We start from the raw sequence: 576,716 nt of genomic DNA, 5'->3' as shown, positions 1-576,716 counted from the left end.
TTGAGCCTGAACCCTGGGTGCCTTTCAGCCCCCAACTTCTGATTTAGGTGTTCCGCTTCCCACTTGGGGTATGAAACTTGGTCTTCTTGGGGTTTCTTATATGCTTAAAAGGAGGCATGCTCTTTGTCGCCTTGTTGTGCAGTCAGCCAAGAGGACCAAGGTCCCTCAGAGAGGGTGATACCTAGAGCTGAGCATCACAGGTTTACAGACCAGGAAGACAGCTCCTGTTAGGTGAGGATGCAGGTGCACTCTTCCTTGTACTGCTAAGATATGCTGGCTGTTTTAGCTCACGCAGGATCATAGCGAGCCCTCAGCGCCTCAAAAATTTTTGGTTCGTCATTGGGTGATGAACCTGGATGGTTCAGCAGGAGAGATCTGCACAGGGTCAGCTTTGCTCCTGGCTCTGGCTCCCACCGGGGCTGAGAAGTGCAACTTTGGATCCACATCTTCCCATTGCAACTGGAAAAAAATGGTTATTCTTGCATATGTCATATGGAGTGGGGGGAGAGGAGGGAGAATAGGGGGATGCTGATGGTTTTGGAAGGACAATCTTGCCAAAACATCTCTGCTGCCTGGCAAAGCAGCATGCCTGGGCTGGCCCTGCAGCAGCTCTACACAGCAGGACTGCTCACAGCCCCAGCAGAGCCATCTTTGCAAGAGGCTTTAATAACATTCTCCTCTCCCAAACATACATATACATTTGGGCTTATCTCACTGCTTTATTAGGAATAGGACCAGGGGCAACCTTGGGGGTCACCAAATCCCATCTCCCGCCACTGCAGGTAGATATGTCATCTAATCCCGTTATTATTGTATAAGGGCAGAGGCAAACATCAGCAGGAACCTGAGTTCATGCAATCTGTCAGTCCTGGAAATGTCACTGGGAAAGGCCCATGGTCCTTTAACTTGACATCTGTCAGGGTTACATCCATTTTAGGGCATGTCTGCCAGGATGGTGCAGCCCAGGAGGAGGCAGCCTGGCTTATTAATTTTAAGTGCGCTTGAGATGCTGTAGTATGAAAAGCTATCATCATGAAAGCGCTCAGCAGCACGTAATCAGTGCTTGGCCTTACAAAGAGACCTCTGTTGTGCTCAGGCTTCTCCAAAGGCCAGTTACAATCTATATTATTTATGTGGAAAAGTGTTATTAGCTGAGTTTCCTTTATTTTCATGGAAAGATTTTAAGGGAGTTCTTTGTAAGGAGCACTCAGAAGCTCTGGGACTTTCTCTGTTTCCTGGTGGGACCAGAGGTTTTATTTATTTATTATTATTTTTTAACTGAATATTTCAAATACCAGGAAGCGATATAATGTGGAAGCCAGGCCCGTCAATGCGTAATTGTGGCACCAGTCTAGCCAGTGTGGAGAATGGTATTTTCTGTGTTATTACGAGAGCCTGGGAACTTTAAGAGTTTACCTTTTAATAGCCTCCATAAGAACATGGGCACGCATTAATGCTCGGAATAGGCAATTAAAAGCAAAAATGGCTGACTCCCTGCATGGCATAGGACAGGGTTTGTAATGAATTAGACCTAGAAACAGATATTGGCAAAAAGGACCTTCATAATGATTTAAAAAAACCAGGAAGAGCTTGTGGCTAGATTGTGCATTGCAGAAACCAGCATGGGTTTTGTCAGCCATAGCTGTGCCTGTGCCTTGGGTTTGTGTAGCGGAGGGGTTTCAGTGAGTGCCCCTTGCTCATGCCAGGCTGGGCATGAGTCCTCCTGCCTGGTGGATGATTGTTCTGGCAGCAAGTCGTTGCAGGCAAAAGATGGAGAATGGACCAACCGACCAGTTTTGGGGTAATCTGGAGCAGGTCGAGGGCTGATCTGCTTGGATTCAGCAAGCCTTTAAAGTGTGTTTTTGCACTGACACAGAATTATCTCCAAATGGTGTTTTATGCAAGTGGGGCCTCAAGGAACCATGGCTGCTGCCATAGAATCAGTGACAGAAAGAAGGTACCTGCTTAGGGTCTGCTCTGGACAGTACTGGACTTAATCCACAAATGCATTAACTCATTAGCTCCTTGACTCATCAGGCATTTGGAATAAATGATGGTAAAAACTGGGCATTGGCTTTATCAGGGGACTAATGCAGCCCTGTCAACCCAGGACGATGGTGCTTTGCATCTCGAGGTGCAGCCCAGCAATCTGCTGAACTGGACGCTTCACCAGGTCCAGGCTGGCTTTGGCCCAGTATCTCTCCTGGCCTTTCTCTCCAACCCTGGCATACAGCAGGATTTTTTCTGCTGTGATTTTTACCCCTCATTTTCTGCAAATATTTACAGCATTAATTCCAAATTAGCCTTTCTGTCTTTTATAATGCTTAGAACGAAGTGCTCATTGAATATTCATAATTTTAAGCAAAAAGCTGTGTCCAGTATTTGCAGTAAATAAGTATAAATGATTACTGGATCTTTCCCAGTAGCACCTGTTTCTTCTGATGAGGCCTGTGATATGGAAGAAAAATGCAAACAGGAGCCTTCTAAATGAAATGGCAAATTTAGCCTGTGTAATGTACAGAATACTAATGAGCAATCTGACAGAGCCGCTGCGCATTCATGCATTACTGGCACCGAACAATGACCTTGCTCAAATGTGCGAGAGAAGGGAGTCCTTGCACTCAAGAACAAATAGATGACTCTGATTAAACTACAGCCACCTCACCTCTCTGGGGACCTTCACAGCCAAGCATGGCAAGATTAAAGAGCTTACACTTCCAGCAAGCACCTGCATTCAGCCCATGCTTTGCAGTAATTCTGTACCAAGCCTCTGTTTCCCTGCAACTCCCTGAGCCCCACCATTGCCTTCACTGTCCCAGTATAGTAGGTGAGCCCTCATATTAATAAAAATACCAGATTGGCATTCTGTTCCCTCCTGCAGCCTCAAGCTGGTCAATTATTCCACTTTTTATAGGCATGGCCCTTTGCTGTGTTTATAGCTAATGAAGTAATGAAGTGATGCAGTGACAAATTACTCTCCTGTTTAAGGTGGAGATGGGAGATGACAAGTGAAGGACTGTGCAGGTGGGGATTCAAAGAAGTTCAGTGCACTGCTGCACTTCAGAGAAGCGGTCCCCACCCCCAACCCCCAGAATGTCTTCCTGTCTCTTGGTTTTGCAGCAATTTTAATGCTTAAGCACAAGTTTGTCTTTTATTATGCGACTGAATATGAAAATGTTGAAAGTGTCTTTGTTCAGCAGGTTAATTTTCTCACTGATGATTAAAAGGAGACAATCATTTAAGACAGCAGAATAAAAATCACACTTGGGAACTTCACTAGACCAAGAAATAGAGTGGAGGGTTTTTAATAAGGGGCTGTCTAATTTGGATTTCTTTCTTTTTAACCAGAACATGGAAACTGCTTTCCATCATGTAAGATCAGTAATAGATTTTTTTAAATCCCATTTTCATATTTAATCATTTGCTCAATATTAGTGCTGGATCTTTCTGCAGTTCCAGCATGATGCCAAATTCCAATGCAGGGGTATTTTCTGCAGTGGACTCCTTTGGAAAAACATTATGTCTTCCAGAAACAATTGTCATTGCTCTGTACTGGGGAGAACAAAAAGATGAAGAGCAGAGGAGATGCTGGCATGTTGGAGGGTGGGGTTTGCAATGGGGTCTGAGTCTTATGTGGACTTTGAGCATCTGCAAAATGACAGGTACCTCTTGGCCAGGGAGGGGATTTCTCACCACATGTCATCAGCAAACCCCTCTGTGCAACACCTGCAGCCTGGGGGTCACCACTGGAGTTGGCACAGCTAGAGAGACTCCTGCTCTTACCTTAAGGTCCTTCCACCTTGTTGCCAGTTGCCTTTAAATTCCAGCCGATATTCAGCAATCTTGCTGCATATGAGAAATTACTCCCAAAAGTTGGTTTGCTGGGGCCAAATAGTGTAGCTTAGTGTAATATATTACAAAAGTTGGAGGTTTTTTTAATTTGTTTATTTCTGGCCGCTACATTCTTCAGTGCAGCTGTACCCTGGTTTTGTGGGTTTTGCTTTTAGTGGGTTTATGGACTATTTTTTTATATATTTTTTTCTTTTTCTCAAGAATGCAGCAGGCCAGAAAGATTCCTCCCCTGGAGAAAAGCTTCACTATGCTGCAGTGGCTAAGACTCCTGCCCATGCTTGTGAGCATCTGTAAGACCTGAGATAAAACAGTTTGGGAACCTCTCGGATGCTTTTATGGGGCAGACCTTTTTCCTCTGGGTCTCCAGGTGCTGTCATGGTCCTGCAGCTGTTATTTTGCTGAGTGATGTCCTTAGCTCCTGGTGGGAACCTGGAGCCCTGCAGCCCCTATCAGTCTCCAGAGTGTTGTGGCTGGGGCTTATCCTGCTTTTCTGGGTTTGGTATGAGATGGGTGGATGGATGGATGGGTGGATGGATGGATGGATGGACATTTTCAGTGCTGATGGTATGTGCCAGCCATGGAAGGCATTAACCACTCATAGCCACGTGCTGCATCTCCCTCCATGCACAGCTGGAAAGCCTCTTAGAAAACTTGTTAAAAGTAAGTGAAAGCCAGGCTACCCTGGAGCAAAGAGAGCTCCCTCAAAAACAACATTTGATTTGCAACCCCTCCCTCCCATGAGCACTGCTCAAAGCGGCCCTGTGTTATAGGTAAGGATGTGGCTGAGCAGCTATTGAAAATATGTAAAGCTGTAGAAAATAAATGGGCTATATCTGCAATAACTCTCAGTGTTGCTGCTGGCCTCTTGAAACAGCCATTTCATCACCACACACTGCCGCGTGTCTCCTTACATTTACATATGCAGTACACAGCTTTTCATGGCATGTAGGGAGTGGGGTGAAAAAGAAGCCCTGGGCAACCAGGATGTGATACACAGACAGCTTGCAGCAAGGGTGAAGTATGTGAAATGGGGGGAAAATAATTTCACAAACAAACCTCACTTTGCAACTGTGGGCAGGGCATTTAAGCAGGTTATGGCAGCAGGGCAGCTAGTCCCAGGCCCACTGTGGCCCCATACCCTCTCATGTGGGGCTCTCTGGCACCCTCCTGCACACGGCTGCGTGCCACGGGTAAGTGCATCCCTATACTTGTGCGATGTGTACATGCATCTCTATATTTCAATGAGTTTATGCTTGCTTGGTTTCCTGGTCTTGCCAGACAGATGGAAAAAGAACAAAGAACTGGGCAACAAGAAGGAAAGAGGAAAGATGTGCCTTCACTGTAGTGGGACAAGTACCTGTGCACAGCCCTGCACCACATCTCTGCAATCCTACCCTAATTGGCTGAAATTAATCTCTCTCAGCATTGTCACCCTGGTGCTGACAACTACTGCTCCAGGAGAGCAGCTTTGAGGCTGAGCAGCTTCTGTGTGTGCCCAGGACCTCATAGCTGCCTCTTCATGAGACGCCCATTAGAATGAACTTCAGGAAAGGGAAAATGTCTTTACGTAACACACTTCAGCCTGCTCTCTTCCAGGCTTTTTCTACTATGTGGTTAGTTTGGGGTGGGTTTTTTCTGCTCTTACTGGTAGCCCACTTCATAGAATCATAGAATATCTCAAGTTGGAAGGGACTGATAAGGATCATTGAGCCCAACTCCCTGCTCCTCACAGGATTACCTAAAACTAAACCATATGCCTAAGAGCATCATCCAGACGCTCCTTGAGCTCTGACAGGCTTGGTGCCATGAGCATTTCCTGGGAAGCCTGTTCCAGTGACCGACCATCCTCTCAGTGAAGAACCTTTTCCTAACATCCAGTCTGTCCACTTTTCCCCTTCTCTCTGCACAGACTTATGAAGGTGGTGTCTTCTCTCCTTCCAGCTCTATGCAGTTTAAGCCCTGGCAACTTTTCTCTACCTGGCCCCACAATAGCACCTCATATCTCTTGCTTTCCCCATTAGGAGTTGTTAGGAAATAGAGGTTTTTCCTGCCTGCTTCTCTTCTCACCTCCCTTTTGCACTCTGCAGGGTTTCCATATGTTCATCTCCAGGGTTACAGCTCAGCTTGGCCCATAGGCGCGACAGCTTCCCATCATGTGAGATGCAGATATGCATGGTGACCTTCAAAGAAAGATGTGATGAATCCTCCAGCCTGTGTCCTCCCTGTGTGGGAGGCTGTCAAGGGGGCAGACATGAACAGGCACCGGGCTATGGCCAGACTGCATTTGACCATGTTAAGCATTGCAAGGCAAACACTGTAATGGATTATAATTCTGGCTGTGGGAAGGCACCGCTTACCCCAGAATAATGATGTCTCCTGCTGGATAGAGCAAAATAATCTTGTCTGACACTATGTGTTGTCCTGGGTCCATTCCATGAGATTGGCCTGTGCTGGTTATTGATCCTACAGAGCAAGGGCAATTGGGAGGGAGGCAACAGAGCTGAAGAGTCATTGCCTGGCAAACTAGAGAAGGCCATGTGGCAGGGTATGATTAGGGAACTGGGGAACTCTTTGCCTCCAATCTTCCCCAGACTCCCAAGCAATGTCTTAAAGTGCTGGAGAATAGGCAGAGGCAGGAGGCAGGCAGATTGGCCTTTCTGGCCCTGTCTAGTTCAGGACACAAGGTCTGGGTTTGGAAGCACCTTGATGCTCTTTCCTTGGAGGAGGAACTCTCTTACCCAAGGGCTCCGTAACTCATCATGACTTCATAAGGATTGACAATGCAAAGCCTGTCACCTGTCCCTGCTGCTGTACCCCATCATTCACATCACTGTCTCTGTTCAGTTCCCTGGCATGCCCCAAGGAGTCCCTCTTGTCTGCATGCGTCTGCATCAGTTCAAATGCTCACATGGTGTCAGTCATGCATAAATCCTCTGAGATCTCTCCCTGCCTTTCTCAAATGTGATAAATGTGTAAGTGGCAAAATCACCTCCAACTTCCCATGCTATTTCCCTGCAGAAAATCCCCACTCAGGCAAGAAGGCCAACCCATGTGATAAAGCTTTTTCCAGCTTGTTGGTGATCTTCTGCAGGACAGGAAAATCTTCTCTATCAGCTGAACAACTAAAAACTCTCAAGCACAGTGGGTGCAGAAACAATCTCTTATCTGGGTAAGTATGGACCCTGGTTGCAGCTGTATTGGTTTGGGTAAAAAGCACAAAAATGTATATGTTGATTTACCTCCAAACATAGCCAGCAGCAGACGTCTGGGGAAAAGTAGCAGGACAAAACTTGCAAGTAGTTATAACTCTCCAAAAGACTCTTCCACTTCTCTGAAGTGCAGAGGGTTCACAGGTCAACATTGGTATCTTTGTCTTTAACAGAACTTGAGGGGCTTTTCTCCTATGAATAGTGCTTAAACTTTGCTTAAGCAAAGGAAACTTCCAGCCATTGCTGTGACCTAAGGTGAGAGAAGCACTGTGGTTAAACCCACAATGCGTGATGAAGCAACTATTTTTCTTGGTGACTATTTGGTGCTGCTGGTTTTATATGCCACTGATAATTCCCCAGGCTGACCCTCAGCTTTTGCAATACATGGGATAGTGAGTAAAATCTACCTATTCACCACCCTTCATGAGCTTTGGTTTCACTCCTTTTCTAGAGGGCCATGTCTCTGCCTCGTGGTACTGAGCAGCTTCTGTACTCCTGAACCTATTGGTCATCCTTCTCTGTGCCATATCTGGTTCACTGTCATCTTGCTGAGATGGTGAAAAGCAAACAAATACAATATTCAAGGTGGAGGTCTGTCACAGCCTTATGTAGTTGTCTAGCACGGATTTCTGGCTTATTCTCTATTCCTGATCAATCATTTCTCAGTTCTCCTTGCCAGGGGTTTTCTGACAGCTGCCAGCCTCAGCACTGAAGTTTCCATCACACTGTCTGCTCTAGTTGCCTGTTTCTCTTGGTGGTGTCTCTTACACATCAATTTAGTGCTTTATCTTTGCAACTGAGCTTTCCCCCACAGTCAGTTCCCTGAAATCAGCTGCTGAGTAGTAGCTCTTAGCAGGAAAAGGCAACTGGATCAGTTTAGGTGATGTGCACATCTCCAAGCATCATTTGCAAAGAGTCTAGGAAATGTCTGGCCAGAGTCTTGGTAGTGTCAATTTGAAGTCCCTAGAGCACTGGGTTAAATGCCTAAAAAGTCAACCATGCATTGCCCAAAGGCTTTGCAGAAAATTAGTAGAAGATGTAGACAAATGGACAATACCGTAACTAATAGGAGGTTATGTTGGCTCCTGTAGAACTAACTGAAAATGTTGCCAGCTGGATACAAGAAAGGAAAAGTAATACCGAATAATTTATTTTTAAATAAAACACACATATGTTGCAGAGTGACTGGATTAAAGCTTTTGGGACTTGGGGAATTTTGTGGAATGCGTGTGAAATTCAAAATGTGTAGTGCGCTGAGTTGAAGATTAGGCTGTTTCCATCTTTGATATTTCCTAGCTCTCCCTCACCTGCCTTCCAGTGGCCCTGGGCAGTTTAAGCTGTGTTATCAGATGTGCTCTGGACATGTCTGATGAATGCCAAGATCTCACAGTTTGAGCAGACAGCTACTGCTCTGATCTGAATCACTGCAGACTGTGTTTAAGCTGAAAGTGGGTGGTCTGAGTTGTCTGCAGACAGTCTAACTTGAGAGCGATCTTATTCCTGGAGCATATCTAACACCATATATCAAAAGTTACTTTGATTCTTATCAATATTCTGGAGGCAAAACTTCAAAATATGTCATTAAAACAAAGAGGCATGACTGATCTTTTTAAGAACTCTTGGGAATTTATTGTTCTCTTAAAGTCAAACAACCTAGGAACAGAAAATATATTTTCTAAGTAGATATCTAGGTTAAAGCAACTTCCTCTGTAAAAAAAAAACCAAAACCTTTCAGAAAGTCTGTTTCTTCATACCTTCCTAATGTTGCTCTGATTGCACGAAGCAGTCTCCTTAAAGCAGAATCTCACAGTGCAGTTGAAAATGACCTCCAGCAAGAGACAATTTCTTCAGTAAACAGCCAGCAAACACCCTATTAATGGAAGTGTTCTCATTCCTTAAATGACACAAAAGCTAAAATAATGGGTTTGTGCTGTCTTTGTTTCTAGATGATGTACATTCTGAGCCCAAGGGGATTTTCCAGAAAGAAGGGAGGGCATGAATGGTCAGATGGTAGATATGCAGCTATGTAAATCCACAGAGATTGCTGTTATTTTATGCTCATTTGTATCAGCTGAAGATAATATAACTTCCTGCCCCACCTACATCACAGATTCATGTTATGTTTGTATTATTCTGTTGTTTGAAAATCTCTGTGAAAAGGATAGTTTCATTATGCAAGAAAGGGAAAGGGAAAGGAAAGGGAAAACTTTGCAGGGAGTTCTGTGGTCTCTTTAACCCTTATTTCTTTTGCTCAGGTCAAATTAATAAATTATTTAAATATGGAAATGTCTTAATGAAAATTCAAGAGCCAGCACGTTAAAGACGCTATTACCTAAACTTGTTGTTTGTTTCACTGGAAGGGGAGGTGCTGTTGATGGTGGTGGAGAGGATCCCTACAACCTCTTCCACAACTCACTGCTTGTGTTTCAAAATCCCAAGGAACAGACTGAACATCTACCTTCCTTTCTGGGTTAATCTTAAAATATTGGTGGGCCAAAATCTCTACAGCTGCTTTTGAAAGCAACCAACAACTCCCTGATTTCAGCTGTATTATTTGGTATTTATATGTGCACGGCAGAGGGTAAAATGTGATTTAGTTCACTTTTCAACCCACTGCATGCTTTTAAGATATAACGCTGAAGTGATCTCTTGTGTTGCAGACAGGGTCCTTAGAAAAAAATACTCTCATTGCATAGTTACTCATAACAAAGCATAATGTAATTTTGTAAACAGCAAGCACTTTGGTTTTTTCCAATTTCACATTAATTTTATTGGCCCAAAATTCAGGGCTGTGTTTTTGTATCTGGGCTTTTACTAGGCGTAGAATATCTCCTGTAAAAATGTTGTTAACTTGCTGGCATTGTAAGCATTTCCTTCTCCATAGTTTTGCTGTGAAAGAGTTGGTAGGTTTATATACAGCAAACACACTTTCCCTGTGACACATTTTTATTGGTGATAGTATTTCCTAGAGGGTGCAGGCTTGTTTCTTTGGTTTACACTGGTTTTTGCCAGTGGGAAAAGTATACACATCTGTATCAGTCAACTAATACAAAGAACTGCTGTTTTTAGCCCCTGTAGAGGTATTTTCCCCTTGAAGAGGATTGTTTGGTCTTGTCTTTACTGCTAAATTTTTTATATCTTTTTTTGAACCCCAGGGGAACCAGTGCTCATCCAATATCCTGAGGTAAAAACGAGGCAGTAAAACTAAAGCACCCTGTGAGATAAATTTGCAGAGGTCAGCTTCAACCAGGAACATAGCATTGACCTTGGCGAGTTTACCCACTGTAAAACTCAGCTCCCCCATCTTGGCTGTGTTGTTTACCTGAAGAGAGCTGCTGGCCATTAGTTACTTTCCAGTAACAAAACGTCTGTTTTTCAGTAGCTTAGATAAATCTTTGAAGATCTGACAAAACCTCAGTGTTTGGTTGTGTTGTCAGAATTTATAATAAAGTGGAGATTCTGCTGCCTTTAACTCTGGAAAGCAGCCTTAGCAGAAATGTATTTGGGAGAGCATGTGCTGGCTGAGCAAGTCCTCCCTGGTCAAATCCCTACCCCACTTGCTCTTTGCTGTGCCACCTTGCACAAGCTCACAGATGGACCCAGACCTGGAGCTGGAGGGCTTTAAGTCCATTGCCAAACTGTTGAATCTTCATGCATCCAGAAAAAGGTATTTGGTGTCATACCAAAATGAGTCAGTCTGGAGGGTGTTACTTTGGTGGTAGGGTAACGGCTATAGAGGAGCTAGAATATGACATTAAGAGACCCAAAGGTGATCGTTCTTTGGGCTTGGGAAAAGAGCTGCAAGACTTAGCCAGGCTTCACCTGGGTCAAACTTAAACCAGTTCTTCTGCAAAGTGGAGAGTAGCTTCATTTTAAAGCGTGTGTGTATGGTGTTTTGCTGCTTTTCTTTGAATTCAGTGGGATGGGACAGGGTTGGTGGGACCAGCACTGGGCTGCTGATGGGGCTGTTAGCATGTCTGTGGCTGCTGGCTGTGGTGCTTGGAGGGAGGATGGAAAGCAAGTGCCGATGGAGATTACTTTAAACAAAAAAGCAGAGTGGAGACAGGCCAGAAACCACACTGCAAAGGTCCTTGGGGAGTGGTAATAATTCCTCTTACTGCCCAAAGGCTACTTCCTGCTGGTCTGTGCAAACAACCCTGCTGCATTAATGGGGTCCTCAGGCATCTGAGGAGAAGTGGGATTTGGCACTGGTCATGCTGTGCTCGTGAGTGGGTCTACAAAGGAGACCTGTCCTCTGCAGACGGGGGTTTACATAAGCCCTGGCTGCTCTTTTCACACATCCCCACTGGGGCTGCAGCTCTCAGCACCACACCCAGGAATTAGAAACCAGGCTGAAGCCCAAGGTATTTTTGTTTCTGACATTAAGCCTGATAGGAAAACAGGCTCTTAACCATGGAATAGCTCTCCTTCCCCGCCAGCCACCCTGCCAGTGTCAAAACAAGAAGTGCTCAGCTTTTGTTGTTTGCAGTGCCAATGTTACAAGCCTGAGGAAGAGCTTGTTCCGGGGGGGGGGGGGGGGGGGGGTGAATTTATAAAAAAAATGAGCTTTTTCAAATTATATCAGTTGCTTCTTACAAACTTGGTCTGGAAAAAGTAACTGATCCCCAAGGGAGCTGAGCATTTGAGATGGTCCTGACCTCTCCCCATGTGTAATGTGTGTGTAAGAAGGGCTTTCACCAGGTGTTGTTTGTTTAAATAGATTTCTGGTGACAGAATGGTTACATATGACCTTTGGGAATGGGATTGATAAAGAAGGGGCAATTATAAGAAAACCCTGAAAGCAGATATGGAGATCCATCAGGAAGCTAGAGATGCAGATGAAAGCACATTGGCCCTATAGCTGAAAAAACACAGGGGAGAGAGTTCTGTGGGCTGCAAGATGCCTGGAAGAGGCTAGTACTTCTTGGCAAAGGGATGCGTGAAGTGAGTCCTGGGATTACAACTGCATGTTTTTGGTAAGTTTGGTTGTATCAATGTACCTACCTGCATTGCCAGTTTTGTTGCCTTAACAGAATCAACCCAAAGACCTCAGATATGATCTGAAAGGTTGTAGTGGTTTATTGATGATTTTGAAGTGGGGAGATTCAACAGATGGGAAGTTGGCAGAGAGCAGGCAGTGTACACAAGCCCACCTAGGAAATCCATGGCAGAGAGGCTAATCATGGTTGTCTTAAACTCCAAGTGAATGTCCTGATTGCTAGGACATCCTTTTGCTCTGACAAGAGGTCTCAAGTCCCTGTTCTTTTTGTACTAGGGCTACTGCAGGAGCCAAACAGTTCAGCTTTATTCATTTCTTATTAATGGATGGAAGTGTGGGAGATAAGGGCAAGCTGATCTGCTAGCCAGCCATGGGCTAATGGGAACAGGTAGAGACATTTCTCCTCTCTTTCCATCTTCAGAGGTGCTTGGTTGGGTTTCCCTCCTCTTTGTGCAGGTAATGAATTTTTCTTTGTCTGTTCAGTGAGAAACAAATCAGCAGGAGCATTATCTTGGAGGCATCTACCCCTCTTTTGAATGTGGTTAAAGTTGGAAAGCTGGTTCAAAGGTTTGAAGGTGGAAACAAACCAACAGGCTGTATCCTCATATAAACCTTGCTTCCTGAAGCAAAAATGCATCCTACACCTTCTGCACAAACTTAACCTTCTCTTGCTGTGTATGAGGCAGCTAATTGCTTGCAGCAAGTAATGAACTCATCTGTTCATGTCCTGCCCTGACTATGTCAGAAGGAATCCTTCTTTGCTCTTGATCTCTTTTTGCTACCACCCACCACCCTCGCCACTGCCCACCCAAACCTGCTCTGCCTCCCAGGGTCTTGGAGGTTTGAGATCTCCTTTGATCCAAGGCTTAGCTCTGTGAAGAATAACTCAATCCACCTGGGATGTGTCCAGCCATTGTTATCTTCATACCTTTGAAGCTGCCTATCTGCAGTGCACTTCTCTGTACCATTGTTCTTGCTTCTCTAAGCCCTTTCAACAGCCGCTTCACAGCTGCCTTTGCCTCCACCCCAGGCATTTGGCAGTGAAAATCAAACAGGGAAGTGGAGTTGCCCATAACGTTAACAAGATATTCCCCCTCCATCCCATGGGCTGGAGATGCTGGTTTTGGGAGGAGGACTTGCTGGCTGTGATGAAGGCTACTTTCATTTACCAGCATCTCACCAGCTCTTTCCCATGAAGCAAATTGCAGCTGTCTGCCATGACCCCAGGGCTAAGAGCAGCACAGTGGTACAAAACCAGTACAGCTATCATGCTGATTGGAAATGAGCCCAGGTGAAAATCCCTGTGTCAGATAGCTCTGAGCTTTGGAGAGAAGTTTTAACTCCAGACCAAGAACTGATTAGTAGCAGGTTTTTTTTCCTGAATGCATTTATCCTCTGCTCATCGCCAGGGTACTAGAGCCTCTAGCAGTGATAAAAAAAGCAGTACCTTTTGCAATAGCAGATGTTGAGGTATTCAAAAGCTGATCAGATGATGTAAATGTTGAACCTGCGTATTTAATTATCCACCTAACAACAGTACTGGTTGTTGCGGTCTTTGCAGGATGATGACTATAGAGTATTAGAGTTCATTTCGAGGGCTAGGTGAAATCTCAGAATACGTGGTGTTTAGCTCGGAATAAGTAAATGAATTCTTCATTCAATTTGGCCTTTGCTCAGAACAAGTGGTTGAGTCTCCCCTCCCTGACCTCACTTATTGAAAATGTATCTTTGTTTAAGGCTGTAGGGAGTTCTTTGGAGTCATCTGTCTCTTAATCACTAAAGATTAAGGTGTGCATACATTAGCCAAAGCAAAATAGATCAGGCCAAGAAGAGAAAACAAAATGGGCTGTATTCACTAGAGTGGAGTACAATTGTGTGCTGCTACACCAGTGAATATGGCCTTGGATTTCTCGCATCTGATTCTGCACAGAAATAATTCAGGAATGAATATGGAATCTATTTGTATGTCAGCCTGTAGGACTCTAAGCATGACTCCCGGTGGAGGTTACTTGGAACGAAGCCCACAAAGCCCCACTGAGATTCCCATTGAGATACATATAGACCATTGTGTATTGCACATTAATGCAGAGTAATTATGTCAGACTGGAAACCTTTCAAGTCAGCATTCATCATTCAGAAATCGTCTTAAACCAGTTTGTACTGCTCTTGTGCTTGAAAGTGAATTGTGTGAAATTGGCAGCCATAACCACCACTGCAACAGAGCGTATAAAAGCCCTTTCATTGTGGAGTTAGTGGTTTTACTGTAGCTTCCCTGTCTCATCAATGAGCACCATAATTCACTGTAAAAATCTATAAATCCTGGAACATCCTGAGCCTTTGGCTTGCTGAGCATGAGTGACTCCAGTCTGAGCTGGAGTCAGCTCAGTGGTGGGATCGTTTCTCCACATCCTAAGCACACCATCAGCAGGCAGACAGCAAGCCTGGACGGAGAATCCCATGAAAGTTGGTCCAGATCGCACTTCCCAGGTGGTACACCTGTGCTTGCTGGATGGAAGTAGGGCAGTAGGAGGAACACCATCCTCAGCAGCAGTTCTCTAGTTGAGCTAATACAGAGACAAGCAGGCATTTGCAAATATCATGCTGGGCAAATTCTCCGGAGACTCTGTCACAGCTGCAACATGAAAGAGATGATAATGAATATTTTGCCTGTTCTGTGGCCTTTTGTGCTGTTCCTGAGTTTGTGGCAGGATTACAGCATGCAAAAAGCAAGCCTCCAGCCTTGTGCACCAAATTAGGTGGTAAAAATAATTGTGAAGCAATTTGTGGCTCAGTCTCATTATGTTGTTTTTTTCCTTTAGGAGCTGCAGTGAGCTAGAGACACATGAGAATAGCCTCAAGAATCCTTTGGAAAAATTATATAAATAAAGAACTTCAAAGATTTTGGTTGGTGAAGATCTTCCAGCTCAATTGGGTTTGAAATCCAGTTCTGTATCATTTCAACGTCCAGCACAGCAGTGAAGAAATAGCCATCCAGATTGCTAGTGGTTGGAAAGAGTGAAATGAAAGTAAAAGCCTTTGAAATATACACTGGCCCCACTAAATTCAGTGCTAAAACCTTCACAGAACTCATTACAGCCAGATTTTCACCAGCCTCTAATTTTAGTGAAGCTGCTCACATGTTTACCACAAGTGTCTTAATAAGCTTTTGCAAACTTGGAGCCTTAACTCATGGTCCCAGCTGCTGGAGGTACGAAAGACATACTAGTCCAGGTTTTGCTATGTGGAAGACTGCTCTCTACATGACATTAATTGCTTTCTGCCTTGCTTAATAAGAGTCTGCTTTCAGCAGCCAAATATAACCATGTAATCAGAAGAATTTCTGTTTATTGTTAAAATGTTTTCATGCCTAGAAAATGAGGACTTCTGGAATGTGTCTGATGGCAACATGTCATGGGCATTAGGAGCGAGCGCAAAAGTCTGGAGTGCTGAGCTGTGATTTGCTCTGCAGCCACCCCATGCCTTGCTCTGCAATCAGCTGCAACTGATGTAGAATTTAATTTCAGATTAAGGACCCTAAGGCAGCAAGGACTTTTCATTATAAGTGAGGAAATAGAGTGCCAGTTATGCTGCCTGCTTGCATGTGCTTTGTGTGTGAGCAGACAAGCATAATCAGTGATCCACCACAATCAGAAATGATGAGCAGCTGGGATGTGTCCTGAGCACATGCACGGCTCCTGGAGTGGGGGTGAGCTGTCAGACATGTTACTGCTTTCCCACAGCAGGGATGGCATGGAAACTGCATCGGTAACACCCTTCTTCCCAGGATAATCCCATGCCAGCTGTCCATACCACCCCCCAGCTGCTGCTGCAGTATGCGTGCAAGGAAGGAGAGGACAGTCCAACCTTTGGGGACCCAGCTTGCACTGGCATGCAAGTGACATGGCTGTCACTTTTGGCCATGTCTCTGGCAATCAGCATCCCCTCTGGTTCTCTCTACCCCAGGAGGTTGTCCCATGTGTTCTGCACAGGGAGAGGGCTTCAGGGTAGGGGGTTGTCCTTCTAGAGAGGGACTTTCTCCAGGATCCATCTCGCAGGTACCTCCACCTCTTGCAGGAGCTGTGCTGGAGAAAGCTGGGCTCAGCAAAATACACGCTCCTTCCTTCCCTCCCTCCAAGAAAAGGAAAAGAAAGAAGAAAATAAATCTCAAACTACTGCTGATGTTTTTTAATTGGGCAGCACCTTCTCAGCTAAATTAACTGGTGCTTGGCTGGTTCATCCTGCCTGAACATTCCCCCACCCCAAACCCCAGACTAGGGTCCAGTGGGTCTCACCTGGATCTAATTAGGGCTGAAAGTAAATGAAGGAAATACATTTGAGAAGCTGTGTCAGCAACAGGCATTTTTCAAAGGCTCTTTTGCCTATGGGTGTTCAATGAAGAAAACTGCTGTGTTGGAAGAGGAGGCTGTGTGCCCAGGGACATATCTGCAGCTTGTCCTCTGCCTCTAAGCATTGTGGCGAGTGGTTCCTATAGCACTCAGTGGTTAAGCTACAGCGGCAGCAGGGACACGCATGCCACAGGCATCCTGTGCACCAACCAGCCTTGGCTTTACCTATTGATTTTTCAGTAAGTGCATCTGGGCCAGGAAAGTTACTGCTTTGACTGCTTCTCCCTTCACCCGTGAGTGTTTTTTTCATCTCCAGACAGCCACCTGTGTGTGGGGCACAAGGGACTCAGTAAGGAGCAAAAAGCTCTGATTTTTTTTTTCCATTGCATCCTGCACATTTCCAAGGGGAGACCTCTCCCTTCTGCCAAGGTTCAATGCAGCTCTTATGCACTGGATCCACAAAAAAAAAGCAGTAAATACAGCATAGAAGCATGCTTTGTGTGCTCTCCGGCCCAAGAAAAGTGTTGTAGAGCAACTAGGGTTTCAAAGCTTCCTCCGATAGGACGTTTTATTCCCCGTGGGATTTTGGGCACCGTGAAGCCTAGCTAACTCAGCAAATGTGTTTACTTTTGTGAACTGGAGAGCCACAAGGCAGGAATTCACAGCAAGCCCAACTTCTTAGCACAGAACCAATAACATTATGAGCACCTCAGGGCAGCTGTGAACAACGGCTTCTTTTATAGGCAAGAAAGTGTAATACAAAGTGATTCTCGGTCACAGGAAAAGGGAAAATCGCCCAGGTGAATGTGCAGTGGGAACTGCAAAGTGGATTCTTTCTGAAAAGTTTAATAATTCTGTGTTATTTCGTGAAAGCTTTCCGGTATTATAAGTAATAGCCCCTTCCCCCGTCCCTACATGTTAAAGTAATTAGATTGAAAAATGCAATGGCTGTAGAATGTGTCTTTGGCTTTTGTTATTTAGCTAAGTTTTTTTGGTTTGTTTCTCTACCCCCATGATGAGTCTAATTGAAATCCAAATGAAATCAGAAGATAAAATAAATGGTGACAAGCTGGGTACTCCTGCTGGGTCTGCAGCCCCACTGACACACACTTTTGTTCAAAGCTTCTAGGAAATGTTAAGCCAAATTAGAAAAGTCGTAATATGCCAAGATGCTTCAGGAGATGTTTGGCTGTTCCCCAGGAACTGGTTCTCCAGATCGGTTCAAGTGTGAGGATTTTCCCTTCCAGCCAGCCTAGCACAGTGGCATTGCTAAATGAAATTATGCAGGGATCACCAGCGCAAGGAAAAGAAAATGAAAATCTACCAATCCCTAAATAAAGGGCTGTAGTGTATTGCCTTGTCAGGCTGGAAGAAAATTCCAGCTTATCAGGGAAACAGAAATGTTTGGCTCTTTTCTGAAGATTAAGCGACACCACCACTACGTGGAATTTAATTCATGTAATTGCTTTATACTTTTTCTAGCTGTTAGACCAGAGAGGAGTTTGGACGTAGGATCAGCAGCTTCCTAGAGAGCTTCCTGGAGACACGGGCGAAAGTCCGCGTGATGCTTCCATACCCACAGAGGGTAAAAGCGGAGGTCACGTCCTGAGCGATCAGGAGGGGGAGCTCTGACCATGCAACCCAGCTGCAAGCGTTCTCTGCTTGCGGAGAGATACTCAGATACTCAGTTCGCCCTGGTTTACTTTGACTTGTGCGTTAGCATCCACCCCCATCTCACTTTGCTCTATATACCTGCAGTAAAGAGTTCTGCATTGCTTCGGCCCAGTCAGGGAAATGAGATTCCACCATCACCACCCCCCTCCTGTCATTTTCTGCGTTCCCCCGGAGAGCGTGAGCTTAGTGCCTGGTGTCCTGTCACAACACAAACCATCAGTCCCTGTGGCCCTCTCTGTGTTTATGGTGTACCGGGGAAGCTTTTCATAATCAATTGTTCTTCATGGAAGTTTTTCACACCTTCGCCTGTAACACTGAACAATATATGTCTTGCAGAATGCTTTTGACTAAATAAATGCAATCCAGTTATTTAAATTAATGTAAAAAAACCTGCAATGCGTATAAGGGTATTTTTAAAATACGTGTCATAAAGGGATGCTACAGAAAAAGCAGATACTGAGGACTAGCTATCAGCTGCTGGTATCCAGCTGATCAATAGATATCAATCCTCATGACAGAAAGGAACAGGGCAGAAAATGAAGAATGGGGATTTTCACGATCATACTAATTCCTGTAGCACCTGACAGCTTCCCAGCGTCCTAACTAATTTAGCCTCATGACTTCCTGAGGTGCCAGTTGCTCTGAAGGGGACCAAAGGCATAGCCAAACATGCCACTTGGGTCTCAGGCTTGAAGCCTCTTCCTTGGCTTAGATCCCTTTAAATCTAACCCCCAGTATTTGAGGAGGACACTGTAGCCGCAAGACATTGCTTGTCTCTGTATGCATCTGTGTTAGAGGAAAATGAGGCACTTTGGGGGATTTTGTTGACATTCATTTGCAGCAGCAGGTTTCAGAAACCTCAACAGCCCCACATGTGCAGGCAACTGTGTTTCATTTCTTCTGCCAGGGCATCTTGTGTTCAGGACTGTGCTGGTGGCACTTTCCTGCTGGAAAAAACATATCAAAATTCGCACTAAGTTGAAATGGTGATACCTTCCTAAAGCAGGCTTCTCTAGGACCTTTCTGTTCAAATGCCTGCCTGACAAAGTGAATATAAAAGGGAAATGTGCCAGGATTAGTTTAAGCCTATCCTCCCTAAGAATATAGTTATATCTCAGATTGTATATTGTAAAGAGAAAATGTCACAAGGTTCAGCCCTTCCAGGGCTGGGTTGCAGGGAGGATGCCGGGGAGGATGGATCTAGCCCTGTTCTCTTCTGAGACCACCATGCCCAAATGTGCTTTGTTCCTTCTGTAAGCTGATGTGTGAATTAGATGGAAAGAGAGGAAACGGATTCATCTTCTAAAACCGCTGAGCTCTGAAATAAAGCCCTACACGTGAGGCAAATGCAAAAGGGATTTTAAAATATGTTGCCTGTCCCTGCTCAAAAATATATTTTCAGTTGCAAAGTGTTTAGTTTCCTCAACTAAACTTTCCACTTTCTAGGCCACAACCTGGCTTGCACTTCCCTGCACTGTTTTTTTTATTTCCAAGTGATTTGGTCATTACTTCCATGCCAGAAGTTTCTCTGATGGGGGGAACTTTCACCTTCTGAAGCATTTTTGCTCTCTGCAGATTAAGCGCAATCCCAGCCCTTTGTAAATTAGAGGTCTGCGCGTTGAACAGTGAACACTCCTAACCAAGACTGAATAAAATCGAAAAGAGGTGACAGTGGAAGCAAAAGCAGCTGGAGCCAGAAGGCTTCCTCACACCTCTAAAATGCTCTCTTAAGGCTGAGGAGTGTGGCAAAAGATGACACTTTTATTTGGAAATCAACACCAGCATTTCTCTGCTTCTGGCTGCTGTCAAGAATATAGCCGTAAGTACAAGAGTGCAGCCAGTCCCAGTCCTTAGTTGCTTCTGGGCTCAGTGTAAGAGCCTGTGAGCAGTGCTGGGGCTTACCTGGCCATCTGGTAGCAGTGGTGGCTGTTCACAGGGTTGCAGCTTCCCCCTGGAAGCTTTTAAAAATCCAGTGTAAAATATTATCAAAATACAAAGCAAAGAGGCTTATTTGTCATGGATCATTGACTTCTCTCCTCACAGCTGGCTTTGAGTGGTAGTCTGAAATATGACTTGTAATGTTACAAGATCCAAAGTGATCTTCAAATTGATTATGTCCCTTTAAAATGACTTGCAAAAATCCTTTTAAAGTAGATAGATGGCAGGATTTTAATACCGTCAGCAGAGTTCAGCATGTATCAGTGTCACTGTTCCCATACAGCTGTAAAAACCCCTCTCCATCTGGACTTTAAAAGATTTTACTTTAAAAAGGCAAAGCAGCAAACCACTGATCATTAACCAGGAACTGTTTGCAGTAGAGATCTATGAAATTAAAGAGTGCTCATGTTAAATTACTTCCATCTAGTATGTATGACACATTAGATTTGTTACACTTTGGGAAATTGTGATATGACTTCTGCTATTACTAGGCAGAAACATAAAATTTCCTATAAAAGAACACACACACATGAAAAATCAGCTTCTTGCGGCATTTCTCTTTGAAGTTGCTCTGGCTCCATACCAGTGAGTGGTCACAGACTGACTTGCAGCTGCCGTACACACTTACCATGTTGCTGGACTCTGTCTGCTGGACTCAATGCCAGAATTTGCATCAGTATCTTCCTCTCTCTCGTGCTGCCATAATCACTCTGGCATTTTGCAGGCCTAAAAGGATTTTCTTTTTATTTCTTGCTTTTCAGAAGATGCAAATTGTTGCCATCTTAAATGCAACAGGTGACTGCACTGAGAGAGCTCCAGTTCAGCACCAAGGGAAATTGCATGCCATTGAGGGCAAAGTCACCTTCTGGCATCTTCTCCAGCAGCAGTCCTACATCTTGTGCTCAGAGCCTGCTCTCTCTAGATGATAGTTTGTCCTGGTTTTGATAGCCATCTGCCTCTTGTTTTGTGCAGGTTATGCAAGGATATGAAGCAGGACACTTATCCTAAGTACTGGTAACATCAAAGATGCGTGGGTTATCTGAGGCATGAGTCGTGAGCATGAGAAACAGTCTATTTAAATTAGATGTGAAACTGTTGAGGAACATAGTAAGCCCGTGTGAAGCCTTGCCTCTTCCTCGTCTTCCCACATCCCTGTCTCCATTGGAAAATTGTACAAATAGCCAGGAACCCAGTTGGTGTGAGGGACAGAAGAGGGTGAGTCTGCAAGAACATGAAGAAGGAAATGAGGAGATGCTTTTTCTTGATGTCTTCCACAGGCTGATCTTCATCTTCTATGGAGAGATGATCTTATTTATCAGCTTCTTGCAAATTTCTTGTGAGATGTATGCAGAGAGGATGCCCATGAATCCAATGGATGGATGGATGGATGGATGGACCAAGACAAGTAGACACACAACTTATCCTCTCCTATCTATTCTCCTGCTTCTCTGATTTTTCTATACAAATATGCACACCCCATCATTAACACTTCCTTCAATCCTGACAGCTGATGAGAAATTGTTGTTTAGAACTCAAAGTTTTTATTTAGTTTTCTAATAAAATAATTTAAATTTACGAGTTAACACAATAGACAAAGAGCCATAAGTCCCCCTGCTTTCCATTATGTGTGATTCTCCTTTGAACAAATATATAATCACAGCCCTAAGTTATAATAATTATGCAATATTTCTTGATAGGAGCAATTGGAATCTATTGTGTAGGGAAGTAATTACAGCCTACTTTAGTTCTTTTGTTTCTGAGTGGGTGGCATTTATGGGAAAAAAATTATGCATGCTCAAAAATCTTTATAAAATGTTGGGTTCTCAGAAAGTCTTGGACTTCCTCAGATGTATGGGATTTTTAAGAGGTAATAACTTATCTTTATTTTCTGCAATGCAAAAATGTTTATTGAGTTAACCAAGAAACATTTAGTTCTAAGGATGATAGAACATCAAGGCACATGTTTCCCTTACAGAAAAAGGAGAGTTTATAAATTTACACATTCAAATAGGTTTGATGGGTGTGTGCACATGTTCCCTTCACACACACAGAAGATATGAACTGCTTTCAAGCTGACACCTTAAATATTGATTTTTACCCTGTAGCAATTTTATGTTGGAGGGTTCTTTTTTTTTGTAATTAAATTGCTGAGAAAGCTTTCACAGCAGTGACAGTGCAAAAATTGGCTTAAAGGAATAAATTAACAGGACTAGCACAAAAGAGGGAATGTTAAATAGACTTCTACAACACTGTGTAATTTGCTTTTCTGATTGCATCTGTGAAGGTCTGGAAATAACCAGACACAGTAATGTTTATCTGGAAATGATAAAAGTTACTATTCTGTCAGATATTCAGTTGGTTTATTAATTACCAGCAGAAACTTGAGATGGGGTATGTGTTGGTTCAACTACTTAACTACTCACTGAAGAATGTTTTTAAAAGGATTTCCTGTAAAGGAATAAGAGATGGTTGGGCAATATTTTTGAAGCTTGAAAACAAAAATGTTAAGTTTCAGTTCCTGCCGTGGTCTTTCTAAAAGTCTTTCATCAAGTGTTTAGGGACTAGTAAAGGTTGCAGGAAGTGGGCTGAAGAGGAGAAAAGATCATAAAAACACAAATATTTATCCTGGAGGCATGGGGTGGCTTTTTATACATAGCAAACAAAAGGATTCCCAATATAGCACGGTGTACTCAATCAATCCTGCACCCATTATGGTCATGCTGGGTGCCAAAATTAGTGTTGAGGAAGGTGGAACTGGTGTTTCCCATGTCAGAGGTGGCATTTGTGTCATCTTCAGCCTTGGCAATGTCTTTTCTCACTAAAACTTGTTGTGTTGACTCTGGAGATTAGATGAGACACCTTCCAGCCTGGGGCATGTCTGGTTACAGAGATTTCTTCAGGACTGTGCTTTCTACTTGGATTTCACTTGCTCAAAAGAAAAGGCCACATTTGTTGTTTTGCTAAATGTTCCCTTTCTTCTTTTTCTCTGATATTACCCTTCTAAAGGATGCTTTTCCCAGATCTGCCCCAGTAGATTGCCTTTCTGAAGCAAATTGCATTTCTTGAGGTTCAGGGCATGCAAGACGTATTTGAAGTACCACCATGGCAGCTCCTCCATCTCTGTGCCCATTGTTTGGGTCAGAGCAAGAAGGAACACCAGGGGCCAGTGTCTTGTGTCACTCTCTCTGCCATCTCATGGTCTGAATCAAGAGCAGTCTTGCTGAAAGCATTTTCCAGGGGATTGTGGGGGCATCACCTCGGAAAAGGGACTATTTGGTGCTAATTTTAAATTCCTACCTTCAGTTTCAGTGACAGTAAAGCACAAGGAACTGGCTGGGAGTCTCTGTTATCACTAATATTTAGTCACCAGCACTAGGTGAGAAACTGGCCTATGGCTTCATTTTCTCTTGATTGACACAGAGGCACTCTTCCCATTGAACGTAGACCCAGATATTCTTATTCCATTTGACCTGATTCCCTGCCTCTTGATCAGTAGGTCAACATTTAGCTAGTGACCCTTTCTAAAATCTTCTCCCAGCCATTAGAGATTCTCTAATTTCCTCTAACAATTGCCCTGGTAAGAGCAGGAATTGGCAGCATTGTTCCAGCCCTATGCAATGCTTACATCTAAGTAAAACTTTGCTGGGTGCAAAAACCTACATACAGACCCGCAAAGTGAGAGCCTATTCTCTGTGGCTGAGTTGCAGTTAAGACTTTTTCATGTGTAAATTTTATTCTGGATTCCCGTTGCTTAAAAAAATGGAGGCATGATAGCAAAGCCCACCCTCTTCAATGTATTTTAACTAATTGCCTCAAAATATCCTGTGCTAGATTCGGGCTGTTTTACACCCACGTCATCACCATTTTCCTGTACATTTTGTTTCACTAGCTTTCTGATCCTTGGAGATAAATTAAAAGTCAGACTCCGTGCATTGCTGCTCCTAGTGACATGGTTAAGAAGAAAGCCCCAGCTGTTCCCCATCCTATGGGACAGCTCCTGCATAGTTGTGAAAAACTTCATTTGCCAAGAAGATAAAGAAACTTCATACTGAATTTCATGGTAAACATAATTGATCAGCGTGGAGTTGGTTGAAAATCTGCCCCCCCCCAATCTCTTTGTACAGGGTTTTGAGAGGTGAATCACTGCTGGGTGCTGTCCTGCACATCCCTGGCCATGAAGTCTGTTTTTTCTCAAGACCTGAGTCTCACCTAAAGGGAGACTTTCAGGAACAGACACTTCAGGGATGTGCCAACTACATAGCTGCTGCTTACCTTATTGATGCTTTGTATTGAGATTCAAATTCTTTTTGAAAGATTGCAATTTAAGCATCAGTTTTACTGTAGCTGAGGAGATTTCTTAATAACTTCCTGTCAAGTACAAAATGCAAGTTAATTTCTGAACCTATAGAAGTACTGTGACAAAGGCGGTTTTAATGACAATGTTTGGTATAGCCAAGCCTCAAACCAGTCTGCTCCTGCAGGTCAGGGTGTACAACTCGTGTGCCCATAACTGCTGCACTGATGTTGATGTCCTTCACCTCCTAAAAGTAGGACTGTAATTCCCACTCAACGGGAAAAAGGCAAAGAAAGTTAAGAAAGGATTTGTTTTTACCTGAATCTTAGAGTGATAGATTTGGCCTTTTGGTTTCAGAAAGTGAAAATGTGATTCTACCCCACATGACAGCTTTAAGGAATATGCCTTATAGCTCCATAGTGTCACTTGCTTCAGCAACCTGGATTTCTCCACATGCACACTTGTTTCTGCCTGCTGTGGTATTAATAAACACCACCTTCATTTTCATGGAGCATACGCCAAGATGGCAAGATGTCACAGAAGCCAAACCTATGATTCATGAAAGAGTTAACAGGCAACCCTGTGCCTCGCAGGGAGACCTTTGCTACACATTTTTAATGGCATGGGATCTTGGTAGGTGAAAGGAAAGTTCCAAGCAATAATTCAGGTTTAAAATACTGTCTTGGTGCCAAGTAATCAAACTAGTTTTAAGTGAAGCAATTAGCAAGCATTATAGAAAGGCAGCTATTTCCTGCTTGAAGGTGGTAAACTCTCTGTCTCTTATTGTGATTTCTCTGGGGATGTGAGTAATGGGCTATGGGAGAGGGGGGTTGGGGTGTAGTTTTTTTTTTTTTTTTGCCTGTTTGGAAATACTGGCAATGTCCTAACTCCTTCCTAATTTACTAGATATGAATGATGATGAAGGTGAAACAAAGTCCTTACTCTTTTCTGGTGGCTTGAACAATATGTGTGCCAAAGTGAAAGAGGTGGTTTTCTCATTAGGTGCTTAAATACAGTTTTTTCCTGTTGTTGGTTCAGCCTCACTGCCTCACCAGATCACCATCTTTGGGACCAGGCTAGCACTGGTGGCTGGAATGAGCAGATTGGGCAAAACCTAGTCATTCTGCTGCATTTGGTTTGACGAAACACAGACAGGGACCACATCTCCCTAGAGGTTTCTCTTTGAAATTAGCTTGATTTTCTGCCCAGGAGAGCTCTTAGAGCCTGCATTTCCAATCTCTGCATCAGAGGGGTGGCTCCTGGTGGGTGCAGCTGCATCAGCAGTCTGTTTTAACCTAAGTGGGTGCTTTTGGAGCCAATCTGCCACTTGTCCTTGTTTCCTACATTTTGTACCAGAAAGCTGCCCCAGCGAGCTGGACCAGGTCTCTCTCCCATTTCCCTTAATGTCTCTCTCCTCCACCACAGCTTTATAAACTCGCATCTACGTCTAAGGCTCCTTGGATTAATAAGAAATTCCTCTGTTGGCTCTGCTGGGCTTTGAAAGAGGCCTCAGGGGCCACAACTGAACGGTCATGCAGCTCAATAAAGGTGAGAAGCAAGGCGGACACCTTGCAAGAATGCCTGAGGTGCAGGAACATGTCCCTGAAGGCTCAGCACAACACAGGGGCAAACAGCTCCCCCAAAGGGAAACCTCTGCAGGAAACATGAGGTCCAGAAACAGACACTCCATGACAATTTCTTTGCAATTTATTCTTCTTGGTTTGACTTTGGAGAAAAAAAATCCACCGTTTCTAAGTGAAAAGTGTGAGTCTTGGGAAATATTAAAACTAGTTTGCTTTCTGTGGTCTACGGTCCTTCCCTACCAAATTCAGGCACGATGGCAATAGGGGGGGAAGCCTGAAAACCAAATTCTTCGGCAACATTTCAGATTTGTGCAAGCATGTGCCCTTATCTAGTACTGAGCCTGATGAGACTAGTTTTATTTTAACAAACCTGGATCATAAGTTTGATCAGATGGCAGTTTGTGCTAGCACCAGCTGAAACCTGTACTGGTAGAGTTACTGCTGAGCATGAGCAGAAAACAGAAGGCACTCAAAAGCAGCTGGATCATTACCTCAGATTAAAGAAACAATGGGAAGTTTGGCAGAAAAAGGTCCCCATCCTATTCCCAGGATTTTCAATTAATTTTTTCTGAATTCTTTCTCTGAACATGTAGGACAACTCAGACTTTTCTGACAGGTGTCTAGATACTGAAGATAACCACAACTATTCTTAAAATAACAAGAGTTTTTGACTGAGTGCTGGGATTAAGAGCAGAAAAGAGGAAGAAACAGAGTCCCCAACAGGTAGGACCTCAATCCAGATAGGTGTTGGTAAAAGAAACTCCTGTTTTGGAAAAGAGGGGAGCTATCTCATTCCAGCTGACAACTCAGCTGATGAGTCTATCAGCTCATCAAAATGCCTCTTGGCTGCTCTTTATTTATTTTTATCATGACATCTGTACAAAATTTGGTGTTTTTCACAGCTTTGATTTTCACGCTCGAGTTTTTCTGATGGAGGCATGAATGCCTTTATAGCAGTCTAAGCACCTTCTTAATACGCTTGAATTCATAGAGAAACAGGCCACAGGTTGAAAACTATTAAGAGTGCAGCTGATAGTTAGATGTGATACTGTCCATCAGAAGAGCCAGCATTTATTTCTTTAGAGCTTTTCCATCCAAGTCTGCTTCAGATAGGAATTCTGCTGTGTGTCTCTGGTCAGGTCAGCCTCCTCAGAGATGGGCACTAATCACATACTGCTGGTCGCTGTGGTCCCCAGCTTGCAACCCCCTTCTGCCAGACACAAAGGTGAATTTCTCATGATTGCAGATGCAGTCAAAGGGGATTTGTACTGTGACCAAGTAAAGTGCTACGGAAATGAGTAGTCTGAAAAATCGAGCCTTGTGACCTTCCTATCTCTGCAATTCCATTCTCTTCTCTGAAAATGGAGATAATAGTATCATTTTGTGGCACAGGGCTCTGCTGAAGATACATCCATTAACACTGGTGAGGTTTTCAGTCTCAAAGAGAGAGCACTTCATAGGAAGGCTCAGCTGAGGATTTGAAAGATATGCAAGTGAATAAGGACAAGAGGCTGTGTGATGAACAGGGAGAGAAATACGCAATGACCGCCTTGTTTGGGGATGTGGATCATTATATATGCAGCAAAGCAGGGTCTGATGGAGGGCAAAGGAATAGGTCTATGATCATGTCTTTCTAGACCATATCATAACATATGCAGAAGAGATTAAATCAAAGTGAATGGCACTCTGTGTGTGTGTATGCATGCACACATGCATATATATACGTAACAGCTAGGGTGAGGCAATAATTTTTAATGGTGAGATTCACAGGAATAAGTGTGAAGTTGACCATGGGCATGAAATGTATATTTATCAATTAATCCATCAATCAATAAAAAAATAAATAAAAGAAATTCTAATCCTGCTATGGAAAGATACTCTGCTGCAATGAAAGCCATCAGAACAGCAAAAAAAATTAACCCATGATAGCAACAAAATCTTAGGGCATCACTGCCCCATAACACATGGGGTCCTCACCACTTCCTGCTCACAGCTGCTCACAGCTGCCTGATCAGTGGCAGTCTGGCTGTCCTTTAGCAGAGACCTGTGCAGTGTTAAGGTGATATTTATTGTTTCTGCAGCCAGATCATTCCAGGGCTGGGATTTGAAAGGCAGAGAACTGGCTCTGCAGCTGGCTGGGTGGTAACCTCTGGCTGGTTGCATTGGGCAGCTGGGGCTGAGAGGGGGTTATAAACCTTTAATCGAGGGGAATGGCCACTGCAGAAATTGGGATGTGTAGTACGGCAGCTCCTGCAATACACTGCTAAAGTGCACTGCTCCTCGCTTGAAGACTGAATCCTCTATATCCTCTGTTTCCTCCATTTTCTTTCGGGCAGGCCCGATTGCTCTTGAAATATTCCCATTACATCCAACTGATCATGATTTTTCACAGTGGAACACAGTGTGTTTGCCCGGTGTGTATCCACCTGACTTCCACAATGCTGCATTATTAGCTTGCTAAGCTATGACCTTGAAGGCTTTATGTTTAATTTATTTCAATATTCCAGCCATAGAGATGTTTGCTCTGATTAGACCCAGTAAATTACCCTCCGCAGATGAATTATCAGGGGGTTTTCTTCTATTTTTTTCTGCCCATTCTCAAGCTACTCAGAATGAGTCCAGGTACATAGCTCTGTGTGTCTGGATAGCTTAAATGATTCCTGTTCCACAGCACAGGTCTCTAAACAGTTTACACTGAGTTTTCCTGAATGATTTCTCGTCGCGTATGTGCCATTTATAGTGTCACCCAGTGGGAAATTTCATTATCAAAACTTGTCAATAATTAAATAAATCACAAATTATTTGTCGTTTCGGCCAGTGAGTAGCAAATAGGTAGCAGATCCATGGGGATATCCATACCTGCACCCCAATAAGGCATAAGCAGCCATTCCTTTGGCATTCTGGGAAGGAGAGGATCTATGTTTTCACTTTAGGGAAGGAGACATGCAAATAATGAAAGAACAACAGAAGATCTGAATGAAAGTCCACTAACACTGGCTTTCTAGAATTAAGTATCTTGATTTATACAGTCTGCTATAGCAGTGACTGTGGCTTTACTTGCAGAAATGTTCAGTAATAGAAAAATGGGAATTTGATCTTGATGTGTGAGCTTCAGACACACTGACCATCTGGGAGGAAAGCTAAACCAAATCTTTAACATTTTCTAGTTCTGTATGAGCAAGAGGTTTGCTTTTTCTGCAACATTTTCCACCAGAGACATGGCAAGTACTTGCAAGGAATTGAGTTACAAGAGCTTAAATTCTTTATCGCTTTTGCCCCAGCAAGAAGCCTTGTGCAACTGTAAGCCAAATGCAAATGTAAAGGAAAGTGTATTAACACCAGTCACCCTGCAGGGACGTTTTGTTTTGCATTTGCAGGAGGCTAAAAGTCTGCACATGGGTGGTCACCATAGCTCACTTTGTTAGTAGTAACTTTTGCTGAGCTTCCCTAATTTGCTCACCCGCAGTTATGTGAATATATCCCTATGGAAGAAATGGGTACATCAGCATTTGGAGAAGCTTTTTCCAAAATGACTCATCATAAAGGTGAAAAATAAGAATAGATGCACTCTTCTGAAGGTGTTTTTTCTCCTTGGTGGACGTATTTCCTTTGAGCGGGAGCTGTAGCATGTGCAGAGGCCAGATTTACACCAGTGTGCTCATGATTCCCATAGAGCAGTCAAAAAGACTGTTAGGTGTCCTGGGTTCAGCTGTAACAGTTATTTTTCTCCTTCCTAGTAGCTGGCACAGTGCTGTGTTTTGGCTTTAGTCTGAGAACAGTGCTGATAACACGCCGACGTTTTAGTTGTTGCTGAGTATTGCTTACCCTGATCAAGGACTTCTCAGTGTCATGCTCCGCCAGGGAGGAGGGGCACAAGAAGCCAGGAGGAAGCAGAGACAGGACATCTGACCCAAACTAGCCAAAGGGGTATTCCATACCACAGCACATCATGCCCAGCATATAAACTGGGGGGAGTTACCTGGAAGGCCCAGGTCACTGCTTGGGTTAGGCTGGCTATCTGCCAGTAGGTGGTGAGAAATTGCATTGTGCATCACTTGTGTTTACTGGGGTTTTTTCCTTTCCCCTTTTAGTTTTATATTCTCTCCCATTGTTACCTCCGTCATTATTATTATTATTATTATTATTATTACATTTTACTTTAGTTATTAAACTGTTCTTATCTCAATCTGTGGGATTTACATTCTTTCAATCGTCCCCCCATCCCTCCAGGAGCAGGAGGGAAGGGAGCGTGTGAGCGAGTGGCTGCGTGGTTCTGAGTTACTGGCTGGACTTACACCCTGAGACAGGGCAAGCATTCTCCCTGCACGATCCAGGGCCATGCTACCTTACCTGTCATCCACTGAGCTTCCTGCAGGCTCCTCGGCTTCACCTCACCTCTGGAACAGCAATGAATATTGCCTGCTCCCCTGCACCTTTGTCCTTGGGTGCTTCAAGCACTGGGCTTGGCCACTCCATCAGGAGCTTATTGCATTTGCAGAACAAGCTATCATACAAAAATCATGATTTGCTAATATCTCTGCAGCTCCATGAGAAAATTTTCTCCCACAAACACATATTCTAGTTTGGATGAGGCTGGAAATGATGCGAGCTGATGGCTCCGGATACCCTGACATTGTTGCAATGACTTGGATAATGCTTCCCAGATCTGGGGGAAGGAGGGCTTTTTGTTTTTATACTGAGGACTGGAAATTGTGATTTAATTCTTGAACTGTGTAAATAAAATCCTAAATGCAGAATTACTGGAAAAGGCACAGGGGCTACTTCAGCCAGGAAATAGCTTCATTAAATGCTTTTTGGATCAAAACTACCCAAAGTGTATTTTACACTCTTCATATCCAAAGAAAAAGTGTTGCAATAAATGAGGATACATGCTTATTTGAACTCTAGCATAAAATAGTAACTTAACATTCTCTTGCACCATTATCTCTGTTTCTTTGGAGTATGTATAGCTACAGGCAATTCAGAGCCTTGGCAGGTCAGGTTAACATTTGCTTAAAACATGTTAGAGTCTGGGCTCCAGTGACCTCACTAACCAAATAGATGAAGCTAAAAATAATGTGAGATGTTGTAGACACACAGGAGCCCCTGTTCCCCCAACTGTTTGCAAAAGGAAGAGACTGATTCTCCTGGTTTCAGCTTGTCACTGGAGATAAGAGCTTACATCAGACAGTTTGGGTGGGGGGTCCTTAGGTCTCATTTTCTCAGACAGCAAATACTGCATAGAGATCCTACAGAAATCCCTCCTGCTCTCTGCATTCCCATTCCCCAAATACTTCCCTTGCATTTTTATGGCTAGATAATGAGGCCAGACCAAATCTGTCATCTGATCTCTCTGCTAATGTAGCAGACACAGTTTTCCAAGCCCAGCTTAAGCCGATTTTACTGTGACCTCTGCAGCTGATGAGAGGTGAAAAAAAACTTCTTCAGTTCAGATTCTGAGTTTTGGACAATGTGTGACTGCTACTCTCTGCAAATCCATTTGAAAATCCATATAACTATTGAGTCAAGATGCTGAGTTCAGAGTAACAATTCATTATCTTAAGCAATTAATTAGCCTTGATCACAGAAGTGGAATCTCCTGTTCACAGTCTGAGAACCAAATGGAGCTGATACAGGAATATTGCAATAGACAACAGACAGTTCTCAGTTTTCCCAGGCAACATAGGTACAAAATGGTTTCAACAAAGGTTTGGATGTGCTGTGCTATGGGACATGAAGATCATCCTCCATGGGTCTGGATGAATCTGATTCTTTTGAAGCTATAGGACGCAGAAGCAGGTGATGGCAGCTGGTTGTGAAGGTGAAACCTTCGTGCTGACACAGCTCTGATTGCCAGTGTTGATTCCTTTTGTCTTAACCCCAAGGTGAGACTGTGAGGCATGTTTCTGCTGGCTAGTGGAGTGTTGAGGAACTTTACACTGTCTGGTGCAGGCAGACCCACAACACCCACAGCACTGAAGGTGTTACTGGGACAACTGAACAGACTGAATTTCCCCTAAGGAAGTCTCATATGCAACTGACCAAACCATGACAGTCAACACTGGCATGGATCTCCACAGACGTGGTGATGTCTGCAACATGCCATGTTGTGGGAATACAATGTACCCATTGTTCCTTCCCTGCTTAATTAGGTGTAGCTTTTTAACAACGAGGCTGTCAGATGCAAAGGATCTGGGTCCTGTGGGCTGGGCAGGGAGATTGTCCATCCCAACCATAGTGCTGTTCCCCAGACTGAGGCAATTTCCTTCTTTTGATATTTGGAAGGGGGTCATGGCGGGTGGCAGGGATCTTTAGGGGATATTTTAAATGATTTTTCATGCTGGCAGAAGGGGAGGAGAGGCTTCCAGAACGAGACCTGACCTTTTGCGTGCTGTGGCACTGGTTCCCAGGGAAGCCTGCTGAATTCTTCCCTAATGAGGAAGAACTTTGTTTTTGCGTCTCAGCCGAGTTCACCGAAAATAGCCCCGTTTTCCTGCCAATCAGCTGGAAAACTTCCTCTCTCAGGGCTTGCATGGGCTCCTCTGACTAACAACTCATCCCATCCTCCTGTGCACAGGGAGCCTGCCGCTAGCCAGCCTATGGGACTTTCTGCCCAGGAGCAGCTTGGTCTCTTCAAACACTTCTTCCCCGGGTGACCCTAAGGTCTCCTGCAGCTGGCAGTCAATTCAGGGAGGTCCAGCAGGTCTGACTAAACCCCAAAGTCCCTGAGTAAATCTGATCTGCCCCTAATATTTCTTAAAAGACCCTCACAGTCCCCACTAGTCCCAGTGGAGGGAGAGTTTGGGATGTGCAGACAGCTCTTTTCCTCAAAGAAAGGCAGAGATAGGTCTCCTCCACTGCTTGTTCCCATTCCTGTACCCCAATCCCGCCTTTATACAGTCAATTCCCTTTGCTCTCCACTGTATCCAACCTCTCCTCAACCCTCCATCTCTTCTTCCTTGCCCTGGAGCTGGTAGCTGTTGAGAAGGATGAAGTAAAACTGCACATTGCAGCAGAAGGGATAAACTTCGTTTCCCTTCCTTGCTCCATGCTGAAATGCAACTTTGCTCATTTTCACCCTCTGCTCTCCTATGATCATCTTCAATGAACTTTATAGGCTGATCTCAGTGTCAGTTCTGCTCTCTGCAGGTGAAAAGGGAGAAAAATGGGCAGAGGGCACTTGACAAAAGGGAGATGGGAGTGAGGATTCATTCTCCCATTTGCTCCCTGCTGGTGGGGTTCAGCAAAATGGGCTGGAGGTTGAGATTTGCAGTTAAAACTTGGCTTCCTTGGCCTCGACTCCCATTTCTGCTTTTGGCCAAATCACTGAGCCTGGCTGCATCTTGTCTGCAAGAGAGTATTCACTGCATGGACTGTACACAAATAACTGCATTCACAGCACTGAAAGGCTTGAGCAAAGCAGTTCCAGGGACTGTGTGCACAGCTGAGATCCACCATACACCCTTTTCTTTGCCCTGCTTGCGAATAACAGGAGTTAATCATGTTTGCTCTATCGCAGCACCTCTGAGGTGGCTGACTCATTTCACCAAACAGGTACAAATAATTGCCTTATGGTGCACAAAGGCAGCCAAGGGCCAGAGACTGACTGTTAAAATGTTTGCAGTGACACTGTGCCAGGCTCTGTGAAGGGAATTCACGTTCATGTAATTAATTCTGAAGCTCTGTCACTAAATCTAGTTCTCCTCAGATAAAGTCGGTGTTAAATAGGCTCAAAAACTTGCCCTGTCAGTCTGCTTTGTACTTGAGAGGAGACATGCATCTCAGGGTAGGGAGAAGGGAAGGAAGGCAAATATGCTGATGACTGAGAGACACTGAGATATGCTGGTAACGCGGCCAGCCAAGAGCCAGAGAGAGAATAAATAAACATAATTTGGTAGTCACAGTCTGTCTGGCATTGTACTGCGGTCTACTAAGGCTTCTTTTTTTAAAGGATGCAGTAATTTAGTGAAAGCAATATGGTGAAAGTGCTTGGGTATTATTGATTACCTTTGATCCACAAATTGCTGCTGAGCTCTTTGAAAATGCATGAGATAAGGACAGCCATGCTGGATAGACTGAGGCCAGGTCCCGACTGATGCACAGGTCTTGATGGTGGTAGCACCACGAAACATGACATAAAAGCCAGCTTGTGTGGGAATCAAGGGGCTTTCACTAATCTGGGGCTGGCCTTGGTTATGAAATGAAGCTAATGAAACTGGCTCTACTCAAGCCCTTCAGGTCCTCCTAGTTTAGGGAGACTGTGTTGGGCTGCAGTGACCAGGAAGCCTGTTTGAAGGTGTCTTAGGATGTATATGAAGTAAGCCCTTTAGAGATGGCTCGCCAACCTGGGAGATGGAGGGGAAGCAGAGATAACCCAGACTGGTGGCTAGCAGAGCATGATGAAACATGTCCCATCATGAACCACCATGAGGAAATTTGACTAGATTGCTTTCTGAGCAGTGAAACAGCTACATTTCATAGGGCCATAGCTCCTAAGTAATGTAAAATAGAATCATAGGATTATAGAATAGTTAGGGTTGGAAAGGACCTTAAGATCATGCAGTTCCAACCCCCCTGCCATGGGCAGGGACACCTCTCACTAAACCATGCGGCCCAAGGCTCTGTCCAACCTGGCCTTGAACACCGCCAGGGATGGAGCATTCACAACTTCCTTGGGCAACCCATTCCAGTGCTTCACCACCCTCACAGTAAAGAACTTCTTCCTTATATCTAACCTAAACTTCCCCTGTTTAAGTTTGAACCCGTTACCCCTTGTCCTATCACTACAGTCCCTAATGAAGAGTCCCTCCCCAGCATCCTTATAGGCCCCCTTCAGATACTGGAAGGCTGCTATGAGGTCTCCACGCAGCCTTCTCTTCTCTAGGCTGAACAGCCCCAACTTTCTCAGCCTGTCTTCATACGGGAGGTGCTCCAGCCCTCTTATCATCCTCGTGGCCCTCCTCTGGACTCACTCCAACAGCTCCATGTCCTTTTTATGTTAAGGACACCAGAACTGTACACAATACTCCAAGTGAGGTCTCACGAGAGCAGAGTAGAGGGGCAGGATCACCTCCTTTGACCTGCTGGTCATGCTTCTTTTGATGCAGCCCAGGATACGGTTGGCTTTCTGGACTGCAAGCACACACTGCCGGCTCATGTTAAGCTTCCCATCAGCCAATGCCCCCAAGTCCTTCTCCGCAGGGCTGCTCTGAATCTCTTCTCCACCCAACCCGTAGCTGTGCCTGGGATTGCCCCGACCCAGGCAAGAGGAGATTAAAAGAGACAGACAGAGGAGATTAATATTTTAATACTTTCTGCAATGCTTTCTGGCCTGACTCGTCAAAACATTGCTATGTCTCAGCATTGCAAGGATTGTTGCATGTTTCTGAATGCACAGCTTAAATCTCTCATACACAGATTTCCTATAGCTGTTATGTCACTGGCATCATGAGCAGGGCTGGTAGCAAAGAGTGGACTCATGCAAAGATCTTTTTGTGTAGGGTCAGACTTCCACAGAGCCTGGAACTGGCAAATTCATTGCAAGTTGCCAGCAAGTCTTTGTTATTTTTGGCTGATGATCCTCTAGATAAGCACATTCTCAGCCTCTAGTGATTCATGTCCGACACTTTATTGCATCAGGGATCAGCTGTGGTCAAATTTGGCAAAGCCAGTGACATCTCACCATCTGACAAATGCATACTCCAAGGCTGGAGCTTCTTAAAAGAAGCTGTATAGGGAGCAGAGTATCCCCTTCTCATGGTTTGACTGTAGAAGGGAAGCAGCTTATTTTAAGCATCTGGCCTTGCAATGATCTTCAGAGTGCTCCAAAGCTGACCAGGGAAGTCATGGCCTTTTCTTTGGACCATCACTGCTTTCTCCTGGGTCTTTATGGATGGCACAGTTGCTGGCACACTTGCCAGGTCCTTTAGCAGATGGTGCAGAAGCTTTCTTGACTCATCCTCCCACTGAAGTCTGTACCCACCTGGCTCCAAGTCAGTGATATGTTGCCCATCCAAACTGCCACTGTTTCTTCAGGATCAGGCCATGCATGCTGGTCTTCATGGGGTTGGATCCAAACCGTTGAAGTGTCCATGGAGAAATTCCTGTTTGTTTCTGCTTTGGACCTGGTGCCAAGTTCTCAGCACTAGTGGAGTATGAGCCAGAATCCTGCTGGAGGCAGTATCTGATGCAGCACTATGTCACTACTTTGGATTCCCTGACTTCAGCTTTTAAAACCCAGAGTAAGTATTTCACTCATCTTCCTATGGTTATTCAAGAACACTTCTTTGAATCATCAAAGCTAATCTTCTGCTCCCTCTGGCAATGATGCCACTCAAATCCTTGCATAAATCTCAGTTTTGACAGTAATTAAACTGTTTGGTCCTTTAAACCATGGCTAGTCTCTCGAGCATATTGCATGGTTTCTCCGCCCAATATGCAAGCGTGTTGTAGAGTCTTTTCTAGCAGAGCTTGGCTGCTGTCATTATCAGCTCACACCTTCTACTCCCACCCCATCTGTGCAAGGCACTATTTTCATGCATAATACATCGATCATCTGCAGCCTGGTGGGGGGGAAATCATCACTTCAAGTCACTTGTCTGAATTCAAGCCACATCTGAGCTGTATCCTTTGCTGAATCGTGTATCTATAGTCTGATACAGGGGTAAGGGAAACCAGACAGAAGATCGTAGGCTTCTCCTCTCTGCAAGGACTCCAAAGCAAATATTTCTTGGATTTCTAAGACTTTAAATGCAATGGACTTTAGAGGGCACAGGACAAAGCTGGTGGAAATCCATGCAAGTCTTGCATCCTTGCAGCAATGCCAGCTGATACTAGGCAAAGGATAAGGGCTGCATGTGTTTGCGTATCCCGGCTTTCTGCAACACAGTCTCTCCTCTTCTGCAGATTGCCTGTTACCACATGCATGTTTACCGATTTTCAAGTATGCTACTCTGGATTTACACCAGCATTGTTGGGAAGAGCACTGGTGTTTCACTCTGGAAGACAGATCTTCAAAGAGTAATGTACACTTAACAAACTTGATTTTGAAGTTGCTCAGGAAGGCTTTGAAAACAAAGGCTCAAATTCCAGAATAAGTAGAAAGTCCTTGGTTCCTAGTGGTGAAAGCTTCCTACCAGAATTATTCCCAGAGGCAGTACAGACTTTGCATTTTGCCTCATCTAAATGCATTAGGAGGAGTATTAAATTTCACACGTGCTGCATGTTGATGTAATTCTCCTGACATGTCTGTTTGCACCATTATGAAATAAGGGATTTCCTTTCCCTTTCTTTCGACATTTGCCTTGCTCTCTAGGGATCTCAGGGATATGATCCATTGGCACACAAGGATTATGCCTTTTACACAGAGGACTTCAAAAAAGCTTAATCATTGTGCTAACAGAGGTTTCAGGACAACATCCTGCATTAGCAGTGCTTGACTTAACTAAGAACCTGGGGCTGGAAGAGATCCATTAATCTTCTGTGTCACCATCCTTCCTGGCACCCTCAGCCCATTACCATGTGCAGCTCCGCTCTTAGGATGAACACTTTGATGCAGAGGGACCTTAAGGTTCTTTTTATACAAAACCAACACTCTCTGCCCTACAAGAGCTGAGGAATCCGGCACCTTCTTAATTTGTTTCAATTTTGGTGTATGTGTTTAAATACCCCCCCCCCCAAATCTCCCTCCAGTTATCTACAGGTGCATGGTTATGCTGGAGGATGCTCTCTGCCACCCTGCACACCCCTCTGAAGCCTGTGGAAGGGTGATTGGCAGTCCCCTTTGGGTCTCACACCTCTGCTGCCTCAATGCTTGGTGTCGGGGACCTTGCTGCTGTACTTGTGAGTTTATCCTAAGTCAGCCCCACACTGTGACATGGACAGTGTAAATGCCTACTTTGAGCAGAATTTGGAGCCTTTCCCTTGCTAATAGATTTTGAATGCATTTAAATCTTGTGGGCTGTAAGAAGAGGGCAGAGATGGGAGTTTTTTAAAGCCTTTTTGTTTTCTTAATAGGCAAATTTACATTGCTAAAAGAGTGGCACAAAATGTACTTAACAGGGTGGGGAATAAAGGACATAAGCAATTTCTTGATGAGTTAACATTGACTTTAATCCATAGACTTGAAGGTACACTGCCTTACACCACTGAGGGATCTATCCCGTGCTTATGTTCTCAAATCCTTTATCCAGGGCTGATGGCTGTGTTTCCCAGCTCACCAGCTACATGGCACAGGGATGTGTACTATGTGTACTGGAAGATGTTAATATGCATATGGTTAGAAAAGGTACTGGTGGACATGGTTTTAACTTCACGCAAAGTTGTTGTCAAAGAGCCTGTTATTCTTAAGACCCTAAGTTATATATATGTATTATATAGGTATATGTAGTTGATGATACATCTATATAGGCGATGAGCACCTACAGGCACAGAAGCACTCATGATCTGCATCAATATAATATGCATGTAGAGCAGCTACAAACCACATGCCTTGGTTTTGTCTGTGAACTGAGCACTTTTTCCAGGTGACTTGGAAGCTCTCCTATCTGTCTGTCTGTCTGTCCCAGGCAGGAGAGCAGGTACTGCAGAAGACTCTTTCTGGAAGTCAAAGCCTGCAAGTAGGATTTTTCTGCACAGTTTGCAGTGTGATCCTCTCTTTCTTGGGTTGATGCTGACATCTGGAGGCTATGCCATGGCAGTGTGTGCACAGTTATTTCTACATGTCTTTTTGCTCGTATTCATGGCGGCATTTTGTAAGAAGCACCTTTTGTATCCTGCTGTGCCTGGGTGATTTGACCCTGGGGCATGCCTATTTGTTTGGATATATTTGCTGAAATCCTGTTGCTGATTTGGATAACATTTCGTGTGTTTGCTGTGGTTCCCTCTGTTAGTGACATCTGCTTGTGGTGTGATCAGTAGGCATGAGGACAAACTTGAATAAAGCAGGTCTGGATACAACACAAGCTGTGATCTGACCAAGTTTAAAAGCCAGGGAAAACTGAATTAGGTTTTCAGATGATGGAAAATAGACTTATTGTCTCAGCTGATGGACATCTGGAGCATCACCGATTTTCGTAAGGGGGTTCACCTGCAGTGCAGACTGTCTTACACTGCTGATCCCCAAAATGAGCACTATCCATAATCCTATAAGAAAGAGCACTCTGCCTGTCCTTCTTCTCCATGCCAATTCTCCTCGCCGCACTGTTACCATGTCTGACCTATGCCCTGCTGGTAGAATGACAATGTTTCTGTAACTCGCTTCTCTCCTATTTGGCATCTGTGAGGTAAGGAAGGGGTTTGGGTTTTTTAGGATGAGGTTGCCATTCCCCACTTTTGCCCATGAACCATATTAACTGAGAAAACTGTTTGCCAAAGCAAGGCTCTATATGGAAATTTCCAGTCATGCTTTTAACTTCCTAGAAGTGTAGCTGAAAGGCACCCTGGCTGCTACACCAAAGCCCTGCACACTTTAGTATGGTTTATTAGTGTTTATTACCTCACACACCAGTATGCAAATTGTCATGCCCCAGAAATTGTGCCTCTCCCTTAACATTTGCATCCTAAGAGGATGTTTTCCACCTTCACAGGTCATTTTGCCAAGGCAGGGTGAGCCCCCAGCGAGGGCTGAGGGATGATGACTGGGAATTAGTGTTACCAAACCCCAGCCCTACAAATGTGCCACATTTGAGCAAAGAGCCTGGGCAGCTTGTATTCAGGCTTTTGCTCAGAGACCTACTGCAAGCAAGGAATAGACTTTTGTAACCACTGCTGGGAATTCCTCTTTTTCATTTGCTCCTGGCAACTTTTGACTATTTGGCGTCACCAAATTGTGCTACTATTGCTGCTATCACACTCCACTTCTAAGCTCTTTGTAGACTTTGCTGATGGGCCATGTTTCTCCAGGAGCTGCCCAAACATTTTTGGGACTGTAGTGAGCTCTGCTGCATCCATTCTTCATTCCATCACCAACCTGAAGGCTGTAAGGAAGAAAGAAATAAGGAAGAAAAGGAAAAAAGATCTATTAAAAAACATTTATGTGTTGGAGTTATATACTGGCAATTGGGAAACTGACCAAAGGGTTGGGCATTTAATTTCTAATTGACTTATATTGACTTTTGAGCAATATACCTGCCCTGAACCCAGCATTTCTGTTGCAACAGACTTGCACACTAGAGAGGCTGAATAGCTCCTGCATGTTTTGTGAAGAGGCACACTGTTAAAGTAGGAAGAATTGGTGTCTAGCAATTGGAAGGTGCCTATACTGTGCTTCTTGCATCTTTCTTGTTCTGAACCAGCATGTATTATATTTTGAGATTAAATGCCTGTACTTTTGAAGTTACAAATAGACAGATCTCTGCTCACGTTTCTTCCCTGGTTTCTAGTAAATGTATAAAACAATTTTAAATTTAAGACCTTAACCTTGTTTTTAAAGCTTTCAATGAGTCATTTAAATGAATGGAACTGTGAATTCTGGGGAACTTGCAGCAATAATTCTGACTTATGTTTTTTTTCTGTTCTTGATGCATGAGTTTCTCTACGCCTTGCTATGGTGAAAAATCACCTTTTACTTTAAGAAGCTGGGTTCGCCTCAAGCCACATTTGTTCTTTGAGAATATGGACATCTTTCTGGCTAATCCCTCTCAAGGAAGCTATTAACTTAAGTTGTAAGTTGTACCTCCCTTCATTTTTCAATGACGTAAGCTTGTTGTTATTGTTCTGCTTATCAGTATATCTCTCTTTCTGGGGTTGTATTATTTCATGCTTTGGCACCTCACTGTACTCACAGAAGTACCGCTTTGGTCTCCAACTGCATATGTGATAATAATTGAAAGGGAAGTTTGAAAGGTTTTTGTTCAGGAGAATAAAAATTATGTTGAACCAGTAATTAAATGGATTCAATAATTGCCTTACCTTTTAACCCAGCGAAATGAGCCTTTCCAAACCTCTGGTAGAGAATTACCCTGATCAAGTCCAGAACTCCTCATGATAGAAAATGCTGAATTTTCTAAGCAGATCTCCTGATGTTTGAGTTCATATTCTCAGGTGGAGGTGAGGCCAGCTGTAGGGATCAAAGAGCATGGAAAAGGTTGTCTGGAAGGCAGCATTTTTGCTGTCCCCTAACTTTTTAGCCCCAGAATAGCTAAATGTTGACTTTGCTAGCATAGAACCAGCAACGTTGGCCCAGGCTGGCCCCTGGCCGCATGGGCTAGGAATCCCAGGGATGCCCTCTCCTTACAGTGTGAGAGCTGGTATAAAACTTCACAGGAAATCTCCAAGACCACTTTGAATCCTGCTAGAATGGTACAAGGGTTCTTGGCTGACACCAAAATCTGATTTTTTGTTTCTTTGGGTGTGATCATGAGGGATGGAGAACAGGCCTCTGGAGAATGATCAGTTATGTTTTTTAAAACAGTTCTGAGCTGGATACAGTGCCTTTTGGTCATGACTCAGGCAAGAAAGCACATGTCCAAGTGTGACAGAGTGGAAAAGAGCATGTGTGTGGCCCACATCTAGTAATTTCTGTAAAAAAATTATCCCACTGGCTATATGATGTTACATTAGCCAAACTTTTCCACTTCTTTGAGTAGTGTCTTTGCTTCCAGAAAAAACCCACAACCTGAATCTCTCCGAACGAACCGGCTATTAGATGAAGGAGACCTCAAATGATCCCTAAACAATCCCATATACTAATTAAAGACAGATCAAAGTGCAGTGTCTCCTATTCTCTCTGGAGGCAATATGATTTCTGAGGGGCTTCTTTCTGAGGGAAAGATAATTCCTCATGGCACTTCCTTGGTTTCATGTGCAGAAATGCATACTGTTTGCTAGCTGGCAAACAGCAAAGACGTGGGTGATCTATGAGGAGCAGCCTAGACTGCTGCTGCCATTTAACCTAAGATAATATATTTCATGATCATATTCCTGGAGACTTTTAGCAACCGGTTTAATGTATGTGAAAGTATTTGGCTTGTCTTGGAGACGTTTTCCATTTGAAAACAAGCTGCAGTGGGAGAGCTGGCAGTTGCACAGGAGGCTGCTCCATGAAAACTGGATTTCCCTGAGCGGCACGGTGGGGCTGGGTCACAGTGAGGGCTTTTGAACAGCTCCCAGGAAAGGCTGCACACTGTACAGATCTGCAGGATGGAGAACCCCTCCGCCTGGTCTCTGGGGGATTGCTGCCGCCTTGCTGCTTGGCAGAACAGGGATTTCATTTTGGAATGGATTTTATCCCTGTTTTCTGTCCTTTGGGCAAGGTGAGCACGCAGAAGAGCTGAAGCCTGGCTTAGACTCGTGAGTTAAAAGTCTTGGGACCATTTTAAATCTCCAGCTGTGGAGGAGAAGTTCTGTTCTAACTTTGGTGTCAATTCCAGATTATTTCTCCTAACCTTGGCAACTACAGAACCACTAGCTGTGTCTACTTTTTATGTTTCATACTCTAGGACACCTGATTCTCATTGAGAGAGCACTAGACCAGGTGTTTGCCAAAGGTCTCATGCATGAGCTCACTGATACGCTTAATTTTCTCTGGGGCCCCAACTACCTGCGTAGGAAGCAACAGCTCCCCCTTTCAGAGGTGATGCGAGGACAGGATCTGCTGCTGTTGTGTGGTGCTCAGAGAATGATAATGCTGGAAGAGGCTGCTTACTCCAGCTCTGGAAAGGTTTCTTTCTGTGCCTAAGCCCTTCTGGAGACAGCTTTATTATTATTCCTCAGCATAAGCATGAGGAAAAATACTACATCCAAAAAAGTTCCTCTCCCAGCCTGGCTTGCAGCTTTCCCAGGCTTTTCCCTTGTCTTTCCCAGCAGAGAGGACCACACACCCTTTGGTGCTGGTTCCTTCTTCTGCATATCTGCAGCTTCTATCTCCACCTCTTCTGCTGCATGAGGCACTGCTGGCACTGGAGGCTGCCACAGAGCAGGCCAGCTCATCCTGGCCCAAAGCCTGCACCCAAGCCTGTTAATGTGCAGATCTTTTCTGGACCAATCCCTTTCTCTGTGGGACAGAGGGTGTGTGCTCCTCAGTCCTTTAGCAGATGTTACACAGGGGAAGCTGGTGCATGGGGCACATGATAGGAGAGTACCTTGTTGTCAGCACCGTGTGTGCTGCCAGTGAGGATAATGGTTTGCTGACAGAAAGCTGTCACATCCCCAGCTGACATCCACAAAGCTCTTCCAGTGAGAGTATAAGGCAGGATCCCTGGCTGGACCAGTTCGGGGTGCCCATCCCCATCTCTTTCTTGAGAATAAGGCATGTTAGCTCTTAGCAAGCTCATATGAACTGCATAAAAATACAGGATGGCTTCTTCTGGCTCACACTGGCAAAGCTGCTGTACTGGGACTTGCACCGGCCAGGGCTGTACCAGCTGCATCAGCTGAACTGCGCAGTAGGAGGTAGAGTAAAACTGCACGAACCTGGCAGAAATGCAAAGGGATGGGGTCTGCCGCACACAGCCACGAGAGGGCACAAGAAGCAAAGCTGAGACCCTTCTTCCATAGGCCTCCTTGCGGGTATGAGTATTTATGGCTAGTCTTCTTTCTTAGAGCAGTTACCTGAATTTCCCTTGAGAGCTTTTATGTTTTGCATGCTTGTGGGTGTGTTTTATCTGTTCCCAGGCTGGCATCTACAGCTGAAGGGACATGTCAGTTGTTGGTGTCTGAAAGAGGACAGCCCCATGACAGCCATTCCTGGCTCATGTTTCCCACCTCCCCTGGCCCTGGGTGAGCTTCTCAGTCCCTTTCTGCCTTGTCTGGAGGGACGCATCCTTAGCCAGGGAGCGTAACTAAAGAGAAAGGGTTAAAATGTGAATTGCTTGCACCCTATGACAATAGCTGCATAGAGCAGACTGACTTTTGGAAACAGTAAGTCCTTGGTTTCATGGCTTCTTGTTACATACCCACCAGCATGAAGGACAGAGAATTTGTCCTCTTGTGCTCAAAGAGCCACTGCCTGGCTCTGTGCTTGCTATTTACAGTCAGACTCCCTGTGCAATCTCTCTTGCCATTCCCGAAATGTCTAAACAAACATCCTTGAATGCACTCTGTTGCAATGTGACATTACCAGCTTGTTTTACGTCTGGGTTGTGTTATTTGTCATGACAAGGAGCAAGTGGGACAGTGGTAAGAAGTAGAAGAAAACTCTTCAGAGGTGTGTTTAATTCAAGATGTTCCTTGTAGGCTCTTCTTTCTCCCCTGTGACAGGGACAGCAAATAGACATGCATTGTGCTGGCCCAAAGGGTGTCTGCCACCTAGGGTGGCATCAAATACCAGGAACTGACCTGGAAGGAACTACGAGAAGCTGTGGAAAATGGCCATCTCATTAATAGAGATGGTCTGACAGCATGTCTCTTAATGGACCTTCTAGGAACTCGTGGGAATAGACAGAAGAGAAAAAATGATGCCTGGAAAATAATGATGTGACTCAATGCTTGGTGGGGGAGCAAAACTGAGAGGTGAAGAGATCCCTGCCCAGGAGCACCCAGCTGCTTTCTCTGCCTGGCTATGGTGTTGCCTTGTGACAGTAGCAAGGTCATGGCCTGCAGAAGGACCACTGTCTCCTACAGTACCCCTGCCACCTTACCCCAGTTTCACACAGTTCTTGTTCCGGCTGCCTCAGAAAGGTTTACTGACAGTGAGATATAGTAAGTGAGAAGTCAGCCTTAAGAATAACACTGGAAAATAGTTTGGGGACAGAAAGAAAGTACATATTTGGTCAGTTCTACATGCCAGGTCTTGAGCCAGCAGAGTTGTTTTGAAAAGAAGTGTGGTTTTGATTGACTGAAATAGTTATGAATTCAACTTCAAGGCTGATTGCATCTTTATAGCCTAAAATTGTTTTATAGCTGTAATTCATTCTCCCTTTCACGCAAGAATAGCTCTAGCAAGGACTGGTCTTGCTGTAACTAACACCCGGAGGGTGAGCCGAGGCCAATTACTCACTGACAAAATTGGAACTTGAGGATATCATATAAACCTGTCAAGCAACATGTTGAGCACCATCAAAGGAAGGTCGATTGTGCACTAAACCTGTGGACTGCTATGAGTGGGTCCTGAGAATGCTGATGTGAGTTCAACATTTGGGCAGGTTCATGGACTTTGAAATACAAAGACCCCACCTCTTGTTTGGGCAGCCTTTGAACCACCAACTACTGGAAGAGGGAGCATGGCAGAGCTGCCTTGTTCTTATGCTGTTTGGAGGCATATGCTAGTAGGCATGGTCAGAGACAGGATATTTGACTAGAATGACTTTTAGAACAACCATATACACCTATGGGACTTTTCATCTCAATGACTGTGTCTTCCACAGCTGCTTTGCCAGCACTTCAGGGTAGGTTTTCGTGCACTTTTGACACACACAAGGCATCTGACACATATTTCAAGCCTTTAAAGGGAAGAGTCTTCACCCAGGGATGGTTTGCATGCCAGGCAGTACATCTGAAACAGCATGCCGAGATTCAACATCCTTTTTCTACCTGGTGGAAAGTAAGGCTGCTTAGACAACACTAGCACTTGGAAAGCAATCTTAGCGCAGGACAGTAGAGCAATTTTAAACAACTTTCGAGCTCCTATGGAATACAAACACTGCAGCAAGGTGCTGATGCAGTGAGGACTCCCTTATTCAAACCTGTCTCTATTCTTATAAAATGATTATAGAATAAAATGACTATAAAATCTGAATTAAAGACGGATTTATTTGTTCTTTATAAATACAATCAGAAAGATTTTTCAAAGCCACAGGGATAAAAGGTGAAATTGCCTTTATTCATCTTACTATAAAAGAGGAAGAGGTAGAATTAATCATTTCTAACATGCTAACCTTTTTCTAACCGTGTCCATTAGATGCTTTTAGTGTCTCTGAACTGAGCTCAGATCTTGTCCTTTAAAATCTTTTAGATCATAATAACTTAGCCAATATGATGGCTCAAATCAGGTATCTATTACATTATATACCCTTATTTCTTCTTCCAAAGGTACTATGCAATGCCTCAGCAAAGCTTGTGCATGCCAATTCCTGGAAGAGACATGATTGCAAGCAGCAAAATTGAAATAGAACCAGCAAGCTCTACCGTGCCCCTCCTCTGCATTTTCATGAAAGCATCTTAAAAACTCCTTGTAAAACAAGTGCACTTCTCAGGCTGTTAGCACAACATAGCTGCAAACTGAAGAGCAAATTTCTTACCATTAATATTCAGGCTTTGTGTAACTAAGTCTTGAGTTCTGAACGGTCATATCTCAGCAAAAGGTAGGAGAAATTTTATTTCCATGGGAATTTCTTTAGAATAATTAACTACTAACTCTCCACTGAAGAATTCAATTCTCACATGTTACGGCAATAGTTTTGCTCTAAGAAAAAGCATTTTTTTCAGTTTTTGGGTGCTCAGAATCTGGTGCTAATGACTCCATTTTCTGTGCATCCCCTCCAGCATGTGGTGGTAGTAGTTCTTCTTCTGGAATAAATTCAGCAGGCCAGCATCTTCTTTGTTGGCTTGCTACATTGTCCTTACTCACCTTTCCAATTTGATGGATATCCTTGACAATTATTTTTTCAGTATCTTCTAGTACCGTTGTCAGTAAATTAAATAGGAGAGCAATCCAGGCAAGACCAAAAAGGATCCAAATGGCCACCAGTGTTCGATAGTAGGAAAAGTAATTCCTGTCAGGCTGTTTACCTGCAGATAAGGAGGGAGAAAGAAGAAGAAAATTATCAAGTTAAAATTTCTTTGCGGGTGTAAAATGGGCCAGCCTAGTGGATTCATTGATGTATTTTATGTTGAGTACTTTAAGGTGACTTTTTCATTATAGTGGAGTCTCTCACCTCCCCAGCATTAGGTTAAGGCTGGACAATCTCTTGCTGTTACAATAAACTGGTACATGCTAGCACAAACATGCTGGCCTGTCAAAAGATATATTGGAATTCATATATTGATATACTGAATTAGCAGCAGAGCAGGATATTTTTAACCCTTGCAGCATACCAATTCCTGTTCAACCTCTACACTTAAATGCAATGATGTGGGAAATAGTGTAAAACTGTATTGTATTATCTTGAAAATATTCCCAAACTCACAAAGCACAAAAAGCAGTGCACAGTGGACCGCTATAACCACACAACTACTACTACCTAGGTTATTGTAATTCTGTGTATTTCTATAAAGTGTGACTATAACTTCATAAATATTTGCTTTAAATTATAGTTACCCTTGATCATACAAAGAGAGTAGTTGCAATTCCTAATTTACTTTTGAACAGTTTCAAGCACTTCTTCCATTTAAAAAAACAGGTGACTGCTGAGAACTCACTGACACATACCAAGAATACTATTTTCTGTGTTGGAAACCAGACCGAACCTTACTTCATGCAGTCCAAACCTCTCACCATCAGCCAGTACCACACCCCATACTTTTCTGCATGGGTTATTTTATTTCTCCAGTCAACAATACACCACCATACAGAGAGCATTTGCTCCTACTGCACTCAGTCCCACACAACATTATCATCATGATACAGCTTACATGGCTCTGGCATCTGCAGCAAAACTTGGTGATACTGCTCATCAAGTGCTATAAGTCACTGTCAAGGGTGACTCCACATAGTAGGTAACACAGCAGTGTGCATGGACAAGGAGGTGATAAACCTGGTGGATCATTTCCCTTTGTGAAGCTTCCCAGAAGCAGCTTCACAACTGGCAACTCTTTTCAAGTCCTGCAGTACTCTGTATTGCACAGATCAATGTGCAGGATTTTTGTATTTCATCATGCAAGAGCTGTGAAAATGGGGCAGAAGTGGGCTGGTTTGACCTCATGGATAGATATCCAACAGCTGTTTCTACTGCTGCGGTTGAGTTGGCAGAGGGGATACTAGGCTTTCTACAAAGCACCTCCTTTTGTATTCTTATCTGAAGTTCATGATGTGTGGTTAGCAAAGCAACTAGTAATATCTTCGTAATGTTAACTCACAAATGGACTTAGGGCATAAATTCAGTTTACAGCCCAAAGAGAGTTTCACCCTGAAGGTATCACCTATAGGTATTACAGTTAAATCCAGACTGCCATCTTCCTACCCAAAACAGGCTTTATCTCATGCTTGAAGTACAACAGCTACAAATCAGTTTTGAATTGCTAAAATGTGAATAAACTCAAACCTGTTCTGTTCCACTTGGCCAGCGCAAATCCATTTGTCACCTGTAATTAATTCTAAACAAATAATACTCAGAGCAGTCATTGATTCTGCTTGTTTCATTGAGAGATGTGAGGCATTTTACTTATCATAATTTTATCACCTTTGTTTAAGGCAAATTGAGATAAATACTGCAGGGAAAAATATTTCAGCTCCAGTTAAGTCATCCTAATGAAGATGAAATCACAGTGCCAGGAGGCCTATCTAATTGGTACTTTTTAACTGTATTTGTAAAATAATATGTCTGCAGAGCAGGAAAGTCCTATGGAGGTAGTGGTTTTCAGGCTGTGGCTTGCTGTCATTATTGTAAAACACACTTGTAATTCAGACAAGGGAAGAGAACGCACCAGTTTAATGTTCACTTTTTCTCCCACATGGCACCAATCATTCTCCATCTTCCTGTGTTCCACAGCACTGAGTTTGAGATGCTCAGCATCACACAGGCCAAGGTTATCAGTCCTACAGATGGAAATGCCTGTGCCCTATTGTCCTCCACTGTGGTGACAAAGATTATCCCTAGCTGGAGAAAACAGTGAGCAAAGAGGTCACTGTTGAGTGATACAGATTTTTTGCTGATGCCTGAGTTCTGTTTCATGTTTGTGGCAATACTGCTTAACCATTGTTGGAGACAAAGAATCTTTCTCTGGATTACGTGAAAAGAGGAATTTCAAGGGACACAGGTTTCCTGTGCTTTGTAGCAAGAGGGAGCAATTAGCTATCTGGGATGACTTGGGGAAATGTTGCCTAATTAACTCGTTGCTATTGCATGAATTAACCATCAGGTAGTCTATAAGATCATTACGATCACTAAACTCATGTGAACAAGCAAGATGTCAACTGGATTGTCAACGCACTACCCAGCCTCTTTAGCAGACTGAGACAAACTAAAGTCAGCAGGAAACATCAAACTGTGTCTGGAAAAGCTTGCGGGCTCCCTCTGTCCAAGTCCTCAACCTGATGTACGAAATCTTTTAAACACACAGCAAGGTTGTCAGCCAGACTCCAAGGCCCCTCCTGCATTTCTGCAAGGCTTGAGTGCCTGGGATTTGTTGTGTGGTGGATGTCTGCCCATCAGAAAGGGGTGTGAGGCTTCCAGATTCTCTGTAGGGACAGCACCAGTATTCCCAGTATTAGCTTCCTTCTCATATTCCCACTGAAGAGAAGTTCAGGCCGGCAAGATCCTGGCAGGACAGGTTATTCTAGAGAAGTCTTTGATTCTCTATGAAGTCTGGGTGTTTGATTGTTTCTTCTGTGGACACTGATTTGGCTCCTGGTGATCATTTGAGAGTTCCTCTGGAAGCTTATTCCATGGAGTATGTATTTTGGTCAGCAGATTCATGGAAGTGTTTTGAGAAGCACTCCAGCTTGATGGAGAGTAGTATAAAGAGTTCGTCTTCAGGGGAAATCTTAAGCTTTGGCTTGTGAAGACAGAGAGCCTCCAGTGATGCATAAGAGAGTAAAGAGGGCCACTTTCATGGTATCTATGTTTAAGACCCACTTCTCATAGAGTGAATAGATTTCCCCACTTTCCTGTAACTGGGATTTCTACCTCTCAATCTGTTGTGTAAAATCATGTCTTCTGAAAGATGATCACTTATTTCTTTAGTATACATTTTGAAACATAAGTCTTAGGTTTGTATGACTGTCTCAAACTGTTCCCTTTTGGTATATGCAAATTCCTAGGCTCCTTGAATTATCCCCCTACACTTCCTTCCCCAAAATGCTTGGTTTATTTGCACCCCAAAGCACCACATTTCATTATATTTAGACAATTTTGTGGTTTTGTTAGCACATGCAATCCCAGAGAAATGAGTAATACCCCCAGAACTGTACAAGACAAAGACTCACTTAGATTTGTCTCTACAGTACACTGGTGGACTATGCAGTCAACACATGGTAATTACAGTCATGACCCTGGTGCTTTGCTGTGTCTCCTCTCTGAAATCAACCTTACCTACTACATAATCTCCAAAGCCAATGGTGCTGAGGGTGATAAATGCAAAGTAAATTCCTTCGCTGTAGGACCAGCCCTCTGTTTTCTGGAAGAAGAGTGATGGCAAGCACAGAAAAACTAGGATCCCCGTTGCCAGGAAGAACAGAAGGGTCAGAAATTTTATCTTCTTCTGAAAAAGAAACCAGTTCAATTACAGTCATGATTTGACATACTAGTAGGCCACATATAATGATGGCTGTTCAAAATGGGTGGCTATGGAGGAATACCTACTAGGACCACAGGAACTGAAGGATTTGTATTGAATACTCTTCCTCTGAAAGTACCCTCGGCTCGCTCAGAAGCATGGGCAACCTATGTATTATGGGTGTTACATGTCCACAGTAGCCCTGGGAGGTGTAGTCTTTTTTTCTGATTGTATCAACCTCCAATGACTGTGAGTATAGGAGGAATTCCTTTGGATGAATTTTACTGGAGTCAGAATATTTCCACTTTTCACCGGATAACTTTGCTTTTAGTTTTTAGGTATTCAGGTATATTTACACTGTTTCTGACAATACTATCTCGAAGAGTCTTGATTGTTGACCTAACTTCTCATTGCATCAGTGTCACAACTCTGTTCCTACCCAGTGGATACCTTACTACAAGAAGACCTTTAATAAATGAGCTCTTGATGAAGTGCCTAGAAAGTGACTTTTGAATCATCCTACTTCCCAGCAGTCATGAAGAAGCCTTGACTGGAGAAAAAGACTTGTTATATACTATGATTTATCAGCTAGACACACATATATGGAACTTTCTAAGTCTAGATTGTCTGGAAATTAGTGGCAGCTGTTGGATAATTTTTCATGCCTTTGTGCATTGTGCATTGTGCTTGTGCTTGAGTCTGTATCTCATCAAGCCTTGTGTTCTATTTAAGTTTGCCAGACATAGGGAGAAATTCAGCAATTTGAACAGGGTTGTCTGTTGCATTCATACCTTGTCCTGAAAGAGAATTACAGCAGGAGACACAGAAAACCTATTCTCACTTCCTTGGTAGTGATGAGAGAAGGGGAGGAGCTGCAAACAGCTTGGGGCATAATGAGGCAAGACATGTCCTATCTCTGGCTATTTACAGATGCCTCCTCACCTTTCAGCTACTAGGCTCAAATGGACAACTTCAGCCTGATGTTTCCTTTCTGTCAAAGCTAAGGGTGGAGAGGGGTTAAAGGACCCTGTAATGAATAAGAAGAGGTGACACACTAGGAATTCAGTCAATATCTATTGAAACCCCTATAGCTCACTGCTTTTTACAGCTTTTTACTGCTCACCTGCTTTTTGCTGCCTCAAGATGAAATGATTAATCATCTCTCTCTTTACTGGTTGTAAAGGGAGACATGTACTTCCCAAGAGTGTTAGCTCCTGAGGTAAGTGTCTAGAGAACTGGGATAAGGTGTCCACTCTCTCCATTGACTACTGAAGGGGGCTGGATGTCTGCCATTTAGATGGATAGATAGAATGCATCCCTTTCTAAGAATATTTCCTCTGTGGTTGCCTTGTCTGTTTAGCTCTGCAAGCGAGGAATATCTCTTTCCCTATCCTAAAGCAATGCCTAACACAGACTGAGAACAAATATAATAGAGGATAATGCCAGCATACATCTTGAAAATAAAACTAGAAATGAGCATATGACTGCCTGAGTAAGTAAAACCAATTACCTTTCTCATTCCTTTCTCGTACAGGAATTTCCCCAGCTTTTTACACAGCAGTGACAGCATCTTACCAACACGGTGTAGAAAAACAATATTCAGAGGGATTCCAAACAGAGCAAAAAAGACACAGAAGATCTGTCCCCCAGCAGTTTTAGGACGTAGTGTGCCATAGCCTATGAAAAAAACAGGGTCAGAGGAGATATTCCAGAGAACAGGAGCAGCCATGGTCACATTCACACCTACCCCAACCTGGCTTGCCTTTGACCCTAAAAGATGTGATTCGCCATGCATGTTTTGGGTGATGCAGAGAGCACTGTGTGCTCCCAACCCAGTCTTAGAGGGAATGAAAACACAGTCTAAAAGCAGTTATGGAAAACATGCACTGTTCTGTGACAAATACATGGAAAGACAAAAACCAGATGTCTGGGGACCTGGAAGACATCAAGGCTGAAGTCACAAGCTGTTTGCCATGTCAGAATCACACACAGCCATCTCTAGCTTCTTGTCAATCTGCCTGTGTGCTGGTGACCCTTTTGGCTACATCCCAGCAAGTTGGAATGTCCAGATACTGGCTCCAGTCCTGGAGCAGCGCAGCATGAGTTAGAATAGATGGTTCTAATTAGTCCAGACCTTACTGGTGGCTGATTTATTCATGCCAGAGAGATATTTATCATAAAGTCCTACTAAAAGAGGATTTATCCACTTAGATAAATAGTGGAACAACAGTTGCAGAACTCCAGATATCTCATTTAATGGAACGGGGACTGTTCTTAGACCCCATGCGGTATAACCCTGAGTGCAAAAGTCCTGTACTTTCTGTATGTCTTTACTCTATCAGCAACCCTGAGAAAAGGCACTTTCTCAAGCACAGTTCATCTTAAGGCATCCACTACTTGGAAAATGTGATGTTTTATTTGGGGAAAAGACAAATAAAACAACTAATTGGTTTACTGGATAGTAGGCCCCCAAATACTTCAGCTGTCTTGTCCTCTCTGTTGCAGAAATATTCTGTTTTCAGGACAAAACCTGGTGAAGATGAGTGGAAGTACCTGACGTACCTTCACAACAGACTTATGTGGCAAAGATGCAGAGAAACAGGTAAAGTTGCACTTTTCCTGGGACAGTCTGTTCACCTGTGCTATTGTTGGCAGGTATAGAGTTAATTTTCTTCATAGTAGCTAGTATGGGGCTATGGTTTGGGTTTGTGCTGAAAACAGTGTTGGTAACTGGTTTTGTTATTGCTGAGCAGTGCTGAGCAGACTCAAGTCCTTTTCTGCTCCTCACCCCACCCCACCAATGAGGAGGGTGTGGGTGCACAAGAAGTTGGGAGGATACACAGCCGGGACAGCTGATCCCAACTGACCAAAGGGATATACCACATGGCATCATGCTTAGCATATAAAATTGGGTGAAGAAGAAGAAAGGGGGGGATGTTCAGAGTTATGGCATTTTGTTTTCCCAAGTAACTGTTCTATGTGATGGAGCCCTGCTTTCCTGGAGATGGCTGAACACCTGCCTTCTGATGGGAAGTAGTGAATCAATTCTTCGGTTTGCTTAGCTGGTGCATATTACTTCTGCTTCACCTATTAAACTGTCTTCATCTCAACCCATGAGTTTTCTCACTTTTACTCCTCTGATTTTCTCCCCCATTCCACCGGGGGAGAGTGAGGGGTGCTTAGCTGTTGGCTGCAGTTAAACCATGACACTGCCTCACTAGGGAAACAAATTTTATGGGAAGCGATTGATTTGTTTGGCAGAGATATGCTGTTAAGAAAAAATACAACAATACAGGTGATGGCAACGAATGGATTGGCGAGTAGCAGAACGCTGACAAACTAGGGAATCTTTATTGATACATGAATGTCGTAACCACGGAACATTTGTCATTGATCTGATGGGTCAGAAGCCTTTCTCTCTTCTACAGCAGGTCTCCTGCATGGGTTTGTGCAACACCTGCACACCCACCATGATGCTGGGACACCACTGGGGCCCTAGTGACACGTCACACTCACATCTCAGTGAAGCAGCTGTGCCATGGTGTAGTGTGAAGGAGGCCTCAGCTTTACTCTGAAGAAACATAGCTTTGACTTTCACTGAATCTGAGTGTGAAGCGGGAGCTAACAGTATGGATTTTATGCTTAAATTTGGCAGGCCTGCACTTTGGGATTCGTATTTGAGAGAAAGGGAGAGGTAGGCAGCCCCTAAAAAGGTCAGAAGAGCTTGAAGAAGCAGGGTAAAAGTCTCAGCATTTGCTTTACCTCCTTCCCATTTTTTCCCTCCTGGCATATTACTAATTCAATATGCGCACTAGCAGCTCAGGACAGATTATTGAGACAGTGTCCATGCTCCAGCAAAGTTCACTTCTTTCTTGTAATTCTCTTATGCCTTACAGCACTCTTGGATTTAAAGCCTATTTGACCCTAAAAAAAAGACCAGGAAAGTGAAGTTTGTCTCCCAACCACAAATGGTAGCAGACTGAGCATTTTAACAGATGGCTCAAACAGAAGAAACAAGTGGGAAATAATATGAAAAGCCAAAATAGCGTAGAAAGAGCTGTGAGTGAGGTCTCAGGACCAAGTCTGTTGCTGTGTACCATCCATGACAATGAAGGGCTCGAGTTTTCATTCTTGAAAGTATCAATTCAGGTCCTGATAACCAGACATCACACACATACACGGAAAGCATCAGACTTACCTATTGTGGAGACAACTGTGCCTGCAAAGAAGAAGGAGTTACTGAAATCCCAGTTGCTCTCTTCAATCTGTGATTCATTTCCAACAGGGTATACTCCATTCTGAATGGCTTCAGTCAGGTTCTGGGAGAAAGCAAACATTTGGTATCAACACAGCTGCTTTTCTAAAGTGCTTGCTGCAAGAACATTACAGATTTAGCTAGCTACTGCTCCTTTCCTGTAAATACCACTCACCAGACCTCAGTGATACTCTTGATACTATTCACACCTTCAACTCCAGTGTTTTTGAGTGTTATTCTTTTGCCCTGTTTATTCTGACTGCTCTAGTGGTTGTTAGGAGAACTTATTTCCTTTAGCATGATCAAGGACCTCAGTTCTTTTAGACTAAGTACTTTGGAAAAAATGATCCTACATATGACTAGGATGTGGCAGAGCAAGACAGCCTACTTAAATGATGGGGTGGCTGGTTGATGGTTTTGAGTTTGCTCTTAAGATGACAGTGGTGGGTCCAAGATCTAATTACCCACCTGTATGCAGGCGGACTGAGCAGTGACTTTGATCCCTCCCAGAGGGCATCAGTGGGTTATAGCAGGGTACATGTGACACAGAAGAGAATTTCATTTTAAGGTTGTATTCTGATTAGTATCACAGATTTAAATTCAGGGAAAGTCCACTGATCTGCAACGCATTATTCTTGGTGTGACCACAACCACAATTCAGCCTGACGTATGCACTCTTCTCACAACTGCATGCATGAACACACATACATATATTTACAATGGGGCCTTTGAGATGAGGTTAGATGAACAGCTGTCAGAGATGGTTTGGGTTGAGTTGAGGCTGTCCTGCCACAGGGCAGTTTGCCTAGATGTTTCTCCCAAGCCCTTCCAGCTCTACCATATGTCATTTTATGCATTTTCAGACTTCTCTTCCTCCTTGGTAGTGTTAATTTATTTGTCCCTGCCTTTAGCAAGCAGAGAACATTGGACTGGACATCTGGAAGGCAGGCTGGTTTGTACAGAAGCAGACAAGAGAAAATCCAGGGCTCAACCCTGCCAGAGGCACGACACGAGCTGGAATAAATTGCACCAGAAAAAATCTACCTCCCCTCTTCCAGCCTCACTATCTTTAGTGCTGGTGTCCCAGAAAATCAAAGCTAACAGGAATTATTCCACAGCCCTTGCACAAAGACTTCACTGTCTTCAAATGTTCCTCCTTTTTTTAACTCCACTACCAGCAAAGAAAAAAAAAATCCAAAGTGAAGAGGGTGCAGGCATATGTAAACTTGGTGCTGGATCACTGTGTTATTAGACATACCAGTTCTTCCCCTCCTTTCTTTATCCTGTGAACTAGCTATTAGTTTTGTACGCAGAGATGCTTACCGCAAGGCTATTTGCACTCCCCATTTCCTTCTTCATTGCAACAGCTGGAACTAGGAGATATCAGCGATCGGGAGACAAGCATACTCATCCTCAGCTTCCTGTGCCAAGACCAGAAAAACCTTTCCCTTGGCCAGGCTATCTGTTTCACTTCTGCAGCATCTTCGAAAGGTAAACCCTCTCTATGTCACCCTCCTCATATTGATTTGGGCTTCTTTTTTTTTTTTTTCCAATAGATTACTTCTGACCTTACCATGTGGTTCCTTTGTGCTATCTATCTGTGACACTGTTGTATGTGGAAACCATGCCCATTCATTTCAGACAGCTTCATTTTTTCTGCCACGCCACCCATTGTAGATGAGACAGCCACACCGAAAGCTGAATCAAGAGGAGCCAAGACCCCAAAGAATTGGGACACTGTGAGATGGGGACTGTTAATGGCTAACACACAAGGTTTTGTCAAACTGCACAAGTGGTATTTACCATCGGAGTGACCTGCCTGCTCAGACTGGATAGTGAGCTTGGGTTTGGTAAAAGCATCCACATGACCACACCAGTAGGAAAGCATAGGAAGTTATCTGGATAGCAAGGCTGAATAGGAGACATCTGATGGGGAGACAGGAGGGAGAAAGGGCTTCCACAGGGCTGGCACGCACCTTCATAAACTGTTCCATCTCCGCCACTGTGAGGTGAGTGAAGTTCTGCAGAAAAGCCTCCTTCATCTGGGCAGCTGCCATTTTCTCCTGCTTCTCAGCAGTTCTCTCCAGTGCCTGGAACACAGCAGCACCCACAAGCAGATAGATAAAGTAGCCAGCCACCAACAAACCTGTCTGCAGCTTGCCACTGCACATGGCCTTCGGTGAGACACAGCAAGGGACAGAGAGTGAAAGATGGTGATCAGTAAATGCCTTGCACTCCTGAGAAACCTCCCCCAGGCAGGAAGAGCCCTCCCAGCTCCGGCTTCCACTGGGATTCTGCGCTGACAGGGACAGTGAGCTGTCAAACACATTCATGGGGAAGTTGAGAAAAAAAAAACAAACAAAAAACAAAACTAAACCCAAACCACAGAAAAAACCCAACCCCCTCAAAAAAACTTTTCCACTCTCTGGGCTGCATGCTGTTTAGGGATTTCCTCTTGTCTGTGAAAGTCTGCCTTGCGGAGTTCTCAGGAAAAGTGGGTCAGGATGTGAGGAGCTGGCAGGTGGCCATCTCCTGCTCAAGAGGCTCTGGGGACAGGTGAGGATAGCCTGTAAAGGGTCCCACATGGAGCTTGCTAGGAAAAACATGATTTCCCCTCCTCTGCAGCCTGCTGACTCCAAGAACTGGTCTCCAGGGCAAGCCCTGATGACCCCAGAAGCCTATTGTAGTGAGGTGGGTGTTTGTCTCTACTCCCAAGTCACAAGCCCTAGGGCAAGAGGAAATAGTCTCAAGTTGTGCCGGGGAAGATTTAGATTGGCTATTAGGAAAAACGTCTTCACTGAAAAGGTTGTCAAGCATTGGAACAGGCTGCATGGGGAAGCGATTGAGTCACTATCTCTGGAGGCATTTAAAAGACATCTAAATGTGGCACTTTGGAACATGGTTTTATGGTGGGCTTGTCAGTGTTAGGTTTGCGGTTGGACTCAGTGATGTTAAAGGTCTTTTCCAACCTAAATGAGTCTATGTTTCTTTGTTATCTACAGTATTGTAGACCCTACTGATTTCAGAAGGATGGTTTCCATGCATTGGGAAGTCATTTATGTAAGTGTCAGAGTTTGTTCCTATCAGCTTCAATGAGAGTTTGGCTGCCAGTGGGAAAAAGATTGTAGGGTGGGAGAGCAAATTCCTTAAATGAAGATATTGAGTTTAGAAAGCATAGCAGACAGATCTGAGTTTGGCTGCACCATGAACATTCCTAACACTCAGATTAACTTGCTTGACCTTAGACTTTCAAGCATTTTAATATGTTTTGTACACAATTTCTTTGTTATTTCAGCAGATCCCCTGCTTTAATAATGAGAAAACACTGAAGCAAATCAGCCTCTGAAGAAGCAATATGCCGTCTCTTCTGCTCTTCAAGCCTTTTCACTTCTATTGAGTTTGAAAATACAAGAAAAGACAGAAACTCTGGGATTAGCTTTGCAGAACTGGTGCAAACAAGAAGTGGCAGATGGCTTCACTCTGTCAAGTAAAAGTTGTCCTTTTACACATAAATCTGTTTGGCCTCAGAGGAAAACAGGAAAACTATTAAGGAAGGTTAAGTAGCTTTGCAAACCCTTACAAGTCTGAAGATTTTCTTTAGAGTTACTGGAAAAGGGTTTGTAGAAACAGGATGTTTCATGTTTCCTTTCACTTCTTTTGAAGCTGCAGGGTGTCGGTGTGTTTCTTCCTCAGATTTAAACTGTTTCTATGCAAATAATGGCTTCACCCTTGCATGTGTCTAGACTCCTAGCCCTGTGAGACAAGTGAAATCCCTTTACATGTACAAATGGAGCATTTCCTCATCTGCACAACAGATATGAAGATAATACAGGTGGATTCTTTCCTCAGTATATATGAGGGGAAAATGGATGGAAAAAAATAAAAGAAACTTGTGAGAATTTTGATATTGTCTTCAGTTGAAATGGTTTGATCAGGGTGGGTAAAGGGCCAGGAAACTTCATCTTTCTCATGCTATCTATCTCCTCTAAAGTTTAGCTATACTAAGCTGGGTTTCCCTCTAGCCCCATCTCCAAGATAGCAGGTTTGCTATTTGTGCATGCTTCTCCAGAAGCCCTTGACTGCAAGAAGGTTGGTGACCTTTGTTTTCCTCTAGCTCTGGAACAGGGAATACACATCACCTTTTTTCAGTTTGTTTCTTCATAACTGCCTGCAAATCTTTAATAACCACTACAGATTTTTCTGACATGAGAGGAGCATCCCATCACACAGCACTTGGGTTGACGTTTGCAGAGGGAAAGAGGGAGAGCAAGCGCAGTATCTGTTCGCTACTGGATTGTTAACAAATAAGGTGCTCTGGGGAAGAAAGGAAGGGGTAACCCATATTCCCTCAGTGGAGTGCTCCACTTGAAGCCATCTCTCATAAAGTTAAGAATAATTTCTGTTAGCCATGACTGTGCTTCTCTTCTTATTTTGCCTAGAATAAAAGCTGCAAAACACGCTTTTGGTAGAGGCTGCTGGAGCTGTCACTTGTTCTAGCTACTGAGTGAGAGTTACTGAGAGAAAGGGAATCTGGGCTGAGCCAAAGCACCATCATTGCCTATTTCCCACCCCAGGTGTCTATACACTGGGCTAGACTGACACCACCCACCCCAGTCATGAAAACTAAGTGCTTCCTAAGTGCTGGGAGGTACAACATGGTCATCTGATGCTGATGCTGGCACCTCACACCTGCTTTATAATCACAGTGATAACCTGTCTAGATAGCTGGAAAGGTAAATGGGGACAGTCTATCTGATGAACCTGCCACCATAATTGCTGTGCCATGGGAGATCATGAATACAGCCTGCCTGGATGCAAGTTAATAAAAGCCTCCTAGATGCTAGTTAATCAAAACATTGCCAGTGAGGGCAGCTCTTCTCTCATGTTCCCCAAGACCTTGGGCCAGCTGGACTGACAGATCTATTCAGTGCTGCTTGTTCCTCAAGAAGGAGCTGAAGAAGTGGATGTAAAGGCTCATAACTGTAGTTTTCAGTTGTGGAAACCAACAGAGCCAGCTATCAAGCAGTAACACTCCTCCACAATTCATAAATTGACAGGAGGACTTCTGTTGGCCCAGTTCAACCTTCTCTTGGGACTGCCATCTAAACTGTAGCTTGCAGGTACAGAAACAACAGTACCTTTTAGGGTTCAGAAAGCTGTGGGTGAGTTGGGGTGCAGTTTCCTGACAAGGACTTTCAGCAGAACTTATGTATCATTGCACTTCAGACACTTGGTGCTGGGGTGCAGTGAGAGCAGCAGCTCCCTCCAGGGAGAGGGACAGGCACTAACAGCTGCGGTTTGGGCTGGAGGGAGATCCTGAGTCATGGACAGGGTGGAGGGCAGCGCTGGGGGTGCTGATCAGGGCCCTGGCAATCATGGAGGCAGTGTGTCTAGTAAGGCAGCTAATAAATATGTTTTGTTCCTAAACTAGGAGAGACCTGTGATGGAGTTACAGGACCAGGGAAAGAGAAGCAGTGCAGACCTCTCACACCTGCATTATTTACCTGGTCCATTGCAGGGAAACCCACATAGTGATATCTGGTGGTAATGGAGGTCAGGGAGCATTTCCTGCCTGTGACACGATGCGCTGGGACAAGGTTTTCTTACGCCATGTCCTGCTCTTGCTCCCTCCCATTCCCATCATACCCACAGTTCAGCCATTTCCTTTTTCTCTATATGGCATTAGCCATCTTGCTGCATCCTTATGTGTTCTGTGTCTTTAGGCAGATTACAGCCTGAAATTAATTCCAGCTGAATGGAAAACATTATCAGCTGCCATGGAAATTCCTTACCATGTGATTGTGGTTGTACTTCCTGTTGTGCTTAAGGCTAAAACCATTAGATGACTGTCATTTTTACACTTTCTTACATTTCTCCTATAAATATCTGTTACTGATAATTGGTCAGAACATTCAGTCTTCTAACATGGGTCATTTTGTTTTTTATGCTGTGATCTTATGCCAAGCTATTAAACACTTACACTAAAGCTTTCTTCAACACTTCCTGGTGCGTTATTTAAGATCTGCAAAGCCAAATTCCTGAGGATAACTATCAACTGTCAAGGAAATAGGCCAATTTCCATGAGTAGAGAAAATCCTGAAACTGGTCACTTGCCTTTGCTAGCTGGCTGATACTGAGATAAGAGCTCTGGTAATTGTGAGAGGTACGGGCTGCTGTGCTACGCAGCCCAGCATAGAAAACTGCCCAATCTTTGTGACCCACATCCACAGTGTTGGCAACTGTTAACAGCACTTCCCTTGCTCAGTGATATATCTGCCATCACTAACAGTCCATATGGGGATCTGTGCTGGTTCTTTCTTTGTTCATCATATACATTAGGGATTCAAGCAATGCAGTTTTGTACAAGCTCATCTATGCTGTTATCATCAAAGACAAGACTCCCCCAACAATCAGCAGTGCCCTCTCCAACAATCACAGGACAATGTTTTCATTACTGATAGCTCCACCTGAAGGCCTCCAGAGCAATGGAAACACCTCCACTATAAGGTCTTTCACCCACACAACATGGTCACCAAGGCCGTTTGGTCTTCATTGTCACAATTAGAGTAACATAGATAATTTCGGTTGGGAAAGACCTTTGGAGGTCTTTAGTCTAATCCCTACTCAAAGTAAGGCTAACAGCAAAGTTAGGACATGTAATGAACTTTTAATGTTGACAAAGATGAAGATTCCCCACCCTCTCTGGCTGCCTCTTGCAGAGCTTATCTGCTTTCATGGCATGCTTCCCTTGGTGCAATGTGTGATCATTGCCTTGCATTCTTTCACTGTGCACCTCTGAGAGAAGACATGCTCTGGGTAGTGGAAGACAGCAATTAGATCTCCTTTAGCCTTCCTTCTTGGAGAGATGCGGTGCTGGGCAGCTGTGGTGTGTTGCAGTGTATGGCTGTCATCCTGACACAGGATGTTGATAGAGCTGCAGCATCAGCCTGTCACCAAATCAGGGAACCCATTTCTTGAAACCAACTTCCCCCAGAGCAGCTTCTGCATACAGACAGGTACGGTATAACCTATGGGATCCTCTCTAGACATCACACTGTCTTTAACCACTCCTGCACCTAGGCACACCTCTTGGCATGCTTACTCAGAGGCACTGGCATGGCCTGCAGGCTCACATGTAACTGTGACCTTACTATTACTCAGGGAATAGTGCCAAGCATGAATGAATCCATGTACTATCTGCAGCACTTCTTTCATTGCAAGATTTTTTTACAATTGGAAGCTTGCAACATGAGCATCCCTCGTACTTCCAGACTCTTGGCATTTAAAGGTCCTCACAGTTGCACAGAAAACCTGACAACAACCTTCCTTCTTATTCAGCCTGGTCCTGACAGCCATTCTTTCTTGGCATCTTGGGACTTCCAGACACTATCTCAGACTGTAATAATTCCCTCTGTAATAGGAATTGTGTTTCTGTAGCATGACAGCCAGGGGACTCAGGGAAAAGTGAAAATAGGCAGCAAGCTGCCAGTGCTATCAGGTAGGTACTCAGTTCTCTTGGGCAAGAGACAGCTGCTGGCTATGGCACTGCTGGGATCCAGGGGCTGTACAGTGGGTGTTCCGTTGTGTCTGAACACAACTGGGACAGAGATGCTGCAGCATCTGGCTACCTGAGCCTGTTATCCTCTGGAACTGAGAAAACAAACCGGTCAAAAAAAGCTTTGAACAATGCTGTGGCCAGAGTTGTCAATGGCTCAGGATTTTTACAGAACAAAAAATAGAAAATTCAATCCAAAACACCCTTCTCCTAGAAGAGATGCAGAAGGGTAAATGTCTTGGTTTCAGTCTGAGAGCAATGCTGATAACACACCAACGTTTTAGTTGTTGCTCAGTAGTATTTACCCTGATCAAGGACTTTTCAGTCTCTCATGCTCTGCCAGTGAGGAGGGCACAAGAAGCCAGGAGGGAGCAGAGACAGGACACCTGATTCAAAGTAGCCAAAGGGGTATTCCATACCACAGCACGTCATGCCCAGTATATAAACTGCAGGGAGTTACCCAGAAAAGACCGATGACTGCTCAGGTCGGGCTGGGTATTGGTCAGTGGGTGGTGAGCAATTGTATTGTGCATCACTTGTGTTTTATTGTTTTGGGGGTTTTTTTAACTTTCCCCCTTTAGTTTTAACTTTCCCCCTTTAGTTTTATCTTTCTCCTTGTTATGGCCTTTATGGGAATATGCCACCTGCGTAAGGGCAATCCCAGGCACAGCTACAGGTTGGGCAGAGAAGTAATTCAGAGCAGCCCTCGGAAAAGGACTTGGTGGTGTTGGTCGACGAGAAACTTAACATGAGCCGGCAGTGTGTGCTTACAGCCCAGAAAGCCAACCGTATCCTGGGCTGCATCAAAAGAAGCGTGACCAGCAAGTCAAAGGAGGTGATCCTGCCCCTCTGCTCTCATGAGACCCCACTTGGAGTATTGCGTACAGTTCTGGTGTCCTCAACATAAGGACATGGAGCTGCCTCCCAGCTGCCTCGTCCCCTCTCCTGTCTGTCCCCAGCTCCCTGCGGCTCCCATCCCCTCTCTTGATGGTTTTCATATAGCAGCCTCCAACAGATATCAGGATGGTTGAAGTCCCCCATGAGGACAAGGGCCTGCAAGCATGAGGCTGCTCCTGTCTATAGAGTGCTTCGTCCACAAAGTCCTCTTGATCAGGCGGTCTGTAACAGATCCCCACAGTGATGTCCCCCATCAGTGTTCTCCCTTTGACCCTGACCCACAAGCTCTCTGTTGACTGATCACCTGTCCGCAGGCAGAGTTCCATACTCACCAGCCTATCAATCACTGACATAAATAGCAACTCCCCGTTCCCATCTGCCTGGCCTGTCTTTTCTAAAGAGCCTATAATCTCCCATTCCAACACTCCAAACATGGGAGCCATCGCACCGTGTTTCTGTGATGCCAATGATATCATACCCCTGTAGCTGTGCACACATCTCTAATTCCTCTTGTTTATTCCCCATACAATGGGCATTTGTATAGAGGCATCTGAGCCAAGCTCCAAATGAAGCCAACTCATTGGCTGGAGCAGCTGGAATATCTCTGCATCGCTCCAAGCACTTATTACAGGTGCTGGCAACTGACTGGGAATGTTGGGATGGATCGATGCCCCCCTCTCCCAACACATCTAGTTTAAGGCTGCCTTGACCAGCCTGGCAAGTCTCCTACCAAAACAGCTCTTCCCCTTGTCAGACCAGCTCCACCAGCCTCCAGTAGACCTGGCCTCCCAAATCGAGTCCCATGTTCTAAATAACCAAACCCCTGACTACGGCACCACTGTTGTACCCATTTATTAACCTGCCAAATCCGCCCGGCCTTTTCAAGGTCCTCCCCTTTGAGCTGGAGGGTTGATGAAAAACCTATATCTGAGCTCCAGAGCCCCTAACCACCTCTCCCAGGGCTCTGTAGTCCTTCTTACTGTTCTCCAGGATACTGCTGTCTGTATCACTAGCACCCACATGGCCCAGTCGAAGCAGGTAATAGTCAGCAGTACTTACCAGACCAGGCAGCCTCTCAGCAACATCCCTGATCTGAGCCCCTGGTAGGCAACACACCTCCATCAAGATCGGGTCAGGCCGACAGACGGGTGCCTCTGTGCCCTTCAAAGTAGAGTCCCCTACTACTATGACCCGTTGCTTTTTCCTGGAGGCACCAGTAGTGATCCTCTTTACTGGTGCATCAGCTGGTTGTTCATTTGGTGCGGTGGGCATTTCCTTGTTAGCCCCCTGCAGAACTGTGAAGCGGTTCTGGGTGGGTATGTCAGATTCGGGGGGAAGCCCCTATCTTTTAATTGTCCTCTTCCTCCTTTTTTTCTTGTTTTCTTTTGTTACTAGCTCCCAGCTTCCTGGGTTAACGCCCTCCTCCTTTCCTGTATGCGCTATGGTGGACACTTGTGGCCCCTGCACAGTCTGGGCCTGGAGCAAACAGTCCAGCTCCCTCTCAGCTTCCCTGACATCTTTTAGCTACTGACAGTGTCCCGCAGCTCAGCCCCTGCTGCAGGAGGACCTCCACCAGGGCGCACTGAGCGCAGCCCTGCCCATCGTGCACCCTTGCCTCAAGAGACCAACCGAGGCACTTTCTACACCCCGAGCTCGGTGCTGCAGCCTCCCCTCTCACCGGTTCTGGCTGGAGCCGCCGCTGCCACCGCCGGGGCAGCGGGAGCAGAGCTCCCAGGCCGGGCCCGGGCCCTGATGCAACCGCCTGCCGCCCGCTCGCACTGCCGGCGCCAACTGCCAACTGCTGTTGGGCACTGAGGTGTCTTAAATTGGAGTGATTTTTTGGAGCATGTATCTTCCATGGCTTTTGATAATATTGGATCCAAAGGTACCCTTCTTGGGTACTGATGATTTTATAGTGCAGTGTGCTGATAAAGAGGAAACAGGCAATTGCTTGATTTCACAATGTTTTATAGCAGTAACAATTTCCCATACCCACACACAGATCAGCAGCCTCTAATCAGGGACTCCTCCCATCAAGGAGAAGGAGGGAGGGTTGTTGACCAGCCCATGTTGCTCCACCGCAACAGATGCACAAGCTACAATAGCCTTGAGCCTACTGATAATGTGCATACTTGTCAGAGCCCTCATTAAACCTTCTGATGTCACACTTTATCACTGAGGATCTGGCACTGGAGAGGAAAACATGTTCAGACAAATGACATTGTGATCTTTTCTGTAGTTCTTACATCTGGAGGATCTCCTTGCGATATATTCACCAGAAAAACAGAGGAGCCTTTCACCATTTTCACAGTTGCCCCTTGTTTTCTGTTTCCCTGCACTAAACATGCCATGGCTCCAGTGGACTGCCACAGGTGTCTGGTTCTTACGGCAGCAAGAGCCAATCATGCAACTGCCTTTTGAATGTGGGTAAGAGTCATGGCACCCCTTGGCTCCAGCAATGGCAGCCATCACCCCTATGTACTCTGTGCAATCAATCTCTCAGCGTACCTGAATGTCCTCACCAGTTACCTTCAGCTGCAGTCCAGATAAGAAGTTGTGCTGGCATTTGCCTTGGGTGGTGTTCAGTTCAGCTTTAGTTGACTAAGTCTTGAACATAGCCTTTGAAGTGTGAGAAATGGTCTCTAGATAAAAACTTTTCTTCTAAAAGCTCAGGGTAGACACAACAGTGAAGCAGCAGTTATTTATTAATGTTTTTGCAAAAACAGGTGTCCTAGAAAGTAGGCACATACAGCAAAGGCAGAACTTTGATTTGTATTTCCTATCCCATCCGCAAGTTCCCTCCCTTATTTACCCATTGGCTGGGTACTCCAAGGTTTGCAGCCTATCCAATGCGTATAATTTACATGCTAACTGTCCTGCCCCTGTTCACATCTCCCCTTACTCGATTTCGTATGCCCCTTCCTCTTATTTATTTACCTCCTTTTATGGTTTGATTTCATAACTCTGCCATACATGTGGTACCCCAACTTACTGTTTAACTACAGAACCGATTTGCACCAGCTTAGTTTCATAGGTTGTACAAAGATAGCATTCTTTTTAACCACAGAGTGTGTCTGTTGCCCAAAGATGACATTGTCTTTAACCACAGAGTGTGTCTGTTTAAGTCATGGTATTTCAAATCCTTTGTTTTGTTCCCTTAGTAACTTAGTCCCAGCCCCCATATTGCAGGATCTTAATATTGCAAAGCCTTAATATTACAAAGCCTTAATATTGCAAAGCCCCATCCCCAATATTCGAAAACAACACTGTTTCTCTCACATGAAGTATAGTGGAGACCTCTTTTCTTGACAGGCACTTCATCGCTGGCAGGCAGATCACTTCTGCAAAGGCAAGTGTTTTGTTAATCAAACCAGAAAAACACTTGCAATCTCAAAGAAAGTCAATGCTAGACATACTCTCCTCTCCTTTCCACCCTCCACCAGGAGCAAGAAGTCCATTTTGAACCAGCTGGCCATCTAAGATGGGGAACAAGGCAGCATAAGGCTCATTCAGAAGACCAGGATGATGCTTGGCAGGAGAGCTAGGCTTTACCCCACCAGCAAGCACACCCAAGTCTGAAGGACCTCAGTTGACAGTTGCTTTTTTGTTTATTCAATTAATATTGATCACACTTGCACCAGTATAACCCCAATAACATGGCTTGATATACCTACAGCTGTAAGTAAAATTTGGTTCCCATTTTCTGTAATTTCCCTGGTCTTTTTTGATCAGGCATTGGGAAAATGGATAGCATTTGAATTGATCTTAATGTGCAGCATGCTCATTTATCTCACTGGTGGCCTGTGAACTTTAAATAAATTTCTGTACTCTTCATATAACTGTGGTCTCCCCATGCAAATGCCATCTTCAGCCTGTACTTTAAAGCAACCCCCACCATACGCACCTTTTGGCACAGAGATTTCACCACATTTACAATGAATGTCTTATAACAGATGAAAACATCTTTGCTGATGTGCAATATGGGGTGCAATATAGGGTGTTAGAAAAAGTAGTGGTGCTGGTGTCTCTGGTTAAGAGCTCCAGGCTGCTGTGAGACATATTTTCTCTCTGGAAGAGCTCTGTCTTTTATGCTTTTGGTTCACCTGTCCTCTGTGAAGGATGTGGTCTGCCTGGCAACTTCCACTTCTGGCCCCAATATGGTTTGGTCATCTGAGAAGCTGTTCTGAAGTTTTCTCTCAAAGGATATACACCTGCTGCTTTGTGTTTGGATTGCAAAATTTCTCTAAGAGATCAGAACTGATAAGAGAATTAGTACCAAATGAAACTCCCAGGCCCTTCCCTACCTGGGATATTTTGTAATCCATGCTCCCAACCAGCCAAGCCAAAGTCCACGGGCCTGCCCTAGCGTGGGTAAGGCACTCTGTCTTGGCGTGGGCAAGAACAGCACATGGCAGAGCAGGAGGGAGGGAGAGATGCAAATCTTGGAGCAGCTATGCCAACTGCTGTCATCTGCCAAAAAGCACAAGACTGAAAGTCCCAGGAGATGCCAGGAGAGTGGTGCTGGGCTTGTGAGGCTGTCTATCCCCTGAAATACTCCCAGGCCGTGGCCCCATGCGCACACCCCAGCACAGGGTGGCAGCAGTTTCTCTTGGGATGCCCCCACTGCATTACATGGGCTCCCATCCCACATGACCTTCTACAGAACACCTTCCTCCACAGGGAAGATGGGACCCAGGCCCCAAACGTGCTGCTTCACTGGACTTCTGTGGCAGGGGGTGCTGAAGGAGCTGAGGCAGAGGGAAGTGGTAAGAGGCTCTGTGCCAGACCTTGCCATGCTGCCCCACCATTGTCCTCATGCCTGCAGCTGGCCCCATGTGGAGCAGGATGCAGATCCATAGGCTGGGAACAAGTGGGAGCTTCCCTGTCCTCCAGCACAGTATTGGCTCCATGATGGTGATGCTATGCTGCATGTGGGATCATGTTCCCTGGGTAAGCTGTCTGGGCTGCCCAGGGGAATCACTCCATCCCAAATTGCTCCTGGTCTGATTGAGCACTTTCAGGCTTCCAGGAACAAGCTCTTCTTGCTGGATGACGGGCTTGTCTTCTGTACCTTGGGTTCATCTCCCCTTCAGAAGTATGTGCTTTGACCAGGGGCTGCTTTTTTTTAACAAAGATGCCTTGGTCACCCTAGAAGCTTTTTTGCTTGATTTATTGCCAGTACAATCTGAGGGAGAAACAGGGATCAGAATTCCTTGAAGTAATTAGCTGAGTTTTTATTTGGAGCAGGGCATTTTTCTTTGGACCACATGAAATGAAACTGCTGTCTGCGGATGGATGCTGGAGTGCCCACATAAATCCCAAATAAGAAAGTATATGACACTTTCAGAGGGAGATAAAAAGCAATCTTCATGGGCAAGAAAAATCTACTGAGAACCTGCCTGATGCCTCTGACTACCTAGTATTACAAAACAGAACCATGCTAAAGGTTCCCTCACATGCTTGCAAGCAGTTCAGAAACACAAGCATCACTAAAGGGAGCACATCCACCAATTTTTCCAAGAGGAATTGTGCAGGTCAGGAGAGCTGCGAGACATCAGGGCTTTATTTGCCCCCCAGTCAGACCCTTTGGGCACTGATATAGCATCTTTTTGAAGGACTATTGGTTTCACAACAGCCACATGGGTCAGGTAAAGAGGGGCTGGCAGTCCCACCTCTGCCCAGGCAGAAGGAGGAGACACCTCTCCATGACTAGCTGCCTAGGAACAGGAGCCAGGACACCCAGCTTAAACACAGTGGTGATGCAGCTGAGTGGATCACAGGAGCAGCTGCCGCTCAGTGTCTTGCCAATTAATTTGCAGTCATTTAGCAGCTTGCAGGTAAATGTTTGGTCATGTCTTTTCCCCAAAGATGCTCCTTTGCAGTTCCTGTTGTGTACCTGGTCCTAAACATTGGAAGGACTCATTTCAGGCAATACTGCTCTTCATCTTGTCTGCTCCAAGACATCTTTCCATTGACATACATGGATACACAGGAGGTCTTTTTGAGCCACCTCTCAGCCCTATTTTCTACACCTGAGCGTCCTCACTGCGGCACGGCAGCTTTTCCCTCCTGCCAGGTTTCGTAATGGATGTTATCAGTGCTGGCTGACACCTGTATGCCTGCCCTAGCATGGGTAAGGCATTCTGTCTTGGCTTGGGTAAGAAAAGCACGTGGCTGAGCAGGAGGAAGGGAGGGAGAGATGTGAGTCTTAGAGCAGCCGTGCCAACTGCTGTTATCTGCCAAGAACAAGACTGCAAGTCCCAGGAGATGCCAGGAGAATGGCACTGAGCTCCTGGGGCTGTCTCTCCTCTGAGATACTCCCAGGCCATGGCCCCATGTGCCCACACTAGCACAGGGCCCCTCCAGCCCCTCCTGGGATGCCCCCACTGGGCAACACGGGCTCCTGTCCCATATGAACTTCTGCATCTTCCCCCAGGGGGTAGGTGGTGCCTGAGCCCTGAAAGCACTCCCTGCCTGCCTCATTGCTCTAGCTGCAGCCCCACACCACATGGGGAGCACAGGGTCCCCATGGAACTCCACCTCACAGTTCCTGCTGCTGCAGGAGACCTGTCTCCACATGCCCTGGCATAAACAGGAGCTGGAGCAGAGGGGACTGGAGAGGAGCTCTGTGTCAGACCCTGACGTGCTGCCCCACCACTGTCCCCATGCCCCCTTTCTGGGGGCAGCAGTCCATGGAGGTGGCAGGAGCAAGCTGCTAAAATGCTCCCAGACTGTGGTGCCGATTGCCTGCGGGTCCGCGTGAAGCAAAGTGGTAACTTTTTCTGAAGGGATCCTGCAGTTTGGCCAAGTTTGGGAGAGGAAAGACAGAGCCTGTGAGAGAAGCTCAAGGAGAAGAGCTGCACCTGGGTCCAGTCCTGCAAGGATAGCCACCAGGATGCCTGTTTAGAGAACTGCTACCACAGCAGATAAGTGCAGTATTTGCCGGCATGTGTCTGGGCAGAGCTGGCACCCTTTGGAGGCGCTCCCACAATGACAGGGGACCGGTGTGCCAATCCCACCCTGTCGTGGGCGCTGACAGGGCTGCAGCGGTGGCGCCAGGCAGCCTTGACATCTCTCATCACTGCATGGCCCACACAGCTCCTGCCTCGATTCCCCTCCCTTCGCCTGTGTGTGGGAAGCTGCACTGGTAGAAGAAGCCTCATCTTGAACGCAGACACAGTGAAGGCAGCAACCCAGGAGCCATGTGGTGGGTGACGGGCTCCCTGTGCCGGGCCAGCTCCCGCGGCTGGCAGATGCGACTGCCCCGGCCCAGCCCCGGCCGCAGCCCTGCATGGACCCCTGCGACAGCCTCCGCCTGCAGCCTCTCCTCGGCGGCCCCCTCTATCCGCCTCTCGCCCGCCGCCCGCAGCCTCTTCGACGAGCCGCTGGCCATCGCCGTGCAGGGCCTGGGCCCGCGGCAGCCGGTCACGCTGCGGGCGTCCTTGCGGGACGAGACAGGCGAGCTCTTCCAGGCCTGCGCCCGCTACCAAGCGGGGCACGACGGGGAGCTGGACCTGGCCCACTGCCCTGCGCTGCCGGGAGGCAGCTTCTGCGGCCTGGAGCCCATGGGGCTGCTCTGGGCTTTGCAGCCCCAGAAGCCCTTCTGGTATATGGTAAAGAAGGACATGCAGCGCCCCATCCTCCTGCAGCTGGAGGTGTTTGATGGCCACGGGGACCCCCCAGGGCGGCTCCTGGCCCAGGCGCAGCACGAGCGGGCGTTCCTGCGGGATGGGGTGCGGAGAGTCCCGGTGCGAGACGGGAGGATCCGGGGGACGCTCTTCCTGCCTCCCGGTGAGTACTGGCTGCGGCCATCCTGTTTTCCCTAAACAGGGACTCTTCATCAGGGATTGTAGCGGTGGGACAAGGGCGTACGGCTTCAAACTTAAACAGGGGCGATTTAGGTGGGATATAAGGAAGAAATTCTTTACTGTGAGGGTGGTGAGGCACTGGAACAGGCTGCCCAAGGAAATTGTGAATGCTTCATCCCTGGCGGTGTTCAAGGCCAGGTTAGACGGGCCCTTGAGCAACCTGGTCTAGTGGAAGGTGTTCGAGGGTTAGAACTAGATGATCTTCAGGTCTTTCCTGGGAGCCCTCTCTGTGCCATACATCTCCACATTAAGTTTCAGGAATTGGATACTCATCAGCAAACCACCTAAGGCCACGTAAAGATAGACAGCTCAAAGGGCTTCTGCTATAGTACTGTCCCACCTCCCTCAAGCACCCCCACAGCCTTATTCAGCACCTTTTCTGTGCATGTTCAGTGCAAGCCCACAGTGCCCTGCTGCACTCAGCTGAGCCATGGGCCACAAACAACTGCACTCCTGGCCTCTGTGTACACAGCCACTGCTCTGAATGCTCACAGTCTGAGGAGAACCAGTAGATGTGCTGTTGCCTGCATGCAACAGCAGCTGAAGGAAGTGCACAGCACTGCTTGGGATGGTAAGGCTCTCCCTGTCCCAAAGCAGAGAGCAAGCGGGTGCTGTGCATTCACCTATTCTCCATGATCCACACCTGCAGCCCTGTCTGAGGATGCACAGGCCACAGTGGTAGAGCGCAGGACATCCCTGAACAGCTGGGAGGCATGGCCATGCTCAGGCCTGTGGCTCTCCTGAAGCCAAGAGTAGGGCTGAGCTGGGTCTTACACACTCCCCAACATGGCCAGGGACACCTTTTCTGACCTGGGGAACTTCCCTGGGCCCTACAGCCCCAAAACTCATTGGACGGTAGGAATGCAACATGCAGAGCACTCTCTTCCCTTGCACTGGGTGGACCGGAGCAGGATTTTCATAGGATGAGGAAAAAAGGATCCTGGGCCAAGAATGAAAGATCCAAACAACAATCTTTCCATCACCCAGTGAGATATCCATGGCATCCTGTGCAGAATTTGATACTGATCACAGTCAGAGACATGATCCCCAAAGAGCTGGTTGGGTGGATCCCACTTAACACTTTTCAAGGGATCACAGATGTTCAAAAACCACAATACAAACACAAATGCTTACAGCTTCTATTTAGAAGTATTACATCTATCAAATCATGACACCTTGAAGATTTTTACATTGCCATGTGAAGTGATCATTGTTACAAGGCTGCTTACAGGGAGAAGAGAAGTTGGCCTTCACCATTCTGTCTGTTGGCCCTAAGCACAATGCAGAAATACTGCTCATTCCTAAAACAAATAAGGGTTTGCACCTTACCCAAGAGGTTCTTCTGCTCCTGAGCTTTTTTTCCCCTGCAACATACTCTAAGGTTTTTTTCAGCTGCTGGCATCACACACCTGAGTCACTAGTCATGTCCTTTCCCCCAAAAGATGCTTTTCTGCAGTTGCTGTTGCGTACCTGATTTGATGCATTCTAAACCAGAAAAACCGAAAGGAATTATTTCGGGCAATACTGCTCTTTGTCTTGTCTGCTCCAGGAGAAGACCCCTTTCCAGGGATCATCGACATACATGGATACACAGGAGGAGGTTTATTTGAGCACAGAGCCAGCCTGCTGGCCAACCATGGCTTTGCCACACTGGCCCTGGCTTATTACCGATACGAGGATCTGCCCCAGGAGCCAACTGAAATCCACCTGGAATATTTTGAAGAGGCACTGAACTACATGCTGCAGCACCCACAGGTAGGAGCCCCCTCCATGTCCCCTGGGCTCCAGGGAGCACTTCTCCAAAGTGCCTGTCACTTTGTCTGAGTTATCTCTGGAGGAAGCTGCTGAAATACTCACCTGGCATGGCTCGCATCTGCCAGGAGTTTGGATGTCTGAGTTCTGGGAAAGAGGAAGGGTCAAACAGATATACAAGGGAAGGGTGGTGGAGAGAGATCACAAAGAAGTCTCACAAGAGGCAGCTGAGACATAACAAGGTGGGAAGGCTGTGCAGGAGAGAGCCTTCATGAGTTGCCACCAAATCTCCTCCTACAGTCTCAAAAGTGAAAAGTAAAGAGCATCTGTCAGTGTCTAAGACTGATAACTCTGAGCTGTGTCTTACAACCTATATTCAAATCAGTAAAATCATGTTCTTCTCTTGGCTGATGTCGGTGTACCAGAGAACATTACCAAAGACAGCAGTTTGAAGGGGGGTGAGGTGCTTGGCACTTGTCCAGAAGAAAAACTGATCATTGCCATTACCTCCTTCACGGCGTTTTGTGCAAACTCTCAGCATTATACCATGTCCCTCTCCAGGAACTAGCTGTTGTGTTTTTCAGCTCAGTACTGATGAGGATTTCCTCCTGTCTACCAGGTAAAGGGACCAGGGGTTGGCCTTCTCGGTTACTCCAAAGGAGCTGATCTGTGTCTTGCCATGGCTGCCTTCCTCAAGAACATCACCGCCGTTGTTTCCCTCAATGGCTCTATGGCCATTACAATTGTTCCCCTATGTTACAAGGACAAAACCATCCCCGTTTTGGCCATCGATGAACAACGGGTCAAGGTCATTGATTCCAATATTCTTGATTTATCTGACATCCTCATGAGCCCCTTTCAAGCCCCTGGCAACCAAAGCCTGATCCCAATAGAGAAAGCTGAGGCACAGTTACTATTCATTGTGGGACAAGATGACCATTTTTTAAAAAGTGACTATTATGCTACTGAAGTCTGCAAGCTTCTGCAGGCACAAGGGAAGGAAAACTTTCAGATTCTCTCTTACCCTGGAACAGGGCATTGCATTGATCCTCCCTTTTTCCCTTTGTACCCCATAGGAAACCATCCCATTCTTCGCAAGCGGGCAGTCATGGGTGGAGAGCTTGGGGCTCATTCTAAAGCTCAGCTTCATGCCTGGCCACAGATCCAGGCTTTTTTCCACAAATACTTAAATGACAACTGATGTGCAAAAAAATAATGTGCAAGAAACACAGAACTTTGAACAACCAGATCTGCTTTATCAGGTCAAACTTTGTTCACATCTGTACCAGTACAACTAGTATCTTCCATGCCTTTGCACATCCATAACTCAGAAAAGAACTGGGTTTTCTTTTTTAGTTTTCCCTGAACTTTTTTGGTCAAGTGGCAAGGAGGCTGACAGATTTGCATTAGCCCTTGATAAAACAGATCATGTGCAAAATGCACAGCTACATTTCTCAGGTGATTTCTACTTTTCTAATACTGGACAGTACTTTGCATATCACTGGGGTCTCTACATAAATACGCTATCCTCAGCTCTTACTTTGAAGCAGCACCTCTCAAATGCTGATCTTTGGAGCAGGGATTTCACTGCTCTTATGGTGATTATCTCATTGCAAGTGGAAATGTATCTGATCTTTATGTTGCTGGAAGTGTGTAAGAATGGGTGCTATAGCCAGGATGCCAGGATATCTCTGGTTAACCCTCAGGAAGTGTTGTTTGCCCTCTATGTCTTCTTTCCATCTTCCCTTCAGAAGGAAGTACTCTCGCCCCAAAATGTCGTGTAAAAAGCCATTCTGATAAATTTACAGCCATTGTGATTTTCCTCCACCCAGTGTGGAACTTTTTCAGCTTTGTTATTAGGGTGAGAATTATAATAAAGAGGCTGAGATTTGAAAGCCATGTTGTTATTTGCTGTGCTTTGATTAGAAGCAGGGATCTTTGCATCTTGATCACTCTCATCCCAGGGTGGAACTTGCAAGGGCTTGGGAGCTGACACATAGCCCCCTTACCTGCACTCTTCCACTGCTCTTAGGGCACCAAGTGTGGAGGACGGGTGTTGCTTAAGCCTTCAGGGCCCTTTCCCTTAGCATCTGCTCCAGCATATGGTGATCAAATCAATCTGGTGACCAAATCCAGTGCTGCAAACCAAGAAGTGTTGTTCTCAACAACAGAAGTTGTCATACATGAGGGCTGGGCACCAACGTACCCAAGTGATAGATGCCAAAGTACCTCACCTGTTTAGGAGAGGCAGGGCAATCTCCACAGGGAACAAAAGACTGTTGAAACTGCCCAATACCTCTGACCACTTAGTATTTCGAGGTAGGACAATGCTAAGAATTCCCTCAGATGCTACACTTGTTTCACATCACTAAGTCAGACATGGGGGGCTCTGAGCAAGAGACACCTCTACCTGCATCTCCCAGGAATAGTCAGGGAGCCTGAGGAAGCAGTTCTCCCTTTGCAGGTCTCTTTGGAGCAAATATCCAGCTGTGGGTATGACAGACTGAATGGCTGCCTTTTAAAACCCTTGTACAATCCATCACTGGAAGAGTCAGATGCTTCCTGATCTAAAGAGTATGTGAAAGCATCCCTCCCTCATCTCTATAGCACTCCTGCCCCCCCGACCATCCTCCCAGTTCTTACAGTTTTGCTGGTGCCAGGGCTGGGCAGAGCCTGGTGCAGACAAAATACTCTCCCAGGCCTTGAGGCGACCAACAAGGAAGAAGAAGCAGTGAGAAGACAAGAAGGGCTGGTGCTGGTTTGGCTTTTCCCCACCTTGGCTGAGCTGCACGGCCCAGCACGGCGCTGCTCACGGATGGCCGGGGCTGCGGGCAGGAGCCCTGACATGCTGCCCGCGCTGCCCCGTCTCCCTGCGGTCGGTCGCACGCAGGCCGTTCCCTGTCCTGTGAATAGCGGCGGCGATTCTGGTCGTCACCACCTCTGCCCGTCCTGCCCCGCTCGTTCCCCGCACACAGACACCGCCCGGCCCGGGGCAGCTCAGGAACACCGAGGAGGAGCTCCCTGGGGCCAGGACGGGTCTCAGGCCACAGTTCTGGGCAGAGCCTTCTCCCGCAGCCGGGGATGGAAGGCAGTTAGGGGCGCGAAGGAGGCAGGCAGGGCAGGGGACAGCCCTTCCGTTCCGCTGCTCCCCGCTGGGCCGGGCCAGCAGCGCTCCCGTCCCGCCCGACCGAGGCCGGCCTGGTCTCGCGGGGACCTGCCCCGGAACCGCCCCCCGAGACGGTAGCGGCTCGGGGCTATGTGGCGAGTGACGGGCTCCCTGTGCCGGGCCAGCTCCCGCGGCTGGCAGATGCGGCTGCCCTGGCCCAGCCCCAGCCCCGCACCGACCCCTGCGATGGCCTCTGCCTGCAGCCTCTCCTCGGCGGCCCCCTCCATCCGCCTCTCGCCCGCCGCCCGCAGCCTCTTCGACGAGCCGCTGGCCATCGCCGTGCAGGGCCTGGGCCCGCGGCAGCCGGTCACGCTGCGGGCGTCCTTGCGGGACGAGACAGGCGAGCTCTTCCAGGCCTGCGCCCGCTACCAAGCGGGGCACGACGGGGAGCTGGACCTGGCCCGCTGCCCTGCGCTGCCGGGAGGCAGCTTCTGCGGCCTGGAGCCCATGGGGCTGCTCTGGGCTTTGCAGCCCGAGAAGCCCTTCTGGCGGATGGTGAAGCGGGACGTGCATAGCCCCTTCGTCCTGCAGCTGGAGGTGTTTGATGGCCACGGGGACCCCCCCGGTCGGCTCCTGGCCCAGGCGCAGCACGAGCGGGCGTTCCTGCGGGATGGGGTGCGGAGAGTCCCGGTGCGAGACGGGAGGATCCGGGGGACGCTCTTCCTGCCTCCCGGTGAGTACCGACCACGCCGAGTTCCTTCCCCCGCGGGTCCTGCCTCTGCTTTCTGCCCTGGGCTCCCAGCGCCGGAGCCAGCCCCTCTTCAGAGTCCCCTTGAGCCCGGAACCAGGCAGAAGACAAGGTGGAGCTGGACCTCACCAGCTGGCACTGGGCGCTCTTCAAGGAGCTGCCTGATGAGCCTGACCAGCTTTGATCTGCTGGCCACGCTCCTCACCTAGTGCGGCTACATGGGCTAAAACACATTCTTATCTCAACCTACTATTTTTTTATCTTTTGTTTCCCTGATGCTCTTCCCCATCCCTTGGGGTTGGGGGGAGTGAGCAGCTGTGTCGTGGTTTAAGCCCAGCCGGTAACTCAGAACCATGCAGCTGCTCGCTCACTCCCGCCCTTCTTCCTCCCCCCACTCCCAGAGGGATGGGGAGGAGAATCGAAAGAATGTAACTCCCACGGGTTGAGATAAGAGCAGTCCAGTAACTAAGGTATAATACAAAACCACTACTGCTATCACCAATGATAATAATGATAAGGGAAATAACAAGGGGAGAGGATACAATTGCTCACCACCCGCCAACCAATACCCAGCCTGACCTGAGCAGCGATCTGAGCCTTCCGGGTAACTCCCTCCGGTTTATATACTGGGCATGACGTGCCGTGGTATGGAATACCTCTTTGGCTAGTTTGGGTCTGGTGTCCTGTCTCTGCGTCCTCCCAGTTTCCCTTCCTCCCTGGCGGAGCATGAGACTGAGAAAGTCCTTGGTCAGAGTAAACATTACTTAGCAACAACTAAAAACATCGGTGTTATCAGCGTTGTTCCCAGGCTGAAAGTCAAAAACACAGCACTGCACCAGCTACTAAGAAGAAGAAAATGACTGCTGTAGCTAAACCCAGGACAAGCTGTGTGGTACTTAGTTGCCATCTGGGGTTAAACCACAACAGCCCTTTTGATGGGAATCAGGGAGGTCTTGGGTAGTGCAGCACTGCTCCCGGTGCGCTGTTGTGGTTGCGATTGGCACTTGTTCTTCAACTTTCAGCAACGCCACAACAGAAAGGTCCTCTGAGAGACCAGACAAGGTAGGCAGCTGCTTAATTTCCTCTGTCTCCAAGGCAGCTATCCCAAAAGCCCATTGGTACCCTTTTGGGTCTTTGAAGTACCCTCTCCTAAGACAGTCTATGCCAAGGATGTGTGGAGCCTCTGGGCCAGTCACAGTGGGGTGCTTTTGCCACTCCTTCCCAGTTAGGCTGATTTCAGCCTCCAGTACAGTCAGGTGTCGGGATCCCCCTGTCCTACTGAAATACAAAGGGGTTGTGCCCCTTGATGGCATTAGGGTATACTATGCAGTGGTGTATGCTAGGGCTGTAGGTCTGGCTGTAGCTGATGGCTGTAGGTCATCCGATCCATACAGTCCAGTAAACCTGTTGTCCCTTTCCCCCACCTGGCTGGAGGCAAGGCCCCTCTAATCCTGGTCATAGGATTCTCCACTTACTTCTTGCAGATACAGGTTAGAATTTCTTTCCATAGGATCAGGAGTACGATCTGCCCTTCCACTCTGTCTGGAAAACTGCCCACTGGAGAGTGGAGAAGCAACTTTCCTGGAAGAACCCCCATTTGTGATTGTTTTTTCTTGCAATTCATGTACCTGTGCCTCTAGGGTTGAGGTGGGGTTTTCATCCCACTTCTTCATGTCCTTTCCATATTCCCACAGGTAAAACCACAGGGTAACCCGTGGTGCATACCTCCTATATCCTCCCTCTTTAGCGAAAGGGCGCTTACTCTTAATAGCTGAGATGCTGGTCCGTACAGGGAGGGAGGTGGACCTATCCTCTTTGAGTTGCTAGATCAGTTTATCCGCAGCTGAGATGAGGGAGGAAAAGATATTGTCTTCGTATTGCTAGAGTTGGCAAACCACTTCATCCACCATCGGTGGCACTTTACAGCTTATTACTGCCAATGAGTTGGCGCATGGTGATGGCACACTCCATACAAATTCCTGCGGCATGCCTCGTGTGCACTGGCCTTCATCTGGATCTGTGGGTAACTGTGCATTGTTCATGTCATGACGAATCATCTCTAGCATGGCTTATTCCGTCAGGTACTGAATACCTCTCTCTGTTGCAGTCCACTTGCCTGGGCACTATTTAAGATCTTCCTTGAAGGGATACCTTTCCTTCACAGCTAACAGGAGCAACCTCCAGAGGCTGAGGACTTGTGTTCCTCTCCCGATCGCCTTTTCAATGCCCCCTTCCCTTTCCCAGCTGCTAGGCTTCCCTACCCTCTAATTCCAAATTGTTAGCTCCATTATCGCAGCATCGGAACAGCCAGGTGATAATGTGCTCACCTGGATGACTGCTGAAATCTTTTACATATCCCTCAGCTCACTCAGGAATACAGATCAAGACCTTGCCTATTGTTCTGTCGCTTCCTTTCATTCCTGGGATGGCCCTGCTTCATCCTCCTTCAGTGAATGACCTGTCTTTCATGTTCATTTATTCTTGTGTATAGGGGCAACTGGCACTGGCAGAGGTTGGTTGTCTGGTTCAGCTGCAGAGTCTGTCACCGGGATCAGAGTAACTGCAGTGCCTGTAATTTTGCTGTCAGATCCAGAGTCCTTCTTTTAACTTTGAGGGTACTGCAGTGTTGAGCGGGGCTCTGTAGGCATGGGCCAGTCCCCAGGACTTTGCAGTTATACGTATCTCTCTGGAATTGCCAGGGCAACAGTATACTTTTTCCAAATACTTTACTCCTTTTTCCAGATTCTGCACTTGCTCAGGGGTGAAATTGTAAAATACTGGAGGTGTCCACTGGCCTAGGTACTTGCCCATACTGTCCTCCACACACACACCCCCCCTGCTACTCATAACTATCGAACCTCAGGGCTGACGTCTGGGTGGTATTTTTAAATAGTTAATTAATCTTAAACAGACCTGAAGCATATTCAGGAACGTGCTGCTTCCTAGCGGTAGGGCCATGCTGGTTTCAAGGGTATTCCAAGGATACTCAAAATGTTTAAAATTCTCAACTGCTCATGTCAGATCTGTTGTTATCTCAACCTTTCAAGCCCCACGTTGGGTGCCAAAACGGGCTGTTGTGGTTAAACACCGGTCAGCAACTAAGTACCATGCAACTGCTCGCTTACTGCCCCTCTGCCCTGTGGGATGGGGAGGAGAAACATCAAAAAAAAGTAGAAACCTTGTGGGTTGAGATAAGAACAGTTTAATAAACAAAGTAAATAATAACAAACACAATAACAATAATATTTTTAAAAGGAAATTAAGAGAAAGGAATAAAACATCCAAGTCAAAAAACCCCAAGTGTTGCACAACACAATTGTTCACCACCCGCTGATTGATACCCATCCTGTCCCCAAGCAGTGATCTGGCCTTCCAGGTAACTCCCTTCAGTTTATATACTGGGCATGACGTGCTGTGATATGGAATATCTCTTTGGCTAGTTCAGGTCAGGTGTCCTGTCTCTGCTCCTTCCTGGTTTCTTGTGCCCCTCCTCACTGGCAGAGCATGAGAGACTGAAAAGTCCTTGATCAGGGTAAATACTACTGAGCAACAACTAAAATGTCGGTGTGTTATCAGCACTGTTCTCAGGCTAAATCCAAAACACGGCGCTGCACCAGCTACTAGGAAGAAAATTAACTCTATCCCAGTCAAAACCAGAGCACAAAGGATCCCTTGCATTCATTTCAGCCACAGGTTTCCTGATGTTATCCAGAACATTATCAAGCTTGCTATTTTGTGTTGTCTTGTTTAATTTTGAAGCAATGTAGCCATTTACTGAAAACTGGCACAGTAATTTAGGACTCTTACTACCATTCTACTGCTCTAGGTTTTTTTCTTTTATAAAAAGATGCATTCCCAGGCCTATGAATTTGGAATATAAATTAAAAATTGTGGGGTTTAATGTGTGCTCTGGTCTCTTGCAGGAAATGGCCCCTTTCCAGGCATTATTGACCTGTACGGAGTTGGAGGAGGACTCATCGAATACAGGGCATGCCTGCTGGCCAACTATGGCTTTGCTGTGCTGGCTCTGGCTTACTATGGCTATGAAGATCTCCCCAAAAAGATGAAGGAACTCCACCTGGAATATTTTGAAGAAGCCGTAAACTATATGTTACAACACACCCAGGTTGGTTTGTTCATTGACACTCTGTCACTAGAGGGAACTTGTTAGTCAGGTCCTGTCAGACTGCAGGTGCAGCAGAGCTGCTGTACTTAAAATAGCACCGCCATTCAAGTTGTCTGTAATTAATTTGGTTTATATCTTTAACTCCCATTACAATGGTTCTCTAGTAGATTATTCCAATTCTTCCTCTTGAACTGGCCAAGTGACACAGTGACACATAGGTCACATACTAGTAATTTCTGCTTCATTCCACCCAGTGTCGTAGCTAGGGTGGTAGTTGTCTGGAGGCTTACGGGACTTCCAGTGGGGCTTTTAGGTTCATGCTCTGTAGAATGTCCTTCAGAACTAAACACCCTTTTCAGTTGTGGAGCACATGATAACCTTCTATGATCCAGGTCTCAAGGAAGTCCATCCGTACGCATTTGTTGCTGTCTATTATATAAGCTGCTAGAATCTTGCTTTTGGTGAGTGTGGGTTTTAATAGCTAGTTGTGAACTTGGGGATCCTTCTAAGCCGACACCTCTTGGAAGAGAACCCTGCTCAGTTCTGCATCTCCTTCCAAATAGCTGTGCATGACAGTAACTAGAATTGCACAAGGCAACACCTGATTTCTCTGTAGAAGTTGAAATAAATACCTTCTTTGACCTCAGAAAGATAAGCAGTTGTTAAAGGTCTTGGTTGCTTTTCAGTTACCCTAACCCTAACTGCTCGTGCCACCTCTCTGTCCAAAACACTCTGAAAAATGCTTCCCACACCCCCTTTTTTCTCCTCTGTGGGCAGTACCATAGCCTTCCATTAACACCTCCACTGACATCCTCATCATATTTTTAACACGTTGCAAAGTTTCAGCTATGTTTTCTAATTTCTCCCTTCCCATGCTTCAGTCAGTGGGTTTGGAGGCTATTACACTGGTGATAAGGTACAGGAGGTATTAAATTTTGGTGCTGTCTCTGAGCCCCTTTTACCTCCAAGTGTCCTTGTATATTGGAGCAGTTGTGATATTAGCTAACCTTCTGCCAATATCCTTGGAGGATTTTCGCAGCCAGTAAGATCATATAGTCTTCCCATTCTAGTTATTTTTTCTGTGTAGAAGAAAACGAAGGTAACCTATTCTAGATTGACCCCAGAGGACCATACAATTCACTTAGAAAAATGGGTTTAGTAGGTTGTATTTTTTTAAGATACATTTTAATGAGTGAGTTACCTCACATACTTCCCTTTTTCTGTGAGTTAAACACCAAGCATACTAGACAAACAGGAGATGGCTGATGTGGAGTCTGCTACCCCACATTAGCTTCTTAACAGGGGACTCGAAGACAGTGGTTGAATAGAAGAAATACATTATCATAACTGGTGACAGTATCATAGTCATTGCTGATGCTGAGTGTTTTGCACTGATAGAAAGTATTTGTAGAAGAGGCCTTCCCTGCACCTTCCCCTTCTTCCCTGAACTGCTGTATAAGCAAAGTGAATCCGGGGTTGCACATTGTATGCTTTTTGCAAGCACAGCTGTACCCTCTGCATATGCTTCAGCACTGAGCCTTGTAGATTTGTTAGAGTGATGCTGCAGGTTCAGCAGGGATTATGATCATAAATCAAGCACAGAACAGTGTCCCAGGGTCCCTCTGATATGGGTGCTGCACACAGGACCTTAGATGCCTATACCTGGGGTCCAGGTTCAGGACAGACATGGCTGTGGACGTGGCAACATTTTAAAGAAGTGGCATGCCATGGCTCGTTGCTTGTGGTTTCTCTTCTCTCTCTTCCAGGTTAAAGGTCCGGGAATTGGGTTGCTTGGAATCTCCAAGGGGGGTGACCTGTGTGTCTCCATGGCCTCCTTCCTAAAGGGTATCACGGCCACTGCTCTTATCAACGGCTCAGTGGCAAATGTGGGCACAGCGCTCCGCTACAAGGACATCACCATTCCACCCCTTGGTTTCAGTGTAGAACGCGTCAAGATCAGCGAGTCTGGGATTGCTGATATTGTCGATTCACTGGACAACCCACTAGAAGGGCCTGGCCGCCAAAGCTTTATCCCTTTGGAGAAGGCTGAGTGTCGCTTCTTGTTCATTGTTGGCCAGGATGATCACAACTGGAAAAGTGAATTCTTTGCAGTTGAGGGGAGCAAACATTTGCAAGCTCATGGGAAGGAAAAGCCTGAGATAGTCTGCTATCCTGGAGCAGGGCACTACATTGAACCCCCTTTTTTCCCAATGTGTGCAGCCTCAATGCATGTGCTGGTTGGCAAGCCTGTGGTTTGGGGAGGGGAGCCCAAGGCACACTGCGAGGCACAGATAGATGCTTGGCAGCAGATCCAAGCTTTCTTCTGCAAACACCTCATGGGCAAGCCATCTGGAACATCCAGTAAGCTGTGATGTGAGTTAGGTTACTTTACAGATGAAAAGTCTGGTGTTTCAAATTTGTTTTGTTAAATGCCTCTGAATGAGAACAAAGAACATCAGAGAATAAGCTGTTGGGTTTCTTGGGGGATGATAGTAAGCAAAGGTGTGAGGGCTGCTTCCTTTTAACACCCTTCTCTAATGTCGTTTAGAGGTCTTGGTGCCCTGTTATGTGTAGTATGGGATTACAGGCTGTAGGAAAATGATGGTGGTACGGTTGGATCTGCTTTGAATGTTAATTTAAGCGACTCATTAATGAATGTTAATTTAAGTAACTCATTTAAGCTGAGAAGTTGGATGAAAATTTGCCTTGGTTTTCTCAGAAGAAACATTATTTTTGCCATTGCCCTTACCAGAGCCAGGTATTTTGTGCTCTATTTTTTCTTAAAGCAGCTTCTCTCTTCCTGCCTCTACTAATCTTTCTGGTCTCCCTGTGCACATCGTTGCTCCTTCTTCTTCTCCGACATCGCTGAGATGCATCTTAGTATCTAATATTTCATTTACCAAAAGAAGCAATACTGTGCCTGCATCCTCAGAGAATACATCTCTCATTTATAGCCAACAACAGTCCATAGCCTAATGTGACGTTCTGGGCATGTGCACTAGAAGTTTTGGAACAGTTTGTACAAACAGTTTGTACTGTACAAAACTGTACAGTTTTGGAAAGTTCATAAGCAGGAAGAAACAACAGAATTGGACCCATTGGTAGTCATACGCAGAGCTGCTGGTGGGCATCTCCTCAGCAAGGCTGGATATCACCGCACAGGTCCACAGCACTGCTGGAGGGCAGTTTCTCCCTGCTTGTACATTCCCTTCATGCGTCCACAGCTGCCTGCTTGTAAGCGCTGATAAAAATAGCAAGTCTATGAAGCTGGCATGGCAGCTCCGTGAGGCAGCTTCGCCTTGACATGGACTAGCGCCATGCAGGCAGGTTGGTGGGGCTGCGTTGAGTGTGGGGAGCGGGCTGAGGCACAGGTAGCTGTGGCAGGCACTGGCCTCCGTCCCGCCAGGCCCCACAGGCCACATTCCCTGAGGAATGGGGGCCAGCGGAGCGCTTCCCACCCGCTGCCTGCGGATATCCCGTAACGCCTGGCACCCGAGTGCGAGTCTGGGACGAGCAGCACTGAATGGCACCCGTGGGGTGCTGGTGGTCTACGCTGCTGCGTACAAGTCAGTTTTTAACGCGTCGGTCCTGCAGCCCCGAGCTGGGTGGCTGTGGTCTGGGTTGCTGTTCGTGTTGAGGTGAATTCTTTATGCGTTTTGCCTTCACAATCTTTTTAACGGATTAAAAAGAAACGTTAACCAGGGGCTCGCTGCTCCAGATGTTTTGGGGGAGGCTCCGGGAGGCGGGAACGGCCGCGGGTGGGGATCGGTCTCTCCCGCCCCGGCAGCAGCGCGCCGCCCGGTCCCGGGGGCTCTGCTATCGATTGAGGCCGCCTGGACGGGGCGGCGGCCGCGCTACCGTTACTGCCGTTGGCGCAGGGCTGCCGCCTACCAGCCGCCATCATGTGGAGAGCGGTCGCCGTCGCGTCGGCCCCGGCGCGGGCCCTGTTCCGCGCTCCGCGGCGACCGGCCGTAAGCGTGGCCGTGTCCCCCGCCGCCGCGCTGGCGGACGAGCGGGTGGAGACGCGGGTGGTGGGGCTGGGCCCGGGGCAGCCGGTAACCCTGCGGGCTGTGGCAGCGGATGAGCGCGGATGCCTCTTCCAGTCGTGCGCGCATTACCGGGCGGACGGCCGCGGCGAGCTGCACCTGGGCATGGACGCCTCGCACGGCGGGGACTACACCGGCGTGGAGCCCATGGGGCTCTTCTGGAGCCTCGCCCCCGCCGGCATGGAGAGGCCGTACCAGCGGCTCGTTCCCCGCAGCACCGGCACCCCGATGAAGGTGGAGATGCTGGTGCACCAGGGCCACAGCCAGCCCGGCGCCTTCCCCGGGCCCGTGGTGGCCAAGGCCCAGGTGGAGAGGTGGTTCACGGCCCCCGGCGTGCGGAGGATCCGGCTGAAGGAGGGAGGCGTAAGAGGCTCCCTCTTCCTGCCGTCGGGTGAGTGCCCGGCCGGAGACCTTCGTCCTGCGGGCCCGCGCCGTGTCTGCGCAGAGCAAGGAAAGTCTTTAAAAGAAACACATGCAAAGAGTATCACCCGGGAAATCCATATTCCATAAGAGAGCTGAACGCCACCTTGCACACAGGGGTTTTTTTGCCTTGAAATCTTACGGAGACGCTCCCAAAGGCTTCTCGGGACGTGGCCTGGCTTGTGCATGGCCACACTGCCTGGTCTTAGCCGGCAGCACTGGGCAGGGCAGGCACGGACAGGACAGAAGCTAAATGAAAATGGAGTTGTGAGGTTAACATGTCGCTGCTCTTGGTCTATGATTTTTCAGTAGTTTTGGTGTTTGCTCTGGACTTGCCAGAATCTGTAACACTGAGAGCTAATACGCTTCATTGTGTGAGCCTGTGCTAAATCTCCCAAGGATTTTACCCTGAGCATGATCAAATTGAAAATGCATTTTTCTTCCATGTGAAACACATGCCAGTAAGCAGAGCAGTGGAATTGATTATAGAAAATACAGGTATTCCTCCTCTGTTACACCAGAGCCAAAGCTAAGTTAATAGTTGAGCTACTTCAGTTGTACTGTGGTATAAAGGCAAAATAGATTTATGAGAAAGCTCTACCCGTTCTGCTTGTGGGATGGTTGTGCTTTATGAGGTGTGATATTCTGATGGATATCACACCTCATATCCAGGTAGTGCTGCTGGAAAATGAAACTTTACACTGATGATGGTATGTGTACATGTGAGCCATGATTTAAACTTCTTGTCTTTCCCTGAGTGTCATGCTACTAGAACTGCCTCCCTATTGCCTCTAATTTGTAGCAGCTTGCTTAAGCAAATCCTGTAAATATCGCTACAGTTATTAGGGATTTAGGTATTAGGGAATGATCTCCAAACCAATAATCTTTTTATCCATTTAGATAAGGATCCAAAGTCCACTGAAGAAAAAAGAAAAGGGAACAACAGAGATTGAACTTTGAATTTTGGATCAAATGTTTAATCAGCATGCTGGGCTTTCCATCACTGAGACGTGGTGGTTTTGATATATCCTTCCTTAGAAGATGAGCTGGATTTCTGCTGACCTCAGTGGGAATGCAGACATCTGCAAGACGGAACTGCATTTTTCCCTTCAGAAAGTGTAGTGTTGCAGTAGTGTGGCAAAATCTGGAATCATTGCTTAAATGATACTGGCGTACTTGGTGGAGGATCCAGTTACAGCATTGCTACCACACCTTTCTTTCCTCCTGGAATGGGAAAATGTTAATATTACTCAGATAGCAATGTTAAATGTGAACTGATTTTAGTAAAAGTGAGATTACATGAGTGGGCTTATGCTGTATTTTTGATATGAAATAGGTTTCTCAAATCAGGAATAAGAGTTACAGAAGGGTTTTCTTTGTTTTTAAGCAATAGTAAAGTTGACTAGCCCATTTTATCCTGCTTTTTAGTGAGCTATGCAGAAACTATACTTGGGCATGCACTCAGGAAGGCAGTCCAAGATCCTTGTGTAAGTTAAAGGTTGTCTTCATGAGAGAGAAACACATTCATGCTTGACTGTGTTCCGATCACATGCTTGCTAGAAAGCTTTCCAGGTAGGGATGATAAATGAATGCACACTTTTTTTTCCTAGCCATCTAGGCTGACTGTTGTTAACTAAAGGTTACTGCTGATCATGGCATTATGATAAATTTATCCAGGCATATTTTCTCAAGTAGAATATTGAACTTCTATGGCAAATTACGGAACTGAAAGAAAAAGAGCCCAAAAGCATGTTTCAGTCCTTCTCTGACTTCCTCATGCTTTAAGTTAGGAGGTTTCCACCATCTAGTGTGTTTTGTCCAAAACTTCCTTTTCTTAAGCACCTTGGAAAGCCAGAGGTCTTGCCTTTGTTGCATATAGTCAATGCCAGAGTTAATGCATTCTCACACAAGCAGGTACTTTTTCAGCCAATGTAATTGTAGCGAGCTGGATCCGTGCACATCAGTGGTGACATCTGGTGGCCAGAGGTTTTTCATAGTTCGAAGAGATTGTAGTATCTTTAGCCTTTTAACTCAAGATCTGCTGGCATGGCATACAGTATATCACAACACGATGTTGGCTGCAAAACCATGCTCGTTTCAAGTTGTGGCTCTGATTGTTTCTGTAGGTTTGTGGGACTGATTGTACACATGTCTACACATGTTCATCTGTATATCAGTCATGCGCACATAACCATACCCATACAGCTCTCAGTTTTACTCTCTCTTCACATCTGCAGTAGCAGTTCAAATGTTACAGTGCTGATGCTGAGATAGAGCTGTTAAGCCCAGTTGTTTTCATCAGGCAACAGGTGTCTCTTTCCTGTGCTTTGCTCAATGCACTTTATTCCAGAGTTTGTGTAAGTTTTGTAGGATATGCTTCCAGGGCTCAGTGCTCTTGCCTTATTAGTAGTGAGCTTGCACTTTTCTAATTAAGGTATGACTTCTTTGTGGGGAAAATAGATGATTCAGGGCCTGATTGTTCTGAGGGAGGGAGGTTAAGACCACTGAGAACCGCATTTAAAAAAACCCCAAGTTTAACTGTTCATGTATTTTTTACAGGAAAGTAAGGACCTATTCTTAGTTTGAAATAGCTGAAGTGGGATACAGCACTGGTTCTCTAATCTCTGCTGTGCAAATGGAAAAGTAATGAGTATTAACAGAAAATTTCTTAAGCCATACATATTTTGTTGTTCAGTCTTCACTAGATAGTTTTTAGTGTCTTGTTTGATAACTTGTCCTCTATACCCCTTGTTTTTAATATAGGGGATGGCCCCTTTCCAGGAGTGATCGACATGTATGGGGATGAAGGAGGTTTGATTGAATTTAGATCCAGTCTCCTGGCTACCCGTGGCTTTGCTGCTCTTTCTCTGCCATATTTTGACTTTGAAGATCTGCCTAAGGTCATGAAAGAATTCCAACTTGAGTACTTTGAGGAAGCAGCTAGATTCCTACAGCGTCACCCCAAGGTGAGTGTAATGAGACATCTCTCAGGACAAGGGAGGATTCGTGCCCAAGTGGTGGCAGCGATTTTTTTTGGAATATCAGTTTCTTCTGGGAAGGTTTAGGCCAAATAATGGAAAAAGTGTAGGTCCTGCATAGGTGGATACGCATATGACTGGAGAGTGACTTCTTCCAGCATGAGCTGGAAATAAATTCATGCTGGAAACTAGAAGATTTCTGATCATTAGAACAGTGAAGTGCTGGAATAGTGTCTAAACAGGAGCAGTGGTGATAAAGATTATTTAATTTTTATTTTTTTTAAATGAAAGCAATTGTTTTAAGAGAGGATGATACAAAGCTGTTCAATAGCAAAGGAATGGATTTGATGGCTTGGGGTGTTGCTTTCAGGTTTACTTTCTGGGCTAGAAAAGGACAAGACTAAAAATCACTTATCTAATCCTTCAAATGTCATTTGTGAGGTTACTTTTGCCTGCGACATGTATAGCAATAGACTGTGCTTGATTTTCCTGCTACCTGTTTTGGGAAAAAGAGAAAATAGCATCAAAAAAAGCAGGCAGGACTGGATGAGGTCCAAATGATGGTACTTCTTGTGCCCGCCTGTGTTGTTTTATGGGGTTTGCCAGCTCTTGTTGTCTCTGAAAAATAAGACACTAAACAGAGAGAGGAGCCAGGGTTCAGGCTGTAGCTTTCCAACAGGTCCCATCAATAATTAACCTAAAATTTTTTTATTTTTTTAATAACAACTCCAAAGGCATTTAATGGCTAATCCCATCATAATGCATACTTCCTTTATTCCTTTGTTCCCCTCTTCCCCACCCCCTGTCTTATCTGAAGGTGAAGGGACCGGGAGTTGGAGTGATTGGGACTGGGAAAGGGGCAGAATTAGCACTCTCCATGATCACCTTCCTGCCTGAAGTAGTGGCTGCGGTCTGTATCTCCGGCTGTAGTTCAAACACAGTTGCAGACCTTCATTATGGTGAGATGACTCTGCCTGGCCTGCGTTTTGATATGAATAAGGTCAGTGTTTCTGACACTGGTGTATTTGACATTTTTGAAGCTCTGGATGACCCAACAAATCCTGCCAATTCTCCTTGCACGATCCCCATTGAAAAAGCAGAAGGTCACTTTCTCTTAGTGGTAGGGGAAGATGATCGTATGTGGAAGAGCTCCTTATATGCTGAGCTGGCAATCGGGCGTCTGCGCCAGCATGGGAAAGAAAACTTTGAACTCTTGAGTTACCCAGGAGCTGGTCACCGAATTGATCCTCCTTCTACTCCATTTTGTCAGGTAGCTATGGATCGTGTTCTGGGCGTGCCTGTTCTGGGGGGTGGAGAGAGCAAAGCACATGCCCATGCACAGGAAGACTCCTGGGGAAAGATTCAGGAGTTTCTGCACTTGCATTTGGGATGAACACTTAACTACCTGCAAGCTGTTGCAGAACTGCTGAGGACTGAGCTTGAGCCGACAAAATGACTGGTGAATTGGAGGGACTGACTGAGAAAAGCTTTGAAATGTGAAATAACCAAATGACTACTTAGCTACAAGTATAAATCCAAAAAGAAAGGGATTTCTTTGGACTAGCCTAACTTATTTTAACTGGGTACACAGAGGTGAAGTTAAACAATGATAAATTGACTGCACTGTAGTACAAATTGGACAGCCTGAATTGGTCATGATGTCAAGAAACAAGTATCTGAAGAGAGTAGTAGGTACTTTTTTGCTTGCAGTATTTATGACTCAGAATTTAACAGCTAGCCTGCACTCTCAGCAGTGACAGACTGGATCAGACCTTGGAAATGATGGCAACGAATGATAAACTTTGCCATCAAAATGATGAATGATTCTGGCTTTTGATCTTAAGTTACCTCAGCCCAGAACTCTCAGATTACAGCCATATACACTTTGGAAATGTTGCCTGTATACATGAAGCTGGGGATATCTATTTGTAAGGAGGCTTATATGCCTTGACCTCAGGTAGTGGTCTTCTGGTGACACTGTCTGTTTCCAACAAAAACTGTAATGTGGGAGAATGAAGAGAACTTCTCTTGTCATCCAGGGAGAATGGCAGCATTAGCACTGTCTTGAATTAGGGATGTAACCATCTCTTCCTCTTATGGCTTGGATTGGCATTTGACGCTCAGTATTCAAATGCTGTTGGATAGGTTAAAGCATGGTTAAATGCAGTTACGCTGCGTGCGGGTCTTAAATCTCTCTTCATTGCTTGTTTCAAACTAATAACACTTGTCATTAAGTTAGGGATTAATTACTTGTGAAACTCATTAGTAACGATGTCAATGGATGCTGACAACTGTTCTTAGGAAGGAACTGGAGTTGAGAGACAGAAAACCTAGTTAATAGATTTAAGACTGACTGTAAAAAGCTGTCACTTTATGGCAATGATTAACTTATAATACTTAAAACCACAAACCAACACACTCCTCTGCCCCCACCATCCCAACCCCCTACCCCCCCCAAAAAAACCCCAAACAAACCCAGGATATCTTTTCCATGGCTGCCTGAGATTGTTGTGGGTGGGGTTTTTTAATCAATTTTTGGCTAGTGCCTGATTTTTCCCCCCGTTTAGGCAGAAAGAAACAACTTACTCCCAAATGAGTTGATCTCTCACAAGGGGCTCGCTGGAGTGGTGCCAGCGCTGAAGGCCTGTTTAAGGAGGGCCTCTGTCAGTACAGTTTCTCCTTCCAAGGTCATTTTATCAGACCAGTTTGAGAGGAAGATACAAAACCTTCATCTGAGAAAGCTTTGAAATGTGAAATAACCAAATGACTACTTAGTCAAGTGTAAATCCAAAAAGAAAGGGATTTATAGGAATCCAGGAAGATACAAAACCTTCGTCTGTGGTACTCAGTTCTGCTTTGCTCTCAGGGATCTTTTCTCTCCAGTTAACTGTCATTATGCTGCTGCTCAGGTCTCATTAACTTTCTGCAACTCTTATTACTCCTTATCGTTTGATTGAAGTCACATGTTCTCCAGACACCATCACTGCCAATTGAACAATTTATCCATCCGCTACTTACAAGAGAAGCTCCATCCTGCTCACTCCACACAAAATGTCTTCATGCCTAGTCTCTCCAAACTCCCTCACTGGCTGAAGAGGCGTTAGCAGAGTCCTGTCTGGTGCTTGAACCTCCAGTAAAACTGGCAGCCCTGGACGTCCAGAACGACAGTCTGCTGTGACATGCGTGTTGGTGTCACCCGTGGTTAGTACCCTGCCTTTTATTCAAGCTGCAGCCATAGAGGAAAGGGTTGCCCAATGGTTTCTGTTTGTTGGGTCTGCTTCATCAGGTGCATCTTCAGTAGTTAGAACGGTGTTGCTGTGGTAGAGCAGCACGTCCCCCAACCCTGTTTTGTTACCCACCCGTGACCCCACACTGCAGTCCTACCTCAGCATATCCATTGCCATGAACAATTGTGAGCTGGAGGTTCGGGAAGAAAATGTTAAGTTGTAAATAAGCCAAAAAACAGGTAGCTTGAAAGTCTTTGGACTTTGTTTCTAAAGCACAAGCCTTTAAAGTAATTCAGTGTTAGATGTTGTCAGATATACGCAAGTTGAAAGAGAAGTAAAACCCTTTATTAAAAAGCAAGAATTTGATGTTATATTTTTGTTTCTGAACAGTTCATTTGTTTTGAAAGCTGAATGCTATTTTTTTTAAACAAAGGAGGAAAAATAAAAGAGATCTAATTTTACTGTGAAGATCCCTTTGTGAACGGGTCAGGGCACTCCTGGACAAAGTAAGCCACAACAGGGTCTGTAGAAAAACTTTTCCACTAGTATTTTGTATATTTGCAGTGCTGCTTGGAGACCAAAGCTACAACACAGACACTCCATAGGTAATGTATATGCTGAACCAAGTGCCCGGTGCCCGCCACAGCCACGTTACTTATGTTGTGTTGCATTCCTCACCCGGCGGAGCTCCTGCCGCCTTTCTCGGAGGCCGTCGCTGGGATGCCAGGACGAGCTGGGGTCCTGGGGTGCCCGTGGGCCCAGGACGGGGTCTAGCAGGCCGCTGGCCACGGGCGCCCGTGTTACCGGAGGCGCCTACCGGGTACGCCGAGGGCGGGAGGTGCGTCCGTCAGGGGGCGCCCGCGGGAGCACCACCGCCCCCGCTATGGCCCTCCGACACGTCCCGCAATGCACCGCGAGCCGCCCCTCTACGCGACTTCCGGGATGGGACGCTCTGTGTGGCCGCGCAGCTCTATGGTCGCCAGGTGCGGTTGCCTCCGCGCTCGCCCCTCCCGCCTCGCCGTGTCGGCGGCGCTGCGCATGCGCGGGAGGCGGCCGCGCCATAGCAACCGGCGCGGTAACGGTAGCAACGGCGATGGTGGGTCCCGTCGGTGCCGCGCGGGCGGGGGCGGCCGGGCCGGGGCCTGCTCCGGCGGGCGGGGTGGCAGCGGTGCCGCTCCCCCGGCGCGGGACGCGGAAGGGGCCGGGGCGGGAGCGGCGTCCCCTCAGCGCTGCCCCTGCGCAGCCCTCGCGGTGGGCTGTGGCGGTGCCGCCGTCCCGGTGCTGCCCGAGCGGCAGCGCGGGGCAGAGCCCTCCCCGGCTCCGCAGAGGGGATGTCGGGTGCTGCTGCTCGGGTACGGCAGAAGCTGGCCGGGAGGCACCCCGCGCTCGGGGCGGTGGCTGGGGCGGGAGTAGCGCGCTGGTACCGGGCATGGAAATGGGGGATTTCAGGGAGAGATCGAAGTAGCGGGGAGTCTGGGATGCTGTGGTACGAAAACCGCGTAACGTCACTTTAGTGTAAATACCTGTAGGAGATCGTTCGATATGCAGGTAGAGGAACCCTGAAAATAGGCTTCTCGGAGGGAGGTTTCCCGTAAATAACCTCCCTTGACAGAAGGTGCTATGATTTATCTACAGACATTTTAAGTGCGCTTCAAAGCAAATAAACCCCCTGATACATGTTCTCCACATAACCCACGGTGCTGATTTTCATATTTCCACCAACGGGAGAGACAAGGCAGCAGAGGTCAGGGAAGAAGCTGCTCCTTGTACTCACATTAGCTACAAAGTCCAGTCTGGTTTTAGGCATCAGTTTGAAACAGAAGCGGGCACTGGTCTGTCTTCAGTGTGAGTGACCAGGATCACATACCCAAAGGGAGTAACGGTTGGAAAATGCTGTGATGTTCTTGTCCAAAAAAACCCCGATTCACTGGAAGCAGGCTGGTTTTGCTGGCACACAGGTACCTGTCAATCAGGTTTCATGGGGCTGTTGGAGCGGGAACAAGGGACGTGATCGGAGGTCACACAGGTGTGTATCTGCAGTGGGCACCGTGGAGATACTGCCATGGCACAACTTTGCCAAGTCATCTACAGCGGGACCTAGAGCTGTTGCACAGTGCAGGCAGGATTAAAACAGATACACATCAGTGGGTGGGAGCAACTACAACATCTGGGGATGCTCAGTGATGTCTGCCTAAATGAAGGTTATGTTGGTATTTGAGATGTGTGCTCAGACTCCCTGGTACTGCTGGGTCTTGGGCTGTTGCTGGGTGTTGAGTGGCTGTAGCCATTCTTTGTGCACAGCTGCCTCAGCTGTTGTCTCTTATCATTGGGTCCAGAGCTCCCAGTGGTCTAGAGCTGAGTGACCAGCACTAAAGCTCTGTGGCCGAGGTGATTGCCTGTAAGATTTTGGGTGGAAGTTAGTTTGTTGGTTTTAACTCTTACAGTTGTTTCTTTGATCTCTGATGACCTGAAAGGCTGCTCCTAACCACATATGGTAGTGCCATACTTAAGAGCAATAGAGATGCCCAAACTAGAGGAGTCCTGGTTTTGTAGAAAAGAGTTTTTGTGAGCGGTTGGTCTCTGAAACCTTTTGAATCCAAAAGACATCTTGGAATGTGTTTAATGTTTAGGATCTATCAGAGTTTCTTGATATACTACTGTTTTGGGTATCACTATGTGGTTTTGATGCGACTGGTGTGAGGTAGAAGAGTTGGAGATAGTGACAACAGAAAGTTGGTCAGTGGGTCAATCCTTAAAAAGCCTTATACAGCAGCTGTGTACTGAGTAATACATGTTTTCACATCACATGAATGTGACTCAACATAAAATGATTGAAGAAGAACAAATATAAACAATCCAGATCGCTCTTGATTTTTGGCAAGAGGTACCTTGTTTTCCTCAGTGAATCTTAAGAGGCTGTATCATTCTGTTTACTCACAGCTTTGCTTTCAGACAGGAAGTTGCTAATGCACAGTAATAGAAAGTGTGGGGGTTTAAGAGCATTAAACCACATTTTTCAGTGCAATAACTTCTTATGTCATTGAATTGAATTGAATTTCACCATCAAAGCTAACAAGCAGCATCCCAAACCCGTGCTCCAGGTGGGGCAAAGAGTGAGATCAGGAAGATAATGTCCTTGCGTGAAACCAATTGGTTGCTTCTGAAAATGCTACCAAGTACTCTGGAAAATAAAATTGTGGGGCACTGAGGAGTTCCAGCTGGAGGAAGATAATAAAGGAAAATGGTGGGAGGGGGCAGACAAGCAGGATGGGGAGAGAGAAGGGAGAGGAGGTAGTGAACAAGGCAACTGAAAAATTGCAGTGAATATTCATTTACTTTTTCTTTCTTTCATTTTCAGGCAAAAGCAACAACCATCAGAGAAGCTCTAGCCAAATGGGTAAGTAGTAGGCACAGTATCGAGCTGCTTTGCAGTACTCTGTGGCATGGGCTTTGACTATTCAGCTCATTGTTTAGTACCCTCAGTATTTCAGGGGTTTTCCAGTTATGTCAGTATATCCCACAAACTTCACACCTGCTCTCCTCATAAGAACTAGAATGCAACGACTTGCAGACATTAACATTACTAGACGTGTGAACTCAGTATTAAAAATTTGCTTTTCCCCCCTCACTTTTTCTGCCCTCTCAACTCCATGTTTCCTAGTAAAGATTTATTTTCCATTTGCTCCTATGTCACATGTCTCTTAGAGATAACAGGCGTGTGTCAGTGAGCTTCCGTTAATGTTAGGCATGAGGTGCTGAATTTGCTTTTCTGATCATGTTACTGGGGGTGGGTCTAAAACTTCCTCTCTGAGTCCATGTGAAAAATTGGATCTGGTGATGTGTTGCATTCCGGATGTTTTTCTTCCCTTTGGCATAAGGGTTTACCTATGCCCTACAGTCAGGGTGACATTAGTCAAAGCAACTTTAACTTTAAATCAAAGCAACTTTAACTTAGCAAATATGTTCTTAAAGAAATGTCTGTTCTATCTGTGGTTTCTCTGGGGCTTTTTGTGGTTGTTCAGCTGACCTTTCTTCCAGAAGCACGTGGCAGTCGGGATGAAGTTTCCTCCTGCAAGTGCTCACTGCTGGCCACAGTGTGTTGGGAGCTCTCTCCCTTTCATGTTTGTAAGGGAAAAAAAGAATTATTTGTTGGTATAAACTGAGTATAAATGCAAATAGATACAGTGTTGTTCTTAGAAAAGAAAATGGAAGTTTCACATTTATAAAGTGACTTAGTTTGAACACATCCACCATATTGTAGCAAAATAGCTCACATGCTTATTCGCTAAATGGTTAATTTTCAGTAAAAATATTATCACACTAGATTTGGATAGAAACTGGAATACATGTTAATGCCCAAGCCAACATGCTAATTTCCTTTTTTTTATTACATTAAGTTGCCTGAAGTATTTTGGGTGCATAAGAGAGAACATAATGTTATTAAAACCTGCTCTTGTGCTTTAGGATTCTTAAAGACTTCTGGGATGCAATGCATTTCATTGCAAAGTAGCCATATAAACCAGGCTGGAGCTCAGCTTTGGCTTTTCAGTAGCTGCATAGAAGTGGGGGAGAAAACAAGAGCCCTTGTTTTGAAAGCGCGGGTAGATTTCTCCTTTGTTAATGGACCTCCAGTCCTCCCACTGAACACTGAGTGAATGGACAAAACACTCCCTTTGTGCTGTCAGGGCAGCTGTCAAAACTGGTGGCACTACCTCGGGAGATACTTGTTCCAAGTGTTGAGTCAATAATTACCATTGCTTCAGAATTTTAAAAGATTTCATAGACTATATTTTTTAATAAACCCAAATGCTGAAGTGATGGCTGTTTCTTTCCGAAGCTCTGAACTTTCTAAAGTATTCAATCTGGAAAGTTATTAACCTAGGTTGTAAATAGGAAATTTGTCTTTTGCTGTATTCTCTAAAGTGTGAAATCCACTCCTTTTTAATGGCTAAGTAGAAATATATTATTTATTTCTGATTCTTAACTCCTCTGTGAATCTGTTGAGGTTCTCCCCCAAAACGCACTCCCCTGTGTTCAGTTTGTGCTGTGACCTAGGTCTGAGGTCTGAGTTTTCTGGGTGATTTTTCTGTCAAAGCTTATAAGAATCTGTTTGTGCTACAGATTGCCCCTCACCGAGGTTCGTGTGTGTCAGTCTCCATGGAAGTGCCATCATTCCAAATTTTAGACTTCATCTATTCTCCATTTCTTTCCAGCTTAGGACCCCTTAATTAAATTGCTCCAGTGTAACACAGCTTTCAAAAAAGGCATGTGTAGTGTGTAAGTTCTTTTAATATCTTGAAAAGAAGCTGCCTTCTCCTTTTCATGCTACACCAGCAGGAATCTTGATAAACAGTATTCAAAATGCTTTCTCTTTCCAATAATGTCTTTTAGTACCATATTAGAATTACTTCTATAGTAATTACTTTCACAGTAAGTTTTTAGTATGGTAATTTTTAGTAATTGTATGTAGCACTGAGCCTCTTCTTTACCTTCTCTCTTCTTTAGGAAGAAAAACATGGCCAGAAGGCTTCAGAGGCAAAGGAGGTGAAGCTGTATGGTCAGATTCCTCCTGTAGAGAAGATGGATGAATCTCTCTCCACGCTTGTTAACTGCGAGTAAGATCATTTAAATGCAAATTGGAAACCAAATATTCTCTTCTTTATATTAATTTTCCATTTTTTCTGATGTCCACTGTGCAAATACGTATTTACTATATTTAAGTGAGGCCTTCAAAGCAGCAGCTGCCTCCTTTTTTTCTCAGCTGAGCTGCTCTTTCCACATACAGTTCCTGTTTTTAATTCAGAGATCCCTGTCACTTAACTGAGAAGAAGTTAAGGTAGATTCTGTATTGATATTTGTCTCCAGAAGAATTACATACTGTTGATCAACATATAATTATAGGTCCATGTTCAGAGTCTGTCAGCTAACTGGCACATTGATGATCCATTCCAAAATTTATGCAGAAAGAAAGGAGACTTCAGCAGGACTTCCAAAAAGAGATTAGACCCAGTTCAGAAATACACAGCCATGCATTTGATAAGGTTAGGCACACAGATAATCCAGTATGTCCTGTAAGTAAGTACTTTCTCAGAAGCTTGGAAATAAAGTTGCAGAAGTCTTGATGGTTTGAGAATATTTTGAATCTGTTTAGACATCTAGTTAGTTCACCATCTAATGAGAGAAGAATAGACAATTATTTCTAATGCAGTGGTGTTTGGACATGGAACTCTTCTGATACAGTGATCCCTTGTATATTGTGAATTGATTATTCTTGCTTTTAAAGGAAACTATCGCTGTCTACAAACTGCATTGAAAGAATCGCCAACCTGAGCAACCTAAGTAAGTGACAAGCCAGTGATCAGTTATGTTTGTTTTCTAATTGCTTGGATAGGACATATACCATGATTTGTTATATGTGTCCAGTTTTATACCTATTCTTCTCCTATTTTGTTCCTTCCTCTTAGAAAATGACAAGTGACCTTTAAAATTACCAATCTCACTGGAGAATGCAGTAAAGGTGTGTAAAAGTGTATATCCCTGCACTAGCCTTGGCAGTTGTCTCACTGTGCACGTGAAATTACTGGGGGAGAACCCAACAGATTCACAGAGTTAAGAATCAGAAAAAAAGATAACATTTCTAATTAGCCATTAAAAAAGGATGGATTTCACACCTCAGAGAATACAGCAAAGAACAAATTTCCTATTTACAACCTAGGTTGGTAACTTTCTAGATTAAATACTTTATAAAGTTCAGACAACAAAATCCATTCAGAAAGCACTTTTGTACCCTATAGTGGGGCTAGTTGTGATACTCAACACCATATCAATTCTAGAGTGATGTGATGCCCAATTTCCGTGCTCATTATGGAGGTGGTCTGCAGTTCAACAGCTCTGTAATTGTGGTGTTGGTTGGATTGAGGTTGCAGTGTGGTCAGCTTGGATGGAAAAACGTTATTGCACTTTGTAGAGGATCAGATATACTTAGTTTGATTTTATTCATACTTGAAAGGGGTGTGCCATCTGTCTAGAAGTGGAACTGAACTTTTATTTCTTGGGCAGCTGTCTATGAAACCTTGAAACTTGTTGGCTTACTGAGTCAAACAAACTAGAACCACATGGTCTGTCTCTTAAAGGTATAGAATATGAGGAACTCGCTGTCTCTGTTGGCTTCTGTGAAAGAGAGAGAAAACAGCAGTCATAGCCATGAAAAACAAGCCACTAGTTACTGCATAATTGCTTTTGCTTATTGCAGAGAGGAAGCTGAGAAATCTTTAAGCATCTACACTCTTTTCAGGCAGAAAAGATTACTATTGCTGTTATATACCTGATATTGTACTTATGTTGAGTAGATAATCAAAGAATCATAGAATGGGCTGGGTTGGAAAGGACCTTAAGATCATTTAGTTCCAACCCTATGCCATGGGCAGGGACGCTTCACGCTAGACCATGTTGCCCAAGGCTCTGTCCAGCCTGGCCTTGAACACTGCCAGCGATGGAGCATTTACCACCACTTTGGGCAACCTGTTCCCGTGCCTCACCATCCCCGCAGTAAAGAACTTCTTCCTTATATCTAACCTGAACTTCCCCTGTTTAAGTTTAAACCCATTGCCCCTTGTCCTATTGCTACAGTCCCTGATGAAGAGTCCCTCTCCGGCATCTGCACAAATGATCACACCCCTGTATCCATACATGTGAATAATAATGTTTCAGATGACAGCAATAAGTGTTAGTTCTGTGTTTTAGAGAGTGTAAATGTTCCATGAGGGAGATCTTTCTTCCTTTAAAATATAAAATATCTCAGAACAAGAGTAATAAAAACCAGTGATAGTAGTTAGAAACAATTTTAAGGCATGGCTTTTTAAGCAAGCTTTCAGTTTTGTATTTGTAAGGGTCCTTTCATTTCTTACAAATTTCAGAAGCTAGTGCAAACTTATAGTTTATAAATGTGAACTACAGAGAGAATAGCTAGCTAGAACAAAAGGTCATCTCCCAGCACCTGTGGATGGAGATCCTTAGGGATATTCTGGAGAATATTAGCTAAAGTAGGCTAACTGATTAAAGTAGACTTACTGATTATGATTCTTCATTTTTTGAGCATGGTCATGTATTAAGCTGTTGTATTTCAAACCAAAAAGAATTCTTATTGTATATCAACTTTTTAATGACAACTAATCTTCCTGTTTTCGAATATTTGCCAGGTGTGGTTTTATCAGGTGGGGTTTTATCCCTGCATTTCTCAAGACAGAACATACAACTGTCTATTCTAGATCAGCCTGGAATCTCTATCCGTAGCAGTCTGTAGCCACTACATGTGCTGTATGGACTAAATGGTGCTACTTAGCTGAGACTTCCATCAGCCTTGTCATGAGTCATTGTACCATGCATTTTCAATCATTATGCATACAAGAGCAAAACAAGATTATTAAGTATTTCATCCTTAATGCAGTTACAAAGAAGTGTTAAAACATTAATGAAAGGTATAGATCCAGAGTTAACCCAGCTGCATGCTGCAACTCAGTTTGCTTATTTACAGCTGCAAGAAAGCTTGTGAGAAAAATGAGCATGAGTTACACAAAAAGACTGCTATTTTGTGATAGCTTTGAGTTACACTAGTATTACACTAAACCCCAGCAGGAGCAGCTCACTTGGAAAGGAGTTTTGTCTGGGTGCTAGAACAAGTTGAAAAGCCTCTAATCAGACTTCTTGAAAGTAGCTTTATATGCTGCCTCCATTATAGAAATCGAATCTGCTGCCTTAAAATAAGATCAGAACAACTTTTGCCTGGAGAAAAAGGAGTATGAACTGCGTAGCATCAAAACTAACGAGTTAGCAGTTACAGTTCGGGTGCAAGGTGAAATAATAATTTTATTTAGTATTTATCTGGACTGAATTTCAACAAAGTAACCTACACATGAACAGCTTTGTATTCATGAGCATGTTTCTGAGCTGTTCACTGCATCTGCTCCTGATGATCTGTGTAGGTCAGGAGGTTTTGTTTCTGTTATGTCATTCTTTCTTAAGACAAGCTGGTCAGAGTGCAGTTTGTTTGTAAGTAAAATATGGCATTTTACCTGACTTCCAGCATCTTCTTATATTTAAAAATACCCCCACATTTATTAACAAAACCCTTTCTTTTATCTATTACAGAAAATTTGAGGATTCTGTCTTTGGGAAGAAATAACATAAAGAACTTGAATGGATTGGTATGCGTTTCTTAGTATCAATTCTTCACTAACAACAGAGTGCTGTCTAGAATGTGGGATAACTCCCCTATGTTCAAAGATGTCTTTGCTGAATTTACATTGTTGCTTAACCATTTATTTTCTCCTTTTCTATGATCTGTTCACCCTTTTATACCATTGCTTCTGAATTTTCAGATGGTCTTTCTCCTTTTTTTGTTCAAACATTCCCAATGTTTGGAGATTCTTCAGGGCTAATTTGCTACATGAAAGGATTTTGGAAAGAGAGATTTCATTGTCTCTGATAAAGATGAGCCCAACTTTTATTGGAAAACTGCTTTTTATCTGTAAAGCCCTCTGAATCCACTGGCTTTACATGAGAGTAATTCCTGCAGACTTTTTGCAGGAGGAATTCTCTGCCTGAAGATACTCAGGCTATGCTGCTTTACTACAAGTGTTGGCAGTCCTATGCACACACACTGGACGAGAGTCCTTTTTATGTTAACTGGCACCCGGAGCAATATGGCTTTTGGGAAAAAGACGGTGGGAGGACTAAGTCTACCAGGTAGGGAAAAAATTGTTGAGGAAAATATTGGATCATTTTTGTTACAACTGAATTAAGGGCAGAAGAACTTTTTTTTTTTAAATCAACTTTTTTTTAATGAATATAGAAATTATTTACTTACTCAAGAGATACTGTATGTTTCTCCCGCAGAATGTTTCTCTCCAAAGCTATTCCCACCTTCAGAGATGCCATATCTCTTAAGTGTGAAATGCAGAGTCAATGTGTAATGGCTGCTTTAAAAAAAACCTCTCTTTTGAGAGAATTATGAAAGCAACTTGTGGCCAACAGGTACAAACATGCATGCACCTGAAATGAATCACTCATGTTGTATAAAACCCCTTCTAAAGCAGTTGTTGAATGGCATTCACTTCATGTATACTTGCAGTGCCCAAGCAGCCAAATTTGCCTCCTCTGCCCCTATGCCTTAAGAACAGCTACTCCAGGCAGCTGTTCCTTGTCTTATTCTAATATTGTGATTTCTGTCCTCCTAAATATATTTCAGATCCTTTGCTCTTAATTCCCATGAGTATTTGTTGTGCATAATTAGGGACCTCCTTAAAAGGAAACAAGGACCAGTATACCTTAGTATTTTCTCACATGTGGTGACCTGTAGGAGGGCACTGAAGAGAGAATCTGAAGAATAAGGAAAATATTCTTCCACTTACCTGAACAGTCCTGTCATTTTCCAGGAGGCAGTTGGAGAGACCTTAGAGGAGCTGTGGATCTCATACAACTTCATTGAAAAACTGAGGGGTATCCGTGTAATGAAGAAGCTGAAGGTTCTTTATATGTCAAATAATTTGGTGAAAGACTGGGGTAAGCCACACATCTGTTCTGTAACTTCTCATGTAGGATGGTGAATGCAGGAGTTAAGTCACCAAGTAAAGAGTAGTTCTGTGTGTTACAGGGCTTTGTCTCTCTGATAAGCCTGCAGACATTCACAGAATCCCTAAATATCCACTCATGCAAGAGAGTAAAAATAGTTAGCATATTGAATTTCACTTCTATGCCCAATGAAGTCTGTTCTTTGAATCATCTTTCTTGGACTTCTTTTAAAAGGCAAACCTGTTCTTTAACCTCATACCAGTTCAAGCCCAAGCAGTCTCTCTCCTGTTGTATCACATTATTTATGTTTGCACTGAGCTTGAAAGGACTGTGTGGTGCAGAGGTACTTTCCATGTTCCACAATCTGGTTGGTATTTTCACCTTTGTGGTTGCAGCAGAGTTTGCGAGACTGGCAGAGCTGCCATTACTAGAGGATCTGGTGTTTGTAGGCAATCCACTACAAGAGAAATACTCCTCTGATCAAAGCAGTTGGATTGAAGAAGCAACCAAACGGGTACCCAAGCTGAAAAAGCTGGATGGTGAGTTTGGGGCATGAGGCAATTGGTGTGAGTTAATAGCTTCATCTAAAGACAACCACAGGGCAATGAATCGTAACCTCGGAAATTCATCTGTGTGCCCATGTAATTAATATTCCTCCTTCCTCTCTTTGGAATTAATTGGAAGTTGTTATTCACATCCTTGCTGCAGGATCTTCTGAGAGTGTTGAATGGATTTTGGAGTGTTAAGTCCAAGTGGTCTTGCAGCCTGCAGTTGGGCTTTTCTCTTGAAGTCATCCAGTCAAATAGTTTTAGCATATAACTAACAGGGAACTGAAAGATTTAGCATTAAGTAAGTTCACAAGACCTTTATCTGCCAAATTGAGTTAGAGTTTTCCTATCAAATTTGATTTAGTTTTCCCAACAAAAAAGTGTGACGGGGGGAATGGGGATGGACAGGGGTGCGCTCTGTTCTGCTCCTGGTGCAGGGGCAGGTTTTCAAAACTTCATGCAGGTTTCCTCAGTGCCCGAGTATCCCCCTTGTCACTGCAGAAAAACCTCAATTTGTGAGCCCTCCTTTTTAAGTCACTGATACAAAAATATATTAAAGCACATCCTGATTAGTGACTAAAAGTGAGATGATTTTAAAATCAGTTTTTAAGTATGTTAATTTCTGTTAATGGAGATGTTTGTTAATGCTTCACTGTTATCCCCTGTTTACTAGAGCAGCAAAGGGGACAGCAGGACTGGTAACACTAACACAAAGTTAGAGCAGCAGGGAATGTACAAGTGTAGGGATGGTGACAAGAGGACAGCTTCATTACAGGGAGCAATAGCTGGGAAATGGAAGTCAGATCAACTGAAGTAATAAGAAGTGTTAGGAAGTGGAAGGTTGGTGAGAAAAGTGTTTTGCTGTGAAGGATGGCCTGCAGTAGTCTGCTGTTGTAGTAGGAAACATTCTGAAACAATAGAATAGGGCAAATATCTGTATGTGCAAAGAGTAACCTTCTTAGTGGAAGGTTAGACCCTTAGTTCCTTAAGCATTCCTGCAGCCTGGAGCGATGGACAGCTCTAAATTAGGCAGGTACATTTCCTGTGCAACGTAGAAAGAGAGGATGACATTTAAGAATGGAAACCTCAAAAACTAGAATGTTGAGCGAAAGAGATGTCAGAAATGCTGCAGCTGGCCATAAGGTTCTTGCTATTACACTGTTCCAGGATCCTGCTATGCCTATGTACTATATGTGAGATGACTAATACAAGGACCTCAACGTACTGAAATGGTTGAAGATGTTCTGGACAAAAATAAGCATTGAAGGTCTCTTTCAACAGGAAGGCATCTCTTCTGTTAGTTCCTGTTAGATTTTTTAAGTACCCAAGGGGTGGATATAGACTATAACACTACTGTGCAACACAGCTTTATTCCACGATGTCCAAGCTATCCCTAGAGATGTGACCATATTGCTTCTTGGATCCACATGAATATAATTGTATTCTGTGGTCTGGACATCCTAGTCCAGTGTCAGTGAGGAGGTATCCCATACTAAAACTTGGTCACGTATGTTGTGGAAATAGCAGCACAAAGTAGGAGCCCAGCAACAGAAGGGGGATGTGCTAGTTGGTTGATAGCAGTTGAACCAACATGGTGCATCTCCCAGACACCAAGTTAGGCTGATCTGTGCAGGTGCTGCTTTAGCACCTTTCTTATTCCCTGTTACCTGAGAAGAGTTGGAAAAACATCCAACAGGAGACCTCATCAGGTGAAGGCTTTTCTCACTAAGAGCAGTTCAGGTATGCAGAAGTTCACGTCCTCTTTCTGCCACTCATTCTTTCCAACAGTCCGGATAAGCTTTCAGGCATATCAGTATTAACTGTATCTTGTTTTGCATAATCTATCTGTAAATGTTCACAAATTTTCTTTTCCCTCTTAGGTGTCCTACTTATTAAAGGAGAAGAAGAAGAAGAAGGAGCAAACTGATGACACTTTCTTGTTGGGTATTTAATTAAAGTAACTCCAGATAGCTCAGCACATAGAACTTTTTATATGAAATGTTTGTTTTGAAGAAAATCTTTGGGCAATTTTTAAAAGACCAGTTTATCTCCACGGTTTCTCACCCAAAGAGTTAGTTACCAAAATTTGGGCACACCAGTTTTGTCAAGTTTTTGACACCTTCTGTAGAGACCAGTGGAGCTGAGTTCATCTGCTGTTTGGCTAGCAGGAGATCTTTACCTAAACTAACACATAGCTATTTTTAATCCCTGATAAGTGATGCTTGTTGTTACAATAGAACCATTTTAGCTTGTTAGGTGCAGCTGGCCAACATTATCATTGGAAGTACCAAGGCCAAAAGAACAGTGTTGTGGTTTAGAGGCACGTTACAGGCTTTGTTGTGTTTACTTTTGCCATGGGAATCCCTCAGTATTTTAAATATGTGAGTTTACCCTTTCATCCCCTTCACTGTTACGCCAAACAGGCCCTGCAGTTGTGGACCTATGCACAAGAACAGTGCATAGGCTTGTTACTGGCCTTAAGATCTGCACTAGGCTTCTGGCATTGGAACTCAACTGCATTGCTTAGGAGGCCATGTATAACTGAAATATTTATTTATTTTAAAGAGGCAATGGGAATTCTTTGCATAGTTTCAGTGAGACTAAAATATTTGCTAGCTTTTTTTGTTTTGTCGCTTACTAAGAACTTTAGATTGGAATATGTGGCCTATTAGCCTGCAGCTGGTTCCTAGGTTTCGCTTGGGTCACTGGTGGACATAATCCTTCTCAGCTCCCGAATCTTCCTATTACTAAGTAGGCTGATACAGAAACAGTGAACAAAAGACCTGGGCTTGAGAACAGAAAATTTTGGGTTTGGGATACTCATTTGTTATGAAAGCACAGATGTAAGCAGTGAGAGAAAGTGTATGTAGGTCGTGGGGAGGTGAGGTGAGATGGAAAGTGGGCATTGGAGAAAAAAAGTATTGAAGATGTACTAAAGGTGCTATATTGCAGGGTAACCATAGTAAAGCCCCTTATATGGCAGGTAACTAGTTTTAGTGAGAAGCATTAAACAAATGATAAAGACATACCTGATTGCACTGTTGGATGCCACTAGTAGGTTTTTATTTCTTTACAGAATAGATCAGGTCACCTGAATAGATTTTTCTGCAGCTTGTTTTGGGGTTTTTTACAAGCTTTTATTGTAACTCATGGTACCATGGTTTTTCATTTCACTTAAAAGTGGTGACAAGCATACCTGTTGGTTCCAGCCCAGGCACAGAGGGGATGGAGACAGAACACCACTCTGAATTATTTTGTTGGTGAAGGTGTGGTAGGGGTTGAAATCTTGGAAGTCATGGTCAGCGATAGGAAGGTAGAACTGGCCCAGGCACAGTGGTACTGATCTCAAGCTCCAGGTATAATTGTAGTAGGAGACATCTTCTCTCTAAAAAGTTTCTAAGTGAACAGTGTGAAGTAGAAGGTTACAAGACAGTTTATCAATATGTAGTTATTCTATGACTTTAGAGGAATTCTGAAGCATTCCAACTTTAATTAGCAATTGCTGATAAGGCTCGAGTTTGATTAATGCCCATTACTTAAAATAAGGTCAGGAGTGCAATGGCATTCTTCACCTACCACAAACTCTTTCTAGGCAGCTCTTTGCTTGGCCAGAAAGCAGTTTCTTGGTTAACTTGCTCACTTGATTTATCTTGCAGACCACTTCATATTCCTATGTAGTTTCTTCTAGAATTATTCTCCTAGATCATTAGTAAAGGCCCCACTGAAGCACGATGGGAGGGACGGTGCACAGTCAACAGCCATTTCATATTGGCATCTCCTAAAAACTAAGTTGTTCAGTTCACTTGCACCCAACTGCTTCTGGCAAAGCAGATGCTTTGGCAGTGCAGAGCCTGGGGCACGCTCAGCCCCTGCTGACCCCATCTGCTGTGGTGGAGCAACAGGGATTGACCTGTGCCCTTGACAGCTGTAATTAAAGCGTGGTTAATGTGAGCCGGAGCTTGAGTGGAGTAAAACTTGACTTCTGAGTACTACCAACAAATGGAAATGCCGTATTTGTCTGTGTGTTTGGAGACATTTTCGGGATAGACCATGCAATGCTCTTGTCCTAGGGCTTGGCTACAAAGAAAAGTATTTGAATCTCTGTAGCTGGTGGCTCCTAGAACAGCATCTGCAGGTGTGGTACTCATGGCTAGGTTAGAGAAAGGAAGGGATGAGCACACAGTCTAATGCCTAGTAATCCTGCTGGTTGATTTTGTAATACCTAAACACAGCCTAAGTCTGTACATTTCTGAAGGTAGTGTTAGATACAGCAGATGCTCTACATTTTGGCTATTTTGGGGCATTCTGAGAGCAGAATAGAAACCGAGTGTTCTGACAGTGTGGTGGCAATTGGAACAAAAAACAGCTCCATTGGCAGGACACGAGGGTAAGAGCCATTCCTGGCTCTTGGAAGTGACCAATACAGGTGCTACCTATGGGAATAAGGCAACAAACCGCTGCAGTTAGCAGTGGAGTGGGGTGTGTTGGCACCAGCTCTTTTCACAGATTGAACAGCACAAATTCTCTAGATCATTCTTGGGGTCTGCATTATAAATACCACCAAAAAAAAATCACTATTGAAGGAATAGAGCATCCAGTCTCAGCACAACTGTAATAGCAGTAAAGGAACACTTGCAATTCAAGATTTCCCTCCCGTTTCACCCTTCGTGTTGTGAGAAATTAGCATAAATTTAACCCCCTTCTGATAGGAACTTTATGTCAATCTCAATGAAACATACAGTAACAAAGAATAAACTGTAGCTCTTAGTTCCCAGGAGGTGCTTCAGTTCAAAGCTGGGTGGAAGGTTCAGCTTAATGTTGCTTTACCTGATGAATCACAATTACTCTCAAGAAAAAAAAAATCACCTACCCCCCACCCCCAAACTTTTTCTCCTCCAAAATAAGTAAAGTTTTCCTAAATTTTAAAATTTGCACTTTAAAATTATGCACTGGATGTGGTGGAAGACATACAGAGGTGGCAGAATTAAAGCAGCTGATTCGGATATTGATGGTGCTACACCACGTCATGTATAAGCTAACACGAAGCTCAGCCCGCACACCAGTGGGGAGCGGCGGAGTAAAATGGTGAAAGGCTTCTCTTTCTGTATCACTCTCTGCTCTTCCCCATCACACCACATCCAGTGAGATAGTAAGCACATTAGTCTTCATGGATGAGAAGAGCACCCATGTAAAATTTGCAAGCCATGTGGAATTCTGCTTTTCCCAGTGACATTATGGAGGATGAGCATCCACTTTATTCCTTACAGAAATATCCTAAAATTAAATTAGTGATAGGAATTAGCTAGGGTTTTTTACCTGTTTGTTAGCACACTGACCTCTTCGAAGAGTTGACATATGCAGTGATTATATTGAGAGCTGCTGGGGAAGTATGAGAAGAGACCTGAGAACCAGCAGATGACTCAGGTTATACTAGAAGTAGAGTAAAAAACCCTTCAAGCAAGAGAGCACTTCTAACATCCCCCTTGGGCTGTCTTTTGTATATAGTAATTTTGTAGCATGACCAAGCTGTTAAACTTGCTGTTTTTAAATTATATAGGCCTATGTTTATAAATGTTATTCTGTGAAACTTGTTTAAAAATAATATAACGTTATTTTATACAAACCTGTTTGGCTGTTGTGTAATGAAATAGTTCAGCTTGCGGAGAGCATTCCGAAATTGAAGTTTGTTCTCATTAAACTTTCCTAGCTGCTCAGGGAGCAATGTATTTATAGTATGAGAGTATGTAAATGCTGTTCCTATTGCCTCTATATTTTAGAATAGAAAATAACTTAAGACTTTTAAAATGCTGATATATTGTGATTGTTGTCATCTGAGACATAAGTATTTTTCCATCTTCTGAGACACCGTTTGTCAGGCTTTGTTCTTAGGTCCTAAGAGAAAAGTGTACTACTGCTATATAGGGAAAAATCCAAATAAGTTAAATAAATGGCTAGACTTTCTTCAGTACAAGATTACTAATTGACTTTGAATTTAAGTTTTGTTAACAGCAACATACTATCAGTTCCATTAAACCTGGACAAGAGGAGGTTAACTGATTAATAAACTTCTGTAATAGAAACTTTGGCCTTCAAGAGGCGGTGTCACTGAAACCTAATTTCAAATCTCCAATATAAGGAAAAAGCCTTTCTACCCCTGCTCCCTAGCAGTTGGTCTCAGTAATGCGATGAACGGCCTCCTGCAGTGATGGTGGTAATGCCATTTAAAAACCATGCAGGGAATCACTGCAGAATTCCTCACAATGCCACTAACTCAAAGCTTACTAATCACTAAAATGGTTTATAATGTCTAGAAGCTTGGGCTTGTATCCACCAGTTAAAAAAGATAAAAACCAAAATGTCCAAAACTTGTGACTTTTTTGATCATCCAGAGTTTGTTTGCGTGACTTCCCGGTTTTAGTACAAAGCAGTCACTTCAGCACCTTTGCCAGTTGGCTTTGACAGGGAGGCAAATACATTATTTAAAGCCTTAAACAAAGTCCTGGTCTGCTACCTGAAGTGAAGGCTTTGATGTTCCCTCTCCCTTTGCCCACCAAGCAAAATACCACTTAACTTCTCCAAGTGTTACTGCCAATCAACAGCCAAATCCACAGGAGTCAATCAAAGCAAAGGCTTCTACACTGAGTTGAAACAAAGAGCTCCTGCCAGCTTTGCCAAGAATACTGAAGTGAAAACATGCCAGCATACATTAACAACTCAAAAGAAAACAGGTGTGCTGCCTGGGATTCTGACTGAAATCCAGCAGGAGCCCATGCACATTCCTACCATCTGCTTTATGTAGTGAAACATTCACAGCTTTTAAAGACTTCATGCCCATAGGTGGAAGAAACACCTGTGTAGCCTACTTAACCAAAACCAGGTATCTACCAAAACAGAAGCAACCTTTGTTTTGAGGATGGGTGGAAGCATATTAATATTTAAAATCCACAGCAAGAGATCCAGCTACTGCCAGAGGAAACAAGATTAGTGCTGTATAAAACCCCCCTTAGATTCAGGTAACAGACAAATGTCTTTACGACAGTATTTACTAACGCATTTTTTTAAACTCTACCATTAAAAAACATGCAATGCAACTTAGAGCTGAAGGCACTGTTTTACAGCCAGCACATTCAACTGCTCAACAGCACGAAAATGTTAACTCTTTTTTCAGCACTCTGGATTTACTTCAGTCTCTATTTTCTGTCCCCGCCACAGCCATCCAGGAACTCAGGTTTGATGCAGGCCCCTTGGGTGCTAAGTTAACTCCATGCTGCCTGTGTAGTTGTCTCAGGCAGTGTCAGAATCCAGCTGGCCTTATCTACAGCACAGTGGGCCTAGAACTATACCCCAGGAATTCCTATTGCATTATCAAGGTCGTTTCTGGCATTCTGGGAAGGTGCTTGGCTTGCACTGGGACACACTTATACCATCAATACTTCTGTAAAGCAACTGGAGCTGCATGTGCCAGTTTTTTCTTGGATATAAGACATAAACCATGCTACAGGCTGGTGTCTTTGGGAGAACTTTACATTGAGAAACAGCTTCAAGGATCACTACGGAAAACACAGGGGTGGGTATGATGAGAGAGCAGACTAGCGCAGGACACTCTTAATTCCTTCACAGGTCACCATCAGCCCTAACCCCCAGCCATCAAAACAAAACTAAGAAACTATTTTTTAAACCTCATTTAATAAAAGGTTTTTTTAGATATATAGAGGATATTCAGTAAATAAGTTACATAGTACATTACAATCACATCAGCAAGATTTCCTTTAGTGTATTAATATCTTATAAAAAAAGCACACAAAAAATAAATTCAGTCCAGTCTATCACAACTGTACAGCAACAGGTAAATATATTTATATATGTACATTTTAAACATGTAACAGTCTTTTTAAAAGGTGCCCTAGGCAGCAGACACACAAAAGGAAGTGTCTGCTTACTTGTTAAAATAAAAGTAATATACTTTATTATAAAGCATTTATACAGTAATTACAAAGGCTGACTGCTCCTGTACAGTACACCAAAGCTTTGACTACAAATTTAAAAACAGAACATAAAAAGAATGAACACAAAAAAGTTTATATCAAATCTGAACTACAAGGTGGGGGGGGAATACATGTGGAGAAGCTGCAGGAAACTGGTTTTTAAAATATACAATTACATTTCTATAAAAATATATGTAGTCTTCTAATCTGGAGAAGTTAAGGGTTTATTCAGGCTCAGCTGTCAATGGAATCCTAGTCTGGGAAAGAAAAATCCTTAAGACAGCTGTGGATTTAAAGTTTGTGTCATCCTAACGTTTGACACAGGAGAAAATGAGGGCGAGTAAAGCAGCTGAACCCAAGTGACGAATTTACATAGAAACTCACCCGCACAAAACTCAAACACAACCTGCAGACACTGCTTCTCCGTCTCTTTAAAGTTCTATAACTGTTCAGACATACATCAGAGGATGAAACAGGGAGAAAGTTTGCATGGGAAAATGTGGTTTAAAATAAGGGTTTCTGGCAGAGGTAACCATGGGACTGAAAGTGCCGATGGATGAAAGCAGACAAGACACCCATGGCTGCAATCCTCCCTACTCCCATTTCTTTTAAACTAGGATGTGTGTGTATCAGAACTTTCTCGTCCACTGCCTGAAGAGAATTAAGAAGTGTGTAATTGCTGAGAGTGAGAAAACTCACTCTTTGTGGCTTAGGAAACACTTTTTTTGCATGTTGATTTTAATCTAAGCTTGTTGCAATGATAAAAATGGCCAAAAGCCTCAGTTTGATAAACTGGAGAGTATTTTTAGCTAGTTTGACTTCACGTTACATGTCTAGTATGCGATTAACAGATGAGTTACCTTTAAGCTTTAGAACTTCCATCTTTGCCTTGCCTTTAAGCAGCTGTATTCCTACCTGGTCCTACCTAGCAAATGCCACGGTCCTGCACAGCCACCTGAAATGCTGTAGGCCTTCAACTTAGAGAACAGAGTTCTCTCAGATACCGTTACCTGTAACAGTAAATGGGAAAACATCAAATAAATTAAAACGCAGAGTTGTTCTTGCAGCCAGACTGCAAAACACCTGTAGCTATATCAGATACGTATCACGAGTGCATGCATATACCTACTCACAATATACACACACAGGCTTACAAACCTGAGATGCTATCCCATGCAGATCACAAACCTGAAAGACTGAATCTTATCTGTAAAGTACAGACAACACAGGCAGAAGTACGAGATCAGGGCAGAGCGTGATCTGCCGCTGCACAGTGGCCAGTGCTGGCACCAGGCCTCAAACAGGTCATGTTTCTGAAATAGAGCCACCTGACTACGGGGTGTGTGACCACTGAAGCCTGATCTCGCACTGTAAAAGGCAAATCTATTAGTACACATGTACAGAACTGCAGCCTGTAAATCTTGTATGTGTTCCCATAGGAAAGACAGCTAAAGCAAAGAGAGGCCTTGTTCAAACTCAACTCAAACTCAACTGAGCATACACTGCCTTTTTTCTATATTAACAGCAAACCCTTATACTAAATGGGGAGCAGTAAATAAGCCTTTAAATGATGGAAAATAACAAGCGTGGGGTTTTAAACCGGACAAATCAACAGAACATACAAAATTATATTTTTCAATTATAATTGGAAGCACACAGCCTTCAATTAACACTGTGCTGCAGTAAAGAGCCACTCCAGCTTTTTCCCCTGCTAAGAAGAGTAACAGAGTTAATTCCGGATTTGACAAATTCTAATTAGCTCCAACGCTCTGTCCGTAGCAAGTGGGGTAGGGTGGGTTGGTTTTTTTAAACCAATTCTCTACCAACTTTTGCTAGCAGGCAGGATCCAATTCAGATGTAGGATCAATTCCAAACTCCTACCCTAAGCAAGTGGGCATCAGGTTTGACTTTGCTTATTTGTTTTTACACAAGACACTCAGAGAATCATTTTTACGCATTACCATGACAGAAAAGAGACCTTCTGGTGGCTAGTAGCAATCTGTAAACAAGCTCAGAAACGTTTCCATTTGATGCCACTGACTTGGAACATTTACCTGATTTTTGGTCAGCGGTGCTAACCCACAGCCATTAGAGGCCTGATTTTCTTCCAGTGACAAGACCTTCCCTTGTTGTTTCAAATCTTCCTGTTCTCTTCTATTTCTACTGCAGCAGGGTGGGAGAGAAACCACCGGTACTGGATTCAGTGTGTCATACACGCACCATTGTTGTGCAATTAAAGAAAATCGGATTCGTTCTTATCAGCACCTCAATGATTTATCCTTGATGAGAAAAAAACTTCCTCATATCGATTTCCTAAAATAAGGAGAATCACTGAAAGATCTGGTCTTTGGAAGACTATAATAATGCTTGCATTCAAGCATCATCGTATCTGAAAGGAGATTAAACTGGTACTTAAAGCAATCCCCCAATTTGCTCCCTAAGCCTTAGTACTTTGTTTCATCTGATCAGTTGTTTGTCACCATAATTTACTATGCCAAATCTAAAACTACTTCAAGCTTGAAAACTCCTGAGGGCCATGATTAAATGTGTGCTCATTATCACCCAGGCATGCTTCCAGATGCTAAAAATACTGGAGTAAACACAGATGATAGAGCAGATGAGTAAAAGGCAGAGAAATGTCCCAGTTTTCTGCCTGAAAGATGAGCACATTTCAGCACAAACCTCTCTGCAGGTTTGTCTTTCCAAAGGCGGCACATACGTTCTTCTAGTTCAGCAACCTATTCTCCAGCTGGAACTATACCCACTAGTCCATACTGCCCTTTGCTTTTTCCTAAGCATCTGCTCCTTATCACTGTCAGAAACAAGACCTGGAGCTAGACAGAGCTTTGGTTTGTCCTAGTATGAAGAGTCTCTGGTTGTCTCTAAGGGATTACATACTGATTCATTTTGCACTGTTTTAGCAAGGATTGTAAAAGCATTTTTATAAGGTTTTGTTTAACCTTATTGTAATTCTCAAGTTTAACCAAATCTCCAATCTAAGACATCTTCATTTTTTGCCATGTTCCTCAATATGTGCCAGTTCCACCTCCTTTTCTTTGTTATGTGTTTTAGGCCTTCCCAGTCTCAGTTCAGTAACCGTACACCCTTCCACTTCTGTGACAGTGGTATTCCAGGCAAATACATTCATTGCAACTGTATAATCATAGCTACATCACTTTGTTAGATACCCTCACAAGCTCTGCTTGTTTCTGAACTGTTGCCTTGTAGTTCTCAAGATCTGGAAACTATTGGCAACTTCCCAGAAACATACTTTGGAACTTTGTTTAATTGTATCATTGCTTTTTACTGGAATTAATCCCAGTACAGCAAGTGGACCATGAGGTCCGGCTGCTTCACCTACTGTCCTTCCTAGAACAGTGTGCTAAAAACGCTGTTCTCTCTGAGGGCCTTACGATAATGGTAGACAAGTGTTTTCTCCAATTTATGAAAGGAAGAAGATAACAATGAACACTGAAATTCTTATCAGGAAGACTGATTTGCTGAAGCTTCTTTTTAAAGACCAGTAGCTTTTAGTTTTTAGCCATTTTTGCATGATCTTAACAGTTCATGACATGCCATCTGCTCCCACAGCCTAGTTAGTCAACAAGACCCCTGCATGCAGGGACATGGAACAGTTGTCCCAATGCTGAAAGGAAACCTAATTTTGTTAGGAATAAAACCCCCACAATCTTGGCAGAAAATTGAACACTTAAAGACAAAAGTGTCAACACTGGAAAAAGTGCAGTCCTTAATGGTACTCCTACTTATTTTCTAAGAGTAGTAACTGTTTCTGCTAGTAAGGAAAAGGATTCTATGCAAAGGCATATATATGTCAAAGCAAACATACAATACGCAGCCTCCCAGACTTCAAGAGTGAAGCAACCATGGTTGTATAAAACCAGGAGGCAGGAAAAGATTGCCAGATGGCACCTTCCATAGTTAGTTAACCTGGAATTTATCTAGCAGCTTGAAGGATTATCCAGTCTGGAACACACCGTAGTTCATGTACAACAACTCCCTTAGGATCCCTGCTTGGGAATGCAGCAGTGACCGGCTCGTGTGGTATTGCACCACTGGAGCAGCACACACACGACCTGACACAGTGCCAGCACCCAGGAGCCAGGGATCAGCGCTGCTTCTAAGCACTGGCTGGAGGGAGGGAGCTGAGCAGCCAGGGTAGGGACTGGGACTGACTGACTGAAGCACAAGGAAGTGATCTGATCCTTTGCATCTTTACGAAACAATGATAAACGTGGGCTATAAAGATGTACAGAACAATCTAACAGCTATGTCATCTGGACCACTTTACTAGTTCTTAACTCTCTTTTACCAGCAGGCTTTTGGTGGCTGGACTTTATGGGCTATGAGCATGTGTCAGTTCTGAAGGAGGAGTCAGCCTTCCAGCAAGGCTTACAGCAGGACAATCCAGCAGGCACTGCCCTCCAGCCACCGGTGTGGAAGTAAGTGACAAGCTTCTCCTGCATGCACATACTGTCCGACAGAAGTATTTGGGAAACTAGGGCCCCACGACACTAGCTCTTAATGATGGCAATTTCAGGGAATACATAAGGGCTGCCGCAAGAAAGAAACGGACGTGTTGAGAGGTAAAAGCCATTCACTGAGGGATCACTGCTAGAGATTAGAGTCCATTCCTCCCATCTCTGAGGCGCACACAATCCAGCACACAAGAAAGTCTTGGTTCATTTTCACTAAACAAACTTGCTCCCATTTATGCAAAGTCAAACCCAGCAGTTTACATTTCAAATTGCACTTGTAAAGCCCAGACTACTTTCCATTAAGTTAATCAAAGGCAGACTATTTTGTTCTCCAAGACGAGACAACCCGCAAGGCCTGTGGCTACTCTAATCCCACACGGTATTTTTATATCCATTGCTGCATTCTTAATGGCATAAAACAAACCACCTCGGGCTTCCTTTTGGAAAAATAAAACTTGCTCTCAAAAGGAAGATGACTGTCTTGCTCATCCCACTTGTCATTTTTGTGAATCAGAGGCCAAAAGTGCACACCATCTTTCCACGAAACTTATTGGCTGCCTGAATAAATGCTCAGAAAGAAAGGCAGGAAAGTGTAACAGGAAGGAGAACTTGCTGAGAAAGGAAACATCTAGAAATCACCAGTGTCACAGTAACTGGATACACTTGGCCCAGAGCAGAGCATCATTTTCTTGCTCCGGTCTGGAAACCTTTATATCCAAGAGTTCTGTTAGCATGATTCCTGACAAGCACAAAAGAAAGGTCTGACTGACCTGAGAGAACGTACTTCCACCGCAGGTGACATTGTTCTATTATGTACCTCAGGTATCATTATAAATAGAATAGAAATCTTATTTGTTTAAAAAAAAAAAAAAAAAAAAAGTTGAAACAAATCTTTTCATCCACCATTCCGGCTTGGTCAGTACTGGCAAGGTGAAGTGGAACATGTGGCGTCAGGAAACGGCAGCACTAAAACTGAGACCTGATAGGTCAGGTAAAGAAAGTGCAAGCAAAAAAAGTAAAACCACCAAGAGGGAGGTTGGGTCCAGCCTTGCTACTCCCTCCGTTTCTGGTCTGCTGCTATATTTCTCCTTCTTCATCCGAGCTCGCGCTGCTGCTTCCACTGCTGCTGCTCCCACTCTCGCTGCTCTCTTCCCGCTGGGCCTGGCTGTGGGCTGCTGCCGCCGCTGCTGCCACTGCTGCTGCTGCCTCCTTCTCTTGCTGCTTCAGAGCAGCCGCCTTCTTTTCCTGCTCTGCGTGGCTTTTCATGTGAGCACTGCGGCTCTTCACCTTGTAGAAGACCCTGAGGAAGCACACACATACATTAGCATTGGTCTCTCCTACAGCCTCCTCCATTAATTCTCCAAAAGAGCTCCTGCTGCTCTAGCCCCAAAAGCTTGTGGAGCATCAGCACAGGAACTCGGGTTGGCATTGGCATTGCAACAGAACACCTACAGCAAATAGCACTTCTGATTCTGCGTGTGCCAGCACGGGGTGGAATGCCAGCAGGAGATCCTGAGCACCCTCAGATTGCTCACTTCATTTCTTCATATGTCCATTTCCTCTTATCTTTCTCTTAAATGTTCTAAGTTCAAAGAGGCAGTGCTGGTATCTGACATATGCACATGCTGCTAAACACAAGAGTGCCCTGGTTTTTAGGCATTCCCTCTACGCTGCAAAAGTCAATAAACATAGAGGTGAACAACAGCCAAATGCTGCTTCTGAGCCTTGTCCACGCAGCCAGAAACACTTGAGCTTTTTCCTCCTGACTTCACACTTCTACGATCTAGCTCTCCATCTTTCCCAATAACTATTTGGATTTTGCACCAAATGCCACAAGAAAAGTTTAGACACCATTAAGAAATCCTTGCTTGCTTCTCCTGTATCAGTGGCCAGGACCAAATCCCAGCTGCCTGACTCCTCACAGCACTGCCCTTTCCAATGCCACATGCTCCCTGAGGACACAGACACAGGGCACCTTGTCAGGGCAGGTGAAGTCCCAGCCACAGCAGCAATCTGTCAACAGCCCTGGTGGCATAACTAGACAGAATTTGCATTTTCTTGCCATCCCATAGCTTGGTGCCTTTTTTAAATAAAGGGATCACCACTGGTATTACAAGACTATTGTTTTAAAAGTAAGCAATTTATGGAGGGACCTGAATTTTCTTGAAGTTTATGAATCTGTTGGCAACAAACCTACAAAACTTACCAGAACTCTGTAAGGGAAGACAAATGTACGTTTTACTGACACAAAAGATGGGTGCCAGTTTAACCAGATGAACTGTGTGCCCATTGCTGCTATAACAATGGTAGTGTCTTGTATTTCTATGCCACTGTTATAAGTGAGTCTATACTATGTTCCTAATATGTGATCTAGCAAATATATAGAAATTACTCATTACAAAAACGTGGCATTACAGAGGGGCACTACAGCAGCTGTTTGAAAGTACAGCTTAACACCAAATAGTGCCCACAGTTGGGCTGCAGGTGGTGTCTCACTCCATCTGAGGAAAAACAGCAGAAGGTAGTTATCCAAGTATTGGTATCTTAATATCAATATATGTAAAAATCACTAATCTGTGAGTATTAGTGGGGTAATATGTCATTGAAAGTATTGGCAGTGTCTCTGGCCTAAATAGACAGAAGTAAAGCTCATCTGAGAATAAGCTTCCACAGGAGATGCACCACTGCAGTTGTGTTACTATCACTGGACATGGAGTTGCTCTTACCTGCCACATTTTTTACATGGAAATGCGTTTTCTGTGTTCTGAGTTTTACTGGTAGCATCTGATTTTATCTTCTGTTTCCGCCTCCTCCTCTGCACTGGAGCAGCAATAGGCTTTCGAGGCTTCACTGCTGCCTCCCTCGGCTTCCTTCCAACTCTGCCTGTGACAGTTCCCTCTTGACTCCTCAGATTGGTGTCATTGGCCTTTGGAGAGAAGGAGACAGTTAAGGCAAACTGAAAAGTAAACCCACCATCAAAAGCAAAACAATGTCTGAGCTCCTGTGCTTCATTTATTCCAGACCAGGGTTTTATTTAATGAGAAAGCCTTCAGCATATTTTCAGGACATTTCTCATCATAGTCCCATGTGCACCAACCACAAAGAATTATATTAGGGTTTTTTCCCCCTTTACTCATCCCCGTTCTCCCACCACAGCACACAGTCTGGTTGCTAGGAATACTCTAAGGTACCCCAGCCCAGTCCCTTGCTCTGGGAGAAGTCAGAGGTGGAAACTTTTTCCATGTGGAACTGTCCACCTGCTGTTTTCTAAGCCAGCCGCAGAGTGAAGGTGGCACAGAAAGCACAACATGCACAATGCAGCACTTACTGTTACACCATCTTGTAGTGTCTGTTCATCTTTGAGTGGAACTGTGCTGCTCTTTCTGTTATCCAACCCTTCCTCTGCCTCCTCTTCTTCCTCCTCCTCGTCTTCCTCCACGTGCCCCTGTTCTTCACTGTAAATGTCCCTTCTGGGAGGAAGAACACGTGCAAACCTATGGGAACTCTTCACCAGAAGATAAAGGAACTGTTAATTTTGGTGTTTGTAAGTCAATGTCATTATGTGACACAGGACACAAGTTTGTGAGTCTGGACTTCTCCACACTCGCCACACTTCTCCACAGACTGTTCCTGCTTCTGATTTTACCAACAAATGAGACAACACACAAATTCAGACTTCACACCACCGCCCAAAAGTGAGAAAAATTTAGGAAATTACCTTGATGTCTACTTCAGCTTCATCTTTCATCGATTTCTCATTAGCAACATCAATGTCCCCAAAGATTAAGGTCCCATTCCGACCAATTTTCACCTGTTTCTTGTATGTGTAGTAGAATTCCACACACTGGGCCACTGTTTTGGTTTTTATCTGTTTAAAACACATGAAAGTCCAATGGATTACATGATTTTAAGAAGGGTTATAAATAATTACTAAAGATGCAATAAATACACTTTGTGTTTTTCTTTCCTCAGTAGTCTCCATTCCACGACAGCCATTCAAGCCTTCTTTTCTGTGTCACATTCGTCTGTATGCCCCATCCATCCCAGAACCCATCCCCCATTGCCACTGTTAATCACCGAGAACTACAGGACCAACTTTCCAAAGAAAAGCTGGTCAATGTAAAGGTGACAGAACCTGACATTTTGTAAGCTTAATGCACCTCTTCACCTCTGAAATGTTCCAATTGAGCTGTCAAGCTTGAGAGCAGTTTTATGGGGGAGCTTTATTTTCCAGCAGCACTTCAGAGAAAACCAGGCCAGAATACCAAACCAAAAATGGAAAGGAAGCTTTGCAGCCCTTTCCCATTTTGGCCACATGCATTTCATACACATGTGGTGGGAGACAATGATCAGTACAGACCTGTGATGGTCTACAAATTCTCTATCAGTGATCTTTCTGGAAGTTTTGGCATATGTACTTAGCTTCTGGGCTTTTGCAAGTTAAATGCCTTTTGTATGCAGCTCCTGCAGTGATTTGGCCCCTACTCAAGTGTCATGCCTTGTGAAAGCAGATGGGGGCAAGCATTTTTACTATCATTGTCACAGTAAACTAGAAAGAGAGATCCTAAAGGATGCATCATTTGTATATCCTTTTTGGTACTTTTCATCTGTAGCAAGGATGTGCTTCTATTTAGTTTTATAAGCAAGCTATTTAAGCTGTACTGGAACATTACCAGCTCTGCTCTGTAAATATACCCTGTAGAAGTGGCATCTGCAGTGTGGACTAATGGAACTAACGCAGTAAGCACAAGGGTTAAGTAAACAACAACAGCAAACCAAACACTATTGTTCTAGCCTTCTAGTGAGATTTTGTGCTGTGCTGGATGGTAACATTTCTCTGAAATCTTGAGTGCAGAACTGAATACTGAGGTTTCAGAAAAATTGAGAACTCCCTCTGTTAAATGCTCAATAAACATGTAAGAATGTATCAAGAATATATCATTGCTGTCATCAAAAAAAAAGGGGGAGGGGGAAGTAACTTACAAGCTTTTGGACCAAGAAAAAGTCTTTCTTGTAGATTGCAATTCCTTTGTTGAAAAGTTTTTTTTCAGCAACTTTCCACTTGTCTGATCCTGTAGAAAAAATAAAAAGTTGTAACAGAAGCAATTCCAAATGTTTGCTCTTATACATCCTTTGCCTTCGAGACCAATACACACATGCAAGGGTGCAGTCTCTCATGTCACCTAACCCAGGCTTAACTGCAGACTACTGTTACCCGATCTACTGCTTCAGCCCTCCCCTTATCACTTCCCATGTTAGATCTAGTACTCATCACCACAGGTTAACTCAGTTCAGCTTGCAAGAGTCAAGTAGATGAACTAAGATAGTTTGCAACAAAAAAGCAAGGTGAAAAAAGCACCACTTTGTGGTGGCCCAGTCATTAGATCTTATACAAGGGAGATGGTGGGGCAGGAGACCAGATCTCCTCTTTCAGCAGCAATCCACTGTACTTGAAAATGCATTACATCTCAAATATTTCTACTATCCTAGCACCCTTGCCTCTAATAATAAACACATTTTAGGATTTCCTCCTGCCATACAGATATTACTCAAGTAATATTTCCAAACCATCATAATAGGAGAGTGTGATAATTAAGAAATGTAATTGCTGTGCTTCGTGGTGCCGGCTATTAGATGTCTCTTTACCACCTTACGTCAGGTCTTTCAGGTGGCTGGGTCACTCTAGATCACTGAAGTTAGTATCACACACCTGACTATTTTCTAATTGGATACAAGACTACAAAGGCAGATTATGGCATTTAAATTTTGCAGAAACATTGACATGCATCAATAGTTGGCTGAGCTTTCTTCAGCAAGCTTGAAAACCCCTCCCATAAAACCCCCTCTGAACTCCACTCTGAAAACTCATGCCAGAGAGGCTGTGGTTCTGAGGTTACCACAGCCTTTCTGCATGTACTATCTATCTTCCTGCATTCTCTGCAGCTTAGTGTAAGGGATCACATTCCCTTTTCCTCATAAAGGAAATCAGAACACACACATGCACATGTTCTGAGAGATGCAGTGTTTCTTACATTGTAAGTGTCATAATTTGCACAGGCAAAACTGCTAGCAAGCATTCAGTTTATCAGAGAGAAGAGTGATCTTTTCATCTTATTGTAACGTTCAAGAGTTCCCCAGAAGAGCATAAAAGGAGAGAAAAATTCCTTTATGATAGACAGACAGCACAGAGTTTTTCTGGTTAACATACCTGTGTAGTGATAATCTGCCAAAGGGTGGGTAGGCGATCGTACTGGCCTCTGCAACAGCAGTTTGGTCAAAGCTCCCTAAGATAAACAAAACAGTTCACTTAAGGTCTGGAGTATTTAAATCCAAGATCAGGCAACTGTTAATCCTCTCCTTTCTGGCAAGCTAAGTGAAAAGAACCATAGCACAGTTTAACATTTGGGCCAGTTCAACATTTGGAACAACTTTAAAAATCACATTCTTGACTATCAAGACTGAGTTTTGAGTGCCACAGGCAAGCGTAAGCTCTCAGCACCTCTTCATATCTCTGTGAATTGACACTTTCCAATGCAACCACTACAGTACTGGGCAAGAGTTAATTTCATAGACAGAGACCATGCAGCAGTTTCCTCTCATTTACTGAAGGCCTCAGTTACATCCAAAACCACTGGCCTAAATGATGTCTGTCTGAAACATTCAAGTCATTGTGATCTTACCTCACTTAAGAAAACAAAACACAGCAGTCATGTGACAAAGATTACACATACACAAAAAAACCCCAAACCTCTCACGCTGCTTTTTACTTTGCATTTAAACTGGAAGTGCTTTCAAAGTTAGCAGGAGGGAAAGAGTGGAGTCATGCTTCCATTAGCAGTTTAAACCAGCTAACAGTGAGCTCCTGCTGCCAGGGTCTGCCCTGCTCCTGCCTAATGCCAGCAACAGCATTTGCAATGGTAGACTGGTTCTGGGACCCTAACTAGCACAAACCTAACACAAACACACAGAAATTACTCTTTATTTGTACTCTTACCCAATACAGGTCAATATAGTCTCACAAGTGTCAGTGCTGGCACACTACAGGGGACAGAAAAAAAGCAGCCAGGCTTACTCCAGACTACAGGGCTGATTTATGCCAGGTCAAATCAATCATAGAACTATAAAAGGATGACAACCCTGTGCTATATGCTTTGCTCTTTGATATTACCTCCCAGGGGTGTCAAAAGGCATTATGAAGGTGAATCATGCCTTACAATACTGATATAAAACCAGCAGTACAGCCGTTCTATAGACATGTGCAGGGAAATCAAATGGACCTGCCAAAAGTAAGAGGAGCAAGACACTGCACTTTACGGTCTCAACTTAAGCCCAGTCTCTTATTTTTCCTTCCGACATGGTCATCTTCTAGGAAGACAACATTTAAGATTCATTTAGCAGTCTTGGTTCACTCACCCTGTCAGTCTGTTTGTTAAAAAGCCAAACATGTTGAAGTTGGAAATATGCAAGATAGCAAGTGAACATGGCATGGTACATCAGGCAGAACCCACTTTAGAGACATCCAAGGGACACTAAACAGTGAGAACCAGATGCATAGGAAGGAGTTTCTGGAAGGCTCTCCTCTCAGGAATGACAGGTTACCTGGCCTTCATTAACACCTTTGACCACATCAGGGTGAAAAGCTGGGAAGACTCACCAGAATGCTTCCCTTTGCTTCATGTAAGAAATGCAACGCCAGCTCCTGGTTGGTTCCAGCCCCAGGAAAAATGCTTGAACAGGCAGCAGCTAGCAGGTTTTCCACTATTTCCACAGAGGTACCAAACAAATTCAGATAAGAAGATTAAAATGGAGTTTCCTACAGGATTTGCATAGTTAACTAGTTCTTTTGAAGCAGGGCTAGACATAACAGAAAGTAAAACTCTCAGAGAAGTTGAATGTCCTTGCAAATTTATCTGGTCAAATTTGGATGCCAGAACTGCAAGGTCATGTGGCATTACTCTGCATTCAGCACTATTTACACATGGAATTTCTTGCAAATCTCCTCTCTCCTATGTCTTCCCATCTCCCTTCACCTCAGAGATTTCCTGAATCCCTCCTTATATCGTAATTTCCATTTCCCCATACCCTTTTTTCTCTCTCATCAGAAAAATCTCTTCTAAGTCTGCCCACTTCCTCTTCCCTTCAGGATTTATACTTGCCACAACCTATGTGCACCAACAGCAGACAGCTGCCCAAGTCTGCTACTAGCTGCCACAACTCCTGCTTCCTCATCCTGACTTCCACCTACAACTTGATTCTTCCAAAATACTCTTATATCTAGAACACCCCTTGAAAATACAGAAGTTGAGAGCGTGTGGTTTTCAAATGTTAACAAAGACAACGAAGCTTCACTGAACAAAAGGCTGCTCTTCGCCTGACTTGTAACAAATAGTCCAATTTTATCTTCATTAAAAACCAAACCTGATCAACCTTCCCACCAACACATGCAACCTGATAAGAAGTTTTACTCCTAAGATTGTGTTCAAGACTACTCAAACATGTCACTTGACTGGGAGCTCTGAGAGTTTAAATTATGCCTATGGTAGATATGTGGTTACCCCTACAGCAACTGTGACAATTCAGTCCTATTTACCAGCCTTCCACATTCTTACCATTCTCTTGGGTGACTTTGTTGGTTTCCAGGTCGCCCCACGGCTGCCACACCAGCTCTGCTTTATGTTCATCAGCTGCTGCCAGAGATCTGTCTTGGAGTGATGGGATTTCTGCTTGAAAGCGAGTTCCTACATTTATTCGCCTGCAGGAAAGGGAAGAAGTAACAGTCAGCCCCCCTTTACGCTATCCAGAAAGTCTCCATCTCTGCCATAAGCACTAATTATGAAATTGAAATGCAGCAGGCTCTTGCATATAACATGAACAGCTTTCAGGTTACATTAATAAGCATGACTCAAAAGGTGAGAGGTTTTACATTCATTACCAGTTTCCATTGTGTTATCAACAATGGTTGAAATTGTATTTAAATTAGGATCCCTTAATAACTGCTCAAAGAACAGTTATTAGCTTTCAATAATCATCACTTTTTGAGAGGCTGTCACACAGACTTCTCTCATGGCAAGCTTGCTCCTCATGCATAAAAGGAGCCTGTTTAGTATTAATGTTTTGCCAGCTGTAACTATAGAACTGTAGCACTGTTTATGTTGAAAAGGACTTCTGGAGACTGTCTGGTCCAACTGCCCATTCAAAACAGGATCAGTCTCAAAGTTTGGTCCTTTACAATTCTCTAGAAACTATTTCTATTAACTGAAACAAAAAATATAAACCAATGGAAGCTGTATTGCTCATTCTGTATCAAACCCAAATCCTATTCTTTTAGCAACAATCTCATACTTCTAGAGTCTGAATCAGTAGACACATTTTTCACAACATGCAATCCACATGCTTTAAGTGAGCATCCACAGAGCTTCTATTCTTTACTGGCAAACATGATTTTGTGCACAGAGATAGGTAAGAAACACCATTAAAAGACTGCTCTACTAGGCTTGGAGGTCTGGAGGTCTGCAGCAATAGCACAGCAAGCAGTGAGAGCATGGACATCCTTTGTCATTACTCTACATCTCTTACTCAGTGGCAAAATACACTGAGACAGCAGTAGCTACACAAACTCAGAGTGAAATAAGTCCAAGGACAACTTTCTAAGTAATATAGCAACTATGCATGCAATTCAGAGGTCCAGAAGACAAAGCAAAAGAGTCCAAGCTAAGATAGCAAAAAGACTCTTCAGAAAACAAAGATGCCAGAAAACCAAGATATTTGAGAACAGCTGCTGCTCAGACCACTTAGAATATAATGAAAATCTCCTATTCTGAAATAAGATATCTATGTTTAATGTGAAAAAGTGTTCCTCTTTCAGAAGTCAGTCAACTAGCACCATACTGGTAGCTCCTGAAATAGTAAAGGATAGATAAATAAGCTCTTTTTTGAGAGAGTAGTCAGGCAGTGCCCACGAGATGATTAAACCCTGGAGTTGCTTCATTGGAAAGTCTTGGCGTGGTTCCCCCTCAGCATGAAGGGAAACACAATTACCAGAGAAAAAGCATGATCTAGTAACAAAACCAGCTGAGAAATTACAGCCTCTTCCAGTCCTCTGCTGTTCTGAAATACCACTAAAGACTGTGGTATCAAAAGGAAGGAAGAGGGTATCATTTTCTGTTATGGAAGGGGAATAAGGAAACACCTTCCTTCCTTTTTTTCTGCTTAACACATCACTTTGGTAACTGTCAGTAAGCATCTGCATCATGAGATGCCGTAAGTTGGAAAAGCCTGCATTCAAAACATATGGCTGACTTCTAACACACATACAAAGATATTTTACAAACTATTTCTTTTGCATCCGCAGCAGATCCAGATCTACTTCCTCACACTTGATGGGAATGGCTTACAATGCATGTGAATATAAACAAAGCGATGCATAAGATGACTACTCTACACACTTGTTCTGACTTCATCCACACATTCAGCAGCAGCTTGACATGGATGGGTTGGGATACCCACTTGGACAAGCAGAATCTGCTAGATGCACAGGCTGATGCTAACTACCTTCCAGTAGGTGACACATGAGGTTAATGTGGAGCCTTCTGCTTACTGTGATCAGCCTCCCTTATTGTTATGGCCTGCAGTTTCACAGGGCAGGGGAAGGGTTATAGATTATGATCCGCCCTATAGAAGGGATGACTGCTGGAAACTGACACACTGCTGTCAGCTGGGAACAGATAAAAAGGCTGTTACTGCATTGGGAAATTTGGGAGATTCTGTGTCCCAAAACACTGACTCCTCTGGCATCACTTGAGAGAGGGAGAGAGACAACTGGAAAAGTTGGACTGAAAGAAGTGGGCCACCTTGAAAGGCTATCAGAAGTTACTTTTTATCTTAAAACACGGCATCCCCAAGCTAGAAAAGCCTAACAATTAGCCCTTGTACCTGCAACACTCAAAACCAGATTTCTACTGAAGAGTTCACCTGAGTAACCTGATCTAATTTGGCCTGCTCCAAGCAGGGGCTTAGACCAGATGACCTCCAGAAGTCCATTCAAGCTATGTTATTCCATGATTCCTTCATTGATGAAGCTTAGATTTCAGTACAGCAAAAACTCTTGCCTGTAAGCACAACAGTGCTCCTGGGATGCCCCAGTTTACGGCTGAGAATGGTTACATCCAGAATCGAGGCTGTGAATTGGGAAGGCAATTCACAGCTGAAGCACCACAGCTATACTTAAGGCTGGCTGAGGGGTGACTGGGTGACTTCAAGACTTTGAAGCAACTGAACTACAAAACCAGCAGGACACAAGGATCTGCAACATGAGCTGCCTATTGTACTACTTCACAAAGAGAAAAATTAAGCTTCATTATCCCATTTCCTATTCCAAAACTCTGCAATGCAATGACCTTTTGAAAAGCATTAGCAGAAGGTCTTGCAAAGCATAAGCAATTAACACAATATCAGGTAATCACAAGCTACAGTCAATGTCTAATAGAGTCAACACTACAAATCAAATTAAACGTTTAAAGAAAAGCTTCTGGCCATACTTCCTTTGTAGAAGATATGTGTACATAACTGACCACAACAGTGCTGCACAAGCTTTAGAGCAGCAAACTGATTACTATGACAACACAGAATGACAGCAGTTTGTTAACGTATCTTGGTTAAAATTTAAAGCAATGTAGCTGCATGAGCATCTGCTCAGTAAAACTTTGAATGACAGCAAGACAAGTCTTTGTACATAACACCCTTTTGGCAACAGGAAATCAGTTTGTATTACTAAATTACTATGGTTTGAAATTTCCAGCAACAAATATGAAAAATTTCACACATGACTAAAATTGCAGCTGATTTTATGTCATTAACTTCAGCAAATTTAAACCAGACACAACATCTAAAGACAACTGCACCAGAGAGAGGTCAATCATCAAGATGGGGGGCAGGAGGGGAATGCATCAAAAACAATCTGTTCAAGAGGAGGTTCCCCTGGATTAGTGTGAAATGAACGACCAATAAAAAGATAAATTAAGCCATTTTCAAAACAGATTTGAACAACACCAAATGTGTTTATTTCCATGAATGGGCTCAGTCTGGAAGGGACTTGCAAAGGTGACAAGAATAACCTGGGTTCATTCCCAATTGTAACATGTGCTCAGGACAGCCTGCTGCCAAAAGTGCAGAAAACTCAGCTTCAAACAGGAAGGCAGAATGCAAAAAGGATAAGGAAAAAAACACAGCAAATGCTCCAGTTAAAATATAAGCCATTTTGGAAGAAAAGTAAAAGAAGCCTCCCCAGATATGGGGAGAGTTTGAGTTAAATATCTCAAATGTTACAGGATATGGTGCAGTTAGAACAGAGATTCCTGACTGCAGAGTCAGCAATGCAGAGCCACATGCGTGTTTTTATGCTATATGGGTGCTTCCATGCCATGCATCTCCGTGTTTAGGCTTCACAAGGGTTCATTAAAACCTAGGTATAATAATGAATTGGAACTACCTTGCTGTAGCTTTGCAGTGCTCAACTTGAGCTGGTAACACTCCCAGAGGGCTTACAAGGGCTGTGCAGAGACATTTGCTATTCTGCTTTTTTTGCTACTCTGCTCAGGTTTGGCCAGACTGGCACCAAGCCTAAGCTCATAACTCCAGCTTTAATATCCCTAATCTGTGTTCCCTAGTGCTGCTGGGTCCACACATCTGAGCTTTCCCAGCACACAGCCAGCTAAAAAGGCTAATGAAGCTTATTAGCTCAGGCCACAGACACTGTATGCAACTGGCTGTAGTGCTTTCAAGACTGAGCTACCCCAGGATGGGACAGAATCATGTCCACAGTTGCACTGCAGCTGATATCCACCACATGGATAACCTGCAATCTGAACAATCCACATGAGAGCTAACTACATTTTCCCATACTACCTTTTGGCCTCTAAAGAAGCATTATTTCCTCACTCTAAAGCAAACATACAGCATACAAAGCAGCCATTTTAAACAACAAAACAGGACAGATTCACGTTTAGCTAATCAATAGTATTTCACCTCAGAGCAGTAACAGAAAGCAGTTAACATCACCAGAATTACAAGGTGCATTTGCCCAAACAAACCTTATTTATCATGTTGAGTAATTTTTAAATAAAAGCAATTCTGAGTCACCAATATGAATAGCTTTAATGTTTCTAATAGACCCATCAGCTGTACAGGCAGCAGCTTGAAGGTTTAGGAAGAAGAAAGGAAGCACATTTACTACCAGACTAAGAATCTCCTGGGAACTTACGGTTCAATGCTGACCGGCGTGGCTTCCCCCACTACTGTAAGAACAGGAGGGGTAACTTCTGAACTGTCTGCAAGGAAAAGAAAGAACTGCTCAGACAGCTCATCTTCACATCTTCTTGAGTTATGTTTTTCATACAGCTTGTAAATCTAATCAGTGCTATCCATCTCTCAAAAAAGGTACCCACACACTAAAGGAGTTAAAGATGACCAAGAACTTACCTTCCAGTAACCATCTACATCTTAGTATTAACTATTTGCTGTCCCCTCAGTTCAAGATGCCGAGAATCTATTACAGAGGAACTGCCTTTTCCATTCCTAAGAACGTCAGTAGGGGGTGTTGCAGATCACTTGTGAATCTGTGTGGCATTTTAGTATGTGTGCCCCGATGAAATCAACACTGCATTTCCTCCATCCTAGCTCCCCACACTATCATGAAGAAGCAACAGTTCCACATATCCACACTTCTTAAAGTCATGATCTTCCTCCTATTACTCCACAGTTCCTAATCATAAATTAGCCAAGAAAGGAAGGATAAAGTAGAACTTACTTGATCTAAGCAGAGTTCTGTGAGCACTTTTAGGAGTCATTGGAGGTGGAACAGAATGACCACTTGAAGAGAGGATAGCATTAAAATAGAGCCCAGATCCTTCTCTCACTGGACTAAGAATTGGTGGAGGAGTGTAAGGAGGTAGCTCGAAGTTCCTGTCCGAAGGATGATCTGCCAGACGGACAGGTGACCGTAAGTGGCTCTGATATGGAGTAATGTTAGAATAAACGGGTGGTGCAATGAAGGTGCCAGCTTTTGGTGGAATGAAGAGTGGCTCAGGTCGTGGCCGCTGCTTTGGTTTCCGGGCAAAGCCCTCTGCTTCATCCTTTGGAACAGCATCTTCATGCTATTAGAAAAAAATTACATTCTTAATTTCATTTTAAAACCCCCAGGTCTTTTGAGAAACTTCAGTGAGATGACAACAGTCTTTCATAGCAGCTCAAAATCCGGATAGGACAGCTGGAGTGTGTCTCAACAGTTAACACAAAAGGAAAGAGGGAGGAAGATGATGGGGAATGGAATGGACACAGGAAATATTAGGTAGCAATACTAGCTCCAAGCACTTATGAAGTTATATTTTACAAGAACTATGTATTTGTCTGGTCCAACCTAATAACCTCATGGTAGCTTTAAAAGAGGGCATAAAAGTATAGTAGATCCCCAGTACAGACACAGGGTGACACCAAATGGTGATAAGAAAACAGAAGACAATACAACAATATTGTCTTAGATGGTCAAGCATTTAAATGCAGAGAAACCTTTTTTTAGATGCCTGCAATTTCTCTGGTATCTGAACGTTCTATTGCAATTCTGAATAGAAGAGATAAAAACAAAAAAACCCAAAATAACCAAAACCCCATATCACCACCACACTGAAGGGGAACATTAAAGTACTGGCCTTCAGAAGCTCAGTAAAAGATTTCCATTCCCTAAGAATAAATCTTCATTTTGGATTTTATTCAGATACAGAGATAAGTGCGCTACTCACAATTTATTGTTATCTACATATGTAAGGAGAAAGCACTCTTTATTCAGACAATTTGTTCTAGTGTTATTGACCATCTGGCTTTATTCACTGTTTAATAGTGCTGCATGGCTTGGCTGTACTAGCATTAGCTGTAGGTAGGTCATGAAAAGCCGCTGATGTCCAAATATATGGCAACATTACGATGGCAAAAATCCAGTCCCCAGACTACACCCATTCCAAGTTCAAGCCTTGAGATCAAACTACTTTAACAGAAAAGTTTAGGGATAAAAACTACATCATTAAATCTACAGATCTGGGTCATCCTCGGTTTCTTAGTCTATCCATACCTGATTTGAGGTTTCCATGTTAGTATTACGATTAGATCGCCTCCGAGTGACTATCACAGAGGGCTTGCGTTCACAAGGAGCTCGATCATTTGTTTGGCCTCTCTGGAGCTTTCCGTCCTCAGACTTTTCTTTTCCAAGGCTCTGCAAGTCAATTTTTCTCACTGGCACAGACACAGGAATGATAAGAGGCACGAGGCTGTTATCCTCTCGGGCTCTTTTGGGAGCTGGTGAAGAACTGGCGAATTCCACCACACTTTTTGCAGCTGTAGGTCCTGGAGCTGCTATCAGCACACTCTTCTCTTCTGAAGTATCTGCTTCCTGAGAAGAAAAAGAGAGTCCTTAAAAGTTCTGTAGTACTTATATAATGGATCAGATGGTATCTCACCTTCAGTGTATATCAAGTTTCTCAATGCAACTTGCAAGCTGAAATGGATTTAGAAAAGCATTATTAAAGGAGAAAGAATACTTGAGGACTGCCTGAAGTCTCAACTGCTAGAATATTTGTATACATCATTCTTCAGTATCACTTCACTACCTATGGTTTGACATTTTATTTTCCAGATGAATTTCTTTGTTGAAGAACTTCCAACAAAGGTTCTTCAGTTTTAGTAATGATCAAAAGCTGCAGATTATTAATTTCAAATATTGGACCTCTGTTCCAGGAAAGACTGAACCATGATAATCTTAATTAAATCTCTCATACAAAAAATGGAGCTAGCTTTTTGCTGCATTATTTTCTGATTTACATCACAGAAGCAACTTTCCTTATTATAACTGGAGCCTTTGAGGTTTGTTTGCTCGAGCCTGAAGGACTTTTACTCAGCAGAATCAACCAGGCATACCTGCAAGCCAGCACTTTTTGCATTGGTATTACAGTTTCCATGCTTCTGCTTTCTTTTACACTCACAGAAACCCCAGAAAATTGAGCTCCAAGGAGATGGGAATGGAGGATGAGTTACTGAATAAACACACAGATACTGTAACACCAAATGGCTTCATGCACTGTTAGATTAACAATTTCTAGTCCTTCAAATGACTATCTACATGTGCATTCCACTCTTGATTCAAAAGCAGTTGCCAGCTCACTTAAAAGCTAGATGTTAAAGCACAACTTTCAAAGCCACCTCTCTTCAGCCTTCTTAAGCTCTGAAGAAGTGCAATCTAGAAGCTGTAGAAGATGCTCCTTTTGGTGTTTCAGAGCTTCTCTCCAACTTAGAGCTCTGTTTGGAAAGCCTTTGGATAGGATTTGGTATGCGAACTTATCCTCCATCAAAGCCACCATCTACTAAGGCATCTCTCTCTACCCGAACAGCTATGTTTTGCAGGTGGAAACCAAGGCACATTATTTTTCAGGTATGACAAGAGGTCTCTAACCTGGACTTTCAAAGTTTTGCAGAGATTTACTGAAGTCCTCAGAAAGAATCTATTGTGTGCCACTAAGAACATCTAACCTTGATTTAAAAACTAGCATAAGGAGGTTCTGTCAAGTATTCAGGCACCACCACCCCACTCCCTTCAGTCATTTCACTGTGGTCACAGATCATGAAAACCAGCTTCATTGTTGAGAGAACATACTCCAGCTGGCCCATGAAGAGTCAATCTGTGTTAGCTAGAAGGACACTAGACTGAAGTCTGACTTTGATGGTATATTTATATTGAGGGAAGCACAACTGTGTTGTCACAAGATGTGTCAGTCAGAGCCTGGAGTTAGTGCTCTGGCTTCTCTCCAAGTAAGAGTCCTGGTATTCTTTGTTGCTTTTAAGATCAAAGAGGTCCACTCTGAAGCACTAAGCCTTCAGAAAAACTAGATGCCAAGCTTGAGCAAATAAAATCAATCATATCAAGAAGATTTAAGGCTGCCTCTTTCCATGATCTTCATTAAAGTAAGGCTAAGCGTGCACAGAAAGGTTTATCCTGTACGTGACACTGCAGTTCAGAAGTCTGATTGCTTCTTCACTGGAGATATCTGCCCCCCACCACACAATGATGAAACATACAACTGAAAAGTCACAACTGGCATCATCTGCCCCAGATTGCATTGCAGAAAGAATTAATGAGCTCTGAGGACCTCCCTTTGCTCCAGGCTGGTAATATGTACTTTCCCATGAGACTACCAATTCTGAATTTGGAAGGCATTCATCATGCTGACAGGTATGTCACTCGGGACACTGTTACCTCTAGACAGTAAGGGGCTCTTGTAAATTGTTGTAGCCTCCCTCCACTACTTTTGGAAAGACAGACTAAGGATGTCTTTTTTAAACATACAAATAGATTGGAATCAGATGCATACTTCCACAAGTCCTGCCTATACCTGACGAAGCAGCTCACATATGGCTTCATGCTGCTATACGTGGGCCTCCATTCATCAGGGAAATTTATGCTGTTATTACCTTATTACTGAAGCCTCAATACCTGGGATAGCTCTGGGGTCTCCTAGCAGTGAGATCTACAGCAGATAGTTTTGCACCACTGTTTACACCAGTGCATTCACAGTACATTCTTGAAACCACTGCCTGGTGTAGCTGTTCCTAGTGCAAGCACCCCAACATACTTTCTGGGTACCTGAGAGAATAACAGCAATCAAACAAGTAACGGTAATGTGAATGTGTGAACGAGCACCGATTCTGACCAATCTACAAACTTCAAATACTTCCTGTGTGCAGGTCAAGAGACATGAACTAATTTCCTGACTACAAGGAAGAAATTCTGGCAGCTAGTCACACAAAAGATGTCCCATTTCTCTGGCTGTATGATCAGTTAATCATGCTCCCTTTATTTTTCAAGACTGGAAAGTAACCAGCAAAGGACTTTCTTCCTTGATGACGGGAAAGATGATCCCTTTGAGAGAAGAAGGAGGAGACCTGAACAGTAGTAGAGATAGAGAGAAGGCACCACTGGGAACTTAATATAAATAGTAGAGACATCCTTAAAGATGCTCTGGTCCACACTAGAGCTTTTCTGGTCATGAAAGATGGCACATACCTAATTTTACTAAGAGGGGACACGACTGATATTGGAATTAAGCTATTTGTTTCAGATCCCTAAATAGTTTCTCAACTGTTTAATTACACTCGGAGGTAAGCAGAAAGAAGTCACCGAACAAAGGACAGGACAATCCTTTGTAGAACTGCTGGGGATTTTCAGCTAGCTCAGCATGTCTCTTGCAGAATCTGAGGCTTGAGGGCTGCTGGATAACTTCCAGGAAGTGCAGCTTGTTGCGCTTCTATTTAGACTCTTGCACAGGTACGAGGGATGAACTAGTGATCTGGAGTCCTCCAGGGAACCCACAGAAACCCATCAGTCACTCTGGCATTGATCCTGTCTATCCCTCAAGTGGTTTCTAAACAAATTTAGAACTCACAGACAAAACCCAATTGTGACAGCTGGAAGAACTGTTCCAAGGCCGCTGCTGTGATCAGACAAGAAACCACACCAGCCTTTTCAAAACACTTGCCCATACAGCACTTTCTGACATTTCTGACTTTGTGTGTGTGGCAGCAGGTGCCCTGCCCTGTGCCAGGGGAACTAAACCCTCTTTCTCCCTTCCATAAAGGAATATTCAAATCCAGACACCCTTAAGACAACCATTTCAGATCTGAGAAAAGTTTTCTGCACTATCAAAGAAAACAAACTATACCATGTTTTTACATATAACGTTTTGTGTGAAATGAAGCCATAAAACCAAGAGTTGGGAATTTGCTGCAGCCTGTAAGCAGCAAAAAGTTGGCAACACCTGCAAAAAGGCAGGCACAGTACAATGGGCAGCTCTGGTGCAAAGCATCAGTTGTGACACTACATGTAGACAGATACTGCTGTCCAAAAGATTGTTTTTGCATAAAAGTACACATAGCTACATTGGAACATTCAAACAACTGGTTCAAATTATGAATTCTTTCACTAATAATTTAACCCTATGGCTACCTTACATGTTCTCCACATAAGCTACGCTAGAGAAGGCTTCTAGGTTGTTTTTAACAGAAAGACATTGATAAAGAGAAGCAGACCACTCTCCTCCAGTAAACATGTTTTCTTTTTCTCCCTCACATGGCAGCCAGCCCCTTAGAGATGTAAAATCCATCAGACCTCAGGTAAGAATTTTATCATCTCTCAAAACATTTTCCTGAAAGCCTGAAGAGATTTAAACATAAAGAGTTCTTCTGCTAGTACCATCATGGAAGCAAATAAGCTGCTTGCATAACTGTGAAGAACAAAAGAGCATCTGTCAAAACACTTTTCTGTTTGGTCTTTACATTATGAATCGAGCTGCAAGCAGACATGCCTTCCAAAGGCCAATTTCTTGCTTCACTTCTCAGGGCCTTTTCCTAGATGCTCTGTTAGCTTTTTGCCACTCTCTTGGCGATCAGACTGCAATGTGAATTATAGGCTCTCCTGAAATATAACCATATAGTGTCTGGGAGAGTATGAGCAAATTGCTCACGCTGCTAACCACTACTAGTTATCTACCATATCTGCTTGTTCAACTGGAGTTAGAGCAAAAAGGATTGAAGACAGCATCAACAGTCACTGGTTGCTGTCTGCTGCGCAAGAGATGAACTAGGCTACGGATATTTGCCTCATTGTTTATTAATTCAGTTCTTTCACTCAAAAAGCACATCCCACTAAGGAAGGGATTGGAAAAAATGGCCATAAACAGACTAGGAAAAAAAATGAGGACAAGAACAAGAGAGGGAATAAAATTCCCTTCCCTTTGCTGTCTGACTGGGCAGCAACTCAAGTGGCAAAACTGTAGGTAAAAGTATGCTCATGCTCCAACACCCATACTTCATCAGCCTCTGGCAACAAAGCCTCCAAGGAAAAGTATATCTTTACTTCTCGTAAAGAGGCACTCAACAAAAGATAAAAGAAAAAACCACAGCATAAAAAACCCATCAAAAACCCTCCACCCAATTCAAAAAATCTCACCACTTCCCTCCCCCTAATTATCAGTCTAATTAATTTTGAACCTTGTCATTTGCCACATGTGATACATACTGTGCAGTTCAGACTGACGGGACACCAAAAGGATAAGAGTAGTGAATTAACTTATCAGCCAACACTAAATTTCTTCCCCATCTAGCCCTACAGAAGGTCTACAGGCAGCCTTTGTCCTCAGGTTACCTATTTCTGTATAATTCACTGTAGCTCATTCTCAAATAGGGTACCACAGACAGACCTTTATCACTCCTGGTCCAACTTTTTCATGGGCTTCCTCAGGCTTTTAATATTTGCAAAATATTGAACATGTAAATTGCGTTGTGTAATTTTTAAATAGTTTAGAAACACTTCAACTGCTAAAACTGGAAAACTGGCAGGTAAACAGCAGTCTTTTAACATAAAAGGAAGAGAATGTTCAATTGATAAAAAGACACCAAGTGAACTGCTGATACTTGGCTCTCAAATCCTGATCAGCTTGAGGCCTAAAGCTGAAAACATTCATATTCTGAAGCCCCGGGCTAGAATCACATTCAGTATTGGTGAAATAAAACTGCCCTTAGGTGGTTTCACTGCACTAGATCATCTCTATTCTCCCGCATCTATGAATTATGGTAGTTGAATTTACATGCCAGCACTCCAGAGCTGCCCTTCCTCCATCAAGATACAACACTTCCTGCATCAAGATACCATCCTATCCTGCATACACACCTAAATTCCTTTCATTTCAGCCCTATTTTGTAGTCTAAAACAAGCTATGTTAGTTAGGATGCACACCTTACCTTTACATTCTGAAGAGAAGCCAGCTCAACAGCTTTTTGAGCCAAAGTTAGCAAATTGGCTTCTTGAGAAACACGCCGTCTCCGTCGTGTACTCTGGATGACACCACCTCTGACACCCTGAAAATCATTAGTTCTCTGAGTGTTTTCTTCAGCTGCTGCTGCCTGTTTCTCTCCATCTCTACCGTTCTGGGCTGTGGTCTGTCTGTCTGTTTCCATCTGGCACAGCTCACTATTGACCAGGACATCCTTCTGCCCCAGATCCAGTCTCTTGGGGTGCAAATAGTTGCTTTTGTGGTGGGCCAGTGATTCAGGTGGCTGCTGTAATGGGACCTCTTGCTGATGTGTTTGCCAGTGATGCAGAAATAAATTGCTAGGTTGTTCTTCTGACTGCTTGGAAGCCAACACTTCTCCTGCAGATGTCAGCAGGACACCTTCTTTGGAGAGTCTCCGTGACCTTCTTGGAAAGGGAATCTGGGTCTGAGGTAGCACAGTCTGTTGGTTCTGCTCTGTTAGAGCCTTGAATAGTTCCTGGTTTCTCTCTGTTTGCTGAAACTGGTGTGCCATCATGTGATGCTGAGGTGCTGCAGCTGCCACATGAGGCTGTGCTATGGAAGTAGTTTGCTGCAGGCTGAAGGCTTGTGTGGCAGCCTGTTGCTGCTGCTGTTGAGGATAAAAATTTTCAAACAACTGTAGTTGGGGAAGAGCTTGCTGTTTTTGTTGAGCAGTAAATGCTGGACTGGAAGAAGCTGGGGCTTCTTGAAAGACATGTAACAATTCAGGAAGACCCTGCTTTTGGCCTTGGTGACCAAATGCAAGTTGGAAAGGTTGTAACGGCAGACTCTGATTCTGCTGCTGCTGTTTCTGCATCTGATGAAAAGAATTGATTTGAGCTTGCTGCCTAACCAGGGCTTGCTGTTCCAGCTGAGCCTTCTGGGACATCATCTGCTGGACAGCATCTCCATACAAGTCCAGCTGTGACACAAACACTCCTTTCTCTTGATTTCTTTTAAGGGCTTCTGCATGGCTATAGAAGCCTGGGGCACCAGCATTGGAGTGGGGTCCTTTTGGGTTGCCTCCAAAAACCATACCATGGTTCCACATCGAAGGTGGAGACTGCCAGTGGCCGTCACCCCTCTGTGGCAACCGATTTCCCGTTAGGGAATTCTGCCATTTGACAGCTGTTACTGCCTGGGACATCATCATTGATTCTCCCCTATCTTGATTGTAAACAGAGTTCATCAAAGCAACATTGTTGGGGGCACTTGTTAATCCTCCTGCATGGGAAATCTCCATAGTTTGGGAGACCGGTATATTCCCTCCATGGCCATAGTACTGTCCTTCCTTCAGCGGCTGCTGAGGTTCTTTTGATGACACAGCTATTTCCTGCTCATTAAAATAGGCAATTCGTTTCCCAGTCCTTTTGTTTGAAGACTTTTGCTGAGCCTGAAGATTCATGGTTCAGTCTATTCTCCCAGCTGCGCACACTGTATTTACAATCCACCCATCCCTGAGGTTGGGGGAGGAAAGGCACGGAAGTCTCTCTTTTCCATTCAGGTTTAGTAATAAAGGGCAGGAAAGCAGTCCAGAGGAAAGTGCCTCACTTCCTTTTTCTTCACGTGTTTCTCCCACTTCTTTTCACTCTTACGCTTTGTGGTTCAGAGGTCAGTAGGGTCCACTTAGTTACAGGTCCTGAAATAGAGAAGCAATTGCAATGAATCATCAGACATAACCTGCATATAAACCCTCACACCATATAAACCCGATAAGCTACAATGTGTCTGTCCCATCTCCCATGAAAATGAAGATCAGGATAATATGTGTAAGAAATAAGAGATCTGACCTACTAGAATGTAAAACAAAACAACTTAGTTTTACCAAACAGATATCACACTGTATTTGCATGATGCAACTCCTAATTGCACACAGACTTCTGAATCATCACTCAGGCTCATCCTGAAGGTTTTTCTCTCAAACTCCCTCTCATTTGGCCAATTACTTCTGTATCTTTCCATAGCCAGAATAATCTGGTTTTAATCTGAACTCAAAAACACAAACCAAAAAAACCCTCATGACCTGCCAAAAGAAAAATAACGTGTCAGGCCGCATTTCCCAAAGACATTTAAAACACACACATGTACATGAATAAAGCTAAACATGCAGCAAGATGCTGGATTTGGTGTTTTGAAGGAAAGGATCAGGCAGCAGCCCATCATTCACACCCCCTCCCCAATCATAACAGTTGCTTTGCAATTAAGAACTGCCCACCAAGCACCCGAGTGCTGAAGACAGGGCCTGCTCAACCTGTTGCCCTCTCAGATGCTTTCTGCAACAGCTGAAAGCAACTGCTCCTGCTCAGGTCACACTCATGGGAAAAGGAGTTCAGGCAGATTGTTACAGCTGCTCTCAGACACCAGCAAGTATCTGCTAGTGTAGAGCTACAAACATAATAGGAGAAAACCTTTCTGGAACATGCAGTCTAGGACAATGCTGCCCTCCTTTTCCACCAAGAACCGCTATCCACAAACTCAGGCTTTAAAAGCCTAGTTTGCAGGATTAAGGTCTAATGTGTTAAAACATACACCAGTATTTCTATAAGGACATGTAAAACCTTTTAAGAATCTTAGTTTTAAATTAAATTACATTCTTAAACTACTAACACTCAAGTTAAAGTGTCTCTATTACTATCTCTTTTCAATATGCACCCTGTCCCACTTCAAATCACACTGCTAATGTATTTCAGAAAGGTTTTAATAAATTGTTAAAAACCTATTCTTACTGCATCCCTTCTGCTATAAAATTAGGTTTCTCTTGAGTGAAGCAGGTAAGACTAACACCCATATCTCCCCCAATAAAACCCACAATCCATTTATCTCTCTCTATAAAATGAAAAGTAATAAACCAAAAGCATACAGCACACTGCAGTTCTGTAACTGAAGCTTCCTCTAAACGGATATGGCTACAGTGCAGATTTTAATACTGAGGTGGGGTTGGGAGCATGAGGAGGAGGAAAAGACAAAGCGTTTAAATGAACTTACGCAACTTCCACCTCAGAGGCCAAGCTTGGCTTCAGCGCTACTGGAACCATGGGCCTGTGTTTCAGAGCGTGACTCACTTCCTCAGGCTGTTACATAGCTGTTCCCCCTGCATTCCCGCCCCCTTTGCCCTGGCTACAAACCATGGATCTCTGCCACCCTGTGTCACGGAGCCAGGGCGTTCCTCCCTCCTCTAAGCACAACGTCTCAGCTCATTTTCCAGTCCCCTCTGAACAGGGCAAAAATAACTGTAGGAGAAATTATGGACACGTGAGATGGAAAATAGTCTCTAAACTGCAACTAGTACACAAATAAGGATTTCATAAAGTAAGTTTTTCCTATTATCAAAACTTCACTAGGAGAGGAAAAAACATCCTACAGTAGGAAACTAGATCCCTGGTAGCAAAAATGTAGAGGTGGAAAGGTTGCTACATGTCTCTCAGGAGCATTGTTACACTCTCTCCTTGCTTCTTGCAGCACTGCCATAAATGTAACAGAGCTAACAGCTAAACCACAATACCTGAGGTAATACATCTTAACAGTGCTTTCTGACAGTATCTTACTTTTTCTGAAATCATCACAAGCTATTTTTCTCTCCAAACCAGACAACCTTGTAATAGTTTTCCTTCCACTGATGCTTCTGCGTGCTTTTTTTATTGATCAGTCCATGATTCTGATGAAAAGAATGTAAGTTTTTCTGTATAGCAGAAGACACTGCTGCTAGATCAAATTTAAAACTGCCCAAAAGCTGACATACCACTTCAAGAGTCTTTTGGTTTAACCCTTCTAAAACACCAAGAAGAAACAGCTGATGCTGTTCTTAATAGTGGTGACTGAGGTTTGCAACTACCACACATATAAGTATCCAGAAGACTCTTAGAGAGAGGGCTCTGACGTTAGCAAGGAAGCACTGCATTAGCACAGCTCTCCAAGCCTCCGCTTGTGTCGACTGTGGCTTTCTTTCTTCCATTACTAGATAAGAAGCCACCAGCATTGCAAAGCCTAACTCAGAGCAGTTTGGAACTGCACCTACGTAGGAAAGAGATGTAACAAAAGTACTAAAATGCAAAGCTTACAAAAAATCAGTAAATTCAGAGATGACCTAAAGGAGGGAAAGGAATATGTACTTGTGTGTTCCATAAAGGGAGTCCTAAAAAATATTACATGCCTCTTAGGAAAGTTATTTTGTCACTTGAGAAGACTGTAGGGATTGAAGAACAACTGAAGTTACAACAGCACAAAAATCAAGATAGTGAAAATGACTGAGGAAGAAAGAGATTTAAGCTACTTTGAACAAAGCACACTTACTGAATGTCCCAATTCTCCCAACTGCATGCAAAAAATAAATCCTAACTAAAAGACCACCAAGAAAAAAAGAAAAAAGGATATATATATATAAAATTTGGTGCATCCAGTTTTAGATAGTAAAATAAAACATCCAAAAAATAGCTTTTTAGAATTTCTATCTATACAGAAAAACTGCAGAAAAGTATCTTTTAGGTCATCCTAATAATAAAAGTCCATAGTTTAAGCTGAAGCAATGGATGTTCAAGCTGCAGCATGACTATGCTCCAGGAAAGCTCACACTTGGCAGCTTTACTGGCTGAGCATTGCTGGCCCTGTGACTAAGCAGGCTTCCCTCCCTGAGGCTGAGGGATGAGCTCACATTATCATCATCCCAGCCACTTACCAGCTTTGGGGTTTTTTTGTTTTACTTTAATTTCAGCACAAGAGTCAGCCTGCAGTAGCACAGTAAAATGGCAACACACTTTGGAGCAGTATGCCCCGACCATTTCTTACCTTTGAATAAAGCACAGAGCCAGTTCTAATATAATTCCAAGAAGATACTGTGTCTTGCCTCCAGATATACTGAAGTGTTATGATACCTTGCATTTTACACTGCACAGAGAAAAAGCAGAACCTAGCATCAGTATATTTTGGTTTAATAACGCTAAGACTTGGCATGCAACATCATCAGTTATTTTCACTTCCAGGAACTTCTGGCATGCCAGAACTTCTCTCAAACTTTCTTCACATGAATATGAATTGTATGTCACTTCCTTTAATATTGTCAATATTGTCAGATTTATAAGGAATTTTTCATGTTGCAAGGCTTTCTCTTCTACACCTAAAAAGAATGTCACATTAGATACAGATATACCCAACAGGCACTTACACAGTATTTTCTGGAACGTAAAAATACATAAAGCAAAGTAACCTATGGCACCTTACTGACAGAAGTTAGGGTTAGCATTTTTAGCTAACACTTCTCCAGCATATCTGCATGACAGCATCAAAATCATAAACACATACAAAACCCCACATGGGCTACATTTAGGCAAAACCTCTCAAAGGACTTACTTAAGTATACAGCAGGACTAAGGAGGAGTCTCTGCCTGCAACCAGGATGCTGTTCTCAAATTTAAGTCCTTTCAAAGCAGAGATCTCTGAGGAGTGCAGGGCACAGGCACTCAGAGTCACTCGCTAGGCTGGTACCAGCCCAGGACACCCATTAGCAGATTTTACTCTACCCAAATTAGGTTCACCACTTGGATCTTAGCTTTTAAATACTTTTATTTTAGGTTTGGGGTTTTGTGGTGGTTTTTTTCAAGTGAAAAATAAAGTCTTCCTGGGTTCTAGCTAATGTACATTCTCAGACCTAACTGCAGTGATGCTGTCACAGTTCCTTAGAGAAAATCTGTCAAATGACAATGATGGGAAAAATTTCTTACTAAACCCTCTTGCTGCCAGCAACTCAAATTACTGATCTCCCCTGTAAGAAGCTCAATTACTTTTAACGATGATGAACAGATTCCAAGAACAATTTTTACATACAAGTCAAACACAGCAAGCTGCTCAGCGTACTTCTGAGATGGAGCAATCGAGCCTTCCTTCTCTAATTTGCTCACTATTACGGTCAAATCCCACATTTATGAAACAGGTGAAGAATCATGACACACATTTCACTAATGAGGAACAAAACCAGAGGAACTAACTCACTTCTAAGATCACACAACAAACAAGGTCAAAAATCAAGAACAGAATACAGGATACTAGCTACCAGGTCCCCTCCAATCCTGAAAGAAAAAATGGGTTTAAATCTACATGCAAAAGACAAAAATTGGGTGGGCTATTTACACGTGTGCAAAAAGAGCAAAGTAAATTTAATTCCTTCAGTGCAATAGCAGGACAGAGGTAGCTCAATTCAATAGGGTAGGTTTTGTTTCTGGGTTCTGGGGGTTGGGGTTTTTTTTGGTTGGTTGGTTGGGTTTTTTTAAATGACTGAATACTTACAGGGCATCACTTGTCCCAGCTAACAGAAATTTGCCCCTATGAAACAACGACCGCCTATTGCCAATCTTGAGTGAGAACCAAGAAAGCAACAAAAACATGGGTCAATTTTTGTGTTTGCTAGAAGACCTGCAAAGCTTACTGCACAGCTTATCCATCTGCTACGCTTACCCTGCTGTATATGAAAACAGCTTCACTATCTCCCCCCAAAGCCTCTGCTGAACACTCACTTGGGTCACATTTTCTTGCAGACAACTACATCAAATTCCTGCAGATTGTATGCAACCTCCCCACTAACCAGCTTCAGACACCTTGAACAGCAAGGAAAACAGCACAGCTTTCCTACATATTGTCCTTGGGATGGAACAAGAAAAAACAGAAAACAGACCATGTTTGTAAATTCTAGCAAAGCACAGCAATCTATCTTCTGAAGACAGGGAAAAGCTCAAAGCAACTGAAAAACACAACATTGTCCAAGAAAAACAAGAGCATAAATGGAAGATGATGCTTTTATGTCCCTGTCACCTTAAGCCAAATGGTACAGCATTTTCCACAGATACCTAGAAAGCTTGTCTCTATAGCAAAAGGCATATTTTCCAGGAGACAAGCACCATAGAAGGAACAGCAGCTGAAGCCCAAAGTGAGCAAGCAAAAAGAACTGAAGAACCAACTGAACAGTCTCCAGTTACAAAGCAGCCCACTACAAAAGAATATAAATATGTAACTACCATTTGGCCCCCCTCAGCACCTCCAAATAAGAAACCAATCTAGGGAACTGTATCAGATGAAAGTCCTAGAATCAATAAAGCCTATGAAATGGGGGGGAGACTTGTCTGCATAACTTTGCATAGCAAAATAGGGAACTCTACAGTTCTACCCATAACAGAGGCAGAGATCAAAGGAAAGCTGCTTCACAGACACAGAGACGACAACAAAAGGGAAAACACAGCATCCAGGAAGCTTGGCAACTTCTACTGTTGCCTGAAGGTGCCTGCCTGGGGCTAGCAAATGCATACCTAAGGAAGTAGTACACATCTAAGATGTTTACAGCCTACCCAAACATTCACTTGATTGGCCCATTTCTGTCGGGGAGAAAGACCGAAGCTAATGACCAACTTCAAGGGCACCTCTGCCCTGAGGACAGCATGGTTAAAATTACTTTGCTACCACTTTTACTTTCCTATTTTCAGAGAATGGGAACTGATAAAGCTGTATTAAACCAGTATACTAACCTGAGATTCAAAAGTAAAATCCATTAGCTCTGCGATATGAAGCAGGAGAGACAATGATCATGCTGAAGGACTATGTGCCAGCAAAATCAGGTAGCTCATACTGCACCACCAGATGTGACAAACTACTGCTCCAATCTAGACGATTCCTGACATTCAGCATCATAAAAACATTTTGGTCTATTACAGTAATAAAGGAGAGGCATTGAAAAATGTGTTCTCATTTAATTGGACAGCTTCCTGTTTGAATGGTCTTAAAATTCACCTAAGCATGCATTTTATTTTGACGTAATATTTACATCTGAGGATAGGGTCTTATTTATCTCCTATCTCCACAATTTGCCACATTCCATCTAAACACACAGATGCATTCTAGTATGCAGGATGTAACAGAGAAGGATTTGCACCTCAAAAGGGAGTTTTCAGATAACAGTTCTAAGAGAGGAGTTGTGTACTTTCCATGAACACTCAAAAAGTAACCTGTATTTTGGGTTGTCTTCCTCAATTCAAGCTGTGAACTCAGAACAAGTATGGAAGACTCACTTTTCAAAATGCACCTGGGATTTTCTACATAATTTTGTTTTAAAGGGATAAAAAGGACACAAAAAGTTGTTAAAAAGAAAATGCCCATTAAGTGTTGATTAATCTTGTCTTTACAGCCAAGGAGCTAGGCAAAACCTGGCTTACACAAATAGCTCCACCAGAACAAAATCAGCATGAATGAGTGAGCAAAACCTATTAAAAAGGCAGATTGGAATTTTAAAACTTCGCAGATTTAAAGAACAAACCAAAACACAACCCTGATTTATTTTTAAAGGAATCAACAATATTGTTTCTACCAGGTATTGAAAAGATACTACAGCCAATACAAGTTGGATCCTCAATTTAATTTATCCTCATGCAAAACTTTGAGTGGTATTTTCAAATAACTGAAATTTTGCCCAAACCTCATCTCATGAAAACAAAAGATTCATGATTTGCACGAGACTAATCTTTGGTCTTGCAGAGCAACCACATGGAGTTCTTGGAACTGCAAGAAAGAGGCAGCTACATAAACTGGACTTTTGTAAACAAATTTGCAGGAAAGCCCATCTTCACAAATGGCTTTGCAACAGAGTGCTGGCTTATCCTTTAACAAAATAGGTATATGGTACATCTCTTAAATTAGTCACTGTTTATAAACTGTACTGAGGTTAGGAATATTAGTTATTACAATCTGTCATGATAAATACCATGATCTTAAGAGGCTTGGGCAGCCTTAGAGTGGAGAGAGATCACAGCAATTAAGGAGTATGAAATGCTGCTCTCAGGCTTGTAAAGTTACACGAACATACTATTCTTTCCCACTGGAAATGAGTTAACAGTCCTTCCAAATGTAAGCACTTAGATAGCTATTTTAAGCTTTTTTGTTTGGAGCCATCAGGGAAGGCAGTTGCTAGCAACAGAGAGACCAATGCTCCAACATGCAGGAATCACAGCAGGCTCTGAAGCCAGAACAGCAACGAGCAGGCCAAAAGCTACTCCCTGCCCTCGCATTCACATAGCTGACATAACCACAATGACTCCTTTGCTCCGAATGCCCTTCCCGCCACAAACACACCAGCTGCAGATTTGCAAGGATCCACCCCACAGACAGACCAAATCTCCCTGCACTTTAGCCCTGAACACCTGAATGCACTGAGCTGCAACAGAAAAGACTGCTGCAGATTCAGTCATGTCCATCTTGACCTCTCCAGAACTCCATCACCAAACCAGACATATGCAGATGTCCAGTGTTTGCAACACCACACCACATCTGAGTACTTCACAGGTTCCTTCAAGGCTTTGCAAGAGGTAATGGCCTACAAATAAGGGAAGAGAAACGGGAAAGTTCATAGAGATGATACTTTCCATTCCCAGAAGTTTCTTCATGAGAGACATAAATGCACTCAATACCCAGACCATAGCTCTCAGCAGATGCCATCAAGCAGGCATCATCGCCCACAGAAGTCTGAGAGAATAGCTGGGACCAAAAGTGCAGGCAGAACCTGGGTCTGAGATCAATTTCCAGCTCTGCTACAGGCATGCATCTTAAGCAAGCCATTTCAGTTCATCAAAGAATACCTGAAACCCAATACACCGATATTCCTAAAGTATTATCCTTAACAGTACACTCTAACAGGATAAATGGGGATTCTTCCACAGAGAGCTTAAAAGTCTAATTGAATGATGCAATGGGGTATTGATAACCAAAGAGGAAGGAGGGGGCCAAAAATGAAGGAAAAAGGGCACACAATAACATAGTTATTCTTTTGTCATATGCCTCTCTGCCTCACTAGACCCACAAACACCCTTTTGTTTTTCAGCAGTCAGCTAAGCTGAAGCAGTGCTGATCTTGGTTTGCCCACATCGTCACGCAGCCAGATGCCTGTACGGGCTGAGCTGATCTATTCTAAAACTACCCAAGCAGTCAGTCTTTATCAGCATGGACAGGACTTCAGTTCCAATTTCTAAATTATGTCTTTTAGGAAGTTTTGTGGTTACTTGAATATAACAGGATCTTTTTATTGTGCTGGTCTGTGATAAGGTACAGTAAGCTCTCCACCATGACTGGAGCAGTTGGGCATTCCAACACTGCAGCTGTGCAAATCCACACTAGTTAGCCCGGGGGGTAGGAACACTGAAAGACTTGGGCAAGCATGATCAGCACATGGTGGAAATCAGCAAGGTTTAAAGAAACTAGGGGCCCAGAAAGCACTTGATCTTTTCTTAATCTTTAATTAATCAGAGGACTCTCCGGGGCTGCCAGATTCAGAGCTCCCTGCCAGACACCTATCCAGTCTCCTTATTTTAGCCACAGGGATTTTCAGTGGAGGAAAGAAAGAGCAGATGGTTGGCAGTAATACTGGATCAAATACAAAGCAAGCCTTTTCCATTTTTGTAGTGGCTAATTTGTATCCTTACTAACATTATAAAGCACTTCCACAATTGGGCATAAGTAACACCAGCTTCGTACATACTCAGAGTAAAGTCAAAATCTTCCTAAAGATTCATCTCAACAAGCCTACCTGAAACCAAACCACCTGTCCTGCACTTCATAACTAGAAAGAAAAAATGTCATTCAATAACAAAAGAACCCTTACAAAGCCATTTTAAATTGTGCAAAATACTCAGTTCTTAGTAAAACACAAAATTAAGATCACAATGATCAAGTTCAGTATTACAGGAAAAACTAAAGTTTACGCATTCATCCACCCGCACATAGAATTCTGTGAGTGTTAAGCAGATCAGAAGTATAACACGCTTTTACATTGTTCCCTCTGCAAGTCCTGGAACAATATAAATACATTCTAATTGAAGTCATAACATTTTGGGTCAGTAATCCCACATTACATTTTGCATAGCTGTATTTGCTAAAGATACAAACTATGTAATTGCTATTAACAGGAACAGTAAGTCCTTCCCAATTGTGAAAAAGCAGTCCATAAGTAATTGGAAAGTCACACAGCAACTGGCCAGAAAAGCTGCTAAGAGGATCAATGCTAACACTTGACCATCTCCAGAAGAAATTGCTAATCATTAAAAATAAAACAGAATCCCTTATATAATAGAGTTTTCACTCTCAGAATGAAAGGCTAATGAACTAACCACCTCTTCAGGTGTATGGACTCTTCTCTCACATCGAAGAAAAAGAAATTCTGAAATTGATGCTCCTTTACAATCCATAATGCATTTTGTGAACATTAAAGGATTTTTCCACACCAGCTCTATAGCACCCTCTTATTTCAAATAGTTTACTAGTTCAGCTTATGTTCCACAGCTTTTGATGATTACTCTTTTCAACTGATCTCCAAACAATAATAAAGAACGTCCAGTCTCCCATTAGCAGGCTGAGACTCATTACACAGCTGTCCCCCATTTGGGAGAGATCTAGGAATCAACCAATGCAGAAAAAACTTTCTACTATAGTTGCTACATTGAAGAAAAAATCTGTTTGGGGAAGTAGTTGAAGGAACTTGTCGACAAACAAACTTGATGTTATTGGAATACTTAACATTCATGTAACACTTTTGTAAGAGTTGAAGCAATGTATTGACACCAATTCGTCCAACCTCACAGCATGTGTCATGTGCAACATTCTGTATTTTTAATTTAAAGAGATAAAAAAGAGCTTGTTTTGCACAACAGAGCAAACAGGTAGACACAAGAGATTATTCTTCTGGAATTCCTTGATCTGTTTTGTCCGCTGTTCGCCCCTTCATACTGTGCAGATACAAACTGCATTTGCAAGACGTCAGGTAAAGCATCTTCATTTTGAACAGATACATTAAAATTCAGAAACTGGCATAGAACACTGCTTCTTAAAATACCCAGTATAACTCCTCCCATAAACATTTACTCCTGTAAATGTTAAGGCTATTTTGATATAAAAAAACCACAATATCTTCTAAAGCACATGAAAGTTCACCCACCCGTATCTGTTATGTCATACATAACATTAATATGTATCTATGGCAGTGTCATACTAGAAATCTCTAACTAATACTCCATAGATGCAGCATTGTACAATGCCTTTGTATGGTCCATGAGCTCTGCCTGGAACTGCAGGCTAAGGGAAAGAGCTCTTCCACTTGGATGAAGTGTACTGGTTGGGGCTTTTGTATTTTGTTATTTGTTTTGGGTTTAAGAAAATGACAACACCAGCCAGGTGTCCTCCTCTTATTGCCCATGGCTTCATTTCTTGCACTGTAGTACAGAAACTGTACTACTGCAATGTCTATTTTACCCAGATGCCTCATAATCATAGCATAACAGCACTACATACTCTAATGCACGTACTCTGGCAACACCTCTTTAAGGCAGGGAACTACTATTATTACCTTTTTATTGAAGAGGAGTAAGTCAGAGAGAGTGACTATGAAGTGACTTGGCCTGAAGAGGTGTATGACAGAGCAGGGAACCCAACTCAGTGTCAAGCTAGTGCCCTGCCCTTTCAATCAACTTTAGTCTTCTTACTCAGTTTGAAATCCCATCCTAAGGATGGCTAAAGTGCAAATGAAACCTCCCTGAAACATTTCTCCCTGCTTCAGCCTGCCCATGAGACTGTATGCCATGCATAAGAATAAACTCAAGAGAAGTATATTGCAGTCAATGCAGGTTTATTGTAGAACTAAAAAATACTTTTCTAGCTTTTATTAGAGTTGTCACCTATAAGGCATATATGCATAGTGATGTATTAGCCTTGACTGCAGTAGTGCCCAGGGAACACACAGCACAATTCAGGAATATGAGGCCAACCTATTCAGGTGCAAACATGACATTGCTACTCATTCCATCTAGGGATGAGGTAGCAATGCTGAAGAACCTCATCAAATCCCTTCCCTGCATGCAATTACAAATTCAAATGAAGAAAGAAGGGAAGGAATATACTAATTTATAGCTATAAGTAGATCAGCTTTGATACATATTTTCATCTGTTTACATCACTTATGATCACCATAAGCATAAAAGCACACTTTGGAATCAATAAAAAAAAGAAAAGGAGTCCTTAAATCCTGTAAGATAGTGCTTTTAGCAAATTCCGTGACATATATCCCATCTATGCAACCTCCTTCCCAACAACCACTTCAAGGGAAAAGAATTTTTGCTCTTTTCCCACAACTCCAACATCTGAGGCGCCACAAACAAGAAACATCTTTCAGGCCCACAAGAAACGGATGCATCAGAATCTCACATGTTCAAAGCCCACCCGTGCAGGGACGAGCTTCTACCCCTTGATCCCTCTAACTGAATCTTTTGTTTAACCCTGCCTCTGGCCAAGTTAAGAGCAAAACTTGTACTGATTTTTTTTAGCAGGAACATGGCAGAGATCACAGCAGTTGGTCTGCAGGAACAACAGGACTCTTTCAGCAGACCATAGAAGGGGCTCTGCTGCTGCCATCTCTGGCTCTTCTGATGTCCCAGAGGTGGGGTGCACCATGGTCCTCTTGCCCCAGGTTTGCTCTGCAGTCATAAACTGCAGTTGCAAACATCATATTTCTGTCTTTTAAGGAGGCAAGAGGGGGAAGGGAGGGGCAGAACCATCACACGTTTGGTTGTGAAATATAATGAAGTGTCATGGAAAAAAATAAAACAGGGGCCAGAGTTTTTTAAATGCAAGCACTAGAGATGAAATTGCAAGTCTTGTTTTTCCCCTTTCCCTAAAAAGCTATGTATTTACACCAGCTGCTTACAAAAATAAACAAAAAAAACCCCACCAAAAAAACCCCAAAACAACAAGCCTTGAAAGTTATGCATGAAGAATGCCAAGTCACAGTATTACTTAGAAAGAACAAGTACTAATTTGCACATAACTGTGATGAAATTCACCTATTACAGTAAATAAAGTTAAGACAATTCTGTTCCTAAATCTCCCACCACTTATACTTGTGGCTTTGTTCTCTTTCTTCCTTACCAAAAATCTTGTAGACTCAGCACAAAAGGTTCCCTTGCAGACAAAATCTGCCAAATCAGTCACGGAAGTATTGTCAGAGCCACAAAACCAAACAAAAAACACAATAGAAAAATCACTCTCATGGCTACCTGCACATAAGACCATGAGGAAGAAAGTTCACAGAAAGGAATGGCTTCTACTTTTACACAGTTCCTGCATGCAGCAGGCTAAGCTTTTATTATTGCAGCAATTTCTAAACTTAGGGCTTTGCTTAAGCAAGGTTTCCACATTCTTAAGTTATCTTCAGCTCACCTTCTGCAAGATGTGTGACCCCAGATTTGGCATAAAGCTTCACAGTAGCACCTGCACAGACAGAGGGATTCCCCCAGGCAGCAGTCTCAGAGGCCCAGGGCTGAAGAATTTACCACTTTTGATTCTAGATTGAGGTCACGTACAAAAATTGGTTTCCATTCATGTTGCCACGTGTAGGAAGCTAACCCATGAGAAAAAGGTGAGACCATGAAAAAACTAGCAGAAAGAAGAAAATATCTCTCTTCTGAAACCAGAAGCGTATCAGGCTCTGCAGATGCATTTCCTCTTACATCTTCATACCCAGTACATTTTGTCCATTTTCTAGAACACAATGCCTTCCAGTTAAATATATTTAATTCCACAAAGATACTATGGCAGGACAAACTCTTTTAAAAGACATGAACGACCCATCCAATTCAGCAACTGTAATAACTTCATAGTGTGCCCTCCCCCCACCTTTTTTTAAAGTAGCTTCTCACAATTGGTAATTTCACTTGTTAATATCAATCTTTTATTTTTATGCACAGATATTTGCATGGTGAAGAGGAATTAACACTTCTTTTTTTGGACATGGAAAGAATATTGTATGACAAATTTCTCAGTATCATTGGAGGAACTGCTTATAGTTTCAAAGATCATGAATTCTCCAAAATCAATTGAAAAATTTCCTACACATACCTCCCCCTAACATTCAGTAGACATTGGATTTAAAGGTTCATGTTTTTAATGTCAGCAATGGGAAAGAAAAACACCTGTCGGTTGCTCAAGTGCCAGTATCACTTCACTAGCTCTCTAGTCAAACTCTAAAGTAAGCAGATCTGCAACTCTGATGTTAAAAAAGGAAATTGCTTACCACACTCCAACTTTTCAGGCTTTTTATACCTTAAGCAAGTAAAATGACACTTCCGGTGGTCTTTGAATAAACAGTTTAAAATAAAGTCCAGAGCAATAAAGATACTTTGCTTGCCTTGCTGCAGCAGTAAAAATTTCCCCAGACAAATATGGACATGTTCTTTTCCTGTTCATGCTGGAGAAGTAACTCTTCAGTAACAAAATCCTCCCACTGGGTGTTTCTTGATAATCTACGTACTTACAACAGTCTCTACTATTGAGAGCAACTTCACTAAACCAGTCTAGGAATAATTTCCACAATCATTCTGGGGAGGAATGAGGGAAGATGTAAATGGTTAACACTCTCCTCCCTCTCCCTCTAAGCAAATTGCACACACAAGCAAAAAGGCAAGGGAAATAATTAACCTCCCAGCTCCTGAATTTTGCCTTCAATTCCCTAAAGTGACTTCATGCACAAAATCGACATGTGGAAAGAATAATCAGTGGTGACCAACTTGCTGAGGGTGGTGGAAAACTGGCCTGCAGAGCACAGCAAGCTCTTGCCAAAGATCTGCTGCACAGACCCCAGTGAACGTGCACTGCAAAAACACCATGTCCTTCCCAGGCATTCTGGAAAACCTCAGAGTTTAAAAGCAACCAGTGACCACCTCTTCCCTCCCACACTAAAGCTTAACCTCTTTTTTTCTTTCCTGTTTCAAGAGAAAAAGGCAGACATACAATTGCAGATGTACGCACTAACTTAAAGTCACTTTTTAGTCTTTAAGGCATGCAGCTCCATCACATGGCCCTACAGCCTCTTCTGGATACTGGCACCATTTCTGGCAGGGGATACAATCCATTTATTTTAAGATACAGAGGGTGTTATTTAAATCTGCAAGTTTGCTTTTCAGCTCGAAGCTGCCTTTTTAAAATCAAAATCCCATCAGTAACAACTTCTTATTCATTAAAGCATCTTAGTATTTAAAGATGAAGTGATGAACAATACTTCATTAAAGTATTCATTAAAGAACTCCCTCATTCATTAAAGAAAAAAGAAAAAAAAGTCCTGGAATAATCTTATACCAGATTCACTATTCTATCATCATCATTTCTTCCTGAAGAAGCAGCAGCTCTTGCAAGTGTCTGCATGTAATTTTAGCTCTGTACTTTATTTATTATCAAATATTTTAGGAAGTGTATCTGTAATTACTACCTATCTTCCAAATTTGCATAAATAAATCTTATTTTCCTATCCAAAATGAAATCTGTATTTTGGAGGTGGCAAGAACACTGGGCTTCCCCTTGGCAGGGGAAAGCTTATCCTCCCCTGCTCTCTCTGAGCATACTGGCACCCAGTATGTTAGCATCTCTGTTACCCAGGTCCACCTGCACTGCTGTAGAACTGCTCCCAGACACTTTTGTTGGCATCTGGGGACCAATAAATTTTAATGTACATTGCTGTTGCAGCTCATGGCCTGCACCTCCCTAGCTCCTTTAGTTTTCTGAACTCCCTAGGATGCCTATCTCATTCCTCCTAGGCAGGAATCGTGTTCTCCAACTTCTGCTGCAAGAAGCAAGTGTAAGCACAGATTTCCATTTATAGCAACTCTTCTAAAAAGTTTCTCTCTCTTGTTGAGGCAAACACTACCTTCAGTGTGATTACAATCCATCTGTGCATGTATCTGGTAGAAAAGTTATTTCCTCTTACAGAGGGTTATACTTACTTAGCTGCTCCAATACAGCTGCTCCAAAGCCACTCAGAGTCTAAAAGCATACTTTTGTGATGTTGCATTCCCCAAGGAAATGCATCAGCTGCTGAGCAAGAACCCAAGTGACAGCCTGAGGAAACAGGATCTCTCAAAGGGTTTGTGTCCACGCTGCAGCTGAGCTCTACTGGTGTCAAGAGTCATGAAGCACAGGCTGCCCTCCACACCAGGCACCTGGCAGCTCCCCTGCCCTCACAGGCAGCCTGGCATGCCATGACATGTGGCTGCGGCTGCTGTGACATCCGACTCCCCCCTTCATTAATTTAGGCCCCCCCCAGGCACTAAACACCCCTGCAAAGACAGGCAAGGCAACAGACATCTGTAGCACACACATGGAGTCCTTCACCCTCTCCAGCAGTGCATATAAAGGCATCTTGGAAGACATTAATTTCATTTAGGTCTTGGATAAGGATCTTTCAATTTATTTATTTATTTATTTAAATATACAACCCCTTCTGTTGGTTATACTACTTGTTCTGCATTTCCACGAGCAATTAATATAGTTTCTTTTTCAACTTCTGCATTAGAAGGAAACCAAGCTCCCCAAAATGGTAAATTAGACTAAAAAGAGCCTAGCTACATCACAGCGTTCAGACTTCATTGACAGGGAAGGTTTTCTTGCTACTGGTTTGTTTGGGGTTTTTTTTAATATTAAAAAGCCATACACTGCTACCCACAACCCTCAAGAAAAAACCCAAATCAAAGTCTCCTTCGACTGCTTTAGTCCTCAACTTACAAGAGATGTGATGCTTTCAATGACATTAAGGCTCTAATGTATTTGCAACCTGGTCAGAGGTGGTGTTCTTCCTTATGCTTGCATCTGAATAAACTATGAAGGCTCCAGCATATTAATAATGTCTTTTCAGTCATCAAGGAATTGTAAAAACACTCTCTTGTTTCAAAATTCAAACAAAAAAAATGTTATTTTGCTTTCAAGAAATTCTTGTAAGAGATGCATCAAGGACTTCAGTTTTTTCACCCCCAAAATTGCAATTTGTTTGAGAACCTTCTCAGTTATCAACAAACTATTAAGCAACATGAAAATACAACTATGTATTTTTTTGTGTTTAACCAACAAGGAGCTGGTAATGGTTAAACCGGTATTTAGGGTGATCTACAAAAGGGAGAAAAGAATTTTTCAGCTGGAAATATTTTAATTTTTAAGTTACTGTAATGGAGGCTTTGATTCTTAAAATTAGGAACAGCTCATCTAAAACTTTAGACAAATGAGTTATAGATTTATTAAAATTATGTTGAAAGCACTGAGAGTACCGGAAAAAGAACTTGTACTGTTTGGAGCTAATATCTAATATACACTGTGGGAAAAAAACCAAAAATAATTAACATCCCTGCCTTCAATTAAGATGTGAGACCCAAGACAACCTTTTTTTCCAGCAATTGTATTTAATAATAGTAAGGGACTGCTGCTGAACAGATAAGCCGACAATTGACGTTGTTCCAGACACAAGTTTTCCAGATCTTCCTCATTTAAAAAAGGGGATGGAAAGAAGTTCACTTTTAAAGCAAAATGGTCTCCATGAGTCCAGTCACCATGCCAAGTACTAGCCTTTTCTTTATTTCTTCATCTGTTGGCATTTTTCAAATTTTGTTTGTATAAAAACAAAAATCGAATCAGTGGTTCTTTCCCTTCAAAGTGGCTGAAAAGTGATCTGTTCTCAACATTCAGCATCAGTAAGAAATCCTGCAATGCTGGTATGAGACTACAAGTGAACTGTGTGAATGAATGAATATAGGGTTATGGAATGATGAAGTCATGAACACAGTTTAACTTTTCAGTAAGACAACTGCAAGTAACACTTCCAGCAATGAAGTAGTTTTCAACTAAACTGACAACGCAGTTGAGAATTTCTGATGGTTTAAGGGGACAGAACTTTGAAAGCCAAAAGAAAACCACATTTCTTCCAGAATAAACTTCCTTATTACTCCATGCAACCTTGTATCAGCTCTCCTAAACCAGGACTGCAGTACTAGCTACAAGGTACAGACTACAAGAAAGCTTTCTTGTTCTTATCTTCTTATGCACGATGCTAACGGGTAATAATTCCATACAAACCAGCCACATGTAGAAAACTTCTAATAGAAAGGGCCAAGTTTCTGTAAGACTTTGCAGTTGTCACTGTCAGTTTTTGATTCTGTTTGCTGGGTCTCTCTAGCCACATAGTGCAAAAGCAGTATCAGTGTCATGCAAAACACAGCTCTGGTTTTGTACCTAAATACCACTTCTCTCAGCTCCTTACTTGTAGGCAATCTAGTCTTACCTGTGTGCTAGACAGCTCTGTCTTTTCTATGTTGTAGCATTTTGTGCCCAGGACCAATTCTGAATCCAAGCTACAGCTATTCCCAAGGAAGGGTATAACGTTACAAAGGGTTAGAAACAAGCTATCTACCACCAAATCATTTCCCGCCATCCCCCTTTTCAAACAAGAAAACTTCATACTCTTCAAAGCTACCTTTTGACGCATTAAGCAATTTTGCACCGAGAGGATAGTATTAGATTTGCATCAAGATACATCAACACTATGCAAAAATGTTCAGTGGGAAAGCAAAGGGTTAAAATCTCCATTATGGTTACTGCAAAGAAATAGTACCAAGTAACTTAATAACTTCACTAAGTTTCCTGCATTCAAAGTCATTACACTTCTCCCCTTCAGACGGGGTCACTATGTGCTGCCAATTCATGAGCTCCCAAAAATAAACTAGTTGAGTAACTAAAGATGTTAATAGATTGTCACATTCTCTCCATGAATCCAAACTGTATGGCTCAGATGGTTACTTGTAAACAGCCAGGCATCCTACACTTAATCTAGAGCACTTTCCCAAGCAAATTCTGCCACTTGCAGTAGCTCAGTTACAGCTGTCACTAAACACAGACTATCCTTCCACCTCCACACTGTACTCTTCTCTCATAAATCAAGTCACTCAGAAAGCACTGTCTTCTTAAAATACTTTTAAGCACACAGCAAAATAGAGTTGTTCTGTTCATCATCACAAAAAAAAAAAGCATTAGAGAGCAGCTGACAGACCTGCTCCAGGGCAGGTCTCCTGGGAAAATCCCTGGAAAAATGCTCCACCTGGGAAAAATGCCCTGGAACCATGCTCCAAGGGAGAAAGTTGATCCACCACTTTGGTTTCTTCCATCTTTGTTCTTTTCGATGACACTGCCAAAGTTACCCAACTGAGAAACAGAAAAGTATGAAATCACTCTGCATAAGAGCCAGTATGAAATCACCTAAGTGCACATAACCACAGAGATGGTAATTTTGTTCACTGACAACCTGATTTAAAGGCAAATAAGTAACCTAGCTAGAGAAACTCTATTCAGTCTGCTCCATACAGAAATTGGTGATTCGTTTCTGGAGTGCAAACCAGAAGCCTGTTCCATGTCTCAGATTTCTAGAAAAAAAAAAACAACCCAAAAATGAATTAAGCATCTTACAGACAACCAGAAATCAGCCTTTTAATCAGCATGCCCAGCAAAAAGACAGTCAAAAGCCCACAAAGGATGCATCATAGGCTAACATATATCTTCATTTGAACGAAAAAAGTTGCTTTTCTACCTAAGGCTTAAGTGCCTCTATCTGCTGGAAGTCCACAGAGGGTGCCAGTAACTATTTCTGAACAACAAAGCCAGCTCCTTCTCAAACACAGTATTTGTGAGAGGGTGTGACCTCCTGCACAAAGCCTGCTGACAAAACAGCCAGCCATGGAGATGCAAACTCAGACTCACACATCACACCTTCCCTGACCCGAGCCCCATGAGCCATCCCCACTCCTGACATTGTGCCACCACTTGTCAGATCAGAGAACCGCTCTGCAGCCTCTTCGTTGAAGGCAATTACCTCACCTAAAAACCGAGGATGATAACAAGGCACAATCCATGTAAATTACTTGTCAGGAGTGAGACTGCAAGAAAGAGAGAAGGCTGGAAACAGTTTTGTTGTATGTCCTATGGCACCAGAAAACACCTCCTCCCTATATAACGTTTTGTTGCCTTCTCTTTCAAGTCTGTCTTTGATCTTAGTTGTCCCACAGTTATGTAACAGTTTGTAAATGTAAGTGCAGACTTCTATATCAGATGCAGGAAATTCCATGACTGGAAGACCTAATGGCCTTCTGGGTCAGGGCAAAGAGCTAGACTTCCTCTAAGTTCTAGCCAACATGCACCTTGTTGCTGACCACTTCAGTTTCAGCATAGGCAGCTTGTTGTGTCTATGTATGAATAAAAAGCTCGGTGAAATCCTAAATACAAACACTTCCCCACATACAAAATATTAACACCAGTTAACTTGGAGATAAGACACTAAAAGCACTTCAGGTTAATACAAGAGATTGAGAGCAAGATTTTACTTAAGATTTTTAAAGACTAAACAAAGCCATTGACTTCTCAGTAAGAGTATAGATATAACTTCTTAAACATTTTAACCCAAATAATACATTAGAAAGCTCCCCCCAGGCTGTATTCCTCACGCAGGCCTCCACAAGAACAGCTAGTACAGACCCAGTCACAGCATTGCAGCCTCCACTAGCAAACCAAATTCTCAAATTTGCCTTTAACGGTCTACATGTGCCCTGCACCTTTGTTACATATTATTCAATCTAAAATGGTAAAAGCCTGCAGTAAAACCATACTGGACCAGAATATGAAAGAAACATAGTAAAACTGTACTTCTGTATACCACATAGCCTGAGAATTACAGAGTGGGTGCATTAGTCTTTTATTAATGCTCATGATATGAAGAGCAGAAGCAAATCGCCTTATGCAGATTTGAATTATTCTCACAAACCCTCTTTAGCAGACTTCTGCTCAATTTTTTTGACAAGAGACTATAGAAAACTGGATTACTTTTTTTCTTAAGAAACTGTCTGTCTTAGAAACCAAATAAATGCTTCAAAGATCAATGTCATCTTTGCTCTTCAGCTGAGTAACATGTGAACCAGTTAAAACACTGAGTTTTCTTGTTTCCTTTTTGTCATGCAGTCCTTGATACACGCTTTTATGGTAGTAGATGGACTGAAGTGAGTATTTACAATTCGAGATTCAAATCTAAGTGCCAATCCCTTTCATGAAGGAAGCAGTAAAACTTTCTAAATCTAAGCATCTTCCTACCTCAGCACTTTGCGTGTGCATGAGAACATTTGTTCGAGGGTTATCTTAAGAAGTTTTGCCCTTTCATTTACTAGTCATTTTTCCACAAACATGAACAGTAACTTCACAGTACTGTGACAACAAAATACTGCTGGTCATGATTGGAACATGTTTAGATTTCTCACCACTGGGGGGAAAAAACAAACCAAAACACTTCTGCTTAAAGAAAAAAGTAAAAGCCAACCAAATGACACCCAAGCATTTAGTCAGCACAAAAGCAGCAGCATCTTGCCAACATGGCTGTTTTAACATCCAGTCCAAATATCAAGTACACTGTCCCTTTAACTGAATATCCGAGTACACGTGGCCAAGCAATTGATGATGTTGACAAGTATTTGGGCCACTGCCTTTGGTGTCATACTTGACTAATGATACCTCTGACAGAGGTGCCTTGTGGAGAAATCCATAAACTTGATAAAAAGCAGCAGTGCAACCTGAAGTCCAGTGAAAGGTCTCTAACCTTGCTCTGTCTCCTCTTTGTTGATAAGATGCTTTGCTTCTCTATGACCAGCCTGCCCAAATTTCTTTTGTTTCCTGCACTTTAAAATTGAGCAAATATATGCTTATGTCACTCTTAGACAAACAAAAACCTGCATCTTAGCATACGTGTGTGCACAGGCAGGCTAGCTCATTTAAAATTCCAGGAGAGAGTACCCGAATGAGGAAACTGAATCTTCCAATGTACAATTTATATCAATAGCAATTATTATTAAGAGCTCTTCCAGCTGTAGAGAAGAACTTTACAAATCAAGGATTCAAATTTGCATTTTATTTCTTTTGCTAACAAAGCTCTCTGTATTTTAATTTCCTCTGTAAAGGGAAGGTTACTGGGTTTATTTATATGGCAAACGAAAAACCTCAGATAGGCTTTGTTCACTTTTTTAAAGAAAAAATATTGGCATTTGACTTCAATGAAGCTTCTTGCAAGGGAGCCCATTATTCACTGTCAGCAACTGTAAAACCTAAGCACAGTATTATGTATCCCAATCTCCCTAGGGTTTTAATACCTCAACACTTGAATGTTTATTCTTTGCATCTCAAATTCAAAATTAATTGTTTATAAGTGTTTCACATTCTTCTTTTCATATTCCTAGGCAATAAGAGCACTTTTATTACAGATCAAATTTTTCCACAGAAAAAGTTATAGTATGCTTTCTATAGAAAGAAAGTGCTATTAGCAAAGTAAGACAGCTAGCACCATACCTGAAATATTTCACTTTTGCCAAAGAAGAGCACTAAAAGCAAAACAAAAAAAACCTAAGTCAAAGTAGTTCTCATAGTTCAGTAGGAAAGAAGTGTCTTAAATACTTTTTGCATTCTTGTATGTATTTAGAAAATCACAGTAACAAAGACCAATACTGAAATTGAATCAGAAAAAATGAAGTCCATAATCAAATGCGACATTTTGTGCAATTCTTTACTTGCAGTAACACTGTTTTTGTTTAAAAGACTTTCCAAATATTCAAGGAGGACAGCTTAAACTGTTATTATTAAGAACGCCCAATGGTACAGTAATACTTCTTAATTCCCAGCTTTCATTTACAGTACATTCATTTATTTCTCCCCAGGCATATCAACATCCTTTAAAAAAAAAAATCTCCATTTAAATGAATACTGTTCTAAGAGACTATGATTTACTCATTATACTTTAAAAAATATTCATATTTTCTTAAAATGTGATAATATAACAGCTTTCCAATCAAAATCCAAATATATTTATAATTTTAATTCAATATAATAAGGATCATATTATAAATTATCCAAATATTTAGCATGTCTCCTACAGGATAACATTTAGAGGTTGTCAAAAAAGGTTCTAAGTGAATAATTCAACTCAGAATATTCTAAGTCACAAAATCAAACTAAACCATAGGCACAGTCAGATTTCCCTGCCAGTTCTGCATACATGAGTATTTGATATCCTAAATTATCATCATTGGAATCTCCTAAAGCAATCAAAATGCCTTACAGCTGTGGCTCTCTCTCCTCTCACCAGGAATTTGGCAGCACTGGGATTTTGTCTCAAATGGTATAAAACCAAATTCAAAATAGGAAAATACTTTGCTAAATTCTTCTCCACCCAAGTGCAGTAACTTCCCACAAACACAGCAAACTCTCCTTTCAGGAAGTGCTTGAAAGAATGAGCAATACATTATGTAAGAAGCAATAAAGCCCGAAAATAAGACAACTTAATGGCGAAGGATGCAGTAAAATCCCAAGAGTATTTTTAATGTATGGCACATTTTACTTTTCAATGTGTCTAAAGGTGACTATTCAGGGTTGAGAATCTGAACAGTTAAGGATATTATGAAACTGCAGGAATAGTTGACTTGCCTTACTATAAAACTCTAAATAATAACATCATTTATGACAGATTACTAAGAGAGACAGATGCAGGAGTTCAAAAGGAGATGCTCAAGGAATGTGTGTACACAGACGTAGCAGATAAGGCCACACCTAAGCATACATGATTAAGTCCAGTTTGAAATCACGCAATGGGATCCAAACAGAAACGTATGTTTACCCTACGAACTATACCATAAAGGAATTTGGAGATTATTCAGACTTCTAGGACTAGTTTCAACTTTAGACTTCATCACAATGCACACTGCAGACAAGGTGACAAGCATTTCAGCAGACCTATTGCCCCACACCATGCCGCTTCAGAGAACTGATTTTAGTTTACCCCTGCCAAAGGGATACAGCCAATCTGGTAGCTGGAAATCAACCATACAACTCTGTACTACAACCAGACTGCAAAGTCAAACCAGTATTTCAAAAAGTCATCTCAGTTAAAAGCTCTTGATAAAAAAAAGTGACAAGATAGTAACAATCCAAAGCGACAGTATTAAAAACAACAAATTAAGATAAACCCCAAAATTTAGCATGATATTCAAGCTTGAAATAGTAACAAACAGTCAAACAAATAGGGAAAAAAAAATAAAAAAATCAAGAAGTTCTTTTAAAAAACCAAAACTTCACAAACAGAACTCTAGCAAGAAACATTCATTCTCAGGAGAACCCAGTTATAACATGAGAATCTTAAGGGTATGTTAACAGAACAGTGTGTGTACACATAAATACACATACACATTTAATTTGCCTTCCCAAAATAAGTATGAGGAGGGTATATCAATGTGTATTATTGCACTATAACCTCTCCTATCAGTAAGTTACAATGGGGGAAGCTAAGCAACAGAGAACCAATTTTCGCGTGAGAAAATAATATACAGCAAAGAAGAAATGAAACTTGAATACTGACTTGATTCCACTTCCTACCTCCTTACATCCCAACACTGAACATGGAATGAATTAGTAACAAATTTAGCAAAAAAAGATCGCAGAACTGTTTCTCAGTTTACTGCAGCCATTAACAGCATTGTTTCAATCTTTACCAATACTTAAGTCAAACTATTTAGAACTTTTAAATTAAGTTTCAAAACCTAAAGACAAGAAAGCATTAGTCCATGTTTTACTGTAGGCCTCTCAAGATGCCTTAAAAAAACAAAACACCAAAAAAAAGCACCCACTTTGCCACCGCCTCCAAATCTAAAAGCTTTTCCCAGTTTTTAAACTTCTTGATCAACACCAGCTGTCAATGCAACAAGGCATTCATGTAATTTACTTGTACATAAAAAGAACATCCATTTTTGAGATGCCAATTTCAAAGAATATCTGTGCACCTTCTATAGTATGTAGAGATGAATTAATTCTATTAATTCAAGCCTGCTGCTCAGGTGGCTGTCAGTTGCACCAAACATGAGAAGAAGAATCAACACAGCCCAAAAAGCAAAGAATTAATTACCAAGATTTATCTCTGCATTCCCCATTCGACCGTTTGCTCCTGAATACCTGAACGTTGGCTGCATTCCAAATGCAGACATTCACATTTTCCCTGCAGTGAAGGGCATAGCTTTTCCTCATAATATTTTTCAGTCGTTCGAGTTGATCAGCAGAGCACTGGAGAAGGGCTACAGTTGGAGACCATTCAGAAACAGAAGATTTTCTTCTTCTTCTTCTTCTTCACGCAAAACACCGTGAAGTGCTCCTGGAGCAGCCTCACGCTGGAAGCACATGCCATTTGTGCACTGGGAGCTGCTGTAGCTGCCAAGGAGCTTCCACGCGGAATGCAAGTTGCTGGTATGCAGCTACAAAAATTTAAATGATTGCTTGAGCAACCACCTCCTTCAGGGACCCAGATATTGCATGACAGGGACTTCTGGGTTTGAACGCTCGAATCACGCTGAAGGGAACATGTGATTCAAAGCACGAACAACTCCTGTCTGACAGACAGCTCTGTGCCACACTTCCAATTATTAGGGGAGGTCCTAATGATGATATTTCTGTGAATTAGCAGCACATCCCTCCTATTTACAAATTGCTCAGTGGCAACTCTTCCATTTGGAGCTGACTCACAAGCCTTGGCTTGCCTGTGCCAGAATTTGCTAGCTTTTTGGACATGTGTTGCGAAACCTCACCACCAGGGCTCCTGCCTCCCTCACCCCCCTGTTTCACATGATGAACACTCAGAGAAAAGTGGTTTATTTCTCGCTTTATGTCACTTAGAATATCACTAACTGCACTGGAGACAATATGCATATTTACTACATTTCATTTTAGCATAAACTGTAATTTACTGCAACCAATACTAAGATTTTATGAAATGCCTGAGGAAAAAAAAAAAAAAGAAAAAAAGTTGGGTTTTTGGGAGGGTTGTTCTTTTGTTTTTAAGAAACAACATAACCAGATCAGCTCTTATCCCTAATACAAGTCCCATCAACACCCTCATTCCATAATTTGATCAATAGGTTAAAAAAGAGGCTGCTAAAGGTTTACCTGAGCTTGAGGGAAAACTATGTAAGTTTCTTGAGTAGATACCCCTTGATAATGGCTAAACATATCCAAAACAGGACTATGGGCTAGACAGACCCCCATCCTGATTCGTAGAAGTTGCTCTCCGTTCCTTACATGCCTGACCATGCCCCCCCACACACACATGCTGCTGCTAACACCATCACCAAGGCAGCCATTCCCAAAGCAAGGCTGCAGGTCCCCTCTTAGGGGCAACTGCATGCATTGCCTGGCAGCCTGATGGAACAGCATCATGGGAGGGATGCCAGGCTTGGAAACATCTCATGCAGCTCTGCAGCTGCCACTTACAGGTGACAGACAATAGGAGTGAAAATACAAACACATAATTAACATCTGGAATGATCATGTAGGCTCCCAAAAGGCTTGTAGTGTGCTACAGCCCTCAGTTTCATATCACCATTACTCTCATGCACCTGGATGGGTTCAAGGCTAGCACAGCTACACCTCCCTTTTGCTACTATGCACAAAAATGTGTATCTATGACTAACTCCACTGAGTACCACAGGACGACTTATGGACATGAAAGTTACCTACTCCTTTGTATACAAGTCTGAAGAATCCTGGCCTACAGCTTTTTCTCCCACAATATAGGCTGTGAAAATCAAAAGATTTAGCATAAGGAATGACTACATTGTATCACCACGACAAATTATTCAAGGAATCTTTAAGCACTGTTTCTGGTTTTCCCCAGAAGTAACTTGTACATTGAAACATGGATTGAAAAGTCAGTCAAAACATGAGAAACAATTCAAAGAAAAATGTACAAATGGAACGTCATAGTTATGCACAGATTAATGTATCTTTGCTTATTTTGTATTAAGATAAAATGCCCCAATACATTTACAGAAGGATCACTATGAAACTAAGTTTGTCAGATTGGTTAATTAGCTACTTCTCAAAAGAAAAAAAACCCAAAACACCCAAACTTCTTCAGGACATCATTATGTTCTTCATTAACAAAGCTACATATATTTTACATGAAGCATTTAGTTGACAACCTGAGGAAACTACCATTAATAAGAGGATCTGTGTGTATTACTAAAATACATTCTAGTTGAACACCAAGAAATTTTAAAGCAGCTTTCCATTTTTATAGTACTTTAGATCACAGTGCTCAAAATATTTTACAGGCCTTCACAGCATTTATTAAGAAATTAGCATGATGGTTAAAGATAACATTTCTAGAAAACTGTCTCCAGCCTTAGAAAGGCCAATTTCTGAGTAGCAGTTCTGAAATCGTTTGGATCTGTATTTTATGAATTCCAACTACTTCCACAACTAAACTGATAAAAATTACGAGTAACCAGAATCTCTTAAAAACAAATCTTAGGTACCTTAATTGGTATCCACAAGGACTTTGGTGTAATTTTGACGGTCTTCCACAGTCGTTGTTAAAAGACTTGCTAACATGTCCTCAATGGCACACTCTCAATGCCCTGTCCTATCCCTCAGACAACACTGCCTGCAAGATCACCAAGCAATATGCAACTCTTCCACTGAAGTTGAAACAGCATATTCAAAACTTATGCCTGGTCTAGCACTCCTTTCAACCTCTAACCGTTCGTGGCCTGACACGTAAACTCTCCCGAGCACTCTTTTCTCCATTTCCAAGCACACTGCCTGAACCGCAGTTGCTCATTTTAACCTAGCACACAAGCACAGCTGAGCAAGAGTTGCACTAAACCTGCCGGACTCTTAGCAAACCTGCCTGATTTTCACCTGCTGCATCATCACTTTAGAAAGAGGAACCACAGATTCAACGAGCTTTCAATTTCTTCAGTGATTTCAGAGACTACTGGGGGCGTTTCTGATGAGTATTTCAGTTGTGCAACTTCTACGATTGGCCTCGCTCCACTTCTCCTTCTCTCCCCATCCCCCTCCTAATTCTTCGGTGAAGTCAAAAGAGGAAAGTGGCAGTTCAATGCAGAATGCATTCTCTTTTTAGCATTTGCAATGCAGAACTACGTTTTCTTCGGTACAGAAATCTTGCACAATAGCCTGTGTATACGTATTCGTTCCAACAATGCTGTCCTATGCAATCACTCTGTAATTACACACAGTCATAAAGCTGCTGCTGTTGCTGCTTGGAACTGCAGTCTCGCCCTCTAAACAACCTAATATCAGTCTCTGCATTAGGACATTTCTTTTCCCTCTTCCCCTCCCTTAACTGCTTACTGCTTGCTCCAGTGTAGACGGCCTTTACCCCGCTCTCAAAACACGGAGTCAGGACGAAATGAAATATTATTATTAAAAAAGAAGCTGTTTTAAAGAGGATGCAAGTAAACCTCTGTGGAGCAAAGAGAGCATTGGTCTAATTCTGCAGGCTGCAACCACACAAGACTTCACGAACCAAAAATAAATCCTGCTCACGCCTGTTAAACGAAAAACAAATCCCTTAAGTATTATATAAGGCTCGCACATACGTGCGTGGGTGCCTCGTCAGCTTTTGCTGCTGCACTGCACAGAAACTGCACAGAATCGGCCCTTTGCAGTTGCTGCCAGAGAAAGAAGCTGCACATTGGAGACCACGGGATTTTCGGACATTACCTAAGAAATTCCTCCCCAACCCCCCTGCACTGCGTAAACCCCAGCAGAGAAATCCAACCCCGCCGGCCGAGCCTGCACACGCGGCACACGCGGCGCTGCCCCGGCTCCGGCACGCAGCAAGCAAAGAGAAACACCACCACCAACCCCCCCCCCCCCCAAACAACCCCAAAAGCACCCAACCCCAAACCACCACCCGCAAATGCCGTCCGCAGGCAGCTCACCCGCACACAGACGCGTCCTCCAGGCGCTGCTGCAGCCAGACAGCACCGAAGTGACCCCTCCGGAGCCCTCGCAAGGACTTGCGGTCAGCGGGCGGCCGTGGCTCAGCAGCCGAGGCTGCCCCCCCGCAGCAGCCAGGCCGGGAGCGCCGCTGCCCCGGCGGGCTGGAGTCAGGCGGCCCCGACGCCTCCACGGGCGCTTTTCCTCCCCATCTTGCACCCGTGAACAAAGCACAGCACCCCTAACCACCACCACCCCCCCACAAAAAAAAAAAAAGCCCCAGCAGAGACACCCCCTGTCCAAAATGGCAGGAAAACGGAAGCAAGACGTGAGGGGAAAAAATAATAAACCCGCGAAAAACAGGAGCGGGCCGAAAACGCGGTGGCTCACCTGCGAAGCGAGAGACTGCTGCAGCGGGCGCCTGCGGGGCGGCAATTGGCAAAGGTGGGGGAGAAGGAGGAGCGGAGGGGTGTGTGGGGGGGAAAGGCACCCAAACTTTGTTTCTTTCTCTCCGGGACTCAGGGAAAGCGTCACTTCCTAGTGCGGTAAGTGGGGAGGCTCCCAGGCCCGGGCTCCTCAACTCCTCCTCCTCCCGCCTTCCCACCCCCCAGCCGCAAGCCCCGCCGACCCTCGGCGTCTCTTCCTGGCACTGGCCTGGCCCCCCACCCCTTTTCGCAGCTCTTGGCTTGACCTTCCGTGCTCGGCTTTGGCCGCTGCGTGCAGGGAAGGAGGGGAAATCCCCGCCGAGGCATGGGCGGGCAGAGTTTGCAGCACTGATTTGGAAGCCAAAGCCGTGCAAAACGCTGCCGCGACCAGCACCTGGCTAAACTCACCGGTACGATGTTCGGTGCCAGCCAGCGCGATCGGGCTTCGTGGCCTTTCTCTCTAAAGAAAAACAAGCAAACGGAAAGCTTTTTGTTTTTAAGGAGCCACTGGAACCAGAGGAAAACACGATTTTTTCCTGTTTCCCTCCTTTAGTCCCTCTTCTCACAGTTTTTCCTGAAGAAAAAAAGTGGAAAAACAAGGAAGAGAGCAGGTCAGGTCATCTCTACACTGCTGGCTGTTTTACCAAACGCCTGAAATTTACTTGCACAAGAACACTGAAATTTCCTTGCACAAGAACACCTAACTGCTGAGGTTTCTAAAAATGTTCAGCTCCTCTGCTGGAATATGGCTTCCTCTGGCGCCTTGGTCTGAGAATAAAAAACACAGTGTGCTGGCAAATGCAGGCACGCTACTCCTCTTCAGGCAGGAAATAAAGGAGCTGCTTCGTCATTGCTCCCCCTGTAGACTGCTCCGATACCTGAGTTCGTCCACGATCAACAAAACTTTCAGAATATAAAACAACATTGAGACAGCATTGACAGATTAGGCTCTCCTTCAGTGAAACACGCCAAGCTACATGAAAATGTCCAACATTTTTCCCCAACATGCACGTTGCCACGTGTTTATGTTCATCCAGGCTGAGATCACTCTGTGCACGCAGCAGCACTGCTGGTTTTTTTTCCCCAGACCAGCAGGGCAGTTCCCCTCCTAGCATGTATTGCTTTATAGAGTGAAATCTAGAAGTAATTTTTGCCCTCTTACCCTAGTTCGCATTTCTTTCACAATAGGTCCTGGCTTCCATGCAGAACTTTTTACCAGGGAAGCTCAAGATGTGTGGGAACAGGAGCCCAGAGAAGTGACTGACTCGTGACTACAGAAGGCATCTGATGCATAACCAACCAGGTTTCTCTGATGAGTCCCAGGTCAGTCGTCTAATTACCACACCCAATCTTTTCCTGTCACGGTGCAGAGAGTAAGTGAGACACATGGAGTCGAAGAGCAAAATAGTAGCCACAGGTACTACTGGTAAAGTTGTTTTTTTCTTTCATAACCAAAGGTATCCCTTGATGCAACACTGTCTCAATGCAACAGTCAAGAAAAACTCTTCTATTTTACCATTAACGCGTTTGCTCTTCTAAACTCCTGAATAGACAGGAGCAATAGGTCAATAGCTATTTAAATCAATGCAGAAAGAATATTCACAGCTGTTCACAAATTAGCTACTATGTAAAGTAACCTTAAATAATTGAATATATAATGACTAAAACTGAAGTCAAAGGCATGCAATTGATAATAAAGACTGAAAAGACAGATTCCATAAGCTGGAGTTACTTCCTTCTCTAAGATGTTAGGCAACCAGTGCCTCCCATGAAGGATATTATCAGATATTAGTAAGATTGAAATTGCTTATCTGAACTTTCATTGGCGGGGAAGAAAACCAACCCAAACAAACACACACACACACACACACACACACACACACACACACACACACACACAAACAAATCCCACTCTTCCGTGACTGTAAATCATGTTGTAACAGCAAAATTTAGCTTTTCCATCCAGCCAGAACAAATGCATGTTGTACTTCATCTGTTTGGAGTTTGGGAAGCAAAACCATGAGTAGTGACTCCTGTTTCACAACTCATAATCACGTCAAAGCAGCAGACAATGGCAGAAACGTCATCATCTGGCTACAGAAGCTAACATTGCGCAGCCAGGGGAGTATGCTGTCTACCCTTGTCTAAGAGACATTTTAATGTTGTTGGGTTTTCATAGTTGCCTCCTAAATAATGTAAAAGGTAGACAGGAGTCCTTCACTGAGCCAAAGTCAACATTATAACCAGAAGGCCAAAGCTGAAGCACACTGTAAAGATGCAAAATCTATAGGAAAGGGTGGTACTTCTTCCTAAACATACCAAATGTGATAAGAACAAACCAGGCAAGCCTGTAGGTACAACCAGCCAGTTCATAGCTCCAAAACAGATGAAGCATACTTCAAAGACACCATGCCATGAGGAGTGTTTCGAAAGCTGTATGGTACTGGGCAATAAACAGTTTTATGAAATGTTTTGTCAAGATTTTGCCATTATGAACTCTTTAATTGTTTCTCTGTTCCTCACATTATGCAGTCCTTGCATCTCCTCCAGAACCAAACATCATAATTTTGTTTCTCGTAGTAGCAGCTTTTGCTATGCTTGCTTTTATAAAATTTATTATTATTATTCCTTTCTCCTTTTCTCAGCATTTGCTGACACTGCATCCAGGCTGCACTCCATCGCTTTTACAGTAACAAAGCTTAATATACATATATCCCCTGGTAGGTCATTATTTTATTATTACATGGAAGGAAGAGATTGGAAGATTTCCTAGCTATCACCATATAAAATCTTAGGTTTCTTTGGCTTGTACAGACACATCTTGTGGTGTAACAGCATCGACTCATATCATTAATAAACTGGATTGCTCTGAGTCAGAATTTGGATTAAAGACTATGCTTTGCATACTTACGTTTGCAAACTGGGACATACGCTCAGCAGGTGGCACTCTTTTCACCAAGTCGTAGGAAAGCCAATGCTCCAGCCCCTTTCCAGTCGTCCGGACTTGAACCAGTGCTCCAGCGTTATGGGAGACAATATGGAGCTATTAGTTCTCCCTGAAATTAAGTATAAAAGGAGGGTTTTAATCGCTATGGCTAGGAAGAAAATAATTACACCCTTTGTAATAAAAATTTCAGATTCCAATAAGCCTAAAACTTCCATCTCAAAATCACACTGAAATTTCCTCTAAAAATTCCATTGGATGTGATATTTTTCTCAAAAAATAGATGCCAGCATAAACCAGTGATGAACAGCCGCAGTGTTTATCCCACAGATGTATTCAGTGCTTGAGGGGAGGGCTGCCTCTAGGCAAGCTAGAGAATGGACTGGCAGGAACCACATCAAGTTCAACACAGACTAATGCAAAGCCCTGCGCTTTGTCTAGACTAACCTTTTGCCATTGCACAGGCTGGGACCAACAGGCCATGCAGCACGACTGAAAAAGGTCTGGAGGTCCTGGTGGACAGTGGGGTAAACACCAGCCAGCACTGAAGGCTAAAAGCATCCTGGACTGTATAAAGAAAAGCACAGCTAGGTCAAGGGAAATGACTATTCCTCTTTGCTCATCATTTGTTAGTGTGCACCTGGAATACCATGTCCACTTTCAGGCACCCCAGTGCAAGAAAGATATTGATAAACTTGAGCCAGTAGAAAGCCAAGATGGTCAGGGGCTGGAATAGACAACCTCTGCAAGGACAGGTAAAGGGAAACTGGGCTTGTCTAGTGTGGAAAGGAAAACAGTTAGGAAAGACTTAATACCAGCCTTCCTGTAGCTACAAGGCTAGATCTTTACCTACAAGAGACGGCAAGGCCAGGCTCTTTATCGAGATGCACAGCGGGAGAGAGTTCTAACCAGCCAGTGAGAATAGTGAAGCAATGCAGCAGGGTGCCACAAGAGGCTGTGGAATTTCCTTCCTTCCTTCCAAGTTTCCAACACCTAAGAAAGCCTGAACTACCTGACAAAGAAAGCCCTGAGCAATGTAGTCTGAATTCAGTGTTGACTCTGCTTTGAGCAGAAGATTGAACAGGTGACCTCTCCAAATCCCCTCCAACCTGAGTGATTCTATAATTCAAGAAGCAAATCCCCTTCTCACATAAGAGGCCTAATTAAATTATAGGAATGTAGTTTGAAAAAATCTATAGGGAATACAAGTGATTGCATGTGTTTCAGGTTGTATGGGCTTTAGTTTTGAGGTGGTGAATTTAGAAGACCATCAGTATGAATCCAAAGAAACCCATTCCTTGATAGTCAGCATTTTCCACCTGCATTATTACAGGAGAAAATTTTATTAAAATACTTTTTTCCCTTTTCATACAAGATCAGTATAAAATCTACCACAGAATAATGTGAGTTTCTCCAGTATCAGCGTGTCTCCCATCTTTGTCGTAATTAAAATAGAACTCTCAAGATGTTGCATCTGAAGTATTATTCTAGGATACAACTTCTCTTGGGAAACTTGATGCAGTGAGAATGTTTGGAAAGAAGGGGTTTGACTTTTTAAAAAGAATTTGCAAAAAGGAAAAAAGTATTTATTTTTCTCTTCATATACAAGTTTAAAATTAAAACACTGAGTTTGCTTTACTAACTTGAGCAAGATTCAGCTTCTTTGACCAACTTAGGGAAAAATATGTTTATTTATAGACTCTGTGTGTAAATACATACGTGTATACACACACACTCAAAGTGTCATGAACTGGCTCCCTGAGAAGCAGGATGAGACCTCATTACATGAGGGAAAGGGAGGGACCTGTGGTTTAGAGAAGAAACCACATGTAAAAAAATATTCACATTGCTTAAACACTACTGAAAGAAGCTCAGACACCACGGTGAGAAAGACAGTGAAGAATCTATGATGTACTGAGTTACATGACATGCTGAAAACCAGGACTGCTGAAACTCTCTTCCTACGTTTGCTAGGTTGTGTAGCATTAAACACACTTTGCAGTCCTGTCTGCATTTACTATTACTTTCTCCAGAATCCCACATTCTTTGTTTGTTTGACAAACAATAGTCTGTGGTAACATTATTCCTGGTTTGCAACTGAGGAAAAAGACATTTGGGGAAGCTAAGTGGCAAGTTCAAGGTCACACAGAGGTTCAAGAGCTGAGCTATTGAATGCTCAAGTCTACATTTAAATTTGTCTGTCACACTATATTTTTTCTGTATTTTAGGAACTCAGTCTGCAGATTGTACTACAACATGACCCCTCATCTAGGTGTCACTAGTCTACACATACAATTAGAGGACGCCAAATGTTTCATGCTGCTCAAGTGACTGAACGGTGGCATAAGTCCTTCTGAAAATGGGGTTCAAATTACCTTCAGCAGGATGATTTTAAAAAGAAATTAACCACCACCTAAAATAAGACCATTTTCAAAAAGCTGGCTGTAAACTGCCTCTGCTTATTCCTTAAATATTTAGAGATGAAATTTTCCTATCTACTGTGCGAGAGGAACTGTTAGAAAAGGAACAAATGAATATATGCAGTATTTTATTTTAGAACTCTGAAAATGTACTGTAAATTCATTAGCTCTATGAATTACTATTATTATTAATAAACATACCTTGAAAATGTGCATAGACTAATAGCTCTCAACAAGATCAAGAATACTTCAGATCAGTAGAAACACTCCTGAAAAATATGGTGGGCAAGAATTATCAAGAACTGGTGGGCACATGCATATTTTTAACACTAATACGTATTCTTAATGCTATAATTACTAAACGGTTTGATGGCCATTATTATAATCAATTTCAACAAATCTTTCTGGAATTTTCCTCTTATTACACATTACAAGAGTGCAACATCTTTAAAAGGAACACACTCTACTACTATGGATGTCTGTATACATCATTTCCAAACTCTTGAAGTTTTGGAAGTTTGTAGACCTGCTTTCAGGAGCACTTACATCAATTCCTGCACCACATTGGTTTCACGGTGAATGCTTTATAAAATATGAGAGTACTTCTACAGTTTTTGTGAAATTCACATGTAAAACTGTCTAGAAATAAAATGGATGGATTTTCTTTCTCGTAATAGATACTCTGGTTTAAGATTTAAGTGAATGACTCTCGGGAAGAACCAAGGGTTGGTGTCAGGAGCCAAGGAGATTCCCGAGGCTGGCAGGGCCAGGCCTTCACCAGCTGAGGCTGGTCCCACTGCCCCCAGGAAGGAAGTAGGGCAGGCCAGGGGGTCAGCCCCAAACTCAGGACATCAGCATCCTCATGGGGATGAGGCAGGGCTGAGGTTAAGCTGGGAAAGCAAGTTCACAGACCACAGGCATGGCTACAATGCAGCTGCAACATAGCTCAGGCGGGGCCACACACAACAGCCTCAGCTTAACACAGCTCCCAGGCCAACATGGCAGAAGCTCCTGCTGAGGCTTGTTTTTGCAGGTAACTTCCACTAAGGCTTCTTCTGTCTCCTTTTCCCCAAGACAACCAGCTGTGCTTTCTTTAAGTTGGCTTTGAGCCCAGGCAGAGAAACCCACTAGAGGCACTCAGAGTCCCAACAACAACAAACCAACACGAAAAAGAATCATTGAGAGCATTTACTGCAGTGATAAAGCATGATTGAATTTAGTGTAATGACAGAAAGCAAGCCTGGAATCAGAAGCAATGAGCTGGAATATTTTTCTGTCTTTATACAATATTAATGCTACTTGCTAGGAATTACTTTTATGGACAATGACAATCCAGGCTGTTCCTTTACTAGTTTGAGTGGACCATTTTTTTATTGAAGCATGAAGTATTTAGTGAATTCAATCATTAGTCTACTTAATACCCTGAAGTGCTTTGATTCAACTTCTATTTAATTTTCATATACCTGATATTCCTCACAGGTACACCAATACAAAGGCAACATTCTTTCTTCTTTGTATTTGTATAATACAGTCCACATTCAGCTCCAGTTTATCTGGACTAAGAGATTCTCACTTACGCAGGAAGCCTGAACCACCTGAATAGTTTCCACGCTATCCAGCCACTAACATCAACTGTCAGATCAGAAGGTTTAATATTTCCTTACATCCCATTGTTTGTCACAGCTACTGACCAGGACAACTGGAATAAACCAGCAGTCTTGATGTTTCATGCTCAGAATCTCTTTGCACACATGCCTTCCCAGCAGCGCTGAATAGAGAAAACAGAAATGCAGCTGAGTTTCAGAAGTCTTCAGTATTTCTGTTCTTTCAAATGTCATCTAAAATGTAATGCTTTTTCAAATTACACAACCACCAATGCATTGGGAAATTATATTTTCAATGGGTTATTGTGGAAAAACAAAAGCTTTCAGTTCCTTACTGCGTTAAAAAGGCATTTCTGCTGTCAAACATCATTAAAAATAGTATATCCCTTGCTGAAAAAAATCTATTCAATCCATTGCACACAAAAAGAATTCCCCAAATAATGAAGAAAGTCAGGCAGAGATGATAACTTTCTAATAGGTTTACATAAATACAAATGTTCATGCCCACAAAAATAAGATTATTTCCCTATTGACATCAAGAAATTACTCAGAACTCATGGTGCATGGTGTATAAATACCTGCAGGATTTGGAGCCTTCAAATATTTATATCATGTGTATTTTTAATGTACAATTCGTATATATCTGTGTATAGATGTACCCATATAGAAGAGCATCCTTAAAGTCATTTTTTATGGAGAACATCAACAAGGAACTCCTGAGCTCCAGTAGCTGATATTTTACAAGTAGCCATCTCAAAGCCCATTTCAAATTATTTGACACTGACAATCATTCAAAGAGCTTTCAGCCCAAACAGGCTTTAGAGACAATGACTCAGTTCCATTGCAACTAAATTGAACCATATGCACTATGAATCTAGGGGCAGCAGGAGAACCAAAAAGCAAACATTTGCTAACATCAGGCTCCATACGTAGCATATGGTACTCTATGTCTCATGGGGACTCATTCCTATTCCATCTCATAAATAAATTATAGACAGGGAGGGGGATATAAATCAATCACAGTGGGATACACCAAAATGTATAAGACACATGACAGGCGTGTACCAAACACAGAAGATAATCTGGAACCAGATAATTATGCACCTTGTTGACCTTATCTGCCCTCTACTCCTTAATCCTTCTTACCTGACACTCCATGCTTGCCTGTGCTTGCCAGTTTGCATTGGTGCAAACCAGGCTACAGAGCTTTTTCTGTCATCACCATCACACTGCAGTGTCACTGGTGAATTGCTGTGCAGTTTTTATTCTCAGATTCATAAGCAAGTTACATCTCATGCCTGGACTCCAGAAGTATTTTAGCAGTCCCCCTAGCTGCCTCCAATGCCAATTTGTGTCCTGCCCCAACCACCTGGTCTGTTTCTCTCTGTGATCTCTGAACATTCCTTAATTCTGTTATAAACTACATATGTCATTTAATAATGCATAAAATTAATTCAGTTCCTCTCCGTATGTTTATTGGTACAAATCTCACTCTAGAATTTCCCCTTTTTTCCTCCCCTCCTTTTTTTTTAGTAGAAACTTGGCAATTACTTTTTTATTATTATTATCTCTTGTCAATGAGAATCTTAAAAAAGCTCGTGCTCAAAGTACAGTGCACAACTAGAGCTATTTTACAATATCTACATAGGGCACAAAATGCAATTTCAAAGCACTAGCCCTAGTTAGGATGTGGCATTCCACAGTGGGAATGCTTCCCAAATATAGATTTGGTTATATTATTCTATTATCCACTGAGCACTTGAATTACCAGAAATACACTAAGAATGCTCCACAGAAGCACATACCTTCCTAGCTGCCACAAGATTGCCTGAAGAAAATGGGGAGCAGCAATTCCAACAGGCAACAATGATGTCTTTTACCAATGCAGCTCAGGCATTTTGCATGTACTCTTAAAGCCTTTCACTTCCTACAAGCTAAATAGGATCACTCTCCCCTTGCAAATGCATGCTCCTCCCTTACTCCCCTCGCTACTCCTGCAGAATCTTCTCTAGCTCCTTGAAGATGCAATGGACTGAGAAAGCAAAGGAAAAAGCTGGAGGAGGCTAATGTGACCGAGAGCTACCACGGAACAAAGAAATACACATGATCTAAAGGCAACAACTGAAAAGGCATTCAAATACTTACCAAGACCACTTGCTCTAGCATTATATATGTGCTGGATTTACCATGGCCTCTGTTTATAGGTACTTGTAAGTTTCTTTGCTCTTTCCTCACATGCATGAGAGGCATCCTCCAATATCTCTACTGCCTCAAGCAATACAAAAGCAATCACAATCTTGGCCTCAGCAAGATCTCCCCACAAGAAATGCTCTGAATATGCTTACGTTGTCTTCATGGTGCCACTCTAACAAGAAACAGCAGAAATCCACTGTGCTGAAGGCAAGGAGTAGCAAATTCAATGTCCACTATTAATCATTGTGGAATCATGCCACTGGGCTTTACATATCAAAGTGTATCAGAGAAAAGATGGAGAAAACTCACCACTTCTAGAGTCTCTCAATAATAGGAAGTGGTTCAGTAAGTATGAAAGAAAAATGTTATGAAGGAAAATGTTATAAGGAAAATGTTATGAAGTTGTAAGATCATCATTCTTCGCATCTGCATTACTAAGAACACAAATGTTCCTGCTGTTCAATATCAGGTGACTACAACAGTTGGTTTTGTTTTCCTTTTTGTGAAAGATTCATTGAAGCTCTTGAAAGAAGCAGATTGGCTGAGGAGCAGAAGACATTATCAGAGATTCAAAGAAACACAGAGGACAAGAAAAAGGACTTGCTAACAACAAAACACTGTCGCAATTCACTATGAAAGATGTCTTTGTAATTGCAGGGGTGGAGCTTTGCTGAAAAGAAGGCACACAGAGAAAGCAAAAGGGACATCCAAAATTAGATAATGGAGTTCAACAGGAGCATATTTTCAAAAACATTGTCTGTAAAAATTGCCAGTCTCTCCTACTGCATCCACTTCATGCACTTCAGTCTTACAGTCATCAGCTGTGATTCAACCATCACAGCAGATATTCAGCCACAATTCTTCCAGCCTGTTCCAGAGAACAGCATCCTGTGTTCATTTCTCTGACATCCAAACAGAATTCTGTCATGCCACTTCAGCTTCCAAAAAGTAGTGGTGGGAACTGTGAGAACAGACTAGTGGTAGAAATTACGTAACAAGTTCACTTGGACCACTCTCAAACTAGTCATGTACTATTAATAAAGTTTATAATTAAAATATACAACATGTTTGTCAGAAGTATGATATAGCCTATTTATTCCTGTCGTTTAGTGTTCACCATTCTGTTTTAAAATAACACAATTTGCAGTGTTTGCAAAGCCACTATCCACTAAGTGACCTAGAGGACTACCCTGTTAGTTTTATCTTGCATGGCACACCACATAGCTGCACAAAGAACAAGGAAAGAAAAGCACCCAAACAAAATCTCATTTCCTCAGCAGATGTACAAATGATCTCCCCCAAATCCCTTTAGAGACTGTCATTTAGATAGTCTCATGTACTGCTCAGAAATAGCAGAAGGCCTCTAATCTGCCTACCAGCTATGCTGGGTAGAACACAGTATGCAATTACAATCTGAAGCAAGCTTTGCTTAGTGGCCTCAGACCTTCCAGTTACCAACTGTTGATCAGCCTCTAAAAGACAACACTGTTATCCTGCAGTTGCTTAGCAGAGTCAAAACAGTTGTCATCCGAGTTCCACATGCCCAATAAAACACTTTATCACCCGTAATAATAAGGGCAAGCACAGCCTCCCAGAATACAGCCACTGACACCATTAATTCCTTCCAAGGCCACTTGTACTTACCAATCCCTCCTCTTTTCCTTAGAGAAAACAGGTGAAGGTCTTTGCAAATTCTCATTTCCAGGTCAGGGGAATACAACAGCTGATTTGCTGATATCAAAGTTGTTAACAATAGACTGATAACAACCAAGAGCTCTAAATCTCCAGAAAAGAACATCCACATGCTGAATGGATGAGAGCATTCTACTAATATCCAGCAGCTCTGAAACAAGCCCTACATAGAGCTACAAAAATCTGCTGTTGGGTATCCTGAGACTTTGCAAGTCTCCATAGTCCTCTTTCACAAATGAGTACTTGCTTTTCAGAAACAGCATTGCATAAACATGACACTAGCGCAAGAAAAGTTCCTTCTGAAGCAGCTTCTTCCTCATTCATTTTCCTCCTTGTTCGCACCTGCTTTTAATCACCTTTTATCAGGTTCCACCTTTCACCTACACCCCAAATGTGTTTTACCTCAAACACGCAGGTTGAAACCTACCAGACAAAATTTCTCAATTCTATTTGACCAACAATTAGCATACCAGGGAGTCTTACAAGGATGTTATACTATGTGTAACTCTACACAGCTCCAAATACATCCTCTATGAACAATTTGTTGTGATTTTAGAAGGCCCATTTCTCTTTGTGCTTCTGTTTGCTATTTGCATTAGGATTCCAGCATTAGGATGCATTAAAAAGAAAACAGGGCAGTTTTAAAATGACTCTGAATTTCAAGTATAAAAAAGAACAGAAACATGATGCACTATTCCATTAATATCGGGATTTCCCCAGGCACAGTATCCCCCATTGCTGCTTCCTGCTCTGGTGCAGCTATTGGTAATATTTCAGCAAATGGTGCTCATATGTTTTCTGGCCTTAGTTCCAACAGGAACACTTGTTCTGACCATTTGCTGTCAGCAATTTTAAAACAAAAATACATAACTTACATACTGTGTGACAGGGCAAAGATCATTTTGTGTTATAAGTCATTTGAACCTTTACAACCACATTTCTTCCTCTCCCAAATTTTCAAGATGGTGGAATACCCTGGAGGCTCACATAACACAGCTTAATACATAACCTCAGTTCTTTCTAAATTACAAATTCAGTTTCCTTTCCATCTTCCCAATTTCCATTTGCATTAACTGAAAAACAAGAAAAAAATAAGGGATCACTGACATTTAACAATTTCCTTTCCAATCTTGCAGCATTTTTTAGGCAAAGTGGAGAAAACAGCAGCAAGAAGAAATACTCTCAAGGTAATCCCTTCATTTCAAAACCCTTCAATGTTTCCTGTTTTGAATTAGAATTATGCATTACAAAGCATGTACAACAACTACAGGTTATGACAACAAAACTAAAATTGAAGCTTTTCAATGGTGTCTACAACAGATGAGTGGGGATGCTCTATATTAAAATCAGGAAAATTCAATGCATTTTTGTTCTGCTACAGATATGCATGACAATCTTAGAGTATGAATCATAAATCATACTTACATTAGTACTTCACCGGTTGCAGATTTCTGAAGAGTATTAGAAGAACTACTTTTTATCCAGCTGGGAGATATCATTAAATGGAAATGGCCCATAGAGAATAAAGAAACAAATTTCCTACACAGCTATGTATGCTGATCTAGCAGTGAAGTTCTAAAACAGAACTTCCTAATTTCCTCAACTGTTTTGCAGGAAAAAATGAAAGATGTGACCCTGATAATGATGCTGCATAGTGACAGAATAGTTTTCACCTATGATATGCTCACCTCATTTATAAACATTAAATAAATATCTATGCCAAGATGTAACTTCACCATATTTAATAACATAAAAGATGCTAGAACATCACCTTATCTTTTTTGACTGGATTTCAAAAATTGTCACAAACTAAAGAGAACAGGAAAATCAGTCTCTGCAGCAAAGCACTTCAGTACTTGATTTCTTCTCTTAAGGATGAAAAAAAGGTAGAGACAGAAAAGAAAGCAAAATTATGAGTAAAACTGTGATGATCAAACAGTAACAATCACTATCAGATTACAATGGTAACATATTGTGCTCACTTTTCACGAATTTAAAAGGTTTTACAAAATATGAAACTGTTAAAGATCAGGCCCAACAATATTTACGCAAGAGCCTTTTAACCCTGTGTTTTCCTTACGAAGTCAGATATCAAGGTGTGTTATTGACATACTATATCTTACTTTACTAATGAAAGTTCTTTACCTTCAAATGAATGTGATTCTTCCAGATGTGCCCTACAGTCTCCTGTGTGAACATACGTTAAACCCAGTATTTTTGACTAGCAAAGTCTGTGAGCAAATCCAGACCCTACCTATGCCCTTTGTCCAGCCAGAAACCAGATGAAAGTCTTGAAACAGTGACAATGAAAGATGGGTTGGGGCAATCCCAAGCATTAAACCACAGAAAACCAAGTAGCCATTGTTTCTTATCTGATCTGCATACTTATTTGTACAGATGAAGCCCATTTTCTGATTAGCCAGCAGTTAGCATCAGAAGGTGCTAGCTTCACATGACAGCTAAGTAGCCACCAGCAAAACTTGCCCAGAAACATCTCTGCCTTGAGCTAATGCTCAGTCCATCAGGGATATACCATGGGGTTGTTTCTTTTTACAAAACAGGATCCTGCAAAAGCAGAGACAGTTCAGAAGTAAATGGCATAACTTGAGTTGGATGCTAATTTGCTGTTGCCTTTCCAACATTTTCAGCCAACAGGCAGCTGAACTGCTCACAATTCAGCTTTAAACTGCACTCGATGGCATGGTATGTCACTGAGAAAGTCAGCTGAATAGCTCAAGTTCAACCTTAGCAGCTGTCTCAAGCTAAATTTTTTCAGTTCATATATTGCATTACTCACACTGATTCAAATAGCCACTGCAAATGCTGTAATGACCTAATGTGTTACTATCCTCTGCTGCAGTTATTGCACCCAGAGCTTAGCTGCAGAATGAATCATCTGCAAGCTCTTAAAACATTTCACACAGATATGCGGATTAGCTCATTACCCTCAGCAGCACTTCAGGCTCTTAGCTGCCATTGCACCAAGCAACAAGGGAGCTTTCTCGTCGTCTGTTCTCCTGGCTCAGTGATAAAGGCAAAAAACTTAACTGAAGACTAGTAAACTAATAGTTTATAATACCAGAAACATCAAGTCTACCACAGATGATTTTGCAATATTTTCTCCTACTGCAGCCTGGAACGCTACTTTAGAATTTGTGGGACTACTGAACTGGTTTTGTTACCCAAGAACATGGAGAGGTATCACTCACCAAGTTCTTCCATAAGGGCATTTTATCAATGGAAAAGGCACATCTTTTCTCAAGATACGTTCAAGATACCTTCAGCAACATTTCACCATTTCTCTGCAGAATAGTTTCAAAAATGTTTCTCTAACTTTCTGTACAGTTAATTTAATTTTGGATGAAAACAGCCAATGAACTCGGTGAACTTTACAGGGATGGTCCATGGGCTAAGGAATGATAGCCATCTCTTTGTGTTGTACGTGTATATATATATCTCATGAGACAAAAAGCAATGGTACATTGAAAAATGTGGGACCTGAGCATGACATGAATATTATGGAATAAGGGCTGGATACTGTCCTGGGTTCAGCTGCAACAGTTCTTTTTCTCCTTCTTAGTAGCTGGTACAATGCTGTTTTGGCTTTAGTCTGAGAACAATGCTGATAATACACCAATGTTTTAGTTGTTGCTAAGTAACGCTTACCCTGAGCAAGGACTTTTCAGTCTCTCATGCTGTGCCAGTGAGGAGGGACACAAGAAGCCAGAAGGAAGCAGAGACAGGACACCTGATCCAAACTAGCCAAAGGGGTATTCCATACCACAGCACATCATGCCCAGTATATAAACTGATTCCCCACAGCAGAAGATGGTCTTATTTTCCTATCGTGCAAGAGACTTACTGTATCAAAAAGAAAAATTTAAATTCAGAGCTCGTGCATACCTGAGGATTTTGATGGCCAAAACACAGCTGCACCTCAATTACATACACAATCTGTATTCTTAATCTATAGAGATTTCAAAAGACTACATATTATAGTGATATTAATTAAAACTAACAAAGGGCATACATCTGCCAAGATTGTGAGCTACCTATGAACATGGAAATATGTGAAAGGTGAATTATTATTACATACTCTCAACAATATGACCCAAGAGCCCAGCAAATCTTGCAAACTGAACAGGATTACTTTGTACTTCAAAAACATTTAAGCCTCACTGTATAGGCAGAATATGTAAGATTTACTGTTTCTATCTGGTGAGGCTGTCCCAGGAAGCTGTGGCTGCCCCATCCCTGGCAGTGTTCAAGACCAGGTTGGATGGGGCTTGGAGCAACCTGGTCTAGTGGAAGGTGTCCCTGCCTGTGGCAGCGGGTTGGAAGTAGGTGGTCTTAACGTCTTTTCTAACCCTAATCATTCTATGATTCTATATTAAGGGCAGGTAAACAGGAACAAAAAGATGATATGGAGTCAGCTAAACAGTCAATAAATCTTAAAGGTGGGGGGAAAAAAAAAACCCTCCAGACTTTGATTTTTCAGTTGTTTTAACTATTGTTATTGGCTTCACCAAAACTGATGGCAATATGACTTTAACCACTAAACCAGAGAGCTGTTTCACTTTTACACTCTGTCCAAGCTGACACATGATTCTGGGAGCCAATGACTTTGTACCCATGTACCTCCTTATTTCTGCCCCCCCCCCCCTTTTTCCTCTTTTTGGTCTTAAAGGACCAAATGGGACAAAGTCTTTTTAATCCCACTATGTGGCCAAGAAATGTTTCTGCTTTCTCAAATTTGCCTGAAGTTGATCAGATAAAACTTTGAACTGGGGTAGGTATCTGTTCAGTGAAGCAGGACTGGATGGAGTGGCATCCTCTGTTTGGGTAGGCAGCAATGGTTTGTTGACAATGAGCACAACCACCTTCCAGCAAAAACAAGTCCCCTATTCCCTCTCTGTCTCATCTCTGATTGACTTTAACGACACCCGGGTTGATTTCACCTTGTTTGTATGTGGTAACAACCCCTAATATCTGCTATGTAACAGCTATTCCACAATGGGCTGCTTGCATGGACAGCTTTATTTCACATGAAGGGTGACTTTGTCTGGTTTAGTTCAGTCTGAGGTGGATTATACTAAACCACAAAAAGGCATTCCTAGACTAGAACATGTATCCACAAGGCAAGTCGGCACAGAATAGCTACTGCTTTAAATTCACACCTGAGCTTATTTCTCAATAGCTTCACTTAACAAGTACCTTAAAAAGAGACGATGGGGGTACCTGAATATAAGGGTTAGAACAGTAAACTGCAGATTGTCATAACCACCTTTCAGGGTAACCTTGTTTGTGGAGGAGACAAACATGCTGCACTAGGCAAGAGAAAGTAGGGTTGTACAGAGATTTTGAGAGCCCATTTAACATGTTGGGGTTTAGGTGAAGGTTTCTTTTTGCACTGTTACAAAGTATCTGAAGCTGTATTGCCATTATGTAATATACGGAAAGCATACGCACATGTGCCTATGTATAGAATCCCTTTTCCCCACTTTTCTTTCAATTATTACTAGTCATTGAGATACACTACTTCTAACCTAACAGGGAGCTCGCTACTAATACACTTCATATTTTCTTGTTTGCTCACTTAATGACATGTAACATTGGTTCCTGGATTATTTCTCTAATAATTGAGAAATAAAACTGCTCTTTTAATTGAGAAATAAAAACTGCTCTTTTCTTGCATGAAGTATGAGGCAAGTCATTCATTTTAATGCAGGCCTTCTCCATACAGGATATGCCCATTTGAAACTATGGGGACAACTTCACTCCTGAAGACTTAGTTTCTTTGTGTTACACTAGTATGGAGGTATAAGTCTTTTTAGGATACCTTTTTTCCTGTAGACCATCCCAGTTCCAAAGACTATTTCAACTAATGTGAAATGCAAAGTTTTGTGTATTATTGTGGCACAAATATAACATGTTCACTTAGACATGTATTAAAGTGCTGTGGGTAAAGCTGCAATAGAAAAGCTTTGCCTGCCTTTATGCAAGAGGCAGAGTACAAAGTCATCGGGATCATTAGTCTGGAAGAGTGTTTCCAGTCTCAAGCGGTCACTTTAAGTACCGCAGGAATTTCCACCGACTCAGTGGCCACTTCACAGACCTGTTTGCCCTTGAGGACGGTGAGTCACTACCACGTAGGGCGAGTACACACACAGTAATCCAGCCAGGCGGCACCAGGACCTGAGCCCCATCCCAGCAAAGCCCTGGCTCTTCAGCTCTTCATCCTCCTACAGCCTGCTCTTCAAGTAAAGGTGACTCTTTGCTATATACATACACAAGAGCCACTTTGCTGGAGCTTTAAGCATTACTATAATACAGCCTTATACCACGTCAATGAACAAAATCTCATCCGCTACAACACACAAGGAGCAACCATCTCTCAGCGTCACCCTCCCTCGCCGAGAAAATCCCCTCACAGGCGCCTTTTCCTGGCGCTCAGATGAGCCGCCATCACCCGGCCCACAGAGGCAGGAGACCCCGGTCCCCAGCCCACCGGCCGCTGACCGCGAAACGGGGCCGGGAAACCAGGCACCTGCTACCGGAGGAAAAAAAGGGAAGGGAAACGAAGCCTAAGTCGAGCAGCTGTCAGCCATCCGCACCCCGCTAAAGTCCTTCGCGCCTCCAGGGGGCCAGTACACGGCTATCGCCGCTTTAAGCGGCGGGACCGCCGCGTTTCCCTTTTAAGGCCCTCGCGCACGTGCACGGGCCCTGAGGCGGGGCCTCGGGGAGGGGGCGCGGCCGCAGCGGAGCGCTCGGGGAGCGCGTCAAGGTGAGCGGGCGCGGGTGGGCCGTGACGTCAGCGGGGCGCGGGGTCCGGCCTCCCGCCGGTCCCACACGGGGAGCGGGGACGGGCGGGAGAGGAGCGGTGGCCGCGGCCCGGCAGAGCGGGGCTCGGGGCGGACCGGGGGGCGCCGCTGCCCCATCGAGGTGAGCGTGCCCCGGTGGCAGGTGTAAAACCGGCCTCGTTGCGCCTTGGGGGGGTCGGGGAGGTGTTCTTGTTAGCTCCCTCCGGTGCCCGCCTGACGGGGCAGAGCCATGACCGCCTTCCCAGCTGCCGTTCCCTCAGGGTTAGCGCCTCCTGGCTGCCGGGGCACGGGGTTGAGGGCGGGCAGAGGGAAGCGCTGGGATTGCTGACCTCTGGAACGGGAACGGGAACCTGACTTTGCTGGGCCCCGTGTCAGGCCATGGCCGGGGCGGTGGAGAGCCCCCTCAGCACCCAGATCAGGCCGCTCTGCTGCTTGTAGAACTCAGCATCCTTCCTTGCTGCTGATCTCTCTCGGTTTCTTTCTCCTACGTTGTTCTATCTGCAGCTTCTGAAACTGATATTGAACCATCTGCAAGACAAAATCCAGTGGCTTCCAACTTGACAGCAGCGGTTTCTAACTGGGTCTTTGGTCATCCCTAGGAAAGTGGATAATCAGTACGCTCTGGGATTGCTCTCATGTGGGAGCCTGCATACTGCAACACAGGCTTCTCAGAAAAACACCATTGCCTTTCTGGGAGCAATCTGCCTTCTTGTGTTCATTCCTGACTTGAAACTCTGCTAAGAAAAAATAGGTCTTGTGTGTTGGTATTTTAAAACATTTTTCATACAATGCAACTATTTATTAAAAAAAGAATAATGCCCAAGAGGTGGTACTTGAGAGCTTTCAGGTTTTTTGACACCTGGATCTGAAAGAAGTAAAGTTTATATGATCGGGTGTAGATATGAGTGTGTATACTTTCTTTTGCTCTGTATGTCAGTCAGATTTGATAAAAAGCTCAAAGGCTTCTTGTTAAAAAAAACAAAAAGAGATGGACGGATCAAGATTCTACTGCTATTGTCATTCTTCCTTTTTCACCTGTTTCTTTCCTGAGGGAAGGACTGCAGCCTGCCCTCAACTCTTACAGTGTGTCAAGAGAATCCCCATGGAGAAAGCACTGTGGAGGAACTTCACACCAGAGAATTCAGTGATGAGATGTGAAACATTAGGAAATCCGGACTTATTAGTTCAGTTCATGAAAGTACTTCTCTTTTTATGGCATGCGTTTTTCTCCATTCAGGACAGTCAGTTTTGATATCTTTTGAAAACTTGAGTTTGCAGTTAATTAACATTCTTCAAATGTAGAGCTCTTTAGGGATGTGCTGGAGACTTTGGTGCCTAATCTGTTACACTCAGTCTTCTGTTTCCATTCATCTCACCTTGTCAGTTACAGTTACTGGTTTTTTGCTTTTTGCCCAGCCATTCCCATCTCAGTTGGCTTGGTTCTGTCACATTCGTTGTTCCCAGTTTCTCCAGTTCTCTCTCCCCATTCTGTTTTTCTCTTCCATGCTTTACTGGCCTTTCAGTTGCTATTCTTGCCCCAGTTTTCTGTTCTGATTCTTAGTGCCAGTCCTTCCCATTTTTCCTTCCTGCATGTTCCTCATTCAGAGTCATTTGTCCTTGAAATTTCTTTCTTTGAGTTTCCTCTGAGAATCCTTGTTCCAACCATTTTGAGACCACAGTTTCAAAAGACTTCCAGTCTTACTTGCCCTCTGTTTAGATTGACTGCCTTCTTCCTCCATGCTGTCTAGGCCTGATACAGAAGGGATAAACTACCTGTTCTTCCTTTTTTTGCTAGCCTGTGCCTGACATGAGCTCTAACAACTTGGAAGCAGGTGAATTGTTTTGGCAAAAATATATGTAACTGAAAACTGGCTTACGGGCAGTCTCAGAAACAAAGAGTTTTAGGAACCAAGCCCAGGACAAACAAATTGGCCTTTTTAGCACTGAGGATTTTATTGAACATTTTTAAAAGGAGTTGTCTTGTGTCTCTGCAAAAGCAGGAAAAGGCAAGGGGAGAAACAGGGAAGAATAAAACTGGGCTAAAACATGCCTGAGACTCCCCTGAAGGTACTGCTCTTGCACTGCTTAGTGCTCCTGCTGTACTCAGAGGGTGGGTGAGGTGATCTTGGCATAGAATGATGATGTTGAAACTTGCAATTAATTTTTACTCCATTTGATTTAAAGAGTAAACCCAATTCGGATGATTTTTGTTTGGGAAAGCTAAAAAATAGCAATGTGTGTTGCTTCCTCTTGGTCTTTTAAAAAAATAGTCAAAATCATCCTTCACCCAGGCATTACAGATATGTTGAAAAGGATGATGTATGTGATGCAGATCCCCTTGAGTTCACTTTTAAAACATCTCTTTCTGCAAAAGCTTTCCTCAGTTTATGGTGCTAGAGGATGGTGTCTCTGCTTACTTTCTTTAGTCACTTCCATGTTGTTTATAATCTGAGGAAAGTTTGGTTGTTTCTTACTACCTTACAATATTAGTGTGACCATTTTCTTGTGTAATGTTGCTACTGATTTCCACTGTAGAGTAAATGCTGTCATATTTAGAAATACATGTCCACCTCCAGTGCTGTATTTTACTGTGAAAGCTGTCATAGAATGAGTGACAATTCACTTGCCAGCCTTGCTTTCTGTCCACCCACTCACAGTATCTGGAAGATCCTCAAGTTGAATTGGTACACAAGCTTCTCAGCCAAAAGCTGTGCAAATGACCTGGGAAATCAACAGAGTTTTTGTTCCCTCAGAGTGGCAGGCATTTGAAGGAGTAGTCTGAACTTACATTGTACACTTTTTCCACTCTTAACTTTCTATGCTGCTATGTATTGCCTTTTCTTTCTTTTAGTATGTTAATATCTTTGGCTTTTTTTCTTTAAATGATTCTACTTTTTTTCCTCTGTACTATGATAGAAAGCAGATATTTCAAGTATGTCTTAGGCACAATAAAGTTGCTTTTCATCATGTCTTGTTCAGATTGGGGTTTTGTGTTTGCATAATACAGGTATTAAGTTTCAGGATAAGAAAACTGAGTCAGCAGTTTTGACAGTGGCCCTTTCTGTACGGCAGGAGCTGCACAGCAGTTCTGCCTTCTCTGTATGGTTTATAAACAGTGGATCAAACCCTTAATGCCATGGGTAGATTTGAACTGAAGGTGAGTAGTATATCGAGGAGTCCAGACTTCATGTGAGCTGTCAGTTCACAGTTGGTTTATATTCACTGCATTCTTAACTCATTATTTCTGCCCAGAGCAGTTTCATTAGTGGTTATAAACTTCAGCCAAGTTCTATATGTGCACAAATTGTTTACTAGAGTATGGTGGTCCTTTTAAATTGCACTGGGCACATCTGACAGTTTAGAAAATGCTAAGGCAATTGCTCTGGGGGTACGAGCTGTACCACTTGAATGTAATTTTCTTAGGTAGATGATATCTGGAGGAATTTGGAGTTTTGTTCTGAAAAGTGACTTCCCACAGGAAGTCTATAGCTGAGTACAATGCTGAACCCAGCATCTGCCAAAGTTTATTTTAGGTCATGTTTCCTGTTAGGGTTTTACATGAGTATACTTATTCTAGAGATTGTATCAGCTGTGTGGGTATAAAAGTTGAGTTTATTTCTCTATCAACTCCTGTATTTTCAATGCCCAGTTTTGTTTTAAACAGTAACGAGTAACTTGATCAAAGTGTGGGGTTTTTTCCTTTTGTTGTAGATTGAGGTCCTACATTGATGTTGTTCTGTCCAAAAAATTGTGCAGGTCACTTAATTTTTATTGATGTGGTGCTGTAAAAACACATTTGAGATCCATTTCTTGTGGTTTGTTTGGGTTTTTTTTCCTTGTAGCACCCTTGGGTGTTGAAATACTGAAAAGAAACTAACTGTGGAATAATTTTTGCTTTACTAAGTAGCTTTTCAAGTGCAAACACAATCAAATGTCAAACCTTTATCTGGTTTATGACCAAGATACTTTTGCTTTGAGTCAGTTGGAGGTTTTAGAGGAGAGGGAAAGGCCCATCTTATCCTGATAACTTTTTAATTATAGTTTTCAGCACTCCAGGCTGTATTCCTGAGCACTGGTTATGAGTGCTGTAATGTAACCACTATAACAGTAGAGGTGGAAGGTTCTGTATTTTGCAGCGTTGAGAGTAAAGATGTTGGGTAAGTGTGGTGGTGTACTCTTTCTAGGCTCATCTGTTTAGCTTCACTCCAATTTGCTCTTCTTGTCAGCAAACTAAACATTATGACAAAGGCATCAGCTATCATGTTTCATTCCTTAATGCCCTTGGTTCTTGTGAAGCTTGGTTATTTATAGCTCTCAGCTGAGAATAGTAAGAATATTTTTATTTGGTATTAGCTCTGGAACCATGTAAGAGCATGATTTTTCTGCTGCTAAATCAGGTTCATTCCCTGTTAATCACACTGGCATCTCATGGTTACAAGAACACAAATTTATAGTCCTCTTCTAAACTGTTGAAATTCAAGGAGAAATTTTTCAGTAAAACAGTTGAAATGATGATCTAATTCTTTCTCACCTTGGGCCAGACCATTTCTTAGGAGAAATGCACTGCTAATAGAAAGCCTTGCTTTGTACAGCATCTTACACACAACAATCTCTTTTTATCATATCCCTGCATACTGCTGTTACTGGCATGTGTGCATGTCTCTTATTTGCACCTGACCTCGGCACACAAAGCTGCCTCCATGTCTTTTAGATGGGAACAGTCAGCACAGGAAAGCAAGCCAAACCCATCTCTTACAGTGTGCTCTGGGGTGGTGATGATCTTACAAGGAGCACAGTGCATTAGAATTTTCAGTCTCTCCAGAAGGCGCTACTGTGACACTGGATAAAATCATGGCTTTAACAAGATAAACAGGGAAACTCTTTATTCACAAGTTTGTTTATTTTACATTCGAGGTTGGTTTATATGATTCTTGGGCATAGATGCTGAGGTTGGCAAGGCCCGTATTTCATCCCCAGTTTCCAAACTACAAAGTACTTTGCCTCATATTCTTTTTCAAGAAAACTTGTGTTTCAGTCCTTCAAACAGTGTTTTCCTTTGTAGAAATCCAGTGTGGAATTGCTGCAAAAGCAAAGATGATTATACAGAGAGTAGTGCTGAATTCACGCCCCGGTATGTATTTCTCTCCAGCAGTGGAGCAATGTGTTTGTTATGGTTGCCTAACGCAGAATGGGGAGGGTAGAAACAGACACTAACTTAAGGTATTGACATTTATACGTCTTACTATTGCAGGCAGCAATAAATCAAGTTTATTGTGAGCTGTATTTACTTGGTCTGTATATACAGATTTTCTCACAGGTGAGAAAAAAAGGGTTTAATGCATAATATAGGAGAAAAGCATAAGTGTAGGGACTCAAAGTGAAGAAAGATTAGCAAGCATTGCTTTTTAATTCTGATATTTGTTCATTCTGCATTTTAAGAGATGACTAAAAGAAAGTATTTTGTTACTGTTAATTTTTGTTTCCTTTTAGTAAGCATTGAATATTTCATTCCTTCCATGTGTCAAAGTGTTTGTTTTTTGAATTTACACTCTTGAGGATTTATTTACTTCTTTACTTACATATTTGCCTTGTTACATGTCAGCACAATGTTTCGAATAGTGAGTTTATAAATTGTTTGTTGTAGAAGACCCAAATGTGTACATTAAGTTTTGGGGGGGAGTATTATATGATGCTCAATGCCAAAATAGTCCTAAGAGGTAAGAATGATTGTGTAACCTGCAAATAAGTCTTTCCTCATGCAAATCAAATGTTACAGCAGTAGAGTGCTGAAGTCACCCAGTCACTCTGATTTAAAACACACGCAGCTATCTGGCTCTTTCCTTTTAGTGCTGGTGGTTCCAGCTGTCAGTCTGACTGATCTGCTGTGTGTGGTACCCACCTGAGGATGAAGCCTCCAGTTCTGAGCCTTTTGGCATGTGTATCATAGGTATTTCTGGGAAGCTTCAATTGAAGGAGGCCTGTCTGTAGCTGCAAAGGGATGCTCTTGCAGCATATGGCTGTGCAGTGGCAATGGTCTGTATTTCCCCAATCTTACGGAGTCAAAAGACTGAACGAGTGAGAGTTTAAAACTTACCTGATTAAAATTAATAGTCATTTGTTCCTGGCAGAATAGCACATGATGGTTTTGTTATGTGAGAGAAGTCCCAGTGCCTGTCTTTGTTCTGAAAGTTAGGGGCTTTTCAGCCCATAGGGTATATAGAACCATTTTTTGAGAAGGGAACCAGCCCCCTTTTTATTTCTTTTTTTTTTTTTTTTTTTTTTAAATTTGCCCTAATTGTTCATAAAAATTCTGTGTAGCAAACAATATGTAAACTGTCAGTGCAAGTGCCTGGTACTGGCCCAGGCAAGCGTTAGCTGACAGATCAGCATGTCTTCAGTCTGGGTGGTGGCAATGCACCCATTTAAATTGTAGTCTGTAACACACAATCTGAAAGTTGGTCTGTTTTATACCTAGTAGTAGCCTAACTTACTCTAAAAAGGACCATCTTAAAGGAAGGCTTTCCCATATTGATTAAGGGAAGCTCTATATTGATTTATATGCTTGATTTTAAAATACTAGGTAAGAATGGTGTGCCGGTGGCTGAGAACTTCCGACTCGAGGAAAGTACCATAGCAGATGCGATCCAAGCAGGACAAGTGCGTGTTAGAACCCTTTATCTCTCTGTGGACCCTTACATGGTAGGTGATGGACTTAGAGCTAAGCCAGAGTTTGTTTTTTAAAATATCTTCAACTCTGTATCTGTCATAGAATCATGGAATAATTTGGGTTGGAAAGGACCTTAAGATCATCTAGTTCCAACCCCCTGCCAAGGGCAGGGACACCTCACACTACACCATGTTGCCCAAGGCTCTGTCCAACCTGGCCTTGAACACAACCAGGTTACCAGTTATAGGCATTAATGTTCCTGTGATATATATAGGAATATGATTTTATAGTGTTACCATAAAAGTCAGTTGGAGAAACTCTCTAAGACTCAATTTGGACTTTCAGAAAGCAGGTTGCTTTATTGCAGCGCTGGGCGCACATGCGAATAGCTTTGCAAAGGTGAGCGCACCCGTTACTTGCCAGCAGCAGCTGTATTTTTAGCATACTCATGCATATTCATAGCTTTCCCAGGAACTAATTCCAATATTTGCATCCTAATTAAGCATGCGCTTTCTTGCTGAGTGGGGGTCTCTGGTGGTCGCTGACAGTCTTCCTCACTGTGTTTACTGAATGACCTCAGTGCTTGCACACGCTCGCAAGGTCCTAGTGCTGAGTTAGCAGTTGGTGTGTCCTTGCTTCTGTTCTGTTCCAGTCTCGCTCTGCCTTGGGCGCCACTCTGCTGTCTTGAAGGCTGGTGCCCTCGGTCTTATTTACTGTCTCCTTAGTTGTTATCAGTCCCATGATGTTCCTTCACCTGTCAGCTGAACATTCCTTTCTCTCTGCGTGTTAGTAAGTTAGAAAAGTTTGGTCTATTCTACTATGTTAAAGGTACACAGAGTATTGTTAGTTTTAAAATTTAATCCTACAATAGGACCAGGAAGAGACTGTGAGCCCTGATAAATAATTACAGATTTGTTTTTCTGAACTTTGCCTCTTTTATATACATTTTTTAACTTTTTTTTTTCACCCCATACAAGGAAGTACTTTTCACTTGAGGGGAGTGTGGGTAGAGGAGGAAGAATATTTCATGATGAAGCAGGAGAGGGACATGATCAGGCAAAAAAATTCTGGACACGTAAATATTTCAAGTTAAATATTATTTAGTTGTTACCACTTTTGTTTACAAATAAAAGTCAAATTTTCTCCTTAAGTGGGTGATGGCAGGACAAAAATATTGTAGTACTTCATAAATAATGGAAGCAGAGAGGATTAGCTAATGAAGCCATAACCAGCACTTGCATCTAATTCTGCAAAACTGTAGAAATCATGTGGTTGGGAGAGTTGTGGGTTGAAGTGGAAGTGGAGGTAGGAGGAGAAGCAGACAGACCCAGTCTGGTAGTGTGTAAAAGTTTGCTATAAAGAAAATTCTGATAATCTGTTCCTTGTATAGATGGAGATAGAAAAGAAACAGTCTTAATTTCAGGAAAGTAGGTGTAGCTTGGGAATTAAGGAGAAGTTTAAGAATCCTGAAGTATGAACTCAGGCTACAGGGGGAGATAGAAAATGTTTCAGAGTTCAAGAGGTTTGGCTGTTCTTCAGTTCATAGGCATGGACTGAATGACTTGTGGGGTTTTTTTCAGTTCTACATTTCTATGATTCATCCAGTTAAGGAATGGCATTTACAGGATTCTCCTCAGACCCAAGCCAGTTGTCTTCGTTTGCATGGCTGACTTTGAGACAGCATCCACAGAATGTGTTGGCTTTGATAATGCTGCTGGAGGAGATCAGAATGATCTGTCCTCCTTTTGTACTGGGCAAACAAGAGAGGAAAGAGAGATCTAAGAAAAGATGAGAACTATTTGGGGCTTATTGGGAGACTTTTGAGTAGCCCTTTGTGTTTGAAGTTTTTACGTATCTCATCCCCAACTTTATCCGAACTCATAAACAAACCATGTGTTCCCCCAGAGCCTCTCATTAAAGTCTTGTCTTTCAGCGCTGCCGAATGAATGAGGACACTGGCTCAGATTACCTCCTGCCCTGGCAGTTGTCTGAAGTTGCTGATGGTGGGGGCATTGGGGTTGTGGAGGAGAGCAAGCATGACAGCTTTGCTAAAGGAGACTTTGTAATCTCCTTCAATTGGCCCTGGCAGACAGTGGCAATTCTAGATGGAAGCTTGCTACAAAAGGTAATGTAAAATGGAAACGCAACTGTTTTCTTTTCCTAATCCTTTTTAATTTTTTTTATAAATAGTAGCTAATGATGCTAGTTTTTCGTCAAAACCAAGCTAGCGTTATTGGAGCAAACAGTTCTTAAAGGCAGATCAACTCACAGGCGGCAAAATCTGGATCAGTTTCTTCTTTTCTTATCCTCGTGTAAAAGAGAAAATTATTGTAGTTTAAGAATGTACACTTGACAATAAACTCCTTCCTTTAGGACCCTTTGCCACCAATCTGCAATTGCAATAGTTGCTAAAACGGTGCTATTTTATCCTTTATGCTAACACAGGGATAGTTCACCATTGCTGGAAACTTCTTAATTCCCAAGTGCTTTTTGACACATCAGTAATTTAAGTTTTTGTGAGTGACTTTGTTTAAAAACTTCTTCTAAAACTCTGGAAATACAATCTTTGTTTCATTTTATAGAATTTTGTTATTAGGGTAGAACTAGTTTATAGATAGCTTGTCCCTACCTTGCCTGATAAATATCCTGAGTTAATCTTCTATCCTGAGACAATCAAATAGCAAACAGCAAAACCTCACCTTAAAAGGCAATGAACACCACCACGTGTTTCTGTTTTGTAGCTTATTCCACAACTTGTAAATGGACGCCTTTCCTACTTCCTCGGTGCAGCTGGCATCACAGGACTGACAGCCCTGTTGGGTATAAAGGAGAAAGGACACGTGGCTGTGGGTGCAAATCAGACAATGGTGGTGAGCGGAGCAGCCGGTGCCTGCGGGTCTTTGGCTGGCCAGGTATGTGAGCTGAAGACATACAAGTATACTCCGTTACCAAGTTTATCTTCTGAAACATGCTGGTTAGTAAAAGTATGGATAAAATCATTGTAAACGTGAGCAGGTACAACTCCATGAGAAAGGCCACTTCCACAGGTTTGACTCACACTCTCACTGAGACACATTTTAGGTGTGAAACTTAAGTTTCATCAAACTGGGAGAGGAGAAAACAGCCCAAAGGGATTACTTGTCAATAGATAAATAAAGTCAATGATATAAATACATGTATTTACTATGTATTTATATTATTTTATTATTTATTTTATTATTCTGCTGTTTGAACACAGCCTTTGAGTTGACTGGCAACTTCAATTTTTTTCTACGTAAGTAAAAAAATGTGGTAAACCCTCTTTGTGCTGTGTTCTGTCACATCCTTTGTGTTTCGAGATTCACAGCCCTTTTATCCTCTTCGGCTTTGCAGAACCTGTTGCAGTGTGTCTGTGTGTGTGTATGTGCATATCTACAAATATCCACAGAACGTATTTAAATCAATTATTGTCCAATCTTTTTGGCCTTTTATTAGCTATGTAACAGTACTTGACAGATGGTGATTTTTTACTATATTTGGCTTTCCAGTACTGCCAGTCACTGGTGACTCCACAGACTAAGCCTCCTGCAGCCACTGAGTTTGGAAAGATGGCAGATTTCAATTGTACCTGCCCCTTCTCTACGTGTGAGGAGGGACTGACAAGAGGCAGTTGTGTCACATGAGATGGGAGCTGGGGTTTAGTGGGATGGGGGAGGACTCTAACACCCCCTGGTACTTTTATGCAGATGAATGATCTCACTTGTCTTTCTTGTTTGTGTTTTTTGTTTTAACTGTGTACCTGCAGATTGGCCGTCTGGAGGGCTGCTCCAGAGTGGTGGGGATCGCTGGCACAGATGAAAAGTGCTCCATTTTGGTCCAAGAAATGGGATTTGATGCTGCTATCAATTACAAGAAGGGGAATGTGGCAGAGCAGCTACGTGAATTCTGCCCAGGCGGTGTGGATGTTTACTTTGACAATGTTGGTGGAGACATCAGCGATACAGTTATAAGTCAGGTGATTATACCAGCTGTCGGGTTTATTCTAGTCACTCTCCAGTGTCTGCATGCCCAGCTTGGAATTAATTCATATTGGAGATCAGCCTGCAATACAGCAGAGCAGGTTTTCCACTTCATTGATCTAATCCAGGTGCTGATTCTGGTCTTGAGAAATCGGATACTTGAAATCAGTGTCTATCATCTGGATTAGGCTGGCAATATAGTAACAGAAACACAATTTCTGCTTGTCATTTCTCACTTCTTTGGTCAGGAGACTTGGAAATACTCTAAAAACCTGGTCTGTTAGTGTAGTAATTTTGTGTTTTGTCAGCTTTGTTTTCTGGTTGCACAAAAAAAACAGCTCTGCTGGGCCTCCATAAAGACTCTTGACCAGCCCTCTTCATTGTTAACATGCAACTACTCTGTCTCATGGCAGGGAGGCTCTGGTGGCACTGCCACCTTTGGGAGCTCTGAATCACAGCTGTATCCAGCTTCTTTGTCCTATTACCCCTCTCCTCCTTACATAAAGGACAAAAAGTAAGATAACAATTTCTTGAATTCCTTGTATTTAATGCCTCTTTAAATTACATATGGGCTGTATAGCTTTTATTTTTCCATTCTTGCCCTGCAGTTATCTATTTGAATGTTGTCATAGATTGAATGGGGCTGCCTGCAATTCTCCCAGTCTTTTCTAGGAAATGTGGCTCTAACTAAGGATACCCATGTGAACATTTTATAATATAATCTGTTGCATCTCTGGAAAATTTAGTTTCTGAGACCAAGGAATGTAATTTTTCTCACTTTGTGCTGTCCCAAACAGATGAACCAGAACAGCCATATCATCCTGTGTGGACAGATTTCTCAGTATAACAAAGATGTGCCTTATCCTCCTCCGCTGTCTCCTGACATAGAAAAAATACAGAAAGAAAGGAATATCACAAGGTACATTTCTCTTTCAGAACTTGTGACCAGGTTCCGGGTAGATTGTGCACATGGTGGTGTGAGTCTGATGCTCGGAAGCCTGTAGATCCACACTAGGCACGTCTAATTGGAACAGAATGTTGCCATACTAAACAAGGGAACTATAGTCACAATGTCAGTAAATCCTTTCTCCTACCTTTGTCTGTATCAGCATAAAAAATGGGAAAGGATGTTGTTGCATGTTAACATGTTTGTCTGCTGTTATGCTTTGTGGTTGCTTGATTTAGTCCTGAAGTCTCTGACAGATTCTTCAGTGCGAGGGAAGGTGTTGCCATGGTTCTAGTCTCAGATGTTTTGCAGGGTGCCTTCTCTCCAAGTGCAGTTGTGCAGGCAGAGGGAATAGAAAATATTCTGAAAGTAAAGATGCAACCGATGCAGTGATTGTATTGAAATTATATTTTTAGTATTTGGGGTTTTATTAGATAAGGGGACTGTAGGTGTGGCAGATATATATAGGTAAAACATTGGGGTTTGTTATGACTCTGGGAATTTTGGAATCTCCTGTCAGGATTCAGGTGGGGCTAAGGCAGAGATTAAGAGTGAAGTCTTAGGAGACTTCATTCATTGCATTGCAGGAAGTTAGGGAGATGCTTAATCTCTGTGCAAACAGATTGACCTCTTCTAATAAAAATTCTTTTCTTGTCCCTGTTATTTTTGTCTGCACTTTTGAAAAATGGATAAAAATACTAAAATACACCATGCATGGTAGAAGGCAGTGGAGAATTTAGTCAGTAGGTTGCTACAAGAAATTATCATTTTTGATGATCATTTCAGTTTCTCTTGATTGCTACAGGCAGATGTAACAGCAGATTATGCAGAATTTTAGGGAGTCTGAAGGTTAATTTGCATTCACCATCTAGTTGCAGGACTCTTCTCTCTGGCACTTGGGCAGAATTACTTGTCTAAGACCAATGTTACTGTGAAGCTCTCACTGCAGGGAGCTGCCTCAACAAGCTGGCAAAGCTCTGAGCTGTGTCTCATTGTAATTAGTACTCACAACCCTTCAGTTTCAACAATGCTGTTTCCTGAAAAGATTTGCAAAGATTTCAAAACGTGCTTACCAACATTGCTTAAAAATCAAGGCTCATTCTTTTCTTTCACAGGGAAAGATTCTTAGTCTTGAACTATATGGACAAACAAGAAGCTTGTGTGTTACAGCTCTGTCAGTGGATCCAGGAGGGTAAACTGAAGGTAAGAACTTGTAATCCGTGGCCTTTAATACGATCTCCTCAGACCATGGTCTGACTACAAGAAGTCCAATTTCTTTGTCCCTGGCTCTCTTACCGTGCCTCAGAATTGATCAGATTTTCTGAAGAACGTGTAAGTAACAATTGAAAGCTTATTTAGTAGCACTGGTTTAGCTACCTGCTGAGGACAGTGTGACTGTCGTATGACAGACTTTTCTAATTACATGCTGCAGATGTCTGTATTCTTTCTTTCAGCATAGGGTGCGAGTGCTTTTCTATGTAAAGAATCAGACCTTCAAAACTATGTAATTTCAAATACCAGATGAGATAATGTCCTGAATACTTTTGGGGATCTTGTCTGAAATTTTGTTTCAAGCTTTATAATCACCATTTATTATTTTGTGATGGGTAGATGCTTTATCCATCCCTTTCCGATGAAGTCTGTCTGAACTAGGTTTTGATTTTTCAGTAATAGGTAAATGAGTAAATTGCATTCTTCAGTAATCAGTAAATCGGTAAGTTTTCCTGGGGAAATCCTGAGACATTACATTTTTGCAGGGGCAGGGATGTTGTGATTGAAGAATTAAATCAGCAAGTGTTCCCTCCTCTCTTGATAAAAGAACCTGACCCAAACAGAGCACTGCCCATTGTAGCAAGAGAATCCTTTAGATTTTGGTAGCTTCTGTGGTGGTTTCATGGCATGTTTCTAAGAAATGTTGATCTTGTTTGAAGAAAGCTAAAAGGACTTATTTGCATTGACAGGTCAGAGAGACCGTGGTAGAAGGCTTAGCAAACATTGGTGGTAAGACTTTTACACCATTTTCTAAGAGTAATAATCTGGTTAAGTACAGTGACAGTAGAGGTTAACTACCTCCTTTGCTTCATTTGCCAGTTCAGGTTTTTGTATTTTATCTAAACCATGATTTTAATCTTATAATAAAATATATTTTTTTTTCACAAGGTATAAATATGTTCTGTGAGAGGATTATTTTATGTTAAAAATAAACTGAATATAAATTTTGAGATTTGTTTGTTTGTTTTACAGTCGGGGGGAATTAACTCTTAAACTGGTATCTTAGCAGCTGATGATAGTCATCCTGATCTTACAGATTTAAAGTGCTGCCCATTTCTTAGGACTAAGAAAATGGTGTTTTGCAAACTTTGAACTCATACTTCTAAAAAACCCAATATCTAACAGTGCTTGTTAATGCATTTGCTAACAAAAAGCACACAAAAGAAAGGGGAAAACATATGACAGATTGCTAAACAAAGTAAAAAATAATCTGGTTTAAAGGAACAAAATGGCCTGTAGCCTGTTCCAAAAATCTGTAACAAAGAAAATATAAAAATGAAGAGGGTCTTGTGGCTGCAGTGAGACAGCGAGAGAGCCACTTGGTTCCAGGTGTGCTGTAAGAATGCTTCCCTTGCAAGTAACAGGAGAGAGTACGATTTAATCGAGTTAAGTCTTTAGTCCCACAAGATTGGAAGCCAGTAGAATTGAGCAATAGCCAAATCTTACAGATTTAAATTTATTCTAGTCGTTGCTACTTACTGGTATACATGTGTATTTTGATGGAATTTCATCAAATACAGCAGTCATATTTCATATCTTGTTTGCTCCAAAATTTATTCTTTTGCACCAGCTTCTCCCATTTATTGTACCACACCGAGGGTTTATAAACCCTTTTCTTTCACAAAGGTTTGTCAAACCCACAGCATTTGTGGGGTCTCCAGTCGTGCCTTGTCTTTCTGTTTGGTGTTACATGGCATAGCATAAAAGCAGCAGATTTAATGGTTAATATGTATAGGGCCAAACAGTTGCTTGCAAATCAGGCTTTTTAGTTGTTACACAAGACTGCCCTTAGCAGTTTGTTACAGGTTAGCTTTTTTTCTTCTTCTTACTTTAGCATGCCATTAGGGATAAATATGTTTAGGTCCAAAACGTGATCTCTCCTTTCTGGGCAGCTATTTCATACATTAGCTTCTACCTTTTTTTAGAAGTCACTTGGCATATTTTGCTTGGCACTAACTGATTTCATTATTTCTCTTGAAGCTGCTTTCCAGTCCATGATGAGTGGAGGCAATATTGGAAAACAGATCGTCTCAGTTTCTAAGTAAAAGTCATTCCTTTGGGAAAAATGATGGGATTCTATCTCCAACAGTGAGCAAATTTTTACTTATACTGTTTTCTTAAATAAGCCATTAAGTTGTTCTGTATGTACTAAAAGCAGAGATTCTGGGATGCTAATAAACTAAATAGAGCTGGAAACAGAAATGTGATCATTTATACTAGAAACAAGTAATACAGTCTTTGACATTTTGACAGCTGCCAGCTAGCACACTTGCACATGTTTCATGGGTATGGTTTGAAAGTTGGAGCACACCAGGAACCATTTCCAATAAGCAGGTTCTATGCAGCCACCTAATTTTGGGTCTTAGAAGAATTTACCAGCAGAGGTGAGCACCGTTCCTGTGCAGTTTGTCTCAGTGCCCAAGAACTCCTCTAGGAAGTTTTAGTGCACTAGTGTAAGTTGACCCTGACAGTCCAGTCAATCTGGGTAATCATTTTAGAATTTAAACTGTTCCCATTTTTACAGATAATTACAAAGAAAAATTCCATTTCTGGAATTCAAGGTCTCTAATAACAAAGGTATTTCCATTTTGCCAACTGGAACAAATTTCCACTGATGTGTCTTGTCTATTTATCTGTATTGTATCATTATACCCCTTTTTTCAGAGCACTTGAAACCTAGTTCATTTACAATTCCATCTGCATGCTGACTTCCATCAGAGAGAGATTCAGGTGTAGCACGAGCCTTATTTACTCTTCTCAATCTTTTCATTCCAGACTTAAAGTGAAGTTTTCTTTTTAGAATTCTTTTTCTAAAATCTACTGTATCTTATTTTTATGGTAATCTCCCCAGTTTTTGGGTTTTGTGGGTTTTACGCCTCTCCAGGGTGACAGAAAGAGAATCTCAAAACATGCTGCCTGATGAGGGAGGGAAACTTTGCAAACAATTGATTTTCTGTTCCATCAGTATGTTGGCTCTGAATTTTTGGGCTAACAATGCTCTTTTACCATCTCAACGGAGAAACTCTGGAAAAAATGAGTCACTATTTCCAAGTTTGACTAGCAAATGGAACTGATGAGATTGTATCCTCAAAAGCAAGGGATAGAAAAGGGAAGAGATAATTATCTTAAAGGTATTAGAATTCCACTACTATGTACATTCAGAGACGCTAACACATATTTATTTAGAGAATAGGATTGTTCGTGACACATTCGGATTTACAGGCAATTGGTTTTGGTTTTAATTTGTTTGCCTTTAAGGGAAGTGCTGCCAAACAGCAGGGTCAGCCCTACCGTCCAGAGAATGGATTATCTAGATCTGCAGGAGTCATACCTAGGACAAACTAAATGGAATCCAAGAAACACTATGCAAAAAATTGAGCATTATAAATCATTTTGTGTGCTCTGGGAAGTAAGACAAGTGTCAGAATTGCCTAATACGGTTGTAAGCAGCATGAAAACCAGTCCATTCATTTCCTAGTGTTGAAGCTGTTCTGTAAGAAGGAAGCATGCAGTGATGGATGCCATAAACTTTGTGGAAGAGAAAGACACTTGTAGTATAGAATTAGATGACACAAATCCTCCAGTATGCTTTTTTCAACTACAAAACTAGTGACTGGTTCACTTTCAGCTAGCTTGGGAATCCAGCATCTAACTCCAGCAGCATTAATAAGTCTCACACTGGGATTAGAAGACAAAATTTTATGCAGTGAAATCAGTATGATCATAGTTGGCAAATGAAGATGGAAAGCAGTGGGTGAGTGAAATTGCATGAATTCCTGCATAGTGACTGTTTATAGATGGTAATTCTGTTATGAAAGTTAAGTGGGCTTGTAAGGCTTGAGAATTCGGATGTATATTAAAATAGGAGGCAAGAGGACATGCAGTGATCCTGAGCATTGTCTCCAAACTTGGATTCCTGTCATGTTAGCTGGAGTTGATGGGGAGGGAGCTGATGGGAATACAGCTAAGGAGTGTGCTGGCTGTGCTGGCATGTCCATCATCCCCTTTCCTTCTTCCCTCCCACATGCCTGATAAGAATATTCAGATTGAAACAGCATCACCTGTGCACCCCTGGGCACCCTGTATTCTGCATTCAACTTCTGCCAGGCAGCAGAAGAGCCTTAATGCACTTCAAGACACTTAACCTTCCTGAATAAATATCCTCATCCTGATAGTTCATTCCTAAAGCAAATACTTAAGCACAAAGGAAAACAGCCCACTCCAGGTACCTGACCAAGCATTAGCACTTTACACCCCCACAGTAAACCTGGTCTTAACCTGATGCTCTGCTGCTACTGCTCCTGGAAATTGTTACCCATACAGGAGTATTTTAGCAAGTGAGATTATTATTAGTGTTGCTGCTGAGTTGCAATAGTACCAGTTTTAATTAGAAACAGAAAATCCTCTGCTGAATTTGTTTTTGTGTGTGTGTGTCTAATTGTACATAAATAAATCTGGTGCTTTCCGGGGCATGGTGTCAGCAGGGTGTTTTTGTGTTTTCTTCCAGCCTCGAAGGCTAACCTCTTCCCACACACAAATTTCAATGTCCTGTAAGATGCATTTTGCCATATTTGGCTTCCTTCAATCTATCAATTTTATTTCAGTTTCAACATCCTGTTTTGAGAAAAATGCCTTCTAAAAACTGAGGACTGTTCTGTTTTACTCCAGCCTGCTTGGAAGGAAGTATATCATAGGGTAGTATCCACTGCAAGCTAATTAAGTATCTGTGTATTTCAAAAGAGACTTCAGCTATGGACTGTGGTGAGTTTGTGTTGTATGAATGCAAGAAAGCAATCATAACAATAACCATACTAGAAAGGTGTTAAAATGTTCTTTTTCTTTCATATCTGATGTGTGAGGGCCTCAGTCTGATACCTTCCCCGAGTTGCATTTGTTTGTCCAAAGTACAGATTTTGTACTTCCAAACAGTATTTGCTGAAGAGCTGCTCCAGAGTGAGCTCATCTCTGCTCTGTGAGGTGAGCCACCTTCCAGGAATGACAGTCCTCAAGGAGGTGGTTCTTTGCGACCAAAACAGAATATGGTACAATTACAAAATTCCCAGCACTATTATTTTTACAGCAATTGCTTAGTAAGCCACACAAGTTGTAAGCCTGTGAAGAGCTGATGATGTGAGGGGTGATCCAGAGTGAGATCATGCTGAGATACTGATTCTTTCCCGTTATAAAGGCAGCCTGATTGCAGCAGCATTCCTGTAGTCAGGTGGGCTGGGGACGGCAATAGAGGTTCTATCAGCATTGGTTAAATGGCTTGAGGGGAAAAAAGAAAATGAAGATGGGGACAATCAGAGTAAGGCTCCTCCTGGCACCCCCAATGTTTAGGGTTCTCACCAAAGCATTTCTTTACTTGTGAATCCTGGCTCATGTTGCCTCCTAAGAATAAATAAAAATCAAAAGGAGAAAATGTGCTAAACCAAGTGCCACAGTTCTAAAAATACTAATACATCATTTTTTTTCACCTTGTCTTCATTATTGTAACAGTGTGACTCTTCAGCAATCATCTGTTTTGCACTATAGGAGAGGTCTCATTTAACAAAGGATGACAAATAACTGGTAACAAAAATCTGAGAGGCTTTGGAGGTAGTAGATAAATAGGCAGTGGCTGCAGAAGCACCAGCTTTTGTCCCATAAAGCTTTACCTTAGGAGCACGGTGAGTGATCGTTTATAAGATCTTAAGCAAGGGCAAGCATGAATTCAGAGTACCGGTTGTGTGAGCATGGTAAGATACAAAGAGTCCAGCTACACGATCTTTATAAATAAGCATTTCTTGTTGCAGAGGGTAGTAAAACTTCATAGTATTGGGCAGAGACCTTTTTTTATTTTCCTTTGAGCCAGTCTCATGCTTGTTTGAATTTGCTAAAGTTTTGTGCACTCTCATTTCCATCCCTTCTCCCTTTGCACCTTGAAGAGTTGCTGTTGACTGTCCTACATTTCATTTTCTTCCTTTCTGCTTTCTTGCCCTCCATTTTTCCCCTCTTTTCCTTAACAATTTTTTTTAGATCATCATTCTTCTTGTCCTCCTTGTTGGCTTCTCGATAATCAGAAGAAATTCTCTTTTCCATAGGAGCACCTATTAGTGTTTTAGTGCTAGGCCATGTAGTTTAGTGTCAGGATTTCATGGAAAATGTCAGCAATAGCATGAAAAGAGCTTGCCAGCCCAGACATAAATGTATCTACTGTAGTTTAGAGCAGCTCTTGTTACAAAAGTGAAGAGAGTGAAGGCAGATGCCTTTCAAATAGCTTCATCTCTATATTTTAATGCACTGATCATGGAAGAAGCAGATGCAGGATTACTTGGTCCTGTTGTTTGTAACATTGCTCTCCTCTATTGCTATGCTTCTTTCTCTTCACTAGGTTGTCTTCACATTAGGAAACATTCATGCAATCCATAAAGAGACTGCCAGGGGATGAAAGAAGATCCCACGCAGATGGCATTATCTTGCAATAAGAAAGAGTAACAGCAGCTGGAATAAGTTCCTAACCAAGAAAATGCTTTGTGAGACACAACTGGAAACTCTTTAGGAAAAGCACAGAAAGAAGCAGAAATTAGTTGACTTTTTAGCCACAGGAACACAGAATTTTGCAGCCAGAAAGATGCCTTAGATGGCAAAAATCAATTTTGCTGCAGCACTCTGGGCAGAGAGGTGGTAAGAGGGTGGCTAAGCAGGTCAATGGTGTTGAAAGAAAACTGATAGTATGAAGTAGCAAAGCAGTGTTTATGCAAGAACAGGGAGGTGCAATTTATGTTTAGAGGAGACTGTTGGAGGGCAAAGGGTGAGAAAAGGCCGTGAGTTTATGGGGCTATGGGTCCACCCTCCTCTTGCACAAGCTTATTTGTATCTCTTGAGACCTTTGCTTGCTCTCTGCTCTTCTGCAGGAAGGAGCCTTCCTCTCCCCATCAGCCCCTGCATGCTTTCCTCTGCCTCCCAGGCAGGGAACGTGGGAAGGGAAAGTAAAAGGCCAAGGACCAGGCTCCGATGGGAGCAGGCTGGGCAGAAGCCAGCACTGTTGGACTTCCTCCTGGTTCTGGGGGCAACTGGCAGAGGGCAGGATGCTGTCTGCTGGTGCTTTAAGGCTGGGATGGAGCTGCCTTCGTGTCCCCCTCCCCAGAGTAATGTGCTTTTGGCAGCAGTGAGCATTTCAGACTGGAACAGCCTGTTCCATGTCCTCAGGCCAGGCAGCCTGAGTGAGCCTTCAGTGCCCTGCAGGCAGCAGCCTCAGCCTCTGCTGCTCCAGAAAGGGGTTCATGCTCTTTGAACTGTTGGAACTGCTTTAGCTTTGGTTGGAGGTTTTTTTAGGGGATTGGGGGTTTTTGCAGTATTTTTATTCTTTTTTAGCATGCTACAGAAACAGTGGGGAAAGCACATGGAAAAAGCCTCTCTCTGCTATGCTTGCATTTTCCACTACGCTGAATGCCAAGATCTCTTTATAGGGATTGGACAGGCCTTCCCTGATGACAGTTATAGGAAATTATGCATGCCAATGGCATTCCCTTGGGAACTTCCCTCTGCAAGTTTTGCTCAGCCCTCACAGCACTGAGGATATATGCACATAAAAGAATCTTCTCTCTTTTTCCTAGTTTGTTGTGCATTTCACAGTATCTTGGACCTAATTCACTGATGAACACAAGAATTCCTTCATAAGCAAAGAGTAGCAGGAAGTGCTTTTTCTACGAGACTATTTTTTTCAAAGAAAGAACAAAATGTATTTGAAAGATATTTTCAGATTTTTCTCTTTCCAAATAATAATTTCAAGCATCCTTTTAGAGTCGTTTCAAATGGGAATTAAGTATTTTAAAGGAACTCCTCAATGCAGATAAAAACAACCTCAACAAACCAAACCAACAGACCCTGCAGAGTGTTATAATCGAAGCATTTCTCATGAAGGATTGATTTGTCACAGATCACACTGGTGGCCATCAGCAGTGTGTGAAGTACTTCAGCAGCCTGGTTCCACCATCTGCCACTTGCTTTGCTCACTTCATGTAGCTCTGATTTCTCCTGCTAATGAACAGCTTGGAAAGGACACTCTTGACTTGAGAAGAGCTCTGTATTGTCATGCTTGCTCCGAAACAGCCGTGCAGGACCATGTTAGAAGAGAGAACTACATGCCAGAAGTAATGAATGCCAAAGCCGGTTGCTTCTGTTCGTGTACAAAAGTTAATAAATAAAATCTTTTCATCCATAACCTGGAAAAACATGTCATAAACTATGGAACAACAGTATAAGAGATCTTAACACTGCTACTGGCTAATGTAAATGCTAAAAGACTTTCCAGCACAATACTGTGTTGTCTTCTCAGCTGAAAATCCTTGGGTCCCTTCCAACCCAAACCATTCTGTGGTTCTATGAAAACTGTTCAAGGAGAAAATTATCCCAATTATCATGAGAAAAGGTGAGGCAACAAAAAGCTGCAATAGCTGTCTCTCTAGAACATGAGCTAAGAGGTGCTTCCTATGCAGGGCAGGGTTCTAAATTTCTATGGTGTGTTCTCCTCTGTGATACCAGGGCAGTAGGATATTCCCTTTCTCTCCGAATTCATTACACATACATGTATAATTCACACATCAATCACATTTCAGAGCATGTGATTCTTATTTGGGTCCTTGGAACCAGAGATAACACATCTACAAATAAACCATCTTTGCTCACCATACTAAGAATAGTGCAGAGAGATTCTTAACAGAATTCCATGCATCTACCCAACACATCCTATGGAGCCAAACAGCAAGTGCTTGACAGACTGCAGGATTTTTAAGTGCACAAACATTTGATTCCATTGAGATTTGATGACCTTGCAATTGACAGCAACCACCACAACAAAGGAAGTCTCAGTCCTGTCACAGGGTATAGATAATGAAATATTTTATTGCCACTTATGCTCCCTGATCACATAAAAGTGATTTAATCACAAAATGTCAGTTTATTATTACTTTTTCAGTAGCGTTTCTCTCAGCTTTGCAGATTTCTGATGAGTAAATTTTGTGCCCTGCCTCCGATGTTCTAATAGTCTTGCAAAAGAAACACATGTAGCAACAAATGACACTGTATTCTCTTAATGTATTTAACTGATGCAAATGAGAGCCGTTACTCTCTTTTTCTTATTACATTGTCAATCACTGAGGAATTAAGGAATAGGAAAGCTGTCACCTTTTAAAAACAACAGAAAGTCTTAGTTGTAGTTAAGATTTTCTTCCAATTCAATTTCGTTTCCTGTAGGTTCTTCTGCAGTCATTGCTAAGGTGCTATAAATAAATTGTCCCTCCTTTCTCCTGGGGAGCCATAAATAAGTTACTGTAAAGTTACTGAGGGTATTTTAAATGTTCCACTTAGAGCAGCTTTGTGAAGCAGGCCAGCCTCCTCCTGACGTTACAGATAAAGGCACCTCAGCTCTCCTGACTCTGCATCATCACATTCTTCATAAATGTAACTGTTCATCATTTTTAGACTTAGAAAAAGTGAAAACCAAGAAATGGGTTTTGTCAGGTCACTCTTTGGCGCATTTGACTGCCACCCAGAAATAGAGCCCTGACTTTGCTTACAGACACGATCGGCATCAGTCCACACGATTCCTTGATTCCTTCAGGCTCTCCCATCATGAGGACATTGTCTCCATTCTTCGCTTTAAAGCTGCACTCTGCCTGCAGCTGGGAATCCCAGCAACACCGATCACTTGCTGTCCTTTCACTGGTCAGTGTGGGAAAATTGGCAACTTCAGCAGTGGAAGACATAACTCCTTCCTCCCAGAGAGAGGGCATGTTAATTCAGCAGCCCTTCCAGGACAAGAGCAATAGGCCATGGCTCAGATAAACATAAATACACATAAACACACCTACCAGCCTGTAAACTGCTTGCATACAGCATTATGAACTGTGTAAGCAAAGGACTCCTACAGTGAAGGCCACCGCAGCACCTTTGCAATAACCATTACTTCATAAAGACATCTGGTCTAGTCTTGTAAAAAGAAACATAAATCCTCAAATAAAAAGCAAAAAGTTAAGCAGAAACCCTAGGGCTCATAATCAAGATCTATTCTCATGTTCCCCAGCATTATAAAAATCAAGAATTTAATGAATTCAAAAATGTTTTTCCATTCACAGTAGTAAATTTCCATTTGTGATCCACATGGACATATCTAGCTTCTGTATCACAAAAACCCCTGTTAAAGAGATTATTCTACAGTTTACTGTATACTGTATTAATGTATAGTGTATAACTGTATTATATAACATGTATTATACAGTATATTGTATAATACAATAAAAGTATATATTACATATTGTTATACATTTACTGTTTCATACAGCTCTGTAGCAATGCAGGTGCAGCTTCACATCTTAGCACCTAACGGTTGGGCTGTATGGAATTCCAGCATCACAAAACTATAGGCTGTGCCTTGGCAGTTTTTAAGTCAAAGAACTTTCAGTACTTAGATTGTACTTCAGGAGCTCTGACAGTTTTTCATTTCTACAATATAAGTTCTGAGCTGAGATGATTTCAGTGTCCAGGTCTTATAAATCAGAGCTGAGGTCAGCACCACCAGCCACGTTCTCATTGGGGAGAGGAAGAATGCCAATGTCCCATAGGTTCGCTGCAGGATATAGCAGGAATAGACCTGCCAGGCCAGGAGGAGTGTCATTGCCAGGTGAACAAGCACAGCCATGATGTGTCGGACCTGACGGATGTGAGAACAGAAGCTGTGGCCCTGGCATCGCAGCAACAGGCACCAGCACAGATAGGCCATCAGTGGCAGGTTGAAAAACAACATCTGAAAAGAAGAGCAGAATAAAATAAGATGATGAGCAAGCCAAGTGTTCTGCGTAACATCCATGAGGGCATAGAAAGGTAAGAGTATAACTGTCCCATTCTAAGGGCTGAGTACAATTCTCAGAGCAGGATGCACTTCCAAGACTCTGCAGCTGATAGAGCAGTAGCTGCCTGTGTCTCAGTCCAGGCCAAGCATTCCTGCCCTCTCCCTTGCTGTGGGAGGTGCTGACATGAATCTGACCTTTCCTGGAGCCAGTTCAGGGAGCTACACATGGCAAAATACTAGCACAGTAAAAAAGGAAGGTCCTTATGACAGTTTAGCTCTGTGACCCAGCCCACTGTGGTCAGGCAAGCATTAGCACTGGCATAAGGGAGGGACCATGAAGGAGGCAACACGAGCTTAGTCTGGCTTAAATGCCAAGGAACTACACCCTCTCTCAGACTAATGGCAGCTGGGAAAACCAGAGGGCAGACAGGTCAGAATGCTGGGAAAACTGGACGCTTGTGTACTTGGAGAGTGACACCTACTGATCTTCATCGGGCAAGGGCTGCCCTGGCCATTCAGTTCCTTTGGCTTAATCACTGCAACCTGTGTGAGCCAAGGACAAAAAATGTAGAGAGGTAGATCTGTAGAGATGGTCTCTAATGCAGACATGCAGGGAGCCCAAGGCAACATCAAATAGAGGAAAAGGGAAGTTTGAGAAAATAATGCACAACCTCCTTCCTTTCTGCCCTTTAAATTTGCAGCAAGTTGAGAAAGAGCTGTTGTAGTCAGGCGTGGCCACTGATCTGCTCCATCCTGCCAAGGCTCCTTTCTTTGTGAAACCATTTAAAAAAATAACAGGAAAAAAAGATTCTCAGAAAAAAGCAGTTTGTCAGCCTTAATTTGTATAAATATGTACCTGTAAAATCCCAACCACAAATGTCAGACTGCCCTGTACGAAGGAACCACCAACGAAGACCCCAAAGGAAAAGCAGACCCCCACATGGCCATCTATCAGTTCACCTACAAACCATGGTCCTGAAAGAGAGGAAACCAAACACAGAGCACCATCAGAATACACAGTATAGACACAGCCTTTCCCACGTGGCGCTTTGTATTCCTGAGCACCAAGTGGTCAGCTGGGGAAAACGACTTCCCTATTGCCTGTCTGCAGTAATAAGCCTGATGTTTTCACCTGCAGCAAAGAGCAATCTGATAAACATTCCCAATGAGTACACCAATGAGTTGTGGCATGCAATGAAATACTTTTAAGTTGGTTTCATCTCTGTGGCCATTTTCAACACCACAGACAACGTTTGCCTTATGAGAGAAGTGCAAAGATGGGTCCTGTCAAACACCAGCCTTTTCCCAGAATTACAGTAAGTCATAAACCATTCCAGCTTGGCTTAGCTCAGAAGTCAAAATGGACAGGTTGCACTGGTATGCACACTATGCTGACAGCCAAAAAAGTAGCTATTTTAGTAACATATTATCAGAGGAGAAATGAGCTAACATTGCTAGCATGGGAGCCCAGATGTCTTTAGTGACATGGCACATGAAATGTACATTCCACATTGTTATTTTACACCCAGGAACAACCAGATCTTACTCAGAGAAGATGTGAAAACTCAATTAAATTTAAAAATAGTCAAATTATTAAATTACTCTGAAAGCAAAGTGAGTTTTTAATTCTAGGGCTCTAAGTTAGGCTCGTCAAATAAACCTTTAGTCTCTTTGGACATTAACTTTTCAAGTTCCACATAGATTTCATAACTTATGTTATGTTTTCCCTATTCTCCATGATGTTGAAAGTCTCATTTTTCATCGGTATCTGATGTGTAATTTAAAAATACTAATTTAAATCCTCCTATACTCTAGGTTACTTACCCAGAATGGTGTATAAATTTAGAAGCAGAATTGAGTAATAGAAGGTGTCTATTTTACTGAAGACATGAAGGGAATACGAGGTCAGAGTAAGTAATCCTGGCTTTTCTACAGAGAGACAACATTTAAGAACATACACTTGATTCAGGTTGCAACACACACACACACATATAAAAATATATATATTTTTGTCTTTCTGAAACAAATCTGCACAATATTTACTCATTCTATTAAATAAATCTAAAAGTAATATTTGGTATGTCTAGAGAACAGATGCAAAGGAATGCATTTCTACTAATACTGTGATAACTGAAAGCAAGGAACTGATAAATATAACAGTCTATGTTTAAAACAGCAGAAGCAGCTGCCATTCTAAATGAGTACACTTACTGTATGTAAATAAAACTGAACGACCATTCTATACCCAGAAAATGAAGTTAGCTAGAACGAAAAACATGGAGAAAGTTAAATGGAAAGTGAGAGAATCAAAACAGTAGCTGTGCAAACCCAAAAAGGCAGGTCAGCATGGACTAGATTAACTGGATTTTCTTTGATTAAATCTACTTAGTGAGATCTGATAGCAACTCAGATAAAATGAAGGCTAGGTGTTAAAATGGCAGCATTCTGACAAGCGTGTGGTATAAGCAAAAAGAACCCAAACCAAAAGCAATATTAATTTTCCAATGAAGCAGACCATAGACTGAGATCAAGAGAGGCTTCATATAAAGGTTAGCTTTTAGAGTTTCACCTACTACGTGGCTGCCCTTCTCACAAAGCATGAACTCCCAGAGGGCAAGCTTGACCTTTGGAAATCAACAGCTCTAACCAAGTTGTTCGCTAATGTGTAAAACATTTGTCACGGTCTACAGGGACCAGGCTGATCACAGAGTGCCAGCTCTTTTCATTTTTAGCTGCTGAATTCCATAAAGGCAACTGCAGTTCTATTCTTCTTTTATGTAAGCAGCTGCTGTAGTTACCTCAGGATGCTGTGTGATTATGAGTATAAAGGAAGAGACATACACTGACATGAATAGGAAGGGAGGTGGCTTCCAGGAAAATCTCATTAGTAAGGTGTGGTTCAAACAACTGTTTAAAGGATAAACACCACAAGCTTAACAGTATTAATTTTCATTTACCAGCTTTATCACAAACTGAATATCAAGTTATGACAGAACTGGTCTTAATACTATTCTGGGAAAGACCCAAGCCTGTTCATGTCCCTTGCAAAGATTAACAAGAATGATTTTGTAGAAGGAAATCTGCTTCTCCACTCAGGTGACACAGAATTCTGTGTCAGCTGAGGTGAAACAAGCACACATGCAGAACTAATACAAAATAAAACATTCCTATCCCTTTGCATTGGGTTCTTCAGTGAGAAAGTTAAAATGAAACCTTTTGACTTCAATTAATTTTACTTCTGTTTATACAAAGATATCTGATCAAGTTTTTAGTTTTTAAGTTACTTTATTTGATATATTGGAGGTTTTCTGGGTCCCCCTAAAAGCAGAACAGCAGCTTCTGAGAACCCAATCAAAGTACTAGATGCAAAATGCACATGGAGATTCACAGTGCCACTACTTAGGTTTTGGGAATAGTAGATCCTCTAAAAACCACAGACAAACACTGGTTCATACCTTTGAGTGCTGGCTTTTGGAGATATCTGAAAATAACAAGCAAGGTGATCTGAATCAGCACAATCAGTCCAAAGAGCACACGAGCCTGAAATGACAGTTTGGACTCTAAGCAAGCCCTGGAGCTGCCTTTGAGCACCGACAGAACGATACAAAGATTTCTAACTGAAACACATATTCAAAGCTTGACGGTGTCATTGAACTAAAAAGTAGAAAGAAGTTTCTAAGTTATTGGACTTGCATCCTAGTGACTTGAGTTCAGTTGGATGGCTGAAAGTGATAGACCCGAATCTTTAAAAAATGGGGTTTGTGAAACACATCCATTGAAACAGTGGAAATACACATCCTATGCAAAACATGTTCTAAGTAAGTGCTGAACTGCACAGAACTGCAGTTCAAGACATTGTAGAGATCAGTTACTAATTAATGAAACTAACATCATAATTTTGAGCCAAGTATGATACTATCTACAGTCATGTGGACTTTCCTACCTTGTTCTGTAAGTACACCTGAACTATTATGACATAACTTCTTTGCATGTACTAACCTGTAACACTTCTGGATATGACCTGGAATTTACAGCAGTCAATGGGAATTTTGCCTTCCTCTTTGATAGAGCTACTTATAATGTCAGCAGCTGATGGGAGACTTTTCAGCATTCTTGCCAGTACACATATTGCAACAGACCACAGTGAAGGTTTCTTTAATGTTTCCCTTTTCTACTATCTCCAGGAGATTCTTTTCCTCCTCTTGCTTGCACAAAATGTGCATATACCTATGCCCCAAAATGGATAATTGTGATTAAATCCATGGAGTCAACTATTTGCATGAACCACTGCTGCACATTCATGTTTGAAGCATACAACTTGAGAAAGGAAACTTGAAATATTTGTGAAATTCCAATGGAGTCGTATTTGGAAAAAGCAAAGTGAATTCAAGTCTATCAGGAATTAGGAAAACACTGCTGCAGTCTCTGAGGAAACCAACCCAGAATGAAAGTTGTTTTGCTGAGAGCACTTACTAGAACATAGTGGTCGGTGAGAAGGATAACAGATGGCCAAAAGTCAAATCTAAGAGAGAGGGTTTCTTCCAGAGCAAATACATGACTCCGCGTGCTAATTCTACCTGAAGCATCCTAGAGTGAAAGAAGAGAGCAATTAGAGACTAGTAGGGCACAAATTATCTGGTTGAAGTTGCTAATTATCATTGCAGCTTTTCTGGGAAGATGCAATTGACGCATGCATGTCTGGCACACTGCTATATGAAATACTTCTACCTACAAAGGATTACTTACTGTCAATTTTGTAGTTCCAAGTAAATCATTGACTATAAGATCATAATCTCGAAGTGCTACATATGAAGGAGCATCTCTCAGTGATTCAGCAATTTGTGGAAGACAGTGACTATTTATTGGCACCACCACCACTGGTTTTCTGAAAGCTCAATTCTAGATACTAGCCCTTCTTAAAATATTTTGAAGCTTTGTTGTGCTGCTTTTCTGGCATATTTGCTAGAAACTGATATTGATACACAACAACAGTGCTACCTTTAGTCAACAGTTTGATATTTCTGCATGTGTAACAGACACCTGTGATGGGTTGACCCTGGTTGGATGCCACGTGCCCACCAAAGCCACTCATGTCCTCAGCTGGACAGGGGAGAGAAAATATCATAAAAGGCTCATGGGTTGAGATAAGGAGAGGGAGAGATCACTCACCAATTACCATCAGAGGCAAAGCAGACTCAACTTGGGGAAATTAGTTTATTACCCATCCAATCAGAGTAGGATAATGAGAAATAAAAACAAATCTTAAAGACACCTTCCCCCTACTGCTCCTTTCTTCCCAGGCTTAACTTTACTCCCAAATTCTCTACCTCCTCCCCACCCAGCAGCACTGCTGTTGTGCAGTAACTTTCCCCCCTTCTTAAATACATTGTCACAGAGGCACTACCAGCACTGCTGATGGCCTTGGCCAGCAGTGAGTCTGTCTTGGAGCCGGCTGGCATTGGCTCTATCAGACATAGAGGAATCTTCTAGCAGCTTCCCACAGAAGCCACTCCTGTAGCCCCCCTGCTACCAAAACCTTGCTATGCAAACCAATACAACACCTTATCTTCCAGTACAAAATAAAAGGTTTATTTATAGTAGAGGATTCAGTGTGTTTAGTGTGATTACAGCTGAGACAATATTTGGACAATCCAAGAAACGATGCACAAATAAGTAGTCATTTTCTCTCTAGGTACCTAACTGAAGTTAATGCCTCATCCTTCCCGCTTTCCAAAAACTACTTGGTTACTAAATGTAATAGTGATTTATGACTGCAGGGGAAATGAAATTCATTGGTTTTAAATCCCATTCAGTTACCTGACAACAAGCATGTATTTGCAAGCCAACTGTTGCTCGGCAGGCCTGTATAACCCTCTTCAAATGTTACTCAGATTTGTGCATGTGTTTTCATCATCATTGAAAACCCCAAAAAGACCCCAGAAAATAAACCATTTTTAAAATGTAGCTTTTGCAGGTAGAGCATCACAGAAATCAATAACAAGCTGGGAGATGGAACACTGCCAGTACAGAAAGGCCATTAGGAAAAAAATGCTTGCTTTTGGTCCTGTGGGAAGTAATGCCCAGCTGGGGTCCACCAAGCAGGACAAAGCTGACTTTGCCATTGCTATTGTACAGATGGACAGAATGTTAGAACAGTCTGACCAAGTTCTTCAAGACCACTTGAAGGTACAAAAATAAAATACAGTACCAAGAACAGAAGCATTCACTGAAAAAACCTATTTTGCACCCAGTAATGTAACATCAGCTAAGCCTGATATTTGAGGAAACAGAAACCGTATTGACTGTCAGCCTGTAAGAAGTAACAAAAAGAACTTCAAACAGATGATCACAGACAGCATTCCAATCTTACAGATCCAGCTCCTTTGCCTTCTGAACTAACATGAGGCTACTTCTTATTTTCCTTGATCAAGCTCAATTGTTTCTTTTTCTAAGGCAACCTTAAAAGTTAATTTTGCCTCTTACTTAAAATAATCTATTTTTGACCAATTACTTGCTCTTCTATCATGCCTTATTATATTTCTGATGAAAAATAAGAATCCTTTCTTTCATTCAGATGCTTTGAATGTTTTTGTGCTCAGCAGTGTTTTATTATTTAATAAATCCTTTTGTTTTTGTAATCAGACAAATATGAAAGGAAGCCTGTATCATCTATTTTGTCCCTAGTTATGTGATGCAGAAGGGTGATGAAGCAGACAGGACAACATAAAAATTCAATACAAAGAATGCCACCAGCTTACCTGGACAGTCACATCTATGTGATGGAACCCTTCACTGTAGTTCTGCGGGCTCCACTTCAGTACATAGAGAGGCCCAGATACCTGATGCGCGTTCCCCAAGTAAACTCCATCTATAGAGACTTTGACGGAGGTAATGACAGAAGGAGAGAAGGCCAGAATTCTAAGGGGTGAATAAACACCAAAATAAACAGATTTTTACAGGTCTTACAGATTTGTCCTTACTTCCTGAAGAGAAGTCCCTAAAGTTTTGAACTCTCCTACTTCGGAGTTCAAAAGAGTTAGAAATTAAACTGATAAAATATCTGGAAGGCTAATGGTGACATGGTAGCTCTTTCCTGCAGTCAAAAAGAGAAGTTTTGTATGGTCTTGTGCAAAAGAATAGGATAGAAAAGTGGGCTGTGGAACAGACAAAAAGTGGCACACATCTTCAGGTCCTGGCAGAAATGATCTTAGAACTATTGCCACCATTAAAACATTTGCTATCACAAATCCTCCTGCATACATACAGACACATAATCAAATAATGTAGATGTCTTCATTAAAAATTGCCAGTCTCTCTCTCTAAAGGCCTTCGGGTTGGGTGTATTTGTTCCCCTCCCTTTTTTATTTCTCTTCCTTTTTGCTAGTCAGAATATAACCTCTCAGTCTTTGTAACTGAATTTATGAGAAATGGAGTGGAACACAAGACAGGTGATACAGATTTGAGATACCAACAAATGGATATCACTTGGAAGTGCTTATATTCAGAGAAACAGTGATATTAATATAGACTCAATATATTGCACGTCCAATTTCTTTCATTTCTGGCAATACAAAAGGCATTCCAGACCATGTTTCAGTCAAATGACAGCACCTCATGTAGTAATGGTGAATGATTCTACTAATTCATCTATTTAGTATAATTATAAGAATGTTCAGATAAGGTTCTAAATAGGAAACTGGGAAGTAGGTAGACTTAGTAGGACACTGCTTCCTAACTGAAAAGTATGACAAACTTCCTTTGCTTGTAATTCTTTGTACGTAATACATGGATATATTTCATGCATATTGGTCTAACAGCAAATGTAAGGTGTTGTAAAGGGCATAGAAATTTGAAAAACAAATAAAAAGATAGAAAAGGTACAAACGGGAAGATGGAAACATTTAAACCTAATATGAAAATTGGCAGACCCTTAAGCTGTTTTAATATATAAGGGATGTAAAACTGAAATCATGGGAGACTAAGAAGTCGAATGCAAATAGAGCAAACACTTGGAAAACTACAGACAAAATCCCCAAATCAGTAGAGGCAACATGACCACGTGAGATAAATAACACAAATCATGTGTTAATCTAACACTACCAGCTTTGGTTACATAAATAAGTTCAATTGACTGCAGGGGAAATAACTGCATAAATAAAATGAACATGAATTTGTACTATATAATCTCCTTTTATCACAGATATGATACAAACTGAGCTCTCAGGAACAATATTCCAGAGAAAAGTGATATCTGAGAACAATGGACACACACACTTAAAAAAAAGGGTTTGTGTATATGCATATATAGATGTACATTATAACCAGGAAAGACCCTGACTGTCATAACATAGTTAAACATTGTAAAATCAGGAGATTACAGGGTACCTGATATGAGTGGAATAAAGAATTTTGGCTAGTGGTTCATGAGCAGAACTGCTGTAAAGGAAGGATTTGGGATTGGTGATGAGGACTACAGGCCATTCTTCAAAAGTAAGATCTGCAAAGCTCAGGAGGTCATGATCAAATGCAAGGATCCGGTACCTATAATGAAAGGAAAACGTTTTGTTAATACAAACTCCTGTGTGCCCAGCTGATTCCCATGCTTCCCAAGTTCCAGAACTTGTTTCATTTACATTCCATTTGTTCTCTTCTGTAGCTGATCCTATCTTAACCTACTCTGCTATATTAACATCTGGTTACCTCTGATCAGCTTCATTTTATTATAAATCACTCAAGCATTACTCAAAATTCCAAATGTGAAGATCTATTGAATTTTGCACATGAATCAGACAGATGAGCAGTATGTTATAGAATTCAAATAAAATGTACATTACTACAGAGTCTGGGTAGGTACTCTAGTTGTGGACAAACACCACTGTGTGCTCTCTTCCTGTAGGCATACAAGTATCTTTATTGGGATTACTGCAGAATAAAAGCTAATATACTACTATACATTCCATGTAGCATTGGACACTTTTTGATACACTGTTAAGGTAATATTTCTCAGGTAGGCTATTTTTGTCTTTTAAATTCTAACAGCTGGTGCAGAGCATGGATATTTTGAAGTAGTGATGTTGAGTTTTATTACAATTTATGTCTCTATGAGAATACTAAGTGCATCCTAAATGGACATTGAGATGTCCTCTTTTTAATTTCTAAATATCAAGAATTAATCTAAAAATTACTCCACTTAATTTATTAGCACACTGTTGGTACAGGGAAAAAAAATCCCAAACTTCTACACAGACAAATTTTTCAAACACATCAATAGTAATAACCAGTCAGGCAGATCTAATGCTTCTTGCAAGTTCTCCAAACAGCATAAAAGGGAATCACAGTATAACCAGTAGGGTCCATATAATAATTTGCCCACTTAGGGTTTACTTACCTCCTATTATCCATCCAGTCTCCCAGTTCAAGTTCCAGAGTGCCGCCACGGTGCTGACTGTGCAAGACTGGCATCAGCCCACCCAGCGTATGGAGATGTCCACATAAATAGGCCGTGGCAGAACTAATAAAAGAACATAAGAATTGTGATTATTTGGATAGGAAGGAAATACCACTGCAGAAAACCTGAAAAGTGACAGACAAGTATGTGAAGAAAGGTAAGAAATGTACTTCAGACTGAAAACATACAGGAAAAACCAGAAAGATCTTACCTCATCAGTGCTCGTATTCCTGGGGCTGGGGAGATGATTGTTGAGGTGGGAAAATGGCCAAACCAGACAGTATGATTGCTGTGCAGACTTTGTGTTGCCATTAAAGATAGTTCTTTCATTTGATTCTGAAACAGGCAGGTGTTTGAAAGACAACCAAACAAAGCTGTTTAACATCCGGGCTACTTGGAAAGAACAGCAAAAGGAAAGCAGAAAGACATTAATGAAGAGAATACTCTCAGTTGCTTCAAGGACCTGGGCATGAACAAAATGTACTACTAGACCTATCCCTAAAACCCAGTGCTGGAAAAAGAAAGTGAAAACAAGACACTCAACATCTTCCTTGCAAGTGAACACAGGAAAAGTGCAATATAAAGAAGGATTTTGGTAAATGATGTTTCTATCTGTTCTGCTGCTTATTTATATAGCCAAGACAACACACTTGAGTTGACTTTACAGACATCTTTACCTTACAATTGTCATCCATATTATCTCTTAAGTTGTTAGATGGCCTTTTATAGGCATGACAGACCGCAAACTGTGCACCATATGCTTCAGTCATTTAATTGGATGAATTAATGATGCTGAATCTTGAAAATATCACTCAGCCTTTGCTGAGCAAAACACTTTATGCAGCAGGTAAAATTCCTCTCCTTTACTTGTCTGGCTTCCACTATTAAATAAGCCACTCACTGTCCAGAGAGAATGCCAATACTAATAGGATCTCGAAGTCTAACAGACTAGGCAGGAGAACTAAAACCGGAAAAGAACTCAAATCCACTTTTTCACCATTTTGCAGATCATCTTTTAGGGTAACCCAGAGAACCACCAACATATTCTTTTCCCTCCTACCTGAAAAGAAACACTGAAGGGCACAAATAAAGGAAACAGAAATAAAGGTATATTCAAAAAGAATGAATCCAGAATACTATTCTGGGTTAATGTAATGGGCTTATCAAGTGAAATGATACTTCACTTGCCTTTATGAATTTGGGCTTTAAGAATATTTTTACCTAAGCTATGCAATCAAATCACTAATACAAATCTAATTTAGTTTTCAAATTCCTGGCAGAGGTTTAATTCTTAAAAGTTACAGGTATCTACCTTCAGTTTTGTGCAAAAATCTGCACAAGATGCTCTCTGGACTCCTGCTGCTGGTAAATAGCAAGCAAACCCATGACTTACTGCAGCCAAGGAGCTCCGACTCAACTGCATTTCTTAGCTTCTCGAGACTTTGTCTGCAAATCTACTGCACCCACTATGGATTACAGTGAACAGTGCGAACAGTACTTGACACTCCTACATCACCTTTTATCTAAGCATCACCAAGCACTTTACAAACACTTCATTAAATGTCCAGCCTTCTTTAGACAAGATTAGAGGGAGAGCTTTTTACTTTTCCCTGAGGTCTTTATCACAGGCAAAACACAACACCTCTTTACCAGCACACAGTAACTTTCTGCCAACACTTCAGAAGAGTATCTCAAGAACAAAATCATATCAATAAACTACAGAGAAAAAAATAAAAGGGAAACAAAACATTATCTATGATGATATGTGGTTTAAACATTGGGATTAATGTTCTTCTCTTCAAACGACACCATGTAATTTTTGTGTTTTCAGAAGATTAGACATCACTTTCATAAATGACACATTTCTTTATAGCATTATCTTTCAAATGATTCCATTGAGAAGTGCAACTCTCTAATCTGTAATAATAACACCACCACCACAAAAAGCATCTAGCAAAGCAAAAAGGAGATGAGAAATGAGAAAGTTTGATTTTGTTTTAAACTTTACGAGTGAGGAAATTAACACGCAAGTCTGGCTAAATGCTAAGGAACTACTGACAGTGTCCTTAAAAGGTCTAATTTGACATTTTCGTACTGAATTATTCAAGAGAGAAAACACAGATACTTTATATGTTAAGTGACAGATTCATTTTTCTAAATAAATGTCCCAAATGCCTAATAACTTAAAAACATAGACTCTTTTAGATGAGCACAAATCTTCCAGACAATTCTTCTTTATAAAAACAACCAACCAACCAACCCCCCCCAAACAAACCATTATAGAAGTAAAGCAGCCAGCAAAATGGAATGCCAAGACTTATAAAATACCGTGTTTAAAATCCCGAAGAAATTATAGGGTCTCTTAGGGCCTGGGCTGAGTGTGGCATCCACACAGATGAATGAATAGTTCCCAAAAGGGGTGGTGTGGATGTAATGGAAAGAGCCATCTTTATGCCAGGCAGAGTATTTCCTGGAATAAAATAAAATGGAAATATTGCTGTTAGAAAAGCTTCACCTGTATAGTATAAATGTAAGATTTCTTGCATTAGATCTAGTTCCACCTTGTTACTGCAGTAAAGGCTCTTCTTAAACATCAATGGCATTGAGACTCCGTACTTCAAACAAGATGCTGTTGGCTAATGAAATATGATCTTGAACCAAGGAAATATTGAACCTTTTCAGTTATTTTCCAGAAGATTCAAACCAGAAACACTACACTACACCAAATCTTATACATAGCAAAGGAGGCAGCATTTCCTTTTGCTTATTGCTCTTTTTCATTTCTTGCTCTTATAGCAAATCTTACCAGTTCTTCTGACACTTGTGGAATGTTATCAGAATTATCCAGTCAAAGAGTAAAAGAGAGCAAAAAGTGTTGCTGCTTTTTTGCATGTCACCTGATGGTAACTAAGCTCTTGAATCTTAATCTTACAACACTCTTAGAGAGACCTGTAGACAGGGAAGGACCCATAAGACATGCCAACTAATTACACCTTTCCCTCCCCCCATGGTTTTATGCTAATATTGGCTATGATAAATACATGCAATAATGAATATATACATTATTTTCTCTTTTTCCACTGACAACAGGTATTTTCAGGTTTTTTTAACTTCTAAAACTGAAGTGATTTTGATACTTTATGCTAGATGTGAATTGCACATATCCTCCATTGGCAAAGACAGATAACATTACAACTAATGGTACCTACTAAATTGCTCAATTAAGAATTAAATTATGTAACTAAATTGTGAGTAAATCTGAGATTAACTAAAACTTGTTATGTTGGGAGGGTGTGTGTGTTTTCCTTTGGGTTTGGGGCTTTTGGGGTGGTGTGATTGGTTTGGTTTTTTTTAACACCCTGCATGATATGTGGAAGCTAAAACATCCCTGAGTTCAGATGGTGATTATAGTCTGAACACAGCCATCCAGAAAGCAGTTCATATCACTGCTCCTCCACCAGTCAGAATAAACAGCGAAATTGCCAGAAAGGTTGACCCGAAGCCAATATATTAAAAACAAGTTTCATATATAAATCAATACTTCCAATGCCATAAAGACCCTTTCACAATATTTATTTTTTTGAAGGTAATGTTACTATTGTGAACATCATGAACTTCAATAAGGAAACTGGAAGCTCAGGGTCATAACCTAACATTTCTGTCTTTAGTGCCACTTAGAGTATGTGTAACCCTCTGCTCACGCTGTGGGCATAAAACAGGAACCTATGTCTTTGTGTAAAAATCTTATTCTATTTCAATGCAACTGCTGCCTTCTTTAATTTTAATACATAATGAACACCAGAATATGGTGTTGAATAACTGTTTTCCTTATGCTGTGTTTTTATATCTGCAAGCTACAGCACTCTAAGGTGTACAGCAAAGAATGAATTATTTGTTCAGGAGTCACATGAAGGCAAGCAGGTAGTGCCTTACTGTTGCTCACACAAAAAAGTCCCAACCAAACAAAAGAACCCCAAAACTTGCCCTTTTGACTGTTTAACTTCACAGGAGTGGAGGAGAAGAAAAGGCCTCCACAAGACTCCCTTTTGCTTTACCATCTCCTTTCTCTCTTCCTAGAGTGTGGTATATTTATCAAAACATTTCTCACTCTTTATATTTTATTAATGCATTACATTAGTAAATTCTCCCTGTAAAGATAGTTCTGCCTTTAGTGCCTTTCTTCAGTCTTAGAAAGCATGATAAATCTCATTAAGGTTTCTTTATTTTGCTATGATGACAGTCTATAATGAAGCAAAACCAACATAAGAACACATTTGTTTAGCAAGAGACTGTTAATTATTAAGCAAAGACTTTCACCTGACTCAGAATTTCACTCAGAAATTCTTTGGTTGGCTAAACTGCTTTGAAATTTCACCCTAATCGTTTGAATCCATACTGCTATTGTTACCATAAAAGTTGGTCGGAGAAACTCTCTAAGACTCAATCTGGACTTTCAGAAAGCAGGTTGCTTTATTGCAGCACTGGGCGCACATGCGAATAGCTTCGCAGAGGTGAGCGCACCCGTTACTTGCCAGCAGCAGCTGTATATTTAGCATGCTCATGCATATTTACAGTGTTCCCAGGAATTAATTCTAATATTTGCATCCTAATTAAGCATGCACTTTCTTGCTGAGTGGGGGTCTCTGGTGGTCACTGACAGTCTTCCTCACTGTGTTTACTGAATGACCTCAGTGCTTGCGCATGCTCGCAAGGTCCTAGTGCTGAGTTAGCAGTTGGTGTGTCCTTGCTTCTGTTCTGTTCCAGTCTCACTCCATGTTGGGTACCACTCTATCTTGGAGGCTGGCTCCCTTGGTCTTATTTACTGTCTCCTCAGTTGTTATCAGTAAGTCCTGTGATGTTCCTTCCCCTGTCAGCCAAACATTCCTTTCTCTCTACATGTTAGTAAGTTTGAAAAGTTTGGTCTATTCTACTATGTTAAAGGTACACACACTATTGTTAGTTTAAAATTTAAGCCTACACTAACAGTGCATCTTCAGTGTGGACTAGAGGCAGGTGATCCATGCATCTTTCCAAACAGCAAGCTTGTCCAGGCCAAGCAACAATTCAGGGATGATGAGGCAAATTCACCGGTGCTGCATCTTCCCATGTGTGTCACTAGGATTTCTGATAGCAGCCATAAACTAGAGTGGAAGACTGATAATAGATTGTCATGTAGCCACAACTGTGGCAAAAGATACAGATGTGCACTGCACTAGCGCATCCAAAAGCCTTGTTAGCACCCTACATTCATGCCTTCATGGTAAATCCACATGCGAATTCCATGTTCTCCTGAAAATGCAGCTGCTGTAGGATCCTATCCCACAGAATTTATAGGAGAACATATCTGCTCGAATATCAGATGTTTAATCTGTCTTCTTATTGCAAAGTGGATGGCTTAAGAGCCTGTATTAAAGTCAAGTTTAGATTTCCAAGTCCTCTTCCAGTTCCAAAGAGTCAAAGCCAAAAGCACCACCAAAATTACCAAACAAGATTTTGTGTTCAGACGTGAAGGGCACAAAGTTAAACACAAGTTACAACTGCGGTTACCTTTAGAATGTGCAAGCAAAATAGCCAGCTGAAGAAAGGGAAGTTTCCTCACCTATCTTCACATTAAAATCTCAAGTGTGCTCCTCAAGAACATTTGGGCACCCATCATCATCATCTGCCTTCTTCCTGCTCTACTTTCAGTTTTCTAAAATGGCTTGGAAAAAATTCAGACCCATATGACATGAAAAGCCCTCTTGGGCATGCAGAAAGAACATTTGAAAAGCGAAGTATTCTCTTGCTTTCTTTTTCTTTTATTCATATATTTTGAGGAGGAAAAGCGTTCTCTGGGAACACTGGTTTTTCAGAAATATATCATATAAGTGCCCTGAGGAAACCAAACACAACACAGAACATTTCCTAGGCACAGGCAGATTTATAGTATATTCAACTACAAAACAGAGAGGGATAAGAGCTAAGAAGAAGTCTGTGCAAAGAATGCTCTATTTTTTCAGTCTAGTCTAGTCTACTAACTAACTGGCAATGGAAACAATGGAGGGAATAGCAAATATGATCCTGGACTATAGGAAAGTCAGTGAAAAAAGCATATATGTGAAACTGAAAAGAATATTGTTTAGTGAGTTTGATCTTCAATATAATGGTAAATAAAAGTACCTGTAGTAATTCTGAACGCTATTCAGGTGTGGAATATTGAATGAATCTGTAAGGGAGAGAAAAAAGGAAATGAAGATCAAATTGATCAGTGACCTCTGTATTTTATTTCTTAATGTTGAAATAAAGCTGTCTCAGCAGGCGCAGGATATACTTGCTGCAGTAGACCTAAAAGCAAGAACAGTTTTCTCATTTAAGTTTCAATTCAAAGATAAAGTTGTTTTGGGAATTTAAATGGTCATTTAGCGGCTAAAAGCTAACCACATGTTTCTACATTGGCCATAAAGCTTTTTGGACTAAGTAAGACCTAACTCATGCAAGGAAAATAAAGTAGCAATAGCGTCAGAGAAAAGTGTGTGTAAAACAGACAGAAACTTAGGGAGGTTTCTCCTGCAGCTGGAGTCCATCATTAAAGCTGGTAATAGTAAAGCTGGTAACAGAGGCCTGATAGGGAAATGGGAGTAAAATGTCATATCTGGACCGTATATAACAACACATGCACTTTTTTTTCCCCAGTGCTAGGCTTTCTAGTTTTGCCTTCTTGTAACAGCTGGCTTATATAGCCTAAAAGGTTGTTAGCTTATGTTTGACTACTTAGAATGTAGCAACAACTAGGATGTGTACAAACTTCTATGAGTTCTTTCTGTTCAGAAGAAACCAATTTTCCTTTAAATGCCGAATGTGTGATACTTTTAAACTTACACCTGTGGGAGGAGGTCTATGAAAAGTAAATTTAAACCATTTCTTCAGTAGGGTAAGGTTACAGTTTGCCCTTCAATTAAAAAAGGGAGTATATAAGCTAATGACCTGGAAAAGAACATCTGAAGCTCTGTTCTACCATTTGAAAGGCAAAAGCAATAAATGAGACTCCTTCTTCCCTGGTACTAAAATTCCAGAAAGTACCTCTAAACAAAGTGTGCCCTCAGTGAAGCAAACATGTAGATAGCACGTCCTTCTACTGATTCATAGCCACCACTAATGTGCTAAGTACTATATTCTTTAGATTCTTTCCATTTTACCTCTATATTCTAACTTATCTAAATCAGCTCTGTAATCTCAGGAAAGAAAGAGATGTTTCTTTTCCTTCTTACCGTGATTCCCTTTAATGTCTATCCACTTGGTTTTTTCCATGACCCTCGATCTTTTCAGGATTGACTGGTAGGTTTTCCATTCTACTTCAACCTGCTCAGATCCCAGTTTATCTCTTGTCTTCGCATCTGTCAGGTCACCTGAAAGCGTACAAAAGCAAGGCTTATACAAATACTGTAACTAGGCAAGCATGCCATCTGTGTGTCCTAGAGGAAGCGCATCAAACACTCCTGTCATCTGGTATGAGAGGTTACCACAAGGGTAAATACCTTCTAATGTAGATGTGGCAGCCTGTTGAAACACCTAATAGACACATCACTGCAGCACTTTCACTAATGCCATGCCAAAGTAAAGAAAATTACGACATATTCATTATACCTGAAGATTGTAGTCATAGAAGCTTTAACTTTGCACCTTCTATATCCCCTCAAGCTCCAACTAGAGTTCGAACCATTCCCAGCTCTGTTCAGACAGCAATGCCTTCCTGCATTGCTAGTTAAAAGATGAATGTTAACTGTTTCTGAACTCTTAACTTAAAAAGCAAGCAGCAGATAGGTAACTGCCTGTAGAAACAATAGTCCAGGTCAAGGATTAAGATTCTAAAGTCTCGCATATAGTAACGGCTCAAAGTCGTCTTTTTTACTTTGCTTGCCAAAACTTAATCCATTTCAATAGCAAGCTATCAAATGGAATGGCAAGGCTTGTTTCACCTGTCTTGATCCGATAAGTTCAAACAGAAACCAGCAATGAAATCTTACATTAATTCATAGGTGAATTTCATACAGATGAGCAGGGATTGTTCTGAGAGAGGAACTGGCTCTTAACAACTCATCAGACATTGATCTCTTCTGTAATTTCAAATACAAAGACTGATGTAGAGTCACTACCAGGACAAGAAGGAAGGGAGCTACTAGGAAGGACTAAGGTGTAGCAACAAGTATTGGAAAAACAATAGCTATTTTGCATAATTATGTAGGTTACATGTAATACACACTAAACTCACTGTCAGACTCATTGAACAAAAACTAATTTTCTTGAGTTGCAAAGTTATTGTCTTCTGCTTCTAGCAGTCTATCTGCAGCTGAAACTTCATTGCCATTGCTTAAGATACCTTAAGGCTTTAAAGTTCTCTCTTGAGATCCTAGAGTTTTGCTTGTTTGCTCTTCCTTTGACAGCACATTCAGCAGGAAATCCACGTGTTGAATTGCTTACCTGTCGCTAGAACAAGTGCTGGCTGAATTATATCAATTGTTTCAGAACAGAATTTTTCAAAGTCAGGAGCTCGTTTGGGATCCCGAAATCTACTGATATGAATATCTGACACCTGCAAAAGAGAAAAATTAAACACTATCCCAAGCAGAGGGTTATTGCTGCCCAGTTTGTTCTGCAAACAAATGCAACATAAGAGCAGTCATAGTGATTCATATCAGTATATGAGATACAGGAAAAACCAGAAATGGATGATTAGGGAAGAAAAAAAGCTGAGCAAACATATAATATTGCATCTCTAACCCCTAAAATCATATTTACATTGAGAAAATCTCTTTCAATCTAAGGTCATACAGTAAGACGAGGAAATACTTAGCTATCTACAGCAAGTTTTGGTGGCTCTAAGTGGCCTGTTGACTTTCAAATTCTGTGAGCTTCTGGTACAACACAGTGATCTTGCTGCAACGGAGAATACTAAGTAGTTCTGCAAAGCAAGACTATGTTAAAGTTACCTAGGACTTGAAGCATATTGATAACTAATTTTGTACCTGGTGTGACATATCCAGTAGCTGGGTGGAAGGACTTAAAACATTCTACCGCTGTGTTTTAATGAAGCTAATGGGTGTGTTTAGAGCCTATTCCATGTGCCTCCATGAACACACAGATTGTCCAAGAGACGATGATACCACTTGCACATAACTGCAAAAGGTGCTGTTCATTTCTGAACAGTCAAAGCCCTCACAACAGAAGATACCTACAGGGAGGGATGGGGAGAATAAAAAAGGTAAGATTTTTTCTGTTGTTGTTGTGAATATTGTGGGTTTTCAGGTATGTTCGAAGTAAATCTTGGGTGAATGCTTTCAATTCTACCTGCCATTCCATTTCAATGAATTAATAACTTATCCTCCTCAGTTTAGACAAATTTGACACTCAGAAAACAGTGAGCACATGCTCATGGCCATCTGATGAGATCACTGACTGAGAAAGAAAAACATTAACTTTTACATTCAATTTAATAAACCTGGATCTTTTCCCACTCTGAGAAAACTAGATAAAATACCTTGGAGACAAAATGCCTTGGCTTCTACTTATTCAGTCATTTGAATATGTAGGAAGCATTGCCTGAAAACAGTTTTTTAACTCTGCTTAGGAAAATTCCCCATTTGCTTATACGTAACTTTTGCCTATATCAGAATTGGATGCTAAAAAAGGTAAACCCTTTCAGACATAACTTCATTTTTATTGATATATTCAAGCTAGCATGAATCAAAAAGCACAGTAAAACTACCTCAATACATTAAACCTAATTTAACCATTTGCAAGGATAAAACGTCTTATTTTGCTTCTCCTCAGCCTGTGGATTTGCAATTCATCTATCTATCTCAGCAATCAAACAGAGAAATTAAAAACTTCTATTTTTGCTGTTTCCAGATTCTTGAGCAAAAGTCTTACAAGTCTTTCTACCAGTAACTATGGAGAATGTAAATTCCCAACTTTTTAGCAGTCAGTGTTTGGGAAGCCTGATTTCCTACAAAGATCTTCCCTCTTTTTTCTCCTACTATGATACAAGCTTAAGATCTACAAAAGGCCCTATCCAGTCACCTAGGTTAAGACCTATGAAGCCACCAGGGAGCCCCAAGCCCGTTTCCCACCACATCATCAGGCACAACGCTGGATTTAGTGCTTGATTAATTTCCAAGTTGGGTCTATGATAAAGCATCTGTTAAAGGGCAGATCTGAAAGAGAACGTAACCACTTGAAAGTAAAGCCAAGTCTCAAATTAGCTGCACTGTGACCTATCCCTGGGAGAACTCCACTTGAAGTAACACAACCAGAGAGAACTTGGGAGAAGCAGCATGGAGCTGTGCACGCTGCTTGTCAGCATAGCTTTGCAGCTGCTGTATGCTGCTGTAGACAACTCTCTTCAAGATAGCAACTCAAGATAGGGGCTTTATCTACATTAATTCAAGCATATCTCTCATCTTGAAATCTATCCTGCACTAAAGATAAGCCCTAAGACACTTAAGGAAAAATTACTGAAAAAACCTGACATTGAAAATACATAGCAATTGGAGAGAACAAAAGGACTAATAATACACTTGGTTTATGCACCAAGAGCACAGCCTGCAGCGAGTACATTTAAGCAAAGTGTCCTTGGGTTTGAGAATAAAGGCAAAATAGTAAAAGCAGCCTATTTGTTAGAAGGAACTGTATGCAACCCCTGTGACATCTCAGGCGTCGATTACCTGCAAATATACGCACAGCTTGCGGTCAGTTATACACTAAGTGCTGCAGGAATGCTCTGCGGGGAAGAGTCAGAAGAGAGGCCACAGGCGCACCCAAACATGACAGTTTACTTCCAAGACTATGCCAAGTTAATTTGTATTTACGTTCAACCTGGAAAGAAAGCTGTGCGCATTTAACCTAACGCACATCACTCTTACACTGGCCCAATACCTTCTATTGCTGAACATCTGTATGACTATTTTCTCAGGCACACAACTTTCCTGAGTTTTGGAAGAGGACAGGGACAGACATTATCTACTATCCCAGTAGATAATACCGGACCGGGTACCGAGGCAGTGTATAGGATAGTGTAATAACTAGGTGAGCTTTAATTACTCGCTTCTACCACGCACGTCTTGTCTTTTGGGTATTCTGACTGAACACCTGTAACTTCGACTTGACACTGAGCCTCCGCGACAGCAAAGGGGGACATTTACCGGCAGAAGGTGCCAGAGCCTCTCGCCCCCCCCTCGCCGCAGCCCGATGGGCCCCGAAAGGCGGGGAGCGGCCCCGGCCCGGCCCCACTCACCTGCACCACCCACAGCAGGTTGGCGGCCTCCGCCCCGGGGGCGGGCCGGGGGTCCCGCCAGCGCTGCCCCGCCGCGGGCGTTGGCGCCCCCGAAGGCACGTACCAATCCAGCAGCAGCGCCACGGCGGCCGCCGCCAGCAGCCCCGCGGCCAGCTTCAGCATCCTGCGCCGCCCCGCCACCATGCGCCCGCCCCGGCGGACCCTCCTGCCCGCCGCCGGGCAGCGCCGCCGGCTTCAGCACTTCCGCGTCGCGGCCCACCCCCCGGCTCGGCTTATCGGGCCGCCCCTGCCTCTCCTCTGTGGTTGGCCCGGAGGACCGATGGCAGCGCTGGCGGCGGGCGGGAGCTCCCCTCCTTCGGCGGGATCTGCCTGGAGCGGCCTGCCCCCGGGGTGCCTGTTAAACGCCTCGGCTAAAACGCTACAGGCCGAAACGTTTCCTGGAACGCGCGGCCTGCCGTAGTCCCTAAACCGTCTTGGCGATGTGGGGGAAGCATGTGCCCTAAGGAGGTCTCGGGCCGTTTCTTTGGTCGGCTGGAACAAAACCCAGGCATACGAAGAGACCAGTGCCTCATCCTGCTCTCTTCCAAGTACAGCACACTGACACTCACTCTTTTTTTCCTGTCAGTACTTGTAATTTTACCTGCTCATAAATCTAGGCAATTGACCTTTCTTGTTTTGTTTTGGTTTTTTGCTCCAGACATAATTTAGAAGTCTTTTCTTGGTCTTCCAAACATATTTTTTTTGCCCCATATGCACCATTCTAAACCTTACTATAGCAACTGTAGAGTTTCATAATCGGTAAGTTATTCTTTGCTACCAACTCTGCTTTCCTAACTGCTGCCACATCTACTGTTGAGATGTTTTGCTTACCATCTTAAAGCTGAAAAAGCTTCTGTCACGTTACACCACTGTTTTCTTTGATATTAAATGTAGTATTTATTCTCAAATTTACAGATAGAAGTTTTGAAATCAATATTACTTAATTTTCATTGTCTTTTCTTATATAATTTGTCATAGGACAAAGATTTAATTTTTAGCATTGCTCAGGAGAAACTTCCCAGTTAGACTGGATTACATCCTTTCTCAGATGTTCTTGTTAATTTAGCTGCTCTTTGTGGGACTTGATTTATGTTAGCTTTGGTTTTTTATCTGCCTTACGTCTTGCTTGTCTGCTTCTTACTTTCCCCAAAGAACACCCCAAACAACCATTTTTAAACCAACAGCGATCAGCAGTCCGGTAATCCTGGGGAGCAATCCTGAAAACTGGGGTTTGCTCAGTTTCTTCCTGCAGCTGTACCAGTTTATTTTAGCTCTAGCAGGACTGCTAAGCTTTGCTAAGCTTCAGCATTTTGTCTCTATTAAAAATTATCTGAATTCCTGTTTTGTTCTTCTTATTTCCCCTATATTACTTTAGTAGCCATGGAGATCTTGGTGTTTTGTGCCATTTCTGCCTGCGTAGTGCTGCCAACTTGTTTTGTCAGAGGTTTGCTGCCACTTATTTTGCCATCTCCCAGCTTATGTGGGTTCCGAATCTTTCTCTTTTTTGGTAGTATTTTGTTTTATAAGTCTATGCAATTGTTCAGCTAAAGCAGCTGGTTTACAGTAGCATAACTTCTTCTAAAAGTCCCACAGTAAAGCAAAACCATCCTGGTTGCTCAGCTAAAAGATATGGCCACACAAGAAAGACACTTGTGTCACAGTGAGGGGACTGCAGGCAGCCCTCCCCCTTCTTGGGTGTGTTTGTTGCTCTCTTTGAACCACAGCCTTGCTTCTCTTGCTCAACTGCATCAGAAGCTGGATTATATTATATTACTGTTTATGTCAAGATATGAGGAGGACTCCAGTAATCACAGTCTAAACTCGGCTGTTGTGCAAACAATGCTTCTGGTTAGTGGTCAGCCATGATACCAGAAAGAATGGAGCACAAAGGTGCAACGTGCACCGACAAAACTAGATAAAGCTTTGAAGCAATTATTAAGTGGCTTAATAGCAAAATAGACTTGTGCCTAAACCTGTCTCAGTGATTTTAAGTGGCAGATTTCAATGAGGTAAGTCTGCAGCGACTTTTTAAGATGAAGATGAGTGATAGCTACTACGGAAGAGTTACAGTGGGATGTTCTGAAGACATAAGAACTTGAAGGGTACCTGCGACCACGTACAATGAGAAAAATCTCTTGAATATACCTGAAAAGGTCACCTGCAAACTTTATCCCATCCATACTGATAACTGAGGAACAAGGAAAAGTATCTCAGAGGCCTGAAGCAGTCAGGCTTCCATGGAAGAAGGCAATGGAAGGAGGCAGTCTTCTAAAACCAAAGGAACTAGACATGTGGCAGGTGGTTAGTATGTATGCCTGCAAGGCTACTGGCTACGTACAAGCTATGGCTACTTCCCTATTTCCCCATCCCTAGAAAGACACAAACACAGGGAATTGCACAACTAAACTGTTTTGCAACAATCCCCAAGACTTCCAGCAGCTCTTAGGCCAGGTCTGTCACACACCAACCAAGTTCCTAAACACCCTCATCTTCTCTCGGAGCACCCAGAACAGTTACGACATGCTGCAGCAAGGAGGTGCAGAGGAAACGCTTTGACCTTGGAGACAGGCATGTGCCTAAAGCTACTGCTGCATCCTATGCTTGTACAGAGTTCATAACATTTTGCCTTCGCTTAGCCCAAATGGCAGATGTGCCATGCCTGCTGAGGTAGGATGACTGTGCATCAGTGTGTATGAAAATTACTTCATCTATTATCTTGCTATCAACGCAGGACCCTAAACAAACACCCACACTGTATTGCCCGGAGAGGAACTCTATCGGCGTAACTCTGCAGGCAGGACCAACACAAGTTTCGCCTGTCAGCCGTCCTGACAGACGCGGGGGACGCGCTTTGCTTCGGCCTCCTGAGGGTACCAGGAGGCGCTGCCGTACGGGTCCGGGCCTGCCGGGCTCCTCACAGCGCTTCCGAAGCGGGCCGCGCCGAGCCGAGCCGGGCCGGGCCGACCCGGGCCAAGGCGACCGCGCTCGGCTCAACCCGCCGCCCCTCCCGCGCTCAGCCGGGCCCGCGGGCGGCGGCACCTCAGCCCGGCACTCCTGGGCGCCACGGAGCATGCGCGCGGTGCGGCGCGGGCGGCCGCGGGGGGCGGGCTGCGGACGCAGCACAGCGGCCGGGTGACGGCGGCGGCTCCTTCCGGGCGGTGACGGCGACGCCGGCCGCGTCCCTCGCTCTCAAAATGGCGGACGGAGGCGACGGAGGCCCCGGCGCGGCGGGAGCAGCGGGCGGCCGCGTCCCCGTGCAGCCCCAGGAGCGAGCCATGGTGAGGCCGCAGCCCGGCGCGGTTCCCCCTACCCCCGCTCGGGGGCAGCCTGCGCCCTGCCCGTGCCGCGACCCCGCCGCTCGGCCGAGCCTTTCCGGCCGCGGAGGGAGCCGGTATGCCCCGCTCGAGGGGGCCGCGTCCTCCGTGGCGGGGCCGCAGTGCGGTGCCGTGGAGGGGCGGAACGAGCTGCTGTGGGCCCGTCGTTGCCGGCGGGTGGCAGCGGCGGCGGCACCTGCCGAGGCATAACCGTGCAACGGCCGCGGGCGGTGGGCCTGGGGCGGGCGGGCGGTCCGCAGCCCCTCTGTGCTGCGGGCAGAGTCTGGCCCCGGCCCGGGTCCGGGCCCCTCGGGAGCGCGGCACGGCACAGGCCTGGTCCCCGCGGCATGGGCTGGCCGCAGCCCCGGCGGCGGCTGCCTCTGCTCCTTGGAGCCAGCCCTGTCCCGGGCCCGGCGAGCCCCTGTCAGGCGGCCCAGAGGGAAGCGGTTTGTTGCCAGCTCCCCGCAGCATCTCCTACGGGGGCCCTGTCCCATGTCTTCATTTGACCTTTCCGTAATTAAACGAGTTAAAACTTTAGAAAGCTTCAGAGACTGTCCTGCGTCCTTAAGATGTTGTAGCATATGCATGCATCTTTATCCTTTTTGTGACTTTGCCTTTCTTAAAGGTGACTACTGTGGAACAAAAAAGGATCAGTGACAGATTATTGTTCCGCAGAGTGTGAATGAAGCCACAAACAGTGGAGTTTTGAAGGGATGTAGATGGAGACAGTTGTTTATTTGCTGAATAGAATTATTCTCTCTCTTCTCCTGTGAATTGCTTTAAGCACTTATGTGTTTAATATTCCCTTACAGAACACAGCAGTGTTCAATCTCTCTGGCTAGCAGTAGTAGGTAAGGGCCTTCTGTGCTTTCCTTTGCAACTTGTGAAGTGATTACTATGTTGCCAATACTTTTGCTAGAGGAGTTCAAAACCCAAAGGTTATTGATTTAAGAAAGGGAGTCTAAAGATGTATCACAAACCTGATCGTGTAACGTTTTATGTTACATTTTCCTGTAACATCCTGAATATATAGTATAGGTGTGCAACCCTTTCAAGTTGGGCACTGGCAAGCCTGTAGAATATTTAAGTTTTGCAGGATGCTGCACACTACTAACAAAATTAGGAAAATATAAATAAGGAAGTGTTTACTTGTGGAACTTCTCTTGCAGGTGACAGTGCTAAGCCAACAACAGTTATTTGTTGTACCTTTTCTCTCAGAGTTGTAAGGGTATCTGCAAGTTGTAAGGATGCAGTCTGTAACTACAGAGTTATTTCTAAAGTGAAGCATGTTTCTGTGACTGTCACAGGCCTGTGAGTGGAATTTTTTTCCCTATATTAGAAAGTTTGATTTTTAAACTAGTAAAAGTGTAATCTGATTGCATTATGGTGTCAAAACTTATAACCTGACTTGGGCACTCTCTTAAGCTTGAAAGTCATGTAGAGAGTCAGAGAGGTACTGAGGGTGATAGTTGCAATCAGCAGCAAAGCAATGCAATCAGTATATTGATGCCAGAGATACCTGTAATCTGGAAGCAGTACACCCAATTTACTGCTGTACGAGTTAGATGGAACTGATGTATCCTGACTGACTTGTGCTTTGACTGTATGCAGCTGGCCTGAGTGTCCATTCACTGTGGTGCTAGAATCAAGAAGTTGAGGGACTGTGGAGCAGAAACAAGTGGCTGAATGGAGTGAGCTCCTGCCTTACTGAGCTTGTCAAATCAGTCTCAGTGTCAGCCCAGTCAGACTGACTTTTGCTTTCCTGTTTCATCTCTAGCTTTGGGTGCTGTTGGTTGCAGTGCAGCACCAAGTCTGGCCGCATAACTAGTAAACCTTCCCAGAACACTGGGTGCATGATGCAGGATTACCTGAATTATTCTGCAGGAGCCAGCCTGATTCTGGGATGGATGGTTATGACTCGGGTAATAAACTCTTCTGAACCCAGCCCAGCTCGGTGGTTTCTTTTGTGCATTTAACTCCAACTCTTCAGTTTGGGTGACTGTACTTAGAAGTCCCTGAGTTGGCGTTTCACTGCGTTAGTTGAAGTCAGGTCCCGTCTCTGCCCTCTGCTTCTCTATAGTGGCTGTATTGCTTTCTCAGCTCAGCTGCCCTGAAAGAGAGAGGGCTGAATTTGGGCTGCACTGCCACTGACCTAGTAGTAAACTGACTACCAAACTGAAGTTTACTTTCTTTTCTTTCCAAACAGCATCCATGGTTTGCTTGGCTGACTGATGGGCTGGGCTTGGCTTGTCTAGTAGTTGGCTAGCAGGCAATGCTGGTGGCTTAACAAAGCCTGCTTTGCAGGCTGGATCCAGCCCTTTGGTTGATTGTCCATCTGTATTCTAAACAAATCCCGGCTTGCCTCCTCCCTGCTTTGGTGGCTGCTATCTGGAATATAGATATTAATTAATAGTAGATATATAGTAGATATATATATAATTAATTAATTATAGATATTAATATAGATATTAAAATATTTCAAAGATTTTAATTTATGCTAAGTCTTCAAATTTTTGTTTACCTTCTCAGCAATGTTTTTGGAAAAAAAAATCTTTTGTCATCAGTCAGTACTCCTATAGAAAAGTATTGATGTAAGCGGGGTAGTGGTATACAAGAAAAGAAAAGCTTTATTATTAGGATATATCCTTTAAAGTCAGGAAAATAACTTGATTTTGAATTTTAATCTTAGAAAGCAAAATGTGACAGAGGTGCTTGTGCATTCTGAAGTGTTTCAGATCTTGTTTTGTCTCATTCAGAGCTATTATATAGTCGAGAAAATGCATATGAGGAGCCTTGCTCTGTAGCTGTGTTGTAATCAAGTAGTAGTGCGGAGGGGGTATTAATGTTCATATGCAGGTTATTTCTTGAGATTAATGAAATCTGAGTCAGATGTTTTATTTTGGAGTTGCAGTGGCTACTTCCAGTTTTAAATCTATCGTCTCCTAAACTGAATTAACCTGCTTAGACCAGATGGTGTGTCCTTATAATTTTACATCAGTTTATGTTAAGTTAAATTAGCTTAAAATTTTATCTTTAGGTAGACCAGCATATCCTTTTGTGCGAATAAGCCTGAATTGCGTATAGCCAAACCCACTGTTTTTAGAACAGTGAAGTGTCTTAGCAGAACAGCATATAATGGACACTTGTATCGGTGTCCAAGAAGTGGAGTCCATAAAGTTGCAACAGGTAACTGAAGCATCGCCAGGGTCCTGCTTGCATCCCTATATATTTAGCACTCTAGTGAAGTGCTTTTATTTTATCATGGTGTTGAGCAATGTTGTGGTTTTTCCTCTCTTGTCTGCTTTCATGTTTATTCATATTTCTTGGTAATTTTTGTGGCTTTTTTTAGTGCAGGAGTGAACTGTGATTCTCAAGTCCACATGAAGTACACAACTTCTAGTTGCTGTAATTCAGCTATAATCACAGGATTGTTAGGGTTGGAAGGGGGCCTCTGGGGATCAGCTTGTCCAACCTCTCTGCCAAGGCAGGGCTACCTAAAGCAGGTTACACAGGAACATGTCCAGGTGGGTTTTGGGTGTCTCCAGAGAGGGGGACTCCAACCTCCTTGGGCAGCCTGTTCCGGTGCTCTGCCACTCTCAACATAAAGAAGTTCTTCCTCATGTTGAGGTGAAACTTCTTGCATTTATTTTATAACCTATTTTATATTTTTTATATATAGCCTATTTATATTTTACTATTTTATATAGTAAATATCAATATTTTATATTTACAGTATATGGTAGTACTATGAGAGGTATGTGGCTCCAGGAGAACATAGCTACAAATATACGTTCCTGATAGCATGCAGCTGTTTCAAGTGGCTTCCAGGTCCCAGAACAGTAGAGAAGCTGGGGATAAATAGGTTGGTTTTAGTGTATAAGGGAAAGCATTTGGGAGATGCTGAATGAGTGCTAAATACAGATAGAATCACCTCAGTTTTAGTACATACATTCTCTGCAGAACTAGACTATGTATACAGTGGAACTTAAAATGCATGACAATTGGAAAATTGCGTGGTTGTAAGACAAGTTCGAGTACACAGGACTTAATACAAACCCCTAGTGTTTTGTTTGTTTGTTTGGGGGTTTTTGTTTGTTTTGGGGTTTTTCCCCCCAAACATAGCTATGCCAAAGTAATGAATGACTTCTTTATAAATATCCACGGTAGCTGCAATTTTTGAAGTGCAGTCTGATGCTAAGAAATTTGATATATACTCTGTTCCTTTGAGGGTTCGAGAACACAGCATAGATGTTAAGGATTAAACAAGGAAAGAATCAAAGTCTTTCCTTTGTTTCTCTAGAAATAAAATTAAAAGGATCTATCAAATAGTCAGAACTTTTTCTTTAAGTTAAATTTGAAAGTTTCACAGAATACTACAAATAACTCTGCAAATAGAACGATTTTGCTATTTTTCCAGGGCTAATACTCCATCTCCCAAATACATATTTTGCACATGTTTTCATTTTAATAAGTGACAGTGAATTCCTGTTTCCCCTCGTGTTGACATGTTAATTGTACATTGCTGTCTACCTAATGCATGTTTGGCCAAAAAATTTGGAACACGGCATGTTTGGATTGCATGCCTCAGAGACTTGGGAATTACTGCTAGAATTCCTGGCTACGTTGTTTCGCCTGTTGGACCTTCTTAGTAGTATCCTGCTAATTTTGTAGCATATTTAGGCTAGATGACTATGATTTAAAACTGACACCTGACCTGCAGTTTTAAAAGGGTTGAACAGAATGAGTCTGTGCACTGTTTACCAGAAGATAACATTAGTTTTAGCTGTCCAGCAGCTGAAACAGTAACTGAGGGTGCTGGTGGTTACTTTTGCTTCTCTGGTTGTCACTGGTTTGCTCTGGTTCAGCTAAGCTAGTAGTCATTGGAGACTACTGGAATCAAGGAAGAGACTGCTGCAGACAAAGCAGAATCTGTGCTGTGCTGTAGTCTGTGCTGTTATGAGTCTCATTCCCAGTGGGCAAACACCCGCATTATTAAAGCATCTTTAACATTAATTGGCACCCTGCTTTGGCTTAGGGGCCAAAGTTTAAATGAATGTAGAGATCAAACAGTTCTTTTATGTCTTCGGGTCAGAGTTGTGTTCTAGGGAAATGTTAATGTTAGACTATCTTGAATGCTTACCCATGTTCTGCCAATAGAAAATAACTTTGGAAACCAAGCTTGCGTCGTTCAGTGTAATTACTGATATCCAGAGCAGACCAAAGTTTGGTACATGGCTGGTTCCCAGTAATGTTATATAAAGGAGCCATGTGACTGATGTGTCAGAAAACAGATATTTCATAACATAATGGTCATAAACAGTCATATTTTTAAGCTTAGATTCTCTAATAAAACATTGCCTATACTTTGTTGGAGAATGTGAAACACATAATGAACAACTGTATAATGCTTATGTGGCAATAAGTTAGAGTAAGTTTCCATTTGAACTCCCTGAACTGTGCTCTTCTAGAAATAGTAGAATTTATGCTCCTAAAAAAATCCAGTGTGATTTAAGGTAGGGAAGAACAAACATGATAATTAATTTCTACTACTGCTTTTTGAAGCCTTCTCTCTGGGGAATGTATATCGTTGAGGCTGAAATAGATTGCCTTGTCTCCTGGTTATTTTTACTAGGAATGATGCCTAGGTGTTCTGTACTGCAGTTCGATCTTATTGTCAATGCATGAGAAAACTGAGGATTTTAGGCCAAAACAAACAGAAGGAAAAGTTAAAAAATTAAAAGCAAAATCTCATTCAAAAATGTTAGTTCAAGAGTGTTTTGAAGTTTGCTTTCTAAAGAAATGCTAAGTATTCTGCAATCAAGGAACTTCTGCATGTTTATTCTTTTAAATGTCTTTTATGGTTGCTCACGTGGAGAGACAATATCAGACTGAAAGTTTCCTGGAATCTCTTCTCCTGCTTATCTCTTTAACTGGAAACGACTGTTCTGCACATTAAAGCAAAGAAGCCTTTTGCATTTAGTACAGATGCTGAATGGCACTTACTTGAAATCAGTATGTCTGCAGCATTCCATGTATTTACCTTTAAAATCCTGCTTCTTCCAGCTGTTTTGACAGGCAGCTGGTGTTGCCATCTCATGCTTGACAGATTTATGTCATGCACAAACTAAGCTTTTTTACTACTCCTTTTAACTGGAATATTGGACTAGATACAGGTTTTAGTTTGCTCTGCTGGCAGTGTCTATTCTTTCATAGTTTGTTATTTAATGTTTATAAATATTAATATTGCTTCTCACTGATTACATTAATATTTCTATCTAAAACTATAGTCTGGAAATTCATGCAGTCATTTTGCACTAAAAGATCAGTGTGTCAATCAATGTGGTTAAAGAAGAGCTGCTTTTTATAGTATTGCTGAATGCAAACCGTTAGTGTGAAAAGACTTTAGAAGTCAAACAGAACTGAGCTTAGAATGTAAATCAAAAAGGAAGTAGTGGTTACTGAATTAATGTACATAATAAACCTGTTGCAATGATAAATTCTGTCATAGTGGTGAGAAATATCATTTGATGCTTGATCTGTAGGTGAAAAGTGAATTGAGAGTAACTTTTCTTCTCTTATATACTTCCTTAGCTCTCATTCCTTTTGTTATTGGCAGTATTCACAAATGAATGTGTTTGTGAATGACAAAATTTGCTATATCAGTGACAGATATTTTGCTCTTTTTATAGCACTGTTTATTTGTAGGCAAATACAACTCTTCATCCTCTGACCTTTTCTGACATGATGCTTATTTAAAGGGTTTGGAAAAAGCCTACAAACTGTCCTTTTTAGATGTAGGAGAAACCTCCATGTTTGGCTGGAGTTGACTGTTGGGAAAAGATCTGTGTGCTTACACATGGGAAGAAATATTAGTAGTCTGATCTCACAGAGGAGGAGAAGAGGACATGTTTCCATGCAAGAGAAGAGATTATGTCCTAATGATTCTCAGGTGATATTGTGAGGTACTTCTGTAGTCATATTCTTCTGAAGAGCCATTAAAGATTACATGAGTGCTTTTGTTATACAGAACAAATCAAACGTCTTGGACAAAATGGTTGTTTTCTCTGCTCTTTTTGACAAAACTGCTTATGCTTGAGAAACACAGCTTTGCAACTCTTTCTGGTTCCCTTCATCTGCCTTTTTCATGCAGTTTGAGAATTACTGTCATCTTAAAAAAGGAGAATGTGACAGGAACGAGTGATTAAAGGAGGAAAAGAGATGGGGCTGGGGAAGATTAGAGATACAAAGTATAAAAGAAGAGATAGGAAGGAATGTGTGTCTGACCCACACTCTTCAGCAGCATCAGGTAGTAACGTCACCTTTGCCTGCTGTTTTCAATACTTGGGAATGTCCACTGATGTGGTGTGACTTGCTCCCTCCACAGGAAAGGTGGTGGTGTGTTGCTGCTGTAATTACTGCCATAGCTCATTCTGGTCATCGTAGTGGTTTCGTTTCTGGGCCATGCATGTGTTCATATGGTCCATGCCATGGCATGGCTGTTTCTTCAGCTAACTTTAATTAAAAAGTGAGAATATAACCAAAAAACCCATCTAAAGAACTTTACTAAGGTTGCTAAGAGAGATATTTTAAAGTTGAGAAATTTCAAAGTTCAAATTTGAGGTGAAGCCTTAATTTACTCCAAATGTATGTGGAGGTGATTTTTTTTTTCTAGTCAGTAATTTTCAGTTTGCTGCCCCAAAATATTTTCTAGTGGAATAGTGTCAATCAGAGTGTGTCCAGGCCTGCATCCTTTGGGCTTTCCTCTCTTAGTTACAGCCTGTGGGCCTCAGAGAGTAGGGTGTGAGCACTGGGGGGGCTGTGGAGAGCCGACCAATAGTAGTATTTTAGTTGCACGATAATGTCTTCATCTTAATTGCATGATCTCCTGACCTCTGCCTCTTTCAGTACACTGTTTCCAATTTGTTCTTGAGTGAAATCAAATTTGGAAAACTAGTTTTCTGTAGGGCTTACTTGTAGCAGAAACTGGAAGAGTAATAGGATGGTTAGAACTTCCTTGATGATGATACAGCATTTTATTTCCTCAATAGACTTGGCTATTTTATTTCCTCTTCACCAGTCAGTACATGATCAGTTAAAAAACACCTAATGATTTATTAATTCATATGTTTTTTATATCTGTAGCAACTGAGCACTTGACAGGTATGTGCCTCAGGTAAAGGAGTGAGTGAGCGAGCAGAGGGAAGGTGGGACTACTCAAAAGTGTTAATCCAAGTAGTCAAACCTGAATTTCAGTATGTGTGCACAAAGGGAGCAAGCTAGCATTGGACAGTCAATCTTAACTTAGAGGTGTGCTTTATTTGGCAGCTTCTCTATTTTTGATAGTTTTGTGTGTAATTTTATACAGTTGGATATAGTATATGTTAAACAGATTTTGACGCAAGGAATAAATTACTTCTCCTAGGAGACACAGAGGGTATGGCATAGGTCTGAAGTTTAGCCTGGTGCAGCTTTTAGAAATAAGAAAAATAATATTCTTGTTTCTCTTGTGAGTGTAATGGATATTTCCTGGCTAATGTAAGGGTTGAGGATATAATCTAGTGTGTTCACCAGAAAGCAGCCAGACTGCTTCAGAGGGTTTTCTCTCTTCCCTTTTTATCTCTGGTTCCCTACTTCCTGTCTTCCCTTGTCTGGGCAACATTTAAATAGAATTAAAAGCTTTGCACAGGAATGCTTGAAACGCTTATGAGTTAGACTGTGTGAGAACCCCTTCTGCACTTCTGGCAGATTTTCAGAAAAGCTTAGCCCTGTATTTCTTGAAGCTATGATGTGATGTGTTCCAACAGTGCAGAAGCTAAACTTGCACCATCTCTTGGGAACACGGCTTAAAAAGTTAGAAGAGCTACAGACTGGGATTCTCTTGTGCTTTGGAAAGAGAGCGGGGTCACATCCCACGTCCCCTCTGAACAAATACAGCGACCAAACTGGGAGAGGAAATTGTTAAAGACATGGTGCGGTATAGGAAAGTTAAAACAAAAACTGAAAACAAGTTACAGAAGGAAACATGTTTAAGAAAGATTCTTGAATTATGGGTTTAATTATGGTAGGAATAATTTACTTCTACTCATCTTAAAGCAGATTTATTAGAAAATAGATGCATGTAATCAAGGAATTCACTTTTTGGTTACGAGTTACCATTTGGTATCTTTCTCAGAACTCACAGCTAAGTGTGATATTTTTCTTTTTTAAGTGTTATTCAAGTATTGGATAAATTTGGATTCAATTTTCACTTGCTTTTTATAATGTGGTGTCTTTCTGCCCTGGGTGAGTGTAATTGTTATTAAAAAAAATTGTTGCTAGGTAGTTGAAAAATTTGAAAGCCTCAATTAAAATAAAAAAGCAGTCAGCTCATTTGTTTTCCTTTTGTTCCTCAGCACTCTGCACATGTGAAATAAATATGTGCCTATGAATTTGAGTGCATGTATGTGTACAGAATACATATGTGTTCAATGCATGTGTATTGTAAAGTTTTTGTGACCAATATGGTGATGAGAGTGCTGCTTACTGCTCAAGTAATAAATTGCTGTTCTTGATCTAGAATTTTTGTTAGAATTGGACTTTAAGTGGTTCCCTTCACTGCAGGGATGAATCTTCATTTTCAGTTACTTAAGGATGGGTTGAATGCTTTGTGATTCAAGAAATCTGATTAGACTGGTCAACCTGTACTTATAAAATGGGGATATTCTAGGATGATTTGAGGACTAATTTGTTCTCCTGCTTGGCCACATTATCCAGGGCTTCTCTTTTCCATCAGTGTCTACCATGAATTTTCTTCCATAATTTTGAGTTCCTGGATCACCATGATAAATGAAGTAAAGGACTACCTAAGGGTAATGCAAAGGAAGATTGATGGCAAAATATCAGTAGATGGTTTTTTTCTGCAAAAATAATTTTTTTGGCATAAATCAATGTTGTGTCTGAAAGGACATTGTCTTTAGGAGCCTCAATGATAAATCAATGTTGTGCCTGAAAGGACATTGTCTTTAGGAGCCTCAATGTCTGATTTGCAATGAGGAAAAACAAAAGGTATTTCAAAATAATGGGAATAATGTGAAAGAAGGAATATTCAGACTTGAAGGACAGAAATAGAACAATTGGAGAGAACTGTTCAGAGAACCAGAGTAGTTGCAAGTAAGATCAGGAACTTAAGAAAAGTAAGAACCTCAAGTCAAAACACAACTACTATCATTAATTGTTTTACAAACATGAAATTGCGTTTTAGTCTGGTTTCCTAAGGATACTAAGCTTATATATTCAGTTGAGCTTCTTTTCCATCAGTCACTATGGAACCCTGATGACCAGTTTCAACAAAATTTTACTGAAAGATACCAGTTTCAGAGATCATTAAGTTGCTGCACATTCTGTGACTATCGGCAGGCTAAGGAGTGAATCCCAGACTTATTTCCCAGCTAAGACGGGGAAACCCGCTGCTACTGCTTTTCCCATTTGTCGGCAGCTTAACAGACATGAAGATTTGTATATTGGCCTGTTGGCAAGCATGTAGTTGAAAATTAATTAGTGCATGGGTTGCTCTACAGTAGCAGAGCACTTGCCAACTCTTGCCTCAGAGTGTTTTAGTAGAAGACTTCAAGGGAACAGAGGTTACTGTGGTGGGTATTGAAAGGAAAACAGCAGAGAAATTTTTGGGAAACCATGGTTTCTTGGGTTTTATTACTTGCAGAACTGACTTCTGATGTGATAAAGAAATTTGGGTTCACAGAAGAAGTGCTTAATCCTATTTTCTTTATGTTTATTTATTCATTTGTATTTCTCCATGGGTGTACTTTTCTTGCAGTGGTGCGATGAAAGATTCAACTTCCAAGCAACGTTTTTACAGTGCTTGGCAAAACATGTGCCAAATATTTACTCAGCTGAAATGGACCCCTTGCTGGAGAAACAAGAAGAAATGGTCCAGGCAGCAATATTATACCCCTTGGAATGTTATTTGTTTGGGGAAGACCCAGATATATTCCTGGAGAAACTACAACAGAGTGGAACTTCCCAGCTCTGTGGGAAGGTGTTCAAAGGAGGGGAGACAACGTACTCTTGCAGGTAAGAATGAAGGTATGTTATCATGAATGTTCCCATGTGAGATCATGCAGCAAAGTGGTTTAATAAAATCAGTTGTGGTGCACACTAGTCATTGCTTGTGCTATGGTATGTCTTTGCTTAACTGACAGTGGCATTTGCTTCACATTTCAGACCATGTTAGAGTGAGGAAAATTGTGTATGAAAAGCAGGCTCATGTAGAGAAATAGGGAACGAAATAGAAAGAATACTAAAGGTACTGAAATTGGTTAAAAATATTGGATAAGGTATCAATATGGAGTCTGTACCTGAATTGAGGAAAAGCAGGCATAAAGATCTGTACACTGTATAGTACTCACCCTTTCAAAGTCTGAAACAGAATCCAGCACTTCTGAGCATCATCAGTCCTCTGCTCAAGCAGTAGTTGTGTGACCAATGGTCATTTTTTTCACCTTCTTTCTCATCCTGGACTATATTAAAGATGGCAGCACATTGATTTGATAGAATTAATTTTATTAAATTAATACAACTATATTAATATGAATAGTATGAATAAAAATATTAAAAAGCCAGAAGTCTTTCTGGTAGGTGTAAAGTTTGCAACTGTGCTGGCATATTTTATTGTAGTTTTCAGTTTATTTTAAAAGCCTAGAAAATTTCATCAGAAATACCCAAAGAATATTATTAAGGAAAAAAGAATATTATTATGGCTAAAAAAGCTCTTGTAGACTTTTTTTATGAATTACACTGTTACATTTTAATCAATTTCTTCCTTTTCAGCTTTTTCTAGGAGTAAGTTAGTGTTGCTTGTGAAAGGAGAATGGTCTTTGAAGAAGTTCTTATGTGTTTGCTAGAAATTGTGTAGTGAATGTGGCATTGGGTTGTGCGAAGGAAAAGGGTGGTCATGGCAGTTTAGTGCTGCTGTAACAGGAATAATTCTGTTCCTACCTCTGCTGAGTTCTTGTATGATAGCAGGCAAAAAGACAAAGCTGTGTATCTCGGAGGTGGTCTCACTGTCTTCTGTTTTTTTGAGTTGCTGTCATGCAAAAATGTGGTGGTATTTATACAAAATATGATACTACTGCAACTGAAGCTAAATATACATTTGCTTTAGGCTTCTAAAATGTTAAAAATAATAGATGCTCTGAAAATACGCAGAATGTTTCAGAATCTAAATGTCTTGAATTCTGCATTCAAATCTAGCAGACACTTCTGGTTTTATTTCTTTTAACTCACCTTGTGGTAGATTTATGATAATGTTAGAGAAGTACTAAATTATATTGTAACTGTTATTATCTAAAGGTTTGAAAGGAAAGTAATTCTGTAATCAGAAATACCATACTATTTTAGGTGTATTGTGAATGAGGTTTGAATTAGATGTTGAACAATGCTGTAAAACAAAAAACTTGCTATGTTGTCATTAAACATGTCATCCACATTTTGCATAGAATGAAACAGCATTTAAAGAAAAAAGAGTGACCATATCTTAGGGAATAAGGGCAATATAAAAAAACATATGTGTGTGTAACAGAGATAAAAATGGAACTAGGTTGCCCATGAATGTAATTCTGGATTTTCAGGTATTATTTGAATACCTGAAACTGAAACTGTTTCATGACTGACACTGTTGATATCAAATTTCAAAATATATATTCTTTGGCTCATTTTGAAAAGAAATTCTTAGATTTTAACTTCTAACTTTTAAAAGTTAGAAATGTATCTTAGCAGAAGTGTAGTAAAAGTTTCATTAGCAGACTGGCTACAATTGTGGGAAACAATGATAAAGATTATTTCAAAGTCATCCTGGCTTTTAATAACTGCTTCTTCTTAGCAAAAGCAGAAATATGGTAGTAACAAGTTTTGAAAGTGGAAATCAAACATGTTTCTGATAGAATCTGATATAACGTGCTGGAGTACATGGTTCAAGGGTAACAAGATTGGCTTTCATCTGCTTTCTGTGATGTGGAGTAGCCAAATGTTTTTATAATTTGAATCTGTTGTTAATCTCAGAGCAGCATTTTCTTTTGTGCATGGAAATTCCATGTGCTTGCTTTAGAACATTTTCCAGTTACCGTTTTTGTTGCAGAGACTGTGCAGTTGATCCAACTTGTGTACTCTGTATGGACTGCTTCCAGAACAGCATTCACAAGAACCACCGGTACAAGGTAGAAAAATATTGTGTTAAGAAATTGTACTTGTAGCTTTAGCAAAGATTATTTTTTTTAATATATAATAAACTGCATACAAACCATTAGTAATTTTTATATTAAAAAAAATTTGGGATTTACTACTTATTTTTTTCTCTCGCATGTTTCTAACTGCGTAAAACTTCTTTGAAGAAACTTTCTAATTCAAGAACCAAAGGGTAAGGGAGTGTTTGTGAATACATACATTGTTATTCTCTTTGGCAATATCACAGAAGCGTATGTCAGAGCAAAAAGCTGTGACTGAAAATGACAGCCCAGTCCTGTCCTGAGTCCCAGTCAGTACTGTTTGGAAATTTAGAATGGGTGTGTGTGTATACAAGGGCCTTCACTTCAGCACTTATGTCTCTGATGCAGTCTCTACATTTCCACTCTGTTCCTCCATTTAGATTCGCATAAACTACTTTGTACTTAGTGTGGACTATGATAAAGTTAAAACAAATGTTAAGCAGTATTTGTTTTGTTTTATTGATGGGATTGTTCTAGGAAAGATCATATCTTTCTGGTATCTTTTTGATCCTGTTTAAGCTAAATCTGTTATCTTTGAGAGCTTCCCATGCTTTAATTAAAAAAGAATAATTTAAATAGTTCTTAGCTGTCTTGCTGCCTAAAGTGTAATCTACTGTTTCCTTCCCAGGCCCCATTTTTTGCTTGCCCTCTTCTTTGAGGACTCTAATCTCAGCAGGCTTGGAAGCAGAAATAGAAAACAATATATGAAGTGTGTGTACAGAAACATTATGTATTCAACTTAATTATCTTTCATGACCAAAAAGCAGGCCAGCTTTTTTTGCAGTTATTCCTTCTATTCATTGAGATGACATCCATTGAAGAGATTTATCTTGTATTATGAATTGGTCATGAATCCCCTTTAAGTAGGTATGTTTCAATGAGAGTTTGGAAGAAAGTCCTAGCAATATCGAAATTAACTTGGACTAAAATACTATTTTCAGTATTCTGCCCCTCTGTACAAGCCTTTGCATACTGATCTGAAAATGTGTTGTAGATATTTATTCAAAGACTTACAAACCTACTCGGATAATGCAAATATAACTTCTATATACAGATGAATACACACACACAATTTACAGAGAGGCAAGATGAAAGCCAAGGAAAATAGACAGTAATGATTAGAGAGCAGTTTGGAATCACAGCTGGGCTGAAAAGCTGTTGTACTTTCCCTGTTTTTCAGTAACTTCAGGCAAAATATCAGCCATGGAAATATATAGTCGTATGGGAGCAGATTTGCTGCATTTACATTTTAAAGATGCAATGTAAAGAATGCAGATTATGCTCTTTAATGATTCATAGAATAATTTAGGTTGGAAAGGACCTAAGGAGGTCACCTAGTCCAATCACTTGCTCAAACCATGTCTAATTAGATCAGGTTATTTTAAAACGTTTCAAGTAAATAACAATGTTGAATGTCTTTTTGTTGGGTCATACGGTGTTTTTGTAATTGTTTTAGGACTGGGGATTTAGAGTAAGATAAGGAATTATTTTTGCCACAATGAAGGGTCAGAATTTGTACTTTTCTGAAAGTGTAATGCAAAGTTTAAGTTGCAATGATTTATTTAGATGCTAATTATATCTTATTTTCTTTGGTTAGCAGTGGAGGTGCTACAAAAAGTTGAATATACACATCCTTGTTTAGGTTATTTTCAAACTCTACCAAGGAATTTGTAAAGGAAGCATTAAGCACTTTTGCTATAATTTTGCTAATAAAAGCAGAAATTATTATTTTGCTGTTCATGAAGCACTTATTCATCAGTCATAGGCTTTTTCACCTCCTTTCTAGTTAAATTTGGTTTAGATTTGCATATTCAATACATGTTTTTTACAGATGCATAGCTCCACTGGAGGTGGATTTTGTGACTGTGGGGATACAGAGGCATGGAAGGCTGGACCACTGTGTACTAAACATGAGCCTGGAGCATCAGGTTCTGCAAAAGAAGTAAGAATATTGTTTAAAGTGAAAGAATAAATATTATAAATATTGCCTTCTTTTAAAAAAGTGCTTATTCCTGTACAGGAGAGTACGTGTATTGTATAATTCTTGTGGCAGGTCCAATTGAGTTGAATCAAGATTTCCTTAGTTGAGGTGTGTGTTCAATATAAATTGAACACCCTTTGTCTCCAAACAAAAGGCAAAACCAATAGAACATTTCCAGCTACCTGTCTGGTGCATTTCTGTCTTTGATTCGGAATTAAAATTGCAGTCTCTTGCTCTTTTCTTTGCTATCTGTATTACTCCATTCTTATTTACAAGTAATTGTTTTCCCAGTGTTTTAGATATAGTAATTGAGTTTGATAATATTTTCTCTTTTTCACATTACTGTATTGAACAATGTTTTTTTGTTAGTTGCTTCTGGTATGTGATCTGTCCCTATGACTAAAACAAGTCCCTATGCTTTAAAAATAAACACTAACCTCTTATGCTAGGGTGTCTCATGCTTATTATACCTCATAAAGCAGCATATTAATGAGAAATATGCCATTTATAAGTAGTTCTCAAACAGAATGTGGGCAGATTGGTTGCTTCAGGTACATTTATTTTTTTTAGGAGTCCTACTTCCTGAAATAATCAGGACAAAAAGCCTCTTAGCATTTGTCATTGCAAATAGGCCCCTAATTCCACCTGGTTTTATTGCAAAAGTAGTGTTCTATTTGATCTGGTGAAAAATCAAATGGAAAAGGAATAAAGAGCACTGGTCTTAGAGAAAAATGAGACAAAGCTTTCCTTCACTTGTTCATCCTTCAAAAAAACATGAATCTTAATGGATTTCAAAGAGAAAAGTAGCTGAAGCTCCAAGAATGGTCATCTGATTACCAGTTGGAGCTTGTCACTGTAATGTTCACCTACTTCAGTAAAGTCTATTGTGCTGAGCTGTACTTACCCCTGAGTACTGAGCTATCTGATATATGTGGCTGATACCTACATATTATTCATGAAAACCTGTAATCAAAAAAGACAGATTGCCAGAATTTCGATGTTAGAATACCCCAAGATAGCTACCCCAAGACAGTTGATTTTACTTCTGTCACCATTACTACATATGTGTTCAATACTTTTTTCAGCATGTTCTAGAGGTGTTCCAAGAATAAGAACCTAGCACAGTTCCTTTCTGGGAAGTATTCATTTTTGTCCTTCCATTCTGAAGGTAAATAGGATTTTTTTGCCGTGCTAGATTCCTGGTACTGTTGATAAAGGATGTACAGAAAGGTAGAGAACTCTTGTGTCTACCAGCTTCAAAGCCACACTTAGATACTATGGAAAATCTATGCTATAAGGTACTCGATATTGGATTTCTAGCTGATCAATGAGACGTCCTTATATCATGAAGAGAATTTAGCAATGGTCTTAAGACAAAATGTTGATGTCTCAGTTGAGAATTAAGTGTTCTTCCACAGATACCTGGATGAACATGGACCTATGAGGCACATAAAGAACTTTACCAAAGAGATTCTAAACAAAATAGACGGGTCTCCCTGGTTTAAAGTTTAGGTCTCTGTACAAGATCTGTGAGCAGTTGCTTCGGCACATAACTTTTGAGAATAATAGTAGGTTTTGGTTCCAACAACTCTGACCAGAGTCCTTAAAATGGTTTACAAAATGTTTACTTCCCACTGGGGAACCTGTTTCACTGCAAGGTATAGATTTTGATCTCATAGATCTGGTATTTGCACCTGTGATAGCATATTCGGCTTTTTATCTCTCTTTCCTTTAGAGCAGCTTTTTCACAAAAAATAATCAAAAAACAAATATTAGAAAAAACACCAAAACCTTTATCAATCTTACCAGAAGACTGTTTCACTCTTGTTAAATTCACTGTCCAAGTCTTGTGGGCTTTTTTCAAAACCATATTTAAACAAAGCTTGAGAGCTTTCAGAGTCCACAGCATTCTGTTTCTGCTTGGAATGAGATAACGCTCAGAATATTCTTCAGGCCATTTGTATCCAACAGAGATAAGGTTAAAGCATAGATCAGTAATGACAGCAGCTAACGCAGTGTCTGTTGGCTTTAGGTTGTGAACTATAATCATACCTATGATGATAAGGAAACAGGGAACCTCTCATGCTGCTTTGAGTATTATTTCTCTTCCAATCTCTGATAAGGTCTTTGGTTGGGATGCAGTGAATTAGTTTGACCATCACTTCTGTCATGGAGTTGTGCAAGTCTAAAGCTGTTATAACTGCTGTCACATAAACTGGAATGTACTCCTACAGTGAGTGTTACCTGAGAGTTGTGAATGCTAGAAAACATATAATTAGACATTTACTTGGATTTCAAGGAGAAGAGTTATTTTTATAATAGTTTTTTGTTGCCAGTATATGTAGTTATTATGCAGACAGCTCACATAGACTCTCTAGTAAAGGGCAGAAGTACAACCTCTAGAATAATGAAATGCATCAGTATATTAATAATACTATATGTAACTATTTAACAGATTGCATTGCATGACTACCTTCCTTTTTAATAAAAGACTTGTCTGTCAGGGATTTTTCATGATGAAGAGGCTCATGGATGTTTGGGTTACCTCATAATTTGTTCTCTGTTTTGGGAATCAAGGACATCCATAATGTAGGAATTTTCTGAGCATATAGTGCTTATTCAAGGAAATAAATTGCAAAATGCTTTAGGAACATCTTGCCTATTTCTTTTCCACCACATTTTCTGATAGTATAGGAGTTTATCTCATGCTTGTCAAACAGAAGTGTTCTTTTCTGGATGATCCTGACCAGTATTCCTTTAATTACTCTGAATGCAGAGGATATATCGTGCTAGGGTGTTTATAAGCTTTCTCTGAACAGGTAGGAGCAAATAAGAAGAGGCATATGTTTACGCTATGTTTGTCTGCAATGCATATATCTATTCTGCATACATATACATATATGTATTTTGCAATGCAAAATGTGGTAAAAATGTGCTTAGGAACTGGCTGCTATTTTTAAAAGGTAGATTAAGTTTAAAGTGATCTACAGAATGACCTCTTTTTCAAAATGAGCCCTTAGTAAAGGACAGGTTTGAATCTACAACATTTAAGGTAAGCACCAGATTTTTCAGCATTTCTGAGATAATACAAGGTAAGCATTACTATGAGGAGATTTACAATCTACAAAACTTGTTGGTATATATGTATAATGGGGCTCAAAAAAGCAATCCTTCATTTTTAGAATCCTCGCTCCAGGCTTTTAGGAGTCATCCATTCCCTAATTGATTCCAAATTAATGTCTTCACTATACCAGAAATATAAAAACCTTTTTGCCCAAATGTATCCTTAAAAACGTAACTTTATGAGTTTGTGTCTAAGATGAGGTAAAAATACTGCCACATTTGTTTAAAGAAAATAAAAATAAGAAATTGGTTGTTAGTTATTTTTAAACTTTGATATCTGCACATACTTTGTTCATTCTTCCATAATTTTGTTTTTTGAAGCTTTACCTGAAGCTTAAGTAATTACACATTTTTGGGCATGGTTTTGAGGCAATTTTATTTTTACCCTTGCAATTTACATTAGACGTATTTTAATTTCATTTTACTGTGAGTTCTGTTAATGTGGATAGCATTGGAGGTCGCATTGCATCATTGAACTTTTCACTACTTGTATGAGTAATTCCCATTTTTAATAGTTTATAAATCCTTTGATGTGGTTTCCTTTGATTTCTTCTACACACTGAAGGAGAGCAGCATGTCTTACTACAAGGATCTCGTTTGGAGTATCTCTGTGCACAGCTCTGTTTTCCTCCAGCTCTATAATATTTGCTTAATATATGTTAATGCTTAAAAAACCAAACTATAAAGAAATATTGGAAAAATAAATTAGTACATTTTCAACTTGGTTCAATTAGATTATTCTTAGCAGTATAGTTTTTTTTTCATTTTGCTCCAAACTTTAAGGTGATCATAGCTTTGCCAGTCTGGGAAAATAATAATTACCCCAGACATTTACATTCTTTAATACCAAGATCTACCATGAGCTTATCCAAAATTATGTATGTACACGCAGTGATGTTTGTGAACCATGATTTCATTGGCAGACATTTTAGATTGTATGTTTGAATCCAGATTATTCTTCTAATGCTTATGAGGTCATTAAACAGTTGTTCAGAGCTTTGGAAGCAATTGGTCATGTTACGCATTTTTGCTTCTATTTCACTATGTTTTTAGCAGTTCTGTCGTGTGCACACAACATGATTTTATTTGGTGCTGGGCTTTTTTTAAGCAGTTTTCTTCATAAATGGATAAATGTGACTATAGTTGATTTCCCCCTCCCCCCCAAAAAAAACCCCAACCCATGATTCTTGGCTGTATTAAACACATTGCTCTTTCTGTTCTTTTATATTTAATGTATGCCAGATTGTGCATTGCAGAGGTGAGTGCTCTTAGTACTTTGGGACTAAAGGTCACATGTGAAAACTTTATTCTTAGAAAGCATCTTTGTTTCTCATCTTCTCACACTCTGGCAAACACACACATATTGAGATTTTGTAGGCAGTTTGGGTGATCCTAAAATCATAGGAAACTTTGTGTAAATACTCTAGAAAAATACAAACCTCTGTTTCTGTGTCCTATTTGTATATGGAATTATTGGGTTTGGTTGCATTAACATTCGTAACATTATGTACCATTTATATACGCACATGCTGAAGGGAAGGTGGTACGTGGAAAAGGTCATCAGGGTCTTTGGATTAAAACCCTCTTTTAACAAAATGTTGTTGCAGTGTATCTATGTCTTGTACCTCAATATTGATTGCTTCATTCTGAAGTGAAGATTTCTAATCATTTTCTTTGCTTATAACCTTATTTTCTCTCCTGCTTAAATGCTTATGGAAAGAATTAATAATGTTATATGATGTAGACAATTCACTTAATGAGCTTTATCTGTGTGGATGGGAAATATGTCAGTTCACAGGGATATTTTGAATGGTTTCTAGATCTGCAATGGGATCTCTGAAAAGAACAGAGTTAGGTTTTCTTGGATGATTCTGTTCAAGGAGTGTCAAAATGTTTGATGTCTGATGTAATACACAGAAGAGCAAGAGATACAGGGGAAGAATTTTGGTCTGGACTGCAAACTTTCAATATCTTCAGGTGTATAGAAAGCTGTTAACCAGCTTGCTTTAACTTCAGTTTAAAAAAAAAAGTTGACGTTTCCTAACACATTTAATGAGACCTTTCATAGTCTATTCCTAGATAAAAACTGGATGCGTAAAAAAAGGTAGGTGGAACTGTTGGAATACTAGTGAGAGCCCTCAGGACGAAATAATTTTCAAGAGAAGAAATTAGGTGAAATAAATTTGCTTGAAATCATGCGAAGACTGATTTCCTGAAACAAATACAGTAATAAGGTGTTCTGCCAACCCTCTTTCCATTTCTAAAATTTCTTTTCCATATGAATATCTTCTGTTTTACAGAATTCTGAATGTCAGTTGAATGAAGAAATTATGGAGCACTCTAGGAGAGTGTTTCCCTCTGTGATAAAATACATTGTAGATATGCTTATATGGGAAGAAGAGAAGGAACTGCCTCCGGAGCTCACAACTAGGTGGGAGTATTTCCAACTTTCTCTTTAAGGCATTAGAAACTTTGGTAATAATTTTCCCTGTGTTATTGTTACATATATGTAAGCATATTATTGCCCAAATCCCTGTAAACAGCACTGTAGCGTTTTTGACCTATGGTTATATAGAGAAAAGCTTTTGATACTTCATGGAAAAAGTAGTGTGTGACTGTACTGCATGAGTTGCTGAGGGGAGCTGCTCTGAAGCTGGCCTGATCCACATCAGACTCACAAATCTTGGTGCACAGTGTTGGTTCCCTGTTTCCTGAGACAGGGAAATACCAGGACAGTGGAGAGACCTGCCAGTAGCTGGCAGCTCTCGTCAGAGATGCTGACAAGGCCTGGGCATTGCCAGAGCAACTGCAACCACCCTTATGCCTATAAAAAGCAGCTTAGCAGTGACCAGAGTGTGGTGGATTAGCCAGGGCATGGTGTGGAGTTTGTGTGGCAAGGCATGCAGGAAGGGTGTAGTCACCCTACCAGCTCAAGAGGTGAGTTCAGAAGGTGGTCATCACCTACTCAGAAAGGGGTTAGCTATGGTATCCACCTGGCAGAAAGCTATATCCCCTGCACTCACCAGAATGGATGTGGCAACCCAGACAGAGCTCCCACAAAAAGCCAAAGCCATCCAGTTCTCAGGCAGCGTAGAGTGCCAGAGCCTGTCACTGGTAACGGATGGCAGTAGTGAGAGCAGCTGTGTGAGGTGTTACCAGGTGGATGATCTGCTCAGCCTGGTGGCAGAGTCACAAGAGGAAGTTGAAAGGTTAAGGAGCATCAGGAACTCTGAGAAAAAGGTAGACTGGTGGAACCATGCTCTGCCTTCCCTGAGACAGCTACCAGAAAAAAACCTCAAGATCCTGTATCTTCCCCCTGTCAGGCTGAAGGCAGTAGATTAAAGGAAAGGAGTGAATAGAGGCAAGTCCACATTCATGGTGGCAGGTGAACACTCTCCTTGCCTACCTTGCCTTCCCAGGTGCCTCTGTACAATAGATATTAGGCTCTGGATGTGGAAGGACAGTCAATTGATGATGTGAATAACAGTCTGTTTACACCAGAGGTGTTGCCAAGGTCAGAAAGGCCTACCCCTCATCTCATGACTACCTCCATGAGGAAGAAAAGATGGGCTATAGTTATAGGTGGCTCCTTTCTGAAGGAAACAGGTTAAAATCTCCTTTGTACTTGATGCATGGTTTCTGTGTCTTTTTCTGACATAGGTGGTGAGGGGGAGTGTCTTTAACATGAAAAATATGCTTAGTTTTCTTTAATTTTTTTGTATTTGACATTTCTCTCAAGCTATCAAGTGAGCTGTGGCTTGTATTGGGTAGGACACTACTTACAGTTTTATTTTTATTTGCATGATGATCTGTTGGCTTTTTCCCAGTAGGGAGAAGGTAGACAGCTACTACTGTGTCCTTTTCAATGATGAACATCATTCTTATGATCACGTCATCTATAGCCTGCAAAGGGCACTTGGCTGCGAACTCGGTGAAGCCCAGTTGCATACTACTGCCATAGATAAAGAGGTTAGTGCTTTTTTGTTATGGGAGACAGTCACTCTTTAATCATTAAGAAGTGCTACTATAGTCTCTTGGACATGGATAGAATCTTTATTGCTGGGATGCTGGAGCTTGAAGAGAGAGAAATGTTGCAGAGTAACTTAATCAGCGCTTGCTTCAAGAAAGTTTTTAAACTATTGATTTTTTTCTTCAGGACAGAACTCCAGTTTCTTGAGAAAGGGAAAAGCTGATTTACCTGAAGTTGCTCTGTTCATGTTTGGCATATTTTTTCTGCCCTTTTTTTCATGGCTGAGATAAATGTTTTATTTGTCTGAAAAATACGCAAGTCAGCAATATGCATATTCAGTTAAATTTCATTAGAAATGTACCTAATGTTTTGCAAGAGTTAGTACTTATTCTGGCTCAGACTTAATTTCAAAATCTTAAAATTTCAAATTAAGCAAATGAAACCAGGAAGAATCCATGAAGGAATATGGGTGAACCTGGACTCGCTCCAACAGCTCCATGTCCTTTTTATGTTAAGGACACCAGAACTGTACACAATACTCCAAGTGAGGTCTCACGAGAGCAGAGTAGAGGGGCAGGATCACCTCCTTTGACCTGCTGGTCACGCTTCTTTTGATGCAGCCCAGGATACGGTTGGCTTTCTGGGCTGCAAGCACACACTGCCGGCTCATGTTAAGCTTCTCGTCAACCAACACCCCCAAGTCCTTCTCTGCAGGGCTGCTCTGAATCTCTTCTCTGCCCAACCTGTAGCAGTGCCTGGGATTGCCCCGACCCAGGTGTAGGACCTTACACTTGGCTTGGTTAAACTTCATAAGGTTGGCATTGGCCCACCTCACAAGCGTGTCAAGGTCCCTCTGGATGGCATCCCTTCCCTCCAGCGTATCAACCGAACCACACAGCTTGGTGTCGTCGGCAAACTTGCTGAGGGCGCACTCAATCCCACTGGCCATGTCACCGACAAAGATGTTGAACAGGACCGGTCCCAACACCGATCCCTGAGGGACACCACTCGTTACAGGTTTCCAACTGGACATTGAGCCATTTATCACAACTCTTTGCGTGCGGCCATCGAGCCAGTTTTTTATCCACCGAGTGGTCCATCTATCAAATTGATGTCTCTCCAATTTAGAGACAAGGATGTCGTGCGGGACAGTGTCGAACGCTTTGCCCAAGTCCAGGTAGATGACATCAACTGCTCTGCCCCTGTCCATCAGTTCCGTGGCTCCATCATAGAAGGCCACCAAATTGGTCAGGCAGGATTTCCCCTTAGTGAAGCCATGTTGGTGGTAGGACAAGGGGTGATGGGTTCAAACTTAAACAGGGGATAGATTAGATATAAGGAAGAAGTTCTTTACAGTGAGGGTGGTGAAGCACTGGAATGGGTTGCCCAGGGAGGTTGTGGATGCTCCATCCCTGGCGGTGTTCAAGGCCAGGCTGGACAGAGCCTTGAACCACGTGGTTTAGGGCAAGGTGTCCCTGCTCATGGCAGGGGGGTTGGAACTAGATGGTCTTAAGGTCCTTTCCAACCCTTACGATTCTATGATTCTATGATTCTATGATTCTAACCTGACAATTTTACTACTTAATTTTTCACACTGATGTCCCATGTAAAGATCTTACACCAGTAATGTAATTTTCTACTGGGGTGGGGGAAGGGAGCATGATCAGTGTTTGAATCATCTTGATTGCAACCATGTGTTTTTTTACTTTATGAAAGTACAAAACTTACATGTTTTTATACAGAAAAACTTTGCCTATAGTTGTATATGTATTTGTTGAATATGTATATTAAAAACATTAATATTAGAATCCCTTTTTAATCTGTACAAACTATGTTTTCTTGTTTGTTTCTCTTCATTCAGTAATGATATTTTGGTTGTTGTATTTAATTAGCAGTGTCAGTCTTACGTAATTATAAGTCTTGTCCTGCAGTTGCAGGTTTTGCAAAATAGGTATATACATGCATTCTTACAGAGTAACTTTCCAAAGTTTCCATTATGAAGGTTCATTTTGATTGAAACCTAGATTTTAGATCCGGAGTTGACCAGACTTTGTTTTACAAACCATCTTCTACAGCACGTAACTAGGTTATGTTGTTGTAATTATAACAGTTCCACAACATGCAGCTACTTCCTCTCTTCTTGTGTGAAGTTCTGCTCTGTGGAGAGCTTGTTTTGGAAGCCCATGCCTCTGATTTCCTTTAAGGAGAATTCGAAGTCTTAAGTTGGACCTGTTCTTGGCTTTACTGGAAGAGCCATCAAACCCACACTTATTATATACCTTAGTATTTCATACAAAGAAGAAATAGTAAGAAAGACAGCAGAAAAGCAATTCAGGAGGAGTGTATTTTGTGTTGGGAAGTTGATGTGGTTTGTATTGAAAGTATTCTGCAGAAACCCCTCTCATCTGTTTTAATGTGTACATGAATTTTCTTTATCTAATAGTATTAAGATACCCAGACTTTACTTTGTTGTTCTGTGGTTAATTTAAAATACCTTTTTCCTAAAGATAAGTATGTTAATTGTAATTTGCTTCTAAATGTCTAAAAGCACCATGAGTGATGTTGGTCCCTGTTTCTCTTTTACATATAAAAGACATAGAAAGGATCAGGCTTGTGATATTTTGCTTTTGTTTTATATTGGTCTCATGCTCAATGTTTTCTCTAAACAGGGTCGCAGGGCTGTTAAGGCAGGGCATTATGCCTCTTGTCAGGAAGCAAAAGAAGAAATCAAGGTAACTTCCCAAAATATTTATCTCATTTAAAAAACAAATGCATTTACCCCACCATCTTTGGTATAGTTCGGTATCTTCAGAAATAGCGTCAAACTGATTTTTTTATTTGCTTGGGAGAGGTAATGGGTGGTGAAGGCAAATATGAAAATACATGTTATCTTTATTTTATATCTACTAATATTTACCTGACTCCTAGAGGCATTCTGAAAATGTTTCTCAACGACCACTTCATGTGGAGGTTCTGCATGCTGATGTTATGGCTCACCAGAAGTTTGCCTTACGCCTGGGTTCTTGGCTGAACAAACTCATGAGCTACTCAAGTAAGCAGAGCTGATTTTTGTTACAATAATGCTATGTTGTTATTTGAATGACTAATTGTCACAAAAATATCTTTAGCTGTGTTATATATGATATTCTCTTATTAAAATACTTTCATGTTCCTCCTAATTAGTAAATAAATAATACAGCAATATGGGTGGTTATACCCATCAGTGTGGTTATGAATAGCAGTAGTTTTCTGTTCCTTCATGCTAAAATAGAGGTCTTTCTCTGCTTGAGCTCTCTCTTCTAGAAGTTTTATTATCCTTAGTTTCAGCATCACGTGCCCTATTTCAGTGACTTCTTTGCTCTCCTTAGTGCTGGTGGAAAGCTGCAGAACATCTCCATCAGCAAAAGCATATATCCTCTGCCTGAATTAATTTCTGCTTCAGGTTTGATAGCAGTGATTAATTAGACAGTGTCAGTAAAACAAGCAAACGAAAGCCTTAATTTGAAAATTTGTACAATAGTGTTACCATAAAAGTCGGTTGGAGAAACTCTCTAAGACTCAATCTGGACTTTCAGAAAGCAGCTTGCTTTATTGCAGCTCTGGGTGCACACGCGAATAGCTTCTCAGAGGTGAACGCACCCGTTACTTGCCAGCAGCAGCTGTATATTTAGCATGCTCATGCATATTTACAGTGTTCCCAGGAACTAATTCTAATATTTGCATCCTAATTAAGTATTCACTTTCTTGCTGAGTGGGGGTCTCTGGTGGTCGCTGACAGTCTTCCTCACTGTGTTTACTGAATGACCTCAGTGCTTGCACATGCTTGCAAGGTCCTAGTGCTGAGTTAGCAGTTGGTGTGTCCTTGCTTCTGTTCTGTTCCAGTCTCACTACATGTTGGGTGCTGCTCTGCTATCTTGAAGGCTGGCTCCCTTGGTCTTACTTACTATCTCCTTAGTTGTTATCAGCCCCATGACATTCCTTCCCCTGTCAGCTGAACATTCCTTTCTCTCTGCGCATTAGTAAGTTAGAAAAGTTTGGTCTATTCAACTATGCTAAAGGTACACAGACTATTGTTAGTTTAAAATTTAAGCCCACAGTAGTGTAAAGTCTATTTTAAGCTTTCAAACATTGTTGTGGTGTTTGGTGCTCAGGATTTTAAAGAAGACTTCTGAGTCAAATTTGGATTTCTGTTTGTCATACCTGTGTTTTACCAAACTAAAGCCATGGTAAAATTTCTTTTCACTGTACAAATATGCAGAGATTAAACTCACTGCTTATCCTCCTTTTTGATGGGGTAAATCTGATAGTCTGCTTTAGCCTCTTTGTAGCTTGGATAATAGAGTGAATTTCTTTTTTTTTTCTGAACATTTACTTTCCAATCTTTCCCTCAAAATACATCAGAATTATACCTTTTCGTATATTATTATTTGTATATTATAAAGGTAAATTATACCTTTTTGTAATTCTTTACAAGATTTTACAAAATTTAGCTTTCTGTTCTTTTCAACTTTGTATTTATTTCATTAACGGTCTTTTCTTGCTCTTCCTCAATCAGTTCTTGTAATTGGTACACTTTTTTTTTGACTGTGTGGATTATTTCATGGTTTCTACTGAAAGTTCGATTTTTATCCACAGATTTTTCATAGATAATTTTTCTTATTATTTTCAATTTTATGAGATTACTCTATTTAAAACACCCGCTGACAGCTGATTATTCAGTTATTGTCTCTGTGTGAATATAGACAAGCCAGTGTCAGTGCCCCCAGCAAATCCCCAAATTTTAGTTTTTTAAACATTACCTTTTTATCTGATTAGATAAGCTAAAACTAAAAGAGGAGTCTCCCTTGTTGGGTGCAGCATTTTGGGTTAGGAAATTCTTACAGGTTAACTGATACTTTAATATGTTTTATGAGAGCCTTAAAGAACAAAGATTGAAATCCAACTCCTGTCCTTGTTCTTCTGGATTATATATATGTGGATGCCTTAAGGAGCCTGATGTTCTGTACTCAGCCAAAACTTTTTTTTGTGGTCTGGTGATTCCTGTTTTTTTTCTGGTTTTGCTTCGAGTGGTAAAACATGGATCAAGAAGAATTCAGTACTATTTATTTCCAGGTTGTCAGGGACTTGATTCGTGACACTGCATTTTTCCAGCGGAAATTAGTAATGTAAGAGCTTATTTCTGAATGTTAGTAACCAGTGGGTGACTCTGATATGTTGATCCCCAAAACTGCTTCAGCAAGTACAGTATTTACTGATAGGTGCAAGAAAATACAAAAATATGTTCTGAAGTTCTGCAAAAGACTGACTTCCAGGGCCCAAAGCAGGACAAAGCATACACTTGCCTAGCCTGTGCATTTCTGTGCTGACACAGTGAACTCTTCTTATCGATCTGCTTTGCAAAGCTGTCTAAATGCTCTTCATTTTAAAATACTTTTCTGCATCACTGGATTATACAATAAAGTAGGTAAGAATAATAGGAAGAAATTAGTAAGGAGAGAGTATGTGGGTGTATGTTCACTGAAGAAAAAATACTGTTAAATAATTCATACTGATGTGCCTGCTTTCATTTCTTGTTTCTAAAGAACAGATTTCTGTAGTTCTCATTTTGGTGGCTCTTATAACTTAATTATTGAAGCATTCTTGTACAAATGAATAGTTTCATCCCTATAGGTGACTTTCGCCAGATCTTTTGTCAAATATGTCTCAAAGAAGAAGCTGGATCTGAAAAGCCATGCTTCATAAGCAAGTTGATGCTATGGGATGCAAAACTTCACAAAGGTTTGTGTATACATGTTGCTATTAACTGTGAAGAGGTAAATTAATTTTTCGAGCAAGACATGTAAAAGCAGATAAATGCTATGCAAGCGGAGTTACATTTCTTCATAGTTCTTATATTGTGGTTCTAATACAGCCTTTATTTTTATGGCTGAGATGATTGGTATTTTGGTATGTATTTGCCTCTTCAATTTTTCTTACTTTATATATTTTGAAAAATCTTTTCACAAGATATAACCTGACTACGAGTGGCTCAATGCTTACCCTGTGTTTTAAATACATACCAGTAAAGGTTAAAAATAGGAAAAAAAATATTAATAACTTGGTTAATATACTTTGTAAAAATTTCAAGGCTTTTAATGATTTTAGTTTAATAATCTGATTCCTCTTTTCCACAAAAATCTGCATCTTAGTACAATAAAGTGATGTGCATTGTATTGGTTCTTCACAGGGGCAAGGAAGGTTCTTCATGAACTTATCTTCAGTAGTTTTTTCATGGAAATGGAATACAAAAAACTTTTTGCTGTAGAATTTGTGAAGGTATGTGGTTACTTGTTTCTTATGTTATGAATTTTTATTAGCTTTGTAAAATTTCCCCCAAACCTGAAAACTGTTTCAGTGTAAATAATGGATTTTCAACAAGCAGAGCTTCAACTTGTTCAGCTTTTAATAGTGTATTAATTTCAATGTCATTGGTTCATGCTTTATAATCATGTAGGTATTTGTGCTCATTTTGAATGCAGTATTGTTACTATTCTGTGTATCTTCTGAAATGGCAGATAAACTGAAAACAGTCTTTCTTTTTAATACATAGATACAATAGTTAAGAAATAGTCAAAACATGAGACCAAATGTTTTCTTTTTAGGGTGAGACTCTTTAATCCTGGTAAAGGTCACTGACACTTCATGGTTTTCTCTGGGCTGAAACAAAGCAATCAAAGGCTTAACATTAATCATTGTACACACCTTTTCCAGACAGCTGTGGATAACTTCCCATGCAGTTCACTGCAGGAGGAAGACTTGTTTTAAGTTAATGTCTCCATCAGTCCTTTTTTCAGATATTTAATTGTTTTATTGGGGAAAATGATTGTAGGAGGAAAAATATTTTGGTTCCAATCTGGCAGAACAGTTAAACTTGTGCTTATCTTCAGTATTAAGGCAGTGGGACATGTATTTAATTGCTTTGGTGCATTGAGGACATTGTGCCATTTTTGTCTGAACTGCTTCTATTAGAAAGGAAGAAGGACATTGATATATAATTCTTACAAATAAAAATAAACGTTTTTAACTACCACTTGTTTTATTCACTCGATTTTCCCAATGTTCTCTCTTTCTAGTATTACAAAGCATTGCAAAAAGAATACATCAGTGATGATCATGACAGAGTTCTCTCTGTGACTGCACTCTCGGTTCAGATGTTCACTGTACCTACTCTGGTATGTACAACCTGTGTCAGCTGGAAATGGAAAATAAATGTGAGAATTGCTAGCTGCATCACCTTTGCAGACTGCTGTACTTGGCAGAGAGGCTTTATGCATTGCTGAGTTGAAAGTGAAAGATTTTAGGATTTGTTAAAGCTCATATGTAAGCAGGAGCTGGAGTTTATGTGAAAATCCATTATAGAGGATAGTGAGAATGCAAGTAAGTTTTAGGCAGCATCGTTCTCTGCATTAACTATCCATTTACTGTTCACATTTAGCTTCTTAGATAAATCTAAAAACGTGGGGGGAGAGGACAAAGAAATGGTTAAGTGTCTTTTTGTAGGGATAAAATATATTAAATCTTGTAGGGGAGGGAATTATACCTGTAGGTTTTAAAGGTTACATGGTTCTTGCCTGAAATACCGATGTAAGAGTCCTTTTCTACATGATCTTTCTAGAAAAAAATAGCATGTCTGTTACATTGAAGCTGTCAGAGTGAACAAACATGCTAAGTTGATAGAAATTGTGTTCATAAATAATAAATACCATGGGAGTTTTTGTAGCTTGGAGTCCTTACAAATGCTTAAAATACTTTCTGATAAAAAATACTGGATTCAAAGACAAAAATAGGAAGAAAAATGTATAATGTTCTTCTTGCAGGCCCGACATCTTATTGAAGAGCAAAATGTAATCACAATCATTACTGAGACACTCCTAGAAGTGCTTCCAGAGTACCTAGACAAAAATGACAAGTTCAACTTCCAAGGTTACAGTCAGGACAAACTGAACCGGGTATATGCAGTAATATATGACCTCAGGTAAGTTAAATCTGAGAAGCTAGAGCAGTTCTTAAAAACGTAAACGATAGGCTGAAGTGTTTCAATTCAGGAATTTGTTGATAAAACTGCTTTAAAAACAAACCTCAAACCAAACCCCTCAAAAAACACACATGAAACTTTAATGTTATATTCTTGTGGAAACTTAAAAAAGAATAAACATTATATTCTATAAAGACAATTTTTGATGTTTTTCACTGATACTCTTCCGTGTAACAATTGCTTTAATCAACAAAATATATCTACTGTAAGACTGCATGGGAAATTTGACTTCTATTTAGTATCATTCTGGGAAAGCTGTATAATCCTCATCTGCATAGCATTGTCCACTCTTACAGGTCTCAAATGACACTAATAAACTGAATAATGTAAAAGCAAACAACCCCAAATGGCTTAGAATTAAAAAATCTGTTAGTTTCAAATGATGGAGCGGCACCAAGAAACGCTGGTGTTTGGTGAAAATTCTAAAGGGACTTTGAGATGGGGAGGGTGATGTAATGTGATGATGCAGTTGATTGTTTTAATGGAAAGGCCACTTTAAATACAAGCATAAGCAGAAGTGAAGTCTGAGTAAAAGATGATAATGTTTTCTTTGGGGACAGGTATGTCTTAGTCAGCAAGCCCACTTTATGGACAGACCGTCTGAGGGAGCGGTTTTTAGATGGATTTGTTTCTTTCCTAAGGATTCTAACTTGCATGCAGGTACAACACATTTAAATTATTTCTTTCTAATATGCTGTTATAAAGAAATTACAGCATTTCTTTTGCTCATCTTTTTGTCCATAGCAATAATAAGGAGTATAATAATGCAATTATGATAAATTCTTTAGTCCCTGTCTTGGGTGGGTGAAAAGGTAATGTTTACTTTGTAGAATTAATATTCATCACTTTTAGCTACATGTACCTGAAAAACCTATATTTTACCATTTATTAATGGGGTTTTGTGTTGGTTTAAGCCTATGATCACAGATTTAGCTTGAGTATTTTTGTGGCATCTCCCCTTCAGGGAATGGAAGAGATAAAAAGACAGATTGGTCAGCACATTGAGGTGGACCCTGACTGGGAAGCAGCTATTGCTATACAGATGCAGCTCAAGAACATTCTTTTGATGTTCCAGGAGTGGTGTGCCTGTGACGTAAGTATATCAATTGTCTGGGATTCTTACGTGCATGCCTTTTGTGAATATTCCTGAGTGCTTTTTTTAAATAGCAGCTTTTTAAAGAAGCTCAGTGTGTTCAATACAGATCTCCACAAAAAATGAGTCTGAAAGAATTAATCTGCAGTGTGACAAAGAGAGAAGGGATCTCAGAAGAATATATTCCTCTAGCTGACAAAGCTGCACAGGGTGTCAGGCAAATCATGAAGAGAAAATACTTCACATAATTCAAGATTCTGAGAATTAGGTTCATGGTGTCACTGTCAAGTTTTAGAGTTTTGAAGCATATGATGTTAATTTTTAATTGCAAAAGTGGACTGCAGAAACTGCACAGATCGGGTAATTGCACTGTAAGTTGTCTGAATCACTGCTGGAGCTCATCTCTGTTCTGGGGGAAGGGAAGAAATTGTCCAATTTGTTAACTTAAAGATATTTGTAAGTGGGTTGTTTTGTTTTGGTTTTTCCCACTAGGAGAGAAAGAAGAACTACAGCAGTACAGGAGCTTCTTCATACAATTTGGGGTGCAAACTATGCAAAGTATTAAAATATTGCAGCTTAAATAAGCACATAGATTTTTAGAGCATTTGACAAAGCAGCTTTTTTGAACAGAAGCGTATGCTCAGTTAGTTTTAGTGGATGCTCCACTGCTCCAGTCCAATACTTCTCAGTATTAAGAAACAGAGTAGTATTTATATTGTGCATTTTTAGTAACTTTTTATGCCATCAGAAAAAAACAAGTGAGGAATTTTAGTGCATATACATGATTTTTAAATATAACACCTTGCATTTATTTTAAATTCCAGGAAGAGCTGTTGCTCAAGGCCTACAGAGAATGTCATAAAGCTGTGATGAGGTGCAGCACAAATGGCCGTTCACGGGAAAAGACAGTGTTTCACTTGTGTGGCCACACTCTAGAGAGCAGACCCTACAGAGTGTCTGCAGATCCTGTCAGCATACATTTACCACTGTCTAGGACTCTTGCTGGTAGGTGGTGTGTTTTGCTTTAATTGCTGTCTGAATTATATTTATCATCCATATCTATTTCTTTACTCTAGAAAACATTTAGATAAAGTGTTTCATAGATCATTTGCTCTCTGACTTCGACATTCTCATGATCAGGCAACCCTGTTCCCTGGATGTCCCATTAAGGGAAAAGTTTTCTCAAAAAACTTTTTGTTGGAGGTTGGAGGGCATTTATTTGAACAGGAGAGAGTAAGGCAAGAAGGAAAAGTTTCGTGTTCTAATGAGATCTTCAGTTTTCTCTGGTCTGTTTGAATTTGTGTAGTTCTGTTTCTATTTCTACCTTTTTTGTCTGAATGAATGTTATTTGTTATTGTATCTTAAATTTATTTTCCAGCCACATATATCTTAGGAGTGTTAAAATACTCCTCCAAAAAGGACATGTTTGCAGCATGCCAGGACAGGTTTCCATTCAGAATACAAAGGACCACAGCAGTGGTGATCGCTACTGTAGAATACAAATGAAATCTTGTGCTATTATTAAGCTGTAGATTCTTTATCACATTATTTGATACCAAGATACCATCCATTAAGCCTTATAGTCTTGAAATTTAGTTATTACTGACATATGATTTAAATGTAAAATTTTACTAATACTATATAGTATCTCAATTCAAATGGTTTTAATGAATTCATTAAATTAATATATTCATAATATGATGGGTTGTAAGACTGGTAAGAACTGTTTTGATAACGTAATAGATCTATGTTAAAAAAAAAACCCAACAAGTCTTTCCGAAATAAACTTTGATTTTTTTTTTTTTTCCTCTAATTTTCTGAGGGGTAGATGATTTAGCTAACACTTAGAATGGGCTGGAGGAGAAACTGTACTGATTTTGATTTATTTTCTAATTCTTTTCCTGTTGGTTTTGTAGGCCTTCATGTACGATTAAGCAAGACTGGAACCATCTCAAGATTGCATGAGTTTGTTTCTCCTGTAAGATTTTTCTTTCCTTTTCTTCTTCCTCCTCCCCCCCACTCCCACATGCTTCTGGTGATTGATACTGTGGTAAAGAAAAAAAACCCTCAGATTATGTCCTGTAACTCTTATGGCATGCACACAAGTTATTTTGCAGCTGACAGTATGTCTTTGTTCATTAGTACCTAGACTTTTAAAAACCACTGACTGACTCTTGGTTGATTATTTTATTTTATTTTTTAATTCTAGGAAGAATTCCAAGTGGAGCTGCTAATAGAATATCCTTTGCGATGTCTTGTCTTGGTTGCTCAGGTTGCTGCAGAGATGTGGAGAAGGAATGGGCTCTCCCTGATAAGCCAGGTACTACCTACACAATATTCCGTAGTGAGTAGGTCCTAATGGTGAATGCAAGCGTTCCTCAGTAATGCTCCCAGTGGTGGTTTCATCCAGTTCAGAAAGAGGTCATGGGGTCACTCCTACACTAATATAAAAGTTTCTGAGTGGGAATTTAGATGACTTGGGTTTGTTTCCAGCTTCATCAATGGCTTTCCTCCCCATATTAGATAAACAGTCATAAGAGATGAAAATACTTCTCTTTTGGTTGCAAGAGTAAAAGAAGAGACTACCTTTAAGTACTTGTATTTTACCTGCTTTGGCTTCACTTTTTTTTTTCTTTGGCAGCAGACATTCTTTGTGTTTATCTTTCACAGCACCCTTTGGTGAAATCAAAGTAAATATTGGTAGCTCCCTGTAGAATAGTCTTTCTGAGAACTGGGGAGGGAGAAGGAGGATGCTTTGATTTTAATCAGTAGGAGCCATTAGAATTATGTTGTCTTAGAAGGGGGTATGAAAAAGTACAGCATAAGCTTTCCCTGGATGGGTGAAAAAATGTTTTTCACTTCCATCAAAGCACACATCTGTTTTGAAAGAAACACAGGACTTTCCAGTGTTTTACAATTTAAAAAGGCCTCAAACATTAACGGGTGCATATTTGGTAGTGCATTCCTTCTCTACTTAAAATTTGTTTTCCTATTTCTCAGGTATTCTATTATCAAGATGTTAAATGCAGAGAAGAGATGTATGATAAAGACATCATCATGCTCCAGGTATAGTTACTGCTTGCTTGACTCAAACTTTTCATAGAATTTTTTTTTAAATTTTAATTAAATGTGTGTAATTTATTTTTCTTTCTTGGTAAAAGAGTATTTTTCATAATAAATGAAGAACTGTGATGGTAACTGGTGCTCATCTGAGTTTGGGCTTTTTGATAGATAGGTGCATCTCTTATGGATCCAAACCAGTTCCTCCTGCTGATACTGCAGAGATATGAGCTTGCTGATGCTTTCAAAAAGATCAAGCCCACCAAAGACCAAGTAAGTGGCAAGTATTTCTGAGGACTAATTTCTTTGCTTTGAGTTTATGGAGTACTAATACAAAATGCTAGCTACTGCTGATTTTTATGACCATACTGAAAGTTGGTCAACACAGGACCTAGTGGTTAGATAAATGATTTCGTATTTGGCATTTGTAGAGGCTTACTCAAAATTAGCAAACAGGTTTTGCCCTCTTTGACCTTTATTTCATAGGGCATCTTTCAAAATCCACATAAATGACTTCTCCATAGAATTTCTGTGTCTTAAGTAATTTTTATGTGTTTTTATTTTGTCTGGAAGTTTCTTGGATTCTTGTGCTACTTATTGAGTAGTTATTAAACTTCCATATAACACCTCATTTGGCATACATTTTTAGCCATTTTTTCTTTTCCTGTTTGTGAATCTTGCACTTCAACTGCAGAATAGTATCTCTTCTACAAGTACAGGCATTTTTTCCAGCTTGTTAGATTGGATATTTCTTCTTACTATACAGTGCTTCAGTGAAGTGGTGCATCTGAAGGCTGAGCTCAGTGTCATTTGACGTATTTTTTCCTTCCTTTTTTTCTATTTTTTTTAAGTAATTTCTCTAATTCTTGTAGGATTTGATCAAACAATGTAATGTGTTAATAGAAGAGATGCTACAGATTCTCATCTATGTTGTGGGTAAGTTTCATTTCTCTCTGTTGTTGTAGTAATGGATTATTACAGGCTTAATAACTTTAACATAGATGGTATGGGAAGACTACTGGAGAATTCCTATTTTAAATAGATGGTTTAGTAACTCACATATTTGTCAGCTGGGAGCAATAAGGATTGCATAGTGTTAGATAACTTCATAATTGGCTGTTAAAGTAGAATATGAAGAGAAACTCAGTCTCAGTCCATTTTGTTAGGAAGCCAGACTAAAAGGCATTTTTCCTCTCAGACACTTAGGTTTCTGGCAAATGCAAACTTATACTATGAAACATCTCAGCCATAGCTTTACTTCTGTGCAAAATTCAGAATTGCTTTATAACTGTCATATTTGCCATTCTTCTCCTTTTGATTCACTCTGGTAGGGGAAAGATATGTGCCTGGAGTGAGTAATGTGACCAAAGAAGATGTTATCATGAGGGAAATCATTCATCTGTTATGTATTGAACCAATGGCTCACAGTGCAATTACCAAGTCCTTGCCTGAAAATGTGAGTCCTGGTTTATTTACTTTTTTCCTTAATTTACTTTTTCTTATGTCTTTCTCTTCTTTAGCTTCCATATCCTTACATGGAAGTGTTTTATTTCTGATATAAAGCTCAAATGTTAGTTTCAGAATTACAAAATAGCATGGCCAAGGGGCTTACACACCTTACTGGTGTAAAAGTAAATGTCATGGATTCAAGTATGGTCTAATCTGAAAAGCCTTGTGTGGGGGTTGTGTTTTTTGATGAAGAGGTGAAAGTTTTTGGAATATTCAGCTGTAGTTCTCCTAGATTCAAAAAGAGAAGTTTTAAAATTATTTTATCTTTTGGCCCTTTAAGACCATGCAGCTGGATTCCATTCTGCCCTGTGTACCGTTAATAAATCTGACTGTGTAAATTTTGGTCACTCAATCCTAAGCAGGTCCATTGGAAGTCAAGTATTGTACAGGCCTATTTGAAAGCACGGATTTCCTTGCCATTCTATTCCAACTGTTAAAATTCAAGCAAAGGACAGTCATGTGGATTAGAAGCTATTGCACGGGCAAGTTTTCAGGGCTGGGAATCAGTGTAAAAACCTCTTCAGTTTTATTATCAATTAAATAGCTTGGAATGTTATCAGAAACCAATGATGAGTGATCCACATTCAGTGGTTCAAGAGGCTAAAACTCTGATTTTTCCCTGCACTGGGGTTGGGTATGGCACTGCTTTGTTTCTGGAGGTGAGCTGTATTATAAATAAAATTTTACACGATTAAATGAAAGTATTATCTGTCTTTGGTGCTTCCTTGTAACTTGTCAATTATGAATATCTGCTTTCTGAATAACAGTGGGCAAAATATGCTAATTCATTAATAAACCAAAAATCTGTGTGTCTATTTTTGTTACACCTAGCATAATACTGAAGATATTTGAGTCATTGTGTATTTATCCCAAACTAAATTTTTTATCAGGAGAACAATGAAACTGGCTTGGAGAATGTAATTGATAAAGTGGCTACATTTAAGTAAGTTCTTGATATTTGTTTTATAAGTAGCTTGAATGTGAAATGAGATCTCTTGGATTATATGGATTAAACACGCTGCACTGCGCAGTCTCAGCTAATATTTTGCTGTCTTGGAATATACTTTTAAATACACATAGGAAAGAAAAGTGCATGGAATATCCAAAGCTGCAGCTTTTCTCTTTTTGCCCCCTCTTTCTTGAAATTGAGTTTGAGGAGTCTCAGGAGTTTAGTAATCTCAAATCCTGATGAGAAATTCTTCAAAAGTTCATTATATTTCAAAGATGGTTGGGAACATTAACAATTGATTTTACCTTTGACAATCACCAAGTAATTATTGGTTTAGATGTTATTTAGTGGCTGACTCGCTGTAACTTTCAGATGGGAATTAATTTTATTCAACATATAAGTAAATGCAAATATAGAACAATCGATGGTAGGAGCAAAGGAAAAGCTAGCTCAAATGTATGCTATTTTAGTCACAAAAATGTCTTGTAATTTTACTTGTGTTAGCATACCTTATTCTAAACTTCATGTGGGTCACCTGTTTATGCTTAATCAAGGGCAACTATAGGTGTACCTAGGAATTTTGCTTTGGGAATTATATGGAAGGTTCAAAAAATCTCACTGGCTGGAAAATAGTTGTTTATATTACTTATTTTGTACCTTGGTGAAAGAAAGTAATGAATTTTATACAATAACATCCAATGTCTGAGATTCTAAGCCATAAAGTTAAAAAGAATTTACCTGTCAGAGGTTTGATAAGTAAATTGTGTTACTACTTTGTTTACATTCAAAGAGGTGCTGAACATATGTATTAATATGAATATTATGAAATACTTCTCTGTAAGGAAACCAGGTGTATCTGGCCATGGAGTTTATGAACTGAAAGATGAATGCTTGAAGGAGTTCAATATGTTCTTTTATCATTATACTAAGACCCAGCACAGCAAGGTAAGCACTGTAAGATTCACTCTCAAAGGATGAAAAATCGTACATACTTGTCAATATTTAAAGATTTTTGCTGAATCAAAGGAATTAATGGAATCTAAAGAAATTGATTCAGTGAAGAGTATATGCAGCTAACTTCAAAACTAGCTTCTAATGAAGATTGTTAATAAAAATTGACATGGTATGGTTTGTGTTAGTGTTTTCCCTATGATGATTTCTGTATTAACTATGCTAATGCTAAGAACAAAATATGATAAGAATTATCTTTGAACTGGAAATCCCCAACTTTTGCTTTATAACACTTATTGAAGAAGCAAGTATATCCATTTATTTATCTCTACTACAAATTGAAATGCAAAATGCATATTGTCGAGAAAATGTCAGGCAAGATTCTAGTTACATGATCAAGTATTGACTATATATCTTGCCACATTTCTAGTTTAGAGTTTTCTCATTGTTTGATTGTGTACTTCTGTAGAGATGCTGATATAACACCACTACTTTTTCTGTAGGCTGAACATACACAAAAGAAAAGAAGAAAACAAGAAAACAGAGATGAAGGTAAAAATTTGAATCTGATGGCTCAACAAATGTGATAATTCAGTAGTGTGTGTAGTGCATATAAAATGAGTTTTGGGGGCTGTGTCTTGTGCTCTCTACTTCTAGCCTGCAATCTTTGAGATGCCAGTTTGTTAATATATTTGTTCATCTCTGCTTTCCAGCATTGCCACCACCTCCTCCTCCAGACTTCAGTCCTGCGTTCAGCAACGTGGTGAGGATTCTGAACTGTGATGTTATGATGCACATACTGCGGACCATTCTTCAGAGAGCAGTAGAACTAGAAACCCACTTGTGGACTGAAGCTATGATCCAAATGGTATGGTCAGCTTTAACCTTCTTCCTAAGATCATTCCTGTGTGGAGCATGTTAACTGTATATGATAAGATCAAAATGTGTAAAGGTAAACTTTAGTTGTGAATGATCAAATTTTACTTTTTGTTCCCAAACCTGTTTTTATAAGTCTTACTGACAAAGGAAATATTTCTAATTATTTATCTCCACTGTAAAATAAAAATGTGAAACATAATAGTATTAAATTTGGAATACTCTTCAGTTTTCTGGTTTGCTTCCCCCCTGTGTTGCCTCATCACTGAAGCTGTTTCAATATGTAATTCTCCTTGCCACATCTTTTTCTTAAACTTCATGTGCAAATAAGTGAGCCTTTGATCATCTTAAAGAAATTGGAGTTACTTCATCTTGTAAGCTGCAAAGTCTCCAAATATGTAAATGTCTTTGGGGCCTCAGTCATGAAATAATATGATTTTGTAAGTATTTAAACATTTAATTTTAACACAGTGACTTTATGCCTTTTTTTTTTTTTTTTTTTTTAAAGTAAATAATTACTGACATTATTGGAGTTGGGGTTTTGTTTTTAAATATTTATAGGATTAGGACCTGAATTTACAGACTGGTTGAATTGATCAGTTTTGTTAATTGGAGTGCATAAATTATTTAATGCCTCACCAGCTAATCTTTGGATTATGGGATTAACCAAACATTCATAGATTTATATCAGCAAAATGACAAGATTCATATGCTACTAATGCAAAGTGTATGTAACTTTGTTGATTTTAATGCAAATAATATAGAATCATAGAATGGTTTGGGTTGGAAAGGACCTTGAGATCATCTAGTTCCAACCCCCCTGCCATGGGCAGGGACACCTCGCACTAAACCATGTTGCCCAAGGCTCTGTCCAACCTGGCCTTGAACACTGCCAGGGATGGAGCATTTACCACCTTTCTGGGCAACCCATTCCAGTGCCTCACCACCCTCACTGTAAAGAACTTCTTCCTTATATCTAACCTGAACTTCCCCTGTTTAAGTTTAAAACCCTTCCCCCTTTTCCTATCGCTATAGTCCCTCATGAAGAGTTCCTCTCCCTGTAGGCCCCCTTCAGACACTGGAAGGCTGCTCTGAGGTCTCCACGCAGCCCTTCTCTTCTCCAGGCTAAACAGCCCCAACTTTCTCAGCCTGTCTTCATATGGGAGGTGCTCCAGCCCCCTGATTATCCTTGTGGCCCTCCTCTGGAGTTGCTCCAACAGTTCTGTGTCTTTCTTATGTTAAGGATGCCAGAACTGTACACAATATTCCAAGTGGGGTCTCATGAGAGAGAGCAGAGGGGCAGGAAAATGCAGGAAAACTCTGTTGTGCATTGTTATTTCACTTTCCAGGTACAATCTCTGCACTTTTTCTCATTTCTGTGTTTTATCATGGATACAATCAGCATATAGTATATAAACATCCTTAGTTTATATGCCAATTTTGCAGACTTCTAACAGTGAATGAGATTTACTATTTTTCTCCTTTTTCAGGTGCTTCATCTGCTTTCTTTAGGGTTACTAGAAGAGAAACAGCAGTTACAGACGTCTCCAGAAGAAGAAGTAACCTTTGATTTTTATCACAAAGCAACACGTATGTTTCCTTTTCTTCAAAAGGGCAAAGTAAATTAGGCTAATTTGATTTTATAAGGACGAAAATAAACTAGAAGAAAGTATTCAGTGATTTTAGTCAGAAAGGGTTTACTTTTTGCTGTAGAATTAAAAACTGCTAAAAGATTTATTGATTTATTTATTTTAATAATCAAGAAACCATGTTTGGACTAGCTTCCTTTGAAAAATGACAGTGGATTTAAGTGAACTTCCTCCATATTTTGTACTCCTGAACTGTGCAATTATTGATTTGTCTGCAAGTTCAAGTCTTCTAGTATGGTAGTGGCAACAGAAGTGAAACTTAGTGTCTATGAAGTGTGCTTTTTTCTTTTTCTTTACTTTTCCAAATCCTTACAGAACACTTCCGAATCTTACATTCAAGACTAGTGAGTGGGAGTCGGAATCTACATTTTCTAAATAATCTTCAATCTTATCTAGAGTTTCTCCTTCATTGTGTAAGGATAAAAAAATCCAATTTATCAAGCTAAACATAATTGATATTGGAGAGATGAAAGAGAGAGAAGAGTTGTGAAGTAAAATCACAGAATTGTAGAATTGTTTAGGTTGGAAAAGACACTTTTAAGATGGAGTACAACCATTAACCTAGCACTGCCAAGTCTACCACTAAGCCGTGTCCCTAGGTACCACATCTACATGTCCCTTAAATACCTCCTACATAAAGAAATACATGCTGAACTGCCTTTATTCGGCTTTTTAAAAGTGTTGTGTAAAGAGGTATCACTGAGTTTGAAAAACACTCCACTTTCACTTTTTTTTATTATTGAACAAGGGAGAAGTATTGTCATCACACTGAACATATTTCTGTTTAAGAAGCTTTGTGTCAACTATAGGAGTACACTAAAAGAGAAACGTTAGAGAATTCTTTGCCAGCTTTAGTTCTGCATAACTAGAAAAAACAAAGCCTCATTTATACATAAGGGATGCAAAGATAATCAGTATTTTTGTAGGAAAACTTACTGATACGTGATTAAAAATAAATATTTGTTTTTTTGTAATTTGTCTCACTTCTAAAAATGTGCAAATTAATTTCAAATGGAAAGCAATGCAAAAGAATTATAACTGAAGAGAATGTCTCAATTTTAAAGCATGCTTTGTGCTAGTGGCCTAGAATGTTATGAACTTTTACCAATGTGTGAGGAAGCAAATAATCACTGTAATTATATATATATTTTAAAAATAGAAATAAGCTTGTATACACTAAGCTGTTAGCAAACTTAAGTAAGCTATAAGAGCTTTACTGCTTCTCATTGAAGGAAAAGGCAATTCTGGTTTTGTCTGTATTTCTGTTCTTGGCAGTTGCAAAAATTGTTGATCTACAAGGGGAAAAGGTCATAATACATTTAACTGGAATAAACAGATGAAATTAAAACAGAAATGTAACTATGCAGGCTTTGTTCATGTATGTGTGTTATAGTTAGCAATATTTTAAGACATGCACATTATTGTAAATACATTAAAATGTTGATGGGGCTTTTTTCTTCTGAAGACCCATGCTTTTCTATTGTTCTCTCCTTTGTAAAGGAATGGGAAGCTCGGCCTTGAATGCTGTGAGCGTGTTAACGCTTCTGGAAAGATTAAAAAGGGTTCCTCAGTTAGAGGCTCAAAAGGACACAGTCAATTGGATACTGCAGGTACGCAAGGGGGAGATAAGTGTGATCTGAATTTAGTAATTTAAGAAGCTTTTATGAAGGATGTTATGATTCCTACATATAACCCAGTGTTTACAGCTGCAATGATTTCTTGAGAAGCTTAATCTGTTGGAACATACCCCCTTCCCTGCCACCCAGACAGGATTGTTTCTTGAATACTGCATTAACACTTTCAAGTCATTGTACTTGCTATTCTTACTTACAAGTATTAGGTCATTTTTTGCTTAGATAACTCATTCCAGTAATTATATTTTTATACATAAACTTTATTCCTCATATTTGTGTTGCAAAATAACAGCAAATGATAAGTAAAAATTTATTAATTGGGAAAGCATATTTCAGGCTGCCCGTATTAAGACTTGTGATACATGGCTCTGACTAATGGCCACACTGTACGTCTGACCTGTGGAATTTTTCCATCCAACTCCCTGCCCATTACCCAGCAAGAGACAGGAAAAACTGCTAGAGCTGTGACACCTTCTCTAACGTAGGAGACTTCTGCTTAGCAGGAGTACTGCTATCCTGTTCCATTTTGGGCTGCTTGGTTTAGGTGGCTTCTTGTTTTAAGTGGCAAATAGAATTCAGTGCTCTTGAAAAAGAGGGTAAGAATCCATAGCAGGGTTCCAAAACTATCCTCAGCTACTAAAATTGCACTATCCTGCCTACTAGGGAGGCAGGTTTGACAGATTTTTATTTTTTTTTTTTTTCTTTTGAGAAGTTACTCTTCTAAAATTCTAAGGGCAAAAGTAAAAATTTACTTTAAAAAGTATATTTAACTTTTTTAATTATATAGATAGTAAATGTGAAATATTTAATATTATCAAAACTTCAAGATGCTTATTAATGTAAGGATAGCTAGAGAAAGTACTAAATGAAAATTGAAAGCTTAGGTTTAACTAACTGGGTGTACGCTGGAAAGTTTTCTGTTCCAGATGTATATGGTTTTGCATGATTTTAGTGACTTATTTCTGTGGGATCATCCATGTCTCACCTGAAATAAGCTAGCAGTCTGTCCATTCTTCTTATGTGTAGATGCTTTAGCTGCTTAGCCGCATTAGTGCTGGAAGACTGGAAAACTTAGAAGAATGTTACTTTCCTTCATACTGAGCTGTGCTCGTCAGGTTTAGGATAGACACAGCAGTGTTACAGGAGTGCACATATTGTCTCAGATGTTTTTGTTATTTAGGTGTATGACAGTTGCTTTCATCCATTTAAGAATCTGAAAATCACGTGAAAGTAAATATCTTTAATCCTGTCTATGTTGTAATAAAAGCTAAGTTCTATTTTAGTTTTGACATCTACATCTCTATTCCTAGATGTTTGACACAGTGAAAAGATTGAGAGAAAAATCTAGTTTGACAACAGTAGCAGCTACATCAGGATCAGAAGCTACAAAAGGTGATGAGGTAATAATAAAAAAAAGTGTTCAATGGAAGCTTTGTATTTAGTGTTTTGAATAACTGTTTTCAAAAAGGTGCTTAAATTTTTACCTAAACTGACATTTAAAAAAAAAAAATTAATTTCTGATATTGCCTATGCATAGGATTTAGGTTCCAAGATCAATATTTTAAATAAATTCATGGTGAGCATGTTTCATGGAATTATCAGCAGCTAATGTGGTTTTGTTTGTACTTCCAAGTAAAGTGATACAACTGAGGGGAGTGATTAAGTAATTAGTGTTCATTTCTTATCTTTATGATTTGACCACTTTTCTATTATGTTATCACTGTGTGATATTTAGAAATACAAATCCACTTAAAATGATGTCTTGTAATTTATGTGACCTACCAAGAGATTAATCTGCTTTACCTTGATCGTATAAAGACATAAGGCTTAGGTGATTATTCTGTCTGCGTACCAGTCTGTATGCCCTGCCCTCAAAATAACTTTTGAATCCAGTGGTCAACTGATGCAGGGAAATGGAGATTTCAAAGATTATTGCAGTCCTGTGAGCAGTGGCTTTGGGGTTGGTTTTTTTTGTGGGTTTATTTTTATTTTTTTAAACTGGCAGCTGAATAGAAAAGAAGAATCTAATCCAACTTAGGCCAATTTGCTCTTACGCATTATCTTTGGCAACAGCTTGCTGGCAAACAATCTCTTGGCTAGTCATTGTATGTGTAGCTCTAAACTTACCACAGCATATGCTGTGCTTCTCTTTTGAGAAAGGTGTCATATGATATCTGGTAAGGTAAGGGAACAAAATGCAAAAATCAGTTAAGAAATGAGACTCTCACAGTTTCATTATTTGTGGAGCAATTTGTTGGTTTATTTCCTCAAAAAGCAATGGTATTGCGAATGGAAGCAATGTATATAATGTTGAATTTGTGCCTTACATAATTGAATATGAGGAGTTAGGCTCTATATCTTAATTCTTACCTGTGTTTTTTTAATTCTACATTTCCAAAGTGTAGAAATATTTTTTAGGTTTTGAAAACATTAGAGATGAGCAGATATACTGGGAGAAGAATAGTTTTCCAATCTATAATAAAGAAGAATCGGGACAAGTACAATCCTCAGATGCATAAAATGCTGCCACAAAAATGTAGGAACAATGTGTTTGCTGTGTCATTCATAGACAATTGAAGATAAAATGTTCTTCAATTCCTGTAAGGGAAATACTGATTACTCAGTAGGGGTTTCACTTATGGAGAGAATAACAGAACTCTGGAGGAGTCTTGTGATGTTCACCTCACTAAAGTTTCTTAAGACCAGACAATTAAAATGGATCAGGTATTATTGATCCCGTCTTTGGGCAAGGGACTGTACTAGTGGCCTTTTGTGGACCCCTCAAAATCTCTTTTTTCTGACTAGGTTAGTGAAACTAGTGAACATCTAAGAGTTTAGTTTTACATTTTTCAGATAGCAGTTAACTTTTTATTTTTTATCATTAAAGTATTATCAGTTAAGGAATTTGATGTCAGTGGTTAGAACGCATGAAGTTGGGCAAAGATGCTTTTAATTTTCTGATGTTCTCTGTTGCCTGTGATTTCTTTATTCTCTTTTATTGTAAGACACAGAGCACTCAGGATAAAGAGAAAGCTGAGCGGAAGAGAAAGGCAGAAGCAGCTAGGTTGCACCGTCAGAAGATAATGGCTCAGATGTCTGCACTACAGAGGAATTTCATTGAAACCCATAAGCTGCTGTACGAGAACACACTGGAGGCACAGGGGAAAGAAGATGCTATTATGGAGGAAGAAAGGTAATTAAAACCAGATATCCAGAGTTCTGACAGGAATTGTTCATTACCTGCTACATAAGTTCATTATGCTGCATAAAAATGTTGGAAGTACATTCAAGGGACAGACTTGCAAACTATCATGTGTATGCTCACTTTGTAGAGCAGCATAACAGAAACAATAAGAAAATTAATTATTTCTTCAAAAGGTGGATACTTATTGCTTAACATTTGGAAAAAAGAAATGTCATTAGAAAGCTGCTGAGTTGACAACACTGTAATTTTGGAGGTATTGTCCTAATGTCTAACTTATATGAACATACATGAACATATGAAAATGTCTAACTTATATGAAAATTTAAGTATTTAAGTTGGAAAAAATCTGAAAGCCAATATGCCTTAAGGTTAAGTTGCAATGAAGAAAATTCTTTGTGTAGCTCAAGTTGCTGATATTTCTGTTAGTTAGTTTCCAAAATTTAATTGCATACTGGAGATGCTTGGTTTGTATTGGTTATAATATTGTTGGTATTGATTGCTCCTGTTCTAGAGCTGCTTCAACAATATTGTATACCTATTTTGATCTAATTTGGGCTGCACAAAAATAATCAGGAAAATAGTGATATCGTCTGGGAAAAAAAGTACAGATCACTTCTGTGTTCTTTGATCTTTAATAAATTGTGTTCTATAAATCATTGTTAAGCTCTGGAATAAGGAATAGTTAAAAAATACATGGAAGCTTATTGGATCACAAAGCATTGAATTAAGGTAGTGGCATTCATCTTCAGTATGTTTTCTTCAAGAACGGGAAACAATTTTAATGTGTCTGTAAGATTAAAGATGTTTAATCCAATCTACGTTAAATACAGCTTCCTGAGTTTCCTGCTGTTTGAATCCATTCCATTGTGGTTTTCCGGGTTAGCTGGCTTTCACTTCTTTTTTTACAGAGGATTGCATTTTAGTGAGGATTGAGATGTTTCTTCATTTTTTGGTCATCATTTGGTTTTCTAAAGCACTTTGGTATAAAACCAGAAATGTTAGATGCCTGGAAGAGTAAGTTTATTTAGAAAAAGCCATCTGATTATTTTATATCTGTGTCACTTATGATCTTACAGCATGTCTTCGACAATTGATTGCTCCAAAATTGCTCTGGGTCCCAAACGAGGTCCTTCTGTTGCTGAGAAAGAAGTTCTGACCTGTATTCTTTGTCAGGAGGAGCAGGAAGTGAAGTTGGAAAGTGCTGCCATGGTATTATCTGCCTGTGTCCAGAAATCTACTGCCTTAACTCAGAATAGGAGCAGAATTCTTGAACTCTCAGGAGGTATGTGAGCTTTCTTCTTTTAGATTACAGGCAGTTCTGTACCTAGAGCATGTACACCCCTCGAACCTAATTAAACTCTGTATTCAGTGACATTGTGTAAATGGTTTACCCTACCTAGTAAAAAGAAAGTGAAAATTTTTAAATTGTTCTAAAATCCATACTGTAAACCTTAAAAATGGGAAGTATATGAAAATATTGATTTGTTCCTGGGAAATAATACAAACACAAGAATTAGAGTTCCATAATGGCATATTGGTAGCAGAAACACAAAGACCAATGAGAACTTTTTGTAAGTAACAGTTGCTTAAACATGAGAGAAATTTTGGTCAGTTACTTGAGGGAAAGAAAGAAAAGAGGAAAACTTAAGTACTCACTGACCTTTTTTTGCTCTCTTTTTGAAAAAGAAAATTAATAATCATTGAAGATCACATGCTTGATGGCTGTTAATTTTAACCATAGAGAAATCCAGTCCAGAATAGGATAAGAGAAGTTGAAACAATATTTAGGCTAAGAAGGACAAACAAGTATTTGTCTTTAAAACAAACAATCAAAAAAACCAACCAAACAAAACCCCCAAACCCAAAACCCAACAAAAAGTGAAAAGAGAATGTAATTTGGATGATAGTAATTATTACTAGTTTATAAGACAATATGAAAAATAAAGACAGACTGTAAAGCATAAGAAATGTCAAGAATGGGTTTGTCAAGAAAGGAACTTAGCAAGCCACCTGCGTAACTCGTTTTGTAGGTGAGGAGAAGGTTAGTTAATTTATTCTCATGTTTATTAGAACTTTTGGCTGTGTCCTACTTAATACATAGCCTAGGCAAATGTTTAGGCAAAATTACCCCAAAATGGATATACCTATCATAAAACCACTAGTCTGATTCAAGCACACTATAATAACGAAAAGTTAAAAGTGATAATTTTTCTTTGTAAACTTAATTTTATTTATTTTAACACAGATAAAATTTTAAATAACTGTTGTCTATTAAATATTTGTTAATCAATATACCTTTACCAAGTTGGTTCACTTGTTAAGATGTTTTATGTTTCCTCCTCTGGGTCATTAACAAATACTGAATCATCCTAGACCCAGGACAGACTCCTACAGAATCCATTTTTCTTTTTAACAGTGAACTGCTGATGATGGCAATTTTGAGCCAGCTGTATAGAATTTTTATCTGGGCCATGTACTTATTGCATCCTTTTTCTTTTTTCTTCCCCCCCCTTCTGTGCTACTCTGAAGTACAAATTAAGTCCTATGCTCTTGTAGTCAGATACTTGTAAGCTTTCTGCAGTGACATTGGGCTATTGAAAAAAGGTGGGAATGAAATTCCTTTTCCTAAAGCCACTTCTGGGTATCATTTATGACACTTCACTGCATGGCCCTCTGCACCTCATGAGTTAGAAGCAGGCTTGTAAGAGGTTTTCTTTGAAGATCCAAATAAGCGGAAAAGGTTTGTTCCCAAAGCAAAAGTGCAGATAGTGGCAAATTAGTGTTATACCAAGGTTCACTTTCTTCTTCTTTCAGTCTCCATTTGACTTAAAGTTGCTTCAGCTACTGTGAAATAGAATTCTATGTTCAGTGCAATTTGGGTGCTACGTTTCTAGGCACACCATTACATTCTCATAACATTTTTGCTGTTAAAAATTATACAAGAATAGTAAAAGATAGACTTGAGTTTTTTATTTGGCAGTGCTGTTCATGTAAGTGGCTTGAAAATATATGGAACTAGTTGGAAGAAAGACTAATTTTCCTTTTCCTTAGTAGTTTCATTTCCTTAGTAGTTTCATTTTCTTTCAGTTAAATATACAATAACAAATACATTAAAAACTTCAGTGATAGCAAATCCAACCACAGAGCTACTGCAGTACTGAAGAATCATTTTCTTTACTTTTCTCTTTTAACCAATTTACTATTACTTTTGGATTTTGTCATCTTTTTCTTCCTCATTAGTGGAAAGCCTTCAGTAGTTTAAGTGGGCTCTGTCTTGTGGTTACTTTGCTGAAGTATTGGTGTGGAAAAGCCAGCCAAATGTAATGTGACTGTGCAAACTGAGAAAATAAAATCTGAAGGTTTGTTTTCTATGCATACTGTTGTTTGTTTCGGTTCATACTGATGGGAAGTTACGTTATTGTGCTTTCAGTAATTTCTTTCTGCTGTGTTTCCAGATACGTTAGATCCTCTCTTCATGCACCCTGACTTACCTTGTGGGACCCACACAGGAAGCTGTGGTCATGTGATGCATGCAGCCTGCTGGCAAAAGTAAGGATGGGTTTTAGCAGCTTTTTAATGTGGTGGTGTTTTGGGGTTTTCTGTTTAATCTGTCTTCCAAAACATGTAAGTGCACACTGAAAACACAGGGGGAATGGCTTTAAACTGAAAAAGGGTAAATTCAGGTTAGATATTAGGAAGAAATTCTTTACTGTGAGGGTGGTGAGGCACTGGAACAGGTTGCCCAGAGAAGCTGTGGCTGGCCCATCCCTGGCAGTGTTCAAGGCCAGGTTGGACAGGGCTCTGAGCAACCTGGTCTAGTTGAAGGTGTCCCTGCCCATGGCAGGGGTGTTGGAACTGGATGAGCTTTAAGGTCCCTTCCAACCCAAACCATTCTATGATTAACAACAGATGAAGAAAGTTGGGTCATGTGATTGTGAGCTACTTAATATTGTTGTATGACATACCCAGTCTCTTGAGGTTGTTTGTACATGTGCTGTTTTACTTTAAAAAAGTCTGACTAAACTTGTAGTGCTTAGCATTTACTTTTCTATGTGTGTGTGTATGTATGTTCTTTAAAATGAAACATCAGTACACAACAAATAGGTGCACACACTTACAATGATACAGAAGTATGTTCCTCGAGTATAATACATCTGCTCTTGGCAGATCCATCTACATCTGCGTAGATCTAAGTAGTGCAACATTGGAGCTCAGTTCCCTTGCTCTTTTTAAGAAAAGATGACTTGCTGTATGGGTAAATGGGATTAAAATGGACAACAGGCTCTTCTCATACGGGATGGCACAGAAGGTTTGAGTATAGTCTTTTATTTATTACATAACAGACATTCTAACTTACTAATATTCCTCCAAACGATGCCTGCCACACCTTTCTGGAGTATCTGCGCAGCCTAAAAATACTGCAAAATACTCTCTAAAACAGTATGAGTTCAAATGGATGGAATATCTTTGTAGTTGCCATGTATGAGGAAGTTGCAAATACAGTTGTTTGAATGTGGGAAAAATAAATTTATGGTTTTGTTGATAGTAACAAAATACTTTCCTAAATATTCTGTAATCGTTAGAACTTCTGCAGATGCCCCCACATGCACACTTTCTGTTCTTACATAAATGGGATTGTAATTTTTCCCTTGAGATGTATGATTTAAAGAAAAAAAAAAATAATAAACAAACCAAAAAGCAAAAAAAAACCCCCAAAAACCCGAAAACCAACCAAACAAAAAGCCAACCAAAAAAACCCCAAACCAAACAAATTATTATCTCAGAGCAGAAGTTAGATAATTTCATATCTGTCTTTAAGGTCCTACACACCCAGTCTGAACGTTAGTACAGAATTTAGTTGCTTGCATCCAGGCAAGAAGATTTGAATGTTGGATCTTTTTGTTCCCAATAATACCACTGAGACATTAATGAAATCTGAGGGCTTACTGCATCCACTGAGGGGCCAAAATGATAATGAAACCTGTAACAACTTCATAGTTATTTCTTAGTTTCCTTTTTGAGTTTAAAATAGCTCGTGTTACTGTAATTTAAATTACCCTCTCTTCCTGTTAAAAAAAGGCTACAGTTTCATTGTCTAGTTATGAGGCTCAGTAATTAGCTGGTTATTCGTTTGTGAAATGTTACTAGTAGTTTTTCCTAAAATGAAAGTATGTACAATCCCCATTTCAAACTTATTGTAATGAGTTGCTTTTGAGAGCTACTAGATACAATGCTCCATTGTGTTGAAGATGATGTGAGGGTAAAGTAGAAAATATAAGGACTACTTATCTGTAAAAAGTAATGAAATTTAAAGGGATCCTAAAAGCAAGAAATTGCTGTCATTTTGCATGAGTGTTATACCATGCATTTCTGCATGAGTTTATGTGCTCAAAGGTTTTATTTTATTTTCACATCCAAGCATGTGAAAGAGTTGCAAATCAAAGGAAAAGACTTCCTTGTTGGGTTGGATAGGTATTTGCTAGACAATAACACTTAATTACTTGAACATTTGGTCTCATGTCACATTTGAGCCATTCCACTTTCTAGTAATTTCCTTTTCAACATTGTAGGTACTTTGAAGCCATGCAGCTGAACTTCCGACAACGTCTGCATGTTGAACAGATATTTGACTTGGAGAATGGAGAGTATCTCTGTCCACTTTGCAAATCTCTGTGCAATACTGTGATTCCTATCGTTCCATTGCAGGCTCAAAAAATAAACAGGTGAATTAGCAGATTGTGTAGCCTTTAATTAAAAAGAAAGGTAAAAATTACTTTGGGGCTGGCTGGTTTTTCATATTTTTGGAAGGAAAACTTCAGCTGACCTTCCTAATCTATATAGAAGGCTGACTGTTTTCTTGACCGACTGTTTTCTTGACCGACTGTTTTCTTGACCGACTGTTTTCTTGACTGTTCAGCCAAATATACTGGTTTTGGCAGATTTTTGAAAGTATTTTTGGATTGGCTGTTCCTTGGAGCTGATATCAAATGAGAAGGTGCTTAGAGCTAGTATTTAGCCTAACACTTCATTTTGTACTACTAGCTCAAAATTTACAAAGCCAACAAAACTGTGCAAATACTGAGTTAATATGTATTGATCTAAATATGTCCTCTGTCTTTAAAGATAAGGTGATTCTTTGAGTGTTAAAGTAAAAACCTGCTTTCTATTTCTGTTTTCAGTGAGGATGCAGAGGCAGTAGCTCAAATTCTGTCACTGGCTAGGTGGCTGGAGATTATCATAGTCAGGATATCAGGCTACAGTGTGAAAAATGCTGAAGGTTTGTTATCTTAATTTTGAAGCTATTCTGTGGGCTATCCAATATGCCAGTATGTGTTTTAACTAATACCGAAAGAAAACTTAAATAAAAATACATTTTATTATCAATCAAGATAGTATCAAATAAAGCTGGGGATAAGTCACTGTCCTTTTTGAGATGATGTCTTGATGTCTTGAGTGAAATCAAGGAAAACTGTGCCCTCACCAGTTTTCTGGTTTCTGGTTTCTGTTAAATTCTTTCCATCTTCCCTGTAGAAGAAAGTAATGTGTACTTGGAGAGGGTAGCCACCTACTAACACTCAGAGTTAATTGAACTTTTGTATTGACTGTCATGAAGTAAAAAAAACCAAATTAAATTAAAAAGGCCCCCAAAAAAGCATGTATGAGTATTTAGAAAACAGAAGATACAGAGAATCAACATATTCCCTGCACACTTAAAATGCAGGATAGTTCTTTTTCCTCACTAGCAAAGCACTACTTTTAATCCTCATGTTTCTGGACTATGTATGAATATATAAGAAAATATTAATTAAGAAGGAGGGTTAGAGGACAGTGTGGCTGGTGAGGTCTGTTTAAAGTTCTTTTCAAACAATTTTAAAATAAAAAGAAGCCTCTTCTCTTAGACTGCTGTAAAAACAACTGTAAAACTGTAAACCCAGCTTCTTTATATTTTAATGTTGATCTAATTTTTTGTTTTTCTGAAAGGAGAGAAAGAAAATCTTCCAGCTTTCACCAACAAGGGAATGGGAAACTCTGCTTTGGAATTCCATTCCATCCTTAGTTTTGGAGTTCAGTCCTCGTAAGTGTTACTGGAAGTACTCTCTGCATTATGTTAATCTCCTTAAAATAACCTAGGTATACTTCAGGATTTGTATTGAAGGAAAAGCATATAATTTGTTCCATTTGAATATGGGCTTAATTGTACTTTTCCTTCAGCATTCCCTGAATATCAGATCTATACAAGCTAGGTGGACCTCTTGGTCAAATCCAGTCTGGTAGTTCTTATGTTCTTGGTACAAAGCTAATCCATGAATACAGTGATTTTGGGTTACTTCCTGCACCTCTAGGCAAATTACTTAATGTCTGTCTGCCTTAATTTTCCTCCTATATGTCTGTTCAAGGGATAGATTTCACTTGGTTTTGGATACATTAATGAAATATAGATAACTCAAAGGAATAGGGCTATGTAGCAATTGACCAGTAAGTAATAAATACTGTTAACAATGCAGACTGAAATTGTCTTGGCTTGCTTTTGCAGAGTGAAATACTCAAGCAGTATCAAGGAGATGCTTATTCTCTTTGCCACCACCATTTATAGAGTTGGTCTAAAAGTTGCTCCAAATGAAGCTGATTACCGGATTCCTATGATGACATGGAGCACATGTGCTTTTACCATCCAGTGTATAGGTAAAGCATAATTTGGGTCTATTCCTTCTCATGACTTGAAAATCTTACAACTGTTTGGTTGTATAATTTTATGCAATCTAATTGTATAAATAATAGTTCTACATAAATAAGAGCAATATGTAATAGTATAGCAATGTATATTATATGTAATTACATATATAATAATAGAATGACAATCTATAATTCAATATAAATAATAAAATGTTTTTGTTAGATGGTAGTTTGTAAGATAAGGTATAGAATGCAAGCATTGAGTTTGATCTGAGAGAGCAGAGAGTGGCCGTGCTCCATGTTACTAATTGTAACATTAAGCATGTTCAGTGAATATCTTCATGCTGCCGAAGTCCATTGAGCTGCAGGCATCTCCTACGCAGCTAAATATCTAAAAACTATGAAATAATACTCCCTCTATCATTATTTCTTTTTGTCTTTATTCTCAAAGAATTCTCATGGTATTTGTAGGAGAAATATGATCTTTTGCATCCTGAAATTGCTGAGCAGTTACCTGGTAGAAAAAACCCCAACCAAACCAACCATCCCAAACATTCTCTGCCATGAATCTCTTTTTGAAGGCAAAATAATTGCTATAAAAATGATTGCATTTTTGGGGATAATGTACCTGTTTAGCAGCCAGTTTTATTTACTTTCTGTACTATATACACAAAAAAGTTTGTGTAATAAACGTGAAGCTGTTGATAAATCTGTGGTGGCTTCCAGGCAGGGAGAGACATAAGGGATAGATAGTCTGAAATGTGTGCTGAAGGAATTGAGAATGTAATTGTACAGCTCCATAAATATGATTTGCCAAGTATACTGTTTTTCTTGATGAAGTTCTTGAGGTGTAAGCATGGTCTGCCTTAAATCGATAGTGGACTTGACCCAACAAGAATCTCAAAAGTTCAAAAGGTCTTTAGGAGGATTGGGAGTATTCTGATAAGGCAGGAATAGTCATGAAAGCTGATTGCATTTATTTAGTGTTGGATTTTATCAGTTTTCAAATGGGTTGGGAGAGGACTGGAAGCCATGCAGCTCTATTAGCATTAATGCACTTTTTGCTGTGCAGATTGTTTTCTCTTGCTATCTAAAGAAAGACCTTGGTGGCTGTCAGGGAAGTGTTTGCCAGCAAATGTATAAATGCAGACTGTTATCACAGATGTGATCTCAAAGGCATATGTCAGAAATAGAAAATTCAGATGCCTCACCAGGCCAAGATTATAAAACCAGATGGACCACTATGACAGTCTGACCTATCCAAGGCCACACCACTTCCTTGGATTCATTTTTGTTTACAAATAGAGCAGGCTTCCATAAAATTATAAAGCAAAACTGCCTAAATAACTTCAAGTATGCTGGTTGTGAATCTAGTCATAGCATGCATTAGTATGGGCCTGCAGCAATGCTTCTTAGACAAGGAGCTGCCTGTATTAGTGGAGTCTCTAGAGGAGGTTCAAGCTATCATTACCATTTAAGATAAATTTTTTTTTTAAAGATAATCTCTTCTGAGAATAAAGTTCATCTTTTCCAAGAAGCACATATAGTAAGAAGGAATTAATCTTGGACTAAGTGGATTCTAACAAAAAAGCTATGTTAGTTCCTGTAGAACAAAGCAACTTAATTTTTTCTGTGTTTAATTTTAAGAAAACCTCTTGGAAACAGAGGGCAAGCCTTTATTTGGATCTCTACAAAATAGACAGGTATGGGCAAGTAAGATATGCAATACATTATGAACAAAAAAGCTTATATATATAAAATACATACATACATTAAAAAAACATCTTAACAGTTAACATCAAGACCATTCTCTGTTGGGGGATAGCCCTCAAAATGTTTAGATTGATAACATAGAGCGTTTTGGAAGAATAATATGTCTCCTTATACATGGAAGTTCATATTAAGTTCAGTTATCAATATTAAATTCACTTATCGATATGTTTTCTGGTTGTAGAAGTAGATATGTTTTTACAGCTTTATTTCACTATTATATCTTTCCTTTTTTCCTGTCCAACCATTGTCTCTTGCGCTCTAGCACAGTGGCCTTAAAGCATTAGTGCAGTTTGCAGCTGCTCAGAGAACAACATCGCCACAGGTCCTGATTCAGAAACATCTGGTTCGTCTTCTAGGAGGTATTGTATTGCTTTTCTTTGTTACATTTTGTATTGCAGAAGTTTTTATTGCAAAATGACACACACATTATTACAGCATAGAAGCAAAGGTTAGACTACTGACAACAGTGCTAACTTCAATTTCTGTCATGTTGCCTGAAATCATGGAGTATTGCTTGAACTTAAGTCATCACTAGTTCTGTTGACCCAGTTCTGTATCACTGAAGTCCCCCCAAAATCCTCTATCCCAGAGGATTACCCAGGCCTGGTGATACTCGGATCTAGAATATTTACAGGTGGCTAACAATCTATTTCTGGCAATGTTCAAAATTACTCATTCTGTGCTAAACAGGTAGATGAAGCCACAAAATAGGTATTCCTCTCTCCTAATTTTAAGACTTCATCTTTTTACTACTTTCAAAAGGTTGCTTGCAGCCTAGTTTAAGATATTTTTGCCTTGGGACGAGCTAGTTAGAAATAATTTTCTTACTGATTAGGTTAGCGTGGTGGCCTTTGTGAATCCCACTCTTTGACTTCCCTTCTATTTGATAGGATTCTTAGTTGTGGTACAGGCTTTTGTATCGGGCTAGGCTGTGAGGCATGTAGTGTTGCAGTGCCTAGGTACCTTTGTGGACTTCACCCTTAATGCTGTGTGTGCTTTATCAGAGCTGGAGAAATAAAGATTTTTATCTCAGAATTTTAAAAATATAGTCATTAAAATTGTCAGCTGATCGGGCATGTGGAAATAGCCAAACAGATGAACAATCAATTAAAGAAGCGGGAAGCAGTTAGATACTTCCTTAGTTCAGGGACTTAGACATTTTTAGATGAAAACACGGAAATTATAGAGGCTCTAAAATCAGATTTTGATACTGCAGTTTAATCCAAAAGAGGAAAATACATGTCAAATGCATAATTGCTATCTTTATTTTGTAGTTCTTCTACCAAACTTTAAAGCAGAGGACACTCCATCCCTCTTAGAAGTAGATATGTTCCACGTTTTGGTAAGCAGCTTCATTTTATTCTTCATATTAATACTTTTTTTAAGCATGGATTTTCATGTCCTTTATCCTCTAGTAGCCTGACATTGACTATTCACTTGCATGAGTCAAAACTTCACACAAATGATTACATATGGCTGCTATATACGAGTGTTTATTTTTAGTTCTGCTGTTCTAGTTTTCAAGTCTTTGCTGACTCACTCTTAATGAAGTGTTAATTAAATTAAATTTCATGCTTGCAATCTCAGTCATCTTTTTATTGCTATCAAAGTTCAAAAAACCCTTGAGAAATGCACACACTCAGGAAATGCTTGTTTCCTGCACTTTCCCTTTGTCTCAATAGGCCTCTCATACCTTCTGATTCCTTCACATTCACTCTCATTACCTTCTGTACTTTTCTTAGCCTCTTCTTTCTGTTCCTAATACAAATCTGTATTACAGTTTCTTCTACTGTTAAAAAAAAGCCAACAAACCCCAAACCTTCATAACAAAAAAGCCAACAAACAAAATAACCCCAAACCCAAGCCCTCCAAAATAAAGCCTGTTTTGCCTGAGTTGCCTTTATAACTAACGCTTGGTCTTGCTGCTCATTTTTTCCCATGTGCTTTGTCTTCTGTCAAAAAAACCCCACAAATTAAGCTTTCTACAAATTGGACAAGCTTCCTTGGTGTATCTCTCAACTGGCAGTTACAATGGAACTATATCTGAGTCTCCTACATGCTAGAAGAGCACAGATAATATTTTTCAATGTGTTTTTGCTATACTTTATGAATTAAAACAAGCAAGATAAATTAACATATTTAAATTGACTACAGAAATGAAATATATATGTATAGTGATACTATAATTTCTATTACCTATGTAGCTATTAACAAATTTCAGTTACTTTAATATTTGCACCTTCCCTTTCACTGTAGGTGGGAGTTGTGTTATCCTTTCCATCTTTATACTGGGAGGATGCTGTAGACTTGCAACCTTCATCAATTAGTTCAGCCTATAACCACCTCTACCTCTTCCATCTGACAACACTGGCACATATAACACAAATCGTCGTCTCTTCAGCAACAGGTAGAGGTGTGTTTGGGTCAGATTATTCTGGCATTTTAATAGAATTTCTTAAAAATAATGGATGGACTCAGTTAGTGTCTTCCAGGTATAAACTTCCTCATAATAAAGGACAGTTCTAGGAAAAAATAAATAGCACTATTTTCATTTTCAGAGCATTTTATTGTATCACCTCTTGTGTGCTTAACCTAAGAAAACGGAGTAGTTATTGGTGTATCAGTACTTGCTCAAGTCAGTCATTCCAGAGTTGTAACTTCCCCTTTTCACTTCCTGTAGGAGAAGCAAAGCTCTGCCCAGCAGAGCGTTCTGGGCTGTGCAGTGACAGTTAGTATGGATTTGAGAAATTAACTTTTGTTTACCCTTCAACTAATAAATACCCAGAGCTGAAATACAGAATCCTATAAACTGACAGAATTTCACTTTTCTCTGTATTTCATACTACTGTTAAAAGCTGTCAGTAACATACAGGCTTCCTAGATATTACTTTTGTTTTTCTTCACCGTGATGGGAATTAAAAAAAGAAGTTATGTAGGACGGTAATTCCAAAAGTTTAAGGGCACTTTTATGTGGGGATGAGCAATGAGGTGGTATTCATGATGATTCTTTATAGCATGCAGTTTTAGGAGACCATTTGTCAGGTTAACACGAGAAAATAGGAAAGAATTAAGCAAAATAAAGTGGAAATACTTCTGTAATACAATTAAAAACAAAAAGATGAATGTATCACAAATGAAGTGTATTTACAGTGAAATAAATGTTTCTGTGTGCAGAATCCCCTACTGTTCAATCATCGGACAACAGTGAGGAGGCACGATCTGCAGAGTCTTTCTGTAGAGAGGCTTGCCAGTACACCAGTGGGTAAGTGGCAGTTGCATTATAGCATTGTGTTTTCTTAGAAAGGTGGCAATCCATAGGGATAGACCTGAACAACACACAAAACAGGAAACAAAGTGTTAATTTCATACAGGGAGTTAGCACAATGCCTTGTGCTTTCTTCTCATAACCCTGAACACTGAGAAAAAGGAAACTGGTGAAAGGAAAGCTTTTAGTTAAAATAGCTATATTATGTGGACAACAGAGTAAATTCTTAGTCTAAGGATGAAAAAATACCTGCATCCATTCTGGAGAGAAACACAACTAACATTAGTAGTTATTTTTCTTTGCCTTCATTGTTTGGGGTTTTTTAAAGATCTCTCAATCAGGGATAGAAGCCAGAAAAAAGGAAATAATTCTACGATAAAAGGGGCAGAAACAGTGGCTTATTTGTTTGAGCATTAATGCCCATCTTTTCAGACTTTTGTTTTTTAATAGGTGTAGCCACACACTCTATAGTACTTCACTATCTATATGTGTAATAAACTAGAAAATATAGATTCACCCTCTAGAAATTCTGCTTTGATTTATCATCACCAAGGCTAGTTGCAAAGATGTTTCTCAAGGGTTGACCATGCTACCCACTTGTCTAAAAGTTTTAAGTCTAAATTTCTAAATATTTAAAATTTGGTATTTAGAAAATAGGACTGACTTTTCTGGGACATAAGCTTAGAATCATAGGTGCTGTGCGTCTTGAAAAATCAGGTCACTGTATTGAGGTGTCTACAGAATTGAATACCAAAGTTTAGGCAACCCAGCTCTGAACTTTTTAGTGTTTTAATTTCTGTGCATGCATTGTCATCTTCTAACTCTGACCTATCTGTGCTTAAACAGCACAATTTGCATAGTAAGTTTGAAGTGGTCTGTGATGTTATAATCTAGCTTTACAGGTTGTTGCTGAGCAGGTCCTGGTCAACATGTGTGTGAATATCCTGTTCACATAAATGTGAATTTCATTAAGTGTAAAATTTTTAGAAAACAGGGATACACTAAGTTAAATTTACTATGAAATTTAGACTAAATGCTCATATCGCACAAACTACAAGAATAATTACTGAGATGAGTATCACTGCAGTATTTTTTGTCAAAAAGGGGATTAGTATAGCTTTATTTTAAATGATCTGAGTGTTACTACTGTGACTTCCATAATGAAGTATAAAGTATTAATCTTTTAATTCCTGAAGAACATTTATGTATGTTTGCATGTTTGTTTGTCTCATTTTTGAGTGGCATTCAAAACACTGAATGAAAAACTTGCACTCTTTCAAAAAAACTACTGACTTTCTGTAATAAAAATGACCATTGTACGAATCAATTGCTCTGTGTGGTACTGTGTTGCCCAGTTTAAATTAGGCCATCTTGAGTTACCTGGGGATAACGGCTGTGTATCGGCTATTTATTTTTTTATAATTCTGAAAAATGTAAGTTAAGATAATTTGAAGGCTTAATGTAAGTGTTCTACATATCTCACTCCTTAGGCAAAGGGGAAGTTGGAAGTTAGGTGCTGGAGGCTGCGTTTCACAGAATTTGGGGTACATGAGTGTTGCTTCTACACAGCTGCCGTTCTAGCAATGCTAACCCAAATGTGAAAGTGCTAGAAGGATTTGCACTATGAACTACTGCAGCTCTTTCTCGTTTGTGTATTGCAGTTGCTTCGGTCAGGATATTCCAGGCTGGTTTGTGTGGGATTGTGTTAAAAAAGGCATCATGCCTTACCTTCGTTCTGCTGCTTTATTTTTTCATTATTTGCTGGGAGTTTCTCCACCAGAGGAACTACTACAAGGTAAATACGAGAAAGCAACTATATCTGTATATCGGCTTTGTTTGCTGTTTTCTTGGAAGAATGGTTTTTTAAAATGTTCACATTAACTGTTGATGCATTAAAGTTAAGAGTTGGAAAGAAAAGGAAATACTAATTTATATGAAGGGGCAGGCGTGAGAGGCTGAGTTGTCTTGGTTTTCTTTGCATGGAAAAGTTATGTGCAAATATGTGAATTATCAATGATCTATTGATAGTAAGTATTTGTGGATACAAAGATTCTGTGATTTGAGGATAATTCTAGGGGCTTAGATTACATCACCTGAGAAACAGCCTGGAGTATATTTTGAAAAGCAACAACAGCAAACCTTTCTGTGCAATTGCTAATGTTAGTAAATCTTAAAGACATAGGGATTCAGCAAAACACAGCCAAGTAGACATAAAACACATTATAAAACTTAATCCTCTACCTTGAAGGGTCATAACACATTACAGATACTAAACCCAAACCCGAATATTTTGTCTTTTGTCAAAATATTTATGAAACAGAATCATTGACTATTTGGAAAGGAGAACCAAAATTGCCATGAACAACTGAGACAAAATATAGCATATTAAATTGATTTATATAAACTGTGAACTAAGTTTAAATTTTATTAGGACCTAAGAATCAAAATCTCTGCTTGTTGAGATATGCTATTGTCCTTACCATTAGTCTGCAACTTTGATTCTATAGGGAGGAGTCTTCCTGGTGAGTCTGCAATGCCATTTTCTGTAGCCGAGCCAACAAATGACCACCCAGCAAGCTATTAAATTACCCCAACTTTATGTAGAGTGTTTGCACTGATAGATCATAGCAAAATTTAATATCATTGCGGGCAAAAAAGATAGTGAAAAGCTACACTGTGGTTAGTACAGAAATCTATTGCACTAACATGCATTACATATTATGAAATAATTTTAGCAAGGAATTCTGTTATTACAGTGACTTGTGCATGACTTGACATACATTACCATGTAATTTTGAAGTTTAAGTTAAGCCTAAAGCATATTGTCAGCTAATACAAATTATTATACCTCTCAGTAAGTCAGGGGAATTACATCCAAGCTAGGAGCTATGCTGAAGCTGTAAGATACGTCTTATTTAGTGGAAAAGGGACTTGGAGATTTCTAGTTTTGAGTGAATTATTCAGCAGTGGTGAAACACTTTAACAGTTGCTCATGTTTTCTTTTTCTTTTGCAGTTTCTGAAGAAGGGCAATTCAAGGCACTTTGTAGTTATCTCTCTCTACCTACCAACTTGTTCCTGCTCTTCCAGGAATACTGGGACACAGTAAATCCACTGCTTCAAAGGTACTAACTGCGACTGGGCAGGCCACGTTTGTGATGGCCCTATGGGAATTCTGAATCAAATTTTGTTTATAAATGATTGAGCTCAAATTCGTAGTAGATTTCTAAACATCTATTTGATGTTCTCAGGTATAGTGAATATCTTAAAGCACTTCAAAACCAAAGTTACCATAAACCTTTGCCTGCATGGTATAACACTTACTTCATTGGCCTATTTTTAGTCAGTCTACAGAAAAAAATGCTGATTGCATGAGGTATAAAATAAGAACATGGAAAACTATATAGCTGGCAGGGTGAGGCTTTGTACTATTTCTTCTCCAGATTTCCAAAATAGGCTGATGAATGTCAAAGCTCAATGGTTAAAAGGTACAATTTGAGTATTATGGACATTGCAATCTAGCAGTAAAGAAATAATTGATCAAATTAATTATTTAAAATCACAAGCAAGAATAAAGAGACACCACCCCACACGCACTAACTGAGAATAATTCAGCTATATTATGTTGGAGCATGTCTCTATGTATTTAATGTGACTGAGCTCTTGGTTGCATTAATTATTATTGCTGGTTCTTGGCAGAATTCTCTGGCTCACACTAGCTTTTTCTGGGTTTTTATTAACCTCTGTTTGTTGTCTAGATTCTTTCAATTCAGGGACATTTTGACCTGTTGTTTGACATGTTGACCTGTTGTCTAACTTACCTGACTCTCAGTTTGAGTCATTTTTTAAGTCTGGATGACTTACTTAAAAAATTCCCTACATGCAGTTTTTCTGTAATTAATTGCATTTGTAGTATACTTAATTACTTGTAAATTAGTAGCATTTTCACAAATTATTATAGTTTTTCTTTTATGTTCCTACATGTTTGCTCAAAGACATAACAGTGGTTATGAGAGAACACAGAGGATAGGTGCTTGTGAGCATTAGAAAACAGTCACTAGAGGTAGGGCTAACAAATTGTAGTGCTCCCAGTCAAAGATAGGGGTTTCAAGTGGGAGGCTACATATTTAATAGTAACAGTTGTCAAATCATCATGCAAGTTCCCATATGTTTTTTTGAAAGAGTCTTATTTCAGAAGACTAAATTTGATGGTGGTTGAGAAATGTGTTAAATGAAGCATGCTAGATTGACCATCTGCTGCAGTTCTCTCCCTTCTCTTCATCTTTGTGGAAATAACGTAGAAGATATCTTAAGACATACCAATTCCTCTGTTTAGCAACTTGCCAATAACTACCATTGCTTTCGTAGACACATTTGGCCATTCTAAGCAAGCATAGAACATGCAATAAAGCATTGTAAAGTAACTATTGGGTGATGGTAATTAAATAAACACAATAAGTATTTTCCTAGTATAGTGTATAATATTTTCTTACACTGTGGCTTTCAGCTGATCCGTTCCAAAAGGAGTTGTGTATTGTATCCCACTTTGAGAATGTGAATGAGTTGAAGACTGACTGCATTTTTTAACTCTGGGTTTTCATGTCCATATAGATAATTTTAGGCATTGTTTCCACATATGTTTTTCTCCTGTATACAAACTTAAATTCTTTTCCTGAAGCAAAACTGTAAAGAATAGCTGTTTCTCCTTGTGAAGTTTTAGCTAGAACTATCAGTGTTTTATCTGTGCTCTGTGTTTGCTTATTGCTTACTAGTTTAGTGATCCTAAATGTACCTTATTGTCAAACATTGTAATCTGCAAATGCTTGTTTGAAATAGGTGGTGTACTGACCCAGTGGTGTTAAGTTCTTTGAAGGGGAAAAGTATTGCAATAAGGTAAGATTGGTTTTGTTGTTGTTTTTTCTGCTGTTGTTAACTTAAAACTGTTGAAAGAATGAAGTGCTTATTGTTTCTCGTTAAAGGAACTCTTTAAATGGTTGTGTGTTATTCCTCATTCAGTGGCTCTTCATAGAGAATGTATAACACGGTTAGACAATTTATCTAGCTTACTCTAGGATAAAACAAAAGCTAACTGAAATATGAAATGTCTTTATACATGGAGGTTACTTATTGATGAAATTTAATTTCATCGTGTTTGCTGGAATATAGAACTGCTGAAGCTCCCATGTGGAACCTCTCACTTGAGCTTCTAGGACTGAAGAACTGCTCTAGAATTGCACAAGTGTGTAGGAAGGACTGAAAGCTAAGCAGAAATGTATAGCTCTCTGTTCTGTTTTTTGCTTCAATCTTTATTATTCTCATAATAGTTCTTTCTCACCCAGGTATCCTAGGAAAAGAAATAGCTTAATAGAGCTTCCTGAAGACTATAGCTGCCTTCTGAACCAAGCCTCTCAGTTTAGGTAAGATGTGAGATATATAGTTGTTTTCATAGGTATTTTGCCACTTTTAGTCACTTATGTTCTTGCAGTTAATGTAACTGGTGTTAAAACTATGTACAGGAATCATTTTACAGAAGTGAAGGCACTGTTACAGTTACACTGGTCAATACTAGCACATTCCAATTCTAAATCTGAAACACAACAGCTTACTGAATGAAGTCACTTGTGTTGGATAGGATAACATATGAAACCATTATAGCTTAATCTGCTGGTCATTTTTCAGCAGTGCAATGGGCATTTGGTTTGGCCATCAGCCTGAAAATTATTTTTTGCACTGGACACAACAGGCCCAGAAGGTTGGCACAGTTTTATGCCAGGAAGAGTGAATCATAGGATAATTCAGGTTAGAAGGGACTTGAGCAAATCATCTAATCCAACCAACTGCTCAAAGCAGGTATCCTGCAGATAACGTATTTCAAGCAATGTAAAAACATAGCCAAATGAGGCAGATACATGAAACATGATTATGACATAGTATGTCTTAGGGGTTTTTTTGGAGGTTTTTGTTGTTTCTTAAGGAACATTACCTGTAGTTAACATTTATTTTAAAGTTTTAATTCCTGCAGTAACGTTCTGGTTATGCTTCTTCTAGATGCCCGCGGTCTTCTGATGATGAACAAAAACATCCAGTATTGTGTTTATTCTGTGGGGCTATGTTATGTTCCCAGAATACTTGCTGTCAGGAACTGGTGAATGGGGAGGAGCTGGGAGCCTGTACTTCTCATGCTCTGCAGTGTGGAGCTGGAGTCTGTATGTTTCTCAAGTAAGTAGCTAGCCAGGATTTAATGTGTTAGATGGAAATACTTGAAAGTAAAAATACACAACATTGTCAAAGCACTTGATTCTCTTTGTCCAAGATGAAGAAACATTGCTTTGACCTAAAATAAGCTCACCAAAAAGTTAAAAACCTGCTGGGAGTTGTCTTGTATTTTTAATGTAGCTATTTTTTCCTTAAGAATCAGGGAATGCAAAGTTGTCCTCATTGAAGGTAAAACAAGGGGCTGCTTATATCCTGCTCCCTACTTGGATGAATATGGAGAAACAGATCCAGGACTGAAGTAAGTAAATATTTGACTTTCTTTCTACATTTCCATTTTGGTATCCCTTTCTTTCTTACACCCATTAGACAACATATTGTTCCTCCTACCATTTACAGCACTGTAATATGTATCTTTAACCTGGTGAACTTGTTTAACTTAAAATTCCTAATGGCAGCTTCCAGTCACAAATAACTCATTCATGATGGAAAAATACGCTTTTTTGGTACTATTAAACTTCTTTACTTTTCTCAAGAATACTCTGTATGCTTTTCATCACAAATGTGCAACTGCCATTGCTGAAATGTCATCTTGGAAATGGCAGGTCACTGCTGGTCACATGTCAAATTTTTTTCATTCCCAGTAGACTTGTTGGAATTGGGTGTTCATACAAGTATTTCATATATTCTAGCTATGGTTAAGAGCCTTAATGCTATACTGTGAATGGAACAGTTTGTCAGTTGCTGTTCTGGTACGCTTATTGGATATTCTCCTTTTTTCTTCCATGAAGAAGAGGCAATCCTCTGCATTTATGTCGGGAGCGTTACCGGAAGCTCCATCTGCTATGGCAGCAACACTGCATCATAGAGGAGATTGCTAGGAGCCAAGAAACAAATCAGATCTTCTTTGGATTCAACTGGCAACTGCTCTGAGTCTCTTGATTTTTAGTCAAAACTCTTACTTTGGGCAGTGCTTTGGAAAAGGGAAGGAGGGTGGCAGCAAATAATCCACTCTCAAGTGGATTCTGTAGTTCAGACTCGATGGATTCTCTAGGTTGGATGTATTACTGACACACCGAAACAAAAATCTCACATCGTATGTTTTGCTTTATTTTTTTCTTTTCCCCAAAAGAAACACCAAATTATACAATTACTACTGAACATCCAGGTTCAGAAATATTTCCACTTTTTTGAGGACTTGTAATTGTTTCACGTGTTTCAACAAGGACAAGCTTCCCAAATGCTGTGCTTCAGGGCACATACCACATTTTTGTCTCTTCCATGCCTTGAGAATATACCCGAATGGTGTTGCTATGGAAAAGCCTCCTTTACTTTCTCCCTAGGTTCTTTTCCAAAGCTTAGTGAAGCTTTTAAATAGGTCAGGGTCTGTGGCATAACATTGGAGTGGAAATGGTGCCAGGCCTTTAGTAATCTGCAGCAACAGGTACAACAAACATTCAGTTGTACAGAAAAAGCCTTCATTCAGTTATGTCCTGGGATTTAATAAGAGTTTTCTTTAATAAACTCTTTAAAGGAGAAGTATGGGATAGAAAGTGCATGGGGGAATTACCATCTTGCTTGTTGCATCAAAAAATAAAGTCTGTGCTTTTTGCATTGCCAGAACTGCACTTTATCTAATGAATTTGTTCTCTCTTAACATTGCATATCTTAAGAGGTCTAGGGCTACACCATTTGGCTAGGTTGTGTTTAGTTTTACTTCTTTTACAGTTTGTTTTCTGAGATTTTCCCCAAGACCCCAACATAAAAATACTGTTAGGTAGTTGTAGTGTAGCTCTGCAAGTTATACAAGAGCCAGAGACTTCAGCGAAGTAGATGACCTCCAAAACTATCACTGGGCTAAAATTAAGGCCCAAAAAGCAGCAAGTTTAGAATCAGAAATTAGTTCGTTTGCCCATATTTGAGGAATTTTCCACTCTTCATCCTCTGTCACTATTGTTTGGAGCCCTTCCTACATAAATGAACCTGTATGTTTTGGGGGGCATGTTCAGTGCCAGTTAGAGCAGAAGAGGGGCGGGGGGAAGGTGGCTAAGTCTGTCTCTTTGCCCTTCAGTAGTGAATAGCACATTGTGATTGAACTCTCTCAAGGATATGTGACTGTGCTTCAGTTCTAAATGTTTGTTGTTCTGTTTTCTGGATTTCAACCATAATATACGTGAGAGAACTTGTAATGTGATGGGTAAAAATGCTTTCCCAGAAAACCCCGTTTCTGCACGGAAGTTTGAAGTTGTCAGTACTCTAAATTTCCCCACCCTTTGCCATTTGGGTTCTTTTGTGTCATTTTAATAAGACTTCCAAGGGGAGGTTTTCAAATTAATGTCATTACTGTCTTGAGAGCGTGGTGGTGTATGATTTCTTTTTGTTTGTTTTTCTACTGATTGTATGAGAGATAGTAGAATCACAAATAGTGATTTAGATTTAAATGTCATTGTTCTAGCTTTTTAAAGTTCTTAGAATACATAGGAGTGCACTGAACAGCACCATTAACATCTAAACATGGAATACCAATGAACTCAAATATTGCTCTGATTTCAAAGACTTTTTTGTAACTTTTGCTATAATCCTCCCCTGGTGATATAAATAGTTGGCTTTGGTATATTTTTCAGGTATTCTGTTTCTTGCAGTTAAGACCATTCTCCTTATTTTGATTCTTTCAGTTTTTAAACCTGAATATGAAACTCTTTAAAGACAAACATTAATTCTGTCAGTCTTCTCTAAAACATATTTGAAATGCATTCTGAATTTAGAACAACAGTTATCATGAAAACTTGTGTTCAGTGGTGATTTCCAAGGACATCAGAACACTTCTTACCAACAAAAATATCGGATTAAGGCTAGCAAATGTATGCCTCATTGATACCGAAACTGTTCTCACTTACTGTTTCCCTCTGATATTTACCTATTCATTTATCAACAACTTTCAGTTGCCTTGCACTTCACTGGTACAACAATTCCGTTATCGAATATGCAGTGAAATCACTTTATTTTGTTTTCTGTCTGAACTGTAGCATAGAAGGACAGGAGCTGGGCTGAGCAGGTGAGCTCATCTTTGAAGCTCTAGAAATCTCTCTGTAGCTGAAGAAGAGGGAGAGGAAAGTTGCATCTTTCTGTATGTTTGCACATACTAATTTAGCAAATGGGCTCCCGTATCATTCACTGACTAGTGTGGTCATCTTTCATTTCATAAATTACTATGCAGTTTTGTTCACTGTGAGTATAATCTGTATTTAGTGATCGCAAGATGCTTATGCCACTGATTTCCGTTCCATCCAAGCTGACAGGAGAAGTTATTTGATAATGCACATATTGGTATCTTTAATTGCAAAAATGTAAATTTGAAACTTGTATAATGTTCTCGTGCTTTTGAAATAAAATATCTTGTATATGTATATTTAAAAACAGGAAATAAAGTAACTTCTCATAGACCATTCAATTTTTATTTGGAGGCGCTTTGACACTTCAAGGTTCATTTTACAAGAGCATTATAGCAGCATCTGTCAGTATGGAAAAGGAGCAGAGGTAGTAAATGGTTGGTAAACAATATCAGTTATCCTGTAGTCTGTGTCATCAGTGAACCAGTTAGTAATGCTGGCATGCTTTTTCTTATTTAAAGAAATATTCCCCTTGGAATGTGTCCTAGCATTTTACAGCTGCGAATTCCTGCAGTGTCTACCTCAATTTGTAAAAGAAGTCTTAAGTACAGAATTTAATATTCAGATGTCCTTACACTGATTAGTTGAGTGATTCTGGGTTTGTAGCTTCTCAAAGGAGAACTGGCTATCCTGTCTGTCAGATACTTAACCTCTAGGAAGGGAAATTTTATGGTGCTGGTCTAATGTGTTATGTGATACTTTACTTTAAGTTTTATTACAGAGATGAGCAAAGAGCCAAGAAATCTTTGACATAGAAATGTCAAATGTCAATGTTCCAAGCTGCTGGCGGTCGTCACTTCCTTGCTGCTTTGTCCTAGCTTTGGGCACCTTGGAGCTTACAGTTTGGTTGTTGATGGTGTTACTCTCTATGCTTATTCCTAGTAAATGTTTTTTAAGAACCAGCTCCTGAAAAGGCAAAAGGTAAAGGTAGATAGATTAAACTCTGCTAGCAAAAATGTCATTAAGAACATTGGAACAAGAAGACCATTCACTGGGGAGAAAATAAAAGGGGAGTAAGTGGGCAGGAATCCACAGCACCATTTTTTGCATAGTAAAAATCTCAAGGTGCAGTGTATAAATGTACAAAATTATATAGAAGAGAACTCTAAATGCTTTGCTTTATGGTTGAAATCCACTTTATTTTCTAGAACAACATCCTTGAATTGTCTCCATTGTAAACTAGTCATATTTGTAACACAATATCTCAGTTTGTTACTTGGATTCTTTTAATGTATTACTTGACAACATCTTCAAAGAGACTTTCTTCAAAACTGAAAGTTGTTTCATTTCTGTGGCACAATGTCTTTTATTTGTTTTTGTCTGTGTATTGCAGGTGGGCTAAATTTGGGGATTGGTACAGAAAACAAATGGATAATCATGAAAATCCAGTCCTATACAAGTCTCTCAAACCCAGCTATTTCTAATCCCAGCTACACTTCTCTAAACTTACATTCTGTATCATTGAAAGCCTACATGGAAAATAAGTTATGTAAAGGAAATGTGTGTGAAGGAGAGGGAGCTGAAATTCAAAGGGATTATATATATTATTTTGTGTAATGGTGAGTAAGAGGAGACCAGGTGTAAAGTTAAACATGAAACATTAAAACTGCACCTAAGTTTCGTATTTATTCATTTTTATTCTTCATTTTTATTTCTGTGACTATTGTTCATGAGATCAGTGTCAAAAAAAGGAGTGTGGTTTGGGCTGTTGAATTACAGTACAGGGTGTCAAACAACTCAGAAGCTGTCAGAGTTAATTTAGGAGGCTTCTAGGCTCTGTGCTTGAGTGGACGAGCCTCAACAAAACGTGGCAGAGCAGGTAGTGGGGACTGTAGATTTCATGATCATTTCAAATCCTTGCTATCTTTGTGAAGATCTGTGGTTAGTCTTTTACAGCAGACTGCAGAACCTTATGTCTCCTTCCTCTTAGTAGTGCCTGAAATGTAATATTAGCCTCTATTAGCATGAGAATTAGTACAATTAGTACAAGAATTGACATACCATCTAGTAGCTGGAGAGAGGTCATCCCAATGTACCAGGGTTTCCATTTGAAGGTTACCGTGAACATACCGTAGCAGCCTGAGGAGTAATCACTCCAGATGATAAAAAAGCCTCCAATCTTCTTTCATCCCATTTTTCTTTGTGAATCATGCTGACCTTTACTACAAGTGGCAAACCTGGTGTATCTCAATCTCGTGATACTGCTCATGATCCAGGAATATTGATTTTGCCAATTTGGACTTATACAGAACTTCATTGAGCAATTTGACTTATGTATTCCAGGCAGTCTGCCTCGGTTAACTGACATCCAGGAGCAGAACAAGATTGTCCATTTGAGTGATGGTCTCTTCGTGAAGAAGGACTTCACCTGTGTTCCCTGAGCTGCACACCTTTCTGGTTCTTCACTAAAGTACTGCGTGCCACAGGCAGAGCCTGAACTGGTACAAAGCACGTGAACCAAATGATTTGTTAGATTTTAAATATCACGATTCGTGTGTTGCAGAGAACTGCGTGATTGTATTATTGCAGTTAAAAAAATCCCCCAAACGAACAGTTTGCAGAAGGGAGGTTTATAGCTTCTAAGGAAAGTTTTATTGCATTAATTTTTAAATATGAAATGCTAAATGTGCTCTATTTGTATATTATTATTTTTATGATCAGAGTAGAGCAAGGGTTGTCAGTGGTAAGTGGAAAGCTTTAAAGGAAGAGCATCGTAATTGCAGTTTCTACGGGGACTGTCCTAGTGCCTTCACCAGAAACTGAACATTCAAAGGTTTCAGGGTTTTTTTTAATGAAGAACTTCACAAAGAAGATAATTTTATCCTTAGGTGAGTTCCTTACTCTGGAAGTTGCTGTTGCACAAATGTATTGTTATTAATTCTGGCTGGATTAAGCATTAATATAACCAGGATAAGATGTGTCCCCCAAATCGTATTTATTTCTGTATCTGAGCAGATGCTCCGGCTTAAAGGCTTAGCTTGCTAATGCCATCTTTGTCTTTATAAATTACCAAGAGTTAAAGATGGAGTCTGTGCTGCTACCTGAGTTTGTTTCCTTGAGCCAGTGCCTGTGGTCTTAAATACTCCAGAAAACCCAAACTCTTGTGACAAGTGCTGTAAAGCAGGCTGGGGGTGTAGAGAGCCCTTCCACTGTCTGAGGAAACTAACACACACAAGGCAAAGAGGAAAGTATTTATTTAAAAAAGTAAATTCTATCCTGATTGCTGTGAAGTGACTGTCAACTTTTTTGTAGTACATCCATATCAATGGGGACTCTGGATGCCTGTACAGGATAGGAAGGAGCAGTCTAATGACTAAGTAATGCCTGGCAGTAGTCGAGACGATGACGGTTCCCTGGGAGATGTGTGCTAAAACTCAGTTAAGTTCCCAAGGGATCACACTGGTACCCACCACTGCAGTCCTTGGCAGCTGGCTGAGACACAAAAGTTAACTTGCCAAATATTAACTAGTCTTTTACGGTGAAACATGTTCTCTTCACATGAAAGTAAATGAGCTGGGGGGGGCTGGGGAAAATGTGTAGTCACACAGTTCTACTCTGAAGCTTATTGTGTTTTGTACATCGAAACCATGCATGGGCTTAAAAAAACGCCATGCTAATTTGTAGGAAAGTGTCCAGTGAGATTTATTGAAACAGTGACACAAATACTGTCTTTGTCACACCAAGCCCCAAACTTCTCTGTTTCCTGGAAGTTAGGAGGCTTTGTCATGGAAAGAGCTATTTTCTAATGGTCTTGCCTCTTACATGCCTTTTGCAAAACATCCTCTACAGACTAATATCGCAGACAGAACCATCTGCCCATTTTTAACATACTTCAGTATAGGCCTAAACTTCTAAGCAGTGAAGCAACTGCACTTGACATCCTGATCATACAGCCTGCTTGAATTACAGTACAGGTTTTTACATCACACGTTTTTATTTACATTATTTATATTTATTCTAACGTTATAATTCTTGCTTATTCTAGTGTTATAGAAAACATTGTTCAGACAAGTAAAGGAATTTTTACTGTCATTTTTGCACCATTTCAAAAGCAAGAGTAGTTCTGCTTTGAATATCCCAGTGATACAACTTCTTTTTACTTGATTATACACAGGCTGTCCAAAATGATATTCAGACAACGTATTATTCACAACAGTAACAAGTAAAATATCGGTGTCTCATCCTCTATTCTGTATCAGTATGTTTTTCCTGTGTACCATGCATGATGAATTACAGTCACAGGGCATCCTGATCAGTGAAAAATCTGGTAACTGTCATATGTCAAAGCTACTTGTGATGTTGGTTTTTTGAAGACTTGCCTAGCTAGCTGCTGGGATAGATTTTGTGGTAACATTGGTTTTGCCACAGTTTGTGTTTTGAACATCAATGTTGGGGTCGTTCATGCCTGAGACAGTAGAGATCTGGTTGGCTTTGCCGAGGTTCTTGATGATACTGATGTTGTATTTGGCAGTTTCCACAAAGCTGTTTTCTAGTAACCAACCATCTGACTCTCCCTCCAGATCTCCCAGCAGGAGGACGTTCTTCATTGCTGTTTGTAGGTACCGGACACCAATGAGTACAGAGAGCTGTAAGAAACAGTTAATGGTTAAACAAGAGTTTAAATTACAGCCACAGTCCTACCACTAAGTCAGCTGACTTGTGTATTTACAGGCTTAATAAATAATATTGAATAAAGCAGACTTCTCATCCCAGCAATGTCTCAAACCACTCTCCCAATTAATTGCATTTTTGTAGAAAGAAAAATACCAGGGAGAGAGTGATTGATTTTCTTTCCATTCTTCAGGTAGCATTCCTACTTGGATGTTATTAGCACGTCAATACCCAGAATTACTCGGGAACACTGCAGCCTCAGAGACTATAACTAATTGCTGTAGAATGGATGATCAATTAATGAAACCATCAGTCACCACAGGAGGAAAAAAAGTAGATTATAGTGTGTTAATTTCTGCACATTTTTTTTTTCCACTGATTTCCACTTGATTAAATCAGTATTTATTTCCTGCAAGGAGTCTAATCATTCATATGGAAGCCAGCTGTGTTCTACAGGCCAATGCATTGAAATTAAGAAGGATGGCCTATAGCAGAGGCTCAAGTACAAGTACTATATATATATAGTACTATATAAGTACTATATGTATATATATATAAGGAAAAAGCCCAACTTCCATAGTTCTCTGGAAATGGAGATCATGGTGCCCCTGTGTCAATGTTTAAGGGAGCACAGAGAGAGGTGGCTCGCAGCTTTCTCAGGTGCTGCCAAAGGCCTGTTGTTTCTGGCACCACCACCCCATCTAGCACTGCTGGAGAACTTGTGAACTATTTTACTTACAGTGCTAATATTCATGCAATACAGCAATAATCAGAAAATTAAAACTTACTAAAAAGGAAAGAAACCCATATTTTAGCCTATGCTATCATGGGGTCCATTACCTGTGGATGACAACATCCAGTTTACAGACAGCAGTAGAAAGAGTGCATCTTCACAGGTGTGTGTGCTTGCCTGTGAAATGCTTATTTTGATTGTATAACAAGCAGACTAATTACATCTAAAAAGGTATGTCGTGTTTGCAAGTACTGTCCATGTGCTGAAGCTATGGAATGTAAAAAGGAGGCTTTGAGATAGTAATACCTATGCTGAATTTTTACTATCATCAAGTTACTGTACTCAGCCAAAGGCCTGCTCACATTTTTGATATTCTTTGTTAAAACTGATTTAAAACAGACCTCAGACCTCATTTCCTTGCAGTTGTCACTGCATGTATCGTCCTGTAATTGATCCCATAAATACTTCAGAGAAGGGAATATGCCATAGTCTACTGAAAAAGCTCTGGAAACATACAGGATTAGATACATCATTTCTAATAGTTCTTCAGTGAGACTTGCTTCTGCTCTGGGAAGTTGTCTGTACTAAAGGAAATCCTGCAACATTCCTGAAGTGCATTTGGACTTTCTATTAGATACTGAGGCACTCTTCACATGTTACACCGCAGTTGTTTCCCATCCTAGAGCACAGGAAGACTGATTAATCTGACCAGACTGTTTTTATGAGGCTTACCTCAAACAACCAAATAAGCAATGCTGTAACACCAATGGATCTCATAATGACCGTGTAGTACTCCAGCAGGGCCTCTCTGCACCCCCCCACCCAGATATTGAGCTCCTCAGTCAGAAAATCATAGTTGTAGTGAGCGCTGTTGTTTGTCAGCTGGTACTGGATACAGGGCCGTGGGGAGCTTGGGTTGCAGCAGCTGAAGGGTACTCCATCCACCAAGAACTTCCCATCGACGTTGCTCTTCAGGCGGCTGCAGCAGGACAGAAAGTTTGGGCATTACAAATCTGGCCTCGGCAGCAAACAGTGTCTGTGATCTTTGTTAAAGGCTATAATGCAAATCTGCTGCAGTGTAGGCCTCCCCAATGTAACAACAGGAAAATAGGAGTAACTTTCCAACTGGAAAAGTTGCTTACTGCAGGAAAACTGTATTTTTCCTTTGCTGTATTTCTGAAGCGTGGTATCAGCACAGTATCTCATGGTTCTCAGTATCGTGTGTGCAAGGTGTGGGTTCAGTGTTCACAGGGATGTTGCCCTTTTTGAGTATCTGCACTGAAAATACTCCATTTCTGAACATGTTTATCTTGGTGGAACTCTAATGGAAGTTACAGCCCATCCTGTTCATCAGGATCATCAATCACTTCTGGATTGATTTTCCGCACGAGCATTCCTTAAGAGAGAAACTAATACAAGAACAACTTTGCATGCCCCAGGAACCGCTGGAAATTGTCTGCTGGCATTTCATCATTGTACCCACGTGCAATGGCTGGTTCAGTACATGTTTTGAGACTTAGAAGGGAGTTTCTACTTCTTATAACTATGCTTTCTGTAACTTTTGAAACTGTATTTATCGCTAAAAATTATTCTTTCTCCTTCCCTATGAGGAGAAAAACAAGTGGGAAAGAAGAAGGATAAAGAAATTGGAGGGAGAACAAAAGAATCATAGGCTGGAAAGAGAACAGAGTCTCAGATTAATCAAGAGTTTCTGGAACAGTTAAATGAATCCATTTTCCTTGTGTTACCTGCTTTTTCACTAGTGGGCCCTTGTGAAGTCTTCTGTTCCCAAGCAGGCCCTTCAGAGAAATAGGTTTTCCATAAAGTGGAGAGTATCTTAAGATGCTCAGAGATGTTTTCACACTTTGAGTAAGTAGCCTCTAAGCGTGTGTCTATTTTCATGCTCATCGCAGATGTGTGATTTCCTGAGGCAGCCCCACAAGTGAGACCCATGGCGTGTTTTAATGAAGACCATGCCCTTTAGCCTTTGTTAGGGAGCCAGAATACATGGGCTTTCAGCACTTGCTAATAGTAGAATTTTTAATATTTTCCAAAACTTTTCCTCATTTATGAACATTTACAGATCATATTTTCCTGCTCCACTGCAGATGATCTAAATTAAATGGAAGGAGGTTATCACAAGAAGCTCATCAGGTGATCAGAAGCAGAAACTCTGTGGTCCAGTGTTCTGCATTTTGGGACTAAATATATCCTTCAAGAGAAACATAAGCTGCCGGGAAGCTCAGTATCTGTGGCGGTGCTGGGGTGGCAGAATAACTGCCTTCATTTTATTGCTGTGGGCCTGCTAAATAACAACCTTCAACCTTTGTTTCTCCCTTTTTTTGGGGGTGGTGTGTTTTGTTTAACACTGTGTCAACAATATCTCCCTGAAAGATCTTTCTAAGTAAGTCAGAAGTTCATCTTCCATTTCCCACCTAGGAGTGGCTTAGGTGTAAACTCTTCTCCATTTTAAAGTGTAGGTCTTCACTTCATGGCCATCATATTCCTGGTAACGGCAACAGAATGAAACCAATGCAATAGAACCCAAATAATCCACTGAAACCAGACTTAAGTGTGCAAGCTGTGTAACAGGCACAGGCAAAACCACTCACTGGGAGGGAAGCAAGGAAGGGAGCCAGAGAGGTACAAACCAGAACGCTCAAAGGCGGGAGGAGAAAAGAAACCTCACAGAGGCAGGAGACAAAGGTCAGTACATTCTGAAACAGAAGCATTTCCCTGGGCCAGCAGAACACCCTGTGTATTTCAGTGACATGACCCAAATATCGTACAGCATCTAAAAGGGTTAAAATACAATCTCTTAAACCAGCTCTTAAGCTTTTCTTTGATCCCAAGCACCAAATTAATTATCTTTTTTCTTCCTTCCACATGTTACAATGAGGAATCTTCTTTCTACTGCCAACATTAGCAGTTGCCAGACTTGGGTGATGTCCCCCTGCCATCATGTTTCCTCTTACTAGGGGAAGGGAAAGGGAAGAGGTCTTCTTAGAAGGGAAGACCTCGGTAGCAGAGCTGAGGGAGTGAGACCCTCACTGCTATTTGTTGTTGCAATTCAAAGTTGTTACAGTACAGTAAAGCAAAACTTGCATTTGAGACTATGAAAAGGTGATTTTTACCCAAGCAATGATAAGCAATGATAGGATTGTACCACTGTAGCTGCCTCATCCTCCTGCTGTTCCCATTGACTCTCCATTTCTTGTCACATCGTGGTGTTGGCAATGGAGAGGCAGAAGAGAGGGGAGGGAAGAGGATTAAGAAGGAAGGTGAAAAGTTCAGTTCTGCAGAGGTCACATGCCTTTGTATGTCAGCTCTCACATGCTTTGCCTCTTAATCTACCAAGTACTGATTGACGTACAGTGCAAGATAAAACCAAGAAAAATGTCTGGTTCCTTCTCCATCCTTTCTGAACCAGCTGGACTTCGCTTCCAATGATTTCTATCAAATGTTTCACTACCAGGTTTTTGGAAAACACTGTATAATCTGGTTATACAGCACCAGCTTGGATTCTTGCATTAAGACATTCCATCTTAACCAAGATGGAATTATCCAATTCACATGCAGGAGAAGAAATTCTGCAGTGTAATTACTTCTCTCTCACATGTTCATGGCATCTTCTGCCTACATGGGGCAAAAATTAACTGACAGTGTATTTGCAAAGTAAGGGCATAGAACAGGTGACCTTGCAGAGGAACAGAGTTTAGCTAAGACCCTGGGTAAAACATTACTGTTTCTGCATGTCTCTCAGAAATATAAGGCTGTATATTTTCCTTCTCACAATAAGATACTACTATTAAGCTCCTGTGGACCATCTTTGTTGTCACGTTGCTTTTCAGTGTAGAACCAGGATTTAAATCACCTTTTAGGTCAGTCTGCTTTGTGTCACTGTTGCTTTCCAACTCCTCTCTTGAGAACACTTGTTTTAAAGCTTGCTTTATTTCCATGGCCAACTGCCATATGCATGTTGATGCCCTCTTGCTTGTATTCTCCTAGGCCCTGTCCTCTGGGAGGTTTGCAGCTCTGTGTATATGCTTTGCTTTGATGGCAGCTTGGAGTTGCAAATGCTGTCAAAATAAGATCTTTGACCTCTCTTCCTTTGGCTTTACTGTCACCAATTTTTGAGTTCAACAAAACAGAACACTTGACAAACACCAGTCAAGCTTTTTGTGTTTGTCTTTCCCAGGAACATATAGAGCTACTACACTCTCATCAGTGAAGACTTGTTTTCAGCTTTAGAAGAATTACTACATACTGGATAGTCTACTTAAAAAACCCCAATATTGTTAATTTTTCTATTTAGTGTAAGAATAACCAGACTCTTCTTTTTGGGCGTAAAATTTCACAACTGCTATATCATGTGAAGCACCACTCCTCCACCCCCCTCCTGCCCCAAAATATTTCAAGGGGTTTTCCCCTCCTTTTTTATGCAGCGTACATGGTGTTGGCAGTTTCTCACATGTGAACATATAGAACTGAACCTAGATTTGCAGCCTAATATCTTGAAGGAGGAAGATCTTTCAGTGTTTAGGATTGCCTGTGCAATGTATTGATGGTACAACCCTTTTTTCTTTCCAGTATCAGCTCATCATAATGGAAATTTTGAGGTAGCTAATTCACCACGTTATAAAAGCAAAGATAAATCCTTGCTTTGCTTAGCATCCCTTTTGCTAAAAAGCCAGCAAAAGGCAAGTTCTGATTGTGCATGTAGGTAGCATATACTGTAACATGGTCATTCTACAGTTTTTTGATTATGAGACAAATGTCCAGTCAAAACTATTATCTACTTTGCCTTCTTGAATGAGTTTTTCTCCTAGATCTCTTTTGTTACGACTGGTAAATACTTACTCCAGAACTTCCTTGGAAGCCATATTCAGGTAACGATGAGATACCCACTGAATTTCAAACCAGTCTCTAAAGCCATTGTTTCCACAGCATTGGAATCCGATTTGTAACATGTCCACTGTTTTCTTTAAGAAACATCGTCCAGGTATGTCTGTGTCCTTATAGAACTTAATAGCATCCCTCAGTCCCAGATAGAGAGACTCTTCCAGCTCATTCCTCATGGTATAGCACATGAGAGCACCCACCAGGATGCAGAAGGTAAAACAGAAGGTGCACACGATGTATGGGAGCATAACTAGTTTCCATCTAGAGAACTTGTTGGTATCTGAGCAGTCATAGCAGATTTTGCCACCCAGAAAGTTGATGATACATGCTATGACCCCTACAGAGATCAGCATGTTGGGGACAGAGTTAATGTCTCCTTTTGCCATCACTTCATTGCGCTTCTTGATCTCTATTTTCAGAAAGAGGCCAAGACTGAAGAGAATGATCCCACTCACTACAGAAACCCAGTTGAGGATCCATAAGATCTGAGCCAATTTGTCCCTCTTAGTTTTGGTGAATTTTACTTTGAGGACAGCCATAGTCGGAAAGGAAGGAAAGGAAGCGTAGGTCCGTTAGGAAAGGAAGCGTAGGTCAAGGAAAGCTTGTAAGCTGATTAGAAGCATCTATCCAAGGCATGCAGTAGAAATCTGAAGGGGAGAGAGGGAGAGAGACAGATTGCTGTCTGTTTGACCAGGTATTTATAGAGGCTACAGAAAACTTCCTGTACAGCCTCACGCACTCCAAGCCCTGCCAAGGGACTTCCCCAGTGACATCTATAGCTTAAATTTCAGCTGTAACAGTTATTTTTCTTCTAGTAGCTGGTGCAGTGCTGTCCCCTTTAATAACCTTCCTGTGTGATCTATGGATTCTTATTTTTCTTTTCAAAGGTCACAATGATGGACATAAAATATATTCAGAGAGGACTCCCCTGAGTTTCAAATCAATATTTCAGTTTCACAGCTGAAGGAGGACTTCTGTGTTTCAAGGTCTATCTTCTCTTCCCCAGCTATTAGTGGATCTAAGAAAAGAGACCATCTTTCCCAGCACTTTTAACCTTGCTTCTCTGCAACTGTTGTATAACTTCACCTTTGTATCTCTCCAGTTATACTACAATCACAGGCAGAATGCAGCTAATAACATCCAAGATCTAAAACCTGTTAGAGCTGGAGACAATGTGTTTCAGTGTACGTGATGTGGATGTAGAACTATGCTGCAGTACCTCAGGATCAAGCAATGATCTTTTACCTGTCTTCAATGCTTCTGATGCTTTGTGATTGCCTTTCCTCATTTTATATGTTTATACAGTCAATTCAATTCCACTAATACAATGGCATTTATCAACAGTAAAACATAATCCTGTAAATTTGGGGAAATAGAGAAGTATAAGTAGCATTATTCTTGTATAATATTTTTTAAGCTAGTGGATGCTACTACTTCACTGGTATTGGCTAAACCAGCATGAAAACCACCTGCAGACAAGCTGTACAGAAACAGGGCTACACCTGCCCACTAAAGGATCCACAGCTGCAACAAAGCTTAATATGGGTAAGCAGATTGTTGTAGAGTACAGTTTAAAAAGGTAATGGCATCCCAGCATCTTCCTCTGTGCATGTCGGCAGGAACCAATTCTGTTTTAGAGGCAAGGAATAGGTTGTTCCATTCATATTAGGGTTAGACATCTTCATGCATTTCAATACCAAAACATTTTAAAGCCTGAGATCTACTTCATTTTTGTTGATTTATTTTCTCCTGCATTTACAGAGGAAACTACTTCCCCTCAGAACTATTCATTTTTGTGTATCTATCTTTTGTACAATACAGAGAATAGTGTGCAAAATGCACAGTATTTTTCTTATTTCCAAAAGTGTTGAGGCCAGTAGCTCTCTTTAGAAACAGGGTGCTGCTTTTAATGATTGTTAAGGCTGATTATCATTTATGGTTGAATATTGATTGTGATAATACTGTGATAACCATATCAGTTATAATGATGAAATACTGATTATTGATAGACACCTCTGTACAAACAAGCCCAGACCACAGTCATTCACAAAATGGCAACACTCCGTTCACGCTCTTCTTCTACGGTATCCTTCAGACCTCATTTAAAAAGATCATGCTCTGCTGGCTCAGAATTAAGCCTCCATATGAATTCAGCTGACAGCCTGTCTGCTAAGCCTGGAGACAGTATCTTTGATTGCTTCACCAGTTAAGCAGTTCATGACTTGAACTTAAATAGCTGTAGATGGCTGCTGCAAATAGATTTATTTGCCCCTGATACTCAGGTCTCAGAGCTCACAATAGAGAGAATCTGTTGTGAAATCCCCTAGCTGCTGACACGCAGCTCATGTTCAATGGCCAGTGTATGTGAATGCATCACTCCCTGTTCATACTGTGAAATACTCATGTGTATTTACAAAATGCCTCTGAATTGTTAGGCACGAGTAGAGCTACAGTGCCACTGAAAACACCCTGATTGTCAAACATCTTTTGCTTTAATATTTGAACAAAAGTTGTAAACAGTTCTACCTTTATTTAAAAATCCACCTACTCAAGAGGCATTGTTGATTTTGGAAGATATAAATGTGAGACTTTGTCATATTTTATCCATAAAGAAATTTGAAGCTGAATTCCATAAGCAGGGATACATTCCATCTCATACAGCTACTCTGATAGAGCTCTCTCACCCATTTTCAGATGCCTGAAGTTAAAATAATGAAAAATTTCTGAGCAAAAGCAACAGTCCTCGTAAGTCCTTGCCTCCAGTAATTCTCATCTGGTATTTCCAGCTTCCTTAGTGCAATTTCAATATTTGTTATAAGACCAAATTTCATGGAGTAGTCACATGCATCTAACAGAGGTACTACAGTCCTCTAGCGGTATAAGATCTGCTGTTTCATATGAGCTGTACTGCCAGAGGAAAGGGGTGGAAATGACAGGTTGTTGTCAGTCAACAAGTGCAGTGACCACTTGTTGACTGACCCTGGCTATCACTCATATACCTGGGATTCCACAAAGGATCTTAGGGACACACTGTGTTTCTCATGAAACTTTGAATGCATTGAGGCTGGGACAGAAGAACAACTTACCTACTCTGTTCCTGTGTTCCCAGCTTCCATGTGGATATTTCTCTTTAGATGATTTTTTCCTATCATCTGTTTATTGAATTTATTTTAGATAACGAGAAGACTCTCTTCCCATCATAGTGAGTTTTGTAAACACACCATGACTTTATTCTTTCCCTAACTGTTCAATGAAGTATTGAACATATTTATTAGCATAAGAGGTATTGCAATGCGCATACTGCTGCGTGGTAGCATTTTTTGAGCATCATGAAGTTCTTCCAGCTGAAAGAACTGAAGTGCAGTTATGTGCTAGAAGTGTCATTGCTCTGCAATATGCATCTGTTCTTCTCCAAGTTACATTTGGCAGTGGGCTACTGTAAAACTACAAATGCTCCCAGCAGTTCAATGGAACTAACACCTTTATCAAAGTTCTTTGAAACACACCTTGCCATTGCACACGAGGCACTCCAGAGGTATGAAGCACATACACACAGACATTTTTATCCCAGCCACAGGAGAACAAGCTAATTTATTCTATAAAGGGAGAAATATTTCTTTCAACAGAAGAAGCCAAATAAATGTGAACATCCCTCCCATATTATTGATACTGTTCTCAAGTTTTCCTTGTCTAACTCACTTCAAAGACAGCTTCCCTCAGCATATGGTAGGTAGCTTTTTGCTTCCAAGATGCCACCTACCTGTTCCTTTGGTATCAATTTCCCCCAACTACGTAGAATAAGACATAGCACAGCTATTCATTTTTACATAACACTTACTTATTAGATGCAAATTTTCCACAGAAATTTGGCTTGCAATTTTGTCATAAAGAAACCACATCTGATCTTACCAATTTCACTAAAATCCACCATTTTTGTTAAACATACATCTGTAAAAGAAACCACTAACCTGCTTCAGAGGACTGAACAGGATCTCGAAACTGGCAACTTGCTGAGTACAGTGGAGAAAATACCTGGATCGGGCATCCTGAGGAAGACTGAAGTATTGATTTCCTGATGTCTGTGTAGTTCTTCTGTCCTGGTGGAGATGAAGAAAGAGACTTCAACTCTCCTGCCCGTGCTAATCTCTCATCTCTAATCGTAGCTAAGAGATTTATTTCAAGGTTCTTATGCCACGAGGTTAAGTCCTGCAAAACAGGCCAATTAGCTGAGTGAGAATGAACTGAGATCTCACCGACAAAATGCATTTATACTAACTTCTTCCACCTTTTTGCACCCCAGAGATTTTGGCTAGCAAGCAACAGCGACTGTTCTTCAGTACCTGCTAATGCCTTCATTAGTTCTTAATTTGTTCTTAACAATAAGTATGGGTCCAAGAGAGAGAAGAATGAAACTTTCTGCTTCTGTCTGAAGTGAAAATCTTAGGCAATCATCATTTACACTCGTTATTATGTGCCTTGCCCATCATTCCATATTTTTTGGATGGAATCATCTGTTGTCTGAACTGACTGTGACTCTGTCCAAGAAAGGAATTCAAGTAACCAAGAGCAATTGGATCATTCTGTATGACTCACAGTAGATTCTGGTTTGGGAAGCTTTCCAGGTTCAAGAATAATCTAGTAGAAACCTCTGTCCTCGGCTCTTGAAAGCTTTATCCCAAGCCAGAACCAAAAGCATCTTGTCCTCTGGCATTTCTGAGCCCAGCCTGTAGCAATTTGTGGGACGCACATTGCTGGGTTGAACTGGTAACAGTAATGGCAACAAGCTGAATGTGCAGCAATGCTTGATTGAGTTCGTGGTGGTGTTGGTACCACTGAACTGAATCACTCAGCAGGAGCAGGGTTGGTCTGTAGGGTTCATAATACATCAGAGTTCAGTGAACACACATGACTGACTGTGAGGGACTCTGCACCAGGGATAGCAGTGCATGTGAATACTCTCAGCTAATTAGTCCTCTCCCAGATAATGATGAGCAATAAACCAGTACCATGATATTACTGTGATTCTAACTCTGTGTTCTGGAAATATGCCTCCCCACCTTGTTTAAAGTCTCATGCTTCTGTAAAGGTGGACACCCCTCTGCACACATCTGTATTATCACACTTAGGAAAGGTGAAAGATTAGTTATCACTGCAACTCAGCCTATCAAAGTCTTGAGTAAAGCAGAGACTGGAATATTTAACTACAATATCCTAAGAAGAAAAAACAAACAGGACTCGTTCACTTGCCAGAAGTAATTTCATACATTACTGCATGGAAAAGGAAGGATCATAACTGCCAGTGTCACTCTGTACCTCCACAGGGTGAAAAACCCCACAGACATGTCCCAGCAGCATACTCATACAGTGAAATTCTCTCTCTTTTCTGTTTTTCTGATACAATCAAACTCATACCTAATGGTTATGCTGAAAGCTCCATCCAACAATGCATCACCTAGTACTGTATGGCAAACTTTCCCAGAGCTGCTTCCTTCATGTGTGGCACGTCCCTGAAGCCATACAGGCTCAATGTGCCCTTTGCGGGCAACTTCAGTTCAGAAAAATATCATTTACCATATCTTCACCTTTTTAAAGGAAATACCAGAGGTGGGGCTTCCAGCTTTCTGTCTGTCTGGCAGGAAACTTCAGATCAAAAGCCTATGTGATACATCTAGGACCTGCTGGACCTACTGCACATGGACCACATAAACGCTTGCATGGGATCAAATATGCCTCAGCTGCATTGAATTAGTCCTGTGCACATGAATCATTCATGCTTTGGACTTGCTGTACTCGTGCAGACCACAAGGAATAATAGCTCTGTTCAAATGTGTACATTTGTGTACAGATCAATTCTACAGAGCATATTCAACAGGTGAAATATATTCCTTGTGGACAGCACAAGCACACAAATGCGCACATTTGCCTGAGATTTTTGAGCTATTGCTTTGGCTGGAATGGGATATATTAGAGATCCTGGATAAATGTCTGAAACCCTTTTCTATGCCCAGAAAAAGTTCATGTGTGAAACCCCACACATCTGTGGAACTCCAGACATATGTTATCCCTGAGCATTAGAAAACGTTATTGCCTCAGATACCTACCAGTAGAAAAATGCACCTTCCCTGTTGTTGCTTTGCAATATAAACCTAGTACTTGCATGTATGACAGAAAGCAAGCAGAAGATGGCAGTGCTGCTGTATGTAGTTCTTTTCCTACAGTGCAAAGTAAGCAGCTTTATTTTATTTATGTTAGAGAAATCAGAGGTCACTCACACAGCTAGGGCAAGCTCAGGAATGCATCATGGTAGGAAATAACTTAAATCCAGTCTTATTGCAGTTAGAGGTCAATGCTACCTGTATTTTTTGTTCCATCTCGTACTGGGAAATGGTTTCAGCTGCAAATTTAATATTAAAAGTTGAAATACTCAGAAATTAGTTTTGGTTTATGGCCATCTATAATTAACCATGATGCACTTTCCTACAAACCTGCTGGGAAGCCTGGACACCAAGACCATAATGATAGAGTAACGTTTTGTACCTCAGCAGGAGTGATTATACCTGCCATCTATCTGCCATCTATCACCCGCTTTCCTGCTAACAGTGGAGATTGCTGTGTTGTGGCTTAGGATCTGAAAGAGGTAAATTTAATAAATGTTTGGCCAATTACTCATCTGTTTAGTACCATTCATATATAAGTCCACAAGCAAGGACAGATGTATTCTGAATTAGCCCAATTAAATAGCTAGCTGGGATGATGCATGCTGCAAAATTTAATTTTACACCTAGTTTCCAAAAGTTAATGTTTTATTTTTATATTTCAATGGCTTTCCATTTCATCTTCTGTTTAATGCAAATGATAACTAATGAGAAGAGATTTTAGAGTGGTGGACTAAAACTGGAGGCACTTACTAAGTCTGACACTAGCAGGTAGTATATGACCCCTCTTTAACAGGTCAGTGCTTCAGAGGGAGAGTCCATATTCAGGAAGAGATTCTCGCTGATATGTGTTAATGTGGAGAGGGTATGAAAAAGGGAATCCAGACCATCTGCTTTTTTTGGCCTTGGTAAAGTTATGAATCACATAGTAGATACTGAGAAGTGTAAGTTATTAGGCAAATAGAAGCAATTGGGTCTTTGCAGAATATTCATCTTTCAATTGCATTTTGGAACTTTTAGGAAGGAAGTATAGCATTATCTAGATGATTACAGTTGTTCTAGTTTGATGAAGACACCTAAGTTAAATCCATCATTTGAGATTCTTATGGAATAGCAGAGTTGGCAGAGGGAGTATCAAAACTCAAAGACAAGAGGTAATGGGGGTGGACAGTAATTTAAAAGAACCCAGTTTGTACATTAGGATGCCACAAAACTTATTGCAAACTAAGTAAATAATATGTTTTGCAACTACAGCTTTACACTGTACTGCCATTGTACCAAGAGACCCCGGTACCCTGCAAAATACAGATACTCTCATGCCAGCTCATTTAATTGCCTGAAGAACATCACAGAATAAACAAATCAGGAAAAGTATTATTAATTTTCATTTTTAGATGTTTAAAGGTTATAACAAGATGGATGCTGGAGTGTCTCAGGCAAAAAGAAGATTGTAGCAAGCTTGCATGAAGTGCAGTGCACATGTCCCACTAGTCTTTCGAGCTCCTATATATTACGGGAAACACCATGTGGGTACCTGTCAAGCCAGCTCTGATTTCAATCCATAGGAGCTGTACTGTCCATAACCTCTGAGTCATCCACTCCTGACTCACGGTGAATCATTGCAAATGGAAAACTAAGGCACAGAAATAGGATATTTACCTTAAAATCAGAGCAGCAGTTTATAGTAAAGCTGGAAAATGAATCTGTATTTTAAATTGGTTGGTAACCTAAAACTTCCATCTTGGCTGTAATTTTTTTCTGAAGACTAATCCATTTTTATGACTTATTCGTAATCAGACCGTGCAGCAATCTTGCTTTTCACATTTGTACCTTATTCACTATGGATCATATCATCACAAGTCAGTCATCAGGAAGCTTTTTGCAAAATGGAATTACACACACATTATGAAGGTTTCCAACAAAATTCCCCTTACACCATGAGGTAAAATTTCCTTTTTCCATTCCATATCTCATAGCATCAATACTTGGGTGCACTATACTGCCAATCGACCCTTCCTCCCCTAGCAAAGCGGTCAGACATACACTCTCACATTTCTCCTTGAAGAGACCTCCTATACTAATCAGGAAGTCTCCCTCTTCACACCTTATTATAAACCTGGTGTTGATGCTGATTTTCACTCTGTAGACACTATTGAACTGAACAATATTACTCAGGACATCCTGTAGGGAATCTGAGATTCTTTTAGGAATCAAAAATGACAGTTACCAAAAAAAGAAAAAGAGACTTACAAAGTTTCTGAAGCTGTCAAATAGACAAAACCCACCACCTGGACACAGTGCTCTTATTGCTCCTCTGAAAAAGATCCAAGATCCCTCTGTCCCTTCAGCGGTGACATCGTGCTTATTGACACTGTGTCTAGAAATGATCTATGAAAAAAAGGCAGAAGAAACTCAGTTTTCTTACTCTAGAGAAGACTGATGGTGACAGGTGAAAACAGTGTTCAAGTAATTTTAAGGTGGTTGGACAGAGGAAGGGAATAAATTCCTTTAATGATACGAGAAGAAATAATAGGTGAAGTCTTTCTTTTCATGAGAACAATGAAACAGCCCATGAAAAAGCTTGATTTCCATCCACAGTGTACTTTTAGGAGAGGTTGACAAATATCAGCCAGCGATATTGTAGGGACAATTGATCCTTCCTTAGGAAAAGAGCTGAACTTGCTGTCTCAAGGTCTTGTGATTTTTCATTTGCCATGAACTGGATACCTGGTTAAACATCTACAAAACTCTGTAAGTCCTATCCCATCCTTGGTCAATACTTCTTTTGCTCATTGACATTTGCCTGAAATGTGAGCTTATAAAACATGTTTACCCTTTTACTCTTCATTGAGAGCATTGTTTCCGTCTCCATTTATATACTCAGTTTTAATTACAATTTTCAACACATTCTAGGATTTGGTGGATGTTCATTTACTGACTAACCAAACCTATGAATTCTCCATCTCTTGGAAATGAATACTTAGGAAGTCTGTGCATCTTGCTATCTATCCTCCCCCGTTTTATTTTGTCTTTCTTTTTGTCACTTCTCTTTTCTGACAATCATTTGACTTCTGACTCTCCACAAAAAAAAAAAATCTGGAGCTTTGTCTCCTACTTCTGTGGTCAACTAAGCAGAAACATTACTCAGAACTTCTGACTCATACATAAATAAATAAATAAGCCAAACAACCTGATGGCTGGGCAAAGAAGATCCAATGAATGCGTTTGAAACCAAGGAGTCTGTACTTCACAGGATGAATCATCCACTCCCATACACATTCATAACAGCAGAGTTCAGAAGGTGTCACACATTGTTACTCATGTCACCCTTCTCCATCAGCAGATATATGCACAGGTACAGGTTTTTAATTTTTGAAGATTCCTTGATGAAACATTAGATCATTCCTTTCAGACAAAAAACACTCAGAAAATTCTTACTTATTCCACTAGGAAGATTTCCAGGAAAGCAAACTTATTTTTCCATCATTACCTATTATGAAGCCTAAGAAAGCAGAAGTTGAAATGCTCGAAAGTTGTGTTCCATCTACAAACAATTCTGGAAGTTCTGATCTAGTTCTTCAAACAAGAAAGCAAGCTATTGGGAGTTTATATGTGGGAATACTCTCATTCTCTGCTCTTTTTTAAATAACAAAAAAATAATTTAGAACTGTGTCCAGTTTTGTCCAGAAATATTTGCTGTCACTTTGGTGTTCACAGGCTTGATTCTGTATTTTAAAAATTTAGACCAGTTCTATTTATTGCCTCATTAGGTGACTTATTACTAAATACTGAAGCTAAATTAGACATGTTAGAACATATTTGCAAGGCTGGGAATTTTTTCACACTGTCATTTTTCTCTCTTCCCTGCCCCCCCACTTTCCATAGGAACTACTTGGTTACAATAAGGTTTGGGCAGGTAAGCGTTTGGAATTTGGAGTAATTTCTAACAGTAATCCTCCTGCTCTTTGACATCAGAGTTCTGGTCTGCAGTACTTTTCTTTAGCCTCCTTGCAGCCTCCAGCCAAGTTAGACATTTCGGGTTGAACTGAGAGAAGACAAGTCTGCTTTATTGATTTACTTTGCACCACCTGAGGTATGTTAAAATCTTCAGAACAAACACAGAGGTGTCCATTTGCAGTGGTTTACAGCTGTTGACTGACTTTGCTAAGTAACCTCATTATCCCTCTCTTTGGAAGTAACAGACTAAAGTTCCTGTTGATGTAATCATTCTGACTTCAGAAAAGTTAAACCAGCAAACAATTGTTTCCAGTACTTGTTCTTCTCCATTCCAAGGTGAAATTCACCTCTTGGCAAAATCTGAACCTTTGTTGTGCAAATAATGATTTTTCCCTTCCTGTGATTTTAATAATTTATTTATAAAAGTAACATTTTTTGTATAACTTATGATACAAATGTTGAATTAATTTCTGTGTAAGTGTTTCTCAGCAATAATAAAAGCAATGTAATAGTTTTAAGAAGAAATATTTAGGTATACTGTTTACATGCACAGACAAGTATAATGTATATATAAGAATGCAACTTCCAGAGAATACTCATAGTAGGAATAGACTCAGAGATCCGCAATGCATTGGAGTTAAAAGCTGCTCTTCTTCTCCCTTTTCTTCCTACAGAAGTAGTAGTAAACTAAAATGACTTGATTAATTCACAGCCACATAAGAGTTAAATGTTTATCTGTGCTGGGCTACTGTACTTGAATATACTTGCAAGAGCTTTCTGACTTTATAGGAGGACCTAGGAATCCCATTATCATTCCATGCAGATTCAGAGGTGGCTCTTTTACTCACATATGTTTTATGTATTGATTCAAAGGCTGCATAATAAACTCCCATACAAAATAAACATAGTTACACCAGAACATACAAAATACCCTAAAGGGTCAGACCAGTTATCCACCTGGCCCTTTAGTCCATCTCTAACAGTAGCAAGAGTAAATAGTATTTAGAGGCGCTTTCTACAGTTAATCCCCCTTTTTACTCCCTCTGCATCCAAACTGTTGTTAATGGGACCGTTTTTTGGCTCAACTTTTTCCAAGCCCAATCAACACTATGCATCAAAGCTTAACTACCTGTACTACTGCAAAAAAAGCTAGAGTACCATGGTTCCATATTTACATAGAGACTTTAATATGTCGGGGGGTTTGTGTGCATGATTTTTTTTTTATTATTCTAAAAGTTTGCATTGACAGAGCAAACGCTGGTATCTGTTATACTTACCATCATCTTTGAACCCAAAATAGTAGAACAGAAAGCCTTGAAGAACCTCTTGGTGTATTTCTGGAGCAGTGAATTAGAAAAGATTAGATCTTTTCTTTAAAAACCTCCTCCACTGAAGTGGAAACAGATTTTCCTTTTGAGAAAATTGAAAGAAGTTTTAGTTTATTTCTTCCCTGCTTGACTTTTATTTGGTTCATTCAGGTTTCGTCTACATCTGACAATTCCATGGTAATTCGAAAACTAACAGATCACTATAACTTTAACTTAGGATGAACGGAAAGGCTATTAGGTCTTTGAAAACCTGCAGTGTGCCTGCTCACTTACAGGATGCTAAGAAGATGTACTCACGATGTGATTTCCATGACATTGTGCACGACATCCTGGTTATATTACATAATGAATTGCTAACTTGTGAATTACAAAGTAATGAGAAAAGCTATACCCCTTGGATTCGCACTGCTAAACAGGTAAACAGACAAACCAGACAAACAAGTTTAAGGCCTTTCCATTCTCATTAATAGAATCAGATGATTTTCCTGAAGAATTGTACACCTCAGGCAATACGTCAGTTATTGGGGGAACAATAAAAGACTCTTCACAGGTACATTCATATTCATGAGCTGGCCACTGCGCCTTGAACACAGCAAGTGGTGTTGGGATTACTTAAGAGGCGGTTAGGGCATTCACATACCCTCGATTACACTTTAGGAGGAAACATACTGTCTACTTCAGAGTGAATATAAAAAATATTTGTTTAGTAAGAATGAGTATGAGGGGCTGGCCTAGAATAACTGTAGACATGTTTGGAACAATAGGTAGCTCCAGAGGAATAATTTCCATCTGAGAAATTGTAAATGTCTATCAAAGGTAAGCATAACTCATAAATCCATTTTACAATTGGCTAAGAGTTGTACTAGTAGAACAAAAGAAAAAAAGGAAAAAGCAACCCTTCCCACCTACTGCAATCAAGGTTGGTTCATTTCCATTCACAAAATGAACATTCCTTCATAATATCAGCTTTCTTATTAACTGCTTTAACTGTTAGTTAGGACACATTACACACACACACCCATTCTCTCTATATAGAGGAATATATGCTTCTCACCCGTGCTTATCTACACCACTACAACTGGTGGCCTGCTGCTGGAGGGAGTTCACTTTGTGAATGAAGAAGCACCTGGCTGAAGCTGACACTGAGCAAGTCACAACTGTTTGAGCTCGCTGTTAGGTTAGGTTCACAGCTCCCACTGCTGGGTAACTCATTTGTAAACCACAAGTACTAAGATCTTCCTACTCATAAAGCAGCAGTAGGAGATACTGTTTTCCATCCTTACTCTTTGACTAGGATCTCTTTGTGGCGAATGAAGAAAGGGTTTAAATTATTCACACTATCATCATCTTATCTGCCTGACTGCAAGGAAATAAACAACTTTTAAGGAAACTTCACACGTGGGGAAGACTGCGGTGTGTTTACTCACTTCGTACAAGCTGCTGCGAGCACAGCAAATCTGTTCTTTCCCCTTCCCACAGAACAGCTCTCTCCTAGCTGCCGCTCTGCCAGATGGATCCAGCCTCTGGGTTGACACCGTGGCCTACACGCCCGTCCTGTCGGCTGTTGTGCGATGGCACATGTGCGATGGAGTACCCGCTCCATTGTCTCACACGGCTGGAGAGTCCTGCCTGCAGTGAAGAGTCACCTGTGAGAGCTGAAGCCTTTCCTCCGAAGGGCGTACTGGCGCGGGACACACCAGCCCCTCCCTAGTGCACAGCCTGGAGCCCGCGGGTGGCAGCCCTGCTGTGTCCTTAGGGCAGCGCTTGCCCCCGGGGGACCGGCGGTCTGAGATCGATGTCAGGGCACACCCCGCACGGGCATCTCCGCCACAGCCCCTCTTCCCTCAACCCTCTCGCCAGCGCGGCGGCAGGGCAGTGGCCTGGGCCCAGGCAGGCCCCGGGCAGCCCCCTCCATGTGTGGGCAGCTTCGCCGATGAGGCCAGGGGATAACCGAGCCCGGGCTACTGAGGTACCGGAGGAGGCTGAGGAGGCCGGTACCGCAGCGAGGACGCAGCTCCCACCAGTACCAGAGCAGGCGCTGCAGCGGGGAGCGGCCCAACCTCAGTCCCCGTCATGGGCCACTGCCCGCCACCCCTCAGAACCTCGGCGGGAAACGGCTCGTCACAGCCCCGGCGGGTCGGGCCGCTGCCAGCGCGGCGGCGAACTACAGCGCCCAGCGCGCTCCTGCGCCGGGGCTGCGCGGGGCGGCCTGGCAGGGACCACAGCTCAACGGCCCTCACCCAGCCCCGCACAGAGCGCCGCTCCCGGGTGCGCCCGCCCCCGGCACCCTAATTGATCGCGCTGACAACCAATTGCTCAGGAGGAATCTCCGCGGCTGCCCAATCAGCGCTCCGGAAACAACGATGCGGGTGGTGCCCCGGAGGACAGCGGGCTCGCTGGCACCGCGGCTGAGGAAGGGCGAGAGCGGAGAGGCAGCGCGGGCGAGCGCGGCCGGGCTCCGGTGTGGACTGTCGCAGCGATGGCGGCCGTGAGGGGGTTAACCCTTCTGAGGAGGGCCGCGGGCCCCTCCGTAACCCCCTGAGCGTTCCTCCGCGCTGCGCGCAGCCGCTTCCCCTCCCCGCGGGCGGGCCGGCGCTGTCCCGGCACTGCAGTCGCCATAGAGACCGTGCCGCACGCCATGGGGCGGAGGCCGGGCCGGGGGGCGCCGTGCTAACCCCGCCACGCGCCGCGGGGCCCGCAGGGACTCGCCGTGCCGCCCCAGACCGCCCCGAGGAGCCGCCGCCGCCTCGGCCCCGTTCCAGGTGAGGAGACGCGGCGCTGCGCGGCGGCCGTCGTCGTTACGGCTCCCCCTGCGCGCCCGCCGCCGCGGGCCCCGGCAGCCGGGCGGAGGTGTCCCCGGGGGCGCTGCGGCCGCCTCGGCGGGTGCGGCCCTCGGGCTCCGGCGGCGGAGCCTTCGCCGGCGGCCCCGTCTCAGCCGTTGTTGTTGCGTGGGAGCCGCGTCGCGGTTTGTCTCCCTACGGGAGCGGGAGTTTGCCGGGCGCAGGAGCTGCGAGGAGCCGGCCCGAGAGGGGCTTATTGCAGCGGGGGTACGGGACGGGGCAGTCCTGTCTGTGGAGTTGGGGTGGGCAGGTTGGCGGGCTCCAGCAGCGGGCATCACCGCCCCGGCCTCTACGGAGAACTCAGATTTATAGGCACGAGATTTCTTTTTGTCCCTCCCCCTTGCTGCAAGGAGGCAAACGGTACGGTATTTACGTGTTCTGGTGGCGAACCGACCCTGTTCTAAAATAGCTGCATCTCTATTTCCAGTTCCTAATTGTGGCATTCGTGTACCAGATGCGTTTGTGGGCACGGCTGGATGGGGAATCGGTCTGTCTCTCTGTCGTCTAGCGCTTGAAGTGCTGGAGCCATTAGCAGCAGTTGCATCAATATATGAATACAGATATGCCTGGCTAGGCCGCAGATGCACTCACTACGGTGATAATAGTAAACATATAAACTGCATACAGGGGACATTTAAAAACCATTATTATGCATACTTTTAGCTTTTTAAAAAAGGAAGTGTGGAAATACCATGTTCCTAAGTCTACAGATGATCTGTGGAGCTGCAACTCCACACAGATGCAAGCAACTGCATCCTTGTACTTCTGTTGTCACTCTAGAGCAAAAGCAATGAGAGGACAAAGATGAGTATGAGGTTTCTAACCTCTGCTGTGAGCCAGAGCAGTTGGGAACAACTGCTAGTGTGAACGGGGATGGATTTGCAAATTATAACAATATTAATGTGTTATTCTGGAGGTGGGAGTGGACACAAAGGAAAGACCCCTGCCTATAGCACAGCCTTCTGAGAACCTTCTGCTGTATTTATAATTAGCTGGAAAGGACTAAAGAAAATGAGTTATAAAATAGGTTGTAATAGCTTTCTTCATTAAACCGTAGGTGCAGAAACAGTTGAATTTCAGCCTAAATGTTGAAAATGAGTAAGCTGTCTTGACAGGAAGGTTGAGACTCCTAAAATAAAACATACTCTATTTATTTTAAAATCGTGTTAGCCTGAGAGTGAGTGATTAGTTTTTGTGTTGTGTTACTGGAAAAAATGAGTGGGCTTTTCATATATTCCGCGTAGTTAATGCCATGTCTCTGCTGAACACATGCTGTGCTTGTAGGTGTGTTAGTTCACTTTAGCTGTTGTATCTGAGAAAACCAAAGAGTTTATTTTGCTGCTCTTGTTTGATTTTTGGATTTTTTTTTTGGGAGGGTCTTAATGGTGTGAACTCATAGTACAAAAATATCCAACGTTTTTATTCCTTGTTCATTTGCACAGAACACATTATTGATGATGATTCCTTTGATTTACACTGGGAATTACATGTGATAAAGTGTTAAAACTTCCTTAACTTGTTAAACCAGAAGTGTGCTGGTTAGCATTTGTTTGGCTTGTCAAAAGATTATATATAGGCAAGTTTGACTGCAGTAGTATGTATATTCATTGGTGAAAAGTTGTTTTGAAAATGGTGCATCAAGATATAGTTAAAAAATGTGAAGATGGAATCAGTTATCTCTGACAAATGCTTTGTTCTTCTCCGATATGTTTGTGATGTACCATTGCTCTTGAAGGTCTTTTTAAACTTCCTATGTTGGAAATGCAGGGGTTAGAATGAGAAGAGCAAATTATTGAGTGACTAGAATATTGTGATGTTGGTTAGGTTTAGTGTAGTCACTGCGCTGCTGCTGTGTGCTGCAGGCTCTGGTGCCTCTAACATCACAAATTCCAGAGAGGCTTTTCCAATGCAACTTTGATTGAATCAAAGAAGATTTTTGAGTATGACAGGAACATTAGTGAAGGTTTCCCTGCTCAAGACCAATTTCTACATGATCGGCTTCGCCAGTTCTAGATACATGTGTACAGAAGGTTAAACACTTGCTTAGCATGTGAAGTTGCACTGTATGGTACATTAATGTACTACTGTGTTTTCTGTGTTACAGAAGACTTGTTTGCCTAGTGGGAATGAATTGATGCTCTGCAACAGGAGATTGACAGTTTCTGTGTATTCCTGTGTGTTGTGTTGTCTCTTTCTCCTGCTCTGGGAAAGCACTACACAAAGCCTTTGTGTTTGGCTAGAGGGGAGGAGAAACAGCTGCTTTTTCAGTATGAGACACCAGGATTCCTAGTGGCCTCGCAGGGATGCGTTGCTGTACGCGGACCAGCCGCTGTCCTTCCTCCCTCGTTCTGTTAAAGCACTCTCTCCTCACAGCAGAGGAACCTGAGCTTCGTTAGCTCACAGAGCAGTGTGTTGCACCATAGATCTAGCAGATCAGTCTGCGGAGCCAGTTGTTAAAATATAGACAGGCAAGAATTAACGTGTGCAAAATTGACTAAAGGCAAGGTGTACATTAAGGAATCGGAGACCTACAGATCGTGCTGTGTTTAAAAAATACTTACTATCGACTGGATTTCTTGTCCCTGATTGGGATGAAACTTCTTCGAATGGTTAATCTTTTATTTGCTTTGATTTTGTTTAGTCTCTAGGCTACTTAAATGGGAACTAAACATGTTAGCTTTAAGAGGAGGAAATAAAATTTAATTCAGTTGGAGGAGAGAGTACAACTGATCAGAGCAGTTTCATTTTTCTGCTTTCTGTGCACAAATAGAGTGCTTTAATGGTTGTGCCGTATTCTGTGTCACACTGTGGTAGAGGAAAAGTTAACTTCCCTCCCATTGTTGGAAACATTGAATACTATATAAAGTGGCTTTTAGTAACCGGATCTTGTATGTTCTGTCAAAATTACATCTTTGAATAGATCATCCTATCTTTTACTTATCCTTAACAACTTTATTATATTTAATAAAATTTTAGAGTTGGATATATTTTTTTCTTTCCTTCAGAGCTAGATGTTAAGTAATGTGCTTTTGAGGGAATCTGGTAACTTGTTTTGTTTTAAGCTGCTTATGGAATTGAGGTGCCATTCTTAGCAGTTTAAATTTATAGTCTATTTTCTGTGTATTAGCTTATAGGTCACTAATCTTGAAACCTAAGGAGTAGAAAATTCAAACAATAAAACCTGACCTTTTGACGCTTGACCTCTTGATCTGGTTGAATATCTTTTTCCCATTTGGAGACGTTGTGCAAGTCGTAACTTTCAGTAACTTATTCTTCAAGTTGTTTTTTAATTAGTGGAGAGAAATCTTTGAAAGCCTTGATCTTTTGGGGGAAAAAGGTAAAGATTGAATTTGTGAAGAGGAAGGAAAAAGAGGATAAACTGGGAAACTGAAGAAGTCTTTAGCCTTTTTAACAAAACTGTGTCTTGTTAAGAATTTAAGAACGTGTTCATTGTTATGTCCAGGCATGTATTTCCATGGTTCTTGTACTGCACAGTTGAGAGCAATTCTGTGCTGAAACACATTGCTCAAATGCTATTTCATGCTGTTGCTTTTGTCTCTGAAGAGATTAATCAATTACTGAGAATAAGGTTATTTGCACTGATGAGGAACTCCATCTGGTAATTCTCCTTTTGGAGAAATGTATGTATGTTGGTTAGCCGTGCATCTGAGTGTGGGAGAAGCTTCTGAGTAGTTGGGAGAGTTGAAGGCTGGCTGGGTTTTCATGGATGAGGTTAACCAGCTCACTGATGGTATTGATGAGGAAAGTAATTTTTTTCCATTACAAAGCTGCCTGATGTTCAAAAAAAGGGTAAAATACTCTGAACTTACTTAAAGAGCTTGTAAAAGATGTGAAGTCTTTTTAATATGAGGCAATTTTTTCCATCTGGACATTGCAAAGGGATTTGCTATTTGTTGAAGGGACAACTTACTATCTGGAGCTAGCGTGGGCAAAAACTGAAATGATGAAGGTGGGTGTCCTCCTGGTTTCTTTAAATGGAAATAATTTCATTGTGTTTTTGATGCACTTCTCCCAGCTGAAGTTACATGTAAGTTGTATCCTCTTAATGGACTTATTCCACTGAACTCATCCACAATTAGGGAGGATTTTTCCTTTCGGAATTTGTGTCTATTTCAGTACTTGGGAATTGTCTTCAGTCAGCAACTGCTTATTGGTTCTGAAGGGGGTTCGTTCTGCTCCCCATCACTTCCCAAATAATTCTCAGATAATGTTTGTTGCTTCTGTCACACAGTCTCTCAGAGTATTAAGGTTTTGTGAGGGCTTTAGCAATACTTATTTGATACAATGTTGTTCAGTAAGAATGAAATTGCTTTGTTGTGTGGCGTATCACCAGGATGTGTCTTGTTGCAGCTGTTAAGTTTACAGTTACCGTAATGCTTCATGTGCCACTCTGGGTGAGCAGTGCAGCTTCTGAGCAAATTTTGTCTGTTTAGTTCCACAGTGTTGGAGTATTAAAAAAATAAAGGGTGGATGATGTATAAATAGAGCATCTTCTTTTCTGCATCAAACTGGTGACTTTTTAGAACATATTTGTGTCATTATTTTATTTTAAATAGTGTTATTTACTGTCTTGAAATAATTATTTTCCTGTCTTTGTCAGCATCCTGAGTTAACTAGATCCAGAATAGGTATTATCAACTGATTGAAATTGTGTTAGACGATGAATGGCTGTGCTGCTCCTTGAGTTTCATTGAATGCCCTGCAGTCATGTGTGACATTTTGATTTTCTGTTTCCAGTAGCCTACAAAATCAAAGTGTAACTCCCTAAGTTGAGTCAGCCTAGAACGAATTGGTGTGTTGTACTCTGAGAGCTGAAGGAGAGGAATTGATACTGTATCACGATCCTTTTTCTTCATGAAGTTTATCTGCTGTTTTGGCAAGCTTTAGGGATTACTTTAGTAATCGTGACCATTTGGGTGAAATAATAGTTTCACGGTTTTGAGCAAGATGGTGTTTCCAGTGGGGAAACCTGTTAAACAATTTGTCTGGATGGAGCAAAATCACGAAAGAATCACAAGATAGATGAGTGTGGAGAAAGTATTTATTGGTCTTGTGGGAGAAATGTGCTAGCTAACCCGGTCAGTACTTGTCCTGACTAGGCAAGAACCAAGAAATTGATGCTGAAGCTGAAGAGCAAGCCATAAGCCTCCCACAGTAAAGCAGATGCATGCAGGAAAGCAGCTCCCTTATTGACTGTCTGGTGCTGATTGTCATTTATTTATAGCTATACATACATATTATCATATTTGTCATGTGTTAGCTCCTGCAGATGAAATTGCACATTATTGTTGAAGCAGTCTAACAGCCAGCTGCTGTTTATAAGTGGAAGATGATGTCCTCTGTGCCTTTTCTAGTACCCATTCATCTCTGAGCTGCACTGATTCAACTCTCAAATTGATAGAGAATGAGTGTGAGAAGGGAGTTATTTGTACTGCTTTTTTTGCTGAGATTGGTTTCTATGTCTTGCTAGGTCATGCTGCTAGGTGCAGCTTCACCCTGAATGTCTAGCTGACATAGTAGTCATAACCACATCCTCTCTATTACTGTTGCCTGGGTGCTCAGCCTATTGTCAGCTTGGGGAGGAAGCAAGAGAAAGAGGAATGTTTTATTGAAACATTGAGGTGATGTTGCATTCTCTTCTCTGTTGATTAGAAGGAAATTTGACCAAATGCTAAATTCAGGCTGAACATTTCTCCCTGTCGCCCATATTATTCTTATGTATATATTTAGTTTTGAGCCACCCTCAGTCACGTGGCCGTGCTTCTGTACATGTCTCCAATGACTGGACTAACCTTTCCTTGATGAGTCAATTTTCCCTTGACCTCCCTCTGCACTCAGGGAGCAACTCTACTTTGGCTGGCTTGTTGGAATTGGTAGGTAATACTTCAGTTCTATTGTGAGGGCCTGTATCAACGTTTAACAGCTCCCTGAAATATGTTTTTTCCCTGGAGTAAAGGTTTGGACTGAATTGATTTATGGTCTGAACCAGGACCTGCCATATGAGTAGCCCTGCAGTGGATATTGCTCCTATTCGTTGACATATTATAATGCGCTCTTAGATTCCTTGCTCTGAAAGAGGTAAAAGCTGGAATCCTGGTCCTAAGAGAAGTAATAACTCTATTCGTATTTATTATCGCTATTATTACTATTCTAGTTTCTAGGATTAATAGAAAAGAACAGATGTACACAGATATCACCCATAGCATTGTATGTTTCCTGATTCTCAGTAGAAATCTCGTAACCCTGCTTGCCATAGCATTGCGTATCCACCATGTTCTATTACAGAGTAGAAATTAATTTTTATTTAACTGATTACTTCAAAATGAAGAAGTATCTCACCACGATTGAAAATTGAATATCCTTAAAGCAAATTTCGTGACTGCTGGTGTATTTAAAAAAAAAAAAAAAAGAGAGAGAGAAAAAAACCCCACAAACAGCTTAGAACTTGTGTTGATAGAAATGTATTTCTTAAGTAAATTCAAGAATCTATAGAGTACTGTTATTATTTTAGGGTTATTACACTTTTGCCATTATGGTGTCATGTGTTACTGTTGCCATATCTACAAAATTAAATCTGCAGTCAGTTAATCTGAAGTAAAACTTCTCTAGTTTTAGGCATTTTATTTGTATTGATCAAGTGTTCAAACATTGAAAATATACAAATATGGCAGTTACAGGTCAAAAATAGAACCAGGATTATTTTTAAAGCCCAAGCTTTAATTCTGAGAGATTTGGTATTGAATGTTTCTATCGACGCACAGCCAATATTTCTTAGGACATGCGATGGCAACATGGAATACTTGTTATTGTTTAAGTAAGGGTGAAATGAAAGGCTGTCATGTTTTTTTTAGAAACTGCTGTTGTGTTCTTAGGAATAGTTTTGTGTTTGTTTGGCAGATATTTAAAAACTGAGCTTGCACTCTGTTGTGCTCTTCTGATGTGTAAGAAATGTATATAACTTTGGGGAGTCTCTTGATCCCCATGTTTATAATACGTAAACTTCCTGATTCTTCTGCCTTGTCATTCTGCCATGTTTTATTTCTTTCAGCTGAACACTGGACTGTTGAAAAGTACTTTTGTGGGCTTAGAGCAGTCTTTAAATTTGCCTGGAGTAATTATCTTTTTCATAATGAAACATACTTGTATAGCTAATTTTCATAACTTATCTTGGCCTGACTGCTGTAAGACCAAGGGAACTGTTGTGGTTATTGAAGCTACCTTTATGCATAACACCAGCTTTTCTTGGACTCTTCTGAATTACATGTGCTAACAGTAGCTGAATAAAAGCATGTAACTTGAAAAATCACTCTGTGTCTTTTAAGAATAGTCAGTACTGAGGAATCCACTGAAATGATTAATGAAGTGTTCTAATAGTAGAATATTGACTAAAATTAAGGACCTTGGAGATCTTTTTGTGTTTGTAAGTAATCTAAAGGTTCATCCTTTTACTCGCGATTTTGAATGTCAGAATTAAGATATTTTGTAATTTCTTAGATTAAAGGGATTTTAATTATATGATCTGAAGAAACTGAGCTTCAGAATTTTAAAACTTGATAATATTCCAGCAGCAATCCCACAATGAGCAGATAGAGAGATGTTATGATCTCCCTTAGTATTTATTTGCCTAACTCATCCATAGTAGCTGTAGCCTTAACACTGCAGCAGATACATTTATCAAAAGTGACTGATTATCTGTGTCGTGTAGGGTGATGTATAATGTTGTCTTTTATCCGAGTTGGAACATGTGTCATTTGATTGCAGGCAATTAAACAGTTGGTGCAGTTTGTTCTATACCACTTCCTGATCTGTGTTAACTATAAGCTTAATTTTTTTTTTTAGTAAAAAATGTTTCAGTATAAAGTCAGGAATTGATTCATGGGACTAATTAGAGAAACATTAGTTCAGTTAACTTACAGTTATATTTTTGGACCTATTATTTAATGTGTATTCTATCAATTTTCACAATTTTAGTTTCTTAAAAACAGACTATGCTGTGTGGTACAAACTTAGATGTCTTGGGAAGTGTAAGCACCATAATAACTATTATGTTTATAGGCCAAACTTGTCATGTCATCATAAAAAGTTAGTTTGATGGAAAGGGAATTTAGTTAAATGGCAGTAAATATACTGTCTTTTCTTTTAATTCTTTAATGCTCAAGTCCTCTATTTTGTCTGGAATTGATCTCAAGCTGATGGCCCATAGTTACCAAAGCAGGTCTTTTTTATCCTTCCCAATCATTAACATTAAATGTCTTCTGGAGTTTTCTGTGTTTCAGGAATCTGAAATTCAGTGAATCTGGTGAACTAGACTTACCAGAGGCAAATCATGCTTGACACACTTGATCACCTTCTATGATCTAAAGTAACCTGCTTGCTTGATATGGGGTGAGCGGCGGACATTGTCTACCTGCATTTCTCCCAGACTTTCAATAAGTTTCCCACAGCCTCCACATAGAGAAACTGATACATTATAGTCTAGAGAAGTGGCCTGTGTGGTGGGTGGGGAACTGGCTGACCAGCCACACTTTGAGTGTAGTGGTAAATAGCTCCCTTTCCAGCTGGTGACCTGTCACTAGTGGCGTCCCCCATGGATTGATATTGGGCCCAGTGCTGTTTAATAACTTCATAAATGATCTGGATTATGGGATCAAGTGTCCCTGATGAACTTTGCTGGTGATACCAAACTGAGTGGGCAAGTGCTCAGTTTGGAGGGGAAAGCCACCCTACAGGATGAGAGGCTGGAAGAGTGGGCTAACAAGAACCTTAGAAAGTTCAATAAGGACAAGTGTAAGGATTTGTACCTGGGGAAACATAATCCAGGAGTGCAGCACAGGCCGGGATCTGCCTGGCTGGGGAGCAGCTTTTTGGAAAGAGATTTGGGGATCCTGGTGGACACAACTCAGTATGGATGAACAGTGTGCAGCTGCAGCACAGAAAGCCAGCAGGATGCTGGGTTACATCAACAAGGGGATCGCCAGCAGAGATAAAGAAGTCATCATCCCACTCTATTTGGCACTTGTGAAGTCACACCTGTGTTCAGTTTTGGTCCCCGCTATAAAAAACAGATGTGAACAGGCTGGAAAGGGCCAAAAAGATGATCAAAGGACTGGGAAGCCGTATGAGGAAAGGCTGAGAGAACGAGGTCTGTTCAGCCTGGAGAAAAGAAGGGGAGGGGGGGAGTCTCAGGGGAGACTGTATTACCATGTTCCAGTATTTTTAAAGGGTGACTACAAAGAAGATGGAGACTCCCTTTTTACTAGGAGTCACATGGAAAAGATGAGGGCTAATGGGTACAAGTTACTCCTGGGGCGATTCCTAATGGACACAAGAGGAAAGTTTTTCACCATGAGAACAATCAGGCATTGGAATAATCTCCCCAGGGAAATGGTAGATTCCCCAACACTGGACACGTTTCAGATTCGGCTGGACAGGGTGCTGGGACATCCAGTCTAGATCATGCTTTGCCAAGAAAGGTTGGACCAGATGATCCTTGAGGTCCCTTCCAACCTGATATTCTCTGATTCTATGAATCTGTTGAAACCTGCAATGACAAACCAGAAATCCGCTTGAAAATTCCTGTTAAGACACAAGTTCTTCTCAAGCTGTCTAACTTAGTAGCATCCAACTAGTATTTATCGTCGGTATACAAGATGCATCATCACCGTGAGACGTCTTCCTGACCCACCGTTGCCATCCTCGGGGTGCCCGCCCGGCGTCCCCCCGTCCTGGCTCTGTACCGGGGAGTGCGGCCGAGCCGAGCCGGGCGCTGGCCAGGGTGCTGACCCGGCCCGGGCCCGCCCCGCCCGCGCTCTGAAGCCGCTGCGCTCTAACCTGGAGCGTGCCACCCGGACACCGGGCGAGGGGTTAATGACTTCCTTCCTTCCTAATAGTAACCAAAATAGTAGTAACCTTCTTGAGGTTACCACTGACTGTAGCATCTTGTTTACATATAGCATTATATCCTGGGCCTTGCACAGAAAATCTTTATGCAAGTGCTACCTATACTGGAAGAAAACTACTGTGAAAGAAGTTTTCCCAGACCACAGCTCTCGGCTTTTTAACAGCCTCAGTCATGCTAAACGCATCATCAGAATCAGATTCCTTGTCATTCAAATGACACCAAATGTATCTATACCATCTTCAAGCAAGAGATACAAACTTTTCAAATGCACTTCTATAAAGTTTCACTATAAAGCGGAACATGAGCAATCACTGTGCATCACAGTCGACTTTCAGACACTGTACAGAGGGCAAAAACATTAATCTGCCTGTAGCTTAACAATTTTCACAAAACACCTGTTCTGTCATCTCAGCTGCAGCCTCCAGAGAACCCTATAAAACAGCCTCCAAAGATGAACCTGGAAAATAACACACCTATAAACAACCTCAACCTTATTACAGATGTTAGTTTCCTTTTTTTCCTCCATGGCCCACTAGTTCCTATGTTCCATCTTCTTCCCCACACCACTCTTTTCGTTCTTGTGTGCTTTAAAGATGATTTATGATAGCACATTTAAAGTTAGTATTAAACATAACCCCCCTTAATTTAGTGGTTTACAAATGCCTTACCCCATTGAATAAGCATGAGGGTGTATTCATTTGCATCTCTATGTAGGTATATTGCCAAATTTGCTGCCATTTTATGTAAGTAGTTATGGTTAAAAACATGAATCCTTATAGATACAATTACAAGGTTCTGTATTCCATAAAATATGTAATAGTGTATCTGTCATGTACACATATATATTTAAATAATGTAAACATATATATGTATATATAATGTAAAATCATATATATGCGATCTGTGTGTATATATATGTTGTATACAAAAGTATGTTGTGTATTATTATTTATTACAAAATATGTTGGTGTAGCAGTATTATAAAGAATACTACCTTTCTGATTTCCCTGCATTACTTTAGCTTTGGTGCAGATATACCTCAGACTCTTGATTCACAGCAGAAGCTCTTAAGCTTTGGTGGCCTCATTAGCGATTACAAGGAAATAGTAACAAGAACTGTGAGAGAAGCAAGACAAAGGAGTGCCACTGTGCTAGAAGGGATTTTGAACATCTGTCATTTTCCTTCTTCTCCCCTATTCCCATCTAATTCCATTTCTTTCCTCAGGCCTTTCCTGGTGAGAGGCTTGGATGCCTTTCTGCTGTGAGGACTCCACGGCTCTCAGGCAAGAGCCTGAATTTCTTGAGATGACTGCTGTTCTGTGCAGAGTATCTATGAATTGTTTTCTTTTAAAATCCATGGTATATTTTGGTAAGTTTGCTTCATTTCTTATGTGTCTTATGGCATATGCATGGCAATTTAATTTCACATGTACAGAAAAGTAATCCAGTTAGTTGATTAAACTGTTTTCCTTTCTTGAGAGTAGGGCTATTGTTCTATCCATGGGTGCTTTTTTTTTCCTTAAAACTAAGATATAAACTTCTTGCATCCTTTTTTGATTTCTCAGCTTTAAAATTGTTCCTGCACAATTGTAATAGTTACTGAACTCATTACTAGCTCCTGGACTGAAGCAGATTGAAAACACTCTGTATGCTTCGGTACTTCTGCCCTCAACACTTAGATGTGTTTTCAGAAGTTTTACTTGAGACTTGAATCTCTTTTGTTGCTCCCATCACCAGCTACCTCAGCTCAACAAGCTTTGCAGGGACAGCTTGTCTTTTTGTCAGACTTGACAACTGATAATAACCAACAAATGGATTAAAAAACATACTTCAAATGTTTTTTTTTCCCTGCACTGTAGGGCCTTGTAGAGTTTTAAATATTTAATGACGTGGTAAAAGCCTAGTCCCCTTGGGGAAGGAAGTCCTGTGTCAGCAAAAATGTGTGATCACGTCTCTAGCAAATGATATAGAAATCTTTGTATCGTCCTTTCTAGTATGCGGGTAGTGCCAGACCAAAAATAAGTGTATATGTGGTGAGTGTAATTAGGAGAACAAAAAGCCATAATCTAGTGGTAACAACTGAACAAAAAAGTCTGCATGGTATTGCATGTGATCAGGATTTGCCTGTCTAATGTGTTTCCTGTGGGAAAGGTAGCAAAGATTAGAGTTGAGCTAAAATTCAGAGATTCCTTATGAATTATGTTAAGCAATATCCAACCATTTAGAAGAGTGAAAAGAATGTTAAGAGGTTTGAATACTGTATCAAGTGGCAACAGATTTATAGGAATTCTTGTCCCCCCTTTTCATCAGTTTTACATTCTAACTTATCTGTGGAAGGACAGTCCTATGTGTTCCCTGTTGTTTTACAGGAATTGTTTGTGGCTGTTCATGAAATCTTTTTTTTCTAACATTAACACAGCATTGAAAGTTCCATGAAGTAACCTAAAGTAGTTATGAAAATCACAGTTGTGGCTGTTTATACCCTTGTTTCTCTTGATACTCAGACCTTAGGCAGTCTAAAATTTTTGTCCCATCAGCTGTATAAAAATCACAGTCATGTGTTTTGCTGCTGCCAGAGGTAACAGCCAGTTTTTAAATGAAAGTTTTCTTTGTATTCAAACTGTGGGGTTGGCTACCTGACCGTCAGTGAGTTCACATGCATGAATTTTCATTGTTAAAGATCTGACCCTGAGGCCTACACCAGCTTTATTAACAGAAAGATAGCCTTGAGGTTAGGAGATGTGTATTCATGTGTTGGTTTTCTGCATCCAAGCTGTAGAATTGTTTGAGTAATGATGAGAGGCATTTCTGAGTCTTTTCTGGAGCCAGATATAGGGAAGAAAACCCACTGTTTGTCGAATCAATATCACTGATCAATCAGCTATAGTATGTTTTTTGTCGTATTGAAGTTGTATAACAAAGTGACATGGTAGCATGGTAACAGCAGAGATAATGGAGTTGTGTTTTTACGGTTGGCATGGATGCGCTTAGCGTCACTACTTTGGCACCTTAATGGAAAGATTATAAGTAATGTGTGAGCTCATACATGAGACAGATGTGCTGTTTCCACCTGACCAACATGTGGAAGTCCTCCATGATCCTTACAGCTCTGAAGGTTCATCTACCCGTGATCGCCACCGTTGAATTACACCATGCTGTTGTCCTGAGTTCGGCTGCAACAGTTATTTTTCTCCTTCTCAGTAGCTGGTGCAGTGCTGTGTTTTCGACTTTAGTCTGAGAACAGTGCTGATAACACACCGATGTTTTTGGTTGTTGCTAAGTAATGCTTACCCTGATCAAGGACTTCTCAGTCTTATGCTCTGCCAGGGAGGAGGGGCACGGGAAGCCAGGAGGAAGCAGAGACAGGACACCTGACCCAAACTAGCCAAAGGGGTATTCCATACCACGGCACGTCATGCCCAGTATATAAACTGGGGGCGGTTATCCAGAAGGCCCAGATCGCTGCTTGGGTCAGGCTGGGTATCGGTCAGCGGGTGGTGAGAAATTGCATTGTGCATCACTTGTGTTTATTGTTTTTTTTCCTTTCCCCTTTTAGTTTTATATTGTCTCCCCTTGGTATTTCCCTTATCATTATTATTATTGGTGGTAGCAGTAGTGGTTTTTAGTTGCTGGACTGTTCTTATCTCAACCGGTGGGGTTTACATTCTTTCGATTCTCCTCCCCATCCCTCCGGGAGCGGGGGGAGGAAGAAGAGGGGGAGTGAGCGAGCGGCTGTGTGGTTCTGAGTTACCAGCTGGGCTCAAACCACGACACCATCCCCCTGGGAGCAGGGGGGAAAAAGGGGAGGAGGGAGCGAGTGGCTGCATGATTCTGAGTTACCGCTTGGGCTTATACCACGACAGCTGTGAAGTCCTATTAGCTCAGTTGTGTCATGTATAAAACTCCCTATGGACTGAGGAGTGTTTAAACCTATTGAGAAAAATCGTTGGGTGTGTGAGAAATAGGTGAGGCACTTAAAAAACCCAACAAACCCAAACAGAAAACCCCAACCAAATGAACAAAAAAACCCCTAAGACTTGATTGTGTTGTGATTATGACAAAAAATTTCTTAGTGTGCATTGCATAAAGCGAGGCTTTTAGGTAGGCTGGAGAAGAGGAAAGTAAATTATTGGCAGTAGTAACGTCCAGTTAGGCTAATGCGAGCTATGTTTTGTTTTACATGTAGTAGTTTAAACTAGCACTACCATCTTGAAAGCAGTTCTATCCATTCACCCTCTCCTGGTAGAACGATTTGTGTTGCCAGCAAGGGGACCAAGCTAGCATAAACCAAAACTTTTCTGAAAGGGTTTGTATTATAAGTTCCTTAGTCCAGTTCATTGTCTAGTCTGGAGCGTTAAAGACAAGTTGTTGATGGACGAATTTACTCGGGGAAGTGTGCTACTGGACCTGTTACTTGGGAATAGAGGAGAATTGGCCACACATGTGAAGGCTGATGGCAGCATTGGCTGCAGTCATCATGGGTTAAGACCAAAGGGCCGTGAAGAAACTGACAAGCAGAACAGGGCCATAAGACTTGAGAAGAGCAGACTGGCTTATTCAGAGAATGAATGGGTGAGATCCTGTGGCAGGCTGCTCTGAAGTTTACAAGAGCTGAGGATATTTTTCCATGATTCTGTTGGTAGAATAGATGTGCTTCTATAGACTCTCAGTCTGTCTTCTGAAATGAATCTCGTTTTAGAAAAGTTTAAAAAAAAACACCTTCATGTCTGCTGCCAAAATGTGAATCAGATTCTCGCTGTCATGTGGTGTGAGTTGCAAGTGCAACGTGAGTAGGAAAAATTTTAAAAGTAATTTAAAAATGGATTTTTTTGCAAGAGCTGTTGTAATTCAAGTAGCAGTACTTAGCTGTGATATCAGTATGATTCCATGATGTTAAGTGGTTTTGATAACATTGTACATTTTAATGTTTGAAAGTCTTATACTACAATAGCATATTCTATGAATAGTCCAACTTTTTATCTATAGCAGTAGGTATAATTCAAAACTTTACATTATTACCACACAGGATTTTAGCAAAAGCAGTGCTATAAGAAACTATTTGATATTTACAGAAGAATATAAGTGTGGTCATAACCATTAAAACATAATGAACGTTCATGAATTGTCGCCAAAACTGAGATGTATTTAACAGTCTGTGAATAGCTTGATCTTTGCTATAGTTAAAATTGCTTCAAATCCCACACTGCACTGTGACTGCTTCAAGCCATGTTTCCTTTCATCTTTTCTATGTAAGTTATCATTTTGTAAAAGGTACACGGGAAGTCATCTTTAAAAGGGCTATTATTCTGTTTTTTTAAAAATACCCTATTGCAATAGATTTTGATGCTTCAGCTGAGGAGCATGTTTCTAATTTTACTGGTTGACAGGATCACAAACTTGTTTTGTGTAATGATACCAAATCTAAAAAGAACTATTCTGCTTCAGTCATAAGTGAAATAGGATGAGCAAATATGGAAGATCTTTGAAAGTAGCAGCCCTGCACTAGAGCTGCAAGTTATTAAAGCAACGTAATTTCATTGCTGTTTGCAGAGTGGCTTGAGGCACCTTTATTAGAGGTAGAATTCAAACTTACAGTATTATTGATTAGTATTAGTTTTTAATGTGCCTGTGAAAGTTTGCATTTGAATGAGAAGCCTGGTGCTGGAGTGAATGGAAATATGGCAATGGATGGGAAGAGTATTACAAATAGAGACAGTGAGACTAGAGACTAAACCTTGCATAAAATGGAAAGGACAGCACATGGAAAATAGAAGTTGAAATAATGGAACAAATTGTTCTTGGAGATCCTGAGTGCTGTTTCCATTCAAGGGTTTACATTCTTTTTCCCCCAAAATAACAACCTCACAGAAGTGTCAGAAAAAGAGTTTACTTGAGTTGAAATGGTTTGCTTTCTGTCATCATTCTCACAACAGTTAGTTAGTCAACAGTTTTAGGGTTGGAGCTTCTTTTATGTGTCTGACAAATGATTATGCATAAGAATTTAATTCCAATTGCACCGCATCAGTTCAGATCATTGGAACTTATGGCGCTACAGGGAGCAGAATTTCTGTCCTCTCTGCATCTTCCCAAACCCAGATGGTGATCAAACTCAGTGAAAGACTGAATAGATGAAGAGGTAAATGAGGGACTGTATGGTAGAGTGTATTCCCTGTGTAGAACTAAGAGGTGAACAGAGAGCAACTCTACACTCTGCCTTCCAGTGCAAGGTTTAGTGAATCTCAAATGTAACTAGCAGAAGACAAATTAGAAACAAAGATGTGCTTCTTCCAACAGCATGAATTAAGTTACTGCTTATTGCAGTAAAGTGTTTTGGATGCTAAAACCTTTCATGGGTTCAGAAAAGATCTGATGAACTTGGAAATGAAAACTCTGAAACACCATCTTTGGCTCAGAAAGTGTTTTGTGTCCCATGCTTGCTGTACCCTCAGAAAATACTCTGGGAAAGTGTGATTATGTGCCTTCTGTGTCCTTGTATTCTTCCCTAGACATCTGCTGCTGGCAGTAGTCAGAGGCAGGAGACTGGGCTAAGTGGACCTTTGGTCTACTGCAGCCTGTGTGCTCTTGAGATTTGCTGTCCATGCTATCTACTTTTCTACTGTCTAACCTATTTTTTTTCTGCTGCAAATTAAGTTGATATTTTTGGATTTGTCCCAACTTCAGATGCCTTTGCCAAAGTTCCATTTCAGTTTTTTAATACCTGTCTCCCATTTCAAACCTTGAAGGACCTCTGGTTAGGAGCTCAAGTTTCAGTCACCGTTGCTTGAAGCTGTCTTCGACTACGGCTATAATGTTCTACATGCTCTGGGCAAGTCCTGTTGTTGATTCGAACCTCTGTACCTTGGAAGTTCACAGTACGGATGTGTTTTAGGGGCAGACTGGTCAGTCCTAGGTGAGCTACACATCTCCTTTGCTTTTGTGGGTTGTGCTTCTAGATTTGATATTGCCTGAGCCGATGCGATCCTTGTGGAATAACCTGGGAACAAGAGAGTCTCCATGGCACTGTAGAGAGCCCCTCTGAAGCCAGCTCAAACTGAAGATAAAGTAATAGCTTGTGCTGTTCCGGTGGCCATATCTTGTTGTATGTTTATTTGGCTGCTGTAGTGCCACCTTCCTTCATCATAGCCAAGCACCAAGCCATTTCCCACATCTCATGTCATTTGGCAGTTCATAAGGGCCCACTTAACATGACTGTCTCCTACCCACTGCTGCTAGGAATGTTGACATCAGTGCTGAGCTGGTCTTGGCGTGAGGGTCAGTATGGGCTCTTTGTGGTTTTTTGTCTTCTCTTTGTGCCTGACTTCTCCAGTGCTGTTGATCTACTGCTGGAAATTACAATCCTCCTTGGATATACTGAGGTATCTCTGGCATGAACTATAATGTGATGGTCTTTCCTCCTTGCCACTTTCAGGGATTGTTGCATTGTGTGGCAGGATAGCTGTACATTCCCCTCATAGAGGAGGCCAAAGCCTGTCAGGGTTTGGTAGACCTCCTGCACCATGTGGACTCACTCAGATTCCATCTTCCTGTCAACTGGGCTCTTTTGGAGTCATCTTGTTTGGTGTAGCAGTTACTGGCCTCATTTCACACATTGGCAAAAGGAGAGCTACTGTCATCAGGTATTTAAGGAGATGGAACACCTGTGCATGCATGGCCAGTGCCCTCTCTTTATCACTATACTGCAGATTTAGAGTTACATGCCGTTAAAATAAGGATGCTAAGAGATGAGATATTACAGATTAAAAAAAAAGAAGAAGATTATTCCTTTGTTCTGCTTAGCAAACTGTCAGGACTACTTCATCATGGTTTTGTGCTGTGCTTTATCAGTTGGCAAATCAAGCGAGTGGTCAGCTTTTGTTAGGGAGGTCCAGATCGCTCCATGCTTGGTGCTGCAGCCTGGGCACACTACAGTGAGTGCAGTGGTGTAGTCTGCCAGCTGGGCTGCTTGTCTGCCGCTGGCAGCCTTGTTGATCATTTGAACAATATGAGTGCAAACAGCATTTTGCTATTCGCATGTTATCGATCTGATCATCTCACCAAAGTTCTTCTGCCCTTTTTTTTTTAATTTAAAAAAAAGTTAAGTGTTATTCCCATTTATATTTAGGTTTATGCTGAACTTTACTTGATTACTTAAGCATTCAATGAGTTGTATATGTGCCCTTGCATCATTCTTGCACAGTCCTTAGCAGCAGCTCTCCCCCTCTATAAATCATTGTATATATACTGCCAGAAGCTGTGTTGGCTTAGGAAGAAACTCTTCAAAACAGTGTATTGTTTGCTTTCTTGCCTTCTGTAGTTGTGTGCCTTGGTTGGGCATTTATGTTTTTCCTTGCTGAGAAAATTGATTTATGAAATCATAGAAATAGGTAGTACTAGAGGAAAAGGCAATAGTTTGGACTGTCTTAACGGATTAATTTATGTTATTCCTTGGAATATGGTGGTGGTGATGGTAGGCTGTTAGTATTCTAAGTTTATCCTAAGAAGGTAACTGACTATTCCAACATTTAGAGTGGGAACAAAGATTTTTATTTTGCTGCTAATCCAGACTGTGAATAGTTTGATATTATATTACTGTGTCACTGTTTTAAATATCTTAATTGTTTGACTTCAAGCTGTCTTTGTATCAGTGTTCAAAACCACACTTCGCTATCACTTAACTTTTCTGCAATGAAAATTTTACAAGGATCTTGAAAAAGAATTGTTGTAACACTGTATAATTTAGGTAACTGCAGAAATGACTTCCCATTTGTGTGTTTCTTTTGAAGAAGACTTATGACAGGTAAAACAAATTCTTATAATAGCAAAAGCCCCTGCTTTTAGTTCCATTTATGTTTGTTGTAAATACCACAACAGTTAAATCTAAGACACGGAACTACAGCTTTTTCTTTTCTTTTTCTTTTTATTTCCTTTTTTTAAATAAATGACACTTTTAGTGTTTTAAAATTAATTTTGGAGTAATTAATAAGGTTTCACAAACCTCTTTTTGATTTGTAACTCACTCTGAGTTGTGGAAAAAAGTAGAGTGTTGTTTGGAATGAAGTTAACCTCTCCATAGGGTTAGGTTTCCACATTAGTGTTAAAGGCTCTGCACTTGGGGTTGTAGTTCAACAGGCAGCTTGAGTTGAAAGCACCATGGTAGCCCAGCCTTTCCCTGTCCCCCACAGCTAACTTCCTTTCTTTCTCTTATTCTGACATAAGTCTTTGTGCAATTGTGTGACAGATCAAATTAGGAAATAGTCACGCGGCTCAAAAATACCATGGCAAAACTATCATGGCTTAGCCAAAGGTTTTGTTTTATGATTCATTTCTAATTCTCCCTGTCCAAAATCTTCTGATTTTCTGTAGGTAATAAATTACATTCTGTGTTTCTCATTGGAGCCACAACCCCACAGGCCTTCCCTGTCACGCACATACCCAAGTGCCTTTCTTTATGGCAAGATATTGAGTACCTTTTATCCCAGTTGGTCTGATCAAGAAACATAATGAAGTTGATTTCAGTGCAATTTAATTTTAAAGTTGCTTGTTCTATTTTGGACTTGAAGAAATGTTTGTGTGTTTAAAACTTGTAGGGCTTTACCACCTGTATCAGTTGGTATAGTAAAAGATAATATAATCCTTTGATAAACTCTACCTTATTTGGGTTTTTTTAGTATTTTGGTGCTGAAATCTCTTCCAAACTGTGTGGTAGCTTGAAATACGTGTTTTAAAATAAAACTGTTATCTTGAAACTAAATGTTATATTTTTAACTCTGTCTTCAAACTGAGAAAATATTGCCACTTTTGGAATAACAACATAGCTGTAAGTGCAGAAGTTACCAGAAGGAAATCCAGATTCTTTGGCAATAGCACACGAGACAGTTGGGAGCTTTTCACACCTGGAATCTCCAAGTGGTGATGAGTATTTTGGCACCCAAGAGCTTGAGACAGGAAAACGTAAAATGGCATTGGTGTTGAATTTTTGAAAAGATTTTCTTCACAACCAGTATTTGGGAATTTCAGTCAAGGTCTTAAATTTAGTTTTCTCACTGACATGAGGAATTTTCAGGATTCCAGCTTCTACTGAATGTATGTAGAAAATATTCAGGTTCCAAGTGTAGGATGGCTTTCCAGTTTGGATGTTCAAACAGACACACTTAAAACATTTTTTGCCATAGAATTTACAATGTGAACATGCTGCTTAGCCTGAGAAAGTGGACTTTACCATACACGTGGTAGAATTAGGACCTTTGAACGTTTCTTGCCCTGATTTTCTCTTTATGCTGACTTGTTAAACTTTTCTTTGAATGTTTAAGTTCTCCTGCTCAGAGGTTGAAAGCACAGAAATAGAAAGCAACTTTGGTAGATTCCAGTTAATTTACAGTTTCTTAAATGAACTGAAGGCGAGCAGATAGAGCTCCTAGTAAGCATAGAGAATTTCTAAGAGGAAGAGTTTGCTGTTATTCCACCAGGGAGGCAACAGATCACGTATTTTTCCTTTCAGTAGAACAGAAGTAATCTTTTGTCCTTACTTGCTTTGTCCTGACACTTAGAGTACCTCCATTCAGCAAAAATTCTCTGTGCTACTTTCTCAGCCTTAGATCTGGATTTAAACATCTACAAAGAGTGGTAAGCAGAGATTGGCTTCAGTTAGGGCCATCTCTAAATAAATGATATACACACAATTACGCAAACCAGTGTAATTGGTTTGTGTAATTGGTACACAAACCACCACACAAATTACATAAACCAGTTTTCTTTGCTTGCTAGGCTAGAATCAGCTTTTACAAATGGGACTTCTTTTCCTGGAAGTTTTGTACTATTGTTTTCTAATAGCATATAATCTTTTAGCATACTTGCTTGGGGTAAATCAAAGAAATCCTTTGTGGGGATGATATGTAGCTAAAAGTTAAGTGGATAGAAGAGTTTAAATAATGGATGCTGTTTGTACAATATTAAATTCTGGGTATAAGCAGTAACCTTCTTTTACCTGTTCTTATGCTGTGATCAATTTACAGGCAAAGGCTTATGTTGTGGAACAGCCTGTACTCTTCATGTTGTCCTAGTTATTCCATGACCTGTCACCTGGAAAAAAATTGGCAGAGGACTAATTACCTTTAATGGTGATAATTCTGTTATCTTACATACTTCCTTTGATCCGATGAGGAAACTGATGAGTTAATGAATATAGAATCTTATGAGACATATTGCAATTAAAATGGCTGTTATTTTTTTAGGAGAATTATAAAGAAGTGTTTGTTGTGCAGAATGTAACCATACTGCCACCTATGAAACTGCATGGCTAAAGGATTCATCTGTTGAATGAGTAAGGGAAAGTTTGCACCTTAACTGTATGTCATTAACTGTTCATCTGCTTCAGTGGGATACAGAACATACTGGAGCTTTCTGAAATTGTTTAGCAGCATTGTAGGCTGTTAAACTGCTATGCTGAAAGCAACATATGGCTATATTTCAGTAATACAAATGGAACTGTGTGTACTTTATTGAGTATTTTATTCATCTGTGGAATTTAGATGGGCCAAACAACCTGAATTCAAGTCCTTCAAAATTCAGGGAGGTTTCAGTTTCAATTTTGACCTGAGCACCACCTCCAGTGAAAGCATATTTATGTCTGTCCAAAAGTCCTTTAAGTGCAGCCCTCTCCAACAGTGTCCTTTTTTTCCCCACATGCATTTGGAGAAGATATTCATAACCTAAATTGCACCTACCGAAATACGTGCTTTCTGTTATTAGGTAAGGAATATAAAGATATTTATTGACTGCAGTATATTAATAACTAACAGATTTTCAGTTATACAGTCTTAAGGTCATTAGAGAACACATCAGAGCAATGAAACCTAGTCTAGATCAGATTGTGAATGAAGGCTTTAAAGAAACCATATTTAGCAGCAGTGCCTGAGTGTAAGCATGGAGATGTACAAACATTTGATAGAGTTGTGATTAAGCAAAATTATAAAACAGCTTCAGACTTAAGTTAGGGAAATAAGACTGCTATCACAAAGAAATAAAAAGCTAATCTTTTCTCCCTATTAGGTATTGTTGTGATGGAGTGTAATTCAGTCTTGGTGTCTAACTCAGTGTTGCTGCCCATACCACGAGAATAATGTGGAGCAAGGAGAGGATTTTCAAAGCAAGGCCAAATAAAAGACTGGTGGAGTAGGAAGGAAGGCTTAAAGCTTGATTTATGAATTTACAAGAAGTTAGAAAAAATGGTGTTTATATGCTTAAATGAGGTGAAATTACTGGGAATGGAATTTGGTTTTCAAAACTGAAAGTCCTGTGGTAAGAACCTGAAATTAGATAGATTAAACCTTGAAACAAAGCAAGTCATGCTTACTGTGAGGGAAGGGACATACTGGAACATGTTATCAGTGAAGACAGGAGACTCTTCATCATTTGGACTCTTAAATATTAGCGTGTGCTGATTCACTGAAGGGGGTGAAGTTATGTGCCCTGGTCAGATAGAAGTTTGGGCTAATTTCAAGCTTTTTGGCCTTGAAATTTGGTGACTGAATCCTCCTGATACTTTACTTTGAAGAAAACAGAATTCTCCAAATTAACCTCAACATGTTCATAGAAGTTGCATTTTTCACGTAAGATAGTGCTTGTGTTCTGAATGCAGCTTGCATTCATTGTTCAGAATAGTGTTTGCAGCAATATTGCTTGCAGTGCAAGCAATAGAAGCTTGCAGATTATTAAGCTTCAGGAGGTGTTAAGTACCTTGCCTTCAGGGGCTCAGGAGAGAGCTTCTGCATCCCATGGACAACAGTTGGATGGGTCCTGGAGTTTTGGTGCTTTGAATACCAGTGACTGATGATATAGAATAGGTTTTGTTGCTTTGTAATGACATAGGATGATGAGAGATTTAACAAGGCATTATAAGATGATGAGAGATGTAACAAGGAATAGGATTGAGGAATTGTGTATAAATGAAGATTTTGTTACCTTGGCCGTGCAGCTGTTATAGTGATATGGTACTTCTATGCTAATTTTTAAAGTATGGGGTTGTTCTGTGAGTATGTGTATTGTACCATTGCATTCTGGACCAGTTACTGATGCTCTCTTATTACTTGATTCTCTCAAGAATCCATGAATGAATAGCTCTCAGGCATGTTTGACAGAGCTCTGACTATAAACTGTAATTTGAAATGTATTAAAAAAATAAAAATCAAAGCAGGTGTCAGATCAAGGCTGATAGCAGCATTAACAAAAACCTCTAAACCCACTGCTGTCATATCTTTGCTATAATAAAACGCCTGCTTTTCCCACAGGTGATGAATTTTGCTCATGTTTGAAAGCTTTAGCAAAAATGATACTTGCCAATTTTAGGTTTTGCTCCAGTGAGGTGAATACTTTCTCCATTACTTTTTTTTAAGCAGATGTCAGAAAAAACCCTAAACATGGAAGTCCTCATATAGGTGCAAACAGATTACGTAGTGAAGACCAGCACCTACTTTGATGTAACTGGGGGTAGTGGAAGGGGAAGCAAAGCTTTGAGCAAGTGGAAAAATCACTATACGTGCCGTAAGCATGTAAATTTGGAAATAGACCTTTTTCCTTTCATTAGTGCCATTTCATTTTCTCTTTGACTTAGTCCCTGACTGTGTTATGATAATTCTGTGGAAAGGACCAGTAATTATGGTCAGTGGTGAGCACTGGTAGAATTTAAATTGGTTTAGTTCAACTTGATTAAGTTGCAGGGTGGATGCTGTTACTTGGAATACACAATATTAATTTGGTTTTCCTTCATTTGTTTGAATTAAACCCATTCAGGCTACCTATTCTGAATGAACAGTCTTTTACAGGGATGTAATTCACTCTAATTTGGTATAAATTTAGACCTTCATCTAGTCCAGATTAGTTTTCTCCAAGGGGTTCTGTTTTGTTTGGAGTTGGTTTAAATGTCAGGATGTACAACTGAACCAAGAAAGGCATAAATGAAATACAAAAAATAAATATGAAAAAAAAACCCAGTTACTGTCATGTCAAACAAATGTCTATCTTAAAAACCAGGTTGTTTAAACAGCAGGTTGTTTTTTAAAAAGCATAATTTAGTCCCAATAGTAAATCTGGCATTTGTCCAAATAGAAGGACAAAGTGTTAATTTAAATCAGAATGGTTGTACCAATTTTCACATACCATTTGTGTGTTGGTTCAGGGAGAAAAGAAGTTTTCACTTTTATCTGATGCTGTTTTGGAAATGATAGAAATAAACCTAAAGCAGATACACTTTTGAAGAGATGTGTTATTGCATATAAAAGTTTGTACAAAGTGTTACACTTGTATAATTATATCAGTGCAACAAATAAGCACAATTCTAAAAATACTTCAGACAGTTGAAATAAGCTTTTAATTGATTGTAGCAGTTGCTGATGAGAGCGATTACGGGTGGATTAATCTCCAAAAGGCAAATTTTTATATTACTGTATAAAATTCGATTTAGAGATGGTTGCCTAAAGTCAGAAAATTAAAAAAATCAGGCAGATAGAATTATCCAAGTTTTTTTTCCCCTTTTGCTGCCTGTACCCAGGCATAAACCAACAAAATTGTACTTTAGACATCTTTAATCATAAGTAATCCTAGTTATGTGAAATGCATTGTAAAATGTGTCTTTATGCAGTGCAATAAATAACATAATTCCAATTTAAGTATCTATTTTTAGTTTTGTTATATTGCTATTAATTATGTAACCAATTATTTAGTGTTTTATTAATTAGATTTTAAAAATTGTGATGAAATTTAAATGTAATTACGATTTACAGCAATTTGACACTGCCTGCAGAATATAACTCTGAAAATGTTTACGTTCATTAGTGCTGTTTTGAGAGAATGGGTTAAAATAATAAAGAATATCCTTGAATTTCCTTCTGTACTGGAAGTTGTTTGGCTACAATTCCAACGTAGTCATAGAATGATTTGGGTTGGAAGAGACCTTTAAAGATCATCTGGTTCCAACCCTGCTGCCATAAGCAGGGACACCTTCTACTACACCAGGTTGCTCAAAGCCCCATCCAGCTTGGCCTTGAACACTTCCAGGGATGGGGCATCCATAACGTCTTTGGACAACCTGTTCCAGTGTCTCACCACCCTCACAGGAAAGAATTTCTTCCTAATATCTAATCTAAATCTACCCTCTAACATAAGTCACTATAGAATACAAAAACTAGTTAAGGTGCAAGGTGAGAAACACAGCTGTTTCTGTGTTTTATGTTATTCTGTTAATCACTGAGATCCCATGTTCTGCTTTGTTTCTGCAGTCACTGGTTAAATGGAAGCCATTCCTGGGATCTGGATGGTTTCTACTGACACAGACTTTGCATAGCAGCTCCATCACGTCAGGAGGTTGCAATGAGTGGAGGAGGGGAGCAGCCTGACATCCTCAGTGTGGGAATCTTGGTCAAAGAAAGATGGAAGGTGGTGAGTATGCCTTCCTGCAATTCTTTTCCTTCTTTAAAACATGTTTTTAAAAATAAGTAATTTGTGCTTTGAAATGTCTTACAAAAATCTTGTGAGATGTGTTTTACTTAATGCGTATGGTAAAAGGACTTTAAAACCACTTGTTTCTCTTATCCTACTTTAAACAGAAGTTATAAGGTGGGTTTTTGTCTGGTAAGGACTGAGAAAAGCATTTAAATCCTGACTTAGTGCCTGTTAAGATCACAACTGAAAGAATCCTGTTGAATCCAATCAGCCAGTGATTGTCAGTCTGTTTTGGAAATCAAGTCAGGCATCCTCTTGAAACTAGTCAGATTGTGAGATTTGTTACTGCTTATAAGAAGATCTTGCAGGACCTTAGTGCTCTTCCAACTAGAAATTATTTTTGTTTGTTATATTTTATAGCATAGATTTATTCCTGGCTGATTTATATCCATTTGGCTGTGTGCCAGTATTGGTTTTACCATGAATAGCTCTGTCCCCTTTTGGTGTTCATATCCTTGATTTACATCTAGAGGGAAATAGTATACATTTGAAACTATTTTTGCTGGGAAAACCAGGCTGAGTTGTCAAAGTTCCTTTTCCATTCCCCTGATCATTTTTTGCTTGTGGATTTGTTTGAGATTTCCCCCCCCCCAAAAAAAGGGGGGGGGGGAGGGGGAGAAAAGGGGAAAAAAGCCACTTTATAATAGAACATTTTGGGTATCTCTGTGTGTTTAGTAGGCTGTGAATGAATACAGAATCACTATTTTTTGCACTGTCTTTGCTTTATAGTACTCCCATATTTCAGTATTTTATTTAAAATGGTAAGATAGAACATAGAAAATACAGATTCATCATTCATTTCAAATTCATATAGAAAAAGTAATTTCAAGTATCTTGTAACCTGTCCTTCATTTAAAAATGCAGGAAGCTGATACTAGCTTTGTGTAGGAAACCTTTACACTTGAGTAAATAGAACCTAAGTCACTATCTTTGGAGTGTAAATATTGTGTAAAATACCTGCCTATGTTGCATCTCAATGTTGCAATGAGGTAACAATTGAAAGCACAGTCTTGAATCAGATCAAATAGAATAAAGTAGCATTATAAAGAGATAACAGTATACTAATATATTGCTATCCACAAAACTACTCAGTTGTCTGCTATGTGCAAAAACAGTCCTATTTTCTTCAAGTTTATTTTCTTTCCTGTGTAATGAAGCCTGATGATCAGTTGTCTTTTGGAAAACTTCAAGAGCAGGCTGTTGTTCATCTCATATGATTATATGTTTTAAATTGTATGGTTTTCAAATCAAGTATTACAGGTAGATGAGTGCTAAATACTGTGTTTGGGTAACTCTTCAATTTCTGAATTTCTGTAGCAAACCTTAAGGATTTCTTGATGGCATCTAAGGGGATATACTTCTTTTTGAATTCAGGATTTCATAGGGCAGTCTGCCAGTGGAAGAAAGTAGCATGCAAATTATAGAAATTCTTTAGTGCTTGTCACATATGTGTTAACAGAATTAATACTGTTCTGTTAGGTTATGAAGTACTGAAGGTTTTTGCTAGCGTTCTTGAAGCAGTAGAGTACTTAAAATTTCCTTATATAGAAAGATGAGGTGATATAAAAGGAGTGGACTTTCAAGTTTTGGTGACAATGAGTACTGTCCCTACTTAGTAGTACTTTTGGTTGTTCCTTGTGGAACTGTGTCAGTGCCCTGCTTTCTTTTTCCTCCCATTGAAGAATGGCAGCTCTGTAGTATGATTGCATGAGATTATTTTCTTGTAGCCAGTTAAAAACAAAACAAAACCCAAAAAACGAACAAACAAGAAAACCAAAACACAATTTCTGGAAGTTATTTAAAGATTTACAGGTGAAATGCAGTTTTCAGAATTTTTGGTGCTTAGGACCTTGGTCTTTGTAATTGTGAAAACATATCTAGAATTTGTGGATACGAGCACTTTTAAAAACTATGCTCAATTAATTTTAACCTATATGCTCTGTAGGATGATTCTGTTTTGGGATGGAAGCATAGAAAACATTTTTTCCTCAGTGATACCCTCCCTGTCTACTAGTCTTTGTGTCTGTTAACATTTGCTTTAATCCTCTGTGGTGTCTTTTCTCATCCCTCTTTTTGGCTTTTGAAATATTTATTATATTCCTGACTTGGAGGGACTTGATTGTAATGATAATTGTTTTTAGATAGGTTTAAGAATGTCATTCAGTACGCAGTGTAAGCAAAAGTACCAAGATAAAGCATGTTGAAAATTATATGCTCTGGATTTGAGGCATGCAAAGTGTCAGAGTTGAAGAGAGAATGAGTTTGGGGTGTGAGATGATGAATGCAGAGAAAAGAAGCTTGAAACTAATGTACAATGTGTAAATGAGGGCAGTGCGGTCCTTTTCAAGGTAAAAGATGTTGAGCAGCTGCGGCAGGAGGCCAGCATGGTTTAACGGGCAGCTCCTGTCTGAACTCAAGAGCAAAATGCAAGTGAACAGAAGGTGGAAGTAGGGATGGGCTGCCCAAGATTAATATGGAGATGTTGCCTCTCTGTGTTGGGATGAAAAATGGGAAAGCCAGAGCTCAGCTGGAGTTTGAAACTGGTGAGGGATGTGAAAAGTAACAAGAAAGCTTTCAACAGGGGCATTGGCAGCAAATAGAAGACCAAGGAAAATGCGGGCTTATTCCTGAATGTGGTGCATGACCCAGTGACAAAGATGTGTCAAATATTTTTATCTACAGTCAAAGAGAGGTTCTTCATGTCTTTGTGCCTGGAATTATTGACCGATGTCATTATTGGATGTATGTTAATGATTCTGGTGTACTTTATCCGAGAATAGAAATTGATCTGGTTATTTTATTAGTGCAGTCATGTGTTGTGGTCATGTGTTTGTTTTTGTTTGGGGTTCTTTGTGTTTGTGGGTTTTGTGGGGGTTTTTTGGGGGGGTGTGGGGTTTTTTGGGGGGTTTTTGTTGTGGTTTTTTTTTTATTTTTGTCACAAAAGCAGGAAAAAAACCGCTTTCAGAGGCAGTTTTTCTCAGTCTGGCTGTTTTTCAAAGCTGGTAGATGAAGTTATATGATAAACCATTATAAGTTTGTATAGGGGTGAGGATGGCTGTGTCACCTCTTTTCTTTTCCCCTCTCGTCTTTTTCACCATGCATTCTCATTGTCTCTGTTGTGTTTGTACTATGCTGAAAATATATGTGCTTATGCTGAAAACTTCAGATCGATGTCTGTATTTAACTGTTGGAGCCTTGTTAACAGCTCAGAGCTCAGGCAAGATATTGACATTACCAGACCAAGAGGTGGAATGTAAAAGTGCAGGCTTAAAATGGCCAAATTATTCCTGAATCTACATCTTTGAGAGATACACATACAAACACACATACTTTTCTAAATTAAAAATAAAAAATAAAAAAAAAATCCTGTTAAAACTTGCTATTTTCCAATGTTTAGGTGACAGATCCCATTCCTTTCTGTAAGGGCTAACACTCTATACATTAAATACATCTGAATGTAACCAAGTTATACTGAGTATTCCGTCGAACTTGTAAGATTTGTTTCTCGTGGTTTGTCATTATTTTGGAGTTAACCCTAGATTCTTGCCTTAGTGGTACCTTAAGCAAGTCATGTCCAAAGACACAAACTACTTATTCAGAATTTGTGAGTCTCTGTTCTCAAAGTTGTTAGGTTCTTGCAATGTGTAGGTCAAAGAGTAAAAGGCTTAAGCCTGTGTTGGTAGTATGCATGTTACGCAGCTTCAAAGAAGACAGCCTGTGGAGAAGAGGTTGCATTTGCTAACAACTGGTGTGGGTGTTAGAAAGAAATGAACATGTGAATTTGCAGTCAGCAGGTGTACCAGTAGAAGCAGGTATTTAGGTGGGTTAGTTCTGTAGGTCTGAACACATGATGTGCTGTCTATCCTATGCACCTTTTTAAAATTGGCAATGAATTGGCCGGAAGTGAGTAATGTAGATAATACTGTGTGTCTTGGATCATATTTTCCTCATCTTAAGAATATTGAAATAGCAGTTGCAATAGTGATGGTGAAAGATCTTCAGGACAGAGGGTGCATGATGGAATACTGAGTATTGTTGTAATCATGTATAATAAAGATTTCATGTGATATGACTTGAAAAAAGCAAGTAAACAAGGTGAGTATTTTATCTGTTACCTTCTTTTCTTAGGAGTGTAGGCTGTTTTAAAAATTGTTTTTTCCTTCTCAGTCAGATGGCTGATTGTCTGGATTAGGAGACATTAAGTTTATTTTCAGAATCTGAAGATAGGTCAGTGTATTGTGGATCTCTAGGTCCTTGAAATGTTTAGATGACATTTAATACAGTGTAGTCATATAACGTTAGCAACTGTATGTTTTCAAATGACAGTTACAAAACCATGTCAGTTCTTTCAATGTAAAATATAGTAAAAATACAATATTGTGTGTTTCTTTAGGTTAAGTTTTTTTTTTCTCTTCTATCAGCTTCAGAATGGTAGCTACAAGGGAGATCACCATATGAAAGCAGTACATGAAATAACATTGACATTTTTGATACTGAAAACCAACAAGTCTCTGTTCCCTCGGAACATTTAAAGCAGAGTGAATAATATTAATATTTGCTCTAAATGTAGAGCAAACTGATTAATACTCCAGGACCATTCGTTTTACCTCTTCCTGACACAGATGAAACATTGAGTAGTGCAAGTTCCTTTCATATATCTGTTAATAAGAATAGTATTGGTGAACCGTAAGTAAATGTGAGTAATATTTGAAATATATATTCAAAGATAATCTTAACCATTTCTTGTAAGTTATGATTTAGCTGTTGTGTAAGTTACTGCATAGAATAGAAAATGCTGTTTCTTTTCAGTAAGTCCAAGAACTTTTGTACCTGTAATATTCAGTCTGTGTATTTCTGAAAAAAGAAGAAGATGGCATATTTTGAGAACATCACTGTGCATTTATATTTAAAGGTCTCTGGGTAGTATGTGACTATTTGAGGAAAGACTTTATTCAGCATGCTGACTTTGGCCAGAGTCGTGATGGGAATGCTATTGTATTAAATAGAAGTAGTATAGTGTAGGTGGAGATCAGGTGTATTAACGTGTTTTCCTAGGATTCTCTTCCAAACTGTGGTTAACCACTCCATTCTAGATAATTCAGTAGCTCTTTTATGTACTGAAGGTATCATTATGTTATTGTGTATTTGCAGTAGGACAGGCAGTACAAAGCAGTGTTGCTGTTTTTTGTTTCCTTTCTTTTCTTCTCCCCTCTTTAAATTCTGGTTTTTGTTCTTTCTTTTTTCCCCAATGTAGCTGAGGAAAATAGGAGGTGGAGGATTTGGAGAAATTTACGATGCACTGGACTTGCTTACTCGGGAAAATGTTGCACTGAAGGTCGAATCAGCCCAGCAGCCAAAGCAAGTGCTGAAAATGGAAGTAGCCGTGTTGAAGAAATTGCAAGGTAGGGCTGTACCCTGGATATGCCAGAAGTAATGTCAGTGTTGGAAAATCATTATAATCTCTATTTAGTCACAGTTTGAGTAAATATTCCCATATTCTGCAGGTTATTGCTAGATGGTTAGTTAAAGTGGAATGAAAGCTCTTTTAGCTTCTAAAAGTTTTGCTACTATAAACCTTTTATCTGAAACTGGATGACACGAAAATAAAAAGAACAACAAAAACATTAAATAGCTGCAAAACCTATGCTGAACTGTAGTTTATTCTGGATCCATATCTTCTCCTTATGTTGTTTGCTCTAGACTTCATTGATGTTGTTAGCTTTTTATTTCCCCTTCTAAGATGGTATCTTTTTTTTCTGTACTATCTAGCATTGAATATTTGTGGGCCCTTTGCGTAGCATCCAGGATAAAAATTTTTAAATACTTTAACTTGTAGAAAAAAGTATTATTGGTATGTAGAGTCCTGAAATACTTTTAGAGTTCAGGTCATTCAGAATCACAGCTTTGAATAGTGACTTTTGATGTATCTTTAAATACTTTACTGTCTGAAGCTACCAATATAGAGAAATATGTAATGGCTTCTCTTCATTGCTTTTCACAACATAGGATTATAAAAAGAATGTTTAAAGGGTAACTTTCTTTCTTTAAAAAATTTATTTTGAATCTGGAAGATTTTGACTAGTACATCCGTCCCTGTCAGCAGCCCCATTTTCCTAAACTCTAAGTTTGAATAAAACAAAATCTGCATGACATATGGTGCTGCCTAATCTGCTGCAAAGGTCACATTGCAGCAGCAATTGACAGCCCCTATAGATTTAAGAGGGCAAGCATGTCACATGTTATGTTATTAACAAACTGTTCCTATGTTTATATCTTTTTAAAGAATTTCACTTATTATGTAGTAGAGCAAGGAGATTCAGGGACTGAATATTTGCTTTCTTTGAATTTTAGAGTTTCCAGTCTAGAGATGAATAGTGAATTTCAATTTTATCAATTGTAAATTTAGAAACCATTTGTCGAGGCTTTTGAACGAAATTATCTTAGATAGTGAGTTTTGAAGAAACAAATATTCTGATATTGTGTTTTTAAATGTTCAGAATTAATTTTTCAAGGTGTTGGGTTGGTTGGTTTTTTTGTGCACACATGACATTGGTTCTATTTTTAGCAAAACCCAGTCTTTAAAATGGTATAAATGAAGCAGCCAAAGTAATAATAAAAATAGTAATATTTGAAATGAAATATTGGAATTTGGTAGCACTACAATGCCAGTATGTTTGTAAAAACAGCCTTATATGTGACTAGATAGCTGCAGTAGAACTTTGTACTGTGAATTCATGTGTAGTGAAATTTAAGATATTACAAAAAATGCTTTTTTCTTAGTAAAAACTTTTTTACCTTTTGAAATATTTTTGGAAAACAATATTTGCTGAAATTATAAAAAATTGATTTGTGAATAATTGCCATAAGGCCTTACAGAAATTATCATTTTCTTATCAGTCTTCCTTTGGGAGGATAATTCCATAAACAACCTAAGTCTTCCTGCAGTGGTCCTATTGAATCATGGGAAATGCTGTCTAGATGAAAAGGACAGAATCATGAAACACCTGAACAACAGATCCACTGAGGCAAATAATCCAATTAATATATAATCCAAATAAAGACCTTTCAGTTATTTGTTTTCTCAATAGTATTTCTCTGAGAAAACAGTAAATGGAAGGGTTTTTTATATGACTGAAACTCTGATTTTCTATGAGATCTTTAGAAGGAGCTCTTTTGACAACCTTCCTTATCAGAAATCAATCTAAATATTATTCCTTAATTTTTATCTTTTTTTCTTTATTGTTTTGCATGGTTTAAAGAGGACACCCCCTCCCCCCCCATTAAAATAAAAAGTCAGTGATTCCATGACGATGACACTAGAGGTGACCTTTAATCATTGCTGCACAAGTTCCACATTACAGTGCAACTGCTCTGGTTTTAGATAGGGAATATTCTAGATAATCATGAAAATGACTGTAGTAAGAGGTGAGTCAAGGGTGAATCTTTTCATATATTGAGATTTATAGTTTGCACAGATACGTAACTTTGTTTTTACATGCATACATTTTTATCCATACTTAAAGGATTTTTATTAAATAATATTGTGGTAGAGACCATTTTATGTTTTACCTAAAATCTTGGCTTCTAGGAGCCATTTCCATTAATTTTTCTACCTTCCCAAGTTTTCAGTATGCAAGAGCTACAAATTTTAAGCAGAGAGATTAATCAAGAAAAATAGACAAAAACGGGGAGTAGAAAACATCTTTATTATTGCTTCTTGAAAAATATTTTTTATTGAATGCTTCATTTACCATGTAGACGTTTTTCTTATTTTTGACAAGTTTTTTTTTCCTTGCAGATTCAGAGCAGGTGAAATTGTAAACAGCTCTTTTAGGCTATTTTTGTAACAACCTTCTAATAGCATACATCCTCTGAGACCAACTTTTATCTTGTTCTTCTATCCCTCTTTGGCGTATGTGTGTATATATATATGTATGTATATAATTATTACCCTTTTCTCAAAGGACTTCTATTCTCTTACTTTCAAGGTGTTCTAGTTACCTTGGACATAAATCAGAGGAAGGAAAGTAACTGTCATGAAAATCTTTTTTCTTGCAAATATTTGGAAAGTCTGATCTACAGATAGTGTGCAATGAGAGTTGGGGAGCTGTCAGTGTAATTCAGAGCTCTCTTGATGTGTGGATCTGATTTTTTTGGTGTATTTATTATCACATACAATTTCTGGGAAAATTATGAGGAAACAGGATTTTAGGGAAGAATTAAATAAACAGGTCTAATATGTCTCAAACCAGCAAAACAGTTTTTCCAGTCTTTACTAGAGCTAGGCACATTCTCAAGGTTGTAAACATGCTTTTGAGTGTTTCTGTATTAGATTTCTATTTCACAAACTGTGAAACTGAAATGCGAATAGCTGTTGGCAGAAGCACAGGGATGTACTGTTAGTATTATTTTTGCTTTCAGAAATGTTGAAAATGAAAACAGTGTGGTCATTCATTGTGGGGTTGAAATGAGTCATAACTTTGTAGAAATGCAGTACAGTGAATAATAAAAAACTTCAAAGAAGCTCTTTTAAGACCCAGACCTAACAAAACATGCTTAAATATGTGAGTAGTTGTAAGACTTCTCTCTTAATTAGGAAGGAGGAGTATGTTCACTGATATGGCCATTTTTATCACAGTTTAGTCATCAATTGTATCTTTGAATTCTTCATTTATTATTTTCCCCTGCCAATCATACTGACTCCTGATTATTGTTATTAGAATCCTGTTTAACTCTTTAAGGTCTGGTTTTGTCTTTTTTGGGTTTTTTTTTCTTTTTGTAAGAAATCTGCTGCAACAGATGGTTGTTTTGTTTAATCATGTTGTTAGGCCATCTGTTCCCACAGTCAGATGGGAGAAGACAGATTTATCGCATCTCACTCCGTGAGAGTGAGACTCACTCAGTTGGTTTCCGTCTCACACAACCTTACAGACTTCTCCCTCATTCATTTACAGCTCTCTAGCATAATTTAGTGATGGGTTGCATCTGCTGTAGGCTGAAAAGCTAGCTGTAGTGCTACACTGCAGCCTGGGGTGGAATGGCATGTAGGCTTCAAACCCTCCCTGGGAAGCTTTTCAAGGGCATAGTTGTTCTCTGCAGCCTATTGCCAACTTCTTCTCTCCCTGCTCGCCAGCCATGTGGCAGGTGTGAGAAAATACTGTTTTTTCACCCAGGGAAAAGGAACTGAAGGCATCTGCAAGGGTGTAGTAGGTATGTACACTGGAGTGTCAGAGGATCATAGAGTCATAGAATGGTTTGGGTTGGAAAGAACCTTAAGATCACCTAGTTCCAACCCCCCTGCCATGGGCAGGGACACTTTCCGCTAGACCAGGTTGCTCAAGGCCCTGTCCAGCCTGGCCTTGAACACTGCCAGGGATGGAGCATTGCAACTTCCTTGGGCAACCTGTTCCAGTGCCTCACCACCCTCACAGTAAAGAGCTTATTCCTTATATCCAACCTAAATCTCCTATGTTTAAGTTTGAAGCCATTGCCCCTTGTCCTGTCACTACAATCCCTGATGAAGAGTCCCCCTCCAGCATCCTTGTAGACCCCCTTCAGATATTGGAAGCCTGCTATGAGGTCTCCATGCAGCCTTCTCCAGGCAATTGGAATTAAGTGTGCAGGCCCTAATTCTGTTCCCTCCTGTGTCCTCTGATTTTTAGAAAAGTTATTTTCCAGAGAAGTTACCACACAACTGGAGTTGCTGCTCAGCTAAAATAGGGCTTCTCTGACCAAACCAAGTTTTTGACATTTACTGAATTTTTCAGATGAAATCCGGCTGATACATGTTTCTCTGAAGATGTTCCTTCAGCATAGCCACAGTGGCTGTAAAATGAATCATAAATATTTGAGATGAGACTTCATTAACGGGAAACTGCAGCAATGAATATACAAGATTTCATCTTGACAAATTTGCTGCAAATCTTTTTTCTTCATAAAATGATACTGTCTGTAATATTGCCTGTCTTATTAAAACAAATGGGTAGAAGGAAAAAGTGGAGGAAAATCAGTGATACTTACAGCTTAGCACTTACATATTTGCAAAAGTTGTACTGATTCCTTTTAAAATAATTCTTTTAACATAAATTTTGATGAATCCTGTACCATTTTCTTTGTTTTAATTATATGTTGCAGGGAGCTTTCTGAGGAAGCAATAAACAGGCAACTGTTCTTCTTGAAGTGAAGTGAGAATATTCAGAAGCTGTAGGGCCAAGTTTTTAGGGTTTTAATGGAGCTACGATTGCAGCAGTAACAAAAAGTCCCCCCAGATCTGTAGGTAGCAGTAATAGTGTTTTGAAAACAGTAATGGTTTTGGGGTTTTTTTTGTAATTTTAATTTGTTTTCTCCTATCTATGACATTCTGGTAATCCTAAGGGTAAAAGAAATTAATGAAAGAAACCTTAGGTGGCAGAAATTTACTCAGGTTTAGCGGCCACTTTCTGTTGGCTGTAGCTTCCATGGTGACAGAAATGCAGGTAAATGGCCTGAGGGACTTAAACCCTGCAGTCCCTGTTCTGGTGTAGAGTGGGGTCATAAGGGATCCCAGCTTCTCTCCAAGTCAATAAACACCGATACCAAAATGACAATGAGGTTGCATTCCCCTTCTGTTTCCCTACTGCAGTTCTTGGCTTTCCTTTCTCTCTATTTGCCTGGGGAATCTTAGCATTTGACTAACTACAGGACAGTAAGGAGTTTATTTTTGAGTAGCCCTCTTCTCCTCCACAGTTTGCTCCTAGGACAGGAGGAGGCTTTAAAGAAAATTGGCTTAAACCACACTCTGATTTTTTTTATTTTTTAACTACTACATTCTTTTATCTTTGCTTCAATGTACTTGAGCTGAATTTGTCTTCTGTAGCTAAAGAGCAAAGATCATATTCTAGAAAAAGCTATTCACAAATTAGATTAGTTGAATTACACTTTCTACAATTTTTTTTAATACAAAACATGACCCGCAGGTAACTACTGCTGTTCTCTTTCATTGCAGCAGCTGCAGCTTGTACAAAAAGAGGTATGGTGGCTAGGAATATTGTCTAGGACAAGTCATCAGCTTTGCAAGAAAATAACCTTTTTCCAATCTGAAATGCCTCAAATTTGTGGACATTTAGACATGTTGTTGTGCATACTTTCTGTGGAAGAATGATAGGTGTGGTAGGGCTGCATATTTTATGGGAGAAAACTTTTGATTAGTTGGGGGTAGAACTGACGTTGGTTTTACAGCTGTTGAACTGTGGGGGTTGGGGATTTAGTTTATTAAAGGTCTCTAAAGAAATATAACTATCTTGTACAGTAATTTGATAGGTATTTAAAGGAATAAACTACAGAATTTCGTTATTATTAGCTAATTTGCTTCTTTTTCTCTCAGGAAAAGATCATGTCTGTAGATTCATAGGATGTGGAAGGAACGACAGATTTAACTATGTGGTCATGCAGTTGCAGGTCAGTGTGTCAAACAGCTCAAAGTTTGATGGTGTGTTTTGGTTTATTAGCCAAGCATATATGAAAATAGCAGTAAAATTTTAGAGAATGAGAAATCAAAAAATAAAACAAAGATCATGAATGTATATCTTTATCCTTTGATATCCTTTCCATAATTCTCTCAGAAAGAAGAAAGTTTGTGTCCTCAAAAAGACTTGACTTTTGAAAGAGTCAACTGTGATGTCTTCTGAAATAATTCACATTTCCTTGAAGTCTTCACTTGAAGATACTCTATAATATATATTAGTCTGTGCATTTTGTTGGCCTTCTTTTGATGAAAGGGAAAAAATACGCTTTACAAGTTAGAAGAAAACTCTTAATTCACTTTACTGAAAGACTTTGTGGAAAGTGCTTAATTGGGTGATTAGCGCTTAAAGTTATGGGATTATTGTCGTTTATCATCTTGGCGAACATGGATACTGGAAAAAGGAGTGCTGTAGTTTATACTGTTTCTCATCTGTTATTTTGACAGACCAACACTTTTGTGTGTCATGCGGGTGCGTTTCCTGCATAGTATATTTTTCATCTGTTTGGTTAAATCATCTGAGTTATACTGCATAATTAAATAAATTAACGTACTTTCCTTTAAAGAAGTGAATATAAAGAAGCCTTTGTGAGCAATTTCTCAGCAGCCTTTTTTCAGGTGTGACACAGATACAACATTAACTAGTAGTATATTTACTAGTCTTCTAATAGAGAATAATTTTGTGGAGTAGAAAGATACTAAGATTCATATTTTCAAAAACAGATTCTAAATTTAATTTTGGAGATAGTCGGGGACATATACTCATTGTATTTAGGTGAGACGTGTTATCCTTGAATATGGCAATTGAGAGTATTCTGTAGTTAACCACGAACAGCTGAAGAAGTAGTATGAAGCCTTTACTATCTGTGAATCTTGGTATTAGTATTTTTTTATGTAAATGCCTTTTTAATTTGATCAGGGCCGGAACTTGGCAGACCTGCGTCGGAGCCAGTCTCGAGGAACATTCACCATTAGTACCACTCTGCGGCTTGGGAAGCAGATTTTGGAATCTATTGAAAGTATTCATTCTGTGGGATTCCTGCACAGGGACATAAAACCAGTAAGTATGCCTATTAAATCAAAACAGGCAGGTAGTATGTGGTCATTAGATGGCTGCATGAATAAGAATAGGTTCTATACTAGATGCTAAAATGAAAATGGGAAGGGACAGAAAACGTTCATATTTTTATATAAATCTCTGTATTTATCACAAACAAAGTAAAGAAAGATTAAGACAAAATTATTCAATTATTTTATTGGAATTGCACAATAAAATGAGTGTTTTCAAAGTGTCATGAGGATAGTGCCTTCCTGATAGCATCATGCTTTTGTTCTTACCGTTTCGTCTGTTTATCTTTGAATTTATTTCTGAAATTGCATCATCTATTTTTAATACTGCTCCATGTTAAAAATATCATTAGAGCTGTGAACTTTCAAAATTTGTAAATGAGGGAAAGAAAAAAAAAAAGGCAAATCTCGTGTTTTCTAAGAGATGCAAATATGTGCAAATATGACCGGTTATATCTGGCATATATAACTAAATTTCCTGTCAGCTAAATGATGTTTACGTAAAACCTCTGATAAGTTCCTGTGCATGAGGGAATTTTCATTTTCATCACTTCTTCCTTGCAACTTTTTATAAAAAACCCCTTGTATTCTCTCTGACCCATCCCTAAGACTTCATTTAATATGGAAAGGACACGGGGGCAGTGGATGTCAAGTGAAATAGGTGAGGAGGAGTTAGCTGGAGCGCAAGACTTTAATGATGAGAACTATTCAAGGTTTGAATGGGAAATATGTTCCTTTATGGCTGGCAGGATGGTTTGGGGACATCTTATTATCTGGCACTGTCTTGGAGACAAATAGAATGAAAATGGGGAATGCTGTTAGGGGATGGAAAAAACCCAGAAAATGAGATCTTGAGCCAGGATAAACAGCAGTGTAAGGCAATATATTAGATTCGTAAAAGAAAGAATTTTTCTTCCCCTTTAGAGATTATGCTGTGACCTACACATGCAAAAGGAAGCCTGATTGCTTTCTAGCATGCAGTTTTCTTGGCTTAAAAGTACAAGTCCATTTTATCTTTTGTTATGTATCTTCTAGATGGATTATACTAAAAGCAAGCTTTGTGCTGAGCTGAAATCTTGAAATCCTTGATTGGTTATTTGCTTCGTGATGAATTAGGCAATGCTGAAATTCCGTACCATTTAAAGCAATGTTGATCACACTCATTTCAGTTCATGGTTTTGATTGGGTTTTACCCTCAACCTTACACATTGAAGCAGCTGTGAATTTCAGGCTTATATAGAAGAGTACTGCTGTTTCACATAATGGAATAAGAAAACTAGTTTTTCAGAGTTAATTGTGTTAAGCTTCCAGCTTGCTCAGATGTGTAGCTTCAATTCCATTTCACAGGACTTGTTTTTAGCTTGATCTTTTTTTGTATCATGTAATCCATTTTAAGGGGATTTGATGGGGAGAAACTTGAACCAGTTCAGCCAACATGTTCGAACATCATAAATTAGCAGTGTTGAAGAATTTTATTAAAGGTCTAACATGGAATGTTAATCCATAAAGGCAAATGAGAAAATTTACTGGAGATTTTCAGAATTAATTACCTAAGTCCTCACTGACTTTCCAGCTCTTACTGTTTAGTTGTTTTGGTGTGTGTTGGGTTTGTTTGTTTGTTTATTTTTATTCCGCTGAAACCTGGTTCTTCCCCCTTCCATCAAAAGGAAAAGGCAGTTTGCACCCCTTAGTCTGTATTCTGCATATGTGTTAGTGCATTTGTTTAGATGAGCTTGTTAGCCACTAGGTTTGTATGTTTTTTTGACATGTCCAGATCAAAATATATGAGTGGAAGCTGTGACTGGAAAATTCTTGCTAAAAATAAATATATTCTAAGTGCTGAAGTAAGTTGACAATCTCCTTTTACCGTAGAGGCTGCTGTTCAGATATGCTAAGTTGGATGTGTGATTTTCTTAATGTTTTTTTTCAAACTTAATGGGAGTTTAGTAGAACTGAAAATATGGAAGAAAGAATAAAGAAGTAGAATGTGGATTTTCTATGATTGTGTTACTGTATTAGTATGTGCACATATTGAAATGTGTGTGTATGTATCTATGTATCCATCTGTATTTGTTTTTCTTCCCAGTCTAACTTCGCAATGGGACGTTTTCCTAGCACCTGTAGGAAGTGTTATATGCTGGATTTTGGCTTGGCACGGCAATTTACCAACTCGTGTGGGGATGTCAGACCAGTAAGACTTTTTCACAGTTGTCAATTTAATTAATTGTGGTAATATGCTGTCTTTTTTTCTGAAGAAGTATGGGAATTGCATCGAACTGGTAACTGGTCTATACTTGACAAACATCATTCCAGATCAGAAATGCCACATGATTTATTGATTATATTCAAAGATTGGCAGTCAGGAATGAATCATGCTTCTGATTTTTGTCTTGAGGCAGAGGTGTAGTCTGTGATATTTTTGGGTAATTTACCTTTTGTTTTGGAAAATCAAGTGACAAATAGGATTTCATTAAATATCAGGGTATTACACAGAGGCTGAATTTCGCTTGGTATTATATATTGCATTGAAGAAAAAATCTATGTAGGAGAAAAATGTCAAACACTAAACTGAATATATAACCTTCTGAAAGTCTGAATAATTAAAACAGTGGTAGGACACTAATTATAATAGATAGCAGGACATAGTTAAATGTATTTGCTGTATTCCCATGCGATGCAGTCTGAAGAAAATTGTAGATAAAAGTGTATCAATGAGGACATTATGATTTTAAGTACAGTAGAGCCTCCCTAATTCACTGGCAGGCAGTCCTTTTGTTGATGTCAAAGTTTGAAAATTAGCAAGCCAATGCCATGATACATGATGATGTTTTAAAGAAACATATTTTCTTTATTAAACTAATTTAGTTTACATTTTGATGGTACTAATAATATACTAGTCAATATTGTGTAGCATATTTATTAATGTGATGAGATTTTGAATGCTAGAAGCCATCTCTACAGGATTTTTGATATTGTTTTACCTAGGAAATTGGGAAGGTGGCAAATTTTTGTGTGCAAATGATGAGGTATGTGAATTAGTAAGGTAAATTAGCGGGGTTCTGCTGTACTCTATTCCTTCAGCCATAATGCTGGACACTGCAATGAAAGCAAAGAGCAGGGGAGACCAACAGAGTGGCTGCTGCTGTTGGAAAGGTGAGCTAAACATTTTAAGTAGTTTTTAAATTCTTTTTTTATTTCTCAGTGTTCTTGTCGTGTTCTGTATGTTTGGCTGCTTCTAATGTTTTTCTAACTGACCTGTAATTTCAAAGAGAAAACAATTCCCAAGATTCTGTAATTTCTATAAACACCAATGGTACTATTTTCAGAGAAAATAGGTGATAACAACATAAAATTTAATATTTCTGCTATTCTTTCTTTTGTAACAACTCAGCTCTTGCCTTTTGTTTTTCATTGCAGTGCCCTACAATGTAACTGAAGTAATTCTTCAATTTAATCTGTTTAGAATGTTCTGACAGGGTAATCCATATTAGTAGAGTGGCAGTGAGGAGGGAAAAAAAAAAGACTCCTGTATAGACAGCAACCACAATGTTGGCCTTGCTTATACCCAAAATTTATTAATATTTTTATTAAATGTGCTATGTGCTTTGCCTTAAGGCTATCCTTCTTCTAAACTTCATTAGATTTCTTCAACAGATACTGCAAATAACCTGGAACAATGTAAAAGCATATTCTCCAAAAAACATAGTACTCTATTGGTAAGAACCTGTTCCTTAGTTAAGGTTAATTAATAGATTTTTATGATGGGTCTAATTTTCTATATACCTGCCTTCTGCTGAAAGAATCCAGTCCCACTCAGATTTAACATATAACTCCTGAGTTCTCGAATTTCCAAGATGTGATTTAAAAGAATTGGAAGAGAAACTTTGGAAATTCTAGTATCAGGTTTTGGTCCTTTGGCAGCTTTGTATTTCCCCCAACGTTAAGGAATTCCTGGTGGCCAGAAATCTGTTCAACTCAAAAAGACAGAAGAGACTTATATGGATACTATTGAAAGCAGAAAAGTTTATGACAGAACTGTATTTCCATCCAGAAATCATTGGCCAGCACCACTGGCTATCATATGCATTCCAACAGGTGGAGATAAAAAAATCGAATTAGCTTCAAGACTGGTAGAGAAGAAAGGTGGTGTGTAGTTCTTTGACAAAATGCAACTTAAGACTGGCAAGAGGGTTGAAACTAAAAGGCAATTTCAAGAAGAAATTATCATCAATTTTATAGTTTAAATCTTCTTGTTATAAATTGTTATATGTATTCACTTGACTGAAGTTCAAACAAGAAGTTGAAGAGAGGTCCTTATGGTGAGGAAGACTGTTTTATTGTGTGAAATCAGGTCAGGAAGCAATGAGGAAATGAGAAATTCAGCAAAGCATTAAGCTGCCCAACATTAGGCTCTTAGTTAATGCCAGTGCATTGTACAAAGACAGAGAAATGCAGCAGAGTTTCATATGACTTCAGTGTGGTATTGTGTTCTTGTTTCAGATCTGTTATAAAAAGAGGAATTATAAAACTTGGGGAATCCATGGTTTTATTCCCATACTTGACTGAAGTACGTGCTGGTGGCTAGTGATATGTTCAACCATCCATTTGGACCCTTCTGTGTTTCTGTTAAGCCAATGCTTATTCTAGTCTGAATCTTTTATTTTGTCACTTCTCTCTGGTTTCCTTTCTACACCCACCTCCTCATACTGCTTTGCTTCCAGTTAAACTAATTTCTCCTTGCAGTTTTGGTGCCCACTGAAATAGTTCAGTGCAACTAAGTGACATTTTCTTTGCCCTCAGTTTCGTTTCTTTGCACCACAATGAGACCTGAAAGCGTTCTGAAGGAATGAAAGAAAAGAAATTCAGGCTGTTGCAGCTCTGGATTGAGTTATGCCTCATGACAGACAGAACATTTGAAGACTTTAGATGCCTCATTCAAACAAGGCTGTATTGAGCTTGTGTGAAATTTACTTTTTCTGAAAGCTCAGGCATAATGAGTGTTGGATGGCTAGTAGAATGTTCCTTGAGATCATCAAATCCCTCCTTGTCTGTCTTCATTCCAAGGCATTCTGGGGATACATATAGGCTTCCTACAAATTACTGTGGGGGTTAAGAAGCAAACATTTGTTTCAGCTGCATTCAAGAGCAGTTTGAAATTATTTGCTGAATTAAAAGCAAGCAGCTACAAAACCAGTTATCTAACATGAAGAATTTCAGCTTAAATTGGTAATACGCAGGAAGTTTCAAGTGGCTGAATACACGATCTTATATGGAAAGTAGTGGCCAATGTTTAAGTACAGATTTTACTACAGGTGCCCGAAATGGTATGTTGGGAGTGAAGTTCACAAACAGGCAGTAGTGCTAATGGGTCTGCAGAAATTTTGCTGAAGTTCCAACAATATTGCAATAGAAAAAGTTTACCCTTTAAAGTGGAAATGAAGATTCATCCAGGTTAGAGTATTTAAATATTTTTGGTACTCTCTGTAGTAATTAGTTTTTTGTTTCACGTTGTTATTACTATAGTTACCAAACATACCTGTTCTCATTACAGAAAATGCACTGATGACACAGATGCTTCCCTAGCATGGGCTTGGTTGTCCCTCCTCTTTTCTGTGGTGTATAAACCCATTCTGAACATTAGTTTCTTCATGTGCACCGGCATGAAGAAACTGTCTATAATATTCAAAAATCTTAGCCTATGGAACTAAGTCTCCCACACATCATATTAATTTAAATGCAGGGTTTTAATGAGTTATCAGAGACTCTTTCTGGACAAGTTTTACAGTAGCATTGGATCTATTTGTGTTCGCTGGAGTCTGTTTTCTCATCTTGCTGCCATGCTTTCCTACGTTCCCTAAATGGCAGCAGAATTAAGTTAAAAGCAGCTCTATCTTCCATGATACATTAAATTAGTCCCCAGAGTAAATAGATGTTATTACAGCAAAAATCGCTCCCAGGATTTTTGTGCGCTGTAGGCAAAGAAAGCCTTTGTTTAAGTACTGCTTATTTTAGTTCAACTTGAGTGTAATCTTTCTTTTCCTCCTTTGTGGGAGCACTGATTTCTTGAATTCTCATTTGATTGTTCTTTATTGCTAAAGAGAAGTTTTAAAATGAGACATTTGACACATTAATGAGAATAATAATGTATTTAAATTTATGAGTTACTGTGAAATATAATAAAATTTATCTCAGTGTTTTGTTTCTTCTGCTGTTGCCTACCATAAGTAGTGTTTATGACAAAGTTCACAACAAATAAAGCTACTCTGATTCAGTCTGCCTTGAAATCAACAGTGGCTCATATATTAGTAAGTTGAAATTCATTTAATTAATACATATTTTTAAACAAATAAAACATCTGGGGATTATAATATGAACAAGCTTGCAAAGAAAATTGTGTAGGTAGATCAGTCTACAATTGAAAGAAAATATTTAGCTTGTCTTTATCGAGAAATGTTAGGATCCAGAATTTTAACATTTCTGTAATTATGCCATCAGAACTAACTTATAGCTTCTCCTATGCCATGAGATTACATCCTATCTATTGACATCATCTCTTCATGTGTTGGTTTTTCTCTTCTGCATTACTAGCATTTGTCTTCTGTGATTCCGGCCAGCTTTCTCTCGTTTTCTCATTCTTCTCCATTTTCCATTAATACAGGCCTTCAACCTACATCCACATAGTTTGTGCTGTTTTATCTTTAGTGACAGTCTTCCTTTATCTGACTTTGCTCTGGCTTCAGCTTCTTTCACGATTTAATTTCAAGTCCTCTTGCTTCAGCATGTATATCTCTAGTTTTATGTTCCCTCCTTTTATCCTTTATCTTCAGATAACCTCATTCATAAACACTTTTTTTTCTTTTTGTCTCTATGCACGATTCATGTTTCATGATGTCCCTGTTCCAATACTGTTTCTTTCTGTTCCACCTAAAACAGTGTCATGTATCTCTAGTATCCTTGTGAAAATCTTCTGATGAACTGAAACTCAATGTGCTCTTAGTCTCCTTTCTCATGTACCAACCATTCAGCTATACTTCTGTTTTGAATCACTGCATGTGATACCATCTTCCTGTCCCTGAGGCTTACTGGCAGTTTTGACTGGGTATGTCTTTACATCCAGTCTCCATATGTATCCTGACAGTGTTCTCTCTATAATATGCTCATACATTCATATGTGTATGCATGCAAATATTTATTTTTTATTCACAAACCTGAAGTTCTTCTGTAGGCTCACCATCCCCTGACCTGACTGTTACACTATCCTCTTTCTGGTTTGGTGAATACGAGACTTTTGTCTTGACAAACACCAAAATTCAGGGTGCTACTGCAGACACAATTTATGTGATTTGTTTTGATTGTTACCCTTCCAAAGTGCTACTTATTTTAATTTTTAAGGCTCTTGAGGATCTTTCCCCTCACAGACTATCTTTCATGCACAGTAAAGATAAGCAACAGTAAAGATGGCAACTTGTCTCCGTTACCTATTTCTGGATTTTTAAAGAAAGGAACTTAAGTCTTTATTTGAGGCTGTTTCTTATGTTAGAAGGGAGATATTTCTAGTCACCCAAAACCTCACTGTTTTCTTTTAAATCTGTTTGGAAATAAAACTGGAAAAGTCTCATTATTTTCTGTAGGAGTTGAAAAATAATCTTTGTTTGGCCTTTCAACCTTCAAATACAGCCTGTCAGGACTGTAATAATTTAAGGTTTAAATGGAAGGTGGGCTTAACAACAAAAAGCAGAATTTAGTGCCAGTCTGTGCAGAATTACACAAAGATGGAAATAATACTGCATATGGAAAAGATTATCTTCTAGTACAAGAAACTATACATGAATGATGGGGAGTCTTATTTATGCATATGCTGTGTATGTATTGCTGGTTTCTTATTTTGAACTACTAAAAAAAGTAGTTTCAACGTTGCATTTTCATTTTGGCTGTTATCAGTTGTTTCTTATAGACAAGTTTGGATGGAGGACTCTTTTGTTGTCAATATTTTCTCCCTGAGAAATAATGGTGTCTTCTTAGACTTCATACCTGAAAGAATGGTCAAGGCAGAGAGCTTAGAATGAGAAAGCCTTTCTTGAAGTTCATCCCTACTCATTCCACGAAGGGTTCAAGTCATATTTCTATATTAAAGTGTTTCCCAGAGTTTGGTGTCACGCTTGTCGGATTATAAGACATTTCAGTATGATTATCAGAGATGTCATTCATCTTTGTACTACCCATCTTAATGTCAGACTCCATGGTGATTTAGCACCATTAAAACCATGTTACGAGGGTGTCCATTCAGCTGCAGCTGCTTCAATCTAAATACTTTTTTGGAAAATGCAGGTGTAATGTAAGGATCTCAGAAAGTAGTATTTAAAGATCAGGAAGAGGAGTCTCAACTGAGTGATTTGGTTGTTCAACACTTGTAGTGCTTGATGTATTTTTTATTGCATTTTGGAGTGTCACATGTGGACTGTGTGTTTACAGAATTGAGGAGCAAGCAGTTTTCAGCCCATTTCACTGTTGGTTTTTTTTTCCCCAGTGGGATTTGCAATAGCATGATTTTTCACCCTCGGATTTGATTATCTGAAATGACTTCCATTTGGTTTGCAGCAGTCAGGTGACAGTAAAACTGTTTTTGAAAGTAAAAAAATAAGACTTGAAGGAGATGATCAAAAATATGATGGAATCTAAGAAATTGCCTCTGTAGGTATTAATGTCTTCTTTATTCCCACATTTTTGTATCCATCAAACCTCCTTTTTCAAGGAAAGTGCAGAACAGTCGCAAAGCTTAAGCTTTTGAATTCAGTAAGCAGCAGTTTTCATATGAACTACTGCTACAGGATGCACTAATTTTTACATATCTGAAGGACACTAGTATCAAATTTCTTCATTCTTCTTCCTGGTTTCCATTGTACTTCTGTCATCACCTTTTTTGCTTTTCTATATAAGCTGCTTTTCCCATATTGTAGCTGAAATAGCCTTTTAGAGCCTCTCTGCAGAACTATATAATTTCTTCCTCCGACGACAGCAGAACTCTTTTTCAGAAAACAATGAAGTAACACATCTGCAGTGTATTTCCCAAGTATTTTTAGTTGTAGCTGTCTTTATTCCTTTCCCTACGAAGTGAATGCAGTTTCTAAGTCTTATTTTTACACATTGACTGTGTAGGTAGGTAGTGATCAGTTGTAAAGTTGGTAAAAAGGGATAGAATTGATTGTAAATGTAGTACAGCAACTGTTAGAGAAGCCCTAGTCTTTTCTGGTATACCATAATAATTATCTGGACTGTAACTTTAAATTCAGCATTTTCCTTATGGGAAAATACCAGCCTGTTTTTTACAAAGACGAGTAAGAATTCGTTTCAGGAGATTATGGGAAGGAGTATTTTGGGACAGGTTTTTATATAATGAAAATATTTCTGTTCAAGCTTTATTAGTCTGCCACAGCATCTGAATATACTGGCAAAAGGAAAAACCTTTATTGATCACCTGAAGGACACAGGAGTTTTAGATTTTTCTTGGGTTATTCAGTCAGCAGAGACGTTTTCCTACTTTTTCAAGGTATTAGCCTTAAATGAAATAGTTGTAGTTGCAGAAGATCTGGTACTGTTTTATTAGAATGAAATTGTTCTGAACACCCAAATGCGGTATCTAAAAAGTAAAACATCTGTTCTAAACTGTGGAAAAAAAAAAAGAGTAAACAAATGGCACACAAACAAATTTTTGTGCAACTGTGCTGCTGTTCTCAGTGGTTTGAACCCTGGCTTTTTGTGTGTTTTGTTTTATTTGCTTGGAGCACATTTTGACCTCATATACTTTTGGGAAATGTTGAACAATGGTATGTGTGTAGCTGGGAATAGGATGAAGAATATGGAAATGGGCAGTAGTGTGGTTCTGTATAGGCTTCTGAAACTAAATTTTACATGCTGGGAACAGTACTAGGATGCAGGTAATTTTTGGGTAGAATAGAAAATTAAATTCTAGGATGGAGGTTGATAAGGAAGCACTCATTGGTGGAAGGAGCCTTGTCTGGTGATGAAAAAGACCAGAAGAGAGAAAAATGTGTGTGGGAAGGAGAACAAAAACTGCTGGGGATGATGTAGGCTCTTAAAAGAAAGGAGGAGGAAAAGGGCAGGGGAATAAATTGTTGGAGAGAGGAAGCCAATAATTGAATTAATGGTGTAGATAAGAATTGATTACTGCAAAGCAGGGTAATGTGAATTTAATTGTGAGGAGCCTCTCTTTAATCATCAGGCAAATATATTAAGCAGGATGCAAATTTAGTATGTTTCTGAGATTAATACTGTTTATTGCTTTTTTGAGAGTGTTGTCAGAGGGTTAGTTTACTCACCATTTTGTTTCCCATTGTCCTAAGTGGTAGCTGAAGTAAATAGTACTAGAATCTGGTTTTTATTGAAACGAAGAATAAATTATTCTTTTTGAATATAAACCTAACTTCATGCAGCCTTTAGATTACATGTCTCTGTTTACATGGTGATAGTGAAAAGTGAAGGTGTCAGCTGTGGTACAGAAATAGAAAACCTTGAGGGACAAAATCTGAAGGACGTTGGCATTCTTAACGGCATCGGTGCTACAGCTAGCTCTTGGGCAGTTGTCATCAATCCTGTTTTAAAAGGAATGTTAACCATAACTGTTCTTTGAGATACTATTAAATTTAATACTAAGAAAGCAAAATGAAAGGCAAAAGAAGCCATTAGTCTTTTCTCTTAAAGAGACTAACCTTTAAAAATGAATTTGAATTCATGTAAATATTTATAATTATTTAAAAATCCATAAATTCAACCATCACGTGTTATCACAGGCCTGATCTTTGTGGTCTTTTATTTATGTGGACTTCAAATTGCAAATAACTGAATTGTATTTGTTTTACAGAGAAGATAGGATAACACGTATTGCAAGCTGAGCTGACAAAGCTCGGGAAAAACACAATTGAAAAACTATCCATAATAAGGTGGTGTTCAGATAACATCTTTTTATCTAAAACATCTGTGTTTTTCTGCTCAGTGTGCAGGCCTCACTGACTGGCAGTGATTATTCAAATTAACAGCCAGTCCCCTGAATCTGGTGGTTTGGGCTCAGCAAAGATGAACGAAGAAGAAAATTTCTTTTTTCCTCATTTGGTAATTAGTTTGGAATGTGGCATTCCTCTTTGAAAGTATCCTGACTAGTGGCTTAAAAGGCATTCTGAGGAGGCTCTGTTTTGTCTGTGGAACTGTTGTATTTTTTATAAATACAACTTTTTAGGTCAAAGGGAGAGTTACCCTATGACTGCTTTCCCTCCTCTCCCCACCTTTCTCTTGCTCTTCCCAGTGGCTAGATTTTAGGTCAATGTTCAGTTGTTATTTAAACAAAATTAACAGCTCAGACAGAATTCTCACCCTCATAGATTTGTTTAGCATGACCTTAATTTCAAGTGTCTAGACTTTCCTCTGGTTATTTGAAATAAGTAAAAAATAAAAATTATATTCTTTAACATACATTAAGGAGGCTTATAGTATTCTAGATCTAACTTGCCAGGCTTTTTTTTTTACCTGGAAATTTGAAATCTTAAACCTTACCGAGCTGGGATGTCCTCATTTTAGAACAACTAGGAAATGTAGCATTGGTTTTTCTTTTACGATTTGCATTAAAGGAGCCACAAAACTCTTGCTCTAAACATTAACAAAGGTATTCAAATCCAAAGGAGACAGAGTATCCACCAAATATTTCTAATGCTCTTTACTTATGCTCTTTAATGGTGACCTGTCAGTAACAAAAGTGTCTCTAGCTCCTGCTAAAGCAGAAGATACACCAGCTGCTGTACAGTCTGACCCTTAGAAAAATGCAGTGAAAGCAATTGTGGATGCAAATGTTCAGATCTTTTTATTGTCTAGGGAAGCGGTTTCAAGCCTGTTCATATCAAGCAGTGAACATGTTATTCCATTCAGGTGTTTATGTACAAAATCAAATAAATGCCGCTTGCCTTTCTTCAGTGCCGTCAGGTTCTGAAAATTTTCCAGCCAATGATTTTTTTAATCTTCAAGTTTCACTTTAGGATGACAGATGGTGTTCTAGAAATAAAATTTAAGAAGCTGAATTCTTTTAAAAAAAGAAAACCCAAACAAACCAAAACAAACTCCTAAAAAACCCTGAAAAAAAGTATTTGTTTCTAAAATAAAGATTTTCATTAATAAGTAACGATTCAAAAGTAGTGTTGCAAGAGATGACTGGCGTAGTTTTTTGGAAACCTGACTGTCTCTTCCTGTTATAGCCCACTTGTGTCTTTTCATGTCTATAAAATTAAATTCTGTACATTTTGCTACCGTAGAACAGAGAAAATGACTAATGAACAAATATTTTAAATCTATGCTTTCAGCTTCTCTTCACCAAATCTGCATCAGCCAGACTATATTACATATATTTTTGGAAATAGATGAGGCTTGCAAGATTTCCTTCTAAATTCTGAGCTAAGCATTTGATAGTTGATAGCTTTTTAAAAAACTAACTACTTCAAAGAGAAGAACTTTGTTTCAATAAATGGAGTGCTGTGGAACAGGCTAAGAGGAGTTATTAAAGCGTTATATTTTTCTTCATAACTTTCAGTTCTGTAGCAAAAGAATTACACAATATCAGAGCCGTTCAGTGCAAGTTGTAAACATGTAGCCTGATTCTTAAATAACCTGTACATACTCCCTGATTCTTTCCCCATGTTATTTAAGTCAACAAAGACTGGAGCCTAATTAATGTTACAGAATCATAGGATGGTTGGAAATGGAATGGACCTTAAAGCCCATCCAGTTCCAACCCCCTGCCATGGGCAGGGACACCTTCCACTAGACAAGGTCCTCCAAGCCCTGTCCAACTTGACCTTGGACACTGCCAGGGATGGGGTAGCCACAGCCTCTCTGGGCAACCTGTGCCACCGCCTCAGCACCCTCACAGGGAAGAATTTCTTCATAATGTCTAATCTAAATCTACCCGCTTTCAGTTTAAAGCCATTCCCCCCTTCCCCTCTCCTTCCTCCCCCCTCTTCTTTAAAGTCGAAAGCAGGAATCTGCATGAGTTGAATGAATCATGACATTAGTCATTTGAGGCTCCATTTCTGAATTAGCAATAACTTTATAGGGAAGACAAGTTATTTTGGGGAGGTTTGTACAGACATTATTTTTGAATAAAGAGGTTAAGATAACTACGAAATTGTTAGGTTTTAAAAGTTTTTGAAGTAACGTAAGGTGTGATATTCCTACCAGTGAAAAACCTATTTAGCTATCATGGTATAGCTATGTTATACCTACCACAGTAGGTATATATCACCTCCTTCAGGGACATAGAGGGAGCTTATTTAAGGCACAATCTTATAACATATATAGGTAGTATTTTCAGCTTCCAGGGAACATGATCCTTGCAAGTTTGATTGTATTACTGACAAAGAAGAAATGAAAGAAATCGGTGTTATAGAGACAGACAGCTGGTGTCATGTGTGATAGTACAAGGTGAAAAAGGAAGGTAGGAAGTTAATGTAAAAGATAAAGAAAAAGCAGTATGAATTGACTTAGAAGGTGACACAAGTAAAATGGATATATGAATTTCATGTGGTATGATTGTTTTGTAACATCTGTATGGAATATTCTTGCCATAATTAAATGAAATTAAAAACTTCAGTCAATAATATATGGTTATTTCTCTGAGAGGAAGATCCTTTGTGACCTGGTGTTTGGGGCTTTTGGGTAAAAAATAAAAAGAATACACAATCTATTAATATCCTGTCTGGAGGAACAGGTTGATAAATAATTAAGATATGAAAAAGATTTATTTCTCATAATACAATACTTTGTAATTGTTGGTGTATATTGGTTTTTTTTCCTCCTTTCCTGTGGTGTGCAGAACACTGATATATCCAAACAATCATTGAAAAATGTAACTTGGAAATTCTGCTGTGCTTTATGGCTGTTCCATATTCTGATACAGCAGTTCCTTTACTTTCTACAAAACTGATAGATGCTCAGGAGAGTGGGCTGTAACCATCCTTTAAAAATAAAAGAAGAAATAGTTTTTGCATTGAGATCTGATGTTATCTTAAAAAAAAAAATCAAATTATTCTAGGAATGCTGGAACTTACTGCCTTCCTATGGTTTTGTGTACTGCTTCCCTTATGCCCTCCAAAGTTCTCACTATTCTCAGCTTCATACTACACCCTGCCTTTCTGACCAGTATATAGTTGCCTTTCAGGACTAGGCATACGCTCACTTGCCATCTAAAATGCATGCTGATTGACCAGCTGGTTGGTGTCTCTTAAGATGAATGTGAGCCACTTTAATTGAATTTTAACTGTCTGCCTCTGTGTCAAGGTAGTAATTTGGGTTCTGTCTTTAATCGCTGACTTTCATTAAACTTGCAGGAACTGAAAGTCTTTGAGAGCTGTCCCATTTGTTTGAAATTAAAAGCTATCATAATGGAAATGACAGATGGTTTGGTCCAGTGAAATTTGGTTCCTGGTGAAAGTAGAAGCAAACCAGAATCAAAATAGAAATCTTAATTTCTAACTAATTTCTAATTGAAAAGAAGTGTGTTATTTTATGTATGTTACCTTGCTTGAGACCTTTTGTTTCTCATCGTTACTTGAAAATAAGTTACTACTGAAATAAGTCTATTGCTGCATTCATGCAAATCTTTAATAGTAGTATTATCATTATAAATACTTAATATGGTAGGGACAAAACAATTAAAAATGAAGGTCTCGGTTCTCAACTCTGCAAAGAGCATGGGACTTTCCATGATGTAAAACAACTGTAAATTTTTTACTTACAGAGATAAGTAAAACAATATTCTGCTGTCTGGGGAAATTGTCTGTCAGAGCATTAGCTGGTTTACGTGGATAGTCTTCCTCTTAGAGTAATCTCTGCTTCAGCTCCTGGTATAAGAGGAAGAAGAAAGACTGCAAAGGGCAAAGCAAACAGACACATGGCAGATTTATCCTGTGTGATTTTTCACTGCAGTAAGTTCAGGCTTATGACAGACTCTTAGTAGGTTGTTACCACCTCCAGCCCACCAGACTTTTTATCTGCTCATGAATCATCTTTGGAGCATTGCCTTTTTCACCTAGTGCATCACATTGGCTAAGTAAATACTCCAGATTGAAAACTGAGTAGTTCAGGGGCTGGTTTGTGTATCAAATATTGCTGTCTTGGAGATGATGATGCTCTTTATAGCACAGGCAGTTGGAGTTAAATGATCATTTGTCACCACATGTCTGTTAGAACTCACAATAGCAAAATTTAATTGTACTACTAGACGTTAACTTGGCTTGTTACCCAGCTTCTGCTAGAACTAGGTAGCATAGGATCAGACAGCTGCAATCAATTTTTGGAAATAACAACTTCTGTTTAGGTAGATCTGAGTCCAAATAATCTGTCATACTGACAACTGGTAGGAAATGGGTCGATGAGAAGTTCTAGGTGCAAGTACCTTGGTTATTAGTGTCAGATATGGTTTTTATACAGAGCTGAAAGTATGGTTTTGAAGAGCTGTATATACAGTAAAAACTAACTGAGCTGTATAATATACTGTGATGGCGCATCTCAGCTACTTGATCTTTCCTTACCCAGATGATCCCTGAATTTTTCATTTACTTCAAACTTGTGCTAACACATGCTAGGCATTAAATTAGATCGTGAAGGCCATACCTACAAAAAAAGGGTGTATGGGAATATGAATTGTTGAAGCTATTTGGTATTAAAAAGGGTTCTGAAGAATTGAAACTGTGTATAGTTCCAATCCTGGAAATATATTCCTGTTGGGTAAAAGAACTAGGAAATTGACATTTTTGAAGGGAAAAGATAAGAAAGGAGGACTCTGCCTTCAACAAAAGGAAAGAGAGGTAATGTAGGTGGCTGCTTTTCTACCCATCCCCCTGTGTGCTTTAGAACTTTGCTTTAGAGGCAGCACCGAGAAGGTGAGGTTCACTGTCTGAGCTGGCTTCTCAATCCAAAATCTAAAGATGCTGAAGAATTCTCAGTCATTGCCTGACTGATAGGAAGAACCATGGTATGCGTCAGGTATAGTGTAAAGAACCAATACTGTAGTATTTTTTCATGCTCATTATATAGTTTCCATGACTGCAGTAAAAAAGTTAACTTTTTGCTCTGCATAACACTTCCATTGTTGCCTGGAGCAATAAACCCAGAGCATTTATCTAGAGGTACTGAAGTGAGCTAAGGAGTGTGATTTGCCTCCTCCACGGCCCCTCCAAAGAAGCAACAGCTGCAGATAGGTTTGTAAGCATAATGTCTCTTAGGAATCTGCAAACCTCTGTGCTTAGAGGAAATAGTTCACTTTTTTACAGAACTCCTAATTTCCTTCATGTAGTTTATCTAAGACACTTTCATGCGTTTCCAGGGCAGGGTGACCTCCAAAGAAAATTGATATTATGTTAACTTTAACTTACATTTGAAGAATTTAGTGATAGTAATCAAATCTGAGACAGCTCTCACTTCCGGATCACTGCTTGAGCTAATAATATTAGAAAAAACTTTTTTATGTAAACTGATCCAAACAAGTTACAGTTTTGTAGAAGATTTTCAAAGTGTGTTTTGTGTCAAATCTAAGCTTTGAGCCTATGACTGATAAGATGCCGCTAAATTTCAAGTGAAAAAACAGGAGAATGCTGATTATGATGTTTGCCATGGAAAGGAACATAGATGGGATCCATTTTAATCCCGGGTGTCAGTGGAATTCACAGATATTTTTAAATGCAGAAATCACCATTTCTTTAGTACAAATGCCCTTTGCAGCTGTATGCTCCAAAAATGCCATAGATCCTGTTGGGTTGTCTTAATAAGCCACCTGTAATGATTGAAAAAATGGACCTATTAAGCTTTGTTCTCAACAAGGAAATCTACTTTGCTTTAAGGAAGCTCAGTTGCTGTGGTAGCAGCTTTCTTAGATAAGGCATCTGGAAGACAATACTACAAACAATGTTTCAGCAAGGTGGTGGCAGGTGAGCTCAGATAGGAAAAATTTGGAGGCATCTAAAAGCAAATTAACATGATCAGTAATAGCAGAGGGGAGGTTATTTGAAAAAACAGGGTGACTCATTCAGGAAGTTGCTATTATTGCCTGTAATATTTCTCTTTCACTACATATGAGCTGTTGTGAGATGCATAAAGAACTTTGAAACAGTTTCCAAAGTTTTGCAAATGCTCAGAAGTCCATACGTTCTGTTCTGAACTGGGCAAACTTGATTTGATTTACTACAGCCGTCATTCATGTTGTTAGTGCCATGATAGAATTAATTCATTGTTGTGTGGCATTGCAATAGCATTATGAAATAGTGACCAGGTGCATTAGTAAGAGGTGTTTCATTGTGTCTTAAAGGGTAACAGAGACTGCAGTTTAAGGCAAGACATTGTAAAAGCATTTAGATATCCTTGCTGGGGTAAAGAATTTAGAATTCATTTCATGATAAGCTAATGTATAAAACAATATTCATGCTTTTCAACCAGGATAATTGAAATCATCTTAGGGCAAATAATATTACAGGAATGTTTAAGGATGGCAGTGACTTTAACATTCAAAAGCAATTGAGTTGGTACGCAGTGAAATTTCCCCATAAAGACTTTTCTCCCCCAGGACAGAACTGGAATAGGTCAGATATCAGATTGTTAGGTTTTATTAGGGGATGGGATAATTTAGATTCCATGTGCCTCTTTTATTTCCTTATCAAGCAACTGAAATATTTTTGTGCTAGTTATCAAGTAGAAATTGAAGTTGTGACTCTAGGAATAAAAGCCTCATTTCATCTTAGTTTTCATATTTTTCATTATTTTCACCAGAACGGAAATGTTTAACTTAGTAAAACTAAATATAGTCCTTCCTTTTTAACATTCAGAGTAGAGGCTGAAGACAGTAACCATTTGGTTTCGTCTTCTGAAACTTTATGCTCTTGGGGTTTACTGCATTTATATTTTCAGGTGTTTTAAAGTTAAGCTCTCAGTGCCCTTCTGAAGAAGTGCTATTCAGCAAACTGCGTGGTTTTGGACATTTACCTGTATTTTCTTTGTCTTGGCACTGATGCTGTATTATTCTTATTTGGATGGTTTGCCAATCTTCAGAACTACAAATAAGGAGACTTAAGTCCCTTTTTAAAAAAAATCTAGTTTCTCCTGAAATTTAGCAGTTCCAAAGCGTTTTGAGATATTCTTCTAATTGCATGGTGCTGTGAAATTTCTGCAACTACAGTGTTATGCTTCATTTCAGGGTAATGTTCAGTATGGAATATGATATACTTAGAAGATTTAAGATAGTAACACAATCATCTGTCCTGCCTGAACACAAAATGTGTTACAAGCACCATTTAAACTTTATGATAACGTGCAAACCCTAAAATTTATGGAATACCATCTAAGAACCTGTGCATGCTAAGGACATCCTAGAAAATATTCTTCACCTTGACTAACACTGGTTCAGCTTTCATTGTACCACTCTAACAGACATTGATTATATGGGTTGCTGAATCCTTTTAAAAGATATTGCTGTATAATCCTGCTGGGTTTAATTGATAGGGTTACTGACAGTAATGGCAGCTCCTGAATGTACTTCAATGATAGCTCTGTGTAGCATCTCTTGGTAGGTAAGAAGAAATTATACCTTTGTATACATACATGGGGAGAGACTGAAGTGTTTTATCTTAATAGGGTAATAAATTTATATTGTGGTTATCTGTGTGTGTGTATCAAACCAGACTTTTCAATGTATTGTGCAGATTTTTTTAAAAATCTTAAGAATTGTCATGAGTGTGAGGCAGGCAGGCAGGCAGATCACCGATACCCAATAAGTAAAAGTCAGAGGTGAGGAAGATAATTAAAGTTTCTCACATTCACTGTTAGAGGAAACAAAGAATTATTAATTTGGAAGATAAGTCTGTGTAAAAGAAAGCAAATTTAGCAGTTCTGGTAGTTCTCTTATACAGAATGAATAATTAAGGGGATAGCATGGATTGGGTATCAGTCTTAGGCAATATAATAACACCATTATTCGGTGTTTTAAAATTGTAAATATGTACTAACTATCACTATTATAAACTATGTAATTGGTTTTTTAACATTTTATTTGAAGGAAAGAAGGATGGGAAAATATATTCTGTGATTATAAAACATCAACTGACTTATATTCATACAATATCTAGAGTGTCCAGGAGGAAATGCTGATATTCAGAAACTAGAAAAAAAAGAAGTGTTTTTAACTGGTGCCTGTAGTGCAGCCTTTGCTGTTTATTGCTCAGCCACAGCTTTGAGACTTACCTGTGGCTTTCCCTGCTGTTGGAATTTCTCAAGAAGTTGATTGGTTTGCTAGTTCAGAAAATAATTTGTGAAAATGTTGCTAACACATTTCAATAAATGCTTGGTTGTCTGCTCACACCATGTAATATTGGTGTATTATAGCCAAGTGGAAGAAATCATGGTTTAGATCCTGTCAGAATTTAGAAACTCAAACTTCTAACAGTTAAAACCAAGAAATAACTTCATTATTGGTGGAAAAAAAGAGGAATAGTTCTGCCATACACCTTTTTTGAGGGATGAATTAAACAGGATTTGATGCCTGTGGAGAACAAAAACTGACATAAAGAGGCGATTTAAAAAACTATGACGTGTGTCACTTTGTGGTGCCTACTTGGATTTCCACTGAGAACTTGTAGAAACACAGTAAATTGAAATAAGAGCCTCACATGATACTGCTCGTGGCTCTGTACTAACTTTGTAGATGCTAAGTTAAGTAGTCAGAGGGTTGATTTCTGACAATGAGAATCTTTTTCTATTCTTTGACAGCCACGAGCTGTCGCTGGTTTTCGAGGAACAGTACGATATGCATCAATCAATGCTCATAGAAACAGAGTGAGTATCTCCATCTATATCATACCCATCTCACGTGGCTGAAGGCAGTCCGTAATGCAGTTGCTATTGCTTTCCTTCTTTGTATTCTTATGAATGTATTTATTATGTGTTCTTGTGTGTATTTACTATGTATAAATTAATACTTTTAAGTAATAGTTAAATTATAATTTCCAAAAATGTATATGTAGAAATTAATACTACAAATTTGGGGAAAGGATAATATGCAGTAGTCATGGGTAAAAAAGTTCCTGTAGAAATAATGGTGATTTTAATAGTTACCTTTGGTGTTCAATTGTATTGTAAGTTAATAAATTAAAAGGTGAAGTTACTGAGTTTTATAAAATACATAATGTCCAGTATGTTCTTAATGTCATACACTGAAGAAATCTGAATAAACAGCTCTTCCAGTATAGAGATTTGCAATGTTATTTTAACACACTTCGGCTTCTGTTTTGTTTCTCTGTATCTTCTATGGAAATTTACTACTTACAATAGTTGCTGGATTTAATTATACAAACTTTTTTTGCAGCATTGATTATATTATTTTTAATCTGTAATAACTTAAGTCCCCAGAGTAGTAAAGAATCTATCTTCCCTTTTGTCATCTAGGTATTTGTAAGATTCATTAGAATAATATTTCTTTTTCACAGGAAATGGGTCGGCATGATGACCTCTGGTCCCTGTTCTACATGTTGGTGGAATTTGTGGTTGGGCAGCTGCCTTGGAGAAAAATAAAAGATAAGGTAAACCTAGAAGTGAAACCAAAGAGCACGAGGGAGATTTACTTCTGAATTGCAGGCGAATGCTGAGATAAAGATTACACTAAGAATGTCTGGTTCATGAACTTCAACATTACATTTTCCAGTGTTTTCTAAGTGTTAGTTCTCATTGCTAGTGTCATGGTATAAAAAGCAATCAAGTTTTATGAACTGTTCTAGGCAGGAAGTGGATTGTCTAGTTTGCAAATGTTTAAAAGACAAAAGTGAGTGTATATATGCCATTTATTTAATTTTCCTGTTTTCACTTGAGTACTTTTTTATTTCACCAATTACAGATTTAGAATTTCTTATCTATTTTGATTATTTGTGAAATGGGCATTTCTTACTTGCTGGTGAACAAAAGTGAATCAGTCAATACGCGGTAATGCCTTTAGTCATATATAGCATACGTGAGGTATGTGAAGAAACAACATCTATTTAGCCTATTATTGCTTCTTTCAAGTTCTTTTGAAATTAGATTGAAACCAGATTACTCTCCGATGTAGTTTATGCATTGGTAGATGACAAGTGGTATACAGGTAGTATGTCTTTTTTGTTTGTTTGGTTTTATTTATTCCTATTACACCAAACAGGATTTACTAATCTTATGCAATATACTGTGATGACCAAATATACACCAAAAAGTGACTGAACTTCAGATGATGTAACAGGACATTTAACTCTTTAAAAAAATGCTTTTTAAAAGACTTGGAGTGTCTAATGGCGGTCCTTGATATCAGGCAGTATTCAAACACAGCAGAAAATTAAATGGCTTTTCATATTGAATTTGATGTTTGTACATTATTTTGCATGTGTACTGAAGGCAATGACAGAATCTTTTACCTTGCTATCTGATGTAGAATTGCTTTCCTCAGTCATATTTAGTGTAATGTACTTACCTGTCTTTCTGGCCAGTAGTGTATTGAATGGCTGTAAGATACAAGGTGAATATGTCATAGCAGAGAATGAAGGAGTATTAATGTTTGCTGTGTTTATTCCTAGGAGCAAGTGGGCTCCATTAAAGAAAGGTACGAGCACAGACTTATGTTGAAACATCTTCCTCAAGAATTCAGTGTCTTTCTGGATCACATTGCTAATTTAGATTACTTTACAAAGCCTGATTACCAGGTAAACTTTTTTACTATTTTGTCTTTCTGGTTTTTAAATAGCAGATTTTTATGCTCTTCCATCTTCAATTTCCTTTGATTTCGCTGGGTAGTCTTGGTACTATGGGTTGTGCCACCACAAAGTTATTTTAATAACCGTCTAGAGCCATGGAAACTTTGTGATTCAAAGATGTCATTTTTTTCCATTTGGAAAGAGTAAGGCCATCAAGTTTCTAAAAACAATTGGCGGTTGCTTTGCAGTCTTTGCAGTATTCTGTTAGGATCAGGTGCTGTCCTCGTATTGTAGCTTCTAGTGGGTACTCCTTAAGTTAAATTGATCAGATTGTTTCCTTAGTGATAGTCATTCTGGCAGTTTTCCAAAATCTGGAGCTGAGCACCCTATACAGCTACATACAGCTAGAGCACAACATGCAGCCATTGTGGGTTTTCAAGCCTGAAGTACTGTCTACAGAGATCACCAAAACCCTAGTCATTTTGGTTGCTGCTTGGGTCAGGCTGGGTACAAGTCAGCGGGTAGTGAGCAACTGTATTGTGCATCACTTGTGTTTTCCGAGCTTTCATTTCTTCTGTTGTTGTTTCCTATTGTTATTGTTATTATTAGTATTCTTTCTATTATCACTATATTTTACTTTATTTTAGTTATTAAACTGTTCTTATCCCAACCTGTGGGGTTACATTCTTCCAATTCCCCTCCCCAACCCACTCTGGGGAGGAAAGGAGTAAGGGAGAGAAAGTGTGAACAAATGGCTGTGTGGTGCTAAGTTACTGGCTGGGTCTAAACCACAACAAGAGTTTACAGTCTAAAAAGTTTGTGACACAGGCCCAGAATCCACATTTGATTTGGCAATGTCAGATATGTTTAGTTTATTCAGGTATTTATGCACACATTGCCACAGCCTACTGACAACATTAAGCATTTGTGTTTATATTTGCATTATAGCTGAAATTGTAGGAAAGATTTAAAGGAGAATGACCTTAAAAAATTACTTCAGAGAGACTGCTTAAGGTTTACAGGAAGATGAGGATAAAGGAGAGTATGTATGGGACAGAAAGTGAAATATGGCTTTGCGCAGTTCAGTAGCACTCCAGAACTGATGGATAGATGGCACACCAAAGGCTCTTGAGAGTAAGGATACAACCACTTTATACAAGAAAAACAATCCAAACTTCCCATCTCTTAAGCTGTGAAAGGGTATGTGTTTTCAAAGGAGGCCAGAGAAAAATTTTCAGCCTCCAAGACTGGAAGAAAGAGTGAAAACTAGAGTTTCAGCTTTGGAGGGGGAGGATGGATTAACTTTAGAAATGTTACAGAGTAACAGATGATGTGATATGGACACAGCCTCCCACCAGTAACTAGAATGAGACAAAGTTTATTCACAGGGAGAGGAAAGTAGATGGAATTTCTTTCTCTGTCACAACTTGTTATAGTTGCTTTTTCATAGCATAAAATGAGGGTGGAAAGCTTCCAAGTGTGACATTTCTGTGGGATGAATGTCAGAGTAAATAGTACATACTTCTAAATGACAGAAATATATGAATTAACAAATCAGTATCCTTCCCTATATACTTACTAATTTCCTTGGGTTTTAATGGTGTTACTGAATGTACTTTATCTTCCTCTGCTGGAGAACTCTTGGGTGCTATTCTGCAGCAATGTAGTCATGTGTGTATGTCTTTCTGTCTTTTTATGGAAACTTATGGTGTATCTTTGCCTCTCTTTACTGATAAAAACACAGATATGGTTTGCTTCTTTATTTTTAAGTTTTACACACCTTGACTTTGGAACCTTGGAAAATGGGAAATGGTTGATGTAAAGAACTGTGTCATTTTTCTTTGAAAATTGTTGTTAGTCAAAATCTTAAAGAGGAGGCATGTTAAAGTGTTACAGGAGGATATTTCATAATTGCTTGATCTCTTAGACAAAATGAAGCTTATTAACTTTCTTCTTCATTTTTAGCTTCTCATGTCTGTGTTTGACAACAGCATGAAAACATTTGGGGTTATTGAAAGTGACCCTTTTGACTGGGAGAAGAGTGGAACTGACGGCTCTCTGACAACAACAACAACTTCAACCACACCTCAGCTACACACTCGTCTTACTCCAGCTGCAATTGGGTATGTATGCACATTGTGGTCACTTAAAAAGCAGCCACAGAGTGCCAAAGGGAAATTATCTCAGAAATTTAGTCCTTTTCTGCAGGATATTCAGTAGAGGAATGGAGGTTTGGAGCATTTAAAATATTTCCCTTTTTAGGGTTCCTGTTTATACTGTCCTGAAAGATCAGCACTGCAGCCCTAAATTTATAGCAATAAAAAATAGTACATGAGGAAATTGCATGTAAATTTGCTAGTCCATCCTTTGCTAAATCATATTTTGCGAACTAAAATGTTTAACTGCCTGGAAATAAACCCATTGTTTTCTGTAAGCTTGGAATGAACTACTAGCTGCAATTTCCTTGTAACTTTGGAAAATTAATGGATCTTTATAGGAAATTTGGAAATAGATTTTGGTCATGTTTAAAAATAATATTCAATATGGTCTTTGAGATCTTCCGTAATTAAGTAAGTTGGACTCATCTCCGGAGACTGGAGAATACAAGAGGTGGTTTTGGGTGAGGAGGAAGACTTTGAGCCTGTTCTAGGCCTTGAGTAGATAAAATTTTTCTCTACAAGTCACTAATGTTCTGATTTGGAAGTTTTGACGGTATAGTGAGGCTGAAAACCAGCAGAATTTCGTGAAGAATGTATTAAATCCCAGTATTTCAAAGTAATTAAAAAGTAATTAAAAAGTGTTAAAATAAGTATCAGTCAAGACATTAACTGGTGTTGATATGATATGGGTGTACAGTGTGCACTATTGAACACACTGAAGTTGATAGGGATTTTGCATGTGATTCAGTTCCATTATCACACGAAGCATCACACTGGAGTTACTGATAATCTTGGCTGCAATTTTGGTGACTGTAAAGGAATGACTTTTAATTGACCTTCTGACCGTTCACCTTCTAGGAGTAGCATTGCTTCAGTTTCAAGATACTGAGTTAAGCCTTAGTCCTAAATTAATGGGATTACAGAACTTTAATTAAAATGTAGTACCTTGTTAGTGTTATGCTTATGTTTTATCATCAGTAATTGGACAAAAATAGTACTTTGATAAGAGCAGTGATTAAAACAGCATTTAGTTGCTAAGTGATCTCTCTTCTTTACACAGTATGTTTTGTTATTCTACCAAATTTTGGGGTAAAGGAAACTACATTATGATAATTTCCATTAATATTTTTTTTAATAGAAAAATACATGTAGAAGGGTCAGGGGCCTAGACATGATCTCTAGCAAATTTTCTCAGAAGCTGCTTCAAAAACGTTAAAAAAAAACGGCTTTTGAGTGATTGTTTTTTGATTTATACCTTTTGTTATGTGCCTAAATTAAAGAAACATAAATTGTGAAAGCCAACAAGTAGGGCTTTTATAGTAAATAATTTGGAAGATTTATTGTCTACAGAAGCATGCTTTTGCTTGTATTTTTTCTTTTCTTTCTTTTCACGGTAGAAAATAGTCTCAAGAAATACATTAGAGTCTCAAAATTTTTGTTTCTGATTTTTTTTTTTGTTGTTGTTTTTAACTGCTTTTGTAGAATTGCCAATGCCACTCCTATCCCAGGAGACTTGCTGCGAGAAAACACAGATGAAGTGTTTCCTGATGAACAGCTCAGTGATGGAGAGAATGGTATTCCTGTTGGTGTCTCACCAGAGAAACTACCTGGATCCCCTGGGCATCAACGTCCTCAGGAAAAAGATGTTTGGGAAGAAATGGATGCAAATAGAAACAAAATAAAACTGGGGATCTGTAAGGTACTTACAAATCTGCATTGTGAAGATCATCTTTGAACAGTTTCCTGTCCTCATAGTGCACATAAAATATACTTAATATTGCAGTCTTTCTAATATAGGTTAGCCAGAATGGTCTAAGGAAACAAGATTTATGGTAGAGCTAATACATTTATTAGAGTGATTTCTATACTGGAACAAGCAGACAAGCTTTTGGGCCTTGTGTCACTTTATTGGGTCCTTACAATGAATAGTAGATTACTGATAATTTGAGATTCTCTGTAGTTTATTCATGTTCTTCAGACATGATTTTGATTCTTGCTCACTAAATGAAAGCACAAAAAATTTCATGCATCCTGCAAGTATAGAAGTTAGATACTGAATATATGAAACCCACTTAAATGTTATTCTTCAATTGACAGATTGACAGTGTGATTGGCAGTATCCATTTAGTTCACTTGGTGTTTTTGTCTCCATAAGGTACGATACCATTGTATTGATCCAAAGAGGCTCATAGGTTTGTCTTTAGAAGAGAATGCTGCTCAGCTTTGAAAAGTGGTCTCTGAAAAGTGGTTCTTGTCTCCCTTGCTCATAATCACATTTCATAGTTGGTCAAATGTAGCCCTGTTTCTTGATATAAAAATGTTTTGAACATAAAGAGGGATCTGGGTGCTAAAATCTCCTAGCTAAAATGTTTAGCGAGGAGAGCTGTCTAGTTTTGAGACTATTACTTCTAGTGTACTAGAAAAAATGTATTGTGCGAAAGAATAAGGCATATAGTGTGTATTTTCAAATGTATTTGGTTTTTTTACCAAAAAGGGAGAAAGAAATCGTTCTGGTTTAAACAAAGGCAATTTCTATTAGTTATACTTGTGGAAACTAAGGACGATCATGATTTCCTAGGTCTAAATCGTGTCTAGTTATTTTAAAAGGTCGAATGTGGTTGAACTAAAACATAGTTCTGAGTCACAGAAATGTCTAGTAGATGTAGTATTACATGCTCCAGAGAATCATACAGACAGTTTGGAAGCTAACTTCTTTTTAATAAGAGCACTTGACTATAAAGCAGACTGAAGATGCTACCAAGTGCCAGGTTTCAGACTATTAAAGAAAATTTCAGATGTGGGTGTGAAATACCAGAGTAAATTTAAGTGTATTACTGGGTTTTGGGAGCCCTGATCTCAGACCTCCCCAGAACTAGTATATTACTAATATTTTGTCTGTTGTGTGTGCTGAAGAGCATATTTAAGCTACCTTAACTATAGCATGAACTTAAGGACCATTCCAAATACAAATTATCACAGGCTAAAACCCTGGATGGTATTCACCATGCAGTACCTTGTCTTCCTCTTGTTGCTGCTCTTAGAAAGTTATGTTTTTACTTTACTTTTTGCACAGGCTGCCACAGAGGAAGAAAACAGCCATGGGCCAGCGAATGGTATACTTAATGCCCCGAGCCTCGGTTCTCCGATTCGTGTGCGCTCGGAGACCACTCAGCTAGACAGAGACGTCCCACTGGTGCGAAAGTTACGTTCAATTCACAGCTTTGAACTGGAGAAGCGTCTGACGTTGGAGCCAAAGCCAGACACTGATAAATTCCTTGAGACCTGGTAAAGAAATTTTCGTCGTCTTATGCTTAGATCTTTTCAGGTTATGTAGTTAAGATACTATCATTCCTCTGCCGTGTGAAACCAGAAATGGAGCTGCTGTGTTACGTTTATGTAAGCTACAGCAAAGTATTTACTGCATTCATAATATTGCTCCATAAATGGATTTCACCACTCTGTAGCTTCTTAAAAAAAAAATTAGTGCTAATATACAGTTAAATTCAGACTTCCACATTTGAGAATTTATTATTTCAAGACGTAGTGGTGTAACCCTGATGCTTATTTCAGTTTTCTTCAGTGGGATATTCTTGACAGTACAACTCACCTTAAATAAGAATGATGACACCAGGTGCTCAATAGAGGTAACATGGGGTTAGATTATATGACAGGAGAAGGACAGTTTACAAGAAGTGGAGTTATGAAGTAAAGTTGGGAATCTGTCTACATGCAGCAGGTCTAGTTATGCGCAAAGGTGTTGTGCCAACATAAAAAAAAAAAGATAGAAGACAGAGGTCTTAAAATGGAATTTGAAGGTAGAGAAGAGACAAATGTATGACAAAAGATTCAATCTATTTGCCTATGTATAGAAAGAGTAAGGGGAGGAAGGACACAGTGAAATCTGACTGAAAGGTGGAGGCTGAGATGAGAAGAGAGCTGAGATGCTGACATGTCAAAATCCTTCTAAATACATCATAGTTGGGTTAGGAATTTGAATTTGTTCGATGAAGCAAGTTATGCAAAGCATAAATAAGGAATCAATCAAAACAACCAATACATTCTTCTTGAAAACGTCTACTAACTGCTGCTGGAGTCATCTGCTGCTTCTGTTCTGATTTGAGTCTGCTTTGTAGCATAAATTAAGTACAGTAGACATCTGGTGGTAGCCTCACCACTGAGTTTGAATCCACTCACTATTCTCTCTTCTGGTAATTACGTTTACAATACAGTATGATACATTACAATTACAATATGTACCTAATACCTTCCACCCTTTTTTACTTGACATCAGAGTTACTTGTCTCAAATTGAGGATCTTTCAACCATTGGAGATTGTTCTAAAATATGACAACAAATTTTATATAAATCTAGTTTTCCTATGCTGAAGACCCTCAAATACAGCTTACATTATTTAAGTATTAATTATTAACTAATTTGGATTTTATCCTCTTTTCTTAAGTTTGGGGAAGATGCAGAAAGACTTGAATGCTACGGCAGAGACTCCTGTTGCTGCTGTTCCTCCTCTTTCTCAGAAAACGCCTGCTCCTGTGGCTACCCGCATGGACCATGTTTGGCACTATGATGAAGAATATCTTCCAGATGCTTCAAAGCCTGTGTCAGCTAGTTCTCCAGAACACGCTGATGGTGTTATTAGCAATGGATTTGTAGCTGTTAACTTAAGCTCCTGCAGGCAGGAGGTTGATTCTAAGGAGTGGGTGATAATAGATAAGGAACGGGACTTGCAGGACTTCAGAACAAATGAGGCTTTAGGGCACAAAGCGACTGGAAGTCCCTCAGATGAAGAGCCAGAGGTACTACAAGTTCTAGAGGAGTCCCCTGCAGAAGAGCAGCCCAGACAGGGTGGTTGGGCAGGAAACAATGTCCATGCCAAGAACCAGACCTCAGGCGTGGAGTTAGTTCTAGCCATGGAGTGTCATCCTCCTGCTTCTGAACAGCTTACAGATAAATTGGAACTTTTGTCAGGAGCTGCTGGACAGCTTGCAGCCACCCCTACAAGTCCTATGGAAGCTCAAGCAGAAGGAGCACTCACTCCGGTAAGAAAAACAGTCGCTGTTTTATTGAACCTCTTTTTATTCAGAATTATTTGAGGAGATAGTAAGGGAAAAGGCAGTGACTAAAATACAATAGTGTAGCAGGAATTCCTAGTTTCATCAGATATGGGACTTGATTCTTGAGGAATGATCTTCCATGTTCTCTTATATGAGTGTTTACATTCTACCATGAAAGTGGCTTTTAATTCTGCAGATATGATCCACAGAATTGGCCTTAATTTAAAAAATAACAAAACAAAAAAACATTTTATATATATATAAAAAAGATCCTTATGCAGTGATTCCTAATCAGTGATATACGTGCAAATATATTCATTATATTTGCAGTACATAAACATAAAATTTAACTGAATATGTAAAATACTGTGTTACAATGTTTCGTGTGTTCCAGGAAAAGCCTAAATGCCTGAAATTAAAGAAACAGTGTTACTTGCTCTCACCATCATTGATGTAGTGTTTTCTTTTGGAATTCCTCTTGTTTCTTCCTGTTTCTTCTGAAATTCCTAGTTGTACTTATACAAACAACTTGTTGGCTTTAATAAATTGTTGCTACTTCTCACTTCTAAGATAATTTTGCAACTACAGCTTTGCTCCCAGAGTTTTCTCTTCACTAAGACAGATTGCTTTGCTTCCATTGCATCGTCTTGGTTTTGTGTTTCTATCTCTCCTAAAGAATTCTCATTTGCACTGTTTTTGAATGTTTATTTTTTTTCTCCTTTGTCACTAAGTCTAAACAGACTTTTTTGGCTTTAATTAAAGAGGAAGTGAGATTAATGTTTAAGTGATTGGGAATCAGCTCCTGGTTTTGTTTCTCCTCTTTTCTCAGTAGATTTTGTCATCTATGATATAAAGGGCAATACTCTCTCAGAAAAAAACAACTTGTCACCAACTACTCATTTACTATAAAGTGTGGAATATGCTTTATAGTAAAAATGAACTACTCATTTTAATTAACTATAGCTGTACAGTAAAATTTCAAATACCCCTATGTTCTCTTGGAAAATGCAAGATCATATCTTTCATGCAAGATTGTATTAAGATACCATACTTTGTGGATTATGTAGCTTACAGAAAATGCATTTTGCATGATTCAAAATGTAGAACTGTGTTAAACAACAAAAGATTTTTAAGAGTTACATTGAAATGTTAGTTGCAAGAAAGAGCTTTTGAGGGGTTAGAAACTTTAAAGGTGAAAAATTGAATTGCTCAGTTATTTTTAGTTAAGTTTTTGTATTTTAATGTCAATTTTAGTAAAACAGGAAAGAGCATCACTTATTCCTGTACAAAATACCAATTAGGAGGTGTTCTTATTTGAAAAGGCACTAAAAAACAGCTTGCAATTTTGTATGCAGATCCCACTTTATACAAACTTAGTTTTTTGGGGGGAAATCGCTATTTTACTTATAACTGAAAGTAGAGATGATATAAATAGCATGTACTACAGTGCAAACAGACGCTATCTGGAAAGAAAGAAGCTTCTGAGCATGGGAGCAGAAATAGTTATAAACAAGATCATTTAATTATAAGATGTATTGGAAGAAATACTGGTTGAAGTAGGCACTGGTATGAGATTATATTTTGGTTTGGCTTTGCAAGCAGGTAGGGGATATTTGTCATGGCCTCAAAAATGGGGGAAATGAATATGGCTTATATTATCCTGCAAGGGCAAGTAGTGTTCTTAGGGCAAGATAAATGTCAGGAAAGAACTTGCTGTTTTCAATGTGAATCATGTGGAATTTAAATTATAAACTGAACTGGGAATAAAGAAAATAGAAATTATTTGGCTGATTTAGAAACTGGGAACAGAGTGTGTCTATTCCAATTGTAATAGCAATTTGTGGTAGTCTTCCATCTACTTCATTAGCCTTTGAAAGTCAAACAAAGCCCAGGAGGATATTTGGGAGTGAATTGTTCTTTCTGTCCTTCGTTGATGGTATTTCAGTACATAAAAGATATTTAAATATTACTCGAGTGGGTACTGCAAGCAAGCTGTTCTTACAGGTGAGTATCCTAGTCACTTCACAGAGAGACAGTATATATATGCCTCTTCTCTGTATTCCAGAGTTATGGTGACCTTAGGGAGCTGTTTGGTAGAGCCCTTTTCCTTCTTCCTCAAAGCATTTACCCACCTGAAACTGTTCTTTGAATCTGATCCTTGCTTGTGGATCAGATGTTCTTGTTCTTTAATAATTTTATGCTTCCTGACAATACAAATAATGGGCAAAAGGTCATATTTTACTTTACTAATTATATTGCGCAAGTTAGTAAGAGAAGCTTGGATCCAAGAATGCAAGTTTATGATCATAAATCAAATGACTTAAGTGTAACTAAAAGGGGTTTAAAATAGATGTTGAAATTATAGTAGTATAATAGCTTAATATAATTTCTGAAACAGTTTACTCATTTCACACAACTTGAAACTCTAGGACATGGTAGCATTCACGGTCATCATGCTTTTGAATATATCTTCCATATGGATTTCTAGTGACCTGTTTCACAATCACTTAGCAGAATGTATGATGAATTATGTTCTTTGAGCTTATTCTGATAGGTTTGTTAAATATGCAAGCAAGTACTTCAGTGGTGATAGAATAAAATAGTTTTCCTGGTTTATGTATGTTTTCATTTTTTACTTTGATTCTTCTTTATTAATTCTTTCAGGGCTTTATTGCTCACTATATAACTAGTAAGTAGTAGCAAAGACTTTTCTGTATGAGAAACTAAAAGTTCATATACTCGCCCATAATTTTATCTTCTCCTGAAGGAAAGAAATCACTCGTCTGCAATTCTTCCATTTGTAGATAAATGTTCTTCCTAAAACCATGTCTACATGAACTTCCTGTAGTTGGTTATAAGATCACTTACCTGTTTCACGCAGCATCAGCATTCTAAGAAGAATGTGAAGTTGTAGCAGTTCAGGAAGAAACCTGAACTCAAAACTAAAAGAGAAAGATATCTAAGTTACTGGCTTGGGAAGAGAAAGTTTCAGGCATAGAAAGTTACAAGAAATTATGCTATCTATTGTGATAAAACCTGCAGATAAGAGAACAAATTTTCATGTTATCAGTCATGGGTTTCCAGTTGCAGTACACATTCTGTATGCTACCAGCAAATACCAGTTTGATCTGTCTCAGTCATGGGCATATGGTCACAAATTTTGTTGAACTATTCGGAGCATCCTAAGGTATATATGCTGACTTCATGCTTTCATAGTGGCTTTATGTTGACTTTGACTGCAGGAGGACAGACAGTACCTGATTTGCTGTAATGTCTGCTGGTATGAAGTTAATCTGTCACTAGTCTAATGGTGAATTTATACTGGAACAGCACTTTGCAGCTCTAATTTTCTTTTCCTGGATCTGGTGCTAAGAGCCTGAAGCTAGACTTGCTGCATTGTTGAACCATGGCCTCATTCATTTACTGTGTTTGTATTGAATTGCAGTGAACTTCATACACAAAACTTTGCAGGATGCATTTGTCAAGCAGATATTTCAGCAAAGATATAATAATGGAGTTGAAGTAAATGAATATGCAGCAGCAAGTTCTATTTTCATCTGCAGTTTAAATTAAACAACAGTTTGCTTTGGTCACACTTGGTTAATAACCTAATACCATATATATGTGTATGGTTATAGAAGTTTGACTGTGTGAATCTATTTTATTGTTTAGAAATACTGCTGAAATTAGCATTTTGTACATTGAAGTACTATTATGTTTTATCAAAAACCTGCTCTTACATTTCCGTTTATTTCTGACACAATGCAAATACCTTTTCCTTGGAAACAGAAGTGCTTGACAGGTGCTGTCTGTTTCCAAGGAATGCAGGTTATAACTACAATTACTATAGTAGGAAACAGAAAATGACCTTCATGGAAAAAAAAATTCCATAGCTCTGCTCATCCTGGTTTTGTCTAAATATACTTGGAACAAAGAATTGCAAACTGTATATAGCAATCTCATTTACAGGTATTTAGATGTGTCACCATCAGATACTTACTCAGCACTGGAAAAGGCCTTGCAAAGAATCAGTTGATTTCAGAGTTGTATGTCAAAGCCGGAGGTTTATTAGAATCATCAATAACCAGAACAGACTGTGTTAATGTATTAAATTTGCCCTAGATTGTTACTGACTGAATAAATGAAAAGATAGGAGCCAGCTAGTGAAAGGACACTCACTTTGGGTTTGTTTGCGTTTTGGTTTTTTTTTTTTCAATCGATGGAAAAAGTAAAGATTGGACTTCAGGCACCTCTGAAGTTACCAGCTTTCAGTCTGTGAGTTGTGAATATGGTCTTCTAAGAAACTGCATATAGGCAAGACATAAACAAGAATCATTAAAATGCTGATTTTTAAACCTTATTTTCTTCCCCGCCATGTTGTTCTCACAGCTCAACTCATCTCATACGCTGCATTTCTCCACTCCAAGAATATCAAGTCCCATTCTCCGCACCATGAGCCCTATAGCCTATCTATCCATCCACTTGGACCCTCTGAAAGAGGCTGCTTTACCAAGGAGTCAATCGGCTGAGAGCCACTCCTCTTCCTCCCGCTCAACTGGTCGTAGGCAGCTTCCTGTCATTCCCTGTGGCAACAAGTTCCCCCCTGTCATTCGCATCTCAAAAGCACAACTTCAGCAGGTGAATAAGCCTTGTCTTCATAAAAATGACTGCATGGTAGCAGTCATCTGCAAAGTTAAACATTTTCATTTGCTCTGCACAGTCTGCTGGTCATACTGCTATACACAACATCCTAAAAAATATTTTGAAAGGTCGATTTGGGGAATAAGAATGGAACTTGTTCAGGAATAGAGTCAGGAATACTTTATGAGGAAGATATATCATCCCACTTAGAAGAGGTAAAATATTTAAGGAGCTGTTATTCAGGCTATGATCTGGAGCACCGAGCATCTCTGGATGTTTTGGAAGATATATTCACTTCTTCAGAGGGATTTTCTCTTGAAAAAGGTAGGATTGTAAAATCCAGAAAAAGATTTTTGCTTCTTTCTAAACTAAGATTAAAATCTCTCTTTTTTGAATGTGTTCATATAACGAGTACCAGGTGGATATTAAATTGGGAACACAATTAAAATTTGGAGTATCTAAATTATTTTTAATGTGAGAAAAAAGGATCTAGAGATAGTCAAATTGCTACTTTGGGAATGAACAAATAATGAATTGTTCCTCTGCTTGCAGTACACAAAACAATGATGGCAATTATCAGGGGTCATAGCTAATGGAAAATGTCACTACAGAAAGGGTACTTTTCATGCTTTTGTATTCCCAGTTTCATTTCAATATGAGAAAGATGAAGGCTTAGAATCATAACTGAAGGTAACCATAATTTGCGCATTAGTCACAAAAATATTGAGATTTGCTAAGCAGCATGAGTTTGCATTGACTGGTAAAGCAGTATGACATAGCATTAATGCATAAAATTGCAACATATCATCATCATTTCACCATTAATATTTCATTTGGATTATATTTTGTGTTGCCTTTTATTTCTAATGTATTTTTGAGTATAAATATTTCTCTGTGAAAGACTTACCTTTTTTTTTCAGTGAAATATGCACAGGAGTACTGATATTAAAATTATCCATCAACGTTAGCTTCTTTCAAACTTCCACAGGATCAGGGGTGAGTGATAACAAGGCAAGGTAGCTTAGTGTACTTATGTCAGCATTTTGTCTGTTAACTCAAAAAGCAGGGGTTTTATTGTGCAGCCTCTGGCTGCTTTTTATCTAAATATAAAAAAAATAGTTCTGTCTTCAATTTTATGGAAACAAACAGTAGTTCCAAGATGTTCTTTATTGTCATTCTGGGATGGAATACCAAAATACCACATTCCCATTGTCTAGGGAAAAGGACTTAGGAGAAATTAACTCATTAAAAATTAAACTTCAGTATTTTTCAGGATTAGTTTGCATCCCAGGATGCAAAATGACTTCATTTAATTTGCCTGTATATCTACAATTTAAATTTTCCAATCAGAATGTATTGCAGGTTTAATTTGCAAACTGCTCACAGAGGGTCTTCTCCAGCTTCCTTAGTACTCAACAAATGAATATAGCGTCAATATTAATAGGAGCTGCAAAGTGATACGCTTTCTTGTGATGTGAAAAAGAACTGGTATTGTGCCAGGCGCTGCTACTGAGTGATGTGAGGATTTTATGTAGCATTCTCAGCTGCTTCTTTCTTTTTACCTGGTAAGTCCATATTCCTTTTCAAGCTGTGATTTTGAAAGTCCTGGCTGTTGAGAATTTAATTTCCAGTTTTTCATTTGCTATGGAAACTACAAGCACATGACTCTTCAGTTCATTCCAACAATGAAGGCCTTGTGTACTTTATGGCTCACTGAAGAACTGAAATACTTCTACAAGTCCTTCTCTTTTCTACAATGCAGTAATGTCAGGTACTTAGCAAGCTAGAAGTTCCAGCAGCATGAAGGATGAATATGCGTGTTAGTAATCTATAGTTTTTCTGCAGTTAAACGTTAAAAAGAATTTTAATGTTATTCTATATTATTCTGTATAAATATTTGGTGCTGAATATATTTTCATGTATGTCCTGCTGTTTGCAATTTGGTTCTGCATTCATAACTAATGAATTGCAGAGGTCAGGGATCTGTGCTGTTGAATATAGTTTCATGTATTAAAAATAAAAAAATGATACATTTTTGTTCCTGAAATCAAGCAAAGGGATTTTCTTTCCTGGTTGTTGAAACGTGAGGGTTCAGGAACTGTACCCCACCTTCTTCTGGTTTGACATCAGATAGAAGTCATAAAATTTCTGCAATATTCTCTGCTCAATAGTGCAGAGAGGGTATAGGATGTAGGTCTACCTTTATTTGTTTGGTAATGAGAACTCCTCTCTTGCCATACATATATTATGGAAGGGAATTGGAGTATTTTTGTTTCAACTCTCCTTAGTTATTCAGCCCGCAGCATAAAGAGTCTGGCAACTTAGAGCTGACAAAAACCAATTCTTCAACTGTATTGAATCTGAAGAGTGGGGCTAGAGTGCTATTAGCATCCTTTTCTCTATAGGATGGTCAAATTGTACAGCAAATCCTCTTGAAACGTACCCCTTTTCTTTCCTTCTGTGAATTTTTCAACCAGATAAGTTCTCTGAACTCTGCTTATTAGAGGACCGTATAGTGTTGTTTGAGGTCAATGGAGAAGGTGATGCGAGTGCAGCAACTGCTGGCCAGGGCTGTGTATGAAGAAAGTGCTTACATTGTGTCATGAGGAACAATCAAAATCAGAGACCTCAGATTTTAATCTGTGGTTTCTCAGCTCTAGTTCTTCGATAAAATCATAAATGCCTCTTCTGGCCATGGCAGCCTTCTAGAATACTTCTAAACTGGCTGCTCTGCAATAACAAAGGTGCCCTTAACAAAGGTGGATTCCAGTTTTGTGTGTCATTCTGCTTAATGCATTTGTGTGTCTGCTTAATGAGACATGTACAAGGGGGCTAATTTTAATTTAATGACTTAGTGTTAGGGAAGGATAATCTGTCTCTCAGGTTAAGCAATTGGAATTAATTGTCACTTATATAAATATTTTCTTTTATGTCTTAATTTCCTCAAATTTCTGCCTTCCTGGAACATTTTAAAACTTATAGTTATATAGTTGCATTACTAATTACAAAATGCTCTGAAATCTTCCTACACAAGATGCTTTGGAAATGCAAGCCATCATACACATATGCAAGATGAGAAATAATACACTGATCTGAGTTGAAAAATTTACCTTAATATTTAAGCGTCTCACTGGAATTGAGGGACCTATGGAAGAATAAGGTAAGAGTTCTTGACATGTTCTAGGAGTATTTAGAGAAAGAATGCATATCCCTTGTAACTGACATTTTATTTTGGATGTTTTAGGTTTATAAGCCAAGAGTGCACTTAAATGTTGTAAATTTTAGCATTTTTAATGAACTAATTTTGACAGGTTTCACTAGTCTGCAATAGCAAGAGATGAACTTTTACATTAGTTTTCACATTTAACAATCCCTTTTAGAACCACAAATAAACAAAAAACCCCAAAGATGCTCCTCTCTTGTTACAATGTTATTTTGAGAATACTTTTACTTTGTCAAAGGCATTAACTTGAAGTTGTCATGTGCATTAGGATTGCTTTAGAACTAGTTTAAACTCTGGTTTAGCATTATACTTATCCATTAAAATGTTAGGAATGGATATATTTGTCCAAAATCCTCTTCAAAATTTCAGTTTTAAGACATGGTACATTATCAAATAGATATTTCTTGGAAGGAAAAGAGAGAAAAGCTTTTCTCTGTTCAGCGAGTCTGGTTTTTTTACTGCTGCTGTGGTTAAAGTTGGCTGTAGGGTTCTGATGTCAAGGTTTACAGAATTGTTATGCCCTGCTGTTCCCTATCCTGATGGAAACTATATTGAGTCAGCATGAGGTTTAAATTAGGTTTTTCTCAATAAGCTTCTAATACCATTTACAATATTGGGTTTAATCAAGGTAGGAATTTCAAGTTCCAGTCTAGCCCATAGCTGCTGGAACTGCTTCATACACAGTAGATTTGATTTTATTAAGTAGGGAAAATGTGCAGAAGTTACATAATCTCATTCATGATAAGGTAACTGTTAATAACTTTTTTCCCCAATAAATTTTAGCCTGAAAATTAAGTTGCTGTGATGTTACAGCCTTCACTCAGCACCAGTGAAAGTAAGTGTTTGATAATGTTTATAACCAGATTCAAAGGCAAGCTCAGATTCAGAATTCTTACTGTTTTCAGATGTTATTGTTAGATTCCTGAAATGCAATGACATATGATTACTGCTACAGTGACATTATTTTCTTCATTAGTAAGTTTCTCTGGAGTATATTGATTTTTCATACAAAACCACATAGGATGAGGAATATCAGGAAGCATTATTTTAGAATGAAAAAGGGGATGTCTGGAAGATGCACATAAGCTCACAGGTCACTCGCATTCTCTTAAGCAACTGGATTTTGTATTGATAATGATGTTTCTTGAACAATTTTCATCTACACTCTAATGCAAACGAGTAAAAAGTTTTATTTGTTGCATTTATCCGAGTGGCAGAGACAATTGCTTGATACATAGAAATATAAATGCTGCCTACAAGGCTTTGTAAGATCTATTGTCTGAAGGAGAGTTCTTCAGGCATGCTTTTTTTACATCTGCCTTTGGTGTAAAGAAGAATTTAAAATGACAGCATTAGGTTAGCTGTTCTTTCAATGGAAACTTTCCAGGTTGTAAATTTTACAAAATTAACAGTTGAAGACAGGCAGTTATTATGAATGTCTTAATTTTTTTCAAACAGTATGCTGCCTGTAGAGAAAACATCAATTTGAAGTGACAGAGCCTGACATTCTCCTTCTGTGGGTTTCTCTATCAGAAGCAGCAGAAAAGTCATAGTGAAGGTCAGGACAATAAATTAGCCTTGGAAATAGCATCCACATACACTGATCATGTAGGGAAAAAGACCTTATAAGAAGTTACTGGTTTAAATGTTCGTGTTTTCTGGAATCCATTGTACTTTCAAGATTCCCAAAATTTATAAGCACATGGCTCACCTGTTCTTGTCTGTCCTTGAAATAGTCAAGTCTATTTATATATTTATATGCCAATCTTGTCCCTAACACATGTGATTTAATACATTTTTCTAGCATCATAATTTCATTAGCAGAAAATAAGTAAAGATGTTTCAGGAAAGCTAAATGGTCTGCAGGGTCTCCTGTGGAGAGCTGATGAACTGTGGTTTCAACAGTTGTTTCCATGATGACAATTCATACAATAATCTTGAAATAATTAGGTAGTTACAATTCAAAGCCCAAGGACTGATGATTGTCTCATGTAATTAAGGTATAATTGATCTAATTAATATCATACATATTGTATATGTATAATTGCAGATATTATCTACAATATCATCCATAAAATAATATTCTCTCTTAAAATCTGTTGTCTGCCTTCATTAGAATTGCATGATACTAGATAACTAGAATTACAGGGGAAAAAAGTCTTTATTTGGAGTCTGTGAATTTATCAGCATCTTAGCGTTTTCTCCTGAACTTTTAAAAATAGGGAAAATAGGGAAACCACTAAAATTAGGATGAGCGCTAAGTGGAGGTCTCTAATATACCAATCTTTAATTTTTGAAAACTGTTTCAGTTTTGAATTATTATTAATGTTTCTTGTATTTGGCAATTCTACATTGTTGCTACTACATGAACCATGAGTAGATGTGTTTGCTTATTATGTAGCTACAAATGTAGAGCTGCTCTGACGGCTTTCAGGCAGTTTCTAAACACAGAACACGATACATGCAGAGAACTTACAAGTTGGCTAAAGTGATGCTACTTTATTGGTATAACTAATCTTAATAATACCAGGCCAGCAACCAAAGCAGAATCAGAATAAACTAATAGTGCCCTTGTAAGTATTTTTATCGAGCTTGAATACCTAAGTGACAACGTATTACTGGCAACTGTAGATTGCTTGAGTGCTTGGATGGAATCAGCTGTGTTGTGATCTTAATCTTGCAGGAGTTGTTAATGCTGTAACTACATCATAGAGCTGTGCTTTGCATTTATCATCACTCCCGTTCACAGAGGAAAAACTATGGAACATAATAGGCTGCCAGAAGCATTAGGTAGTTTTGTTTTTAAAAGATAAGCTGGATTCTAATCACAGGAGAGAACATATGAAAAACATTGTAAGAAAAGAGAAAGACCCTTAGTATAGATCAAACTCTTATCTCTAGGTCTGTCTTCTCTAAAGGATTTCTATTAAGCATGCTTAGAAGCAAACTGAAAGCATCTAGTTCTTTATGTGTATTACAACTACTGCTGGCGGTAGCATACTGCAGACATGAGAAAATCCATAATGCTTTCAAATCGATCCCAGTAATTCTGAGGAGAGATTTAAGGAAATTTTAATCTGGATTTGAAGTTTGAAAAATGAAATTTTATGTTTGCAATTTTTACAGTTATTTTAATCCTGCTGAAATTAGAATTTTTATTAAAATTATACTTGCATGGTTTCATCAGTTGCTCTGGTATGTTTGATTCATCCATGGAAATTGTAGTGTTCACAGGTTCTCTCCATGGAGAGCAACGCACAACTTTGGGCAACATGTGCTGATATAGTGCCAATCTTATAACTCGATAGAAATGGATTTAGTTTATTACAGCATATAAATGAGTGGATTCACTGTCTGACTTGAGGATCAGAAGTCAGGAAGGCTCTTAATTTTATTAATTTTTTTAGAGTGTTGCTGTTTGAATATGAAAGATACTTTTACCTTTACAAAAAAACTGACAGTGTAAATAGCAATACTGAGCATAAGTAGAATTAGACAGTGGCTCATAGGAATCAGATGCTAACAGAAAAGATCAACATACTGGAAGTCTGCAAATGGGTATTAAGGCAGATCTTATGTATGAACTACCCTTTGTTGGAATGGTTATGTTGGAGAGGAATATTCAGAATTAATCTAAACAGTAGTAGCCAGACTCCACTGCTATTATACATAAAAAACAGATTTATGTGATTGAGAGTCTTGAGAGTCTCTGTTTATGGCTTGCTTTTTTTTTTCCCCATAACAAAGAAAGTTTAATTACTTGGACTGAACTTGGGTTTAGAATTTCAAATGAATTATTCAAAGAAGATGCTGTGTTTCAAAAAACAAACAAAGTACTGGTCCTTAATAACAAGGTATAATGTGGCTTTGAAAATGAGAGTTCAGGGTTTTCCTGAGGAAGTATTAGCCTATGTTTTTATTGTTTCCGAAAATTACACGTAGTCTCTCTGTAGGGACAGATATTAATATAGAGCTTAGGTTCAAAAAGATCACACAAAAGTAGAAAAAATTGTTTCTAAAGTAAGAAAAATACATTGTAAGATAATTTCTCACAGGTAGCTGCTGAACCAGAACGAGGTTTGCTTAAAGATGCTTACACAACTGTTAGCTGTGATAGTAACAGCTGTGAAAGTATTTGAACTGCATTTTATATACCAAAAGTAGTTGCACCATTAATTAAAAAATGTCACTTCATACTTAATGTGTCCTCTGTTAGAGGAGGAACCTTCTCATTTGTACTGTTATATTTTGCTTAACTGAGTCCTTAAGTATACTCGTGCAGCAGATTCCCTAAGTATATTTGAACATGACCTCTCGTGGAGAACTAATTCGCATCCTACAGTATATTGCTAGATGTTTAATAAAAAATGCTGACTATATTGTGCTACTTAACGTGTGATACAAACTCACTGGCTTTGTTACTAAACCACAATCCTCATGAATCAGTAGTTTCCAGCATGGAGAGGAATAAGTCTCCGAGTGCCAAGCTTCTGAAAATAGTTCTTAATCTCTAGATCTTTTGTGACTTTAGAAAATAAGCATGGTAAGGTAGCAATTCAGTTTCTCTAAAGAAGGGAATAATAGCATGAGATGGGAAGGTGAAATAGGCTTCTGCTGCCACCTTTTCAGATCGCTGAACTGTGCATTAAGGCAAATTTATGGTTTCTTTGTAAGAAAAAGACTGTCTCTGTGGAACTCCAGAAAAAATCTTACCATACCAGCCCATTTTTAACAGGAGATTATGATAGGAGTATGTGTGAGAGTTATGAAGTAATAATCTGTAAGCACCACTGCCTCCCAGTTCTCCAACAATATAAGTAAATTTCAAGAATATTCTTCAATTGGTTTATTTATTATATAAAGGAAGTTTCAAATTAAATGACTACTTGTTTTAGTCACGTTACCAAACTGATTAGCCACTTATTACAATGACAGTCATTCGCTAAAAGCAATTAAAGATTCTGCTTTTAGAGCAATCAATATTGCCCTATTGGATGTTTGGATATGGGTTTATGTTAGAACAAAAAACAATCTTCCTTTACCTGGTAAATGGCATAGGAATAACTGAAAAGGGGAAGGTGTTTAAAGAATAGTGAAATTAAGTCATGATTAATAACCCTTAAAAAAGACTGTATACACAGATTTACAAGTTCTTTTACATCAAAAGATACCTATCACATTGAAGAATATGAAAACACAGTTGTCTTGTACATTCTCAGCTCTGTATGTGTATTCCACTCCTCCTATTTCTTGCAACCTCCAAATAAATTGATGCAAAAATTAGCAGTATAGAATAGCAGAAAGAATTTATCTGAATATTTCTGAAGAGCTGTGCCAACATGTTCCTCTTTTCAGATAGCTATAAGTAAGCTTTCGTGTTACTTCCCTTTAGTTTAGGATTAGAGCCTGTTGTGTGTGAATTCTGAACAACAGAAGGTGGTAGTACCCTGGGGACCACCAGGTCCTACAAATGCCTGCAATGCTTGCAATAGCATATATATGGGGCTATTGGAAGGAATTCAGTGTCAAAACTTACAACAATTTCTGGTCTTTTGTTCCTTAACACTGTGAATTACAGCCATGTATTTCTCTTGTTTATCCCCATGTTAGTCTATCTGTAGAAATAGCCAGTGTAGTTTAGTAAATCTATAATTAATTATATTTAATTTTTTCCCTGCTGTGAATTTAATCTGGGAAGGGAATATAAAAGACACAAAGGATTAGACTCTAGTCAGTAGGAATGATAGTAGTAGATAGGGAGGATTTTGGAAAGTAGGAGGGCTGTTCTGAACAATAAGCTGTGTGAGTTATCTGCAAAGATGTAAGCATAACAGTGGTGTATTCATGTGAGAATGACACTAGCAGTAAATTACAAGCACTAACATAGTTTTTACACTTTCATACAAACTGCAATTCAAATTTCTTTGCAGAGGCATACAGTTGTGCAAGGAAATAGAAATTAAGTGACACAAGTAAAGGAAAAACTCATTAAGTAAGAGGAAGCTGATGAACTGGAAAGATTCAGGGAGGTTGTTTGGTATTGCAGAAGTCGCAGACTCGTACTAGCATTGATCATATTCCTGGTAGGTACTAGAGCTAATGATAGATGGAAAAGAGAAGCAAGGAAAAGAGAAAAGATACATGAGGTTTGTGCTGATACATACACAAACTTTACTAAGGTAGGAAAGAAGTTCTGAAGAGTAAACTGATGAGGTAGAGTGTCTTAAGAATGCCAAGTAGTATGACAATGGCTTATTGATATGAGAAGTTACAAATAATGACAGGATTAGCTGAACAACAGATCTGTAAACCATGTTTCTAAGAGGCCCAAAGTCCTAACAGCAGTTGACATGCTTGCAGAGGTAGCAGACAGCACGAGTGGAGGGAAGAAGCTATTGCTGAGAGTTCAGATGTTTACCTGCTGGTATTTTATTGTACAATAACCTATATTCACACCTTTAGATCTTTCAGATTTAACAGCTTTGCAGACCAAACCTCAGTATTTCACTCCTCTGCAATTTGCTGTATACATTCACAGAGGATTTCATCCAAGCATATCACTTGCTATTGCAGCCTGTCAAAAGTTTAAATGGAGGAATGTTTGTAAGATGTCATAAAGGATGTCCAAGAGATATTTACGTTGTTGTCGTTCTTCTGATCTTTTTCCTTCTTAACATCCCACTCACCATCTTGTAAAGTTTCTTGAAGAAAATGCAGCCTAATTTCTTGTCTCAGTCAAGTGCTAATTTGAGAAATCAGAAAAGAATTAAGAAATTATTTAGGGAAGAAAAAATTCAAGATCATGATCGTAATAATTTCAATTAAATATTTCAGAGTGAAAGGAGAACCTCAAATTCATTATTCCATTTATTGTCTCGGCCATTTTCACTAACCTGTTTTATCACATAACTTCTGTTGAAGTTAAGGAATTGCAGTAATTGAGTGGATGGTGCTATAAACTGATTATCATAGCGAGCTGAAAGGCAGCATTTTAAATTCTATTCCCCACATTTTTCTTCTTAGATGAATTGTAATCTTGCAATTCACTGTAGTCTTTGTTCCTCAGGTTCAGTGTTTTACAAAATTGACATGATTAGCCATAGAAATCTCATAGGATAAGATTTTAATTAGTGGCAGAAGAAAAGAAGTATGAGGATTATTTATTATTATGATGGGTTTTTTAAATTTTGTGTATTAGGCCGTGTATTATTTGTTATGTAACCAGGTGCCTATTGAATAACCTTGAGCTATCTGTCTCCCTAAATTAGACTAAATGGTAATTTCGGTTGGTGTATTTTGCATGTCTCGGGATCAGCCCTCCTTAGACTCCTTGATTATAACCTCTGTCTTGCAAGATTTCACAATCAAGAGAGTGAGGAGACTATTTATGGGATAATTAAGGCTACAGGACCTTTTTTTTTTTTTTTTTTTTTTAATTGTTTTAAGGGATTTAAAACTTCCTCCAGTCTTTTTACTTAAAGTCCTGCATAGCATGAATCAAGAATTTATCTGCAGTGTCCAGCCTTATAAAGAAGGTAATGCTTTAGCCAAAGAAATCTTATATGGAGCCTTTAGGAGGATTGTCTACAAGCTTCTTCCATTTCTTCAATAACTATTAGATCCAAGTTCTTCCAAAGGAAACCATGTGTATGGCAGGAGGTTGGAACTAGTTGTTCTTTTAGGTCCCTTCCAACCCAAACCATCCTATGATTTAACAGGGTTCAGTTCTATGTTTTTTCGTACACATTCCCAGGTTTTGTCGAAATTGGCCTTTTTCTTTTCTTTCTTTCTTAAAGCTGCACCTGAAGTTGCAGCAACCCTTGTGTGAAAGGCACTTCTACAGGATTATCCATTTAAATTTCTTGCACAAATAGGTGAAATGTCCAGTCCAATGGGGATACAATTTAATTCTTGTCCTTTGAGAAGACTAATAAGAGGTTTATTGACCATCTGAGAAAACAAACTTCTGTTTATTAGTGAACACAAATCAACAAAGTGATATATATGTTCAAAAAAGCCATTTCTGAAACTATGAACTAGTCAGTAGTACTGAGTCTTTGGTGATACCAAGTCATAGAGTATCCTTCTCTATCCTTCACTTGTTCAGTGGTTTTTTGGGTTTTTTTCTGCAGATAGCTCCTTCCTGTTCTATTGTAAGTTGTTCAACAAGCTTAGTCTTCTATTTTTTTGAGTGTAAGGGTTAAATCTGGGTTGGCCAAGGTAGGCCTGAAAGACTAGGAAGTTCTCTCTCTAGATGTGGCAAAGGATATGAAGTCTGTTGAAAAATGTAAATAAAGTTCAGATCAGAACTGGTTTCACCTAACCAAGAATTGACATATGAGAGAGAGGGCACAAGGAAAAGAGAGTTTCCATGAAAATATATTTGAGCAAAGAAGGATTTAAATGCAAATTCAGCCCTTCTGGAAATACACCAAGGAGATAAATATCCTCCTAAAAGCAAATAACTAAAGTTGTCCTACCTCTGAAATTTGAGAGGACACCAGACCATTTTATTTTAAGGGAAGCCATCCTCCTTCAGATATGTGGAAAACAACTCTGGTTTTTGATTTCCGGGTTATTTGAATTGGCATCCAGACTACCTCATGAACTGAGAAGCTTGGAAAAGGAAAATAATTTATTCAACTTAAATAATTGTCGTCTCTGTAGTTCAGCTTTATGCCTGTGATTTATGTTTCATGTTTTGTTCCAGTGAAATATTTATAATACCAGTTGGATGTTTGTGTTTCATGGAGGTAAATGTGCACCCATAATGATGGAAATTGTGATCTAGGATTATGAAAAAAAAGCGAAAAAAAATCACCAAGAATTTCAATGAAGCTGTTATGCTCTCATGGGATATCTGAGTGTGTATGTCTCCTTCACTGTCAGTTCCTATTTCTTATTTTGGAGAGTCATTCTGTATTCGTAAAGTGTGAGTACATGGTATAAATTCTTATGGGTCCTGACAGATGAGCTTGGTTTCTGCCACCCAGTAGTACCAATGTACTAGCTCTTGTAAAAGCCCACGAAGCAGCATGTATAATTTCTGCAGCAAGGTCAAGTGAAATCTGTCTTGTAACATATCAGAGTTGTGGCAGCACTGGAGATGGGCAACCACTAGTTGTCTCTTCTTCCATCAGTGCATCAAGGAAGTCTTTTTTGTCTAAGCCCAGGCTTCAGTCTTCCACTTTCTGTTATTACGGACTCTAACTGTGTGAGATTCATGAGGCTAAAGAATACAAGGAAAAAAGGAGCTGGACTCTCCGTCCATGCAGAGAAACATCCTTGATTGTTTTACTGTTTATACCAAATGAGTCTATCCAATATATATAAACCTGAATCTAGGACGACTCCTCATGTGAGAGTGTGTTCCTCCCTAGGCAATAGAGATAAAACCCCTCTCACTTTTGTGAGTACTGTCTTTCCCTTGGACCTCATGACTTGCATTTCTGTCTGCAGTGGCCTGACTTCAATGGGGAAGGTGAGAAACAACTCCATTCTGGTTTTGTCCATACTTGATGGGAACTGGGGGAAGTGGGCTTGTGTTCTTCAGTAGGTGAGAGACATGAATGCAGGTTTTCCATTTCCTGGATATGTGCTCTAGCAATTGACTATGTACTAGAAGCAGTACTCATCATAACCAACTGTTTTACAAAGGGATTCTGATTCAATATGGTATATAGGTTTTAGGAGTGCTTTAAGCATAAGTACTGGATTAGGCCTGTTAGGGTATGTAAATGTGTGAATATTTAGTTTGTGAATCTCTTAATGACCTTAGGTAAGGAGATGTCCTAACAAGGTAGCTCAGTTAAAACAATGCATAAGCTTCTATAGGGAAGGTAATAGCTGAAATTTGGGTACTCAGGAATGTTTTTCTGGATGTAAATGTAGGTGTTATGGACGTATTTAATCCAGGCAAATAAAGTCTTTATCTAAATTCTGCATAAATTGAAATTTAAGTCCATTCCTGAATCTGGACTTCACTGTGTTCTTCATCTACTGTACTTGTCTAAAAATACTGTTGTCTACTTGTTAGACATTTTATATCTATATACAACTTATTCTAAGAGTATACAAACTAATGTAAAATAAATAGCAAGCCTACCTTTAGTCTGGATCTCATTTTCAGGATGGTTACTTGGTTACTGCAACATTTTCTACTGAGATTTATGTTTGTTTTCACGTGTTACACGTTTCTGTCCTGGGATGATAGAGGTTTGGGGATTTTTTCCGAATTATCTAGATGCAAATTGTGAGGTTAGATATTACTTGAATATTGTGATTCATAGGAATCATTATGTAATGTATCGTGAAGACATGGAATCAAAAATGATATTTAAAGAATCTTATCTGTATAACATTCCCGAGTTTCTCACCTTTTCCTTCTCTATTTTTCCACTGCAGATAACAATACCCAGACCTTCAGTGGCATCCACACAGTCTGCTTCGGAGAGCTTTCATTATGGCCACCAGCTGGAGAAAAGAGAGCAGGATGTTCCATCTATGGAACACACCGTGGAACTTTCCTCTCCAAAGGAAAGTTTGCCAGGTTTGGTTGTGACAGAAGATGCACTTCCAGCTAGTGCCAGCAGACCAGATTTGGTACTTAATATCAACCAAGAGGTGCTTGACACAGAAGGACTTGTCAAAGAATGTGTCAATGTCCTGGACTGTGGCCAACAGGACCTACCTGAACAACATGGTGGGATACAGGAAGAGAAAGAACTTGAAAATATTCCTGTAGAGGAGGTTGAGGAAGAAAGGCTTCCAGTGGTTTCTGAGGATGCCATTGAAATGCAAAGCAAAGAACAGAATTCTTCTTTGCCAGGAAACTCAAAATCCGCAGAGGAAGAACCTCTAACGAATACCGAAGCTGCTGAAGAATCAAAGCCAGGGCCTGTTGGTTTGATGCCAAATCAAGATGAAGTTCTGAAATCGATAGCACCTAAAACATCAGAATTTTCCCCCTCTAGACTTACTAATTCACATGTTAATAGACAGGCAAGCAAAATAGCACCAGTTCAGGAAAATGGTTTTCATTCTAATACGGAAGAAGTCCATATCCAAGACTTGAAATGCCACCAAGTGGCCCTTACTACTTTTTTGCACCAGGAGGACAAAAAAGAGAAAAATGCTCCCAGAAATGGAGAATTATTCCACTGCATTTCAGAAAATGAGAATTCTCATCGATCTAAGAAGGACTTAGTTAAATCTCCTTTTGTATTCAGGCAGAGCCGAATCCCAGTTTTAGCACAAGAGATAGACTCAACTTCAGAGTCCTCTTCTGTTTCAGCAAAGGAAAAGCTTCTTCTAAAAAAAGCCCATCAGACAGACTTGGTCAGACTACTTATGGAAAAGAGACAACTTAAATCTTTCCTTGGTGACCTTTCAAGTGCCTCTGATAAGTCACTGGAGGAAAAAAAGGCAGCTGCTCCAGTACCTTTTTCTGAGGATGATGTCTTATCCTCATTTTCTAGATTGACACTGGACTCTCATTTCAGCAAGCAGACAGAAGATAGCTCTTTATCTCCAAGCAGCCCTCAGTCCAGAAAAAGCAAGATTCCAAGGCCAGTGTCCTGGGCAGCCACTGATCAAGTCACCAATTCAAATTCAGCTCAATTCTTTCCTCGGCCACCACCAGGAAAACCACCTGCTAGACCTGGGGTAGAAGCTAGGTAATGCAGAGAAAACAGAAATACATTTCCAGGTTGAAAATGGATTTGAGCTAGGCTGCAGTTACTGTGCAGTGTGTAATCCTGTAGAAGTTACAACCTTTAAATATTTATAAAAAAATGCTGGGCTTCAGTCCTCTGAGAAATCTTTTATGTTGTTGGAGAATGAATGAGGAAAGGCTGATACACAAGAATGAGCCTGCTTCACTGTTAAAACTTACATATCAATAGATGTATATTCAGTATTTTGAAACCTGTCAATCTGTAACTAAGTCTTTACAGTTCTGGGTATTTTTAAAGTGGGGTCACTTTTCCAGAACTGTTGATTATTCATTCACAAATCCAGGGAAATCAGTGTGATCTGTCCTATCCAGCCCCTTCGAAAATTCAACTGTTCTTATTGTAGACATTTTAAGTGTTAAGGTTTGGAGATTCCAGCCATCAGTCTTGAGTTAGCTAGCTATGCTCAGATCATGGCTAAGCAAAAACACTAATTAAAGAAGGGCAGAGTGAATTTTAGAAGCCTCCATTTGCCAATTCTATATACAGACAACCACGATCTAGTTTCTTCAATGCCTGCATTACCAGGATAAGGAGAATTTTGATATGGTAGTGTGAAATCCTCTGAAGGAAGTTGTGGTGTGCCTTATCATCCCTTAAAATCGTGTACAGGAATGTACTGATGATGTGCAGGAATGGATGTATCCCTCCAAAACAGAGGTAATAGGCACTGCTCTTTAGTGTACTTCCAGCACCACCAGGAAATTTGAGTTATCCTGTAAACACTTAGGCTGTTTATGTGAGTGAATTTATGCAAATATAAATATTGTGTTGATTTGAACAACACAGAAGCCAAAGCCTAGATCCAAACACCTCTATCTTGTAGGAGAGTTCAGCTCCAGATGTCTGTTCTGCAATGAAAGATCATCTCTACTTTCTAGTGATACTGTGTTTCTATATGAACTTCAGTGAATAGATGGGAACAGAAATAATCTCTCTTCGTTTCTTCTTAAGGTTGCGCAGATACAGAGTCCTAGGGAGTAGCAGCTCGGACTCAGATCTTATCTCACGTCTGGCTCAAATCCTACAGAATGGATCTCAAAGACCCAGGAGTTCTACCCAGTGTAAGAGTCCAGGATCTCCACATAGTCCAAAAACACCACCCAAAAGCCCTGTCATCCCCCGACGCAGTCCCAGTGCCTCCCCTAGGAGCTCTTCCTTACCCCGTACTGCCAGTTCTTCTCCGTCCCGGCCTGGGAGACCCCATCATGATCAGAGGAGTTCATCCCCACATCTTGGGAGGAGTAAATCACCTCCTAGCCATTCAGGCTCCTCATCTTCTAGGAGATCCTGCCAACAAGAGCACTGCTGCAACAAACCAAGCAAGAATGGTCTGAAAGGATCTGGCAGTTCCTTCCACCATTCCCCAAACACTAAGACTCCCATAGGAAGGAGCAAATCAACCACTAAGCTTAGCAGATAGGAACTGGGCCTTGACAGGTATAGAACCTCCTCCTAAATCTGATGCATGTTGTGTCTGTGTACTGTGTATTTAAAAAAATAATCAAAAAATATATTTAAAAAAAAAAAGGTGTTGAATCTGCGCTTTTAAAAGACAGTAAGCATCATAAACTATTCATAAGAGCATTCTGTGTAAATAAGTGGCCAGGCATTGCCTAAGAGCAGGCAGCAAGCAGATCCGCAAGAGGGGGAGTAGAGGCCAGGATCAGAATGACTAGGTAGTCGAAGAGGTGCAATGTATTTAGAATAAAAAATATCTCTAAGGTGAGTGTTTTAAAAGGCTATTTATTTCTATGGTTTTAGTTTACCTAGCTAGAAGATTTGGCCTAATTATTTAAGGCCTTACATAATCAAGGAGTTTGTAAGAAAAACCTGTAAACGGTTATTCCCAAAATGACGACGTTATCACGCTGGGAGATAAGTACTGCTCAAGCATGTCTTTGCAGTTTAAAAAAGCACACAGTTTAGAAGACGATGGTATTTCTACCTTTTAAGTCTCTTCCATTTTGAGCTGCACACATCTCCGAGTCACTCAGTGCTTATCTTGTCCCCTGTCTACAGCAGCACAGATTTTTTTACCTAAGGAAGTATCATATACCTTGCCCCTTCTTGACACTGATAACATTAAAAAATTAGTATTAACATTTCCCAAGATGGTTTTATAGATGTATTCTTTAGAGATGTGTTTAGTACTAATTAGGATCTGAGAAGCTAGTTCTCAGTTCTGTATCATACACTTCTTTGGGAGCCACAGTGGGGCTCTTCAACCCGTGTTCAGTAGAATCTGGAAAAGCATTCCTGTCTAGAAAATGAGACAAAGGAGGAGATGTCTGCACTTCGCTGAATGTTGCAGATTTACAATAAATTGCAATGTAAGTTAGAAAATAAATTATAAACCTATACTGTAGCTTCTTTATTTTACCCTTAACTATAAAAAGAACCCTTGTCAATGCTGGCTTATGTTTTTCCATTAGTTATGGATCACTGAAACCACTGAGCTTACCATGCAGAGTTGATTACCAACCAAGACTTGCTTTTTTGGTTATTTGTTTTATAAAAATTTGAAAGATGAAACAGAGATGGGGAGATTGTCTACTTTGTGACCTTGGTAGGCTTTAGGTGACGGAAATATACCTAACACCCTTACAAAATCCAGGTAAAACTATTAGTCATCAAAGCAAAATACACAGAAAGCAGTCTGAGGTATCTTTTATGTTGGATTCTTGTCATTCATTTGCCCAAATGGTTCCTTGATAGCCAAGCTTCATTGCCTGTCACTAAAGTCCATGGTGTCTTAATTCCTCCAATTTTGTTTCATAGGTACTTAATAATCCCTTGTGCTCTACAGGATCTCTGTAGGGAACATAATGGTACACCACCTTTTGCTATACTAGGAAGAGAGTAGCAGGTTTGAATAGTTAAAGAACACAAGCCTGAGAAGGGCGCAGCCAGCTCTCCCTAATTATCCCTGTTGTAGGGATGCTGGATGCATAGGGTACTTGTCAGTTACTGATCTGCTTGCTGTAGTCATCTGCCTCTCCAGCCAGCATCTGTGCTTTTTTATTTAACTTCTGCCAAATGAATACCTTTGGATTATAAAGGGAATATTTTGTCTCTGAGCTAACACATTCTAATGCTGCATTAAAGCTGCCCTGGAGCTGCACTGAATTTCACTTGCATTGTCAGACTATGTTGATTTATTTTTTTTTTCCTTTTCTTACTACGAATATGTATATTGTTTCCCATATGTAATGTAGCACAGTGTGGAACCTTAATTTCATTCAGGTTTCAAGCACTACAGATGAATGCAATAGGTAGGATATACCTGCTTTTTTCTGAAGAAACTGTACCATTAGAAAGTCTATTCCTTTGTATTATATTGTATAATAGGTGCTATTCCAATAATTGCATGTCCTCATGGTAAATTATATAATATAAATATTTATATATATACATATATGTATATGCTTATATAAACTCATTCTTTCTCATTTTTCATTTGTAATTTATGGACCACAGATAATGCAGTTCCCTTTCCGTTAGTTCCTGAATACTTTTGGCATTACATTCTGTATTTCCCCCCTAAAATTTCTGGAATGCACAAATTCTAATAGCCTTTATACCTTGGTACAAGATTGAAGGACTGCTCATTTCTCAACCAGCCAATGTTTTGTCTTGCAGCTTGTTTTTTTCCTTTATAATTTTGTGTGTGCATTTGCATATGGAACAAGAACAGAGACTCAAAGGTATTTTATTTTTGGTTACAAACAGGACTTGTGGTTACTCATTTTTATTTCATAATGTGAGTTCTTAATTGTTATGAATACTCATCATATAGGAGCAGTGACAGTCAATGAATACCTAACAGATGAATGTGACAACAACAAATTCCATAGTTCTCTTCCTGTTTTCCTCATGTTTCTTTACAGTATTCCATAAAAAGAATTTGATACCATTGTGATGTTTTTGCCCTGGGCACTGCTGGAATTATTTGTTAAAGTGGTGTGGAAGCATATGATCATTTTTCTTCTCGCTTATTTCTGAAAAGTGTTTATTATGGTCTCGTAAGCTTATTCCTACATTAACATGGTCAGTTTTAATAGGTACCAACTTTATGTATCCTTGCCTGAAATGCTGAAGTCGAGGTGTTTATATTTTTCTCTCGAGTGTAGCAGGATCCAGAAACAGGTAATTGCTTTACAGATGAGAAAGAATGTAACACCTAAGGCTTTTTTTTATGTTGTCTTCAAAGTACAGATGTGTCCATTATTACACATTGCTATGTAAAATAAATCAATGCTGTAGAAATTCACTTGTACTTGAACTACTTGCCAATGTAAAAACAGTAAACTATGCCAAACCAGAGAGAGATTGATTGATGACCCAGGCTTCTTTCAGTGCATAAAAAGGTAAAAGGACTGTACATCCCCAGTTGCTTTTTGCTGTGGATCCAACAGGATCTGGTGAGAAAATAATGAAGATATGAATGGAGGATTGATTGTGAATAACTTATCTTGAACTACCTGCTCTTCTGCAGTTTTTTATTGCTTGATACCCTCCCCCAAATGTTTACAGAACTGCTTACTATAGTCTAATGTAGCAATCAGTTAATGTAGTTAGGTAATGGTCAGCTGATCAACTCATACATAAATATTAGCTTAATATTTCTAGAGGGCCTGTGTAATCATCAAGAACTCTGTAAGCTTCAATATTTGAATATGCAACTGACTGTGTAAAAATACCAATGTACATGTGTGTGGCCCTTGTGCAGAGTGTGAATGAATGGTTTACAGAGGATTAACTGCAACAAATTTTCAGGGACGGGGAAGATTTTTCTCCATCGTACACAACAGTTACAGTTATTCTGCATAGCACGCAGCAGCTTACACAGGGATTTCAGCTGGGAAACAACATAATTCAAGGAGCTGTTGCTTTGTCCTCTTCAAGCCTCCATTTCTTCTTGGAGGGCAGTGCAATGGAGCCATGACATGTAGCGGATGCAGATGCTGCACACGCATTTCCTCTTTATGGTGTTTCCTGTGTTGTAGCCAGCACTTTGGAGCTTTTTTTTTTGTTTTTTTTAGAGAAATGGAGGCATGAAGCCTTTAAATTAAAATAGAACTGACATTTCACACAGACTTTTATGCTGCAGTATTGCATGGTGTAATCAAAGTTGCAGCCTCAAAAATCTATGTTACTAAACCTCATTAATAATTACAAATGTTAAGTAAAACCCTGTTAAAAGTAATAGATGGGGTACAGTAGAGCAACGCCATCAAGTTGTATGATGCTAGGCACCTATCTGCTACTTGAGCAGGGTTGGTAAACATAGAAAATTTCACTGCTCAAAGGGAGGAGCAACATGAGCTCTTAACTGCTAGTTCTATACAATTATTCAGGATGCAGACTCCTGGGGAGTGACATGGGGCAGTCATCACAGCCACCAGCCACATCCTATCTTGGCAAATTGGACATATTCTAGCCTTGAAGTCTGCATGTTTGAGATCAAGCTTTCTCGCGTACCTCACTAAACAGTCTCGATGTAAAGGGGAGGATCTGGTCCTTATATTTAAAAATAGCTTGAAATATTTTTCATCTGGAAAAGATTTGCAAGAGCTCTATCATTTACAATTTGTAGTATTATGGTATTAACTATAGCTGGGAAAACACAAATTTGATTTTATATATATAAATACACATTTGTACATAAGTGTATCTATATATACACTTATAGAGATACTGTATATTATATAGAAACATATGTACATACATACAAATGTGTGTATATACATATAGAAAGGAACAGTCTCAGCTATTGCATCCTGTTTACTGGAATTCATTTGCCAGAGTGAGAGGAGCCTTGTTATGTCTTGATTTTCTCTGATCTCCTCTTCATCTACCATAATTTTGCTATGATCTAATTCTGATCCTGTGTCTTTTCCATATTACAAGGCCTGATCCTATAGCCCTACTTGGGCAAAACTCCCATAAGTCCTTCTTATTGCAGTAACATTTATGCAATGGTTGACTATAATGCTTCTAAGTATTTTCTTTTTTATCTTCAATGAGAATGTAGACAAGGCCACTTACAGTACAGAGTCTTTCCTGTAGACAGAATTTTTCCATAATGAATTGGATGATTTTGCAGAACACTAAAAGGCAACAATTCTGGTAAGAAGAAAGTGATTATTCCAATTTCTTGTAAGGATCTCATGGCAAACTATGGCTAGGGATATGCACCTCCAATTTTTATATAGAAGTTAAATGAGAGGAATCCTCTGAAAAGGAATGGGAGAATAAAAGAGAGCTCAAAGTCAAACTGCTTTCTCATTATAGGCCTATAATATATTGATCTTAGTTTTTTCATGCAGGACTGATCCTGTGAGGTGATGAGAGCTATGCCCATCTTGTCAATTCCATGAGCAAGGGGCTACTTAGATGTCTTAGGTTAACACCACGATTCCCTGTGGCACAGTCTCTCTATGCTTTTCCACTGTAAGGAGTGGTCATAGAACTGTCAGCTGTATAAATAAAATCCTTGATGATTATCCATGATTCCTTTCTGCAGCTGATAAAAGCTTTGGATGCTCATTCCTGTTTCTGAAACTTGTCGAACAGTCTATTCTACTTCCTTTAGCTAATCAAGTAGGCAGTGAACTGAAGGATTTTGTTTGCTGTTTTGCTTTTGGCTCATATGTCATTGGTTGCAATTACTGCAATTTTCAGTAACCAGTAACGCTGGTAAAAGGAAGCGAGGTTCAGTGTTTTGACTACATGCAATACATAGGCACGGGTCATGCATTTCTTAGCTAATACATGCAAATTGCATAAACACACATTTCACACAGGAATACCTCAGCTGGCTGCTTGATGCCAGTCTTTCTTTCCCCTACATAGAACATTTGTAAAAGAGAATGATATAAAAGGCAGCCTGGATTGTGTGTAATAATGGTCTGGAATTACCTTAAGATACTGTCAAATGCCAAAAAAAATTAATACTCATTTTCCTATGGCTTAAATAATCAGGCTTTTAAATACTAACCTTTGAGGGGTTTGTTTTGTTTTAAAGGAAGAATGCACAGGAGTGCTGTTTTGAAGTCTCATGTATTAACTTGGCAATCACTCTAGCCATCCAGGTTTGAACGTGCAGGCTGATTTTACTCTCCATTGTTTAGTAACACATTCTTTCTTAACAGTAATAGTGACAAACCCGAATGTTAGCGTAGGTCATTGATGTATTTTGCTTCTGTTTCTCCTCAACATGAAGAGGTTGGATCCTTGGGAATTCTTGCTGTTCTTGTGCAGGTGAAAATCAGTGTAGGATCTTATTAAGGTTTTTTCCCCTGTTTAGGGACTGAAGGAATAAACTCACTCTACAAATAGCATATATGAAATTGCTGTATTTTAAATTGGAAAATGCATATTTTTTTATTACTATTATGACATGACATGCCTTTTGATCTCTACTTTTCTGTAAGAATTACTGCTGAGAGCTGGCTTTGGCCAAGAGTACAAAGTGGTTTCTTTTAAAACAATACTCATGAGGTCCTGATCATCCACAGCTGTCTGTGGGAATTCAGCTGGAATTAATTTGAGTTACAGATGTTCGTTTCCTTTTGAGATCATTTGATCTTTGGCCTAACTTTTATATAAAGGACCTATAATGACAGCAGACCAGCATGCTTCAAATGATAGAGTGTAATTAGTTTGGTCTGCCTGGCTTCAAATCCTTTTAAACCTGTATCTGCTGCGTGGAAGGCAAGGTCATAAAGGTTCGACACAAGGTGAGGTGGGATTTTTATGGCTATTTCACATCTTTTTCCTATGACTAGAGATCTGGGTTGGCTGCCTAGCAGCCTCTTCTGCATCCTCTTTTCTTTCTGTGGCTAGAAAGCAAGATACGAAATTCTTCCCCAGCTTTTATTTCTGTAGAGGCAGCGTGGAGATAAGCTGCAGTGCTTGTGCTAACTGATGTCGATTTTCAAATGCTCACCTATGATTACCCAAACCAGTAAATTAAGGAAATCACCAGCAATGCCTTCAGACAAGTACTGACTTTTCGAAGCTGCCAAACAATGGCTGCTAACTAAAATCTCTGGGCAATACCACAAAGAATGAAGTCTGTGTACTAATTAAAAATACAATGTTGTCACCCCCAAAGAAATTAAGTAGTCAGTAGTAAAATCTGCAGCATGATTAAATTAAGTGGAAAGTAGTTCCAAGATTGTTTGTTACCATTGAGGAAGACAAATGTTGAGTCCTTCAAATTCTCTTGCTTCAGTAATCGCAGTTCTCTTCCCCTCCTTGGAAATCTTCTAAGCCATTCATTACCTTTTAATTTTGCTCAGGCACTCAAGAACATAAAGAGTTAATGCCCTTGTAATGGTCATTTGTACATAAAGTTGTAATTATTTATTTTCTCATTTGTACCATATCAAGGCTTTGTACAATGTTTTAAGTTTTGTTTTCAAATTATTTTGTATTTTATTTTTATAAACTGGTTCTAAATAAAATATTCATTCAGCATGCAAAACTTCAATTCCTGGTGGTGTTTGTGTAAGTTATTTATAAAGCTTCCGTTGATTTTATTTTTTCCCCCCAATATTTTTTAGTATTATAACCCTGTACTTTAAATGGAGCAAGTGCTTTGATAGTGATTTTTTTCTGTTACAAAAAAGCAGAAAGTGAGTGTCTGTTGGTGCTGCTGGAACATGAGTCAGATGTTTGTATTGTGAGTCAGGCTGATGGGATCAATGGAAGTTTTACTGATTTAGTAGGTTCATGTTTTGTATATTAGTAAGAATAGAAAAACTCAACCTAAGAAACCTCCCTATTTGCTCTTGCTCTTATCCATACTGTCTGTATTCAGCCAAACAATAAATGATCATCACAGCCAGATCAGGTCAATTTTAGTAACAATGTGATGGATTCCAGCCTTGTCATTCTGAAAAGCCAGCTCCTGCTACTTTTTTCTCCCCTCTTCCTCCCCAGTTGAAATTCCTTATCTAGTCAGAGGCCAACATAAATTATTTTGCTGGAGATGATGAGCTGTCTGGGTGTAGTCACTCAGCTTTTAGAGCCTCTTGAGGAGACCTGTCATCCCCTGTGCAATACACTGAAGTGGCAGATAGAGAAATTAACAAACGAAGTTACTGAATCTGAGCAGTTTGTGCTATGTGGAAATGCAGAGTTAACCTACCAGTTGCTCTGGTTCCCTCCAAGATACTTTCATTTCTGTCTACTAAAAGTAGAGTAAAATACCATGAGAATTTATATTTGTGGCTTATGTGCCTGCATGTCTTAGTCCTTGTGTGCTGTGGAAAATACTGCCTGCTCTTTGTGCAGCAGAATGAGGTTTTTAGGGAAGTCCAGAAGAGTTGGAGAAAATTCCCTGGATCTCTTGCTCAGCATTATCACCATCACACCTTGTATGTAAGGCAAATTGAAAGCCAGCTCTGCCTCTGCTCAAATCATTGGCAGTATTTTCAGTAAGCTTCATGACCAGGTCATTAGCTCTTGTCATTATATAAATAGCTCCAATTGCTTTACATGACAGGAAACAAACTGGGAATTCATTTACTCAGTAGCATTCAAAGAAAATGATGCTTCATCTTCTGTTAAGAGCAGCCAGAAATGTAATGGTGTGCTTCTGAATGGTGTGTGCTTTTGGTGCTCCCAAACAGAACCATCATTTGATCACAGAAAGGGCACATGTAGAAATTGCAATTTATATATATTTATATATGAAGCATATATATATTTTATATATATATACTCTCTTTATATATAATGCCAATAGAATAGCATTAATTTGAAGATGAAGATAGCAAATTTGCACACTCTCTACTGGTGACAGCTGGGTATCTTTTCTTGTTTAAAATAGTTAAATGTGGATCATACCAGAAATGGGGGAATGATTTTGATCTGGCTCCAGTATACATTAGCGGTACAACTGATTGATAGACTATAGGGAAGAAGCAAGATTGGAATAAAGATGCTGTGGCAGATTGATGTTGGGGTCTGGTAGTTGTCTGACCACCAACGTGTCTTTTAGCATTGTCTGGCTTGTCATCTTCATTCATACAGGAGATCCACCCTGCCCACTCTGTTCTCAGCATCTTGCTGCGCTTCTCTGCACTTGCACTGTAGCTGCCTCTCATTTAGACTTGTACTCGAACATGCGAAAGCCATGTAGTACACACAAGTCAGCTCTCCTTAGAAATGCTGTAGTAAGTGAAATTCAAGAATTAGCAACTGGAGAAAGAATTAAAACATTGAAAGCCAGACAGGTAAGAACTGGCTGTTGCAACCTGGACAAGCTTGAACTGCTGCCCAGAAGGACAGATAAACTTTAGATCACATTTTGCTCATCTACCTGGAATGTCACAGTAGCATTAATTGGCTTCTTTGTCCACGAGAACAAACACAAATGAAGGGTGTCTTCTTCAGTTACAGCAAACACTGCTCTAGAGAGCCCATCTGTACTAATGGGGGAGAAATAATGCTTCCAACAGATTAATTTAGAAAGCTTTTAACAACATTGACTCAAGAATCAGATTTAGAAGGATTAGTTCTTTCCCATTTTTAAAACCAGCAATTAAAGTAGTGATACCTGTGACCCACGCCACCTCCTTTTGTTAAGGTAGACCTGAAAATGAGAACTGCCTTTACTTCAAGGCATTAATCCCAATTAACAATGTGCTGTACATGTACATGTTTTAATTTTGTGAAATACTTGCATATTTTACACCATCTATGATAATGAAGGGAAACACTTATTAACAACATGACCACCCTGTGTTCATATGTTATTAGGCAGCAGCTGTCAGGTTTTAAGGCATCTGTATGTGTGGTGGGCACACCATAATGGTTTAAGAGCAGAAGTAAAAGACAGTACTTAACAATACATTTTCATACAGTACAGTGCTCTGCCAAAGCTGACTGCTAAAATGACTTATCTTACCCTATGATTACATGTTCTTATGCTGCTAGGAGAGGGACAATTGGGTTACCATTCTCTACATTCTCTGGCAGCAGGAATGCTTGTGCAAAATGACTGGAAAACTAGAGGCAGCTAGTCATTGCTATAAGCCAAATTTATCCATAGAGCTTTAATAAATATTTGTGAAAATGCTTAAAGAAGAGCATCTGCATTTTTCAGGTCATCAGGTAAAATTGTAGAAGCAGAGGGTTTTTCTTTCCCCTCCAGTATGGGCACAGGACACAGGAATACAGCACCTCTGCTCATTTTGAATTGTGCAAAGTAGTACTCTAATATGTAAGCATTAAACATACCAGCCTTAAGCACACCTCAGTAGTGCCAGTGGCAATAGCTTCCTCCTATCTAAATGTGAAAAGGAGATTTTTCTTTTTCACATCAGGATAAAATGATTCCTTCATGCTTGTTTCAGAATTAACACTTAACAGGTTACTCTTTACTCCAACTCAACTCTTGTCTGTCTTCTTCCTTGATCTATAGTTAAGAGAATGGAAGATTCTACTCATCTCTCCAACAGGTAAAGATGAAAGCTTCATAAACTATGTAGCAGCATTTGTTCTATCTGGAATAAAGTCAGTTGCTGCCTCCTGTAATTTGTTTAACAGCAACTCTAGCTTCCATTTCATGTAAAACAATGTGGAAACTTCTTTGGTTTCTATATTTCAAATGTTGTGGCATTGATTCCAGAAGGCTTTTGAAATCTAGTGCAAATCTAGTGTGAAATTTAGTGCGAGGTGTCCCTGCCCATGGCAGGGGGCTTGGAACTAGATGATCTTAAGGTCCTTTCCAACCCTAACCATTCTATCTAGTGAAGATAGAGCCTGCTTATAAGCCATATGGGGGAAAGTTATTCCATGTCAAAAACAGGCATCACTCCTCAGTTACTATTTTTTGCTGTATTTCTCTATTCTAACCATGTGAGAAGAAAGAACCTACCCTGCCAGTGCAGTGAAGCAAAGTTCCTCTGAGGAGAAGGTCCATTTGACAAGCTGGGAATGAACAACAGCCAAGCGGAACAATGCTGTACGAATTCTGAGGAGCACATTCATGAACAACAGCTCAGTCCTAAAACATTCCTAGAGTGAGCACATATGTCAAACTCCTCCTGCAATGCCTTGCACAGCTCAAACTTAAAAGAAAAACCACAACAACCACCAAGCAAGCACCCCCAACTTTATGATTACTTGAAAAAGCAAGTACGTAAAGAACCAACTACTTCTGAGGTTTGTTTAATCAAAAAAATGAAGCAATTTGTGTAAGACAGCTCCTGCCCATCAGTAACCATAGTGTTACTTTTTACCCCACTCTCATGCCTTTTATTTTTCAAAAGGTCACATTAAACAAAGGATGATACAGACAAGAGTCTTAGTCAAAATAAATGTTTTTTGGTTGGTTGGTTTCTTTAGAGAGTAAGAGGATAAAGAAAACAGAATTAAAATTAGCCAACTTCAACAGAGTTAACAAACAGGAGACTGGAAATTAGTGTTTAATGCCACCTACAGTGAAATGTTTCCCACTGGGAAAAATGTGGGAGGCAAGTCCATTTTGCTCCTTCAAAGTCACAGGCTGGAGCAGAACATACAACAGCACCTAACACCACAGTCACCTTACATATATTCAAGTTTTTACATATCTGCAAAGCAGAAGTAGTAGCAGCCATTTGGATGTTCTTTCTTAATGGTTCTCAGGGGGGGCCTGGGAAACTCGGAAGGACCTGGTTCTTGTGACATGGAGCTGGAGCTGCAGCTGCTGCTTCTGCTGCTGCTTCCAGCCACTTGCGCTCTACCTCTGCCCTCAGCAGGGGAGACCTGGGGGGATCCTGGGCTCAGGTACCCGGCTGTGGTCTGAGTAGAGGTGGTGGCATACGTGGTGGGGCCAGTGTTGTTTTTCACATAGACGTTTTTGATAGCAACAAGCGTGTGTGCCATGATGCTGAGGCTGTTACTCAGATCTTGCATGCCTTGCTGCAGCAGCCGAAGATTGTGGTTGACACTGTCAAAACCAGACTGGATCACCTGCATCTGGGTCTGTTGAATCTGCACCAGGTCCTCTTCAGTTATTTCATTTTGGTCCGCCTGAGACCTGCCTTTTGTTTTGGCTTTTACTTTCCCAGAGGAGCCACCACCTGATGTCCCCAGAAAAGAGAGTTGTTCTTGGCTAGGTGGAACCACTGCCATGTCCTCAGAGCTTTCTTCTGGCTCTACCACTTTCACTACTATTTCTTCTTTGAGGTTCATCTTCTCAAGACTGGATTGATGAGATGGGCCAGGATCATCATTAAACCCTAGAGGAGACGGGGGTTAAGGAAAAGCAAACAAGAGACAGTGAGAAACTTCATGATCTCTGTGGTCAGTGAAATGTGTTCTCATCCACTAAGCACTAATATTAGTCCTTGTAGGAATGAGGTATGTGGTGAAGGGATTAATGAGGTGTGGTAACTGCAACACCCTGATGCAGGCGGAGGCTTCATGGCTCTTAATGCTGCCTCAGCCGGGTGGAGGAGGGAGTGCTGCTAATGTTCCATGGTCCTGTTCCTTGCACAAGACCCACAGCCCTTGAGCAGCCTGACCGAGACTCTCGTTATCCCACATTTACATACAACAAATACACCAAAGTGAGAAAGTGGCTTCTCCCCCCCAACATCTGTGGCAGCAGCAACATGTAATTTGACAACAGTCTGACCTCCGCTTCTCTCAAAAGTATAAATCTGGCATTTGAACTCTGCCTCCAAGGCAGAGGATGAGAATACGACCCCACTGTGCAGACAAGTCGATGGGCTCGCTCTTCTCTCCTCCCCAAAGCAGGGACACCTCTTTGGTAAGATTTGTGCCTCTGAATACATTGGATGATACCGAGGTGGAACTAAACTTCATGAATTACCAATATTTTTTTCCATATAAGCTCAACTAATGGTTGACTACCTTTGGATTTTAGACTAATGCACTAAGTGAATTTATCAACAGCAATTCCCAATTTGTATTTCTGCTGCTTCAGTAAACCTCACTATTTGTGAATCTGTAATTGTGAAAGTTCTTACTGAACATGACCAGACATATAGCATCAAACTGGCTATGACCAGAAATTAAACCTGGCTGTATCCAGCCCCTCTGACCCCTGAGGACTGGCTGGAACACAAAGGGGTTGATTTTCTGCCAAATTTCTATACTCTGAACACAACGGTCCTCAAACCAAGACACTACAACTCACACTGCGTTATCTTTGATGCTTTTAGAATACATATTAGCTCAATAGGTTGGAAAAAAACCATAAAGATGCATTTGCCAGCTAATCCTTTATTTGCATGCTACAGATTCCTTACCAGCCCCACCACAGGAGCTAACTTTTAGGTTCCAAGAAACAGTTCACTGCAAGCTCATTTCAAGCTCTAGCTGCACGTGGTAACCAGGAACAGCATTACCAAAGCACTGCAATTGCAAGAAACCCCCTGGTACTGGAGGCGATCCTTTCAGCTCACTAATGCAACATCTCGCTGGTACACACAAAGTTACGTACTCGCAGCACTCTGTACTGCCTACACCTGCACGCTGGCATGGCTTTTTGCCTTTGCAAGAGTAAGTAGGTGAACACGGGCGGCTGGGTCTCATGCCTCACAGGCAGGCATCTACTACGAGACAGGGTTTATTCTTAGGAGCTGTTTTGATGCACCTTTATGACCCACAGCACGAAACCTCCGCGGTCTGGAAGTGCGTTTCGCACTTCCAAAGAGAGAAGGCAGCTATCGAAAGCAGCGCTCTCAGGCAGGGCTGGTACCCGCATCCCGCTGCGCGCACGCACTGAGCTCCCAGCCCGCTCCGCTCCGCGCCGTCTCTCCCTGGAGACCGGGAACCGGCTGCTGGGACTCCCACACGGAGGACACCGGCGAGAGGGTCCGGGGCAGCGCGGCGGGGGCCGGTCCCGCACTCACCCATCTCCCCCACGACGGCGCCGGGCAGCTCCAGCGTGTCGATGCCACCCACGATGGGCACGGCCTCGGCGGGCAGCAGGGAGCCGTAAGCGCGGTGGTGGTGGTGGTGGTGGCGGCGGGCGGGCGGCGCGGCGGCGGGCGGCATCTCCTCAGGGGCCAGGAGGAGGCCGAGAGCGGGGGGGCCCGGCGGCCCGCAGCCCTGCGAGAGCCGGCACAGCTTGCTGCGGTCGCGGCGCTTCAGGTCCCGCCAGCGCTTCTTCAGGTCCTCCACGTCGCGGGGGCAGGCGGCCACCGGGTTCACCTTGTGCCGGATCAGCTCCCACACCTTCCGCTTCTGGCCCGGCGAGGCGCGGCCGGGCCCCGCCGCGAACAGCAGCTGCTCGTGCTTCAGCACCTGCTCGATCAGCACCTCCGTCTCCGCCTCGTTGAAATTCGCCTTGCGCCTCTTCGGCGACTCCTCGGCCATCCTCCGCCAAAGGGGGCCGGGCCGGACCCCGCCCGGCGCCGGCGGGAGGGGCGCGGAGCCGCGGCGGAGGGGTGGCACCGCTGCCCCGGCCCCGGCCAGCGGCCGCCGCCGTTAGGCCGGGCCCCGAGCCCTGCCGGGGAAGCAAATACCGCGCATGAGAGGAAAAGACGCGCCCGGGCCGGCGCAGGCGCCCCGTGCCCCGCGTGTTGACATGGGGGGGGGGGCCCGGCCCCGCGCCCGGCCCGCGCCGCCCCGCCCCTGCCCGCCTCCCCGCCGGGAACCCCGCCACCGCCCGCCCGCGCTAGGGAGGGGAAGGGGAGGGGGGCCGGGACACGACGGGCCCGCCCCGGCGCGGGTTGTGCGCGTGCTCGGCGGCGGCGGGAGCCGGGAATGGCGGCCGTGCTGGAGCTGCTGCTGCGGGAGGAGGTGGCGGTCGCCGCCGTGGTGCGGTGGCTCCTGCACGGCCCCGGCCACCGCCCAGCTGAGGTAACGCGCGGCGGGTCGTGTTGTCCGCTCAGTCTGCCTGCCTGCCTTCCTTCCTTCCCGCCCGCCCTTCTTCCGCTGCGCGGCGGGACCGTGCGGGAAAGTTTGTCCGCTCCGGCCCCGGTCCATGCTGCTGTGAGGGATGAGCCCGCGTGTGACAAACCGGGGCCCGGCGAGCGGCCCGTCTGCGGCCGGGACATGGGGCCGAGCTCCGTGTGTAGTAGCGGGCGGCACCGCCCCCGCCGCGGGCGGGCTCTGAGCAGAGCGGCGGGAAGGCGAGGCGGCCGGCGGCGCGCTGCCACCGGCAGCCGTTCAAACCCTTAGGGCCGAGCTCGGCGCCGCTCGGGGCGGGCGGCCGCGGCCTCTGGCAGGTGGTGGCGCCGCGGGCTCCAGGGCTGAGGCGGCCGCAGGGAGGTGCCGGCGGTCGCTGCGCGGGAAGCGCGGCGCGAAGGCGGTGCCTCGGCCCCCGGGCTCGTGTGGCAGCGGAGACCGGGGCAGCGGAGCGGAGGGCAGCGGGTGTCCTGAGGGAAGCGGGGACACCGCAGGTGGCGCTTCCCGCGTCTCTGGCGGGGAGAGTCCCGGAGAGAGACGGAGGAGCCGGGGTACGGCTCGGTCCTGAGTGCTTGGTGCAAGCCGGCTGCTCGTCCCGCCTGTCTTGCGGAGGGACAGGGGGAAGGTTCTCGTGGGGTTTGCAGGCTGAGTTTTCTGATGGGGTATGGCTGGAGAACTTGGCTTCCTGTGGTAATAAAAGCGTTTGTAACCGCAGATGGACTGTGAGTGCTTGTATTTCACCGATAACCATAGAATGGTTTGTGTTGGAAGGGAGCTTAACGATCATCTAGTTCCAACCCCCTGCCATGTGCAGGGACACCTTCCATTAGACTGTAGAGAAACTGTTTGTATGTAAAGCATTTTCTGCCTGAGCCCCTCAGAGCATGTTACCTAGTGATCAAAATCAAAACTCACTGCTGTCACCCACATGAGTTACTCACATATCGCTGTCATCCTAAACTTGTGCGGGAAAAAGAGACCAGCATTTTATGTTGTCTTAAACTGTGACTTGTAGGAGCAGACCTGTGGAGGTTTATGAAGTCTGAGCTGCTGCCAGCTCGGGTAGCAGTGCATGGGTGAGGGGTGTGGAGGATATAAGGTTTGCAGGAGGCTTGGTGACTGCTGACAGATTGCTGTTATCTGGCCATGGAGGAACCAGACTTCTGTTAACGTGCACAGAGAAAGACGAGCAAAAGCAGGTTGTGCTCTGGAAATTCAGCTGGAGAAACTCCTGACCTTGTGCACAGCACAGGCTGCGATTGGTTTTGTGCCTCTATGCTAAAGGAGAATGACTTTTTAGCAGGGCCTGTTGCGATAGGATGAGGGGTGATGGTTTTAAACTGAAAGGGGAGATTCAGCCTGGACATGAGGAAAAAGTTCTTTACAATAAGGGTGGTAAAATCCTGGCACAGGTTGCCCAGAGAGGTGGTGAATGCACCGTCCCTGGAGACATTCAGGTCCAGGCTGGATGTGGTTCTGGGCAACCTGCTCTAGTTGAAGATGTCCCTGCATTGCAGGGGGGTTGGACTAGATGAGCTTTGAAAGTCCCTTCCAACCCAAACTATTCTATGATTCTAAACCCGGGGGACACCCCAGGAAATGGAAGGCTACATCTTGCTCTAGTTTTCGTGGCAGTTTCGGACTGGAGCTGGTAAGGAGTTGGGTCTTCCAGCACCTCACGGGGGTTGTGTTCTGACCTGTGTTTTTTCATGGGGTGACGGAATGCTGAAGCAGTGAGCTGTGGCTGCTCGGTTTGTTATCCAGGCTGTGTTGGTGACTTCTGCTTCTCCAGGAAGCCGAATTGGTCTTGTACTTTCACATGTGAATTTCAGCATAGGTGTCAAGGATTGTAGGAGCCCTGTCATGGCCACGCTTTCACTGCCTGGTTTCATAGAAAAAAGTCCTTCAGAAATAGCATTTTCTTTCTTGGCTTTTCATCTAGTGAAGGTGTGAATATAAATAAACAGGAATATGTGTGCAATTACTTCAATATTAGTAAGGAATAAGTTGCTGCCTGTGAGAGCTGTTTCTTTTGTTGTAAATGTTGCTGAATCCCACTTAGAGGAAAGAGAAACCTGATGCACTGTTAGGAACAAAAGAAATTGTATCTAGTGTACAAAACTTTGAACTATGCCTGTAACTGAGGTCTTTTTTGTCTAGATTTACCCTTTAAGATCACCACCAGCTATTTAGATCTTAAATGTGTTAAGTTTGTGGTTTAGTTTGGGTTTTAAGTTTCACAAGTATAAACTTCATGTACCTTAAAGTTGTGCAGTCTCTGTTTTGACCTCAGTGAAGTCTCATGGGAGCAAAATTATTTAATTGAAATGGAGGAGCAGCCTTGGTCTTGTATTTGGCACTGCAGGAGTCAAAGCGCTTGAACGGTTGTTGTTGCAGCACCCCTCTGTGGAAGCTGGTGGCATTCCTAGACAAACAGGGAATGGAGAAGTTGCAGATTTTAGATTTTTCTGTTGGAATTAGCTGCTTCAGTCTTTGAAATGCTGGACTTAGGGGTGCCAGGTGCTCCCAAGTTCTCCCTGGCTGTAGCTTCAGTAAGTATTAGTGATGTTTCTGTGGAACAGTTTCCCAGTCAAAGACCAAAGTGAATGACTCCGTGTGAAAACTTCTGCCAAAATGGCTTGTGTGGAGGCTGAGCTTCAGATCTATGAGCAGTGCTAAGGTCACTTGAATTTCAGTGACCTGCTTTGACAAGTCATGTTGGTTTTAACTGTGTATTGTAACTCCACAGTTACTACTTAAATGAGTCTGGGCACATGGACAAAAGGAATCAGGCAGCATCTTTATATTAATGCTTTGTCCTCTTTCCTTGTAGGAGAACCACATCCATGAGAAGCTCGTATCTCTTAGTTTGCTTCAGAAAGACTTTGTGCCTTTTCTGTTAAATTTTTTAAGGGAGCAGACCAGCCAGATCCTGACTAACGGACCCTCTACTCCTGCTAAAACTCCCAATTCCAAGGCCCATGGGAGCCAAAGGACAGGATCAGAAAGGAGGGCAGGCCATGCCACCAGCAGCCGAGTGCAGCTCTTTTCCCAAAGGACTTCAGTGACCACCTGCACCACAGATACCAGCTTTTCTCCTGCTGTGGCATCCAGCAGCTCCTCTTCTTTTTCTGGGTCAAGCCTGTCCAGCCCTTGTGGTGACTTCCCTAGCATGGTGTCCAGCAGCAGCCCAAGCTTTGGGTACAGCCCTCTGCTTAACCATGGCGAGAAGCGGTCATCTCAGAAGGCCAGCCTGGGCAGCTTCCTGACAGCCATGCCGGAGGCCCTGCCAGCGAGACGAGGCCGAAGGAAAGGCAGCGGCTCAGTCAGTGCCTCTGGCCGGCCGGTAGCTCGGGATCTGGGGCACTGCCTTACTGAAGAGGAAGATGGAAAGAGTGACAGTGCATCGTGGAGCGGAGGGAGAAGGAAATGGAGTGAAGTGCCTCCTGTTTCTGCCAGATCCCCACCCAGCCAGCTAAATCTTAACAACTTGGAGGAGTTTCCACCCATGGGTGCTGCCTCTGGCTGGACAAAGTAAGAGCAAGTCTGCCTTGCTGCCTCATTCAGATTGTGCTGCAGGTTACTGTTCCTTCACTAGCTCATCCTGTTGTGTGGGAAGATGCTGTAATAAACACCTCGTGGGGCCTGGCTTCTGGGCTCCTTGGTCAGAACGCTTTGTCACGGTTGCCATGAAGGGAATATCACTTCAGTGGGTAGTTGGGTTTCCACTTGGTGAACTCACCCAAGATGCCTCTTTAGCCTCTCACTTGTGATGCTGCCTGCAGCTCGCTGGTGCACAGACCAGCTGATAGGAAGCTGAGCACATCTTTGTCCTTGCATGTTCTAACAAGTCAGCATTATCTTGGCTCTTCACATTTCTTGTTTAACAATAGCAATTGCTAATGAAGAGCAGTCCTGGAAGGCTCTTCAGCTTTACTGATGCTAGCAAAAAAGCTTTCAGATTGACATTCTGTGGTTTCTGGTAACAGATGTTAGTTAGTGTGCAGCTTCGTTTGTGCTGTGTGATCATGGATGGAATAGCTGGCTGATGCCTTTGGTCTGTGTTCTCTTTGGTCTGCAGCAAGCTTTGGTCTCCCCGGTGACTTTGGCTAAGCTTTGGCTTAGCTTCTGGGCAGCTGTGTTGTGGTTGCCTTTTTCTCTTTGAGATTTTACGCTTTAAAATCCTCACTACCAAATGCAAGGCTTTCATCTCAGCCTGTTTGCTCCATGCATCAGGCGCTGAGCCCTGAAAAAGGGACTTTGTAGCTGGACATGCGGAGTTGCAGTTGAAAATTGATAGGTCTGTGGGTCTGTACAGCAGATCCAGGTGCTGGGTCTGGGTGATGCTTTGGCCAAGGGAGATAAGGTGTGTTTCCAGCGTATGCAGTAAGTTTCTCTTCCCCAATTGCACTATGTGCCACTAGGAAAAGGAGTGAGGAAAGAGGTCAGAGTGTTTGGAAGTCAACGCTATAGCGAGTTTGAGAACACCAAAGCAATTAATGTGTAGCAACCAGCATTTCCTTGAGAAGTGTAATGCTTTATGTTCCTGTATCTCAGTTCCAGTGTATCTCTTGCTGCATACAGATCCTTTTCCCAAGGACAAATCTAGGCAGTATATGCAAGAAGGATGGGTTTCCCTAAGCTTAAGAGTACCTACGGTAACTGAGGAACCTGGACTCTTCTCATAGACAGACAATGGCAGCTTAATGCTTGATTGTTTCTGTTGTTATTTTCTTGTATTTTTCTTCCTCATGATCCTGTTAGAAACTGCAGGTGAATTAGTTTCATACTAAAACTAAGTGGCATATCCTGTCCTCTCAAATTGAAAATATTTGAAGGAGTTGTGTGGCACTGTGTTACCTGCTCTGTGGCTTGATGATTGATAATGAATTTTGCAGCAAGGGTCAGCAGGCTGTTTTTAGCAGTCTGTAGCTCAATGACTTTCTATTCAGTGGCCACACTAAAGTCAGCAAATAGATGTACAGTTTAGAAATCCAGTATTGCAACTCCATATCTGTTTTATTTAGCATTAGGCTCTTTGGAAGAGTTGAATGCATATCTTTCTTGAGACCTAATGTTTCTGTTGTTGGTTAGCTTGATTTCAGTGCAATTGCTTCACACTTTTGCAGCAAAAGCAAACCATCAAGGCGAATCAACCCAACTCCTGTAAGTGCTGAGCGCCCCCTCTCAAAACCGAAGATGTGCTTCACTTCTACACCTGTCAGCCAGTCTCCAGCTGCTCGGTTTTCATCTGGGACAAGCCTTGAGGCCTTTACTGCTGTCCAGGAAGGAAACCTTACATCTATGATAAGCAACAGCCTTCAGGAGGAGAGGGAGATGCTGAAGAAAGAACGGTACGGTCTGAGAAGGGTGGTGATAGGCTTGTATTGATTCTTAATTATTTTGTCTTAAAGATCGGAGTGGAAATGACCAAAAGAATATTCAAAATAGGTATTGGTGACCTTAAACTATAATTTGCCTAAAACCCAAGTGTGATTCTGGTATCAGACTAGGATATTAATGCAGTTAACTCATGTTTGTCGTTGTAGAGGAGTGCTGGCTCCGGAATAATGACCCTCACTTTATCTTCAGGAGTTTAGTCAGTCCTCACTGCTTTCGTAAGATGCCTCTTTGTGGGCTTGCACACTTGGCTGTCTCCTGTGCAGCTTTCCTTAGATTGCACAGGCGAAGCAAGTGGGTTTGAGCTGGTGTAATTAGGCTGTGTTTGAAGATTGTGCATGTGATGGAAGGCATAGTCTGGTCTGAAGAAAATGAGTTAATGATGCAAATCTTGGGAAAGTGTTAATGATTTTGCAAGGTAGGCAGACTAACACAAGCTTGCAGCCAGAGAAAGCAAGGTGCAGGTAGGGTGAGATTCTGTTTTAAAAGTTACCACTGCGATTATCTACTGAAAATTATATTTGCTGGGAGATTAGGTGAATTCTAGCTTCTAATTGTGTCTCTGCGGTTCAGTCACTGTGTGGCTTTCATCCTCTGTAAAATGCTGTCACTGTTAGTATGTGAGGGCTGTTACTTCAGGAAAAAAAGCAAAGCACAGTAGTAGACTGTTGTTTATAGCTGCTGACAGAACTGTTGCTCTTCTTTGTAAATTTTGTTCTTGGGCAAACTCCTCAGGACATGTGGGTGGAATTCTTTTCCTGCTAAGCCTTGCACTTCACTTCAGTGGGTCCAGAACTGGATGAAATAGACCCAGTAGAGTCTCACAAGTTACTGTTTTTGCCTAACCTGTAACAGACTGCTTAGGATTCAAACCTGCCACTCTGCACTTCAGTGAGCATCTATTCCAGTCTCAATTCTCCCACTTAATCCATATAAACTGAAGTTGGAGAAATAGCAGCATGTGGGCTGGGTCTTGCCCATGAGGTCTTCTCATCTGGCTTATCATGCTTGAGAGCTGGGAGCTGCTGTTGTGTCCTTGGTAGTGGTGGTGAAGTGAGGTGCAAAACTAACACAGCCCCCAGCCAACTGGGTCACTTTGGGCAAGGGCAAAAGGTGAAATTCACGGTGAGGAGTCTTAGCTCAGTGGGTTTGCAAAGTGCTTAATAAACAATTTTCTTCAGTTCTGTCAGTCAGGTGCTTATGTTCATTGTAAGGGAGATGTTCCTAAATAACCTTTTTACTCCCATTTTGGGACTAATTCGTTCTTCATTGCAGCAGTTCCACTAGAAATAGACCAATAGAAAAGTTCTTTGCTGCAGTTAAAAACATTTCTGTCTTCCCCATAGCCTTTAAAGTGACTTTTAAAGATTTTAATTTTGAGACAATGTGGTAAGAGGTAGTATGATGTTCCAAGTGTTCGATGTTCCACTGGGATCTTCAACAATCCTTTGATAGTGCTGTTACTGGCTTTTTTCCTGTTTCTCTGCAGGCTGCATTTTGGGTGTCCTCTGTAGATATATTTTTTAACAATATCTGTGTATTTATCTGAGTGATCATTGCTGATTTAGAATCCAGCAATTAAAGTAGTTGGTTCTTTCTGTCGTTTAACGTGCCAGCATGGGATTTCATCAGTTGTGGCATTGCCTTTCCACTTAGTGGTATTGGATCTTCTCAAGGCATCATTAACTTACAAATATATCTGAAGGTTTGGATGTGAACTGTATTGTCATAGATTTTGTAAAGTGTCTAGCTGTCAGAAATTGTACATGCAGAATTTTTTAGGACCTGGTATCTAACAGATTCCATGTCCTTAACAAATAGCAGTTTAGATGAGAAGCAGTAACAGTGGTTAGTTAGATAATTTGGTCAAAGTGCAACTCTATTTTAGCAGAGTTTGAATTTGAATGCAGTTCTTTTGAGTCTTTTGATTGTTAGCCCCAAGAGCCTTTCTCATTAAGAGAAAGATGAGTTAAATTACTGTCATGCTAAAAGCAGCTTTAGACAGTGTAAGTAACATGGATAGTTATTGCAGGAATTCCTTCTTGCTAGACTGCAAGAGAAAGACCACCTGGCTGCATGGCTGCTCTGTATCCTTCTCAGTTACATGGTATGTTGCTGCTCTTGAATTTCAGATGCAAATTGCAGCACCAGGCATCTTCTCCTGCAGGGATATCTCTTGATCCTGGTACTCCTACTAAGCCTAGCTATACTCGCAGTGCTAGCCTTCCTCCTGAAAGCCATCTGGTGACCTGTGCAGATCTGACTAAGGTTTCCTGCAAGAAACAATTGGAGTGTCTGGCACAGCTCTATTCATCGTGTATAGCAGGTAAAGATCCAGAAGATGTGAGACTGACATTTCTTTGAGCTTTGAATTTGCATGTGTATTGGAAGGGGGAGGTAGGTGAGAAGTGTAAGTTGTGGCACAGTTATAGTGTACAAATAAATAACATCCGGAAAAATAAACTAAGCCAATAAGGTTATTAGAATAATGGATACTAGGTAAAAGTTTAGGGAAGGAGGTGAAGCTGATGCAGTACTCTGAGCTGCAGTAGGCTGAAGTTGTATGGTCCTGTCTGAACCCAGACTCTTCCCTAACACATCTTTCCTATAATACCTATGCTGATTTATACTGTGGCTATGTGTGGGGAGGGAGTTCTTTGCTGACTGTGCAATAAAACAGGTATTTGTCTTTTCAGCTTTGTTTATTAAATCAGGTCAATACTGAATATACACCTTTAGTATCTCATTTCCTCTCTTACAGAAAACCTGGTACCAAATATTTTTCTGGAGCTCTTTTTTGTTCTGCAGCTGTTGACATCTAAAGGCACTTCTACTGCAGAAGATGGGGATAGCGACCTTGAAATCAATGAAAGAACTAAAGGTAAGCAGTAGTGTTGAGGGGAAAGAATGTTACTTCCATGGCATGATAATGTGATACAGAGTAGTTGCCTTTAGCTTGGACAGTTAAATTCCATAAAAGTATCTTATGACCACTAGGACTCACCTGAGATGCTGGCAAAAATCATGCGTGTATGGGAAGTGCTTCCACAATATGATAGAGTGGGATTGTAGGTGCTGTTTGTATCTGATTTTCTGTGATGGTGTCAGATTTGCTGTAGCTTCTTGTTAATGCTGACTTTCAGAGAAGGATGGGTATGCTGAAGTCTCTCCTCCATTGGTCCTTGCCACTCAAAAGTGCTGTTGATCTGTTATGTGCTGCTTAAATTTAAGGTTGGGTTATGAGTGCACAGGATACATCCGTATAGATGTGTAATTGTTGCTTTTTTTTTGGTCAAATTCAGGCTTAAGCTTGATGCAGTGAGCGCTTTGGTGTGGATACAAAAAACTGAAGAATAGCTTTAAGGCGAGACACACGCACACCCAGATGCCCCAATTTGGTTGACTGTTCTGTCAGTCACTGATTCTTAGGATTGAGATTAGGAACAAAAACTGAACAGCTAAGGAACAGCAGCTGATGCCTGATCTACTTTTTGTCCTGGATCTGCTTACTGTTGGCCAGAATGTTGCGAAGGAATCTTTCCTTTCCTATACAGCATTAAACAATTCACTTGTCTTTAGCATAGGAATGATAGGGGTGGCAGGATTTCGCTATTTAGGTGTCAGGATATGGGAACTTCTGGAAATTTGATACTGGTCTGGAAGACTATTTTTGGATATGGCAGTTCCTACTTTCCTTGAGAGTTAATTGTCCTTTTAGTTTACGGATGGTGATTGGTGCTGTTGTCTCATGTTTCTTTTTTTTCCCCTTAGATGCATCAGGGAAACAACATTTCCGAAGTGTGCACAATTGTGTTTATTTTGCTGTTCAAGTCTTGGATTATCAGTATGAGTGAGTTGCTTATTTCTTTTTTTTCCCTCTGCTTGTGTCTGCAGAAGTGTGTGAGATTAAGCAAATGGGCTTGGATTTTAGAGCTTTACCACTTACAGGCACAGGGTTGTTAATTTTCCCTCAAAACATACAACTTGACCTGGATTTGGATGTCTGTGAGTTTTCTTTGCACTGATCTGTGTACTGAACTTCAGTGTAATTATGCAAGAATGGGAAAGTCATGAGATGGGAGCAATAAAAAATGGCCCTACAGATGCTGGGTGCCTGGGGCTTAGAACTGTTTGCTTGGTAGTCATAAAAAACGAGCGTAAGTGTTTCTTTATGTCTGATCATGTGTTGTTTATGTCTGTCTGGGTTTTATCCATGTTGTCTTGGCAGAATTATTTCCCGTTTAGAAAAGGGGTTGCTGAAGCTTTTGGCTGAAAACGAACGGATTGCATCTTTTTCTCCCAGCTTGCACAGAAGGCTCCGGCAGGCTTATGAAAGCAGCACAGCCAAGGTAAAAATTGGCAGATCTCAACTGACTGTTGCTTCAAACCTTTGTGTTGTTGCTCCCTTACTTGTGATGGCTTTGATGTTAAACCTTATTCCTTCCACTGAGTATCTTGTCATGTCATCCTTGGCAAGGGTCTAAAAGCCACTTTTTTTTTTTCTGGTCAGGGGGTGAGTGAATAACACTCACTCTGGTGAGTGTTAGCTCTGAATTGCCACTGGCAGCCTCGCATTGTGCTCCAGGCCCTGACCTCAGCCAGTAACTTCGACAGGGTCAAGTTTTGCTTTTGAGATTCTCATCTAATAAACATGGATCCCAGAAGAATCATAGAATCATAGAATGGTTTGGGTTGGAAAGGACCTTAAGATCATCTAGTTCCAACCCCCCTGCCATGGGCAGGGACACCTCTCACTAAACCATGTTGCCCAAGGCTCTGTCCTACCTGGCCTTGAACACCGCCAGGGATGGAGCATTCACAACTTCCTTGGGCAACCCATTCCAGTGCCTTGCCACCCTCACTGTAAAGAACTTCTTCCTTATATCTAATCTAAACTTCCCCTGTTTAAGTTTGAAGCCATTACCCCTAATCAAGAATGATTGATTAGGTGCAATATCAGGATGTAGTTTGGAAGAAGTGGTGTTTTTTCATAGATATAGACTCCTTTTAGGCAAATGAAGCTCCAGGGGAGATAATTTAGCTTGTGAACCTGGTTTCCTGATCTAATTGTCTGGGTTAGGGAACTAAAGCTGGGTGGTAGGAATGCCTTCTGTAATGTATTTTGTATCTTGTTTCCTCCGTCTCTTAAAAATGGAGATTACTCTTGGCAAAGAAAGTACAGTGTATTTCCTGAGACTAGGGCATGTCAACAGCTGAGCTTTTTAGTTAAAGCTGTAAATAAAGGTCTCTTGTTACTTGAAGATGTAGACTTTTCAAACTGGAGAAAGAAGAATAATACAGGAATTGCCACCCACTGTCCTGTCTTCTATGGAACCTTACATTGAAGGTACACTTGGGCTGTTTGCAGATCATTCTTCCCATGCCGTATCAATACTAGTTGCAGTCTGTTCTGCAGAGATTTCTTAGACAAGATGCTTCCACTCGTAACGTTGAGTGATTCTGCCTCTGTAGTGTAATGTAGGTTGTAGAACTGTTGGTGTGTATTAGCAGTTAGCAATTGGATTGTGGCTATTGTCTGAACAACTCAGCTAGTGATACTTGGTTTCCTCATCACGTCTTTTCCTTTTTGTAGGTCTCAGATTGTTGAATAAATTAGATACTAATGTTAGTCTAATGGCTGCCTTTATATTTTTCACAGGTGTCTCTCCTGCTGCCATGCTCTGTGCAGTCTGTTTCCTTCCAGCCAGAAACTGACAATCGCTCCAACTTTCCCAGTGACAGAGCATTTCACATATTTAAGAAACAAAGGTACGTTTCTTCTACTGTTACTGCATTTCTCACAGAGTATAATCTTTCCATGACTCTGAACAAAGGATATTAAGAATGTCTCATGTATGCTACCTGCTGTAGAAAAATCTTGATTTTCACTCCAATAAAAAGAAAAAAAAGTCTTTGTCCATATTAAACTGCAGGAGCTAAATGCTTAATGTCTTTAGAGAAGAACAGCCAAATTCTTCAGGAGTTATTGAGACTTCTGGTAAATGCCAGTACAGTGTCACCCTCCTGGATTGCTTCTGCATATAAATCTGGTATGCTTTTATTCTTCCTGCCATCTCCCTCTATGCTTACAGCAACAGGGTGAGGGGAGTATGGCAAGTTGTCTTGGTCCTTTTTTCTCTCCTCTTAGGTATAATTTCATGTGGTTTATTCTTTTCAGCCTCTCAGTCTTCATTATGTCTGATAATGGGTGGTTTTGGTCATTTCATGAGAGCTTGGGCATAACAAGCTTAAGCACTTGCTGTCAAGGACAAGGAAAATGGAAACTCACTGAAGTACCACTAGCGTTAATGAGCTGTGCAAAGGTATCTGAATGCTTAGAGGCTTGAGTTATTTAATCTGAGGTAGATTCTTGCTGGGGAACTTAGGAGTGATTGAATATTCAGTTGTTGCTACTTCAAATTATGAAGAGTGGGAATTTATACCCTTAAATATTCACAGGGATATCTTTTATGAACTGCTGCGTGAATGGGAGGATAACCATGAAAAAACTGGCTGGGACTTTGAAAGAGTGTTGGGCAACAAGATCAGGTAGGAGTTATGCAACTTCATCTAGCTCTTTAATGTAGCTGGATTGCTTGTGCAGCATACTCGACTCTGCATCTGAAGTTCCATGTTCTCCCTGCAATCTTCTGCACTAACCTGTAGGAACCTGTGCTGCTTGTCCATGTAAACTTCCTTCTAGATTTAAAAGTATTAACTGTTCTTTTAAAGAAACAAGCCATAAATGGCAAGGGCCTAGTTTGATCAGTTTCTGTCTCTATTCTCTGTGATTAGCAACAGAGAGTCACTCTCACAACCAGTATGTTGTGGTCTGAGCACTGCATTTCATGTTTCCAATGCCTCACTCCTCTTAAGCATGGACAAGTGTATTGTATGCTCAGAAGCTTTTAGTTCTAATTATTTCAGAGGAATCTAGTGTATTCGCTCTGAAAACAAGACAACTGTCGCTCTTTTCTATGGAAAGCACTTTTATTCATTTATTTTATCAAAATAGAGTATATATGGTTTTGGAAGCAGTTGCCTTGCAGGTTTCTGTGTTAGTCTTAACCGTCAGCCTACTCAATTTACATGTAGGTGACTTTCACCACAGGAGCAGAACAAGGCCTTTATGGGGCTCAAGGCTTTCTCAGGTTTAAACTGAGCAATTTTCTTTCTCTTTGGGCACCAGAAGTACTACTGTTCCTGTTTTCTTACTTGCATATATGTGAACTCTCAACTCACTGCTCTGCAGAGGGGCAAGTAGGAGCTGAGTGAGTTGATTTTCTTCCTAAATAACAGCATTCTTGCAGGAAGGGAAGAGAGCAGTTTTATCTCCAGACCTGTGTTTCCTCTGCAAGTGCTCAGGGAGAATTTTTGCTTCCATGGTCAGCAGATGGGAAACCTAGTTATAAAGATGTTGCTTTTTGCAGTAGCCTTTGGAGAACACTTTCTTAAAAGCAGTTATTTGATGCTTTTGGTATAGTTTGAGGTTACAACACTTCTTTTTGTACTACAGAGATCCAGTCAGCGTTTTGTGATGTTTTTCTTCACAGGGCCATGATGGCTCACCTATCTGCAACCTGCAACCACAGCCATTTTGCCAGGCTCTTTCAGAAACAGCTTATCCAGGTAAATTACTTGGTTTTTTAATAAAGATACACATCAAAGCTGATTTGATCCTCCCTCGGCCTGAGAAAACAAACTGTGTCTTGCAAGTTTCTTTGAGATTTTCCTTTTGAAACATTTTTGAGAAAAACAAGTTTTTGGGATGGGAATTTCCTTCCTTTTCCAGAAATACAAATCAGTGATAAATAACTGATGAACTCTGTAAATCAGGCATAAGGCGTGCTGAGCACATCATAAGCTGTCAGAATTCATTCTTCATGATTATTACTTTTGACATGTATCAAATGCAGTTCTCAGATATGTTGATTAGAAACATGAGTTTATTACCTGCAAAGAGTCTTTCTCCTGTGTAACACTGCAACAGCCTCTTTTTTATGTAGTATTGTTATTGTAGTTTACAGGGTCTTTTTGGCCAGTTTCAAGCATCATCTGACTTCACTGTAACTTGAAGGAATGAAGGAAGAAAAGATGCTTCTGATTGAAGTATAGATATCACTGTATTCTCTATAAATGGGTGGGTTGTTGGTGGATTCCTTTTGGATAGCAAAACAGACATAAAACAGTACTGCAATGCTGTGATTCTTTGAGTCTTGAGTAGTATCTTTATGTTTGAGGGGGCATATTTTTAACTTTATTTAACTCTGTGGAAGCTCCAGGAAAACCTAGTGTGGGAATGTATAGTACAGTATCACAGTCTTTGGAGGCTGAGCTAAAGATCCTACTGAGTGGTTCATAAAGACCATGCAAATGATAGGTCTCTCTGCACACATCCACAAGTAGCCTGCCAGATATGCCTGAGTTAGTTGTATAGGGTCAGAATTCCATCTGTCAAGACCTCTAGGCCACCTGTTTATGGCCAAGGTGGGAAACATGTTTTAGCATGTGGAAAAGAGATTGTCTGTACATGGGCCACCTGAAAAGGCCATGCTTGGATTACTCTGAAAACAAAGTCTTGTGAGGCAGGGAGAATATGTGGGGTGAGAGATAAAATGAAATTATGCTTTATTACAAATTTTCCACTTCCCTACTCTCTCTGTCTCCTGAAGATGTGCAAAGGTCCGGTTGGTGGTGGCGCAAGCTCGGGAGACACCCCAGACCAGGATGTCCTTAATATGCTGGGTTCTGATAATCTGAGCCGTCTGAAGAGGCTGCAGGAAAGATTTATTGTCCCTCAGAGCATCAGAGGACCTTGTCCACCCCCTTCATTCCCAGGGTGCCAGCAGTTCTTCAGGGACTTCATCCTCAGTGCAGGAAGGTTAGATGCCGTGGCTGCTATTTCCTTCGTGAAATGTGTGGGCAAGTGGGGAACACGAGCATGTTGGGAGTTGTGTGGAGAGCTTGGGGCATGGTGTAACCTAGACAAAGCATAGCAGAAATGTTTTTAAGCTGCATAATACCACACTTATGTTCTTGGCCAACGCGCATAGTGACCATGTTAATAAGCAGGTTGTGTCTGGGGCATAGAATGTGTTTGTGTGCTACATTAGGCTAGACCATATGGTAATAATTTTCCAACCAGAAAATCTTGTCATAGGCTATCAGTATTTCCCAGTGTCAAGGCACTCAGGGCTGTCTAGCAAGGGCACTGGACTGGCCAAGTGTTTCCTGTGTGGTATTGCATGAAGCTAAGGAGTTACAGGATAAAGGTTCATGGTTTTGTTTAACAAGTTTTTTGTAATCCACAGCATGGAGGAGTTGTGATCTAGGGGAGATTTGAATCTTCAGTGCAGTTATTTTACAGCTTCCTGCTTCAACAGATCATAGAATCATAGAATAGTTAGGGTTGGAATGGGTTCTTATGCTGGGACTTACTAAAGAGCATCTATTCGAAAAAGTACAAAATAAGAGTGGAAAAGAAGGGGATGTTAAGCAGTACTAGACTTGCCCTTTGCTTTCTTGTCTGTCTGTTACCCTGGATGTCTGCTGATGCTTGATACAACTCATGAGACAAGCATGAAATTTTGCAGTGTGTTAGTTGAGGTTTTACTGCTGTTTTCAGCCCAGTCTGACTCATCATCATCTTTTGCTGAAGTTACCAGTTCAATCAGCATCTGATGGATAGTTTGTGCCTGAAGATACTCGAACTGAATGGCCTTACTCTGGTGGAGCATGAGCACAGCGACGGGGAAGCAGATATGGATGAGCAGGTATGCTTGTTTTTTGCAAGCACATCTGGCAGGAATTTCCTCAAGCTGTTCCAGTACCCAGAGAATTACTGGCTTGATTGTGAGTTGCCTGGAGTTTCTACTGTTATATTCGCAGGACAAGAGCTTCTTCATTTGCTTTTGTCATAACATTGCAACTTTGTTATGGACGTCTGAGCCCCTAGCAGTTCAGTTGCATGCTTCAGGGTGCTTCATAGAACTGTGTCATAAGAGATGATGCACAATAGTTTGGAAAGAGAGAGCCTCTTTTTAAGATGTTTGTACCCTGTGTTAGAGCCATGAAATAACTTAGTCCAGTTGTTGCTCTCAGGTGCAGTAGCTCCTTGTTACTTTTCCATGTATGAAGACCTTAGTTAGAATGAATTTGTAGTCAACCCTGTTCATACCTGTTTCTTCGCTCATCTATACCTCATCGGAGGTGTTATAGCTTATGATCTGTTAGCAAAGTAGCAGCCAAAGGTTCATGAAGACTTACACAGCAGCAATGGTATGAAGGACACAACACGGGATCAGCTCTCTGCCCTCTCATTGACTCCAAAGTTGTTAGTATGAAGATGTGATTGAGCAGCTGCTTGTTTTAGAAAGCTCTTGAATTAATTTCTTCTTGCTATAAGTGAAGCAGTGAAGGCACAAGCAATTTAAACTGCTTGATAAATATGTATTTTGGAAAGTTACCTTTATTAAAAGCAGTGATGAAGGTATGTGGTCCTTTTACATGAAGGGAGTGGAAGTTTACTGTTGGTAGTTACTTTGCCAGTTCAGGGTAGCATTGCCCCAGCTTGTTTTTCTTCATTGCAGGATGAAAAGAAGCGTTTCACTGTGGTCCTGTTAAGCCTGCGTCTCCTCGCCAAGTTCCTGGGCTTTCTTGTTTTCTTGCCATATCGCACTGTGGAGCAACCAACTAGAGACTTGCAAGACTCTGCAGTAGCCTTGAGAAACCAAGTAAGAAACCAAACTGTTCTAAAAACTCCAACATGACTTTCTGCTTGACAGGCAGGTTTTCTAATCCAGGGAAGGGTTTATGGATAGTTATGCCCTTTCAAAGCAAGCTTGTGATTCCAGGGATGATGTTACACTGTTCTGTGCCCCTACTGTGTATTCTGGGGTTGGGAACAAAGGACAAAGGAGTTTGTGGAAGCTAGAAAAGTGAGCAATGCATTGATGGTGAGGTACTCAGTCTTCTGTTATTTCTGCTAATCTGGAGTTGTCATACCAGAGCTCTGACCTAGGTAAGAAGACTTGTATTTATAGTGTAAAATCCAGCTACTGGGAATGTTTTTGGTTAGTTTCACACCCATATCCTAGCAGTGTGTCATACTGAGTGCAAGGACATGGTCATACTGAATACAAGTCTGACTCCACCTGTACATAGTCAGGCTTATAGCCTTGCTTTTGAAAGCCCCAGTGGGACCTCTGGTTGCTATCATATGTGGTTTTTACCTCTGCTCATGTGTGAAGAAATGTTTTCATTAGCCAGGAAGTCACCTCTTACTTGTACAGAAGATGAAATCCTAGAGAGAAAAGTCAAAATATAGATTAAGTTTTTCTTTAAGTATCAAAAGGTAAATTCAAACTGCTGCTTTGACTTCTGTTGTCCATTAAGACCCTGCCTGTATTGGATGTATTGAAGCTTCTGAGACAATCTATTCAGGATCATCGTTCCATCCTCACTATTCCTTGGATTGTGGAGTACCTTTCCCTTGTGGATCATATTGCTCCTTTCCTTGATTACTACAGGAAAATATTTTGTCTCTTGCTGCAGGTATACAGGTAAGAGCCTGGGAAAAGATATTTGTTAAGAACTTTCCTGTGAAGGTCTGCTTGGTTGGTTGAGGTGTCTGGTGTTTGGGAATGCACACTGGCCCTAGGTTGGGATTCTTAGAGAAGTACTTTTATTTTACAGAAAGCTGCAAAGGGAGCACATCCTAAACTGAGAGATGAATATTTAGTTTAAATATGTGGTTTTTCATTAAGTAAACAAAAATTCTTTAAATACCTGTTCACTCATTCTGCATCTGCAGCTGTGAATTTTAAACCTTGAATTTGAACCTTAAACCTACAGGCTCTCCTATGCCTAATGTTTTCTTTCTATATACACATTTTCTTTCTATGCCCTAGTTTTGCATCTATGTACACGAGGCACATTCTTAAGTTACCTAATACAGTCTTTTCTTAAAGCAGCATGTTATTCAGATGCATATGTACAAAAAGGTAGAGCTTGCTCTCCACTGTTAGGCAGACAAGTGAGGAATGTGTACATGGTGACAAATAGTATAACTAGAAAGTGAGTGGTTTGGGATTTTTTTTCTTGATGAAAGTTGAGCTACTGAAATTTAACACTCTCTCTTGCTGCTTTTGCTGCATGGCAGGTTAATGGTCCTTTCTGAAGATAAGGAGATGAGTTTCCTGAACAAGCTGCTGATCCTTGCAGTTCTGGGTTGGCTTTTTCAGGTAGAGTTTCCTGTCTGGACACAGCTCTTCCCTAAAGAAAAAGCAGGACACAGAATTCAATAGAAGATAGTACTTAAATGGATTAGAACACTGCAGAGCAGAAGTTTGTTGGGTTTTGGTTGGTTGTTTTTTTATGCCAGTGTGGGGTTTAAAGAATCCTCTGTATTCTAATGGAGAGTTATTTTCCTTTAGTGGAATTCTGTGAAGCAAGATACATTTTTTTTTTTCGCAATAGGAATTCTGATTGCTGCTGAAACGCATTCTGTACTCATAAATCTGCATCCTTGTAATCAAATTGTCAGCTGATTCCTGTTAGAATTAGAAGCTCTTGTGCTTCCAATGGAGTGCTAGCTGGCAGCCTTGAATTACTGGGGAATTTTCATCTGATAAAGGGATGGTGTGTGGTGAACTTCTAAAACCCTTTTTTTGCCTCCAGTTGGAAGCAAGGTAACTGCTTAGCAGGAACCTGTTGGAAAGGTGAAAGATGCTGTATGCGACGGTAAGGGAGGTGGCTTATGTTATTGTGATCAAACTAAGTCTTTGATTTTGTGGAAAGGCTCTTCTTAGGGCAGAGAGGATAGTTAGCACTAGCTGGTTTTTTGTGGGTGGGAGGTTGGTAAGATTTTATTGTCCTCTGTCAGAAATGGGGTAAGTTACTGGTTGCTGTTTGGGTTGTAACTGCTGAGGTTTCTGTTTCAGGTTCCATCAGTCCCTGAAGAGTTGTTTTTCACCACTGATGTCAGGCAGGAGGGGTTGATGATGGATACTGTGACATCTGCTCAGGCTTTGGTGAGTTAGTGCAGTAGCATGTCCTTTCAATCTGTTGATGAGGATGGATCTAGCATGTCCTTGGGAGATTCAGATTTTATCAGGAACTTGGCTTCAGTGCAGCTGCATTGAGCATATATAGGCTGATGGATGTGATGCCCCAGTTTGTCCAAGTACCTCAATTGCATTGCATCCTGGATTGTAAACTCTGTGTGTTACAGCTCTGGGGCCATTTGTCAGGCAGAGTGATCTCATCTGCTGCAGTGGCTTGCAGAATAGGTGCCCAGTTATGCTAGAGGATTGGTTTTTGTTGTTGGATTTGGTCCCCCCCACCAAATGAGTGCACACTGCCCATGTGGATGTGGTCTGAAGTTGCTTTTCCCCCATGCCTCTGGCTGTGCTGTGGAATAGTGGGTGACATTACTTCACAGTGCAGCGTTCAAGTGAGTCTGGGTGGTGAAGACACCTGTGGAGGTGTAATGCGTAGCAGATGTGCCTCATTTATTCTCCTCCATGGGTAGGTTTCTCTTTCATGAGTAGTAGCTGTGGCAACAGTCCTGGTTCCCCTTTGTAACCATCAATTTTCAGCTGGGCTTTGGCAGTGGTCAGAAGCAAAGGTTGAGCTACACTAACTGCATGTAGAGCAGCTCATTTTGTGTTACAGGCCTGGACTGAATGCTTGGGCTGCAAAGTTCCTAATTTTACTGTGGATTTGGAATCCAGTTATTGTTATTGTTTTCATGGAAAGGCAGTTCTGAAGCCTGCCTGTTTCCATGCATATGGGATTTCTGACTTGCTGAAGACTATTTCCTGCTGTGTCCTTTTCTCACCAGGACTCTGTCCCCTTGGTGGATCAGCAGTTACTGTATACCTGCTGTCCCTATCTTGGTGAGTATTTTATTTACATTTGCTATAGAAATAAAATATATTAACATGTATTTATTATTATTTTAATTTTTTATTTATATTTGTCCTTTGGTGGTGTGAGTCTTTGGATCATCTTTCTTACCTCTTCTCACATCTTCATGTCTCCGTTGTGTATGAATCAACCTTATAGTTATATTTCAGCTATCTTGCAAAAGCTCATGCAGCCGTGAATAGTATCTGGTAAAGCTGGGGAAGGGAGGCTACATGGTCAGGATGGTTGATCTACAGAGCTTGAATACAGAGGGACAGGGGAACTCATCCTTTTGTAAACTGTTAGGAAGTGTTATAAGAAGTAAATGTACAACTTTTCCATCCTACGTATAGGGAGAGGTGTTTGTACTGTGAGGAATGCCTTGATCCTGAAGAATATTTCTGCTGCCAGGCAGAGGGAAAGAATTCTTTTGTGCCCTGGTGCTTTATTAGGTTGTTGTTTGAGATCTTTTTCCTGATATCTGACTGCCACTGGTGAAATCCTTCTCTAGACAATAGAGTCCCAGATGGTGGGATGGTGCTCTGCTTCTTGGGATTTAGGTGCTAGGATAACTGTGGTAAACCTGCGTCATGAAAGCTTCTAGGGGTTGAATGTGTCTTGAGGCTTTTCCTCAGGTATTTTCTCCTGACCCTGTTGGAATTTAGTGTAACTCTGCTTGCCTTATTGTCCTTGTAGACTTTACAGTTCTTGCTTGCCATGCTGAAAGAGGTGCATAGAAATGACTGCTCCCTAATCCTTCTGAACAAGTCCTATGTGCCAGGGAGCTTTTTGGAAGCTTCCTGTTCTATCTTGGGAGCCTTGCCTGCCTTGCTGTGCTCTGCCAGTTAAATGTGTGGGATGCCCCTCTGCTTTTCTGAAACTTCTGTTTTGACTGAAGCTGAGAGAATCTGCTCTGGAAACAGGACTGGCGATGTGGAAGTCTCTCTTGAGTTTTGGTTTGTTCCCTTGCTTATGGGGACAATGGCTGTTTTTGCATGTTTTTCTGTACAGGGGAGCTGCGGAAACTGCTTGCCTCTTTTGTGGCTGGTAGTGGAGCAAAAAATGGTGGCTTTATAAGGAAAATCACTCCCACAGCTGCAGAGTCCTTGGCACCCAAAGCTTCTGTCACACAGAGGAAACTGCAGGTAACAAAATCAGGGAGTCACAAGGGGAAGCAGGGCAGGAGAAACTGCTTGTGTGAGGGTAGGGTACACAGTGGTATCCAGATAACAGGGAAAGAAAAAAATGGGCCTAGGCATCAGGGAACATTGTTTAACAGTCAAGTATCCTTACTCGTCGTTCTTCTGTTATAGCCACATGGCTGGGATACCATGTGGGTGTTAAGATTTTTCAGTGAACTGAAGGAGGAGTAGATTTAGATCAGGTATTAGGAAGAAATTCGTTACTGTGAGAGTGGTGAGACACTGGCACAGGTTGCCCAGAGAAGCTGTGGCTGCCCCATCCCTGGCAGTGTTCAAGGCCAGGCTGTACACAGGGGCTTGGAGCAACCTGGTCTAGTAGAAGATGTTCCTGCCTGTGACAGATGGGTTGGAACTGGATGAGCTGTAAGGTCCCTTCCAACCCAAACCATTCTGTGATTCCATGAAAAATTCTTGCAGTTGGAACAACTAGCCTATTGCTGTCTGCCTCCATGTTAACGTAAAATGTTAGTATGTTTCTGATACTCTGTTTTGGTTAGATTGTAGCCACGCTTTCTACTGAACGAATGAACTGTGTATGACCCTACAAGGATTAACAGCTTATAATTAAAAGAGAGGATCCTTTCTTTCAAAAAACAAACCCTTTGTGGTGACTCACTACTCGTAGGTGCTGTCAGAACTCTTCCGTTCTTCCCTTTACTGGGCATTTGCTTTTGTAGTTTCATAAACCCTGATAATGAGCTTTGGGTTAAATGGTTAGAAAGAAATAGGGAGCAAATATTTTGCAGGGGTGCAGAATGCTACGGTAGCAGAAAGTTGCAGCGTAGGCAGATTGTGTTCCTTTAGCACAATTCCAGATAGAAGTTCTGTCCATTCCTGTGTTGAGGAGAGGAGGATCTGGGCAGAGCCCTTTTCTCAATTTTGGCACTTTTCTTTCGAACAGGTAGAGTTGGAACAGGCCTTCTTCCACAACCAGCCTCCTTCCCTACGGAGAACAGTTGAATTTGTGGCAGAGAGGGTGGGATCCAACTGTGTTAAGCATATCAAGTAAGTGCTGGTGATCTGTTGTGTAACTTAAAGTAAAGTAATGAAGCAAAGAGTTGATCCTTTAAAATTGTGTGTATGGGGAGGAAGGAAAGCTTCCCTCAGAGTATGCTGTATAACAGAACACCAAGGCTGTATAAGGCTGTAACAGTGAGGTCCAGCAACATCTGATTGCCATCATAGAGGGGAATTTGTGAAAGGATGCAGAGAGGAGGGTTACATGACGCTGGGACATTTGGAATGTGAACGTAGTACTGCATTTTGAAACTTGATATCTCTTTCGTATCACTATCAGAATGTTCTTGCTAATGATAGGAAAATCTGGGGTCAGAAGGGACCTCTGGAGGTCATCTGATCCAAACTCCTGCTAAAAGCAAGGCCAGCTTTCAAGTTAGGTCACGTTGCTTGCCACCTTTTTCACTTGAGGTGTGAAAATCTGATGGGGACTCAGTAGCCTCTTAGTACCATGTTCCAACGCTTAATTTTCCCAGCCTTTGTGAAAACTGTTTCCTTGTATCTTACCAGAATTTCCCTTGTGGCAGCTTTTGTGTGTTGCCTGTCAACCTTTAGCTGCACGCTTCCTGGGAGAGTCTTGTTCTGTCCTCTATAACCCTTCCTTCACCTTCCTTTCTTCTCCAGGCTAAGTGAAACCAGCTTCTCCAGACTCCTGTAGGTTGTGTGTTCCAGCATCCCAGCTACCTAAATGATATTTTTTTCTTTTCTCCTCAATTTGCAGTCACACAAATTGTCAATGGTTTTCTTGTACTTGGGTCCCAAAGATGCACACATTACTCCACATGCAGCTTCACAGTGGCAAGGGAAGCTTGCCGCTTGGCTTGCTGGCTGCACTGTTGCAAACATCGGTGCAGTATAAGGTTGGCCGCCTTTGGACGCTGCTAACTCATTTGGCTTGTCTGCTGGGAACTACAGATCCTTTTCTGCAGAGCTGCTCCATAGCCAGTAGAGCCCAGTCTGTACAGGTGCATTGTCAGCCCCTTCCTTTGCCTTCTCAGTCCTTCTGAATGGCAGCCCTGCCCTCCAGTATGTCATTCATGAGCTTGCTGAGAGTTTCCACTGTCCCATTGTCCAACTTGAAAACATCAAACAGCATCAGCCCCCAAGGAATGCCGGTGGTAGTGGGCTGCTGTTGACATCTTTGAACTTCTGACTGCTATCCATTGAGAACATAAGGGTAATGCTGCCAGAAAAGATACCTCTAATCATATATGTTTCTGTTAAAGCCTAAAGGCTTTTGACTCTTGGGTCTTGATATCTTCACTGCTGCTTTCTTCCTTACAAAAAGAACAAGGAGATGATGCAGTACTAAATGCAGTGTAATTAATTCTTTTTTAGCAGAATGGTGTATTACATCTGAGATGGGTATCCTCCTAAATAGGGGAAAACAGTTGGTAACAGTGTGCACTGCTATTGACTGCATTGATTTCAGTCTGTGAGATTGTTCTTGGGTTTTTACAGAGCAACACTGGTGGCAGAGTTGGTTCAAAGGGCTGAAGTCATGTTGCAGGATAAAGTGAAGGAGGAGGATGCCAACCATGACAAGCTGCTTGAAGAGGTGTGCGCTCATCTGTATGAGGAAGGGGCCCAGGCACTCATCAAAGGCAGAGAGTAAGGAGGAAAAGTTACTTAAACTTGTGCCTTCCCTTCTCTTCTTACTACAGAATCTGTAAGCCTAATTTGGCTTGGCCTGCTTAGGTTCTGGTAATTATAAACCCTGACCTCTGCTCTTCTTAGGGTGACTGCTGTGCCTCCAGCCAGTTAATGCCGTATTTGTAGGAATGAATAAAGGTGCTGTGTGTCCCTCTGCATCCAGCTCCGAACGGACATCCACTGCAGCTGTTCTATCTCCCCTCTTTGGAGAACTGAGTATTGCAGCTTGGTGGCTTGCAATTGCTCTTTCCTTGTCTGGTTCTTTAGTCTGATTTGTTTCACTGCAGTCTTCCAACTGATTTTGACTGTAAGGGAGTGTGTGAAAGTTGCAACAGTAATGAACCTCTGAGTGCTGTCCAAGAACTTTGACTAATCCTGTGGCACGTTTTCTTTCTTTTCTTGCAGATTTTGCAAAAAGAAAGGTCCTGAGGCGGTAAGGGTGTTATTGCCAGAAGAGACATCTGCAGCCGTATGTATTCTCACTAAAACTTACTAAAGGCCTGGGTCATTACCATTTTCCCATTGCTGCTTCACTTATCCCTTAATGACTTAAGACAATGGAATCGTTGATGCCTCATTAATAGCTGAGAAGAGTCACCTCTGCCAGGCTGCCCTGGATATTCTGGCTGAAGTGATGCTCTAGCCAATAGCGAACTGCTGAGACTAGAATGGTGTATAAGTTATATTAATTTTGCAAGGATAATGCTTTTGTTTTCGTATCAACTTCCTCAAGAGTTGGTGGGGTTTGTGTGGAGTTGATGAGGTTCAGGAAATCAAAATGGATCAGTCCTATTGCTCAGAATAGTGGTTCCCACAGAGGTGGTGGTGCTCTGTTTTCATGTTGCATGCCAGAATTAAGTTTTTTTTCCCCTCTAGACTTCTTTCAGATTTCTCACTGGCTGTAGTGCTGTGGCTGGTAGTAAATCTCCTATCGCTTGTTATCCTCCCTGTAAAGGTTTTAAGTAGTGCAGAAGACATTGCAGTGGATCTGGCTACTGAGAAAGCCTGTGGCTGGCTTTCTGCTAACATTGCAGGTGAGTCTCTTTACCCTCAAATGTGGTTAGAAACCCTGTGTCTTGTACTCTCTTTTTGAGATCAAGGGTAGAATTTATTCCAGTGTTATATAAAGTACTTGGTCCTAATTTTTCTTTTAGTGGGAAGCATGCAGTTGCTCTGTCCTCCTTGTTTAGGAATAAGAGGAATGATTTCTAGCTCCAAGAACCTTCGTCAGGGATTTTTCAGGCTTGGCCCCATGTAAGTGATTCTTAGTTATGGAGGCTCGTAGGATGGTGAGAATGGATGCTGTGGAAAGCTGCTTCTGAAAATGTCATCTAGGCTGAAGTTGTCTTAGCACTTCAGACGTATGATACCGGCAGCTGGTCCACGTGCACCGAATGCTTCTGAAATCTTCTGTAAAACAAACTCCTTTTGGACTGGGTGTGTCTTCAGCAGGCTGAAGGCAACTATAGTCCTTCTACTCTGTAATAGTGCTCTGGCAACTCTTCAAAATCTCTGAAAACCCATTTTTTTAGGAGGTTGTGCCAAGAATCTGGGGAGGAGTATGCAGCACCATTTGCAGCAGCAGGAGTTTAGTGTTTTGGATGCTGGTCAAGACTTACTTTTGGTAGAAAACATATGGCTTTCATGGGCACAGTGGTTGAACTGGTATGATCACGCTGATTCAGCTCTCTGCTTTGGCATCACTTCCTGGCTTAGCTACTGTGTTCAGTAAACCTGATGAAGTATTTTGATGGCAAATGAGTTGCCAATGGTACCTGGTGGTAATGTTGGCTGCCTTCTAGAGCTGTGGGTTAACACTCTCTCTCTACCTGTGCCTCTGCCCGTTAAATATAACAGTAGCTCAGAGTGGGAGGGGTTTGAAAGTGTAAACTGTCCTGTCCTCATCCATCGTGGCCCTCAGAATGAGAGGCTAATAGTAGTCTGCCTTGCTGGAAAGAGAAAAGCTGAAGAAAACAGGATTTGTTCCCTGTTCTTTGTAGCACTTATCAAAAGAGAAGTGAAGGCAACCTTCAACAGAATGCTGAAAGTCCCAGGACTTGCCTTGCCCAGCGAGGATGCTCTGGAGTTGAGAAGGGACTGCCCTGCAGGCTGTCAGCACTGTGCTCCGTTTCCCTCCCAAATCATCAATGAGATTAAGGTTCATAGTATTTACTTCCCACCTTGCCCTAAGTCCTTTTTTATTTTTCACGTATTTCACACACATGCTGTGTGTTTGGGGTTTTTTTTGGAGGTTTTTTGTTTGTTTGTGTGGGGTTTTCTCTGTGTGTGGTCTTTTGGATTTTTTATTTTTTTAAGGGGGTGTTCTGGTTCCAAGGAAATGATTGTGATGAGCATTTAGGAAGCACAATGGAAAGGTCTCTTTTTCATCTCCCTGTTTGCTGTCTGTGGAGATCAGAGTTCCCTGGCCAGGAGTACTATCTCAAATACAAGATTTCTGGTAGCATGGCAGTGGCCTCTTTGATCTGAGTAGCGTCGAAACCACAGTGTGATGAGGGTTGTGTACCGCATGCTGACGAGTCAGCATATCAAAGTAGCCACTGTTCTGTAGACGTGCTTTTTTTGTGGAGAGTCTCCTGGTCTCTATTTAGAGTATTTCCTGTTGGTCCTTTCATTTCTGTAGAGCTTGATAGACTGTTGCATCTTACCCACCAGGAATTAGACACCAAATTAAGTGTCAGATGAATCCGTACGAATCTGAAAGATTTTTGCCCATCTGCATCTGCCCCTTCCTTCAGCTGTAACTAGGCAGAATCAGAATATCTTAAAAAGAAGGTGATGGTATAGACTTAATTTCTGCTTTAGATCCAAGCTATTTTTTCTTTTTTATGGGGATATAAGAACTATCTATGAACTGCTCTGTCAGGTCCAAAGATCTGTTTGTGGAATTGCAGGATACTAATAGGTGAATTACTGCTGTCTATTTTCATCAAGGATGTGCTCTGTATTGCTGTGGGCCCACGGGATGAGGGTGAAGTGATTGACTACATCTGGCTGGAGTGCTTGCTGGGAAGATTGAGTGAGACGCTTCGATGCAGAAAGGTAGAAGTAGTAAAAAAAGCAACAAAAACCCTCTTGGGCCACCTTGAGCTGTGTTCATAACTGTAAACTTGTTGGCTTGCCTTGCCTCGCCTCACAGTTGAGTTCAGTGGAAGGGTTTTTGTCTGAGTTCAAATGTGACAAACTTGCAGTGCTTTTTTTCATACTCTGTAGATCTGCTTGGTACTTAAAATTGCCCTTTTGTGGATCCCCTTTTCGTATCTGATCTTTTCTTGTCTTTCAGTCTTTAATGGTCTCCTGATTACAGCTCTGTGCCTCTTGCTGTAAATTGCCTGCTCTTCTCTGATATTTTTATCCCTTGTGAAGCCCTGTTTTGTCCAGTCTGCAGTATGGGGACAAAGATACAACTGTGTTTTGTGTTTTCCAGTTCATGTGTCCCACATCAGAACAGCAGCTGGCAAAATGCACGGTTGAGTTGGCTTCTTTGCTGGGTAAGTCAGTCATGATAAGCTATTTAAGACTGAAATCTGTTATTACAGTTCTCTTAAATCCTTAGGGTCAGACTTCAGTACTTAGAACTCTCATGGATGTTTGGTTCTTTTTGGTGTCATTGAGTCTGCAGATTTCTTTCTGTCAGTTTGGGTGGTTGCTCTTCCTCCTTTCCACCTTCTGCAAAACAGCATTAAACTACAACCAACCATCCTTCAGGTCTGGTGTCCTTATTCACATCTCCATTGGATTTTATTTATTGATACCTTTATTCAAATATGTGATATGTTTTCCAGGATTTCTGTCTTTGAAAAGTTATGGATGAGGGGTTTTTTTTCCCTAAAAATAAAGGCCTGTTCCCTTAAATTATATTTTTATGGCTTTTTTAGGAGAGAATGTGGAAGTAGCTTATTTTTTGTGTATTGTGACTTCTGGGGGCATTTTTGTGGATATTTTTTTGGTTTTGTTTTGTTTCTTTCTCTCCCCCTTGCTCTAGTGTGTTAAATACAGTATTTTTCTCAGTAGGATCTGGATGCAGGTCTTTTCTCCCTGGGCAACCTTCTAATTTCCTGGGTTTAGAACCTTCCTAAGAAGTTTTATACATGGTTCATTCTTTCAGAAAGCAATTCACATCTGAATATTATGAAATTTCATTCTGGGGGGCAGCAGTATAAACCTGCCCTGTTCCATTAGACTGTACCAAGGAGGATCTGGTGTCTTCTCTCTGTGCGTATTTAGCTGCAGTGAAACACTGTTCAGCTTTAGTTTCAGTTGTATACAACTCTGCCTATAGTCAAAACTATGAACAACTCTTTAATCTGTTTATAGATTTAAATGTTGTCTTACTGTGTTACTCTCCTTTGAGTAACACCTAGGTCCTGATTTATTAAACGTTAGGCTGACTTTTATTTAGTCAGTTGTCCTTCAAGACTTGGGGCTATATGCCGACCAAATGGTATTCTTTATGTGAGTAGTATAACTCTCTTCCTATGTAATACTTGTCTGTACAGTTTCAAAGCCCATGATTTTGCATGTTTCTAAACTCCAGTCCTCTTACGTTCCCTGGTTTACACTCACTAAGTGTTTTTACTTCGGTGATACCAGCTCTGCAGAATGTGCTGTTGGACCAAGATGGTGGCTATAAAAGTAAAATATGCAGCTATAGAAGTTCACTTTTCTTCCTTTTCTTAGTTTCAGATCGTGTTCCTCTGCGTCTCAGGGTCGAGTCCCCAGAGAAGACCTCTGAGAGGCTGCGTGTGAAGAATAATCCCACCTGTGCCCTTCTAAAACTGCTGCTTTCTGTCTGGAAGGAGGACTTTGGGACACCTGTTCCTGTGCAGCTGATCTTCAGCAAGAAGAACATTGGTTATCTTGCAGAAGTTAAGCAGCGAGAGGTAAAGCTGATTCCAATCTGTGGAGTTGCCAGTTGTCCAGTCTGGTCTGATACATTCATGCAGGAGTTCTACATGAGCCTGCCTGCAGTGTTAGCTGATGGCTTGTATGAATGAGGCCAGCAGGACTTGGTCAGCCACTAGCTAGTGTTGTTTTTGCAGGGGCAGAGGAAGAGAGGGCTGCACACTGCTTGTCAGTGTTTGATACCTGTCTGGGGGGCTGTCTGGAAGGAACAGTTTAATGAACAAATGGCAAAATGGCCCATTCGGCTAGGGAGGTTGAGAACTGATACAGTGTTATCTTATAAGATCCCCAGTTATGAATCTGAAAATTGCCCTGTTTAGTTGCAGGCTAAACCCCGCTTATTTCAGAAGGTAAGTAAAGAATATTTCAATCTGTTCTTGAACACACAGGAATTAAATACTTGATGTGTTTTTAAACTGAGAATTAGAAATTTATAGACTTTATAGTACGATAAAATGTATGAACTCAAGGGAGTTTGCACTCATTTTGGATGTTGCTCTTTGATGTCCTTCACTGCCACACCCAGATAAATAATGTGCTTTATCTTTTCATTCCTTTCTCCACATTTTCATCCACACAGAAAACCATGAATTGTATAGGGATAAAGAAATGAACACAAAATCCATTTCTTTTGAGCTGTTGATATTTTTTCTCTTCTGCAGTGGGATTTGTTCCTTTTCATGCTTCATGGTCTTGTAGAACATGAGCTAATGAGAAGCAGTGAAATAGAGAGTTGCTTGCGTAGCCTCGAAGAGCTCCCTTGGCCCTCAGTAAGTAATGAGATGTGTGTGAACGATAAGTGAAATAAAAAGTAAGGCTACATCAACTGTCAACCCTTGTAGTTCTGCTTCATGTAGTTGAAGCCCATAATCCTTCCTAACTAAAGTTCCTGCTTAATGCAGCAGCAGGACTGGCTTCCAACAGCCTTGTTTCCGTTACTAGTGTTTGACTGAAAGCTGTGCTTGTGTGAATCCCAGCATTGCCCCTGCAGTGCAAACAGTGCCAAGAAAGTTGTAGCTCAGTTTAGAGACCAGCCTGAACCAGTCTGCCATGTTCTAGCTGAGAATGGCAATGTGGGAAAGGGTCTTAACTGAGCAGACTTGCATGTACACCTCTTTGCCTCCTACCACACGAACGTGAGAGGAGTCAGACTGTTTTAGCCAGAGTCAAAATGTGGGAAACTGCCCAGCTCCCTGCCAAAAATGGATGGAATTTGAAGGCTGGTGAGCGACTGCGTATTGGAGATGTTTAACCATTCAAACTGTGGCAGTGACCTTCCCTGAGAAGGGTGTGGGGGTTAGAGGGGAGACTGAATGTGTTCACCTACAGGCATTCATCTTTGCAGTTGTAGCTTGTCTACGTTTCTGCTCTGGAAAATCATCAACAACATGTTTAACCATGTAAAGTTCTTTACTAGAAAATGAAGTAAGCCTCTTGGTTGGCACTTGTTAATAAGGTTTGTGTCTGTTTGTTTGTTACAGGATTTCTTGAAAGAACTGGAAGTGCTATCCAGAGTATTTACATCAGAACATCGGGTAGCAGAGCCCAGGACTAACCCGTGTGAGCTGACCAGACAATCTCTAGGTACTGTGGCAGCACAAAGTTAGTGGAGGCCACTCTTTGTAGACAAAAAAGCCTAATGAAGATGCAAATGAACTGTGCAGTGTTTCTGAATGCCTTGTGAGCTCTTTGCTGGGAGCTGCTGCCACTAGGAGGTCACTCTGTGCAAAACCCGCACTGGTCTTTCCTTTCTGTTCATGGACATTTTGCCGTGGTGACTATGCTGAAGGATGTCCATCAATCAGCAAATGGATCTCCAAGTCGAAAGTCCTTTAAGCACCTTGATCGTGGCTCAGAGCAGCCGGTTTTTAGACTCAGAGACACTTTCTGTATTTGTGCAGCAACAGGCTGTGGCCAAACCCAGAAACCGATACAAGTGGACAAGTTACTTCATGATCAGAGGTGGTTTCCTGGTGGCTCTTCTCATAATTTAATGTGACTTCTCATGTTGTCTTTTAACAAAGACTCTACTGTTGGGGGAGGGAAAAGGTGAACCTCTATGACATGAAGATGAGCCTTTATTTATTTTTCATTGTGAGCTCAATTTCAAAGGTTTGATTTTAATTAAGACTCATTTTAAAAGTTGAATCATATTAAATATATACATCAGAACACTGATGGCATTATTCTTAAAGGATGTGGATGCTTAAGTGTTTTTCCATCTCTTGTTGGAAACAGAACTTGTAATTTCCCAGGGTTTTTAATAGAAATAAGGGAGAAAATATCTCTTTATATTTTTTACTGAACACAGTATTTTTAAGACACTTTTATAGTACATGAACTTAAATGGCATCTGACTGCTGTTTTTTATAATCCTTTTTGCCTTGAGTTTGGGTTTTATCAGACAGGAAGTGCTGCAGCAAGAAAACTACAACCTGGAACAGTAGTGGAAGAGCACTGTGACATCCCCTGGAGAGCTGACCTGGAAAGGAATCCTTTCCATGAGGACAGTGGGCATTTCTGCCTGTGCAGAGAGATTGTCACCAAGGGTGTGACCTCCCGTCCACCCTCCCAAGTATTTCCTCGCACTGGGGCAGGGACTGCTGGGGGCTGGCAGTACATGATCAGGTGCTCATTAGCTGTCTCATGGGGTTTTTTTTCCTGCCCCTGTAGCAGTGAGGAAATGATTTCCTTTTGTCTGGGAGTGTCCTGGTAGTGCAGGTTTTCCCAGAAAGCAAATACTGTGCGATGTGAGAGCATCTGGACAAAGTGAAGCCCAGGGCGCTTTACCTTATGCTAATTAACCGCTTCTTCCCTTGGATAAGGTGAGAAAAGGTAACATCTTGGAGTCAGTGATTTAAGAGAAACCACAAACAGGACTGATGATGAGATATAACTAACTGTGGCTTCAGAGGAAGGGGCTACAGAGGCATATCAGTGTCTGAACTGTACTGAGATTTTTCTAGACTTGGTTACTGAGCACTGTCTTGACAGATTTGGCCTATGCCATCTGCATGCCTCAGTGCAGGGGTTTTCTGATGTGACTGAAGCAGAGTGTCCCTAGAAGCGGGCAGGCTGCGTATGGTAGTACAAACTGGACTAGCAAGTACACCCTGTCATACCATATCTATCTGCTCTGTGAGGCTGAGTAGTGTGTGACTTTTTGCTGCAGATTTCATTTGAAGTTGTTGTTTGTCATAATAAACATGATTAAATGTCCTGGTTTGTGTTCAAACTGTTGATCTTTAACCTCTTGGTTACTGGGGAGAAGTGCAAAAAAAAGGTGCCTTGCCACACGCAGAGCATGGGGCAGAGAAAGCAGAGTAATAGCTGCTTTGTTTATACTGAACTGTAAGTTTATATAAGGGGTGGTGGAAAGGGGAAGAAGCTGCAATTTATAGTAGTAAAAAAAGGTGTTCTCAGCTCTGGAACTCTATTATTTGGGTATTGTAAAACTGTTTGCGCAGATGCCATAGCCACAGCTGGTCTCATGAACTCACTTGAATTATCCTTCTCTAATACAATGTGCCTGGAAGTTCATATTTAAAAGGTGACCAAGGCCCAGGAGCAGTTTGCTACATCCAAAGAGCACTGTTGCGCCCTATGGGGCTGAAGGCAATCAGTCCTTCTGTGGGAACCAGCAGGTAAGAAACACCTCTGTGTCCACAGTCTTATGTCCTAATGCAGTTACTCTAGTTTTCTGGGCATCCTGTGGTACTTTGCCCTGGTTGCTCTGTAAAGCCAGACACCTGATGTTGTAACTGAACTGTAGGAACTATTGTATTCATGCTGTTTTCTGCCTAGGGATGCTGAGGATGCATGACCACAGTCCCATGGGGCCAGGAGGCTCCTCTTAGTGCGAGTGCTCCATGCATGGTACCTGGTGTGGTGCTGCAAGGAGGGCAGTAGGAAGAAGAGAGCTCACAGCAAGCCAGGTTAGAGCATGTAACCTTCCTTCTGTCAGTCTTTCCTACTGCAAACTCACAACTCCCAAAAGAAAATGAAGCAAAAGGGTGTTCTACTAACTAACTTCCTTCAGGATGTGCAGTCAGAGGAGCCAGTGCCTCACTTCACAAACAACACAACACAACCCCTTTGCTTGGACACTGCATCACAGGAACCAGATTCAGGCAGTGACTGGCTTCTTGACTCTTGTGCCACAAAAATTCCTATTCCATGCACATTCCTCAGCAGGTACGTAAGAGCCCTAAATCCTCTCCCCCAAGCTAGCTTTTGTGGTACTTCTCTATCTGACACAGTTCCGTAGATGGGTGTCTTTAGCTGGAGGAAAATAACGTGGGGCACATTTTCTTGTGTAGAAAATACCATTTATTGTGGGTATGAAAATAGCAATCTTGATTAAGAGCAGAGATGCAACAGTAGGTGGTACAATACAATTGGTTTGATCATCTACTGCTCAGCAGTAACTTACAGGAAGTTGGTTTTTGCCCGTTGTAGATTAACAAATTCGGTATCTGCTGGGTTTTTATTTTTTCCTTCCAAACAAACCAATGCCGTACATTAACAAGTACCATAAAATGTTATATTTGCAAAAGAAAACATTTATATAAATAGGCTTTTTAGTATCAATTGAAGATTGTATTAAAAAAAAAAAGTTACTTTAATTCAATAACGATAAAAATAAAACTTAGCTTTGATAGCATATAAAACTGCTTCAAAACAAGCATATATAAATAACTTAATCTGTAAACATAGAAAAAATCTTATGTGTATATAAAAATAAACATCTGATGCACTGTACAATAAGACATTATCCTTCATAGGCACTGGCATCGTTGAGCAACAGGAGTCCCCCTAGATGTTTTTCCTACAAAAACTGTTTCATCACTAGTGCCATGTCCAAAATAAAAGGGAAAAAAAGCAAAGCACTGAGCAAATCTCGCGTGGATTGGATGAAGACCTCCCCTACCTCCCCCAGGCATCCTTGGAAGTAGCACTGGGGATAGAGCCAATATGCCGTGCTGCTGTTTCTGCTCATTTTAAATTGGGCTTTAATGTACTGCCTCGTTGGCTCTTCCTGTCTTGGTTTCCACCAGGAGGGAGGGAATGGGGAACCGTATGACAGGTTGCAAACCTGGAACTCTGTCTTTTTGCTCAGCTGCAGAAAACTCTGTGCTGGGTTGTCCCTTTGTCCTTGAGGGGCTACAGAGGATGCATGAGGCTGGAAGTGAACCATGCCATGACATGGGTTGGTGGGCTTCTAAGAAAATGCTGAGCCTCACCGTAGAAGAACAGCACTAAATTAGCGTTAAGATTGTAACCAAAGCAAATTTGTAAGCGAAAGGTTTTGCTATCCTACCTGGTATAGTTTTCAGGGGGGAAGCCTTGGGCTGGTACGTCTCAAAACTGCTATTTTCTTAAATATCAATTTAAAATAGCTATTTTCTTTTAAAACTGAATATATTTATAACAGGAAGTAACATAGAAGCTGAGAGCCAAAATTACACCTGTGCAAAGATATAGCAAAAGTAGCTCTTGGCTCTTGAACTCAAAAGGTGGGAAAACTCATCTTTTACTTACAGTAACTGTATTGAAGTAGCAGAAGCTGACTCTGGTAAAGTGGATGCATTAATACATATTTCTCACTTGACAAATTTAAAGTGCAACAGCTTCTTGAACAATGTGGGCATTTTTGAGCTAAAGAAAGCACATCATAGCAGCTTCTATTGCTTACTTAAGGTATCTGATATGATTTTTACTGTTGTGCTGAAGAACTAATGGAATTACTTGAGCTGGTTGTGGTTTTGTTTAATTTTAGGAATGTGTGACCAAACTAGGGAGTGTATTGAACAAATATGTAAAGCCTGACAGCAGGATTGTTGAACTAAGGTCAACAGAAATGCCATGAGGTAATTGAGTAGGGAAGAGTCTGTCTTCACTGCAGTGAGCGAACTGGTCATGTTCTGAACAAGGAAGTGTGGTAGGACTATGGCCAGGCTGGATTTTCAGCTGATGGAAAGCGCCATTGTGGAAAAATGCTGGAGCTACTCTTATTTGCAGGATATAAATTCTAGAAACAAGCTGATTACTTGGTACTACTCCCTACTAATGACAAAGTGTCACTGTGTACAACTGTCGGTTTGGTTTCTTGATTTCAAAGCACCTAATTCTGCAGTGCAGTAGAACTGTGTCCTGAGGTGTGGTGGTTTCCACTGATGCTGCATAGTGTAGTGGCAATCCAACATACCTCACACTGGCTGCAAGCCACCAGCTAATTACAGGAGAAAAATCTATCCAGGGTGTAGGGTGACTAGTGGATGTCACTCTATTTGAGCTTCCCTTCTCCAGGGCAAGTCTAGCCAGTGAGCTAGGTTAAATGATTTATCTACACTGTTAGGAATGCTGCATTTGATGCTTATCTCAACATTAGAAAGTGCCTTTGCAGCTCTACTTAAGAGTTGCAAAGGGTCTCAAGCCATATGTGGACTGTTTCCAGTTTGTAGTGCATTTTGTTGCTTCCATTGCCTTTTTCCCACTGCTGCCTAAACTTTCTTAAAGAAAGAAGGTTGGTCTTTGAAGCTTCTTGGAAATAGAAATTAAATACTACATTCTGCATGTAAGATGCTGGCTATTGTAAATCAAAGTCTCTTCCTCTGCTTTTTATAGAGACAGCACACCTTCCTGCTGCTCCGTGGAGGTTTTCCACAGCTGTCTCCAGGAGGACAGGTTCCCATTAAACCTGGTGCATTTCTTCTGAGCAGCTAAAATAAATGATCCTTTTTCCTAACTCTGCTTTTGCACAGTCCGATGTTAGCAGTGAGGCTCCTCAAGCGAGGCTTGTGACTGTCTGTGAGCCAGCATTTTACATTACCCTTACAAGGCTTGTGTCTCTTTGTGAACTTTGAGCTGCTGTTACGTGTCCAGTTCTGTACCCAACACTAACTAGCAAGGAAGTGTGCCAGGCGAGCGATCACCAGGGGCTGGCGCTTGGCCATGGAACTCAGGAGCCTTGCAGGGATAGCCGGGGCACCAAGATCCACCTGCAGGAATGAGAAGAAAGGCCACGTGTTAGGGTTTGTGCCTGGGGTTGAGCAAAATGCTTCTCCAGCCCCAAATAGCTCTGGTGGTACAAGTACGTGTAAGTATATATAAGTATGTGATGGTGCAACTATGTGTCTGTAGACTGACTACAAAAGTAGTTTACAGGCAAACGAACACTATCGTTACTGTGTGGTTTGTATCTGTTCTTTCCCAATACTCCATAGGCTTTCAAAGCTTTGCTATTTGATGTCACTTTCAGTAGGTATGACCCACACTGCTTTTGAGTTTGAGCTTCAATTAAATATTACTAGTTTGAGACAGATACAGTGTTACTGAAAATGTGTAAGCATATACTAATTGCTATAATTAAAGATTATTTATTTTATTATTATCTTTATTATTATAGTATTATTATTACTATAATTAAAGATTATAATTTAAGATGATTTTTTAATTGTCTCTAAAAACATATATTCTGTAGCTAAGTTTAAAGGACTAATGACATTTAGCTCTCTGACGAGCACTTTAAAATAAATTATACACATTTGGCATTCTCTTCTGGACGTTACTTGGTACCACTGTCTCAAGGAGATCCTACTCTTCAGATGAATCTGTAATAAATGGATGGCAGGGTTTTCTTATTCTTAACTGGAATCCTAATCTGGGCTTCTCTTTTGTACCTGTTAAGTCTGAAGCATTAACAACTTCAGTTAGAAAAATTTAGCAACCAGTATTTCTGTGCATTTTGAAAATAGTGTAACCTGAGGTGTACTTCTCTGTCCACAACAAGGTAAAAATGCCAACAAGAGTTTCTGTACTGGCTCCCCCTGTGAGAAGGCAACATCCATTGAAACTGCTAATAATCCATTACAGAAGGATCTTGGTATCCCAGGGAGCAGCTCCAGATGCTGCAAAAGCTTAGGATCAACCATGTGCTTCAGCACAATCCTAATAAGATTCTCTCTGCTTTAGGGTACATTAAGTTAGATATGAGTGTGACGTGGAGGAGACATTCATGGTCACCTCATGGCACATAGCATAAGGATTATAGATTTTTGTTACTTAGAGCTCTTATCTGTAACAGCTTTTTGCATTCACAGTTGGACATACAGCAAAATCTTACCTGTGCCATGTAAATAACTCTGGTGATATCTCTTCCATTCACCACATCAGGCTCCAGTATCCAAGCACTTGGCAAAATCTCCCCTCTCACCACTTCTTTGCAAGGATGGGGCATGGATGCATCATAGACAGACTGGACAGCCAAGACAGACAAGTTTTCCTGCATGTGACAAAGTGTAAAGATGACAATTGGTACATTTTTTAATGCATACCATAATGTTTTCTTTCTTTGTCATGAGGATATATTTCTCATACTACTTAACTCTTCTAATACGAAATAATATTTCCCATGTTATTTATTAATTTTTATTTGTCATAATCTTGCATATTTTTAACCAGACTGTGCTGTGTAACACTTGTGTCACTGCCTAAGAGGGCTTGGCTGATGATTGTCATTCACAAGGGTTTTATACACAATTCCCTTATGTCATATCCACATGGCTTCTCTTCCTATTACACCGTCACTTCTGGAAAGATGAGCATGGACTTCCCTTCCTTCTCCCTTTTGTCCTTGAACCAGGAGTTCAGCACAACTCCTCTGTGCTGCAGAGAGAACGTTCACTTTACCTCTTTGGCTTCTACAGTAATGCAGCAGAAATCCCGGGGTTGCTTTAGGTAGCAGAGGGAGGTATCGGTCACTAAATACACTGTGTAAAAAACAAAGAGGGGAATTAGACTTTGACAACTTTAACTTGGCACACTTTCCCCCACTCCTTAAACGCACGTGCATGTTTCATTTTGACTTCTTGGTGCCAGAGAGCAGAACTCTAGTTAATGTGCTGTAATATGTATGTCATTAAGATGCTTTCTCAAGCCACTGAAGATTTATTTTGACTTTCAAACCACCATCTCTAGCTGTACATCTACAGTGAGATGTGTTTAATAGTATCCTCACTTTGGAAAAGCCTTGCAAAGCTCAAGTTCCCATATTAAATAATGAAATTATTTATTCAAACAGAAAGAAATGAAATAAGATGTCTCTAAATTTCCTTCTGGCTGGCAGCCTGCGCTGAGAAAGTACCTAATGGTACTGGTGGCCAGTTGTTTGTGTTGATACTCACCCAGCTGGATGTGGCTGGTTACCTTCTTGTGTATTCGAGCTGTGTTGATAGTTCTATCGTACAGATGACGTTTGCCAGGATCTCTCACTAGTCCCCACACATAGGGCAGGGGTCTTTCTATCACTCCTGCTCCCAGGAACCCATGCCTTGTTGCTGAAGGGAAGACTTTGTAATAAACCAGCACCTCTTGTTCTGTACATTGATATCTGTCAAAGACAAATGAAAGGTATTTGCACACGAGAGGGCCAAGTACCTAAGAAGACCTCCCATAAAGACCTGCCATAAACTTACTTCCACCCAGCTGCTGCTTGGCAGGTGTAGAGATTCCTCAGGTTATGAGAGCATGCTGCCATTACCTTAGAAAACAGTGACAGATGTACAGGTAAGAGAAAGCTGTAGAAACTACAAATTGCATCCAGCTTTTACATGCTGCTAGACTCTCTTCTATTCAAACTACTAAGCTGGCTTTAACACATATAGTTTTACAGTGTGAGTAATCCTTAGGGAGTATTAACTGCCAGATGGACTTGCCTGTCGTATTCTCTGCTGGAGGAGGATACATATGTCCTATATGATATATATATATAACATATAAGCCCTGTATGTTAGCCTAAACTATTGTGAGAAAATCAGAGATGGGGGGAGCATGTCTCTAAATGATGTTGAAGTGATTGTACCTGATCTGAAATAGGAAGTTGGTATGCTTTCCTTCTGACTCAGCAGCTTCCCCAGCTTCACATGCAACAGTCTCCTCCGAACCCCACTGCTGCAGCCTTGCTCGCTTTAAATGGCCCCCACCATTTAAAATTGCTCAGTGTGTGTCTCTCTAACTGACAAATAGCTAACTATTAGCACTGTAGAACAACAAGGCTTGTCCCACACATTTTCACTACATCTCAACTTGTAGTAGGAGGTATGTGAAAACTCTGCTTATTTACTTACCTCAGTGGTAGCATTGGCCAAGATATGTTTGGATAAATCTTGGTATCCTTTTGTGGAAGAGGAGCTGACGGAAATAGTTAATCCATGGGTGAACCTACAGCTGACGCTGCTAGAAGGAAGGGGTGGCTGAACGCTGCTGGCTTCTGCAGGAAACAGAAAAGCCATAGGGGAGTAAAAAAATAGAAAAGGAAACCCACTGCTATCTGCTGTTGCAGGGACTTAAACCTGCCACTGGAGCATCCAGCCACCTGGGCCTCCTGAAGGACTCATGCCATCCCTTGTCTAGGCAATCTGCATATTAGTAATTACACTGCAGTTACATCGTGCATTCTCAAGTTTAACAGTTATTACCACATATAAGCTAACAAACTAACCTAAAGAAGCAGCAGCAGTCTGAAGGATAAAAGTAAGAACTTGCATGTACAATCCTATACTCGTTGCCCTGCCATGCATCTTTGGTTCGTTCAAAGTAGTGTCCTCACATCCTCCCAGAACACTTGATATGGTAACGCAACAGGACAAAGACCAACTTTAGAGGGACCAAATCCCCATGTTTTCAGGAAATTCTAAGCAAGCTCTAGCTATTGTTTGACAGTATTTTCCTGGAGTCATGTAATGGTAGGGACATCTTCACAATATCTAGAATCAGATTAGATTTTTATTTACGTAAATGACAAATTTCATTAGGCCTTGGGATACAGCTCAAACATAATCAGGTATATGTTTTACTTACCAAATGTAGAGTCCTTCTGTAGTTGCTCTAACACATAAAGCTGACTGTTTCTAACAGCTGAACGACCTCGTGTATCTCTTGAAAGCAAAGCATTTCCAGAGGAAACCTGATTTAAGAAAGAGCAGAAGTGGAAGCCTTAGGTGTGAACTGGATAAAATAAATTATGTTACATAGCAAATTAAGTATTTGTCACATATCTGCCTTACAAGTTTGGAAGCTTCTCTTTATCATAAGGTAGCTCCTTTGCCTTTCCCCTGGTTCTGAAATGATACCTTGACTTGGGAAATTAAGCAAGTGCAAGGAGCTAGCGTAGGTATATACTCCAGAAAGTAACTTCAGGAAACTCCATGTTCACACACACAAACTCTTAAGTCAATGCATCATTGAGGGAGGCACACTGAGAACATCAGATTCTGGTTTATCGCAAGAAAAGGCTTTTTGTTTCTAAAACATTTGGCAGGTAGTGGCATTACTGACAGTTACATTATCTGGTTTTTATCTATGGGTTAAAATCCCCCCCAGAAAATACCTCAGAGAAATAAAAGCGTCACTATTACCTGGTGATGCTCCTACCACATCACCCGTCTCTGCACTCATGACATAAACTTGTCCTGCTTCTGTTCCTACATTGTCTGTTGCTGTTAAAGCATCAGGAGACATCAGCCTCACAGGCCAGCTGTTCCTCACCTGTCCTTCCTGGCTGCTGAGGTTACTTGCAGTATACGTAGCAGTATTGCTGCTATTGTAGCCAGATGTTGGGCCAGAGGAGAGGCTGAGGCTGGAGTCTGTACATAAAGTGCTTGTACTTGCAAGAGTCTTCAGCCTCGCTTCTTCCTGTAATAGGTATCACAGTATTACGAACAAAAAGCCACACAAAGTTTACCTTGCACAGCAGCTAGTCAAATCAATGATGACAGCGCTGAAACGTGAAAGAGCAATAATCTAAAGAAGTTCAGCTTCTTTCAAGGAGCGTTGACAGGACAAAAGCTGTTGCCATACAGAAAGTATTAAATAAGCAGGCTCATTTGAAAGACTTACATATGAGCCATTGAGTGAAACACCCCGTAAAACTTGGCAGTCTGGGAAAATGCAGCTTCTGCTGTTGTTACTCTTCACACAAGTCCAGGTTATTGAACTAATGCTGGGATGTTTTTAAGGGGAAAAATAAGACTAAAAAAAAAAAAGATCTCTTTTCAGTCCCATTTGTTGCTCTTTGCCTCTTTTTCAAGTAGCCCCTGACTTAACTTGCTGGTCAAATGTAGTGATTACAGACTGGAAATTTTAGTTTAGCCAATTGAACCACCCAATGCCAGCCCAGAAAATGAAGTAAAAATTACATAATAAAGTAATACTGAGAAGTTCAAGGTTATTTCTACTTTCAAAGGTGGTTTTAACTTTGTGTTTCCAACTTGGGTGAAGTATGTCTGCGTTCCACAAGAAAAACAAGGTAGTAGATGTGGTAAGATCCAGGTCATCCAGTGGAGGTGCCTGAATTCAAGGTGCCTTAAAGGGTGCAGAGCAATGAATGAACCACATTTTGCACCAGATATACACATTTGAGGAGAGGAGGTCTGCAACTACAATTGAAGCTGCACTGTCAGACAGTGACAAAGGTTAGTGCAAGCAAGTGGCTGTGTAAGCTCCATCCAATGAGAAAACTTAAGGAGTTTCTTGTACATAAAATACAGCTTCAGGAAGATGTAGTTCAGAAGCATGAACAGTATCAGTTCAATATTACTCAGATTTTGTTAATCACAAATTTGCATTTTATTCTTTGGCTTTTCAATGCTGATGTGTATCAAACAGGAGGATTACCTAGCCATGGAACAGTTCCTTTTAAAAAAATGCATTGATGTGAATAATGTGCCATGGTTTCCTCTGTAACACTCACCTTCTGTAACTGAGAAAATATTTGCTCCCGTATACGTCTCTTTTCTTGCTCAGCTCTCTCTCGAAGTTTGTCCCTAGCTCGTGCAATTTCACTTTTGGTTTCCTCTCGTGCCCTCTGGTAGTCTCGGAGCAACAGTTCAATGTCTGAGGGATGCTGAATGCTTCTTCTTTTTGGTTCTTGAACTCTGTAAGGAGTGGTAAGTGGGGGGAAACACACATAATTACTTGAAATGGGGTCACCTGACAAAATACCATGAGAAAATAATCTTTCAGCACAGAACATCTTTCAACACATCCCTGGCAGTGTTCAAGGCCAGGTTGGACGGGGTTTTGAGCAACCTGGTCTAGTGGAAGGTGTCCCTGCCTGTGGCAGAGGGGTTGGAGCTGGATGAGCTTTAAGGTCCCTTCCAACCTAAAACATTCTATGAACAATAAAATTTGCCAGAAAAGCAATTAAACCCCAGCATATTAGCCTCCAAAAAGTTTCTCTTTGCTCACTAAAGGCTATGTGAACATTAACGTTGGAAAATTATTTAGATTGCAAGTCCAGTTTACCACTGAGATTACTGTAGTGACTGCACTGGTTTCTAAGTCAGCTTTCCCTGTCACCTAAGGTTGCTGCTTTGGCATGTCACACGCAAAAGAATTGTGTTGGGAAAATAACTGTCTCCTGACCTACTGCAAAGGAAGCAAAAGTCATTTAGAGGGTATGGTGAAGGATGAGAAACTCAAATTCTAAATGGTGAAGGGTTGCAGAACTTTTTTGATATTTAGCACAAAAACTGTTTCATGTGTCTTTTAAGTTAGTGAAGGAGTAAGAAGACAGATTGGTCTGTAATGAGTCAAGACTGAAGGAATACTTGGCTGTCCCCATACATCATACACATAAATTAGACACTTGTTATGGACTGAAATAAACTAGACAGAAATTTTTAATGCATGTTTTCTAAAACCAGGTTCATGCTTTTCCTGACAGCATCGTCTATCCCAAAGTTTAACACTTCTGCACTGAGAAGAATTCTGCCACAGAAGTCTCAGATGTCAGTAAGAACCATTAATGTGCACCCAGTGTGAACACTCTTAATGTACATTAGGCCAAAAGAGAAGTTTCTAATGTCCTACCTGGTGTTTTCCACCACATCTCTTCTCAGTTGCTGCAGATATTCTCGGCGTTTGCTGGGGAGGTCTGGATCCCTCTGACTTGCATCCAGCGTCTGTAACAGACTCATATGCTTTTGAGGACTCAGACTTCGGCTTCTTTGGTATCTTTGCAGCCTTTTTTCTCTTTCTTTCCTCAGATTTTCAATAGTCCTCATGTGTCTGTCAGGGAAACATGATTACATTGACAAAAAAGCACCCTGCAAAGTTACATTTGCTGATTTTTTTGTAAAAAACACTTAGGTGTTTGTAACTGTTTACAAGCACTTATGTGTTTGTAAAACACACATTAGGTATCTTTGTAAAGTAAAATTTATAGGAATCTAATACCATACACCTCTTTCCTAATAGCCCTTTGGCCACATACTGACAGATGATGCAGAAATTCTAAAACTCCATTGCTTTTATAACAGTAGGAAATGCATAAGAGGGTCTTAGCTACTGCTTGTAATGGGTGAGAGGCAAATTGAGGATACAATGCAGCTACTCCTAAATCTTTTCGATTACGACAGCTTCCGAAACTGACTTCTGTAATCTAGTCACTAGTATCTAGGATCTTTATTTTTTTCATAATTTACTTTGTTTGCATATGGCTTTTGTTTGGTTGGTTGGTTTTTTGACATATTCATACAGCAGCATTTATTCACAGAAGAAATGAGATATTCCCATAAATAGTATGTATCAATTATTCTTACATTGAAATAAATCAATGAAATATATTCCCATGATCACCAGGTACACGTGATGACTCTCACAGCTGCTAGATATTTTGAGAGGCTGACACTAGATTTGAATTACACCAAATCTTATACTTGTCCATATTTTCTTGAAGTAACCCCAAAATTTCATCTTAACTGCATTACTTAACTGTATATAAAATAAGCTTAATACTATAACTCTTCACATACAGTTCACTTGGTATGACTAGTGATTAAGTGCTCATTACTAAATGTTTTTTACACTGCATGAAGTGTGCACGAAGTGTATTCAAAATACTTACAACACCACTACTGGAAGTAATTTACCTTTCATAGAGTTGCTGCTTCACTGGAATCGCCACCAGGTCCTCTGCAGTCCCACTCTGAAGGACCCTCAGCAGGGCATCTGTTTCCCCAATGCCATAATTGAGCTTTGCTTCGGTCAGTTCCACAGTGAGGGGATGCTGATGCAGATCGAGGTGAATGCCAGACATGATCTGAGCACGCTCTCGTTGAAGTCTCTCAATCTCTCTGCTCCTGCTGTCAGAAAGCTGGGATTTCTCTTCCATTTCTGCTGCTCGGGTGCTTCTAGGTTTCTTTTCTGCCCGACTTTGTAAATCAGCCACACTGCCACTCAAGCTGAGTAAGGAAGGAGGGCTGCCCTTAACACCACACCAGTTGCTGAATTTATTGTGTATGGGTAAGTCACGGAGGCTGTAGCTCCGAGGCCTGTAAGGCTTTGCAAAAGTAGTATTTTTGTTGAGAGGAATCTCAGTGTCACATTCACTTTCAGTAACAGAATCTGTATTGTCGTCTTGGAAGGAAGTCTGCACATCGCTCACATCAGACAGCGGGGCAGGGCAGCTGCGTTCATGTTTCCAGAAGAAGTCATGAAATTGTAAAGATGATGCTTCTCCCAGAGGTTCTGAGGACGTGCCAGCGTTTGTCTTACTTGAACAAGTGGCACTAATTCTTTTATTGAAAAGGAACTCAGTATTTGGAGGCGAGTAGTCATGAATTAAAGCAGTGTCAGGATTACCAATGTACTTTTCATGTCTAATACCAGCTGAAGAACCTCCTGCTCCCCTCGTGACATACGTACAGCAAAGTGAACGCGCCAGTGGACTGTGGTCTCTGAGATCACCTGTTAAAAGTTCCCTGTGGCCTGACACCTCCAACGTACTGCTAGAGTGATACAGTCGTTTTGCACAAATGGTAGTGTGGGTGTCAACCTTTACTCCATGCTGTTGCCCCAGGTCTTCTGAACCATGCTGTCCTAAAAGCTCATCGGCTGCTTTCTTATCTGGGAAACTCTCAGATTTCTTTCTTATGCCCTTATGTTCTCTAGAAGCATTAGATTCACTGTCTGTTTCTGTCTGTGAAAAGTTGTCCACATGAGGTGGCATGCCGGACTGTGGACTTGCCCTCTGCTTTCTCTGGTTGTGAAGAGGACTTAAAGCACCACTGGAATATCCAAGAGGTTGCTTAATAGGGCAGACAGACTTGCTAGAAGCAGTCTGGCTACTGGGACTAGCACTAAGAGTAAGAATAGGAGAAGAGGCCCTATCAACTAGCAGGGTGTTTTTGTAATAGAATTTTCTCTCTGCTGGAATCTCTAGTTCATTGACACTTCTTTTGTTCTGAGGGTAAGATGCTGCAGATTGAGAGGTGCTATCAGTAGGGCTGCTAACTACAGTGCATGAAGAACCATCTTGCCCTGAACTCAGTGAAGATGATGTGACAGATGAGACTCTGGTACTAGTAAAAGCAACATTCTGCTGTGTATTTAATGATGGTTTTTTGCAATCTATGATAGGAGTGGAGGTTCTGGGTAAGAGAGGCAGACGCATAAAGGAGTCTTCCAAAATGCTGTCAAGACTGTCACGGAGGTCAGGATTGCCCAGACTTCTCATCCCTGTTTGTTCTTGTGTTCTTTCTTCAAAGGACAGTGTTTCCTCTTTCCTTCTGAGAATCTTACCTACTGCGTCTGTACTTATTTCTTTCCAATCAACATTTACTGCCTGAGCCACCCTCAATTCATTTTCCACTTTTTCCTCCATTTGTTTTTCTTCATGTTTGCTTTGAGGTTCTTCCAAAATCTCTGTCTGAGTGCCTACATCTGCTGTAGTCTGAGTGCAGCTATCTGATCTAGTAACCTTTACAGTCTCTTCCGTTCCTCTTTGGTTGATTCTGGCATTCTGCTCATTATCTATAATACTCTGTTGGGAGAGGTTTCCCAACAGCTCAGAAGTGTTCTGAAGCAGCTGTGACAGATGCATGGACAGGTTCTGCATGCTTGTCCAAGAAGACGGTTGATGAACTAAATCTCTGTTTGTTTCCTGCTTTCTTGCAGAAACATCCGTATAGCTTCTCTGATGTCTTCTCTGCCTTTTATACCTTCCTGGAGTTGCTGTTTGAGTTCCCTGCTCACATGTAGTCCCTGGTAGTTTTTTGGAAGACCTTTCAGACTCAGAAGGATATAACAGTACAATTTCATCAACCTGCACTGAAGAGTTACCAGGTTGTGCAGAAGGATTCTCAAGTTCAGCAGTGTTATTTTCTGGATTAGTTTCCAATGTTTCACTAGATACATTGCTGTACTGCTTGGTACTGTCACTTGAGTATGCAGATTGAAGGTTTTGTCTGACATTGTCCCATCCTTGAAGACCTTCAATGCTGCTTAAAGTGCTCGATAAAACTTTTGCTGTAGCGTATGAACTGAGATGAGAATGAAAAGGAGAATTTTGAGAATTCAATCCATTGTCTACACTGGAGCATCTAATAACTTTACGATTTTCCAGGTTTAAAGGAAGTTGATTGCAAGAGACATCACTTGCACTGCCAAAAATATACTGTTTCCAGCCAATCTTGCATGATTCATCTTGTTGCCATGGATGAATATATGGGTTGATATCACTTGAACTAAAATGCATTGTATCCTTATTGTCTTGCAAAAATAAATTTGTTTCTGGCTGGTATCCAGCTTCTTCAACTTTCCCTTCACTACACTGAGCTACAGAACTACTCTTCGAATGAATATTTGCTTCTGCACCCACAGAACTGTGAGCTGTGCGCAGTAAGGATGATGGAGATTGAGTAGTAGTAGGGTCTTTTAAAGACTGGCTGCTTTGGGTTCTTGCTGCAAAGTTCTGTAAATTTTTGGGATCACAGTTTGCAAGCTTCTTAGTTTGTGCCATTCTTTGCTGAAATGTGGGTTTAGATTTAACCTGTAAAAAGTTCTTTGATTCCTGCTTTGAAAATCTTTCAAGTCCATGAAGATCATCTTCAGTTGGTGATGGAGGCTCTACACTCAGGTTTAAATCTTGTAGTGATTTAGATACAGAACACAACAAGGGATCTGCCTTAGATGAGGCTTCCAAAGTATATTCTGTATCAGAGAAGACAGCAATAGCTGGGGCTGATAGTCTGTGACTTTGTAAGGAAGGTCTCTGTTCATTTTGTTTACAGCTTTTCGTATTCCGTGTAGTAGAATATGATCGTTTGCTCCTTAATTGCACAATTTTGGATTCTTGAGGAGGCAAATCATGGGTTTCTGGTAAAAACTTTACAGAGGTACTGCTATTATTCATTACAGAAAACTTTAATCTTTCTGATTTCAGAGTCTTATTCCTCATATCATCTCCCATTGTTGAACAATTGCCTGCCTCAGCAGCAGGGCCATCAACGCCTGAACCTGTATTATTCTGGCAGAGTAAAATCTCTTTTCTACCATCTGTATTTGTTCTATCCAGGACCTGTTCTATCTGTTCACCTGTGGACACATACTGACAATTATCTTGCAGATCTGCAGGGTTTTTTTCAAAACCTAAGATAGTGCGAGAGAGTCGTCTGGGATCAGTGCTTCTGCTGTATGTGGGGTATGTTGGACTAAATGAATTGGTGTATTCAGGATCCACACCAACGTCTCCCGGATACACATTTTCCAACACGGTAACTTCTGAACTTATTAATTTATTTGCAGAATTTGAGGATACATTAGTTTGTATTTCAACAGGTTCTCTACATGATGTTTTTCTCTGCTCTGTCTTTACTGCAAAATGTTCAGCCTCAGTATTTGAGTGCAGTTCTGCCTCATTTCTGTTAAGTGTTTTTCTCATTTGTCCCTCTTTGACAAGAATTGCCCTTCCCATATGCCCAAAAGGTAATGATGGTAATAAAAGAGAATTATCATTTAGTACTTTCTCTACGTGTCCTGTGCAAGCTTCTTGTGGTGGAACTTTACCCCAGTGGTGCTGATCAATTTTTATATCACTGTCAAATTTTTTATGATTACTTCCATATACAGGTTCCCCATCTACAGCAGAATGTTTATATGAAGTTGAGTCTGTGTCTGATACTGGACAATGCCTGTTTTCTTTTGCAAGAGAAAGTAAAATACTTCCTGAAGCACGTACTGGCTCATCAAATACCACAGCCTTGTCAGACTGAGTGTCTTGGATTTGCAAAACAGCAAATGGAGAATGTTTCGATATACTTGTATGTGAAGTATATGTGCCAGTTTCACCAGGGCCTATATCTGCAGTCAAAGAAGATTCTGAAAATGGTGTTAGGAATGGGTGATTGGCATTTGCAAATGCCTGAGGAAAATCTTCTTTTACAGAGCACACGTTTGCACAACTGGAGGACACTTCCTCAGTCAAAAAAGTGTCTTGAAGTGAGTCCTCAAGCTGACTAAATATTAGAGATTTTGAGTCATCAAGTAAACAAGACGTGTCAAAAGCACTGAAGTTCTTGGAGCTTTGAAAAGGTGTGTTGGCTGGAGTATCTTCCACAAAGCAGGATGGAAAAGACTTTGATTCTTTACTGCCAGTCTGTCCTTGGCGCTGAAAAGTAAGCGAGCCCGATTCCAGTACAGTCACATGAGAAGGGTTACTGTAGTGTTCCGAGTACTCAGGAATTTCATTTTCTTTTAAGTCAGTGCAATTCTGGAAAGAACTTTGAATTGTTTTCTCCTTTTGATCTGTTCCTGCAACTTTTTCAGGCAGTTTATTATTCTGACTGTCTGTGGCCTCTGCAACTGCAGACCTATTTTTCTTTTCATCTCCTTTTTGAGAAGCATCTGGAAAAGTTACAGATACACTTAAATCAGTGGATTCACTTTCAAAGTATTTTGTTTCTTCAGAGAGGGCAGCATCGTTTTTACCTTTGTCTTCAGTGCTGGCAATCAGAGCATCTGCAGATGACGCTGGATGATTTAGGAAACCAGGAGAACATTCAGAAGTGCCCGAGTTCTTCTTATAACTTAGAAACTCTTTACTATAATGTGGATTTTCCCACAGAGACTTGTTCAAGCCTTCTGAAAGGGTTGAAGTGTTCTCAGAATCAGAGCTGCCTGGTTGGTCTATGCAGAACTCTTCAGAAATCCCACATCCCTGATTTTCTCTGAGGTCATGCTGATATTCAGTTACACCAGGAAACTTTGCATTTTCATTTTTACTTTTTGTTGTCGTATAGCTTGTGCTTAAAAATTTCTCCTTCTCATCATGCTGCAATAAACTCCCTGACTCAAGTACTTTCTGAGTTGTATTAGTGTTGTGAAACGGTTTTTGCATAGACATTTCTAGTAAAGAATGCATTTTTCCCTCTTCTGTATCTTCCATCACTTCTTTCTCTGAAGAAGCAAGCAGGTTTGAAGTATCCAAGAGTAGTGAATCAGGCACAGTGGTACCCTTTTCTTCTTGAGCTGTATCTTCTATGGAATTAAGGTAGTCTTTTGATAGTTTATTAACCATTAAATCCACACTGTGTTCTTCATGACTAATGTTAACATCCTGAATTATACCTTCAGAAGAATCGAATCTTTCCAAGGAAAATGGATTTCCTTTGGCCCCTGGCTGAAGTACAACCATTTCGGGCTCAGGACCACCTGCACTGTAGCGAGTGGAAGAGCTGTTCTCATTGACAGGTTGCCTAGATATGGCATAATCAGATGCACTGTTAAATACAAAGGATTCTTCCTCCTGCCTATCCTGTGTGGTCCTGGTTTGCAGAAAAGCTATATTCTCACTTGTCATTTTATCAGGAAGATACTTGTCTTCTCGCATTTGGTTGACTGCAACAGGCATACCAACACAGACCTCACTCTCCATTAATGTTTCATAGTAAGGCAGAACAGCTCCAGTTCCAACACTGCTGTTAGATGCCTTTGTATGTCCTTTCAGTGCAGTGGGAGCATCTTGAACAAGATGGGAATCATCACTTACTCCAAGATACAAAAGATGATTTACAGACTGGTAAGGGGAGTCTTTAAGTGAACCTTCTTGCTTTTTTTCAGTAGACTTCAGTGTTGCTGGTGGATTTTGTTCCTTGCCGATATCTTCATTATTTCTAGAAAAGCTGGTAGACACCCACTGACTTTCTCTTAAGATTTCACTTAATCTGCTGCCATCATGTGTCATTTGGCAGCTGTCTTTTTCAGGGAATAGTTTGTTCAGGTTTTGTAAAATGGCCAGTTCTACTTCCTCTGTGTTTTCTGCAAACATCTGCGTTTCTTTGGCCATTTGTACTAGATTCATCAAATGCTCTTTCTCCTCCTTGACTCTGGAGCCTACTGGATCCAATTCACAACTATCATATCTTTTTCTAGCAATACTTACATTCAAGTTTTCTGAAGCACCATGCTCAAGACATCGCATAGAGCAACTCATATATGTATCACTGTCCTCTTTAATCTGGAGACTTCTAAATTCTTGGTCAATACCAGTACTGTCATCTACTGAATATTCATATGCATCAATATCTTTAATGACTGCATTTCTTGTATCTGTAACAGAGTCCACTGAGCCACCATCTTCACTCATTTCAGTAAGATCATGGTATCTTGAATCATCTTCTGACTGTGTGTCCTGTTCTAGACCTGAAGCTGTTAGATATCTTTCAGGGATCTTGAATCGATTTAAAATTTCTTCATCATCTCTGTCACAAGACATCTGATGTAAAGCTGGAGACGCTTCAGTAAATAAAACATTTTCAGCTGTGATTATGACTTCTCGCCTCATAATAATCGGCTCCTGAGTGTTTGTCATGATAATTTGTTCTTCACTCCCAGTCACTTCGCATTCATCAACCTTGTCTTCCTGGGGCAAACAGTTTGGTACAGAATGCTCTATTAAATTGCTAGAATTTACTTGTCCTTCATTTTCAGGTTTTGTGACTAGTACTGTTGCAGCTACGTCCTCTGTATCAAACGCATTCTCTATTGTTCTGTCCGTCTGTAAAAGCCCCTCACAAGTATCAAAGATACCTGAAGTATTCTGAGTAGTATCTGTTGTGTGGGAACACAAAGCTGAAGGAGTGGGTTTGGGAGCAACGGAAAACTCTGGTGAATAAATACCTGTTTCTATTTTCTTGCTTTTTTCTTTTTGGCAAAAGCTGTTTGTTTCAAGGTGGCTGCCAGAATGCACCAGTGCTTTTGATTCCTGAGTGCATTCTATCCTGGTGTTGGCTACCTGCAGTTCATCTTTCTCCACCTCTTCCTGTGTCAGGCACAGATTGGTATAAAACTCACGCTGAACCTCACAAGCTTCAGTATCAAGAGGTTTCTTTGAATTCTGAGATAGACTAATGTCTTTAAAATCCTCTCCACTCCTGTCTTCAGTTACACTTTGGACTTGGAAGTCAGGTAAACTTTCAATCTGTCTGGATTTAGTTTGCAATGCATTTTTTTCTAAGTTGATTGCACTACTGATTGATTTTGCTCTTTCTTCATCAGAGTTTGCTTTTGTATTCTGATAAGGAATGACAGTATCTTCTGGATTGGTTTCTGGGTTTCTTAAAAACTTAGATTCTTTATTTACATACAGTCTCTCCTCTTGAGAAACAGTAGCTGATGTATTTGTGCTGTATTCAAATACTCTTTCTGCCTCTGGGTTTACATCATCTTCAAGAAGCAGTATATCCTCTGGGCAATCACTTTCTAAAAAGGCTTCTTTCTCTTCTCTTGATTCAAGTAAAGATTTGTTCTGTGTTTCTGTTTCCAAGAGAATGGAAATGTGGGTCATCCCATGTGTACTGTTTTTTTGCCCTGTTGATTTTGAAGAGCATGTTGCGCAAAGGGAGTCACAATGTGCCTCAGAACAACTTTCTGTGGCACTGACTTCCACAGTAAGATTAGATTTAGCATCGCAATCTCCTTTCACTGTGGTGACATGCTCTAATAGTTTTTCATAATTTTCAGTCTCAGATGCACTTTGGAAAAGATTAGCTTTTGTTGAAGCTTTGTAAAACATGCTTGAACTGGATTCTGCGACAAAATCATTTGTACTCTCACAAAGAGCAGCAGGGAAGGACTCTGTGTCTTTCCCATTTACATTCACTATGAGATAACTTACTTCATTTACCACTAAGTTTTCATACTCAGATAAAAATTCTTTCTGAGTTGCAGCCTGAGAATTCAGGAGATTGTGTTCTTTGCTTTCACTGCTTTCTTCTCTTACACTATCAATGCATGATGTAGAATTTTCTGAAACTTGCTGGGATAAACAACTTTCCAGACTGTCTTCTAAAGCACATTCACGGGAATAATTATTTGAAACAGGTTTGCTTTTAAATTCATAATGATTCAGTGAAGACAAGTCTTCATCCTTTGGTTTGTATTCTTCATTATCTCTGAACAAAGGCGCATCTTCTGCAATCTCTGCCAAGCTATCTGTGCTTGTCTCCATACAGATAATCTCTTTTTGAGCCATCTCTATTGGTGTTGCAGATTGGTCGTAAGTTGCACTGTGAGCAACTACTGAAGGGTTACATTGGTATGTTTTCTTCTGTGAGGAAAAATCTGTCTCTGTTGTTATTTCTTCTGCAGATACCTGTTCATAATTCATTTCTTGCATTGTTTCCAAATTACTCTCCCCAGATCTGAGGAGACCTACTGCAACAGCTGATTCTGCTCCTAGTCCAGCTAATGGCTGAAGCTTGTAACTGCTTACTAGAGAGCAGTTCTTATTTGTTAAGTCACTGAGAAAGAAACCTTCATCAGATGTTGGTATTTCCCTTCTTCGAAAAAGCTGCCCATGGTTTCCAAATTGCACTTGTTTTACTGCAGATGCCTGTGTTGGGATCACATTGTGAGCCAGGCCTACAGAATATTCAGCAGCAGGTGCACTGACAGATGCCCTTCTGCCTGAGCCTGTCACACTGGATTTTGTCATGAAGTTACTGTAGTCATCATTGAGGTCATCTTTTTCAGAAGTTCTGAAGAAATCATCTTCTAAATCTGCATTGATACAGCCATTTCTCTGCTCTGAAATTTGCACAGGTAACACAGAAACAAAGGGTGGTTTTTTCAGACTGTGGTCTTTTGGCAGCTCTGGATGAGCTGTGGGGAAAGAATCCTCCTCTTTCCTAGATAGCAGTGGCAAGCAGTCTTCAGTGAAGGCACTTTCCAAACAGCTGAATGTTTGTGTGCATTCAGTGGCAGACCTGTAAATAGATAATTCATTCAGTTGTTCTTGTTCAGGATAATTTGACCTGGAATGTTCATAATAATCATGCTTTGCTGAAACAGGAACAAAAGAGGAGCTTGGTCCTACTGAGCTAACAAATGAGGACATTACATCTTGAGATTCCAAGGAAGAATTTTCATTAGAGTTTGTCCATCCCTTAAGAATCTTATTTAATGATTCACTCTCAGAAACTTTGCTTGCAGTTGTTGTTGTTTCAGGTAAGGGTACTTCTGACACATCAGAGGAAAAAACTGTGTTTATTTCATTTATACGACATGATAAATGACTAATGCTGTGTATCTGCTTAGAGCCAGAAACGAAAGAAACTTCAGCAGCTGACTGCTTTAGATCATCTTTTTTCAGCCAAAGCTCTGGTTTGCTCAAAGAGCAGAGATGAGCTTCTTGAAATTCCAAATGTTCATGGGAAGAAGGTGCTGTTCTGGGGCTGCTGATGTCAACCTTGGAGTCACAGGAACACCAAGCATCAGTAGTAAGCAAAGGATTTCCACTTGCGTAATACGGTCTTCTATCAAGAGACCTTTCCTGTTCTACAAAGGAGACTTTTATCCCATTCAGCAACTGCTTGCAAGCATTACTGGAAGCAGGCTGTGGTTTAGTGTCCAAGTAAAAGGAACTGCTCAGCTTCAGATCATAACTTGCCCCTTCTGTATCTCTGTTGCAGGTCTTGGACTCATGGTCTTCCTCAGCCTGTATAGCTGGTGATCTGGGAGTTTGTAACTTCCAAAAAATCTCTGCTGGCACTTCATCAGATGAATCAGATTTGGATTCTTCTACCGGATCTTCTGCTGGCATCTCTTCTCCATCAGCTAAGCTGTCCAGAGAAAAGCTTCTTTCAGGCTTTCCCAGTCTCCTATGAGATGTGTATGATGTCACCAAAGACGAAATATGGTGATCAGTCCTGCTTTTGTAAATCTTAGATGGCTCATGGTGGGCCTTTAACTTGTGAAATCGACTTGTATTTTCTTTTTTGGCTTTATTTTCCTTTTCTACCAGAGAGTCTTGTGACATTTGACTGTCATCGCTCTCAGAATCTTCTGGGTTGGCAAGACATTTATTTCTGTCAAAATCTTGTTTTGGTTTCTCTGTGAAAGCTTTTGCATAAGCACAGGAGAGAGAATCCACAGAATAGGAACTGTCAGTATCAGAAATCTCATTTTCATCATCCTCTTGCCAGTTCCCCAGCACCTCTGTGGCTGTTTTGGATGCTCCAGCACTTAGCATCTCAGCACTGTGCCACTTTTTTTCAGCATAAAAGAGTGGTGCCTGTGCATTCATCTTAGTGAGATTTCCTACGGATGTTGCCACCATCAAAAATTCTTGCTGTTCCACTGATGATTTCTCATGACTTGGCAAGGCTGAGTTTGGCTCTCTCTTCCAGTTCTTGGCTGTTTGGTTTAGATGCGCTGATGGTGGATTTCCATACACTGTTTTCTTAATTTCTTTAGGAAAGTTTTCTGGAGAAGGTCTGTGACCTTTTCCATCGATATCCATTCTAGTCTTTTTACCGGATACCTGAGCTCTATTTTGTTCTAGATTGCTACTTGCAGCCTGACTTACATCTCCTAGCACCTTTGCTTTTGTCATTCTTGTCCCTGCAATAAACGTTTCAGGCTCATTTTTCTCCTTAAAAAGATCAGGAGAGAAGCCTTTAGAGGTCTGGTTTTGAGATCCAGTTTGCCCTGGATTGTCATCCAACTTTTCAATTTTTTGATAATTTTTATTGATATAAGCCATGATAGCTGAATCATTAGAGTCTTTTTCTGCTCCTTTTTTATTTGCAAATGAAGATGCTTTTTGTTTTTCAGTTAGCTGCCTCTGCACTGAAAATGAGATCCCTTTTTCATCATTAAGCTCATTGCTCCCAGAAACGTCTTTACCACTTCTGTAAAGATATTCTACAGATGACAACCTCCCTGTTGTATTGCCTTCACAGCTTTGATCAGTATTTGGTGAGGTAGATAATGTTGAGATAGTCTCCCTCTTCAACAAACAACTGTGTAAATAAAGAAATAAACCACAATCCTTAATTGAATAATATACTTAACATTTCCACATCAGTAATATCTTGTAGTTAAGCGTAACGATATATGAAGCAACAATCTTAATGCCTTTCAAAAGCAAATTTTAGCAGAAAATAAAAACAATAAAATTAAATTCTGTCAGTAACGATAGTCCTCTAGATATCCTGAGGTATGTTCTGCAACACAAAGGAACAGCTCAATGCTACATAGTGTAGCTTGGTATTTAGTCTCTAGACTCAAGTAAGCTGCAAACATTAGTTTAAAATAAAGGATGGTTCTAAATCACAGAAATACGCTTAGCAGAGTTCAGCTATTTCCTCACTCCAGGACCATGCTGTGATAGCACCCCAATTTTTTTTTAGCATTGCTTAGAGAAGTTTATTTAGCTTGGGAAAGGCTGGCCAGCTTAAAAGCCCAATCCAGAATCATCCCAGTGATACAAATATTGTGAAGGAAGAGTTTGATCCTAATCAAGATAAAATGATGCAGAATTTAGTATTTACCGACAGTTTAAACAAGGTAAGAACAAGACTTAAGCCAGTTGTGGAAAGTATTCACAAAGAGGTAGGAAGTGCAGAAAGGCTTGGGAGAGGAATGTAAAAATAGTGATAAAGATCACATCAAAGAGCTGAGTAGGGAATGCACTGTACAGATCCCAGGAAAAAGAGCAAAGCTCTAGTGTGACATACAATATAGTAAAGTTCACTGATATTGCAGGTTTGGGGATTGTTTCAATACATTGAAAGGCATCCTGGAGTGCAAACGGAGACTAAGCTGTATGCAGAGGCTGAGGTAGTTATATGGTCACTGAAAATACCTTGAATTCAAATTACTTTTGACCATGCAGAGGAAATGGCAGATGTTAACTTACCTGGGTACCTGGGGCAGACGTGAGTTATAGAACGAACGCTGCCCCTGCTGCAGGGAATTTGAACCCAACGACTTCCTTCTCCTTTGCAACTGGTGATCCAAAGAGGACTGTACAACAGGATTTTCATTTAGGACTTGGGATTGTTTCACACACTCTTCACTGAGCCAGCAGCTAGCTTCCAGCTGCTCTAGGTTTTGCTTGGCTTCCAATAACTTCTGCTTCTTGACTATCCTTTCCAGCTGGAATTTGACCTTTTTTCGTCTTATATCTCTTTCTGCCTTTTTTAAGGAGTATCTTCGCAAGAGCTCCAGCTGCACCAGTCTCTTCTTGTTCTGCTGTAGCAGAGAAGGGCAGATTTCCAGCCCAATGGTGCTCTGCACCTCAGCCTCTGCATACAGCTTAGTCTCCGTTTGCACTGCAAACTCCCTCTGCTGTTGCTGAAGGGCAGCCAGTCGTTTATTCTCATCTATAAGCCACTGCTGGTCTGTAAACAAAATAATGATTGAAAGGAAGTTAAAATCATAGGAAAAACATTGTTCATTGCAAGTTTATTTCTTAATTTAAGCAGCCATGAGAGCTCATTCGAAAACACAATTTTTATGCATGTAGAACAGAGTCTTGACATTTAGAGAAAAATACTTTTTTCTCTAAAAAAAACCCAGAAATTAGAGAATTGCTGCACTTTATTGATAATCAAAAGCCTTTCCATTGGGATAAAGACTCAGGTAACAACTATAAGACAGAAGCAGGGGCTTGGCCAAAAAAGCTAAGGAGACTGGTGGATAAGACCTTGTATATAAGAAAAAGTAGAACACGTTTCGATTTTTCAAAGATTACACTCGAACATCACCTCAATTTTGTTGTTAACCCTGGAGTCAAGACTACTTTATTCCATGCAGGGGACGCTCTTAGAGATTTTCAGAGCATGCTGGCTTCAACCTAAGCTATGATGAACTGTAACAATCAAAAGAAGGGATAACTAAGATCACCACTACCACGTTGTGTCTGATGGCTTGGACACGTTCTCTTAATGAAACAGAGTTTGTTCATTTTTATGCTGCCAGAAAAATGTACATATAGAGCTGCACAAAGCAAAGAAAAAAAACAATGTTAAAATCACAAGCAAGGTTCCTAGAAAAGACCAAATCTTTTCAAAGCACTACTGTCTTACTAGCAGAAACATTTCTCTTGGCTGGGCTTGCCTTCAATCTGCAGTCCTTTACTGACTAAGCAATCTTTCGTTGCATGCTCAGGAGGTTAGGATTAAGAGGTATTTAAATCTGATGTGATGAACAAGGACTACCCGCAGCTCTGCACAGCTCAGCTGCAGGAGAGGTATTTTGGGCTGTGGAAGTTTTCCTAACATAAGAAATCATTAGGGCATAGGCGTTGTCAGCATCACTTGCTTGGTGACGACTGAGCTTACTAAACATACTAGCACAAGTCTCCTGTCCTATTTATGTTGGCAGCTCTGCAGACAGCACATACACAGAAGTAGGAGTTCTACCTCTATGGTTACTGTATGAATAAGAGGGAAGCATTTTAGTAATTTCATTAATTTTTCTTAATGGCATTTTTAACTTGCACATACAAAGCTTTTTTTCCTCAACTCTTTATTTCCAGATCTTTCCTCTTTAGAATGTTTCTATCAAAGAGAATATTTGGCAGATAAGAGTTTCCCTGGAACAGAGCTGCAAGCCCTAAGATGCTAATTATTCTCTGCTCACAAATTTGCCTCTGCCATGAGCTGAGACACAGAGGTTGCAGAAAAGGTAGAGAACTTTTGTGGGCTGCCAACTGAAGAACTGATTGTATTTGTGTAGAAAGGACTACCTGCCTGGCTAAGGTTTGCATGAACACATTAAAATCAGCAGAAATAGATGGACTCAGAGAACAAGCCTACAGAGCCACAAAATAAAAATATTTTGGGGAAAGTCTCCTGGTTGCCTGTACTATCTACACATCCTAAGTGCATTTCTGCCACATCACGTCAGCACAATTTTCTCTTAATTTCTTCATTATGGCTGACATTATTAAAAAGATAGCAGACTGCAGAAGTTTGGGTGTAAGAAGTTTCAAAAAATTTACAGTTTTCTTCTTCCAGGAACCAATATCAGGTTTTGCCAAATGGGAATGGTGCTTCTGTAATAGGCATACTTATCAAGAAACTTGGACCAAATAATTCATTAGGAGACAAACTAGAGAACACTATAACCACCCAATTTCAGTGGTGAAAAACATCTCAAAGTTTAAAATGTTCTCAAATCAGACTATAAGCTCACTAAGGGGCAGCTCAACGTCACCAAGACTTCTTGCTGAATATGTCCACCAGAAAGCAAAGCAGCACCTCTAGGGCCAGGAGCCACTGACACTAAAAAATACCTCTCTGAATATGCTGTAGCTCCACCTTCTGACACAGCTATTTGCCATTCAAAATCTGATCACTGATCTAGCCGTTAGTACTCTTGTATCACACTGTGGAACTTCCTAGAAATAACTCCTATTTGAACCAAAGCATTTCTCTCTTTTTTAAAATCCGGGTTTGGTTTAAAACAAATTAAGCTGTGGAGAACGTGATACAGCTGATTAATCATCTTTGGGGTAAATAAAACCCAGACCTTATTTTTGACCTTAATTTGTCACACTTCAGTTTCTATTTCCACCACAGAATATCTTCATACATTTTAATTCATACTGTAAAGGGTGAGGGTGTTTAGAAATACTGAATATATAAAAGCCAGTGAAACTCTCCTTCCCTTAACTGAGGGCTGAGATTTTAGCTCTGAATTTCAGTGCTAAATTGAAAGCACCCACCCGTTTCTCAGATATGTTTTGTTTGTTTTCCTTGTTTAAAACTCAGATAGCAACCACATAAAATTCAGTTCGAGCCACGGTTTTATGCCATCACTCTATTCTTCCTGAGAGAAATTAATTAAAGCATGTGAAAATGGTCTATATTGTTACTGGTGACATACTCAATGAAATGTATAAAGAAAGTACCTCAACTGACACGTTCCTGCCTTGGAAATGCTGCTTGGTTCCTATCATCCTGTTGTTAGAGCAGTTTTCCCTGAAACCTAATGGTTGGAACTACCACAGTCCTCTCAAAGTCAATATCCCAGAGCAACTCATTGGATGAAGCACAGGTATATCACAAGAAAAACTTAAATCACAATAGCAGACAGTCTACACAGCAGAGTTGCAACTACAGATACGAGCTGAGCAAAGCTGCAGGGAGGCAGAACAGGGAGCCACAGGGGAGTAGCATGCTGGTGCCAGCCCCTCCAGCAATGACCTGCACAGCTAATTAAAGAGCACTGCTAGTGCAATGCAAGGGAGACCCTTTAGTCCTGTTAATCAAAGCTTAATAACTGTTCTCAAGGGAAAGGCAATTAGAAGAGAAAACTACTAATAAGCCATAATAAAAGTTCCACCCATAATATAAAGCATAACTAGGACAAAAACATCCAGAGGATGAAAGAATTCAGTAACGAAAGGGAAGTAAGAGAGAGGAAGAGGCAGGTACTCACTTTCTTGGATCTGCTGGTTGATTAGTGCTTGATCATTTTCTAGTTCCCGCTCTGCTTTGATCTGTCCTCTCAGGATCTGCTGCTTTAAATCCTCAATGTAGAGCTGCTGCCGTTGAATTTGTTTTCTGTGGAAAGCTTCCTGGTCTCTCAATTTCTGCTTGTATTCTTCATGCACAGCATCTATTTCTCTGTTGTTAGAAATGTTGACAGTGAATTTAAACCCGAAACAAATACCAAACATTTGGAATAAACCAAGTCATCTTACTGAAGAAAGACAACATTCAAGATACTGTCCTTTTCAATAAGGGTGCAGTATGAAAAAACTCGAGATGGCAAAGCAGCTGTGTATATGCATGTCACAGCAGCTACAATCCTGTAAGTGTCATAAATGTCAGCAAACATGAAAGCTCCTGTGGTGACGCAGAAGATTCCATCACCAGAAAGATAATAGCAAAAAGAATTTTAAAAATATTGTCACTTCTCATTTTGCTGTAGATTTTCAAAAAAGTAAATTGGGGAGGAAGGCTGCTTATGTGTTATAAAATTTTATAACCACTCTAATCTAAATACTTCGAAATGCTTTACAGAAATGACAAACATTCTCTGTTTTCAGATCAAAAATCTCCAACCTAGAAAGGGTTACGGGCATTGTTGAGATTACACTGACAGTCTCTGGCAGTACCAAGGAAAGAACCTGATCACACCATTCTCTGTTGGATGCAACAACTATATTAGGTTACTGCTTCTATATTTGGAGCAGAATTGTGATAAGAGAAGTGACTAACCTGTGAAAAACTGCCTTACAGTCCCTCCAAGATGTTTGATTCCTGACTGTATGCCAAAATTTTACATACATATGTGCAGACACACACAGTAACAACCAAAATAATATCTATTCTTAGCATAATCCCTGATAATATTCAAAATACATTAACCCTCTGAAAGGAATATATATTCTACCTGTTCACATGTAGTCATCAGAAATTCTTAATGTTAATTTGATTTATAAAGGTGATGTATGATCTGTCTGTTGTTTTGTATCTACACACCACATTATAGGTAACCTTAGAAAATAAAATCTTTAAGTCTTGAAAAAAAATTGACATATATTTTACTAATGAAGTAAATTATGTACTTATTATAATGATATTTTTATTATGCTTTTGAAGAGAGCAGAGGTGCCAAAATGCTAGAAAGACCCTGGAGGTCAAAAGAAAACAAAACCATAATTTCAAAGGGAAAGCTTTGGAAACATAACGTTGTTTGTATAATCACTACCAATACAAGGTCATCTGTATGAAAAGAGCACTTGACTTTTGCTACACTGGAATTAATTTGACATCTCTATTCAGAACTGCAAGCATGTGCTCAAAGCAACCATTTCCACAGCAACAACTTTGATTCTATGTGCTAGATTAGCAGACAAAACAGATGAAACGAGCAGCTAAAGTCTGCATATCTTTTGGAGCACCTTTACATGGAACATATATTTCACTTGCTTAAGAAGCAGTGGGAAAGCCGCGCTACATAAACACCTTAAGATTATAAATAATTTACAATATTACTGTGACTCTTCCATTCACCTGAGGAAAACACAATTTAATGTTTATGTAAATGTAGTGCTGGTGAGAATAACTGAAAAGGAACATCTGTTCAATTGTCTGGCATGGTGCAAACAGTCAGAGTACAAACTTTGCTATTGTCATCTGCTAAATGGTTTGTGTCTGTTTGGGGCTCACAAGAACAAATTAAAAAGAGTAGGCAGCTCCAAGAACCATTTGTCCTTGGCTTGACTACAAAGATGCCAACATTCTGTGATTTGTAATTTTTTCCTCTCAGATAAACTTTAATTGATCCCCAGGAAACAGGAGCAGGATGCTTCATTTCTTATTCAGCCAAAGTAGGTTTCAAATGACCTTTCACTGCAGCACTGAAACACTTGCATGGCCATGACAAATCTCCAGCTGTTCAGGTATTTGTAATGCTACCAACTACTAGGGGACAAACTCAGAGGTTAAAGCTAGGCTGGTTAACTAAAGAATCACCAGTTATCCAACATAGTATTAAATCTGGAGGATCCCGTTCAGGAAAAAGCTTCCATGGTTTCAATGATAACTCTGAAGGAGGCTTTTCCTGAATGTGGCTTCCATGTTATCTTCCGTATTTTCCAAGGGAAATTAATGCAGCAGCCATTTAACCTGGAGGTTAAAGTACTGATCCGAGAGACAAAACCTCTCTGATTTTGCAGCAGTTACATCACCTCTGTGCTTTCACACATGCTTAGGCTGCAAGGTCTTCAGGGCAAGAACTGCCTCTGGGTGCCCATGCACAAATCTTCGTAGAGCTTCACTGTCAGCTGAGGCCTCTTCTTGCTGATACGTTAAAACTGATAAACCTTAATAGCAATTGTAATTGTTAAGTCTCTGTGTGCACTCTGATGATGGGGTAGTCTTTAACCTGTTTTGCTAACAGACATATGAAAGCTTTGATAGCTGTGGTGGTATGAAAATTGAAAAATGTGAGCCTAAATTTGTTACTGGACAATTGCATGACCTTGGGCAAGTCACTTAGTCTGAAGCATGAGAGAAAGAAGCAAAGTACATTCATCCAAAAGGAATGATGAGTGTCCTTTAACATTATCAAATACCAGAAAGTCAAGTATTGGAAGAGCTGATTGCATTCATTTATCATTATTAGCACCATTATGTATAAGATAGAGGAAATGAAGTAAATCATTGCCAATAAAGGCTGAAAAGCAGAGCATGATAGTAAGACAAGATAAAGTATTCCCGTTCTGCAACTCTTTAGTAAAATTTGATAAAATTCTTCTTACAAAATGTCTCATATTCTTCCTAACCATGACTTATATCTCTCAGCCATCATTTTCACAAAATCCACCTATAAGAGTTCAAACTGTTTACAAATTGAAATCCAAAATATTTAAGTATATGAAACAACTTAGTGTTGCATTTCAATCCAAAGACCTTACAATGCTTGCAGAGGTGCTTAGGTAACATCTGTTTACAGCTGGGAGAGGGCCACAACCTCTTCCCATACTTTCCAACAATACTGAAGCCAGCTTGACCCCTCCCATACAATAAAGTATCAGAGAATAAGCAATGCAAACAATGCAGATGGAAGTGTGGTGTTTGCTGTTCTCAGCAGCACTAGTGTATTCCCTCATGTGTGTGGTAATGACTTTTTGCTGAACTAACATGAAACTGTAAGATCCTTTCCAAAAGGCATGTGTGTTTGCACACAGAGCAGTACAGGATGCAGTCCAAACTGATGTTATTAATCGTAGCTCCATACTATGACTACACCCCAAAAGACAGAGTAAAGAGGCATGCCCATACTTCACTTTAAGCCTTGAAAAAACAAACTTGGCAAAGAAACTGCTTTTGTTCTGGTGATAGAGCTAGTTGGTACAATTCTCCCTCTCTAAGGCTAAAGTTTGTTCAATGAAGTACTGTTGCTGAAGGTATATAGATGAATTGCGGTTCTGCTGCTATTTCAATGCCTCTCTGCTTCATCTCCTAATTTTTAATAGTACAAAACAAAAATCAGGCAGGGCAGTAAAGGCAGGTCTGAATACAGAGATGGAACATTAAACATCTTTCAAAGAAGTTGCTTCTTAAAGATGGCTTTCTCAAGCAGAACAGGAAGATAATGAAAATTCATGCAAAGCCACTTACATAATACAGGTATGCCAGAAGATGTTTTTCCTCTGACTGCGAGACTAGTGTCTGTGAGAGCAAAATTACTGGCTGGTTTGGGTTTCGGATACAGATCTGTCTGTCACAGCTGAAACCAAGAACATGAAGTAGGAATGCTCCCTTTCTACCTTCAAACATGCTATGTCACGTCAACACACTCTTGCTGGTTTGTGGAAACAACACAAGAAAACAAACTACAAACCAAAAATGAGGTGACAGCTGCCCAGAAAGAAAATAAGGTATTCCCACACCCTTCATTGTTAAATTACCTAATATACAATTCAAACAATCAGCTTTTATAATACATGTTTGAATTATTAAACTCAAAACAAATATCAACACAGTCAACCTAATAATTCAGCCATATTCTGTAATAGGTATATTTCATCTAAAACATCTTAAATCAGATATACTGTTAAATTTAGACTTGAAATACAGGAATACTTTGAAATACAGGAATCAAGCACAAACCAATTTCTGCTATTACTTGTATTCGTGCCTTCCCACATAAGCAGTCTACATTCAGTCCAGCTCTAGGAAGAAATAATATAACCTCAGGTCAAACATAAGACAAACAGCTTCATTTATGTAGGTATCAAGACACACATAAAATCTTGGTTTCGTGGGACTGACATACTCTGGCATACAGCATATTAAAACAAAACAAACCAAAACCAACACTTCATAGAATTTCATAAAAGCTTGCAGATTTCTAGGTGTACCAAATGGAGCAAGAAGTGTCAACAATTACCCCTCCTCCAAGTAAACGTTTAAAAACAACAAGTAAAATTACAACAACAGAAATATACAAACCTTAATCTAAAGATAATCACAAATTACTGAGAAAATGTTCCTATTATACCAGTGCTGCTGGATTGCTTTTCCATCTCATCTTTCTCTCCACGAAGTTTGCACAATACACGCTAAATGAGCCATCTGTAAATCCACTTTTTTTCCCAGCCTGTGGTGTTGTCAGCTCTCCGGAATCCTATTGTGCAATTCTCCTCCTCTCTTCCCCAAACACTTCTGCTGATGCAGAGGCTGGCGGCTGCTACAGCATAATGCAGTTTTCAGTAACTATGGCAGCAATAGCTCTGTGGTGAGGCTGAATGCCTTCTGCAACAAAGTCTTACGGCTCAAATAGAGAAACTCAAGTAAAATAACCTCTGTTTCCAGAAGCTGAAATTTGCCAATTTTCCCAAAGCAAGTATCAGTCAAATCAGCATCCCTTTCCTTCTCTTTGCCTAGTATTCAAGCCCCATTTTTCTTTTACAAATGATTTTTTCCAGGGGAAGAAGAGTTAATAACAAAGCAGAAAAAAAGATGTTGGCAAAGCGTTTTGCACCCTTGCAAATCCCAGCACTGAGAGCAATCACAAGTCAGGGTTACAAGCCTACGAACTGATACACATCTACACCTGCTCTATCCTCCCCCTCCACCCGTGTCCAATCCGGGGCCCTTCGCGCAAGGGCCTCAGAGCATCACACAGCAGCAGGCACCACGCAGCTGCACGGGATTGTACATCTGCTTCTGCCTAGCACAGAGGCCAAAACATCTCCCTCCTCCTTCCAAAAGCAAAGGGAAGAATGATAAAGGAGATACAAAGACCTTGATTATCACCTCCTGCAGCCTCCTGAAGCAATGACACTCATAAAATTCAAAGCAAAAGTGGGGGGGGGTGACAGGCAGGAGGCGGGAACCAGAAATCATTTCCCACAGCCAGCAATGTCAGAAACCTTTAGAAACAAGGGACCTTTGGAAATGTACACACAGAATAATCCCCTTCACGGAAGTTACCATCAGGTGAAGTATAATTTGCATTTCTGATTAGCTGCTTTGCTTACAGAAAAAGCACACCTGTGCATTTTTTTATATTCTGGGGGTTTTTTTAGCCTTTGCATGCAACACCTTTTTTGCTTTGCCTAAGCCCCCAAAATAACAATAAGGCAATGACCTATTTAAGGCAACCCTTCAAATACACTTCTAAACCAGACCTGATTTTGGCAAGGAGTCACAGGAACAAGACACAGCCACCCACTGCAGTAAAGGTCACTGCTGCCTTGCTAAATTTCAGTTCAGCTGGAACTATAATCTACCACAGGTTTTCCCCTTATGATTGCAGTTGTATATAGAATCTGTAAGTTCCCCTGCTAACCCACCATATGTGATTCTGCTGTTAAGTTGTAAAGTTGCTGTGAGCGACACAGTGCATGTGTCTCTGAAATAAAATATTTGAGGGATCTTTTAAGAGATGCAAAAGATTAAATTGTATTTGTAGCACTTTGAAATTCTCAAATGAAAGCTGTTGGTAAGAACTCAGAGTATTAGTTTTACAAATATTATCTGGACATGTTAACTATAACACATCAGGATAATAATTGTGTTGTGTTCTCCAGCATCAGATACCATATCTATGGACACTGTTTCCTTTCCAGTTCAGTAGAATTTCACCCATTCTTAGAAGACTTTCTTCTTTCTGGTTTAACAATGTTGGTATTTTCAAGGAAAGAGAGCTAAAACATGGTCCAAGCATATAAAATTAATTTAGTGTATTGCTATACCACAGGACTCTAACGGAACTCCTGTGGTTTGGGTTTTTTTTCAAACCAGTAAGAGAATAAAATCAGGGTTTATATTTACGTGCAGTATCATATTAAGGCAATGAAAGAAGCAAGAACTTAGTTACCTTCTTATTTGTGGTAATGCTGTCATATGATGACTGATGCCAGTTACAAGCCTTCTGTATGTTTGCTGGCTGGCAAAAACATCAGAAGTTTGAAATGCTGGAGGTCTTTTGAGTAGGGTGTATGAGCAAGCAGCCAAGTAAGAGTGCAATGAATCACACCCATTTCAAGGGTCATTTCATGCTTAAAGTTTTAATATTTGGATGCAATGGTAGAAATTTGTTTTCTCTCTCATTTCTCAAAATATTTCAACATACAATTAGAGGTCGAACTTGTAATTCAAACCATGACATGCAGATGAGAAAAATGTCATCATACTGATAGCATGGAGATAAGACTGTAAGTAATTACTACCATAATATATATGTTCATATGTTCCAAAATAAAAAATTTAGAAGAAAGCAAAGTACCATCAGCTCCTGAATAAAAAGTACTTAAACCCATGAAAGCCCAGCAATTTCTGAATGGTTTTTGTGTGTGACTGCTATGCTTCTTTGCATGAATGAACAGTATTTTATGCTAGAACTTCTTTTTGGACTTTTCCATAAAGCCATTTTTTTCCCAGCAAAAGAGAACCCAATTTGTCCATGGAATTTTCAATATACTAATGGGTATTCACAGTACCTACTACTGACATAGAATTCAATATACATAAGGGTTCTTATATGTTGTAAATTGATGGCAGCTTCAGCATAAACTCTTTAAAATAATGGTTACACATACAACAAAGGTACAAACCATTTGCACAAGTTTGAGTATGAAGAAAGAACATTGTTGCAGAGACTTGCCTATAGCTCAGTTGGATGTATAGATTCTTGTTTCAATATGATAAAAATCAAATTAAAGCTTGAAGCCTAGTTTGCATCTCCTCTGGAGTAAATCAGTGTAGCACAGGAGAAAGACAAAGCTGGGGATCAAAAAATTCAGCATGATTTAGACACATTAATATTCTTATCTTAGTTCTGGATAGCATTTGTTTTCTTTACAGCTTCTAAATTTTTGACTGTGAAAATAAAAATAGGAAATCATGAAGATGTGTAGAAAAAGAAGGCAAGAAAACCTCACTGAAACCTGTAATGCACAGAGATGCTACTGTCATTTTTCAGAAGTAGATTCCAAGATGCAGACTGCTAGCAGCTGGGAGAGCATCAAGAACTATTAAGTGAGAGGGGGGAGAGAGAAGGACAGACCCACACACACAGAGCTTACCTTGTTCTTATATTTTCCTCTAAGCATCTCTTTCTTAAAAAGAGAAGACCTACACTACGTGAGCTTTTTATCGATGAGCAAATAAGCGCTGCTGTAGCCCACTTAGTCCTGTATTACTGTTTGCAAGGTACCTGAAACACACCCTTCTATATTTGACATTGACTTTTCTTCGTGAAAACTGGACATTTGAGAGACCATATATATAATTTTATTCTCATCTTATAGATCTTAATCTAGATGTCTCAGTCATAACCCCCTCCACGAGAAAACTACTTGTCTTGACAGAAACACAGGCTTACTGGTTACTGCAGAGGAAGGCCAAGTGGATCAATTGAGTTTATCTTTGCCAAAAAAACTATTCAAGAGGAAAAAACAAAAGACCACTGGACTATGTAAGGTGAAAGACAACTAATGTTAGATACAATCTATAGAGTAGCTTATTCCTTTGAGAGATGGACATTGATAGAAATGAATGTGATACCATAAATGCTTTCCATTTTCAAAGAAGTAACCATTTGAAATACTAGGTAAGTATGAGGCCAATGTTATGCAATGTGATATGCACAGTCCTGTCCAAGTGATTAAAAAATTGATCAACACAAAAAAATATACTGTCTGAACATGGTCTGAAAAAATCAGAAACATTCTGCAGTTGTCAGGTTAAAAACAGGAACACCAAGTGCAGTTCTGTGCTATACTGATCACAGTGGTTTGGGATTTCTACAGGTTTTTCTAGGACCACCAACAAATTACTGTGACATAAGCTTCACCTCTGATGTTTACACCCATGTAAAGAGCAACTTGATATCTACTTCTGCAGGTCATTAAAAGAGCTTTCATTTTAAAATTTTTCATACTTTTTACACAGAAAGTAACAGCAGTGATGTGTAAAATGTACCTCAGTAATAAAACAAAATGCAAAAACATAAATTTTATAGAAAGGTGTCACTGCAGCAAATGAAAAGCAAATGCAGAGATTAGATACATTAAAGAGGACACTTCTATTTGATCACTTGAACACATGATGGGACCTATTCAACGTAGTTTTGTCTGAACCAAGCCCTGGTTTCAGACATACCTATTTTCATCCAACATAAAAAACTATTTGTTAGTTGGCTTTAAACTTACTTGTCAAGAGAAGAAAGGATATAGTGAGGAGAATGGGTGCAACTTCCATCCAAGTTGAGCCAGTCCAGAGCCCCACAACTCAGAATGGGTGGAGTTTCATTAATCTACAACACACAACATGAGAACAAGAAGAAAAAAATATCACAGCAACCCAGAAACTTCCAAGTTATCGTTAATACTGCCGTTGGCAACTACTGTGTGCAATGCTGCGTAATACCTCCCATGTGAGTTTATAATCTCACACTTCTGCTAAGTATTTGTTACACCTCTTCTTGTAGCTCCATTTTAATGTACTGCATACTTCATTAATTAAGAAATTAAGAGTTAAAATAAATGAAAGTTAAGCTCCTTAACTTAAAGTGAATAGAAAAGGATAGTTGAGCAGAAAACATAAAATGTTACTGTATGAAAATCAATTTGAAAAGGTAGATTCTTATTCATACTGCCAATATAGGTTGGCTGTATGGTTATGTCCTAAACCAGAAAGTTTACATTCATTAAGTTCTGGTTTTTAGTCACATACACCAGTCATTTTAAGAATTATCTTATTTTTTAATTAAAACATTATTGAACTAGCTGACCAAATAATATCTTGCAGTAGTTAGTTCCCGAGATTAGCATACCCAGAAATATTTTATCTATTTCTGAGGCATGTAACAATTAAGTGCTTTTAGAGCCAACAATACTTCAGCAATCAATCCCATAAATTTTCCTTAACTTCTAGTATGCATCATTCAGGATGGTGAAATGACAGAGATAGAAGATAATTCAGAAAATTATCAAATGTAGAAAGATTCTTAATTGGTCTTTTCACTGCATCATTCTGTCCTTCTGTTTCAATGACTTTCTGTAGTCAGGACTAGAAATAGGAAACAGTAAATTATTCAAGGGATCTGCATCATCTTTTGCTAAGCACATCTGAAAGAAGCACTACTGTCCTCCCACAAAAGGTTTAGTGTCATTACAGACCATTAGATGGAGGAAATGAAGCAAGTGAATACGCTGATGAGACGAAATATTATCTATATATCTACCTCAGGCTGGCTTTTAAGAGGGAAAATAACTAGGAAAAACAATAAAGAATTAGGAGAGAAAAATACAGGTTTAGAACTTACTGATCTTCTTTGTCTTAAGATAGCAGCTTCTGCTGGGTGATTGAATCTAAACTTATGAGACTTGCCGAGGACAACAAGGGCACCTGTGAAAAAAAGTAATTAGAAATCTTCAAAGATATAATTCATCAGACAGTTGGTCCCTAAAATCTTAGTAGTATCTGAACTCCAGTATACAGACTACAGCACATACAAACTACTGCAGAATATTAAAAAATAAAATATTCTGACCAACAGCTTTCTAATTATCACAGAGCAGAGAACTATTTTTAAAATTTGCCACTATGGAACAGCAGAGTTATTCTTTAATGGCAGCATTGAAGCAAACTTATGTTGGATATCTCTGCAAACTTAACATAACAGTAATTTCCCTGTTCATACTAAAGACTGGCATGACTTCATATAAAAAACATAACCAGCCCACTACTGGAAACTTGTTTCTACACTATTTTTTTAAGAATCCAGATCACTACAAGTTTCCAGAAACTGCATATATTTTCTTGTTTTAAACAACCTTAAAGTATGGGAGCCTGATCCGTTTTGTCTGAGCTCATTCACTATGAGTATGGGAGCCTAATCTATCTCATCTGAGCCTATGACTCTGTGACTAGTACCCTCCACCTAAACACACTGTGAAAAAGTTGAAGGTCATTTCAACCATATTACATATCGCCAAAAAACCCCACCAGTGGTCTGCTGGCTTAGGGCCAGTCTCCACTGCTTTCCATAACAGCATCTTTGACTACAGGTATTCGCTTTTCAGAAAGCTACAGACTACTGCTACTGAAAGGGGTCTTAATATTGTCACTTATGTCTTTATTTTACTTTACTTTCTTTATTTTTCCCAGTCTGAAGTTCTAGCTATGGATCAAACCATATGGTGCTAGCAGTAGGAGACTGAGAGATTTATTTCTTAGATCTGCATGAGTGCCATAAATCTTTGTCTCTAAGCTCCAGTGGGAAGTTGATTATAATGCAGCATTCAGAGAAAAAGCAAGCCTTACCTTGTGACAGACGACATGATCCAGTGACTTCACATCCATTCACAGTGCAGTGTGCACCCTGAACTGGTCGCAGTGTCACAATCCCACAGTTGTTGTCTATCATACAATGATCCCTTTCAATCCACCGTCCCTGCAAAACTACCGTGTATAGATTTGTTTTATCTCACCTGTTGAGGGGGTTGGGTTTGCACTGTTTTCCTTGGAATGAAGTACCACACACTATTTGGCACTATGACTACATACTTCATACCTCAGAGAGCTATGTCATGTGCAGAACAAGGAGATTAAATTGTCTTGATTCCTATCCAAGTACCCAATATCACAGAAAAAACGTACTTGATCAAAAATAGTGAGACTGATCTTTTAGAGAGTTTCTGGTTCTGGAAAATTATACACTACTTTCTGATTTGTGAGCTGATGTGCAAATTCTTCTGTTGTGCTGAATTTTCTTATTGCTATTATGGCATTTATTGTTTATATTTTACTAACCTACTGGCAGAAAATAATCAAACTTAACCAAACTTAGAGAGCTAACCAAAGCTGAGATTCCACAAAGTTTCCAATTTTGGTATAAAGTTTCAACTATCGTAATTTGTAGTTCTTGAGATTGACTGTTAAAATTAAGAGCAGGCATGAAATGCAATAAAAAATATTCTGAATCATCTGGATTTTATACCTAAAATACTCTGCCCAAGCAGAGTTGAAAAGCGTTTTCAATGTCTCATGATGTCTTGTGCCACTAGTTCAGGATAGATCATAACAAGATTTGCATGTTGGATGAAGGTGTTTTTAAACTCTAGTGTAGCATTTCACAAGTGGGTGGAAGATTCTGAAGAGATCTCAATTTGGTCAAGACCATTGACTTTTTAACCTCTTAAACAAAACCAAAAAATAACTGAAAGATTTTAGCCAACTTAGAACAATTTTTCTTTTGTACTTACCTTCTCTGATAAAGAAAGCTGACAAACAGGTACATTACCTAGCTATTATACAACGAATGTAAACCTCTTGGTTTGACCAGGTCATATCATAAAATAATTTGTAATATCATTCTCTTACCAATGTCTTGATCTTGGTCTGAATCACTTCTTCCAATTTTGGTTGTTCCTTCCTAAAATGAGAAAAAAACTAATTTAAAAGTAGGTTACTGAAAGTGGATTATATATAATAATTAAAAAACTTTGGTACAGCATCTTAGCAAATATCTGAAATAAATCGCCTCTGAATGACTGAATTGTTCAGAGTGAAATCTATCTACTGCTTTACAATACTTCAGCCTGCTGCCTCCCATAGCGATGCAATTACTTCGTATCCTGCAGCAATGTCAGATTCTCCTATTATTACTCCAGTAGATGAAGTAGCTCCCAGTGGATGATTTTTGGACTGTGCTTGAGAAAAATATTTTGAATATGAACACACACTCTGATGCTTTGAACTTTTACAGTGAGACGATGTTTGCAGAAATGAGATAACTCTTTTCATAAATAACCATAAACGAAGAAAGAAGCTGCAAAATTATTTGGTTAACTGAGTTTTTCAGATATAAAAGTAACAGAATTCCTGTTTTGTAAGGTAACTTTCATAGATTATGAATTCTTCAAACTAACTACTAAAGAAGAATCTTTTTTCTGAAACTTAAATGACATTTATTAAAAGTCATCTTGGTGATTATGGTATGGTATACGGGCAAGTTCCCAAACTTGAAGATTCAACAACTTCAAAGAAAAGTTCCTGCTTCCTGCCTAGGAACAAAAGTCTCCAGACCAAGCAGGCTCAAAGCATATTACAGGCCAATGATGGAATAGAGACAGTATTCTTAAGGTACAGTGCAAATATCAAAAAACCAAAAAAACCAAAAAACCAAAAGAACAGTCACTTAATACTATGAGAAAAAAATTCTCCCAGAAAATTAATGAATTTACCACCTGTCTAGAATGTTCCATTATCAGTTCTATCTTCTTCCTTAGGAAAAAAAAGCAAGATTATTTCCCAGCTCTGAAGAGACACTACACTTGATTATTGTAAACTGATTAGTGAATGTGCTCTAAAACGACTTTAGTGGCAACTCTTTCAGTCATACTAAAATTAATTATGGTCACTAAACTACTTGATTTTTGTATTCTAATTAGAATAAATTGAATATGCTTTCTGCTCCAAGCATATTATAGCCCTTATTTAAAGATCAAGCAAGAAGGAGTAATCAGAAGCCTGAAGACTGGGAAAAGAGAAGCTCTGCATTACTGCAAGATAATGCAGTTACAGGTAATTGTGGGTAAATAACAGGGGGTTTGTGCACTGGAGGGAAAGAGAATGATTATCATACAGCTCGTCACAGAGCTCAGCTATCTGAACCAACTAACAGACCCCTTGTAATACAAGCCCTGCTGAGAAACCCTTGCCAGAGAGACTGAAATCCGGATTGTGACCCTGCTTTGGAGTAATTATCAAGTTTTGTATCAGCTTAATGTTCAGTGGACTCAACCACAAAATACTCACCTGGCTTAGCCACAACTTGTAGAAAACTTACAATCCATATTGCCTTTGTCTCACCTCACACAATTAAGTGAGTTAACAACATGTATTTTAGACAAAGGGAATTAAACCAACTCCTAAAAGTTTTCTTTATCAATTATCTTCTTGACTAAGCAAAGAAATATTTACTGTAATTCCAAAAGAAACTTTTTTCCCAATGTACTGAAATAACTCTCTAATAACACAATTTAATTCAAAAAAGTATTACATCAGTATTGACTCATGAAATTCACAATAGTATCCCAGTTAGTGGAGTGATTCTGTGTGAGTTTAAGTACAATTAAAAATTGCAGCTGAGAACAAGTGGACAGATATGATACAAGCAAACTAACTCAACTTACAGAAGAAAATGGAACAAAACCAGCCATAACCCAGGTCCATGTTGATTTCCTTTTTTCAAATGTTATTACTGAGCTAATAATTTAAATATTTATACTCTTTCCTCATTTAATATTGAGTATTCTACCTGAAAATGTGAAAGACAATTCAGATGATGTGAAGTCACAACTTCATCTTAACATATGGAGGTACATCTTCAGATCTTTTAAAGTGCTTTAACATTGTTTCTCTCTTCTGCTGTGTTTCCTGACTAAGTGTAGAATTCCCAAAGCACATTATAAAACCATAAGGACTGAGATTACTTTCCCCCTTCAGTTTTGGGAATACTCCAACTTTCAAAAAAGTTTTTGAAGTACATCTCTTTCTAAAACAAATCCCATATTTTTAAGCTATGCAAAAAGCTCAGTGAAATTACAGGGAAAGTATATGTTTTTGTTAATGAAAGCCAGAAAAAAAGAACAGACCTAAGAAGGGTTCTTTAAGCATAGGCACAGCATTGATTAGTGCAATTAAGAGCCTGGTATATCAAGAGACTAAAAAGGTAACAAAATATTTAGTCTATATGATCTGAAAACTGCTGCCATGTCTTCTCTCCAGAAGTGCAATGTGAAGTACTGTTATATGCTCAAGCCCTAATACGTAAGGAACCACTAATGTTTTACCTTCTTGGTGTTCAGATGAAGGTAATAGACACCAGAGTCTAAAAGATGCAAAGCACAAAGAAAAGAAAAGGCAGCATCTAGGAGCAAAGAAACAGGGGACAAAGATGTTAGTGTGACAGACAGACATGACTTCAGAAGGTGACCCTTCAAACAAGGTTTCTCCATTAAAATAAGTATCTGTAAATTACTTAAGGTGTCGTCAAAAGTAGCATGTGAGAATACTTGTTGTTTCCAAAATGGAACATAATGGAAAAACATTTAAGTAGTAGCAATTACTTTTAATAAATATTTAATGTTAATGTAGGATTTGAGTGGCTCAAGTTGCAGGTCGATCAGCACTAGTATTATTACTTGGTCCCTAATTATTACCTGGTATGATTTCTTTGTGCTGGCATGAGAAAAATTAGTAAGGCTTCACTTTCACCATGATAAAGAATAACATGATTTCTGTTTCAAATAGGAAGAAAAAATCCCTTATCCCTAAACGATACCAAGTAGCACAAAACCTAGATTTGGATTAAGATATTTTATTAGTAGACAGATCATAGAACCAGATACATGATTTTCAACTACATTTAACACATTTTTTGCTAATGACCTCAATATCTCACCCTGAGATGATACAGCACCACTCCTGTACTGAGGATATCATCATCCATGGCCATTAGATGAGGTAAACTAGAATCTATTGTTACTCCAGCTTTTTTTTTGTTGATATCCACACTGTATTCTTCCATGATGGCTTTCATGTCTGTCCACTTGCTTGTCCAATCTTTGGTCAATTGCTCAATCTTAAAGAATAGAAGAAGAAACTATTTCACTCACTAAGCAGGCTAATTTTTCTCATACAAAAATTTCTTCAGAACAGCACTTTTTTTCCAGTTACTGGATGCAAAATTCTTTCACTGGTAACAATGCAGGTGTATTTATAATTGCAGTACATTTCTGTGGCAATGAAAAAATCAGGTAAAAACTGTACTACCACCCAGTGAAGGAGTTTTAATCTATTGAAACTCATTCCCAGAATGTAAGAAAGATATATGATCATGCTAACTAGTTATTTTGCCTGTCTTTAGGCAAATCTTAAAATTAAGATTTCCAAAACCCTTCCAGGTCACCAGTGATCAAATCTTAGTAATTTGGTGACTGCACAATAATTTTCTTTGAATAAATTGAAGGACTTTAATCTTAGAAGAGAGGGGGTCTGTAGAATTAGTTACTGTGATATGTCAAGACAACTTTCAAACAAGGAGTAGATTGTGCAGACTTAGTGATATGCAATGGACAGTATCACATTAAGGACATGAGACTTCTATAACAAATTGGTAGAGAGCACCCAATGTGCATTAAGGGTGGCAGTTGCCTGCATATTCAGAGCAAACAGGAAAGAATTCAGACAAAAACATTTTCATTGTGGTTTTGAAAGTATAGCAATGCTTTCCCCCCGGACCAGTGAAACAAGAGAGTTACAGCATCAAATATTTCATACACACCTTCATTTCATTCTGAAGAACCAGCTCGGTCAGATTTCCATCTCTGTCATCGCTCCAAGAAGGACTGGAATTCCTCTGTACAAACAACAGCCACCAAGATCTGCATGTTAGTTTCCTTATCCACAACTGGCAGGCATGTTTTTTCACTCCAGGATTTCAAGGACACGATTTCAGCAGAAGGAAAGACAAAATACACAAATGTTTGATGCTGCCTTCTAGCATCTGGCCTACACCTCTCTAGGAATGGCATGCAAGTTTTTGTGAAAAACTGGTGAAAGAGCATTGACGGAGAGATAGTTCTGAGTAAATAAATCCTGGATTCTAGTTCCAGTCTCTCCCAGCAAAACATGCTCTCCCATGGCATGGAAAACAAAGATGCTATTATTATTATTCTAAAGCAGAAAAGCATAAAGAGTGTTCAGTGTATTATGAGGGCTCACAGATGTTCACAACTTTCTTTAAGGGACAGAATACGTAGAAAGAGCGAAACCTCCAAAGTACTGTTGAGGTCTACTAGTTCACTTTTTTGGGAAAGGAGGATTGTAACAAGTCTGGCAGGGAAATCACATCGAAGCTTAATATTTTGTACTGTCTTGGTGCTTCCATATCCCTACAAATAAAATACTTCTATTTCATTATATTTTTGGACAAGACCATCTGACTTCATGAAGGACAGGCAACAAAATCCTTCCTAATCATTACACAACTGCTTATGCTTCAGGATTATCAATATAATGCCAGAAAAAGGAAAACTGACAGAAATGCAGATAGCCTTATAAACATCATGAAATCATACAGAACAGTTTCATTTCTCTCCAATTACAATAAACATGGAAAGATAAGCAGATAAGACAAAGTAAGCTACTGTAGCTACCTTCAATTAGAGCTACAGTTGGGAAGTGTTCATACATACCAGTTCAAAGCTCATCAGCATAGTTTTCAACCTATCAATTTCCTCTCGTAGTTCTCTGATCAGTTTTACATTTGCATCCTGAAACATTAAGACACAGATGTTGGAAAAATCATTCTTTAAATATTCTAGCTAAAGAAATCAATGCAGAGCTGTTCCAAGAGCTGCGAGGAGAGAACAGGCACACTCAAGCAGCACTCCTTGCTCCATCCACTCTTACACGCCCCTGGAATATACCACCTAGGGACAGGTGGTTCCCATCTTTGATAGGGTTTTTTTGCCATAAACTTTGTTCCATCTCTTTTCTGAACACAGATATACAGTAATATTTTTTCCCATTATAATAATAGCTGGATACATCACTGCTTTCATGAATTTATCTTCAAAACAGTCCCATCAGGTCAGAAAAATGCTGTTGTTTCTGTCATGCAGAGGAGAGAACCAGACTGAGGAGACTAAGTGAGAATGTCACAACCATGGTACTAAAAGCCCTTCCAGTTGATACACAAAGCATTTCCTGCCAGCTTGCGTGAAGGCATTTATCTCATTTTCAGAGTAAGCATCTCTGCACAGGCAGTTTCTGGATACCAGCTTTTTGCAGACAGTTCAGGGAAACTCTTGAGTCAAAGAGTCAACTTTCTCTTGGCTGCCAGGGACACTTTGGCTCAGGTCAGTATGCAGTGAGGGGAAGAAGGCAACTAGCTGAAGGGCCTAGCATGGGCTTTCTATAATATTTAGCTCCTATTTAGCTCCCATTAACATGGGAAAAAGGGGTATGAATCTTATTGAGAGTGCAGATATACCAAATAAAACTGAAATAATACACAGAACAAAACAGAAAAAGAATGAAAAACAGAACTCAAGGCCTCACCTCATTCACTCTGGGCTTGTTAATAATATTTTTGGCATTTGAAGCATATCTCAAAGTACTCATGGTCTCGTTGTAGCTGGAGCTGGCAGGAGAGATAGCTACACACAGAAAACAAATAGAAAAGAAACTAGTTTTAAAAAATAACCAGTTTAACCCATCACTTTTGAAAAAGGTGGATTTTTTTTTTAAGTCTTGCTTCTTTAAAAAACAAACCCAAAAATAACCTTAGGGATATTTCATCCAGCTCATAGAAAATGTCTTCTCAAGATTGTATTTATAACTGAATAACACACTTTAAACCAAAGCTGACCTTGAAAAGACTCTTAGGCTTAAACTCATGCACAATCAGCATGCCTTCTCATTTCCTTGAGTATCCAATGAAGTATTTATGAAAAACTTTAGAAGGACAGATCCTAAGTGATATACCTGTCTTCTCACTGGAGTAGAGATGTATTTTAAGGGGGTAATGTAGTGCAAAATGTTAACAGCGAACAGAAACCAAACTCACTGGCAACCATAATGGTCTTGGAGTTGCCTCCCAGACTGTCCTTCAGAAGCCAGGTGAGGATGGAGTCACGGTATGGGATGTAAGCCGGCCGCCTGGTCCCACTGACGCTGCTTGTGGAAGGACTGTCTGCATGACTGCTGTCCCCTTCGCTTGTTATGGTGTTTATGCTCTGGCAGCTGCTGAACATCTGTGAATTTTGTGCTGAAGGAGAAATACCACAGAGCTCAGGAAAGGAGTTATCTTTTTCTATATAATTTTCTTAGATGTCACTTAGATGTCATTACAGTTTATGAAGATGCCACACAGCTGTTCTGTTCAGCTTTTTGTTGTAAAAATAGAGAAACATTAAGACACAGCACATGGTGAGGGAGTCCTAGGATTTTATCATTACCCTTCAATATAAAGAACGACTATGCTTACCTAAAGTGGAGATGACAATTCCAAGTGTAACTAATGACTTGTTAATATTGGCACCTTCAGTAATACGATCTTTACAGTAACTGGGATCAGCTCTTTCACTGTAGCACACAAGCATGGAAAAGACAATGCAAACCAAACAAAAATGCTTAATTATTCACATACAATCAATATGAAATCATTATGTATTTTCCTGACATACAAGAAAACAGAAACTGCAAGCTTTGCAATTAAAACCCATATGCTTTGAATAATTTATATAGTGCCCTGGCTCAGAAAGTCCAAATAGCCATGAGCAAAGGTCATTGGCATAAACTACTGTTAAACACCCATCAAACCATAAATTTAAGCCTGAACTGTTCTGAATTAAAACCTGCCCCAACATACATTTTACAATTCTGCAAGCGCAGACTGGCTCAGTGCAAAAGTCTGTATTATCCCCTCAGTATTACTTCCTCTGCTCAGACATGCATGGCAATTTACATTCTTAAGAAAAATGTCCTGTTCTCCAACTGTTCTGTAACCCTTCAGCACAGCTTCCATCTTTCTGTTCTCTGTTACATCCAGCATAACCCCATGTTCCTCACTGAAAACGCACAGCTAAGGTCAGAGACTTATGAATTTTGGAACAAGAACAACATAAGCAGTGAGAGATGACTATTTTCTCCTGCCCATGCTAGGTAGCCATGAGGAATACATCCCTTTTTTTCCTCTCTCTTTTCAAGCTCAGATTTGATAACTCACCAATAGCTACTAGAATATCCATTTAACAAGAATACAGGGTTGAATGGAATTACTTAAATGTGTGTAACAGCACAGTATTGGATTTAAGACCCAGGAATTCCCTTCCCCAATGAACTCCAGTACCAAATACATAAGACAGAGACAAGAGTAGTTCAATATTCCTTGTTATTGTACACAAAAGTCAGGCTTATTTTTAGTTTAATGAATTTCTAAAATATTAAATTTCATCTTTTTGGCAGTACCATCTTCAGAGAAAATTACCTGTTTGCCCTTCAGTACGTTAATTACCTGCCTGCAAGGTCCACTAAGTTGATCTTGCTTGCAATTTCAGAGGGGAGATTGTTCTCCAATATAGCCTAAAGACAAAAATGTAAATAAGGAAGATTATTCCTCTTAATTAATTAATGAAAATAAAATAGATGTGCTCTTTTGTTTGAAATTGAGTTGTACATGACTGTCTCACTGCCTTTCTTTGTGACCTTGACCCACTGACTATGCTCAAACCATTAACTCAACAGCTTTCTCACCCGACAGAGAAACTACCCTCTTATGCCGATTTCCTCTTGAAAAAAAAACTTTACTGCCTAGCGACTGTGAAAGGCTTTCTTGCAGACCTTGCAGTTATTTTCCACTAATGTATTCCAAAGGTCTTTTGTGAAACTACTGAAAAATAGCCCAAAATGTTCTGTGATTACAGGATGTTAGAAGTGTGAGATAGAAAAGGTCTATTGGATCACTGAACGACTTCCCTGCCAGGGAAGGATATAATTCCTCCAGAGAAAGGGTGCATTGTCTCTGGGAGCATAGTGGATGCCAAATGCTAAAGAGATGAGCACATCTGAAAAGCTGGACAGATACAAAATTTTGGTAAGTGTTAAACTAATGCTTTACTTCAATTAAGGATCCTAAACATAACATAACATCAAACGTATCCACATGTAATTTTCACAGCATCCTAGAATGGGTATTACATTTCAAAGGGCTGATTAAAACTCTAAACATTTCTTTTTACAGGAAGTCTTTGGCATCACTTCTGACTATAAGCTTGCATAAAGGAACAAGAATACCTCAGTAAACACTCAACACATGAAGCAGTCTAGGAAGTGTAACACATCTGCAGTATGATCCAAAGGAAATAAGTAACAGCTTCTACTGAGATTATTACAAACAGTGCAAAACAGTGAGAAGTAAACAATGCACAACACATTGAACAATGCTTTTTGAGAGCAAAGAGAAAAGGAAGCTGGATTATTTTTAGCTAACCTGAGTGTAGTGGATGGTGAAGATAGCATGGGATCTGCTGCTGGCATTGTGAATATGTGTAGCTGCTGTGATTCTAGAAAGAAGAACAAACCATTCAATTACAAAGGTTTATTTCCCTGTATTCAGGGAAAGCAAAAATAACAAATACAGCAGAAATGAAGACAAAGGAATGTGAAACTTAGAGACGACGGTAGGCTGTATTCTTGGATCTGATCACAGTGTGTTTGGCAGAGGACCTGGAAGGGCAGAAACTGCGAGTCGGTTAGAGGTGTTTTTGTCCACCAGCAGTGCTCTGAAGAAATATCTTAAAGTACCCTTACAGCACAGGTATAAGGTAGAACACAGCAAAGTACAGGCAGCAATAGCATCATACAGCTCATCCCCAACACCACTGAATATACTGGCCAAATACATTTTCTCTATATTGTCCCCATTTTTATTTCTTGATACTTCAAAGAGCCCAGAAAGCTTCATATATGACCTTCTGAGGATCCCTTCTGACACAGGGCTGATAGAGTAGTTTTACACTGTTAGAGGAGTCCAATGAGATTAGCCAGTCTACCTGTATGAGTACCAAATGAATATTGTAATTCTCTTGTGTAGCACTTCCTTGGCTTTACCATGTGTACAGACCAGTCATGAAGTACTAACCGTCTAACCCACTGCGCTCTGGCTAGCAGGTACCAGGCACAGGTGGAGAAGCAGCAGCACCAGCATTCTCCCACTGCCTCTGTAACACAAGTTTTTGGAATTTCTACTTTCTTTATTGTTCTGATTACAAAAAACCAAAGAAAGCAGGGAGATGACAAGTCTTTTCCTTTGTCACTCTTGTAGCTTGGCTTGGATACTGGCTGTACGTGCAGCCTTTAGCATCAGTTTTGCCAAGCTTACCCTCAACAACAGCAGGCAATGTTAGTAGTGCAGACAAGGACTGTGGAATCACGTTTCTGTATTGAACCCAGCTGTCAAGAGTCCTGCAGTGACCCAGTTGTACTAGACAGTAGAGAGCTTGCAGCTGTGTGTATGCTGCTGGGCATCAGGCACAGCAGGCCAAAACCAGGACTCTTCTTCCTGTTGCACTGTGCTTCCCACACTTTCACAGCCACGTGAACGGACACTGCCAAAAGCTACAAGGCAGTCTAGTGCATCATGGTCATATGTTAGCCTAAGCTGAGGAAGCTGGAGAACATGAACTAGTCTCCAAATGTTGGAGGAGGAAGGCAAAAAATTAGGTAAAGGGCAGAAGACAAAACACAGCTCTACATTAGGTGGAAAATATAAGGGAACAGGACTGAAGTTTATAAAGCAAAAGAGAAATAGAAAGTGCACCAGGATTTGGAGGAGGAAGTGTTATTACCGACTTCTCACCTCTGACAATACTCATAATTGGAGGGCAAGTTCATATCTCAACTAATCACAACCCATGTGAGCATTTTTATGGGAAAATATATGTGTTAGATTTTTATATGTTATATTTCATCATGGCATGTGGTGTACATTTTGATATTTTTCAACTGTTCTAACAGTATTATTTAGATTCATTGGTTGTTCACACAGCACCAGGGTTATGCTTATGGAAATTTGGAAGCTGGTATTTCCTGCACTTTAAAATTTTGTTCTCCAGCATTTGAGACTAAGTATTGTAAAGTGTCAAGAGAAAAAAATAATAGCACTATGAGTAACAACGAAAATAATGACTGCCTGTTGAAAGTCATATTTGTTTATTTTATAATGGACAGGTGCAGCCAGAACAGGGCTGGAGATGGCCTGATAAAACCAACTGGTTGAAAATATGCCTTCAGTAAACTCGGCTTGTTGTTAGTACAGGAGCTGCCCTCTCACCCATGAAAGGCACCACCCATGTTCAAGCAGAGCTTCCCACCCTGTATCTTTCCTGTATAGTCAGATCTGGAGCCAACATGTTCATTTGGCATAATTTCTCAGACTGCAGGTGGTTTAAATTAGTTCGTTTGTATTTACAATGTGCTAATATATACTCTGCTATTGTATTTCAGAAAAACAAAGACTATAGATAAACAGCAGTTTCCTGTATATTCCAAATAAGTTTTTAGAATGTTCCTCAGAAAAAGACAACACTCCTTGGTTTCATGCAAGTGATGAAGTTTGAAGCTTCAGCATCACAAACCCACACAAAATACTGAGCCTCTGATTTTGTTTTCTCTATGTCTTCTATTTCCTTAGTAATGAGACAACTTGGAATTTTGTTGTTGTTCTGAAAAAGTCTCTTCTTACTATAGCTTTGCATCTACTGATTGCTACAAGCAGAAGCAGCAAAACGCAATCTTGATGTATATTCTGGTTTTGTGATAATGCAGCTTAGTCTTAATTTACTTCCCAGCAACATCAATGTTCTAAAATCTTGACCTCTCTTATGATAAGACTTAATATCGATTTTGGTAAACTATGATTTGTATTTGAAGGATCCTTTCAAATATAACTCTTTTCCATCACCGTTACAGCAGTTGTACTGATATCCAAGGCTCCCTGTTGAAACAGTAAAAAAGTGTCTTGACTAATGAGAGCTGAAATCATTGGCTTCATCAGTGTGTAATTCCCACAGTTCTCTCATAGCAAGTGTGCACGACTTGTACCAAGAACTTAAAAAAATGCTTATAAAAATCACACCAAATAATTACAAAACAAATACTTCTCTAAATTAAATAAAAACAAACTGTCTTTTCAGCAGTATTAAATCACAAAGTTACACTAACAAGTGAGTTGAAAGCCAAACAGTCTAAAGTGTCACAAGCAAGTGGAGAAGAAAAACTGAAGTCTGTTTACAGCAAAACATTTTCCTGGCATGCTTTTTTATCCCAGACAGACGGCTGAATTTTCTGGGTAAGTCAGCACAGGACTTTTTCAGTTTTGAAGAAACAACTTTATGAGTACTTGTAGCTCTTACTGTGGATAATATGAGGATATGTAACCTCTTACATGCACGTCATATGCAGCAAATCTGACATCCTATCACGAAAAGCAGTGGCAACAGTCAGTAAAACAAACACCAATGAAACCAACACATGGTGAAAGAAGTGTTAAATAAAGATGGAGCTGGTTTGTTTTATAAAATACCTTTTAGCTATTCCTTCTTCTAGAAGTTCTACAACTTGCTTGTAGTCTGTAACTAAATGTTGAGTCAATCCTGTCAAAGATTTAAAAAGAGTTAAATGCATATTTTTTTCAGGAAGTTTCAATCAGCTTACCAACAACAGGAGCATAAAGGTGTTCTGCTGGGAGGCCAGTCTGTGCTACAAGTAGTATCTCAAGTAGAGTAACCATTTTATTTAAAAATAAGATAAAAAACTGCAGTCCATCCTTCAGATGCAGTGACATCACTACAAAAAATGCCTTTTTCTTTCAAAGTACAGGCCTTTTTCCAACTTGTCTGCAGAAAAATGGTATATAAAAACAGTATAACTGAAACCCCACGAGAAATTTTCAGCTATGTCACTGCTACTAATTGGGTGCAGATCCTGTAAAAAAGATTCTTGCCATTGCCTCTGGATAATGGCTCTGCTCACACAACAGAATTAGGAACCAACCTCTGAGATTATTTACCATTTACTTAACTAGGCTTCAGCCTGCAACACTCGGGAGTCTTCATGCTCTTTTCTCCCCAGAGGGGACCCAAATAATGATATGAGACATCTGGCCTTTTCATACCTCCTGCTTTCAGAGTTTTTTTGTTTTGTTTTGGGTTGGGGTTTTTTTGTTTGTTTTGTTTTGTTTGTTTTGTTTTTTGTTTTTGTTTGATTTCATTTTTAAGTGGGGAAAAAACCCCACTGAAAACAAATGAAAGAAAATACTGCATTGAGAGCCTGCTGTGGCAGAGTGGTGGTTGTGACTAACAGGGCCCCGGAGGAGGGCAGTGTGCTGCTGCAGCACTGCCAGCCCCTTGCACAATGCAAATTCCAGCAGATGCACAAAATTAACCTCACCAGGCTTGTATTTCACAGAAATCCAGTTTAATATGCCTCGTTTGTATTTTATGGTAATGATTACTTATCACTGGTACTGCAGTGACTCCTAAAGAAATCACCTGAGCTGTGAAGCAAGTCTTCGTCATAAGTACCTACTAAAACACTCCTCTGCATAATGTTTTACCTCACAGCTGGAATCCCCAGCTACTTCCTCTCCCCATGCTGATTTAGGTTTGGTTTATTTTATTGCTGGCCAAAAAAGAATGGATGAAGGCAGAGTACTAAAAAGTCTGATTTGTTTGGATTAAATTATGTATCTACCAACGTAAGTGAAGATGAATATAAAATTCAACAATACTGAAATAAGAACTTCTGGCATCGTTAGAGCCTATCCTTACATCATAACAGATTGTTTAACTTTAAATCATAGAATGATTAGGGCTGGAAAGGACCTTAAGATCATATAGTTCCAACCCCCTTGCCGTGGGCAGGGATGCCTCACACTAGAGCAGGTTGTTCCAAGCCCTGTTCAACCTGGCCTTGAGCACTGCCAGGGGTGGGGCATCCACCACTTCCCTGGGCAATCCATTCCAGTGCCTCACCACCCTCACAGTAAAGAACTTCTTCCTCACATCTAACCTAAATGTCCCCTGTTTTAGTTTAAACCCATTACCCCTTGTCCTATTGCTACAGTCCCTGATGAAGAGTCCCTCCCCAGCATGCTTGTAGGCCCCCTTCAGATACTGGAAAGCTGCTATGAGGTCTCCACACAGCTTCCCTTCTTCAGTCTGAACAACGAAATGAAAGGAAAGCAAAATCTAAGCCAAAGATGGGAATTTATTGTAGTCTGCAATATACATGGGGGGGGAGGTAGGGGGGCGCGTGTGTGTGTGTAATATTTTTGGATCACCCACACTTCAAAAAACCTCTAACTGTAGTGTGCATGCATGCCCATTTGCACACACACAGTATAGGATGATTCTCAAACAAAAGCATTTCTTCTGCTCTCTGGTGTCCCTTTACAATACATTCATTCCAGAAATCATCACATTTTCCATTTGAGAAAGAGGCCCATTATTTTTCCAACAGCACTGGGATCTTCAAAGCTCAGGATATGGAAACTATCATATATTGTTTTCCCAGAGCCTTTTTCAGGGTCTTATTTAACTGAATAAAAATCCAGTTACAAAATGAAGGCATGGAAGAAATTTTTACCTACCTACATTTCCATAAGCACTTGAATAGTGAATCTAGCAAGACATTTAAGTTTTCAATGAGGTAAATGAAATACTGTAGATGTTTCTGAAAAGAAATGTCAAAATGTTCTGCTGGCTGCTAGAAAAATGAAGGTGACTTTCAAGACCCATAGAAAGATCAAAACCACTTGCTCATCTAGAAATCTGCCTTGGAGTAAGAAAAGATCTCCCCAGAAATCTGTCTCAGAATAACAAAATAGATTGCATCATTTCCTGATTTAAGAGAGGCCGATTCCTTAACAGTGCAACCATCTGTGAGGGAGAAGTTTGAAATGATTCCAACCCCAAGCACTGAAACACTTTCAGCATTTTAAAGGCTACAATCTCACAGCCTTTACGTGGAAAAATGATGGGCTGGAAACTATTCAAAATACTTAGAGCTGGGACTTCCTGACTGGGCTTGCAAATGGAAAATGCATTGCCCAGAGCCATCTAAGTGTCCTGAAAGGAGTTAAGTTTTCCAATTTTCCTCTCTCTCTATTCTTCACTCAGTGCTAATTGTACTCTGGATGTCACTGATACCAAACACACAACTAACAAACTAATGGTATACTGGGAAGCTCCTGACCAAAATCAGCAAACTTTAAAATCACTGATGGCTTGCAAGAAATATGATGCAAATACAGATGCTAGTCCTTATCATACTGGATCAATGGGAAATAATAGGAAATTTCTGAGCTTTGGTCGTGTTCAAAATTTTTTTTTCTTCCATACAGCAAACTGCCTGGAAGAAGAATACAAAACAAAATACAAAACAAGCTCCCCTTCTAGTAAGCTTGCTGACAATTCTCAGCCATCTAGCTATTGAAAACAATATACATGCACATACTCTCTCTGGTATTGCAGAGAGACTACATGTAACACTGCCAAAGACACCTCCAGCATGGAGGTGGCCTTCATTACACAGATCAGTAATTGCTGATTGCAGCAAAATATTACTGCAATTGAGAAAGGCATTTTCTACCAGTGTTGGGAAACATTTTATTTTCTTTAATCTGTCATTATTAAAAGCCAGCTGACTGTACTCCTCACCTGCATTCAAAAGACCTCTGGACCTGCTCACTGCTGCTTATTTTTGATGTGAGCTAAATGAGTGCAGCTCCAAAAAGAGCCACATAATCACATCTTCTTTATTAGTCCCTCTCCCCAAAAGACATCAGGGTTGCCTCAAAGAAAGCAAGCTGTTACAGTTCTTAATTGCACTAATTGTACATAAGCATGTTTGTTTATTAATATATTCTTATATACACAAATCTAAAAAAAAACCCTAGGCCATCTGACTGTTGGCCTAAGCATCTAATTGCCTAACAGCATCTAAATGCATGCTGTGATATCCTCAGCAGAGAAATAACTTCATTTTTCATGCATGTGATCAATTTTTCTAACAATGCAAACCACATTTATCATTAAAATTATAGTTTTTCTTACAGGCATTAAAATAATTATTTTTGGAGGTTGTCATAAGATACAGAGGGAGAGTATCTTCTAAAATAAAGTATTCATGCTGGATTTGCAAACGTGGCCAAAGCTGGAAAATATTATTGAGATTAATCTTTTTCCTTTATCTTTTCCCTCTTATTTTACAAAATCTAATCAATTGGGAACTTCTTTGGGATATTTCAGGACTCTAGCATAAAATTGTTCATCAAAGTTTTTAGTTGTGTCCAAAATCCTTATTCAAAAGAGGTAAAATTGATTTAAAAATAACCCCAACAAACCACCCAACAACAAAAAACAAACCACAACCAAATAAAATCCACAAACACTACAACAAACATAAAAACAGAACTGGAAAAGCAGTGACAGATTTGGCCTGGAAGGTTCCAGATGAAGACAAAATAGTGACAAAAGGCAAGCCAGCCCACTGGCAGAAGCTATAACTTCATTTTCTTTTAAAGCAAGGAAATTCAGTTATATGCAGCCAAGGAATCACTGGAGATAGAAGGCCTGAGAAAAAGAGATGGAAATTGCCAAGGAAGGAAGCAGTTTAAAGACCTTTTCTTGTGTGGTGAATGAGCAGCTGCTAAAAGAATATAATTAGTATCTGTACTCCACCAACAATGAAGTTGTCCGATAACAAGCAGGTAGAAAGAGAATCTTGGAAAGATCTCAATAAAAGCCAAATGTCTATGAATCTGCTTTCCAAAGAATGATAAGTTTGCCATACTAATGAGACCATCAACTCATCTATTTTCCAGCCCTCCTTAAACAGGATGCTGATGGGCTGGGAAAGCACAGCTGAAATAACTAGAATGCCAGATAGCCCCTTGTGTATAGGACCATGCAAGTTCAACACTTCCCAAGTACTTATTTCAGATTTTGAGATGAGGAATTTGTAACAACTGTCTGTTGTTAGACATACTATGAGCAATACTGCAGGTGCCCAGAGAATGGGAGCTGGAAATTCCAGGCTTCAATCACACAGTCAAGTCACTCTATCTGTTGTCACATCTTGCCTTAATTGCTGAAGTGAGGACAACAATCTGATGGGTAATGTGATGATAAAGAAAAAGAGAGGAAGAAAAGTGAACCAGAGAGAACAAAAGGAATTCGCAACACATACAGAGACAAGAACTCTATTTAAAAGCCAAAACAAATCAGTATTTGATCTAATGTGACAGGACCAATAAAATTTTGCATACAGAATGCACATCCCCCAGGTGTTACTACCCACTTGGTAGCCAGCCAAGCAGCAACAGTCAGTGACACCAGAGGCAACTTTGGAATTCTGCCTGCCAGATATAAGATACATGGAAAAGGAAATGTATGCATTTACTTTCTAAACAAACTCAGTAATTTTTGTAACATCCATCAGCTTAGAAAATGCTCTTCCTAGTAATCTCCACTGTAAAGCTGCTCTCTGTCATTTTGCAATGGTAGAAGAGTAGAAGCAATCTAGGATCACACTGGGAACATATGCAAATATACATATAGGCCTGATAGACATTTACTTGAAATTCTGATGCTGGTTGTGAAGCCAGCTCCCACCTTGTACATATGGTCCTGTTTCAGGGTGCTCTCGAACTCGAAGTGTGTAAGGTTTCTTTTGGTCTGATTGTTTCAGCAAGTCTCGGACTCGCTCATTATAGATTTCAAGAAAGCTGAAAAGCCAAAAAAAAACTTCAATGCACACAATTTAAAAAAAAAAAAAAGGAGAAACTGTATATTTAGACAATGTAACTACCTGAATCTTTCATGATAAAGTCAATTAATTGATTTTCATTATCTCTATTACTGCCCTTCCCATGCAGTGCACGTAGGAAGAACTCATAGCAGCAAATTTCCAAGAAGCAAGAGGCATTCAGTGTTTATTTAAGAATTCCTAAAATGTGCTTTTTTAACATCAGCGAGTTTAAATCCACAGATTTCCAAACATAATGTTTTATTAGATCAATGGGAACAATGAATAGGAATGGAATGTAGGATTATGACTCAAATTTAACAGTTAAACAAACAGGAAGTCCATTTTTAATGCACTCCTATTTCAGCTGTATATACAAAAGTGAAGAGACAGCATCCAAAGAACTATACTGAGATGGAAAACTAAACCCAACACTTTCTCATCCTTCCTCTGTGCTCTCCCTCTTGTTCCAAAATTATTAACATCTGAGAAAACAAAACCAAAATAAACTACTCTTTACTCTCTTTGATTACAGGAATATGTTATTGAAAGCATTCGTAGTATTGCCCAAAACAGTGATACACTTACCTGACCTTTACTCTGCAAGATGCTGTCTGGTCTGAGTAATCATCCTTCCTTGAAAAAAGGCCCTGCACAAACCAGAAGCTTATGTAAATTTTAAATCCACCAAGAAAAACAGATTTGCTTAAGTAAATATAAGTGAAATAAAAAAAGTACCTCACATATACGAGGTGTCAGCCCAACAGATGCCTTCAAATAATAAACAGAAAGAAAATTAAACAATATACTTGCTATCACTCTTGCAAAAGTTATTTTTAAACAAAAGCCAAGCTGTAAGAAAAGGACAGAGCCATAGTGTAGCACTAAAGTAATGACTGTACAGTGGATTACAACACAAACAGCCCTAGAGTTTCAGAACACCATGGCAATGCTCTACTTCAGCTGAAAGCATCTTGCACTTGAAACACTGCAGATACTCATGTGCTGTGTAACATCAGCAGCTTCAGTGCAAATGTTCTTTATAGCAAAAGTCGTTTTAGAGTACTTATACAGCATCAATAAAAAGTTTAGAGGTTTGGGTTAAATCCAGGAGCTGTTTGGACATGCCTATGTCAGAGGTGTTGCAGTCTAGACAAAGCCAGGCCAACACTGTAACTAGCTTGACTAGTCAGGAATATTTTGGTTTTTCCTTATTCTACTTTTATTTCTTTATGCTATGGCACCCACAGAACAGACTTGGAACAGCTTTATGTTCCAGATTTATAAACCTGGTCTCTCAGAGAGAACGGGATATGGCCTGCTAACAGTACCCAAACTAAGTGATTTAAATTTTGCCCATACGGTCTACACAGCACTGAAGTAATGGTGTGGGTTTGTGTGATGAACTGTTCTTATGACACGATTGACCTCGAGCGATCATAGTGACAACACACCTTAAGACATACTCTCTGGCTTAGGTAGAATCTGCTTGCTGAGTAGCATGAAAGGCTTTTAAAAGGCATGCTTGACATGGTATTGGGGAGAGAAAGTCCAGGTGCATCAAGTGGACCACCATGGACAAAAGTTCAGTTTATACCAAACACTTGTTTTGAATGTTGTTTCACACTGCATACGTGCTATTAAAGACCAGATCAAAGGAGGATTCCACTGGAGCAAGAAAACACTTTACAAGCCAGAAATCTCTTAGAAGCACTATGCCTGGAAATTGCCTTAGAAATAATCATAATTTCAAGATGTGGCCAGTCAGAATTGCTAAGATACCAAATTTTAACAATTGTTCAGGCTTCCCTGGAGTTAAGCCTGATTTTGCACAAAATGAAGGGAAGTCATGATTTAACAAAATTGTATTGCTGATGTCTGTGGGGAAAACAATATTTTTAAAATCCAGACTCTTGCCAAAAGCACAAACCGTGCCAGAACAGTCTTCTCCTTATCCTCAGGGTTTGAAAAAAATTTTACCCTTATTTCACGTTTAAAACTGAATCCCATCAGTGTAGGAAATAGTGGCCCACTCACACAAACTGTTAAATAAAGTGTCACATTTTTAGGGGCATGTTTCACCAACAGCCAAGAATATTTATGAATAAAGATCAAATTGTCTTGTGTTGCAGCAGAATACAGGAAATTCTCAACTGAGGATCCTCAGCCATCAATCTGAGTACCAAGATTAAAATGCACTTTAAGTGGTTTCTGGTAGACAAGAATCATAAAATGTAACAGCTTCTGCAAACACCATTCGAATACATTTCAAAACTGGAAGTTTCCACAGCCAAAGGATGACTTCTGCAACAGATAAATGCCTCAAGTAGATAACGAAGCCTGTTACAAAAGTATTTCTGAGAATTGTATCCAGTTTTATTTGTGAAAGTAATTGAATTTCAGCATAGCTCAAACTGCCAAAAATTTCAATGAGAATGAATACTTTGTATTATATTGAGTTATATGTTTCTAAAACACAGCATAGATTGCTTTTTGTGCTCTAACACAGCAATAAGATTCATACATAGTAAGATGAAGGTTATCTAGAAGACATTTAAACCACACCACATTTTCTAGTGTTGTTAGCGGATGCTACATTAGTTACTTAAATGTAAAGGCTTGGCTCTCATTTTCTTTATATAACTACCAAACAAAGCGTGTATAAGCATTCTGCTCAACACAAGCACCATAATCACAGTTTAAAAATAAAGCAAGGATTCTGATGGACACCCTGCCATCAACCCTAAGTGTTGAATGGAATAAAATGAATGGAATAACTCACAGGTGTTCCCATCATTGTATAAGTTTTTCCTGAACCTGTCTGTCCATAAGCAAAAAGGCAGATGTTGTATCCTCTAAATGCACCCGACAACACAGAAGTGCCAAGGTCCTGGAACACCTGAAAAGACCAAAAGAAGCAAAACAGTCTATGAATAAAATGCCTCCCTCTCAACTCTCTGCATTACTTGTAGATCTTCCAGCTTCAATAACTCCATGGGAACAAGGATCTTCACAACATTTGTCTGATTCATCAGACACAATGCCAAGTGCCCAGCATCATAAAATGTAAGGTCTTCTTGTTAGGTCTTGTTAGGTCTTGTAAGGACTTTGTTAGGTCTTCTCCCAGTTGCTGGTATGCCAAGCATAGTGCTGACACTGAGCAGTAGTGTTTAATTGTGCTTCTCATCCTGCTGTCTCTTACTGCATACTTAGACCACAAATTCTTAAGGATCTCCCCCACCCCATGTTTTACAATCGTCAGCATAAATCTGGCAGAAAGGCATGATCAAGGCTCTTTGACACAATGACATTAGTGGGAACATTAGGCATCAGAATTACAGGTCAAAAGCAAAGTGAAGTCTAACCAATAGCCTGCAAGGAGACCTCATCCAACAATTCTTCTTTCTGACCTACGTGGTCAGTAAGCAGCACCACCAGAGGCTAAATTCTTTATTTTCTGTTTATACCATACACATAGTGGTGCGCCACCTTCTGCTCATTGTAATACAGAGCCAGGAACTATTACCACCAAATCAGTGTCAGCCTCCAGGCACTTCCAAAGCTTGCACTGGTCCCACTGCAGCTGCAAAAGTTGGACCATCCCAGCCATACAGCAAGATCTGAACAGTCATTCCTTCTGCTTTCCTTGTTCCCTTTTTGGTGATACAGCTGCCCCACATCATGACCACGTTCTCTGCACGTCAAAGCCTTGCCATAGACCAGCTGAAAAGACACCTGGCAAGGTTTGATAGGAAGTGCATGGTGGATCAAAAGGTTCCAGCAGGCAGATGCCAACCCCTTAGCACAGCTTTGGCCTTTCAAAAGGAAGGTTACAAATATCAACCGTTTTACCATTCATCTAGAAAACTAGCTAGCATGTAGAGAGAGATGATAGGATTTCTGTGTTTCACTGCTGTGAAATCTCATTTACTGCCAAGTCATTTACTTCTCTAATAGAGAGATAAATGTACTAAACCTGATATAAAAATCAACAGTAAAACGTATTTCATAAATATACCACTTCACCTAAGCTGCCCAGAAAAGAGACTAAATATCTTCTATGGACACTTTTCTTTTCAGCTGATATTTCAAACTGAGACAAGATGAAAATTTATCACTGAAGAATCAGTAACATTGTCATTCAGCAGAATTTTGCAAGGGTATGTGGCATGTCAGAGCATCTGCTTCATTAGGATTATCAGATGAAGGAACTTTTCATTCAAAGAGTACAGAGAAAGTCACAAACAAAACACATGGACACAAAAGTAATAGGCAAAGGATAACAAAAACAGTGACAAACTCTCCACTCACTACTGGATAGGCTGTTAAGAAACTGAAGCATAGCTTTGGAGAGGGCCAACCTGGATTTCATAACCAACAAGCTGGGGGAAACAAGAGGAACAAAAGGATTTGGGATATTTGAGGGGACCTGCAGGGCTATGCAAATCTTATTACAGAACATTTAAGGTGAGGGGATCGGGAATGAGAAGGGACTGATTCCACATAAACAGCAGTAGATCTGTACACTTGTCTGAGTGAGCTCAGTGCCTAGAGTGAATTTGGGGCCAGCAACGAAGTCAGAAGACCTCAGCTGATAGGGCCATCGCATTAGTGATGCCTGCAAATGACATTAGTGAGAGTCTCAGCACTGGGAGCTGGTATAGCCGTGGACCTAAGAAGTGTGGGTGCAGCTACTGGCAGAAGTAAATTCAGGTCAGCAACTGAAGTCAGCCTCAAGTAATATATCCGCCATATCTATGGTGCCAGCACCTCAAGCAAGTAGGAGTCTAAGTGCCAGCAATTGGAGTGAGACAATGTGCCTCAGCGTATATGTCCTAGCTACTAGGGTAACTGGAGTGGTACGAGGATCTCTGTCAACAGCTGGAGAGGGAATCATGGGTGCCAAGACCTATCTGCATATGCCAGTTACTAGGGTGGCTGAGGTGAAACGAGTGAGGGTCAGTATAAGCACCTGAGTGGAGAAGTGCTATCCCCAGGGCCTGTGTGCCAGCTACTGGCATGAAGGGTGGGAGGCAGAGAGCATACAGGGAGTGCTCATGAGTATATTCACATTTGGTAGTCCATGGGAGGCAGTGGCATTATACATGCCTTAACTGTATCAGGTTTATTATTGGGAACAACTGATTTGTGTTCTTGAATAATTACATCAAAGCCAGAAGTCCAGAATATACACTGAGAACTACCAATTCATGTGCAGCACATCTGCCTGAGAATTCCTCACAAATGACAATATGCCATAAAAAGATCAACTTTTACAGACACTAAGGAAAAAAACCCAAGCTAATACTATTAGCAATATAAATCAATTGTACACAGTTGATGAACGAGTGAACAAATAACTGACATATTAGCATGATGGTTAAAAGTTATGCTGAAGAGGCCAATGTACCACTTTCATCTAATAAACAAATATCAGCCATATTAAAAAAACCCACACTACTTTTACAAATACCGGTATAAACAGAGACATGGACACACATTATTTGCCATCACAAATGTTTAGAGTATGTATGAAGAAGCCAGAAGCATACAAAAAGAGAGAGCAGGGGCTTAAAAAATGAACGGTAGAGAAGAAAGCTACTGAGAAGCACTTAGAAGTGTCAATTTTAAGGTGACACTATGGAAGGAAAGTGCATAGTTTAAGAAAAGAGGAGAAGGAGGAAGTTTACCCCCAGGGATTTTAATAGCCTGAGCTGTATTCCAGTACATACTGAAAATTATAAAATAAGATCATAGGCAGCACTTTGTCTGTGAGACTCACTTTCTGAGTTGTGGGAAAATATAACTGCAGGCATTAGGCTGGGGGTTGGGTTTTCTTGGAGGTTGCTTGTAGCAACAGATGTTTCAACATCTGTTTTTACTTATTATCATCTGGTTTTACTCCATCTATGGGACCCCCACTTGAAAATGATAATTGAATAAATTTAACAAACTATTCAATTAGCCCTGTTGCTTTTAGTTTACTCCATCAGTGTCATCTTGAAGTAATGGAAGCAAGGCAGGTCTGTGCCCACTTTCCTTCAGAGTATCAACATTGAATAAATTCAGGAGTTTTTCATGGTTTGTTGTACACAGAAGTGGCCTAAAACAAGCTAGTGTATTCCACATCAGTTTAGAAACCTGTACTTCACATGACAGAACCTCTTACGACAGGGATAAAAGCAGCCTAGAGAAGTATCTGGATTCTGTGACAGTTCCCTCATTAAGAGCTGTCCTCCTTTCTGAAGGTTCATATTGGATCTTTGAGAGTTATTAATGGATTTAATTACAATAAAACAAAATCTTCGCAGGGTGGCAAGTCTTCTGATAGCAATGCTAGTGATGTCGTCTGGGCATCGAAATTGGAATTTTAGAAGAACCATTATTGAAACTTTATGCAACTCATTTAACATTTAAATGTCCCCATTTTCCTTCAGGCAAAATAGGCATAATGCTATCCATTAGTAGAAAATCATGGGATGTTCTCCTACTGTTCATAAGACTCCTTGGGATCTTAGAACATCCGTAGCAACTTAAGCCAAAAGTGCAAATTATCATGTGCTTGCTCTCTCTCCACATACATTGGACTCTGAAAGAAGAACATCTAACTCCAAAATCCCAGTTCAGCAAAGCTGTGTTACATTTACTCTCTATTAAATGCACATGGCTACTCAGACACTTCAATTCAAATATGTATCAAATCAGTCCTTTTTGAATTAGGCATTGAGAGAGGACATATTATTACAAAGAAAATTGGATTACTCTGAAAACAGTGCTATAACCCTATGATGATAATGAATGAGAACTTCAAGAATTATTTACTAAAATCCTATTAAAAGCTTATTTGTACTGTTTTGTGTTTGTTCTTTCTGGTAAATTACTCAGTTTCCTTTTGTGAGAATAAATTACAATCCATTTAATTGAATACAGTCTCAATTTAGTCAGAAAAAACTCTTTGTTTAAATGTACTGCAGAAAAAATGGAGAAGTGAAGCACAGCAATTAATTTCTGGCTTGTTTAAAAATAAAGGAGGGTAATTGAAATCAAAGCTTTTTCTGTACTAATATCAGAGGCATTATTCCAAACACCCATCAGTACCAACAGCTGCTGATTATACAAAAAGGACTACAATTAATCGTTCTAGACATATGTAGTAACATATTTCATGATATAATGGATCAGGTCAGTGTTTCTGTTGATCATGAGAGATGGAAAAAAAGAAAATAAAGTTCTTCTGGGATTCATCCAAGTCACTTTTGAAATAAAGCTTCAGGAAGATGATGTTTTTCAAAGGCCATGAGTTGGATCTGGCTTCCTGCAGAGAACACTCCATTTGGCAGAGACAGCTATGTCTTCCCTGCATGGCTGCTCTGCGTGACTGGCACTGTTAGGTTTGTTCCATGCAGAATTCTGCTTTCAACAAAGCTTTAACTGGCTCTGTTATGCTTTGGCTCTGCTATGCTTTGTTTCTGCACTTGCCCAGCTGTATCTGGTCCATATCCCATGATGATCTGTGAAGCATTCCATAATTTATTACCTGTCAGCTGTCCTAGTAGTGGAAAAAACATGCCTAAGTTATGAGAGGACATTAAGAAAACTGCTATAATTCAAGGTACTTTGCTCGCATACTCACAACAAAGTGGCCAGGTTCCAGTTCAAATCTAACGAATCCCATCTTGTACACGTTAGTCCTCATTACAGGAATTTCAGTACAAATTGGAGAAAGGGAAAGGTTTGGTCTAAAATGTAGATAAAATGTCTTAACCATGCAGGTCATGCATACCAAGTTGCTGTAATATGAACGTATTTGGGGTTGAAGCTGTTTTACATTAGATAAGAATCATCTACTTGAAGTATAATAACAGATCACTTAAAAATTTCAAAACTTATTTCAATGCTCCATTAGAAGATACACAAAATAGTTCAGAGAGTCTAAATGTTTGCAGAACAGGCAAGTTAGCTGCTCATTGTGAAATCTTACATAAGAAGTTGTGTAGTTGTGTAACTGTATGCTAGAAACACTAGAAAGACTGCAACAGGAATCCTGCCCTTAAGAAACTACACTGGAACATATTAAGAAGGCAATTTAAGTACATATTAAGGTACAAGGCTTACCAACTCTTACGCAGCAACCAAAGTTTTATGACTCAGTCGTAACTCAAAGAACCACAGAATTTAATTTCTGAAAACTACAGTATTTGTAATTTACCCTTGTCCATATTAGAAAACCAGACAATTTTTACTTAAATGTGTTCTTTAAAAACAATTTAAGGTTTACAGATTTATGTACCAGGGAGGCTACTTCTACTATCATTCAGTTAAAAATATAAATATATTTGGTTTGATATTACCTGTTTTCTTGATGATTTTTGAAGCTATTTGTACAATTGATAGGTTTATGCTCTTTAAACACATATAAACTTTTTCAGTCCTCTTTGTTTATACTACCAGACTGAAATATAAACCGTACTTGAGCACATCAGATATGCAATTGCTACCCAGGCAAAGTTCAAACCCTGGGGCAGCGCAAGTGCAATCTGCAACAGTTAATACAAGAAACTGAGAAGATCCTTGACCAGAAGTGCAGAAGGACCTCGTGATTATCAATGGCTTCAACAGTTACGTCATCTTTCTGAAGCAGAGAAACTTATTTCCTAAATGCATAGTAAACGCACTGGAGTACTGGTGACTTGCTTAGTGTCTTTCTCCTCTTTCTGTTTCACCCCCTCCCTCAATTGGCACCATTTGCCTTCAGATAAGTTGTTTCAACAAAGCTCCAGTGCAAAATCTTGTAAGCTTACAAAATTCCACGTCATCCAAAGAAAATTACTGTTCAAGTAAAGAATAACAGACTCAAATCAAATGTTTCATAAGCCTGAGTTTCATATTAACAGCCCTGACAAATGCCTTTAAGTATGTATCACATGGTAGAGTATTTGATTACAAAAAATACTCTATTTGATTACAAAAAATACTCAGGTAAATTCCTTACCTGCCTCTTCAAATATATTTGTTTTTAAAATTAGCAAAGTTTTATAATAATTTTAGGATTCTATTCTCATTAAAATTATTTTAAAGACAAAAAAAGTTAGTCTTGAGAGACTTTATGCATCTCAAGTCCAGAGTCTTATGTCTAAATTACAAGGTCGATTACTATTGGCAATCATGTGAAGTGAATGCTTCTGTGTGGGATAAGTGTGCCCACTTCTAACCAATTTATGCTGCTTTCCTTTTTCTCCACTGGTCTGCACACCAGCTCGTTTTATCACTATGCATTACCTGTGAGCACCAACAGGGTATTTTTAGGCAATTCTAATACATGCTGTTCAGACCTGGATTGTAGAATTTTGAAGACCGAAACAGAAAATGTTTCAGTTGAAGTCCCACTACAGTGTATGTTTTCTAATTTTTTTATGTGAATGACAGATTCTGAGACCATCTAAATCCTAAAAATTCAGTGTCATTTAACCAAGTAAATATATCAACAACAAATTTCATATGGCACATAAGCAAAATATTAAACTGAGGACAAATCCAAGTTGTAATTGCTGTTATGTAGGGAAACTAAAAAAGTAGTCCCTCAGTGCAGCCTACTTACCAAGATTGAGTTAATCCTATTTAAAATTAAAAGGTAGAAAGATTGACTACATATTTTCCTTGAAATCCAAATGTTTCAGAGGTCAAATGAATGTGCCACTCTGCAAACAACATCTAAATCTCTACTGGAAGCGAAAAATCGTGAAGTGTAAAGTGCAGTCAGCTTGGAACACATAAAACAGCACCAAAACCCTGCACTTTGTATCAGGTCACCCTTGATGAGAAAAGCTGGATATATTACCCATTTCAAAAGAAAATAAAAACTGATAGAACAAAGTAAGACTTTTTGGGTTGCTTTTTCGAGAATACTTGAGAATTTTAACCTCTCTGCACAGACCATTTTTAAAATGACATAGAGAATATTAATTGGAAATGCACCTCACATTGCTAAAAGCTACAAAAATTGAAGGTAGCTTCACTACCAGGTGATTTATAACAGGGAAGCAATACCCTATTCTGATCCTTTCCCATTTGGTCAGCAGAATCAGAAATCTTTTGAAGCTCATATCTCTTTTGCTGGCTTAAAAGTAAAAATTTATAGTGGCTTTTGCACATCTTTCTTGAATAATGTATTTTCAAGATACTGAAAAATACCCTATTAGGCTGAGACTATATCACATTTTATCACATTAGACCTGCATGCCTGTGTAAAAATATGCATAGCAGACAGAGGACTATATTTTTTTTCTGGAATGAAAGTACATATTTTTTGTGCTAGTGCCAAGAAGAAATGAAACATGACATGGAGCACATCCAGTCACACACCAGAAGTGATAGACAGTTATTAACAGTGAAGGTTTCTGACTTTGTTATTTTGCATTGAAATCTTTGCTTGGATATTAGAAGTGTGAAGCTTTTTGTTTTTAAACTCTTCAAAATCACATATTTATTTTTGGATCAAAAGTTTTAGCATATTCTATTTCTCCCAACTGCCTGTGTATATTATGAAGCCTTTTTTTTCTTCTATATCCCTTGATGTCTTACTTACTATCAAACCAATGGCCAGTGGATAACCTCTGTAATCTATAACCTTTCTATGTGTCACACACAAAGACAGAAGTGTGTTGGTTGTCAGTTTTTCTTTTGAGCCTAACAAAAAGTTGGAGATAATGTAACTCTCCTTTAATGCATATGAATCAAACTAACGCTGTTGACTATTGTAACACGAGGCTCAGTTGATATCAGTGCCTTTGACTTTTCATTGAATTACTGTGCATTGAATGGATATGCAACTAGGGCAGTTGATGACACCAAATACATATTTTACATTGTAACTGCAATGGGTGCTCTCTGTTCTGGGATAATCATAGAATGGTTTGGGTTGGAAGCGACCTTAAAGACCATCTAATTCCAACCCCCTGCCATGGGCAGGGACACCTTCCGTTAGATTGGGTAACTCCAAGCCACATCCAACCTGGCCTTGAAAACTGTCAGGGATGGGGCAGCCACAGCTTCTCTGGGAAACCTGTGCCAGTGTCTCACCACCCTCATAGTGAATGTATATATCACTCTTACAGTAGTAAATGCTTTAATTTGAAATATAATGGGGGCATTCTATCAGAAAAAAAGGTTTGGCAATAGGAATTTCCTGAGAAGAAAACTTTCCTTTCTTAATCCAATCAGAACCTGAATTGCACAAGGAAACAGAAAGCAGTTGTTTTAAACTACAGTAAATTGTCTGTTATGCTGTGGGGTTTAAGAATTGGGGAAATAAAGTTTCCCAAAGTCACTCAAGCCAAGTCTCAGAGCAACATGAAAAAAAAAACCAACATCCAGTAAACCTGCAGGGCCAGCATGTAATGCCATTTTTGCAAATTTAAGGGAACAATATTGCTAAATAAAGTTTTTTTGATTTTTTGGGGGTTCTTACCCTAAATAATTTCTGGTAAAGAGTACTTGCATTTTGCTTAAACTGCAGCGAACAGGCTAGGACCAACTCTGAAGCAGAGGAGAAGGGAGAAGGAAGTAGAAGGAATAGAAGAGAGGGAGCTACACCTTTGAGAAGCAACAAGCAAATAAAACAATTTATCAAAGTCTGCTATTTATGATAACTGTTTTCTTATTTGCAAGTGTCTGAAGTGGTCAATAGTTAATGTTACCATTAGGAAACTAAACTAATTCTGGAAACTTCAGAAATTTCAAGGGAGTTTATTTGGTCAAGGCAAAAATGCAGAGATGAATATCTTCTGGTAATTTAAAAGAAAAAAAAGTTTTTGATTAAATAAAATCGCTACCTGCTACGGGCATAATCCACAATATCAGCAAACAGCTCACTAAAAGCAAACCGCCTGTACGGTAAAACATTAGGCTGAAGTTTGAATACCAAGATAAGTTCCCACAGGTTAATAACTGGGACCAAAACCAGAAGAAAATTATCTTCTTGCACAGAGCAATTTAAAAATAGCCTTTAAAATACCACTGATTTAATGAAAGAGGAAAAGGCTAAACTTAGGTAAGACATATGGCCAGCAGCTGCTGTTCACCATAGAGCCAACCAAATGGCTTTATAATGATGAACAAAATCAACAGCCCAGTTTCCATTAAAGACTTGCCATGCAAACAAGAAAGCAGAAAACTTCAGCAGCAGACAAAAAGCTCCAGAGCATCAAGACAACTGCAGCAGATCCAGGTACAAAATGAACTTAGTATATAAAAAAAGGTGCTGTTACTCAATATACAAACAAAATCGCTCTCAACCAGTAGGTCGGGACAGTTTAAGCAACTGTATAAAACATAAGAGGCTTAGTCCTGCCGTCTCTATTTGCCACCATCTCCACTATGAACTACAGATATGCAGTATCTCATATTTGGTATGCTTTCCTTAGAGAATGTTGCCTCCCTCAAGCTGTTACTGTTTGAGTTATGACCAAACTCTGTTTAATTGCATTGCTGCTACATCTCAGATGTAGCATCCAAGACTTAGACTTGAGGTGAAAAAACCTCATGAAATACAATTATGCAGAACTAAAGAATCCCTGACAAAATGAAAGCCTTGGTCCCAAAACTTTCACAAACTCCCAAAAATTAATTTAAACAAAAAAAAAGGTGGAAAGAGGATGCAAGAACGGAATATCTGAAAACAAATGTAAGGGTTTGTTCCAATAACGCACGGCTTTTTCCACATGCGATTTCTCTTAAGGAACATTAAACAAATGTCAGCTGAAGGGCTTTCTGTACACAGCCAGCAAAAGCACAAGCAAAGGGAATCACATTATGCTGATCAGCTGCACAGAACTCTTTACTGTGACATTAGGATTACTTCAGCAACATTACTTTTTGGGTTGAATGGGATAAAGAGGCGGGAGGGGGGGAAGGCATCGGTTGGTTAGTTTGGGAACATTTCTTCTCTCTTGTTAAGAGGCCACAGCTTCACAACTAGGATTACTTTTTTTCCTTCTATCCAGCCTTTTCAGTTTCTTTTCCCTGTCAAACCGGAAGAAGGGCAGTGAAAGGGACAGCTTCTCTCCAGCTCAAGAAGCTTGGCCTGTAGCAGAGGCATTTGCACCAGAACTTAAGAGACAGTTCAGTTCTTGGCTCCGCCAACAGACTTCCTGCATGTCCTTAAATCCCTTTGTGCTTTAATTCTCCCTGGGAGATGCAACAATGGTTTCTTTGTTCATCTTATCAGCTGTAATTTTTTTTCCAGTGAAAAAATTAATTTCAGCGTCTGCGCTGTGTGATAATGTACATCCACATGCTACATTTAACAGCATGAAAGTTCAATCTTGATTAAGGTATTTAGGTAGAATTGTAAAATACTAAAAAAAGTCATAGATGATGTATGATATATACATGCTGTTCCTCTGGGGGGTGGGGGAGAGAATATGGGAAGCACTGACTAGGCAGAGTGGTTGCTTTATATTCCAGCTATTTTATCATAGAATTGTAAAATAGTTTGGGTTGGAAAGAACCTTAAGACCATCTAGTTCCAATCCTCTGCCATGGGCAGGGGCACCTCACACTAAACCATGTCACCCAAGACTCCATCCAACCTGGCCTTGAACACTGCCAGGGATGGAGCATTCACAACTTCCTTGGGCAACCCATTCCAGTGCCTCACCACTGAATTATGCAATCATGAGAACACACCTTATCTACTTATCAAAAATCTATCTCATTTTAAAAAATTAAAAAAAAAAAAAAAGAAAATCTAAAGAAAAATTTATTACCTCAATCGAATTTACAAGTCTTGAATTTTTAGAAGTTCTAAAGTGCTGCGTCACCAAGGGCTGAACTGCACACTCTTTTTTAATTTTTTGTTTTCTTTTTATTAAATTGCTGGTATTTTAGTGCAAACATCAACCTGAAAGATCAGCTACCCATCACAGAAATACCACCTGGTGTTTTCATCTACCCGTACAAAACCACATTTCTCTCAGATCCCTCTTTTCCTGCCCTACAGGGATGCCTATTGTGTTATCTCTAGATTATAGACAAGGAATTTGAATGCAACAGCCATACAATCCAAACCCTGCAGCATTTGACACTGTATCACTATCTGACTTAGCTCAGTCCAGCTACTTGTCAGAAAAAAGTTCTCTACACATTGCTTTATTGATGATTACTTTGAGATTTATACATTACCTTGTATTTTATTTAAGTTTTATTCTGGTATTTCATCTGCCCATCACCAACACAGGTGAATCCTATCCGTTAAGGAATGAATGAAGCCTCTTCATTTAGCAAATTGGGAAGTATGTGTTAGGCTTGGTAAATCTCTCCAAGAGAACAGAAATATTTGTTAAGGAGACACAGTCAAAATATCCTGCATTTTTCCATGTTTGTTTCTCTGTCCCAGGAACCCAGGACTGCAGGTCTGAGTGCTGATCTGTCCACATGGGTGCTTGTTTGCTGGCTTGCACGTCAGAGGGACAGATTTAATTTCTGTGCTGTGCATCTTCACCAGCAGAATAGTAACACACTGACTTACACTAGTGCCAGCAGTGTAAGTGAAGGAAGAGTTTTCCTGAGTGAATTCAAGGCCAGACCATGCGTGAATGGAACCCACAGGGGAATCGAAAAACTTCAGCTTTTCTAAAGGTCTAGCAAAGGCTAATGTCACAGTTGGAAGAAGCAGCACAATGTTCTCTACAATCACACAGCTTTACTCCAACGGGACCAGAAAATGTTTTAGACATCCCACTGCCGTGGCCCAGATTTTACTTCATGCCAGAAAAATAATGTAAGTTGTCACTTTAAATGGTGTGATATCATCATTATCTATGTCTGAATGTCTACCAGAAAGGAAAAAAGAAAAAAAAAAAAAAAGTTGGAGTTTACTGATACCCTCCTAAAATGAGGAAAGTAAATACTTGGTTTTTAATACTGAACTATATATCTCTTGTAAAGAGAGCAAGGAATAAATGATGGATCATAATGAAGTTATAAATATCCTGCATTTTCTCCCACCACTGCTAGCTCTTGGCTAGGATCCCAGGTCATTAGTGGATGTCTGTGATTCCATGTGAAAGGAAAGTAAAGAACAACAACATAAAATTTGCAAGTTTTATTGTTTAAGGCAGCAAAGACAAACATAAATTCTCGGCTGTGTCTCTGAAAATAACTGCCCATTAATTTTTGAAGGAGACAGAGGATGGAGATGGAAAAAGATTGTTCCTTGACTTTATTACAAGGGGCAGGAGGGAAAGTGGTGATCCAAATGTTTCAGTAATTCAGTAAGGGTTAGCAATCATCTGTAATACTCGGATAACACAATGGCATTCTCAGGATTAGATTTCTGCTTTTTCCCCATTCATCTGGATGTGGGTATTCTCTTCATGTATCAGCTAATTCAAGTTCATATTTTTTACTATTTGGCCCTTAAAATCACTAAACTGCAAAACAATTCTTAAGCCTATAAAAATACACTTTCCTAGCACTAAGCTCATTTCTGCACCTTCATGTAATAGCATTTTAAAAAGAAGTTAAAAATGAAGCAAAAGCAATGACAAAACATCGAAAATAATTCTATCAACAATTCTTTAAAATACCAGTAGAAATTCTTCAAGGCAGATTCCATTTGTGTATCTACCAGCAACAGGTGAATTTCAGCAGTACCCAAAACTAATAGACTTTATGCTTCTGAAAGTAAATTTCCTATATTTGGCATTGTTTAACCTGGGTGAACCTTGCAAGCACTCATGGAGCTCGCTAGTGCTTGGTCTCAACTGCACTGTAAATTTCTGTTTCTGGCAATTACAACTATGAGAGCTGTTGGAAAGATGTACAGTAATGGCTTCAATAAAGTGTGTCTTGAGTTCCAGCTACATAAATTCTATAAGCTAATCATAGAATCACTGCATCATTTAGGTTGGAAGAGACTTTTAAGATCATCAAGTCCAACCATAAAACCTACACTGCCAAGTCCACCATTAAAGCATGTCCTTAAGTGCCACGTCTACAAGTCTTTCAAATACCTCCAGGGATAAATAAAAAACAAAGAAAAGGCACATAATCTTGAAAAACTGAAATTTAAGAGTTCCACTGAAAACTGATGCACTAAAAAAAACAATATTCCCTTTAGACTTCAAAAGGCATAAAAATGCAGCAATGAAAGTTACTTGAACAGTTTCATTTTTAAAATGAGTTTTCACTGTCCAAGCTCAAAACATTAAAAATCAAATAAAAAGCAATTACTATAAAATTTTCCACTTTATAGAAGTATATATATAAAGGGGCTACAGATTTGTTGCAATAATTTGTTTCCCTTTAAGTGTACAAGTAAATGCAGTCTTACCTGCCAAGGCTGGGATTGAAGAATCTATATTTTGCACGCAGAACCAGCAGCAGTTGAGCAAAGAAAGGAGTGGCTTACCATGTTCTCTTATTCTAGTGCACTGGTTGTCTCATCAAAGTCAGCCAGTGAAAAACAAATTCTTTGACTCAAGTTATTACAGATGTATCAAAGGAAGAACCAACTTTGAACCTGATTCTATAATACAATATAAACACTTATTCTGTTTATAATTTGGGATATTAAGCAAGGTGTACCAGTGTATTTATTAATAAAGCCATTCGGGTCATCTATGTACAACTCTTTTTATGATGTTACTATACAGGCCAGAAGTGTTGCAACTTTAAGGCAGAAGTCTCTATATTTAAAAGAAATCATGTCTCCATAATTGGAGACATGAAAAGGTTTAAAGGACACATGTTAGGGATACACAGCAGTTGCTTCTACTTTTGTGTTTCACAGGAAGGAAAAAAAAAAAAAAAGTTGATTAACATATTCTTGCTAGTTTCAGGCAACAGACTTAGGACTGTACCTGTTTTAATCATTAGAGGGATCTTTTTTCTATTGCTTGTTTGCTTAAAGACATAGAAGTACCTGCCTTCTGATAGGGAAGTTTGGCTAGCTTTTAGAATATATGCAGGGCTTACTGCCAAAAGAACAGATGTTGAGAAACAGATACTCCATCAAATCTAGTTGCATTCATGTAGGTTTCATCCCACACTTACAAGAAGTACCGGCTATCTTCATTAAGCACAGTTCACAAGGGAGGGGAATCTGCTATCACTGTTCTCACGGGCAGAGACATGCATAGAATCACAGAATAGTTTGGGTTGGAAGGGACCTTTAAAGGACATCTGGCCCAACTCCTCTGCCATGAGCAGAAAGCAGTGATAACAACAGTGATGTTTCCACTAAGTAAAGCCCTTTAACAGCAATGGGACTATTTTTACACCTGTGTTTGGAAACACCTTCGTGGCTGCTCAGAGGACAGAAGGCACAGCTGACTTCCACAAAAAGGATGTGAAGGAAAAACATATACACTTGCACGAGTTCAGATACCACCTCAATATTTATTGAGAAGATAGACAACCAGCAGTCAAATCTCCAAGCAAGTTTCTTGACTGTGGTTCAGATCTTCAAATATTCTTGCAGTATTAAAGTTTCATGAGGTTTTTATATTGCATAAAACCAGAATGCTGTCTACTAAAATAAAAGATGGTTTACATCTGTACAAGATCCTCAGGGAAAAGAGTCTCTTCTAAATTTATATTGTTTTAGCAATTTCCAGGAGAATCCAAAGAACAGGAGGTAATTTAAGGTCACTTATGAGTTCATGGAGAGAGCTCTTGGCATCTTATTCTCAACAATGTATTAACAACAAAGTGTGCCAGGACTAGTGGTTGAGTAAATTGTTAATTCCATTCTTTTGCCAGGTCAGTGGCCTCTACTCATTTCCAGCTTACAAGTACTGGGGGGCTGCATATTAGCAGCCAAAGGTGCAATGAACAGTAACAGTTCACCTAATCAAAAATGTTACACTTAAAAGGCTGCAGTTTCTATTTATGCTCTCCTAGTGTCAGAAATTACTTAGGTTGGACATAACTACTCTTCTACACCATTCTTCTCTTCCCTGCTCATTTCATACCACACCAACCACAAAACACGGCAAAGCCAACTATGAAGGTAGCTCAGTGCTTCATGCTACACTTTGCGTAACTAAACATCTGACAGTAGTTATAAAATATCTAAGAAATCAACCTGCTCAATACTTCCATAAAGGAAAAGGTAACACACATATTCAAAAATAGAAATGGGCAAATCTGCTAAAGATCAGAGGGAAAACAGGCATCAAAACCAGGGAATTCCCATGTCCCATGGTAAGGTTACATGTTTCTGTGTCATTAAAAGCCCAGCAATAAGCCAAATCTTTGATTTTACCGAGATGAGCAAAAACCCTTTGGCAAACTGACAAAAAAAAAAATACACATTCATAATATTATGACAAGACATTTCCTCTGAAGACAATACTGAAGTTTCCCTCTCACCCATGATGCTTTCTGGGATAAAAAAAGAAGCCCTAAAATTATTCAGAGGAACACATTTGATTGTCTAAGAAAAATAGCATAATTTTACCCTTGACTAATAAAATACACATTTTTTTTCCTTTTAAAATGAGACAGAAAGAAGACATTTTATCAGCATTTAAAATTCTTCCAAGCTGGAGATACATGAAATTTTATTTCTTTATAAATTAGAATTTTGCTCTATGCAGCACATTAGATTGGCAAGAAATGAGCAAGGAATAGGCAGACACCTGGAGGTTCAAAGTAAGTGATTTAAAAAGGATTAAAACGCAAGACATTTATGTATGTTTAATAATTATCTACCCTTCCACATATACTTCCCAATGTGTTAGTTCAATACTCTTTACAATGAGGTATAAATTCTGTCACTTATAGTTTGCAACTTACATTGTCAGTTCTGTCCTGGAAAGTTTATTGTATTGAGCATATGTTAAATCCATACATATTATCTACATGTCCCTTAACTCTTTTTTAATACAACTGTCTTATTACAGTGGTATTATAAACTGATGAAGAAAAATAAATGTTCACACACAGCCTGAGGCAGTACTGGAATATGACAACCTAATCAGCTATATTTGTATTTCCACTATTTCCTCTTTTAGATAGAGAACTAGAAATTCAGTTATTGAAGAATATTGTTTCTGTTTCAAAAGAGTATTGAATATAAAGACCTCATGCCAAAGTTGCTGAGTGATTTTCAGACAACCATGCTGGTTTTGACTACTTTCTACCCCTCAGGGAAATCAGCTCAGGCTTAGAGCAGAAGCATTGGGCGTTTCTTACACAACATCTGTATAGTCTCTTCTCCTTAAAGAAACCCTAAAAGGACCCAGCGCCTGCAAATTCTTTGTTTCATCTTTGTTTCAAAAACTGGCTGCCAACTTTGATCAAAGCTGCACGAACAGGTCAAAGTCGCACAGGGCTCTGTACAAACTAGAGCATTTCACTTGTAACACTTCATTTTCTTATTAGTCCCTCAGCCATTTATAGAAAGTCAAAGCCTGACTTGAAAAGGATTTTTAAAAGCATACTTCAAAAATATTATTCTTTGTATATCATTGTTTACTCCAGATTTCCATTATCAAATAATTCCTCTCCCAGGGTGTTTTTCCTCATTTTTAGAATTATCTTCTGCTAAGTATTCTTTTATTTAAGTGTATGTTACAACAGAAAAAAGTAATTTAAACATACCCAGCCCACATGGCACAGATCAACCTATGTTCATACTGTCAAGTACTCTCAGTCTCCAAAGCAGGGTGGCCATATGCAAATTGCCAGTCAGGAATGGTCATGATCCCTGCCCGTTCCTGGGCAGTGCGTGTAAACTGTGAGGAGAAGTACCAGCTGGGATAGTAACAGTACTATCCCAGCCCAGGGATAGTACCAGGAATGACTAACAATTTAGCAGTATAGATGATCAAGCTGCACTACTTACCCCAATGTTGAGCATACCTCAACATTAAGTGGGGCCATTTTATTAACTTGTACATATACACCCTCTGTTTGCTATGAGGAAAAAAGCATCAACTGCAGGTTAATAAAATGAGAAACAAAAGGTGACCTAGTCTGTTTTGCTCTCTCTTTCAACTCAACATGCCAAGGACATTCAGTTGTAGAAAGTCACGTACATTCATATCAAATGGAATAGAAAAAGACTACGTTCCATATATCGTGATAAGCAATAAATTTATGCAAATGACATGTAGCAGGATGTGAGACAATAAAAGCATTGTGCTCTACCAGAGTCAGACTCACAGAAATGATGTAAAGGAGGACAATGTGAAGAGCTAGAAGCAAATTTCTACAATCTTCTGAAATCTTTTCAGTGTTTTGAGTCTTTTCAGACTGAATGTATCTTTAAGGCACTGACCGTTCTTTTGAGTTTCTGCTGAACTCAAGTTTAACTTAAAAATATCAAAAGCTGTTTAAGCCCAGGCTTTAAATTATCTCATTCTCCATATACAGGAATCAAGACAGCTGCTAATTTTCTGAAAATGAGCTGAAAAGTCAGTGTCAATTTCTGGTGTAGAGTTATAAGACACACTAGAAATAACTAAAAGATATCACAGTGTTAGCTGTCAAAAAATTAAAGAAGAACAAGTAACAGCCTCAGATTGTGGACTAGAACATTTTCCAATCGTTACCAAAGTGAGATTATTTTTTTTGGCTTTAAAATGTTAACTAGCTCCACCAAACCCTTTAACTTGACTGGAATTTAAAAGTAAGTGATGATATATGAGAAACACTCACTGCTTCAGTAATAAATTTGTGTTAACTCTCTGGATATTTAACATGATTCCACCTTTTTTCCTATTTCAAAACAGCTAGGAGAAATAGTCCTGGTTCTAATAAAAAGCAAAGGAAAACCACCAAAAAAGAAAGATAAAAGCAAACAGGTTTCACATTTTGGTTTGGCTAATAAAAAGGTCAATGAATTCAGACACTCATACATTTCAAAGTAGAACTGGTATTCTATGCAGGAAAAATATGTGTACATATATATATATAGCCATTCATGAGCTACTCTGGCCATTACTTTCAATCATTAAGAAACAGCATGCAACTAAGAACATCAAAATAAGATAGACTAGAAAGCAGCCTTAGAGCACTGACTCTTAGTAGAACAGCATGACAACTTCATTCATGCCTGACATGCAGGATGCAGGGTAACCCAAGTTATCCACTTCACCACTAACATTGCCAATGTACAAGAAGGTCCTGGTGATGATGTGTGAGGCAATGTCAAAGTCCAAAGCCCAGGCATGTGGATCACAATGCCAACGGCTAAAGAGCACTTTTCTATTCTGCAGATGGAATTTGTAGATGCACTTTTCGTGTCCCAAAGGGATATGTGCTTTCATGGCACTTTATAAGGAAGCTCTTTTGATCATACCTCCAAGCGCTCATGTTACATTTATTGGTCATGTGGCAAAATTATTATTGTGGTCTTTACTGTGAAAGTCATAAACAGCTCCAAAAGAACTCGCTTCAAAAGACTGGGAATCATTGCTCAGAGAGATTTTTGGCTTTTAAATTCCACCAGGAAACCTCATTCTTCCACAATGAAGATAACACAAAATGTTACCCATGAAGCTTTAACATTGGTGTTCTAGCCAAAAAGAAGTTTATCTATTCCTAAGTCTATGAGCAGTTACTCAAATCCGGTTTCTGCTATCATAACACAACACACTCAGCAAAACCTAGCACAAGATAAAGATGTCTCCTTCTGTTCTCCTTCAAACCAACTGGCTCTTTCTTGGATGTTGCTTTGCTGAATCCCAGTTTAAATATACTTTGAAAGATCTTTTACTGAAATTAAAAGATCTGGGCAAAACTTGCGAAATTTTTATGGTCTCAGAAAACTTAAGCTATCGAAACAAAAGACATAAAGCAGCCTTGCACTGGTAATTTGAGCTTCCCTTTTTAGACATATTCCAAACAAACAAGATCCTATAAAGATGGACAGTTCTTTTTCAAAACCACATATGAAGCATAAATATAATCTTCCTGAAAGTATGCCTATTTTAAATTGAATAAATAATAACTTATTAATCAACTATTTCATGTGACAGTGATATAGTCTGGTAAGATATATGTCAAAATAGATTTGCTAATGTAATATACAGAACATGATCTTTCCTGCTTCACCTGAGAATGTCTTCACATTATAACACTGACATTAAAAAGAGTGAGGACCCAGCCATAATAGCATCTGGGTGTAAGGAATCCTAAACTCTGACACTCGGAATTGTGATTTTGATGTGCTGTGGTTACTGTAAACGTTTCTAGACTGAAATAGTTTTATTCATCTTCACTGTTTCTTACACAATTTAGGAACACTGCCAGCAGAAACTACTTTAGCAGAAAAGCCACAACTGAACAGAGATGTTAATTTTGCTTTTCACGTATGAGCTCTCAAGGGCAGGCTTTTTGTTGATTAAAAACAAAACAGAATTGGGAGTCAACATGCAAGTGCTCAGATCCAGCCAAAAGGATGATTCATTCAGTTTCTGTTCAAGGCCACACACGCATCTCTCTGAGGCATATCATCTTAGTTAACAGACAAATAGAAAAGTTATCTACTAGTGAAGATAAATGAAACAAGCACAAATCTATTAAAAAGGAAAGGACTGGGTTTTGCTATAATATAAAGGAACAATTGCTGTTCATACAAACACTTTAATAAACAGGACACATGCACGTTATTTAGGCTTTTCAGGCTTTAGCTACTTATGCATGCAAGTCCAATCTCATGGCTGCAACATGTCAGAAACATGACATGTTTTCAGAAATAAACAAAATGGCTGTGTTGAACTTATCACAGCTGCTGCAACAAACGTATCTCACTATTCAATGCTAGCACAGTCCTGCCCAACAAAATCTTTCATGAGCCAGCTGCCCACTAAATCCAAATAAACCCCCAAATCTGGCTCAGTCTTCTACTAAAAGTCTATTAGTATCCTTCCACCCAGTGACTACAGAACTTGCAGACCTACGTGATCTTGGAGGCTTAGTTCAGACTAATTTTTCAGTAATTTCGGTTCCCAAAACACCAGTCTTAACTGAAGTTGTTCACACAGCACTGCTAAGATTGGAGAAAAAACACTGCAGGTTAAAAATGAATCTTGGATCAACCTGCTACCTTGGAAGCACCATGAATATGACCTTGAATCTGTGCCCAGCCATGCTGTGGAAATGCCTGCAGATGAACAAGGGAACCTGTTTACAAAGCAGAAAGAGTAAGGAATGGTCCTCAGATTAAAAGAAGAAAAATATATCACTAATTTATGAGCATGGAAGAAAGACTGTGATTACACGGAGAAATTGAAACTGAATGTCCATCTGCAAGTAAGAAAGAACAATCAACATCTCCAGCTTATCTGCCTAACAGATTGGATTTTTAAATGCATCTCTGTCACTAGAAGATAATTTAAAAAAATAATCATTTTTCTAAATAAGTCTATGCTGTCAAATGACTTCAGAAAGTTTGCAGGACACCAGTACCAAAGTTTTGGTTTTACTTCTAAGACACAAAAATCACAAGGTTTATGGAAGTAATACTGATTGCAAATGCGCAGGTTCACTGCAACATGCACAACTGGCAACCCAAAGAACTTGTTATTCTCTTTTTCTTCTAAGCTGCTGAATGCACTTACAGATCCTTTCTGTTTTATTTAGTGAATTATACTGCCTGCCTTTTGTAAAGAACATGCTCTTTGTATCTAGCAAGCAACAGTCAGTGCCTATCAAGGAAACTGTGTATGAGCACTAGCAGATTGAACAGTCAGAAAATGTCTTTCTATTGTTTGTGAAACAGTTTATTGATTTCCCGTAACTTGTTACCAATATTCAGCTTAATCATTTCTTGTGAACTCTTTAGGCTTCATATTTGAAATGTATCTGCATTATAGTTGCGTATGAACGTATATGACTGTGTAGTTATTTCTAACAATTAATTCCTCTGTTATTTCAAACTCTTTTTTGTCTCCCCAAAATACAATGTTTTTCATGTTATGCATGGTGAATTGAAAACCAGCTTGATTCTTTTTTGTCTTCCAATGAAGCCTGCTTTGAAGTTTGCAATTATTCACAATAGTTCCCAGAAAAGTTTTCTGCAGAGAGATGTTGGTATAGCCAGAAAAATGACCTTATTCGATCACGAACTGAACACAGCAGCTGTGTTGCTGGCAGAAGATATATAGCATGCACTCATGGTGGTTTCCTTCCCTCCATCATAATCCATTATATACTGATCCAATTACTGCACAAAAAGCCTTTTTTTTTTTTTTTTTTATAGCATGCTCCCCTTTTCACTTCTGTCTCCCTCTGGATTGGAGAAAAAAAAATTCTTGCGGATGGAATGCTTACTGCTTTTCAAATATTTCATGCCAAAATGCCATTTACACCCACAGCCACCGCCTCCTTCTCTTTTACACCAAGACATGGGGCAGAGGGTAAGGAAAGAAAGATATTTTGGGATTTTTCAGAGATGTAAAGTACAGCTTTATTTTGTTATCATTTTCAGAATGAAGCTCATATGCCAGGTAACAGATCTTGAATTTGTCTTGAGAATTCACAAGACAATTAAAAGCTTGAATCCTACAGTGAATACACAGAAGCATCACAAACGCAGCTTCAAAGGAAAGGCCTCTCAGTTAAAGTTCTTCAGAAGCGCTGTATGTTTGCATCAATAAATAAAAAAATCAAAATAAGAGGAGCAAGCACAGTGACTTAGTTTGATAAATGGCTGGAAAGTATGTTGCAATGGTTTGCTTCCAAACAAGACTGCTGTGTAACTTTTCTAAACTTTTTTAATTAGCATGTAAAACAAACAAACAAAACCCCTAGCACTGTGCTGAAGATGTTGCATATAAAACAAACATATCTATCTAACTAAAAAGATGGTGCTTTTTAGTTAAACACTGACAAGGAGGCAAGAAATACATCCGCCCATCTGCCCCTCTCCCCAGCTATTTTACTTAGCTGGAAGTAGTACAAAGCCCAACTATCCTGGGAAGTCAAGTGTGATGAAAAGGAATTATGGTACTTTTAAAACAGTAAAGAAATGAAAAAATCTGTTTCTAAGGGTCATGGGCATTCACTCACATCAGCCATCAGTAATGCCCATTTCTGCCTCCAGAGCACAGAATAAAACACAATCTTCCCAATGAATATATTTATAAACAAAGATAGAAATAATTAGATAACATGTTTGAATGTAAAGGAGTTCTTCCTAGCACACATCTGGAATTAACAGCCAGAAAAAGAGAGCTTGTGCCACTTGTTATATAAAGTTCAGAAACAAACAATCTCTAATTTCACACACTGCCTTGCTTCTGAGCAGGCTGGTAAAACCTTCAATGTTTCAAATGCACAGTGAAAGTGCATCAAAAGAGACAGTTACTATTTCACTCATATTAGTAAGCCAATGATGAAGAACGGGGAAGTAGAGATGGGAAGGTCAAGAATTAAGAGCAAGTACTGACATTTGCAATAGGACTTGTTTTCATACCCTTACTACTTTCTCACTGTAAACCCATCCTGATTTGTTAGGATAATACTTTTCACATGTGATACATCATAGTGCAACATCCGCATACAGAGAAACCCATACAAAATCTTGAAACCAAGATTTTTATTTTTTTTTTTTTTTTCTCTCAGTAGGCAGCCACTTCTCCTCAGAAAGACAATGTAATCTTTCAGGGAAAAAGAGCAAAAATATATCCTCAGTCAGCTGTTTACAACCACCTCTGTGCACTCTCGTATTTCTTTGATTTACCTCAGAAACAGTAATCTGTTTTTTTGGTCATGGCCTTTTTGGTCAAGTGCTTTTATGACTCATTTTAGAAGGTCCGATAAGGGTCACAGCATTACTGAAAGTGATAATATTCAGAGAGACACTCGAATATTCATACCTGCATAAACCTAATCATTATGCCAAATCAAAATAAAATCCTTATCAAGTCCATGATAAGTGTGTGAAAGTGTGTAAAGTGTGATATTTCTAGACCGATATATCATTTATTTCATTCTTTCAAAAGCCTGAGGTAAAATTTCTAACATCTAAATTATGATTTCCTTTATAAACATTATCATCTCCATTTAACTGATGCACTGAGGTACAACAAAGCTAGAGATCTCCAAAAAGCGTTTCAAGAAAATGCATTTGGAGATCTGGATCCTACTGAAACCAGTGCAAGCTGGGCAGTTAAACACTCCTCTGGATTTCACTATCCTGAATATTCAAAGCCTATTAGTCATGACACATAGTCCTCTTATCAAAAGTAACAGATTGCTACACACCAGCTATCTATGGCAACTACTGTGTGTAAATACCTGCTTGCACATCCTGTGGGTCAGTCTGCCCACCACAGTTACTGTGCATGCACAATAACCGGATGGGTAGGATGGCTGGAGGGAAGCTGAGGACTGAAACTATAACAAGCAGCAACAAGAATACTTCATGCTTCCATGTGTTCCTGTAGCCTTAAGAATACTCTTGTGCAGAACACCCTTCAGATTTTGTTTAACTGTGCTTATGCTAGACCAAGCTGATTTTTTTTCATCAGTAGGATTTAAATGGGCTTTTACTTAAATTTGCATTTTCCTTTGCTTGGTGGAGCTAAAAAAGACTTGAGGGAAGATTCAGATCTATTTTAGGTTTTACAAAGGAAACTCAAGAGATTGGAACAAACTGTTCTATGCCAGACAAAAATTTAAACAAGTTTAGATTTACATGTTTGCAGGATGACTATAAAGGTCCCAAAGTACCTACAAGTCAACTACCACATTCAACCACCAGAATGAATCAGCAAGCCTGAATCTGCCTATACGAATAAAAATTATAACCCTAAATATCATTATTAAATCATTATCTCATAGTATTTTTACTGCAAAATGGAAATATGTCATTAATCTCTATTAAAGGATAATCCCAGATTATACAATGGCTAAAGAGTGATGGATTTCCAACATTGTCTTTGGAAAACAATCACGAACTACACACAGCTTCCTGAAGACATCTGTGGAGGAAGGAGGTGGGGGAGAAGGAAGCAATAGTTACTTTTACATAAAATGTCCCTCTTTACTAAAGAAGGTTTCATATAGTATCAAATTCACCTCCCAGAAAAACTTCATACAAGAATGCAGGGAAACACTTGTTGAAGCTACTTCATTGTATGCAAGCGGTAAAGCCCAGGTGCACACATCAACATTCTCCTTCTGCAAGACTGAACTACAACAACATGGCACAGAGAAAAATCAAGTTTGTCTCAAAAATGGCAGGAAAAGGAATATCACCAGAAGTTTTGGGTTGGTTTTTTTTTTTAAAAGAGTATAAATTTATATTGACAGTGAGAGTTTGGAAAATCATTCCCTTGTATATAACCATGGAAAATGCATGTAACAAATTGCAGAGCTAAAATCAGAAAAACCGTGCATGGCTTTTCTGTCTTAAATGCCTATATAATCTTCTAGAGTTTCCTTTTGTTTCTCATTTCCTATTTTGCCCATTAAGTGTTCTGTCCCTGTCCCAAATTCATATTTGCTAGCTGTTCTTTCTTTGGTCCCACACAAGTTTTCGACACTCAGTTTCTTTCTGTCTGCCATGCAGCCCTACTGCCTCACTCATCTCTCTGTATGCAGAAGGACGTAGCAAATCTGTTCCCTTTCCTTCTTCCTTTAGTGGCCAGTAGCTCTGCTTGATTTAGCCAGTGACTTTTCCCTTTCGGCATTTCTTGATTCCTCTATTCTGTTTATGCACCAATAAATCCATATATAAAACCCCCAAAACCAGCTTTAACAAAAGAAGGTATACTCCTCTTTGGAAGGAATTGCACATCTGTGAGAACAGATGAAAAACTCAGTTCAATATCAGCGCAAAGTATTCAGCTGCACAGTGAGAAAACAAAAGCAACAGGCCCAAGGATCCCAAACTAGCCACCTAAAAAACAGAGGTCGTATTGTAAAATTTGGATTTCAGCTTATTTGGAAAATGAACATAATGCCTGTACAGCTGAACTATTTAAAAAAAACCTTACATATTGTGAAGAATTTATGTAACTTCCAAAGGAAGACTAAGAATTCAGACTACTACTATTAGACTTATAACTTAAACTTATAAATTACTGGCTCATTATTAGAAACACTCTATAGCTTCATATTTCACCACAATTAGGAGAGAAATAAAGAAAACATAACTCTGGCTCATATCTACTTCCTCAAATGTTTTAAATGAGAAAATAATCTTGAATAACAGTCAAAGTCCATCCACTTGTACCTGAAACCATCTTCCAAAACCAACTGCTATCCTACAGGTTATGTCTGCTAAGAAATCTATTTCACAGACTTCAACAATTATGAGGTCACCTTTCAGCAGTGAAAAATCAGCTTTGTTTTTAATTTAAACTTTTCTCTTTTCAGTGATAAGAGGAGGCTTACATTGCTTCTGTAATGTCAATCAAAAAAGGTTGTATATATCGTGAAGAACTAGTTTTTAAATCCAGCCCTAAAAAAAAAAAAAGTGGACAGCAACACTTCTTAAAAATAATTTCTATTTTTTACTCTCTTTGCTCCAGCTTTTCAAAAGGAAAAGCACTTCCAGTTTCAGTGCTACTAAAAGAAAGAAACATCATCTGTCACATGGGCATTGCAGATTTTACTAAATTAGTTCAGTTCCTCTTCAGTTTACTGTGCTGTGAGCTCTGCTCTCCCCAAATTAGGGTGAATAAAATACCTTCCCTATATTTCTTTTTAATTTTTTTAATTAAAAAAGGGCAATAGAACAAATATTAACATGAATGTATTAGGAAAAACAAACAAGGTGGGCAACATGTACTTTACTTGTATTTGCCAAAATGGAAATACTGGTGATAGAGAGAGCACAGTCTTCATAAACAGAAAATAAATCCAAACTTCTCATCCAAACATGTGAAAATAATAGCACATGTGTGACTTAAGCCTGTCACAAGTACCTGTGAACTATATATTCAAAATATATAGGGCATAAAATGCATTTGGTTTAGTCATCTCTGGAATGCAAGGGACCAGAACCTGAAGTGAACAATGTTAACATCTGGAAGAAACTGTAAGAAGTAGTCATAGAAGCAGATCTGTACCTTCAAAATCCTGTTTTTACCTAAGCAGGATTTATGATTTGCAGCCCTTGCACTATTGTTTTATTGTCACAGAATCCTTAACAACTGAAGAAGCTGTTAAGAATTAATCTTTTATGTCCATCCAGAGGACAAAACAGACAGTTTACTAGAAAAGAGCATTTCACAAAAGTTAACCTGAAGGCAGATACTTTAATCTACTTGTCATCCTCAACCAATGCACCAATCACGTATGATAACAGTTGGCAGGACATCTTCAAGGAAAAAGTAATCCAAGGTCAACTCATGAAAGAAACCTTTTACAGGATGACAGTACTACCCTAACTCCTTTGGCTGCTGATAGCATCGTTGCCACAAGGCAGCTTAGAAACCTCAAGCTCAGCACCGAAGTAATGGTTCAAAACACGGAATTAGTACAATAAACTTCATTCATACAGTATAAGGGGGCAGACAAATGCACAAAAGCATGGCAAGATCGCAGTATTCCAGCAACCTTCTTCTCAAGGACATTTAAAGTATGCTTTACTGGTCCTACAGTCACCAAGACAGGTAAAAAGCCCAAGAAATTCACTCATGACTCCAGGCTTTTCAAAGCATCAACCCATCTTTAAATTTTTCTTAACTCATGAAAGACATATGTCTAAGGCTCAGTAACCCAATGGTTACATGAAGCAGCACTAGACATCCTTTCAGCCAACTTCAAGGCGCGAGTAAGGAAACTATGGCCTGTTACTTCACTCTCTGTGGCCAGGGAGTTCATGTTTCCCCTCAATGTTTTTATTGGATAAAAACATATTCTGTAACACAATGTTATCCACATTGTCTGAAATACCTACACAGCCGCAGCAAGGAAGCTCTGTTTATGTTGCATTTTACATTCTTTTTCAATTGCACTTGTATTTAATAACAACCAGAACAAAAATTTATGCTTTCTAGCTAATGTTTATATTTTCCATTTAACACTTCTGATAATTTTTCATACCGATATAAAATTACTCAGCAGACTGTATTCATCAACATTTCATCTGCTAAACAGTTTCAGCTAGAAAGCCAACTTTCTAAGTGTATGATGAGAGAAACTCACAAAGAACACAAAATCAAAATGAGCAAGCAAGAAAATACAAAAAGGGTGGGGGGAACCCCAATAATTCAACATTTAAAGATTTATTATTTGTAATCTCTAAAATGGAAGTTTATCTAGTGCGGAGTACTTTAGAAAGTCAACTTTTATATAATATATGTATGTATACACACACTAAATACACTTCCCAAATTCCCCAAACCTCTTCCACACTACTGCACCAAGACAGAAACAGAGCACAGTCAAGAATTTCACCTATAGTTCTGGTAACTGACAAATTTGATAGTTTTTCAGATATTGACTCCCAGAAGTAAAACAATCCTGTGCTCATCAGTACCTGAAATACAAATTTCACAGGACTAGCTCAGTCTTCAGTGAAGCTCACTGGCAGAAAATAAAATTAAATTTCATGTACCCTAGGTCTCAATCTCTTCCTGTAGATGGGATTATAAATGACAAAACAGGCTGGGTACACAGACAAGAACAGCATCACTTACCATTTCCTGAGATGCATACTTTGGATCTTCGGGATCAACTGACCAGTAGCAGTAATCAAAGCTGAAGGCCACAGTCTTTTCTCTTGAGTCCCAAGTGTTATCAAGCCTACTGTCAACCTGACAACAGAAGGAAAAAGACAGGAAGACCACTTTGAAGCTGACTAAAAAGTAAGCATTTTAAAACTAACAGGAAGTCTATCTAGGATCTGTATTGTGGAAAAGGCATGGCAAACAGTTTACCCTCTTTATTCAATTTTTTTGATGCTCAGAGTGAGGAAGAGAAACCCAACTTGCTGAAGCATTTTTACTGAAGGGGACATTTACTACAGAAAAGGTTCTCCGGGCTGTACACAATAAACATAATTTAGTTAACCTTCACAACATTTATATATTGGCAGAAAAGCTCTATTGTTGCTGCGTTGCTTCAGCCAAGACTTGCAGAACTAAGCCAACCCCTGGCTTAGGGCTAGAAGATCACAGACACCAATATGGAGGATGACCAAATAGCGTTTTATTAAACAACAGCAGGTGCTTTATACCTTTCGGCCACACGGAAGTACCTGTTCTGACCCAATCAGAAGGGCAGGTTAACAAATTTTACCTTTTATGGTATTGTCCAGCCTAGCCCCACAATTCCCCTCTCCATGCTATGGGGCTTGTGAGAGTACCTAGGGAGGGGCTCTCTCTTTCCGTACATCGCGATATCTTCCGGCCGCCATACCTTAACTACCTACACTCTATAAACCTTTAGATATTTTTCTGTCACTCTCCTTTTTTACTGAGAACCACATCACAGAAATCAGGCCGCAAGCGATAAAACAAAAGCAATTTTCTCACTGCGCAGTTGAAAATGCGAGTCTCTTCCCCCATTTCCCCCTAGCTTAGTCGAGGTTGCAAGCTAATACTTCTATCCCTGGGACTGTACTCTACAAACCTGACCTTTATGGGTTTGTAACGATGACAGTGAAGCCTTTCTACCATAATAGCCAGAAACTGACTGAAGTTAATGGACTTTTATAAGTTTTTCCTTATAATCTTGACCAGGTGATTTGTAATAAAACAGATAAGCTTATGAACAAGGAACTAGACATTGTTCTACTCATCAAAGAAGGGGAGTAATGAGTCAAAACATTTCACAAACCTAACACCCTCCACACACAATTTTGACCTAATTGGTAACATTATTGTAACCTTTGCAATAACATAAGAAGAAAAAAAAAAAGAGGTTTGTTATAATTTAGTACCTAAACAAACTGCTTCACTAATGGCTGGAAACCGGGGGTGGAAGTGCTCTCTGCCAGATCACTAGATAAAGGGTGCTGTAAGCACTGAACTCTGCTGCCTTGTAAGGTTTACAAGGAAAATTAATTTACAGGCCCATAAGACAGGCCTGTGAGGTGCTGGGGTGTTTTAACCAAGAAAAAGCAAAACAAAGGAGGACAGAAATAACTTTAAATTATCTTTAGAGCAAAAGGGTTTCATGAATTTTAAATCCTGCACTATTCTAAGGTTGTCATACTGAATTAAGTATAAACAAGGTTTCCTTTGGTCAGAATTAACATTTTAACAAGCCTACTGGTCATCTTCAATAGTAACTCTTCCAGTGTCAAAATTCAGAGACGGTTTTATGCAGTTACCTTTAATTTTCTTAGGTTTTCTGCAGCAATAAGCAGAAGATAGCTTGCAGCACCGCCTTTCTATTGCAATGTGTAAAGTGAAAATTAAAAATAATTAAAAAAAACACCTCCACCTCAGGAAAAGCAGCCCCTTATCACAGAGGTAATGAAGGGCTTTGCTTTGAACTACAAAGCACACTTACCCCAGATAAAAATAATATGAACATTAGCGTATAAATATAAGACACTAACTTGGATTCATCAAAGAGCATCTAAATTTAGTTTATGCATAAAGCAAACTCAGTCACTTCACAAAACTCACCAATTACAAAACCACAAGAGAGCAAACATCCAGAAATCAGCCCCTTGCGTCTCCAAACAACCCTCCTCAGCCTGCCACGAGCAGCCAGCCCTGCCTGCTGTGGCTTCCCCAGGATACCAAGGCAGCCCACAGCTCCTTTAAACAAATATAATCATAAGGCCTTTGGGTCTGACAAGGCTCAGCTGGACCCCATTAGGCAGCTGCAGGGCTGAGGCCTCCACCTGCTGAGGGCATCTCAGGGGCCCGAATCCCCACAGCCCTGCATCAAAAGCAGCGTGACCAACAGGTCAAAGGAGGTGTTCCTGCCCCTATACTCTGCTCTCGTGAGACCGCTCTTGGAGTATTGTGTACAGTTCTGGTGTCCTCAACATAAAAAGGACATGGAGCTGTCGAAGCAAGTCCAGAGGAGGCCACGAGGATGATAAGAGGGCTGGAGCACCTCCCATATGAAGACAGGCTGAGAGAGTTGGGGCTATTCGGCCTGGAGAAGAGAAGGCTCCGTGGAGACCTCAGAGCAGCCTTCCAGTATCTGAAGGGGGCCTACAAGGATGCTGGGGAGGGACTTTTCGTTAGGGACTGTAGTGATAGGACAAGGGGTAATGGCTTCAAACTTCAACAGGGGAAGTTTAGATTAGATGTAAGGAAGAACTTTACAGTGAGGGTGGTGAAGCACGGGTATGGGTTGCCTGAGGAAGCTGTGAATGCTCCATCCCTGGCAGTGTTCGAGGCCAGGTTGGACAGAGGCTTGGCTGACATGGTCTAGTGTGAGGTGTCCATGTCCATGGCAGGGGATTGGAACTGGATGATCTTAAGGTCCTTTCCAACCCAATCCATTCTATGATTCTATAAATACACCCTTTGAAAAGGAAATAGGCAAAACATAAGCAACATTTTACATCCATGAGATGTCTCACACCACTAATATTTTTCCCCTTCATTCTTTAAAAGCAAGCACCTGTATTCTCTACAAAAATAATTATAATGGAAAAAGGTAAATAGTTTAACTCCTTTCATTCCATTTTTCCAGGTTTCTCTTCAAAACCTACTGTATTCTTGAACCAGTGATTTAGAATAGCTGAATTGCTTGCAGATATAAAGAAAAAGGAGACAAGAAATACAAAATGCATCCAGCTTCTGGGATTCCCACAGTAATCTCATGGTTCATTTATTTGTCTTTTGAGAAGAAACATGTTTGACAACAAAAATTGCTTTGCTCCCATTCTGTTAATTTAGTGAAGGGCCATGGCACCTTTAAGTAGTTCAAGAGCCTAAACCAGAGGGCTGGTTCCCATGCACGCTGGCTCCAGAGCTCTCACAGATGACGACAGCTACATTCAGTTTATTCTTACAGCTCTTGGTCTTTTACCAAGGCCTGAAGTGTAGCTGAACACATTTTGCTCCATTTCATGCAAGTCAGTTGCACTTTGAGTGCAAGTATGGGAGGAGGAGACACACAGGGAAAGAAATTATGCAGATGTTAGAGAGATAAGCACAAAATCCTAAACAATTTACTAACAGCTTTGAATGATGGCATGCAGCCAGACTGCAGCTTTCACAAATATAAAATACAGAAAACACAACTACATGTTACATCCCGTCAAAAAAAAGACCAAACAAACCCAAACCAAAACAATCCTCCCTCACACTTTTATTGCAGTTATTCTAGAGCTCTGCTGGTTTAAACTTCTCCCTTAGCATTTTATTTAGAATGATTCAACAGCCAAACAAACACAGAAAAGCATTGGGGCTTCAGGATACGAGAAAGGGAAGATGAGAAAAACCCATACCTTTACATTTCTGACTTTTGCCACTTTGCCATCAACTTCTACAATCACTTTTCCTCCTTCTGCACTCTCTCTGGAAACAGAACACATTAAAAAATCCATTTATAATATGAAGACACAGAAAGGTGCATGTCAAATTTGTAAACACCAGGAATTTGTGTTTACTTTAACAAACTGCAAATCAGAGATGTAAAACAGATACTTTTGCTTATAAGACACTTTATGACATGATGTAGCATTTGCACATCTGCAGTCATGTACCTCAGCAGTGAGAGGGGGAAAAAAACTTCTGGGCAGTGGTGATGAAACAGTTTCACAGTCCTTGGTCCTTATCCTAAATACTTTGTTAGGATTTTATTTCTGATTAAGAGTTGTTTTTTTAAATCACATTTACAAGGAGGTAGAGCGCTGGTAGACTGGTTATGTTTTGTGGAGTACGGATCCACATCACATACTTGTGAGCCACAAGTGTCATCAGGCTGCAGCATCCGATTTTTACCACAAAATCCACAGTGTTTGTTGTAGTCCTCAAAAAAGTACTCTTTAGAAAAATAAAACTGTGCTGAAATGTAAATGAACAGGATTGCTCCCCAAGTGCACAGGACCATGCACTGTCTAAAATTCCTGAATGCAGCTATGATTGGCTACTACAGCCAACTTCCACTTCCAAAATGAGTCACACTAGAAAACAATGAAAAAATGACAGGGCCAAAGCAAAAAAACCCTTATTTCTGTACCAACGGCAACATAGCTCAATAATTATCATGGATTTTTTTATACATAGCAAGATAGAAATAAGGAAGAAGAGGTCAGTGGCCTACTTCTAAGACAGTAGAAAAATAAACACTTTGGTACTGACAGGCTAAGAACAGGAGAAATATCCTTTGTATTTCTTCCATCTTTTGTTTTCTGCTCTGATACTGACAAATCTTGTAAGCAGCTTTACTGGGTTTAATTTTGATGAAACCTATATTTTGACAAATGCCTTTGAAAAGCTGGAAGAAATTGGTTTAAAAATAAAATCAATTTTGTCCTTACTACATATTTGTCACACTGTTTAAAATTAAGCTGAAGGCACAGACACTATCATTTGAGATTAGCTGTATATGTAACCCCTATCATCAGGTCAGATAAAAAACAAATAAGATAAAACAAGAGTTAGAAAATTCAAACCCAGTTGACCACTCTTCATTCATGGCCCTAAATCTGTCTTTTCTCCTTACATAAGTACAGACATATTTACCCCCCCACTGGCAGCTCTAACTCCCAGGCAGTACATAGCACAACATGCCCTGCCCCAAGGGTCTCTCCAGTTCTCAGTTTTCACCCCACACTTCCTGTACTAAAACAACATTCAAAACAATGTCTTAGGACACTTAAGACTTCTACAGAGACCATTCCTGTAGCATTTGAGCTTTACAAGCGTACAGAAGTTTTAAACATGTTTTTGATTATAGAACATCCCTGTTTTGCAGATAGAAATAATGCTTTACCTTAAAGTCTTACATTACTGATTTTGAGAAGCTGCCTCAAGACAGACTAAACTTACTACCTTCTGTAATACATACTTATACATGGCACTTCACAGAGAAAACACAAGCACAGCTCCCAGAGATTTTAGTTCAGCTGTGAGTGTTCAGCAGTTCAACACATCACTCACCAGATCCCCGAGTCAGAACCCAGGTGAAAGAGGAACACTCAAAGGAGAGAGGATTTGCATTATATACAGCTGGGTACCAAATGTTGGATTATGTACAGCGAAGGACTGAATGGAGACCTCATAAGGCTTCCTAAAGAACAAAGGAACAAGGACAACAAGGGCCTAAGGGTACAGGCTGTATCTTAAGGTAGAAATTTGCAACTGATGCATTTAGTCTGTACATGTGCAACTTCATAAATGTTGTAAAAAGCAAGTGTTTGCCAACATAAGTAATTTTGGGGACATAAGAAGCTCAGAACCTCAACAACAAGCAGTGCTCCAAACCCTACCTGTAATAATTACATGAAACTCACTGCCTTCAATCCACATGTATTATACACAACACCGTGAATGAATGAATGGCTTTATGCTATGGATTCTCATCACCTGATGTTCTCCCAAGCCACAGTCATTACTGAAGATTCAAGATAAAGAAGAAATTCCAAACATAAAACCTTTGAAGAACAAAGAAATCTTACATGAAAAATTAAGAACTCATATTTATATGCTTGTATTAAAATAAATATTAAAAAAGACAACACAATAAAATCACCGTACCACCTTTAACCACAGGGTAACAATGATTCCTCACTATACAGACAAAAAGCTCAGTGCAACAGTCAAGTAGCTTTGTTCAAGTCTCATGGCAAGAAAGCCACCAGCAAACAGAAATAGAACTAAAGTTTCCCATTGCCTTGAGTACAGATTCACAGCATTCAGACTTTTACCTTAATCACAGGCTGTTGCTGCAAGAGACAATTTCTCTTTGCTGCTCCAACCTGCCACATGTGTTCCTACTTCTTTTGTTGCATCTGATCTACCAATCACACCCCCATGTAATGATTCAGATCAGCTGTGATTAGAAAACAAACACACCAAAATAAATGCTCAATGTGCCAGAGGACTAGTGGATCCTTTCAGAGCACTGGGTACAGTGCTCACAGAGTTGCTAAGCCAAAGCAAGAGCAGCATACATGTGGTGGTAGGATTGGAGACCCTTCCCTTCTGCAAAAGCTTATAGCCAGAGAGCACTGAGCATAAACAGAACTGGACCTGCAGCTATCACTGGCTCTTACAAACCATACATTCAACCTCCTTTGTTTATATTATGTTTCATTTAGGTACAAACCAGAGAACTCTGGGAAAGAAAGCACAGTTTAATACCCAAAGCCCAGGAGGCAAAGCAGACTCACAGCTGTTGTAGATGTTCTGACCTTAACTCCAGATTGCAAACACTACAAAAGCTCTCTCAGCAAAAATTGTGTTTGTCAGTACAGCATTACACAAATGTGCACAACAGTTTGCATTTGACTGATAAAACAATTTTTCATCCTTAGGAATGGGCACTCTGCTCCACAGATATGACAGTTGTATTCCTTATACCAATAAACTCAACTCCAAAGTACACTTCTCTAGTAACACATTTGCTGCTCAGAAGCCATGGTGATCCTGACATTTAGTTTCCCCATCCTTCCTTCTTCCTCACTTCTGAAAAAATCATGCTATGTTTGGGAAATTCCTCTCTTTGACATTACTTTCCATGGAAAGAAGTCACCTGTACAAAGATAAAGCTATAGAAAGACCACTTAATGGTACGTGTATCAGGAAAGATCTGGATCTTCCCAGACACAGAAAGTTTTAGAGAAATGCAGACCCAGCAACAGAACAGGGACACAAGTACAGAATGCAGTGGCAGGGCTGTACAGGAAGCTACAAGAGAGACTTGATGAAAGCAAAGCTGCTGTGGCAGTCCAAAGGAGATTTCCCTGTACCATTTGCTGTTCCCATGATTAATGATTTCTCCAGCCAACATGTAAAGTTAATGCAACCCCAGAGGGACAACAGACACTCTGGAAGACACAGAAAAACAAGCTAGGAGAAAAGAGTCACAGGAGGATCAAGAACCCTGAGAGGAACATTACACAGCTTGCTGGATCTCACTCAGATGAGTTCAGACACAGAGTACAGAAGTGTAAGGAGGTATACAGAGCTGGAGGAAGCAGTGGGTGGAAAGAAAGGGGGCAGCTGTTTATTTTAGACTATAAAATTTGCCCCACTTCTCCACCCTCTCAAATAACAGTCAGGCACTTGGGGAACAAAGGAGATGACTTTTGAGAAGTTGTCTATTTATTTTAAAAACACGTACATGCACTCAAGGAAAAATACTGGAGTCATTAGCAGTAGTCTTGTCATGCAACAAAACAGCTTCTACAAATACAGACCAACAAAGTACCCACCAATCAAACCTACCAAACCCAATACATACCACTCAAGTACATGAGTAATGTTGAACTTCTGAAATAATTTAATTGTGTCTACTCATACAATCTTTGAAAATAACCCTTCACTGTAAACGTTGCAAGTACTTACACTTTTGTTCCAATTCCCATCACCCAAGTTAATTCCAAACCCAATTTCAACCTGTACTAAGACGGAGGACCTCAAAAGCAGTAGAGCAACAGCATCAATGTCTCTCCTTTGGCAGAGATTTTTTATTGTTCTGGGCAATTGTGTAAGTTCTGTCCCATAGTTGAGGACACACCTGTTGAGAGACCAAAGGTGCAATGAGAAGAGCCCTGAGAGTCCATGCTGCTCCATAAGACATGGTAGAGAAGAAGGCTAAAGCCTTCAGCCATTAGAGCTCCTGCACTCTACTGACAAGGTATCTACAGCCACAAATTTCCCAAACAGAGCATCCCTTTGCAACACCAGCATAATCTATATCCTTATCCCTACTGCTGTAACCTGTGAAAATCAAGCTGCTAATTGTATGAGTACCCTCACTTTGGCAGGAGTTTTTAATTAAAAAATAAAACCAAAAAATAATCAAGTAAATTTACCTGAAGTTTGTTTTCAATGTTTCTCATTATTTAGAGCTATCCAATACCACTTGGGATATTTCTCTTTAAGTCATAATTGGTTTACTGTGTCTTGCAAACAGAAGTGCACACCCAGTCAGCAATCCTTCTACCAAATTCAGAACAGATGTTTAGAAATAATTTAAAAATCTATATTGAAGCCAAGTACACAGAGTTCACCAAGACAGCATGCTGCTATACTAGACATGCTGCGCAAGTTATCTTCCAAGTCTTCTCCTAGCTGCACAGAGATTTCACTGTCTCTGATAATGACTAACACAATCTGATAGTCCAAATTCACCATTCCTAGTGATCACCATCATCCTCATGTGATTTCCCCTAATTCTCCTTTGCAAATTTTATACGGCAATAAATGATAGGAATATTCGCTGTAGAATGTGCTGGGATAGTGTTTATTTTCTTCATAGTAGCTAGCATAGGGATGTTTTGGGTTTGTGCTACGAACGGTGTTGATAACAGAGGGGTGATTTATTGCTGAGCAGTGCTTACAGAGTCAAGGCTTTTTGTGCTTCTCATATCACCCCATCAATGCATAGGCTGGGAGTGCATGAGAGCTGGGAGGAGACACAGCCAGGACAGCTGACTCCGACTGACCCAAGGGATATACCATCCCATATCCATATGCCATCATGCTCAGCATAAGACCTGGAGAAGAAGGAAGGGGGAGACATTCTGAGTTACAGCCTTTTGTCTTCCCAAGTAATCATTACACAAGATGGAGCCCTGCCTTCCTGAAGATGGATGAACACCTGCCTGTGATGGGAAGCAGTGAATGAATTCCTTGGTTTGCTTTGCTTCTGTGTGCGGCTTCTGCTTTGCTGATTAAACTGTCTTTATCTCAACCCATGAGGTTTCTCACTTTTACTTCTCTGATTCTCTCCCCCACCTTGGGGGAGTGAGCAAGTGGCTCTGTGGTGCTTAGTTGCCAGCTGGGGTTAAACCACAACACAGAGATAAACACAAGGCATTGTCAGAGGTCTTTTCAGATACACACCTTCTCAAACAGTTATCTTCACTTAATCTTACCAGACTTTTGACACATATAATCATGAACTAGAAGAGGAAGCGCAAGCTGGCCTCCTCCAGTCACAGTAAGCTATGCAATCCTGCCCGTGTGGCGGCTCAGTACAAGAAGAGTGTTTCTGTCTGCACCATCTCTGAAGTCTTGTACTGCCAAAACAAGAGCATCAGGCATTTTCTTGAGCAATACATGTCAGAAACACTCCTGATGATCCATCAGTGCTTTGAAAAGCTGTGGCATAATGATGCTTTCTCCTTCATGAAGAGGCATTAAGGAGAGAAGGGTAGAAGAGAAGAAACAGTCTTTTCATCAGTCATACTACCAGCATTTAAGAAAGCATATAATAAGGAGAATTTAAATCAAAGCTGCAGTCCAGTTTCATCCACCCTTGATTTCCCAGCTGTTTAGTGCAGAATGAGATAGTGCTTTTGCATCAAAGAAATTCTTTGCAAATGCCATGATTTCCATGCAAACCAGAACACGGATACAGTGGTCAGTTTTCATTCTGCCAGGACAGAACTTCAATCTGCAATCACAGTTAAATAAATGACTCTGAACGCTGCAATGCACTGTCTCATTTCTCTTTCTTAGGTACCTCTTTCATTGTATCAAAAGCAGCTACTACAGTAAACCCTTAAATTCTATAAAGGTGTAAACCGTTGTTTTGTTTAAAATCTATGCTACAGATAGGAAGAAGGCAGGGGATTTTTACAAGTGCACTGCTTTTTAAAGCTCACATAAAGCACTGGTCTAAAGAAAAGGAAACCAGGGAAATCCTACCCAAAACTTGTATAAATTCTGTGCACAGTGATGATGCCTCACCATGTACTGCACAAAGGTTCCACAAGACTAGCATCCAACCACTGCACCATTCCCCAAGGGAGATGTGCATGCAGTCACATCATCTTATGCTACTACAACTTCTCTCAAATAGAGTATGTGGCCTTAGAGAGACTGCCCACCAAAAACATGGATCTGGCCAGGTTATTTAATTACCTTGTGCCCTATTCTTTTTTGCTGCATACAAAAAATCTTATCCCTGCTCCAAAACATTCTGACATTCGCAAAGTATTCTGAGGACTTGGAAGCAAAGTGTTCTATGAAAATGCAAAACATTAGTTAGAAGGCTTCCAAAAGCTGTTTTTTTCTGTTGTTGTTTTAGGGCACTGCAGTAAGTACTTTTGCACAGGCAACAAGGGAAGTGAAGGAAGAGAAGAGACAGCCTCTTACTCTGTGAAGTAAAATGCCAGCAGCTAGCACCTTGTGCTCCTGGCTTAAATGAGTACAACATTGTCACATAACATCAGCAGAAGCGTCATTTTCTGTGGAATGGGCAATGGTGGCTACTCGGGACATCCAGAGTCCTGCCCTTTAAAAGAGATAGAAAGTCTGCCCTTTACCAAAGCTACAAAACTTGCTTCATGCAACTGCAAGAATACATCTGGGAAAAGCTGCTGATGCAGCACCCCTATAAAAATACAGATGTGGCTAATGAAAACCACCTGCTAAGGCCAAATACAGCTACTAAGAGAAAAGACCAGCCACTTCAATGATAGCTTACACGGAACTTTAAATAATAGACTAGGCAAAGGAAAGTAACTAATTTGAGAGAGGGGAAAAGATGTCAAGATAACCTTAACAATAAGTTAGGTTACAAAACAGGATACACAAATGTTGAAACACATTTGTTTGGGAGAGGGACCTCCTTCATAAATACAAAATTAGAATCTCAACTTTTCTTTTAAAAATCCCAGCTCTTCTATGGAAAAGCAGCTTGAAGTCATGAGCAACGCATAACCAATGCAGTTTGTACAGATTTTCAGACAGCAACTCTTTTAAGCCTGAGAAAGCTTTTTCCCTTCATCAGGTACCAACCCCTAAACACACAACTTTTGGGACAGAGTTGAGCTACCACCACCTGAAGAAAAGAACTGTCATGTAGCAGAGGGACACAGAGGAACAATACTCACTTGACCAACCAACACAGTAGATAAAAGTACATAAGAGCCTGTCAGTTCTCTAGGTGTGAGGGGATGACAGCACCAAGATAGCAAGGAATATGTATACTGAAGAATAGAATTGAGAAGGGTAAGGAAACAAAGTCAGGGTAGAAGAAAGACACTTCACCGAGTTCAGTGTCCTGCCTTAGTCCTGAGCTTTGAATAGCATGAGAACAATGTAACAGTTCCAATCAAGCTAAAAGGTGTTTTCTGATCTTGCCTGTTACCTGTTTTTTCCTATATTTATACCTTTCTTTTCAGGGCCATTTTGGCCCCTTTGAAATCAAAGACAATTTTGTGGTTTTCTTCAAAGAAAGTAGTATTTTGGTTTTATTTGAAAATTATTTCCATATGCAACACATGCTGAATACCTATTAAACCAAATTATTCTACATCCATTTTCCAGAGAATTTTTCACTGAAATATATTTCTTGTGCTAATGTAAAATCTATACAGGTTTATAATTGCTTCCAATAAAGCAGTTAATGGAGATGATAACAATATTCCATTAACAGAGAGCTAATTTATCCAACATACTTGGTTCACAGAGCAAAGTTTAAGCAGCTCAAGAAAAGTACCAAGAAAAAATCCTCACATCTACGTTTAGAAACATAAAGGGAGACGAATGTTCTCCCCTTGCAACCATTGGGTTTTTTCAAGAACATTACATACAAACACTTTTTAAACAGTAACCAAAAAGCACAGAAAAGGTAACTTAAGAAGAAGTTGAGGTTTTAAAAACATAAACTGTAGCAATACTAATGATACTTGTGTCATTATACATTTGTATCAAATACATTTGAAGTAGTGTATCATAACAACAATTTGAGCAAAGTAGGGTCATGGCTTTTATTTTATTTTAAATATAATTGGAAATGCTTTTGAAATGTTAACCTAAATGTTAACCTAAATGATAACCTGTGGCTATCTTTCCTCAGAATACATTCCTCTTAACAATGGTGTTATGAAGTTTAAGCAACTAGTGAAGAATAAACGTTTTAAAAAGAATATGTTTGGTTAATTTGTTTTGGTAGGGGTAGGAGGGAGAACAATAATCTCCAATCTGCTGTTGCTTTAATTTTGTTTTGATATGGCATGTAACATCTGTTATGCATAAGATTCAAGGAATGTTTTCTACAAAATTTGCTGCAAGTTACCACTCTTGTCAGCAGTAAGCCTAATTGCTGTATCTAAGTTCTTGTGGTTATACATGAGCATGTAAAATAGCTAATATAACAGTCTATAAAATAGCAACAAGTCTTGCTTACAGAATAATCCTTTTTACTTACCACAATGTAATTATAAAGAACAAAGGAGGTGGACCACAGCAGAGACTAGTTAACAAATCTGATCCTGATTAATAAAGGCATTCCCAGTAAAACCCAACAGTGATTTACTTTGCGTAATTTCAATAAATATTTTTAAAGTCATTTTAGTTTTCCACACAGCTTTCCTTTTGAGTATAAATTAATTTTAAATATTCACCTCACAAAGCACTAACCAGCTTAGCTCCTCTCGCACCTATTCACTGCAGCTGTGCTCAGTGCACTGCTGGGGTTAGCTTGGCACACCAAGCACATTCCTGGAAGTTGTAAGAAACTTTCCCTACAATTCCCTCGCAGCCCTGGGCTTGCTCATACCCACCACCCAAGTTCTTAGGACCTCAAACATACCTCTTACATCCTTATCCCATCCTTGAGCCTCGTTACCTGCTGCATCCCTGGAAGGCATTTAGAAGACTATGCCATACAGAGCAGCAGTGATGAGGAAAAAAACTGCAGCAGCTCAGACTGTGACAGTAAATACCTGCACAGCTGGAAGTGCGATTCAACTTTGCAGCCTAGGACTACCCAGGCATTTCTTTGATGCTCTCATTGGCCAGAGTGTGGAGGATAAGCTCAGGAACTGCTGAGGGGATTGGGAAATAAGCAGCTGGCCAGGAGGCTTCAAGCTGCAGCTTGGAAACAACGCAAAGCAGAAAAAGGCAAAGGGCAGCTTTTAGGTTAATTAATCTGCTTAAGCAACTCATTCAGATGACATGTCTATGAAGTTTGTAGAGGATGGGAGAGTTCATTTGTGAGTTATTAAAGACACTAGGGAAAGACACTTTCAAATAAGAGCTCCATGCCAATCACTCCTTTTCCAGGCCACAGAGGCAGCTGAGAAGTGAAGAAGACAATTTGAACAGCAGAATATCTTCTGTTTTGATGGGTCCTGCACAAGTAGCTTGCAAATCTCAGGGCCCAGCGAAGTACTTTAAACTCTCAAGAAGTATCGCAGCAATTCACATGTCCTAGCATCAAGTTTTTAACTAACACCACTATAGTTTTACAATTCAATTAAACAAACTTGCTGTGAATTATTTTACTCAGGCCTCAACCCACAATCCGTGAAGGAATGCAGTGTCTTCTAGTCACTGGTGTGTGCTAAAAAGAGAATCCTACAGTGGTGCATGAGGCTTTTCATTGTGGTATAGAGCACTGTTTTTTAAAATCCTTTTTTCCCCATCTTTAATACTGCTTACATAGCGGCTCTCAAACCACACCTTGACAAGGAAACACATCCTGAATATGCATGAACTGAGACCAGCTGGATGCAGAGCAGAAGATGCAGTGGAAATGGATCATGGAGGAAAAGGCATGAGGCAGCTGTGCTCCATCTCCGTCCCAATGATACTGTCCTGGACACGCTGCCTGCTTCCTTCCCAGAGGGCCTCCCCTGCACAAACATAACCTTCCCTTCCTCCTCTCATGCAACACAGTGCTGAGGTCCACCATAAGAGCAACCAGCAACAACTAAGTACTAGAACTGTGATGAGATACCACAGGGACAAAACATTTTAAAACTAGCAGCATGTAAAAACTAGCATTTTTTAGAACTGGTGGCCTACACAAATAGTAGAAGGGCATGACTAACACTGCAGGTGTTTCTGTAGCATGCAAACACTCAACACAGCACTGAGAGAGCTACCCAGGCACAAGGAGAACCCTAGACACAGCAATGAACTATGGGAAGGGTAGTGTACTCCCTTTCTCATCCAGTCACACTATTTTCATGTCTGGAGGGTCTGGAGAGTCAGGTCTGCTATTGCAGCACCCCTCTGCAGACTGTGATGTTGGCATACTCTGCAGGAGAAATGAAGAAAAAGAAACAACATTCCTAGTTCACATAGTTACGTGTTAACATTGAAAGTGTTTCCATCAACAGCTTCTGACCGACAGCCAAAAATAACATTACACTTCCCTTACAAAAGTCTAATATCTAGTAGACCAAGCATTAAGATGTCCAGAAATAAACCATAAAGGGATTTCATCAGTTCCCAGCTCCTATTTAATACCTGATTATTGCCTATTGCTAAAGCCAATTTATAGCACCCATTCAAGCTTCCATATTTCATTCTGAGGTGGATGTATTTACATAGGACAAGTGTTCATGTGACCACAAAGTAACAAATCTTTTTTAGCATGTAGAACAATAAATGTATAATAAAGACTTTTTAAAGCAATGTCACTCCAGGGAACATATATGAGGGAATTTACTCCCAGGATAATGTTTTGGTGATAAACAATCATTTGGTCTCTTGCAGAATGATTGATGACGTTATGAAGAACATTGGCTACAAGCTATTTAAAGTTTAGGCAAAGGAAAAACTTCTGCATTCTGTATAACTGTGCTCGCTTTATAACCATCAGGGATTATTTGTGCATAGGAGCTCTGTGTCAAAGAATGCATTGTGATGGGTGCCATACAGGCATGGAACAAAAAGACCACTCTTTGCCTTATGCTAAATAGCAAGTTGCAGATATGATTAATATGATTTATAAAAAATGGAAACGTTAAACAGAAAGCAGGATTTTATGAACTCCTGTATTAACATCTGAACATCTGAATATTCTGTGAATTTTAAGATGCAAAACTGACATTCATCTGTCATTGTAAGTTAAATGAAAATAAGCAATGAGCAAGTTTGTATGATAGGCTAGAAACAACCAACTAACCCTCCGGTTCTAGCCTTTGCATGCAGCTTTCCAATTCTGGGAACTCTTAACAAGCAAAGTTCAGTATTTTTGGCCGGAACTGTGATTGTACACATTACAGTGCTTCAGTTCAGTTGAACAGAAATTTTTCTGCAGGCGGTTTTTCTTTTTAAAGCACCTAAGAGATCCTAGGACCTGTGGCAACATGGTACCTGTTACAACATGATACCTGTCAGAGGCAATCACATTATGTGTGTGTAGAGATGGTGAGAGGTTTGTGTGACCACAGTATGGAAGCAGTGTAAGAAGCTGGAATAGAAAGGGCAGGCCCTTATCCCTTCTGAGAGCTTTAGTCCATTCAACGTATATCAAGCGTTCAGATACTTGATATTTGCCTCAAAGTCATTACATTCAAACAATTTTGGTCATAGCTAGAAAACAAGTTCTCATGTCAGGGCCCTCACAAAAATAAATATCCAATCACTTTCCCTTATCATTTATAAAATATAAAAATCCAGCTTGAAATGGTTTTGCTGGCTTCAACTGTGGCAACACAGTACAAGGAACAAATGGCCTATTGCCTTTGGGGTCAAACACCACAAGACTGGTCTGTGCCTCCCCATCCCATCTGTTACACTGCCACAGATTGGGTAGGTGGAATTACTCTTCCCACATTACCCCTGGGTTTCCACTCTCACCTTCCTAGAAGCATTTCTGTTTCAGCACCAAATTAGCTTCTCCCAAGTGCAGGAGGCTGTCCACCTTTCTGATCCTACCCTCCTCTCCAAACTACATTCCCTACCAAACAGCTGGCCCACACTGACTATATTGAAGGTTTTCCTGTTTATCACACCATATCTGGCAGAGTTATAGGTGCCGTTTAATACTATAATGATATATGCACTGTTATGCACTATTCAATGCTACCCATTGAGTAAAAAACATTAAGACATTCATGGTCCAGAGTTCCTCACCAAGGAGGATCTGGTGAGAGGGAAGATTACACCCCTGCCAAATCAGCCTTTGGCCTTTTCCACAACTGCTAAGAAACTCTCGTTTTAACTTATGCCTACAGGAAACCCTACTAAGTCCACTACATAATTGCAAATAGGCAGGCAAATGCTATTGTGGGAGAAACAAACATGTCATTGACTGCACAATGAAATACATCACTGAGTCCGAGTTTTAAATACTTTCAGTCTCCAGCGAACTCTGCAAGACTGAAACAAAAGGGTCCTATGGTCTAAATAACTTGCCATCATTACCAAATTGTCATTTAGTGTTAATTCTTGGCTCTTGCTTACTGCTTTTTATTTCTAGAGAGCATAATGACAACTTATTTAACCAGTAAACGCTAAGAATGATTAACAAAACAGAAGAAAATAAAAATCAAATAGTATCTCCAACACCAAAGCAACACTAGGCAATGAAAGGTTAAACTTGGCTACTTCAGTGCTGCAACTCTTCTTACAACATACTAGTATCTTCTAAAAGCTGTTCTGTTCACAGCTGTACAACAAATCAGAACTACATTACCGAAACATATTTTTAAATGAAGTTACAGACAGAATGCTTTTAAAATCCATTAGCTTTGAACTAAAAGTAGCATATATTGAAAACTTGTAGATTATACTCAGTGTTCAAGGCCAGGTTGGAATGAGTCTTGTGCAACACTGTTTGGTGTGGGGTATCCCTGCCCATGGCAGGGGGGTTGGAACTAGATGATCTTAAGATCCATTCCAAACCAAACCATTCTGTGATTCTATGATTTTCCACCTTTCCCTTTTCTATTAAGAAAAGGTTAGCTTTGGGTGAGTTGTTTTTTTTTTTAAATTTATTTATTTTATTCAATGCTCTCTGCTATCTTTTGTTGAAAAAAAAATTTAAAAAACCTATAGACAAATAAGAACTTAAGAGTCCAAAATATCATAGTATCATAGAATCATTTAGGCTGGAAAAGACCTTTAAGAGCATCAAGTCCAAGCACTGCCAAGTCCACCACAATAAAATCCAATACAGTAACTGCAAAATGTATTTAAAAACAAGTTCTGCAAATTAAGATCACATAAAATGAAACTGCTGTGCAACACTAGCAAGTTATAGATAGTGTATCTCATGAAGGTCTAACACTTGGGCTAACAGTTAATTACGGAAAATGAAATAAGAAGCATGAAAACTGTAATTGAACAGCAGTGTCTCTGATACATTCACAGAACAGAGTACTAAAAATATCTTATGAATCCAGGCAAACTATACATGCCAGTGTATTGCTGGCTGAACGACTAGGCTCGTTTTCTGCCTGGACAACTCTTCAAGAACCATTTTCTCTACTACATGACAGTTACTTATCACAGAAGTCCGCGCAGCCGGAAGACAACGTGAGGGACTCGCACTGCACAGCAGGGCAGTATCAAACCACGGACTGGCCGTCAGAGCTCCCACCGCTCTTCAAGCCATTTCTGCCCGAAGGGCTACAGCATTTCTCTGATAGGAGGAGTAGGTTACCAGCCTCTGGCATTTTGGCTGCTTGCTTTTTCTCTTCCTCCCCGAATTTCCAAAGTTTGCACGGTTTTAACTGTGTATTATATTCGGACAACACCAGAGGAATGTGCTACGGCATCTTGTTTGTGGGAGTTGTCCTCAAGCCGTATCACTTAGCTTTTGGGATTGCTATTGGAGCCAAGCAAACTGAGGAGGGGAGCGGAGCAGAGCGACTATGGGAATATCCGGCTCTGCCTCCCGCTGGAAAAAACAGCAACAGCAGAAGGGGAAGGGAAGATTCCCTGACGCTGGATGACTGTTCTCCTATTTTGGGGAGCTCAGGAAGAGGGAAGTCATCTGACAGCTCTAGGGGGAGACTTTGCCAAGATAACTTTCCAAGCTCTTTGATGAGCGAGGAGCCCCTCGTACCTCCCCGCTAAGCTCCGCGGAGCCTCCGTCCCTCCTCAGCCCCAGCTAAGCCACCCCACCGCGGCGATCCCGTCCCCCGTGCCGGAACCAGCGGCACCCGATCGCCCCGCTGCCGCCGGGACCTCCCCCCGCTCCCCCAGCCGCGTCCCGCCGCACCTTTTGCTCATGGGCCGGACCCGCACGGCCACCTTGACGTTAGCCATGGCTCGCCCGGTCACGCACAGCACCCGCGGCCGCCCGCGCCCCAGCCCCGCATTACGGCCCCGCCGCGGCGCCTCGGCGCCGGGGGAGGGGACGGGCGGGAGGGGAGGAGCGGAGCGGAGCCGAGGAGAGGGCGGAGAGGAGTGGCCAACCCGGCCCAGCCCGGACCAGACAGCCCCCGCCGGGGGGGAAGGGAAACCTCCCCGGGCGGAGAGGAGGGGATCGGGAACAGTCCCCCCAGAGCAGCCGCGGCAGCCTCTCAGGCACCCAAAACGGGGTTTTCCGGCTAAAACAGGTCCGCCCGGGACCCCCGAACCAAGAGACGGTGATTTCAGGCTTAAAATCACCACTGTCCCCTGACAGCACCACCAAACTGTCATGTGCAGCAGCGTAACAACCCGGGATTTACCTCAGAGTTTAATGCCGCCAGCCCCATTAAACGGGTGCTGCCACGAAGATACTCGCTAAGGACTACCCAAGAGAACCCCCCTCTGTTTCACAAGTAAAGAAGTGCCGGCCTAACCCTACGTTTGATCACATTTCTCTTTCTGGTAACCTGCGGGCGATCAGAAAACCAGCACTCTTTCAAGTGCAAAGCATTCCACCTTAAAGTAATTTGACAGTAATTTAAGGAAGGTGAGTATCCATCCCTTCCTTACTGGTGCTAAAGGAAAGCTCCCAAGTGTTTTAAATTCCTTCAAAAACTTCCAAATCTTCACGTAGGTAAAACATAAATGTTGAAACTTCCAAAAGACTATAACTAAAGTCAATGTCAAACAATTGCATTAATAAAAGTAATATAAACCCCGCAAAGTTAAAAAGAAAAAAAAATACTTTTAGAATATTGTCCCTGTCAGCTACTGCCATAATCGTGAAGAAAGCATTGGCATAAACAAGATGCCAGGCTCAACACACAATTCCTGTTTGGTTTTTGCCAATGTCATTATCCATTTTTAACTGGATTTTTTCTGGTTTTGCATTTCAAAATATGCAAAACTCTGAGCTGTATCTGAATATCATCTGGGAGTGTTTAACAGACCATTTAAACAACTTGTTTAAATTGCCTTTCAACTGTACTGTTAAGTACAGTGTACTTTAAGTATAGTTCTCCTCATGAGACAATTTACCTTAAGTTCCAGGAACATTCAATCTAAATGAAAAAGATACTGCAGTACGGAAACCTTCCAGAGTGAAGTACAGGATGGATCCCTTGAGCCCAACACTTTCCCCAAGTCGTGACCCACCAGAGAGATGCTAAAATGAAGTGCTACAAGCTGTGAATCACTGTTTATTTCAGTAGGTTCATCAATGTTCATGGCAGGGGGGTTGGAACTGGATGATCTTAAGGTCCTTTCCAACCCAAATCATTCTTTGATTCTATGATTTAATCATAGCAAAGAATGACTTGGTACATTAATGGCAAATGGGATTAGCTAAACTCTACCACCTCCACAGTCTGCTCTCCAGTTAACAGGTACAGTAAAAGAAGAAAATATGCTCGACTCTCTGGGATATGGCAAAACCACGTATTTGTCTTCAAGGGATTATACAAACAAACTAACCAGAGATGTTTTCATTCCACTTCTGGAAGCATTAAATTACAACAGCTTTAATTTGCCTGACCTAACTCATCACTGAAAGGCAATGCAAGAGAGGTTAAGCTTCTGATAGATGTGCTGGACAGTGATTCCCATTTTCAGCAAAAATGCTGGCTCCTCCACATTGCATCAAGACCTTCGTTTCCACATCTGAAACTACATTGACATGGGACTTTGGACTCAAATCCTGCGATGACGTACAGCAAGTGTTCACACAAAGAGCCCTTTAAAGTTTGTGGGACTCAAAACACCAGTTTATGTTCTCAGATCCTATCTACTGACCTTCTGCTTGACTCAATCTAAATTGTTTCTATCCTCTTAACTTTTCTCAACAGCAGCAGAGAGGAACATCAGCTACGCTTACACACTACACTAGAAAATTGTTAAGCCATATGCCTTGTCCCCACACCCAGCAGAATGATGTAGTCTAGAGATTAAAATGGAATTCTCACAAAATTTCAGCTGTAGAGTAGACCAATTACAAGTCAGTGAGATCAGAGTGTGCTCAACAAAGAGCCAAAGATTTCTTCCTTAATTCTACTTTAGGGTTTTAAGTTTAATAATCAGATAAACTACGGTGAAATTTGTGTATTACTGAGCCACCTACTGGTTACTTTCAAAAAACAAAGAGCTCATTTTCAGAACTAGCAATCAGCTTCAGGCTGGACATAGGAAGAATTCAGATAACTAAACAATAGGAGGGTAGAAAGGAATACATCTGCACCACTTCCAGTTTGCTCTGCATCCTGCATACAAAACTGGACATCCTTCAAAGACAACCACTATCCCAGTTTATAGATGTCTGGCCAGTGATGTTTTACCAGCAAGTCTTTTCATGATGTAAAGGTCCCTACGGTTGCAAACTAGAACAACGAATGCTTTTGCTAAATTCAGTCATACTTGTGGAACAAGAGTTTTATTCTAAGGGGGGCACTGAAAGTAGGGCAAACAACAGAAAAGGAGAGACCAAATAATGTACTTACTACTATTCACAGACGCGTGGTTTTGCCAATCAGCAGACCTGCCACGTATCACTGAGTCCATTCCCTGCCTTCTCACAAAACCACATCATAACTATAATGAACTGTAACATAAAACTAGTTTAATTTCCTGGTTGGAATTCCTATGGAAGCCTAACCTGGGATCCAAGAATTTGCACCGTTCTTTTAATTATACAATTTAGTAACAAAATAAAAAGCAAAAAACTGAGCTCTTGAAATCTAGTGCTTTTATTGAAGTTTTATAGCAACATACAAAATAACAGCATATTATCAAGATTCTTATAGAAAACAGAGACACTATAGCAAGTGCAAAAGAAATATCAACACAAATGTGCATTGATGATACAGGCTCCAAGGGAATCCTGTCTAACTATTTCAAAGAGGAACTCCTTAACAGTCTTCTCAGTAGTCTGTCTTCCCATGAGCTACTGCTCATGAACTGTTGCATAAGAACAGAAACATAACTACCTACAAAATCCCCTTAAAGCACCACAACTCTGTTGTAGTTTTCACAGAAGACTGTAAAAACGTAGTTCTTTGAATAGCCATCCTATTTGAGGAAAATGATTTCTTAGGTTACAGATAAGCCAAAGTCGAATTCAGCAGTACTGCAGATGACATTGGAAGTTCTCTGCAGTTCTCTCCATTTCACTATTTGCTCTGTCAGTTCCTCCAATTCTATCACGAGCAACTCTGTTTTTGTCAAAGCAGTCTCCTGAAGCAGAAAAGAGTAGAAGAGTAGGATTTCATGTCTATATACCCTGTCAATCTAGCAGGATATAAAAATGACCAAAGCACCCAAACGGCATCGAGTTCTTAATGCTGGAAGAGACAGAAGGCTCAGTTCTTTTGCTACTCACCATATTATTCACCATGCTTGGTATCTGAGGAATGCTTCTAACGGTCTGCAAATGGTTTTCAAGCTTCTCAATGAAAGTCACAGCCTCGGTCAACAACTCTACTATATCCCTGCAACCAAGAATGAGCCCTTACTCAAAAGCTGTGCAAAACAATGAGGATTTAATACTTCCAAGCTCTTAATTCTTTACCCCATGGGTTTTCTAATTAATTTCTCTGTAATTACACTTCTTTTGTGACTCTCAGCAACAAGGAGGGCAGGAATTACAGAAGTGAATACGCACTTTGTCAGTAACTAGACTAGATTTTTAGACCATAAGAAGGACTATGTATTTTTTTTAAATGTACTACACATGTCTGAGAATCATTCATACACTTAGTCTGAGCAAGTCACAGTGGAAGGAAGACACCAAATGCTGAAGTAACAATTCCTGCCTACGGAGAAGCACAATGAATCAACCATTTAACACATCTATTTAAAACAAAAGATCACAAATTGTTCTGTAATCTTCAGAGACCAATAACCCAAGCAAATACTCATAAAAATATGTATCACTACCTTTCTACAAACTGAGCAATGAGTAAACTACTAGCTTGTAGCTGAAGTTCTGCTACCATTTTTTATTTGTATTCTCATCAATGGAAAAGTGAATGAAAACATGCAATTTTTACTGCTTATTAGTTCAAATTAATTGGACTCATGCACCCAAAGAACAATTATTTTCTATATGCCTACTTGTGGAAAGTAGCCTCAATAGGAAGGCTCTCTTGACATCTGGGCTTCAGCAACCTCTTTCTAAGAGCCCTCTCTGCTTTCAGTACGGCTTCCAAGTGTCTGTTCATATCTTGCATAATCTCATATTTTTTGCCTATAAAATAAAATTACAAAGTTGAACCTATTGTCCTGCTAAAACAAGAGCAAGATTTCTTCTGGAGAAAGACAGAAATAGAGTCTGATCACTGGACAGTTTACATTCAAGAAAGAGATCATTAGTCAGAATGACTTTTATTAGAGTTTGTAGGACTTAGTATCAGCATGCACCTCAAAGTCATAACACCTACTTTTTAGAGGTACTGCTTTGTTAATTTTATTACATTATCTATAGTTTTAAGTAAACTGTCTGAGATTAAACCAACTTTTTAAGAATATACCACAGCACTGCAGTGTTACAATATACTTCACTAGCCTAACACAGCAGGAGCAAGCTAGAATGTTTTTAAGCATCCATTAAATCACAGTGGGGAAAGTGCACAATAACAAGAAATGACTACATATGCTCCAAAATACCAAGTGATTTTAGGGGCATACAGATGCAGCAAAAATAGACTGAGTTACTGGAAAAGCAGCAAGGCAGCACACAGGGGATCTAATCAGGTTTCTGATGATCTTGGAATTCCTGATGCTGCACTGAGCTGTCCACCCCCCCAACTTTTTTGGAGAATGAGCTACATATGAGCGTCTGCTGTGACAGCAGAACCGCAAGTTTAAATAGTGTGGAAGTGTTCATTACAGGCCCATAAAGCACCTGCCACCTCTAATATGCTGCAATGAATTCTACAAGTGTCATGTACTCAGATGAAACATTAATCTGCTGAAGTCATTTAACATTCTTGTTTTTCCTAAGGTACAACTGCACTTACCTAAGTAAAAAGGGTGAGTAATGTCTGCTGTCTCCTTCTCCAACTGCAAGATTTCAGTTTTCAGTTTCATCTACAACAGTAACAACATCAAATGAAAATGCATTTTCAACATACTTACCCAGGTAGGTATGCCTCTCTTGGGGTGGCAGAGGAAGCAGAAAGGGAGAAAGCAGGAGCATGGGCAAGAGCACGTGTATGGAAGACAGCAGAGAGGGAGCATTTGCATGAGAGCATGTTACTGTGCTCTCTGGAGTGTTGAGACTACTGGGGGGAGTGGTCAACAGGAAAAGACTGTTTAAAAAAAGCTAAAGAATTTGGTGATTTAGTGGGAATTTGTGCTGGAAAAGAGATTCTGCAGTTCGTTCCTAAACACAGAAACTTACATCTCCTACAAAGCAGTTTCATGGTCTGCATTCTACTAAAGAACCTCGCACAGCCCCAAGTTTCCTCCTTCTGGAGGATTTGTGTTGTGTTGGGTTTTTTTTAGCTGTGGGAGAAGCTCTCTCAGGGAAAACTCCCAGCTTTAATTCTTTCCAATAAATAAACCAGTACAAGAGCAGAGATACCTTCCTGTGGCTGAAAGAGTTTTGGCCATCTTGGCTAGACAAGAGATGACTGAGGAAAGTACAGAAGAGGATGATGACATGTCAGTCTCTCAGGACACACAGAGAGCTATTGCTTTGCTCTTCTTGATCACTGATGAGAGGACATAAATAAATGTGCTTCACTCATAGCATATTGAACATTTATCAGAGAGGGTACTTTGTATTGTCAAACCATTCAGCAAAGGATGCTAAGTAGCCACCCTACTGGGAGCTGAAAACTCTAAACTGTTTGTTCCTTTTGCCTGTCAATACAGGATACCACCACCTGTTTAACCCATACTCCAAAAAATGATGAATTTGTCACACTACTTTGCAGCAAGCTGTAAGCAGCTGCAGAAAGCTGTTTTGTAGCTGCTGGAGCCCACATTGTGTAACTTAAACACAGTTTTTGTACCAGCAAGCAAATGTTCAGAAAACACCATCATAAAATTCAAGCCAAGAGCCAATTCAGGCAGTAGGAGATGACTGAGGTTACCTCTTGCTAACCAACCAAATGGTCTAGCAATTCTTGCCTATAAAGAAACACATTTTTGTGAATTGAAGTCAACTACTAATTCTTACCTGTTCTTCAGTTTCTTCAGAAAACTTCAGGTAACACTTCAGTCACAGATGCAGGCTGCTGCATCTTTCCAGTTATACTGAAACCTTTTGTTTCATAATGTTGTTATTTTCTTTATGACAATTCAGTGCAGTGGGGAAGAAGTGCCAACTGTTTAACAGCTAAACTGTCTAAAAACTCCACAACATGAAACAATAGCACATGGCAGTCTGATACATCATCAGGTGCCACTGTCACGGTTTATCTCCAGCTGGCAACTAAGTACCGCCAGTGATATGGGGAGGAGAACTGGGGGGAAAAAAGCCTAAGAACAGTTTAATAATTAAAGTACAATATAATACTAACACTACTAATGATAATAACAACAAGGGAAATAACAAGGGGAGAGATATAAAACTGAAACAGGAAGAAAACCCCAACCAAACACACACACCCCCCAAAAACCCAAGCAAAAACCCCAATGAACAACAGTGATGCAGAACGCAATTGCCCACCACCCACTGACTGATACCCAGCCTGTCCTGAGCAGCAATCAGTCCCTTCCAGCTAACTCCCCCCAGTTTATATACTGGGCATGATGTGCTGTGGTACGGAATACCCCTTTGGCTACTTTGGGTCCTGACTCTGCTCCCTCCCGGCTTCTCATGCCCCTCCTCACTGGCAGAGTAGGAGAGACTGAAAAGTCCTTGATCAGGGTAAACACTGCTTAACAATAACTAAAACAGCGGTGTGTTACCAACATTATTGTCAGACTAAATCCAAAACACAGCACTGCACCAACTAATAGGAATAAAATAACTGTATCCCAGCCAAACCCAGCACTGAAGTGTTGAGTGTACACCAACAACAGCAAAGGCTGTACCTCATTGATTTCAGCTCGCATGTTTGCCATTTTTTCCATCTCTGCGAACTTCACAAAGCACGGGGGGGTTCTGTGGTTTAAATCCAGTGTCTCCTGTGAAAGGAAAACAATGGGACAAAATGCAGTCAGAGCAAGAACATGAGGCAAAGCTGCTAGATTGGCTTTTAAGAGTCTAAAGTTACTGTTAACCTCTTGCACTATGCAATACGGAAGATTTAACCTGAACAGCTCACAAAATATATGCATTATTCGGGGAAAACGAACACGAGTGAAAACAAAATCTCATACAAGGCATAATGAGAACACTCTCAAGAACACTGGCTTGCATGCTGCTGGAACACACCACAGGACACCACAAACCCCTCACAACTACACTCCACACACCAGAAGGCAGGGTTCTTCCTAGTAAGAAAAGCTGCCATCAGCCAAAACCGTAAGAGATCCCACACTAAAAGGCAAAACTCCTCTGCCTCTCCAACTAGCAACCATTTTCACAAACAGCAACACATTTCAGCACGTTCAGCACAGTCTCATCTCAGGACACAGCCGGCACCACAAGCATGTAAGCACTGAGGCCTGTCAGGCTGGAGGTGAAGGCGAGGCACCGCACCCAGGAAACCCTGGCGGGACACAGGGGCCTGAAGGGCCTTTACCACACGCAGCTTCTGTCACCCCGCTGCCCCTCCAGCGCGGCCCCCCCCCCAGGCACCGGGCCGTTACCTGGGTCACGGCGCCCTCCGCCAGGCACCGCGCTAGCAGGGCGCCCGCCGCCGTGGTGTGCCCCACCTCCCAGGGATAGCGGGCGGCCGCGGCGCCGCTCCGCTCCCCGGCGCCGCTCCGCTCCCCGGCACCGCTCCGCTCCCCGGCGCCATCCGCGCACAGCCGCAGGCTCAGCTCCAGCGGCCCCCGCGCGGGCTGGGCCTCCCCGCAGGGCCAGGAGCTGACGGCCTCCACCGCTGGGGAAGCGGAGCGCCGCCGCTCCACCGTTCTGGTTGTCCCGGCAGCCCGGGCGGATGACGGCCGCAGTGTCCGGCGGGCGGCCGCCATGTTGGGTGCGGAAGGAAAAAGTAGGGACATGCGTCCGGTTCCGGGGGGGGGGTCCGTGAGTGCTGGCGGAGCGGCGGCTCTCGAGGGGCTGAGGTGGAGCCCGCGGGAGGGAACGGGGGGCGCCGCCGCCACGGAGCGTCACCGTGCGGCTGTGTACAGGTGAGCCGGGCCGGGCTGGGGCCGGCTGCCCCGCCGGCGCATCCTGTGGCGGCGGGGTTGAGGCGGGGGGACCGGGGCCTGAAGCGGGTCGTTGCTGGCTTCGTCCCTCGCTGAGGGTCCTGCTGACCCGCTTCTAGCCGTCGCGGCAGGGAATGCTTCTTATCCCGGCCATTTACGTGCTGTGTGAGGCTTTATTCCTCACTTGCCGTTAATCCCTCGGCCTGGAAACCGGTGTAGTTAGTCCTGGAGATTAAACCCTGCTGGGGTTACGGGAGATGGATGTCGTGTGTCTGTGTCTAGAGTCGCAGAAAAGGAGTCAGGTCTCTACGTGAAACAAATGTTGACTAAAGAAATAAAACTGTAGTATTGACAGCAGGTCAGTGCTGATAGAGGCCATTAAAATCACAGCTAGTCTTCGTGGAGAATCTCTATAGACTGCTGGGCCCTGAAAGAGGCAAAATGGGGAGAGTATGCAATTTCCCCACTTAGTTTCAACTATACTTGTTGTATTGTTTCAATATTCAAACTGCTATAGTGAAAGTACCTTAAGCTAGGTAAATCTTTTAAGTTCTAGGTTTTAGTTATGAGGAAGATGAAAACGCAGCAGTGAAGAGGTTCATTGTGTTGAAATGCCTGTAGTGTTGAAGACAGTACACATAACATGACTTTTTACATTTGCTTTATCACAGAGGCATTGGATTCTCTAGTGCAGAATAACTGAGAGGAACCGCCTGAGACTCTCACTCAAACTCAGTACGCTTGACAGAGAACTGTTAGGATGGGAAATAGTGCATTAAAAGCCCACCTGGAGACAGCACAGAAAACTGGTGTGTTTCAGCTAACTGGAAAGGGACTTACAGAGGTAATGTATCTGTAGGGGAAACGTGGCTGTTTTGTGTGCATGACTGATGCTTTTGGAGAGAAATTCCTACCTCTTTGTCATGGTGCACTGCATATATGTATTTCTCATAAATAATGATGGATAAAATTATTTCAAGAATTTGGTGGGGTTTTTTTTTTCTTTTTGCATGATTTTTTGTTTATACTGTCTTCTGATTGAGGATTTGTCTAGCAGGGCACTTGTGTGCTTATGAGCTTATGCTTTAGAGTGCATATATGTTCAAGAAGTACTAGTTATGATGTTGTGCTGTTTTAAAAAAAGTCTGTAAACGTGAGGGGAAAACCTGTAAATTTTATAACCATATTGTTACCTAGAAAGATACTCCACAAGTTGTCACGTTTAGATACTTATGCTTTGTTTAACTGCAGTCATATGACTAGTTTGTACAGGCTGTTCACTGGGCTGCAAGCTTCTGGAAGTTTATTATATTGGAAATTGTCTTGACTTTGACTCGGCTGCAGAAAAACACAGAATGTCCTGGAATCATAAGTCAAGTAACAATTCACAGGATAGCCAAAATAACTCTATATTGCACTAATTTTCCAAGACTTCTAAAGTATCTTTTTCCACTGTCCTACCTTCTCTCTTCCCTTTTCCTCTGCCAAACCAAAGAGAATCAAAATCACTGGCCTATGGACCAGGACTGACCAATGGCGATTGTCAGGTTTTTCTTCTTTTCAGCTTAGTGCCAAGTGCAGATTAAAGTGGTACGGGATGTAAATAAGAATAAGGAAAATGGTTTACATAATTATTTAAAAAGGAAAGCAAGAGTAAAATTTCACAATCTGTTAAACTATAGAGTTGTAACTAGCTGTAGAATATTTTTAAATGACAGGCACATTTCAGAGAAACACACACAAGGACTAAAATAGAACCAAGCTCATGTCATGGTACACTTCCTTCTCCCTTTTAAATTTAAATTCTTTGGATTAAAATCTACTTCCTAGATGTTAGACCATCTCCTTTATATCCCTTTTCCCTTCCTCAGATGAAAAAATACGTTTAAAAATACGTATTAAGCAAATTTGCCAGCTTAGTTGCACACTGTGGTGATTGGGCATTGTGATACCTATGATAGTATGGAATAATGATACAAATTTCAAGTAATACTTTAAGCTGTGTAACTTGAGCATTCAAAGCTGTAGCAGCTATTTAAATGCTGTATCGTTTTTCTCCCCCATAGTTTCCTGAAGATCTGCAGAAGCTAACAAGCAACTTAAGGACAATAGACTTGTCGAACAACAAAATAGAGCTCTTGCCACCACTCATTGGAAAATTTTCCTTGTTGAAGAGCCTTGCTCTAAACAACAACAAACTGAGTATGTCTGCTCATTAATATCTCCATAGATTTTAAAATTAATAACCTGATTTCTCTGATCAGAAACTAAATTTAATGATTTGACTCTCACAGGATGTAAATGGGGAGTTTAGTCACCTAAACTGAAATCTCTGGGAATCATGTACAGGAGAAAAAAGCCCAGAACCATAAATTCTTCAAAACTAGTTGCCAACTTAGTTGTATTATCAGTTTTACAATGACATGTAAGTACTTAAAACCATAACGTTTCTGTGCTGTGACTTGTCTGATCTGAAATTTTAAGTGTTGGATGGTTCAGTACTTGCATAGAGAACAGGTAAAAAAGAGCATCTGTAGAAAATGTTGCTGGCCATTCAATGATTGTTACTGTTCCTGTTGGACAAAAGTCCAACTTTCTGGAAAAGTTAGATGAGGTGAAGAAACTGACTTTTTTGTGTGCTAATTGTGTATTATCTGCCTTTTTGAAACCAAGTTTACAAACCTCTGACTCTGTAGTGCAACTCAGAAGTGCTACAGGTTGTACACGTGTGTAGGTAGAATGAGGGATGAATGAACGCCAGCAGAGCTTACCTGGTGAGGCTTATGTGCTGGTATGATACAGTGTGAATTATCTGAGAACTTACTTTTGAGTAATACTTTTAAAAAGCTACAGCAAACCTGTAGCTGTGAATAGCGTGGTACTTCAAATGCCATAGAATACATTGGCAAAGTGGTTGGTAAGGAGTATAACTAATAGGCTAAACTCTTCTGAGAGTAGTGTTTTCAGCCTCTGATTTGAAGGTCTGCCGTGTCTGCAGATTATTTTAAAGATACTTATGGAAGATGGTTAAAAAGCATATGTTGTCAGTGGGCTTAACTTTCTGTGCAGGCATCTGTGCCTTCATTGGAAAATGAATCCTATGAGAAATTATTGTAATATAGCACTGTTTTCCATACAGAAACTTACTTGAATTAAATGGGTATGGTCATTTACTGCTCTTTGTTTAGGTCATCTCTTTGTTCTGTCATTTATTTCTAGCTGCTTTACCTGAGGAGCTGTGTAAACTGAAAAAACTGGAAACGCTACACTTGAATGGCAATCACTTGAGGCAGCTGCCGGCTGCGTTTGGACAGCTTTCGGCTCTCAAAACCCTGAGCCTTTCTGGAAATCAGCTTCGGACTGTGCCTACACAACTCTGTGGTCTTCGCCACTTGGATGTGGTAGATCTTTCCAAAAACCAGATCCAAAACGTGCCCGACAGTGTGGGAGAATTGCAGGCTATTGAACTCAATTTGAATCAGAATCAGGTCTGGTAACAGAGATATTATGGGCATGTAGATTTAGGACATGGTTTATCTTGGACTTGGTACATTCAAGGAACATAAACTTGGACCATCACAACTTTATAGCTAAAAGACCTCTTTGTTATACAACAGAAATGAGGGATCACAACTAGAATTTATGTACTGATACATCCCACTGCCTGATTTGACTAACTGATAAATCCTGAATTTAGTCATACAGAGAATTATTTGAAGAGTTCTTGAGCAGGAATCTGATAAACGTGTAGGTTGCCTGTCATCATGGAATAACAAAAAGTTACTTGGACTTTTGATCATTATTATGGTTGCTTACATGTTGTTGTCAAGTAGTTACTGTTAATGTAGTTTATATTTACATGGTAATTTTTCCACATTAGCCTGAAACAAATCACTCACTTAAAGTAATCATGGATCACTAACATTTTAATCCCACTTCTCTTTTTTTTTTCTACCAGATTTCCCAGATCTCAGTGCAAATCTCCCACTGTCCCCGCCTCAAAGTGTTGCGTTTAGAAGAAAACTGTCTAGAACTCAGCATGCTTCCTCAGAGTATCCTCAGTGATTCCCAGATCTCACTGCTTGCAGTAGAAGGCAACCTCTTTGAAATCAAGAAACTCAGAGAACTGGAAGGTTATGACAAGGTTTGTGTCTTTTTTTCTTGTGTGTGTGTTTTTTTTAAAGAAGCTTCTAGTGAAGTTCTTACTCAGTGCCTCCTCAGAGTACTAAGCATTTACGCTGGTGAATAAAAGCACAGTCTGTTGGTATTGTCCCTGGTACTGGATTTGTAACTAACCTCAGAAAAGAATTTCTAGAGTTCTTCAAAGATCAACTTCCTCATAGGATTCAGGATCAGTGTTCTTTCATCAGCATCTATTGAAGGGTCACGGGTGATGACAGGCATGTCTTCACCTTAATAGAACAAAAAATAATGGGTGCTTATTATGCAGCATTCTTAACTGTTTGCTCATCCTTAACACTTAAGATTTGAGCGTTCAGCTCTGTGGAGACTTGCTTTCTGGAACATTAATCTGAATTACAGCAAATGGCAGAAACTTTTGGAGTTTGTTTGTTTGAAATGAAAACTCTAATGTTTGGGAGCTCTAAAGCTCTGCAGCATCTGGGAAATGAAAGGATGCTTTTGATGCAGAGTGCTTTTGAGTCTCGGAGCAGCAGCTTAGCTGCTTTCAATAGCAGTCAATCTTGTATTAACTTCTGAATCTTTGTTTGTTTTCTTTGTAGTACATGGAACGATTTACAGCTACAAAGAAGAAGTTTGCATGATCATTACTCAGACCCTGTGTATTGCCAGTAGAAGAGTTAGTGACTGAAGCATCTGCTTCACTGACTTAAACCAAGGCTGATGGAGAGTACTCCTCCTCTAGTAGTCTGATACGGTCTGTTAAGGCCACATTGAATAAACTTGAAATAGAGAACATGGGTATTGAAGTGACGAACCTGTCCAGGGGCCAGTTTTGGGTTTTTTGTGCCACTATAGCTTTTACCACACTACATGTTCTCCTTTGTCAGGGCTTGTTCTTTCACAGAGAAAGGGAAATGAGCTGGCTGTTGATCTGTAAGAGGATTATTTCTTCTGGAAACATGTTTCCATAATAGCACATGGAAGTTCTACCACCAAAGCAGATCTGAAACATTGTATGTCGTGCAGTAAGCACTATTCTACAGTGAAGAACTTTTACAGCTGAGGTTTTAGTTTATAAGCTGTATATGTTTTTTATGAAGCACAAATAGTTGTGGCTAAGTGTTCTATTAACTGCTTCTGGTGAACAAATCATGGTTTGAGCATCCTTCATTCATATTTTACTGTACAGGCTTTCTTTTCCCATAAGCAAGAATTGCACTACAGTCCTCTTCTGCTTGAGCTGTATCAAATAAAAATTAGCTTCATCTTCAGCATATTCAGTGAAAATGTAGATTGCTGGAAAATACAATACCCTTGCACTGACTCCTTGTGTAAAAAGCAATGCTAAAAGGTTTAATTGTCAGCCTACTGCTGCTGCCTTATTACCAAAAGCACCTAGAAAGAGCTAAAAATGTATGCAATTATGTAACTTATACTGAAAAAATTGTACTTGTTTATTTTAGTAAAAAATTTTCAAAAAATCAGTTCAACCTTATTTGGTGTAACTGCTGCTGTTGTCACTTTAACAAGTAGTACCAAGTTATCACTGAAGGCTGTCACTTAGGTGCTTGGTTCCATCAGTTGTTGGTAACAGCTGTACTTCAACTGCTTTGAGAAGGCAGAGGATTAGAGTATGTCAGCACTTTGTTGTGTATGTCAACACTGTGACAATTCAGTTCGTATACACTGCACTACAAGGACAATAAAGTAAGAGCTGTTCTAAGTACACTTCTTGGCAAGATAAGCATGGATGCATCTATTCCTAATGAAGCTGTCTTACGTAACTACAGTTCTTTACTTAAACTTTCCTACATGAGGTAAGAAAGGCATTTGGACACCAAGCTCCTTAAAGCTGCTGGTGTAATCGTTAACGTATTCAGTGTCTTATGCCATCTGCTGTCAAGAAAATTTAAGTGACCTCTGTGCCAATTATTTTCCCTCTGTGTAACAACTATAATTAAGATTAGCAATAAGTGGTTCTTTTATATAATGCTCAGAAGATGTATCTAGTTGCCTGCCCCTGTTGCTGTCTAATTTCAATTCTTACATAGTAATACTTCTTGTAATACTGTTTGAAGGAACATCATCCTTCAGGTGATGGATGATCC

At 40.3% G+C, this 576,716-nt stretch overlaps 15 protein-coding genes and 4 long non-coding RNA genes across 47 annotated transcripts; 11 read left to right on the top strand and 8 right to left on the bottom strand.

The window, feature by feature from the left end:
• The first annotated feature begins 38,414 nt into the window (after window positions 1-38,414).
• LOC115606720 lies at window positions 38,415-56,482 on the top strand. Of its 2 annotated transcripts, none has more exons than XR_003990980.1 (3): window positions 38,415-40,558; window positions 52,713-52,809; window positions 56,019-56,482. It is a non-coding gene; the product is annotated as an uncharacterized LOC115606720 (long non-coding RNA). The 2 variants fall into 2 exon arrangements; XR_003990981.1 differs by lacking the exon at window positions 38,415-40,558 and adding an exon at window positions 51,166-51,699.
• LOC115606713 (potassium channel subfamily K member 16-like) lies at window positions 46,124-57,117 on the bottom strand. The gene is made up of 5 exons (XM_030483091.1): window positions 56,439-57,117; window positions 54,406-54,526; window positions 51,718-51,884; window positions 50,024-50,192; window positions 46,124-46,562 (listed from the first exon to the last, which is right to left on the bottom strand). Exons 1-5 carry the CDS (start codon window positions 56,793-56,795, stop codon window positions 46,237-46,239), a joined length of 1,140 nt encoding a protein of 379 aa, XP_030338951.1. The 5' UTR covers window positions 56,796-57,117; the 3' UTR covers window positions 46,124-46,236.
• Window positions 57,024-58,367, top strand: LOC115606722. Its single transcript, XR_003990984.1, has 2 exons — window positions 57,024-57,522; window positions 57,758-58,367. It is a non-coding gene; the product is annotated as an uncharacterized LOC115606722 (long non-coding RNA).
• Window positions 58,368-70,116: 11,749 nt separating this feature from the next.
• LOC115606705 (acyl-coenzyme A thioesterase 1-like) lies at window positions 70,117-74,425 on the top strand. Its single transcript, XM_030483067.2, has 3 exons — window positions 70,117-70,705; window positions 72,332-72,537; window positions 73,154-74,425. The coding sequence occupies exons 1-3, from the start codon at window positions 70,117-70,119 to the stop codon at window positions 73,733-73,735; spliced, it is 1,377 nt and encodes a 458-aa protein (XP_030338927.1). The 3' UTR covers window positions 73,736-74,425.
• Window positions 74,426-75,675: 1,250 nt separating this feature from the next.
• On the top strand, window positions 75,676-84,218 carry LOC115606704 (acyl-coenzyme A thioesterase 1-like). Its single transcript, XM_030483066.2, has 3 exons — window positions 75,676-76,373; window positions 80,312-80,514; window positions 82,281-84,218. The coding sequence occupies exons 1-3, from the start codon at window positions 75,791-75,793 to the stop codon at window positions 82,884-82,886; spliced, it is 1,392 nt and encodes a 463-aa protein (XP_030338926.1). The 5' UTR covers window positions 75,676-75,790; the 3' UTR covers window positions 82,887-84,218.
• Window positions 84,219-84,361: 143 nt separating this feature from the next.
• On the top strand, window positions 84,362-108,395 carry DNAL1 (dynein axonemal light chain 1). 6 transcript variants are annotated; one of them, XM_030483061.1, is made up of 10 exons: window positions 84,362-84,951; window positions 87,744-87,946; window positions 88,776-88,958; window positions 94,544-94,582; window positions 96,691-96,800; window positions 97,469-97,524; window positions 100,333-100,388; window positions 101,619-101,745; window positions 102,153-102,293; window positions 104,183-108,395. In XM_030483061.1, the coding sequence occupies exons 1-10, from the start codon at window positions 84,417-84,419 to the stop codon at window positions 104,227-104,229; spliced, it is 1,497 nt and encodes a 498-aa protein (XP_030338921.1). In that variant the 5' UTR covers window positions 84,362-84,416; the 3' UTR covers window positions 104,230-108,395. The 6 variants fall into 6 exon arrangements, with proteins under 6 accessions (XP_030338921.1, XP_030338919.1, XP_030338923.1 ...); XM_030483059.1 differs by having other exon boundaries at window positions 102,150-102,293; XM_030483063.1 differs by lacking the exon at window positions 88,776-88,958.
• On the bottom strand, window positions 85,930-91,686 carry LOC115606706. Its single transcript, XR_003990974.1, has 2 exons — window positions 90,545-91,686; window positions 85,930-86,204 (listed from the first exon to the last, which is right to left on the bottom strand). It is a non-coding gene; the product is annotated as an uncharacterized LOC115606706 (long non-coding RNA).
• Window positions 108,396-109,969: 1,574 nt separating the features above from the next.
• Window positions 109,970-166,244, bottom strand: MIDEAS (mitotic deacetylase associated SANT domain protein). Of its 4 annotated transcripts, XM_030483056.1 has the most exons (14): window positions 166,127-166,244; window positions 140,448-140,546; window positions 135,616-137,304; window positions 129,902-130,219; window positions 128,588-128,933; window positions 128,042-128,108; window positions 123,393-123,535; window positions 122,438-122,541; window positions 120,992-121,067; window positions 119,767-119,855; window positions 118,502-118,651; window positions 118,112-118,288; window positions 117,510-117,709; window positions 109,970-116,083 (listed from the first exon to the last, which is right to left on the bottom strand). In XM_030483056.1, exons 3-14 carry the CDS (start codon window positions 137,068-137,070, stop codon window positions 115,861-115,863), a joined length of 3,348 nt encoding a protein of 1,115 aa, XP_030338916.1. In that variant the 5' UTR covers window positions 137,071-137,304; window positions 140,448-140,546; window positions 166,127-166,244; the 3' UTR covers window positions 109,970-115,860. The 4 variants fall into 4 exon arrangements, with proteins under 4 accessions (XP_030338916.1, XP_030338917.1, XP_030338918.1 ...); XM_030483057.1 differs by lacking the exons at window positions 140,448-140,546; window positions 166,127-166,244 and adding an exon at window positions 165,684-165,863; XM_030483058.1 differs by lacking the exons at window positions 140,448-140,546; window positions 166,127-166,244 and adding an exon at window positions 165,296-165,570.
• A 17,056-nt stretch (window positions 166,245-183,300) lies between these two features.
• PTGR2 (prostaglandin reductase 2) lies at window positions 183,301-198,477 on the top strand. 2 transcript variants are annotated; one of them, XM_030483053.1, is made up of 10 exons: window positions 183,301-183,355; window positions 188,455-188,523; window positions 189,973-190,091; window positions 191,993-192,184; window positions 192,801-192,971; window positions 193,844-194,053; window positions 194,855-194,976; window positions 196,119-196,206; window positions 196,965-197,004; window positions 198,256-198,477. In XM_030483053.1, exons 2-10 carry the CDS (start codon window positions 188,487-188,489, stop codon window positions 198,318-198,320), a joined length of 1,044 nt encoding a protein of 347 aa, XP_030338913.1. In that variant the 5' UTR covers window positions 183,301-183,355; window positions 188,455-188,486; the 3' UTR covers window positions 198,321-198,477. The 2 variants fall into 2 exon arrangements, with proteins under 2 accessions (XP_030338913.1, XP_030338914.1); XM_030483054.1 differs by lacking the exon at window positions 183,301-183,355 and adding an exon at window positions 183,394-183,513.
• A 6,664-nt stretch (window positions 198,478-205,141) lies between these two features.
• Window positions 205,142-229,441, bottom strand: TMEM62 (transmembrane protein 62). Of its 3 annotated transcripts, XM_030483051.1 has the most exons (15): window positions 227,824-229,441; window positions 225,012-225,123; window positions 223,802-223,939; window positions 222,714-222,759; window positions 218,883-219,024; window positions 216,766-216,890; window positions 216,495-216,617; window positions 215,492-215,647; window positions 213,865-214,024; window positions 211,580-211,693; window positions 210,562-210,646; window positions 208,931-209,035; window positions 207,963-208,081; window positions 207,778-207,875; window positions 205,142-207,061 (listed from the first exon to the last, which is right to left on the bottom strand). In XM_030483051.1, the coding sequence occupies exons 1-15, from the start codon at window positions 228,004-228,006 to the stop codon at window positions 207,037-207,039; spliced, it is 1,731 nt and encodes a 576-aa protein (XP_030338911.1). In that variant the 5' UTR covers window positions 228,007-229,441; the 3' UTR covers window positions 205,142-207,036. The 3 variants fall into 3 exon arrangements, with proteins under 3 accessions (XP_030338911.1, XP_030338909.1, XP_030338912.1); XM_030483049.2 differs by lacking the exon at window positions 207,778-207,875 and having other exon boundaries at window positions 227,824-229,440; XM_030483052.1 differs by lacking the exons at window positions 207,778-207,875; window positions 227,824-229,441 and having other exon boundaries at window positions 216,766-216,944.
• Window positions 229,442-230,989: 1,548 nt separating this feature from the next.
• UBR1 (ubiquitin protein ligase E3 component n-recognin 1) lies at window positions 230,990-300,703 on the top strand. Of its 6 annotated transcripts, none has more exons than XM_030481448.1 (47): window positions 230,990-231,140; window positions 241,990-242,246; window positions 244,309-244,387; window positions 246,267-246,377; window positions 251,840-251,970; window positions 253,370-253,508; window positions 256,179-256,241; window positions 256,438-256,561; window positions 259,180-259,287; window positions 259,736-259,824; window positions 260,622-260,720; window positions 261,366-261,523; window positions 262,144-262,243; window positions 262,548-262,676; window positions 263,501-263,681; window positions 264,593-264,654; window positions 264,886-264,996; window positions 265,677-265,742; window positions 265,908-266,009; window positions 266,609-266,672; window positions 267,068-267,192; window positions 268,136-268,188; window positions 269,037-269,139; window positions 269,649-269,697; window positions 269,859-270,013; window positions 271,512-271,611; window positions 273,171-273,280; window positions 274,615-274,704; window positions 276,310-276,497; window positions 277,586-277,791; window positions 279,965-280,058; window positions 282,080-282,232; window positions 282,689-282,786; window positions 283,491-283,584; window positions 284,044-284,192; window positions 285,831-285,886; window positions 286,219-286,315; window positions 287,231-287,298; window positions 288,213-288,363; window positions 289,131-289,218; window positions 290,883-291,016; window positions 292,236-292,344; window positions 294,056-294,112; window positions 294,559-294,636; window positions 295,268-295,438; window positions 295,632-295,733; window positions 296,224-300,703. In XM_030481448.1, the coding sequence occupies exons 1-47, from the start codon at window positions 231,057-231,059 to the stop codon at window positions 296,363-296,365; spliced, it is 5,277 nt and encodes a 1,758-aa protein (XP_030337308.1). In that variant the 5' UTR covers window positions 230,990-231,056; the 3' UTR covers window positions 296,366-300,703. The 6 variants fall into 6 exon arrangements, 5 of the variants coding, with proteins under 5 accessions (XP_030337308.1, XP_030337304.1, XP_030337303.1 ...); XM_030481444.2 differs by having other exon boundaries at window positions 230,991-231,140; window positions 288,213-288,369; window positions 296,224-298,875; XM_030481443.2 differs by having other exon boundaries at window positions 230,991-231,140; window positions 253,367-253,508; window positions 288,213-288,369; window positions 296,224-298,875.
• On the top strand, window positions 272,116-272,775 carry LOC115606102. The gene is made up of 2 exons (XR_003990813.1): window positions 272,116-272,153; window positions 272,717-272,775. It is a non-coding gene; the product is annotated as an uncharacterized LOC115606102 (long non-coding RNA).
• A 1,516-nt stretch (window positions 300,704-302,219) lies between the features above and the next one.
• LOC115606101 (photoreceptor outer segment membrane glycoprotein 2) lies at window positions 302,220-322,810 on the bottom strand. Of its 7 annotated transcripts, none has more exons than XM_030481454.1 (8): window positions 321,716-322,810; window positions 320,238-320,370; window positions 317,254-317,391; window positions 316,538-316,636; window positions 312,817-312,945; window positions 308,807-309,495; window positions 304,679-304,925; window positions 302,220-303,188 (listed from the first exon to the last, which is right to left on the bottom strand). In XM_030481454.1, the coding sequence occupies exons 6-8, from the start codon at window positions 309,385-309,387 to the stop codon at window positions 302,922-302,924; spliced, it is 1,095 nt and encodes a 364-aa protein (XP_030337314.1). In that variant the 5' UTR covers window positions 309,388-309,495; window positions 312,817-312,945; window positions 316,538-316,636; window positions 317,254-317,391; window positions 320,238-320,370; window positions 321,716-322,810; the 3' UTR covers window positions 302,220-302,921. The 7 variants fall into 7 exon arrangements, with proteins under 7 accessions (XP_030337314.1, XP_030337316.1, XP_030337317.1 ...); XM_030481456.2 differs by lacking the exon at window positions 316,538-316,636 and having other exon boundaries at window positions 321,716-321,917; window positions 322,262-322,541; XM_030481457.1 differs by lacking the exon at window positions 316,538-316,636 and having other exon boundaries at window positions 321,716-321,917; window positions 322,316-322,541.
• Window positions 322,660-418,183, top strand: TTBK2 (tau tubulin kinase 2). Of its 3 annotated transcripts, none has more exons than XM_030481450.1 (16): window positions 322,660-323,050; window positions 348,323-348,482; window positions 353,800-353,947; window positions 359,908-359,981; window positions 360,965-361,105; window positions 363,200-363,304; window positions 380,923-380,988; window positions 381,639-381,731; window positions 382,749-382,874; window positions 384,831-384,988; window positions 386,507-386,723; window positions 388,098-388,309; window positions 389,484-390,078; window positions 394,483-394,731; window positions 408,362-409,632; window positions 410,644-418,183. In XM_030481450.1, exons 2-16 carry the CDS (start codon window positions 348,414-348,416, stop codon window positions 411,110-411,112), a joined length of 3,993 nt encoding a protein of 1,330 aa, XP_030337310.1. In that variant the 5' UTR covers window positions 322,660-323,050; window positions 348,323-348,413; the 3' UTR covers window positions 411,113-418,183. The 3 variants fall into 3 exon arrangements, with proteins under 3 accessions (XP_030337310.1, XP_030337309.1, XP_030337311.1); XM_030481449.1 differs by lacking the exon at window positions 322,660-323,050 and adding an exon at window positions 334,276-334,419; XM_030481451.1 differs by lacking the exons at window positions 322,660-323,050; window positions 394,483-394,731 and adding an exon at window positions 334,276-334,419.
• Window positions 418,184-422,120: 3,937 nt separating this feature from the next.
• Window positions 422,121-425,334, bottom strand: LOC115606915. Its single transcript, XM_030483543.2, has 2 exons — window positions 424,575-425,334; window positions 422,121-422,933 (listed from the first exon to the last, which is right to left on the bottom strand). Exons 1-2 carry the CDS (start codon window positions 425,038-425,040, stop codon window positions 422,275-422,277), a joined length of 1,125 nt encoding a protein of 374 aa, XP_030339403.1. The 5' UTR covers window positions 425,041-425,334; the 3' UTR covers window positions 422,121-422,274.
• Window positions 425,335-425,383: 49 nt separating this feature from the next.
• Window positions 425,384-456,896, top strand: CDAN1 (codanin 1). Its single transcript, XM_030483542.1, has 28 exons — window positions 425,384-425,526; window positions 428,408-429,108; window positions 430,704-430,928; window positions 433,107-433,300; window positions 433,736-433,855; window positions 434,746-434,824; window positions 435,203-435,323; window positions 436,634-436,743; window positions 437,434-437,523; window positions 438,528-438,603; window positions 439,647-439,855; window positions 440,633-440,747; window positions 441,564-441,707; window positions 442,369-442,535; window positions 443,135-443,216; window positions 443,916-444,005; window positions 444,818-444,872; window positions 445,894-446,027; window positions 446,986-447,089; window positions 448,563-448,712; window positions 449,160-449,223; window positions 449,710-449,788; window positions 450,755-450,912; window positions 451,707-451,814; window positions 452,200-452,263; window positions 453,453-453,655; window positions 454,340-454,447; window positions 455,159-456,896. The coding sequence occupies exons 1-28, from the start codon at window positions 425,431-425,433 to the stop codon at window positions 455,282-455,284; spliced, it is 3,972 nt and encodes a 1,323-aa protein (XP_030339402.1). The 5' UTR covers window positions 425,384-425,430; the 3' UTR covers window positions 455,285-456,896.
• A 1,092-nt stretch (window positions 456,897-457,988) lies between these two features.
• STARD9 (StAR related lipid transfer domain containing 9) lies at window positions 457,989-562,170 on the bottom strand. 3 transcript variants are annotated; one of them, XM_030482460.1, is made up of 33 exons: window positions 562,073-562,170; window positions 547,434-547,503; window positions 543,709-543,825; window positions 515,883-515,999; window positions 513,839-513,871; window positions 513,689-513,750; window positions 512,968-513,080; window positions 507,876-507,945; window positions 504,783-504,855; window positions 503,808-503,875; window positions 502,779-502,876; window positions 502,359-502,559; window positions 501,851-501,948; window positions 500,983-501,060; window positions 500,070-500,144; window positions 499,188-499,367; window positions 496,103-496,154; window positions 495,044-495,181; window positions 494,043-494,125; window positions 492,928-493,031; window positions 484,191-484,378; window positions 480,661-481,144; window positions 468,611-479,761; window positions 467,550-467,747; window positions 466,429-466,612; window positions 465,225-465,371; window positions 464,538-464,643; window positions 463,805-463,947; window positions 463,154-463,218; window positions 462,863-463,068; window positions 462,369-462,448; window positions 461,803-461,961; window positions 457,989-460,678 (listed from the first exon to the last, which is right to left on the bottom strand). In XM_030482460.1, the coding sequence occupies exons 1-33, from the start codon at window positions 562,117-562,119 to the stop codon at window positions 460,577-460,579; spliced, it is 15,090 nt and encodes a 5,029-aa protein (XP_030338320.1). In that variant the 5' UTR covers window positions 562,120-562,170; the 3' UTR covers window positions 457,989-460,576. The 3 variants fall into 3 exon arrangements, with proteins under 3 accessions (XP_030338320.1, XP_030338321.1, XP_030338323.1); XM_030482461.1 differs by lacking the exons at window positions 502,779-502,876; window positions 503,808-503,875; window positions 504,783-504,855; ... (6 more) ...; window positions 547,434-547,503; window positions 562,073-562,170 and having other exon boundaries at window positions 495,044-495,173; window positions 502,359-502,387; XM_030482463.1 differs by lacking the exons at window positions 492,928-493,031; window positions 494,043-494,125; window positions 495,044-495,181; ... (15 more) ...; window positions 547,434-547,503; window positions 562,073-562,170 and adding an exon at window positions 488,720-489,351.
• A 2,756-nt stretch (window positions 562,171-564,926) lies between these two features.
• Window positions 564,927-570,354, bottom strand: HAUS2 (HAUS augmin like complex subunit 2). Its single transcript, XM_030482494.1, has 6 exons — window positions 569,962-570,354; window positions 569,242-569,334; window positions 567,216-567,285; window positions 566,311-566,443; window positions 565,577-565,685; window positions 564,927-565,431 (listed from the first exon to the last, which is right to left on the bottom strand). The coding sequence occupies exons 1-6, from the start codon at window positions 570,316-570,318 to the stop codon at window positions 565,288-565,290; spliced, it is 906 nt and encodes a 301-aa protein (XP_030338354.1). The 5' UTR covers window positions 570,319-570,354; the 3' UTR covers window positions 564,927-565,287.
• On the top strand, window positions 570,290-576,334 carry LRRC57 (leucine rich repeat containing 57). Of its 2 annotated transcripts, none has more exons than XM_030482496.1 (6): window positions 570,290-570,308; window positions 571,137-571,309; window positions 572,532-572,667; window positions 573,685-573,953; window positions 574,424-574,609; window positions 575,208-576,103. In XM_030482496.1, the coding sequence occupies exons 2-6, from the start codon at window positions 571,226-571,228 to the stop codon at window positions 575,247-575,249; spliced, it is 717 nt and encodes a 238-aa protein (XP_030338356.1). In that variant the 5' UTR covers window positions 570,290-570,308; window positions 571,137-571,225; the 3' UTR covers window positions 575,250-576,103. The 2 variants fall into 2 exon arrangements, with proteins under 2 accessions (XP_030338356.1, XP_030338355.1); XM_030482495.1 differs by lacking the exon at window positions 570,290-570,308 and adding an exon at window positions 570,337-570,447 and having other exon boundaries at window positions 575,208-576,334.
• The last annotated feature ends 382 nt before the right edge of the window (window positions 576,335-576,716 follow it).

This window comes from Strigops habroptila, chromosome 4 (genome assembly GCF_004027225.2).
Source record: "Strigops habroptila isolate Jane chromosome 4, bStrHab1.2.pri, whole genome shotgun sequence".
NCBI classification, from domain to species: Eukaryota; Metazoa; Chordata; class Aves; order Psittaciformes; family Psittacidae; genus Strigops; species Strigops habroptila.
The sequence above is the reverse complement of the archived record's forward strand: the minus strand, read 5'-3'. Positions and strand labels throughout refer to the sequence as shown.

What these genes read in the sequence shown, in the direction of transcription:
- LOC115606713 (XM_030483091.1), bottom strand. Translation starts at nt 56,795, where the DNA reads ATGAATGTGTTTGACAGCTCACTGTCCCTGTCAGCGCAGAATCCCAGT. An exon ending in CACAGTTGTCTCCACAATAG is followed by an intron (nt 51,885 to 54,405) that starts GTAAGTCTGATG and finishes TTTTTTTCATAG; the next exon opens with GCTATGGCACACTACGTCCT. An exon ending in CTTTGGAGATTATGTAGTAG is followed by an intron (nt 46,563 to 50,023) that starts GTAAGGTTGATT and finishes CCTTATCTGCAG; the next exon opens with GTAAACAGCCTGACAGGAAT.
- LOC115606705 (XM_030483067.2), top strand. Translation starts at nt 70,117, where the DNA reads ATGTGGTGGGTGACGGGCTCCCTGTGCCGGGCCAGCTCCCGCGGCTGG. An exon ending in GACGCTCTTCCTGCCTCCCG is followed by an intron (nt 70,706 to 72,331) that starts GTGAGTACTGGC and finishes TGTCTGCTCCAG; the next exon opens with GAGAAGACCCCTTTCCAGGG. An exon ending in ACATGCTGCAGCACCCACAG is followed by an intron (nt 72,538 to 73,153) that starts GTAGGAGCCCCC and finishes CCTGTCTACCAG; the next exon opens with GTAAAGGGACCAGGGGTTGG.
- LOC115606704 (XM_030483066.2), top strand. Translation starts at nt 75,791, where the DNA reads ATGTGGCGAGTGACGGGCTCCCTGTGCCGGGCCAGCTCCCGCGGCTGG. An exon ending in GACGCTCTTCCTGCCTCCCG is followed by an intron (nt 76,374 to 80,311) that starts GTGAGTACCGAC and finishes GGTCTCTTGCAG; the next exon opens with GAAATGGCCCCTTTCCAGGC. An exon ending in ATATGTTACAACACACCCAG is followed by an intron (nt 80,515 to 82,280) that starts GTTGGTTTGTTC and finishes TCTCTCTTCCAG; the next exon opens with GTTAAAGGTCCGGGAATTGG.
- DNAL1 (XM_030483059.1), top strand. Translation starts at nt 84,417, where the DNA reads ATGTGGAGAGCGGTCGCCGTCGCGTCGGCCCCGGCGCGGGCCCTGTTC. An exon ending in TCCTACAGCGTCACCCCAAG is followed by an intron (nt 87,947 to 88,775) that starts GTGAGTGTAATG and finishes TCTTATCTGAAG; the next exon opens with GTGAAGGGACCGGGAGTTGG. An exon ending in CAAGCTGAAAAAGCTGGATG is followed by an intron (nt 102,294 to 104,182) that starts GTGAGTTTGGGG and finishes TTTCCCTCTTAG; the next exon opens with GTGTCCTACTTATTAAAGGA.
- MIDEAS (XM_030483056.1), bottom strand. Translation starts at nt 137,070, where the DNA reads ATGAATCTTCAGGCTCAGCAAAAGTCTTCAAACAAAAGGACTGGGAAA. An exon ending in CAGAACTCTGCTTAGATCAA is followed by an intron (nt 128,109 to 128,587) that starts GTAAGTTCTACT and finishes TTTTCCTTGCAG; the next exon opens with ACAGTTCAGAAGTTACCCCT. An exon ending in AAGCTGAAGTAGACATCAAG is followed by an intron (nt 118,289 to 118,501) that starts GTAATTTCCTAA and finishes CTTCTGGTGAAG; the next exon opens with AGTTCCCATAGGTTTGCACG.
- PTGR2 (XM_030483053.1), top strand. Translation starts at nt 188,487, where the DNA reads ATGATTATACAGAGAGTAGTGCTGAATTCACGCCCCG. An exon ending in ATGGAAGCTTGCTACAAAAG is followed by an intron (nt 192,185 to 192,800) that starts GTAATGTAAAAT and finishes TCTGTTTTGTAG; the next exon opens with CTTATTCCACAACTTGTAAA. An exon ending in AGGCTTAGCAAACATTGGTG is followed by an intron (nt 197,005 to 198,255) that starts GTAAGACTTTTA and finishes TTTCTCTTGAAG; the next exon opens with CTGCTTTCCAGTCCATGATG.
- TMEM62 (XM_030483049.2), bottom strand. Translation starts at nt 228,006, where the DNA reads ATGGTGGCGGGGCGGCGCAGGATGCTGAAGCTGGCCGCGGGGCTGCTG. An exon ending in GGAATACGAGCACTGATGAG is followed by an intron (nt 216,618 to 216,765) that starts GTAAGATCTTTC and finishes TTCTTTTATTAG; the next exon opens with TTCTGCCACGGCCTATTTAT. An exon ending in ACATAGATGTGACTGTCCAG is followed by an intron (nt 211,694 to 213,864) that starts GTAAGCTGGTGG and finishes CTTTCACTCTAG; the next exon opens with GATGCTTCAGGTAGAATTAG.
- UBR1 (XM_030481443.2), top strand. Translation starts at nt 231,057, where the DNA reads ATGGCGGACGGAGGCGACGGAGGCCCCGGCGCGGCGGGAGCAGCGGGC. An exon ending in TTTTTATCACAAAGCAACAC is followed by an intron (nt 271,612 to 273,170) that starts GTATGTTTCCTT and finishes TCCTTTGTAAAG; the next exon opens with GAATGGGAAGCTCGGCCTTG. An exon ending in AATTCTTGAACTCTCAGGAG is followed by an intron (nt 277,792 to 279,964) that starts GTATGTGAGCTT and finishes CTGTGTTTCCAG; the next exon opens with ATACGTTAGATCCTCTCTTC.
- LOC115606101 (XM_030481454.1), bottom strand. Translation starts at nt 309,387, where the DNA reads ATGGCTGTCCTCAAAGTAAAATTCACCAAAACTAAGAGGGACAAATTG. An exon ending in GCTTCCAAGGAAGTTCTGGA is followed by an intron (nt 304,926 to 308,806) that starts GTAAGTATTTAC and finishes GTCCTGCTGCAG; the next exon opens with CCGCCTGAAGAGCAACGTCG. An exon ending in TGCTTATTTGGTTGTTTGAG is followed by an intron (nt 303,189 to 304,678) that starts GTAAGCCTCATA and finishes TGTTTCTTACAG; the next exon opens with CTCTCTGTACTCATTGGTGT.
- TTBK2 (XM_030481450.1), top strand. Translation starts at nt 348,414, where the DNA reads ATGAGTGGAGGAGGGGAGCAGCCTGACATCCTCAGTGTGGGAATCTTG. An exon ending in TCAAAGAAAGATGGAAGGTG is followed by an intron (nt 348,483 to 353,799) that starts GTGAGTATGCCT and finishes TCCCCAATGTAG; the next exon opens with CTGAGGAAAATAGGAGGTGG. An exon ending in GATAAATTCCTTGAGACCTG is followed by an intron (nt 388,310 to 389,483) that starts GTAAAGAAATTT and finishes TCTTTTCTTAAG; the next exon opens with TTTGGGGAAGATGCAGAAAG.
- LOC115606915 (XM_030483543.2), bottom strand. Translation starts at nt 425,040, where the DNA reads ATGGCCGAGGAGTCGCCGAAGAGGCGCAAGGCGAATTTCAACGAGGCG. An exon ending in CGCCGTCGTGGGGGAGATGG is followed by an intron (nt 422,934 to 424,574) that starts GTGAGTGCGGGA and finishes CGTCTCCTCTAG; the next exon opens with GGTTTAATGATGATCCTGGC.
- CDAN1 (XM_030483542.1), top strand. Translation starts at nt 425,431, where the DNA reads ATGGCGGCCGTGCTGGAGCTGCTGCTGCGGGAGGAGGTGGCGGTCGCC. An exon ending in TTCATCCTCAGTGCAGGAAG is followed by an intron (nt 439,856 to 440,632) that starts GTTAGATGCCGT and finishes CTTTTGCTGAAG; the next exon opens with TTACCAGTTCAATCAGCATC. An exon ending in TACCTGCTGTCCCTATCTTG is followed by an intron (nt 444,873 to 445,893) that starts GTGAGTATTTTA and finishes TTTTCTGTACAG; the next exon opens with GGGAGCTGCGGAAACTGCTT.
- STARD9 (XM_030482460.1), bottom strand. Translation starts at nt 562,119, where the DNA reads ATGGCTAACGTCAAGGTGGCCGTGCGGGTCCGGCCCATGAGCAAAAG. An exon ending in AGTATGCATCTCAGGAAATG is followed by an intron (nt 516,000 to 543,708) that starts GTAAGTGATGCT and finishes TGGTCTTTTCAG; the next exon opens with GTGTTCCAGGACCTTGGCAC. An exon ending in GATGTGGTGGAAAACACCAG is followed by an intron (nt 466,613 to 467,549) that starts GTAGGACATTAG and finishes CACTCCTTACAG; the next exon opens with AGTTCAAGAACCAAAAAGAA.
- HAUS2 (XM_030482494.1), bottom strand. Translation starts at nt 570,318, where the DNA reads ATGTCCCTACTTTTTCCTTCCGCACCCAACATGGCGGCCGCCCGCCGG. An exon ending in CGGAGGGCGCCGTGACCCAG is followed by an intron (nt 569,335 to 569,961) that starts GTAACGGCCCGG and finishes TTCCTTTCACAG; the next exon opens with GAGACACTGGATTTAAACCA. An exon ending in TACTCACCCTTTTTACTTAG is followed by an intron (nt 566,444 to 567,215) that starts GTAAGTGCAGTT and finishes TTTATTTTATAG; the next exon opens with GCAAAAAATATGAGATTATG.
- LRRC57 (XM_030482495.1), top strand. Translation starts at nt 571,226, where the DNA reads ATGGGAAATAGTGCATTAAAAGCCCACCTGGAGACAGCACAGAAAACT. An exon ending in CTGGAAAGGGACTTACAGAG is followed by an intron (nt 571,310 to 572,531) that starts GTAATGTATCTG and finishes TCTCCCCCATAG; the next exon opens with TTTCCTGAAGATCTGCAGAA. An exon ending in AACTGGAAGGTTATGACAAG is followed by an intron (nt 574,610 to 575,207) that starts GTTTGTGTCTTT and finishes TTTTCTTTGTAG; the next exon opens with TACATGGAACGATTTACAGC.